This window comes from Dendrobates tinctorius, unplaced genomic scaffold (genome assembly GCF_039654945.1).
Source record: "Dendrobates tinctorius isolate UK_male_01 unplaced genomic scaffold, ASM3965494v1 ptg000145l, whole genome shotgun sequence".
In the NCBI taxonomy this organism is placed as follows: Eukaryota; Metazoa; Chordata; class Amphibia; order Anura; family Dendrobatidae; genus Dendrobates; species Dendrobates tinctorius.
Window position 1 is genome coordinate 18,736,568 of NW_027361812.1, and position 498,583 is coordinate 19,235,150.

At 43.2% G+C, this 498,583-nt stretch overlaps 1 protein-coding gene and 1 long non-coding RNA gene across 5 annotated transcripts; one reads left to right on the forward strand and one right to left on the reverse strand.

Annotated features, from left to right (window-relative positions):
• Positions 1–31,646: 31,646 nt before the first annotated feature.
• On the reverse strand, positions 31,647–292,258 carry ZNF385A (zinc finger protein 385A). 4 transcript variants are annotated; one of them, XM_073546272.1, is made up of 8 exons: positions 291,597–292,258; positions 130,945–131,087; positions 94,012–94,122; positions 66,960–67,122; positions 43,905–44,183; positions 43,607–43,785; positions 38,532–38,627; positions 31,647–35,861 (listed from the first exon to the last, which is right to left on the reverse strand). In XM_073546272.1, exons 1-8 carry the CDS (start codon positions 291,604–291,606, stop codon positions 35,637–35,639), a joined length of 1,206 nt encoding a protein of 401 aa, XP_073402373.1. In that variant the 5' UTR covers positions 291,607–292,258; the 3' UTR covers positions 31,647–35,636. The 4 variants fall into 4 exon arrangements, with proteins under 4 accessions (XP_073402373.1, XP_073402376.1, XP_073402375.1 ...); XM_073546275.1 differs by lacking the exons at positions 130,945–131,087; positions 291,597–292,258 and adding an exon at positions 118,696–118,865; XM_073546274.1 differs by lacking the exons at positions 130,945–131,087; positions 291,597–292,258 and adding an exon at positions 117,884–117,989.
• Positions 95,289–101,774, forward strand: LOC141049647 (uncharacterized). Its single transcript, XR_012220407.1, has 2 exons — positions 95,289–95,517; positions 101,438–101,774. It is a non-coding gene; the product is annotated as an uncharacterized lncRNA (long non-coding RNA).
• Positions 292,259–498,583: the final 206,325 nt, after the last annotated feature.

Here is a 498,583-nt window from a genome sequence, read left to right on the forward strand (position 1 = left end):
TTGCGTGCCGCAGCCACCACAGCCTCCCAGACACTGTTCGGAGAGGTGTAATGTTTTCACTCCCTGTAGATCTCACATTTTATGAGGGACCACATGTTCTCTATGGGGTTCAGATCAGGTGAACAAGGGGGCCATGTCATTATTTTTTCTTCTTTTAGACCTTTACTGGCCAGCCATGCTGTGGAGTATTTTGATGCATGTGATGGAGCATTGTCCTGCATGTAAATCATGTTTTTCTTGAACGATACCGACTTCTTCCTGTACCACTGCTTGAAGGTGTCTCCCAGAAACTGACAGTAGGTCTGGGAGTTGAGCTTCACTCCATCCTCAACCCGAAAAGGTCCCACAAGTTCTTCTTTGATGATACCAGCCCATACCAGTACCCCACCTCCACCTTGCTGGCATCTGAGTCGGAGTGGAGCTCTCTGCCCTTTACTGATCTAGCCTTGGGCCCATTCATCTGGCCAATCAAGAGTCGCTCTCATTTCATCAGTCCATAAAACCTTAGAAAAATGAGTCTTAAGATATTTTGTGGTCCAGTCTTGACATTTTATCTTATGTCTCTTGTTGAAAGGTGGTCGTTTTTCAGCCTTCCTTAGCTTGGCCATGTCCCTGAGTATGGCACACCTTGAGCTTTTTGATACTCCAGTAACGTTGCAGCTCTGAAATATGGCAAAACTGGTGGCAAATGGCATCTTGACAGCTTCACGTTTGATTTTCCTCAATTCATGGGCAGTTATTTTGCGCCTTTATTTATCAACATGCTTCTTGCGACCCTGTTGGATATTTGCCATGAAACTCTTGATTGTTCGGTGATCACGCTTCAAAAGTTTGGCAATTTCAAGACTGCTGCATCCCTCTGCAAGACATCTCACAATTTTTGACTTTTCAGAGTCCGTCAAATCTTTCCTCTGACCCATTTTGCCAAAGGAATGGAAGTTGCCTAATAATTAAGCACACCTTATATAGGGTGTTGATGTCATTAGACCACACCCCTCCTCATTACAGAGATGCAAATCACCTGATTTACATAATTGGCAGTTGGCTTTCAAGCCTATACAGCTTGGAGTAGGACAACATGTATGAAAAGGATGATGTGATCAAAATACTCATTTGCCTAATAATTCTGCACCCAGTGTATACTAGTGATATACAAAACAGTATATAATTTCTGCTTTTATTGTCTTGTGTGATTAAACACTCCAAGAAAAATTCAATAACATATGCTATATGATAAAATATGATTATATGAATTGTTCGTTGAGAGATTGTTAAACACCTAATGAATTGTGACGTATGTGCATCTCTAATGTGACTACAGAAAGGTTTCTTGAGCAACACAGTTTTCATTTTGACTTTCAGCTTGCGCACATCTATAATTGATTTCAATAATTAATGCAATTTTTACACTTGACTCACATGCAGACAGATGGAAAAGTGTTATCTGAACATGTTTTATACTATGCCTGCAGAAATAGTCCACAGCAGACATACTCAGAATTATCATAGTTTAGTTTGTCGGTATGAGTTTAAAATTAATTCTTTGCAGCAATTTATTATCAGTTATTTGCAATCTGCAGTGAATGACATTAAAGTGTATTTTTTTTAATTACTTCCGCTCTAAAAATGCAATAAAACCTGAACATATGGACACAATTATTATCCACATACAGATGCCCATGCAATCAACATAAATCATTAACATATAATTTGTTTCTCTCAAAAAGACTCAGAATCAGGCACATAATTAAGATCAGATTCATAAGGGTCTGTTTAGAGAGATCCCCTGCTATATTAGACCTTTTCTTAATCAAATTTCCTGATCCCAGGTTCTCTTGTCCATAATGTTTTTATGGTTTCAAATAATAATGTTCACACAAATTAATAAATATTGCATATCATTTAAGCAATTTTAGGCAATAAATATAAGGGAGGGTTCCTAAGCAAATGTTCATAGCCTTGGCCTATCAACAATTCACACAAGTGACATGTTTCCACAGTATGTGGATAAATCAACCAAAACTACAGAAGGGGGCTGGAGGGGGCACAGCCTAAAGGAAGCCCCCCATGACTGCAATGGGCGGGTAGGTTTTTGAATTTGTTTTGGCCGGGCAATAATGGTTGGCTGGGATGGGCCAGGGGAGGGGTTTGGGGTGGGGGGGGGGCAGCCTGGTCAGGGGAAAGTGCGGGAAAGCCACACTTCACCAACGAATCTGAAGGAGAGAAGACCCTTACCTAAAACGCAGCAGCCAGATGGAGACCGTGGAGCAGCTGATGGCCAGACTTCAAGAGGCCGCCCGGTCCAGGAGGGGAGGATGGCTTCAAACGCAGCTTTCCACCATCCTCAGCGCAACGGACCCTCCAGGGACCAGCCGGCGAGGAAGAAGGACCAGGCCCCCCGAAAGGCTGTCGCCGGAGGTGACGCGGCGCAGCAGGCGACGGCTGCGGAGCCCCTCCAGGGACCCTGCGGGCGGCGCAGGCACTGGGGTCGCTTCCCCTCCTAGCGCCCGTCCCGGCAGGAATCCGCCCAGCCGGCCTGTGGGCGCTCATAGCCGGAGAGCGGAGTGCGGCCAGGAGCAGGAAGTGAGACCGGAAGTGACGTCACGGGCTGGAGACGACTCATCGCGGGGCCCAGCAGCGTCCGGCCGGCCCCAGAGAGACGGAGCAGGCCGCGGCAGGTCTGCTGCCACACGTGGGGGACGGCAGCGGGCAGCGACAGGAAGGACGGCGCCTGGTGGAGCGGCGGCAGGTACCCCCAGTGATGCGGACTGCTCCGGGGTGCCTGGCAGTCGGGGCGCCAGATGGAGTGGCGCAACGGGCGGGCGGGGGCAGCGAGGGGACGCCCTGCTTGGCCTCACCACTGCAGGGAGAGCAGAGGGAGCAGCGGGCGGGAGGGGGCAGTGGGACGGCACCCCGCCTGGCCCCAGCACAGCGCGGACGGCAGAGAGAGCGGCAGGCGGGAGAGGGCAGTTGGAGACCGCCCGACCTGGCCCCAACACAGAATGGAGGGTGGAGAGAGCGACTGGTGCCCCCGACCGGATGCCCGGCAGTCGGCTGGAGTGTCATACGGACCGGTCGGGCTGGTCCGGGTCTAGAGAACGTCGCAGATCCCGTTCAGGCGGGAGTTCAAGGGAGCGTCGGGATTCTCGTGCTCGGGTCCCCCCTGGTGACGAGGAGGCCAGGGGCGCGGGCCTTGAGCAGCCGAACGTGCTTCAGGAGGACAGAAGGCGTCAGGATTCTGGATATCCGGCTGGCGGGGACACAGCACCCGCGCAGCTTGGTGAGTATGGCTCTATGTCTTGTTTGTTGCCCGCAGGGGCTGTATTACATGAGATTGGAGATAGGATGGGAGATGTTAGGGAGCAGGGGGGGCGTAGGGGTCCTACCGGAGCTGAGGTGCCAGGACTCAGGGATATTTTAGATACTATGTCGAAAGTATTGCGGAGATTGGAAGGGGGGGTAATTGGAGAAGCAGCTCCATCCCCGGCGGGGGTATGGTTAGCGGGGCGTGGTTCCGTCACTCAGTCAGTAGGTGAGGCGGTTCGCACTGTGGAAGGTGACGAGGGAGCATCGGCGGGGGTATCTGTCTCGGTGCAGACGGACACAGATAAGGGGGATAAGATAAAACTGGACGATAGGGCAAAGGGGGAGGTTTATGTGTGTTTTGAGGGGCCTCTGGGTGCCCATTTGAAAAAAGAGGTGAAGGAAAAGATTTGGCGCGACGAGTATGTTGAGATATTTTCCCTGCTTCCGTTAGAAAAATTTAATCTGGAGAAGGGAAAAAAAGATGATAGTAAGAAAGAAGAGGAGGAAAAGAGGAGGTGGCGTCTGATTCCGCAGACTTTTGTGAATTGGATGCAGGCATTCGCTATTTTGGCGAGTGTCATAGGTGAAAAGTCTCCGGATAATTGTTCTGGCTTGTTCTGTTATTTAGACGCTATTGGGGAGGCGCATCGTATCTACGGGGGGCAGGCGTGGCTGCGATATGACGAGCAGTTTAGACAGAGGAAGGCAGTAAGGCCAGAGATAAAGTGGGACCAGAAAGATATCGGGTTGTGGTTGAAGGTGATGGCTCCAGTGAGGTATGGGCAGTCCTTTCACGGGAGCGGGGGCGGTAGTAGTCAGCCGGCAGGTCACGGAAGTGGTGGTCAGGGAACCCAGGGAGGAAGAGAAAAGGCAGGGATGTGCTGGCAATTTAATGATGGGCAGTGCAAGTATGGGACCAACTGCAAGTTTAGGCATGCGTGCTCCCACTGTAACGGTGGCTCCCACGGGGCTTCAAAATGTTTTAAGAAGGGGAAGGGTAAGCCAAACGTGGGTGCCGGTCAAGGGGGAGAGCCCGGTGAGAGTTCAAAAGATGGCCCCCTTTCTAAATAGATACCCATCTAGGGCAGAGGCTAGTGTTCTTTGGCACGGTTTTATGGAGGGTTTTAGGATTCCGGCTCCCGGCCATGTGGTTCCGCTTTCGTTTAAAAATTTGCGGTCGGCAGTAATGCATGCGGAGGTGGTTGATGCGAAATTGAATAAGGAAGTGGAATTGGGCAGGATGGCGGGTCCGTTCCCCGCGGCTCCAGTGGCGGGTTTGGTTGTTTCCCCATTGGGGGTGGTGCCAAAGAAGGAGCCGAACAAGTTTCGTTTGATTCAACATTTGTCGTACCCAAAGGGCTTGTCAGTCAATGACGGTATTGACCGAGAGTTGTGCTCAGTGGAGTATACCTCCTTTGATACGGCGGTGCATTGGGTGCGTCGTTATGGGTCAGGGGCCTTGTTGGCAAAGACGGACATCGAGTCCGCGTTTCGGTTATTGCCGGTTCATGCAGACAGCATTCCGCTGTTGGGTTGCTTTTGGGACGGGAATTTTTACCTTAATAGGTGTTTGCCGATGGGTTGTGCAATTTCGTGTTCGTTGTTTGAGATGTTTAGTACTTTTTTGGAGTGGGTGGTAAGGGATGTCGCGGGTGTGGAATCGATCATTCACTATCTGGATGACTTTCTTTTTATTGGTCCCCCGGATTCACCGTTGTGTAGGAATGCGTTAGCAGCCATGGTTTGGACGGCAGAGCATTTTGGTGTCCCGCTTGCGTCAGAGAAGACGGAAGGGCCGAAAACCGTTATAAGTTTTTTGGGCATAATCATCGATTCGGAAAGGATGGAGTGTCGTTTGCCAGAGGACAAGTTGTCATTGTTGAAGCAGGAGGTGGATAGGATTGCGAAGTTGCATAAAGTGACTCTGAAGGAGTTGCAATCAGTGTTGGGGCGTTTGAATTTTGCCTGTAGGATCATGCCTATGGGCCGCATTTTTTCTCGTCGCTTGGCAGGTGCGACGGCAGGAGTAAAGGCTCCGCACCATTTTGTTCGTTTAAATAAAGAGCATAGGGCGGACTTGTTGGTTTGGCAGCGTTTTTTGCAGAATTACAATGGTCGGTCACTGATGCAAGAGGAGGCGTTGAGCAATTTTGATTTTGAGATTTATACGGATGCAGCGGGTGGTTCTGGTTACGGCGCCTACTGCAAAGGAAAGTGGAGCGTGGGGCGTTGGCCTCAGGCCTGGCAGTTGCTGGGCCATACAAAAAACTTGGCATTGTTGGAACTGTTTCCTATTGTGGTGGCGGTGTTCGTGTGGGGTCCTATGTTTGCGAACCGGAAAGTGCGTTTTCATTGCGACAACGCCAGTGTAGTGGCGGTGATTAATAGCTTGTCGGCCTCTTCTCCCCCAGTGATCAGATTGGTTAGAGTTTTGGTTCTTCGCTGTCTGGAGTTGAATGCAGGGATTTCAGCAGTGCATGTGCCCGGTGTTTCGAACTCAATAGCAGACTCTTTGTCTCATTTTCAGTGGGGGCGTTTTCGAGAGTTGGCACCAGGAGCGGATATCGTGGGCGTGGAATGCCCTTCTCAGCTGTGGAAGGTGATTTTGGAAGAGCGGGAAGACTAATCCGGGAATCGTTATCTCAGCAAACCTGGTCGGCATACGAATCCTCGTGGCGAGTATGGCAGCGGTGGATGGCAGAATGGGATGGGGTTGATAGCGAGGAGGATAGGATGTTGGCGGTATTGTTTTTGGTCGGGAAGGCGGCTGACAGCGGTTGGTCCGCCGCTAAGGTCAATAAATTTGTGTCAGGCTTGGCTTTCGGTTTCAAGTTACAGGGGATGACGGACGTGACGAAAAATTTTTTGGTGAGACAGGCGTTGAAAGGCTTTCGTAGGGGTAAGAAAGTTTGTGATAAACGAAGGCCTATTTCGTTTACTACGTTGGAAAGCTTAGGCAGAGTCCTGGAGGGTATTTGTACTTCAGGATTCGAGTTGATGCTGTTTAGGTTGGCTTTTTCTTTGGCCTTTTTTGGAGCAATGCGGATTGGCGAGGTGGTGTCATGCAGCAAGGTTTCACCTGGTGGGCTGCAGGCGGAAGATGTGGAATTTTGGTCAGGGGGCATCGTTTTTTGGATCCGGCGTTCGAAAACGGATCAACTGGGGAGGGGCAGAAGGGTAGTTTTGGGGCGCATTGGTCGGGCACTAATGTGCCCAAGTAGTTGTTTGGAATCATATTGGAATGTGTGGGCAGGTAGGACGGGGCCTCTTTTGTGCCATGCGGATGGCACCTATTTGTCTCGCTTCCAGTTCATTGCAGTCTTGAAGAAGGGATTGTTGGAGTTGGGCCTTCCCCAGGACAGGTTCGGGTCGCATTCTTTTAGGATCGGAGCGGCAACTGAGGCGGACGGTCTTGGTCTGGGGGCGGAGGCAATCAAGGGAATTGGCGGGTGGCAGTCGGATCGCTACTTACTATATGTTCGACGTTAACAGTGGTCGTGGCTCCGGTTAAGTAATTTGTTTTTATAATCTGTTATGTTTTTTCAGGTGGCGACCCCTTGCTTGCCTGGATATTTGGACATTCCTATGTGTATTGGGGTGCGCTGAGAGCTGATGCGAGGCCAGATGGTAGGCAGTTGGGTTTTAGGAGGGGACAGGTTCTGGTTCGGTGGTTGGGTTTTCGTGGTATGGTGTGGAGCAGGGTGTTCCCGGAATTTGCCAGGTCCGTCCGCCTGGACCGAGCCCCCGACGTTATCGTCATACATGTTGGAGGTAACGATTTGGGGGTCAGGCCGGTGAGGGACTTGATCAGGGACATACGTTCCGATTTTTTAAGATTGTGGGCATCTTTCCCGGAAGTGTTGACTGTATGGTCGGATGTTGTTCCGAGGCAAAAGTGGAGGCAGGCTAGGTCTTTAAAGGGCATTAACAGGGCAAGGGTCAAATTGAATTGGGCAGTGTCGGGGTTTGTGTCTAGGAATGGGGGCATTAGTGTCAGGCACTTTGAGTTGGAGGCAGGTGTCGGTAATTTTTGGTTGGGTGATGGGGTTCATTTAAATTCTATTGGCACTGATCTGTGGGCATTGGCAATACAAGAGGGGATCGAGAGGGCCTTGGTGGTTTTGGGGCACTCACGAGCCTGAGGTGGTCAGGGCTGTTCGTGGTTGGCGGGGGGTGGGGTTCTTGGAGTTGACGGTGATTGGTCGGGGAAGGAGTTGGATGTAATATTCCCGACAGTTTAAAAATGGTATGGGGGATCTGGCTTTTTGGTTATGGGCTCTGGACGGGGTTTTTACCTCGGGAGCTCTGGTGGTGAGTCTCCCGGAACGGGAGTTACGGTGCCCTTGAGCTGGGTTGGACGGCTGGGGGTAACATGGTGGTTTAGTTTTTGGTCTTGGGCCAAAAAGGTTTTTTATAGCCAGATCTTTTAGCTCCAAGAACCCTCCCCTCATATTATTTGTATTTAATATTTGGATGTTTATTGTTAATATTTGATTGTTTGTTAATAAATTGGCCGCTGTGGCCATAATTATCCAAAGGAAAAGTGGTAGTCTGCGTTATTTTAAGAGTATGGGATACGAGGAGTCGGGGTGGTTTTTGGGAGAAGAGAGAAAAACTGGATTCGCCATATGCGGTCAAGAAGGGGGCTGGAGGGGGCACAGCCTAAAGGAAGCCCCCCATGACTGCAATGGGCGGGTAGGTTTTTGAATTTGTTTTGGCCGGGCAATAATGGTTGGCTGGGATGGGCCAGGGGAGGGGTTTGGGGTGGGGGGGGGGCAGCCTGGTCAGGGGAAAGTGCGGGAAAGCCACACTTCACCAACGAATCTGAAGGAGAGAAGACCCACCCACCCTCCCTTTTTTAGGCAGCAGGATTGAATTAAAGGTGTTTAGGGGAATTTTGTAATTAATAAAAAAAAAAAAAAAGAAAAAGGAGGAAAAAGTAGCAGAGGCATTTTGGTGTGAATTTATGCGAGGCGCTGCTTGTTGCTGTCGTCACAGTGGCTAAGGGGCGGGGGGTGGGGTTCTTGGAGTTGACGGTGATTGGTCGGGGAAGGAGTTGGATGTAATATTCCCGACAGTTTAAAAATGGTATGGGGGATCTGGCTTTTTGGTTATGGGCTCTGGACGGGGTTTTTACCTCGGGAGCTCTGGTGGTGAGTCTCCCGGAACGGGAGTTACGGTGCCCTTGAGCTGGGTTGGACGGCTGGGGGTAACATGGTGGTTTAGTTTTTGGTCTTGGGCCAAAAAGGTTTTTTATAGCCAGATCTTTTAGCTCCAAGAACCCTCCCCTCATATTATTTGTATTTAATATTTGGATGTTTATTGTTAATATTTGATTGTTTGTTAATAAATTGGCCGCTGTGGCCATAATTATCCAAAGGAAAAGTGGTAGTCTGCGTTATTTTAAGAGTATGGGATACGAGGAGTCGGGGTGGTTTTTGGGAGAAGAGAGAAAAACTGGATTCGCCATATGCGGTCATGTGCATGTGACAGTCCTTGTAAGCATCAGTCAATACAAACTAACCTGCCAACTAGATAGATGTAGGGCTAAGAATTGACATTATTATTTACTTGCTGCTGCATCAATTACAGGATAAGCACACCATCAGAGTATGTCAATCTTCGCCTAGGTGAATATACACTTATTATCTTATCTCTCATTATCGTACATTGTCTGGTATTCTTTATCACGGTATCAAAAAATCTTTTTCTGTTACTTGCTGGACATTTAAATAGTGCATTCAGGAGCCAGTTTGCCACTCCCAGATGAAACATCAATGCAAATTTTTTATTGTGTGAGGGTGGCTTTTACTTAAGCTGGAGTCACACATAGCGACTTACCAGCGATTCCGACAACGATATCAACGTGTCAGGATCGCTGGTAAGTCGCTATGTGATCGCTGGTGAGCTGTCAAACAGACAGCTTCACCAGCGATTAGCACAGCGACGCCGCGCGCGGCATCGCTGTGTTCATAGCGCTGATGCCATATTCATGTCAAAAATAGAATTAAAATAAAAAATATTGTTATTCTCACCTTCCGGCGTCCCGCGCGGCATTCCCGCCTCTCTCCATGCTCCGGTCCCAGTAATCCTTTGCGAGAATTACCGCAATGACGTCCGTTCTCGCGGTCATTCTTGCAAAGGATTACTGGGACCGGGAGCGTGGAGAGAGGCAGGAAGACTGCGCGGGACGCCGGAAGGTGAGAATAACAACATTTTTTTTTATTATTTTACAGCTGATCGCTGGTCTCCCGCCTGTCACATGCAGCGATGCATGCTGGCCAGCGGAAGATCAGCGACGAAAGAAATGTCCAGAGGTTTCTTGCAGCGATCAGCGATACCGGCAGGGGGGCCGGTCGCTGATCAATGTCACACACAGCGATCTCGCTGGTGAGATCGCTGTTGTGTCACAAAAGTTGTGACTCAGCAGCGATCTCGCTAGCGAGATTGCTATGTGTGATGGGGCCCTTACTTGTACAAGCACAAAAGAAGGGCTGGGCTCCCTTCTCATATGGCTACTTCCCTTTACAGTAGTTTCTCTGGTAACCCCGTAAATTTTGCTGTAAATTTCTCTGACATCATCTCACCCTAGGGTTTTTCAGGCAGTCTTTGACCGAAGGCAGGTGCTTGGTTATTATTACTATTATTATTACTCTATTTTTAGTTGCGAGTGTGATGCAAGAAACTCGTGCGAGTCTCTCGCATCAATACCCAGCGCTGCCGCCGGCACTCGGACTGGAGTGTGTGGCTGCATGTATTTCTATGCAGCTGAATACTCCGGTCTGAAATGCCGGCTGCAGTGCCGGGTATTAATGCGTGTTTCTCGGATCACACTCGCAAGTGTGACCTCGGCCTTAAGGCCCCGTCTCACTAAGCGACTTACCAGCGATCCCGACACCGATATCAAGGTGTCAGGATCGCTAGTAAGTCGCTATGTGATCGCTGGTGAGCTGTCACACAGACAGCTTCACCAGCGATCAGCACAGCGATGCCGAGCGCCCGGCATCGCTGGCTATCGCTGTAGAAAATAGAATAAAAATAAAAAATATAGTTATTCTCACCTTCCGACGTCCCGTTCAGCCATCCTGCCTCTCTCCACGCTCCGGTCCCAGTGATCCTTTGCACGAATGACTGCGAGATGTCACGGTCTCGCGGGAAAACAAAGTCTCGCGGTCATTCATGCAAAGGATCGCTGGGACCGGAGCGTGGAGAGAGGCAGGATGGCTGAACGGGACATCGGAAGGTGAGAATAACTATATTTTTTATTTTTTTTATTATTTTTTACACCTGATCGCTGGTCTCCCGCCTGTCACACACAGCGATGTGTGCTGGCCAGCGGGAGACCAGCGACCAAAGAAATGTCCAGAGATTTCTTCCAGCGATCAGCGATACCGGCAGGGGGGCCGCTCGCTGATCGTTGTCACACACAGCGATCTCGCTGGTGAGATCGCTGTTACGTCACAAAAGTTGTGACTCAGCAGCGATCTCGCTACCGAGATTGCTTAGTGAGACGGGGCCTTTAGTCTTGCACCAGCCAGATGTCTATCATCTCAGCTTCTCCTGATTTCTAGACTGCAACAAGAGGCATTTCCAAGCTCAGACTGGTTACCGTAACTTAGGTGTTGCTCTAATCAAAGTTTAAGCAAGTTACCAACTACTTGCAACTGTTCACACCAGGCCTCTGCAATCAAGTTAACATAGTTAACATATCTTTTCAAGAGATTCTCCATTTTCCTCTACTTCATTGCATTGCTGCAATTAAGGCCCCGTTACACACAGCGATATCACTGGCGAGATCGCTGATTTTGTGACACATCAGCGATCTCTCCAGTAATATCGCTGTGTGACATCCAGCAGCGACCGGCCCCCCCGCCGGGTATCGCTGATTGTGCTGGATCGTCCTGGACTGTTTTTTCATCGCTGGTCTCCTGCTGGCCAGCACATTGCTGCGTGTGGCAGCGGGAGCCAGTGATCGACAATGCTGCATGCTGGTATCCAACGTAAACATCGGGTTTCTAAGAGCTTGCTCGCTGGTCCTGATCGCTGGAGGGTCTGTCTATGTGACAGCGCACCAGTGATCAGCCTAACATGTCCCAGCAATCCCTTCCATGTCGGATCGTTGGTAGGATTGCTGGGCCATTGTTATGTGTAACGGGACCTTTAATCATTAGCCTACTGCAAAGAACCAGACAGAATTTACTTCCCTGTTACATTGTTGCTATTAAGCATTGCACTGCGGGAAGATACCATACTTCATTGCTGTGAATAATAGCTTCCCTTCTGAAAAATACTAATTTCTTTGTACTTCTATTGATCTCATGTGTATTGACAAACCTGTCCCAGTTTAATCTGTACTATCTGCTTCACTTGTTTTTCTGCTGCCCTGGTCCTTGCTTACGCACATGTTGTCCGTCAAGACCAGCTCTGCTGCACTGTATCTTCTGGTCCAATTCTGTTTTTACTTTCTTTTTTAGACATCATTTTACACAATTCAGCAATCGCATATATTTTTAGACAGCTATTAAGTCTCCTCTCAGTCTTCTCTTTTGCCAACTAAACATTCCCAAATCCTGCAACCTTTCCTCATAAGACATTAATTTATTTCATTTCTTCAATTTAGAAAGTAAAACTCATATATTATATATAGTCATTACACACAGAGTGATCTATTTCAAGTGTTTATTTCTGATAATGTTGATGATTATGGCTTACAGCCAATAAAAACCCATAGTATTATCTTAGTAAATTAGAATACTTTTAAAACACCAGCTTGAAAAATTATTTTAAAATCCAAAATATTGGCCTACGGAAATGTATGTTCAGTAAATGCACTCAGTACTTGGTCAGGGTTCCTTTGGCATCAATTACTGTATCCATGCAGCATGGCATGTAGGCGATCAGCCTGTGGCACTGCTGAGGTGTTATGGAAGTCCAGGTTGCTTTGATAGCAGCCTTCAGTTTATCTACCTTGTTGGGTCTGGTGTCTCTCATTTTCCTCTTGACAATACCCCATAGATTCTCTATGGGGTTAAGGTCAGGCGAGTTTTCTGGCCAATCAAGCACAGTGATACTGTTGTTTATAAATGAGGTATTGGTACTTTTGGCAATGTGAACAGGTGCCAAGACCTGCTGGAGAATGAAATTTCCATCTCCAAAAAGCTAGCTGGCCGAGAAAAGCATGAAGTGTTTTAAAATTTCCTGGTAGACGGCTGCGCTGACTTTTAGTCTTGATAAAAGACAGTGGACCTACACAGCAGATGACATGGCTCCCCAAATCATCACTGATTGTGGAAACTTCACACTAGACCTCAAGCAGCTTGGATTGTGTGCCTCTCCACTCTTCCTCCAAACTCTGGGACCTTGATTTTGATGATCAGTCTAGCATTTACTGAACATACATTTCAGTAGGCCAACATTCAGATTTTAAAATAATTTTTTCATAGTGACCAAATAATAGCACATACAAGGAACAAATACTGCCACACCAAGGCCGGACAATATATTACCACCACATAGTGACTGAATTCTACAATACTGATCAGTAATAAAAAAACACAATTCTAATGTCACCATAAGTGCTATTATACACAGGAGATCTGTACTTAGTATGCTGTGTCTGTGCACAGGTAATACAGTGATCACGGTGACATTATACACAGGAGCTCTGTATGTAGTGTATAATGTAAAAGTAATACAGTGATCACTGGTGACATTGTACACAGTACTGCTGTATATAGTATACAGTGTGAACAACGACAAAGCAAAGTCCAGCAATAACGTGAGCAATCCAGGATGCTGTTAAAAAAAATTTTCTTTTTATTCATAAATCCATTAAAATGCAATGGTCCAAGCAGTTCAAAACAGCAATAACGCAGGAAAGTCGTGCAGATAGGACTTCGCGTTTCAGCGGTAGAACCCGCCTTCTTCACGGTCCAGAATCATTGATTCTGGACCGTGAAGAAGGCGGGTTCTACCGCTGAAACGCGAAGTCCTATCTGCACGACTTTCCTGCGTTATTGCTGTTTTGAACTGCTTGGACCATTGCCCCATGATCCTGCCCCATCTGTCTCCATCCTATCCATCCTGCCCCATGATCATACACTATCTGTCTTCATCTGCCCCATGATCCTGCCTCATCTGTCCCATGATCCTTCCCCATCTGCCACATGATCCTGCCCCAACTGTCTCCATCATATCCATCCTCCCAAAGATCATACACCATCTGTCTCCATCCTGCCCCATGTGTCCCATGATCCTGCCCCATGATCCTGCCCCATCTGTCTCCATCATATCTATCCAGCCCCATGATTCTACACCATCTGTCTTCATCCTGCCCCATGATCCTGCCCCATCTGTCCCATGATCCTGCCCCATCTGCCCCATGATCCTGTCCCATCTGTCCCCATCATATCCATCCTGCCCCATGATCCTACACCATCTGTCTCCATTCTGCCCCATCTGCCCCATGATCCTGCACCATCTGCCTCATGATCCTGCACCATCTGTCTCCATCCTGCCCCATGATCCTGTCCCATGTCTCCATCCTGCCTCATCTGTCTCCATCCTGCCCCATCTGTCTTCATCCTGCCCCATTTTCCTGCCCCATCTGTCTCCATCCTGCCCCCATGTCTCCATCCTGCTCTGTCTCCCATCCTGCCCCGTGTCTATCATCCTGCCTTGTCTCCATTCTACCCCATCTCCATTCTGCCCCCCTGTCTCTATTCTGCCCCCTGTCTCTATTCTGCCCTGTGTCTGCCATCCTGCCCCTGTGTCTCCCATCCTGCCCCTTGTCTCCATTCTGGCCCCTTGTCTCCATTCTGCCCCCTTGTCTCCATTCTGCCCCTATGTCTCCATTCTGCTCCATGTCTCCATTCTGCCCCATGTCTCCATTCTGCCCCATGTCTCCATTCTGCCCCATGTCTCCATTCTGCCCCATCTGTCTCCATCCTGCCCCCATGTCTCCATCCTGCCACGTGTCTCACACCCTGCCCCCATGTCTATCATCCTGCCTTGTCTCCATTCTGCCCCATCTCCATTCTGCCCCCTCTCTCTATTCTGCCCCCCTGTCTCTATTCTGCCCTCCTGTCTCTATTCTGCCCTGTGTCTCCATTCTGCCCCCTTGTCTCCATTCTGCCCCTATGTCTCCATTCTGCTCCATGTCTCCATTCTGCCCCATGTCTCCATTCTGCCCCATCTGTCTCCATCCTGCCCCATGTCTCCATCCTGCCCCTGTGTCTATCATCCTGCCTTGTCTCCATTCTGCCCCATCTCCATTCTGCCCCCTCTCTCTATTCTGCCCCCGTCTCCATCCTGCCCCCGTGTCTATCATCCTGCCTTGTCTCCATTCTGCCCCATCTCCATTCTGCCCCCTCTCTCTATTCTGCCCTCCTGTCTCTATTCTGCCCTGTGTCTCCCATCCTGCCCCTGTGTCTCCCATCCTGCCCCATGTCTCCCATCCTGCCCTGTGTCTCCATTCTGCCCCCTTGTCTCCATTCTGCTTCTTGTCTCCATTCTGCCCCTTTGTCTCCATTCTGCCCCATGTCTCCATTCTGCCCCGTGTCTCCATTCTGCCCCGTGTCTCCTTTCTGCCCTGTGTCTCCTTTCTGCCCCGTGTTTCCATTCTGCCCCCTTGTCTCCATTCTGCCCTGTGTCTCCATTCTGCCCCCTTGTCTCCAGTCCTGCCCCATTTTGTCCTATGTCTCCCATTCTGCCCCGTGTCTCTCATTCTGCCCCATTTTGTCCCATGTCTCCCATTCTGCCCCGTGTCTCTCATTCTGCCCCATGTCTCCATTCTGCCTCGTGTCTCCATTCTGCCCCCCTGTCTCTATTCTGCCCTGTGTCTCCCATCCTGCCCCTGTGTCTCCCATCCTGCCCCTTGTCTCCATTCTTCCCCCTTGTCTCCATTCTGCCCCCTTGTCTCCATTCTGCCCCATGTCTCCATTCTGCCTCGTGTCTCCATTCTGCCCCCCTGTCTCTATTCTGCCCTGTGTCTCCCATCCTGCCCCTGTGTCTCCCATCCTGCCCCTTGTCTCCATTCTGCCCCCTTGTCTCCATTCTGCCCCCTTGTCTCCATTCTGCCCCATGTCTCCATTCTGCCTCGTGTCTCCATTCTGCCCCCCTGTCTCTATTCTGCCCTGTGTCTCCTATCCTGCCCCTGTGTCTCCCATCCTGCCCCTTGTCTCCATTCTGCCCCCTTGTCTCCATTCTGCCCCCTTGTCTCCATTCTGCCCCTATGTCTCCATTCTGCTCCATGTCTCCATTCTGCCCCATGTCTCCATTCTGCCCCATGTCTCCATTCTGCCTCATCTGTCTCCATCCTGCCCCCATGCCTCCATCCTGCTGCGTGTCTCCCACCCTGCCCCCGTGTCTATCATCCTGCCTTGTCTCCATTCTGCCCCATCTCCATTCTGCCTCCTCTCTCTATTCTGCCCCCCTGTCTCTATTCTGCCCTCCTGTCTCTATTCTGCCCTGTGTCTCCATTCTGCCCCCTTGTCTCCATTCTGCCCCTATGTCTCCATTCTGCTCCATGTCTCCATTCTGCTCCATGTCTCCATTCTGCCCCATGTCTCCATTCTGCCCCATGTCTCCATTCTGCCCCATCTGTCTCCATCCTGTCCCATGTCTCCATCCTGCCCCTGTGTCTATCATCCTGCCTTGTCTCCATTCTGCCCCATCTCCATTCTGCCCCCTCTCTCTATTCTGCCCCCGTCTCCATCCTGCCCCGTGTCTATCATCCTGCCTTGTCTCCATTCTGCCCCAACTCCATTCTGCCCCCTCTCTCTATTCTGCCCTCCTGTCTCTATTCTGCCCTGTGTCTCCCATCCTGCCCCTGTGTCTCCCATCCTGCCCCATGTCTCCCATCCTGCCCTGTGTCTCCATTCTGCCCCCTTGTCTCCATTCTGCTTCTTGTCTCCATTCTGCCCCTTTGTCTCCATTCTGCCCCATGTCTCCATTCTGCCCCGTGTCTCCATTCTGCCCCGTGTCTCCATTCTGCCCTGTGTCTCCTTTTTGCCCCGTGTCTCCATTCTGCCCCCTTGTCTCCATTCTGCCCTGTGTCTCCATTCTGCCCCCTTGTCTCCAGTCCTGCCCCATTTTGTCCTATGTCTCCCATTCTGCCCCGTTTCTCGCATTCTGCCCCATTTTGTCCCATGTCTCCCATTCTGCCACGTGTCTCTCATTCTGCCCCATGTCTCCATTCTGCCTCGTGTCTCCATTCTGCCCCCATGTCTCCATTCTGCCTTTGTGTCTCGAATTCTGCCAGCCACATGTCTCCATTCTGCCTCGTGTCTACATTCTGCCCCCATGGACCACATGGTCCATGTGTCTCCATCCTGCCTGTGAAACATAGTGCGGTTGCCACTTTCAATAAGAAAACCTTTCCTCTTACCTGGCCGCGCTCCTGTGGTGATGATCTCTCCCGGCGGTTCAAGCGCGCACTTGCCGGAGAATGACGATGTCATCATATGCCAGTGACCTGCGCGCTGACATCACTGCCAGCCTCTGACTGGCTGGTGGCTTTAACTATTGCCTTGCAGGCCTGCACAGAAGTTAGTGGAGGGAGTTAGTGCATGAACAAGGTTGAGAGAGGACCTGTGGAGAGGAGCTGGGGTAGGAGCTCCATCTGAGCTCATCCCAGGCTTGAGCGCCAGTGACTGGGCACCGGACCCCAAGGCTGTGTGGGTACAAAAGCCCCGGCAGCAGAATCTGGAGGGCAGAGGACCACAGATACTGATACTAGACAACACAGCAGCACATGTGAGCCAGAGATGCCAGACAAGAGCGACTCCTGAAGCAGGCTCCAGCTGCCTGTCATGCGAGTGGAGTTCTACCTAAGCATCAGACAGAAAGAGGGACTTGAATTGAGTATGCAGCAGCAAGTACCTCAGAGAATAGCACTAGAAAGGAGGCCTCACAACCCACCTGACTAGGGAAATTCCCAAATTGCTTCCAGGCTGACCGGCTCCGGAACCATCTGTAACCTGAGCCCCGGACTGTACCTGCATTGCTCAGTAAAAGGTAAAGGACACTGCACCCTGCTGTGTCTTCTGAATCATTTCTGCATCACCTGACCTGCACCGCATTCACCATCCTCACCTTTAACATTTACATCCAAACTGCCCTGGGATACAGCTCTACCTGTGGAGAGCTCAACCATCTCTGCTGCCATGTCACCATCCCAGAGGATCAGCATAACAGCGTCGGTCCCCTAACCGAATACTACAGGTTGCGTCACAAACACTTTATTATCCCTTTTTCACTATCCCTTTTATTGGACACCCAGGGCCACGGACCGGGTCACTGGTGCTGTGACACTTCCCCTTTAAGAAGCTGGTACCGAGTATCCCCACTGACCCGGTGGGCAATCCAGTTATATAAGATCATGATACTGCATTACCCAGTTTGTGCAGCTCAGATCATGAGAAATTGGCCCATTCTTTTTGCACCTTATTAGATGTGTTTCAGGTTTTTGTACTTGCATTTTATAGTTTTTATGGATTGTAAATCACTAACATTTGTCAGATTTTAGGTGTGTGCATCAATATTGTATTTCTTTTTCTTTCCTGTGTTGTTTAGTATTGATACATGATGGATCACCCTGTGGTCCCATATAGGCTTTGCGCACATTTTCTATATGTTGTGCTGCCAGCATCGCACTCTCACCACCAACATCCGGCCTGCTGATAATTTTCTGCAACCTCTCTGTGATCCAGGCTCTGTCCGCATCACAAGCTGCTGAACACAGCCACTCCAGAATCCCTTCCATCTCCCCCATGCCACCTGCAGGAGGGGGTAAGTGGCACCTTTCTGAAAGGTGACTATACTCCGATTAGGTAGCCACCACCCCACCCCCTTTCACTCCTACCATTAAACTTTTCACCTCCAATTAACCTCCCCACAACCTCTACATTAACTCCTTCTCTGCCCTACATAGCTGTATCATGGATCACTGCTTGCCTCTGCCAGGACTAAGGGTATGTGCACACGCTGCGGTTTTGCTGCGGTTTTGGCCCTGCAGAACTGCAGCAGTTCCGCAGACATGGTACTTTACCATGTTAGCCTATGGGTTTCCAAACCGCAGTGCTCACGCTGCGGTTTTTTACCTGCGGAAAAGCTGCGTTTTTTTTCCGCAGCATGTCAATTGTTTCTGCGGATTCTGCTGCGGTTTCACACCTTTAACATAGTAGAGGTGTGAAACCGCAGGGCAAAACCGCAGGCCAAACCGCAGCAAAACCGCAGGTCACTTTACCTGCGGTTTTACCTGCGTTTCCGCAGGAAAAAACCCGCAGGTGAATCCGCAGCGTGTGCACTCACCCTTATTTTTTTCTTTAACACAAGGTTACCCACAATTTTGTCCACATACAGTTGTGCTCAAAAGTTTACATACCCCGGCAGAATTTATGCTTTCTTGGCCTCTATTCAGAGAATATGAATGATATGACCAACATTTTTACGCTCATGCTTAGTGATTGGGCAAAGCCAGTTATTGTCAAATTACGTACTGTTTTCTCTTTTTAAATCATAATGACAACCCAAAACATCCAAATGACCCTGATCAAGAGTACACATAACCCATTTCTTAATACCATGTATTGCCCCCTCTAACATCAATGACAGCTTGAAGTCTTTTGTGGTAGTTGTGGATGAGATTTTATATTTTCTCAGATGGTAAAGCTGCCCACTCTTCTTGGCAAAAAGGCTCCAGTTCCTGTAAATTCCTGGGCTGTCTAGTATGAACTGTACACTTGATATCTCCCCAGAGTGGCTCAATGATATTGAGGTCAGGAGACTGGGATGACTACTCCAGAACCTTCACTTTGTTCAACTTGGTCTTGTCTTTTGAATCGTTGTCATGTTAAACGCCCAAGGACGTCCCATGAGCAGCTTCCGGGCTGATGATTGCAAATTTGCCTCCAGTATTTGCTGATAACGTGCTGCATTCATCGTTCCTTCAACTTTGACCAAGTTCCCTATGATTTTGTAGGCCACACATCTCCAAAACACCAGCGATCCACCTCTATGCTTTATAGTAGGAATGGTGTTCCTTTCATCATAGGCCTTGTTGACCTCTCTCCAAATGTCACGTTTATGGTTGTGGCCTAAAAGTTCAATTTTGGTCTCATCACTCCAAATTACCTTGTTGCAGAAGTTTTGAGGTTTGTCTCTGTGCTGTTTTGCATATTGTAAGTGAGTTACTTTGTGGCATTTGCGCAGTAATGGCTTTCTTCTGGTGACATGACCATGCAGCCCATTTTTCTTCAAGTGCCTTCTTATTGTGCATCTTGTAACAGCCACACCACAAGTTTTCAGAGAGTCCAGTATTTCAGCCAATGCTATTTGTTTGTTTTTCTTTGCATCCCAAACAATTCTCCTGGCAGTTGTGGATGAAATTTTAGTTGGTCTACCTGACCGGGGTTTTGATTTTACCGAGCCCCTGATTTTCCATTTGTTAATCACAGTTTGAACGCTGATGACTGGCATTATCAATTCCTTGAATATCTTTTTGTATTTCCTTCCTGTTTCATACAGTTCAACTACCTTTTCACGTACATTCATTGACAGTTATTTTGCTTTCCCCATGACTCACAATCTAGAAACGTCAGTGACTGGATGAAAGATGCAAGAGTCTGTCTGGATCCCAGAAACTCACTCAGCTGTTATACACATAAACTGATTACAAGCAAACAGGTCACAGGTGAGGATGTTACGTTTAGTAGCCAATCAAACCCTTTTGTGTCAACTTCTCATAGAATCATAGAATCATAGAATCGTAGAGTTGGAAGGGCCCTCCTGGGCCATCCCAACCCCCTGCTCAAAGCAGGATTCGCTAAATCATCCCAGTCAGATGTCTGTCCAGCCTCTGTTTGAAGACTTCCATTGAAGGAGAACTCACCACTTCTCGTGGCAGCCTGTTCCACTCATTGATCACTCTAACTGTCAAAAAGTTTTTTCTAATATCTAATCTGTGTCTCCTCCCATTCAGTTTCATCCCATTGCTTCTAGTCTTTCCTTGTGCAAATGAGAATAAAGATGATCCTTCTACAATGTGACAGCCCTTGGGATATTTGTAGACAGCTATTAAGTCTCCTCTCAGTCTTCTCTTCTGCAAGCTAAACATTCCCAAATCCGGCAACCTTTCCTCATAAGACAGGGTTTGCAGACCGTTCACCATTCTGGTCGCTCTTTTCTGAACTTGCTCCAGTTTGTTGATGTCTTTTTTAAAATGTGGTGCCCAAAACTGGACACAATATTCCAGATGAGGTCTGACCAAAGAGGAGTAGAGGGAAATAATGACTTCACGTGATCTAGACTGTATGCTTCTGCTAATACATCCTAGAATTGCATTTGCCTTTTTTGCTGCTGCATCACACTGTTGACTCATATTCAGTCTGTGATCTATTAGTATACCCAAGTCTTTTTCACATGTGCTGTTGCTTAGCCCTATTCCTCCCATTCTGTATATGCTTTTTTCATTTTTATTGCCCAGATGTAGTACTTTGCATTTTTCCCTGTTAAAAACCATTCTGTTAGTTGCTGCCCACTTCTCCAGTTTATTTATATCTTTTTGAATCCTCTCTCTCTCTTCTCTAGTATTAGCTATTCCTCCTAGCTTTGTGTCATCAGCAAATTTAATCAGTTTACCCTCAATTCCTTCATCTAAATCATTGATTAAGATGTTGAACAATACAGGGCCCAGGACAGAGCCCTGTGGTACACCACTTGAGACATTCTTCCAACTGGATGTGCAGCCATTTACGACCACTCTTTGGGTCCGATCACTAAGCCAATTATGAATCCACCTAACAGTTACCTTGTCCATTCCATATTTAGTCATTTTTTCAATAAGGATTGTATGAGATACTTTGTCAAATGCTTTGCTGAAGTCAAGATATACTATATCTACAGCATTTCCTTGATCCACCCAATCAGTGATTCCATCATAGAAGAAAATTAAGTTAGTCTGACATGACTTATTAGTTACAAACCCATGCTGACTCTGTTTAATCACTTCATTCTTATCCAGGTACTGACATACATGTTGTTTAATAATTTGTTCAAAGATCTTTCCTGGTATAGAAGTCAGACTCACCGGCCTATAGTTGCCTGGGTCCACCTTCTTCCCCTTTTTGAAGATATGAACAACATTTGCTCTTCTCCAGTCTTCTGGGACTTCTCCTGTTCTCCAAGAATTTTCAAAGATTATGGAGAGGGGTTCAAAAATTTCTTCTGCTATCTCCTTCAGTACTCTGGGGTGTAATTCATCTGGACCTGGAGACTTGAATTCATTTAGGTTAGCTAAGTGTTTCCTCACTATCTTTCTGTTTATAGATATCCTGGATTTTTCTATTCCCTTAATAGGACAGTGAAGAACAGTTGATGTTACATTTCCTTTCTGAGAGAAAACAGATGCAAAATAGGAATTTAAAAGTTCGGCCTTCTCAACATCCTGTCTTACCATTTCATCATTTTCATCCTGTAAAATCCCTATAGCATCTTTGACTTTTCTTTTACTTTTGACATATCCCTAAAATCCTTTATTATTGCTTTTGACATCTCTTGCAAGCCTCAATTCATTGTCAGATTTAGATAATCTGATTTGTGCCCTGCAGGTTCTGCAGACAGCATTATATTCTTGTTTAGATATGCCTCCCTCTTTCCATTTTATAAACATTTTTTTCTTCCTTTTTAGCATGTGCTTAAGTTCTGTGTTCATCCATCCAGGTTTCCTTAAATGCTTCCTATTCTTCCCTCTTTTCGGAATTGTTAACATTTGTGCTTTGAGAATTTCATTTTTCAAGATTTCCCATCCTTCCTGGACATTTTTGTCTTTAAGGATATCCAGCCATTGGATCCCTCCAATTCTCTTTCTGAATCCCTTAAAATCTGCCTTTCTGAAATCTAACCTTGACGTCTGAGTCTTCACAGGTCTTCCTCCTCTAGTTATCCAAAATTCTAAAATAGCTTGGTCGCTACCTCCTAGGGTCCCAGCCACTTTTACCTCCTCAACCATTTCCTCCCTGTTTATAAGGATTAGATCCAAGGTAGCAGTTCCCCTTGTTTTCTCCCCTACCTTTTGGAAGATAAAGTTGTCAGCAAGAGAGGATAAGAATTTGCTTGACCTGTTAGTTTTGCCTGAGAGAGATTCTCAACAAATGTCTGGATAGTTGAAATCTCCCATGACAACTATGTCATATTTTTTGGAGAACTTGGCCATTTGATGCATAAAGAGTTCATCCATATCTTCAGCTTGCACAGGCGGCCTGTAGTAAATGCCTACAATGGTGTCCTTTCCATTGTTCTGTCCTTGTATTCTTACAAAAAACAGTTTCCACAGAACTCCCAGTCTCTGAAGCTTCAAACTCTGTGCAGATATACGCATTTCTGACATACAATGACACACCTCCTCCTCGTTTATCAAGTCTGTTTCTTGCAAATAAGTTGTATCCTTCTTGCCTTCCAATCATGTCCCACCAAGTTTCAGTGATTCCAATGAAATCATATTTCTTTTCCTGTGTTAGTAGTTTCAATTCTCCTTGTTTGTTGCTCATGCTGTGCATGTTATCAGGTCAAAATCACCAGGGTATGTAAACTTTTGATCAGGGTCATTTGGATGTTTTGGGTTGCTATTATGATTTAAAAAGAGCAAACACAGTAGTTGTTATTATTATTATTATTATTATTATTATTATTATTATTATTATTATTATTATGCATTTATTTACCGCCATTTATTCCATGGCGCTTTACATGTGAAAAGGGGAAATATAGACAAGTATAGTAAACATGTGTAAGACAAGGGACACACAAGTACATAAGGAGAGGGGACCCTGCCCGCGAGGGCTCACAGTCTAGAGGGATGGGTGAGGATACAGTAGGAGAGGGTAGAGCAGGTGGTGTGATGGTTCAGTAGACCGAGGATCATTGCAGGCTGTAGGCTTGTCGGAACAGGTGGGTCTTCAGGTTCTTCTTGAAGGTTTCCTTTGATGGTGAGAGTCTGATGTGTTGCGGCAGGGAGTTCCAGAGTATGGGGGAAGCACGGGAGAAGTCTTGTATGCGGTTGTGGGAAGAAGAGATAAGGGGGGAGTAGAGAAGGAGATCTTGAGATGATCGAAGGTTGCGTGCGGGTAGGTACCTAGAGACCATGTCACAGATGTATGGAGGAGACAGGTTATTGGCAATAAATGTGGCTTCACCCAACCACTAACCATGAGTGGAGAAAAATTGTTGGTGCTATGATTCATATTCTCTGAAAAAAGGCCAAGAAAGCAAAAATTCTGCCAGGGTATGTAAACTTTTGAGCACAACTATATGTACAGTATGTTCCATGTTAATGACACGTGAGCCCTGCACCTAATTAGCACTGACATCACTGTCCCCTCCTTCAAACAAATCGAATATCAACAAGAAATCAGAGCTGTTCTGGGGGCTTACATTCTATTCACATGATTACATGTTTTCATACATACAGTATCACCGGCCCAATATATAAATCTGAGAATTTACTTTCTCAAACATATTCTTAAATCTTAAAATCCATATATAATTTAACATTTTTATGTTTGCTTTTTCCCACAGTATGGTAATATTGTAACTTCCAGATCAAATCTAATATACTTCTATAACAAAAAATAGTTTTTCCTTTACCCATAGTCGGTGCTACAATGCTTTTGTCAAAGCACTTACAGGATAAACAGTTGAATATGTTTATGTATATATGTGTGTGTAATATATGTACTGCAACAATAATACTCACTTGGGAGCAGGGCTAGCTCCAGGTTTTAGTGGACCTTGGGCGTAAGAGTCTCAGTGGGTCCTTTTAACACACACTGTACCACAATTTGTAATGTACAGATACAGCAGAGAAATATACGAGTAGGTACAGTAAAATGCTAAAGATTTCACTTACTTTTTACATTACATGAGTGATATCAGTAGCTCAGAAACTGGACTGTATAGTTATACATACAGTATTATGGGCACCACATAGTGCACGATACAGAATAATGTGCCCCATATAATGCTCCATACAGCATAATGAGCCCCATATGTTGCTTCATACAGTATAATGGGCCCCATATAATGCTCCATACAGTAAAATTAGCACCATATAATGCTCCAAGCAGTATAATGAGCCACATATGATGCTTCATATAATGGACCCCATATAATGCTCCAGTATATGATGGACCCCATATAATGCCCCAGTATATGATGGACCCCATATAATGTTCCAGTATATGATGGGCCCCATATGATGCTCCATATATAATGGGCCCCATATGATGCTCCAGTATATGATGGGCCCCATATAATGCTCTAGTATATGATGGGCTTGATATGATGATCAAATTATATGATGGGCCCTATATGATGCTCCATATATAATGGGCCCCATATGATGCTGCTGTATATGATCCCCATATGATGCATCAGTATATAATGTGCCCTATGTTATGCTTCAAACATAAAAAAATTAAATTCTCACCTCTCCTCGCTGTTCTGCTCTGGACTCTTCAGCGTCACCATCTTCCGGCTCTCTGCACTCACTGTTCAGGCAGAGGACACACAGTGATGTCATCGCGCCTTGTCAACTGTCAGAGTTAGAAGACACGGAAGACATTTCAGCGCAGGAACTGAAAGAGATAACTATTGCAAGTACTAGTAGGGTCCCAGCACTTGCCACGGTGCTGACGCTGGTCTTCCTTGGGAGATATAGTGAGCAGCTGTCTCTTCCAACTCTTCAACTGCTCATATGTACTAAAGCATTACTCCAGGTTTATCTCCCATCCATTTAGTATCCTACAGCCACTTTACATACCTCCCCCTCTACCTAAAGCCATGGACTTGTCACCTTCCATCTCTAGACATTGGATTCTCGAGAGGGCATTGGCATTATCATGTATCATGTTCCATGTTCCACATGGAAGCTGAAATTCTGCAGGGCGAGAAACCAGCAGCTCTCAAGAGCATTTTTTCTCCTTTTTCTCACTCATCTACCTGAGTGGGTTATGATCTGATATTGATTTAAATTTTAGCCCTAAGAGATAGTATTGCAATGGGTCTACCGCCCACTTTATGGCCAAGCATTCCTTTTCTACTATGGAATAATTTTTCTTACATGCCGACAGTTTTCTACTAAGGTAGAAAACAAGATGCTCCGCTCAGTATATCTCTTGAGAAAGGACCACTCCTAATCCTACTTCTGAGGTGTCCGTTTGGAGTACAAATTCCTTCTTAAAGTCAGGGACAACCAGGACTGGCTGCTTACACAGAGCTACTTTCAGTTTTAGAAAGGTTGTCTCCGCCTCCAACGTCAAAGGGCCATTATTAATTTTGTCCCCTTAAGGAGGTTGGTCAGGGGTGTGGCCACCGAGACAAAGTTTAGAATGAACCTCCTATAGTACCTCATGATTCCCAGAAAGGACCTAACTTAATTTACTGAGAGAGGTTTCGGCTAGTTCTGGATTGTGTCCACCTTATTGATCTGGGGTTTGATTTCACCTCTATCTACTAAATGTCCAAAGTATTTGGCCTCCTTTTTTCCCATGGCACATTTTTGGGGATTTATAGAGAACCCCACCTTCCTGAGATCATCAAACATCGCCTGGACCTTTAACAGATGATTTCCCCAATCTGCGCTGAAGATTATGAACTTTCAATAGGTTGAGGGTGGTGATGCATCTGTCTGACCCCAGCCTCTTTATGAGTTAATCAACACTGAGCATAAGATTTGCGGTGAATTTAAACACCTTATTTAGATTCCTGTAGTCATTGCAGAAATACCACTCTTCATCAGACTTCAACATGAGCACAATGGGGCTGGATCAGCTGCTCTTTGACTCCTCGATGACACCCAGGTTCAACATTCTCCTCATCTCCTTCAAAGTCACCGCCTCATGGCAGGCTTTGGGGATTCTATACGGCTTTTGGTTCACCTGTATGTGGGTCCATCAGGATTTCATAGTCAACAACTTGTGTACGTCTTGGCAACTTCAAAAACCGGTCCCGATTCTGCTGAAGCAGTTCTCGGTACTGTTGTTTCTGGGTTGGTGATAGTGTCTCTGCCACTGGGACATCCTCAACCTTGGCTTTAGGATTGGCCCCCAGGCACATAGCTTCTCCAGTTCCCAGTCTTTCCATGGTTTAAGCAGGTTGATTAGGTACACTAGGTACGGTTTTCTTCTCGTTGGCTGGTGGATCTTGTAGTTGACGTCACTCAGATTTTCAACTTCCTCATATGACGCATGCTTCTTGGCCAAACATTCACTTTCCACTGTGGAGATCAACACCAACACTCAGTCTCAGACTAAAACTGTATCAACCTCGCCGACCGATTGTAGACTCTTGCTTGGGCCTCTCGTGCTTGAAGGAGGCTCTCTTTCACAATCGGCATCACCTTCACAATCCTGTCCTGCATCTGGGCAACATGCTCGATGATACTTCAGTGGGGTGTAACCTCTACTTCCCAGGTCTCCTTCACAATATCCGGAAGTCCCAGAGGGTGTTGTCCGTATAACATCTTGAATGGTGACAACCCCGTAGAAGCCTGTGGAACCTCCTTAATAGAAAACAGCAGGCATGCAAGTAGGTATTCTTAGTCTTGACCATCCTTTTTCTTAGACATGGACTTCAATGCTGTCCGTCTGTTGATGGTAGACCAATGTCCTGAGTTATGCAATCTTGAGAGCTTTACATCAGGGCCAGCATCACCACCCAGGCAAGTCCTGGGCCCTGAGCAAGGGAGGGCGACACTCGCTGTCAGGGGCCACCAGCATGCTATGGGGCCCTTGAGTTGCATTATTAATGTTTACTTAAAGAATGTCATGCCACACTGAATGCATTTCAAGTTCCGCTGCTGGCAGCTCTCTTTGCAATTGCCAACCAATGATGTTTCAGATCTTTATAAACTCAACAGTTAATCTCTATCTTTAGTTTTGATTTAGTACTGTCACGATTTCTCCACTCAGTATGTCTTGAACATAGCGACTGACAGCACAGTTGTTTAATCTAGTGCAGAGACCTGCTAAGGTGTCAGTTATTTAATTGACAGATAAGTAATCTAATCAAATGCAGGGACTAAATGAGTAATCATTATTTTGATTGACAGCTCAGCTGTCCAATCTGAGACTGGGAGTATTAAACTTCCTTCAGGTGTTTCCTGTTCCAAATGATTACCCAGCTACTTTGCTAAACTGTCCGTCTCAGATCTCTGCCAGACACAGCATTTTTTGGTGGTTTGCCTTGTATTTCTGTGCTCTGTTTGCTGATCTATTGCTGCCTGACCTTGGACCTTGTTCTGACCATCTGTTCGAAAGCCCCTTTGCTCTGATCTGCTATTCTACTGGTTTTATGACCTTGGACCATGACTTGACTTTTCCTTTGTCTTTCCATATTACGGAGTTTACTATGTGCTCACTTGGTATCTGGCCCTGGAACATTTGACTACCCTGCCTCACGGTTTGTCCGTGAGTAGTGACTAGCATCACAAGTACTTTATATAAGTTTAAAGAGAAAGTGGAGAACTGCCAATAAGCATTTGTATATTCAATGAGGCATATTTATCAAGCTAAATGCCCATGTAATTTATGCTACCAAAAACCTGTCTTTTATCATTTACACCATATTTATCATGTGTTTTAGACATTTTATGCATATTGTCTAACAAGGGGTGAAGTCTCACTGAAAAGGAGCACAAACTAACTTATGACACCACAAAGGCACCAAAATGTTTTTGCAAATTTCTGATATAAAGAGAGCCATCTAATAGAAGGTGTAAACTTAGGCTAGATACTCTTAAAATTAGCAGATATGTCAAACAGCATGGCACATTTTAAGTCTGTCTAGTCTAAGTTTGTATTAGGTATTATTGATAAATATTTCCCAATTCATATAGTGAGTGACAGCAGAACTGAACTACGCGATTTGTAATGGTCGCTGTTAGATGCTCTCAACTGCAAACCTTTAAATGACATGCTGCACAGTACACCACCCTATCCTTGTGATTAAAATGACGTTTGAAAAAAAAAAAAGAAAACACAATTTGTCACTCTATATTCTTCTACCCGGCACTTTGGTGAAATAATGTACTGTAAATAAATAAATACAATCATTTAGCATATTCTCAATACGAGTGTAACTGATTTCTTACTCTGCATAAGAGACATCTTGCAAAAAGACTTCTCCAACCAGTTCAAATAGAATGTAAAATTAGAAATAGCGCCTGCAAAGAGGGAAACTGGTGAAAAATAAAGGCTACCTTGTCATGTAATGGCTATAAATGGTGTTTCTCCATATGTACTTAGTACATACACATGACAGTTTATTGTGAAAAGTTATCTGTAATGACAGGTATTATATGCTTTAAAGGGTTTAGAAAGGTACTTGTTACTAGGATTATTACAAGATCAATGGATCAAAAATCTGATAAAAAAAATTGCTACTGCTGGAAAATTAGTGATCACTAATTATTTTCTGTTGGAATTTCCTTGAAGATCCACCAGAGTGAAATTTACACTTTATACAATGTACACGCAAATTAATGGTCTGCTTGTATAAAGCAGGACAGGACAAGTCCTCCAGAGTGAGATGCACATTGTAACTTATCTCTATTTTGGGCAAGAGATGAAGATCCTGAACACTGTTAATCTCTGTTGTCTCCCTAGATTCCCCTAGTAAGGAATATAGATTTTTTTTTTAATTAGACATTCTTTTTAAGCATCTATAGGAGTCTATTGACAGGTCTATAGATTATAACCTCTCTGCAAGATATTTTAGGAATGAAGCATCATAGAAAATACTATTATGTTGCAAAAATAGTTATTTACATAAATATATTACTTATAATGAATGTATTATACGAATAGGTCAAAAACCTAAGCTTCTCTGTAAAGGGGTTTTCAAACCATTGATATTTGTGACCATACCTTTTAATGTCAAAAGTATATAGGTTGCACTCCTGGGACCTCCACCTATTGTCATGATCCAGGTTAGATCTGACAGATAAATGCACAAAGTAAACTTTTTTTTCCTTGAGCTGTATGCTCGGAGTTGGTTTTTTGCCTCCGGTGGCCATTAGGATTATTGCACTGTGGTGTCGTTTGTTCTAAGTTTGCCCCGGTGGTGGTGAGCGTCATTGCACTCTGTTTCTTTAGTTTAGTGCACATGATTAGAATACAAGTGTGATTGCTGGCTCTGCTATAAAAGAGTCTCAGGTGTTGCAATTAGCTTTGGTATTATTGATGGGCTTTTCCAACCATGCTAGGTGAATGAAGGAGCTGAGGAGTTTCCAGGACAGTTCAGTCAGCGTCCTGAAGTGGCAGCTATGGTGTCAGCGAGGAGTTCGTGTAAAGCATGGTGGAGTGGCAGCTATGGTCTAGAGCTGCACTCAGTAGCTGGACTCTTTTGCTGGAAGCTGCACTCAGGTGCTGGACTCCGTTGCTGGACAGCTGCACTCAGGTGCCGGACTCCGTTGCTGGACAGCTGCACCCAGGTGTTGGACACGGTGGGAGGAAGATGCACTCAGGTGTTGGACTCTGTTGCCTGGAGCAAGTGCATCAGAGCAAAGCTATGTGCTTCCCTGTTTGTCACTTTTCCTCATGTTGGTGTTAGTACAGCGGTGGGGCCAGTGCTAGTTTCCTTAATATTGTGTTAATCCAGGGAGCTAGTCTGATTGCCATATGTGGAGTCGGGAAGGAATTTTTTTCCCCAATGTGAAGCTTACTGTTTGCCACATGGTTTTTTTTTGCCTTCCTCTGGATCAACATGTTAGGGCAAGTTAGGATAGGATATGGGTTGAACTAGATGGACTTAAAGTCTTCCTTCAACCTTAATAACTATGTTACTATGTTACCTAGCTCCCTAGCAAGGGATAGGTGTACGGTGTGCTAGGGCGACAGGTATCCTGAGCGGCGCCCGGTGCGGAACCGGCATAGGGAACGTTAGGAGCGTTAGGGACACTGACTCAGGGGAGTGCAGGAGGTCTCCATGTCCCCTGTCCCTATCGCAGGGCCCACCATTGTAAATGTTTCCCTATCCCCTGTGTCTTGTATTAGTTACCGGCCTGCGGGCCGCGTCACACTAGACAATTACACGTGCCGTGTCCTGTTGTATTAGCTACCGGCCTGCTGGCTGTGTCACACAGGACAGGGCACGTGACATCTATCAGGTGAGGAGTTTCCATGACCACTGTTGTACCTAGCAATATGGGCGATGGTGGCTTTCATTTTTTTGTTTTATTACACCCCCTGATGAAGCTTGATGCAAAACATTTGTCAGGTGTGTTTTCTAGGGTATGTATAGTGTACTTCATGCCACTGTACATGATTATCACTATGTGAATTTTCATATGATATCACTCTCTCCCTGTTTGCCTGTAGGGATCGTAAAAGGCCTTAACTTACACAGCACTTGCTTTTTTGACTTGTACCTTTTGAGTATCAGTCTTTAATACTGTCACACATTATAACTCTGTATTGACGTATTATATTCACACAAGGGAGTTTTGCTATTTTTACTTACCTACCTCTAGTATTTTATATATTTGACCTTTTTGTATGTTTTTAATTAGTATTATGTTATCCAATAAAGAATATATTTTTTATTTATTTTGAGCCTTGCAAATTTCTATGTAGGTTTTGTTGAATTTATTGGTGCATTTTGGCTATATTTATACAGTATATCTTTCTATCTATCTATCTATCTATCTCCTTATACTAATGTAAGTGTCTTTTATTTTATTAGATGAGTCCTTCAAAATAGTTTGTTGAAAAAGAGAATAGTAAAATCCTACTTTTCGCTACTCTACAAATAAATACAGTATAGAGGCACTAAAATATAAATCCCAACATTTCCATTATTTTGCACGTAGGACTTGATGATTACTCCCCATGCTCTGGATAATGTCTCGAGGATCGTTGTGAATATTTGGCTGCAAATAGCACAATAAGAAGGCGTGCACTGCCAGAAGGGATTATTCTGACATTGAAGCCTGAAAACTATAATCTTAACCCTGAGCAAAAAAAAATAAGGCTTCATTTAATTACTAAGCAAGTGCTGCAGATTTCTCTGCACAACTGCCTAGAAGAGAAATAGATTACTGCACCAGGTACTGGATTATGGAGGGCGGACGGAGTGACCTCACACATCATAAAATTTTATTATGAGTTGGACTCCTTTCCAGATACCCTCGGCAGTACACCCTTTTTCTCAATGGGGGTTTCTTGCTCTACAAACTTGGCCGAAGCAATAAGGTGTCCACCATAGCAACAAAACACTGCATAATATTATAGCAACAGCTGCTGTCTTGGTTAGGTTACGTCTTATAAGAACGGAACGAGGCAAGATTTGTTTACAAAAAGGAAGACATGTTTTATTTCGGTTTGTCAGTAAGATGCCTGAGACGCCAGGAGCCTGCAGTGTGGCACAAGACGGTAGCTGTGGGTGCAGCTTGCCGAGGGGTCATAGCAGTGAGCAACTGTACATCAAGTCTTAGGATTGCCCTATTATTACTGAAATTAGACAAGATCCTGAGTGCCTCCTTGTGCCGCCAGCCAGCACTGATATATTATTGCAATGTCCGCTTCTGTTGGATAAGAAGCTTCGTGGATCGCTAGGTAGGTTGCTTAATACTGATTCTATCGTCAGGTTGCACACCACAGCAAAGCTTTTTTTGCTTCCGCCCCACACGACAGCTTCCTAAGGTCATCAATGAAAACAGTGTGTGCTCATATGCAAAAATGTGTCGCAGAATAGACAAGCATCTCTACTCTCCATGCTGCCAAGAGCATTACATGTATATACCATGCCCTGGAAGATTCCAGCAGTGAAGTGCTAAGTTACATATGACCGGATCAAGGACATATATGAGGGGTTATTTACAACCGCTAAACACAGTGCAAACCAGGGTTGGATATATGTTACTTGATGCTGCATGCAAAAACATAACCAATTTACCAAGATTTAGGCAAGACATTAACTGTTCTGGTGTGAACAGTCGTTTTATATGAGTTAAGTGGGTAGCCGCCTAGTCAAAAGAAAAAGAGAGCACCATATGGCCAGTATGGAAATGAGCAAAGAGTGCTCTCATCTCCTTCTATGCACACTTTTCAGGCCATTGAAAAGTCTTGTATCAGAAGTGCTTGTATTTGTCTTTGTACCTACTACATATGATTTCCATTCTGGAATGGGATGCAATATATTCCCCGAATGAGGATATCATGGAAAATATTATGCGTATATTTTTGCACTGTACCTACAAGCTGTAAATGACCCCATTACACCAATAATAACGTGGTTAGAAATTAATATTAGAGTAAAACTGAGTACAAAATATAACAATTTGTAAAATGAACCCAACTAGAGTCAATAAACATAAATGCAATAACTTGAAGCTTTTTGGCGTAAATGCAAAATCACCAGCTGTATCGCGACATATCATTGATCTTTAACAATATTGATCTTTTCATAAGGGCCAAAAGTTCTTTTTGGGGTCACCAAAGCTCTAGGGCCTGGCACCAACTATAGTTAAGCCCATGCAGGTACTGACTAACGCTGGGTAAGTGTCTGTTGTGGCTACAACGCTTCTTAACTACTGTTGTAGGGCTCGGGGACAATGACTGATAAAATACATTAATACTTTAATTTACTCAAGTTGGGTCTATTTTGTAAATTTTATATATTTCCAAGAGTTTTACTTAACAATAACTACTGGTGCTAGCTTTTAGGATAAACGAGGGTCAATAAGGAGAAGGTTTTCACAAAAGAAAGCCATTGTTGCTAGAGTTTTAAGGTGCATACTGTAGGTCCATGATTACTAATGGATGAAAATAAGTCCTCCCAAGTGATTTCAAATCTATATATCCCAAGGAAAGAGTATCTTCATTATCATACTAAATTCATCTCCGAAATGTGGGTCACAGTGAGTGATTACATGCAACCTGGGTGGGTGAATACATGTACACATAAACTTTTGGAAAGCGTGACAAGAGCTTCTTGTTGAATCAAAACTAAGAGCTGAGCACAGATAAACTTAGAATTTATTAAGACAGCTACTTTATTTGTATACATTTTTCCAGGGTAGCTATGAATGTATGATGGCTTTGAAATTATGAGCTCTTTTGCTACTTCATGGCTGCACTTCAATGGTCATCCAATGGCTTCCTCTTGTCCCTATATCCATATATTACTGCTACGTCACTCTGTTTAATGCTGATTGCTTATGAGCAGCTTATAAATGCGTGCTTGCTTATTATACATGTCATTTAGGAGTGGGGGGTTTTAAGACTAATGCCATGGTTCCACATTTCCTGCTGCTTATATTCACTTTCACAAGCAGCTGGGAGGTGGAGTACATAAATGTAACGAGACAAAAAATATCTATGTAGCACGAAAACAATTGCATAGTCTTTAGGAAGAATTTATCTATCAAATAAATAAAACGATTGTCAAAGTACACGAGCCTCTTTCGTAGACGACAAACAGTTTGTGCAAGTAGTTTCAAAAGTGGTTAATGTACCTCGTTCTAGAAGCACGTATACGGGGCAGAAACACAAGGGTCCTTGCTCTCGTCTACCATCTAAAACATAAGGCAGGATTTTTTTTCTGCTATAAGGGTCATAAGAAAAGGTAAGATGAGTGAGTTATGGTCCAATGCTTTTCTGACTATGGGAAAGAGCTATACCACTTTTTATATTATCCATATGGTTTCATTCAAGCGCAAATACTAAGACTCCTTTCTTTACTATCTACAATGTATACATTGAGGAAATAATTCTGAATATAGACCAAACCCATGGCACAGCCTCATGTGACCTGGAGATATAGCATAGGATACTGTATATAGGATATAGAAAAAAGGTGTTTTATTCACATATATATAGATATATACAGTATATACACATACTACTTACATATCTATCTATCTAGACAGTATACTTATAAAACACCTTTTTTTGCGGTATCCTCTTGTAATTTATAGAAAAAGCATCTGAACATAAGCCAAAATCCCAGTATTTTGGCATACATTGGACACATTAGACTATGAAGGCTGGTTTAGCATATATTTTGAAAAAAACATCCTAATATGTACTCTGATTATGGGAAAAACTACGTGTAAACATAGCCTTAAACACATGTTCTAGTTTGGTGAAGGTGCCCTATTTGTCCCCAACTCCAAACTACAATGGATTTAACCCATTAGACAAACTTCTTATTTTTTTGTTGTTCTACTTAATGAAGAAGCAATAAAAATATATCTATCTAAAGAAATTGCTGTAGCGGTGACTTGTTCCCGTATGGGGCGCAATGAAATAAAGAGAAGTAAAAAAAACCTAAAGTTCAAAGCAAGTTTAGGCAACATGTGGCTTTTCAGCTGGTGGGGAACATAATGTTCCAGCATCCCTGGTCTACTAGACGCTAACAGGCTGTGCTTGTCATTCCAATGCAACTGGGCAAGAACATGTTGCCTATCTCCGCACTAGACTGCACTACCAAGAATGTCTGAGTTGGAGAAATCCAAATTTATGGCTAATTTCTTCAGTGTAGACACCCTGTGGTCCAAGTGGGAACTGCATAGGAAAATCTCACTACCACTGTACATTTACAGTATATAGATGACGTTTTTTTTCCCCAGTGGTTGAAGTACACTCAAATTCATCAATGCACTGAAAACATAATGTGACATTGTGATTGTAAATCAAGAACATATGCTCTTCCCTGAAGTTATTGAACAAAAAAACCATCTAACTGGAAAATTCTAAACTTATACTATAAGTGTACGAATAGATTAGGCTGTTATAAAAGCGCATGGACGGTCAGACGTCATTACTGACTTTCTTCCTCCTTTTTGCAAAAGAAAGAGCTTCTTTAATCACAGCAGCATCAATATACCCCTCATACACTCCAGAAATCATTTATATGACACCCAGTGTTTCCGCTCAGTCACAGTCCACTGAGTTACTTAGGTTGATCCACCAAGGACCAAAAAAAAAAATGCCAAAACTATTGCTATTCCCAGCTGTGCGTCCATTTATCCCAAGTCACCGTTCCCTAAAATAAACCCTGAGCCACCTGTCTCTTTCTAATGGCGGGTTAATTCACTGTTCTCAGCTCATAAACTTAGTAATACCCTTCAGAAATTCACAGAGGTTCTTTTGCTGCTTATGTCGGGCAAAGCAGTGACCATGAGTTTGCAGAATGTTCCAGTTTTTATATAGTTCTGAGGGAAGGGAAGATACTGAGCAAGAGGCAGCTGGTTAAATCCTGCCATGATTTTCTTAGTGCAGGCTCAAGTTCCAGTGGATTAGTATTATAGTGTAAAGGTAGAGAGCTTCTCCTCAATAAGGGGAGAAAAGTATTGTCCCATGTGCAGTTCTGATGGGTCCTGGAGCTGGTCGTAGTAAGTGGTGTGTCAGGGGGGGAGCCTGTAGAAGCGGAGGGTTTGCAGCAGGACGTAGACTCAATGGAGAGGACACAGCAGCAGCCATAGCAACCGCCAGAGGACTGGGGAGAAGACCTGCAGATAATGTCTTTGAAAGGTCCTTAGAGAACATCAGACTGGTCTAAAAAGAGAACAAAAATGGGTACATGTAAATATTACTTCTTTTAAATAGATATATAAACTCTGACAATCTAAGAGATTTCCATTTATTGCAGCCACAAAAGTAGGATTGTTTATTGATGATATTGACAATTTTGATTATTTATTTGCTTCAACCCCTTCACACATTATGACTAAAGGAACATCATAGGGCTCAGTTAATTGAGGCACCTTGATGTACTAATATATCAAGGAAATAGATTACATGAGCATAGCCATTGTGCTCACATGATCACTGGTGGGATCATGGTTGTGGTACACAGTATTTCCCATCTGTTTCACACAGATCTTCCTTACCCTGACCTATCTATCACAATTAGCGACATCACACTTTCCCCCCCTCGGAGTAACCTTTGACTCTGCCCTGTCCTTCAATCTGCACATCCAAGCTCTTTCTACCGTCTGTCGCCTCCAGCTCAAAAATATTTCCAGAATCTGTCCTTTCCTCAACCCTCATTCTACTAAAATGCTTGTGCATGCCCTCATCATCTCCCACCTCAACTACTGCAACATCTTTTTCTGTGGCCTCCCTGCTAACACCCTCGCACCTCTCCAGTCCATCCTTAACTCTGCTGCCCGACTAATTAATCTCTCTCCTCGCTACTCCTCCACTTCTCCCCTCTGCAAATCTCTTCACTGGCAACCATTCCCTCAGCATATCCAGTTCAAATTACTAATCAAATTACTAATACTGACCTACAAGGCCGTCTATAACCTGTCTCCTCCATATGTCTCTGAACTAATCTCCCGATACCTTCCCTCACGTAATCTTCGGTCCTCCCAAGACCTCCTTCTCTCCTCCACACTTATTCGCTCCTCACCCAGCCGCTTCCAAGACTTCTCCCGAATATCCCCCATCCTCAGGAATTCTTTGCCCTAACATGTCCGACTATCAACCACATTCGGATCCTTCAGATGGAACCTGAAAACCCACCTCATCAAGAAAGCTTACACCTGCAATGACCCCGCTACCTCCTCACCACTACCGGAAATATCGCCTCAAGCAACACAGGAACTGCTGCAACCCACCAACCTACTGTCTCCTTCCCAATCATCCTGTAGAATGTAAGTCCGAAAGGCCAGGGTCCCTCTCTCCCCTCTATATCAGTCTGTGATTGATAGCTTGTTTACTGTAAGTGATATCTGTAATTTGTATGTAACCCCCTTCTCATGTACATGGAATCAATGGTACTATATAAATAATAATAATCTGTTTATCAATATAATGCTGCCATCAAACCTTAAAAAGTTGAAGTGGGACTAAAAAACAAAAATAACTTATTAATAGTTGTCCTTCTATTTTTGCATGGTATCAAATTCTGAATATTCTTATTTATTACCTATTTTAAGTTCAATATGATCTTTCAGGTTTCTTTGAAAAGTAGTGGAATTACAGCAAAAAACTACCAGGTTGGGCTCTTTCACACATTATTTTTTTTTTATTATGTGTTCTAGCCGTTTATGTAGCGGATAGTTCACGGACCCGTTACAACCAATGTGTCTTCTCACAAAATATCTCACATGTCATCCCTGTGCTACCCACTGCTGTCCGTTTTCCATTGTGTAGTTGGTAATAGACACACGTGCAAAAAAATCGATCCAGCACACTGAAAAAAAGAATGGTCCTTTTTTCATGTACCTTAAAAAAAAACTGATGTGTGAAACTAGCTTTATAGAGAGCAGTATAAGGAGGAAATGTGGCTTAGAACAATGATAATGCTAATGTGTGTGTCCTTCAGAGTTTCAGGCAGGCAGGTGACAGGTTCTATGGGCAATGACTGCCATTGATGGTTGTCATATGCAGGGTTATACTGAGTCAAAAGAACATCAATGTATCCTCCACTGGGCTCATGTTTATGATTTGTGAACTAAATCGGTGTTTCTCAATAGTAAAATGGCAAGGAATCCAAATACCATGGCAAAAAATTCAACCATGTATATAGGGACTCAATGAAGTCAATACTAAATGGATGAGTATTTTCCTTGATGTGATTAATTGAAATAATATGCTGGGCCCTATATACCACAACCTGCCACTCTCCCCATAACATTTGTTACTTCTGTTAAAGTAAAATATTTCTTAATCAGCTGAATAGAAAAGTAAATTAGTTTCAAAGAGGGTTATTCAGGATGGCTGTTCAAAGCAATTTTTTTTGAATAAACACTTTAAATTCTCCTAAATCTAATTTTTTTGTGATTCACATTGCTCAAATTCAACAAAATTGTGACCAACCGTTTTGCTGAATTGTAGAAAGCGATTAAAAAATATTTACCTACAGACATCATGATCATGTGTGTTATGAGAACATGACACATGGCGCCTGAGACTTAGTCAACACCTCAGGCAGCTTGCATCGTGACATCATGGTGCACATCGCAAATGAAGATCATGTAAAAAGACATGGATATGTCTGAAGCCTGCTTGGTGCCAGGATTGAGTGGTGATATAAGTATTCTTTACCCCCAAATTTATTATGTGCTGCAATCTGGAGAAACCCAATAACTTAATAAGTAAGATTCAATTTGCATCGATAACTTTGACGCAAAAAAAATTCACGAATTTAAATTTTGACAGGCTTGCTCATCACTGCTGCCAAGGTACCTTCACTTTGTCAGCTTTAAGAACACATACCGTAAGCTCCTGCAGAGTTTGCTGCTTCTTGTGCCTACTCAGGAGAGGGTTGGGCTTCCCTGATACCCCATCACGATGTCTACGGCTTGAGATGTGCTGAGACAGAAATAGAAAAGGGTTTATTTTTATACAACAAGTTAGACTTTTACACGATATCTGTGATATAAATGTTTAGAATTGTTTTCTATGGATTCACAATCAAAAATCTAGGTTCTAACTTTAACAATTTGCAATAACTAAATAAACATGTCAATCCAACATATTGCTTCCAGATGAGAATGTCTTTATTTCACAATTTCCCTATAAATCCAACCAAATATTGCATGCAAAAATCTATTGCTATCTATCTAGCTTTCATCCAATCGTTATTACTTACAGGCAAAAGTGAAAATTGAAAGAAATATAGATAATTATCCTGACTTTGCAATCTGTATTTCAAATGTGATATTTGCACCTTTCCCTTTCAATCTCTGCTCTTTGTGTTGCAGACTTCTCTATCCTAATTCGCTAGCAGGATGTTGTTGCCATTGTCATACTACAGATACCTTAGAGCGATCACCAACTTCTAGTTACTGCCTCTACAAGCTTATTAGCTCTCATTACACTTGCCACGCCATCTCTTTCCTCCCACTCACACTGCAGGAATTCTGTAAACTATTGTAATAATTAGCAATTTCCTTCTACAACCACACAGACTTTGGGCAGTTTCATTGTTTTAAGGTTGAAAGAAGATAATCTATTTCTAACATGTTGATCTAGAGCATAGATGTCAAACTCAGTCCCGCTGTCACGAGTGTTTCAGATACTACAGACAGTTGCTCTGCATTTGGCTGCAGAAGGTCTCTGTGTTTGACATTGCAGATGCCTTCTTAATCCTTCTGACTTTCGGACTCAGTTGGAACCTCCATCCGGCACTAATTGACACATCTGGACCTGGGTCTTTATATACTCTCTGTCTGTTTCAGGGAGTTGCCGGTGATATTCACATGTTCCCTTGTGAAGGCTTGGAGCTATAGCAGGCAGTTGGCTTACTTCCTCTCTGGTGCTGTTGGAGGACATTTGGTGTTACCTCTCTCTTAGTCTGCTCAAGCTAAGTTGCTTCCCCCTTGTTTGTCTCCCTTCTTCTCTTTAGTGTACAGTGGAGACTGACCAGTGCTCATCCCCCCCTTAACTATTCAGGCATTCAGGCCCTAGCTCTAGAGATATACAGGGCTTAGGTTCCTTCTCGGCGATTGGTGTGGAACCAATAAAGGGATGGTAGGCGAGGCAGGGTGCTATTAGATCTGCCTAGGGGTCTCGACTCCCCCTTTCCCTAGCTTTTGGGCCTCCTTCCCCTCGTGTTGCACTTAGTCTTCCCACACTGTGCGTGACACCCGTGGGCTGAATCTGGCCAGTAGCATATTTATATTCGGCCCACAAAATACCAAGCGTCTACCGACGGTTGACAACACAGGCACTGCTAATACTACAAATCCCATAGTTATGTGCTCTCCAGCTATGAATCACTTCCTGAACGGTGTTCAACTGAGCCGGAAGTTCCCTCGTCTCCTTCCCACATCAGCGCGCACTTGTCTTGTACTCTCCTATACATCTCAGCACACACAGTGCCTACACTACTCTCTATGTCCTCCACAAGAGTAGCACAGGTATACTATTGAGCTGGTGCGCTCATGCCATGATTTAATTTATTGCTCTATTTCATCTACTCTCCATTTTCTTTTTTCTTTGCACATTGCTATCCTTTCCCTATGTATTAATATTTTACCTTCTTTGTTCACTCCCTACATCTTGATTCTGCGAATATTATTGTTTCAATGCTGTTTATGTACTTCTGATGCTCTGTATGTCCTTATAATTCCTTCTATTTGAATCACCACACCCTTTGCATTCCCCTCTATAATGCTATCTACCATCCCTACAGCCTTAACTTCTCCTGCAGTATTGGAGTTCTCCCCCAATTAAGCTTTTGTTTGTTCCAGATTCAATGTTCAAACAAAACTTAAGTTTGTTTCCACATGAAAAGGTTCTTTGTTATATTTTATGAGAAGGAAAAACAAGGTCAATTCTAGACATTTTTTCAATAAATATCAAGGTTGGGCCGTGACTTTGTTCAAGTTTTTAATTTGGGCCCTCTGTGTGTTTGAGTTTGAAATCCATGATCTACAGTCATGGCCAAAAGTTTTGAGAATGACACAAATATTAATTTTTACAACGTCTACTGCTTCATTTTTTCTAATGGCAATTTGCATATACTCCAGAATGTTATAAAGAGTGATCAGCTTAACAGCAATTACTTGCAAAGTCAATATTTGCCTAGAAAATGAACTTTATCCACCAAAACACATTTCAACATCATTGCAGCCCTGCCTTAAAAGGACCAGCTAACATCGTTTCAGTGATTGCGCCATTAACACAGGTGTGGGTGTTGATGAGGACAGGGCTGGAGATCAGTCTGTCATGATTAAGTAAGAATGACACCACTGGACACTTTAAAAGGAGGCTGGTGCTTGGCATCATTGTTTCTCTTCTGTTAACCATGGTTATCTCTAAAGAAACACGTGCAGTCATCATTGCACTGCACAAAAATGGCCTAACAGGGAAGAGTATCGCAGCTAGAAAGATTGCACCTCAGTCAACAATCTATCGCATCATCAAGAACTTCAAGGAGAGAGGTTTCCTTGTTGCCAAAAATGCTCCAGGGCGCCCAAGAAAGACCAGCAAGCGCCAGGACCGTCTCTTAAAAGTGTTTCAGCTGCGGGATCGGGCTACCAGCAGTGCAGAGCTTGCTCAGGAATGGCAGCAGGCAGGTGTGAGTGCATCTGCATGCACTGTGAGGCGGAGACTCTTGGAGCAAGGCCTGGTCTCAAGGAGGGCAGCAAAGAAGCCACTTCTCTCCAGGAAAAACATCATGGACAGACTGATATTCTGCAAGAGGTACAGGGAGTGGACTGCTGAGGACTGGGGTAAAGTCATTTTCTCTGATGAATCCCCTTTTCGATTGTTTGGGACATCTGGAAAACGGCTTATTCGGAGAAGACGAGGTGAGCGCTACCACCAGTCTTGTCTCATGCCAACTGTCAAGCATCCTGAAACCATTCATGTGTGGGGTTGCTTCTCAGCCAAGGGAATGGGCTCTCTCTCAGTCTTGCCTAAAAACACAGCCATGAATAAAGAATGGTACCAGAATGTCCTCCAAGAGCAACTTCTCCCAACCGTCCAAGAGCAGTTTGGCGATCAACAATGCCTTTTTCAACATGATGAAGCACCTTGCCATAAAGCAAAGGTGATAACTAAATGGCTCAGGGAACAAAACTTAGAGATTTTGGGACCATGGCCTGGAAACTCCCCAGATCTTAATCCCATTGAGAACTTGTGGTCAATCATCAAGAGACGGGTGGACAAACAAAAACCTTCAAATTCAGACAAAATAAAAGCATTGATTTTGCAAGAATGGACTGCAATCAGTCAGGATTTGATCCAGAAGTTGATTGAGAGCATGCCAGGGCGAATAGCTGAGGTCCTGAAGAAGAAGGGTCAACACTGCAAATATTGACTTGCTGCATTAACTCATTCTAACTGTCAATATAACCTTTTGCTACTCATAATATGATTGCAATTATATTTCTGTATGTGATAAAAACATCTGACAAACACACATAAATCCAGAGGCCAGCAGATCATGTGAAAATATAATATTTGTGTCATTCTCAAAACTTTTGGCCATGACTGTAGAGGCAAAAACCCCATGAGACAAATGCAATTTCCAACAAATTAGGGGAAAGAATCCTTCTTGATTCCAGATCTGGCAATTAGACTAGTTGATTGGATCAAGGTCTCATCTGTAAAATCTTGCACCCATTACCTGTAATGCTATATTTTTCAAGAAAAGCATCCAAGATCTCCCTGTGCATGTATTGACCCTTCATATATTTGTTTCCTATTTACATTCCATATGCAAGTAATTATAGCTAACTTTTGCTCTTTCTTCTTTCCCTCAGCAAAACAAAAAAGTAAATGGTTTCAATAATTTAAAGGGGCTATCCAGAAATATTTTATTATTCTCTCATGTGCCTACGAACAACCTGTGTTCTCGGACGGCTCCTGCCAGTGATTGTGCGCCTTCTGGTGACGTCACGTCGACAGAGCATCTCTTCATCTTTGCTCTGCTGATGGGGCGTGACTACCGATATCATGCTGATGGACAGCAAGCTCCCCATTGCATAACTGGCAGGAGCCAGTTGTCAATCAGCATGATATCATCAGTTACTCCCTGTCAACAGAGCGGATCGCAAGAAGAAGAGCTACTCTGTGAATATACGTGCCAGAATCGCACGAGTGGGATGATTGATCTGAGCCAGCGCTGGGCAGAACAAGCAGGTAGTTAGCAACTACCTGCCTGTCAGTTCTTAGCCCCATTGAAAAAAAATATCCTCGCTAACCCCTTTAAGTTTGCTTCTTCTCTCCCTCACATTGATGCCTGAAAAAAATAAATACACCAAAGACATACAGGAAGAATAAATATCTTTGTACCATGTTAGCTACTAGATAGAAAAATATTAAAATTTGAGAGAACACGGGAAATGATACCTTTAAAAGGTGTCAACCACTGAGGACTCTCAAACTGTAATATTTTTCTATACACCATAGAGATATTTTTCAATTTTTAAAATTCTAGATGAGAAATTCAACCTTAAGCTACATTTACACCGAGAGATTATTGTTCTTAAGAACACTTTTTCACCATAATCTTGTAATGTAAATAGGCAGCTGATCACCTAATGAATGAGCAAAACGCCGACTCATTGGGTTAAATGTTTTGTGCGGTGCAGTAATCACTCTTGACAGTGCATCGTCCTGTGTATACAGGAGTCGCACTGCTGGGAACACTGTTAGCCTACGTGAACTGAACGATCTATTATACATCACTCATAAGTGATGCGCGTGATTACAGTGGTTTTTCTTGTCGCCAGACAGTCCATGTCAATGGACGTTACACACTGAACTGTATATCCTTAAAGATCTTTTTACAAAAAAGATCACAAAAGATAACAAAAAAATATAATAAATATACTTACCTGCTTGAGCTGCCCTTCAGAGGTGACTCTGACATTACAGATCTCACAGTGAAAAGTTCTTTCCTGGGTGTTTGCATCGATAGACCCACTTGACCCATTTGTCAGCCCTCCAAGTCGTGGATAAGCCTTTATTGGACCAAGACCACTTCGAGCTTCAAGGATAGTTTTGTGCTTTGTACCTAATATCATAAATAATATAACATGAATTTGAAATCAATAGATAAAAAAACCAGATGCTTATTCATACTGAGGACCGAATTGCTTGAGATCATCATGTCTCTAATTTTCGGATACTAACCTTTGTTATGGGCCTCCAGTTGTGACAAGGAGTTTACTGATACTTTGCAGAGGGCACAATACAGTAACTTCTTGGTTCTGTCATCATCATTCTCTGTAGTATTTCCACTTGTTCCACCATTTCCAGGTGTAGTAGAAGAAAGTGATTTTGAGTCATCAATGGGTGCCCCAGATGAGGGCTGTGAATACTCAGATACTGCTGAAACGTTGTTTTCATGCATGATCATAGTCTCTGGACTATCTGCAGTAAGTAACTCCGTACTGTCCATCCCTTGTTGTTCTAATAAAGAGAAGGACACAAGTCAACGACGTCTTGCAATTAAACTTATTGTACCCATTTTAACAAGCTGGCTAAAATTGTTAATAGGATCAAAAACTGTAAAGTTAAAAAGGTTTTCCAGGACTTTCAGGTTTGTTGACTATGAACTTACTGGCAGGTAGTTATTTATTTTATTCGCTTACATGGCACCATTAATTCCAGAGCGCTTTAAAAATATTGTCATTAGGGATGAGCGAGTATACTCGTTAGCATTCAGTACTCGGCGAGTAATGCGGTACTCGCGGTACTCGAATCCTGGCGAGTATTTCACTACTCGCCTCGCAATATTCGGCACAGCCCGCACAGTCCCCGTACAGCCCAGCACAGTCACCGCACAGTCTGGCACAGTCCCCGCCAGTCCAGCACAGTCAGGCACAGCCTGGCACAGTCCCCGCACAGCCCTGCACAGCTCAGCTCGGTCCCCGCACAGCCCAGCACAGTCCCCGCACAGCCCCGCACTGCCTGGCACTGTCCCCGCACAGTCCTGCACAGCACAGCTCGGTCCCCGCACAGTACCTGCACAGCCCAGCACAGTCCCGCACAGGCCAGCACAGTCTCACACAGCCCGCATAGTCCCCACACAGTACCTGCAAAGCCCAGCACAGTCCCACTCAAACCGGCATAGTACCCGCATAGTACCTGCAAAGCCCAGCACAGTCCCGCACAGCCTGGCACAGTCTTCTCACAGGCCAGCACAGTCCCGCACAGCCCGGCACAGTCTTCACACAGTACCCTCCCAGCCCAGCACACACACACAGCCCATTACTCGCATTTCCCATAGACTTACATTGGACTCGTTACGAGTACCCGAGTATTAGGAGGTACTCGTAACGAGGACAGCGAGTCCGAATACTTTACTATTCGCTCATCCCTAATTGTCATCACTGAACCCTTTGGGGCTCACAATCAAATTTCTCTATCAATATGTCTTCAGAGTGTGGGAGGAAACCAAAATACCTGGATGAAACCCACACAAATATAGGGAGAACAAAAAAAGTCTTTGCAGATGTTGTCCTTAGTGGGATTTGAGCCAAGGACCTGAGCGCTGCAAGTCTACAGTGCTAACCATTGAGCCGACATGCCTTTTTTGCCTTGTAGCGATCTTTTCTGGTCACAAGTGGTTACCGACCACTCCAGCCAGTGATTCTTCTCCTTCTGGTGACGTCATGTCGATAGAGCAGCTGCTTCTCTTCTGCTTTGCTTTGTCAACAGGATGTCACCGATGATGTCATGCTGATTGACAGCCAGCTCCTTGCTGCGCTAGGTTGAGCCAGTTGTCAATTAACATGACATCAGCAGTGATGCCCCATCAACAGAGCAGCAGACGTCAAAGAGCTGCTTTGTTATCGTGAGGTCAACTGAAGCCGAAGGATCACTGCCTGAGCTGGTAGAGATCGTTGCAGGGCATAACAGGTAAGTAGTTGGCAACAACTTGCTGGTAAGATCTTAGTCTTGTTCCCAAAAGACTCCAAACTCCAAAATATCTGCAAATCTTTTAGGCTCAGTAAGTTGTTTTCCCATTAACAAAGAATACCACCTACTAATGAATTATGAAAAGATCCATTGGTTTGGTAAATATAGTTTGGATTAATTGAAGACCAAGGGAAAAAACAAGCCAATGGAGAGCCAATCAGAAATTCAGCTCTTAAGGCATGTGAGGCAGTGTCATATGCGAGGGTCGCTATGTGTAAAGAAGCATATGGAGTGCATTGCAATCACAAGATGGTAGTGGGGAGGTCCATTTCGTTCCCCGGCCCCAGGTTTTCCATGTGGCCCACGGCCACAGGTTCTGTTGTAAAAACCCTGCAGTAAAGAGGTTAGGTGTGTCGGTTTTGGTCTTGTAAGCAGGCAGAAGGCTTTGCAGAGCTCAACCTGTGTGAAGCAACACAGAGCCAAGCGGAGGCAAAAGGCCTGGCACTCTCAGCGTACATGGTGGTGCACTCGCCCACGGCAACCGGTAACGGACTGTCTTTGTTTTTCCCAGCTGCGATCCGTTTTGCTGAGAACTTTCCTGTGGTCACTGCCTGTTTGTCGCACTGCATTAACCCCGCTGCATTACTGGGAATATAGGGTTTCAGTATAATATGAGACATCAGGAGGCATATTTGTCACTAAAACATTTAACATGAAAGAGCTACATAATATATATATATGTACAGTATACAGTTGTGGCCAAAAGTATTGACACCCCTGCAATTTTGTCAGATAATACTCAGTTTCTTCCTGCAAATGATTACAAACACAAATTCTTTGGTATTATTATCTTCATTTAATTTGTCTTAAATGAAAAAACACAAAAGAGAATGAAGCAAAAAGCAAAACATTGATCATTTCACACAAAACTCCAAAAATGGGCCAGACAAAAGTATTGGCACCCTCAGCCTAATACTTGGTTGCACAACCTTTAGCCAAAATAACTGCGACCAACCGCTTCCGGTAACCATCAATGAGTTTCTTACAATGCTCTGCTGGAATTTTAGACCATTCTTCTTTGGCAAACTGCTCCAGGTCCCTGATATTAGAAGGGTGCCTTCTCCAAACTGCCATTTTTAGATCTCTCCACAGGTGTTCTATGGGATTCAGTTCTGGACTCATTGCTGGCCACCTTAGAAGTCTCCAGTGCTTTCTCTCAAACCATTTTCTAGTGCTTTTTGAAGTGTGTTTTGGGTCATTGTCCTGCTGGAATACCCATGACCCCTGAGGGAGACCCAGCTTTTTCACACTGGGCCCTACATTATGATGCAAAATTTGTTGGTAGTCTTCAGACTTCATAATGCCATGCACACGGTCAAGCAGTCTAGTGCCAGAAGCAGCAAAGCAACCCCAAAACATCAGGGAACCTCCGCCATGTTTGACTGTAGGGACCGTGTTTTTTTCTTTGAATGCCTCTTTTTTCTCCTGTAAACTCTATGATGATGCCTTTGCCAAAAAAGCTCTACTTTTGTCTCATCTGACCAGAGAACATTCTTCCAAAACGTTTTAGGCTTTTTCAGGTAAGTTTTGGCAAACTCCAGCCTGGCTTTTTTATGTCTCGGGGTAAGAAGTGGGGTCTTCCTGGGTCTCCTACCTTACAGTCCCTTTTCATTCTGACGCCAATGGATAGTATGGGTTGACACTGTTGTATCCTCGGACTGCAGGGCAGCTTGAACTTGTTTGGATGTTAGTCGAGGTTCTTTATCCAACATCTGCACAATCTTGCGTTGAAATCTCTTGTCAATTTTTCTTTTCCATCCACATCTAGGGAGGTTAGCCACAGTGCCATGGGCTTTAAACTTCTTGATGCCACTGCGCACGGTAGACACAGGAACATTCAGGTCTTTGGAGATGGACTTGTAGCCTTGAGATTGCTCATGCTTCCTCGCAATTTGGTTTCTCAAGTCCTCAGACAGTTCTTTGGTCTTCTTTCTTTTCTCCATGCTCAATGTGGTACACACAAGGACATAGGACAGAGGTTGAGTCAACTTTAATCCATGTCAACTGGCTGCAAGTGTGATTTAGTTATTGCCAACACCTGTTAGGTGCCACAGGTAAGTTGCAGGTGCTGTTAATTACACAAATTAGAGAAGCATCACATGATTTTTCGAACAGTGCCAATACTTTTGTCCACCCTCTTTTTTATGTTTGGTGTGGAATTATATCCAATTTGGCTTTAGGACAATTCTTTTTGTGTTTTTTCATTTAAGACAAATTAAATGAAGATAATAATACCAAAGAATTTGTGTTTGCAATCATTTTCAGGAAGAAACTGAGTATTATCTGACAAAATTGCAGGGGTGTCAATACTTTTGGCCACAACTGTATTATAAAGTCGTATCACATATATCATATCATTTATTTGTAGGGATTATTTATAGAAGCCTGGTGTGATGACAGTTGCCAATTTCACTCAGGAACACGTTGCCTTCTTCGAAAATTGTAGATGTGCAGTGTTCATGTGTCTGTCTTGTCCCTACATAGTTCTTTGTTCTTCTGACTGTACTATTTTAAGAGAAATCCAACAGAGCAAGGTTGGATCTGCTGGCAGCCAAAGCATTCTCCTTATTTTAGAAAAGCGTTTGGCCTTGTTCTTTTCACCAAATAAGTGAGAAAAAGATTAATAACTAGGATGAATGAGTTCAGTGGAAATGTGGAGGACAATTCCTGAGGAGAATGATCCCAGGACAGATTTCTGTAATTAAATAAGACATTACGATGGTGTTGAGGACAGTTTTCGTACGGAGAGTGAGACAGTGATTGTGTTTATTTTTGTTGCTATGTGACTAACTGAATCTGGTTCCAAGCCTCTTGGCCACATCATGGGGTGTGTATGTTTTTTATGGATGCAGTGAAAAAGCCAAAATTGAGTGCTCGAGGCAAAGAAATGTTCAATTAAACCCAACAGAATAATGTGTGACCACAGTATTTATACCATGGGGAATTGCTGTGTCTTCTAACATCCTGATAATTGACATTGTACATCATTTTCTGTAGGTGAAAGTCAATTTCTAAAGCAAAACAAAAGAAAAAAGCCTCAGGTTGTGTAATCCATTTGATGACGATTGACTGGATGGCAGGACATCTTTTAAAGAGAACCTGTCAGCACGGTTTTGCAATGTAAAGTAAATACATGGCTGTAATGGTGTTGTAATACTGATTACATTGATAGTTTTGGTGAATAAATCTGCTTTACTGTTCTTGTTTAATCACCATTTGAAGTTTTCTGCTAATTAGATTTTGGTGCACATGGGCTGGACTGTGCACCGTGTCTTCTCCTCCCAGGCTGTGATTCCACCGCCCCTCCGCCTACCTCCGGTGTGTGAATAACCGGCCTCCTCTGTTTAAGATCTCAGCAGTGACCTGTCATTCACAGACAAGAGACAGGTGGAGGGGGTAGGGGAATCACAGACAGGGAGAAGACACAGTGCACAGTCCGACCCCTGTGCACCGAAACCTAATTTGCCAATTCTGGTGCACCCTTTAATCGGTTAATCATAGCAGTGCCTAGATTTGGCCCCCCACTAATCTAATATAGAATATCTCTTTAATGATGCAAATAATGACAACTGACCCCTGAAAGGATTATACTGTTACCTAACACATTAGATGTGTGGCGCATGATCATTTTCGGATATAGCACAGATTAGGGGGATGGATCCACCTAAAGACTGTGAAGATCAGATGCTTCAAATACTTAACATAGGGAACATGTAAATACAATGTATATACAGAATATGTAAATTGTTGAGAAACGCCGTCAGTCACTGAGTAGGACCGTCCACTGGACTCCTAAGCCCAGAGTGAGCAACGAAGACCAAAGAGATTACTTCAGGCTACTGTCATCCTCAGCTCTCAATTCTCATATTTTAGTAGAGAGTATGGAATGAAAATCCTCACGTGGAGGAAGATGTTTGCCAGCACTGAAGCATTCATTATCAGCTTATATTATCCATGCAGCTGTGCAAACATTATCTCTATGATTGCATAATAAGGCCTTCTGCTACTTAGCCGACATGGTCAGTCTGTCAGTTAGAGAGATGGTCTTTTACCATATGTGCAAAAGTCTAGCAAAAAGTAAGAGCCAGATAAGCAGAACCATGTGAGTGAACGCAGTGCTGAGAAATGCTATGAACATCATGACCATTTACCTATAATGAGCCAACATATTACAGCGTTCACTAAAAAAACAAGAAAATGACAGCAGTGATTTATTCCAGCATTGGAAGCAATGGCTGTCCTCCTCTAAGGAAACTTTCCAGGTTCCAAAACTCGGGTAAAAATAGCATCAACTCAACTTAGAAAAGAAGAAATCTTGCCTTCAAGCATTTTTATTGTTTGATATATTGGCTATTTTTGCTCTGGTTTTCAAACAGGATGATTTGATCTATAGGTTCCCAGTATGTGTTAAGGCACAAAGACATGGTCTGAAAAGAAATCACACTGCGAGACTTCAATGCGTAAGGGTGGATATGAAAAATAGAGAGGGCGTGCTGTGACCAGGATGGGTTTCCTAAATCTGCATCCAACCCTAACACTAAGAGATGCCTCTCACTGAGCTCATCTCCTCCGTCGTGACATTTACGGTATATAGGGCAAGAAACCAGGATTGTATGACGACAAAAGAAAGTTCAGAACTAATGGATCATTCAGCATCTGTCTTAATGTCAGAGTACAGTCTACTTTCCAAAAATAAATGACATAAGGGGAGACAAGCAGTATTAATCCAACTAAAATACAATTCACATCATACCAGGGGAACGATATAAGATATTCACTAATTGAGGAATTAACTTACAAAAATAAAAGATGTTGGAAAGTTAACAGCAGAGTCTGCATTGTAACATTCATCTTAATTTCCGTATATACACGTCAATCAAAATGCAGTTTTCATAGGTACCAAGAGAGACGTGGCCTTGTGTCTACAGAAATTACATACAGGATCACTTAGTTGTTGTTAGGCGTCAGATTCCTGCATCGGCTCTACAGGAATCCAGACCCTCACATTCTGCAGTCTCCTGCTGTTTATCTACTGCAGAGGAGATTGCAGAGGAGATTGCCTTGCAGCAAATCTCTCCAGAGGCTAAGTCCTTCTGTCCATCTTCTGAGCATGCTCGTGAGACGATCTCCCATTGGAGATCGGGAGTCATGTGCTCAGGTCCTGTTTCAGATCTCATTGGTCCAGCTCGGAGATCTGGAGGCTTCCGGAAGGTCCCGGGTGCTATAAAAGGCACGCGTGGCTGTTCCGCCATGCGCTAGTATAGTCATACTTGCTGCTGTGTGAATGAGGATGGATGGATGATTCTGGTGAATGACTCATTTGAAACCCCTATCCTCTGATATTATGTTTGTGGTTAGGGATTGAGTTTATACCAGCGCCAGCGCGCCTCTGCTTCACCATCCACAGTTGCTAGCGTCCGACATTGCGCTTGCGTACTAGCATTGCCGTGTAGCGGCAGTGTCCCACGCCGCGCTGCAGTAGCAGCACTCCTTGGCATCCACAGTTGCGACGTCGCACACATGGTAGGTCTAGAGGGACGTAGTCCCGCTGTCCTTGGCTCTGCTCCTGTGACCTGATACCGTGTGTGCAACTATTCTGAGCACTGTGACTTTAACAGGCTCAGCCCTATTGTACTTGTCTTGTGTTTGGCATCTCTGTGACTCAACAGAGATTGCTCTGCGCACCTGGGTGAAGTTTAACTCCGTGCGTACCTCTGCCATATTGCTTCTGCCACCACTTAGCAGCGGTTATATCACCTACTGCACGGTGGACCCCGAGCGGCGAATGCACTTTATTAGTTTTTTTATTTAGTGTGTTCCGCCGTTCCTAACATTATACTAGCGCCAGGGTCTGGCTAGTGATGGCAGAACAGCAGCAAGTGTATTCGGCAGCTTGAGGGCCTGTTGGCCACTCTGGAGAGGGCTCTCTCTGCTGCGTAATCCACCGAAGCTGCTGTACAGGCAATTACAGACGCGGTTTCACGTATGTCCGCGCCCTCCCTCGCACCGACAGTTACCCGTCTCCCGTTGCCCGATAAATTTTCTGGTGATGGCGCCTCCTGTAGGGGTTTCATCAGCCAGTGCTCTATTCAGCTGGTGCTACTGGCTGCGCGATTCCCTACGGAGCGGGCCAAGGTGGGGTTTATTGTTTCCCTTCTGTCGGGCAAGGCTTTGGAGTGGGCTACGCCACTGTGGGAGCGTGGTGACCCAGAGGTCCGGACTGCTGCTCAGTTTTTAACGGCTATTAAGCAGGTCTTCCTCGGTCCACGGGTAACGCACGACACTTCTCTTCAGCTTCTTGCTTTAACTCAGGGTTCTCTCTCGGTTAGTCAGTATGCCGTCAGTTTTCGGACACTGGCTTCCGAGCTGGAGTGGTCTGACAAAGCCCTCATCCCTGTTTTGGAGAGGTTTGGCGGAGCATGTTAAAGATGCTCTCTCCACCAGAGAGGTTCCTGCAAGTTTGGAAGAGCTGATTGCCATTGTCACCCGCATTGACCTCCGTTTTTCGGAGCGCGGTATGGAGGGTGCTCAATCCAAGCGGAAGGTTACCTCAGCTCCCAATTTTTTTGAGCCTCTGGAACAACCCGAGCCAGAGATTCCACTCCCGGAGCCCATGGAGGTGTCTCGCACCATTCTCGAGGCGCGTCCGGCACAAAACTCCATTTGCATTTGCCACCATCAACACGCTGTTTCCCAGGACAACAGTGCCCTGCATTGGCCAAATTCTGTGCCACCGGGCAAGACCTTTGTTCTTCCCCACCATCGGCCGAGTGTTCTCGCGTGGGCACACTCGTCCAGGATGGGTGGTCATTGCGGCTATATGCAGACCACAAAACTCCTGGCAAGGTCTTACTGGTGGCCGCATAGGGCTCGGGATGTTAAAAAATATATTTGGGCCTGTGCCTTTTGTTCCCGGAGTAGCCTCCTTAAACGGAGAGTGGCGAGGTCCGCTGACACACGGCAGCGTTCCACTTTAACTTCCGCTCCCGTTGTCTCCCACGTGTCCCTTCTCAAACCTGGCGATCTTGCCGCCTCTGATGCCTTCCATGTGTCCCGGGTTTCTCTGTCACCTACCCGGACATCAGACTTGCCTTTGGACAAGTCTGAAGCCTATACCTCTGATGGGAACAAGCTGGTGGATCGGAAGGCTCAGGGAGGAGGGGGCCCTGGGGGGGGGTAATGTTAGGCGTCAGATTCCTGCGTTGGCTCTACAGGAATCCAGACCCTCACATTCTGCAGTCTCCTGCTGTTTATCTACTGCAGAGGAGATTGCAAAGGAGATTGCCTTGCAGCAAATCTCTCCAGACGCTAAGTCCGTCTGTCCATCTTCTGAGCATGTTCATGAGACGATCTCCCTTTGGAGATCGGGAGTCATGTGCTCAGGTCCTGTTTCAGATCTCATTGGTCCAGCTCGGAGATCTGGAGGCTTCTGGAAGGTCCCGGCTGCTATAAAAGGTGCGCATGGCTGTTCCGCCATGCGCTAGTATAGTCATACTTGCTGCTGTGTGAATGAGGATGGATGCATGATTCTGGTGAATGACTCATTTGAAACCCCTACCCTCTGATATTACGTTTGTGGTTAGGGATTGAGTTTAGTACCAGCGCCAGCGCGCCTCTGCTTCACCATCCACAGTTGCTAGCGTCCGACATTGCTCTTGCGTACTAGCATTGTCGTGTAGCGGCAGTGTCCCACGCCGTGCTGCAGTAGCAGCACTCCTTGGCGTCTGCAGTTGCGACGTCGCACACACGGTAGGTCTAGAGGGACGCGGTCCCGCTGTCCTTGGCTCTGCTCCTGTGACCTGATACCGTGTGTGCAACTATTCTGAGCACTGTGACTTTAACAGGCTCAGCCCTATTGTACTTGTCTTGTGTTTGGCATCTCTGTGACTCAACAGAGATTGCTCTGCGCACCTGGGTGAAGTTTAACCCCGTGCGCACCTCTGCCATATTGCTCCTGCCACCACTTAGCAGCGGTTATATCACCTACTGCAAGGTGGACCCCGAGCGGCGAATGCACTTTATTAGTTTTTTTATTTAGTGTGTTCCGCCGTTCCTAACAGTTGTATCACTCAACAGGACTTAAAGAGGCAACTTAATCTTGGCAGCTTTTAGGATGTATTATCAGAAAATTGTTTATATCAAGTTTTTGCATTAAATGAATTTTTTAAATGTTTTGTGATGCTGTTGATTTTTCACATCACAAGCTGCATTAAAAAAAAGAATCAGAAATTGTGCAAGGTTTATACAACCCACTGGAGTATTCTACACATATACTTCCTATTCTTTCAGGAAACTTCATTGAACACTAGCAGCATCTTTTGTATAGAAGCATCTAATGAGCATGTGCTAATGTCATTGTGAAAGGAAGAGGAGCAGGGTCAGCTGTGGCATCAACTGTTGTGAATGGTGGATCCTGTGTTTAAGGGTTTGCATCAGTTTATGTAAAGAACATGCTTAAAACTGTGAACATTTGGTTTTATTTTTATTGTGAAGCAAAAACAAATATGACAAAATAACTGAAAACTGCAGTGTGCATATCTATACACCGCCCTAAAGTCAGTACTTTGTAGAGCCTCACTTTGCGGCCATTACAGCTTTGGATAACTCTCTATGAACCTTCCACATCTTGCCACTGGGATTTTTGCACATTCCTAAAGTCAAAACTGCTTCAACTCCTTCAGGTTAGATGGTTTCCAATGGTGAACAGCAATCTTCAAGTCTGACCACAGATTCTTAATTGGATTAAGGTCTGAGCTTTGACTAGGCCACACCAAAACATTTACACATTTCCCCTTAAATCACTTGAATATTGCTTTAGAAGTATGCTTTGGGTCATTGTCTTGTTGGAAGTTGAATCAAGGTCCCAGTCTCAAATCACTGAAAGACTGAAACAGGTTTTACTCAATAATAACTCTGAATTTTGCACCATCCATCTTCCCCTCCACTCAGACAATTTTCCCTGTTCCTGCTGCCAAAAAACATCCCCACAGCATGATGCTCCAACCACCATGTTTTACCGTGTGGATGATGTTCTTGGGGTGATGAGCTGTGTTGGTTTGGTACCAAACATAGCTTTTACCTTGGCGGACAAAAAGTTCAATTTTGGTCTCATCTGACAACAAAGAGTCTCCATATATATTTTGACAAATTCAAAACAAGCCTTACAAGTTTTGTGTGTAAGTAAAGGCTTTTTTCTTCCCACTCATTCATAAAGGTCACCTCTTTGGCGTGTACGGCTTATGGTGGTTGTATGGACACATGCTCTAGTCTCTGTTTGGGAACTTGGCAGCTCCATCAGGTTACAATTGGTCTCTGTGCTGCCTCTCTGATTAATCAATTAATGCCCCCATCGCCGGGGCTGAGAATTTTGGTGGGTGGCCCTCTCTTGGCAGGTTTGTTGTGGTACCATGTTCTTTCCATTTGATAATAATGGATTTGATGGTGCTACAGTGGATCATCAGAGATTGAGATTTTTTTAACCCAACCCTTACATGTAGTTCTCAACAACTTTGTCCCTGACTTATTTGGAGATCTGCTTGGTCTTCATTGTGTTGCTTGGTTAGTGGTGCCTCTTGCTTAATGGTGTTGCAGCCTCTGTGAACATACAAACTCCATGCAGATGTAGTCCTTGGTGGATCTTGAACCAAGGACCCCAGGGCTGCAAAGCAACAGTGCGAACCACCGAGCCACCATGCTGCTTGTGTTTCGGTTTCTGTTGTTCATGTGGATCGCCCACCAGGGCAGTGGGGTACTCGGTACCGGGCCGGTATCTCAGAGGGAAGTGTCACAGTAGCGGTGACCCAGTCCATGGCCCTGGGCGTCCATGTAAAAGGGGTGTTAAAGCGTGGCTGATTAAAGTTTATAAGGGCATGATTTGTGACGCCACCTGTGGTTTCTGGTCAGTTTAACCAGCGCTGCAGGGTTGCTTCTCTGGGACAGATGGTGTGGTGCAGCAATGATGTTGAAGCTCCCCACAGGTGGAGCTATAGTCCCAGGGAAGGGTAGCTGAGGTTGGTAAATGGGGAGATGGTGTAAAGAAGTAGATGTAGCAGAGTCGGGTGTAAGGTGCAGGAATAAGTGGAGGACACAAGGGCATGTAGTTCCAAAGGCTTTACTCACAGTCTGGTGTGCACAGATGCCCGCTTCAGGGCCGTGTCCTCCAGGTCAGGGGCTCAGCCAACTCCCAGGTAAGGTAAAGTGCACCTTTCCAGCACTCCTCCAACATGTGCCTTCTCTGAATGTCTCCACACTAGCGCCTAATCTGAAGTACTTGTAATTGCGTATTAAACTCAAGTTCCTCCTTCTTGATGTTACTTAGAACTCTACTTGTATGGCAGACAGCTGTAGCCTGCTTCGGGGACTTCTTGCTATCATGTCCCACCTCACCCATGTTGCTGTTGTGCTCCCAAGTCTTAGATGGGAATAAAGTGGTGACGACTTCTATTCCTCCGGTTTCTGCTGCAGGAACATCAGTATCCATACAACTTCGGAGACCGGACTCCGGCCATGTGCTTCAAACTTGAGGAAGGGCTCTGCACTGACCCTAGTCCTTTGTTCTCTTCTCCTTACGTTCCGTACTAAACTATCTTCCCTATGAAGAATCAGGCTTTCTATGGCTCTTTCCTGTGCCAGCAGCTCCAGGTCACAGGAGTCTGCTGCAGCACTTCCTTCATGCCATCCCTCTGTGGGGATCTTTTCTCACCAACTGACCCTTTCCTAATATTCTCCCGCTCTCTTGTGCAGTCTAAGCTCCACCCACCTCCCAGCACTCTTTGTGTTCCAAGCAGGGAGCCACCAAGGTTGCTCTGCTACACTACTGGTGTGTGTGTGGGATGTGAGTGTTGGAGTGTGGTCAGGTGTCTCCACCTTACCTGGATAGTGGGGTACCACACCTAAGGAGGAGGTGCAGTACCTCTGTGGTGACTGAACCCTCAGGGGCGCCACATATGTGCTTGATGATGAATTCAAAGAATGCGCAGTGGATACTAAATGATGAGAACATGTACATAACCATGGATGCACATGTGGGTTCTGTGAGAGGTGAACTGATCTTCAGGGCTTGACATAGCATGCACAGCTCTGGCAAAAATTAATAGACCACCACATCAAAACCCTGCCACGGGCAGCCCATTCTCCAGATCTGAACCCCATTGAAAACCAATGTAATCAAGAGGATGATGGATAGTCACAAGCCATTAAACAAAGAAGAAGTGCTTAAATTTTTGAGCCAGAAACAGTGTGAAAGACTGGTGGAAAGCATGCCAAGACGCATGAAAGCTATGATTAAAAATCATGGTTATTCCACAAAATATTGATTTCTGAACTCTTCCTGAGTTAAAAGTTAGTATTGTTGTTTCTAAATGATTATAAACTTGTTTTCTTTACATTATTTAAGGTCTGAAAGCACTGGGTTTTTATTTTTTTAATTTTGACTATTTTTCCTTTTCAGAAAAAAAAATATTGCTTGAAAATTCATAGACATGTTGTCAGAAGTTTGCAGACTAAAAGAACAATTTACATTTTACTCAAAAATATACCTATAAAGAGCAAAATCAGACAAACTGAACATTTGGAAGTAGTCTCGTAATTTTTGCCAGAGCTGTATGTGAAGAGATGGATGACTTACACAGAGAGGACTATTAATGGGTAGATCAACATGTCAGGAACATGGCAGAACTCAAACTGAAAATTAATAAGTAAATGTAATAATTTTATATCATATATTTAATTACATGCATTTATAACCAAATGACCAACCTCTCCCAAGTCATATTTCCTCGCTGCCCAGCTATTGTAGATTTTGCTAGATAACACAATGATGGCGTCATGTTGGGATGTCTTTACTGTGGCTAAATGAGACATGGGATCTCAACACAAATGTATGTTTTTTATTGGTCAAATATACTAAAATTTAAAGGATTTACGTTAAAAAAAGTCTTAAAATAAAACAAATTAAAATTCCATTTTGGGTGGCAAGTGAAAGAGATTTTTCCAGGTGGAGAACACAGTTACTGCTGTAACAGTGAGTAATGATGGTAAGAATGCAGCAGGCAGGGTCAGGAGCTATCAAGTTCTGCGTGAGACAGAAAACTATATTTATGGCTAAAAAAATGCTGCTCTGAAAGCACAAGAAATATTGCATCTGGAATGTCAACCCCATGTGCTTAGAGGCATCAGGGACATTAGACAGATTTTTGTATCTTTTTGAATAGCAGAATAAGCATTCAGTAGGAGAATGGAGAAAGGGAAAGCCTAAAAGCAAGAAACAAACAAGAATTAGGAGATTATAATAGCACAAAGCATACACTGTGCAAATCACTTGGCTCAGCAAATCACCCATATGTGCTGAAACAACTAACCTCTCTCTGCGAACACTCACAGATGACCTAGAAAGTTTTATTGTAAAGAGAAATGGGAAAACACCTTATAGTGTAGGCTCATGCACATAACTGTTAAAAAAAGAAGAGTGGTTCCCGTGGTTTGGTCGGATAGCGCTCTTCCCTATGTTACTCTATGGGGCTGTGCACATGTCCGATTTTTTCTTCGGACCAAATCGATCCAAAGAAAAAATCACAGCATGCATGATTTACCTCCAAGAATCAGGTGGCACTTTGCCCATTCAACTGTATGGGTCTGATTTTCACAGACAATACAGAGAAGGTGGAGAAACTTTTTGATTCCTCCACCTTCAAGAAAATCGGATCACACTCTGATCACAGTCTGATCAGAGTGTGATTAGCATAATCGGACCAATTTTTCGGATGACCCTAGCCTTATAGTAACGTGGAAAGCATTATGATATGTCATATATCTTTATTAATGATCAGCTTTTTTAAAGGGGTTATGTGAAGCTTTTAAATGTTTTCTTATGGGGCTAAGAACTTACAAGAAGGTAGTTACTAAATGTCTGCCTGCTTTACCCTGTGGCGATCTCTACCACCTCAGAGTAGTTACAGACCGCTCCTGCCAGCGATTCTGCAGTTTCCATTGACATGATGTTGAAAGAGCAGCTTCTTCTATTTTGGTATGCTCTGTTGATGGGACACCTCTGCTGATGTCATGCTGATTGACATCTGGCTCACCGCAGTTAGGCAGCGGGGAGCTGGCTTTTAGTCACCATGACATCGGTAGTGACGTCCCCTCAACAGAGCAGTAGAGGAAGATCTGCTCTGTTGAAGTAACATCAAATGAAGCAGCAGAATCGCCAGTGGAAGCAGCCTGTGACCTTTTTGAGCTGGCAGGGATCGCCATCGGGTAGAACGGGCAGATTGTTAGCAACTACCTGCCTACAAGATATTAGCACCATAGAGAAAAAAAATACAAATCTTCCAACCCCTTTAACAATGAGCACCAAACCTTCTGTTCTACCACAAACATACCTTATTAAAATCTTAGCAACCTACAACTGTTGTTTTGAGTCCAAGTAATACGCACTTGTAAGCCTTTGAAATAACGTCTCATGTCAATATGAGCCATATATTGGCAAATGTGGCTTGAACCTCAAAGATGAGGGATTTGAATTCAACAAGCTGATTGTCAAAGGTTTTCTGCAGCAGATCCGCAATGAAAATGGCACAAAAAACACATCAAAATTCTTGTGTGCTACATGTGGATTTCAAAATCCAGAATATTTTGTTTGAAAATTTGATATGGTTTGATTACGATTTTATGCACATCTGTATCTGCCACAATCTCTGTAGCAGATTCCATCATATTTGCAGAGAAAATCAGAGCACTGCACTGTACTCATTTTTCTTTTGTCAGATGACGGACACCATGATGGACCTGATGGACACCATTATGAATCAGTGGCTTCTGTTGAGTGCTGTTAGTGTCTTTGAAGTGACATATCCAGAACCCCCAGGATTTTTGTTTTTCTGTTCAGAAAGGATAACGAATATGTGAACATGGCCCAAGCAGACTTGTAGGAATGTGGCACCCCTGAGGGTTCAATCACCACAGAGGTACTGCACCTCCTCCTGAGGTGTGGTACCCCACTATCCAGGTAAGGTGGAGACGCCTGACCACACTCCAACACCTGCACCCAGCACAGACACTTTAGAATAGCGGAGCACTCTGTAAGTCAGCTGCTTTGGTTCACAAAGGGTGCTGGGGAAGCGGGTGGAGCTTGGACTGCACAAGAGAGGGAAGAAGGTTAGGAAGGAGTCAGTTGGTGAGAAAAGATCCCCAGGGGAGGGATGGAGTGAAGGCAAGTGCTGCAGCAGACTCCTGTGATCTGGAGCTGCTGGCACGGGAAAGAGCATGAGAAAGCCTAATTCTTCAGAAGGAAGATAGATTAGTACAGAACGTGGGGAGAAGAGAACTGAGGACTAGGGTGAGAGCAGAGCCCTTCCTTAAGTTAAAGCGCATGGTTCGGAGTCTGTTCTCCGAGGTTGTATGGATACTGAAGTTCCTGCAGCAGAAACTGGAGGAATAGAAGTTGTCACCACTTTATTCCCACCTAAGACTCGGGGGCACAATAGCAACGTGTGTGAGTCGGGACCAGAGAGTAGGAAGTCCCCGAAGTGGGCTACAGCTATCTGCCGTATGAGTGGAGTTCCAAGTAACATCTAGAAGGAGAGATTACAGCTCGCACCGTTCCAGCCCTCTAAAAAACATAATAGAATTTGGCTGCCTTTCGTTTTGTTGGCGAACGTGCCGTACTCTAGGAATCCTACAGAGTAATATTACTGCAATAGTTAACAATGAAGTACAGTATATCCTGTATCCTTGTGCCACCTAGAGACATACCAGGCGGGCAAAATTTCTCACCAGGACACAATCAAAAGGGTGCATGGTTTGGGAAGCATGTCAATTCTTCATAGTCATCATCCAACGTTATATGATAACTCTAGTTCTGGAATAGTAGTAAATTAGAACAGCAGAACTTCTTGGAGTAAATATGGGGCTATCCTGAGTACAAGAGGCCAAGAGCTCATGTGGAAGCCAGGTATTCACTTTATTGTTAGAAATTGGCAATTTATGAGTATATGAGCCCAACTGATGCCATATATTACGCAATGATATGATGTAGTAATGAGAACAGATACACAGATCTAAAAGCACAAACACATCGTTTCTACATCCACGATTTTCTGTTGCCTGTTTTAAGACGAAATGGAAAAATGTTCTTTGGTTCTAACATGTTTTATGGTCTTCATCTTATTGACCATTAGAGGGAATGTTGCAGAACGTGTTGGGAGTGCTTGGCAGACTTCATCGCCATTCAGAGTAAATGTCATAAAACAGTTTGGAAAAGACATGTCCTCAGCGGCACGCAAGAGTGTCCAAACTTTCCACACATTGACAGAATGATCCAAGCAGTTCTTCATTTTCTGTTATGTCATTATACAGCCAAATGTCCTTGATAGAAGCATTACAGTATGCAATTCCCGTCACCACTATACTTGAATGTATATGGCCCACTACTGCTATAAGCATGTGCATAAAATCTCATAACACAAGTAAATAGCTAATTTCGCTTAAGGCTTGAATATGAATGATGCATTAACTTCCTATAAAGAAAGACAAACCTCATCACCGACAATTAGGCACAATGAGATGCATATGTTCGGGTAAATAAAGTGCGAGCACCAAGGGACACGTTTCTTCACTTTGGGGGATATAAGGCTTGGACAGAGGGGTGTAATGCTTTTAGTGAATATGATTCCCAGGGAATTTATCCAAAATTTGATAAGTGGCCCCAGCTGGAGGAATAATTACACATTTAACTCTTTTAAGCATAGGCAAATACGCCTTTCCTGTCGTCTTGAGGCCAAAGCTAAACATATCAGTGCACCTCACGGCCCAGAACAGATTGTAGGAATTATATTACATAGAAAAGGACCTTTTTAAAGTAAAGACAGAATCTTGAGCCAACTACGGAGATGTAAACTGTGTTTGAGATCCTGCTGTCAGTTCTTTATGCCAATCTTCATTGGAACCAACCCGATGACCTACATGAAAGGTCCGTTATACTGAATGAGGCATGTTGCCGGTGCATCCTCCACGCTAGGTTTATGTAAGGTGAAGATGATGTCATATGCAAGGCATCATGAACATTTGGCTCTAGTACATAGAACCAAATGCCAGGTTTTAGCACTTGACAGTAAATCTGAATTAGTTCTGGCTGGAAGTACCTAATGCCAGACCCTTGACAGGAAAGCGCTTTCTCAAACAAACAGGAGCAATTATCGGAGAAGCCATGGATCATTTTTTGCTTTGTGTTTTATATTATAATATGAAAGGGTTCTAAACTGAACGTAAAAAAGATAAATATTGTACCACCATGATGTGTCACAGGTCAGAGGATCCAAGGGAGGCTTATCATATGAGCAGATGTCAAATTGCTAGATCTCCAACACTGCTATGAGATTAACTAAATAACTACTAGGATTTGATGTTTCTACATTTTTGGTCCTGTACCATTTATTCACTTTTAGGGATGAGAGGACCCATGGAGATTCGGGATCTGGTACCCGACCTGAACTTTAGTCCAAAGTTCGGTTCGGGTACCAGAACTTTACCCGAACTTAAACCAGAACCCGAACCTCATTGAAAACAATGGAGACCCAAACTTTGGATCTGGAAAATATCTCTCCCTCCTGCTCCCTCCCTCACTCCCTTTCTCTCTCACTCTCTCATTCCCTGATTTCCCCTGGAACTCTGAATATTAAAACAGACTTTCGGGAGCAGCCCGTGTTATTATTATTATTTTACTCATTTATATAGCGCCATTAATTCCACAACGCTTTACAGACATTATTGGTGTTCAAAGTTTAGCACTGGACACTAACTGTCCGGTACGAAACACAAGCTTTTACGTTCGGGTTCACTTATCTCTATTCACCTTTTTTACATTTGGAAAAAAGATATTGTTTAAATAGTGATTATTTTTATATAATGCATATTAAATGCATGATTGGAGTGCCATGTTTGGCTTCTTATCCTAAGCCCTGAGGCAAGGCCTTTAAAACAGTTGATATTGACTAGTAGGTGCAACATCTAGTAGGTGACACAAGTTTTTTTGTCCTCTTTCTCCATACAGAGACTTTTTGCATATTTAAATTCCCAAAGGGGCATTACATAGCCTGTAAGTCTCCTTACGCTAACTTGGCACTCTCTACACCCCTTTAGGGTCACTACATTTTTGCTACCTCATCTGAGAGCAGCATAATTTAGGAAAAGAGACTCTGATTCCAGCGATGCATCACTCAGTTTACTGTTTGGATCAGTTGTGACAAATCAGAGTTTTTACACGTAGCATGTAGCAGAGGTCAGAAAGCTAATTCCGAGGCCCACCAGGCTCTCTTTGTACATTGTCTATTGACAGTAAGGTGCTTATGAGAGGAGAGTGTGTGGTGGGACCAGGGATCACAGGAGCTGTAGTGCAGGCAGTGATAATCTACTGGTGATAAAACATTCATTGTATTCAAACAATAGCACACAGTCTAATAAGTGACACATCCCTGAAATCTGTGTCCCAGCCCCTAACTCATGCTGTCCTCAGATTAAATAGCAAAAACCTGCTGACAGATTCCTTTTCAATCATCTATCAGAGGCTTGTCACCCAGCCGGAATAATTCTCCTGCTTTGCACTGATGAGGCGCAAACTTCCCGAAATACATATCTGCAAATGGAGTGTCTGGTTTGACTTCTTATCCTTAGTCACATGGAAAGGCCCTGTAAAGGGTAGAACAGTGACACTAGAGTTTCTGTCCTCTTCCTCTCTGAAGACACTACTTGTATGGTATCCACATTTCCTGTCTTGCAGATAGACGATAATTATACACCTAATCCCACAATACTACTTTTGTTACTTTTGTGCTATGAACTGTCCAAATACACCCGTCAAAAAATTTCCAATATCATGTAAACTACTCAAACAAATCTATAATTCACTCCCACTTAAAGACCATCGCTTTAGACCGATATATTTAATATAGCAAACATTTAAATCTGAGCAATTCGCCAGTATAATTTCATTAGTTTGAGTCACTAATAGATAATACTGTAGAGAGTCCTCGCTATTAGCAGAGAACTCCCCAATAAAGTATTTGAGAATGCTTTTTCAGTCCCTGATAAGGGATTTGATAATGTTTTTTCAATCTAATTAGTGCTGGAAATGCATTTACTTTCTTCATACAAAAAGTTAAGTGTGAGAGTTCAGCTATATAATGAAAACAAGGAATTAACTTTGTGATGCAAAGGGTTAATGCTCTTTCAATGACATGTTATGTCAGGCTCATATGGAAAGAGTTTGAAAGTCCTAAAGTATAATTAGCAAACCTCTGTGTAATTTGGCACAATTTTACATCTTCCCCAGTGATGAGGCAACTAAATATCCCACACCCTTAAAATTAAATCCCTAGAGAGCACCATTAAGTGCTACAAATTATCCTAAGATTTCATATAATGAGAAAAAGGTTTAAAATGAAGTGGAACACATCATGGTTTCAATACAATGTGGTCATTTCTCCAATCAGCCATAATATTAAAACTACAGAGAGGTGACAATAACAACTTAGATCTCATGACAATGGCACCCCTCTAGGACTAGGAGTGGGGCATATCAGTCAGCAAGCGAACTGTCAGCTCTTGAAGTCGATGTGTTTAAAGCATGAAATATGGACCAGTGGAAGGATCTGAGCAACTCTGATAAGGGCCAAATTAAGATGGCTAGACGACTGGTTCAGATGAAAACATAATTCTCCCTCTGTACAATTCACTCGTCAGACCACACTTGGAGTATTGTGTGCAATTTTGGACGCCGGTGCTCAAGAAAGACATTACTGAACTTGAAAGGGTTCAAAGGCGGGCTACTAAAATGATAAATGGAGTTGGTTCACTACAATAACCAGAAAGGTTATCAAAATTAGGTCTATTTACTCTAGAAAAGAGAAGACTTAGGGGAGACCTAATATATATGTACAAGTATATCAGAGGGCAATACAGAGATCTCTCCAATGAACTGTTTGTACCAAGGACTGTGACAAGAACAAGGGGGCATTCTCTTCGTTTGGAGGAAAGACAATTTCTGCACCAGCATAGAAGAGGGTTCTTCAGTAGTGAGGCTCTGGAATTCTCTTCCTGAGGCAGTGGTGATGACCAACTCACTGAATGAATGTAAGAAAGGAATGGATGCTTTTCTTGTGAGTAACAATATAGAAGGTTATGAATAACAGAATATTATAGGTAGATGGTTGTCCCAGCTTAGGGGAATGAATTTTTTTCCCTATGGAGAAAATTGGCTTCTACTCTGTGGGTTTTTTGCCTTCCCCAGGATCAACAATGCAGAACAGCTGCACTAAAAATAGTCTGAACAAGATGGACATAAGGTCTTCCTTCAGCCTTCAAAACTATGTTACTATCTCCACAATGGCAGGTATTGGAGGGTGTAACTGGAATCCAGTGGTTAGTAGCTACTAAAAGTGATCCAAGGAAGGACAGCCAGTGAACCAGTTACCGGGTCATGGGCATCTTAGGTTCAATGAAGGCATGTCTTATCCAGTCTCACAGGAGAGCTACTAAAATAGAAATTACAGAAAAAAATATTAAAAATTTTGAACACAGAACTGCAAATTTGTAGGGGTCTTCATAGCTGTAGCGTAATCAGAGCACCCATGCTGAAAGCTCCTACAATGGTCATAGAAGCATCAGAACTAAACTATGAAACAAAGGAAGAAGATGGCCTCTTCCAAATTATGTCTTTGCTTGCTTTTACTTCATGTAAATGTGCATTCATTACCTGGGGACAAGATGGCTTCTGGATGAACAACTGGGAGCGGGCATGATGCTATGGGCAATGTTCTTCTGGGAAACCGTGGGTCCCGGCATACACGTGGATGTTACTTTAACATGTACCACCTGCCTACACATGGTTATAGACTAAGAACCCCTCATGACAATGAGAATATCATCTTTTAACAGGGTAAGGTGTCTTTCTTCAGTGCCATAGATGAAGAACATGAACAGTTGCTGGAATGGCCTCCAATATCCTCAGATCTTAATCTGACTCCGCACTTGTATGACGTGTGATTGAAAACTTATGAACTCCCCCAGCGAACGCATTGTGCACTGCAGAGAGTAGACGGTTTCTGACCCAGGACTGGAGGGTATGTATATGTTATATATACTGCCGGCCAGTGGGCGCAACCTCGCTTCCGTACACTCAACATGGAATTGCTCAATACAAGGGCCCTGGCCGGGAGAACTCATACATACCCTCCGCCGATGGCACTGTCTGGACTTACAATCAGAGACTGCTGCTCGAGCAGCATGATTAAACCTGCTATGGGAACTCCAAGTAAACCAAAAAAAGTCCTACGCCTTCCAGAGGTAGCGTCCTCCTTCCTCGGGGTTACCAATTAGCAATCCCTGAGGCAGGAAGGTACTACTTCTGGAAGACGTTAGAATTTTTGGGCTCACGGGAGTTCCCGTATCAGGTGTCGTCACACTGCTGGAGCAGGAGTCTTTGATTATGAGTCCAGGCAGCGCCACCGCCCGGGGCCCCAAGGATGTAATCTCACTTTTCATTGATACCAGAAAATGTATCTCTTGGGGAGATTACCCATCGACATTGGACCACATCTATCCAGGTAATGATTCACGTCAGCATATTACCCATAAGGTTCTCCACAATTATAGGAAGGAGCATTATATACTCCTATGGTTACCGCGTCTTTGTCCTCTTTCACATGTTTTAGGTCTCATTTGGTGCATATTAGCACATTTACTGTTAATTTTATTTATATACGCGTTTTTACGCACATAGGCTGTCAGTGCATTGTGATATGCTGCTTTTTGTACCATGGTGGAAGCGTTAGTGTATGATTTTCTATTATCTTTCATTAACGTGTCTTCTTTTTACCATTGATGTAGTTGGCCCTGAGGAATCACTTGTAGACCAGTCTGATATAGCGCTAGAGGACCAAGTTGAATATTTGCGAACGTTAGCTAAGGCTCTGCTTTAAATTGAAAAGTTCTACCCCAAAGGGTTTTCCTGGCAACAGAAATATGTAAAAAAAAATCTCTAAAATTTATAGAGATACACAAGGTTTCCGAATCTGAAAATGGAAAGCGGTCAACCTTACGTGCACTTGGAGGGTGTCCAAACATGTTGAGTAAATGCTTTGAGGATATGATGGGCTGCCATACTTTGCAGTCAGATTCCCTCTTTGCACATTACACTGACAGGTAAACCTCAAGACAACATGTTCTAACATGGATGGATAAAGAAAGAAGAAGCAGTGTTATCGCAGTCACCTTTGCTGTCCGTATCACTCTCGCTGGCACTGGGCGCGGGACTGATCATAGGAGTGGTTCTGTCTCCATCTTGCCCCCCCTCTTTCTGCCGGGTTTTGGCATTCTCAATCCCTTTAACTCTTCGAGCGTGCCGATTCCCTTTATAATGTGCCTCAGCTTGACTCTGCAAGAAAAAAAAATTGCAAACAATCGTAATCTCAGCAGTTATCACAGTGGTTATAATGGTAAGTAGCAGAGTATCTGTGCAGCGCTAATACGAGAGCCGCGGATGCCATGTGCTGCGCCGTGTAACTGCGTGCTGCCCAACTGTCACTACATGTGAGATCATAGCCACCCTGCCTGGGAAAGCAGCATTTGGTGACAGCAGGACGGAGGAATGGGAAGCTGGATTGTTTAAATGTGAGATTTTCACAATTCCCTAATCCATTCACCACCGATTAATTCGGTTATATTCCCAGAGTTATTCCTGAAGGACCAATAAACGAGCGTATAAATGGCATCCTATATACTGTATAGCTGATGTTACAACTATACAAGGCATATGAGACTCTTTATGTCACTGTTAGCAATGCAATGAAGGAAAAGATCTATTGTCAGACAACATAACCCAATTACAAAATATATACACCCCTCTAGATCTACAGCAGAGAAAACTGTGCACAAAATTTACTTGAGTCAGAGACTGGAGTAAGATTTCTGGCATAAGGAATTCCTCAGCTTGTCATGAATTAAATGAGGTGTTGCTTCACACCCCAAGCATGCTGCTGTCTCACCTCAGTTCTAGCCATATTGGTGCAGCCAGGTGAAACTTTTGTGCACTGATGTGCAAAAAAGTTTTGCGACTTTTCAAACCGATTTTCTACAGAATTGTGGAGTAATCACATTGATGAATTGGGCCATAGTTTGAAGTCTGCATATATGGAGATATATAGGTCGGCATAGGAGATACATACACAATGGTTGGCTATTTGTAATCCAGACTATTGCTATACACAAGGGATACATTTTATAAAGTACACTTTTCAGAGTTTTTGCTGTTTCTTTTTTTTATTGCTGCTGGTCTCCTGAATATTCTGTTTTCCAGAGATATGAACCTTTTATTTAGTACTAATTTTGTGGTCTTTCCAAGAGAGTGCCAACAAAGTGATAATGCAGAGCAGCCTAAAATCCTCCCCCTAGAAAATCATGTGAACACCGCCCCCTTGGTAAAAACCATAAAAAGCAGCCCTAAATAAAAAGGCCCATATCTCTGGAACCATAAAGAGCATTAAAAAATAATCTGTCACTAGGTTCGTGCTTTCTGATTTAAAAGCAGCATGATGCAGGGACAGAGACCCTGATTCCAGTGATGTGTCACTTACTGCGTTATTGGATGTACTTTTTATAAAAGCACTGTTTTATAAGTAGAAAATTATCAGTAAAGGACTAGTAAACCTGCTGCCAGGTAGTCCTACCCCGCCCCCAGCAAAAATTGGCAGCTTTCTCCTTATACACAGTGTACACAGAAGCTATGACCGGGTTATACAGAGCTCAGCATTCAGAGAACTGCTGGATCAGCGGAAGAGAAAACCGTTTTCTGCAGCACGCAGTAAAGTAGGTGATGCATCGCAGGAATAATAATAATAATAATAATAATAATAAATTTTATTTTTATAGCGCCGACATATTCCGCAGCACTTTACATTTCAGAGGGGATTTGTACAGACAATAGACATTACAGCATAACAATAATCACATACAGTAGATTATAACAAATACCAAGAGGAGTGAGGGCCCTGCTCGCAAGCTTACAGTCTATGAGGAAAGAGGTAGACACGAAAGGTGGGTGGTAACAGTTGCCCTGATTGTATGGACCAGCCATAATGTTAAGTGTGTAACAGTACAGACACAGAGGGCTAATGGATGCATAAAGCATGTGGGAACATGATGCTGGGAACCTGGTTATGGTAAAACTTTTGGCTCTGCCACACAGGGATAGGTTAGGTTAATGTGTTGAGGCGATAGGCCAGTCTGAATAAATGCGTTTTCAGGACACGCTTAAAATTGTGGGGATTGGGGACTAATCGTATTGACCTGGGAAGTGCATTCCAAAGAATTGGCGCGGCACGTGTAAAGTCTTGGAGACGGGAGTGGGAGGTTCTGACTATTGAGGATACTAACCTCAGGTCATCAGCAGAACGGAGGGCGCGGGTAGGGTGGTATACTGAAACAAGGGAGGAGATGTAGGGTGGTGCTGAGCCATGGAGGGCTTTGTGGGTGAGGGTAATAAGTTTATACTGAATTCTGGAGTGGATGGGTAGCCAGTGTAATGACTGGCACAAGGTAGAGGCATCGGTGTAACGATTGGTGAGGAATATGATCCTGGCTGCAGCATTCAAGACAGATTGGAGAGGGGAGAGTTTTGTAAGAGGGAGACCAATTAGAAGAGAGTTACAATAGTCGAGACGAGAATGAATAAGAGAAACAGTAAGAGTTTTTGCAGAGTCAAAAGTAAGAAAAGGTCGAATTCTAGAAATGTTTTTGAGGTGCAGATGACAAGAGCGAGCCAGTGATCGAATGTGGGGGGCAAAGGAAAGCTCGGAATCAAGTATGACCCCAAGACAGCGGGCATGTTGCTGGGGAGTAATAGTGGAACCACAGACGGAAATGGCAATGTCGGGTGTAGGTACATTAGTAGCGGGAGGAAACACAAGGAGTTCAGTCTTTGACAGGTTCAGTTTCAGATATAGTGAGGACATGATATTAGACACAGCGTTTAGACAATCGCCAGTGTTTTCTAGAAAGGCTGGCGTGATGTCAGGAGAAGAAGCGTATAATTGGGTGTCATCAGCATAGAGATGGTAATGGAAACCAAATCTACTGATTGTTTGACCAATAGGGGCAGTGTACAAGGAGAAGAGGAGGGGGCCTAGAACCGATCCTTGAGGAACCCCAACAGTAAGGGGAAGGTGAGAGGAGGAGGAACCGGCAAAAGAAACAGTAAAGGAGCGGTCTGAGAGATAGGAGGAGAACCAGGAGAGAACGGTGTCCTTGAGGCCAATGGAATGGAGCATAGTGAGGAGGAGCTGATGATCCACAGTGTCGAATGCTGCAGAGAGATCCAAGAGAATTAGCATGGAGTAATGACCATTTGATTTAGCTGTTAGCAGATCATTAGAGACTTTAGTGAGGGCAGTTTCAGTGGAGTGTAAAGAGCGGAAACCGGATTGGAGAGGGTCGAGAACAGAGTTTTCTGAGAGATAGCGGATAAGACGGGAGTGGACCAGGCGTTCCAGGAGTTTAGAGATGAAGGGAAGATTAGAGACAGGTCTATAGTTAGCGGCACAGTTTTGGTCGAGGGATGGTTTTTTAAGTAGTGGATGTATGATGGCATGCTTAAATGAGGAGGGAAAAATACCAGAAGAGAGAGAGAGGTTAAATATTTTAGTTAGGTGAGGAGTGACAGCAGGGGAAAGGGACTGGAGGAGATGTGACGGAAATGGGTCACTGGTGCAAGTAGTTGGGCGAGAAGATGCAAGGAGCCTGCTTACTTCTTCTTCTGTGACTGGTTCAAAATCAGAGAGTGAGTTAGATGCAGTGGGGGAGGGAGGACAGTGCATGGTATGAGGGGATTTGGAGATAATTTCCTGTCGGATCTGGTCAATTTTTTCTTTGAAGTAATTGGCCAGATCGTCAGCTCGGAGCTCCGTGGTTGGGGCCTGTACTCTTGGATTGAGTAGAGAATGAAAAGTGTCAAAGAGACGTTTCGGGTTATTGGACAGTGAGATGATGAGGGTGTTGAAATAGGTTTGTTTGGAGAGGTGAAGGGCAGTGTTGTATGTTCTAAGCATAAACTTAAAATGGATGAAATCAGATTCTCTGCCCCTACATCATGATGATTTCAGGTGAGGAATCAAAAACCCAGTGATGGTTTTCCATAAAAAAAAAAAAAAAAACATGAATATTCAGGAGACCAGTGGGAATGAAATAAGAGCAAAACAATCATCCACTTTTGATGTGGTAACCATATGGTTTACTTATAGCATTATTATTTTGTAAAAGGTGATGTAAAAGTTACAAAATATTTCACAATCATTTCTAAAATGTTGAAATAGTGATATCAGCACAATTAGAGAAAAACAACTATTTATCTGGTTTCTTTCCTGCACTTGCTGACAAGTAGGAATTTTTCCTTTGGGACATCTGAGTAAAAGGACTGAAGCTTCTAGAGACTGGCTCTGCCCAAGGTTTGAAATAACCTTAGATGTTCAGGCCATCATACATATTAAAGCTTGGTGGGACCGGACGACCATCAAATATGGGGGTCTTCTGACTCTCTCCTGATAAATGATATCAGGGAGAGAAATATTGGGCAGATTGGATGTAAACGCCTGATCACCCAAGAGATAAGCCACTTATAGCAGGGTCTGATAGTGGCTTAGTTCTCTGTCCATTGCCAACAATCCTGACTGTACAGTTAATAAACTGGAACACAAAATGGAAGAGGATTTGGAAAATAGTGCTCAAAAGTGAGCATTCCTGCTAATGTGGGGGCCATAGCTGGGCGTGGATGTTTCGATTTTGCCTATTGGTATGTTGGTAGGCATGCAATGCTTGGTCAAGCCAAATGTGGGAGTAGGAAGGAGAGATATATGTCATCTGAATGGGAGTTATGCCAACACCTCTCTAACTTGTATGGGCAGCTTAACACAGAAGATTTAGCGAATCCTATTATTCCTATCATAAGTTGGTTCTCTGGTCTTATGCTACATGTCTGCAGTCACTCTATGTGGCTGCAGATTTGTGAATCCTCACATTGCAAGCACTGCGTGCTGTGAGTATTCCCCTGGCTACATTTTGACTAGAATGTTTCCGGCAAATACACTTGCTGTGAGTGAGGCCGTGCTCCTCTAGTCTGCAAGTAACCACATGTATGCATATCGCATACCTGCAGTCGGATGACCACCTCACCTGGCACCGGCACCGGAGAATCCTCATAGTGTGCACAATGTGACGACTCACAAGTCTGCAGTCACAAAGAGTGACTGTAGGTTTTTAGCTTATGATCAGGCAACCCTTTTAAAATGAAATAATTTAACTCATGGATTCACATTACAAACTCTGGCTTATACGTTTTTTTAATGTTTTCATTGACCTCCAGTGGGACACTCATGGTAGAGATCATCTAGGCTTTTTCTCAGGCTCCATCAGTCTACTCTTGCAAACTGCAGCCAAACCATGAGAACTAATAATCTATGAGTCAGCGCCCTTCTCCATGTAAAGACTCTTTCCATGGGCCAATATCTGGCTTAATGTGCATTCCGAAGAAGGCTCCTTCCCAATCATTGGCCCTTGTAAACATGGCAGTGGTAGGCCTAGAAACAAATTGCTTGTTTGTCAGCTTATTGCAAAATTCAAAATAATCATTGCCAACAGAATCGTGGAATTAGGGGATGTGCTGCAGACAATATGAAAACTGCACAAGGACGAAGCGTTCTGTGCAGATTACCAAGCATGTCCTCGCTCATAGTGGCAGAATGCCCATGGTTTAGACCAGGCGTGTGATGGACACCCCTAGGTGAAGAAAACAGAATATAAACATCTACAGTCAGAAGATAAGAAATATGTTTCAGTATGTTTCTAATTAGTATAACTCAGATGATACATTCACATAAAGATAAAGTTGTTGACTTACGACTCGAGCTATCACAATGGAATGCTGCCTCCTAATGCAAAGTCTCCAAGAAATATTGGAAAATCCACAAGAAACAAGAGCAGCTAAGACTAAGAGTGTAAGTGATAAGCAATGTCGGCCATGTAGAAGCTATATATACAACCGGGGAACCTTACATAAACTATTTTTATCACCAATGACCTTGGGTCAACTATCTAAGTCTACGTTCCCACGCTGCGGTCAGCAGAGGCATGTGAAGAGTGACTGCTTATAACATGTCTCCTCATTCTATATACATCCGTGTACACAAACAATTAAATGCATGTAAACATACAGAGTCGGGAATTTAGGTAACGGATCGTTATACCACATGCCTGACTCTCAAACACTAACAGACGTTGTTGGCTGTAGTACGGGTGTTGAGAGCCGGCCGTCTAGGCCAAGATTTCATTGTAGGTCATTTTTGGCTTTTCAGCCACACCGACTAACAGAGATGTATAAATGAAAGATATTCTAGGAGAATTCTCTCAGTCGTTGCCTCGCTGATAACATACGTCCAAGACGCTGTAAGTATGGAGCATTTCAGGATATATTTTTATTCGTAGTTTTGGAAATAGTGAGAATAGGTTGTTTTTAATGTTTTATTTTTCATCACAGGGAGTTTAGAGAACTGCCTAGGGAATCTAGGAAACTGGATTAGAGAAGTTATACTTTGACTTACCACCAAGTAAGTTTTTCACTTGCCTCCACTTGTGCAGTTATACTTACCTTTTCTGCCCTGTTATGGGCATTGGCTTCACTGTTTTTCTGCGCAAGAGGCGGCGAGTCACTGCTATGAAAGTAGCAGTGACTCTCCAGCGCCTGCGCAGAAGAATGTTGAAGACACTTCCCGTAGAAGGGAGGAAAAGGTGAGTAAAATAGCTTGAGTGCAGGGTACAGGCGCGAGATTCTGGAGCCACAACTGCATGTCACATGGCATTGTGACATGTATAGGAAGGGGTGGTACGCAAATTAATACCGGAGGCAAAAGTTTTCTTCCAGGCACTGCATGTCCCAAAGCCTAGAAGAACTAATTAACATAAGATTAGAAGTCTATTTCTCAGCAACAAGACCGCAGCCATGAGGCATACAGGCAGGACTATTTTAACAATTCTATCACCTGTATGCCAATAGTAACAGCTTAAAAGAGTCCCAGGAGGTGACCGATTCCCTTTAATTATATGTCATATCCAGTTTTGGACTTTTAATCCTTTTGTTCTCTAGAGATAAGCTACCGACAGAGGTCTTTGGCAGTGGCTTTCTCATAGAGAACACGGGAACAGGAACGCCTGGTGGAGTTTTTGAAAGAGTTTAATGAGATAGCTATCTAAAGTGTGCAGGGGCATTTTAAAGTCTCCAAAAGGTTTCCTGTAGGGTTCTCCAATATAGAAGCCAATGGAAAAACGCATGATTAATTACGTAAAATCGTGCTATAAAAAAAAAGACCATAAACTGTGAAAATACGCAAACAGAAAAAAAACTGTACAATGTCTTTCTTGTTTCCTTTTAACTTAAGGCCGGAGTCACACTAAACGTATGGAAAATCGGTCCTAGTCTCCCTGCCGAGAGCCGCACAAGCGTTCTCCGTATGGTCATCCATGTGTAATGCGTTTTCATTGCGATGATGCGATTTTCTCGCACCCATGTATCCATATGACATCTGTATGAAATGTGTATGGCTTTACATTTCTCACTCATTTTCCCCATTGAATGTAATTGCTCAATAGGCTGAAATGAGGAAAATGTGTGCGTATTCGTCGCAAGCTACATGGACGGTCCGAGTTTTTCTTGCACAGATAGGCTTGCATTGGCGAGCCTCAGATGATATATGCGTACAATCGGAGCATGCTGCGATTTTACACACACAAGTTGAATACGCCTGAGAAAAATACGGTGATGTGAGCTGCGCCATAGATTAACACTGGTCCGAGTGCTATGTGATGTTTTCTTACATAGCACTCGCCCATATTCTACGGTAGTGTGACCCCGGCCTAAAACCAACATCTGGCTGCAGAGAATTCTGCTGCAAAAAAAAGAGAAACGTCATTTATAGAAAACCATTCAATAATGTTGAACTTTTTTTTCAAAGACATGGGTATAAGAAACAGGGCGCAGGGCTTTATAATTTCATACACTGTGTTTTACTGCATTTTTGTGACGTTGTTATTGCCATTTTTTGTTGTGTTCTCTGCTGCAGCCAGATAAGTCTATGGAAAAATATGCATTTCTGTGGTTATGCTGGTGATTTTACCATAGTCTGTTTTTTTATAGGACTGAGTAAATGCCAAAAAAGAATATATGTAAAAATGTTACAAATTAAAAACGAATGCTGGTAAGGAAAGACTGAAACCTCCACCTTTCTACAAGTGTTTTAAAGTGCTAAAAACGGGTGCATTTGAAGGGGATCCTAAAACTGGTGATGTAGGACACGAAAACTTGTTGATGGTTGGTAAATTCAGTCTAGATGCAGTACACCATATTGTCAAAGGTGCCCTATGATTTTATGTAACTCTTTATAGGGAATCCGTCAGCAGATGTTTGACCTCATCTGAGAGCAGCATAATGTAAAGAAGGACACTGTGACTCCAGTGATGTATAATTTAGCTTACTGGGTGCAGCAGTTGTGACACAAATCAGAGTATTTATATGTAGCAGAGCTCAGAAAGCTGGCTCCCACGCCACAGCTTTCTATGTACAGTGTGTATATTGCAAATCAGTGCTGGAAGTGGAGTTGGACCAGGATGCTTGGGAGCTGTAGTCCTCTAGTGATAATCTCCTACTGATAAAACACTCATTGCGTTGAAACAGAACACAGCGTAATAAGTGACACATCACTGAAATCAGTGTCTCGGGCCAAACCTCATGCTTCCCTCCGATTATATGTGAAAAATCTGCTGATATATTCCCTTTAAGAAAACAGTATATCTAAATTGTGACTGTCCTTTCCATATAAAGTAGATGGGAGATAGATATATTATTAAAATCTGCAGTTCTGGTTTATTGCACTACATAGCTATATCATGAAGTGATAAATGTAAGACAATTGTATTGGTGCATGATTAAGAAATAAAAAGTGCCCCGAATGAAAAAAAATTAAGTAAAAGGTGACAGGGTGGTAAAGGACATTCAATATTGTAGGCTGGGCAGAGAGAAAATGTAAAAAAAGACTCAAAACAAGATGATGTTGTTGGTGCAAATAGCAAAAAGGAGCAGAGAAAAACAGTTGAAAGAGCAGAAGGAGAAAGCAGTTTTCCCTTTTGGCTGCCATTGACTCGCCATACGCTTAATATCCCCCCACGCTGCCTCAGCTCAGTGTTTAGATAACTGGGGATTAACAGGAAGTCGCCTCTGAAAAATTCTTGGCTGGACCCATCCACAACACAGCAGAAGTCTCCCGGGACAGAAGAGAATCTGTCAAGCGCCTTGTTGCCAGAAAGGTTGGACTTATGAAGCCACAAGTCCAACCAAGGAGAAATGAAATGATACTGAGATACTGAGCTGACTTTTTAATCAACAAAATAATTATACTTCATAAGCATCATATGAAAAACCGCAATGAAATTGTGGGTTGTGGCTCTCCAATAATTAAAATGAGGTGACTTGTAATATTGGGCCAGCTCTTCATAATGTATAGACTGTGTAGCACATCCAAGGAGGTGACTGAAGATTGCAGATACTCTTAGGGCCCCGTCACACACAGCGATCTCACCAGCGAGATCGCTGTGTGTGACAGCGATCAGCGACCGGCCCCCCTGCCGGTATCGCTGTTGGAAAGCCCTGGACATTTTTTTGGTTGCTGGTCTCCCGCTGGCCAGCACGCATCGCTGCGTGTGACAGGCAGACCAGCGATTAGCTGGTAACTAAGGTAAACGCAGGGTTTCTAAGCACGGCGCTGTGCTTAGAAACCCTCTGTGTACCTTAGTTACCAGTGCGCTGATGCAGGGAGCTGGTAACTAAGGTACACATCGGGTTTCTAAGGGACATGCGTCACTTAGAAACCCGATGTATACCTTAGTTACCAGCGCGCTGATGCAGGGAGCTGGTAACTAAGGTACACATCTGTGTACCTTAGTTACCAGCTCCCTGCATCGGCGCGCTGGTAACTAATGTACACAGTGACCCCGCGTGCTCGGCGTCACTGGTGCTGATCGCTGGTGAAGCTGCCTGTGTGACAGCTCACCAGCGATCATGTAGCGACTCACCAGCGATCCTGACACGTTGATATCGTTGTCGGGATCGCTGGTGAGTCGCTATGTGTGACGGGGCCCTTAGTTATGATAATATTTGCGAGGGTAGCTTAATTGGGATCTTTCCCATATTCATTTCACTTTTCAGATTGCTACCCTCCAAACTGTTCCTAGTGTTCTGAAAATATAGAGCTGGAAGTTATTACCTAATCCTACACTTCTGACAAGTCAACCCACATATGCCGCTGTTTCTTTATGTGTAGAGAATATAACCTACTAATCTGTCTGTTAACTCCGGCCAAAGATTTATGCATACATTTGCAGGAAATAAAGGGGCTTCAGAGGAGTACGTTGATGCCTCTGAGACCCAATACGAATTCCAAAACAGGTCTCATCACTTATCGTGTGTCACATGATGATGCTTCTCAACTCTCCCAGAAAGTCAAGGAGGCTTCTGAAAAAAGTGAAGATCACCTGGACTCTTGAAAAAGTTGGGGCACCATAAATAGCTTCCACACCAGAAATCTCACATAAAGTATCATTTCTAGAAGGTTTCCTGCCTGTGATGCTAGTATGTGGTGATGAGGAAAATCAGGCATGGACTGTAAAAAGGGGGTGTGATTATGGAAAAAATCTCCCACATAACTCCTTCCGATATTAACACTGCTATACTTTTAAGTGGCTGGATCGCCCTCACCGTGCCAGGGCCGTGGGGTACTCGGAGCCGGGCCCGGTGGATTTCAATGGGAGATGTCACGGTAGCTGTGACCCGGTCCATGGCCCTGGGCATCCATTGTAAAAGGGCAATGTTGAGTGTGTGGATGATGATTAAAGTTTATGAGTGAATGATTCGTGACGCCACCTGTGGTGTTCGGCAATGAAGATGTTAAGCCGACGCTGCAGACAGATCCTCTGGGACAGATGGTGTGGTGCAGCAATGATGGTGTAGCCCTCCACAGGTAGGGTTGTAGTCCCAGGGCAGAGTAGATGAAGTTGATGGGTGGTAAGGGAGAGAGTGTAGTGTCTGGCACCGAGATGTAGCAGTGCTGAGTGGGTGGGTGCAGTAATAAGCGGAGGACACCAGGGCATGTAGTTCCAAAGCTTTACTCACAGTCTGTTGAGCGTACACGTGCCCGCCTCAGTGCCGTGTCCTCCAGGTCAGGGGCTCAGCCAACTTCCAGGCAAGATGAAGTATCCCCTTCCAACACTCTGCCAACATAAGTGCCTTTTCTGAAAGTCTCCCTTTTGCTCCTATAGTGAAGTACTCTCAGTACTGAGTTACACTGGAGTTCCTCCTGTCAGATGTTCCTATGAACTCTACTTGTACCGCAGACAGCTGTAGCCTGCTTCGAGGACTCCTTGCTACCAAGTCCCGGCTCACTCTTGTTGCTGTTGTGCCCCCAAGTCTTGTGTGGGAATAAAGTGGTGACAACTTCTATTCCTCCGGTGTCTGCTGCAGGACCATTAGTATCCATACAACCTCAGGGACCGGACCCCGGCCTTGCGCTGTGAACTTGGGAAGGGTTCTGCTCTAACCCTAATCCTTAGTCCTCCTCTCCTTACGTTCCATACTAATCCTTCCTTCTTATGGAGAGAGTCAGGCTTTCCATCAATGTCTCTTTCCTGTGCCAGCGGACCCAGGTCACTGAGGTCGGCTGCAGCACTTCCTTCATCCATCCCACTCAGGCTATCTTCACTCCTCCACTGACTCTGTCAGACTGACTAAATCCTAAACTCTTCCCGCTCTTTTGGTGCCAACTAAACTCCACCCGCCTCCCAGCACGCTTCGTGTTCCAAGCAGGGAGCCACCAAAGGGTGCTTTACTACACTACTGTGTTGTGTGGGATGCAGGTGTTGGAGTGTGGTCTGGTGTCTCCACCTTACCTGAATGGTGGGGCACCACACCTCAGGAGGAGGTGCAGTACCTCTGTGGCGACTGAACCCTCAGGGGCGCCACATGGCCGTAAATGTCCTGAGCCTAAATGCAATACCTCTAACATGCTCTCCTCAAATATTATAGGTACCACAATTTTACTTTATGGCCCTATGGCCCTTGCTGCTAGGGAATGGCTTCAACGTCTTTATAGTTAAAGGGGTTCTTCCCTCTAAGATAATATTTGGCCCCAGGTGCAGTATGTTTAAAAATAATAAACCGTGCTGTGCTCACCCACACTGAGTCCGCCAGCAAGTTTCCGCTGATGCGCTTCGGTGTCTTGTATCGTCTGCTGATGTCATGTTGACGCTGTGTCAGCCAATCAGTGAGCTCAGCGGCCATGCCAATGTAGAAGGAATTCCATTTTCAGAACCGCCAAGCTCACTGATTGGCTGCCACAATGTTGTTGTGATGTCAGCACTGTAACCAAAGCCAGACTCGGAGAGCAGCATAGACTTGCTTGTGGACACAAGAACAGTTAGTTCACCTTTCTTTTTTTTTTTTTTTTTTAAACAAGAAGCAGCCGGGGCTGAACATTATCTGAGAGAGCACCCCCTTTAAATTGCACATAATATCATACTTTATTTTATAACCCAAGCAGAAGGTGAATTGTCATAATATAGGTTTGTAATATTTTCATCTTCTAACACCTTGGCAGCCTTTTCCACTGAGGAAGCATATGGCATATTAACAGGACTCTGCTGGCAGTCTACCCTTACAGAGCAGAATTGTGGAAACTTACTAGATTACCAGGACCATTAATAGTTTGCCCTGCCATCGTAAATTGAATTTTCAGTTCTTGATGGAATTCTCATTTACTGCACAGTCAAGCTGAGGCCAATTCATTCATCTCAAGTACGGTAATCTTTATTTCTACCCTTCAGAAACTCAGATTTTATTTTTTTTTTTTTTAAATCTTCTATTTAAAATATCTTTAATGTTTCACAACATATTGTATTAAAACTTTCTAAATGCTTTCACTCACTTTGATCCTTAGAAATAAGGACAAAAAATATTTTTACTTAGTTAAGGAAATAGATGTGCTCAACCTAGATAATCTTCAGCTTTAATTTTACTTATGCTTTCATTAAATATTTTTCTTTCAACAGTAGAAAAAGGAAATCTCATTAGTAGAGAAGCATTAATCAATTTCATAAGACGTGCAGGCATTAAACAATTACCTTACGCACATTACCAGCAAGGAACGGAATCCGGAATAAAAGGTGAATTTATATTTAATAGAGACGCTATGGAGCGATGCTGTGGGAGATGTCCCTATCGCTGGTGCCAGTGCACGTTCTGAAACCTCACCTACTGTTACAATTATTGTCTGGGAAACCAACAGCATAAATGGTTTGGAACGTTTTTCCTAATAAGTTTATGGCGCTCAATTTCTTTAGTAAAGAATATTGCCTGTTCTCCCTACCAGCCCATGCTAAATATGAGGAGGAGGGTGATATATCACTGTACAACACTCATTGACCTCGATAGGAGCTAAGTATACAGATCTCGCACTGTTGGTAGCAACTCAATGCCAAGAGTAGGACACAAAAGGAAAGTAATAAATAGGTACTTTTGGCTTATCAGGTATATTCAAAAAATCAAAGAAATAAAAAAAATCCAAAGAAATACTTAGGGCTCATGCAGATGTTCTTGGTGCAGTCATGAACCACAATGCGCAGACTGGCCGCAGGTTTCCCAACCCAAGCATGACTGCCCCATAGAAATATATTGAGCCATCATGCTCCGGTTGGGAGACTTGCGTGCATTGCAGTCCATGATTGGACCAAGATCCATGGATGTCTGCATGAGCTCTAAGTTGCAGGGATGGACATAACATTGGTGCAGCCTGTATAGAGGCCCAAGAGGTACTACTTTCAAGCAGTTTCTATCCCAGACACATAAAATGGTGCATTATTGGACTGCAAATGGCCCATATACTGTTCTTGAACAAGAGCCCTCTGAATTACCTTCAGTTTTGCAGGTCCCATTGTGATACTTTTTAGTATAAAAGGAATACTTTTATATAGATAGAAACTGCTTGGAAGTAGTACCTCTTGGGCCTCTATACAGGCTGCACCAATGGTATGTCCATCTCTGCAACTTAGAGCTCATGCAGACATCCATGGATCTTGGTCCAATCATGGACTGCAATGCATGCAAGTCTCCCAACCGGAGCATGATGGCTCAATATATTTCTATGGGGCAGTCATGCTTAGGTTGGGAAACCTGCGGCCAGTCTGCGCATTGTGGTCCATGACTGCACCAAGAACATTTGCATGAGCCCTAAGTATTTCTTTGTTAAAGCACCACTCCAGCTGTTTTTGTTTTTTGTTATTGCAGCGCTGGAGTGGTGCCACTTATCTAAGTTCCCTGCCCCTAGTATTATACTCACCAGCCGCCATCTCATTTGTTATCGACACCACTCTGATCGGTCTTGTGCTGGTTGTGACCTGCCAGATCGTTCCAGTGCTCGGTGATCTGGAAGTCACAACCCATTGTAAGTCTGAGAGACAGAATGAGGTCAGAATGAGGATCTGATAGATGTACACTGAAATACTGTGACCTTTACCTCTGACTTCTGTTCTGTCAAAAGTTGTGGTTATAAGATGGCGGCGAGGGACCAGAGAGGTGCCAGGAACAGCTGAAGACAGTGGCTAGTGAGTATATTACTAAGGTCAGTGAACTTACATTATGTAGTTGCGCCACTCCATTACAGAAATAAAAAAAGGCTGGAGTGGTTTCACTGGAGAATTTGGCTGCCACAAGCCACCACTATGAGGAGCTAAATTGACCAGGGAACATTCACTAGAAATGGGTTGTTGATGATTTATTTAATCAGTGGGGGTAAGATTCCCGATATACTGTCGATCAGCTGTTAGCTCCAAACCGCGAATGGAGCTGAACAGCACAGCTCTATACACTGTGTAGTGGTTATTATTAGCTTCTACTGTCTAGAATTGAACCCCACCGATCTGATATTGATGAGTTATCCCATGGATAAGTCATCAATATCATATGCCCAGAAAATCCCTTTAAGATTCCTTTATTTGTGACACAATGAGAGACTTTTATGATGTCTTAAAACTGGACAACTTAATCCAGACCAGGCATACAGGCAGAAAATGAATAAAACTTATCCCATTGACACACGCAACACAATTATCTCTTCCTTAAGTTATTTCTTGATTGGCATCAATTAGACAAATATTTAGGTTTATAACCACTTTTTTGCACAACTTGGAGCATTTTAAGTGTCCCCTTTTTCCAGATACTTTAAAACTGCCTTGCGAGGGGCAAAAACTGTCTAAATTACATAGTTATGGTGAATTTTTCCATAAAGTAGATGCCGAATGAGGGTCTCACTAAGGAACTAACACCAATTACTAGAACACGGGCAGCAAGGACCCTGATCCTGCTCACTGCATGACCGAACGTAGCATCGGTCAAGTTTGTGCCCTGTAACTGTAGGGAAGTGGACTGATCTATGGACCTGTCTGCAGCAGGAAAGTGAATGCAAGATGTGCAGTAAGTGTACTTTATGTGAACTGGTGTATACATGGGGGGAGACAGCTAGAAATAGTGGAAGATGGTGAAGTACTAGGTTTTGGCCACTAGGGGGAGACAAAGAACAGCAGGAAAAGGAGACGGTGTAGTACTAAGGTTTGGCCACAAGATGGAGACAGAGCAGTGAGAAAAGGGCTTAGCAGCTTAAGGCTAGGAAACCGCATAGTCATGATGGGCGGATATACGAGGACTCAAGAGGGGAATTCCCAGGGAGGGGAATAAAAAGGGAGAGAGAGTTCCAGAAGGAAGCCAGTCCAGGAGGAGGAGTTCAGCAGAGGGGAAGACTGAAGGAGGAGACTAAAAGAGGAAGAGCTCCAGAAGGGACTGGAAGGAGAAACAGTCAGGGGGGTGGCCCTGACAGGAGAGCCGCAAGACAGAGGAAGCCCGGGGGTACCAGACAGATGGACTCGGACAGGCGAAGCGCTCTGGTGGTAGACCTAGGGCAGCCACAGAGATAGAACTGCGAGGGACGTCAATTGAGGAGGGAGAAGAAGGTGCAAGTTACCCGGGCCTGTGTGTACGGAAGCTGTCGTGGTGCTGGTGTGTTGCTGTGGTCGTCGGGAGGATGGCCAATAAAGAGGACCTGTTGAATGTAAACCGGTTTCTGTCTCCAGTCTGTTTGCGGTGAAAAAGGGACCACCCCCCAAGTCGGCACACGTACCTACATAACCATACAGTACATACATTTTCAGTACAAATAAATGGCTCTAGGAAAACAGACATATGTTTCAATTTTACTAAATCCAAGGTCTAAAACAAGAATTGACAGAGCCATTGGGATTTGGAATGAAACATTGCACAAAACATTTAGAAATGTAAGGCACATGTGCGGTATTATTATGCGGTATTACCGTATATACCAGGAGTCTCAAACACGCGACCCGCGGGCCGCATGCGGCCCCTGAGGCAGGCATCTGCGGCCTGCGGTGCCGCACATGTCTCATGCTAGAAAGGAGTGCGCTGCTCCGTTGTGACTAGACTGAAACAACCTCTTCACAACAAAAACATCCCATCTCGTGACCCCTCCCATGTGACTGATCACATGAGTCATCACTGCAGGTCCTGTGGGAGCAGTTTGCAGCTTTTTCCCAGCGTGTGTGTGAGAGGACTCAGGTACATTTTATACAGCCGCTGTGTGCTGGCGCCGGCTGTGGACTGCTCCATGTTATACGGCGGGGATGGCTATGAAGGGGGTAATAACTGCACGCTTATGTTACCTGCACTGTACTGTGTCACGTAGGCTGCTCCTGCAGAGCTGTGCAGCCGCTCACTGTCGGGATTAGTGTCTGGGTGTAAAGTTCTGGCTGTGGACGGAACAAGAGCAAATAAGCCTCTCATCACAGCAGGCTCACTGCAGGGGTTGTCACACCGCTCTATAGGCCACGACTGTCCGATCAGTGGGGTCTGTCAGCATTGTGTATGTGTGTGCTGTGGTCATAAAGGTACAGAGCCCCCATACCTGTACTGTAACTGCCCGTACATACAGGTACAGAGCCCCCATACCTGTGCTGTAACTGCCCCTACATACAGGTACAGAGTCCCAATACCTGTGCAGTAACTGCCCCGTACATACAGGGACAGAGCCCCAATACCTGTGATGTAACTGCCCCGTACATACAGGGACAGAGCCCCAATACCTGTGCTGTAACTGCCCCTACATACAGGTACAGAGCCCCAATACCTGTGCTGTAACTCCCCCTACATACAGGTACAGAGCCCCAGTACCTGTGCTGTAACTGCCCCCACATACAGGTGCACAGCCCCCATACCTGTGCTCTAACTGCCCCTACATACAGGTACAGAGCCCCAGTACCTGTGCTGTAACTGCCCCCACATACAGGTACACTGCCCCCATACCTGCGCTCTAACTGCCCCTACATACAGGTACACTGCCCCCATACCTGCACTGTAACTGTCCCTACATACAGGTACACAGCCCCCACATCTGCACTGTAACTGCCCCTACATACAGGTACACTGCCCCATACCTGTGCTGGAACTGCCCCTACATACAGGTACACTGCCCCCATACCTGCACTGTAACTGTCCCTACATACAGGTACACTGCCCCCATACCTGTGCTGTAACTGCCCCTACATACAGGTGCACAGCCCCCATACCTGTGCTGTAACTGCCCCTACATACAGGTGCACAGCCCCCATACCTGTGCTGTAACTGCCCCTACATACAGGTGCACTGCCCCCATACTTGTGCTGTAACTGCCCCTACATACTGGTGCACAGCCCCCATACCTACACTGTAACTGCCCCTACATACAGGTGCACTGCCCCCATACTTGTGCTGTAACTGCCCCTACATACAGGTACAGAGCCCCCATACCTGCACTGTAACTGCCCCTACATACAGGTACAGAACCCCCATACCTGTACTGTAACTGCCCCTACATACAGGTGCACAGCCCCCATACCTGTGCTGTAACTGTCCCTACATACAGGTGCACAGCCCCCATACCTACACTGTAACTGCCCCTACATACAGGTGCACAGCCCCCATACTTGTGCTGTAACTGTCCCTACATACAGGTGCACTGCCCCATACCTGTACTGTAACTACCCCTACATACAGGTGCACTGCCCCATACCTGTACTGTAACTGTCCCTACATACAGGTACACTGCCCCCATACCTGTGCTGTAACTGCCCCTACATACAGGTGCACAGCCCCCATACCTGTGCTGTAACTGCCCCTACATACAGGTGCACAGCCCCCATACCTGTGCTGTAACTGCCCCTACATACAGGTGCACTGCCCCCATACTTGTGCTGTAACTGCCCCTACATACTGGTGCACAGCCCCCATACCTACACTGTAACTGCCCCTACATACAGGTGCACTGCCCCCATACTTGTGTTGTAACTGTCCCTACATACAGGTGCACTGCCCCATACCTGTACTGTAACTGCCCCTACATACAGGTACAGAACCCCCATACCTGTACTGTAACTGCCCCTACATACAGGTGCACAGCCCCCATACCTGTGCTGTAACTGTCCCTACATACAGGTGCACAGCCCCCATACCTACACTGTAACTGCCCCTACATACAGGTGCACAGCCCCCATACTTGTGCTGTAACTGTCCCTACATACAGGTGCACTGCCCCATACCTGTACTGTAACTACCCCTACATACAGGTGCACTGCCCCATACCTGTACTGTAACTGCCCCGTACATACAGGTGCACAGCCCCCATACTTGTGCTGTAACTACCCCTACATGCAGGTGCACTGCCCCATACCTGTACTGTAACTGCCTCTACATACAGGTGCACAGCCCCCATACCTGTGCTGTAACTGTCCCTACATACAGGTGCACAGCCCCCCAACCCTACACTGTAACTGCCCCTACATACAGGTGCACAGCCCCCATACTTGTGCTGTAACTGTCCCTACATACAGGTGCACTGCCCCATACCTGTACTGTAACTACCCCTACATACAGGTGCACTGCCCCATACCTGCACTGTAACTGCCCCTACATACAGGTGCACAGCCCCATACCTGTGCTGTAACTGCCCCTACATACAGGTGCACTGCCCCATACCTACTGTCACGGCCCCCGGTCTTGCCATCACGGCCCCCGATCCCCCTGTCACGCTCCCAGGCTGGCGTCCCCGTGCGCGCGGCTATGCTTACCTCGCCCGGCAGCCGCGCTCCCTCCAGTCCCGCCGTCGGCGTCTCTCTCCGTCTGGCCCGCGGCTGGTGACTTCACCGCGGGCCTCGCGCATGCGCTGTAGGCCGCGGCTGGCTCTTCACAGCTGAGCTGGTCTCCGGCGGTGCCCTGCCCCGATTGCCCGCCGGACCAATGAGGGCACAGCGGCAGCCATATCAGGCCGCCCTCCCCTAGTGGAGGCGCCTGACCGTGTTTGTTTCTTGCAGCACCTTAGGCCCTGTGCTCTCGCCTGGTATCAGGCTCCCTGCCTAATCTCTGTGTTTGCTTCCAGCCCTGCTCCAAGTCCTGTGTCCGTGCCTGCTCCGAGTCCGGTGTCCGTACCTGCTCCAGGTCCTGTGTCCGTACCTGCTTCCAATCCTGTGTCCGTGCCTGCTCCAAGTCCGGTGTCCGTACCTGCTCCAAGTCCTGTGTCCATACCTGCTCCAAGTCCTGTGTCTGTACCTGCTCCAGGTTCTGTGTCCGTACCTGCTTCCAATCCTGTGTCCGTGCCTGCTCCAAGTCCGGTGTCCGTACCTGCTCCAAGTCCTGTGTCCGTACCTGCTCCAGTCCCGTGTCCGTGCCAGTTCCAGTCCTGTCTCCGTACCTGCTCCAGCTCTGCCTACCCGAGTCCGTACCTGCCGTCAGCCTCAAGCTCTGACTGCACGGGCCTCTACCTGCTGTCCTGTTCTACTCTAGGCTACCGGTGTCTGTTCCAGCCGTCCTTACACAGTCCTTCTTCCCGTCTACCGCTCTGTGATCCATTCCGAGCCGCCCCTCTTGGTTTCGGCTGCCGTGGCATTCGAGTCTCTGGACTTGCGCCAAACGGTCCCTGAATAGGGGTCGGTCACACCTGGCTGCTCGTCCGGGGCCCCTTGGTGCCACGGCCCAGAGGGTCCACTCCAGGGAATTCCGCCTTGCCGTGTGCGGTGCTAACACCTACACTGTAACTGCCCCTACATACAGGTGCACAGCCCCCATACTTGTGCTGTATCAGCCCCTACATACAGGTGCACTGCCCCATACTTGCACTGTAACTGTCCCTACATACAGGTGCACAGCCCCCATACCTGTACTGTAACTGCCCCTACATACATGTACACAGCCCCCATACCTGTGCTGTAACTGCCCCTATATACAGGTGCACAGTCCCGATACCTATGCTGTAACTGCCCCTACATACAGGTGCACAGCCCCCATACCTACACTGTAACTGCCCCTATATACAGGTGCACAGCCCCCATACCTGTGCTGTAACTTCCCCTGCATACAGGTACACTGCCCCCATACCTGTGCTGTATCTGCCCCTACATACAGGTGCACAGACCCCATACCTGTGCTGTATCTGCCCCTACATACAGGTGCACATCCCCCATACCTGTGCTGTATCTGCCCCTACATACAGGTGCACAGACCCCATACCTGTGCTGTATCTGCCCCTACATACAGGTGCACAGACCCCATACCTGTGCTGTATCTGCCCCTACATACAGGTGCACAGACCCCATACCTGTGCTGTATCTGCCCCTACATACAGGTGCACATCCCCCATACCTGTGCTGTATCTGCCCCTACATACAGGTGCACTGCCCCATACCTTCACTGTAACTGCCCCGTACATACAGGTGCACTGCCCCATACCTACACTGTAACTGACCCTACATACAGGTACACTGCCCCCATACCTGTGCTGTAACTGCCCCTACATACAGGTGCACAGCCCCCATACCTGTACTGTAACTGCCCCTACATACAGGTGCACAGCCCCCATACCTGTGCTGTAACTGCCCCTACATACAGGTGCAGAGCCCCCATACCTGTGCTGTAACTGCCCCTACATACAGGTGCACAGCCCCCAGACCTGTGCTGTAACTGCCCCTACATACAGGTGCAGAGCCCCCATACCTGTGCTGTAACTGCCCCTACATACAGGTGCACAGCCCCCAGACCTGTGCTGTAACTGCCCCTACATACAGGTGCACAGCCCCCATACCTGTGCTGTAACTGCCCCTACATACAGGTGCACAGCCCCCAGACCTGTGCTGTAACTGCCCCTACATACAGGTGCACAGCCCCCATACCTGTGCTGTAACTGCCCCTACATACAGGTGCAGAGCCCCCATACCTGTGCTGTAACTGCTCCTACATACAGGTGCACAGCCCCCATTCTTTTGCTGTAACTGCCCCTACATACAGGTACACTGCCCCATACCTGTACTGTAACTGCCCCTACATACAGGTACACTGCCCCCATACCTGTGCTGTAACTGCCCCTACATACAGGTGCACAGCCCCCATTCTTTTGCTGTAACTGCCCCGTACATACAGGTACACTGCCCCATACCTGTACTGTAACTGCCCCTACATACAGGTACACTGCCCCCATACCTGTGCTGTAACTGCCCCTACATACAGGTGCACAGCCCCCATACCTGTGCTGTAACTGCCCCTACATACAGGTGCACAGCCCCCATACCTACACTGTAACTGCCCCTACATACAGGTGCACAGCCCCCATACTTTTGCTGTAACTGCCCCTACATACAGGTGCAGAGCCCCCTTACCTGCACTGTAACTGCCCCTACATACAGGTGCACTGCCCCCATACTTGTGCTGTAACTGCCCCTACATACAGGTGCACTGCCCCCATACTTGTGCTATAACTGCCCCTACATACAGGTGCACAGCCCCCATACCTGTACTGTAACTGCCCCTACATACAGGTGCACTGCCCCCTTACCTGTGCTATAACTGCCCCTACATACAGGTGCACAGCCCCCATACCTGTGCTGTAACTGCCCCTACATACAGGCGCACAGCCCCCATACCTGCACTGTAACTGCCCCTATATACAGGTGCACTGCCCCATACCTTTGCTGTAACTGCCCCTACAAAATTTTAAACCTAGCAGTATTATAGTACAGTAATATAGAATTGTTATAGTAGTTCAAATAAACAATTGTTTAACAATATTTTTCTACTGTATTAAGTTTGAAAGGAATGCGGCCCGCCAGCTTAAATTTTTTTTCATGTGCGGCCCATTTACTCTGCCGAGTTTGAGACCCCTGGTATATACCATCCTTGCACTATCTTCTGTTAAAGATTATTATGGGTTATTTCATTCTCTGATCCATATAATGAACAGTTATTCTTATTATACCTCTCCATGAAGATCTTGGGCCAAGATCATTAACATAAATATCCAGAAGGCAAAATCTCCATTTGTTCCCCTTTATAGAAAACCCATACTTGTATACCAATTGTTTGCTCGCACATACAGCTTCTATTTTGTGGATTGAACAAGTATTCAAGGGAAGCAAGCCTGTTATTTCAGCTGGTAGCGGGGATAATTGTGGCCTTATGCCTCAGCAACGTCATTAGTTCCGAATGAATAAATGGTGATTCCATGAAGAATGGCGCGGGGCGATAACATTTTTTGTAAGCAAAGGATAGATTCACAGTAAATGGTCCATTTTAAGTAACCTTGATCATTATTCAGTGTTTTTCTAACGTGTCCTGCTCCTCTAATTGACCAATTTAACACTAGATGATGCAGCCGGCGGCAAGAGTGACTGGTAAGTAATCTAATTCTTTATGCGTAAAAAAAATCATTTAACACTTGGCTATAAACACCGATTGATTGTCAGGGATCCCTTGTGCAGAACCAGCATCTTATTCGGGGGGATCAGAGAGGGTGCGGCAGCTCGTAGACTTTCATGTTAAGCGGAGAGGTAATGTGGGAGGTAATGAAACAAGTTTTACAGTCTTTTTGCAGAATCGCACGAACAGGGGCTGTCGATATAAATAGAAAAGCCTCATTATTCACCGAGTGTAAGGGAACTGCGAAAGACTGTAATTTTAGCTACACGGCAAAAATAGAAGAAAGCGAAGATCTATGATGCCTTTTTTTCCAATTGATCCCTGCAAGGCACTGGAGGGTCTCTGACACTTTGTAAGCCCTGAGGTGAAGTATTACAAAGCGATCAAGAGCAAACTCACTTTCTGCAAGTAGGTATAAGCAGGCTCGGACTGGCCCATAGGGTAACAGGGGAATCCGGTGGGCCCCTGTGCAGAACTGGGCCCCCAACCCCCCTGTATGGGCAGTCCTGGGCATAATTCACTTGATTCACTCCATACAGAAAAAAGCAGCATCCCATCATTTATTAACAAAACTACCCAGTTTATTATTATATAGAGATATAGGTATATTTGTGAACAAGGGGAGTGTAATATGTGTATAAGGTGACAAGTGGGCCCCCCAAGTCAATGTTACTGGTGGGCCCTTAGCACCCCAGTCCGACACTGGGTGTAAGTGTATACTACATTTTAGCAGTAGTGCGTCACCCAGTTCTAAAATGTGCTTCACTTGTACTTGCCAAATTTGAGTCACCTTTAAGGAGATGTCACCTGATTTATCAGAGCAAATACAAATATATGATTATTCCTTGTTTAGCATTTTTAGGTACCTTATCATTTTTTGGAGAAAAAATGCTAATTGGGATAAAAATTAAATCCTAAAGGGGTTCTCCGGCTTCAAGCTGCATGTCTGCAGTCACTTTATGTAACTGCAGACTTGTGAATCCTCACATCGCATGCACTGCGTGTTGTGAGGATTCTCTGGTGGTGTTGGTGCTGGGTGGTCATGCGATTTGCATAATTATTATTATTATACATTTATATAGCGCCATTTATTCCTTGGAGCTTTACATGTGAAAAGGGGAAATATAGACAAGTATAGTAAACATGTGTAAGACAAGGGACACACAAGTACATAAGGAGAGGGGACCCTGCCCGCGAGGGCTCACAGTCTACAGGGATGGGTGAGGATACAGTAGGAGAGGGTAGAGCAGGTTGTGCGGTGGTTCAGTAGACCGAGGATCATTGCAGGCTGTAGGATAATTCCGATCATATTCCGACTAGACTTGTTTGGCCCCGCTCAATGCAAGCGTCCATCTAGTCGGCACATGACAGCGTGTATGCAAATTACGTACTTGCAGTCATGTGCCACCGCTCCTGGCGCAGGCACTAGAAAATCTTCACAGCACACAGTGTGTGAGATGTGAGGGTTTACAAGTCTGCAGTCACATAGAGTGACTGCAGACTTGTAGCCTAAGGCCAGGCAACCCCTTTAATAATAGTTGAAAGGCCGGGTCCAGATGACTGTATTGGAAATCAGACCAGTGGCGTGCACAAAGTGCGGACCTGACTTACTCCATGTGCTTGTCCTCATTATGTAAGGGTGGAGAAGCTGTGATTATATTGCCTGCATTATTCTGGTCCCTAAAAATGGACCACAGAAGTACCTGTTCTGATTTTTTTCTATGCAGACCACCTTTTCATGTGGAAAAATGGTAATGTGCACTGGCACACTGGCTCTAATAGTCATATGCGCTTTCCATGTGTGATTCCTGATGCTCATGGGTAGCACATGAACAGATTATTTATTACACTTTCATCTGAAATAGCCCCAAGTGTGATTTTACACAGACGGAGACTGTTTTACTAAAGCAATTTAATTCTTTTTGTCTAAACTTAAATGCACCAGATTGAAAAATCAATTGTGACTTTTTGGATTGCTACTTCCAATGGGTGGCAATAGAGTCCTAGCACTTTTCCTCTCTGGAGAGGCAATTTGCATATTTAATTTCAGAGGAGCAGTGCATGGCCTATAAGTCTCCTTACACATATGTCATCACTTACTTGGCAATACATTAAATTAAAGGGAAACTCTTGTCATTGTGCTCTAGTCCCTGAAAGTGAGACTGTCATGACCCTCCCAGGAACCTCTTCTACATGGCATAAGACAACTAATTGCTGCATGACCAACCTGCAGAAAGAAAGCTGATCTCTAGATCAGCACTGATCTGTTTTTGATGGTTTATAAACAACCATTTATGGCTGTGAATCATGATGGTGTCCTGAGCAATTAAAACTCCTCTGCCTTTCACCTCCATTTGATGTGAGAATATGATGAAAAAATTGAGAAATACACTCTGATATCATTCTAGGGTTAGAACAACCGATATGAGCTGCTGAATTAGGAAAACCTAACAGATATCAGCACTGGGTGTTCTAAATTAACCGGAGGAATATGTTTAGGAAGTCGCACATGTGACTTGGTGAGTTAGGGCTCACTCATTGGACGAGTGCTGTCCGATTTTTCATCAGATACCAATCAGACTAATGTTATTGTATGGGGCAATTCTGATGACCATTTTGATGACAGAATCTGTCAGTGAAATAAATCACAGCATGCTGCGATTTCACTCTGTAGTCGGAAGACTCTCACACATTCTAGTCTATGGGTGCTTGGAAAACATCAGACTACACTCGGATGACATCTGAGTTCAGTCCGATTTTCGCGTACTTACAGAATGAAGAAGATGGAGAAATATTGTTCTCCATCTTCTTCTCATTTGAGAGAATTGTATCACACTATACTCACACTCGCATCAAAATATGATCAGACTGTGATCAGAGTGTCATTAGCATAATTGACCGGATTCCCTAGGATGAGAGTATCTAAGATTGTGTGACTCTGGCCTTATAAAGTATCTCCTGACAGTCTAGGGAAGACCAATGCTCTGAGGCTGTAGGACAACCGCTAACACCACAGATGTTTCCTACATGAACGAGTTAATAATGTGAAGTATTTCGGCAGTCATTCATTTCCCCAGGGTGCGATTCTTTCAGGATCGCCTGTTTGTAGATAAGGAAGACACAGGAAGAGGAGTTGATGCTGACTTTATATATACTTCTAGCTGATCACTAGGTAAGGCCTGGATCACACTTCCGTTTTTTCAAATCTGTCAAAATCCGTCGGTTTCCGTCAAAAAACGGATCCGTTTTTTTGCCCCATAGACTTCCATTAGCGGTTACCGCAGATCCGTCAAAAAACGGATCCGTTTTTTTTAAAAAAAAAAAACAGATCCGTTTGCGGCAAAAAACGGAAACGGATCCGTTTGGCAGACACAAAAAACGGATGTGTGAAACAGGCCTAAGGGAATGTAAAACAAGGCATACTATGCTAATGTTGAAGATGCCATCACAGAACTGGAAGGAAACAAGACGTACAGGACTTTGCAATATGCGCAAGGCTACGTTATCTGAAAGAATCCAAAGTCAGCAGCAGCTTCATTGAGACAGATGTTCCTATAATCACATCTATGGCCACACATCTATGGAAATAATAAATTCTGGTCCAATCTCCTCTGGATTTTTGTCCTCAATCGAAACATGCAGCTGCGAATGGGAAATAAACAAAAGCACTCCCAGGGGTTCGCACCTCCCGATTTACTTCCCCCTCCTCCGTAGGGTGCGGGAGAGCTAAAATATCATTTTCAGAGGCCCAGCTGTTCGGACAGCTGTTCCAAGAGCAGGACAGTTAACTAGAGCTAGCGGAGGCAGATTAGATGGGAATCAATCAGACAGAGATATGGGTCTGCCACAATTAATTTCCATTGTATGTGGGGTGACTCTTGAGCGCCGCGCACTTAAATCTCTTGGCGGGGACACAAGTTTCAATCACCATTTACAAGCAATCAGAAGCTTCTTAACATAAGGCGATTCCTGATGGCAACCAAAGTGTTAACTATATAAAAAGTTTGGAGTACGGAAAGTAACAAGCTGTGCGGGAGAAAGCAGATGAACATTATAGCAATATATGGTCCATCATGGTAAAAAAAAACATCAGTAGGTATAAAATGTAATGAAAGGTGCAGGAATAGTAAATCATGTGAATCTGTTTAAGATTTGAAACTTTCAAAACTTTTCAATGGAAATTTGTTATAGTATCATCTGGCCACAATCATACAATAATGTAGGTTTTCATTGACTTCTATGGTGAACATCCAACTCAAGCTGTCTCATAACAGTGCTGCCTTCGCCAAAAGACTCCAAAGACCACACGATGTGACACTTCCCATTACGATACGGGTCGTCTAGTTCTCATCTACGTAGAGAATTGATCTTGTAGATCTCCGCATTGTAGAATTCTGCACTTACCTCTGAGTTAAAGCGGATTTGACACACGTTGCAGGAAATGACCGGCCGTTTTGTCTTCATCAGTGGGATGCCAAAGTTAGGGCTGATCACAGGTTTGTGGACCGGGTCCATCTGTGTAGACAGAGCACAAGCAATTTTGCGTCAAAAAACACCAACAAGAAACTCATAGTAATGGAAAGCCAGCTGAAGGAACCATGCTCTGCTCTCCATAGATTCATTTGTTTCCGACAGCTAGGAAATAAAGAGCCAGCGCATCAATGACGCTGAAGCCCCGCGGCTAAAAAATATTCCCAGTAAGACACTGTGCACACAAGTGCGCGACACAGCAAAGTCATAGCAGTAGAGAATGATCCGGCCAGCCTGTGTTACATGGGGATGTGCTGCATCTAACAGATCTACTGCTGGGAATGCTTTAAAGAAAGTTTCTGCAGCAAGAACTCTTTATTTAGTTTTATAAGATGTTTGATCCTCCCACCCTTCCCCAAGGGAAATCCACCCTGATCACTCATCCATGAGCCAAACCCAAAAGTCAGAGATAAACTGACGGCACAGTAAACTGTTTCCAGAATAATGAGCCCTTAAAATGACAATGAAAAATATTTGTTGAGGTACGTGCATGCTACAAGTCTTTTTGCAATCTTGCCACATACGTTATTCCTTTGGGTCCTCTGTTTCGTATGCTTTTTATAATTCAAGTTTTACATCTTTCCTTGCACTGTAAAAAGTATAATGTAACATAAACTAAAATCCATGATAATGTTAACCCCATAAGGGGAACATTTTGCTTTTCTGTACTTAGTTATTTGTTACTCATTAAAGGGCTTGTCTATTTTTATATCCCTAATTAGGGATTTTGTAGAGCACCCAATATACATTAGGTAAAAGGCAGCTGAACTCGTCGACTGGGCCTGGATGACCATCTGATGTGTATGTGAACCTCCTAACAGATGATAATGGGGACAGAAGAATTGGAAAGTTGAAATTTAAGCATTAAATTCTTTTGTTTTCTTGGGACACAGGAGGAGTCTGGCAGCAACTTTCTCCCTTTTCCCATGGAAAATATACTGCTCAAAAAAATAAAGGGAACACTACACAATACATTGTATTGTGTAGTGTTCCCTTTATTTTTTTGAGCAGTATACATGATCGATAGGTCAAGCTGAGTTCCCAAGTGTATGGACAAGTCTGGAAAGATAACTTTCTATCCAATGAACATTCAGCTGACAATTGTCTCATGCATTGGGTCGACTGTAGTTAAATGGCTTGCCCCTTTTCAGAATAATAACCAAGTATTACTTAGTGCTCCATCAGTTTCCTGGTATCTGTTTATCTGCAGTGCTGAAAAAGTGATGCTGCAGTCAATCAGTGAGCTCAGCAGCTCCTCCTATCTACAAGGGCAGAGCCGCTGAGTTTACTGACGACTGCAGTTCTGTCAATGTGAGGTCAGCATGGCAAAGAAACAGAGACTAGAGCAACAATGAAGATATGGCGCTGGACCCACTCAAAGTGAGTAATACCCAATTTTTTTATACAGCTACCGCAGCATTTAGGACAGTGGTCTCCAACCTTTTTTAACTAGAGAGCCACATTCAGCTCTGACAGATGGCTATGAGCCACATCCAGAGCCCCGCAAGTAGTGACACCAAGGGTCCCCCCATTACCTGTACTACGTGCTGCTTCTTGAAACTAAATTGCTGCTCCTGTGTACTGACTCCTTGGCTATCCATGACTACACCACCTGCCGATGCTGCCCCTAGAGGTTGCAATACCACTACTCTAACCTAGGTCAGTCCATAACAGATACTCTGTACTGCCCTGTCTAACAGGCAGCATAATTGTGACCATGGGTTCCCACTTTATCCCCATTGGGCATTCTCGTTTCAAGCACTCTGAATTACACAACTGTATTCACCTCCGATATCAGGCAGCATTATTATTATTATTATTATTTATTGTTATAGCGCCATTTATTCCATGGCGCTTTTCATGTAAGGAGGGGTATACATAAAAACAAGTACAATAATCTTAAACAATACAAGTCATAACTGGTACAGGAGGAGAGAGGACGCATGATCCTATTTCCATTATGCACAAAGTAGAAACACCGGCACTAAGCCAAACAACATGCATACCTTTGTCAGTCCACGGGAGGCTGACAGCGGTTTGCTTCACAGACATGTAGGTGCCCCACCTCAGATGGACAACGTCATGAAGAATCCAAGAGGAGAAATGAAGAGATGGCACTCTATGGTCTGGTAAAAAAAATCCTCTGTATGGCACGAAGATTAAAAACATGGATGCGGGGGAGTGGGTTCTGTGGTGGACCATAGAGTGCCATCTCTTCATCGCTCCAGTTGGAATCATCCTATTTCCAGCTAACCATATTTATCTCTTCACCCCCATGGGCCAGTATATACACATGCAGATTTGCTCTTCTGTGCGGGGTTACACAGAAAATTCCGGAAACCTGCTCTTCTTAGGCCTCTTTCACACTTCAGTTTTTTGCATCAGTCAAGATCTGCCAAAAGTACGGATGGCGGATCCGTTTTAGTACTGATGACAACGGATGGCACCCGTCCGAGAGAGAGAGAATATTTTTTTTGTCCGGCAGCCAGAAAGAATTTCGGGTCTGGAGGATCTGCCACAGAAAAAAACGTTGCAAGCTCCATTTTGAAATCTTTGAGGATGGTGACGGACAGAAACTTTTGGCGGATCCGCAAAAAAAACGGATGCAACGGACGGCAATCCGTCAAAATCCGCCTATAATGGAAGTCAATGGGGAAAAAAACGGATCCTCAAAAGAAAATTGCGGATCCGTTTTTTTTAAAACCTGGCGGATTGTGACTGATTGTAAAAAACTGAAGTGTGAAAGAGGCCTAATCCGCTTGCTAGACCTGGTCCTACTGCACCAAGTTAGCAGAGAGCCGCAAACCACACAATATGGGCCCACGAGCCACACGTGGCTCCTGGCTACAAGTTGGGGACCCCTGCTAAAGGAGAACACTTTCTGAAAGGTGACAAACCCGTTAACAGAGGGGACGGCCGGTTCAGAATCCTCTTTCTTTCATAACACTGACTATCTTACAATGTATCTATCACTTTAGTGGGATTTGTTGGCCACGTATTGCCATTCTCAGACATTTTTGTTTTGTCTGTGGAGCCTTCATTACTCTGCCATCAGAGAACAAGTAGGACCTGTTTGATCACTGCGATTCATCAGAATGATAGAGACCATCAGTTCAATACTATAGGAAAAAAGGGAGATCTGGCAGTACTCTCACGCATGGAGAGAGCAAGAACAGCAAAAATGCAAACTACATAGCTGGGTTTTAAGAGTAAAAAGAATGTATTTACTTTTCTCCCACATCCTGTTTCAGAGAAAGCCCATTACTTTGTTGATTTCTCAGCAATTATAACTGAGAAGGTAATTTATTGTTCTCTCTGCAAAAAACATGAATTGCAATGAGATTATATCACATGCCCTGGATCTCCAGGAATCTACATGAACATACAATTAGCATTTGACACAGTTCACTCCAATAATAAACCTTTATGTGAGGTATATCCATTATGTCCATCCCACATGTACTCCATGTTGAACGTAAAAAGTAAAGTGTATGGACTGAATGACTGTAAAACATTAAGGCTATGTGCTCACGTTCAGGAATAACAGTGTTTTCGACGCTGCATTTAAATCCGCATGCGGATTTAACGCATCTAGTGCACAGTTAGGCTGTGTGCACATGCTGCGGATTAGGTGCGGATTCATCCGCGCGGATTTTGTAAAATCCGCAGGTGAAACCGCAGGTCAAAAGACCTGCGGTTTTACCTGCGGATTGCTCTGCGGTTTTGCCCTGCGGTTTTTCATCTCCTCAATGAAGGAGATGGCAAACCGCAGTGGAATCCGCAGAAAGAATTGACATGTCAATTCTTTCTGCGGATTGAAAACCGCAGATAATCCGCGCGGAAAATTCCGCACCGTCTGCATTGCGGTTTTTGATTCCCATAGGGAATCATTGTACTGTACACCGCAGCAAAAACTGCTGTGGGTCCGCAGCGGCCAAAACCGCTGCGGAACCGCAGCAAAATCCGCAGCGTGTGCACACAGCCTTATGGGGGAAACTACACAGCGGAGGCTAGCATCTCCGCTGCTGAAATTAATATGCTGTGACTCGTAAACCCGCAACATGGGTGGGTATACACAGGAGTAGATAGAAGCACAGTGGGCTCGAAATTTCGATAAATCCCATCCACTGTGCTTCTAATGTAGGACACAGCGTTTTGGACAGAGCGTACCCTGACACATAACAATGCTGCATCATCAGATGCTTTGGGAAATGTAGCAAACTGCACATATGAAATAGATTTTGGGATTAAAAAGATTATCAAGAATTCTCATTCCTGAGCAATGTTTAGTCTGGATTCTGGAACTCTGGATACTTCTGTCCTAGTAATACAGCCAAGGTTAAAAAGTTAGAAAACTAGGAAAGTTGAATAGTAATACTAGATGTCAAACTGCCCATCAGTGTATATCTGTGGTCTAGCTAGTGAGTGGCTCCAAGGGGCACCAATTAGCCACAATGTCTTGGCTGCGACGATCTCTGCCAGATCTGGTGGCGGTCTCCAGATTCTTTTAACCTCACATCCAAATAGCATTTCTTTCTCTTCTAGTTTGCTCTGTCGCTCAGCTAAGTAGCACTGAGCCGGCTGTCCATCAGCATGACGTCTGCAGTGACGTCCCTAAGACAGAGCTGAGCGAAAGAGAAGATGTTGCTCTGTCAACGTGATATAGAAGCAGGAAAATGTCTGTACGTGACTGTTCTGATCGGGCAGAGATCATCACTTGGCAGAATAGGCAAGTAGTTCTTAGCCCCATACGAAAAAATAAGCAAAGTCCTGGATAACCCCTCTAAGCTGCATTTACACTGCAAGATCATTGTGCCTGAGCATTATTTATAAACTCATTTCATAATTATCTTGCCATATAAAAAGACTGGTTATCATCAGGCGGAATAATCTTTTGCGCTGTGTAAAAGATCATTGGTATTTGTCCTATGTGAACAGGAATCACCCTGCCGATAACCATGGCAGCCTATGTGCACTGAGTGAAGTATTATAGATTGCTCTGTGTACATCGTTTATTGCAGTTTTCGTGTGAAAACAGACATTTAAATGACCCCTAATGGGTAAAAGTTTACTGATGGGCGGTTGTATCGTGCCACCAGTCGGTTTATGTAAACAGACCTTTACTTAACTGAAGATATAGGGCTGATAGAGGTAACTTACTTGCCCTTTGTAATGGACAATCTAGCTATTACTCTGGCAAATGCCATATAAAAATGTTTGCTAAAATAAAACCCATGTATCACTTATCCCCTGGATAGGTAATAAATGTATAATCTCTGGGAGTCCCACTGCCGGGATCCCCAGCACTCACTAGAACAAGGGTCCTAAACCCCTCTCTGGAAGAGAGTGAATAGAGCACTGGTCATGATAGGCACATTACCGCTTTGTTCAGTGTCTATGGAACTGATGAAGATTTCCTAATGCTATACTTGTTTATTTTCATCATCCCCATGACCACTATAACTGATGTCCCAATCCCTCCTTCTAGAAGAGATTGAATAATAATTATCCTGGGTAGAGGATCAGGACCCTATCCTGGAGATCGGTGATAAATGATTTTTTGTGGGCCAACCTCTTTAATACTAGACTATTCTTATCATATGGCTTTTAGCGGAGTAGTAGCTGGGCTTTCTGTTATTTTGTTCACGGCATCAGCCCCATATCTCCCATATCTCATTCATTTACAATTTATCCTGTAGATAAGCAATAAATGTTTTTCATGGGCTAAGTTGGTTGTGTATGTACAGTTATGGTCATTCTACTGTTTACATATGAATCTGGGGTGATGGAAAAATAAGGGTTACATGTAGATTCTTTTGATTCAACCTGTAGGCCAGTTTAAGACAACCGTAAAATGAAAATGACTTTATAGAAAGTATCACAGATCTCACATTCAATTTCACGTCAATGCTAAACTTGCATAACGTTAGGTTTTAAGGTCATCTAAGTTCAGTTCAGCAAAGCTGAAGGATTTCCAAGTGCACCTATATCACTGGCATCTGAAAGCTCCCTTATAGAGACACGATTTTATGCAGAACTCATTCACCATAGACAATAGTAACATGCTGAAAATTCTATAACATAATATGTATTGAATTCAGTTGATATCTGATTCTATACAGATTAAGTACATTTATAGCCTTGTGGAACAGCTGAGAACATCAGACCCCCTGAGGAAGCAAGATCAAAACACGCGAAACGTGCATTGGGAACTGTGTTCTTGCAGTAACTCTATAGATTGCATTATACTATGGGTATGAGCACTTTTGCCATACACATATGAATTGGTACATGTATGTTTGTGCATATGTGACTTGACCATTGTATTTCACATATTTCTTGTACCCATCTTTACAATGCTATATGCACTGCTCTGTTGAAAACATTCTGGATTTTATTTTTTTATGTGTTTTTTTAAGCTAACAAAACTCCTTTTGTCAATGTATAAATGTCCTGTGGAGCAGCTAATGGTTTTTATCAAAACCAAATGGCATAATTAGCATTCAAAAAAATTTGTACCCTATGGATTTGATTTGTCTAATCATTATCTATGTCCAGTTGGTATATTCCACATATATCTGTAATATTCAATAGATCATATATAGCACATTTCCCTCATCTCATTCAAACTAATCAAGTTTTTTTTTATATATGTCTAAATTGTCAAATATGAAAATAAAAAAATAAAGAAAAAGGGGCAATTTGTCACTTTGTATTAAAAAGCAAGGTCGATATTAGTTACATATTATGCCATGTAATTGTCTCCAGTAATTAGAGAATGAAGCATGCAGTCAGATTGGATATTAAGCAACTGGTCTATGAAACCGAGCGTTTGCCAATATGCCATAAGATATAGTTTAATTCTCCAAGCTGATTCAGTGTGACATTGGTGCAGGAGTTCATCCTAGACCATAATCCGTGGACAGATCATTAGTATCGGCCGGGCCTGGGGATATCAGTTCAGAGATGTGCCATATTGTCATCACAACGCGATACTGAATTACTACACTACAAATGGAAAATTTCAGAGAAAAGCTAAAGCTGGTTTAGAGAATTAATCCTGAAGGTTGGATTATTTGATGTGGGTAATCCTCCCCCCCAGCATCAATGTCTATTACATTAATCTTGCCGTGGTCCTCGCGGATTGGTGACTGATGTTGCTACGGATAGACGAAACACATCTGCCATGTCACAGTAGAGGTGTAATTTGGAAATCCAGTTGGATTATGGACAATTGGGGGGGGGGGGGTCATTTGTAAAGTGTTCTGACCAACCTTGCACTCTGTGTCTCTAATTTCAGGTCATGGTGCAGCAATACAAGTCTGGATGAGATGCAGAAGAAAGTAGAACCATTACAATGATGTGATAAATTTTGCCAAGACACAGCACATTTTATAACCACAAGAGACTTAATGAGAAGAAATTGTAATTGGAAAGCCATATGTTTATTGGTTCTTCATGCGGAGGAAAACGTGGCACCTCTATGTCTACATGGACCCTTTCAATATGATTTGCATAGAAGCCTAAACATACTGATAGGGAAATACTGCTGTTTAGATTGTCATCGCTAAGCAGAAATTCCTGTAAATCTCCAAGTCAAGGGCATGCATTTCATTAAAGTGATCCATGAATTTTAATGGACCATTACAAGGGAAAGCACATTAATGTTTTCTACCAGCTGTGTTATTCTGCATAGGGCTACAGCACTCTATGTATTAACTGAGGTCAATTAAAGAAAAAAAACAACAGGTAAAGAGGTAGGCAGGGGTCAGAAGGTCTAGAGATGATGTCAAGAATTGAGGGGTGTAAAAAGCTGGCATGAAACCTAATTTTGTAGAGCTGTTGGGTCATCTCTACTCTATGTATGCCCTCGCTCAAGTATATCAAATTAGGAAAACATTCATCACTCCAAGTTTTCTACTCTTTTAATGCTCTCTATCTCATTTTTCGCTGAATAATATACAGTAAGCCTCTATGGTGCCATGTGGTGGCAAACAAACCTGCTCTATTGTCAGTGCTCACGCCACACACCTTCCCATAAACTAGCGAAGACCAACACATCCATAAACTCAATAAAGGGAACCTTCTATGTATGCATAATGGAGGGTCTAGGATAGAGAAAGGCAAATGCTCCAGGAGCAAAGGGAAATATATTGATGTCGTGAGCTAGAAAACTGATAGTTTTTAGGACTTTTTTGTTTTGAAAAATCTAAACACTTTACCAAGGTGGATGATTCACATTTATAGTAGGCTGCTCTGCTGAAATAAAACTCTCTTGATGTAGTGAAGGTTTTTATTTCCACAATATGTTTCAAATGCCAAACTGGTGTCTGTTTAAAGTGTAAAAAACGAAATACGTACATGGTTTCCACATTGAAAAAGATGCCAGTTTGGTGTCATAATGCGCTGTGGCAATAAAAACTTTCAACTTCACTATGTCAAGAGAATTTTAATATAAATTAGAGGTGTGCCCGATGCTATCGCATCGGGAGGCAGTGTGTGTGTGGGGTGTGTTTCCCGCCGCTGCCTGCCCACCCACCTCTGTGCAGTCACAGCCGGCAGGAAAGACCGTGGTTTGCGGCCTGTGCTGGAGATGGGGTGCGGCGCCACCAGAGGGCTCATCGAAACATGGCTCATGTTTGCTAGTAATTACTCTTTATAAAATACATATTAGTTTCCATTCCACATATAATAAATATACCGCATGACTCCAAAGTAAATGCAATGTTTGCTGTTAGTGTATCAACACCATGTAACACCTGTTATACTTTAATACATCTCTAGAATAAACAGTATTGTTGTATTTCTCACCAGCAGAAAGTCAAGAGAACAGAAATGTTGTTACTTGTCTATAAATATAAAAGCTGCCCTAAAATAGCTGAAACAATGGAGCTTCCCTGCAATTAATATAAAATAATACCCATCTGGTCCAGCACTAATTACTTTTTCTTTCACTTGTTATTTTTGCTGTTAAAAGTTAAAGAAAGTAAATATTTTCTGTATCTATAATACATACTAAAAAATCTTACACTGTAATACAAATGATAATGATCCTTCTTATTAAATAATACAAGTTACAGCACATTCCAGACAGTAGGGATCCAAGACAGGGGAGTAGATAAAATGAATGTTTATTCCAAAATTGTTAAAAAAAATGTCATCAGTAGATATCCCATAAAAAGATCTATAAGACACATGAGTTAATACGCGTTTCGAAACTTTAAACTCTATGGTTCTTAGTTAGTCTTTTTCTGGAATATATACTGATGAAAATGTCACATGAACTGTACAAAAAAGGCAAAAACAGAAATCAGGTCAGGTGTTCATAAGTTCCTGGCTCATATACTAATTAGAGGGAATGTGTCAGTAGGTTTTTGCTACCTAATCTGAGAGCAGCATGATGTAGACAAAGAGATCCTGAATCCAATAATGTATCACTTAGTTTACTGGGTGCAGTTTTTCTGACACAATCAGTGTTCTAAGATTTAGTAATGTAGCAGAGCTGAGAAAGCTAACCCCGCCCTCACCAGGCTCTCTATGTACATAATCTATTGACAGTGAGCTGCTTATCAGGAGGGGGCGGAGCCAGACTAGCATGCATGCCCTGCTGTAGCCCTGACAATGATAATTCAACAGCTGATAAAACCTTCACTGTAAGTAAACAACAGCACACAGCCTGACATGTCATACATCGTTGAAATCTGTGTTTGAACCCCTACCTCATGCTGTCCTCATATTACATAGAAAAAACCTGCTGACAGATTCCATTTAAACTAAATGATCAGACCCATACCATCTAATCCTGATGAATCCCATTGACTAATTATAGGGTCCGTCAGATTTTCAAAACGAATTTGGTATTTTTGATTAAGAAAGACAGAGAAAATTACTGATTACAGAAAGGTAAGTGGATAAGCAGAAGTCAGATTATAGAACAATTCTAAAAAAAAGCTTATAATTCAATTTTTTTTGCTAGACGACCTCCCACGCTGCAGTGATGTTGGAGGTTCTTCTGGCCTGAAAAATAAAACCCTGACATTACCGTCCAATCTAATACTTCATGTACTAAATCTTGTGACATCTCTATATGTATACAGCTGACTAGGCAGGTGGTGACAATGTCATCTGAGTGTCATGCCTCGTGGTAGTAGACGAGGAGAACTTGTTAGTTCTCAGCATTGCATGACTCCACATAAGGGGTAACGGATTGTTCCCTCATTAGTGAATCTCAAATTTTTACTTGACGATTAAAACAAAAAAATTGACATTCTATGAGGGGGTTGTAAAAAATTACGACAAACCTACAGTGTGTGGTGACAGCTAAATCTCACGTCATAATGAAACATACGTTATGTATAATGATAGCCATTTTCACCCATGTCTGGTGATTCGTCAGTAATTTGGATTAGGAACTGTATATTGGATTTGTAATAATGCTTTAATACAGTACTAAAAAGTCAGAATAGAGATGGGCAAGTATTTTCAATCTGAGTTAAATTCTCCTACAATTTTACAAAAATTTGTGTTCTCTTCTGCAATTTGTACCACACAAATTCAGCAAAATAGCAGCCAGTTGGCTACCATTTTTCTTAACCATAGCAGGCTGGCAACAAAAATTTTTTAATAATAATCACCTCACAGCTCACCAGTCCCGCCACCACCATAGCCCTGCTGTCCCGCCATCTCTAAAGAGACCCAAGACCATAAAAAGGAACATTCAGTTGGCAACGAATGACTTCGACACGCATCTAATTTCCCTGATAAATTCAAGAGATTTGGCAAATTTTAATTTCTGGAGATTCGACCAGATACAAAGCTGGTGTAGAGGTAGCAGTTGCACCAAGCCTTTAGTGCTACAGGGGGCATAAAGACTTCATAGAACAAAAGAAGACACCATCGAGGGTGGAGAGCCTGTTACACATTTTGACCTGGAGCCAGGCGTGTCAGGTTACACATCTGTACAGTTATCCACAAGTCAAATTATTTTTTTTCTTCTAAGTGTTATGAAAGTCTCCAGGGCAGGACCTCACATAACTGGGAAAGAACCAGAGAACAATTTCCCATGTATGTTTTAAGATGACTACATTTTTCCTCTTCGGGCCTCCATTATATACAGGCTCTCCTGCTTCCTATGTGTCAAGGAAGCAAATCCTTCTAAATCTCAGCTCTGTATTTTGTGACATTGACACGGTTACAGAAAATGGACAGAGGAGCCTGGTATAGAGCGCAACTCCTTCTGCTACCTGCCATGCCAGCTCGCTATTCATCAAACACACTTTTATGTCAGTGCAGCACAATTATGACTGCAATACTCAGGATCACAGCCCCAGCACCTCCCGCCAACCTCATCCCGCTGTTCATTTGTCTTATCCCATAATAAAGCATGGCTCCCACATTCTGTAGAGTTTTTCCATTTCTCATAAAAAGGAAAATAAAACATTAACGCTGCACTGTATTTTCACATTTTCTGTGAAATCTATGGTGATTCTCTCTCTCTCTCTGTGGCAACCTCAACAACCTTTATTTCTTCTTGCAACATGCCTAAGGTTTCACCATTGCACCTTGACTGTTTCACCTTTCTTAAAGTATATTAAGAAATGGGTTATTTTTTGCTTCTTGCGTTACAAGGAAAGGTTCTCCTAGCAATGAATGAGTAATGAAGCATACTGCTGCATCATAATATATTTATAACATTCAATTAACCACTTATAAGCCTTTTCTGCCAAAACGCCTCTTCTATCACTTGTGGGAATCAGCCAAAATAGTTGCATACATACGAGACAGCCTTTATATGGCAGCATTATACTAATATATATATATAGAAAAAAAAGAGACAAAGCAATAAAGGGATAAATGAAACATATTGTATGAGATTGTGTAATAACGTGCAGGTGCTGAGTATATCACCACGGAACAGAGACAGACCAAAAGTTAAAGGGGTTTATTTACAGGGGTCAGAATCTCCTCGCAGGGAGAAGACAGTGGGGATTAAACTGACAAGGTAATAGTGATTTAACGGTTCATGTAAACTAGACAAAGTTATCAAAACAGTCAAGCAGAACAACGGTAATTAACGGGTATTCTTGCAACTTATCAGTCTGAAGAAATCTTGCTTGATGGGTCGTCTTCTCCAATGTAGGCACCATCAACAGCAGCACTTGTAGTCTCTGTAGTCTCTGTTAGAGGGTAACTGGGGCCTCAGGGGTTAAAGATGAAGGCATGGGGGACACTGGGACTAACTGTGTCTCCCCTGCTCTTAGTCTCTGCTTTCAAACTAACAGTCTCTCCACTGGAAAGAAGCTCAGTCTTTTGTTAAGTCTCTCTGCCGGAATCAGGGGCTCTGACCTGTCATCGTGGGCACTGGGGCTGCGTGCTCGGGTTTCTACACGGTCAGGAGGACGTATTCCTCTAGTCAATGAGGACTCTGCGTCCACGTACTCACAGATAGTAGTATATATGTCACGTCCTCCTGTCTTATCCCTCTGACCGGGAGTTCTTTCTCCTCCCGTGCGCGCGGCTGCGACCTGCTCTTTTTGCTGCACATGCTGCTCTGACTTGCGCGCACTCTGCTTTCATGCCCTCAGCCTGCACTGCTTCCTGTCCAGCACCCTTTCACCTTCCCCACTGCTACTGACAGGCCCATGATGCAGTCGGTCCAGGTCCAAAAGTCTTCCCCCGGCAACCCTGCTGCTAAGCTATATGGTTCCGGACACGGAGCAGAGGAGGTAACCCCCTTCTGATTCTTCTTGTGCTTCACCATCTTACAATTGCAAAATAATGTGCACTTTTATTCTCCTGAGATAGTGTAGGGAAGGTGGACTGACGTATGGACCTGTCTGTAGTAGGAGGGCAAAGGTGTAGGGTATTGTAGGTGGACTGATATAGTGAAAGATGGGAAACAGCTGGAGATAAAGAGGAAGAGTGTAATGATGTAGTTTGACCATTAGAGGGCAGTGGAGAGTGTGAGGATAGGACTAAACATCATCCATTGGCTAAAGAAACTGTCAAGTCATGGTGGGCGGGGTTACCAGAACGGGGAGGATAAAAGGTTGAGAGAAGGTTCTGGAAAGTTCAGTCAGCAAGGGGAGCACTGGAGACAGGAAGATCTGCTAAGGGGGAAAAGACAGGAAAAAAGCTCCGGAGGGGACTGACAGTTGAGACGGTCATGGGGGGTGGCCCAAACGACAGAAGCCGCAGACAGAGACAGCCTGGGGGTACCAAACGGACGACGTACTCAGACTGCTGAAGTGCTGTGGTAGATAGGCCTAGGGCAGCCACAGCGAAAAGAGCCACGAGGGACACCACGACTACAGGAAAGGAAAGTGAATGTACTCGGGCCTGTGCACGGAGAAGTGTGACGTTGCTGTGGTGTATTGCTGTGGTCGTCAGGAGGACGGCCAATAAAAACGGACCTGTTGAAGACAAATTCTGTCTCTGTCTCGTGTCTGTCTGCGGCAAGAAGCGGACCACCCCCCGGTCAGGGCCCCCTACTTGCAATAGCACCACCCTGATCCCTGTTTTTGGTACTGCAAAACCTGGTACTGTTTTTGGTACTGCAGCACAGACCCATTCACATTAATGGGGCTGAACTATAATACCCGACCATTTTCTTGTTAAATGGGTGGTCCGGAACTAATATCATAATCTAATCTCTTTTCTAATATACATCGATAAAAAATTCCCTACTGTATCTTCACTACTTTATCAAACTGTTTTTTATTTACTACTTCCTGTTTGACGACTCTTCATTTGAGAATCCCAGTGCATGCTGGGATACTCAAACAAGTCAGTGGGTCACTGCTGCAGCCTCTGCCCCCTACCTGAAATGAAGCATCATCAGTGACCTCCATTTCAGGTGCTAGGCTAGTCCTTGCTCTACTGAGTATGCGCTGGTTGTCAATAAAGACGTATGCTCAGTAGATTCTTATCACTGTGCAATATGTATAGTGACAGTGCCCTCAGTCGCTGCCTCTGAGCAGAAGTAAGGAACCAGCAAGAGAGCGCATTGTCATTGTGCACTGTAAGAGGAATGCATGGTGTGCAGAGATCAGTGCCGTCCCAGTTGTAACATCACTTGTAGAAAATAAAAAAAAAACTAAAAACATATTAAAAATGCTATAAATAAACCTTGACGCAATTATTGGCGTTTTTCCAAACTTTAAATATGCAAAAAGCTTCTTCAGAGAGAAAGAGGACTGGAATGTTAGTGCTCACTATTGAAAGTAGCAACCTAATCTAAGAACTGCACAATAAGCAGAGAGATAATGTTATGGACGGCGGAACGCACCAAATATAAATAATAGGAGGTGCTTTCGCCGCCCGGGGTCCACCGTGCGGTAGGTGACAAGACCGCTGCTGGACAATGGCAGACTAGCTAGGAGGCGGAGCACTACACTCGGGTTAGCGTCACCGGAGGTGCTAGGCGCGGCTCTGTTACAGGCACAGAGACGCCCTAGAGGAAATAAGGCATAAGCGCTGGACCTGTTAACCTCACAGGCTGCCGGCGTGTTGCGTCGCAGCCGCGAACGCCAACAGATGCTGCTGACTGCAGCGCGGCGTAAACTGAGGCCGCTTAACGTCAGTGCCGGAGAACGGGTCACTGACGGACGCTAGTGTATGGTATGGTAGCTCAGTGGAGAATAGCTAGCTACTACCTGGTGCTGACTAAATCAACACTCTGTCACCATTCGTAATATCCGAGGGTAGGGATTTCAAATAAGTCAGTCACCAGACACATGCATCCATCACCATTCACACATAGCATAATAAGTCTACGCTAGCGCAAGGCCAAGCCGCCATGCGGGCTTTTTATAGCCATGCGCTTCCGGGACCTTCCAGTACTTTGGGAAGGACCAATCAGAGCCGACGCAGGACCTGAGAATGTGACCCCTGCTCTCCACTGAAAGGTCATCTTGCGGTCATGCCCAGTAGCACGGCGAGAGGACTTAGCCTTTGGAGCGGTTCCCTGCAAAGCAGGTTGCGCTACCTTTGCTGCACCAGAGGTGGCAGCAACATCCAGACTCACAGAGCGGGTCTGAGCAGGATGCCGAGATTGCTGAGCAGAACTCTGAGCGGTCGGAGGGAAATGGAGACCGCTGGATGTACGGCTCTGGATTCCTGCTGTGGAGAGTCAGAAATCTGACGCCTTACAGATATAACCTGATTCCAGTGATATAGCTCTAACTGGGTGTTTGCTGTAATTTGATTAAAAAAAATCACTGTTTTATCAGCAGGAGATTATTACTAGAGGACTAGAAAACCTGCTGCAATGTAGTCATCCATATTCATGAGCCGTGTATAAACCCGACTCCACCACTGATTGGCAGCTTTCGGTGTGCACAGACAGAAAACTGCTAATCAGTGGCATTTGGAGAGCCGGTAGATCAACAGCAGATAAAACAGTGATTTTATCAAAATGACTGCATGCGGCATCAGAGTGATACATTCCTGGAATCAGGGTCTCTATGCCTAAATTAAGCTATTTCAGATGGGGTAGAAAAAAACTGATGACAGATTCCTTTTAAAGGTCCTTGCCACATGACTTAGCAAAAGAAGCCAAACCAAAAAACTCTCTGAAGAGGTTACTTGCATATTTAAATTCCCAGGGGACCATTCCACAAGTAGAATCTGTACTCCTTAGACACCCTGTCAGAGGTCTCTTATCCAGCCTAAACAGTTTTCTTGTTTTGGACTGATCAGGGCCAAACACCCTGAAACGTGTCTGCAAATGAAGTTTTTGGTTTGACTTCTTCTCCTATGTTATGTGGCAAGGTCATTTAATGGATCAATATTGACTTTTAAAGTTTCTTCTTCCAATAGAAGGCACTATCCTCTTTCTCTCTAAAGAGGCTACTTGAATATTCAAATGCCCAAACCTACAAGCCTATAAGTCACATGGCAAGGACCTTCATAGGGTTAATATTGATTTTTAGGTGTCACAGGAGTTCTCATCTGAAGAGGCTATTTACATATTCCAATACTTAGAGGGCTTTGCATGGCCTATAAATCTCCCTAGTCCGACTTGTCATTCTTTCTGAGGAGAAACTTTACTCTTAAAACCTCCAAACGTGGAAAAAAAAAGCTCCAGAAATATGACACTGTTTTATTAAGCCCTAAAAGTGACCCAATATCTCACGCTTCACTTTAAACTGTCAGTGAATCCAAATAGAAAAGTTCTGGTTTGGACTTAGTTTGGTTGTTGCAGTAAATTACATTGACGCCCTCGCTTACGGTGTGCATTATAGTGTCTAAACATACAGTACTCATACAATGCTCAAGTAACAGCTTTAATTAAATAAACTAAGTAATATAGCTTTATCTTGAGAGGCTGCCTTTCAATATATTTGGGCACTAACTTAGGGAACCCAAGTGCAAGCTCTTGTGCCCAGGGGGCCATCAGGACCAGTGATTGCCTATTCGCTACTAACAGGTTGCAGGATTGCAAACTTCTTAGTCCAGTGCTGCCTCCCATATGTCAATATCAGTATTTCAAAAACAATTTCAACTGATACATAAAAGTGAAATAACATCAAAAATGTAGAAAGAGTCCTTAAAAGAAATTTTCTTTCTTTTTTGGCATCCTTGTGGCCATGTGATGCAGATGATGCATTGTATTATATAGATCAGTTGTTTCTTTATCAAGGGGGACAGCAGACGTGAGCATTGAGCTATTAAATTATTTTTGTTTGTCTTTTTTTCTACATCTAAGGCTACATTCACACATTCAGTATTTAGTGAGTTTTTTTTTTACCTCAGTAAGTGTAAGTCAAAACCAGGAGTGGGTAATACATGCAGAAGTGGTGACATGTTTCTAATATACTTTTATTCCTGGGTTTGGCTTACAAATACTGAGGTAAAATACTGACCAAATACTGAATGTGTGGACATTTCCTTACATTTATTATGTAATTGGTTTTCTCAAACCACCCAAAGTATAACAAGGGACATTCAAGGGATCATGCATATCACATACTTGAGGTCATGCGACTGCCCACTACCGCCACCAGCACCAAGAATCCTCTCTAGTATTTGATCAGTATTTTACCTCAGTATTTGTAGGCCAAAACCAAGAGTGGGTGATAAATACAGAAGTGGCGACATGTTTCTATTATACTTGTTCCACTCCTGGTTTACGCTTTCAAATACTGAGGTAAAATACTGACCAAATACTGGCAGTGTGATTGTGGCCTTTCGGAAAACATGAGACTAAACTCTACTGTAGAGCAAGAGTCTGTGATACAGATGACTGAGCTTTGAATATGGAAAAGGTCGTTTTCTAAATCAGTGATCCTTATAATTACTGGGATAAGTTCACGCAGAGTTTTTCAAAACAGAAAATAATCTGACATGTATTTACAGTGAAATTGGCAGTAGGAATCTGAGGCCAAGCCTCAGATTTCTCTCATGGATTCACAGTCAATTGTATGGATCAACATTCGGAGTAGCCCCACAATTGGGTAATCTGTGTGTGTCTACCATTAGCTTCCAGACTCCTCATGGTTACCACTTCAATAAGGTTAGAGCAACATGGCAGCCTTGGCCACAATATCTGTCAAATGACTAAGATTCGCTCAGTTCAACCTCATCTGATTTTTTGAGACTTGCTCATCGCAGGAGCTTCAGGGTCACAAAGCGAAACCCATTCACTTATATTACTCTGTGATGTAGCAGTGGAATCGAGCAAACCTTGGTCGATCAACAAGTGTCGTGGCCAATGTCGCCATGTAACACCGGCCTGAGGAACCTGTCACTTATAGAATTGTTTTCACATTTACGGCACAAATTGTTGCAATTTTACAGCATTAATTTCCGATTGCAATGTAGAATGCTTTGTAGGTGGTTTTACATGCATTTTGGTAAAGAACCTGACTCCAAATCTGCACAATAAAAAAATGCCATAAAAATGCTATGAACTTTATGTGTTTTTAGATCCTTTTGTGGCTTTTTATTTCACAAATGTTTTTCGTGTCCTATAGAAAAGTCTATGGGAAAAATGTGTCTTTAGGGTGTAGTCAAATGCAGAACATAATTTATGGTACAAATTCCTTGTACACAATCAGCAAGATTAATAATACCCCCGATAAGCACTCACTCACACATCCATGTTTAAATGTGTACGTGAAAATATGGTACCTGTGTCATCAGTGTTTTGGATCAGTGTGTCATCAGTGCTTGGAATAAGGATCCATTTTTACCATCAGTGTGATCAGTGTTTAAAAAAAAATAAACAAATTACAAATCTTTTCCTATCGTTAAAGGGTAGTGTTACACACATGCATGGCACACACGGATGCCATTCATGGACCCATAGACTTGTATTGGCCCTTTTCATCTTTGCTGCCAGAAAAAAAACAGACATGTCTCCATGAGTCTTGCACGGACACACAATCTATGAAAAATCACAGACATGTGAAAAGCAGCATAGATTATAATGTTCTAGCCACGGAAAAGATGGATACAACAAGTATCTGCATCACGGACATCTGAATGAGGCCTAAAGGGGTGCACACGCGTGGAGTCTGGCATGCATATTTCTGCAGCATAAATATCACTGCAGCAAAAGTATCTTGAAGCTGCAGTTATTTCAAAGACAGTTAAGGGCCTGTCACACTAAGCGATATCGCTAGCAATATCGCTATAACGTCACAGGTTTTGTGACGTTATAGCGATATTGCTAGCGACATCGCTATGTCTGATACTTACCTCCGACCCGCTCCCCTGCTGATTATCGCTGATTGCGCGAGAACTTCCTGGACCGTTTCTCGTCGTCAGCTTCCTGCTGCGCTTCCTGTGGAGAGACGAGCGTGGACGCGGGCGGAGGACGTCAGGATCGCCTAGTGTGACAGGTAAGTAGCGACCCCTGACCCCTGCGATGTCGCTAGTGAGATCTGCCTGTGTGGCAGCTCTCTAGCGATCACTTAGCGATGTACCAGCGATCCTGACCGCGTCAAATCGCTGGTACATCGCTAAGTGTGACAGTACCTTTAGTCAAGGCAGGAGTCAGGACCCCACATTATGTACTTGTCTCTTTTGGGTATATCTGCTGCGTAAGCACTTCTTATTACTTGGATCTAGCTTTTCTATTAACCCTCTTACTCCTTCACCATGTTTACATATACCCTCACAGTGTTTGCTCCATTAAACCTCACTCTCCTTCGCTATCCCCAAACCCCAGCACCCTCTAAAGCCCCCATTACACACTGCGATATCGCTAGCAATATCGCTGTAAAGTCACCGATTTTGTGACGTTGCAGCGATATTGCTAGCGATATCGCTGCATGTGATACTTACCTCCGACCGGCTCCCCCGCTGGTTATCGCTGATCGCGCGAGAAGCTCCTGGACCATTCCTCGTCGGTCACTTCCTGCGGCGCTTCCTGCTGTGCCGACGAGCGACACGTGGAGCCGGGCGGGAGGACGCAGGATCGCCGCGTCTGACAGGTAAGTAGCGATCCCCGTCCCCAGCGATGTCGCTGGTGAGATCTGCCTGTGTGACAGCTCACTAGCGACCACCTAGCGATGCACCAGCGATCCTGACCGCGTCATATCGCTGGTCGGGATCGCTGGTGAGTCGCTAGGTGTAACGGTACCCTTACCAAATAATCATCTCCCCTTCCCTCTTTCCTCCCCACCTGACCTCTGCTGACCTGCTCCTCAACCTCAAATCTGTCCTAATGAAACATAACACAAGCCGCCCACTCTCCTTCTCCCATCTGTTCTCCCTTTCTCTGCTTCTCCTCACTGCTGGCGACATATCTCCCAATCCTGGACCCACTCAGCTCATATCCCCCATTACTACCCCTTCCTGCCGCTCCCTATCTAATAAGAAATACCGCAATCTTTCCAACGTAAAACCCATGCCATTGACACCTACCCCCCTGTGCCCTCTCTCTGGAGCACTTTGGAATGCCCGCTCCATCTGCAATAAGCTTCATGTGATTCATGACCTCTTTCTCTCTCGCAATCTAGCCTTCCTCGGCCTCACAGAAACCTGGCTAACACCCTCTGACACCGCCTCCCCTGCTGCGCTATGTTACGGCGGCCTCCACTTCACCCACACTCCTCGCCCTGGCAACAGACACGGTGGAAGAGTGGGTCTTCTCCTTTCTTCCAACTGCACCTTTAACCCAATCCCATCTCTTCCCTCCCTAATCCTCCCCTATTTTGAAGTCCACTCTGTCCTCATCTACTCTCCCTCCAACCTCCAAGTGGCCGTCATATACCGACCTCCAGGCCTGACCACTGCCTTCATTGACCAATTTGACCAATTCTCTACTTGGCTTCTTCACTTTCTTTCAACTGACATTCCCACTATCATATTGGGTGACTTCAACATCCCCACTGATACCCTTCAGTCAGCAGCCTCCAAACTCCTGTCCCTTACATCATCCTTTGGACTTACTCAGTAGTCCTCCTCAGCCACCCACACAGACAGACATACATTAGACCTGGTCTTCACCTGCTTCTACTCTCTTTCTAACTTCACCACCTCCCCTCTCCCTCTATCCGACCACCATCTACTCACTTTCTCATCCCTGTCCTCCTCTCCTGTCACCCATGTCCAGCAACATGCGCACCCCGCAGAAACCTTGCACATCTAGACACCCACACGCTCTCTGACTCTATTCTACCACTGGCATCCATATCCTCACTCCACGACACAGACAGTGCCACTGCTTTCTACAATGCCTCTCTCGCATCAACTATTGACATGGTCACCCCTCTCGTTCATGGCAGAATGCGATGTACCAACAGACAACCCTGGCACAATAGCACCACTAAAAAGCTCCGGCAAGTGTCCAGGATTGCAGAGCGGCGTTGGAAGAAAACAAATTCGTAAGACGACTTCACTGCATTCAAACAGGCAACACTCGCTTTCAAATCTGCTCTCACCTCTGCTAAACAGGACTAGTTCACAACCCTCGTATCTTCCCTATCTTACAACCCCAAACAGTTATTCAAAACTTTTAACTCCCTCCTCCTCCCACCATTGCCCCTTCCAACCTTCCTCATCTCTGCTGAGGACTTTGCCACACACTTCAAAAATAAGATCAACCAAACAAGGCAAGTCTTCATTGTTCAACCACTACAACCACTTTGTATATCAGACCAATGCCCAAAGCACATAACCTCCCTCTCCAACATCACTGAAGGGGAGCTTACTTGTCTCCTCTCCAAATCACACCTCACAACCTGTGCACTCGACCCCATCCTATCCCACCTCCTCCCCAACCTCACCAACACACTTATCCCATCCCTAACCCACCTCTTCAACCTATCACTATCTTCCAGTACCTTCCCTTCTGCTTTCAAACATGTCATAATCACACCTATCCTTATAAAGCCAACCCTCGACCCAACCGCTATGTCCAGCTATCGCCCAATGCTGCCATTCGCTTCCAAACTCCTGGAGCTGCACGTCCACGCTGAACTTTCCTCCCACCTCTCATCTAGCTTGCTCTTTGACAATCTACAATCTGGTTCCGCCCCCATCACTCCACTGAGACAACCCTGACCAAAATTACTAATGACCTAATTACAGCCAAAGCAAACAGACAATACTCTATACTCCTGCTTCTAGACCTGTCCTCTGCTTTCGACACAGTTGACCACTGCCTCCTAGTACAGTTCCTCTCCTCCTTTGGCATCAAAGACCTTGCCCTATCCTGGATCTCCTCATACCTTTACAACCGCACATTCAGCATTTCTCACTCCCACACTACCTCTTCATTCCACCCTCTCTCTGTTGGAGTCCCCCAAGGCTCTGTTCTAGAACCCCTACTCTTCTAAATCTATACACTTGGCCTAGGGCAACTCATGAAGTCCCACAGATTCCAGTACCACCTTTATGCTGATGACACTCATATCTACCTCTCTGGCCCAGACGTCACCTCTCTGCTGTCCAGAATCCCGGAGAGTCCATCAGCCATATCCTCCTTCTCCTCTCGCTTCCTCAAGCTCAATGTGGACAAATCTGAACTCATCATCTTTCCTCCATCTCACAGATCTTCCTTACCTGACCTATCTATCACAATTAGCGACATCACACTTTCTCCCATACCGGAAGTCCGCTGCCTCGGAGTAACCTTTTACTCTGTCCTGTCCTTCAAACCGAACATCCAAGGTCTTTCTACCTCCTGTCGCCTCCAGCTCAAAAATATTTCCAGAATCTGTCCTTTCCTCAACCCTCATTCTACTAAAATGCTTGTGCAATCCCTCATCATCTCCCTCCTCGACTACAGCAACATCCTTTTCTGTGGCCTCCCTGCTAACACCCTCGCACCTCTCCAGTCAATCCGTAACTCTGCTGCCCGACAAATTCATATCTCTCCTCGCTACTCCTCTGCTTCTCCCCTCTGCAAATCTCTTCACTGGCTCCCATTCCCTCAGCGTATCCAATTCAAATTACTAATACTGACCTACAAGGCCATCTATTACCTGTCTCCCCCATTTGTCTCTGAACTAATATCCCGATACCTTCCCTCACGTATTCTCCGGTCCTCCCAAGACCTTCTTCTCTCCTCCACACTTATTCGCTCCTCACCTAACCGTCTTCAAGACTTCTCCCGAATATCCTCCATCCTCTGGAATTCTTTGCCCCAACATGTCCGAATATCAACCACATTCGGATCATTCAGACGGAACCTGAAAACCCACCTCTTCAAGAAAGCTTACAGCCTGCAATTACCTCGCTACCTCCTCACCACTACCGGACTACCGGAGATATCACCTCAACCAACACCGGAACTGCTGCAACCCATCAACCTACTGTCTCCTTCCCCACCATCCTGTAGCATGTAAGCCCAAAAGGGCAGGGTCCTCTCCCCTCTGTATCAGTCTGTCATTGTTAGTTTGTTTACTGTAAGTGATATCTGTAATTTGTATGTAACCCCTTCTCATGTACAGCACCATGGAATCAATGATGCTATATAAATAAATAATAATAATAATAAAAAAGGCAAGCTTTATATGACACAATTTGCATTTTGATTGCTGATCAGGATTAGAAGCTAGAATATTTCTTTCAGCACTTTCATAAGATATGCTATCTATATAACAGCGTTTCTTATAGTGCTGTAAATGCAAGTCTTCATTCAAGATTACGTTGCCCTCTAGAGGCCACATACGTGTGAAAAGCAGTGCAGGCACTGTAAACTCAGGAGATATTACCAAGTAACAATTATTAATTACATTCTTACAATTATTAATGTAGTGGTCACATGACAGTGAAGTGCTGTATAGATATTGGAATACTTTGTAAATATTTTCTGCCACTAGATGCAGTAGAAATGATCCCCATACAGAGCTGACTGCAGTGATGAGCTTACCCACAGCCCTATACACAGGTCAAGCGATGATAGCAGGATTATAGCAGGATACGGTAACATACAATTACATATTCATTTACTATGGGATGTGGATGCTGTGGATGCAAACGATATGAACATGTACAGGAGGACATGACAAGTGGACTGTGCAGCCCAGGATAAAGTTACCAGCATTGCGGTACATAGAGGAGAATTCATTGAGGCGAGCCAGAAACTAAAATCTAGAATTCAGAATAGAGAGAGACGAGATGGAAGAAAAAGTGGAGGCAGAGACAGAAAAGGGCAGCAGAAGGTGAGAAGAGAGAGGCGTAGTGAACAGATGGAGGGATAGAGGGAAGGGACAGGGTGCACACAGAGAGGAACCTCATGGTGCCATTCCTGAGCAGAATGGTAGTTTAGGGTACAATGTATCCTCCTTACCCTTCATGAATGGATTCCTGCATCCCACACCCTGTGCAGAGAGCAGCCGCCTGTTCTGTCACAAGCAAAGTGTATCCCAAGAGCAGGATCCACCCCTTCACTGCCAGGGATCTGTGCACTCCCTGTGCCCCCTCCAACCTCATAATCAAGTTCAGACCACAGCCTCATTAACACCTCTGCTGCTGTATGGCACATCTGACATGCCAATGACGCGCATTCCTTAACCCTATTTTCTTCCGAAACATCCTAAATATCATCTCAGGCTTTGAATGTGCACTAAAAATATCACCGATACATCACAGAGAGCTACAAGAAATGGCAGAAATCAACCCCTCTATTGCCAGGATATAAGCTGTCCAGTTAGGTAGTTTATGGAAGGTCACAGTCTTCATCTTGTCTCAGGTCTACCTGTTTGGACCACAGGGAGGCAAAAGAAGCCATCTGTTCTTATCACAATTTGCAATCATCTTGGAAAGTAACTACAGTACAGGGGGCACTTGGCACAACAACACAAGAAGCCCCAAGGAGCCATTCACTCCCTAAAGAAGCCATTCACTCCCAAAGAAGCCATTCACTCCCTCAGAAGCCATTCACTCCCTAAGAAGCCACTCCTTAAGAAGCCACTCACTCCCTAAGAAGACATTCTCTCCTATTCATTACCCACCAAGCAAACTACATCTCACACCCTCTTTACTTTGCTATCCTTTAAAATCCCTGATCCCACATCCTCATTCTAGATCGCCTTCCAGAACCGAGAACAAAAGTAACCTGTACATCACTGCAAAAAGTCTCAAGAAGGCTTGTGCACCTACCGCAGTAGTGACCAGAGCTGTGCTGAAGGGTTAACCATGGTGACAGTACGGACACAATGCACTAATATCCAGAGGACAGATACTAAAGGACACAATACAATGCTGGATCACGTATGGCATGAGGGTCTACTAGGTCTAGAGGTATTTAGCAGGTGACAGGACAGGATAGGGTTACGATCAAGGAGGTCCCCCTCTAGAAGCCGGCAGGAGGGTGGAGAGAGCTCAGATCCACAGCCAATACCATAGTAAGGAGTGGTTAAGAACTTGGCTTCAATTGTTAACTCAAGCATGAACAAGTCCTGTGTGTATGAGCATTTCACATTCATTAACCATGAAAAGACCACGTGATTAATAGTCCAATGCGAATGATAAGAACACCTAATTATAATCAGCCCGCAGTCATCAAATAAAAAAAGGACTGATGCAAATTGTTCAAAACTTTAACAGGAATTACGGTAAACCAGGCCAGACTGACCATTCAGATATTAAGGCTGTGACCGAGGTCATATGGCTGCTAGGGTCAGATACACTAAAGTTTAAGTGCGAAGTAAGCAAATAAATAATGAAAAATATAAACCACACTCACATCGATTGTATTAACCTGGCTGATCTGTATTACGCATGTAGTGGTTAATAAGGGCTCCACCTTCATTATTAGACCACTCATGTTGCTGCAGACTGCGAAAACACAGTATAAGTACGAAGACATATGGCAATAATCATTATATTAGGGCAGAATTAGATTTTTCAAATATACTGTATGTTCTCTAGATGTCTCTGCAGTTTCTTTCTGATATCAATATATGTTTTGTATTGTTCTTATAGTTCATTAGACATGGCACTTTGTGGGGTCCTAGATACAGGGCACGGTGCAGCAGACGGGCACTAAACCTTGGTAAATATTATTTTAGAATTCAGAATTGCCTATTTTTTTCTATAACCATGTAAAGACAGCAATAGTGACATCTGCAGGACAACGGTAGGTACTGGTTTCTATTTAACTTTCCCAAAGTATTTCATCAATTATTTTCCTGTCTGTAATATCCTCAAATAAAGGTGAAACTGGCTTAGGCAGGAGGATACGGTGGGATATGTGAGGATAGAGAGAGGTGATATCATACAGTTAGTAACACAGTAACATAGTAAGGCCGAAAAAAGACATTTGTCCTTCCAGTTCAGCCTATATTCCGTCAGAATAAATCCCCAGATCTACGTCCTTCTAAAGAACCTAATAACTGTAAGATACAATATTGTTACGCTCCAGGAAGACATCCAGGCCTCTCTTGAACCTCTCGACTGAGTTCGCCATCACCTCCTCAGGCAAGGAATTTCAGATTCTCACTGCCCTAACAGTAAAGAATCCTCTTCTATGTTGGTGGAAAACCTTCTCTCCTCCAGACACAGAGAATGTCCTCTTGTGACCGTCACCTTCCTTGGTATAAAAAGATCCTCGGAGAGATATTTGTATTGTCCCCTTATATACTTATACATGGTTATTAGATCAGTCGTCTTTTTTCTAGACTAAATAATCCTAAATTTTGATAATCTCTCTGGGTATTGTAGTTCCCCCATCCCCTTTATTAATTTTGTTGCCCTCCTTTGTACCCGCTCTAGTTCCATTATATCCTTCCTGAGCACCGGTGCCCAAAACTGTACACAGTATTCCATGTGCGGTCTAGCCGGGGATTTGTACAGAGGCAGTATAATGCTCTCATCATGTGTATTCAGACCTCGTTTAATGCACCCCATGATCCTGTTTGCCTTGGCAGCCGCTGCCTGGCACTGGCTGCTCCAGGTAAGTTTATCATTAACTAGGATCCCCAAGTCCTTCTCCATGTCAGATTTACCCAGTGGTTTCCCGCTCAGTGTGTAATGGTGATATTGATTCCTTCTTCCCATGTGTATAACCTTACATTTATCATTTTTAAACTGCATCTGCCACCTTTCGGCCCAAGTTCCCAACTTAGCCAGATCCATCTGTAGCAGAATACTATCTTCTTTTGTATTAAGTGCTTTATATAGTTTTGTATCATCTGCAAATATCGATATTTTACTGTGTAAACCTTCTACTAGATTGTTAACAAATATGTTGAAGAAATTAGGTCCCAACACCGGCCCCTGTGGTACCCCACTGGTCAGTTGCTTACCCATTTACACACATTTTCCCCCAGACCCAGCATTCTCATTTTGTGTACCAACCTCTTGCACAGTATCAAATACTTTGGAAAATTTAAGGTTCGTATACCACATCCAATGACTCACCTTGGTCCAGTCTATAGCTTACCTCTTCATAAAAACTGATTAGTTTGGTTTGACAGGAGCAATTCCTCTTAAACCCATGCTGATATATGCTTATCCAGAGAAGATAAATATTATCTCTGCTTATGCACTCCTCAACATTAAAAGTGCAGCACCAAGAAGGAAAAGTTGTGAAGTTATGGAAATCACAAAATGGATAGGCATGTTAATGATATGCAAATAATGAAAAAATGGAAACAACATCTTTGAACATCTCGATTTATTCAGTATTGAGTATGAACACCAGTGCGCAGAAATACTTGCACTTATCTCTTTTGGCAAGTAATTTATGGTTGTTTGAGGACTGATCTACCACTCCGAATGCACTTGGGCACACAAGTAATCAAGATTCTCTGCTGGCAGCTCTCATTGCAATTGCCAGAAGATGAGGACCCAAACAGGAAACCAGTCCGGAGACGCTGCAGGGCAAGGTAGCACTTTTCTGCAATGCAGGCTGCTCACAGTAGCACCAGTAACATGCGCCCTGGCATTTTAATGTTGAAAAACGGCTCCTGGGACACTTTGGACACATAACTGTATCACTGGTTCCAACACCAAATCAATGTAACACTGACCTGTTAGAGTGTACCTGGAATGAAAACTGCAGGGGTCCGGTTACTGTACATTTTGCCATCCCATATTATAATCCTGAAAGTAGCATCAATATGACTGGTGTGACAACTCAGCACATGCCGTCAACGCAGAAGCCAAAAACTCACATAACGTCAGAGTGTGCGTGCGCCAACTGATTCCCCTGTCCTGCATACAGCGGCAGGATCGCACACAGCAGTGCAGAGGGAGATGAGTGCTTGTTCTGACCTTGCAGGAGCCAAGCGCACACGGTTTCAGATTGCACTCTCATCTCCCTCTCCACTAAGCAGTGGCCGCCCACTGCTGTGTGGTCCTGCATGTCCTGTGTGCAGCATTCCCTGTAGACTAGACAGGGGGATCAGACACCCACATACACATTGACATCATTTGAGCCTTTGACACTTTCAATGACAGTATGAACAGGGCTTTCACACAATGTGAGGGGTGGCAAAATGTGCAGTAGCCGGACCCCTCTAGTGATATTGTGTGAGCTCTCAGCTCCTGAGTCACTACATGCAAGGCTGAGGACTCAAAACAGGTAGGCTATCAATCATAATTGGGGGTGGAGGTGGAGGATGTTAAATAAGTCAGTGGAATGGTGAACCAAGCACTTAGCCAAGGTGCACTGAAACCCCCTCATTTACATCTATATGTAAAACGGGTGTATGTATGTATGTGTGTATCAAGCCACGCCCACTCCATATATATAAAATAAATATCTAATATATATATTTCATAGGCACATCTTCTTGATCACAACAGGTTACACTTGCCTGTGTTGCCCATAGCAACCAATCACTAAGCATCTTTCATTTCACCAGAGCTGTTTAAAAGATGAAAGCTGAGCTGTGATTGGTTGCTATGAGCAACAGTTTTCCCACTCCACAACACCTCAGCAGACACTGACCAGGTGAGAGAATTCTAGCATCCCTGGATACATAAGCTCCCAGCCATTGTCTTCCCCCCAGAAAGGAGCAGAGAGAACATGACAAATGAATCCCCCTCCTCTATTACTGCCGTGCTCTATTGTTACCGGCATAGAAAATTGCATCATCAGCGGCCACACACAGCCACACTGCCAGGTTACAAAACAGTACATCTCCAGCCACCCAGCTCGGCACTATGGGATGGAGGATGTGTGTTGGGTATATGGGCACTGGACTATGGGATGGAGGATATGTATGATGGGTATATGGGCACGGGACTATGGGATGGAGGATATGTGATGGGTATATGGGCACTGGACTTTGGGATGGAGGATGTGTGAAGGGTATATGGGCACTGAACTATGGGATGGAGGATGTGTGAAGGGTATATGGGCACTGAACTATGGGATGGAGGATGCGTATGATGGGTATATGGGCATGGGACTAAGGGATGGAGGATATGTATGATGGGGTATATGGGCACGGGACTATGGGATGGAGGATATGTATGATAGGTATATGGGCACGGGCCTATGGGATGGAGGATAGGTATGATGGGTATATGGGCACGAGACTGTGGGATGGAGGATGTGTAATGGGTATATGGGCACTGGACTATGGGATGGAGGAGATAATCATTATGATTTGTTATAACTAACCACAGTTAATTACTATGCCCGGGCAATGCCGGGCTCTTCAGTTAGTATGTAATAAAGCTATTTTTACTTAAAACAAAATAAGTAAAATGTGTGTCACAAATGTGATTTTTAAAGGGGCTAAGCTCCCTACATGAATGTGTAACTAATTTTAGTTTGGCCAGTAAAACTTCCCTTTTAGGAATTACAGGTGGAATAGCAGGTATAACCAGAAATGATATGGCTCAGCTGGAGAATAATACAGTTGTGGCCAAAAGTATTGACACCCCTGCAATTCTGTCAGATAATACTCAGTTTCTTCCTGAAAATGATTGCAAACACAAATTCTTTGGTATTATTATCTTCATTTAATTTGTCTTAAATGAAAAAACACAAAAGAGAATGAAGCAAAAAGCAAAACATTGATCATTTCACACAAAACTCCAAAAATGGGCCAGACAAAAGTATTGGCACCCTAAGCCTAATACTTGGTTGCACAACCTTTAGCCAAAATAACTGCGACCAACCGCTTCCGGTCACCATCAATGAGTTTCTTACAATGCTCTGCTGGAATTTTAAACCATTCTTCTTTGGCAAACTGCTCCAGGTCCCTGATATTTGAAGGGTGCCTTCTCCAAACTGCCATTTTTAGATCTCTCCACAAGTGTTCTATGGGATTCAGGTCTGGACTCATTGCTGGCCACCTTAGAAGTCTCCAGTGCTTTCTCTCAAACCATTTTCTAGTGCTTTTTGAAGTGTGTTTTGGGTCATTGTCCTGATGGAAGACCCATGACCTCTGAGGTAAGTTTTGGCAAACTCCAGCCTGGCTTTTTTATGTCTCGGGGTAAGAAGTGGGGTCTTCCTGGGTCTCCTACCATACAGTCCCTTTTCATTCAGACGCTGACGGATAGTACGGGTTGACACTGTCGTACCCTCGGACTGCAGGGCAGCTTGAACTTGTAGGTGATCATAAGCAATGCACAAGGATTTCTTTACGTTAAATATATTACATGTATGTCTGAAACTATAAGCTTCAAGACCTATAAAAGCGAAATATAGTCTTCTAAGGTTCAATGAGCAGAATGGAGATCCCTAGATAAATTATTTCTCTTCCAATAAACACGTGAAGAATGGCTATATAACGATCATACAAAATTACCTACAGGAGGCAGAACCTATGTCTGCTAAAAATAATAACGCTCACAAGCTTCAACTCCTGGTCCCTGGTGAAACGTCTAGATTCATAGATATTTTATTGTTCATAAAGGAGTTTGAAACAGACAAGATCAATGTTATCATTCAATAGCTGAAAAGTCATATTGAAGTAATGAAGTAGGGTATGTGCATTTGGTGGGAGTATATTGATCAGATATAGAGCATCATGTTGCTAGACTGAGATGGCTACAGTATGATGTTTGCTTCTATAATCTTACGAAGGCCAATAACTGAACAGTAGGACCGATCATCTAGTTGCCCCAAAAATAATAACTTCAAAAAGAAGAGTCTCTTTCAGCTAGATTACAGATGATATGCTTCTCCACTATATTAATAGATAAAGTACTGCAATTAAAAGTGCCATTTGAGGAAAGAGACTAAAGGGGGTAGCCTGTATCTCCTTTTAACAGTCCATCAACAAGGAACTGTCCTTGATAAACAATAGTGCTGTGTAGGGGGACCAACAAAATAAGCTTACCAGAAGAGTGCCCCCTCATGTCAGAACTCATGTCAGAATAATGCTTCCCTTGACCCAACCATAAAAAAGATATAATAATTGTGCAGTCCTGTTGCCGATTGGGGTAACTCACTGATAAAAAGTGGTCTCATCTTTTTAAAGGGAATTTTTTTTAGTAGAATCAATCCTCCTAAGTCTATATAGGCATGTAGGTCTTAGGAAGCTGAATAAAAATATACCTTAATATCGGCTGTCTGATGTCTTATTCAAGACAACATCCATATTTTCCTATATGTAAATGAGCTGTTGCAGGACTATGGGCCGGACACTGATCTCCCTGAGAATCTGCCTCCAGAGATTATTTTTAATAAAATGAGGCATTGCCAGTGTGAGACATGTAACTAACATAGAACAGCAGAACTGAACTTTGCTTCTTACAAACACCTTTGCTGCAACTCTCACAGCTCTGCTGCATTGCAACACTGACTGCCTGTGACATGGAAGCTGAGAAGAACCTGCAGATGTGTGTAAGGATTCCTGACTTTCCTTTGTGCCTGTTTGCCCTTATCCAAGATGGAGTCTTGTATCTCGCCCTGCCATGGAACTTCCTGTCTGTCCTATTTATTTAAGTCCAGGTCGTGTGCTCCTCTTTGCCTGAGTATTTTGTTACCGTTGGGTCCTGAGCTCCTGCCTGTCTACTGGTGGTCTCACTGCTGCTGCTGCTTGCTATTTGGTGCTCTGCCCCTCCACGTTATGCTGCCTACAGTCCTCTGGGCATCTCCATATAAGAAAAACGTGGATTTTTCTGGAATAAGATCCCATCGGATCGCAGATATAAAGGTATCATTTTATTCAAATTTATATGAACTGCTTGTCCATATTGACACTTGGAAAGGTTGATCCTACTGACAAATTCCCTTTAAATTCTTAAAATTACACAGTGTTTCTAAAAACAAGCAACTTTTCCATTTACTTCTTGTTGCAACAAAAGCATCTCTCTTTTCAAGAATGGAGGAATTTTGGTTTCATAGTTTACTTCTCACCTCTGCAGAGGTGTCAAAAGTAACCAGGCATGCACTCATTTTTGTTGCCAATGGTTTAGGCATTAATGGCTGTATGTCTGAGTTGTGTAGAGAACACGCCAAATTTACACTGTTATACAAGCTGTACACTGACTACTTTACATTGTGTCAAAGCCTCAGATCTTCAGGGTTGCCCCATGAAAAGATATAATAAATGTTCACAAATATGTGAGGGATATATACACATACATAGAGGGTGGATATACCTGGGTGGGCCATTTATAAAGTTGGATCCAAAATGTCCGACTTCAAAATGGCCGCCATGGTCACCACCCATCTTGAAAAGTTTCCCTCCTCCCATATACTAATGTGCACAAACAGGAAGTTGATACCACCAACCATTCCCATTTTATTTGGGTGTATCCATATACATGGCCCACCTTGTATATTAGTCAGGGAATGCATTTCTTTCTATTGTTTTCACTGAGTTATTGGAGCTGAATTTTATAACAGAAAGACCAAATCTCAGGAAAAGCTGCCCGCCCCTTTATCCGGACTAGATTATCAGTATACATTATATGAGTATATGTACAATATATATATATATATATATATATATATATAGAGAGAGAGAGAGAGAGAGAGAGAGAGAGAGAGTTGGTCTTCCTGCTATAAAATTCAGCTCCTATAAATTAGTGAAGCAATAGAAGCACACTCCCTGAGTGGCAGGTGCCAACAGCCTTTGCAGGAGCCTGGTCAGCAAGGAGTTCAGGGGATCGCTCATTTTTCCCCTGTCAGTGTCATCCTTCAATGTCAGTGCCTTCAGCATAACTTTGTCGTACAGCAATATGACTGAAGCGAAATAACAGTCCACACGACAGCGTTATGTCCCCTTCAAAAGACCCTAGATCACACAGCCTGCCTAACCACTGCTATCTTCTAATATTTCTAAAACTCAGGTCCAATAGTTAAAAGTAGTCCTTGTAATGGACTTATAGGTCTTTTATAGGAGACGGTTTAGGTATCGTTTTATAATGAATTTCTCACATCCCCATAGGTGTTCTTGTAGATCTAATTTTAATATTTTATTGTGACACGAAGGCATCAATAATAGCTTAAATTCTCGCACATAAGTAAGATGTAAATAACTATAATCTCCTACTGGGGTTTACTCACTTAAATATAAAAAAATATTGAGAATTCATGTGATTTACAAAAATTGCATTTTTGGCTGTTTGTGAAAGCTATGCTGGCTTAGAGCTGGTTAAGGTTTCTGCTATAATTTACACTCACTTTGTTGAAAAAAAAGGTAGAAACAGCACAAAAGCTCACAGAATTTAATTTATCCCCCCCCCCACACGGTATATCAAAAATTTCCAAAACTCTTAATTTTAACATATAGATAGATAGATAGGTAGATAGATAGATAGATAGATAGATAGATAGATAGATAGATATTAGGGCTCTGGAAATTGTGCGCATGCTCGTCCTCTGTCTCATTCATGGTCTATGTGGCTGCTGAGGATAAGCACACGTACCTCCACTCCATTAAGGATGAGGCATCAGAGCCCTATTCTCGAGGTTGAAGAGCTACAATCTTGTGATTGCTGGGGGTTTCAATGGTCAGACCCCCATTGATCAGCAAGTTATCCAGTGGATTGGGCATGACTATTTTTGGTGGAGTAACTCTGTAAAGAAATACAGAGCATTTCATTTATCGTCTTACACCGATCAAGTTTTGTAATGCAACAGCGATCTCACCAGCGAGATCGCTGTGTGTGACACTTACCAGCGACCGGCCCCCCTGCCTGGTATCGCTCATCGTCCTGGAATGGCCAGGACATTTTTTTGATCGCTGGTCTCCCGCTGGCCAGCACGCATCACTGCGTGTGGCAGGCGGGAGACCAGCGATCAGCAAGCTGGCGCTGGTAACTAAGGTACACATCGGGGTTCTAAGCGGCGCGCAGCGCTTAGAAGCCCGATGTGTACGTTAGATACCAGCGCACTGGTGCAGGGAGCTGGTAACCAATGTACACATCGGGTTTCTAAGTGCCGAGCGCCACTTAGAAACCCGATGTGTTCCTTGGTTACCAGCTCCCTGCACCAGCACGCTTGTAACTAAGGTACACAGTGGGTAACTAAGCGACATGCGTCGCTTGTTACCCATGTGTCACTGGTGTTGATCGCTGGTGAGATCTGCCTGTTTGGCAGCTCACTAGCGATCATGTAGCGACACACCAGCGATCCTTACAAGGTCATATCGTTGTCGGGATCGCTGGTGCGTCGCTATGTGTGATGGGGCCCTTACTTAGGAAAGTTTCTTCTATCAGTTATTTACAGAAGATTACTATCTCGGAGCTCTGTGGTTATTACTGCACTGACATCATTGGGTATAACTAATAATAGCTTGTATAACATTCGCTAAATTTCATTGTCTTGTATTAAAGTCCTCATTATCTATGTGTCCTTTGTAATGACAGTCCCTATTGTGAGTTTTCCTTTTCAGTTGGATTCAGAGTCCACACCTTAATCCAGTTTCCAGTAGGTGCTTTATCGGCAGCACATCTGTGGTTGTGAATTATCATACTTTTAGGTAAGAGGATGAGGAGCGGAGTGTGAATCTAATTTACTCCTTACAGAAGAAGGTCTGTAATTTAGGAAAGAATTCCAAAATACTGAATATTCCCCAGTATAAAAACATGACGAATATTTAATTCTATTTTAATGCAGAGGAGGGTCTGATATCACAATTCTTCTTCCCCAGCTTGTCAGGAAGCTCACTTCTAAACACACTAGGCTATTAAAGGGGTTGTATGGAGTGGGGAAGTTATCACTTAGGATAGGTGATATAACTTGTTGGTTGCCGGAAATCTAATAACTGGGACTGCACTGATCACAACTACAGGGCTAATAAATGGCTTGATAATATGGAAGCACCACCGCTCTATTCATTGCCTTCGGGACTGCCCTAGCTGAGCTGCCCTGTTATAGGAATTGGTGAAGGTCCCAACAGTCAGACAATTGGCAGGCCACAATCTGTGTTGTGCAAAGTTGATATTTTACCCAATTGAGACAATCTGTTATTAATAGCTGCTTTCTGTTGCAGAAAATACAAAAATTTACATACTTTCCTCCTGACCCAGCGCCCCTTCTACAACTTTCACAAATTCTCTCCCAACTGTGTTGCGCTTCACTGTCTCTACTATTGTAGCCAATCAGAATGTCACATGACTGTCAGGAGAGACAGCGAGAAAATCATAGGAGCAGCGCCAGTCCGGGAGATATACGGTACGTATTTTTATATTTTCTGCAACTAGTAAGAAAGCGTCTTCCAGTAGTGTATAAACACTTTCTTTGGAGTCCAGTGGGCAGTCCAAGTTGAAGGCAGTCTTTCAGAGACCTAACTCTAAATGAGGACCTATCCACTTGCCAACATGTAATTTACTTCATCTGGAAATGTATTATTAAAGGGAATCTGTCACCCTTTTTTCGAATGAGCTGCCGGCACCGACATCAGGGGCTTATCTAAAGCGTTCTGTAATGCTGTAGATAAGCCCCCGATGTAACCTGAAAGATAAGAAAAAAGAGATTATACTCACCCCAGCGTTCGGTCCAGTCCGGTCCGATGGGAGTCGCCGTCCAGTCCGGCGCCTCCCATCTTCATACGATGCCATCCTCTTCTTTCCTTCTTGTCGTGGCTTCGGCGCAGGCGCACTACTCTGCCCTGTTGAGGGCAGAGCTGAGTCCTGCAGTGCGCAGGCTCCGGGAGAGGTCCGGCGCCTGAGCACTGCAGTATTCTGCTCTGCCCTCAACAGGAGCCACGACAGGAAGGAAAGAAGAGGATGGCATCGTATGAAGATGGGAGGCGCCGGACCGCAACACCCACTGGACCAAGACCAGACCGCCCCCCGGTGAGTATAATCTAACTCTTTTTTCTTCTCTTTCAGGTTACATTGGGGGCTTATCTACAGCATTACAGAATGCTGTAGATAAACCCCTGATGTTGATGCTGGCAGCTCATATTCGAAAAAAGAGGTGACAGATTCCCTTTAATTATCAAGAGGGTGTTACTATTGCCGTTATGAATTGTATGTGTAACTATATAGTTTAATTCTGCCAGTACTGATTGGTCTTTGTATGAACAAGGAGAGTCGTAAAACCCGTGTCAATTTATTCACACATTTGCAATAGGAATAAATGAATAATTATACATGGTAGAGTTGTAAAAAAAGTTTGAGAATTTTTATTTTATGTGACATGGAGGACACTAGACAGCTGTTTCCCTATATAAATATGAGCATCAGACAACTGTCCATAGTAGTTGGATATGTTACTGAGTCTATCATTGCTGATAGGTTTCCCAATACTTTTTAGTAAATAATATTAAACCTGGCTTCTTTTCTTCTACATTAAGGGGCTACAAATTATCCTATGCTTAACCCAGAGACAAGTGGTGCTGGAGGAGTTCGCAGCCTCTTATACTTAACATTCATACTTGTCCAAGCCATATGTGAGTGAATCAGGCAGCAAAACTATCATATTAATGATTGTTTGGTCCCCAGATTTCTTTTATGTATAAACAGCTTTAAGTAGCGTTATATTATACAGTTAAAGGTATCTCATCATGCTGTACCTGCAGTCTGATGTGTGAGGACCATGACCAAGAGCAGGAGAAACTTAGCTGATTGATATATAGTTTCTTTGGGGTGGGGGGAAATGGTTTTATTATTTTAAATTCCTGCTATTTATTGCTTTGGAGTGCAGTGGGCGGTCCTACTAGAAGGAAGTCCCACCCACTGGACTTATAAGTTTGAACAAGGAATAGTATAAATAAATAATTTACAAGTTACACTGAATCCTTTTCCACAACCTGATAGATCAATCTGTCCTGCTCTTTCTGCTCTATAGAATGTTCTGTTAGACAGGTTTCCTTTAACAAAGGGGTGGATTTATCAAAGGAAAAATAGAGTGATTCGTCATATCAACCAATCAGATTTTTTTATTTCATTTTGAAAAGGCCTTTTAAAAAAATAAGATTTCTGAGAGTATTCTCTATTATTTCTTGGCACCATTTTTTGTTAAACAGGATAACGTTTATATCTTACCGTGCTGAATCTGGGGAAGAGACCCAAGGCAGGCTGAGGCTCCACCGGAAATGAGAGGAACGGTTTTATATCCAGATGACGCTGTACCATGGCTGGAGGCGGACGGAGCAGGGTGGGGAGGCTGCCACCTCTGTTAATGCTCCCTGAAGAGAAAACAGAAGAAGTGTTTCATAAAGCAAAGTCCATACAAATGCATCATAATACAACGTACTACCCATTAATGAGCGACTATTGGGAAACTTTTACTAATTATTCTAAAATCATTTGCTCATCATTGAGTTAAAAGGTGGTACTGACAATCATAATGACATTCATATACTAAGAACAGTTGTCTTTTTCCATTTTTCTCTTTTTCTGTTTTACTACACCTTCGGTTGCAGTCAGTGAATATATTACATATGAACAGTACAAATAAACTCTATAATCAGTCTATGTGTCTTATAGTATAGAGGGATTTCAGCATTTGCTTTCTATAAGACATGCTATTTATACTATCCGTGGAAATACACAACAAAATAATACTTTTGATGTATACTTACAATGGAAGACTGACATGATGTATGCAGAATCTTACATGCAGATCCTAAAAGCCTGTGCTGACGTACTGCACTTCTGTACTTATAGCGGGGCTGGTACAATTGCATCCAGTCTAACTAGACATCAGATTTGTGCTGCTCGCAAGTTTAGCACTGGAAATATCATGACTTCATATGGAGAAATTATTTACAGCCCCTTTCATCCTTATTACATCCATGAACCTCCATCTTTGACCCTATTTGATACCTTGGGTAACATCTGAAGAGGACAGCCCTGATTTAGAAATGAAGGATGATGATATAGTCTTTATGCAGCTTCTCTGGTTGATATGGTATATTTAGTGGATGCAAAATACTCAATGGGGCTTGACTGTGCATTTACACTTATGGGCAAGGAGGGCACCACGTTGGGTTTCCATATAACTGGCTGTTTAATAGGACCCTTTTATTTTGGAAGTGATAGTTTGTAGCTCCAGTGTTGCCTCTACAGAGTAGTGTATGAGCAGCAGCCTATAGGTCATCTCTTCTATTTATTCACCTGGCTCCCGACATCCGTACTTTCTATAATGTCATGATGTCTCGGTACGAGAAGGTCCAACTCCTAGAGATAATCAGGAATTGGCACACAAAGTAAATCAAAAAGCTGTCTAGCCTTTAATGCGTAACCAAAGAACAGAAGACAGGACCCAAAATCTGTCTTAATATAATGCATAATGGTATCTTATTATGCGCCACAATCATGTCAGTCGAGTGTTAATGTTAACTTCAAATGTGAATGGTTCAAGCATTTCAATAGCTAAGGTTTTCATAGAAGTGACGGAAAAGCCTCAGGGGGTCACATTTGATCTACCACCTCAAGTAGCTGCACAATTCTTTCTTCCCAGAATGTTGTCTTCTTCACAGAATGTTGTCTTAATTTGCTTCCCTGCTTACCACTACAGCCTTCATCAAACCCTCTGCCATTTAATTGCTTGCTCTAATGATGCTTATCTAGGATGTACTTCAGGACAAACTAGGACAACTGACCGCTTGGAAGAACAAAAGGAGACCTGCTTCAGCTTTCAGTGGCACACAATACAGCTCACAATCATCAAAAAGTGACTACTTTAAACTCCCCAAAGTCCCAGATTTCGGCCATGTTATTAAAGTGTTTGTAGAAATGTTTTTCAGAATATTGATAATTCATTCCTAAGTGACCTCAGTGGCTTCAGTTCATTTTGCAAAGTGGACGTGAATATGGTTCTTGCAGAGCTAAAGTGTTTTCCGCTGTGTCTCAGATTCAGGTTGTTATTATCCTACCGGGGTGAATGTTATAATTATCCTGCCATTTATATGGCTCACAAAAGAACCATTTCATGCTATGCTGTTGCTCACAGCTTTTTAAAGTTCACAGGATTTTTTGGGGTATATGCACCACATCATTGAATGTATGTAAAGTTTGTTCTCATTAAGATGAATCACAATCTGTGACAACAGCAGAGTGCTGGAGAGGCCGCCAAAATTGACGGAAGTGGCTCTCGCCAAGCTTTATATCTTCTCTTGAAGCATTGTAAAATACTTTCTGATAAAAATAGATGAAATGTATAGACCTCATAGAGTCATGACTAATGCCAACCACTGGCAAAGGTTAATGATGCACAGTGTCTGTGCTCACCAATGACTTCAGGTGCTCACAACCTTTAGGACTTAAAGAGGAACTGTACTTCCAAGTGACATTTTATAGTATGCTGTCCTGTGTATGTACATTAGGAATAACACTTTTTCTGGTAAATATATGATTTGCATCCTGCATCCCCCCCCCGCATTGACTCTGAGTGAGTAGGTGGAGAGTAGTTGCTGTGATGTTTTCCTTATACTAAATGCACAGAAAGGGGGATTGCAGCTTTTTTTTCTCTTTGGTAGCCCATGGATAGAAGCAGCAGAGACACCGAGTAAATTAGAAGTACTGAGAAGTGTAGCTGTGAATCCAGCACTTGTCGATGCTATTTAGAATCTGCACAATCTGTTTATTGGCCTCAAAATATCCTCCTCTCTCCATCTCCCTACTCTCCTCTCCAAAGAGATCAATAGGCTGTGTAACCTGGTACCTCACTGAGCTGAGGAAGACAGACAGAATTGAGCTACATTTTTTTCAGAGAGAATGATGAGTTCAAAAGGCTGGGGGGGCAGTTATGGAAGTGGCTCATAAATGGAGAAGTAAAAGCAGATTTCTTTCTTAAGATACATTACAAGGTTTCATAAAGTTGCTTGTGCTATTGATTTATGCAAAGATTTTGAAGACAATATTGACCATTTAAAGCAGAGGCATCCAATCCTTGGCCTATGGCAAGGGTAGGAAACCTTTTTTTCTGCCAAGGGCCATTTAGATATTCAAACCATCCTTCGGAGGCCGTACAAATTGTGCGCTGACTGCACCCACAAAGTAAGTCTTGACGCTGGCACTGGTGTCAGGATGTAATCTTTGACTGCACGCACCTAAGTGTTTAGTAGTGAACACTGCATGCACATGCTCACAGAGGAAGAAGTATTTAAAAGGCTGGTGTCCATCAAAACAGAGCTGCTGGCCAAAGCACTGTGGTCCACAGATATTTGCCCATCCGTTTGCTCAGTTTTTTCAGCCTCTCTGGCCATTTAACTTTTGTGGAAAGAGCTATGCCGCATATGCAGTGCTCTGCATTCTCTCCTAGGTGATGTGTGTATATAGCATCCTCAGCGTCTCCTATGTGATGTAGTGCAGCACCCTCACTGTCTCCTATATGATGTATATACAGCAGACTCAGTGCTCGCTATTAGCTCATAGCTATTTTATGAGGGCATCTGTAGGCAGCAGTGTTTTGATGCAGCCAGGGGTATAATGACTGGGCCCATGTGGGAAGTGGGCTCGCAGATGGCAATGCATACTTCAGCTGGATGTGCATCTGAGGAAGCAAGCACATTAAGCTGAGGTGTATTGCTGCGCAGGGACCTGCATGTAGCGGACCAGATGTTGTCAGTTGACATCATCGTAGCAGTCACGAATGACACATGGCAGTGAGGTCATGCGCTGCCCGTGCTGGCACACTACAGTGAGCTACAGAAGTTGCCGCCACACAAGGTGCGAGCAGAAGATGAAGAATTGATTATTTTTTTATTTAATGTCCAGAAAATGAGTTGCAGAACATTATACCAAGAAGGGGTCCAGGATGGGGAGCATTATACAAGGAAGGAGCCCAGGATGGAGGACAGTACAACAGGATGGGGGGCATTTATAAAGGATGGGTGGCCTTATGCCAGGAAGGGGCCCAAGATGGGGACATTATACCGAATGGGGGACATTATTACAGAAAAGATCCCTGGACAGGTGACATTATACCAGGAAGTGGCCCAGGATGGGGGGCATTTTTCCTCAAAAGGGCTCGGGATGGGGGTCATTATAACAGAAGGGGACCCTTGATGGGAACATTGTACCAGGATAGGGTACATTATAACAGGAAGAGGCCTATGACAGGGGGTATTATAACAAGAAAGGGCACAGGACAGGGGATATTATAAAAAGAAGGAGCACAGAATGGGGGACATTATACCAGAAAGGGACCTAGGATGAGAGACATTATTACAGTGTGGCGCCCCTGAGGCTCAGTCGCCACAGAGGTACTGCACCTCCTCCTGAGGTGTGGTGCCACACCATCCAGGTAAGGTGGAGACACCTGACCACGCTCCAACACCTGCACCCCACGCACCACAAAGTAGTGTAGCAAAGCACCTTCGGCGGCTGCCTGCTTGGAGTGTAGCATAGCACTCCTTGGTGGCTCCCTGCTTGGAACACGAAACGTGCTGGGAGGTGGGTGGAGTTTAGTTCGCACAAGAGAGCGGGAAGAGGTGAGTCAGTCAGTCAGTCCATTGACTCAGTCATTGAGTGAGGATGTAGAAGGACAGAGTGTGAGACAGAGAAGATCCCCGGGAGAGGGATGGAAGAAGGAAGTGCTGCAGCAGGCCACAGTGATCTGGGTCTGCTGGCACAGGAAAGAGACAGAGAAAGGAAGCTTGATTCTCCATTGGGAAGAAGGATTAGCACGGAACGTGAGGAGAATAAGAGAACAAGGACCAGGGTTAGAGGAGAACCCTTTTCAAGTATTAAACGCAAGGCCAGGGTCCGGTCCCCGAGGTTGTACGGATACTAATGGTCCTGCAGCAGACACCGGAGGAATAGAAGTAGTGACCACTTTATTCCCACACAAGACTTGGGGGCACAACAGCAACATATTAGTGAGCTGGGACTCAGCAGCAAGGAGTCCCCAAAGCAGGCTACAGCTGTCTGCCGTACAAGTAGAGTTCATAGGAACATCTGACAGGAGGAACTCCAGTGTAACTCAGTACTAGGAGTACTTCATTCAAATGCGCTATAAGAGGAAACGTTCAGAAAAGGCACATGTTGGCGGAGTGTTGGAAAGGAGTACTTCATCTCACCTGGAGGTTGGCTGAGCTCCTGACCCGGAGGACACGGCACGGATGCGGGCACCTGTACCTGCAACAGACTGTGAGTAAAGTTTTGGATCTACATGCCCTGGTGTCCTCCACTGATTCCTGCGCCAACCTGCCCAGCACTGCTACATCCCTTGCGCCTGACACTACACCATCTAAGTGTCACTTCACCTACACTGCCCTGGGATTACAGCCCTACCTGTGGAGGGATATACCATCACTGCTGCACCACACCATCTGTCCCAGAGGATCTGTCTGCAGCGTCGGCTTCCATCTCTATTGCCGAACACCACAGGTGGCGTCACGAATCACTCATCATAAGCACACTGAACATTTCCCTTTTTACAATGGACGCCCAGGGCCACGGGCCGGGTTTCAGCTGCCGTGACATCTCCCATTGAAGCTCATCGGGCCCAGTACCGAGTACCCCACAGCCCTGGGTGTGAGGGCATCCCAACAGGATGGGGACTATGATGGGGAGGTTGTTACAGGAAACAGCCAAGACAGGGGACATTATTACATGGAGGGTGAGCTTGCATGTGTTTATAGGATCTAGAACACTACAAGGGCCCATACCTCTGAGCAACATTCAGGTGGGGGCCCAGTTCCAAATTTTGCGCTGGGATCCTCTGGACTCTAGTTAGGCCACTGGGTACAGCCAGTGTCCCCAGCATTTGTGCTGTACACCACTGGCCTCAGGCCCAGACTGTTAATAGGGGAGATACCTGGTGGGCTGCCTGGGTGCTATTAATGTACCGTTGTGTAGCATTGAGCCCTGCATTCTGTGTGGAGTCTGAGGTATCTGCTTATCTACTTATCTTTATGGTAGGTAAATGAAAAAATGTACAGGCATTCACACAGGTACATAGGTCTCGGCCTCCTCCTGTATGTACTGAGAAAATACTAATCTGGTCACAAAATGACAGTGTTCAAGAAGCAGAGCTGGGCTATGTTCAGGCGTGCAGGCGTACCAGAAGTGACAAGCTGCCGGGCTGAGACGCTCCTATTGATAATTGCTCATGGCAGTGGCCATTTGTCATGGCCTTTTCATTGTGTGGAACATGATGGGCTCAGAAATTAGATGATGTTCACATTAAGCTAGTGGTCTTCATTTAGGAGTTTATTTGGCAAAAAAAGCTATCAACCACACTAAATGTATCCATAGGGCCGGTGATATAACTTGATGTTCAGGGGCCCCAGTGCAAGATCTCCAACAAGGCTCCTAGCAATCATGGGCCCGAAATAGTATTGGTCTTCTCATATGGGCAACGACCCCTAATCTAACTGAAGTTACACCCCTGCCTAGGGCTCCACTCACCAAGCAGAGGCCAAAAAGGATGTTATTTTGTCCCACATTTTCTGGTTTACTTTTTTTTTCTTGTGCTTTTATTAACAAATACAGTGCTCTATTTAATACAAAAATATAGGTACATACATGATTCAATATCTCTACATTCACATATTTATTTTTAGACTGTGTTCACACATTCATTATTTGGTCAGTATTTTACCTCAGTATTTGTAAGCCAAAACCAGGAGTGTAACAGTCAGAGGAAAAGTATAATAGAAACACGTCCCCACTTCTGGATTTATCACCCACTCCTGGTTTTGGCTTACAAATACTGATTAAACCAAAACAAAAAATCAAAAGTTTTTTTAGGCATAGGTGGTTTCCTTCATTGGAGACTGCCCTTCCCGTGGTTGTTCCTTCCGGGGGAAAGACCTGGCTAGTCATTGCTTGCGTTGAGAAACATGTGATGGTGTCTCCGCGGCTTGTGTTTTGCATGTTTTTACATATTTCCCATAAGGGATGGGGTCATTGCTCTAGTATCACTGCGTTGAGAAACATGTGATGGTGTCTCCGCAGTGTTGGATGTTGATCTCCATGAGGTCACTCATCCTCATTTTTCACAGTCTTCTACTATGCATTGCTCCTACTGGCCAGTTTCCTACTCCACACTGATGAGGGGCAATACCCCGAAACAGCTGTCTGTGGATGGATACCATGTTTTGGCATAGGTGGTTTCCTTCATTGGAGACTGCCCTTCCCGTGGTTGTTCCTTCCGGGGGAAAGACCTGGCTAGTCATTGCTTGCGTTGAGAAACATGTGATGGTGTCTCCGCGGCTTGTGTTTTGCATGTTTTTACATATTTCCCATAAGGGATGGGGGCATTGCTCTAGTATCACTGCGTTGAGAAACATGTGATGGTGTCTCCGCAGTGTTGGATGTTGATCTCCATGAGGTCACTCATCCTCATTTTTCACAGTCTTCTACTATGCATTGCTCCTACTGGCCAGTTTCCTACTCCACACTGATGAGGGGCAATACCCCGAAACAGCTGTCTGTGGATGGATACCATGTTTTGGCATAGGTGGTTTCCTTCATTGGAGACTGCCCTTCCCGTGGTTGTTCCTTCCCGGGGAAAGACCTGGCTGGTCATTGCTTGCGTTGAGAAACGTGATGGTGTCTCCGCGGCTTGTATTTTGCATTGCTGATTTTTAGTCCCACTCTGGCCCTGACTGGCCTGTATTCAAATTTATCTAGATTTACTCAAGGAAAAAAAAAAGAGATTGTAGAGTACCTAAACAGTATTTTCCTGTTTAATGCGCCCTCAGCCACAGGGAGACAGAGACTGGTATTTTGACACATAGATAGGTGAGTCACTGGTAATAAGCATGTAGCTGTAGACAAGACATATCACTATACACACATCATACACCCCCTCACACCAGGTGCAGGGATAATCTGTGTACACAGACTCAGATCTACTTAGGAGTTTATTAGTATTTTCTCTAAACCTAAAACCTATTATATAAATGTTATTTTAATTCCCATATGGTGATAAATTATATTGCATATTTATTATAAAAAATAATTATATTCTGATTGCCAAAGTCAGAATTAAAAAAAGTGATAAGTCAATAAATGAAAAAAAAAATAATTATGTGTGTATCTGTGTATATATATATTATACCTGAGAGGAAAATAAGGAGACTAAGGGTAAGTTCAAACTTGGCGTTTTTCAGTGTTTTTTTTTTTTGTTTTTTTTTTAAAATGCAACAAAACCTGATCTCTTGGCAGGAAAGAAGCTGCAGAAAAAAGCATGTTTTTTTTCTGCTGGGGTATTGGCATGCTAGATTTGTCTCTTGTGCATGCTGGTAAAGTTTAGTGTTGGAAAAAAAGGTCCTATTCTATAGAATGGGGTTTTGGCACCAAAAACACAGCAATACCTGTGTTTTTTGGTGCATTTTTCACCCCCCCCCCCATGCATCTCAATGGGTGAAAGATGCTGAAAGAAGCGACATGCTCCATTGTGCAATAAAACATACAAAGCACAAAATCCTGATGACAAAAAAAAACAAGCCGTAGGACATGAAATGCCAGAAATCTCATGAACTTTGCAGATACTGTAAAATGCAGCTTAAAATTGGCATTAAAAAAAAAATCTAGTGTGAATTTAGCCTAAATGATACCACTAAATTATCAAATTGTGACAAGACTGTAGCAATGTGATCAATGGTGCAATACTGATTGGTGAACAACAGAGGGAGCCAGATGGTTATACAATGGTAAACTCCATACAAGTTTAGATAGCGGTCTGCTTCTATTGCTGTGTTACACACATACAGGTACATATTTCATTTTGCCATTAGACACCTATTTAAAAAAAAAAAATGGTAATTAACCTGGTGTAAAAGCTGCTGCTTTCCTGATTCTGACATTATTTATTTTTTTGTTCCTACGCCTCTGCAATCCTGAGACATGGCCCCCTCTTCACCGGAAATACACTGTAAATCTTGTCCTTTTAGCCAACTGAATGTGGTTCTTAAAAAAAACCTCCCATCAAGAAGTGCTGAGGACCATGCCCAGTTGACTAAGATCAGATTAATATACAGGGAAGAGGGGGCTATGTCTCAGAAATGGAGATGTCCAGGAAAAAGTATTTGAACCCCATGTTTTTTTATTCTATGTACAGCTTGATAGTTATGCCGCCTGTTCTGCTTACTACTCTTATCATAGCAAATGCCATGCAAATAATATGTAAATGCATGATATGTATTATAATTATACAGATCCAATATTTTTAAAAGCTCCCCAAATATTACATTCTCACCCTCCCGACACTGCGAATGGACCTTCTCTCAGTCTACAAGTCGGCTCCTTAGGGCAATGCGAGCAGGACACCATTGTATTGAATATGCCAAATCATTTATCATATAGAAGCCTCTAATTCCATGATCATGGAATTAATCTGCCGAGTCCGGCCTCTACAGCTGTTCAGTCTTACCATCTGACCAATGACCTCGGGCCGATCCTATTTATCTCATTTGCAATGAGTAGTTTTCCTTCCATCGCTTTCTATGCATGGATGGCTCGTTTCTGTTTCTATGATAATCTAAACGAGTTGCAAATTTTTCATGTCCCACTTTCACTGCAGTGACATCCCACTAATATCTGATAAATCCTCTTAAATCAATTTTACGCTCTGATTTATGCTGAAGTGTCTGAGGAGTGTTCATGTTACTCTGGGTAATATGCTCTTCTCATTCTGCCATAAAAGAAAAGCTCTTATATTTCTCTATTTTTTTTCTTTATGCCAAATTAAATTATTACAATAATTAAAACAAAAGCTGGTTGACAAGTGATATGACCACCATTACATGTTCCACGTGTAGAGGTTGTTAAAATTTTGCCATCTTAGTGAAAGGAAAATCTACCTAGTGATACAATGGTATAATCGCATGTTGAGTCAAATAAAAGTTACAGGGACAGGACTAAGTCCGGGATCACACATGTGAGGAATACGGCCGAGTTTCGCATGTTAATACCCCGCACTGTCTCCGGCACTTGGGAGCAGAGCGTGTGGCTCCATGTATTGCTATGCGGCCACATGCTCCGCTCCTGAGTGCCAGCGTCAGTGCCGGGCATTAACATGCGAGATTCGGCTGTGTTTCTCTCATGCGTGGTCCTGGCCTAATCCCTGGAATCCTAACAAACTAGAATGGATACCCCATCACCAGAACACTAAAACTCAATAATCACTAACATTTGTGGAAATTGGGGGCTCCAACCCAAAGAAAAAGAGCGTTTAGGTGGTCATAAATCTTAAATTAAATTCGGCAAAGCAAGTAAAATTCTTCAAGACTGGCCAACCATCTCAGGTGTATGTTGATATCTGTACTTTCCCCTACAGCAGTTTTTGTGAAATAAAGGATTAGGCGATCGGATTTCAATATGCCCGATCCTTTTGCTCCTAAAGGGTTATCATGCACTCAAATAACTTTTCAGAATGAGAGGTACTTTGCTTAGTACATAATAAAAAACACTATTTCTGGTCGTTATATGACTTGTATCCTGCATTTTCACCTGTTTTCCTTTTTTTCAAGCTTAATCTCTAATTTATAATAGACTTTTAGCTGAGGAGAAGGCTAGCTGCTGTGATCTCCTGGTCATTCTTTTTTTTAGCACACAGAGACAAAATGAAGTTAAAGATTTGTAGGTTTACCATGCTATTACTATTTCTTCCTCTGCCTCTTTCCTCTCCCTGCTCTTCAGTACTCCCCCCCCCTTTCTCCATAGAGTATAATAGGCTGTGTCACATGACACCTGCAGTTTGTCTTGTCTAACCAAGGTAGATTTGAGTTGTTTTCTCACAGCAGATAACAAGTTTAGAAAGTGGGATGGAGGGGAAAAAGTGTTTGATAAGTGGGAAATGAAGCTGACTTCTCTGATAAGATATACTACCAAGTTTCTTTTGTTCACCTATAATATGGATTGATGCAAAGTTTGTCGAAAGTACATCTCCTTGACTCTGTGTAGAAGACTAGATGCTATGGTCTCTTCCATACACAAAACAATGCATGAAAAGATAGATTCCTGGTCTTAAAGGTAACCTATCCAGTAAAATAACGCTATTAAGCTACACTGACTGACAGTCTGCCCTAATGCTGAACTGGATGTCAGTCAGTGCCAGAGGCTCGATTACAGCTGCCGATATTTGTACACAGACTGAACCTTGCCGGCACCATCCCTATAATTGACAATCTTGCGCTGCAGAGGGAAATAAAGTCAATTTCTTCCTGGCGTTGGGGCTCTCAGTGACGGCGCCACGTTGTTTCAGAGCGCTATTAACCTACACATTGCCCCATATATAGCATTATTTTATATGACAAGTTCCCTATAATAGCAAACAGTAAAGTGTATGAGAAACTTTAGGTCACCCACCCAATTTTAAAAACTAAAATTGTGAATATATTCTTTAAAATCCTCCTTGATTTGAAGCACATTGTCATAACTTAGATCTCTGCCCACGTTGACCTCTTATAATCAAGTGAGCACCTAACTCACCGCCTAAAAATCTTTCATATATCCAAAGGTCTCCATAAGCCTCTGAAAAGCTGGTAGATAACTTCTGTGGGAGATGTATTAGTTGCCATCTGTCATACCCAGAAAAAGGAAATGCTAAGAAACAGCTAAAGGGAATTTTACCAAAAATCGAAACGCTTGTACTGTTGACAACCCATTTTTTGGGGGAAACTGCTGTGGTAGATCAGTTAACTCCATAATAATGACTCTTTGATCATATGGTAATAATGTTTATCTACAAAGAACAGTCACTGGGCTGTAATGTAGGTTAAGAATGCAGTGTTATTATGTTGTTATTATTATTATGTTCCCCATGATAACACTTTCGAATATTACGGTTGGAAGATCTATGTCTTATTTAAAACCACAACATTTACAAGCTGTCAGTGCAGTAAACTCTTAACAATGTCACTTTCTAAGGAAAGGGACGACTCAGTGAACCATAGCTTTCTTCTCCGACAGCCACTTTGTCATCTTGTAGAGGTATGAACAGATATGATAGACCATGCCCGTAACTGCTGGGATCACGTTGCCACTTCAGGATATGAGCAGCGCTCTCCACACCACGTTGTGGTGATTGAATTGCTGACAGTGTCTGGTCTGATTAGATTTGTCTTGTAGATAGAATAATAAAATATGATCTTTCTTCGGTTTTGAGAGCTTCTGTTCAGATTTAAGTCAAGTATTATTTATGTATTACGCAGCAGTCTGGGTTGCTTTGCTTGAAACTGATTTGGGTCATGAGAATTAACATTGCCACAAGTATTTTTAACCAGAGAATTCTTTCAGTTTATCAAGTATGCATTTACAACTTGGCCCCTACCCGAGCACCAGAAGTCTATAAGATAGGACAGGAGCAAAAATCTCTTCTGATTTTAATTATTTTTTTGTCTAAATTTGTAGTATATTTGCTTAAGGCCTTCAATATGCATTAGATAGCTGCCGGCCAAATGATCGTTCAGATGACACCTATCTCTCCTGAATCCTTCATACACAGCAGAAGGTCTTTTTGTACAAACTATCCGGCAGCACTAAAGAACCACCGATCAGCAAAATGGTTGCGGAATGGTAGTCGTGTAGTCCTGCCGGTTGGTTTATACAGAGGAACCGCTCTTAGTGATGCACACTGAGCTATCTGTAAGGCCGGGATCACACATGCGAGAAACTCGGACGAGTCTCGCATCTTAATACCCGGCACTACCGTCGGTACTTGGGAGCGGAGTGTGCGGCAGCATAGAAAAACATGCAGCCGCACGCTCCGATCCCGAGTGCCGGCAGCAATGCATGTGTGATCCCGGCCTAAGGCTAGGTTCCAACTATGACCTTTTAGTAAGTTTTTTGATGTTGCAGATTTTCTTCACAATTTCTATAACTGTTAAGTAAATTGGGCCACTTGCTTTTTTCTTTGGCTTTTTTTTATATGTGTTTTTGATGCTGGATTTATTTTTGCCTCTTGTTGGTAAGTCACATTTTATATAAAGCTGCTTTGTTTTTGATACTTCATGGTACTTAGCTTTGACAAAACTTTTTTGATAAAGTCATCTGTTGATTACATGCGTTTTTGATGCGTTTCCACCACAGAAATGTATAAAAAAATGAGATTTTTCTGCATCTATTGCAAGTCTTTGGTAAAAATCTGCACCTAAAACTCAGCATACCCTCAAGAGAAATTGACATGTTGCGGATTTGAAACACACATCGCAGGATAGTTTACACTGAGTAAAGAAAAAAAAAAAAAGCACACTGGGCGTGAGATTTCTATAAATCCTATCCACTTTGCTGGAACTGTAAGACGCTGCATTTTTGTGCAGCAAAAATAAGAAGCTTCAAAAAATCATCACTGATGGTAGTTTATTTACAGCCCATAGGCTGCAGCACCACAAATCGATGCACCCTATAAACTAGCGTTTTTTTGTTTGTCAGGTTATTGACAATCTACACTGCAAGATTATCAGGAAATGAGCTTGTTCGCAATAGTTCACAATAGCCTTCCCTAACCTTGGCTGAGTTCTCCTGTGTTCTTCATAAGAGAACTGCTGCCAGACTCCTTTTACTTCTGGATTGGTGCCACTAACCTAAGATCCCTGCTGCTGGTATTATACTCACTATCCTCTGTCTTCATCAGTTATCGACACCACTCCAGTCGGTCTTCTGCAGGTTATGACCTGCCTATCGCTCCAGTGTTTGCTGAACGATCCAGAAGACAGCACTGAATCAAAGTCTTTGAGAGCCAGGACGAGGCCAGAATGAGGATCTCATAGGCTTACACTGAGAGCTTGTGACCATTACCTCTGATTTCTAACCATTCAGAAGTTGTAGTCACAAGTTGGCGGTGCAGGGCCGGAGCGACACTGGGAATAGCTGTAGACGGGTGCTGGTAAGTATATTACAAGGGTCAGGGAGCTTAGATTAGTGGCACCGCTCCAGAGGTAAAATAAAAAAAGAAATTGGAGTGGTTCTTTAACTCACAGAAAATAAAAGAAATGGCCATTGAATATCCAACAGGTCATATCCCCCATACATATTTAATTGTTTAATGATTATTATTATTATACATTTTTATAGCGCCATTTATTCCATGGCGCTTTACATGTGAAAAGGGACAAATATAGACAAGTACAATAAACATGGGCAATAAAAGACACACATAAGTACAGAAGGAGAGAGGACCCTGCCCGCAAGGGCTCACAGTCTACAGGGGATGGGTGAGGATAAACTAGGAGAGGGTGTTGAGTAGACTGAGGATCACTGCAGGTTGTAGGCTTGTCGGAAGAGGTGGGTCTGCAGGTTCTTTTTGAAGGTTTCCATGGTAGGCGAGAGTCTGATGTGTTGGGGTAGAGAATTCCAGAATATGGGGGAAGCATGGGAGAAATCTTGTATGCGGTTGTTGGAAGAAGAGATAAGAGGAGAGTAGAGAAGGAGATCTTGAGAGGATCGTAGGTTGCGTGTGGGTAAGTACCGAGAGACCATGTCACAGGTGTATGGAGGAGACAGGTTGTGGATGGCTTTGTATGTCATAGCTAGGGTTTTGAACTGGAACCTCCAATATGGTTGGATTAGAATGAAATTAGTGGTTCGGGGGCATTTAGATTTAGTACCCACCATATCAATCTCAAAGAAGATCATCTTTTATTCCTTTAACACCTTTGACAATGTTACTGCCTTAAACTTCAAAATGACTATTTCCAAGAGGTAACCCTAAACCCTAGATTAGGTAGCAGTAGGCTGATGCTTGAACAACAGTTGAATGGATGATCGTTTAGTGACCAATCATTTTGCTGACTTTCATTGAACAGGTTAACTTTCAATACATTGTCGCACACTCAATTCATGATTCGGAGGTGCAAGTAGAATGTGGAATAGATCCCCTCTTGGAATTACTTCTGACGAATGCACTGCACACTCCGGTTTAATCTTCGCAAAGATATGAAACAGTGACTTAGGGCCCCGTCACATATAGCGGTGCACCAGCGATCCCGACAACAATATGACCTTGTCAGGATCGCTGGTGTGTCGCTACATGATCGCTGGTGAGCTGCCAAACAGGCAGCTTCACCAGCGAACAGCACCAGCGACACGCGGGTAAAAGCAACGCACGTCGCTTAGTTACCCACTGTGTACCTTAGTTACCAGTGCGCTGGTGCAGGGAGCTGGTAACCAAGGTACACATTGGGTTTGTAAGCGGCGCGCAGCACCTAGAAACCCAATGTGTACCTTAGTTACCAGCTCCTTGCACCAGCGCGCTGGTAACTAAGGTACACATCAGGTTTCAAAGCGCTGCGCGCCGCTTAGAAACCCGATGTTTACCTTAGATACCAGCGCCAGCTCGCTGATCGCTGGTCTTCCGCCTGCCACACACAGTGATGCGTGCTGGCCAGCGGGAGACAAGCGATCAAAAAAAGTCCTGGCCATTCCAGGACGATCAGCGATACCCGGCAGGGGGGCCGGTCGCTGGTTAGTGTCACACACAGTGATCTCGCTGGTGAGATCACCGTTGCGTCACAAAACTTGTGATTTAGCAGCGATCTCGCTAGCGAGATTGCTGTGTGTGACGGGGGCTTTACTGTGGAAAACAAAACACAATAATCCTCAGAATCGGCAAGATTCATGTATTGGGCAACAACAATAATTCAATCAAGATGTTTGGACTCTCCATGTCATCTGAAGAGTCACTCAGTAATAGACATGGAGACAGAGTGAAGTGGCCATATTAGCGCCTATTCTGAACTACCTTTGCAAATATGACTGGAGTGTGCAGTGAATTCCTGAGAGATAATTGAAACAGCCCATGCCATCAGTGAAGGACAAGTTTTCTTTCTGGTCTTGTTCTTTTGAAAAAAGATTATTCCTTATTGAAAGATCTGTGAAAAATGTGAAGATGTATAACTTCTTTCCAAATGATGACATTGTATCATTGGTCAGCTAATATGATCTTATGTCACAATCAAGGCCTGATTGGGTGTAAAAAATATTTTTTTATATTTTTAACCACATAGTGGGGACTCTTTTGTCTACTCTTACACCATCTCTTGCTTGGCTTGCTTTTGATTGTACCAAAATTTTGACGCTGTGTGGTGCATTTAAAGCCCCCGTTACACACTGCGATATCGCTAGCAATATCGCTGTAAAGTCACCGATTTTGTGTCGTAGCAGCGATATTGCTAGCTATATCGCTACATGTGATACTTACCTCCGACCGGCTCCTCCCGCTGATTATCGCTGGTCGCACGAGAAGGTCCTGGATCATTTCTCATCGGGCACTTCCTGCTGGGCTTCCTGTGGCGCCGACGAGTGACGCGTGGATGCGGGCAGGAGGACGTCAGGATCGCCGCGTTTGACAGGTAAGTAGCGACCCCCGACCCCAGCGATGTCGCTGGTGAGATCTGCCTGTGTGGCAGCTCACTAGCGACCACTTAGCGATCGTTGTCGGGATCGCTGGTGCATCGCTAAGTGTAACAGTACCCTAAGTCATGCCACCTTTTCTTCTAAACTGTACCCACTTGTTGAGCAAAGCTAAAGGAGCATCTAATAAAACACAAAACAATGTGTGATACAAGCCATGTGCACCTGAATTCTGTCCCATTTTGAGGCTTCCAAACCCAGTGTGAGTTTATTTTTCATATACTCTCTATGGAATATACAGTCATATGTTAAAGTTTGGGCACCCCTATTAATGTTAACCTTTTTTCTTTATAACAATTTTGGTTTTTGCAACAGCTATTTCAGTTTCATATATCTAATAACTGATGGACTCAGTTATATTTCTGGATTCAAATGAGGTTTATTGTACTAAGAGAAAATGTGCAATCTGCATTTAAACAAAATTTGACCGATGCAAAAATATGGGCACCTCAACATAAAAGTGACATTAATATTTCGTAGATCCTCCTTTTGCAAAAATAACAGCCTCTAGTCGCTTCCTGTAGCTATTAATGAGTTCCTGGATCCTGGATGAAGGTATTTGTGACCATTCCTGTTTACAAAACAATTACAGTTCAGTTAAGTTTGATGGTCGCCGAGCATGGACAGCCCGCTTCAAATCATCCCACAGATGTTCAATGATATTCAGGTCTGGGGACTGGGATGGCCATTCCAGAACATTGTAATTGTTCCTCTGCATGAATGCCTGAGTAGATTTGGAGCAGTGCTTTGGATCATTGTCTTGCTGAAATATCCATCCCCTGTGTAACTTCAACTTCGTCACTGATTCCTGCACATTATTGTCAAGAATCTGCTGGTACTGAGTTGAATCCATGCGACCCTCAATTTTAACAAGATTCCCGGTGCCGGCATTGGCCACACAGCCCCAAAGCATGATGGAACCTCCACCAAATTTTCCTGTGGGTAGCATGTGTTTTTCTTGGAATGCTGTGTTTTTTAGCCTCCATGCATAACGCCTTTTTGTATGACCAAACAACTCAATATTTGTTTCATCAGTCCACAGGACCTTCTTCCAAAATGTAACTGGCTTGTCCAAATGTGCTTTTGAATACCTCAGGCGACTCTGTTTGTGGCGTGCTTGCAGAAACGGCTTCTTTCGCATCACTCTCCCATACAGCTTCTCCTTGTGCAAAGTGCGCTGTATTGTTGACCGATGCACAGTGACACCATCTGCAGCAAGATGATGCTGCAGGTCTTTGGAGGTGGTCTGTGGATTGTCCTTGACTGTTCTCACCATTCTTCTTCTCTGCCTTTCTGATATTTTTCTTGGCCTGCCACTTCTGGGCTTAACAAGAACTGTACCTGTGTTCTTCCATTTCCTTACTATGTTCCTCACAGTGGAAACTGACAGGTTAAATCTCTGAGACAACTTTTTGTATCCTTCCTCTGAAAAGCCATGTGGAATAATCTTTGTTTTCAGATCATTTGAGAGTTGTTTTGAGGAGCCCATGATGCCACTCTTCATAGGAGAATCAAATAGGAGAACTACTTGCAAGTGGCCACCTTAAATACCTTTTCTCATGATTTGATACACCTGGCTACGAAGTTCAAAGCTCAATGAGGTTACAAAACCAATTTAGTGCTTCAGGAAGTCAGTAAAAAGTAGTTAGGAGTGTTCAAATCAAGAAAATGATAAGGGTGCCCATAATTTTGCACCGGTCAAATTTTGTTTAAATGCAGATTGCACATTTTCTGTTAGTACAATAAACCTCACTTGAATCCAGAAATATAACTGAGTCCATCAGTTATTAGATATATGAAACTGAAATAGCTGTTGCAAAAACCAAAATTGTTATAAAGAAAAAAGGTTATCATTAATAGGGGTGCCCAAACTTTAACATATGACTGTAGATGGTTAAAAACCACTGGATTATCTCGGTGGAGCTTTGTTTATGGTGAGGTTGGTATCTCTGTTAATGTAGAATGTGGAATAAATACATTCAATTTACTCATCTGTTAAAATTCAGAATGAGTTGTGTTGCAAGATTGTGTTACTACAAGTTCTGACAGGAGCCGATGGGTAGATCTGTATATTAAATACAGGTTACGTGCATTGTCGAAGTAATTGAGTTCCCATTGAAAAATTTCTTGGTCACCAAGAAAAGATGAGTTCTGGAAATGGAAAGGTTCAAATTTAATATTTGCTCCTGTTTGTTTTTTCTCTTCCTTGGTCTCTGATGGCATTATAATCCACTGTTCTCCTCCTGCATATGCATTACTGTCAGTTATCTGCTATCTCATGCGTATGGACAATTTAAAAGGATCCTGTCAGCTATTTCATGCTGTGGAAACTATGGACAGAATAAAATCCCGATAGACACCCTTTATTACTGAGAACTATGTATTAGGCCACTTTCAAACGTTCAGTATTTGGTCAGTATTTTGCATCAGTATTTGTAAGCCAAAATCAGGAGTGGGTGAAAAATGCAGAAGTGGTGACATGTTTCTATTATACTTTTCTTCTTATTGCTCCACTCCTGGTTTTGGCTTAAACATAATGATTAAAAATAGTGACCAAATACTGAATGTGTGAATGTGGCCTTACTCTGACATGCATGGTCTGGGTATGGTGAGTGTTTGGATTAGCACCACCCAGCTTAATTGGATTTTTTTCTCTGTTTGTGTATTAGAAGAGATTTGTCAAATTGAGCAGGAAAAGGAGAAGTTGGAGGGAGTTTCCAAGTGAATTTAGTTTTTTCCTCCTTCCCTCATTCTATATCTTGACTCTTGCCCTTTTGACTGGCTCTTTTTCAAGTTATTTTTCCCTAAAACAACAGTGTTTCAGAGTAAGGGTACGTTCACAAGACCAATGTCTCCACATCTGAGAAAAACGGACCAATTATTCTGATGAGACTTTGATCAGAGTGTGGTCTGGGTCTGAGTGTCATCCGATTTTCTCATATACGTAAAGATACGGCCAGGCTGTAATCAGGTCAGCACGTTCCATACTCACTGTGCTGTCAGCTGCTTCTTCCGTGCTGTGTTCCCTGTTCTTCCATTCACTTAAAAGAAAGGAGGCAGAGTCCAAAGCAACTTTAAACATAACAGATTTATTCTCTTCAGGATACTGCATATCCATAACACTTCCAGCACACTTGTTACAGTACCAGCAATGCATTATTCTTTGTCCTTCCCTAACTTCTTCTACTTCACTGGAATGAGCCACAAAGTTACAACTGGAAGAGGAGCCCGGTGAAAACGGCACTTCAACGTATCTCTCTGGAACCGACCTCAGTCCAGACACAGAAATATTCATCTACTAGGTCATCCACCCCCTTTTGGTTATCCTGCCCACGCACTCGCTGGTGGTCCACTCTACTACTACTTCTTCACATATCTTCTGTAGCTTCTTCACAACGTTGCTTCGGATAACATGCACTGCACTCTTCTCTTCTTCCTTATTATTTCCACTCCTTTCTGTGGATGGCTGGGCTTCTCTGCTTGGGAACGTTGTGTGAGCTAAGCAGCTCAGACCCCAAGGCCACCTGAGCACACCAGTGGTCTACCCTCGTCTGACTATAACCAGGAAATCTGTCTAGCTTATTCCCCAGTTACCACTCCTACCATTAACCTCTAAAGTGTCCTACAACTATGCTTTCCCATGCAGTGTACCAGTGCCCCATCTAGTGGCCTTTTCCCTAACTGCACTGTCCCAAACCTACATATAATACAATATGGAAATAAACACATATATACAGCTTACACATAATACAAAGATACATAAATACGAAACATTCAAATATGGCAATTATGTACACGTTGATAGCAGCATCAACATTTAAAGGGCTAGGCCATGACCCTCTTACATATATAGAGAAATAAAACAAAAGTTTCTCCATTCGGACAAAAAAAAATTTTCATGGACCCATTGACTTGTATTGCAAATTTTGATCCAACCCTATGATCAAAATTGTCCATGTCTCCACAATTTTCAATTTTCCACAGACCTCTTGGTCTGCAAAAAATCAAGAGCGTGAAAAATACATACAGCACTCGTACATGACAATCGGAAGTCTGAATGAACCCTGTGATCATCATTAGTTTTATCTGACTTTGGTCAGAGGTTCATCATTTTTTTTTTCCTTGATGAGAAAAAAAGTTTCTACACGGTCTCCTATTAATCCAGTGAAAAAAGAAACAGCACAAGGATGGTAACGGAATGTGGTGCCATTTTTTCACTGACCCATAGAATTTCATTGCCGATTTTGATCTGACACTCAGATCAATATCAGACATGTCTCCATTTTGCACAGACCACTAGGTGCAAGGAAAACATCGGACAAGTGAACAGCCCCATAGACTATTATTCATAGGTACGAGCGCTATCCGTGAAAAACACAAATATCACTCATACGTGAAACCTTACATGTGAATGAGCCTCAACTGCTATGCCGGATTCTCTGGTAGTCTTGTCACTTCAATCCTCAACACAAATGACGTAGTTTTGGTGTCATGCACTTAAATAATAACGTTTAGGCAAACCATTTGCAACATCATTAAAGTAAATAGATTCACTAAAGACAATAGATGGAGAAAAAAAGCGATAAGACACAATGAAACAGCGAAGTATTTCTAATCACCATGTACCTCTGAATGCACCATTTATTATGTTTTCCATAAAGACTGAACAACGGTCACAGAGATAAAACATCTGTAGCATGGTCATCTTTAATGCTGACATCTACACCTTCATCAGGGGCTCAGGTTACATGTCACTGGGTATCAACCGAATCTAATACGTGCGGTGTCTGGAGAAGGCAACATCGATGTGGCTTTGATTGTTCATTGCTAAATAATTAGCATTTACAGACTATTTAGTACATAAGATATCAGATCGCTGGATCAGAAATTGTTTTGACAGCCTAAAATGCTGCTTCTCTTAGCAATTTGACCTGGTGGCTTATAATCCTTTTTAATGTGACTTGTGTGTAAAAGCTTTTTGTGTTGACCCCACTTTTTCCATTTGGCACAGCAAAATGACTTACTACAGCAATAAGCACTCACCTTACAGGTACTACTGGGAAATGGAAAGGAAAACTTTCGGTGAACTCTTCCATTCCCAGTTCTCGGAGTTGGCTCCAATCTTTCATCATCACTTGGCATGTTTCATAGATGACCAGTGATGACATGCCTAGCTTTCTGAGGATACTTAAGAAGCTCAAGACTTAACAGTAATAGACACTAAATGATAGTGTAACCTTTCCTATGACCTACGAATGCCAATCTGGAGAGATATGAAGCATAACTATATCGTAACGAATGGTTGTACAAGTAAGAAATGCGCAATAACAAGGCCTTTATGAGAATGCTGACATATAGTGCACCCACCATTTTAGAGTTCTCATTATTGCAGTGACACAACATATAAGGCTCTGTCATTATTGAGGTGTTTCTTCCAACTCAATAAACCATTAGATTATGGGAAATAAGCACCCAGCATCATAAAAGCAATCATGCCAATATTGTGTGCTACAAAGAATAAGTAGGGGAGGTCTACATAGGTGCATTGCCTTTTTGCTGTTTTTTTCAGCATTATTTAGAAGGGTAAAAATGCTGCCCTTTACAGTACCACCATAGAGGGGATGGCACTATTTTTGGTGGCATGTTCATAAAACCCACTATCCCCATCCCTTGAAATTCCCAATTTGCTGAGATTGTACAAGAAAGATCAGGATAATCCCAGTAAATTTGGAAACAATGGCAACTATCGATAACATAAGGTCTATAACAGAGTCCCCAACAATTATGAGTTATTTCTAGCACCAGGGTCTTATAAGAAAAAGGGTCTATGGTCCCCCCCCCAGGGACCATGGGACCGTTGTATCTGGTACCTCAGCATCCCTTGTGGCTAAACCTCAGCCCCAGATAACGGGTTCTTCTTTTAACACACGAGCATGGCCATTTCTATATCTCTATATATAAAACTGAATGTGTGTGTGTATCACCAACCAATCACGAAGCATCTTTCATTTCACCAGAGCTGTGTAAAAGAAGATGAGCGGTAATTGGTTGCTATGAGCAACAGTTTTCCTTGCAACCAATCACTAAGCATCTTTCATTTCACCAGAGCTGTTTAAAAGAATCTGATCTGTGATTGGTTGCTATGAGCAACAGTTTTCCCTCTCCAGAAAACACCTCAGCAGACACTGACATGGTGGGAGAAATCTAGAATTCCTGGGAATATAAGCTCCCAGCCATTGTCTTCTCCCCAGAAAGGAGCACATGACAGAAATGAATCACCCCTTCCGTGCCCATATACACATCACACACCCTCCATCATATAGGCACATCTTCCCTCTTAAAGGGATCATTGGTATGGAAGTCAGGGCAAATCCATCCAGCGCTCTGATACTGACCCCAGGCCTCTCTTAAAGGGATCATTGGTATAGAAGTCAGGGCAAATCCACTCAGCGCTTTGGTACTGACTCCAGGCCTCTCTTAAAGGGATCTCCAGTATGGAAGTTAGGGCAAATCCCTCAGCGCTCTGATTCTGACCCCAGGCTTCTATTAAAGGGATCATTGGTATGGAAGTTAGGGCAATTGCACTCAGCATTCTGGTTCTGACCCCAAACTCTCTTAAAGGGATCCCCAGCATGGAAGTCAGGGCAATTGCCTTCAAATGCTATGGCACTGACCCCAGGCTCTCTTAAAGGGATCTCCTGTATGGAAGTTAGGGCAAATCTCTCAGTGCTCTGAATCTGACCCCAGAATTGTATTAAAGGGATCAATGATATGCAAGTCAGGGCAAATCCACTCAGTGCTCTGGTTCTGATCCCAGGCCTCTCTTGAAGGCATCCCCGGTATGGAAGTTATGGGAATTCCACTCAGTGCTCTGGTTCTGACCCCAGGCCCTTCTTAAAGGGTTCTCCAGCATGGAAGTGGGGGCAAATCCACTCTGTGCTTTGGTACTGACCCCAGGCCGCTCTTAAAGGGATCTCCGGTATGGAAGTTAGGGTAAATCCCTCAGCGCTCTGATTCTCACCCCAGGCTTCTATTAAAGGGATCATTGGTATGGAAGTTAGGGCAATTCCACTCAGCGCTCTGGTTCTGACCCCAGGCTGACAGGATGATGTGGGATATTAGGGGTAGTAGTCCGGTGGCTTTGACGGGACGATGTGGGATATTAGGGGTAGTAGTCCAGTGGCTCTGGCTGACGGGATGATGTGGGATATTAGGGGTAGTAGTCCGGTAGCTCTGGCTGACGGGATGATGTGGGATATTAGGGGTAGTAGTCCAGTGGCTCTGGCTGACGGGATGATGTGGGATATTAGGGGTAGTAGTCCGGTAGCTCTGGCTGATGGGATGATGTGGGATATTAGGAGTAGTAGTCCGGTAGCTCTGGCTGACGGGATGATGTGGGATATTAGGGGTAGTAGTCCGGTGGCTCTGGCTGACGGGATGATGTGGGATATTATAGTGAATGTGGCTATGCGGAGTGGGCGGGGCTCTACACTCAGCTTTATATATATAGATATAATCATAATTTGTTATAACTAACCGCAGTTAGTTACTATGCCCGGGCAGCGCCGGGCTCTTCAGCTAGTAATTTCATAAAAATTATGTAAATTACAAGAAAAAAGAGATTAGGCTAAGCAGAAGAAAGCAAGACACTTTAATATTCACAACAATATCACATCAATAGGCTCTCACATAAAATGGCCTAGATACCAGTGATATCCTGTGTGCAACATTAAAGTGGCAAGAAGAAAAGGCTTTAGAAAAGAAAGACATCGCATCTAGATGCCTTTTATGAAGGCGAAGGTAGTTATGTTACAACAATGTATGGACTGTAATGTATTCACTCTGTTAACTGCCTACATGACAGCCAATCCACCTGATCACTACTGCCAGGTATATAGTATATACAGTATGTTCTTTCCCCAGATCAACAGTGAAAAGCTGGTTAAGGGCAGATAAGGAAACACATTAGATTTTATACTGAAGCTACTGAGACCTCTTGTTAGACTGAAGATGTTCCCGGAGCTCATGTTATAGCAGGTCATTAGTAGAAAAATTAACTATCTCAATGTTATAGCTTGATAGGAAGTCCAAATTATAAGGCAATTAATGTTCTCTATGGGTAAAACGTTCTGAACCCAAGCTGGGAACATGGCTTCAATTTACATTCATTAGTTTTTCATGAGGCATAATTTCTCATGAATGATGTTACCAATAAAGGAAAAAAGTATATTGTTTTCATTCTGACTGCTCAATGCAGCACGGTGGTCAGAAATGGGCTGACCCTTGTTTGGTGCTGCAACTACAACCATTAGCTCCTAGTAGAACTTTTTTTAACATGATTTTCTATTATTACAATATTGTTGACCTATATTTTAATTTCCAATATGACATTTGAATGGCAGGGGTTTGCTTACTGAAATCCCTAGTGATTGGTAGCCTGAAGGCACGCGCTGGAGCAAAAATTATTTGACTTGTTCAATTTGACCAGTATTTTGCTTTGTACTATTTTAAATTAGGAAACCTTCACATAATGTAAGTTTTTTAAAAACACATCAATCAATTTTTTAATTAGCACTTGACTCATTCACTCATTCTAAAATGAGTTGTTGACATATATACAGAATGCATCAGACTTCAGGCGCTATTATTGGATTGAGCTTTAAAGGGAATCTGACAGCAGGTTTTTCCTAGGTAATGCGAGGGCAGCATGAGGTGGAGGCCAATGCACTGATTTCAGGGATATGTCATTTATGTGTTCTGTTGTTTCAATACAATGAATGTTTTATCACCAAGAGATTATCACTGTCAGGATGACAGCTCTCATGCATCCTGGTCCAACCATGCCCCCCAGCACTGATTAGCAGCTTACTGTCAATAGATAATGTCATGTAATCATAGTGATTGTTTTATTGGATGCAAATAAGTTTAGTGGAGTTATAATTTGGTTATTGTAAGCCACTCGGTGTAAGAATTACATATGTGAAACATTTATTCTTTTGCCCCGCTCCAGCCTGCTTAGCCATATATAATTAAGATGCCGGATATTAGATATTGGATATTGGATGTTTGTTTTCTTTCCTTTTTGGAATATATTACTGTACTGCAGAACACTGAGACTTATTATGTGTACTTGCTATTACACATAGTTCTATCGATGCCACTAATGCCTGTTCCTCCCCACACCCCTTCCCCTTCCCCCCCTTCCTTTCCTGTTTTTCATTTGTCGGTCCCCACTTTCTGTTCCTTATTTTCTCCTCTCGTTCCCCTAGTTTCATATATATGGTGGTTGTAACTATGGTTGTCATTGTTTTGACTTGTTTTCTTGTTCAACCTCAATAAAAATAATTGAGAAAAAAAAAAAAAAAGAATTACATATGTGAAACATTTATTCTTTTCTTCAAATATTATGAAACTCCTTTTAGCATTTTTGTAAAATTTTGATGAAATTGATTGATGCCACTGTTGCTATAAATTATTATACAGTCAAATGCAAAACATTATTAGGCTAGTTTCACACTAGCATTCGGCAGAGCAGCGGAGGAATGTGGACTTCCTCCATGAAGCTCTGCACACTGCCACACCTCCTCCGTTCAGCTCCGCCTATGTCGGCACGTGGCCTGCGTACCCTATCTTTAGCATTGAGTACGCAGACCATGCCGATGTATGCGGAGGCCTCCGCATGCGTCATTTTGATGGTGCGGCGACCTGCGCCGAACGCACCATGTTGGATTTTGTTGCGGTCACTGCACCGTCAAAACGACGCATGAGGAGGCAGCTCCATACATCGGCACGGCCTGCATACCCAATGCTAAAGATAGGATACGCATGCTGACGTAGGTGGAACTGAATGGAGGAGGCGTGGCAGTGGGTGGAGCTTCATGGAGGAAGTCCGCATCCCTCCGCAGCGCTGCCATACGCTAGTGTGAAGCTAGCCTTAGCTGTAAACTAATTTGTATGTTGTTGATGATGAACATTATAGTTTTTAGATTCTGTGTTGATGTAACCTGTACTATATTACCTATGAGTGATGTGAGTCTGGCTGGCGTGTTAGAGGATGTCTTATAAGAAAAGTCAATTTCATGGTATAGTGAGTAATGATCCTCCTTGTTAGGTGGCTCTTTGTATTGGTGCCATCAGGCTGAGGCTGGATACATTCTCAAGTTGAAGCAAACCTTTACTTGATCAAATGTACAGTGCACTGGATCCTGAGAAACTGGAACCTGAGAATCTGTGAAATATGGACTAAAATTGCAATAGGAGGACAATTTTGGGGACCCACTATTTTACCAACTTAAAAGCTATTGGGGATAATTTATCATTTCCTCTATGCAAGTTTTCTGACATCCAAAAGTAAAAAAAAAAATTGAAGCAAGGTGTACATGTGCAGTTTTTTTTTAATTTAAAAGGGTTTAGCAAAAATGTCTTAGGTCAAAAGCATTGCAACAAATACTGAAGAAAGTTGCCATAAATGATATCAGAAATATGTCCGCCAGCTCATACCTAGCATAGATTTTATTTTCTGGCACATGGGCAGCCCAAAAATACACCAAATGTTTTAAATAGACTTGAGCCACTTTATAAATTTGCTGCACAATTCTCCAGGAGTGTTCAAAATTGGCATAAGAAGCGCAAGCAACGCTAAAGTCATTTTTCCAGCAAATACTACAGTCTTGCGGCATTTAGCATGAACATTATATTTTTGCACACAGCTACCCCCCAAAACTAGACTAGACTTAAATAATATATTAATATGCCATGTTTCCTAGACTTAGTTCAGACTGCATTTATGCAGTGCGTCTATGACTCTGCCGGGGGTTCCATTCGAATTCTTGAAAAACGTGATAGAGTGCAATGACACAAACTAAGTTCAAAATCTGCTTTTCAGATGGGCATGAGAACAGTCTTTTTTTATGTTGGTCTGAAAAAACGGATACCACCAGAAAAAAAACATAAAGGTACTCAATTTGATCTTTGTGTCATTATAACCTATTGCTCCATCTGGGCTTATGTATTTATTTATTATGCTTTGGTTATATAGCATCCTCATATTCTGCGGTAATTTACAGGCATCATCATCTCTGACCCCATTGGGACTCACAAAACATCTAAATTCCCTATCAGTATGTCTTTAGAATGAAACCAGATTAACCTGTCGGAAACCCACAGAGAACATACATTCTCCTTGCAGATGTTGTCCTTGGTGGGATTTGAAGCCAGGACTCCAGCACAAGGCTACAGTACTAACCACGGAACGATCATGCTGACCAACAGTACTAAGGCACCGTTATCACTGTCCCTTGTGTTTTTGAATGTTCTATCAGTGCACCAAGATTTATCTTTGTTTTCCTGAACCACCAGCTTCTACCCAAGGTTAAACCACATAATGAAATAAATTGAATTGTTCTTCATAGTTCCTCACTATCTCTGGAGCAAAATTCACAGTCACTATGGCCGCCTTCCAAAGTGGTTATTATCTGATGGCAAAATACCATTTGTCAAAATCTGTTATGTTTAGCCAGGAGATAAATGTCCAGCTCTTAATTAGTTTTGGGTTACATCATATTACTTAGTCTGTAATTGCTAAGAGGAAGCTTATCTAAAGCTTCTTCTACATGTACAAAACCACTGGCTTTTATAATTGCAGCACTGATTAAAAAAGGATGATGCCCTCAGCCAAGGCATAATGAAAAGAAAAACCTCTGATTCACAGACCACATGGGGTTGATCTGGAAGACTTCAGCACAAGGTATAGACCCTGTGGGACAACTGGATGATGGACCTATAGAAATTGGGTTTATACCATTTTGTTTCCTAGGTAAAGGAAGGCATCGCACTTTGAGACTTCCGATGCAGGAGAGGGTAATTTTATGGTGTGGCTGGTTGCAGGAGCTAAACACCCATATTGTAACAAGACAAACTTTATTAAGTATGTGTATCAAGTTATGTCAAGTCCCACAACTTGGGAAGCATATGCTTGTTACGGATCTGTAACACAGGACTAGGGTAGAAGGGGGAAAACTGACCCTGCACTATGACTAGGCTGATACCCTATCATGAAGTGGGCAACCCATTCCTTGCGAATAGACCCACCGACTATCCTAGGTTAATCTCAAGCGAAGACCTATAGATGGGGGAAGGGGGTCCCTTAAAGATCTAAGGACTGGGAACAAAAACGGGTCACCTCCTAATAGTTAGCACAGAGAAGGCTGCAGAAACCAACGGAATACAGAAACAAAGACCTGCAGAATCGGAGGTCCCAGCACTGCACAAATTACACACACAGGAGGCAAAGCAAAGCACCAGGCCAGAACTCAAGCAGATTAACACTGTTGTCCAGCAAGGACTGGGAGGCAGGTGCTGGGTAATAAAGAGTGATACATTCACCTGACCAAAGACAAACCCAGCACCGGAGGAAAAAGACCAGCAGCCAAAAAATGGCGGATAATCACAAACTAAACAGATTCTAACAATACTGAAAACTCATTTATTCAGACTAGCCTACCGCCTCAATACATTAACCTAACTATCCCTGTGTGGCACAGTCAAAAGTATTACCATAACCAGGTTCCCCGTATCATGTTCCCACATGCTTTATGCATCCATTAGACCTCTGTGTCCGTACTGTTACACATTTAACATTATGGCTGGTCCAAACAATCAGGACAACTGTTACCACCCACCTTTCGTGTCTCCCCTTTTTCCCTCATAGATTGTAAGCTTGCGAGCAGGGCCCTCATTCCTCTTGGTATCTGTTATGATCAAAGTGCTTATTGTTATGCTGTAATGTCTATAGTCTGTACAAGTCCCCTCTGAAATGTAAAGTGCTGCGGAATATGTCGGCGCTATAGAAATAAAATTTATTATTATTATAATTATTATTATTATTATTATTATTATTATTATTATTATTATTAATAATACTATTGTATTGTTGCTGTTGCTTTGCCATGCAATTAGGTTGTGTTTTAGAAGTTTGTCCTCCCTCTCTCCCTGTCTGCCTCCCCAGCTTGGATGACAGTAACCCCTCCCTCCTTCTTCCTCATTTTGACTGTTGGCAATGTGGTGAAACTCATGTCTTGCATCCCTGATCCAGTATAGTCTTTTTTTACCTACTCTAATTGTGCATAACTACAAGTATTCAGCTTGAAAATAAACCCTTTTTTGGAATTTCCATACATGAGTCTGCACTGCAGTTGAGTCAAGCTATCTAATGAAATTTTATTATGCGAGTACTGGTACATAGAGACAGCCAAGAAACAGTGTGTCAAGTTACCTACACTCACAGCCTATTTATAGAGGCAGATTAAATTAGGACACTGATCTAGAGGTCCCATCATAACATCCCCCACATACTGTACATGAAAAGATATAACCTTGTTATATTACTGTGTGTTGCAATATCATAGACTGCTATTGTCCATTCTATACCTCCATATGCCTCCATACAATTTAAGTAGCTATTATCTTTTGAGGCATTACCCCTTCGTAAGAATACCATGTACGATGAAGGCGCCATATGGTGGCACATGGAAAGCATGTTCTGTAATCCTGGCCAATTTAGCCTTTACGACTCCCACAGAAGTTATCACACAACTTTTTCACTTTGGTGAACATCTGCTATCATATGAGAGAATGAAGCCGACAGTAATTAGTTAACATATAATTATTATAAATTTCATCCAGTGTACAAAATACAGCCATCCCATGAAAAGCTGACAGTACATTTTTATTCTATATCGCTTCACTTTTCTATCATCCAAATGCTGTAGTTCATAAAAGAAGTGGTAGTACATGTAAATCAGAGAATTGCTGATGGAAAAGTCCCTAAATTATTAGTGGAAGTTCAGCAGATGTCTAGTGAGTGTACTGCAGGAACTCCTCATACCCAGCAGGGGTCACTGGTGGGAGTCATAGTGCAATATCATTTTATAGAAAGTATGCAGGTAAAGGTGGAAAGAAAGTAGCAAACCTTTTTCTATGTATTAACCATTAGTTGTTATTATTATTAATAGGCAAATTAAAACTGTGGTTATTGATATTGCCTTATAAAAATGAAAAAAAATGTGGGAAAAAATGTAGCAAAACATTTTACATTTATTTATCATTAGTTGTAATTCTTATTTCCATTACTTGATAATTGAAGGTATTTGGAATATATGCACACGTCCTATGGCAACATATGCAAATAATGTTATTCCAGTACTGTAATTAGATAATTCTGATGTAGCTATGTCAATTATCTGAATTTATTATATATTGTATACACTATTTTAAAATTAAAATGAGCTAACAATAAAGTAATGACATGCCTGCTCAGTAGTCACATCTCCGATTTCTAGAGTTTATACTGTATTTTGCCTTTCGAGTTTTGTGTTCACCAATTTTTCATCTCAGTGTCTTCCTTCTGGGTTGGACCAGGGGGTTGGACCAGATGGCCCAGGAGGTCCCTTCCAACTCTACGATTCTATGATTCTATGATTCTGGTACAGTCAGCAGTTTTGCAGGGTCAAACCTTCTGCCAGACCAACCCCTTCCTTGCTGATGACGGAATAGTACGTCATTGGTAAGGTCCCCCACTTTCAGGTGGGCTCCGGCGGTGAGCCCACCTCAAAGCCGCAGCATGTCACATGAACAGCTGACATGTGCCCGCAATAGGCGTGAGCGGAATCGCCATCTGCCCGCGCCTATTAACTAGTTAAATCCCGCTGTCAAAGCTGCAGGGGGCATTTACATAGCATTTCCGGCCGCCGGGCCGGAAATGAGCTCATCACTGACCCCCGTCACGTGATCGGGGGTCAGCGTCATGTTGCCTGGACAACCACAGGTCTATGAGACCTCTATGGTTGTTCCAGGCAGATGGCTACAGCAGTAAATCTGCTACATATGGGCGATCTGTTCATCGCCCATATGTAGCAGAGCCGATCAGGTTGTGCATGCTTCTAGCCTGCTGTGGAGGCTATTGAAGCATGCTAAAAGTAAAAAAAAATGTTTAAAAATAAAAAAAAACTAAAAGTTCAAATCACCCCCCTTTTGCCCCAATCAAAATAAAACAATAAAAAAAAAATCCCACATACACATATTAGGTATTGCCACATTCAGAATCGCCCGATCTATCAATAAAAAAAAGCATTAACCTGATCGCTAAACGGCGTAGCGGGAAAAAAATTCAAAACGTCAGAATTACGTTTTTTTGGTCGCCGCGACATGGCATTAAGATGCAAGAACGGGCAATCAAAAGAACATATCTGTACAAAAGTGGTATCATTAAAAACGTCAGCTTGACACACAATTAATAAGCCCTCACCCGACCCCAGATCACGAAAAATGGAGACGCTACGGGTCTCAGAAATTTTTTTTTTTTTTTTTAGCAAACTTTGGAATTTTTTTTCACCACTTAGATAAAAGAGAACATAGACATGTTTGGTGTCTATGAACTCGAAATGACCTAGAGAATCATAATGGCAGGTTAGACTTAGCAACTAGTGAACCTAGCAAAAAAGCCAAGCAAAAAACAAGTGTGGGATTGCACTTTTTTTGCAATTTCACCGCACTTGGAATTTTTCTCCCGTTTTCGAGTACTCGACATGGTAAAACCAATGGTGTCGTTTAAAAGTACAACTCGTCCCGCAAAAAATAAGCCCTGACATGGCCATATTGACGGAAAAATAAAAAAGTTATGGCTCTGGAAAGAAGGGGAGCGAAAAACAAAAACCGAAAACCGAAAAAAGCTCCGGGAGTGAAGGGGTTAAATCAATTTTTTCCCCATACCCTTGTAAATATGTAGCGCGAGCTTGTCCGTGACTTCCATCATTCAGCACCATGTTTAAGAATGAGCTCTCGAATGACAGAATCAATTGATACGGTCCAAGTTTAGCAGCAATTTGCGCTGTTTCACCTCCCAGATGATCAATTTGTAAAGATTTACTAATCTCTAGACATTAAGCTCACCTACTGTATTACCCTGATTCTTGTTATCTTTACCAGCCCTGCAATGGGTTAACTGGAGCAGCACTTATGTAACATCACAGGAGACCAGGAGAGTGCTCAATACATCATTAAACATCACTAAGCCCTTAGCCGCTGGCTCTGTGTTCTTCCTCGTTTCCACGTACAGGCCACTCAAGTACAGAGTGTTTGTAGTCCTTTGGTGCATGAATCGCTATATCGTGCTGCGTTTCTGAGCATCTTGCTTCAGCATTTTCTTTTTACGTTCCATACCAAATCATTTTTCAGCTTTCACCCACAACATCATTAAAGGATTCTATGTAAGATGCAAGGTTTAGCGTCCTACTGGCAGAAGATGCCCAGGGTAAATGAAATGCTTAATAATTGACAATCCCACATCACGGTATAGACCGCTGTTATTACAGATTAGCATCTTCGTGATCTGGAAATATCAGATGAAAAATCATTACAAACCCTGTGCTTATTGTTTGCAAGCGTCCCTTGTTGACCCTCGGTCTTCTGCATGGACACATCCAAGGTGGACAGCTGTTCTGCTCGGGGACAAATGAGAACTGAATCTGTTACAAATTCAGATAATCCCTTGGAATGCGCTCCGGATTTATCTCAAATTGTTACATTAGTAGGGACTTGGTTTAGTCACTGCTTTGTTCCCATAGAGAACTAGTGTACTGTGTAATAAACGGAGAATGGAGATCAATTCAGTAAGTTCCAGGATTAAGACTAGTGACATGCCATTGATGCAACCTGATTAATGGTCCTTTATATATTGCTTTGGTCTGGCTACATCTAGACATTTTCATTATGTCTGAAAATACTAAAGAACCATCAATTCCTCATTAAATGTTGATCAAATGTAGCTGCTGGTTTGCACCATCCATGAGCTTTTCTGAGAATTTATCAGTCTTCAAAGTATCTTGGAGAAGATCGATAGCTGCCATCCAACTAATGATTATTAATAATATGTGCGTGTACATGGGAAATGCTGGGGTCCTGGGATCAAAACGAACCACGAGACACATCTGCATGGAGTTTTCATGTTCTCCCTGTGTTTGCATTCGTTTTCTCTGGATATTACCGTACTTGAAAAAAGAAAATGTTTGATTGAAGCAGTGCTCAAACATGTGCATTGGCTCTTTAGTCATAGACGGTGGGACAGATGAAGATAGATGAGCGCTGCACTTATAGTCCCATCTATGTTGCTGTCTCCATAGCTTAAGAAGCATATAGTGTAACTTGAATAGATGATACATTGGTGCAAAACCTTTAAAGGGGTGGTCCGAAGTCCAAAGTAATTTTCTTTCTAAATCCTTATCTATTTACTGTCATAATCTAAACTATCTTCTTACATCAATTAAAAATTCCCTATCGTTCTCTAACTACACTATCTAACCTTTTTGATGACGCTTTGTTTGAGAATCTGCAGTACATCCTGGGAATGGGATACTCAAAATGTCACCAGGGGAGAGAGATTATGACCCCTCACTGAAACGAAGCGTCATCAGTGACACTCGTTTCAGGGGCTCGACTAGTCGCTGCGCGATGTGCCCTGTAAGACTGTACAATGACAGTGCACTCTCTGTTGCTGGCTCAGATCAGCAGTAATGAGCCAGCAACAGAGCATGTTGTCAGAATACCGGGCTTGCAGACACCAGTGACGTCACTGGAGGTGGTCTCTAGCAAGGCGTCTACCAAATATGTGTTTTCCTGTTTTCATAAGATGCAACCAATCTCTAGCAAGGAGTCCATCATGCAGGTAGTTTACTCTGTTGTCATGAAACCCAAAACATTACTCACGGCACCATTGACATAGCCAGTTGTTCACCTGTAGAATCCTGTTCAATCTCCTTAGTCGATATCTATCCATCTGGAGATCCATCCAACCGAGCCAGCAACAGAGAGTGCACTGTCATTGTGTACATCGCTAAGGGACTAGCCAAGCCCCTGAAATGACTGTCACTGATAATGCTTTGTTTGAGTATCCCAGCAAACACTGGGAGTCTCAAACAAGCATTATTAAATAGGAAGAATTAAAAAAATAGAAAATAAGTTAGATGGTGTAGTTAGGGAAGTATATGGAATTTGTAATTCAATGACGTTACAAAATAGTTTTGATTATGGCACTGAATAGATAGGGGTTAATGAGGAAAATTACTTTGGACTTTGAACCACCCCTTTAAGGATTCTAACATAGTAACATAGTTTTGAAGGCTGAAGGAAGACCTTATGTCCATCTAGTTCAGCCTATTTTTAATGCAGCTGTTCTGCATTGTTGATCCTGGGGTAGGCAAAAAACCCACAGAGTAGAAGCCAATTTTCTCCATAGGGAAAAAAATTCCTTCCCCTAAGCTGGGTCAACCATCTACCTATAATATTCTGTTATTCGTAACCTTCTATACTGTTACTCACAAGAAAAGCATCCATTCCTTTCTTAAATTCATTCAGTGAGTTGGCCATCACCACTTCCTCAGGAAGAGAATTCCAGAGCCTCACTGCTCTTACCATGAAGAACCCTCTTCTATGCTGGTGCAGAAATTGTCTTTCCTCCAAACGAAGAGAATGCCCCCTTGTTCTTGTCACAGTCCTTGATACAAACAGTTCATTGGAGAGATCTCTGTATTGCCCTCTGATATACTTGTACATATATATTAAGTCTCCCCTAAGTCTTCTCTTTTCTAGAGTAAATAGACCTAATTTTGATAACCTTTCTGGGTATTGTAGTGAACCAACTCCATTTATCATTTTAGTAGCCCGCCTTTGAACTCTTTCAAGTTTAATAATGTCTTTCTTGAGCACTGGCGTCCAAAATTGCACACAATACTCCAAGTGTGGTCTGACGAGTGATTTGTGTAGAGGGAGAATTATGTTTTCATCTCGTGTCCCCAGACCTCTTCTAATGCATCCCATGACCCTATTTGCTTTGGTGGCAGCTGCCTGACACTGGGCACTCCAATTTAGCTTCTTATTGACTAAGATGCCTGTCTTTTTCCATGTCTGATTTCCCCAGCAGTTTCCCATTTAGTAAGTAATTGTAGCATCTGTTTCTCCTTCCCATGTGCATAACCTTACACTTATCTGTGTTAATCCTCATTTGCCATTTTTCAGCCCAATTCTCCAATTTACTCAAATCTGTCTGTAGTTGCAAACTGTCCTCCTTTCTGTTAACTACCTTACATAGTCTTGTATCATTTGCAAATACTGATATTTTACTGTGTAAGCCATCCACTAGATCATTAATAAATATATTAAATAGTAGGGGGGCCAATACAGAACCCTGTGGTACCCCACTAGTAAACCTGGCCCAATCTGAGTATGCCCCATTAATAACCACTCTTTGTTTTCTATCACTAAGCCAGCTGCCTACCCATCTACACACATTTTCCCCTAGCCCAAGCTTTCTCATCTTACTTACCAATCTTTTATGTGGGACAGTGTCAAATGCTTTAGAGAAGTCGAGATAAATGACATCCAATGATTTTCCTTGGTCCTTTTGAGAGCTTACATTCTCATAGAAGCTGATCAGGTTAGTTTGACAGGAGAGATCCTTCATAAATCCATGTTGATATGGAGTTAAACATTTATTAACATTGAGATATTCCATAATGGTATCCCTTAGAAACCCTTCAAAAATTTTACCCACAACAGATGTTAAGCTTACCGGCCTATAGTTTCCAGGTTCCCTTTAACACCCCTTTTTGAATATTGGTACTACATTTGCTTGCCGCCAATCAAAAGGAACAGACCCTGTTTCTATAGAGTCTTTAAATATAAGGAATAGAGGCCTGTCTATCATATTACTTAACTCCCTTAATACCCGAGGGTGAATGCCATCAGGGCCTGGCGATTTGTCAATTTTAATCTTACTAAGGCGGTTCTGCACTTCTTCCTGGGTTATGCAGGTAATACTTAATGGGGAGTTTACATTATCACTCTTCATTTCCCCTGGCAAATCCTTTTCCTGTGTGAACACTGTTGAGAAAAAAGTATTTAAAACATTTGCTTTTCCCACATCGCTCTCTATGATTTCACCCTCATTGATTCTAATAAGAACTACGGTACATCTTTTCTCCTGAAAAGAAGTTGGGGTCAGTCAATATTTTTCATGTTCATTGGTATTCTTGCCAAAGTGGCAGGACTACATTGGTTTTGAAGAAAATTTCCATAAAAAGCTTTAAGAAACAATAAAAGTTGACAAAAATAAAGTTCACAGGCCTAAACAGAAAAGCCCACATTTTACCCCAAAAATATTAAATTCAATTTTTCTCTTTATAAATGAGAAATAAGAATTATAATATGTAGAGATCTGTCTCAGCAAGATATGAATTCTTGTATGTATCACTTGATAAGTTGTTGCTTTTAGTAATCAAAAAGCATACAAACAACTGGCCACCATGCTTTACAAGACACTTTACACTAACATGACTTAATCCACTGGGGTCTTTTTGCAGTCACAGAATTCTCACAGCATGCCCTAAGAAAGTGTATGTCATCACTTCATTCTCTTCATAGCCCCAAGGTACTATATGACATCCGCATCAACTACCGAGCTGAGTTGGAAGATTTCTGTACTGAAACTCAGATAAGTGTAGATTAGGGACATCGGCTGTCCGGAGTCACTTGGGATAGCTCGGCACTTTGCTGAAGATCTCATGAAATGATCATTTTACTTTGCCTTGCTCTATTTACTGGATCATGTATACTTTTACCATAGTGTAAAAGGAGCATTGCAGAAAAAAATAATATACATTGTGATCTGTTTAGTTTAGAGTCTAAAGAATTGGAGAATAACACTAAAATAAAAAAAAAATTCAGATATTAGTTAAAAGCATCACTTAAAGTTCCCAAACCACAATGCAAAATCTGTACCAGCCTCCCCCATTTAACATCTACTGTTTATTATACTGGTACCTTCCTATGGTGTATTTGGATAATTCTGTTTTTATAGGTGTTACACTGCTATATTAGCTGCTACATTCATTTAAAAACAGCGAAATAGGTACATAAGACCCCATTAATACACAAACTACTGGACTAGACATGCCAGATTGACAAGTTGTGCTAATTGTCTATTTAAGAAGTCAAGTCTATGTTAGATTTCTAGTGACAACTCTAAAGCCCCGTCTCACATAGCGAGATCGCTAGCGAGAACGCTGTTGCGTCACTGATTTTGTGATGCAACAGCGATCTCGCTACGTGTGACACATAGCTGCGATCGGGCCCCTGCTGCGATGTCGCTGATCGTGCTCGAATGTCCTGGGCCATTGACGAAGGACCTCAATACTACAGGTCTGAGAGACATGGTCCCAATGACCGTCCTATCGTTCTGTATCGTTGCTGCGTCGCTGGTGAGATCTGACTGTTTGACATCTCACCAGAGACCACGTAGCAATGCACCAGCGATCTCTACTAGATCATATCGTTGTCGGGATCGCTGGTGCGTCGCCAAGTGTGATGATACTCTAAAAATCTGCAGAGGTTTAAAGCAAAGAAAAGGTCCATAATGGCCATGTCTTCTGTACTCTCGAAAAGTTCCAGCTCATAAACTCCCACTAAAATCATCAAGTCTTCTCATACGTTAGCATTTAGTGGAATTACCCCCAAATAAACCTCGGAAAAAAAGTGGATGGCATGTTAGCTAACAGCCAGAGTATAAATAGGTACATTGTCAAACTACATCTAGATATCAAGATTTTGCTGGGACTAGAGGTGAGTCACAACAAGGCCATGGAGCCTGAGAAGGACATACCATTGCATAGACCAGTGCTAAAATTGAAACATGAAGGGGTGTGATGGGGCCCCTTTTGCCTTGGAGCAATGGAACTTCAGGTTACCCTTCTAGCTGAAACGCATCTGATTTGAAAAGCCAAGTTTGTGATCAGATGGTGATTGGATGAGATCAGATGTATAAAAAATTCCTAAGTAAACTCTATTCTAAATAAAAAAAATGAAGCCATTGGAAAATATAATGTTGGTTAAGTCCCTTTATTCCGCCTTTCTTGTTTCACTATTCTAAGATTTCTCTTTTTAAGCTTCTTTTCTATTGTCCGATTTAGAGAAAAATGAAAGATGCTGATATTTATACAGTGGGGAAAAAAAGTATTTAGTCAGTCAGCAATAGTGCAAGTTCCACCACTTAAAAAGATGAGAGGTGTCTGTAATTTACATCATAGGTAGACCTCAACTATGGGAGACAAACTGAGAAAAAAAAAATCCAGAAAATCACATTGTCTGTTTTTTTTCATTTTATTTGCATATTATGGTGGAAAATAAGTATTTGGTCAGAAACAAAATTTCATCTCAATACTTTGTGATTAGAGTTGAGCGATACCGTCCGATACTTCAAAGTATCGGATCGGAATGGATCCGGCCGATCTTAAAAAAAAGTATCGGTATCGCCGATTCCGATACCGGAAGTCCCATTCAAGTCTATGGGACTTCCGGTATCGGAATAAGAAAAACCCTGTTTTTGCCTTGTACAGCCTCTCTGGGGTCTGTACGGGCCTTTCGGGGGGCTGTGCCGACCTGCCAGGGGGTCTGTGCAGGCTCCGGTGGTCTGTGCCGGCCTGCCGGGGGGCTGTGCCGGCCTGCCGGGGGGGCTGTGCAGGCTCCGGTGGGCTGTGCCGGCCTGCCGGGGGGCTGTGCCGGCCTGCCGGTGGTCTGTGCAGGCTCCGGTGGGCTGTGCCGGCCTGCCGGGGGGCTGTGCCGGCCTGCCGGGGGTCTGTGCAGGCTTCGGGGGTCTGTGCAGGCATCGTCCGATGGGACTACAAGTCCCATCGGGCGATGCCTGCTACCATGACAGTGATTGACACATTAGCCAATGATGGGACAGTAGTAGTCCCATCATCCGGCTAATGTGTTGAATGTAAAAAAAAAAAAAAAAAATTACATGCTACATACATACTACATTCATACTACATACTACATACATACTACATTCATACTACATACTACATACATGCTACATTCATACTACATATATACTACATGCAACATACATACTACATATATACTACATGCATGCAACATGCATACTACATATATACTACATGCAACATACATACTAAATATATACTACATGCATGCAACATGCATACTACATATATACTACATGCTACATACATACTACATATATGCTACATACACTCACTGGCCACTTTATTAGGTACACCTGTCCAACTGTGTGTTAAGACTTAATTTCTAATCAGCCAATCACATGGCGGCAACTCAGTGCATTTAGGCATGTAGACATGGTCAAGACAATCTCCTGCAGTTCAAACCGAGCATCAGTATGGGGAAGAAAGGTGATTTGAGTGCCTTTGAACGTGGCATGATTGTTGGTGCCAGAAGGGCTGGTCTGAGTATTTCAGAAACTGCTGATCTACTGGGATTTTCACGCACAACCATCTCTAGGGTTTACAGAGAATGGTCCGAAAAAGAAAAAAAATCCAGTGAGCGGCAGTTCTGTGGCCGGAAATGCCTTGTTGATGCCAGAGGTCAGAGGAGAATGGGCATACTGGTTCGAGCTGATAGAAAGGCAACAGTGACTCAAATTGCCACCCGTTACAACCAAGGTAGGCAGAAGAGCATCTCTGAACGCACAGTGCGTCGAACTTTGAGGCAGATGGGCTACAGCAGCAGAAGACCACACTGGGTACCACTCCTCTCAGCTAAGAACAGGCATCTGATGGCTACTTTCAGCAGGATAATGCGCCATGTCATAAAGCTCGAATCATCTCAGATTGGTTTCTTGAACATGACAATGAGTTCACTGTACTCAAATGGCCTCTTCAGTCACCAGATCTCAATCCAATAGAGCATCTTTGGGATGTGGTGGAACGGGAGATTCGCATCAGGGATGTGCAGCCGACAAATCTGCGCCAACTGTGTGATGCCATCATGTCAATATGGTCCAAAATCTCTGAGGAATGCTTCCAGCACCTTGTTGAATCTCTGCCACGAAGAATTGAGGCAGTTCTGAAGGCAAAAGGGGGTCCAACCCGTTACTAGCATGGTGTACCTAATAAAGTGGCCAGTGAGTGTATATACTACATGCATGCTACATACATACTGCATGCTACATACATACTGCATGCTACATACATACTACATATATGCTACATACATACTACATATATACTACATGCATTCTACATACATACTGCATGCTACATACATACTACATGCTACATACATACCACATATATACTACATACATACTACATGCATGCTACATGCTACATACATACCACATACATACTACATACATACTACATGCATGCTACATACATACTACATGCTACATACATACTACATATATACTACATGCATGCTACATACATACTACATACATACTACATGCATGCTACATACATACTACATGCTACATACATACCACATACATACTACATACATACTACATATATACTACATGCATGCTACATACATACTGCATGCTACATGCATGCTACATACATACTACATACATACTACATGCTACATACATACCACATATATACCACATACATACTACATACAATACATTCATACAATACATACATAGACATACAGTACATATAACATAGAGTAACATACTTACCAATACATGTCACATTGTTCCCCGAAGCCATTGTCTTTTACGGAATAAATATTAACATAACAAACCACAAAAATACTCACCCACGATCCGAAGCAGTCCACGAGTGTGTCCCACGACGATCTTGGGTAGAGAACTGCAGCATCAGCTGATGCTGCCGTTCTCTACGGGCTGCAGGAATCCAATGACGGAAGGTAGGTATCCTTCCGCACTGTATTCCTCCGCCACTTAAAAAAAAAAAGTCCCTAGTCTCACTTTATGCCATTGCTGCGTGGGAAATTCCCACACAGCAATGGCATAAAGTGAGACTAGGGACTTTTTTTTTTTTAAGTGGCGGAGGAATACAGTGCGGAAGGATACCTACCTTCCGTCATTGGATTCCTGCAGCCCGTAGAGAACGGCAGCATCAGCTGATGCTGCAGTTCTCTACCCAAGATCGTCGTGGGACACACTCGTGGACTGCTTCGGATCGTGGGTGAGTATTTTTGTGGTTTGTTATGTTAATATTTATTCCGTAGACGACAATGGCTTCGGGGAACAATGTGACAAGTATTGGTAAGTATGTTACTCTATGTTATATGTACTGTATGTCTATGTATGTATTGTATGAATGTATTGTATGTAGTATGTATGTAGTATATATGTGGTATGTATGTAGCATGTAGTATGTATGTAGTATGTATGTAGCATGCATGTAGCATGCAGTATGTATGTAGCATGCATGTAGTATATATGTAGTATGTATGTAGCATGTAGTATGTATGTAGCATGCATGTAGTATATATGTAGTATGTATGTAGCATGCATGTAGTATGTATGTAGTATGTATGTAGTATGTATGTGGTATGTATGTAGCATGTAGTATGTATGTAGCATGCATGTAGTATATATGTGTTATGTATGTAGTATGTATGTAGTATGTATGTAGTATGTATGTAGCATGCATGTAGTATGTATGTAGTATGTATGTAGTATATATGTAGTATGTATGTAGCATGTAGTATGTATGTAGCATGCATGTAGTATATATGTAGTATGTATGTAGCATGTAGTATGTATGTAGCATGCATGTAGTATGTATGTAGTATGTATGTGGTATGTATGTAGCATGTAGTATGTATGTAGCATGCATGTAGTATATATGTGTTATGTATGTAGCATGCATGTAGTATGTATGTAGTATATATGTGGTATGTATGAAGTATGTATGTAGCATGCAGTATGTATGTAGCATGCATGTAGTATATATGTAGTATGTAGCATGCATGTAGTATATATGTGGTATGTATGTAGTATGTATGTAGCATGCAGTATGTATGTAGCATGCATGTAGTATATATGTAGTATGTATGTAGCATGTAGTATGTATGTAGCATGCATGTAGTATATATGTAGTATGTATGTAGCATGTAGTATGTATGTAGCATGCATGTAGTATGTATGTAGTATGTATGTAGTATTTTTTTTTTTTTTAACATTTAACACATTAGCCGGATGATGGGACTACTACTGTCCCATCATTGGCTAATGTGTCAATCACTGTCATGGTAGCAGGCATCGCCAGATGGGACTTATAGTCCCATCGGACGATGCTTGCACAGACCCCCGGACATCAGCACAGCCCCCCGGCAGGCCGGTACAGACCCCCACAGGGTGCACAGACCACCGGCAGGCCGGCACAGCCCCCCGGCAGGCCGGTACAGACCCCCACAGGGTGCACAGACCACCGGCAGGCCGGCACAGCCCCCCGGCAGGCCGGTACAGACCCCGGGCAGTCCACACAGCCCCCCCGGCAGGCCGGCACAGCCCCCCGGCAGGCCGGTACAGACCCCGGGCAGTTCACACAGCCCCCCGGCAGGCCGGCAGAGACCCCCGGAAGGCCCGAAATGACGGCGCATCATGATGCGCACACACCGCGCATCATGATGACGTCAGGCTGTCAATCAACTTTGAACTTCCGATTACGATGCCGACTTCCAATATTGAAAAAATATCGGAAGTCGGTATCGGAATTCCGATACAGCAAGTATCGGCCGATACCCGATACTTGCGGTATCGGAATGCTCAACACTATTTGTGATATATCCTTTGTTGGCAATGACAGAGGTCAAACGTTTTCTGTAAGTCTTCACAAGGTTGCCACACACTGTTGTTGGTATGTTGGCCCATTCCTCCATGCAGATCTCCTCTAGAGCAGTGATGTTTTTGGCTTTTCGCTTGGCAACACGGACTTTCAACTCCCTCCAAAGGTTTTCTATAGGGTTGAGATCTGGAGACTGGCTAGGCCACTCTAGGACCTTGAAATGCTTCTTACGAAGCCACTCCTTCGTTGCCCTGGCGGTGTGCTTTGGATCATTGTCATGTTGAAAGACCCAGCCACGTTTCATCTTCAATGCCCTTGCTGATGGAAGGAGGTTTGCACTCAAAATCTCACGATACATGGCCCCATTCATTCTTTCATGTACCCGGATCAGTCGTCCTGGCCCCTTTGCAGAGAAACAGCCCCAAAGCATGATGTTTCCACCACCATGCTTTACAGTAGGTATGGTGTTTGATCGATGCAACTCAGTATTCTTTTTCCTCCAAACACGACAAGTTGTGTTTCTACCAAACAGTTCCAGTTTGGTTTCATCAGACCATAGGACATTCTCCCAAAACTCCTCTGGATCATCCAAATGCTCTCTAGCAAACTTCAGACGGGCCCGGACATGTACAGGCTTAAGAAGTGGGACACGTCTGGCACTGCAGGATCTGAGTCCATGGTGGCATAGTGTGTTACTTATGGTAGGCCTTGTTACATTGGTCCCAGCTCTCTGCAGTTCATTCACTAGGTCCCCCCGCGTGGTTCTGGGATTTTTGCTCACCGTTCTTGTGATCATTCTGACCCCACGGGGTGGGATTTTGCGTGGAGTACCAGATCGAGGGAGATTATCAGTGGTCTTGTATGTCTTCCATTTTCTAATTATTGCTCCCACAGTTGATTTCTTCACTCCAAGCTGGTTGGCTATTGCAGATTCAGTCTTCCCAGCCTGGTGCAGGGCTACAATTTTGTTTCTGATGTCCTTTGACAGCTCTTTGGTCTTCACCATAGTGGAGTTTGGAGTCAGACTGTTTGAGGGTGTGCACAGGTGTCTTTTTATACTGATAACAAGTTTAAACAGGTGCCATTACTACAGTTAATGAGTGGAGGAAAGAGGAGACTCTTAAAGAAGAAGTTACAGGTCTGTGAGAGCCAGAAATCTTGATTGCTTGTTTCTGACCAAATACTTATTTTCCACCATAATATGCAAATAAAATGAAAAAAAAACAGACAATGTGATTTTCTGGATTTTTTTTTCTCAGTTTGTCTCCCATAGTTGAGGTCTACCTATGATGTAAATTACAGACGCCTCTCATCTTTTTGAGTGGTGGAACTTGCACTATTGCTGACTGAATAAATACTTTTTTTCCCCACTGTATCTGTCACTTACCCTTATTAATTCACATAGAAACATGGAAAGCGATCCTCCTCGGTAACCCCCTAACCTCACCGGCTCTGTTCTTCCTGTGTTCGGAAGGAAACCTTACACCTACAATCTCTTTTTCCATATTTCTGAATGCAGCAGGATTCAATTCTGTGCAGTGCAACAAGTCAGTGTGAATAGCTCTACTGTACTGTATTAACTTTCAACACCTCTGATTGGAAAGTGTTCCACGAATACGCCGCCTTTTCACACAAGAACTTAATTCCAACTGCACCACAAAGAGTGCAATTGTGGGCATATACCCTGAAATTTCAACACATAATTGGTTTGGCCAATAGGCCTGCCATATAATACCACAACAATGACAGAAATCTGTCCCGCACAAGGCCTAGCTTTCATCGCTGACTACATTCAGCTTGCATAGAAGAAATTTAATGAAAGCAGAAGAGTTCAGTACTGCTAAATTTAAAGTACTAAACGTTTATTATGATATTGCAGGTAAAAGCATAAATCACAATAAAACCATATTCGCCTCATTCAAATATCAGACATAATGACTTCAAAATCTGGTTCCCTACTGTTCAAAGGGGTTATTTGGGACATTTCATATTTTTCCTATGGGACTAAGAACTTACAGGAGGTTACTTGCCAGTTACCTGCCTGTTCTGCACGGTGCCAATCTCTGCCGGTTCAGAGCGGTCATGGACCGCTCCTGCTGGCGATTCTTGAGCTTCATTTGACCTCACCTCAACTGAGCAGCTCTTCCTCCTCACATTTTAATGTAGGTATTCCAGCATGCATTGCAGAGAAGTGCTCGTATATAGAAAGGATTTGAAATCAGTATAATTTGTCTCACTTTCCTTGTATTACACAAAATCAATTCTATTAGTGTGTAGGCTTTAAGTTGAGAAGAAAAGGCTGTTCAACCTGTTTCTGTCCTCCACCTCATGACAAGGATAATGGAAAACTGATAATAATCAATGATTAGTCCATACATTGACCCAGTGTCATGGACACAACAACAATGGCAACAATGATGAAAACAATGTAAAAGACAATAGTAATAGTAACGGTAAGCCTGACCTTGTTCTTAAAATGAGCTGCAACCTTAAGACCCGATTCAGATAAGGAATTTCACCAGAATTATAGCGTAAATTACTTTGAAACCTCATAATTTGCTTTTTTGGTGTTTTCACGTCAGTTTTTTCCAGCTCAACCAAAATCGTCGGAGCTAGGGCAGGACAAGAGTGCAGCATGGGTGTGAAGCCACAGCTAGTCTAATTCATGACAACCTTTGATGATCCTTAAGGAGGCGCACCAAGGTATTAAATGCATTGACCACATTAATATCGAATATGTTAATGAAATGAAAAGGAAAGAAAAATCAACATTCAAGCAAATGATCTTAATAAGAAATAATTCATCATGTTGCTCTTTAGGCTTCCGAGAAACTGTATGCAATACAAGACACGTTGGACTTGCCATTCTGGACCTCTACGCTGGACATTAATCTCTCACAGTACAGAAGTCCTGCTGGAGTATATACAGTGGGGAAAAAAAGTATTTAGTCAGTCAGCAATAGTGCAAGTTCCACCACTTAAAAAGATGAGAGGCGTCTGTAATTTACATCATAGGTAGACCTCAACTATGGGAGACAAACTGAGAAAAAAAAATCCAGAAAATCACATTGTCTGTTTTTTTTTTTCATTTTATTTGCATATTATGGTGGAAAATAAGTATTTGGTCAGAAACAAGCAATCAAGATTTCTGGCTCTCACAGACCTGTAACTTCTTCTTTAAGAGTCTCCTCTTTCCTCCACTCATTAACTGTAGTAATGGCACCTGTTTAAACTTGTTATCAGTATAAAAAGACACCTGTGCACACCCTCAAACAGTCTGACTCCAAACTCCACTATGGTGAAGACCAAAGAGCTGTCAAAGGACACCAGAAACAAAATTGTAGCCCTGCACCAGGCTGGGAAGACTGAATCTGCAATAGCCAACCAGCTTGGAGTGAAGAAATCAACTGTGGGAGCAATAATTAGAAAATGGAAGACATACAAGACCACTGATAATCTCCCTCGATCTAGTGCTCCACGCAAAATCCCACCCCGTGGGGTCAGAATGATCACAAGAATGGTGAGCAAAAATCCCAGAACCACGCGGGGGGACCTAGTGAATGAACTGCAGAGAGCTGGGACCAATGTAACAAGGCCTACCATAAGTAACACACTACGCCACCATGGACTCAGATCCTGCAGTGCCAGACGTGTCCCACTGCTTAAGCCTGTACAAGTCCGGGCCCGTCTGAAGTTTGCTAGAGAGCATTTGGATGATCCAGAGGAGTTTTGGGAGAATGTCCTATGGTCTGATGAAACCAAACTGGAACTGTTTGGTAGAAACACAACTTGTCGTGTTTGGAGGAAAAAGAATACTGAGTTGCATCGATCAAACACCATACCTACTGTAAAGCATGGTGGTGGAAACATCATGCTTTGGGGCTGTTTCTCTGCAAAGGGGCCAGGACGACTGATCCGGGTACATGAAAGAATGAATGGGGCCATGTATCGTGAGATTTTGAATGCAAACCTCCTTCCATCAGCAAGGGCATTGAAGATGAAACGTGGCTGGGTCTTTCAACATGACAATGATCCAAAGCACACCGCCAGGGCAACGAAGGAGTGGCTTCGTAAGAAGCATTTCAAGGTCCTGGAGTGGCCTAGCCAGTCTCCAGATCTCAACCCTATAGAAAACCTTTGGAGGGAGTTGAAAGTCCGTGTTGCCAAGCGAAAAGCCAAAAACATCACTGCTCTAGAGGAGATCTGCATGGAGGAATGGGCCAACATTCCAACAACAGTGTGTGGCAACCTTGTGAAGACTTACAGAAAACGTTTGACCTCTGTCATTGCCAACAAAGGATATATCACAAAGTATTGAGATGAAATTTTGTTTCTGACCAAATACTTATTTTCCACCATAATATGCAAATAAAATGAAAAAAAAACAGACAATGTGATTTTCTGGATTTTTTTTTTCTCAGTTTGTCTCCCATAGTTGAGGTCTACCTATGATGTAAATTACAGACACCTCTCATCTTTTTAAGTGGTGGAACTTGCACTATTGCTGACTGACTAAATACTTTTTTTCCCCACTGTATAGCCGTCTGTATTTTGAGGAGTAAATGACAAAACAGTAGATTCCTAGAAAATGATGGAGAAGTCAGAAAATGAGGGATAGGTGTGCACTGTAAACCATAGAGTGTTCCATCAGTTGACTCTTCTGCCTATTCCTTGGTCAAAAACTGCTTTTAAAAAATTTGTTTTGCACTTATGACTATAGATGTCTTTCTAGACCAGATTGAATTTATTGGTGTCTGTACCTACGCATTACTACTCCATTCCAAGTTTGACTCACAGACAGCCGAACGCCAGGTCTCATGATGAGCTGAGGTGGCTCAGCGATCATACATCTTCTATCCTCTAACCAACCAACTCCTTCAAGAACACATTTGTGCAATCATTGCTCCATGAAAAGTTATCATTTTTCATTATCACAGACTTTTACTAAACCTCAGACACAACAAAAACATTACACCCTATAGCCAGTGAAGAGAGAAGTGTCAAGCACGGCATAGGGAACCGGACTTGTGTCAAGCGGGTAGACGAGCATCCAGTATATTGTTTTTTCCTTGCATGCTCAGTCAGAAGCAGCTGAACACAACATTTTTTGTGTGCACAGCAGCTCTAGGTAAAAAAAAAAAATAGCAACCAAAACACATTCAAAGGCTTGCGCATCTACTCGTAGAAACACATGCACCGATTTGCCGGAATAGACAGTGTATGTATCCCCCTCCCATTCTATCCCCTTGCTCCCCCTTCTCTGAATCCTGCTGCTTGGCGTAATGAGGTGGAAGTTACTTTTATCATTTCTGACAAACTAGGACACTTCTTCAGAAATGCAGAAAAGAATGTGAAAGGAGGACATACAATTTAGGAGGGGAGTAGGGGCAGGGAAATGAGCGATGATGAGGGAATCCAAGGAGGCAGGCTAACAAGAGGTTAGGAGAGGTTACCAAGGGGAACTTTTCGTTAAAGGGGGAAATAATTTGCAGGTAAAATAAAGAACACGTGGAAATTAATTTTCTGTATGCTATTTGGGGTAAAGCTATTTAAATTTAGTGGTAACATATTCCACAGCGCTGTACAGAAACGACATCATCACACACGTTTTCAAATACATATAGTGTATGTCAAGAAAAGAATAAATTTTTAAATCTTACAATTATGACAGAACTTGTATACTTCAGTTACTCAGTAATGCCATGGGAATTGTGTCCTTATAGGACCGGCCTCCTTAGCAAAGCATTTTTCTACGTACATGTATTTAAAAAGTCTTTTTCTAATGTATATACCCTCAAAATATCAGAGAATAAGTTGGTTTTAGATTTTTAAGCAATTATTGGGGAATTTATTGAAGTAACTGTACTGTATATATAAAATAATAAAGATAATATAATGTCTGAGAACAGGGATCCAAGGGGTATCGCTTCTCCTTGCTGAGAGTGTCATGTTAAGCATGTTGAGATGAGGAGACTTTTTCCAGCGGCAATGCTCCTCTGGGAAATTTGAATATGTGAGAACAAAAAGTTGAGCATCTGATTGTCACCACTTGGGCCCTTACAGGTTATCCATCTTTATGTGATTTTCTCTATCCCCTTGAAAAATAACAAGATCAAAGATAAAATGCGAATTTAGGAGGGTTGTGTGCACAAGACCTGACACCCTTGTGTGCAGAAATATAAGACATGTCATGACTCGTTTGGGCGCTTGGACATGATAGGCAATTATTGGTGCACGGATCCTATTATTCAACATTCCTAAAGGTCCATGTTTGCTGCCATTTGGAGCCTCAGTGAGTGTCTCCATAACACCACCAGTGGGCGAACAAGCTTTTCACTTAAATTATAACATAATCTTTTAGAAATAAAACTCTTATTTGTAGAATTGAGTTACAGTATGTACCTGCAGAAATCTATGTACACTGCCCTAAGTCTAAAGTTATGAATGAACCAACAATATTATAGAGAATTTGACTAAAAAGAGTGCCATTCTGTATTTTACATCAGGTAGGGGTGAACACTATGAACTCTAATGTGCTTCTCACATTCATAGGCTTATGGTAGGCAACCTAAAGTGATAAAGGAGGTGAATTTCATAAAGCTGACATTTTGTGCATGAATGGTGCAACTGATACAACAAAACCTTTGCAAAAATTATTAATTTTGAAAAAGGTAATTTATCCTGACAGTTGCACCTTAACCCTCCGTCAGGCGCAATAGATCTGACAGGCACACAGTAATTAGTTTCACTTCTCTCTCCTTGCCCACTTATCAGAAAACCCCACCCCTCCTAGATATCTCCTGACTCTACAGGCTCTGTGAAACCTGATATCACAGTGACTCAGCAGACCTTCTAGTGAGCAGATATCAACACTTTGGCTTCTCAGGCACATTGCGCCTGATTTCAACACAAATTGAAAGGTTAGTATTTTCTTTTTTTATTCATCACGATTGTGTATTTAGCTTGTTTTATGAAGGATTAATGCTAAGTTGTTTTCTTAGACAAAAGGAGGGTGGCTTCTAAGGCACATTGCGCCCTAACACATACTCTTTCTCTCTTGCTTCAGATTTTCTGCTGCAATGGCCAGAAAACAGTATGATTCATCAAAACCCCTTCATTTAGAAGAAATGAAGATTTTTTTGTTAGAAGATGATGAGGAAGAACCAGCAGTAACTGAGGATTTAGAGGAATCTAGTGACATTTCATCTGAAGATGAGGTAGCAGAATGTAACACTGATTCTGGAACAGAGCAGGATGGTGATGACACTGATACAGAGGAAACAGACACAGATCTAGCTTATTATTTGGGCAAAGATAAAAATACAAAGTGGAACAAAAAGGCACCCAAGAACAAACAGCGCAGAGAATCCCACAATATTATTACACACCTTCCTGGAGTTATTGGAAGTGCTAGAAAAGCTAAAACTGCAGTGGAATGTTGGAGTAATCTAATTACAGATAGCATGTTGGAAACTATTGTTCGGTTCACTAACCAGTATATTGACACAATCAAAGAGCAATTCTCCAGAGAGAGGGACATCAAAAACACTGATGTGATTGAACTCAAGGCATTTATTGGCTTGTTATACCTAGCTGGTGCTTTCAGAGCAAATAGGCAAAGTTTGGAGGAGCTGTGGGGGACAGACGGTGATGGCATTGAAAAATTCAGCCTTGTGATGAATCTGAAACGATTCAAAGTCCTGATCCGTTGCCTCCATTTCGATGATCGAAGTACCCGGACAGAACGAAAAGGTTATGACCGGCTTGCACCAATTCGGGACATATTTCAACAATTTATTATGAATTGTCAAAAAAGCTATTGCCCGGGGCAAAACCTCACTATTGATGAGATGCTTCCAGGTTTCCGTGGAAGATGTGGTTTTCGGCAATATATACCATCAAAGCCAAACAAATATGGAATTAAAATTTTTGCCATGGTTGATGCAAGGATGATGTACACTATGAACATGGAAGTTTATTGTGGAAGACAGCCACCAGGTCCTTTCAATGTGAGCAACAAGCCTAGTGATGTGGTAAAGAGAATTGCAGAGCCAATGTTTGGATCTGGTCGAAATATCACTGCTGACAACTGGTTTACTGACTTTGATCTGATTGATTTTTTAAAAACGAAAAAGCTGTCATATGTGGGAACTGTTAGAAAAAACAAAAGGCAGTTGCCGCCAGATTTTCTATATACAAAAGGCAAACAACAGTATAGCACTATGTTTGGGTTCGTTCAGTAATGGAAAGATTTTAGTTTCTTACATCCCACGCGAGAGGAAAAATGTGATTTTGGTCTCTTCATTACATAATGATTACACCATTGATCCAGAGTCTGGGGAGCTAAGGAAACCAGAAATCATAACTTTTTATAATTTGACCAAAAGCGGCGTTGACACTGCTGACCAAATGTGTGGCAATTTCAATGTAAGTCGAAATACCAAACGCTGGCCGATGGTAATCTTCTTTACAATGCTGAATGTGGGTGGCATCAACTCACAAGTAATTTACCTCGGTAATGAACTTAAACAAATGCGCAGAAGAATGTACCTAAAACAATTGGCTAATGAACTGGTGAGTGGAGAGCTAAGCCTAAGAAGTACAAAGACGGTTGGAATGCCCCTTGCCCTGCAACACCGGTTGAAGAGATATCGTCCCAAGGACGTTCCAGAACAAACACCGACTCTACCACCTTCTAAAAGACGCAGTTGTACTACCTGCTCATTTGTATCTGGTTTCAGAAGGCTTTCTAAATATGACTGCAAAATATGTAAAGAATCAATCTGCCTTTCCCATGCAACTTTCGTCTGCCAGCCTTGCTTTTCTAAGTGTACCTGTGCTGCTTCTGCTGCAATTGAAACCACTGAAGATGAGTAGAAAATAATTAAGTAACATCTAAGTGCAATATCCTTTAAGTTTTTTTCCATAATTTTATATTTAAGCAATAGTTAAGTAAAGATAACTGGAGCCTATTTGGCGGTACTACCGAAAAGTGGTACTTTTAGTTTTAATAAGTTTATGGTTAATAAATGTTTTTTTTTGCATCTGATTTGGTGTAATCTCTTTTAATACATTCCTATGAAGGTCACTGACTACTTCTATAGTCCTGAAATTGAAATATGTAGCTACTATAGGTGGTTTTCTGACCTGTGCTTGTCAGGCACATTGCGCATGAACTGAGGAGAATCTATATTGCGCCTGACGGAGGGTAAATGAATACCCACCTTTAACATCAAGCACAACAGTTTGAGACTCCCGCATCTAACACAACCTGTGCATATGTCATAAATTCTACTAATCCTAAAGAATTCCCAGTGTCTCGCTGTTACCAGGTTTTTATTCTAGACATAATTTGAGAACAATGGCAGTTTCATTATTCTCTTTAATCTATATTTATAACCAATAACTAATGAGACACTAATCACATCCCAAACTGGCATCATGTCGTTCTTCAACCCATCATGGGAGGAAATCTCTTGATCTCAGCTGCTCTCTGTAAAGGTACTGTCACACTTAGCGATGCACCAGTGATCCCGACAACGATATGGATCGCTGGTGCATCGCTAAGTGGTCGCTAGTGAGCTGTCACACAGGCAGATCTCACAGCGTCATAGCAGCGGTCGGGGGTCACTACTTACCTGTCAGACGAGGCCATCCTGACATCCTCCCGCCCGCGTCCATGCGTCGCTCGTCTCCACGGCAGGAAGCTGACGACGAGAAATGGCCCAGGCCGTTCTCGCGCGATCAGCGATAACCAGTGGGGGAGCCGGTCGGAGGTAAATATCACACATAGCGATATCGCTTCTGCGTCACAAAACCAGTGACATTATAGCGATATTGCTAGCAATATCGCTTAGTGTGACCGGGCCTTTAGGCGTCAGGTTCCTGCAGCTGCACAGTGGGAACCCAGAGCCTTGCATTCAGCGGTCTCCCATTCTCCATCGACCGCCTGAGGAGCCTGCTCAGCAGTTCCGTCGTTCCTGACGCTCTGCTCAGACCAGCTCTGTGGGTCTGGCTGTTGCTGACACCTCTGGGCCAGCAATAGCAATGCAGGCTGCTCAGCAGCAAGCCACTCCAGAGGCTAAGTCCTTCCGTCGCTCCACTGAGCATGCTCACTAGACGATCTCCCATTGGAAATCGGGAGTCACATGCACAGGTCCTTCTCCAGATCTGAATAGTCCATCTCTGGGATCTGGAAGCTTCCAGAAGATCCTGGCTCTAAAAGGTTCGCATGGCCGCTCAGCCATGCGCTAATATAGACTCTAGTTGCTACCTGTGTGAATGATGACGTATGCATGGACTTGCAAATAACTCATTAAGATTCCCCTCCCTCTGATATTACATGTGTGGATAGGGAACTAGTGATAGAGTCAGTGCCAGTCATTGGCAAGCTACAGGCCACAGTGCATATCATCCATGGTACTATCGTCCGACAGAGTGCCTGCTACCGGTTATTGTCGTACAGCGGCAGTGTCTGTCACCGCGCTGCAGTCTCCAGTACTTATTGGCGTCCGCAGTTGTGATGCCGCACGCACGGTAGGTCTAGAGGCACATTGACCCTGTGTCTTGGGCTAGAGTCCTGTGACCATATACCGTGTGTGCATTCCACTGAGCTCTGTGAGTTCAACAGGCTCGGCAGTTGTGTTTAACGCTTCAGCGTCTCTGTGAAGTAACAGAGTCCGCCCAACACACACCGGGTAACGTTCAACCCGCGTGCGTTATACCGCCATATTGAGCATCTGCCATTACGTAGCAGCAGCATAACACCTCGGCACTGTGGACCTAGGGTGGCGAACGCACTTACTATTATTTATTATTTAGTGTGTTCCGCCATCCCTAACACTCTCTCATTGAGATGTAGGAGGTGTAGGTACACCCAGTGGCAGATATTTCATTAAGTCACTATATAGAACCCTCTTACTGCATTAGCCCCCAATCCGAAGTCTAAAATGACAATGAGGTGATGATCAAAGCTTGCTAGCCCCCAAAATCAAAATACAACAAGATCGCCAATGAATCACTTGAATTATCATCCTAGGGTGCCAGTAGAATTAACTTTGATCACCTGCTTTCTCATCAGGTTTTAATTGTTAGGGTAACTGGCAGAAGTGAATGAAGGTTGGTCAATTCTGCTGGACCATAAAAAAATAGTGATATCCAATAAATGGTATATTTATCCAAAAGAATGACAACAGCATTCGTTAAATTTGCTTGATTTCAGAAGTTTAATACAATTCTTCATACCGTTGTGCTCAAAAGTTTACATACCCGGCACATTTTTTTGTATTCTGGGCATTTTTTCTGAGAATATGAATGATAGCACCAAAACTTTTTCTCCACTCATGGTTAGTGGTTGGGTGAAGCCATTTATTGTCAAACTACTATGTTTTCTCTTTAAAATCATACTGACAACCGAAAACATCCAAATGAGCCTGATCAAAAGTTTACATACCCTGGTGATTTTGGCCTGATAACATCCACAGAAGTTGACACTAATTGGTTTGAATGGCTACTAAAGGTAACATCCTCACATGTGTCCTTGTTAGGAATGGCGGAACGCATTAATTAAAAATAATAATAAAGTGCGTTCGCCGCTCGGGGTCCACCGTGTAGTAGGTGTTACAACCGCTGCTGAGTAATGACAGACAAGCGATATGGCGATATAATGCACACGGGTTCAACTTCACCCGAAGTGTGCAGAGCGGGCTCTGTTCACACACAGAGGTGCCGCAACAAAAACATACAAAAAGGCTGAGCCTGTTAGAGTCACAGGCCTCAGGTAAATGCACACACGGTATAAGGTCACAGGAGCAGGAACTAAGACAGAGGGGCTGCGTCCGTCTAGACCTACAGTGTGTGCGGCGTCGCTACTGCGAACGCCAAGAAGGGCTGCAACTGCAGCGCGGCGCAGGACACTGCCGCTGGACGACACAGCTACAAAGCAGGCACTATGTCGGACGCTAGTGCAGAGATGCGGTGTGCACAGTGGCCTAAGGCTTGCCACAGACTGGCGCAGACTACTGAACTAATTCCCTAACCACATGCGTAATATCAGAGGGAAGGGGTTTCATAATAAGTCAGTCACCAGAATCATACATCCGTCACCATTCACACATAGCAGTATAGTCTATACTAGCGCATGACGGAATGGCCATGCGCGCTTTTTATAGCAGCCGGGACCTTCCGGAAGCTTCCAGATCTCCGGGATGGACCAATGAGATCTGGAGCAGGACCTGAGCACATGACTCCCGATCTCCAATGGGAAACCGTCTCATGAGCATGCTCAGTAGGAGGACAGAGGGACTTAGCCCCTGGAGAGATTTGCTGCAAGGCAATCTCCTCTGCGGTAGATAAAGAGCAAGAGACCCCAGAATGTAAGGGTCTGGATTCCTGCAGAGCAGATGCAGGAACCTTACTCCTAACATTACCCCCCTCCTAGGGCCCCCTCCTCTCTGAGCCTTCCAATCCACCACCTTGTGCCTATCAGAGGCATAGGCCTCAGACTCGTCCGAAGGCAAGTATGATGTCCCGGTAGGTAAGGTGACACGGAAAACCGGGACACGTGGAAGGTATCAGAGGCGGCAAGATCGCCAGGTTTAAGAAGGGATATGTGGGAGAAAACGGGAGCGGCAAAACCGCCCGGAGCATAAGTTGAAGTGGGACGCCGCAGTGTGTTGGCGAACGTCTCCACTCTCTGTTTAAGGAAGCTTACCCGAGCACACGAGGCGCATGCCTGAATATATTTCTTAATGTCCCGAGCCCTGTGCGGCCACCAATACGACCCTGCCAGGAGTTTTGTGGTCTGCATGTAGCCACAGTGACCACCCGCCCTGGACGCATGTGTCCACGCGAGGACCTTCGGCCGAAGGCGAGGGGGACAAAGGTCTTGCCTGGCGGCACAGAGTTTGGCCATTGCGGGGCCCCGATATCCTGGTGAACAGAGTGCTGACAGTGGCAGCCGCAAGAGGAACTTAGTGTCGGACACGCCTCGAGACTGGCGCGAGACACCTCCATGGGCTCTGAGAGTGAACACTCTGGCTCGGGTGATTCCAGAGGTTCAAAGAGGTTGGGAGCCGGAGTAACCTTCCATCTGGATTGAACACGCTCCAGCCTGCGCTCCGAAAAATGGAGATCAATACGGGTGGCAATGGCAATCAGCTACTCCAGACTTGCAGGAACCTCTGACTCCCGATCTCCAATGGGAAACCGTCTCATGAGTATGCTCAGTAGGAGGACAGAGGGACTTAGCCCCTGGAGAGATTTGCTGCAAGGCAATCTCCTCTGCGATAGATAAAAGAGCAAGAGACCGCAGAATGTAAGGGTCTGGATTCCAGCAGAGCAGACGCAGCAACCTGACTTGTTGTGAGTTCATTCTCTGGTTCGGGAAGTGGTGCGGCTGGTTTGATCGATGGAGATCTGCCACCTGAGAATGAGGATAACGATTGGATCTCAGGATTCTCAGATTGGATTTAAGACAGCCGACGCCCTATTTAGTTGCTGGTCATTCCTTCAGGCTTGTCAGCTCTTGGTTTTCAGCTCTGTTCCAGTCATCTAAAGCTAAGTTTTTCTGCTAATGTTTACACTTGATCAGAAGTGTTGGACATTATTTTTGTAGGGTTTTTTGCAGGTTGCAGACAGTCACTTGCCTTTCCTTTCCTGTCTAGTTAGTTTGGGCCCCATCATTTGCTCAGCCTCTTTTCCTGCCTGTGTTTGTGCCTTCATCTTATTTCACCGTCAATACATGTGTGGGGGCTATCTATTCCTTTGGGGTCTGCTCTGGGGCAGTTAGCTTCCCCTTTTCTTGCTTTAGGCTTATGTAGTCCTCCGGCCGTGACGAGGCGTCTAGGAACATCGTAGGCACGCTCCACGGCTACTGCTAGTTGTGTGGTGGGATCAAGGATCTGCAATCTGCATAGTTACCAACTTCTCTGGTTTTCTGTGGCTTAGCTTGTTTTGTTTTTTTTCTCCTCAGTGACCCATTCATAACACTGACTCCTAACAGTCCTGTTTGCTTGTAATCAGTATGTGCATAAAAGCTGAGTGAGTTTCTGGGATCCAGACAGATACTTGCATCTTTCAGCCAGTCACTGACGTTTCTGGATTGTGAGTCATGGGGAAAGCAAAAGAATTGTCAATGGCTCCACCGGAAAAGGTAGTTGAACTGTATAAAACAGGAAAGGGATACAAAAAGATATCCAAGGAATTGATAAAAACAAAACCACAGTCAGGTAGACCACCACAAATTTTGTCCACAACTGCCAGAAAAATTGTTCGCGATGCAAAGAAAAACCCACAAATAACATCAGCTGAAATACAGGACTCTCTGAAAACTAGGTGTGTGTCTGTTTCAAGATGCACAATAAGGAGGCACTTGAATAAAAATGGGCTGCATGGTTGAGTCGCCAGAAGAAAGCCATTACTGCCAAAATGCCGCAAAGTATCTCGCCTACAATACGCAAAACAGCACAGAGACAAGCCTCAAAACTTCTGGAACAAGGTAATTTGGAGAAAATGGACCAAAATTGAACGTTTTGGCCACAACCATAAACATTACATTTGGAGAGAGGTCAACAAGGCCTATGATGAAAGTAACACCATTCCTCCATTCCTACTGTAAAGCATGGATGTGGATTGCTGATGTTTTGGGGATGTGTGAGCTACAAAAGGCACAGGAAACTTGGTCAAAGGTGAAGGAAAGATGAATGCAGCATGTTATCAGCAAATACTGGAGACAAATTTGCAATTATCAGCCCGGAAGCTGCGCATGGGACATACTTGGACATTCCAATATGACAATGATCCAAAACACAAGGCCAAGTCGACATGTCATTGGCTACAGCAGAACAAAATGAATGTTCTGGAATGGCCATCTCAGTCTCGTGACCTCAATATCATTGAGCCACTCTGGGGAGATCTCAAGCGCACAGTTCATGCTAGACAGCCCAGGAATTTACTGGAACTGGAGGCCTTTTGCCAAGAAGAGTGGACAGCTTTACCATCTGAGAAACTAAAGAACCTCATCCACAACTACCACAAAAGACTTCAAACTCTCATTGATGTTAGAGGGGGCATTACATGGTACTAAGAAATGGGTTATGTTGACCTTTTGATCAGGATCATTTGGATGTTTTGGGCTGTCATTATGATTTAAAAAGAGAAAACACAGTAGTTTGACAATAAGTGCCTTCACCCAACCACTAACCATGAGTGGAGAAAAGGTTTTGGTGTTATCATTCATATTCTTTGAAAAAAAAGCAAAGAATGCAAAAATTCTGCCAGGGTATGTAAACTTTTGAGCACAACTCTACTGTATGTAATGCATCAATAACACAATGTCTCTGATGTTTATCATGCCCTTCTTCAGGCGTCTTGTGATTTAACTTACTTACAGCCAAATCAAATGGACAATACTCTATACTCCTGTTTCTAGACCTGTCCTCTGCATTCGACACAGTTGACCACTGCCTCCTACTACAGATCCTCTCCTCCTTCGGCAGCAAAGGCCTTTCCCTATCCTGGAAATCCTCATACCTTTTCAATCGCACATTCAGCGTCTCCCACTCCCACACCACCTCCTCATCCCATCCTTTCTCTGTTGGAGTCCCCCAAGGCTCTGTTTTAGGACCCCTACTCTTCTCAATCTATACACTTGGTATGGGGCAACTCATAAAATCCCACAGATTCCACTACCACCTTTATGCTGATGACACCCAGATCTACCTCTTTGGCCCAGACGTCACCTCTCTGCTGTCCAGAATCCCAGAGCGTCTATCAGCCATATCCTCCTTCTTCTCCTCTCGCTTCCTCAAGCTCAATGTGGACAAATCTGAACTCATCATCATCACACTTTCCCCAGTACCGGAAGTCCGCTGCCTAGGAGTAACCTTTGACTCTGCCCTGTCCTTCAAACCGCACATCCAAGCTCTTTCTACCTCCTGTCGCCTCCAGCTCCAAAATATTTCCAGAATCCGTCCTTTCCTCAACCCTCAGTCTACTAAAATGCTTGTGCATGCCCTCATCATCTCCCGCCTCGATTACTGCAACATCCTTTTCTGTGGTCACCCTGCTAACACCCTCGCACCTCTCCAGTTCATCCTTAACTCTGCCGCCCGACTAATTCATCTCTCTCCTCGCTACTCCTCCGCTTCTCCCCTCTGCAAATCTCTTCACTGGCTCCCATTCCCTCAGCGTACCCAGTTCAAATTACTAATACTGACCTACAAGGCCATCTATAACCTGTCTCCCCCATATGTCTCTGAACTAATCTCCGGATACCTTCCCTCACGTAATCTCCGGTCCTCCCAAGACCTCCTTCTCTCCTCCACACTTATTCGCTCCTCACCCAACCGCCTCCAAGACTTCTCCCGAATAGCCCCTATTCTCTGGAATTCTTTGCCCCAACAAGTCTGACTATCAATCACATTTGGATCCTTCATACGGAACCTGAAAACCCACCTCTTCAAGAAAGCCTGCAATGACCCCGCTACCTCCTTCTCTCTCACCACTACCGGTGATATCACCTCAACCAACACCGGAACTGCTGCAACCCACCAACCTACTGTATCCTTCCCCACCATCCTGTAGCATGTAAGCCTGAAAGGGCATGGTCCTCTCTCCCCTCTGTATCAGTCTGTCATTGTTAGTTTGTTTACTGTAAGTGATATCTGTAATTTGTATGTAACCCCTAATCAATGGTGCTATATAAATAAATAATAATAATAATAATAATAATAATAAAGTGACCCTCACACAGTGGCACTAAGCTGAGATTGAAAGCAAACCTAATGAGCACTGTGTCAATTGTTCTGTAGGAATGTTGTACAAGTCTGGGGGCAAAAAAGGACATTGTGTGCTATCCATCTAATAGGACCTGCACATCACTTGACCTTTTATTGCAGCCACATTTAGGAGTAGTGGCCATTCAATCATGTTACTTTTCTCACAAGTCTATTAGCGTTATGGAGACATCCAAGGTGTCAACTTATAGGTGAGAGGCATGCAAATATTTGTCCACCTGTCCACCTCCTCTTAGCTGAAAATTATCCCCAAAACGCTATCTGGGAGGGTGCTTGTTAGAAGTAACTTAGGTCCCAATGGAAGTGGATGTGCATTCTCTATAATTGGCCTTGAGGACTGTCATGATAAAATTGATAACTTGCATTCTGCACAGCATTTGAAGGTTTCTTACTTTGTTCTACCGAATAATGGAATAGAATAATGCCACATAAATTATTACAGGTTGTATTGCTATTTTTGTATTAGGGCGGGAACATCTAATTACCAGACCAGATGGCGAAAGATTGTTATTGAAGCATAACATTGCCAGGTCTGTGCCAAAAAACTCTGCTATCTAAGCATTTTAAAACACGATTCATAGACTATTTCATCTTCTATCTCACATTTCTATAGGTTTATCTCTGCTTAGTATGAAACAATATGAATTTTTTTTATGAAATAATCACCTATGCATGTAGGGTTAGTATATAATATGTGATGTGAGGTTCTCTTCATCTGTAAGGGGCCGCCCAGGTGGTTGGCAACGCCGGATGCAGTCTTGTCGGGATTATTATATAATATGCCTTTATTATGCAAGGCACTAATTGTAACATCAATGTTTCCCTCTTTATAGTAAGTACTTGGACAGTCTTGTAGCGGGGCAACTAATATCCTCTAACTACAGCACTGTGGGACTGAGGTTCGTAATGACATAGCTATCGTCTTCTTCTTCTATGACACAATGTCGTTGCTGGATTCTCCCCACCCTCTCTCCAATAGTGTTAACTGAACCATTCCCCTGAGGCCAAGCCACTGCCAGGAAGGGAGATATAAAGGAACCTATTCAGCAGGGAATCACAGCCCCTACTCAAAGTGCATTCCAGGCAAGGTTAAACCAAGTGCCTGAAAATTTTAATTAACCCTTTTATTGCTGCTTACGTTTCACTTGACTTTGCTTTGTTCGTTTTAAGTCTTCACTATGAAGGTGCAACAGCAGCGGTGGGGCAAAAAGCTCGACCACTACCACATCAGCAAGACTGTGTGCTACATACAGTCAGTTTAGCTAATTATTTTTTTCTTTTAGGCCATGTTGACATGTGGCAGATATATTTTTGTGACTATTCAACACATCTGAATGGAGTTTGTAAAAATCCATGCACATGTCGCAGAGCCTGTATAATGTATGGAGAAGATTTTGAGTTGCAGAAACGTATGCAACTGATCTGCCATATGTGAGTATAGCCATTTGTAGAAAACCACATTGTGGTATTACTTGTTAGAGGAACTCTTTAAGTTTTCTATGCCACATTTGTACATTTTACCACTGTAACTGAATGGACTTTCAGCCACCCTCCATCCTTCATGCTTTCTATGAAACTGACCTCTGCATGAAATGAGTGAACACATTTGCACTGATGTGAGTGAACACACTTGGCATACTTTATCAATCTGGAGACAAAATGTTTTTGGTTGACTGCATAAACGCTATTGTTTTACTATTTTAGTACATTCTAAGGGGGATCTGCAAATAAATATCTTTGGATAGCATCTATACCAACGTGAAAAAGCTAGTCGGCGCTGTTGGACATAATCTTTCCCTCCTTCCCTCTTCTAATAAGAGACCAAGGCCATCTTGGACAATCAGGGATGCAGAGTTCAATAGATCAACTAGCACCCACAAGCTTGTTACCATCATATCCAGCAGATGTTCTCATTTATGAATACCTGTCTGATGACCGATTCCCTTTCAGTTCAAACCTTTTTAGTTATTTATTTTTATTGTCCTTGAAAAACCTTGGAGTGCAATCAAAATCTTCACTAACTAAGAAACTGCATTTGGTGCAGGTAGCACAATAAATATGTCCCAATGCTAGAAAACAACTTCAGATTTATAACACATTGCTTAAAAGTCTAACAGAATTAAAGGAAGTCTGTCTTGGCGCACCCTTGGTGTGGCCAAACATTTACATACACCTTCAGAACTATTTGTTTTCCTTCTATCTCCAGCCCATCTCCACCAAGTTCTTTGATTGACAGCTGGAATTTTAAAGAACCGAAGAAAGATGGAGATGGATGGAAAACAAAAGGGAGGAAAGGTGGACTTAAATGTTTGGCCATGCCAAGGGTACATCGAGTGCCTGCACTTGGCTTGAACAGTTGTTTTGTGCTGACAGAGTCCCTTTAAGCTGGATTCACACATGCGTGCTACCCAATTCAAGTACAGACCGCAATGCATAGACCGACCGTGGGTGTTCCAAACTTACATTCAACACAAATTCGACAGCCTTGTAGGAATACAGTATATTAGACTGTCGAGTTTGGTCAAAAGACCCATGGCTGCAACATGGCCTATACTCATATTTCGGACCACAAAATACTGATGTGTGAGTCCGACCTTAGGGAATTTTTACACCATGTGGTAATATAAATAATTCAACAACAGTAGGTAGTTACATAACAGCTTTAGAGTGTGTAAACCAGTACCTATATGAATGGTTCAGAAAGTTAAAAATAGTAAAAGGCTTATAGTATATGGAAAAGCACCTAGATTTGGACCTTCTTGCAGCTAAAATGTCATGATGACCACAATGCTGTAAAGCACAAAACTAAAAAATTGATTAAAGAACAATTTATTTATTATGTGCCTCGTTTAAAGTTTCATTTGCATTTTGGGTGGCTCAGTGGTTAGCTCTGGAGCCTTGCAACGCTGGGATCCTAGGCTCAAATCCAACAAAGGACAACATCTGCAAAGAGTTTGTATGTTCTCCCCGTGTTTGCGTGGGTTTCATCCGGGTTCTCCGGTTTCCTCCCACATTCCAAAGACATACTTATAGGGAATTTAGATTGTGAGCCCCATCGGGGACAGTGCCAATAATTTCTGTAAAGCGCTGTGGAATTAATGGCGCTATATAAATAAGTAAAATAAAATAAGTAAAATAAATAAATTTTGAAGCATACAGACACCCTCACTCTAGAGCAGGGGTCCCCAACCTGTAGCTCAAGAGCCATATGTAGCTCATAGGCCCTTGATGTGTGGCTCGTGGCTGTCTGCCAGATTGGTGCATTAGCACCAAGTGTAGCAAACAGCTATTAACAGCAGATCTATAGATGGTGACTTGTGTGTGTAGCCCTGCACAGGAGAGCAGAACTGAAAGTGGCTCTCAAGGTCAGAAAGTTTGGAGACCTCAGCTCTAGAGCAATGGTTCCCACACGTTTATAGGTTGCAAACTACTTTCTGCTATGACAGATAGCTCTGAGCTCAGCTGAGGAATGAAAGTGAAGAATTTTAATAGATAGAGGGCATTTATGAAAGTGTTAACTGCCAGTAATATGGTTTAAATCAGAGGTAGATTCCAAAGCTGCCACCAGATGAAAACCTATATGCAAGGGACAAAACCGGTACCGTAGATATCAGTGTCACATGTATTCTACATGTGGCACACATGTGGCAAGCGTGTGCCACCCGTGTGCCGCTAAGGACCACACGGACAGCCCCCGGTTGAAGTAGCCCTACTGTAAGCCGCTGTAAGCAGAGGAGAATGAATGAAAAACTGACCTACTGTGACCTCCGGACCTTCAGAGAATGCAAATGATGTGGTCACTGTGTCACAGCTTGAACTGCCATGACCTCATCACTTGCATTCTTCCATGGTCCGGAGGTCACAGCCGGTTTCACACGTCAAGTGTAGTGACATTTTTCTCACGTACCGGAGACACTGACACACGTAGACCCATTCAAATGAATGGGTCTATGCACATGTCAGCATGTTTTCATGGACCGTGTGTCCGTGTGCAAAACACACTGACATGTCCGTTTTAACCCAGACACATGGGCCGCAAAACGTGCCACACACGTGCATACGGAGAACAGTACACACTGTCCTCTGTGTACACAGATGACCGCCGAGGAAGTAGCGCTACTGTAATTTGCTGTTCCCTGACGGCAGGTGTGGAACGCGACTGTCATCCATTCTCCCTGCTTTGCCAGTGAGCAGAGGAGAAGGAGTGAATGAAAAACTGACCTGCTGTGACCTCTGGACCATGGAAGAATGCAAGTGATGAGGTCATGGCAGTTCAAGCTCTGACACAGTGACCTCATCACTTGCTTTCTCCCATGATCTGGAGGTCACAGTAGGTCAGTTTTTCATTCATTCTCCTCACCTCGCCGGAAGAGCAGGGAGAATGGATGACAGCTGGCTTCAGCACCAGCCGCTGGGGGACAGCGGCTTACAGTAGCGCTACTTCGTCGGCGGCTGTCCGTGTGGTCCTGATGCGGTACACGTGTGGCACATGATTGCCACACATGTGCTTCATGTAGAACACACACGGACACAGATATCTCCGGTACCGTTTTTTCCGGTACCGGAAATATCAGGACATGTATAACTGGCCTACAAGAAACTGAAGACAGTTCTCTTTTGTACTCTCAGTTTATTTGTTTTATTCCAATATATAGTGCTATTAATTCCACAGCGCTTTACAGACATCATCCCTATCAGTATGTATTTGTAGAGAGGAAAGAAACTGGAGATCTCAGAGGAAACCTACACAAACGTGGGGAGAACATACAAACTCCCTGCAGATGTTGTACTTGGTGAGAGTTGAACCCAGGACCTCAACCCTGTTAAAAACTGAGCCACCATGCTGCCCACTGTTTAACTGGGAAAAACTCCTAAAATACAGACTTAGGGCCATGGTCACACGAGCCATTCTAAAAGAATCGGATCAGTTATTGTAATGACACTCTGATCAAAGTCAGATCCGAGCATGATCAAAGTGTTATCCGAATATCTTGGATGAGAGAATCATAGCACAGGTAAGGAGAGGATGGAGAAATCGGACTGCACTCTGTCATCCCTAATGAGCCCCACAATATAACAGAAACCCAATGGGTTGCTTAATGGCAACCATGGGCCTTTGAGGGGCCCAATTTGGAACTTCACGAATGGACCCCCAGATTTCCATATACGTCCCTTCACTTTAATACACAAACTGTAGTTTTCTTTGTGATACGTTAAAAACGCTTGGACCCGTGGAAGCATGTTTAACGTGAAACGGTCGTAGTTCTGTTTCTTGCCTGCATGCCTGCACTTATCCTGCCCTCACAAACCTTGTCCAAGTATGCTTTTCTGAAATAAATCCTCAAACACAGGACTAGCCAGATCTTCCTCCAGGGAAGAACCCAGCCAAGGGGTGGCTCCTTTTGGAAACCACCATTACCACCATTTTAAGTGGCCCATTAAGTCAATATCCAGCTCTTTACGAGTTTACAGATATGACAAGGGAAATACCAAGGCCAGGTATCCATCCACAGACAGCTGTTTCGGGGTGTTGCCCCTCATCAGCGTGGAGTAGGATTCTGGCTAGGTGGGAGCAATGCCTAGTAGACCAATATCACAAAACAATCACTGACCAGTCAAAGAAAACACTGCGGCAGCCAGCAAAGGCGCTCAATCAGAGAAATCCTAGGTGCAATGCTCCCTGGGAAATACAAATATGCAAATAAAGTCCGTGGAGCCTCATTTAAGAGTCTCAAACACGGGACTAGCCAGATCTTCCTCCATGGAAGGACCCAGCCAAGGGGTGGCTCCTTTCGGAAACCACCATTACCACCATATTAAGTGGCCCTTTAAGTCAATCTCCAGCTCTTTACGAGTTTACAGATATGACAAGGGAAATTCCAGGGCCAGGTATCCATCCACAGATAGCTGTTTCGGTGTGTTGCCCCTCATCAGTGTGGAGTAGGATTCTGGCTAGGTGGGAGCAATGCCTAGTAGACCACCATCACGAAACAATCACCTTCCCTGGAGGAAGATCTGGCTAGTCCCGTGTTTGAGACTCTCAAATGAGGCTCCACGGACTTTATTTGCATGTTTGTATTTCCCAGGGAGCATTGCACCTAGGATTTCACTGATTGAGCGTCTTTGCCGGCTGCCACAGTGTTTTCTTTGACAGGTCTCCCTGAGGTCAGTGATTGTTTCTTGATGTTGGTCTACTAGGCATTGCTCCCACCTAGCCAGAATCCTACTCCACACTGATGAGGGGCAACACCCTGAAACAGCTGTCTGTGGATGGATACCTGGCCTTGGTATTTCCCTTGTCATATCTGTAAACTCTTAAAGAGCTGGATATTGACTTAAAGGGCCACTTAATATGGTGGTAATGGTGGTTTCCGAAAGGAACCACCCCTTGGCTGGGTTCTTCCCTGGAGGAAGATCTGGCTAGTCCCGTGTTTGAGACTCTTAAATGAGGCTCCACGGACATTATTTGCATATTTGTATTTCCCAGGGATTTCACTGATTGAGCGCCTTTGCTGGCTGCCACAGTGTTTTCTTTGACTGGTCTCCCTGAGATCAGTGATTGTTTCGTGATGTTCGTCTACTAGGCATTGCTCCCACCTAGCCAGAATCCTACTCCACACTGATGAGGGGCAACACCCCAAAACAGCTGTTTGTGGATGGATACCTGGCCCTGGTATTTCCCTTGTCATATCTGTAAACTCGTAAAGAGCTGGATATTGACTTAAAGGGCCACTTAATATGGTCGTAATGGTGATTTCCGAAACGAGCCACCCCTTGGCTGGGTCCTTCCCTGGAGGAAGATCTGGCTAGTCCCGTGTTTGAGACTCTTAAATGAGGCTCCATGGACTTTATTTGCATATTTGTATTTCCCAGGGAGCATTGCACCTAGGATTTCACTGATTGAGCGCCTTTGCCTTCTGCCGCAGTGTTTTCTTTGACTGGTCTCCCTGAGGTCAGTGATTGTTTCGTGATGTTTCTGAAATAAAGGACTTAGGTTTTTTATGATACGGTAAAGAGCCTTCCGTGAATAAAATTTTCCTTCCTATAAAGCCGCTAACGTCACATTTTCACTTGTCCTGGTTTAATTGTTACAGATTAGGCCACCTATCACGGCCTGTCCTATATATACTTTGCAATAAATACTGCTTGTATAACTGCTGGCATATTACTTCTGCCGCTGTTTAGGGTATGCAAGTGCTATTTGATTTAGTACTATGGGAGCACATTGATTCTGCTACATTGATTTTCCAAATGCATACTGGGAAAAGTGCTTAATAAGAAGTCAGGGTTAAACTTATTTATGTGACTATCCCATTATTTTTCTCTATTGCTCCCTTTTCAGGAATCAACCACACTTTCTCAATATAGCAATTATACCCCAGCATGATTTTCACGCGTGTGACTATAAACTATGTGAACCAATGGAGGTGTGTGTGCGCCTGTGTGTGGGTGTATATGTAAGCACTTGATAGATTTTCCCAGAAATTGGAGGTGATATAGACTTTAATGCTGGTTTTCGAACTCAGTGTTATCAGAAAAATGCCTCATTTTTTGTTGTATTTTTCATGGAGTTTTTTAAAACATTAATTATAATGTCTATATCATAATACAGTTTAATATGTAATAAATGGGTATTTAATTTATAAATTTTACGTATTCAAAAACTTTCTTATGTTAAAATTAATAAACAGATCATTTCTCACCTTTCCCTATTAGAGAAAATCCTCTCTACCACTGCTCATGGTCTTTGTTGACAGACTGCAGGGGTGATGACGCTATTGCAGTGCACATGAACGCTGCAGCCAATCACTGGGCTCATCGGTAATACCAAGACAACACGAGCCACTGAACCTAGTGATTTGCTGCAGCATTCAGGCGCACTGTGACATCACCACTGCAGCTTGTCAACAAAGATCAGGAAAAACAGTGGAGAGGTGTAGCTGGGGAGAAGGGGAAGGTAATTAATGCTGAGCTTATTATTTTTTAGCACTAGCAAGCTGATATCATAAATTGGAAACCCCTATAATATGTAATGAGATACAAGTTATCCACGGCATTTTCGTGTTTTTATGGTTAATGCCTTTTTTCCCAAACACGGAATGCTCAGCATATATCATGTTATCAGAAATTGTTCTCATGTACAGAATGACACTAAGTTTAAAAATAAAACTTCACAAATGCCCCTAAACGGATTTTACATTAGAAAAAATATGCCGCCTTTTAAATTTTCCTTTTTCATGCATTTTAAAATGGCATAAAAAAGTGACGGAGGGAAAGAGCCCTAAAGCTGATGTTTCAGCAAATTCTTGTAAGTGTATGTGCATAGTGAATTTTTTTCAAGATAGTCCAAAACTACAAGTTTTCTAGTTGAAATCGCTTTCGGAAATTCCCCTTTTTTGATAAATCTGATAAGGAGTTTTCCTTTACCTGACGCGGTTTTGAGGAGTTTTTCAAGTGTTTTGGCATGTTTCACGTCGTCATTTAGACGGTAACATATCCGCTAATCTTTCCCAACGAAGCCGCTGTATGTGGCTATATGCGTTGGGCCTTTTGTCCGCCTCCTCCTTGTCTCAAGACATGGTTGGCTAAATCTGCTGCCTTATCTTCTTGTTAGCCTATGGGTTGATGTCACTATTAATTATAGCATTTTCTTTACTCTATTTTCCTACCATGCATGGTTTTTTTTCCTGACCAATATTGCTGTTGCCGCTACACACCTCCTGGAGTTTTTTCTTTTCTTAGTCTCTTATTATTTCTGAAACGTCATATTTATTACACATAAATTATTGAAATATTTTTTTGAATTATATTAAATTATTAGGGGTATTTTTTTTTTTTACTTTTTTATGTTCAACTTCATATCTACACCCATTATTTTGATTTCAGAATGTGGTCTATTCTTGCTCTTTATCTTGGTTTGGTGTGCTATAAGCAACAACTTAACTCAGCCTTTTACACTATTAGGCTGGGTTCACATATAGTGCTCGCCTCGTGTGCAGACAACATACGTCTGTGGAGAAGCAGAATCTTAAATGTTGGCTCTGATGACATATAGGATTTCCATGCAAAAAGAGATTTGCTTTGTTTATGATAGTCTTTCGGAAATTGGTGGATCCATTCTCTCCTAAAAGCTGGCCTAAGAAGATCTGTTACTTGGGAAAATGCAAATTAAGGCCGGAAGTGGATAGATTAAACTTCATTCACAATTTGCAGCCACGTGTGTTTTTCACCCACACTTGCAGTATTATTATTTTTAGCGCACCATTGATTCCATGATGCTGGAGATGTGAAAATGGCTTGCATATAAAATGCAAATATCAATTGCAATGAACAAACTAAAAATGACAAACTGAAACAGAGGGGGAGAGGACCCAGCCCTTGTGGGCTTACAGTCTACCAGGTAATGGGGAAGGAGACAGTAGGTTGGGTGGTTGCAGCAGCTTGGGTGGTGGCGATGTGGCAGCGGGTTAATTGCAGGTTTTAAATGTTCTAGAAGAGGTGGGTTTTCAAATTCCGTCAGAAGTTCCTGAATGTGGGCGACAACTGGACGTGTTGGGGCACGGAATTCCAGAGGATGGGGGATACTCTGGAGAAGTCTTGGGTGAGGAACATATGAGAGTAGGAGAGAGAAGAAGGTCTTGTGAAGACCAGAGATTAATTGATTAATTCGGAGATATATATGGAGAAGTTAGATTATGCAACAGCCTTGTAGGTTAATGTTAATAGTTTAAACTAGATTCATACAGAAATTGGAAGCCAATAAAGAGATTTGTATTGTGGCAAGGTGGATGAGAAGCAAAGAAAGAGGTGGATTAATCACTGGGCAGCAGAGTTAAAGACAGATTAGAGAGATGAGAGTGTTAGTATTAGTTGAGGCTGTAGAAGAGGATGTTGCAGTAGTAGAGGCGGGAGATGATGAGAGCATGCAGTAACATTTTACTAGATTCAGGGTGAAACAGCCGCACATTAGCCACGTTTTTGGATTGCAGCAAAGAAGACACCCCGGACACGATATGTGAATGCAGCATTAGTCTTTCTGATATCACATTATTAATAAGACAAAACACTCATACAACTTGTTCATTTGAGGACTGTGGCTATAGTAGGTTGTAAGGTAGCGCTTGTTATTCGATTTGGGGATACTCGCTTTGCTGCCAAATAACCAGGTCCGGCATGGGTTTTTCATAAAACATCAACATAGTCCATGCGGTTTATTCATCATCATAAACCAAAGCAATATGCAACAGTCTTACAGCAGACAGCAGGGTATCTTCACAGTGGAGCTCTACTCCCGTTAGCCCTCTGGTCAGACAGGCTGTGCTTCATCCAGCCAATAGGCTATACAGTCTCTTAGTTACAATCCCGTGTCCGGGTTACCTCTTAGCTGCTTCACACTGCAGATGTCCATTCCCTCCAGGGAAGTGTCAGACACATGTCGCCATTACTCACAGCGTCTACACGTGCACTCAGGAAGGCAGCCACTTCTTCCAGCACGTCAGCCAGACGAGACCTTCCATACGGACCAACTGGGTCCAGGCATTTGCTCATGTGACCTACCCTGGTCACCTTATATGGTCCACACCCACGCCCACCGGATCACATGGCTATGACCTTATCGCAGGTCCTACAACCATTCACACACATACTGTTCACTATGGGCGTTTTAAAAACCAGCCCCTGGGTGGATTTGTAGGGGGTTGGTCCCACCCATCTCAACAACCACCTAAAGGCTTCCCTAACACATTGTCACAGAACATCAGCAGTAGCTCTGCTGATCAACACATAACCAAGCCTTCATCCCAAGGCCACCCACCTTGGGATACATAACGGTCATTTAGGATCCTGCTCCTATTACCACCCTGGATATGGCTATACGCCAGTCCTGGGACACTACACTACAAGATGTAGAGAATGCAATCATGCCAGGAGCCTGGGGATACCCAAAGTCGCTTCTGCCACATAAAAAGACACTAGTAATATTATAAATGATTTAGTAAATCGAAGCCCTGTTACAGATTGTGGATAGGGGCCCAGAGACTTTAAGATATACTGCTACTCAATGTTCTAGGTAATCAAATGTTGTTTCCAAATATTTTAGTCACTTTTAAAATGGGAAATTCTTAGCTGAATTTAACATTGATCCATAAAGTAAAATATAAAATCCCCCCCCCCCAGGGGCTGACATCCATTCTGTGTGATTGCTTATACTGTATATAGGAAAAGTTTCCAGAACAAAGAGAATATTGCCAGCGGCTATAGGAGACCTTGTTGTCTATATGTCTCTTCACCACCTGGCTGAGGTGAAGTAACCTGCATGCCTTGGCTAGAGATCTTAATCCTTAGGATGGGAGAGGGGGCTGGTAGATGGGATATGCAACTAGGGAACAAAACCAGTCTTTGGATGCTGACAATAAAGAGTAGAAAGCAATATGTAAAAGCAGGACCGACACAAAGGGAATAGCTAAAAAGCCAGCACGGGCAGGCTCTGACAGGCAGGCATGCAGACCTACATGCCTGCAGGTGAACTGTGAATGCACAGGCAGACTGATTGTGAGATAGCTAAGCTGACAACCATGACAGCTCATCCGCTGCTGCTTGTGATTTCTGCTTGAACTGGGCAATCCCATTAATGCTTTTTAACAAAGTACCCTAAAAGATGGAAACGCAGCTGGGAATATGAATAATCCCTTTACTGCCAGGGAAAAGCTGTTAAAGGGAAACTACACCCAGGAATATGTGAAGGCATGAAGCGCAGTTATAGAATGTGCGTCCTCATTTTAAAAGTATTTAAATCAAGGAAAGGAGGAATCATAACCCTGTAATGGAGATCCTGCCACTATTATCTCAGTCAGTGTTCTATAAAGAACACGTAAGCGCAAAAAATTCTAGGTTGACTTTCCTATCTGAAATTAATAGTTCATACAAGCTATTAGGTGCACATACATGACAGTTATATAAAACATATATTTCTAAATCCCTCAATTCTGTTCTAGGATAAAATATTGTTTTTTTTTCTTTTTTTGACAGAATCTTGTTAATGAAATTTTATATGTCTACTTTGCTCTCGACGACTATTTGCCCGCCAATGGATTGGTGGCACTTTTGTTTAGCTGCAAGAAAGTAAACACAGACGAAAGGGGACCTCCAAAGTGGTGGGGAATGGGGATATATAACGAATTAAGCTGGGTTCATACATTTAAGGTAGGTGCACGCAAACATTTTCTCTCCATCTGAGAAAAACAGTCTGATTATTCTGATCCGAGTTTGATCAGAGTGACATCCATTTTTCTTGGAGATAGAGAGAAAAAAATGACAAAAGGGTTTCTCCACCCTGTCAGGCCGTGAAAATTGGACCCCATTTAGAAGTCATCTGAGTGTGATCCTATGTTTTTCATTGCCCAAAGACTTGCATTGCCGATTTTGATCCAATGCTTGGATCAAAGTCGGACATGTGTCTGAAATTTTTTCAGACCGAGTGGTCAGAAAAATCAGACATGTGCACAGGCCCATAGAATATCATGGATAGCACTTGTCTGATCAATCGTGTGCATGAGCCCATACAGTGCTTTCCAGTAAACAATGTGTCGGGGGTTTCCTTCAAAACCTTGAAAAATAGGATTCTGACAAGAATCCCAACAGAGATCTAATTAAGCCATTCTCTATTATGAGGCCGATGGAGTCACTTTGGACTCAGTCTGGCCTAAATCGCAGCATTGTTAGTCTTTTTCAGACGTACACAAGAGCCTTGTCTGCAAAGCGTTTGTGCATGTGTGAAAAAGACACCTAAACAGTATAGAAAAGTGAAGGAGGAAAACGAGGCTCCTCTTGGCCTCGAAAGTGATATATAAAAATTACATGCTATTATTATGCTTTACCACCACGGCCGTGTACAATGCAATCGGGGTTTATTTGCCAAGAAACAAGTAAAAATGTTTGACGAATCTTCTCAATAGTTGCAAACCTTTCTGGTCCTGGCTTTTTATATAAAATGGAGAGAAGTCTAAGGCAGGGACTGAAATTTAGTTACTGGGTCCAGTCCAAAATGTGTATCCAGAGCCAGAAGCGTGTGAAAATACAGATTTTAATTAAATGCCCTGTCAACCCCAAATGATGTTTGTTCAGCCATGCAGATGTAATAATAGTCTGATTATCCATTCAGTAAAGAAAAAAAAAAGGAATTCTTATTCAAAGACCGAGCCTTTAATTAACCCCTGATTGCCAAGCCGAAATTACAATGAGAGAGGCAAATAACCGGGCCTTGTGGAAATGAATGCTGGCTTTTTATCATAATGATTCACGCTGTGTAATGCAGATTCATTAGTGTGTCCTTGTGTAATTACTACAGCCAATAACCACATGAAAGGCTGAGGAGGAGGTGATGCTGTTCACTAGCGCATGATTTTGAATATTTCTTAGATGATACTTGTAAGTGAGACTATAAAGATCAAGAACTAGGTTAAGACAACAGGCGACATTGGCCACATACAGAGACTTTATGCTAGATCAATCCGAATTTGTCATTGTTGTTTGCCATTGACTTTGGGTATTACCTAATTTAATTAAAGAACATGATGACATCTGGGCAATAATGGATTATAGGAAGGGCACATGAGGATTTGGGGCCTCCACCAAGCAGCCCTCTCTATGATGGACTCCTTGTTCCATAACGCCCCACCCAGGTAAGCCTTGGATATACTTTATCTAGTAATGAATATGCCAAGTGCATGTGAGAACGGTCATGTATTATCTTTTATTCATGTGCTCCTTGTATTGAGGCACTACTTTATACTTATGTGCACATACTGCATTGCACAATACATCCCTTAACTTTATAGAATGTGCTTCTTCAGTTCAACTAGATGTAAGGTATGTAATTAAGAATAATTAGCATTAATTGGCTGTGTGATTCTCTGGCAGGGCACACCTAGGCGTCCTATTTCATGACTAATAAGGTCCTCGCCCTTTCTGATGCTTGTGAAAGAGTAAATAGATGAGAAGTTTTCATATAGTTAATATTTGACCATTAACTATTTACTATAAATTAATGGGCTATTTTGCACTTTGCCATTTTTATTCATTTCCGTTCTAAAGTTCCAATTCTGTGAACAAATCCTTTGCCACAACACTATCGACCCACATGAATATATCCTCTGTCGCAACATTACCATCCCATGTGAATATATCCTCTACCGCAATACCACTATCCCACGTGAACATATGTTTAGATCATGTTACATCTACTTTCTCTGTCACATTTTTTTTTTAATACGTGCACAGTTTAGGTCAGTTGATTACAGGGATATAGAAATCGATGTCAAGAAAAGTATTCCGGCAACAAGAGTTCCCGATTCGACGGTGTCTGGAGGGAACTACATTATGTCCTTTGCGCATCTTATTACAAAACTGGATGGACTCCCTCTGCCGCCTTATTTATGCTAAACTAGGTGCTATGTGTATAAAAATTTCTTGGAGATAGATCTGTAACAAGGTATGCGATATGCCACATTTTTTTTCTTGATGGATGTAACATGCTTGCTGGGACTTGCCATCCATCTTTTGGTGCCCGGACTCTCTTCCAACAGCAGATGTTTGGTAAAAAAGCTTTGGGCGTGCTGGATTTTACCATACCCATTTATTTTGGTCTCACTGCCGATTAACCAATGCCAGTGGTGTTTGGCATCAGCTAACTCCCCTCATTAAGAACATTTCGGTTGAGTTGAGTGGGTATGTATATGCAGGGGTCTTGAGGGTAGGTTGCCAGCACATAGCTATGTAAATATATGGCCAGCATATGGGTGCCCTATTAAAAGACACAGTGAGTACAGAATGACTGTTCCAACCAAGTCAAGGCGCTTAGTGCCTCCATAGTGGGACTAATCATTTACCTACACATTTCTACCTGTTTGGTTTCCCTCAGTCTCCACCCTGTCCTATTCTTTGATTGACAGCTCTGGCTTCATGGATCCAGAGAAGGGTAGAGATAGATGGAAAACAAGCAGGTGGGAAGGTGTTGCTAAATAATTGGCCCTGCCATGATGCACCGCCCGCCTGTACTTGGTTTGAATAGTCATCCTGTCCCTTTAAAGCTCCGTACCCTAGAACCTACTTTTATTTTTCTTCCAAAAATAGATAGGATCCTGTTAAAGCAGAGCAGGAAAAACTTTCTTCCTTTTTTGTGATGGAATCGACTGAAGCACACAATCCCAACAAAAAATACAACCTTGCAAATGCAGGAAAAGTCTACAGAACAATTAGCACGGTAAATTCCAGACTTTAGATTTTTACACCTTAGGTATGAGAGGTAGTCTTTAATTAACTACAATGTTAATGATATTACGTTGAGATCAATCACTCCATATTCTATTTTTCAGTCAATTACGAAAACTAATGCTGTGCCCCTCAGACCCCATCCACAGATGCCAGTGCTGGCCAAACATTTACATCATTATTAAATTTAGTGATATAGATTGCAGAAAATAAAATGTAATTGATTCACTGCTTGTTAATTAAAGAAATTTTAAAACTCCGAGCAGTCAGCACTTCTGAAGGACACAGCTGTGCACCCCTGACTGCAATGATGAAGTTACTTTGTGCTTGGCAGCAATTCAGATCTTCTGTGAAGAATCCCTTACATGCCGTCTGAATACTGTAATCCGGTGTGCAGTAACACAATACTGGGTTACAATGGTAAAGCCTCAATCAAATCTCCGTTTTTCACATATATGTTTTCCACGGATAAAACATGTGCCGATTATAGTCTATGAGGCTGCTCAGATGACCGTTTTTTTTGCGGACAAGACATGGTCGTTTTTGATCCAAATTATGAATCAAATTTATCCAACTGCGGTAAATTGTTGGGTCCATAAAAAAATGGACAGTACATGGATACCATCAATGTATAATCCAAGTGCTGTCCATTTTTATTGTTTGTTGGTTAAGAGAAGCTTGGAATCGTTTATCTTTTTTTTGGTTTGGAGAAAATCAAATGCCACACTGATGGTAAAAATGGACACGGTCCAAAGACTAATGAGAATCTGAGCCAGGTCACTAACGTAAATCATCACGTACAATAAAAATGATTTCCACTTTTATGAGCCGTATGGGAAACATAAAAACGGAAACTAAACATTCTACGAGTACAAAACCTATTCATTTGTATACTTTTTTTTGTGTTTGGCATCCCGCTGCATCCACATTTCATCTGGTTTTTTGGCGGACCAAAAAACATAGTCTTAACAACTTTTTTGTCTAGGGAAAGCAACCATACAGGATTGTCATGTGTCTAATGGATCCGTTCTCAGCACTGCACAGGACCAGAACACAGGATGTGTTCAAAGACCTGGAGAAGAAACAGATCTGTTGAAAATAGAACAAAAATGGATCTAAACAGGTACAAAATGGAAAGCAAAGTTTTAGTAGTTAGCTGTATTTGTTTGATGAGACCATTTAAAAATGGAACATTGGTTTCAGTTTTGTACAGTGTACGTTTGCATTATTATTTTTTTTACATGTCAATTTTTTTTCTCCGGGATCTATTACAAACAAATCCCAAATGGGCGTGTGAACAGAGCCTGAGACACATGACTGACACATGCAAATACTGATGATATTCTGTTTGAATTGTTGTTTCACAAAGGTTCACACAGCAATGATGAGAAGAAGAGTCTGATGCCAGCCTATATCTCTGTACAACCTCTGGGTTGTGCGGAACCATAATATGTCAACAAAGTAATTGTATAGCACCATTCCATATCATCGTATTGTGCTATTCAGTAGAAAAATGGAAAGTCCAGTTAATGTATACTACTTAGTGCTTAATTGCACCCATATACTGTTTTGGGAGAAAATACAGTAACCTCTTTCTCTTATAACTTTGAAAATGTAACAATAGTCTATTGACTATTGATGTCATAATTCCTACTTTTTCTTTTAATGTTTTGACATGCCTAAAAGCTCAATACAAGAAAGCTTACAATAAAGATGTAACAATTGCTTTATATCTTTGATATATTTATGTGTTCCTGACACACCAAGCTTTTAATGAGTCTTGTACAGGTTGTGTTTGAAGAAGATGCTAGGTGCAATCAACTGATTCTAATTAAAAGCATGCGATTGCTGCATTGTTTGAATGCTGATTGAACAATTATTAAATGGCTTATCTGGGACAAATTTATTTTTTTTGCTATGAGACTAAGAAATAACAGACAAATAGTTGCTAACTAACGTTATATTCTGCCCTTCGTCGATCTCTGCTAGCACAGAGTCGTCACTGACCGCTCCTACCGGTAAATCTGAGACTTCTGCTGATGTTACGGTGACAGAGCAACTCTTTCTCTTCTTTCTGATCTGTTTATGGGGCATTACTGGCATTGTCATGCTGATGGACAGCCTGCTTTCCGCTGCATAACTGCTGGGAGCCAGTTGTCAATCAGCATGATGCCAGCAGTCACGCTCCATTGACAGATCATCCCAGAAGTGGAATAGCTGCTCTGTTGACGTGAGCAACAATATTGTCATCAGGAGCGGTCAGTGACCGCTCTGAGCCGGGACCAGATAGAACAGGCAGGTAATTAGCAAGTGCCTGCCTGTTAGTTCTTTTGCACATAGTAAAAAAAAAATAGTCCTAGAAAACCCCTTTAATACATTTCTCAATTACTTTCAAAAAGGCCAGGTTCAGACAGTCATATTGAAATCCGGCTAGGCATGACCGCAAATTGCAAGTGTGATTGGCTTCCTATTCTCGTCCACATGTCATTGCCTTTCATTGCATTATTTTAGGCCATAAAATTGACCAAAGTAGAAGTGTATTCTCTGATTTTTTTCAATGCCGACCATCGGTCATGTGCACTGGCACACTGACCATAATGGGTCCATGTGCTCTCTGTGTGCAGCACATGAGGCACACGGACAGTGCGTAGACTGATTATACACTCGCCTGAACGAGTCATACAGTTGTGTTGCTTTTTGTCAAGACAAGTAGTATGTTCTGTTTCTATTTTTCTAAGAAAAACATAACAATCAGGCAGAAATTTAATAAGCCCAATAAAAATTAATGTTACCTTGCAACTATTTAAAAAAATGATCAATGATAAGCAAATAAAGGTACAATTTCAATTCAATGGTGGTACACGGCACCTCATGGGAATATAGGGTCAACTTTAACCATAGATGTGGCGCACGTCTTATCCAAGGAGTCCCTCTTGGAAAGAAGTGCAACATCCATAAACAAAGGAGACAGCGCCTCACAACTTGTACTGTGCTTGATAAAGATCATTGGGTCGAAACATCGCCACGGAAGGCAGAATAAATCTCACCAATTTGTGAGCCGCTGTCTCCTTTGTTTATGGATAAAGCAAATAAAGGTTGTCACTCATGACACAAGTGCGAACATTGCCTGATATCTCAAGTTTCTAAAATCTTAGGCTGCATTTATTAATACTGTCGATGTTGCTCCAGGTGGCAAACCGCAGGGGAAAACCGCTGGCCAATCCGCAGGTAAAGCCGCAGGTCATTTTACCTGTGGTTTTACCTGCGATCCACAGATACAAATCCACGGGTGAATCCGCAGCGCGTGCACCTAACCTAAGTGAACAGCCTCATATATGTCTGAGACTGTTGAATTTAAGTCAGGAGACACGTAACCAGTCCAGAGACCATGGTTCTCACCCGGATCATGATTTTCGGGCATGTGAAACCTGCCTTACCTAGGTTTGTTGTAACATTTGTACCTAAATTAATAGTTTCTAATCTTGTCATTCAAGATGACATTATCACTTCTTTCTGCATCCTATCCAGTCGTCTGTAGAGCCCTGGATTTAACTGTTGTATAGATTATGCATTAAAATCATCCATTCTCATACTTTCACTGGACAGGATTTTGGAAATACCGTGCTTGCAAAAAATCTGCAAAATATCGGAATTGCTAAAAATGACAGAAACGACATCCATTTAAGGATCTAAAGAATACTACCTGAATGTTGTACTCTCCGCTAAGAAAATGCCCAATATTAAAGTATTACATCATTTACTAAATAATTTTGCTTTAATTTGTCTGGAGATATTTGGCAGCTATATATATATATATATATATACACACTATCAGGGCTCGCTCCCACTTTTTAATAAATCAGACGAGTGCAATCCGATAAAAAATCGGATTGCACTCGGACCAGTGTGACTCTATGGGGCAGTGCACATCTGCGTTTTGACATGAAAAAACAGCGGCAGCATGCTGCAAATGGCTGCAAGAAGTAGATCGCATACACCCATACGAGTCTATGGGTGCGTGTGATACATCGCACTGCACTCGGATGTCAACTGAGTGCAGTGTGATTGACACTCGACTCACGCTCGCAGTAGAGCTGGAAACGGGTGTCATCGGATGCCATACGCAAGTGTGACTCAGCCTTAAGGATGGGTCAGATAGCCATAGCCATATAACTCGGATGAGGATCAAAGTTCAGTGCTCAAACTAGCCGTCAACTCTCCCGACCTGAGTGTGACAGCTGCATAGAAATATATGCTGTCACCCTTGGGTCAGGAGAGCTGACTGCCAGTCCAAGCATTGCGTTGCGATCCTCTCCGAGTTACAAGGCCGTCTGACTCTCCCCTTAATACGAGCTGATGCAAAACCGATAAAGTTTGTTTTATTAATGCTGAAGCTCTCTGTGCTGCTGTGAGTGTAACACAAGGTCACCAATGGAATGTCTGCTCTAAAGAGCTTAATTTGTTTATGTGCATATATAAAATCTTATCACATTAGTTACACCTTTATATGATAATTCCTTTTAATATGATTTGGTGGATAAAGGACCTCACTCAATCGGACTGTTTAAGCATTGCATATTATAGAATTAGTAGACCCATAATACATGATAATATATACAGTGTCAACTGAAGAACTGATAATTAAATGATAAATCCCATGTATGATACAAAACATTCCATAAAGCTGCCATAGATAACAAAGCTTGCCAACATAAGTTTTTAATCGGCTAGTTAATATAGTTTTATATCCATTGCGTGTTTTTCTTATGACATAAAAAAATCTATTTATGCAGGTCCTCTCTGATGACTTTATGGACTTGAGTTCTGCAGTACAAATGTACGTCCATACATTCAAAGATAGAGCACTTGGATTGCAAAGAGAATAAAGGAAATAAAGGACAATCTTTGTTTACCGTGGTATTACACATTGTAATTGGAAATCTCAAAGTATTCTGAAAAATAAGATAGACGCCTTTCCAACAATTATCTACAGAGGCGCAGTCAGACAGCGATATAAATCGGACAGAGATCGGAACACAGTGAACGGACTGGCCGGCAGCTCTCCCAACCCAAGAGAGCTGCATAGAAATACATGAAGCTATTCTGCTTGGATCGGGAGAGCAGACGGCCAGTCCGTTCACTACTTTCCGGTCTCTGTCTGTTTAATACAGCCATTGGATTGTGCACTTATAGGGCTCTGGTGCTACCACCTTATTAGAAATTAAAGGTATATCTACATGCTCCAAATTTGTCACAGAAATTTCTACAACTATCCTTATCCCTAAACCAACACTATTTTAACCACAGCAGCTGTCTACAGCAGTATTTGGTCTTGACTTGGTGGCATCTATTTCCCCACCCACCCTTTTGGTTAGTAAATGGATTGTCCACTCCTGATAGAAGATGTCACAAAGGTCCTTAAAACTACTGTAAGTGTGCATGATGCACTCACTCTCTTACCCTTGCGAGCTGTTAAGACGCAGCTCGACCGACAACCACCTTCATCCTTTTCAGGCTTTAGGGAAGCTTCCTAGGCAAAGAACCTTCCTACAAGATTGTGAATGCTATGATTCTTCGCAGCTGGTGAATGGGAGAACCTTCCAGGAGGAACATCAACGTCATAAAGTGAGGCACCAAGACATACCAGCTATGACATGCTCACCACAGAAGCAGTGTGCACTGCATTCTGGTGACCTATCATTACCAGGCAAAGTTCGCATTCCTTTTGGTCTTGTTCTTAGTAAATAAAACTGCGACCTACCCCATTAATTAAAGATAAAAATGGTTGTTCAGTGTCTTTTTTAGATGGACAACCCTCCATGTGTAATCATATAAGTGTTAGATGAAGAATATGTTCATATGTGGCAGATGCACGAATTCTGCATGACATTTTTGCAACAAATCTGTATCCTATAAATATAATGTTATTGTAAAGAAGTACCACCTCATCTCTCATAGATAGAACAAAGATGTGACCCTCAGGCTAGTGTCCATCTTCTCACTGTCTGTGATATGTGAATATAGGGAACTGAAAGGCCATTAGGAATTGTATCAATTTCAAGATCCCTATATTCGCCAAATTAAAGTTGAATAAAGCCGAATATTTTGGACTACCATTTTTTGTGTAGGGGGCCACTGAACTTTCACCCATCAGCTGATGTCATGGGAGAGAATTATTACACCCTCTGCCCACTGAAAACTCATGAATGCTTATCCAATCTAATCTTTAGGGGATCATATCATATGATCTATAGATACATCATTGCAGGGGTGTCCATGTGTAGAGGGTGCTCAGGATTTAAGCATCCTCCACATGTGGTAAATGCCTGTTATGTTACCTAGCCAACACTTGTGTCTAATAACAGCATTCGGAGTTGAGCTCTGATCACTGCTGTTAACCATTTAGATGCTGCTGTCAATTTCTTACAGTGCATTTATATAGAGCGGTTGCTGGTGCCCGAGTGAACCTACTCCTATTAGCCAATAGGTTATCACTGCAGCTGGAGGCCTGCTAAAGGTCTGCATTGCTGCCATCTTGGTATTCTTATGAAGCTCAGCCACAAGCTGCAGCTTGAGCTTCAATGGAGACTGAGATTTTCACTACATACTGTGTTACTGTGGTATTGCAGGTAAAAAAAATATATATGCATTTTTAGTGAATTTCCGATGCGGAAACCCAAAAAAACCCATGTAATCCGCACATGACTGTATCACTAAAGATTTACCAAAGCCAAATACCAGGAAGTATAAGGCTATGTGCAGCCTACAATCTGCAATGATCCTCGGTCTACTGAACCACAGCTCTACCCACTCCTACTGTATCCTACTGATGGCCCTGTAGACTGTGAACCCTCGCAGGCAGGGTCCCCTCTCCTTATGTACTTGTGTGTCCCTTGTCTTACACATGTTTACTATACTTGTCTGTATTTCCCCTTTCACATGTAAAGCGCCATGGAATAAATGGCGCTATATAAATGCATAATAATAATAATATGCACACATAGTTTGGAGAGCTGCGGACTTGTCCCCGTGGATTTGTAAAAATCTGCAGGTAAATCCACAGGTCAAAAGTCCTGCGGTTTACCTGCAGATTAGCCTGTGGTTTAGCCCTGCGGTTTCACACCTCACAATGGAGAAGGTGTGAAACCGCAGCGGAATCCGCACAAAGAATTGACATGCTGCGGATTGTAACCCGCAGCAAATCCGCAGCATGTGCACAGCGTTTTTGGTTTGACCATTGAAAACTATGGTACTGTACAACGCAGCAGAAACTGCTGGGAATGCGCAGGGCCAGTAACGCTGTGGATCAACAGCACAATCCGCGACGTGTGAACATAGCCTTAAAAACAAACAAACACCTTTATTTAATTCATGAAATACAAAAAAGAAACAAAACCGTATTGTCAAAAATGTTATAATTTGTATCAGAATATGGGTTGTCTGGAAAAATTTGACAGAATCTGGGATAGGTGGATCTCTTCTCATCTTACTTTATCAACACGTAATGACTCGACACCACTGTAAAATGTTAAACTTTACATTTTAGGGCATCACATGGGGGACAATGCGGTGTAAAGTGCTAGGCGGCGAGATAGTAGTAGTTGTAGTTATAATTTAGGGTACTACCGAGCATGTATAAGATTGAATAATACTCAATGTTCCTTGTTCAATTGTTAATTGGTTTATTACTTTTGAAATAACGTGAAACTTGTATAATCTTAGTTTATTGTGCAAAACTTATTGTCCATCTTTAAATGCTTTGTATGATATACAAACATGTACACTCTGCTTCCTGTTTAATACTATATACAAGTGTGTACATTCTATTTTCTTTTGCTTAATAAACGAATTAAAAGAAAAAAAAATATTAAAAAAGCATGTAAAAAAACATACTGAAAATCTCAATGAAAAAGCGCAAGTACCCAAATGTGCATAATAGCTGCAGAAAATCTGCAACATCAAAAAGTCATTGTGGGAATGTAACCTTAGTGTTACAAAGTACAAGAATCGGTCCAGTACAAAATTTTCAACATCCCGCAGTGATAGTCCAGTCTCATAAGCATTTTTATCCTTTCACATTCATATTCGTCTCACTGCTACTCCTCGGAGATAGTAGTCCCTCATTCCAGCTGAGTGTTCTCACCACTCTGCACTGCTTTTGATGCTAGAAAATTATATTTTCATTCTTGACCGAAATTATGGATGAAAAACAACAGATGTTTTCATTGATTTATGGATGTTAATCAGATATCTTGTGAGTGTAAAATAAAAATGAGTGAAAAAACGTAATCAGAATTAATATTTTTTTGGTCTTTCTTAAGTCCATCATAACTTCCACACACAACCCACGGGTTTTGGGCTCAAATCTGAAGTGACAAAATTAGAAGAACTCCTAGAGCCATAAGCATAAAAACTGACTTTTTTCTATTAAAAAGTCTTCTGTAGAAACCTAGTGGGAACATAGGAAAGGAATTTTCTCGTGTCTAAAGTAGCACGCAATGGTGAGAACACGCATCTGGATCTGAAGAGCTACTATTTTCGACGAGTGGTGACACGAATCTGAAAGTGAAATTATGATAAGTAGAGTTGAGCGAAACGGGTCGAAAAAATTCAAAAGTCGCCGACTTTTGGCAAAGTCGGGTTTCATGAAACGAAACCCGACCCTAGGATGAGGTCGGACACGAGGTCGGCGACTTACGCGCCAAAGTCGCGTTTCAAAGGTTTGTTTTGCGCTCTTTTTCAGCCAATCAGGATCCACGGACACTGTGGGCATCGTGATGACATAGGCACGGGTCACCACCATCTTTCAGAAGGGCATGCAAGTGATTGGCTTGCTTTGGTGGGCGTCACAGGGGGTATAAAAGGGCGTGCACGCCGACCGCCATCTTACTTCTGCCGATCTTAGCATAGGGAGAGGTTGCTGCTGATTCTGTAGGGAGAGCGTTAGGCAGGGAAGAAGACAAAAAAACTGCTTCTGCTGCTAGCGATTTGGCCTGCACAACACACCAGTCACTGTGTGTGCAGTGCAAGGGGAGGCTATATAGTGGTGTATCAGTGGTGTTGGTTGTTGGGCTGCCTTTTAAGGCTTCCTGACAGGCTGGCATTGCTGTTCACCCACTGCTCCGCAAACTGCTTTTTTAAAAGCAATCCAATCTCCCTTATCCTCTAGTCACTTTGGTCACAGCTGTGCCATCGAGCCTGTCACATAGCGCTCAGATATTCATTGGGCCTCACACAATCCAAAAGTGTCCAGTGTCCAAAAGTGTGTGCAGATATTCAAAATCTCCCTTATCCTCTAGTCACTTTTGTCACAGCAGTGCCATCGAGCCTGTCACATAGCGCTGAGATATCAGTGGGCCTCACACAATCCAAAAGTGTCCAGTGTCCAAAAGTGTGTGCAGATATTCAAAATCTCCCTTATCCTCTAGTCACTTAGGTCACAGCAGTGCCATCGAGCCTGTCACATAGCGCTGAGATAACAGTGGGCCTCACACAATCCAAAAGTGTCCACTGTCCAAAAGTGTGTGCTGATATTCAAAATCTCCCTTATCCTCTAGTCACTTTTGTCACAGCAGTGCCATCGAGCCTGTCACATAGCGCTGAGATATCAGTGGGCCTCACACAATCCAAAAGTGTCCAGTGTCCAAAAGTGTGTGCAGATATTCAAAATCTCCCTTATCCTCTAGTCACTTTTGTCACAGCAGTGCCATCGAGCCTGTCACATAGCGCTGAGATATCAGTGGGCCTCACACAATCCAAAAGTGTCCAGTGTCCAAAAGTGTGTGCAGATATTCAAAATCTCCCTTATCCTCTAGTCACTTTTGTCACAGCAGTGCCATCGAGCCTGTCACATAGCGCTGAGATATCAGTGGGTCTCACACAATCCAAAAGTGTCCAGTGTCCAAAAGTGTGTGCAGATACTCAAAATCTCCCTTATCCTCTAGTCACTTTTGTCACAGCAGTGCCATCGAGCCTGTCACATAGCGCTGAGATATCAGTGGGCCTCACACAATCCAAAAGTGTCCAGTGTCCAAAAGTGTGTGCAGATATTCAAAATCTCCCTTATCCTCTAGTCAATTTTGTCACAGCAGTGCCATCGAGCCTGTCACATAGCGCTGAGATATCAGTGGGCCTCACACAATCCAAAAGTGTCCAGTGTCCAAAAGTGTGTGCAGATATTCAAAATCTCCCTTATCCTCTAGTCACTTTTGTCACAGCAGTGCCATCGAGCCTGTCACATAGCGCTGAGATATCAGTGGGCCTCACACAATCCAAAAGTGTCCAGTGTCCAAAAGTGTGTGCAGATATTCAAAATCTCCCTTATCCTCTAGTCACTTTTGTCACAGCAGTGCCATCGAGCCTGTCACATGGCGCTGAGATATCAGTGGGCCTCACACAATCCAAAAGTGTCCAGTGTCCAAAAGTGTGTGCAGATATTCAAAATCTCCCTTATCCTCTAGTCACTTTTGTCACAGCAGTGCCATTGAGCCTGTCACATAGCGCTGAGATATCAGTGGGCCTCACACAATCCAAAAGTGTCCAGTGTCCAAAAGTGTGTGCAGATATTCAAAATCTCCCATATCCTCTAGTCACTTTTGTCACAGCAGTGCCATCGAGCCTGTCACATAGCGCTGAGATATAAGTGGGCCTCACACAATCCAAAAGTGTCCAGTGTCCAAAAGTGTGTGCAGATATTCAAAATCTCCCTTATCCTCTAGTCACTTTTGTCACAGCAGTGCCATCGAGCCTGTCACATAGCGCTGAGATATCAGTGGGCCTCACACAATCCAAAAGTGTCCAGTGTCCAAAAGTGTGTGCAGATATTCAAAATCTCCCTTATCCTCTAGTCACCTTTGTCACAGCAGTGCCATCGAGCCTGTCACATAGCGCTGAGATATCAGTGGGCCTCACACAATCCAAAAGTGTCCAGTGTCCAAAAGTGTGTGCAGATATTCAAAATCTCCCTTATCCTCTAGTCACTTTTGTCACAGCAGTGCCATCAAGCCTGTCACATAGCGCTGAGATATCAGTGGGCCTCACACAATCCAAAAGTGTCCAGTGTCCAAAAGTGTGTGCAGATATTCAAAATCTCCCTTATCCTCTAGTCACTTTTGTCACAGCAGTGCCATCGAGCCTGTCACATAGCGCTGAGATATCAGTGGGCCTCACACAATCCAAAAGTGTCCAGTGTCCAAAAGTGTGTGCAGATATTCAAAATCTCCCTTATCCTCTAGTCACTTTTGTCACAGCAGTGCCATCGAGCCTGTCACATAGCGCTGAGATATCAGTGGGCCTCACACAATCCAAAAGTGTCCAGTGTCCAAAAGTGTGTGCAGATATTCAAAATCTCCCTTATCCTCTAGTCAATTTTGTCACAGCAGTGCCATCGAGCCTGTCACATAGCGCTGAGATATCAGTGGGCCTCACACAATCCAAAAGTGTCCAGTGTCCAAAAGTGTGTGCAGATATTCAAAATCTCCCTTATCCTCTAGTCACTTTTGTCACAGCAGTGCCATCGAGCTTGTCACATAGCGCTCAGATATCAGTGGGCCTCACACAATCCAAAAGTGTCCAGTGTCCAAAAGTGTGTGCAGATATTCAAAATCTCCCTTATCCTCTAGTCACTTTTGTCACAGCAGTGCCATCGAGCCTGTCACATAGCGCTGAGATATCAGTGGGCCTCACACAATCCAAAAGTGTCCAGTGTCCAAAAGTGTGTGCAGATATTCAAAATCTCCCTTATCCTCTAGTCACTTTTGTCACAGCAGTGCCATCGAGCCTGTCACATAGCGCTGAGATATCAGTGGGCCTCACACAATCCAAAAGTGTCCAGTGTCCAAAAGTGTGTGCAGATATTCAAAATCTCCCTTATCCTCTAGTCACTTTTGTCACAGCAGTGCCATCGAGCCTGTCACATAGCGCTGAGATATCAGTGGGCCTCACACAATCCAAAAGTGTCCAGTGTCCAAAAGTGTGTGCAGATATTCAAAATCTCCCTTATCCTCTAGTCACTTAGGTCACAGCAGTGCCATCGAGCCTGTCACATTGCGCTGAGATATCAGTGGGCCTCACACAATCCAAAAGTGTCCAGTGTCCAAAAGTGTGTGCAGATATTCAAAATCTACCTTATCCTCTAGTCACTTTTGTCACAGCAGTGCCATCGAGCCTGTCACATAGCGCTGAGATATCAGTGGGCCTCACACAATCCAAAAGTGTCCAGTGTCCAAAAGTGTGTGCAGATATTCAAAATCTCCCTTATCCTCTAGTCACTTAGGTCACAGCAGTGCCATCGAGCCTGTCACATAGCGCTCAGATATCAGTGGGCCTCACACAATCCAAAAGTGTCCAGTGTCCAAAAGTGTGTGCAGATATTCAAAATCTCCCTTATCCTCTAGTCACTTTTGTCACAGCAGTGCCATCGAGCCTGTCACATAGCGCTGAGATATCAGTGGGCCTCACACAATCCAAAAGTGTCCAGTGTCCAAAAGTGTGTGCAGATATTCAAAATCTCCCTTATCCTCTAGTCACTTTTGTCACAGCAGTGCCATTGAGCCTGTCACATAGCGCTGAGATATCAGTGGGCCTCACACAATCCAAAAGTGTCCAGTGTCCAAAAGTGTGTGCAGATATTCAAAATCTCCTTTATCCTCTAGTCACTTTTGTCACAGCAGTGCCATCGAGCCTGTCACATAGCGCTGAGATATCAGTGGGCCTCACACAATCCAAAAGTGTCCAGTGTCCAAAATAGTGTGCAGATATTCAAAATCTCCCTTATCCTCTAGTCACTTAGGTCACAGCAGTGCCATCGAGCCTGTCACATAGCGCTGAGATAATAGTGGGCCTCACACAATCCAAAAGTGTCCACTGTCCAAAAGTGTGTGCAGATATTCAAAATCTCCCTTATCCTCTAGTCACTTTTGTCACAGCAGTGCCATCGAGCCTGTCACATAGCGCTGAGATATCAGTGGGCCTCACACAATCCAAAAGTGTCCAGTGTCCAAAAGTGTGTGCAGATATTCAAAATCTCCCTTATCCTCTAGTCACTTAGGTCACAGCAGTGCCATCGAGCCTGTCACATAGCGCTGAGATAACAGTGGGCCTCACACAATCCAAAAGTGTCCACTGTCCAAAAGTGTGTACAGATATTCAAAATCTCCCTTATCCTCTAGTCACTTTTATCACAGCAGTGCCATCGAGCCTGTCACATAGAGCTGAGATATCAGTGGGCCTCACACAATCCAAAAGTGTCCAGTGTCCAAAAGTGTGTGCAGATATTCAAAATCTCCCTTATCCTCTAGTCACTTTTGTCACAGCAGTGCCATCGAGCCTGTCACATAGCGCTGAGATATCAGTGGGCCTCACACAATCCAAAAGTGTCCAGTGTCCAAAAGTGTGTGCAGATATTCAAAATCTCCCTTATCCTCTAGTCACTTTTGTCACAGCAGTGCCATCGAGCCTGTCACTTAGCGCTGAGATATCAGTGGGTCTCACACAATCCAAAAGTGTCCAGTGTCCAAAAGTGTGTGCAGATATTCAAAATCTCCCTTATCCTCTAGTCACTTTTGTCACAGCAGTGCCATCGAGCCTGTCACATAGCGCTGAGATATCAGTGGGCCTCACACAATCCAAAAGTGTCCAGTGTCCAAAAGTGTGTGCAGATATTCAAAATCTCCCTTATCCTCTAGTCACTTTTGTCACAGCAGTTCCATCGAGCCTATCAAAAAGCGCTGAGATATCAGTGGGCCTCACACAATCCAAAAGTGTCCAGTGTCCAAAAGTGTGTGCAGATATTCAAAATCTCCCTTATCCTCTAGTCACTTTTGTCACAGCAGTGCCATCGAGCCTGTCACATAGCGCTCAGATATCAGTGGGCCTCACACAATCCAAAAGTGTCCAGTGTCCAAAAGTGTGTGCAGATATTCAAAATCTCCCTTATCCTCTAGCAGTGCCATCGAGCCTGTCACATAGCGCTCAGATATCAGTGGGCCTCACACAATCCAAAAGTGTCCAGTGTCCAAAAGTGTGTGCAGATATTCAAAATCTCCCTTATCCTCTAGTCACTTTTGTCACAGCAGTGCCATCGAGCCTGTCACATAGCGCTGAGATATCAGTGGGCCTCACACAATCCAAAAGTGTCCAGTGTCCAAAAGTGTGTGCAGATATTCAAAATCTCCCTTATCCTCTAGTCACTTTTGTCACAGCAGTGCCATCGAGCCTGTCACATAGCGCTGAGATATCAGTGGGCCTCACACAATCCAAAAGTGTCCAGTGTCCAAAAGTGTGTGCAGATATTCAAAATCTCCCTTATCCTCTAGTCACTTTTGTCACAGCAGTGCCATCGAGCCTGTCACATAGCGCTGAGATATCAGTGGGCCTCACACAATCCAAAAGTGTCCAGTGTCCAAAAGTGTGTGCAGATATTCAAAATCTCCCTTATCCTCTAGTCACTTTTGTCACAGCAGTGCCATCGAGCCTATCACATAGCGCTCAGATATCAGTGGGCCTCACACAATCCAAAAGTGTCCAGTGTCCAAAAGTGTGTGCAGATATTCAAAATCTCCCTTATCCTCTAGTCACTTTTGTCACAGCAGTGCCATCGAGCCTGTCACATAGCGCTCAGATATCAGTGGGCCTCACACAATCCAAAAGTGTCCAGTGTCCAAAAGTGTGTGCAGATATTCAAAATCTCCCTTATCCTCTAGTCACTTAGGTCACAGCAGTGCCATCGAGCCTGTCACATAGCGCTGAGATAACAGTGGGCCTCACACAATCCAAAAGTGTCCACAGTCCAAAAGTGTGTGCAGATATTCAAAATCTCCCTTATCCTCTAGTCACTTTTGTCACAGCAGTGCCATCGAGCCTATCACATAGCGCTCAGATATCAGTGGGCCTCACACAATCCAAAAGTGTCCAGTGTCCAAAAGTGTGTGCAGATATTCAAAATCTCCCTTATCCTCTAGTCACTTTTGTCACAGCAGTGCCATCGAGCCTGTCACATAGCGCTGAGATATCAGTGGGCCTCACACAATCCAAAAGTGTCCAGTGTCCAAAAGTGTGTGCAGATATTCAAAATCTCCCTTATCCTCTAGTCACTTTTGTCACAGCAGTGCCATCGAGCCTGTCACATAGCGCTGAGATAACAGTGGGCCTCACACAATCCAAAAGTGTCCACTGTCCAAAAGTGTGTACAGATATTCAAAATATCCCTTATCCTCTAGTCACTTTTGTCACAGCAGTGCCATCGAGCCTGTCACATAGCGCTGAGATATCAGTGGGCCTCACACAATCCAAAAGTGTCCAGTGTCCAAAAGTGTGTGCAGATATTCAAAATCTCCCTTATCCTCTAGTCACTTTTGTCACAGCAGTGCCATCGAGCCTGTCACATAGCGCTGAGATATCAGTGGGCCTCACACAATCCAAAAGTGTCCAGTGTCCAAAAGTGTGTGCAGATATTCAAAATCTCCCTTATCCTCTAGTCACTTTTGTCACAGCAGTGCCATCGAGCCTGTCACATAGCGCTGAGATATCAGTGGGCCTCACACAATCCAAAAGTGTCCAGTGTCCAAAAGTGTGTGCAGATATTCAAAATCTCCCTTATCCTCTAGTCACTTTTGTCACAGCAGTGCCATCGAGCCTGTCACATAGCGCTGAGATATCAGTGGGCCTCACACAATCCAAAAGTGTCCAGTGTCCAAAAGTGTGTGCAGATATTCAAAATCTCCCTTATCCTCTAGTCACTTTTGTCACAGCAGTGCCATCGAGCCTGTCACATAGCGCTGAGATATCAGTGGGCCTCACACAATCCAAAAGTGTCCAGTGTCCAAAAGTGTGTGCAGATATTCAAAATCTCCCTTATCCTCTAGTCACTTTTGTCACAGCAGTGCCATCGAGCCTGTCACATAGCGCTGAGATATCAGTGGGCCTCACACAATCCAAAAGTGTCCAGTGTCCAAAAGTGTGTGCAGATATTCAAAATCTCCCTTATCCTCTAGTCACTTTTGTCACAGGAGTTCCATCGAGCCTGTCAAAAAGCGCTGAGATATCAGTGGGCCTCACACAATCCAAAAGTGTCCAGTGTCCAAAAGTGTGTGCAGATATTCAAAATCTCCCTTATCCTCTAGTCACTTTTGTCACAGCAGTGCCATCGAGCCTGTCACATAGCGCTCAGATATCAGTGGGCCTCACACAATCCAAAAGTGTCCAGTGTCCAAAAGTGTGTGCAGATATTCAAAATCTCCCTTATCCTCTAGCAGTGCCATCGAGCCTGTCACATAGCGCTCAGATATCAGTGGGCCTCACACAATCCAAAAGTGTCCAGTGTCCAAAAGTGTGTGCAGATATTCAAAATCTCCCTTATCCTCTAGTCACTTTTGTCACAGCAGTGCCATCGAGCCTGTCACATAGCGCTGAGATATCAGTGGGCCTCACACAATCCAAAAGTGTCCAGTGTCCAAAAGTGTGTGCAGATATTCAAAATCTCCCTTATCCTCTAGTCACTTTTGTCACAGCAGTGCCATCGAGCCTGTCACATAGCGCTGAGATATCAGTGGGCCTCACACAATCCAAAAGTGTCCAGTGTCCAAAAGTGTGTGCAGATATTCAAAATCTCCCTTATCCTCTAGTCACTTTTGTCACAGCAGTGCCATCGAGCCTGTCACATAGCGCTGAGATATCAGTGGGCCTCACACAATCCAAAAGTGTCCAGTGTCCAAAAGTGTGTGCAGATATTCAAAATCTCCCTTATCCTATAGTCACTTTTGTCACAGCAGTGCCATCGAGCCTATCACATAGCGCTCAGATATCAGTGGGCCTCACACAATCCAAAAGTGTCCAGTGTCCAAAAGTGTGTGCAGATATTCAAAATCTCCCTTATCCTCTAGTCACTTTTGTCACAGCAGTGCCATTGAGCCTGTCACATAGCGCTGAGATATCAGTGGGCCTCACACAATCCAAAAGTGTCCAGTGTCCAAAAGTGTGTGCAGATATTCAAAATCTCCCTTATCCTCTAGTCACTTTTGTCACAGCAGTGCCATCGAGCCTGTCACATAGCGCTGAGATATCAGTGGGCCTCACACAATCCAAAAGTGTCCAGTGTCCAAAATAGTGTGCAGATATTCAAAATCTCCCTTATCCTCTAGTCACTTAGGTCACAGCAGTGCCATCGAGCCTGTCACATAGCGCTGAGATAACAGTGGGCCTCACACAATCCAAAAGTGTCCACTGTCCAAAAGTGTGTGCAGATATTCAAAATCTCCCTTATCCTCTAGTCACTTTTGTCACAGCAGTGCCATCGAGCCTGTCACATAGCGCTGAGATATCAGTGGGCCTCACACAATCCAAAAGTGTCCAGTGTCCAAAAGTGTGTGCAGATATTCAAAATCTCCCTTATCCTCTAGTCACTTAGGTCACAGCAGTGCCATCGAGCCTGTCACATAGCGCTGAGATAACAGTGGGCCTCACACAATCCAAAAGTGTCCACTGTCCAAAAGTGTGTACAGATATTCAAAATATCCCTTATCCTCTAGTCACTTTTGTCACAGCAGTGCCATCGAGCCTGTCACATAGCGCTGAGATATCAGTGGGCCTCACACAATCCAAAAGTGTCCAGTGTCCAAAAGTGTGTGCAGATATTCAAAATCACCCTTATCCTCTAGTCACTTTTGTCACAGCAGTGCCATCGAGCCTGTCACATAGCGCTGAGATATCAGTGGGCCTCACACAATCCAAAAGTGTCCAGTGTCCAAAAGTGTGTGCAGATATTCAAAATCTCCCTTATCCTCTAGTCACTTTTGTCACAGCAGTGCCATCGAGCCTGTCACATAGCGCTGAGATATCAGTGGGCCTCACACAATCCAAAAGTGTCCAGTGTCCAAAAGTGTGTGCAGATATTCAAAATCTGCCTTATCCTCTAGTCACTTTTGTCACAGCAGTGCCATCGAGCCTGTCACATAGCGCTGAGATATCAGTGGGCCTCACACAATCCAAAAGTGTCCAGTGTCCAAAAGTGTGTGCAGATATTCAAAATCTCCCTTATCCTCTAGTCACTTTTGTCACAGCAGTGCCATCGAGCCTGTCACATAGCGCTGAGATATCATTGGGCCTCACACAATCCAAAAGTGTCCAGTGTCCAAAAGTGTGTGCAGATATTCAAAATCTCCCTTATCCTCTAGTCACTTTTGTCACAGCAGTGCCATCGAGCCTGTCACCTAGCGCTGAGATATCAGTGGGTCTCACACAATCCAAAAGTGTCCAGTGTCCAAAAGTGTGTGCAGATATTCAAAATCTCCCTTATCCTCTAGTCACTTTTGTCACAGCAGTGCCATCGAGCCTGTCACATAGCGCTGAGATATCAGTGGGCCTCACACAATCCAAAAGTGTCCAGTGTCCAAAAGTGTGTGCAGATATTCAAAATCTCCCTTATCCTCTAGTCACTTTTGTCACAGCAGTTCCATCGAGCCTGTCAAAAAGCGCTGAGATATCAGTGGGCCTCACACAATCCAAAAGTGTCCAGTGTCCAAAAGTGTGTGCAGATATTCAAAATCTCCCTTATCCTCTAGTCACTTTTGTCACAGCAGTGCCATCGAGCCTGTCACATAGCGCTCAGATATCAGTGGGCCTCACACAATCCAAAAGTGTCCAGTGTCCAAAAGTGTGTGCAGATATTCAAAATCTCCCTTATCCTCTAGCAGTGCCATCGAGCCTGTCACATAGCGCTCAGATATCAGTGGGCCTCACACAATCCAAAAGTGTCAAGTGTCCAAAAGTGTGTGCAGATATTCAAAATCTCCCTTATCCTCTAGTCACTTTTGTCACAGCAGTGCCATCGAGCCTGTCACATAGCGCTGAGATATCAGTGGGCCTCACACAATCCAAAAGTGTCCACTGTCCAAAAGTGTGTGCAGATATTCAAAATCTCCCTTATCCTATAGTCACTTTTGTCACAGCAGTGCCATCGAGCCTATCACATAGCGCTCAGATATCAGTGGGCCTCACACAATCCAAAAGTGTCCAGTGTCCAAAAGTGTGTGCAGATATTCAAAATCTCCCTTATCCTCTAGTCACTTTTGTCACAGCAGTGCCATTGAGCCTGTCACATAGCGCTGAGATATCAGTGGGCCTCACACAATCCAAAAGTGTCCAGTGTCCAAAAGTGTGTGCAGATATTCAAAATCTCCCTTATCCTCTAGTCACTTTTGTCACAGCAGTGCCATCGAGCCTGTCACATAGCGCTGAGATATCAGTGGGCCTCACACAATCCAAAAGTGTCCAGTGTCCAAAATAGTGTGCAGATATTCAAAATCTCCCTTATCCTCTAGTCACTTAGGTCACAGCAGTGCCATCGAGCCTGTCACATAGCGCTGAGATAACAGTGGGCCTCACACAATCCAAAAGTGTCCACTGTCCAAAAGTGTGTGCAGATATTCAAAATCTCCCTTATCCTCTAGTCACTTTTGTCACAGCAGTGCCATCGAGCCTGTCACATAGCGCTGAGATATCAGTGGGCCTCACACAATCCAAAAGTGTCCAGTGTCCAAAAGTGTGTGCAGATATTCAAAATCTCCCTTATCCTCTAGTCACTTAGGTCACAGCAGTGCCATCGAGCCTGTCACATAGCGCTGAGATAACAGTGGGCCTCACACAATCCAAAAGTGTCCACTGTCCAAAAGTGTGTACAGATATTCAAAATATCCCTTATCCTCTAGTCACTTTTGTCACAGCAGTGCCATCGAGCCTGTCACATAGCGCTGAGATATCAGTGGGCCTCACACAATCCAAAAGTGTCCAGTGTCCAAAAGTGTGTGCAGATATTCAAAATCTCCCTTATCCTCTAGTCACTTTTGTCACAGCAGTGCCATCGAGCCTGTCACATAGCGCTGAGATATCAGTGGGCCTCACACAATCCAAAAGTGTCCAGTGTCCAAAAGTGTGTGCAGATATTCAAAATCTCCCTTATCCTCTAGTCACTTTTGTCACAGCAGTGCCATCGAGCCTGTCACATAGCGCTGAGATATCAGTGGGCCTCACACAATCCAAAAGTGTCCAGTGTCCAAAAGTGTGTGCAGATATTCAAAATCTCCCTTATCCTCTAGTCACTTTTGTCACAGCAGTGCCATCGAGCCTGTCACATAGCGCTGAGATATCAGTGGGCCTCACACAATCCAAAAGTGTCCAGTGTCCAAAAGTGTGTGCAGATATTCAAAATCTCCCTTATCCTCTAGTCACTTTTGTCACAGCAGTGCCATCGAGCCTGTCACATAGCGCTGAGATATCAGTGGGCCTCACACAATCCAAAAGTGTCCAGTGTCCAAAAGTGTGTGCAGATATTCAAAATCTCCCTTATCCTCTAGTCACTTAGGTCACAGCAGTGCCATCGAGCCTGTCACATAGCGCTGAGATAACAGTGGGCCTCACACAATCCAAAAGTGTCCACTGTCCAAAAGTGTGTACAGATATTCAAAATATCCCTTATCCTCTAGTCACTTTTGTCACAGCAGTGCCATCGAGCCTGTCACATAGCGCTGAGATATCAGTGGGCCTCACACAATCCAAAAGTGTCCAGTGTCCAAAAGTGTGTGCAGATATTCAAAATCTCCCTTATCCTCTAGTCACTTTTGTCACAGCAGTGCCATCGAGCCTGTCACATAGCGCTGAGATATCAGTGGGCCTCACACAATCCAAAAGTGTCCAGTGTCCAAAAGTGTGTGCAGATATTCAAAATCTCCCTTATCCTCTAGTCACTTTTGTCACAGCAGTGCCATCGAGCCTGTCACATAGCGCTGAGATATCAGTGGGCCTCACACAATCCAAAAGTGTCCAGTGTCCAAAAGTGTGTGCAGATATTCAAAATCTGCCTTATCCTCTAGTCACTTTTGTCACAGCAGTGCCATCGAGCCTGTCACATAGCGCTGAGATATCAGTGGGCCTCACACAATCCAAAAGTGTCCAGTGTCCAAAAGTGTGTGCAGATATTCAAAATCTCCCTTATCCTCTAGTCACTTTTGTCACAGCAGTGCCATCGAGCCTGTCACATAGCGCTGAGATATCATTGGGCCTCACACAATCCAAAAGTGTCCAGTGTCCAAAAGTGTGTGCAGATATTCAAAATCTCCCTTATCCTCTAGTCACTTTTGTCACAGCAGTGCCATCGAGCCTGTCACCTAGCGCTGAGATATCAGTGGGTCTCACACAATCCAAAAGTGTCCAGTGTCCAAAAGTGTGTGCAGATATTCAAAATCTCCCTTATCCTCTAGTCACTTTTGTCACAGCAGTGCCATCGAGCCTGTCACATAGCGCTGAGATATCAGTGGGCCTCACACAATCCAAAAGTGTCCAGTGTCCAAAAGTGTGTGCAGATATTCAAAATCTCCCTTATCCTCTAGTCACTTTTGTCACAGCAGTTCCATCGAGCCTGTCAAAAAGCGCTGAGATATCAGTGGGCCTCACACAATCCAAAAGTGTCCAGTGTCCAAAAGTGTGTGCAGATATTCAAAATCTCCCTTATCCTCTAGTCACTTTTGTCACAGCAGTGCCATCGAGCCTGTCACATAGCGCTCAGATATCAGTGGGCCTCACACAATCCAAAAGTGTCCAGTGTCCAAAAGTGTGTGCAGATATTCAAAATCTCCCTTATCCTCTAGCAGTGCCATCGAGCCTGTCACATAGCGCTCAGATATCAGTGGGCCTCACACAATCCAAAAGTGTCCAGTGTCCAAAAGTGTGTGCAGATATTCAAAATCTCCCTTATCCTCTAGTCACTTTTGTCACAGCAGTGCCATCGAGCCTGTCACATAGCGCTGAGATATCAGTGGGCCTCACACAATCCAAAAGTGTCCAGTGTCCAAAAGTGTGTGCAGATATTCAAAATCTCCCTTATCCTCTAGTCACTTTTGTCACAGCAGTGCCATCGAGCCTGTCACATAGCGCTGAGATATCAGTGGGCCTCACACAATCCAAAAGTGTCCAGTGTCCAAAAGTGTGTGCAGATATTCAAAATCTCCCTTATCCTCTAGTCACTTTTGTCACAGCAGTGCCATCGAGCCTGTCACATAGCGCTGAGATATCAGTGGGCCTCACACAATCCAAAAGTGTCCACAGTCCAAAAGTGTGTGCAGATATTCAAAATCTCCCTTATCCTCTAGTCACTTTTGTCACAGCAGTGCCATCGAGCCTATCACATAGCGCTCAGATATCAGTGGGCCTCACACAATCCAAAAGTGTCCAGTGTCCAAAAGTGTGTGCAGATATTCAAAATCTCCCTTATCCTCTAGTCACTTTTGTCACAGCAGTGCCATCGAGCCTGTCACATAGCGCTCAGATATCAGTGGGCCTCACACAATCCAAAAGTGTCCAGTGTCCAAAAGTGTGTGCAGATATTCAAAATCTCCCTTATCCTCTAGTCACTTAGGTCACAGCAGTGCCATCGAGCCTGTCACATAGCGCTGAGATAACAGTGGGCCTCACACAATCCAAAAGTGTCCACTGTCCAAAAGTGTGTGCAGATATTCAAAATCTCCCTTATCCTCTAGTCACTTTTGTCACAGCAGTGCCATCGAGCCTGTCACATAGCGCTGAGATATCAGTGGGCCTCACACAATCCAAAAGTGTCCAGTGTCCAAAAGTGTGTGCAGATATTCAAAATCTCCCTTATCCTCTAGTCACTTAGGTCACAGCAGTGCCATCGAGCCTGTCACATAGCGCTGAGATAACAGTGGGCCTCACACAATCCAAAAGTGTCCACTGTCCAAAAGTGTGTACAGATATTCAAAATATCCCTTATCCTCTAGTCACTTTTGTCACAGCAGTGCCATCGAGCCTGTCACATAGCGCTGAGATATCAGTGGGCCTCACACAATCCAAAAGTGTCCAGTGTCCAAAAGTGTGTGCAGATATTCAAAATCTCCCTTATCCTCTAGTCACTTTTGTCACAGCAGTGCCATTGAGCCTGTCACATAGCGCTGAGATATCAGTGGGCCTCACACAATCCAAAAGTGTCCAGTGTCCAAAAGTGTGTGCAGATATTCAAAATCTCCCTTATCCTCTAGTCACTTTTGTCACAGCAGTGCCATCGAGCCTGTCACATAGCGCTGAGATATCAGTGGGCCTCACACAATCCAAAAGTGTCCAGTGTCCAAAAGTGTGTGCAGATATTCAAAATCTCCCTTATCCTCTAGTCACTTTTGTCACAGCAGTGCCATCGAGCCTGTCACATAGCGCTGAGATATCAGTGGGCCTCACACAATCCAAAAGTGTCCAGTGTCCAAAAGTGTGTGCAGATATTCAAAATCTCCCTTATCCTCTAGTCACTTTTGTCACAGCAGTGCCATCGAGCCTGTCACATAGCGCTGAGATATCAGTGGGCCTCACACAATCCAAAAGTGTCCAGTGTCCAAAAGTGTGTGCAGATATTCAAAATCTCCCTTATCCTCTAGTCACTTTTGTCACAGCAGTGCCATCGAGCCTGTCACTTAGCGCTGAGATATCAGTGGGTCTCACACAATCCAAAAGTGTCCAGTGTCCAAAAGTGTGTGCAGATATTCAAAATCTCCCTTATCCTCTAGTCACTTTTGTCACAGCAGTGCCATCGAGCCTGTCACATAGCGCTGAGATATCAGTGGGCCTCACACAATCCAAAAGTGTCCAGTGTCCAAAAGTGTGTGCAGATATTCAAAATCTCCCTTATCCTCTAGTCACTTTTGTCACAGCAGTTCCATCGAGCCTGTCAAAAAGCGCTGAGATATCAGTGGGCCTCACACAATCCAAAAGTGTCCAGTGTCCAAAAGTGTGTGCAGATATTCAAAATCTCCCTTATCCTCTAGTCACTTTTGTCACAGCAGTGCCATCGAGCCTGTCACATAGCGCTCAGATATCAGTGGGCCTCACACAATCCAAAAGTGTCCAGTGTCCAAAAGTGTGTGCAGATATTCAAAATCTCCCTTATCCTCTAGCAGTGCCATCGAGCCTGTCACATAGCGCTCAGATATCAGTGGGCCTCACACAATCCAAAAGTGTCCAGTGTCCAAAAGTGTGTGCAGATATTCAAAATCTCCCTTATCCTCTAGTCACTTTTGTCACAGCAGTGCCATCGAGCCTGTCACATAGCGCTGAGATATCAGTGGGCCTCACACAATCCAAAAGTGTCCAGTGTCCAAAAGTGTGTGCAGATATTCAAAATCTCCCTTATCCTCTAGTCACTTTTGTCACAGCAGTGCCATCGAGCCTGTCACATAGCGCTGAGATATCAGTGGGCCTCACACAATCCAAAAGTGTCCAGTGTCCAAAAGTGTGTGCAGATATTCAAAATCTCCCTTATCCTCTAGTCACTTTTGTCACAGCAGTGCCATCGAGCCTGTCACATAGCGCTGAGATATCAGTGGGCCTCACACAATCCAAAAGTGTCCACTGTCCAAAAGTGTGTGCAGATATTCAAAATCTCCCTTATCCTCTAGTCACTTTTGTCACAGCAGTGCCATCGAGCCTATCACATAGCGCTCAGATATCAGTGGGCCTCACACAATCCAAAAGTGTCCAGTGTCCAAAAGTGTGTGCAGATATTCAAAATCTCCCTTATCCTCTAGTCACTTTTGTCACAGCAGTGCTATCGAGCCTGTCACATAGCGCTCAGATATCAGTGGGCCTCACACAATCCAAAAGTGTCCAGTGTCCAAAAGTGTGTGCAGATATTCAAAATCTCCCCTGTCCTATAGACACCTTGTACCTTGTTTTACATTACTATATAGTTTGTTGGATTTTGTCTACATTTCTACCAAAAATGAGGAAGGCTGGTGGAAGAGGCCGTGGAATTGGGCGGGGGTTGGCAGCTGGTAATGATGGTGTTGGTGGTGGATCTGAAGGTAGTGGCAAGAGCAAAATAGGACCGAATGCAGGAGGTGCTGACCCTGCGTCATCGTCTGGCTACATAAGGCCTCGAACGCTTAGTTTTCTAGGAGTTGGCAAACCGCTTTTAAAGCCAGAGCATCAGGAAAAAGTTTTGTCTTACATTGCTGACTCAGCCTCCAGCTCTATCGCCTCCTCTTCTTCAGTTGTAAAAAGTAAAAGCACTGAGTCGTCATTGGAGGCTCATGTTCATGAACCACACCTTTCCTTGTATCCTTCACCCCAACCAAGATTGAAGGATGACGCAGGCCATACTACTGATTACTCCATGGAGCTGTTTTCACATACCATGCCTGGATTATCAAGTGAAATGGTGAATTACCCAGGCCAAGATGAATCTGACATGGAGTGCACTGATGCACAGCCGCTGATGGATGATTCTGCTGGTACATTCACTCAGAGCACTACATTGTCCTCGCAGTGTGCAGAGCCAGATTCTGACCCTGATGAGACTCAGGTGCCCCTTCCCGCACACTATACCACCATACACGGTGACACAGAGGAAGGTGCACATGACATAGAAGAGGAGGTGATGGATGACCCAGTTGTTGACCCAGATTGGCATCCATTGGGGGAAGAGGGTGCTGCTTCCAATAGCTCAGATGAGGAGCATCCACAGCAGACATCGACATCGCAACAGCTGTTATCTGGCAGGCCCGGAGCACTCCAAAGACAGGTTCCAAACATCAAAAGAGTTGCTGGACAGCTTGTCCAGAGGGTCAAAAGATCACAGCGTGCTAGGCCGCAAAATGTCTGCCAAAGTAGGAAGAGTGCAGTGTGGCACTTTTTTGAACAAAATCCTCATGATCAGGCCAAGGTTATCTGTAAGAAGTGCGCAAAGACCTTTAGCCGAGGGAAAAATCTGAAAAATTTGAATACCAGTTGCATGCTTAGACATTTAACCAGCATGCACTTGCAAGCGTGGACACAACACCAAACCTCAAGTGCCACATGTGCAACTGATCACAACGAAGGTAGTCAGCAACGCTACATTGTTTCCCCCACTGTAAGCCCACCGGTTAGCACAGCAGCAAATGTTGAGGTGTCGTTGCAAGACCACAGCAGTCAGGGAATCCCACTGTTATATCAACGAAAGACTGATTCTAGGCCATCAGAAAGAACACCAATTCCATCACCATCATCAACCCTCTCTCAGTCCGCCCTGTCCACCGCTACTTCCACCATATGCAGCTCTCAAGTCCAGCTCACCCTCCCAGACACTATGAGTAGGTCAAGAAAGTACTCAGTCTCTCATCCGCGTACACTGGGTTTGAACGCCCACATTGCCAAACTAATCTCGTTTGAGATGATGCCCTTTCGGTTGGTGGAAAGCACAGCTTTCCGCGAACTCATGGCCTATGCAGTACCACGCTATGACCTACCCAGTCACCACTTCTTCTCTCGCAAAGCCATCCCAGCCCTCCACCATCATGTGAAAGACCGCATTGTCCATGCACTCAAGCAGTCAGTGAGCGGAAAGGTGCACCTCACAACTGATGCATGGTCCAGTCGGCATGGCCAGGGCCGTTACGTGTCCATCACTGCTCACTGGGTTAATGTGATGGATGCAGGGTCCACAGGGGACAGCGGTGGTAGGACAGTGCTGCCTAGCCCACGGTATAGGAAACAGTTGGCTGTAGGCGTTCGACCCTCCTCCTCCTCCTCCAGAAGCGAAAGCTCGTCCACAGAGCGCAGTCGTACGAGCACTCCATCTGCAGCTGCCACTGTTGCACTCGATGTGTCCCCCTATCGAGCAGCTAGTGGAAAGCGTCAGCAGGCTGTGTTGCAGATGATGTGTTTGGGCGACAGACACACCGCCGAGGTGCTGGCCGAGTACTTGAAGCGACAAACTGAGTCATGGCTGGGCAGTGTACATCTTGAGGCAGGCAAGGTAGTTAGTGATAACGGCCGTAATTTTGTGGCAGCCATAGCCCTTTCAAAACTCAGCCACATACCTTGCTTGGCTCACACCTTGAACCTGGTGGTGCAGTGCTTCCTCAAAAATTATCCGGTGTTAACAGCCCTGCTCCATAAGGTGCGAAGACTGTGCGCGCACATCCGCCGGTCGCCTGTACACTCCGTTCGTATGCAGAAGCTGCAGCGATTGCTCTACCTTCCCAACCACCGCCTCATTATCGACATTGCAACAAGGTGGAACTCCACCCTGCACATGGTGGAGTGGCTGTGCGAGCAGAGGCAGGCCATAATGCATTTGTGGGAGGATACACGGCCAGGCACTTTGAGAGCAGACATGGAGTTGACAGGTGTGCAGTGGTCGAAGCTGAAAGACCTTTGTAAAGTCCTTCAGTGTTTTGAGGAATGCACACGGCTGGTAAGCGCAGACGACGCCATCCTAAGCATGAGCATCCCACTTATGCGTCTGCTCATGCAAACTTTGACGCACCTTAAGGAGCAGGCGTCTGCAGCCAATGTTGATGAGGAGGAAGAGGAGGAGGGAATCCTTGATGACATTCAGCCATTGTCTGCTCAGGGACCTCTCCTGGACGAGGTGGAGGAAGAAGAGGAGGAGGAGGATGATGATGGGGATAATTACTTAGGGGAGGAGGATGCATCTCGTGGGGCAAGTGAAAATGTTGGCGTGGCAAGGTCTGGTACAGGGTTTGTGCGTGACTGGAGGGATGTGGATTTGCCAGAAAGTGCTCCTCCACCCAGCACTCGCAGTGCATCATTGACACCGGGAACATTGGCCCACATGTCAGATTATGCCTTGCGGATCCTAAAAGGGGACCCCCGCATTGCCAAAATGATGAACGATGACGACTACTGGTTGGCCAGCATCCTGGATCCACGCTATAAAGGCAAATTACAAAACATCATGCCACAGGAGAACCTTGACCTAATATTGGCTAATAAACAAGCAACTCTGGTAAATCGGTTGCTTGAGGCATTCCCAGCACACAGCAGCGGTGATGGTTCTCACACGAGCCGTACGGGCCGGGGGCAGCTTGGCAGAGGTGTTCGTGGTGCACACAGCAGAAGTGGCGTTGGAGACAGGGGTTTCATGACAATGTTGTGGACTGATTTTTCAAATACCGCTCACACAACTGGTAATACTGCATCGATGGAAAGTGACAGGAGACAGCAGTTGTCAACTATGGTTACAAACTACTTTTCCTCCCATATCGATGTTCTCCCACACAGGTCATTCCCCTTTGACTATTGGGCCGCTAAACTGGACACCTGGCCTGAATTGGCCCAATATGCCTTACAGGAGCTCGCTTGCCCAGCTGCAAGTGTGCTATCGGAAAGAGTCTTCAGTGCAGCTGGATCAATCCTGACAGAAAAAAGGACCCGTCTGTCAACCCAAAATGTGGATGATCTAACCTTCATTAAAATGAACCACGCATGGGTTTCCAAGGATTTTGTCCCACCTTCCCCTGATGACACATAGGGTGACAGAAAAATGGCTTGCTTTGGTCCACCTCTTCCTGGTACTTCACCTATTTCGCCTTTTGCATCAGCTGAATGTCCAACATCAACATATGCCACTTTCTAAAACTCCCTAACTGTGCTGCCTCCACCCCCATGGCCGGGGTCACCACCTAGCGCACGACACCGTGCGAGTGCCGTTGCCCTGGACAGGTGGGCAGGCTGACTCTTGGGCGCGGGCACTGGCACAGGGTCCCTCATAGTGCAATCAAGTGTCTCTGACGGTGGTGGTGCACACCCGCCGTCAGACACACCGCTGTACTATGAGGGGCCCAGTGCCAGTACCGACGCCCACGAGTGAGCCCCCCTTGCTTGGGCAGGGCCCCAGCATTTGCAATCTTTACCTCTCCCTGCTCCTCCGCTGTGTAATCTGGGCCGTCAAATCCATACTGTGCCTGACACTGTCTGAGCCTGCCTCCTGATGTATAGACATATATTTTGAATGTGTACGCTATCCATACAGGTTATCCGGGGATACGGTACCCTTTCTAACCTTTGTGCAATCACATGCAATCCATACTGGGCCTAACACCGTCTGAGCCTGCCTCATGCTGTATAGACATATATTTTGAATGTGTGCGCTATCCATACATGTTATCCGGTGATACGGTACCCTTTCTAACCTTTGTGCAATCACGTGCAATCCATACTGGGCCTAACACCGTCTGAGCCTGCCTCATGCTGTATAGACATATATTTTGAATGTGTACGCTATCCATACATGTTATCCGGTGATACGGTACCCTTTCTAACCTTTGTGCAATCACGTGCAATCCATACTGGGCCTAACACCGTCTGAGCCTGCCTCATGCTGTATAGACATATATTTTGAATGTGTACGCTATCCATACATGTTATCCGGGGATACGGTACCCTTTCTAACCTTTGTGCAATCACGTGCAATCCATACTGGGCCTATCACCGTCTGAGCCTGCCTCATGCTGTATAGACATATATTTTGAATGTGTACGCTATCCATACATGTTATCCGGTGATACGGTACCCTTTCTAACCTTTGTGCAATCCTGTGCAATCCATACTGGGCCTAACACCGTCTGAGCCTGCCTCATGCTGTATAGACATATATTTTGAATGTGTAAGCTATCCATACATGTTATCCGGGGATACGGTACCCTTTCTAACCTTTGTGCAATCACGAGCAATCCATACTGGGCCTAACACCATCTGAGCCTGCCTCCTGAGACATATATTTTGAATGTGTACGCTATCCATACATGTTATCCAGGGATATGGTACCCTTTCTAACCTTTGTGCAATCACGTGCAATCCATACTGGGCCTAACACCGTCTGAGCCTGCCTCATGCTGTATAGACATATATTTTGAATGTGTACGCTATCCATACATGTTATCTGGGGATACGGTACCCTTTCTAACCTTTGTGCAATCACGTGCAATCCATACTGGGCCTAACACCGTCTGAGCCTGCCTCATGCTGTATAGACATATATTTTGAATGTGTACGCTATCCATACATGTTATCTGGGGATACGGTACCCTTTCTAACCTTTGTGCAATCACGTGCAATCCATACTGGGCCTAACACCGTCTGAGCCTGCCTCCTGAGACATATATTTTGAATGTGTACGCTATCCATACATGTTATCCAGGGATACGGTACCCTTTCTAACCTTTGTGCAATAACGTGCAATCCATACTGGGCCTAACACCGTCTGAGCCTGCCTCATGCTGTATAGACATATATTTTGAATGTGTACGCTATCCATACATGTTATCCGGTGATACGGTACCCTTTCTAACCTTTGTGCAATCACGTGCAATCCATACTGGGCCTAACACCGTCTGAGCCTGCCTCATGCTGTATAGACATATATTTTGAATGTGTACGCTATCCATACATGTTATCCGGTGATACGGTACCCTTTCTAACCTTTGTGCAATCACGTGCAATCCATACTGGGCCTAACACCGTCTGAGCCTGCCTCCTGAGACATATATTTTGAATGTGTATGCTATCCATACATGTTATCCAGGGATACGGTACCCTTTCTAACCTTTGTGCAATAACGTGCAATCCATACTGGGCCTAACACCGTCTGAGCCTGCCTCCTGAGACATATATTTTGAATGTGTACGCTATCCATACATGTTATCTGGGGATACGGTACCCTTTCTAACCTTTGTGCAATCACGTGCAATCCATACTGGGCCTAACACCGTCTGAGCCTGCCTCATGCTGTATAGACATATATTTTGAATGTGTACGCTATCCATACATGTTATCCGGTGATACGGTACCCTTTCTAACCTTTGTGCAATCACGTGCAATCCATACTGGGCCTAACACCGTCTGAGCCTGCCTCCTGAGACATATATTTTGAATGTGTACGCTATCCATACATGTTATCTGGGGATACGGTACCCTTTCTCACCTTTGTGCAATCACGTGTAATCCATACTGGGCGTGAGAACGGCTGGCGAGCTGTTAAGCAAGCTACAGCACCTGTCCAGACAAGTACAGGGATTCCCTAGCGAGGAGACTTATTTGATTGTTTTCAATGTTGGGACAGCAATTTTTGGGGAGCACTATACTCTGGAGAATGATAGATGGGGCCCACCATACACTGGAACATTCCAAAGGTGGACATCAGACACTGGAGCAGCATTTACAGGGCCCATTATACACTAGAGCATTATAAATGGGGCCCATTATGTTTGGAGCATTATTTGGGCCCATAAGACAGTGGAGCTTCATCCATGGGGACCAACATATACTGTAACATTATGTGGAGCTCATCATATACTGTTTGAAACATTATATGGGACCAATGATTCTGTATGGAGAAATAGATGGGCCTCGTCATGAGATGTAAAAAATGAGGTATTTTTCATTGGACTATACCGCTATTTCTCTGCCGTATCGGAGCATGATGAGTTGTGGTATGTGTTAAAGGGGCGCTCTTTCGCCCAGGGCACATGAAAACCTGGAGCCAGCCCTCCCCCCCCACAGTTTGTAGCCAAATAACCCCCATTTTTCAGTGCGTAACTTGTATTATGAAGTTAATTAAGGTTGACAAGCTTAAGAAAGAAGAATTGATGTTTTTGGCATTCAAATGGGCACTGTAGGTGTGTTTCCTGTCCTCCTCTCACTGCCGACTTTTATTCCCCATTGACTTACATTGGGTTTCGTGTTTCGGGACGACCCCGACTTTTCCCTATAATCGGACGATCTTGCTCGACCCGACTTTTGGAAAAGTCGGGTTTCACGAAACGAAACGCGACCCTAAAAAACAAAAGTCGCTCAACTCTAATGATAAGGCTTCTTCTGACGTTGACTATTGCTGCTGAGTGCTGACTCCTGAAAAATATGAATTGGACTGATTCTTGTGTTTTCTTAGGGCTCATCATCACACATTTGAATTTTCCACACTTGAGAAAAACTGGCTGATTATTCTGATCAGACTTTGATCAGAGTTTGATCAGAGTGTGGTCTGTGTGTCATTCGGTTTTCTCAGAGAAATAAAACAAAACTTTCTCCAAAAAGTTTTCACAGACTCATTGACTTGAACTGATGATTTTGATCCAATCCTCCGATCAAAATTGTGCATTTTGCGAGGACCTCTTGGCCTGAGAAAAATCACGAGCATGTGAATGGCCCCATAGATTATAATTAGTATGACTGCTATCAGTGAAATATACATATAACACTCATACACAAAAATCGGAAGTCTGAACGAGCCCTAACACCAACTCCGATCTCCAAACCCTTTAACAGTGGTGTTTATTAAATTGCAAGACATTACTCTTATGTTTCCTGTTTTGTGATAAATTAGATCAAATGGGACAATAAATAAGATCAAAATAATTCAACGGTATAAGTATTTAGGGGAAATTGTCACGTTCCAACCCTCATTGTTTCTGGGATGCAGTTACTGATGTCTCAGCTGGCCAATCTAGTTAAAGGGGCATGCTGAAGCTGTCAATACTTTGATTGACAGCTCATTGTCCAGTCTAGTGAAGGGGCATGATGAGCTGTCAGTGTTTTGATTATCACTGTACAGTATGCACACCACAACAATAATAATATAAAAGGAAAAGCTTTATTGACACAAACTAGTTAAAACACAAGTAAAAACACCTGACAAAGCTGTCCCAGCAACGGCAATATGTGTTGGGTGATCATTCCTTCCCCCTGTCTCATTGCCATGCCTTACTGCTTGTGCCTGTTCAGGTGATTATAGCTTTATTTCTCTTGCAGTCCTCCTTGTTTACCTGCGAGGGGCTTGTTGTGATAATCCCACTGTTTGGGCATGGGGTTTCTGTGCTTTATGTAGCCCCAGATTTCGTTATGGGGCTTTCAGTTCATTATTATGGTGTGTTTCTACCCTATACCATTAGCTTACACCTTTGAGTACATACAGTGTTTTCATTGGCACTCCTATATATTATATTATTATATCTTCTAATTCTGTCTGTCTGTCTGTAACGGAAATCCCGCGGCGCTGATTGGTTGTGCCCGGCCGGCCGCGACCAATCAGGGGATTTCGAACGACGCACGCCTCCGTTGGGAGATCTGCGGTGCGGAGAGAGAGAGACTAGAATACCTGATGCATTAAAATCGGGCCGCCATCCAGTATCATTATATTGGTCATATGGATTTATATGTTTATGATTGTTATTGCTGTCTGTTCTAGAGTGCCAAATGTATTTTCTATAGGCATATATTATTATTGGCATTATCTTCAGGAGCATAGGAGGAGGGGATTTTGTGTTTTTACTTGTGTTTTAACTAGTTTGTGTCAATAAAGCTTTTCGTTTTATATTATTATTGTTGTGGTGTGCATATTGTACAGTGGTCCTTTTTCCTTTTCTTCCAGTTAGCCCCTTGACCACTGATTCTTTGCACCCCTCTATATTTATATTTTACTAGTAGTGCGCCTGGTGCATGCTTTTTGGTCCATTGTTTTGATTATCAGCGCGGCCGTCCAGTCTGAGACTGGGAAGTGCTGGCTGTCTGCAGGTGTTTATTGTCCCAGGTGATCACTCTGCTACTTAGCTCAGCTGGTAGTCCCAGACCTTTGCCAGGCATACATTCAGTTCTATGTGGATTGTCTCTTTGTGCCTTGTGTTCTGCTTCTTGATCTTTCATTGCCTGACCTTGGACATTGTTCTGACCATCCGTCTGTTTAATCTTTTTGTTCTGATCCACTATCTTCCTGGTATTTTGACCTCGGACTGTTACCTGACTATGCCTCTGTCTCTTCCCTCTATTTATGATGTACGCTCTTGGCTTTTGACCTCGAACTCCTTGACTATCCCAAATCACGGCTTGTCCGTGAAAATTGACTAAACGTCACAGAAATATTAAGAAAGGCAATAATAATAGTTGTTATTATTATTATTGTTATTGCCTGAGTAATGAGCCTTACCTACTTTTGGACCACTTTCTTGTGATATTTTGATGTGTCTATGCAATAATGCTGACACCTGCAGAAAAAAACCATAGTAATATCCAAAAATGGGGTCAGATTACTTATAATATATTTGCCAGAGAATGTTACTGAAGAAGGTAAAAGACACAGTGAGTGACTCCATTTCTCATCCTCCCGTAATCTCTCTTCCCCCACCCCCACCCATCCTGTCTCTCTCTGTTTAGGTCTGAAGGGATTTAGGTCAATGCTCAGCAAATTTGCAACACTGGAGGAATACAGCGAAGACTCAGAGTGGATGATGAGAAATTTCAGAGCGCTTAGTTAAATTACCTTAAACATTAAGTAAACACTGTTTACAATGCCGTTAATTAATTCTCATTAGGAACCGTGCCCCTTATTTCTTGTAGGTCACCTGTGCAGAATAATTACAGTGAGAGGAATATTCTATAGTCAAAGATGAAAAATCACTTTTATAATAAGTGATTTAGTATAACTTCATTACCTGTAAATGTTCATAGAGGAACACAGATATGAAAACATTATTCTGCTCACAAAAAATATCTTCCTTTTATGCAAAATTGCTAATATGTTAACATTTTTAATTAAAATAAAGTTTGCATTAGTTGGTAACACAAATTTCCATTATGCAATATTCCATTTTGGCTGAGGTAACTGGTATTATCCATTCCTTAAACCATCCAGAATGTTATAGCCATGGTACTTTAAAGTATATTCACATTACTGATTCCCTGCTACTTCACTTCTCTTGTCAATCCTCTGTAATTTCTGTTTGGTCCAGGAGGGCAATCATTGCTTACCTCATATGGAACTTTCTTCTTGGTTTAGATGGACATGCAACTACTGCAGCCAATCACTGAGTGCAGGTGTGACACTTTGGTCATGACTACGGCCAGTGATTGGCTGCATTGGTCCCATGCCTGTCTGGACCAAACAGAGAGTACGGATACTTGTGGGGGAGCCATACAGCATTGGAAAATGAGGTGTAATTGATTGGTAAGGTGAGTATACTTTATTTTACTTCTACTATGTTAATATGGTTTGTTTCTAAAAAAAAAAAAAAAAGGAACTGGAAAACTCCTTTTGATTAAGTAGCAAAACTCCTTCAAAAGTACATTCAGTAATTGTGAAATCTTGAAGATTTAGGACTACCAAATGATGTTGAATTTCATAATCAATAAAGCTACTCCTATGGATGTTCTTCATGAAAATGCAACACGTGTTTGATATGGGTTTGATTAATTTTTCTGAACATTATGAAAGAGCTTTGAAAAGGTCTTCATACCCTGTGAACAGTTTCACATTTTTTTGTTTTACACCCACAAACTTAAATGTATTTCATTGGGATTATATGTGATATACCAACACAAAATATCAAGTATTTGTAAAGTGTAAGGGAAATGATACATGGTTTTCTAAATATTTCAAAAATATAAATCAGAAAATGGTGTTGTGCATTTTTTAGCTTCCTGTAGTCTAATACACCTAAATAAAAATTCTGGCTGACCAATTGCCTACAAGTCACAGAATAAGTAAATTGTGTCCATCTGTGTGTAATTTATTCTCAATATAACTATGGCTGATCTGTGAAGGAATCAGAGGTTTGTTTGAAAAATTGAGGGATCAAACAGCATCATGGAAACCAAGGAACACACCAGACAGGTCAAGGATAAAGTTGTAGAGAAGAGAAAAACTGGGGTTCGGATATAAAAAAAATAGCCCAAACTCTGAACATCTTATGGAGCAACTATAAATCTACCAAGACATGGCCAGCCACCTAAATTGACATCTCAAGCAAGGAGAGCACTAATTAGTGAACCTTCCAACTAGCCCATAGTCGCTTAGGAGAAGCTGCAGAGATCCACAGCTCAGATGTGATAATCTGTCCCCATGTAGGGGACACAACTAGCATGTGGAAGAAGGTTCTGTGCTAAATGCAAAATGTGTGGTGGAAAACTAACACTGCACATCACTCTGAAAACACCATCCTCATTGTCAAACAAGGCGGAGGAAGTATCATGCTTTGGTGATGCTTTTCTTCAACAGGGACCAAAAAATGTCAGCTGTTCAGAGGTGAAAGGGAAGATGGAGCTAAATACATGGCAATCCTGGAAGAAAACCTGTTAGAGACTTGAGACTGGGGCATAGGTTCACCTTCCAGCAAGACAACAATCCTAAATATACTGCTTGAGCTACAATGGAATGGTTTAGATCAAAACATATTCATGTGTGTGAATGGCCCAGTCACAGTCCAGATCTAAATCCCATTGAGAATCTTTGACAAGACTGACAAAATTGCTGTTCACAAATACTTCCATCTAATCTCACTGAGCTAGAGCAAGTTCGCAAAGAAGAACGAACATTAATTTCAGCCTCAAAATAGGAGAACAAATGGAGTATCAGATCCAAATATTTAAACGCTTATCATAAATTTATTAAGTAACAATCATATATAAATACGGTACAAAAAAAGCATTGTAGCAAAGAAGCACAGGACATAAGACAAAGATGAGAGTAGGTAAACCATGCAGAAAACTCCCCTGCCTATAACATATGTGCATAGATACAAGCCACCTAATGTGGCAGCCCTTCAGAAGAGAAGGAATAGGTCAGGCACGCAACCATCATACAAGTGTTCCCAAATGGGGGAGGCTGCGCTTCTGATATGGGGCACTTACCAAATAAAGAATGCACGGACACCCTCAGAGAGGGTAGAAGCCCCCGACGCTCGTTTCGCGTCCACACCTGGTCGCTTTCTCAAGGGGAGTAAGGTATAGATGGCGGAATAGGACCTTTTAGTAACCCTGACAACAGGTCACGTGGTCTGTCACATGTCAGCAGCGGGCCAATCAGAAAGGCATCCAAATGCACACAAATGCGCACACGTGGAGGCAGGGAGATGCCAGAGCCCAATGGAGTGCATGGTTTACCTACTCCCATCTTTGTCTTATGTCCTGTGCTTCTTTGCTACAATGCTTTTTTTGTACCGTATTTATATATGATTGTTACTTAATAAATTGATGATAAACTTTAAATATTTGGATCTGATACTCCATTTGTTCTCCTATTTTGAGACTATGTTTAAGGAGCGAAATGTTTACCAATATGGCGCCACACTCTTATATATGTCCTCCATGCTTCCCTATTAAGGTATTTGGCACATTTATTGCTCTAATTAATTTCAGCCTCTAGATTTGGAAAGCTGGTACAGACATACCTCAAAAGACTTGCAGCAGGAATTACTGCGAAAGGTGGTCCTAAAAAGTATTGTCTCAAGGGGGGCTGAATACAAATATACATATATATATTTTTCAATATATGGAAAACCATGTATTATTTCCTTTTCACTTCCCAAATACTTAATACTTTGTGTTGGTATCAAACAAAATCCCAATAAAAAACAGTTAAGTTTGTGGGTGTAATGTGAAAAATGTGGAAGAGTTCAAGGAGTATGAATGCATTTTCAAGGCACTGTATATACATAAAGTTGATAGACACAAAAGAAGTTTGCATTTTTCAGTTTTACGTGTTAATTGTGCCCAGGAATATCCAATGTAATCCAATGTCATTACTATACAAGGAAAATGTGAGCATTGATCATCTGACAAGTGATTGATTCCATACAGTCCCATACTGCATTTCCATTCATGGTCTTTGCAGAAAACTGAAGGAAACATTTCACTGTCTAGAAAGTGTTGCTTAGAAATGATGATTGACTATAAGATGTAAAATCCCAAAACAAAAGAAAACCTGGAGTACTCATCTCTATAAATTGTGGATTGCCAAACTACTAAACTATATTTTGCACAACACGCACACATAAATCCCCCATCATTCATGTCTTTATGGATAATTTACTGTTGGAGAAATATAGGTCATGTCATGACGTACTACATGTTCTGCCTTGGATACATAAAGTGGATTACAGTCTACATTGATACCACAGCAATATGTCAAAACAGATGTCTCTCAAGGTCCAATGTAGTGGAATATGAGATTGTTGTTCAGGACATAGATTTTTATGGGTAATTTTGCAAAACAATAAAAAAAAGGCTAGTAAATAAAATGTGGCGAATGTATTCTACATTTTCAACTTGTTATGCCTACTAAGTTTTGAACAGTATAAAGGGAAAAACTTGTAGCTAATAGGATGATAAATGTGCCTTGATTGCAGATATCTGCCATTTTTTATTACAAAATAGTAAATTCAATACTAACCCTGTTCTAAAGGGAATCTGTCACCCCTTTTTTGAGATATCATATAATGATATCATTCAATGATTCTCTTAGTACTTTTGCTTCCCACTGACCCCGCACCTTTCATGCATAAATACCTGCTCCCCCCTCCCTGTCTTGCTCTACGCATTTCTTCTTGTGTAGGGCAAGACAGGGAGGGGGGAGCAGTTGAATAAGCCCCGCCCATCGGCCCGGACAGCGGCAGTTTACATACATCTGAACCAATATAAAAAAGGTATTTATGCATGAAAGGTGCGGGGTCAGGGGGAAGCAAAAGTACTAAGAGAATCTTTATGTGACACACAATTGAATGATATCATTATATGATTTCTCAAAAAAGGGTACAGATTCCCTTTAAGTGTCAGAAATGTCTACAACAAACTTGATGCATGTGAATATTTCCTTATATGTCTCCTCTTTTTTGTAGAAATTCTACAGTTAGCCCAACTGCCAGGTTCCTGGCGCAGAGACCATTTAACCTGTGAAATCCCTACTACCAGAGGCATCCCCATATCCTCTTTAAGGCCACATGCACACATTGAGAATTTGGTAAGTTTGTTACCTCAGTATTTGTAAGCTAAAACCAGGAAAAGGAACAATCAGATGAAAAGTATAACAGAAACCCGTCACCACTTCTGCATTTATCACCCACTCCTGGTTTTGGCTTACAAATACTGAGGTAAAAATCTCACCAAATACTCAACACGTGCACGTGGCCTTAGTTAGTGTGGTGCCCCTGAGGCTCAGTCGCCACAGAGGTACTGCACCTTCTCCTAAGGTGTAGTGCCCCACCATCCAGGTAAGGTGGGAACTCCTTTCCATGCTCCAACACTCACACCCCACACAACAGAGTAGTTCTGCACAACCACATTGCGGCTCAGTGCTTAGAGAGTAGCAGAGAACCTCTGGTGGTTCCCTGCTTGGAACACTGGATGTGCTGGGAGGTGGGTGGAGTTGAGATATATAAAAGAGTGGGAAAGTGTAGGATTACAGGTTCAGTCTGGCAGAAGGTCAGGCGGGTAAGAAGTCACCCAGACAGGAGCGAGGATCCCTGGAAGAAGGGATGGAGGAAGGAGTGCTGCAGCTGCCTCAGTGATCTGAGCCAATTGGCATGGGAAAGGAAAAGAAGGAGAAAGACGTAGAACTGTAACCTAAGCTTCCATAAGAGAGAGAGAAAGATTAGAACGGAACGAAGGAGTAAGGAGAACAGAGAGGACGTGGGTTGGAAGAGGAACCCTGCCTATAGGTTCTCAGCTCAAGGCCGGGGCCCGGTCCCCGAGGTTGTATGGACACTTATGGTTCTGCAGCAGACACCGGTGGAGTAGTAGGCTGTAAATACACTACTCCCATCTAAGACTTGGGGCACAACAGCAACTGATTAGAGAGCCGGGACTCAGGAGAAGGGAGTCCCCGAAGCGGGCTACAGCTGTCTGCCGTACGAGTAGAGTTCTTGGGAACATCTGACAGGAGGACCTCCAGGGTACCACGGTACTGGAGATCTTCACAATAGAGGAGTCATTCAAGAAAGGTACATGTTGGCGGAGTGTTGGAGAGGAGCTTCCCATCTGGCCGGGAGGTTGGCTGAGTCTCTGACCCAGAGGACACGGTCCGGAGGCAGGCACCCTTGTGTACCGCAGACTTTAAGTAAAGCTTTGGAACTGCAAGCCACGGTGTCCTCCATTCATTCTTGCCAATCCGCTCAGCACCACTATATCTGGGTACCATCCTTTACACTGCCTGCGCCTTTCCACAACCAATACAACTATACTGCCCTGGGACATCAGCCCTGCCTGTGGAGGGCTATACCATCACTGCTGCAACATACCATCTGTCCCAGAGGATCTGTCTGCAGTGTCGGCTTAACACCTCCCTTGCCGAGCACCACAGGTGGCGTCACAAACTATTCCATTCCACTTAAACTACATTTCCCCATTACTTGGGCGTCCAGGGTCACGGACCGGGTCACCGCTGCTGTGACACCTTCCCCTGACCGCGTACCCCATGGCCCTGGGAGGGTGACCCATTAGCAGGCCATTCTAGATCATTACATTGCTATGTGACACATTCATGAAATTTTGGTGGCCTACAAATCAGAAGAGACCCCAGAGACGCCGTTGGAAGTACGAGGTTCCCAGGACTCTGTTCAGGAAGCCAAGGACCACTAATATGACCTCTGAACCAGGGTCCTGCAAATATTTTTGTTTAACTCTAATCAGTTCCCTCGATTGGTTAAAAATGTTATCAATTCCTGGAACTGGTTAAAAAAAACCTTTCGGAATTTGCATTATTGTTAACAATTGGAAGCAACAAAATATAGAGGTTTGTAAAGGAAAACGTAAAATGATGAAGTGAACTTGTGCTTCTAGTTTTCCTGAAACATGACCTTTAAAAGCACTGAGATCAATACAATAACCTTTATGTACATTTGGATAAAATATTGGCATCCGGTAGGACGCCGCCCGAATAGTGTGATGATGATGTACATTCGTTTATGTCAGCACATTGTACACCAAAGTGATGTCTGATATCCCTCTTTAGATATTGCTCTTTTCAAACCTGCAAAATTAATTTAGGACAATTGTATCATGTGCCATTACCCTTTTATCATCATATATGGGTCCGACGTGCCAGTTCTTGCACAAACCTATGATCAATTCTTTTGATAAAGTGTCCTTCAATATTCATTACCATTAGAAAAACTCTCTGTCTCCGGCTAAGAATAGTCTGCTGCTTCTTCTGATCTTTTTGTTCTGTTTCCTGAATTCCTGTCACCTGTTCTCGCTTGTCACTAAATAATGAAGGGAATAATTTTTGTGGCAATATAATAATAGCCCTGGCTCATGTCATATTGGGACGTCTGTAGCTGATTGCACTAGTTGCATAAAAGCAGCAGAACCGCTTTCATTAAAATGTTTTGTTTTTCAATTAAAAAACAAGCAATTCTGGTTAATTACATTTGGTTAAATCTCTTAAGACTTTATTTTTTTTTACATCTACTACATGCAAACTTTCTATAAAAGCAAACCTGCCATTCCGGAGAAAGTTTTAACCCCTGTCATAATTGTGGACTGGACAGAATATCTCTCCAAAAGTGTCAAAGCAAGATGAATAGAGGCCTTATGTAGAATGCTATGTGCCCCATGCCTGTCCATCAACTCTTTGCATTTATTATGGAATGGCGCCAGTTCTCAACATCCGTATCATCTTCCCCGCCATGGCTTTGTGCATACTCGCATCTCTGTCATCTTGTCTTATTCTGTCATCTATATTATTGTGTTGTTAGCTATTTTTAGCATTAGTGATCCCAAACTTGGCTTTAGTCGCTAAAACTTTCATCCTTTTGTTTGTTTTTCTAATTTGTACATGTGCTTGTTAAAATAATGATGTAGATTAACTAAGGGTCAATCCTATATCTCCATTCTATAAAATGTCTAAACATGCAATCATAAACTGAATACCGGTAGATATTTTTCTGGCTTACTATGTAGAACATTTCACATTTTTGATTAAAAAAAACCCTCAAAACTCTTTAGTCTTAGAGCAAAAAGTTTGCAGCTCTCCAAATGCAGCCAGGCATGTAATAATAGACATTTCAAATTTTTGTCTCTTTAAATCCAGATTTAGGAATTTTGCCATACTAATCTACAAATACAATGAAATTCATTTCTGAAGTTTGGTAAGCATGCAGATGTGTTTTGTTTTCAGGCCAGCATTTAGAAAAAAAAAAGGAAAAAGAAGACAAATGAAGCCTAAAACGCGTAGAACTAGAATGAAGCAAATCTTTATATTTCATCAAGGAAATTATTTAAATAATATCATATCTATTGATTTACCCTTGGTTACAATGACTAGAAATTAATATTCCTTTCCTCCTATTCCTTGTAAGGCCACATTCAGTATGCCGTCAGTATTTTCCATCAGTATCTGTAAGCTAAAACCAGGAGTGAGTGATAAATACAGAAGTGGTGACGGGTTTCTATTATACTTTTCCTCTGATTGTTCCACTCCTGGTTTTAGCTTACAAATACTGATGTAAAATACTGACCAAATACTGACAGTGTGAACGTGGCCTACCATAGGTTAATTTATACAACTTGACCATGCCACATTGATAAGGCACTGTTACCTGTTAGGGCAAGTTCTCGGACTAGACACCAGCATAGAAGGTCAGTTTTGTACATTTTGGTAATATTCTGGTTCTTTGGAGTCTTGGACCAGTCATTTTCCCAAATTACAGACTCGACTGGGTCCATGTGAAGTTCCATGCGCTTGGTTTGTGTTTTCTGAAAAGTGGATGAGATTAGTGCATTCTGCATTTTTTAGTATATCTAAAAAATTGCTCATGTGCACTGGCATATTGACTTTCAGTAGTCAACGTAATGCCTGTGTGCAGTCCATCATGAACACTGACAGCACAATAACAGAAACTGTGTCTACACAGACCCTCAAAATATGTGCACATATACGTCCAGGCTTGGACTGCACCAAAGGGGAACAAGGGAATCCCCCGATGGGCCCCTGTGCAGATCTGGGTCCCCAACCCCACTGTATGGGCAGTACTGGGCATAATTTACTTGCTTCACTCTGTACAGAAAAAGCAGCATCTCATCATCCATTATCCAAACTACCCAGTTTATTATTATATAGAGATATAGGTAAATTTGTAAATGAGGGTAGTGTAATATTTGTATGCAGGTGACAAGTGTGGCCCCCCTATAGCAAATGTTAATGGTGGGTCCTTGGCACCCCAGTCCGATACTGTATGTGTCTTATAGATGCTGGCGTACCCGTATAGCTTTTAGCCACTTTTGCCATGACTTATGACTCATGCAGCCACTGATTGGCTGCAGGGCTTGCATGACATAACAGTGTCACATCAGCCCAGGGAGAGAAGATGCTTATATTGTTGGAATGGCACCCTACTGGAGGTGAGTATAGCTGTTATTATTTTATATGGGGGATATATAGTGATTGAGAAGGAGTTGTCCAAATAGTGGACAACCCCTTTAATGACAATAATACCGCTATAAAATCAGATATGCAGTATAAGTACCATGTGATGGATTTATCCGACATAGATATGTAATACCGCTATCTACATTATTCCTTCTGCTGTCATTTATACTGATATACGGTAGATATTTTTAAAGGAACAAAGTATAGAAACAACACCACCGATACTAAAACATACTCAGTACCTGTTCCTGGTTTTGATATCCTGGCCCCTCCATTAAAATTTCATCATGCATTCCTAAGCATTCTGATGTTCTCCATTACCTACTGTTATTTGGGGCTAAGGTTACAAAATCAGTAAATTGCTGCTATCTGATACTGCAGTAAGTTTTACTAGTCGGGCACAGAAAAAGAGGCGAACTTGTATGGTGGATAATGAAAGAGAATATAATGGCAAATATATTAAAGTTCAGTTCTTAATTAATGTAATAAACACCAAATGACATTTCAAAGGAATAAAAGAGTAACGCAAGTGAATGTCAGCTTTTAAAGTTAACTTCAGTCCATCTGAGAAATTAAACGCATTTATCTAGAGAACCAAAGGAGTCCTTTGAAAGTTATGGAATAAATAACATTATTTTTTCAGTGTGTTGGATAAATGGCCTCGTTTTCCCTGTACATTATTCCAGGAGGCAAGATGGTACAAGTACTGCTGTTTTTTACGTCATTAACCAACACTGTTAAAACATCTATAGAGAAAGGTTTGTATTTGAATGTTAGCTCCATACGACGTGCCTCAGGCACCAAGAAACAAGAATGTTAGCATGACCGGGCAGATAAACTGACACTGGCAAACAGTGAAAACCAAACTTTACAGTGGCTTCACATATAGAGAAAAAAGGGATGTGTTGTGGGTGGCATTTTTCTTCTTTTTTTACCATTGTGGTCAAATATCAGGTTAAAGATAATTATGAATTCTAAAAAGTCTCTACTAACAATTATTTTTTTGTTTGTGATGTTTTTCTTCTTTCTAAATGCCTTTTTGTAAGTCCAAGGAATTATTTTTAATTTGCTGCATGCTCTAAATCTGGGAGCTTTTTATCACACGTTTCCTCATGGGATTCTTTTTAAAAAAAAAAAAACACAAAAAAATACTTGAAAAAGGGAAATACAGGATATTTTCTGCAAACCAAAAACAAGTAGAATAAAAATAAACCTGTACCGTAATATAGAATTTTACTACCTTGCCTACTGAAATAAAAAAAAGTCAAACCTATGATGTATTAAAGAAGCAGTCAAACCACTCAACCACGAAACCACAAAAACACTAGTGCATGCTCTTATCATCTCCCGCCTCGACTACTGCAACCTCCTTCACTCTGGCTCCGCTCCAGTCCATCCTACACTCTGCTGCCCGACTAATCCACCTGTCTTCCCGCTATTCCCCAGCCTCCCCCCCTGTGCCAGGCCCTTCACTGGCTTCCTATCGCCCAATTCAAAACCCTAACCAAGACATACAAAGCCATCCACAACCTGTCTCCTCCATACATCTGTGACATGGTCTCTAGGTACCTACCCGCACGCAACCTTCGATCATCTCAAGATCTCCTTCTCTTCTCCCCCTTATCTCTTCTTCCCACAACCGCATACAAGACTTCTCCCGTGCTTCCCCCATACTCTGGAACTCCCTGCCGCAACACATCAGACTCTCACCATCAACGGAAACCTTCAAGAAGAACCTGAAGACCCACCTGTTCCGACAAGCCTACAGCCTGCAATGATCCTCGGTCTACTGAACCACCACATGACCTGCTCTACCCTTTCCTACTGTATCCTCTCCCATCCCTGTAGACTGTGAGCCCTCGTGGGCAGGGTCCTCTCTCCTTATGTACTTGTGTGTCCCTTGTCTTACACGTTTATTATACTTGTCTATATTTCCCCTTTTCACATGTAAAGTGCCATGGAATAAATGGCGCTATATAAATGCATGATAATAATAATAATAAAATCAAAATGTTTATCCTTTTAAGATATTATTTACGATTATTATTTATTATTATAGTGCCATTTATTCTATGGCACTTTACATGTGAAAAGGGGTATACATAGAAAAAGAGAGTACAGTAATATATTGCAATCATTGTATGATATGGCAACTGTGCACTTAAAGTTGCACAATTTCTCATTTTACCTTTCTACCCAGTTAATTCTTCTCTTTTCTATTAGGTCTTATACGTAACATGACTAAAAACTGACTAGCTGAATCCTTCTAAGCTCTATGAAGAAAAAAGGAGGTCAATTTTCTATACTTTACTCTCACTTCTTTCTGACAAAAGTAACACCCCTAAGGCTGGGTTCACATTGCGTTAGGGGCAATCCGCTAATGGGATCCGTTATATAGCGGCACTAAACGCTATGTAACGGGTGCGTTAGTGCACCCATTGCCCGCAATGACAGTAGCGCATCCTGACGCATGCCAAAATCGGCATGCATTAGCGAGTATGCGTTACTTCATGACGCAACCTCGAACGCGGTATGCAGCATTTTTGGGTGCTTCGGGACTAGCGCACAGTGAACGGACCCGTTCGCTGTGCATAGACTGTATAGGTTAACGCATGGTAGCACATGGCAACGAGCTGATACCATACGTTAACACATACCGTTAGCGCTAGGTCACAAAAGATGTAAAAAATGACATCAGTGTTAGCGCATCCATTTAACGGATCCGTTAAATGGATGCCCTAATGCAATGTGAACCAGCCTAAGAAGTGAGAGTTGTTGCTGTCCTCTGACTTCCTCCAGGTGTCAGTTATGTCTGAAGGAAGTAAGTGGGAAGCAGCCACTGATTAGCTGCAAAGCTTGCATGACATAATAATGTCAAGCGATCCCCAGGAGAGCAGGTGCCGATACTGCCGGAATCGCACCAGAACCTGAGAGAAGTATAGGTGTTAATATTTTACTTGGGGGTGGAATATACTGATTGCAAAAGGGTTGTCCTAGTAGTGGACATCCCTTTTATTCATATAGAACCATTCATCTTTAGAAATATTATTCTTTCTGGGCTACATTGCACATTTTAGATAATTTATAGCAGCATTTAGTTTTCTTGATTGCAGAATGCTAGGAAAGGTGAGAATAAAGGATTTTCAGAATCCCAGATTTACATTCAGGGAAGACACTCATACCGTGGGCTGAAATTTGGTCTACAGAGATTGCTAGGAGCTGTGAAACCTTGTAGCTTTGTAAAAGTAATTGTTAGAGTTGAGCAAAAAAGATTTGCACTGCACTCTTCCATTGTCCATGTCTCTATGGCAGCTGGACCAAGGCAGTCTACTCTCCTACATCAGGCATCCATGGCCCAACATCCTAGACGCCTCTTTCACTTTCTAGGGTCTGTTACATTAGGGCATCATGTGAGGCCTAGTCAAAAGGCCTCATATAACATCACTATGTGTCATGATGTGAAGCTATGAGCTTTTGGGTGTTCAGTCAATGCAGGAGTAGCCAAGGCGGCCAGGTGGAGGATGTCCGGTGAGAAGTGGATGCCCATTTCTAGTGAGGACTGCCTTGATTTGGGTACCATGGAGGACTAGACTAGACATTGAGACCCCGATTCATCAAGTTCTTCACTCTAGTCTTGATGGAGGTGTGCAGGAGTCTGACACTAATTCATTAACAGGTACACACCTCTTAATGAATGAGGCAAATCTGACAAGTGGCGTGCACATGTGTGTAACTCGCCACAAATCTTAATCCAGTCCCTGCTAAAGTAGGAGTTTTGACATAAGAAACACCGTCGCTTGTCCCCCATTCTGTGCCAGCTCCACCCACTTTGTCGGAGTTGGACAAAAATGTAGCGAGAAAGGAAAAAGTCACAAAATTTTAGCAAAGCCTCAAGTTGCGCCAAAATTAACCAATTTTTAAAATTTTGATGTAGAATTCTGGAGTAAAAGCTTTGATGAATCAGACCTTAAATTTTTGGTGAAACTGTAGTAAGTGTTCTTTGTTTGGTGGGGTATTTCTCTATAATCAATTTCAATCATATGTGTCAGGAATTATGCTAATTGACCACAATGCAGAATGAAAACAAGTGAATCTAATGACCATTCACAGAATTTTTTTTTTTTTAAGTTGTAAAATTACCACAATAGATGACGTAGGTAACTTTAAATGGTGGTTATCATCAGAAAATGACCTATTGTGTAAATGAAAATGTGGTACATGTATTTTTTTTTTTAAATGTTGCCAATTATTTATTTTTTCAATATCACTATCTTTATTTAAAAAATATAATAATAATGAATAATTTTGCAACATAGGCATTTTAAGACTCATACTCCCTGTCCATTCAATAGAATTTTCAGCAAACTCCTTATCATCAGAGGCAGAATTGCAGTGAAAGGTAACGCCTCTATGCACAGCTGATAACACAGGATCTACCAATCACATAAGCGATGTCACAGCTGACCTGCTCCCCCTCCCTTCCCAATGACTTTTGCACCTGCTGATTATAGAAAAGATAGGGTCAGTTCATTGTGACTATGTATATGTATTGTTTTCTGAAAAATGATGCAAAAAAAGCACAATTTTCATTTTGCATCTTTAATACAGATAGTGATATGCAGAAAACAAAAACATCGCCAACAAATACATTTAGAAGGAAAACCTGATTTTTAATCAATAGGTTACTTATTTTCTGATGATAGTCTCTCCTCAAAAGAGTAACTAAACTTTTTTTTTAAATATTTCCCTGTTCTCTTAATTGCAAGTAAATCAGCAGGGGTCCAGGTCCTGAGACTCCCACCAATCGCATAGAAATACCCTGAGAGATGCACAGCTCAGGAGACAGAAGCGCACATATCCTACACACGGCGTACACAAAACGGGGTATGGAGGCAAGTTTATGCCCAGGATCCAACCCCCCCACCAATCTACTTGCAATAAAGGAAACAACAACATATTCAAATTTAAAGAAAATGTTTAGTTACTCTTTAAATCTACGATTTTAGTTCAGAATCTTGGCATCACCTTTCACAAAATTGCCAGTGGCATTTTCAGTTAATAGTTTTCTTTTATATGTCTTGTAATAATGCACAGATCCAAGGAATGGTGCAGCTGAGTAGAAGCCAAAGTTCATCTATGACACACCCTTTAAGTAAATAAGGGCTGAAGAAAATTGCTTTATGTGTATCAGCTCCACCATTACAGGTCCCATTCATCCCACACAACAGACTAGTTCTACCTCCGAGATAAAGGTACAATGGCAGCCTCAACAGAATCATTTATTTCTCAGGAGTGGAAAAACTTTGAATGCAAAGCATTTAATGAAAAATTTATATGAGAACTGATAGACAGAATCAGTAATGTAAAGTTATAACGATGCCTCGGGCTAGGCCAACTTCTCTGGAAAGGAGACAATAGATGTATGATAGAATAGAAAAATGAGTATTATACCTTAAACTGTTGTTCATGTAGCACCTACATATTCCAAAGCACAGTACAAAGATGGTCACAATGCACATTAGTCAATTTTCCACAATTTTTTATGTTTTTAAATCTCAGACAGATATTCAGGCCTTTATATGAAAAGTAAAAAACCTATGTTTTCTAAAGTGTGAGAAGAATTTAATGTACATGGCGGTAATCCACCCAAACGCAGGGAGGACACTGAGTATACATTAACACCTTAACGGAATTTCATTATGTCATTATGTGATGCAGTCATGTGTTTCATCCTGTACACATGGAAATATTCTATTATATATAACTTGGGGTCCTGTTACATAGGTGGATTTTTTTTTTTTAAATAAGTGCTGATAGACAATATAACAAGTCAAACCACTCTTGTTTCGTTCCATATGCTTGAAAGAATCATGGGCAGTGCATGTGGTCAAATCATTTGTGCGATCAATGGCATAGAGTTTATTATTGCAGTCTACACATCTCTATTTACAAAGGGCCATTTGCTACTAACAAACGATGATTTTAACATCTGCAAAAAAGAAGCGATCAAACACAGAACAATGGACACAAACGATTGTTCGTAACATTCGAACTTCTTGAGCCTTTACATGACCCCATCTGTCAGCTTACAGTTTCAATACCGATCACATGAAAACACCCCATATACGTGTCGGGTACATGGACTAATTCTGGCAGGCAACTTTACGGTACAAGAATATATATTTTCAGTCCCATATAAAGGTTACTCATGTATGTGATTTAGGGCAAGTAATTGCAGGAAATTAAGTTTGGACTGCTAGAGTTTCGAAACCCCAAAAACTACAGGACCAAGAAGAAGTGAAGCATCATGCACAAAGTGGAATGGGTGGATAAAAGTAAAAAAAAACAACAACAGATGTGTGAGGTAAAAGGAAGTCTTTATTAATTCTGTAGTTCTGTTAGGAGATATGATGATCTAGCGTGGGCATAAAAAATGGGTCAGAAGGGCCTCTAAAGCCAAATATTTGTGAAGACTGAGTAGTGAGGGTAATTAGCTACCCTCAGAGAGTTTCTCTTCCCCTTAAATGGGTTGTCTGGTCTTAAATTACAAGTCTGCAGCCACTCTATGTAACTGCAGACTGGTGAATCCTTACAATGCGAGCTCTGAGCTCCTTGAGAATTCTCCAGTGCTAGGAACGGCAATATACATACTTCCGGACACATTCTAACTAGTTGGGCACAGCCTCGCTCAATGCAAGTGTATTAAGCAAGGCCAGAAACAGTTCCGTCAGAATGTAGCTGGGAGTATGCAAATCACATATTTCGGTCACATGACTGCTGCACTCTGGTGCTGGCACCGGAGAATATTTAAAACGCTATATGAGGATTAACAAGTGTGTAGTCACGTAGAGTGATTGCATACTTGTAGTTTGGGACTGAATAACCCCTTTAATTCATATTCCTCTGTCTAGGGCCCATCTTACAGATCCACTAAGCTTTTTCACTTATTTTTATTCTTTGTCATCCTCCTTATCCAAAACATTGTCGTCACAAGGTACAAACAAAGAGTGAAGTGTTTAGTACTGTTTGAAATATAACAGTCTCACTCTTGTAAATTATTCTTTGTTTTCTTTTACTTGGTTGTGCCTACTCAATTTGTTGTAGCCTCAGGACAATGGTTAAATCAAGGATTGAAATGTAATCAGTCAGTAGTACTAAAGCTGCTCATATTGATCAGGTCTATAAGTTATATGATAGTCAAAGATTATTGACAATCTTCTATATTGCATACAATTATCCAAGGAACCTTAGACTTCAAACCAATACTGATCGCCCTTATACATCTACTTAAGTGGAAAGTACAGATGGGAAAAAACTTATATGACAAGTAACAGACTAAACTATGACTTTATAATCTCATGGTTTCCTTTGTCATTGTTCCTAGGGTAATATGAACATATAACCCAACCTACATCGACACACAACATCTACTCCATGATATGGTCTTCTGAGATCTAACACCTGTAAATATTTGATACTGTCACTTTTATGACACAATTACTAGTTTTATTTTCTAACTGACCTGAATTGTTTTACAAATAATGGATAAAAGTTGAGTATATTATCTACAACTCAATTATTATTCTTAATGCCATTGTATGTTGACTGCATTATTAGCTTAGTTAAAAGGGATTTTCCACATTTTGTTTAACTAATGTTTTGGGGGACATGGTTTTGTGGCACTTACTAATATAGAAGTATTACAGATTCTCCTCCTGCTCTTGCCAGTGCCGCCTTCCTCGCAGACTGAACAGCTCTCCTGTCCATAAAATGACCGCTGATTTAGGATCATGTGACCAGACCTGCCCAATAGCCTCCTCCAAATGAAAAGCAGCTTTCCTATATGCAGTGTCTTTTAATTGGAGGAGACCGATGGACCGGTCTGGATACATGCGCCTTCCTCAATTACTGGGAAAGGCAGCACTAACAAGTGACAGCATTTCACAAAACAAGAGATCAGCAGATCAACTGAAATTGTGATACCCATATATTAGTAATTGCCACAAAAAAACACATCCAAAACACATTTGTTAAGATAACAATAAAGTGACCAAACTTTTTAAGCTAAGCAGTCATATAAATTATTGCAGAGAGTAGACTCTATAGAATGTGGCATGTGCATGTATGTATACAGTGTATGCTCACCCAAAATAGAAAATGTAAAGTCGACATGATAAGACATTATTCAGTGAAGTGAGACCCATCATACATAACGGTCCTCCAGTATTCCTATAAAACACACTCATCCTCATGCCCCTGAAATTGGAATCTTTGGGTATTCGCGAGTAAAGCAACATATACAAGATCCTAGCCATCTAGGAAGGATTGGAATTCTGCCTAAAAAGATGGGTTAAAATAAGCGACGCATTCATTCTTCCCTGAGCTCCTTTATTTTTCATTTTATCAGTGCTGGAACTAGGCTGTTCTTTGTGTTCTTTAATTAAATGTTAAACGAGAGTTGGGGGGAAATTTAATCAGGCAAAACTGGTTCCAGTGCAACATCCATATGTCTCTGTCTGCAGGGGATGAGTCTGCAACATCAGGCATTTTATTATGATCAACCCAAAACACTGCTGGAAATGAGCTAAAACGTAGCATAGCTGTGCAAGGGAACATCATTTGTGTTAATTGCCACAAATATTGTGATGAAGAGATCTTTTCTGGAAACTCAAGGGACCCTATAGTAACCAAGAATAGCCAACATTGGTTTCTATTATGTATCTAGCACTAGATGTAGCAAACAAAATCAATCATCAATTCCTAAAGGTCCTTAAACACTTATTTATACTACAAGGTTTGCATTTTAATGCTGATACCAACATCTACGAGACTGTATGATAGAACATCAGTGAATCACTTAAGGTAACAACGTTTCTCTGTGCTGCATCTGTACCCTAAGTCCAGGGTCGCAGTTATAGGAATGTAGAGGTAACAATTGTACTTGTGTAAACTGGACGAGAGAGGTAGTCATTACTGCATGCTGTCCTGTTACGCTCTGGCACTTTACAGGAAAACTGTGTCCCAGTCTCAGTGTGCTGTCAGGTGTGGGTTGCATCATATTCACTTGTAGGTTGCAGGACCTCCATCTTCAGGAGCCGCCACACACATCTCAGGGCCACCAAGTTTATTTCAAGAAACAGAAGTTTACTGGGCACTTCAAGTTCATCAGTCTGTAGTTGCAATGGTCAATGTGTGACTGGACACACCGCCTCCAGCAGGGCGAATTTATATGACACACGTGACCCTGGATACACCGCCTCCAGTAGGGCAAATTTAAATAATAAGATGTGCAGCTGGATACACCACCTCCAGCAGGCGAATTTCAGAAATACACATGAAACATTTTTTTTTTTTCCCCGTATATGTACCTACCTACTGTTAATGTAATGCCTTTATGCATCTGTATCTGTACTTGTTCCTGCCTTGCTACTGTAATGCTCTGAATTTCCCCATGGTGGGACGATTAAAGGATTATCTTGATTATCTTAAACTGGATACACATAAAGGAAAGGCAGAAACAGGGAAACACCACTTAGCTTTGCTCTGTTGCTCTTGCTCCCAGCAACAGAGTCCACCACCAGAATGCAGCTTTCATCCTGAATACCTGCCACCAAGCTCTGTCAGAGCTGCAGGGAAATCCCCTCTGACTCCTTCCACACCAGGCCTCTGACTGTGCTGCAAGGAACTCTCTCTAGCTCCTTTCTCCACCAAGGATGGTTGGAAATGAACACTCTCACCAACACCAGTGAGAGCACATGACACACCTTTATAGTTAAGCCAGAGGAATCACACCTGTTAGTGATTCCCGTGTAATAATGCTAACCTCCACCAGGGGCAAACTAGAACAAAAGACACCACTGTGTAATAATCCTAATGGCCACCGGGGGCAAAACCAAACTTAAGCACACAGCTTAAGGAAAAAAAAGGTTACATGTGCTTTTAACTGTCATCATACGACCTGGATCATGATAGCAGTATGTAGGATAGGGCCCAACACATCTTCAGCCCTATTATTCATTCCTCATACACTTTCCCTATGCCCGCTGGCTCAGTCAGCCCCAGATATTTTCTTTCCAGTCCTGCACCAGGGATCTGCTACCTTCCCTTCACACAGTTCTGAGTCCATCTTCTTCCTCTGTGCACCAGAGGACACGATGCACCCTTTAGCCCTTATGCCTGGCCTTGCGCTCCTGATATTGCCGCAGTGTCAGCACAGAATACTAGTACGGCCTCCCACTCCCTTGAACAATAGGTACATGCTGGCCCTAGCAGCCAACTGCATTTTAACTTGACCTTGTTACTGTACTTCCCTATCTGAGTCACTACCAGGAAGTGTCTGCTTTTCACTAGCACTAACCCCCTACCACTGTGGGCTAGTCGCCAAAAATTAACTGCATCTTATCTTGTACATTCAGTCCACTACAGTTAATATCGTATAATAGTATGTACTAAGCCTGTTGTCCTTATCCTTATACTGTACACACTTTGCACATTATACTTTAAATTGCTATATTAACAATATTTGTACTACACCACATCTCATTAACCACTTTTGATGCCACTGGGGTCTTCAGGGGTAGGAACAGAGCAGCACAGTCGATCTCTCTTATACCACTTGGACCATGGTGTCAAAGAGGGTCTGGAGGCACCTACTAAACATAATAAAACACCAACTGTATAAATGGACGGTGAGCAGCCTTGCTAAAGATTTTGCTTTGGGGACCAGAAATTTCAAATTACGCTTCTGTCTAACCCCTTAATGATTAGGAGATTTCTCTTTGTTGCGCTTTTGTTTTTTTCTTTCCTTTCTTCCAAGAGCCATATCATTTTTTTTTCTGCTGTGACATGGTCACATAAGGGCTTCTTTTTTGAGAGACAAGTTGTAGTTTTAAAAGGCACTATTCATGAAATACATCTGGTTTGTATTGGCATTTTCTGAGACCCATAACTTTTTTAATGTTCTATCAATGGACCTTTATGAGGGCTTTTTTTGTGAATTGAGATGTAGATTTTATTTATACCATTTTGACATACATACAACATTTTGATAGCTTTTTTGTGTATTTTTAGAGGGAAATCCACTTTAAATCCGTCTTTTAAATGCTTCTGTCATGCCGTTTGAGAAGTTAAACTGTTGCAATTGGTGCCAGCTATGTAACAAATCATCTAGTACCTGCACTGTATACCAATCCTAGACCATCTAATGGAATCCAGACCAATTGCAAAAATAGGGGTCTTAAAGTCCAGTGTGTAAATGGTGCACATGCAGATATCTTAAATGATGGCTGGCTAGTGGCCATACATATCAGAAAGATTTCAGCAAATCAACTATTGCTCCTAATCTCCTTTACACATGTATGCTCAGTTGTCAATCGGGAGAAGAAAATAAGGAAATGATCCGGAATTTTAAAATCCAACATGCTCAACTCATAGAATCATAGAATCGTAGAGTTGGAAGGGACCTCCTGGGTCATCTGGTCCAACCCCCTGCTCAAAGCAGGATTCACTAAATCATCCCAGGCAGATGTCGGTCCAGCCACTGTTTGAAGACTTCCATTGAAAGAGAACTCACCACCTCTCGTGGCAGCCTGTTCCACTCATTGATCACCCTCATGTGGGGAAGGTGACTTGACAGACAGATTTGACTGATAGTAGGCGGGGATGGTTTGTGCATTAGAGACGGAGATTGACAGTATAGAAGGGTGACAGCTAGGAAAGGGAGATAGGAAAGTGCAGTACTGAGAAATGACCATAAGATGGCAGGGGAGAGTAGTTTTGGACTTAACAACAGCTTATGGCTCGAGAAACGCACAGTCATGGGGGGCGGGAACCCAGGAGGGGAATTCCCGGTGAGAGAGGGGATAAGTAGGAGTGGCTGGGGTTCCAGAGAGTCAGTCCCGGGAGGAGCTTAGCAGAGGAAGACAGAAGGCGGGGAACAGAGAAAGCTCGACCAGGGGACTAACCGGAGAGGACAGTCAGGGGGGTGGCCCTGACACGACGTACCGCAGGACAGGCGAGGTGACATACCGCAGGACAAGTGAGGCCCCGGGAGTACCGACTGGATGGCGACCTCGGGCAGGTGAAGCGCTGGCGGTAGAAGGGTCTAGGACAGCCCCAGTGCAAGATCCACGAGGGACGCCAACACAACTAAAGGAAAGGTGAAAAGGTACCTGGGCCTAGAAACGGAGAATTATGCAGGTGGCTGCGGTGCGTGGCAGTGGTCGTCAGGAGGACGACGAATAAAGCTGGAACTGTTACAACTGAGATCTTTCTCCGCCTCATCCATCCATCGCCTGGTGTCCGTGTCATCTGGTCGTGGTAAACAGCGGTCCACCCCCCAATCCCGGCCCCCTACCACACTCACTGTCGAAAAGTTTTTTCTAATATCTAATCTGTGTCTTTTTTTATCGCAGACTGCCATTGAGAGCTAAAAGAAACCCATTTAGATTTGACTGAGATTGATCTAATATCCATGGCCAGTTTAAAATGAAGAGATGGGAAAGCAGAGAAAGCTGACACTGCCAAGAGCCATTTGTTGCAATATCTATGTGAGCAACAGGACAGCCCGCTATGTGAAGGAGTTACACACAGTCCAGAGCTACAAAATGGTAAAAAAGTTTTGATAAAAGCTATTTAAAAAGTTGATGAATTTTGTATTTATTAAGCAAATGAACACTAAGAATAATGTAGTGCAAGATGTCTATATCCTTTAATGCATGTTTTAGGTTTTATTGGCTACATTTTCTGTCTATCTAGGCTTTACAGTGCAAATCAGGGATTCAGAGTAAGCAGTGAAACTCCTAAAGGTCCATATTTGGCAAATATTGCAGCATACAAGGGGAACTGTCACCGAACTGTCTAGCATTACAGATTTCATTAAATAGGAATCAATGAAAAGTCATTTTAGCCTTCAGTTTAATATAATACAAACTGTAATGAAAAATTATTTCAATATTACTTGAAAAGATGCAGAGTTTGCAAAATTATTGATTATGTTTAATATATTGTGCCTTAAAGCGGCTTTCTGTTTTCTGAAAACCCTTGTCCTCAGTTGCATTACTCACCTTCCCCAGGTCCTGTGCATGCTGTGTCTCCTCCTCTGTTCTCGGAGGAGGCTTTTGCCTGCCATGCTGATGACATATCAATAGCACTGCAGCTAATCAGTGAACTAAGCGGCTCTGAGCGGCTCTTGCAGTTAACTTGGGCAGAAACACTGACTAATTGGCTGCAGAGTTGTGCTTGTGATATCAGGATTACAGACAATAAAATTCTAAAATTAATTGGGACCAGCATCGAACATCATAAAGAGCAGCGCTGGAGGCTCGACCCGGACCCAGGGAGAGTGAGTAAAGGAAAGTTTGTTTTTTCAAACAATCTATTCCTGGGGACATGGTTTCTATAACTGGAAAACCCCTATAAAATATAGGTACTATTATTATAAGAGTATGTACACAGAAAGCTATGGCTGCAAGTAAGAGACCAAGTTTAAGGATATAGTCACATCTGCGTATATAAAGTAGATGAGATTCTCAGCCAGAAAAGTTGGAGAGTGTCATGCGAATGTCATGTTTTTTCCGCACCTAGCATCTGTATGACATGTGTATGCAATCTTCATTCAATGCGTTTCTAACATCACCTTTTACATACAGTAATTCTCTGTGTCATTTCAAGCTAGTTTTGTAACAAATAAATCAATCTTATATAAAAAGATAGATAGATGATACATAGATAGTCATTGATATATACAATCAGTGCAGTGCAGCTTACAGTACATGTATTTAGCTAATAAATGAATAAAAGAAAAAAGTGGAATAGGGTCCCCCTTATTTTTTCTTAACCAGCTGAGGAAAAGCTAACAGCTAGGGGCTGATGTTTATAATCTGGGAAGGGGGTAATAAACATGGCGCTTCCGAGGCTATTAATATCAGCTTACAGCTGTCTACTTGACTTGACATGGGGTCGCCCCTATTTCTAATAATCAGCAAAGGTTAGGCAGACAGCTGCAGGCTGATATTAATAGTCTCAGACGGGGCCATGAACATTGGCCCCTTCTAGACAAAGAACGTCATCCTTCAGCTACCCCAGAAATAACGCATCTATAAGATGCACCAATTTGGTGCTTAGCCTCGGCTTTTCCCACTTGCCCTGGTGAGGTGGCAAGTGGGCTAATAGCATTGGGGTTGATGTAAGCTTTGTAATGTCAGCTGACATCATCAAGCCCAGGGGCTAGTAACAGAGAGGCATCTATCAGACACCCCCATTACTAACCCCATCAGTTTAAGTTAAAAAACACACACACAGAGCAAAGTCCTTAATTTGAACAAAAAACTCCCAACCATCTATAACCCAGTTATTAATATCCAAAGAAAAATAAAAAACAAAAAAATCCTCACCTGTCCGCCGATAATCCATATGTCCCACGACTAGCCTAACTCAGCTACATCTGGATGCATTGCTAAGAGCTGACATAAAATGTGCCCATTCAGCATGGCATCCAGGTGACACTGAGCTGAGCGTGAGGAAGGTGACCGGAGTTCAGAGCCGATGATGGCCGTCTATTCTGACAGTTCAGGCTGTGAACTTAATGTACTTGGCTGATGAAATGACAGGTTTCATATAAGATGGGTGCGTAAAAATTGCATGACACACTCATGGTCTGTGTGCTGTGCTATTTTTTTTCTCACACCCATTGATTTTGATTGGTGAGTCTCAGCGATTTTATGCAGCCATGTGCAGCTTGCAGCAAATTTTGTCTCACCCCAATTCCAGGTGAGGAAAAACTCGCAGATGAGCACTGCCTCATTGAATAACATTTTAACGTGTGCAATGTGAGGTTTTCTCACACTGCACCCGCCTAGTTTAAATGCAGGTGTGAGCGCACCCATGAGTTGCACAATTGTAGCCGATCCATTCTGTTTATTAATCCCCATGGAATTGCTTGTCCAAACAAAAGGAAAATAATACAGGGTGGATCCACAAAAAAATGCACTAGTAAATTTTTGGCACCATCATGTGGATATAATTGTACTGTTTCAGTCTCTATCCAAAATATTCAGCTGATTTATAGAGTAGAACATGCTGCTAATACAATATTGGCTTAATACACATTATTTTCTTTCATAATATATGTGGGGTCATTGAATATGCCTGCAGAATTAGTCCACACGGAACTAATAGTCTATTACCATGGAAACACATAATTCTGCAGTGGAGATGTACTTACAATGATAGATTTTTTTTCTAAGACGGCATGTAAAGTTTCTTCTATTCATACTGTAAGGGTAGGGGTACCCGAGCTCGTGAAATTATCTGCAAATATTGTGACATACACTCTGGTGTATGCTAAAAAAAGATGGAGGTTGCCAAGCTTCTCCTACCCAATAGTCAGTAAAAAGCTCTAGGGTGCAACACAGACGGCATCAGGGACCCATTGACTTGAATGGGAGATCTTCCAAACTGAATCAAAATTGAAATTTGCTATGGTTTTATTTTCGCATTGATGGACCAAAAAAAAAATGTGCATATGAAAAGGCCCATGGATTATGATGGGTATGTGTTCTATCTGTGAAAAACAAAAATAAAACACTTGCATCAAAAAACGGACATCTGAATGAGACCTAAATCTGAGTATCCCACAAAATTAAGTTTTGTCTGGTGCTTTAAAGATATGGGGCTCAATTCTTCAAACCTTTGAAGATTCTGGAGCAAAAAGCTTTGAGAAGTTGTAAAATTTTGGTGCAACGCAATGCTGCGCAAAAATTTTGCAATTTATGGCGTTCTCATGCCATTTTTCCCCAGCTTCAACAAAAAACTTCGGTAAGATGTGGGCATCAAATTCACAATGAAAAGCGGCATTTCTTATGCCATCTCACTCCATTCTCCATTTGGAGTAAAATTTGGGCGAGGAGCACACAGAAGTTCATACCACTTGTCTGACACTCCTGATTCATTAAGAAGTATGCACCTCATAATGAATCAGGAGCTCTCACTCCAACACTTCTCCTTATCAAAAACGGAGTGAACAACACGAGTCTTGATAAATTGAGGCAATAGGTCCTGATTAGTGATGAGCGAACATGCTCATAATATTTTATTCAAGCATGTTCACTCATCACTAGTCCCAATTCATCATTTGCAATTTTTTATAAAGTCCCTTCTCTCTTTTTTGTCTTATAGTATCTGTTTGTGTCCTCTTTTGCTAAATTTTTCAAAATGGCACACGTGTTTCGTGAAATTTGTGCAAAATATAAAATTGCTCTTTATTTACAGTGGAGAAAAAATTGTTTAGTCAGCCACCAATTGTGCAAGTTCTCCCACTTAAAAATATGAGAGAGGCCTGTAATTGCTGTCATAGGTAGACCACAGCTATGAGTGTCAATATGAGAAAACAAATCCAGAAAATCACCTTCTCTGATTTGGCATGATTATTTTTGGTGGAAAATATGTATTTGGTCACCTAAAAACATGCAAAATTTCTGTCTCTCACAGACTGTAACTTTTTCTTTAAGATACTCCTCTGTCCTCCACTCAGTACCTGTAGTAATGGCAAATGTTTGAACTTGTTATCAGTATAAAAGACACAGGTCCACAATCTCAAACAGTCACACTCCAAACTCCACTATGGTGAAAACCAAAGAGCTGTTGAAGGACACCAGAAGGAAAATTGTAGCCCTGCACCAGGGTGGGAAGACTGAATCTGCAATAGGCAAACAGCTTGGTGTGATGAAATCAATTGTGGGAGCAATAATAAGAAAATGGAAGACCTACAAGACCACTGATAATCTCCCTCGATCTGGGGCTCCATGCAAGATCTCACCCCGTGGGGTCAAAATGATCACAAGATCGGTGAGCAAAAATCCCAGAACCACAAGGGGTGGACCTAGTGAATGACCTGCATAGAGCTGGGACCCCCGTAACAAAGGTTATCCTCAGTAACACACTATGCCGCCAGGGACTCAGATCCTGCAGTGCCAGACGTGTCCCCTTGCTTAAGCCAGTACATGTCCGGGCCTGTCTGATGTTTGCTAGAGAGCATTTGGATTATCCAAAAGCGTATTGGGAGAATGTCATATGGTCTGATTAAACCAAAGTAGAACTGTTTGGTAGAAACAAAACTCGCCGTGTTTGGAGAAGACAGAATGCTGAGTTGCATTCAAAGAACACCATACCTACTGTGAAGCATGGGGTGGCAACATCATGCTTTGGGGCTGTTTTTCTGCAAAGGGACCAGGATGACTGATCCGTGTACATGAAAGAATGAATGGGGTCATGTATCGTGAGATTTTGAGAGCAAACCTGCTTCCATCAGCAAGTTTATTGAAGATGAAACATGGATGGGTCTTTCAATATGATAATGATCTCAAGCACACCGCCAGTGCAACGAAGGAGTAGCTTCGTAAGAAAAATATGAAGGTCCTGGAGGGGCCTAGCCAGTCTCCAAATCTCAACTCCATAGAAAACCTTTGGAGGGATTTGAAAGTCTGGGTTGCCAAACGACAGGCCCAAAACATCATTGCTCTAGATAAAATCTACATGGAGGAATGAGCCAACATTCCACCAACAGTGTGTGCCAACCTTGTGAAGACTTATAGAAAATGTTTGACGTCTGTCATTGCCAACAAAGAATATATAACAAAATATTGAGATGAACTATTGTTAATGACAAAATACTTATTTTCCATCGTAATATGCAAAATAAATCTTGCTAAATCAGACAAGGTGATTTTCTGGATTTGTTTTCTCATTTTGACTCTCATAGTTGCGGTCTACCTATGATGTCAATTACAGACATCTTTTTAAGCGGGAGAACCTACACAATTGGTGGCTGACTAAATACTTTTTTCCCCACTGTAATTTGACCCATTTTCCTACTTTTTAGCCTCAAAGGTTACACTTTTCGTAATATAGTGCAAAATTTGAACCAATATAACTGGCATAAATAAAATCGCTCCTCGTGGCACTGGAGTACATTTGCACAAAATTTTGCAACTCTTTAACACAGGGGTGGGGAACCTTTTCTCTGCCAAGGGCCATTTGGAATTTTTAAATAGCATACAGGGACCGTATAAAAATATTAACTTAAAAATTAACAAACTCTAATGATTCAAAGATTTAAATAAATTGCAGGTCCCCCCACACACAGTATAGTGAGGCTCCCCCCACACATTGTATAGTTCAGCTCCTCCCACACACAGTATAGTTCAGCTCCCCCCAAAACACAGTATAGTGCAGCTCCTCCAACACAAAGTATAGCGCAGCTCCCCCAACATACAGTATAGTGCAGCTTACCCAACATACATTATAGTGCAGGCGCAGCTCCCCCAATACACAGTATAGTGCAGCTCTCCCACACACACAGTAAAGTGCAGCTCCCCACAACACAAAGTATAGTGCAGCTCCCCAACACACAGTACAGTGCAGCTACCCAACACACAGTATAGTGCAGCCCCTGCACTCACACACACACACACACACACACACACAATAATGCATACATACTTACACAATACTCACCCCCCTACTTGTTCCCTGCACTGCTCCAGGTTCTGCTCCAGTATCACAGGCTCCACTTACAGCCACAGTGTGGCTCACGATGAAGTAACGTCATTGTGCACCCGTCACAATCAGAGGGGGAGTGATGGGAGAGGGAGCGTCTGACGCTCTCTCCTCCATCACTGCTTTCAACTGTATCGGCATCTATGATAAGTTGAATGAGTGATGGGGCAGCGTCGGGCCACATAGCGGTCGTCCGTGCACACCTCTTAAGAATTAAAGGGCCCGCGGCTAAAAAACTGGCAAAGTGGCTGTGGACCGCACCGGATGTTCCCCACCCCTGATTTAACAAGTCACATTTGAGGAATCAGTGTAAAACATCTGGATAGATCACAATGGTGTAAAAGCTAAAAAAAAATAAGCAACAAAAGACAAAAAGACAATTTAAAAAAAAAGATACAAATCATTAGATGAAATTGTTGCAAAAAAATGTCACTATTTGAGAGGCATTCACAACAACAAAATGGTGAAAATGAAAGGATGGATTGGACCCACAATGAATCGCGTTTACAAAGCTTGGCATTTCATACACCAGTTTTTAGCTATAGAAGTTAAACCTTTTCAACTTTTGCAGAGCATGATGTGGAAGTTAAATTGTCATGCAATTTTGATGCAATCATAATTTTTAATATTTTTTAATACAACTATGACCATTAGGTTAAGTTCCCTCGATTAGCTTTTGATACTGCGTATTTATTGCAAAAAAAAGCAGTTCCTTCAAAGTGGATTGGATTGATAGAAATCTCAGGTCCATTGTGCTTTTTTTTTTACACTGCCTAAACTGGCCTGTGGCATATTTTTGAAATAGGCAACATGTCAATTTCTCTTGCGAGTACACAAAGTTTTGTTAGGATTTTCCCCATAAGGCCACGTTCACACTTTCAGTATTTGATCAATATTTTACCTCAGTATTTGTACGCCAAAACCAGGAGTGGGTGATAAATACAGAAGTGGTGACGTGTTTGGCTAAGTTCACACATACCAGAACTCAAGCGGAAATTACCGCGAGAATTCCGGAATTCCATTCCGCAGGAAAATCGCATTTTGAATTCCCGCGATTTTCCCATGGAAAAACTAGCATTTTGCAAGCGTAATTAGCTTGCAAAATGCCAGCGTTTTCCAAGCGATCTGTAGCATCGCTTGGAGAACTTATTGACAGGTTGGTCACACTCGTCAAACACAGTGTTTGACAAGTATGACCAACTTTTTACTACTGAGACCGCCTATGCAGCATCAGTAGTAAAAGATAAAATGTAAAAAAAAATTAAAAAATGGTGTTATTCTTACCTTCCGACGTCCCGCGCAGCCGTTCCCAGTAATCCTTTGCGAAATTGCCTGTGATGACGTACGTTCTCGCGGGATCGCAACGTTTCGCGGTCATTCGCGATGACGTCGCGCGAATGACTGAGACTTCGTGATCCCGCGAGAACGGACGCCATCGCAGGCATTTTCGCAAAGGATTACTGGGAACGGGAGGGTGGAGAGAGGCGGGAAGGCTGCGCGGGACGTCGGAAGGTAAGAATAACAATATTTTTTATTTTAAATTCTATTTTTTACAAGGATATGGTACCCAAAGCCCAGAGGACAGTTTCCTCTCCTCCGGACCGTGGGTACCATCCGCAATTGTTCTGCTTACTTTTCGCATGGTGTGCACAGCCACATGCGGAAAGTAAGCAGAACAATGCATTCCTATGGGTGCGGGATCGCCGCGATTCCGCAAAATTAATGAGCATGCTGCGGTTTTTACAGCGAAGCGATTCCGCCACAGTAAAAACCGCAGCATTAGCACAGCATTGCGGAATCCCATAGGAATGCATGGAATGCTAATTTTTCGTGTTTTCGCGGCAAAATCGTGCGGTTAAAACCGCCGCGGAAATGCGAAAAAAATGCAACGTGTGAACTCAGCCTTTCTATTATACTTTTCCTCTGATTGTTCCACTACTGGTTTTGGCTTACACATACTGAAGTAAAGTACTGACCAAATACTGATTTTGCAAACATGTCCTAAAAAATGTATTAAATGCGGAAAATTTGCAAGTAAAAAACGCACATGTGTTTTTAGTGCTTTTCCTCTGGATAAATTCATTAAAAATGTATGTAATCTGCACATGACTGTATCTATCAAGTTTTATCAACTCCAAAAACAGGAAGAATCAAAAACAAAGAAGTTTTATTCTAAGCATGACATGCCAAAAAGAGGCAAAAACTACATCACCAAAAACCGAATGTAAAAAAACACAAGCGACCTAATTTGAGTAATAGTGGCACAAATGCTGCAGAAAATCTACAACATCAAAAATTCACCAAATACTCATCGTAGGAGCGTAGCCCAAGGCCACATTCACACGCTGAGTATTTTGTCCGTATTTTACATCAGTATTTGTAAGCCAATAGCGGTCAATGTGGGCATGTTCCTATTTTGCATGCATGCCAGCTTGTACTCCAGATCATTTTTTTTCGGTTCAGTTTCAGGTTTCTGCATTAATGCAGGTAAGAGTGTGGCTTCCATTTCTTTGATCTGAACGTTATATTTATATACGGGTGCTTCTCACAAAATTAGAATATCATCAAAAAGTTAATTTATTTCAGTTCTTCAATACAAAAAGTGAAACTCATATATTATATAGAGTCATTACTAGAGTTGAGCGATACCGTCCGATACTTCAAAGTATCGTATCGGATGGTATCGGCCGATCTTTAAAAAAAGTATCGGTATCGCCGATTCCGATACCGGAAGTCCCATTCAAGTCTATGGGACTTCCGGTATCGGAATAAGAAAAACCCTTTCCTGCCCTTGTACAGCCTCTCTGGGGTCTGTACGGGCCTTTCGGGGGGCTGTGCCGGCCTGCCAGGGGGTCTGTGCAGGCTCCGGTGGTCTGTGCCGGCCTGCCGGTGGTCTGTGCAGGCTCCGGGGGGCTGTGCCGGCCTGCCGGGGGGCTGTGCCGGCCTGCCGGGGGGCTGTGCCGGCCTGCCAGGGGGTCTGTGCAGGCTCCGGTGGTCTGTGCCGGCCTGCCGGTGGTCTGTGCAGGCTCCGGGGGGCTGTGCCGGCCTGCCGGGGGGCTGTGCCGGCCTGCCGGTGGTCTGTGCAGGCTCCGGGGGTCTGTGCAGGCATCGTCCGATGGGACTACAAGTCCCATCGGGCGATGCCTGCTACCATGACAGTGATTGACACATTAGCCAATGATGGGACAGTAGTAGTCCCATCATCCGGCTAATGTGTTAAATGTAAAAAAAAAAAAAAAAAAATTACATGCTACATTCATACTACATACTACATACATGCTACATTCATACTACATACTACATACATACTACATATATACTACATGCATGCTACATATATACTACATGCATGCTACATACATACTACATATATACTACATGCATGCTACATACATACTACATATATACTACATGCATGCTACATACATACTACATGCTACATGCATGCTACATACATACTACATACATGCTACATATATACTACATACATACTACATATATACTACATGCATGCTACATATATACTACATGCATGCTACATACATACTACATATATACTACATGCATGCTACATACATACTACATGCTACATGCATGCTACATACATACTACATACATGCTACATATATACTACATACATACTACATATATACTACATGCATGCTACATATATACTACATGCATGCTACATACATACTACATATATACTACATGCATGCTACATACATACTACATGCTACATGCATGCTACATACATACTACATACATGCTACATATATACTACATACATACTACATATATACTACATACATACCACATACATACTACATGCATGCTACATATATACTACATGCATGCTACATACATACTACATATATACTACATGCATGCTACATACATACTACATGCTACATGCATGCTACATACATACTACATACATGCTACATATATACTACATACATACTACATATATACTACATGCATGCTACATATATACTACATACATACTACATATATACTACATGCATGCTACATATATACTACATACATACTACATATATACTACATACATGCTACATATATACTACATGCTACATACATACCACATACATACTACATACATGCTACATATATACTACATGCATGCTACATACATACTACATATATACTACATGCATGCTACATACATACTACATGCTACATGCATGCTACATACATACTACATACATACTACATGCTACATACATACCACATATATACTACATACATACAATACATTCATACAATACATACATAGACATACAGTACATATAACATAGAGTAACATACTTACCAATACTTGTCACATTGTTCCCCGAAGCCATTGTCGTCTACGGAATAAATATTAACATAACAAACCACAAAAATACTCACCCACGATCCGAAGCAGTCCACGAGTGTGTCCCACGACGATCTTGGGTAGAGAACTGCAGCATCAGCTGATGCTGCCGTTCTCTACGGGCTGCAGGAATCCAATGACGGAAGGTAGGTATCCTTCCGCACTGTATTCCTCCGCCACTTAAAAAAAAAAAAGTCCCTAGTCTCACTTTATGCCATTGCTGTGTGGGAATCTGATGCTGCAGTTCTCTACCCTAGATCGTCGTGGGACACACTCGTGGACTGCTTCGGATCGTGGGTGAGTATTTTTGTGGTTTGTTATGTTAATATTTATTCCGGAAAGACAATGGCTTCGGGGAACAATGTGACAAGTATTGGTAAGTATGTTACTCTATGTTATATGTACTGTATGTCTATGTATGTATTGTATGAATGTATTGTATGTATGTAGTATATATGTGGTATGTATGTAGCATGTAGTATGTATGTAGTATGTATGTAGCATGCATGTAGCATGTAGTATGTATGTAGCATGCATGTAGTATATATGTAGTATGTATGTAGCATGCATGTAGCATGTATGTAGTATGTATGTGGTATGTATGTAGCATGTAGTATATATGTAGCATGCATGTAGTATATATGTAGTATGTATGTAGTATGTATGTAGCATGTATGTAGTATATATGTAGTATGTATGTAGTATATATGTAGTATGTATGTAGTATATATGTAGCATGCATGTAGTATATATGTAGTATGTATGTAGTATATATGTAGCATGCATGTAGTATATATGTAGTATGTATGTAGTATATATGTAGCATGTATGTAGTATGTATGTAGCATGCATGTAGCATGTAGTATGTATGTAGCATGCATGTAGTATATATGTAGTATGTATGTAGCATGCATGTAGTATATATGTAGCATGCATGTAGTATGTATGTGGTATGTATGTAGCATGTAGTATATATGTAGCATGCATGTAGTATGTATGTAGTATGTATGTAGTATGTATGTAGCATGCAGTATGTATGTAGTATGTATGTAGTATATATGTAGTATGTATGTAGCATGCATGTAGTATGTATGTAGCATGTATGTAGTATGTATGTAGTATATATGTAGTATGTATGTAGCATGTAGTATGTATGTAGTATTTTTTTTTTTTTTTTTAACATTTAACACATTAGCCGGATGATGGGACTACTACTGTCCCATCATTGGCTAATGTGTCAATCACTGTCATGGTAGCAGGCATCGCCCGATGGGACTTGTAGTCCCATCGGACGATGCTTGCACAGACCCCCGGACATCAGCACAGCCCCCCGGCAGGCCGGCACAGCCCCCCGGCAGGCCGGTACAGACCCCCACAGGGTGCACAGCCCCCCGGCAGGCCGGCACAGCCCCCCGGCAGGCCGGCAGAGACCCCGGGCAGTCCACACAGCCCCCCGGCAGGCCGGCACAGCCCCCCGGCAGGCCGGCAGAGACCCCCGGAAGGCCCGAAATGACGGCGCATCATGATGCGCACACACCGCGCATCATGATGACGTCAGGCCGTCAATCAACTGAACTTCCGATTCCGATGCCGAATTCCGATATTGAAAAAATATCGGAAGTCGGTATCGGAATTCCGATACAGCAAGTATCGGCCGATACCCGATACTTGCGGTATCGGAATGCTCAACACTAGTCATTACACACAGAGTGATCTATTTCACGTGATTATTTCTATTAATGTTGATGATTATGGCTTACAGCCAATGAAAATGCAAAAGTCATTATCTCAGTAAATTAGAATACTTCATAACACCAGCTTGAAAAATTATTTTAAAATCTGAAATGTTGGTCTACTGAAATGTATGTTCAGTAGATGCACTCAATATTTGGTCAGCTCCTTTTGCATCAATTACTGCATCAATGAGGCGTGGCATGGAGGTGATCAGCTTGTGCCATTGCTGAGGTGTTTTGGAAGCCCAGGTTGCTTTGATAGCATCCTTCAGCTCGTCTGCATTGTTGGGTCTGGTCTCTCATCTTCCTCTTGACAATACCCCATAGATTCTCTATGGGGTTAAGTTCAGGCGAGTTTGCTGGCCAATCAAGCACAGTGATACTGTTGTTTGTAAACCAGATATTGGTACTTTTAGCAGTGTGAACAGGTGCCAAGTCCTGCTGGAGAATGAAATTTCCAACTCCAAAAAGTTTGTTGGCAGAGGGAAGCATGAAGTGCTCTAAAATTTCCTGGCAGACGGCTGCGCTGACTTTGGTCTTAATAAAACACAGTGGACCTACACCAGCAGATGACATGGCTCCCCACACCATCATTGATTGTGGAAACTTCACACTAGACCTCAAGCAGCTTGGATTGTGGCCTCTCCACTCTTCCTCCTGACTCTGTGACCTTGATTTCCAAATGAAATGCAGAATTTACTTTCATCTGAAAACAACACCTTGGACCACTGAGCAACAGTCTAGTTCTTTTTTTCCTTGGCCCAGGTAAGACGCTTCTGGCATTGTCTATTGGTCATGAGTGGCTTGACACAAGCAATGCAACACTTATAGCTCATGTCCTGGATGCGTCTGTGTGTAGTGGCTCTTGAAGCAATGACTCCAGCAGCAGTCCATTCCTTGTGAATCTCCCCAAAATTTTTGAATGGCCTTTTCTTTATTAATCCTTTCAGTGCTGCAGTTATGCCGGTTGCTTGTGCACCTTTTTTTCTACCACACTTTTTCCTTCCATTCAACTTTCCATTAATGTGCTTGGATACAGCACTCTGTGATCAGCCAGCTTTTTTAGCACTGAACTTTTGCTGCTTACCTTCCTTGTGGAGTTTGTCAATGACTGCCTTCTGAACAACTGTCAAGTCAGCAGTCTTCCCCATGGTTGTGGAGCCTACTGAAACAGACTAAAGGGGGCTTTACACATAGCGATAGAAAGCGTCACCGATTTTGTGATGCAGCAGCGATATCGCTAGCGATAGCGCTACATGTGATACTCACCTCCGACTGGCCCCCCCGCTGGCTATCGCTGATCGCGTGAGATCGTCCACGTCCATTTCTCGTCGTCAGCTTCCTGCTGGTGCCGACGAGCGAGCTATGGATGCGGGCAGAAGACAGCGGTCATCACTTCGTCTGAAAGGTAAGTACGACCACCGAGCATCGCTGGTGAGATCTGCCTGTTTGGCAGCTCACTAGCGACCATTTAGCGATGCACCAGCGATCCTGACCGGGTCGTATCGTGGTCGGGATCGCTGGTGCATCGCTAAATGTAAAGGGGCCTTAAGGGACCTTTGTAATCATTTAAGAAGCCTTTGCAGGTGTTTTTTGTTGATTATTTCTGTTAATGCTGATGATTATGGCTTATACTTAATGAAAACCCAAAAGTCATTATCTCAGTGAATTAGAATAAACATGTGAAATAGTTCACTTTGTTTGTAATTACGCTATATAATATATGAGCTTCACTTTTTGTATTGAAGAACTGAAATAAATTAACTTTTTGATGATATTCTAATTTTGTGAGAAACACCTGTAGCTCCCATTTGCTGTGTCTCCATGTTTGGGATTCGATCCTGCTCGGCCCTTATTCACACTGATGTCACTATGACACATGGTAAGGTTTTAATATTAGAGTTAAGGACCATCCCAAATTTGACGCTAGTGGGAAGGCTTTTACGCTTTTTTTGATTAAAAAAAAACTATGTTTACTAAGTACGCTACGTTATTTATATGCACTATTGCTTTTACTTATTTACTTACAGCAGGTATATATTCATTTTAAATAAGAATCCCAATAACGCTTCACAAGCACCAACCTGTCTTGCATAGTACGTGTACCTCCCTATGTGTTGAGCTTATTCAGTGCAGCAGGAATATCAATGACGTTCTGATTTTAGACTGTATGGCAAGACGAAGAAAATGAAAAGCCGAGCTGGCCCCGTAGAAGCGCTGTGGAAGCAGGAAAATGGCCGTCGTCCACTCCTCTCTCGCACGCCCCCTGCCCACCACTCAGATGTCCTGAAACTTGGATTAAAGGACATTTAATTTCAGGATGTGGTGAGTGCCGCTTTTCATTTTCTTCGTGTTGCCATATGTTTTCATTTTGTTTCTGTTTTGGGTTTCATTAGTCTAATGTGTAAGGGGGCTGGTATATCTTCGTGGGGTAAATCTTCCTGTCAGGTTCTGTTTAAGATTGAATATTATACATTAAAAATGTAGATTTAATTTCATGAGCAAATCCCCTAAATCCGTGCTATAATACTCTGATCATGCATGATCATTGACTCTAGCATCTCACAAAAACAATTTATTGGTGAAAAGAAGTATGCTAAAATTGAGAGATAAAAAAATATTGTATTATTCATTATCTTGGATGGAACCAAAGGTGACCTTTTAATCATTCATCGTTCCTTTAACAGATAAATCTTATACACTGTTTCAATGATAAAGCCAGATAAGCACAAAGAAGAGACATTCGCATGGTCAGCACACGTCCCCGAGGGACACATCTGTCACTCCACAAGCCGCAACAAACCAAACCTAAATGACCTCTTCCTCCTGCTCAAGGCACCGAGTCCCCAAAAATGGCTCGCTGGCACATTCCCTAATAGGGATGTTATGTAAACAGCAATTATTTACGCGTTACTAAAATGTCAGTCTACATTGTATTGCTGTATGTAAAGGCTGTTGTGTCCACAGGCTTCCTTTTAATTAGCTGTAAAGATAAGCCAGGGAGGAAGTGAGGAAAAGTATGTGGGACAGGAAAGGTCTACTGGCATCGGGCAATGTGACATGCAGCGCAGAACATCATGGGACACAACCCTCTAATTATATACAGTGGGGAAAAAAAGTATTTAGTCAGTCAGCAATAGTGCAAGTTCCACCACTTAAAAAGATGAGAGGCGTCGGTAATTTACATCATAGGTAGACCTCAACTATGGGAGACAAACTGAGAAAAAAAAATCCAGAAAATCACATTGTCTGTTTTTTTTTCATTTTATTTGCATATTATGGTGGAAAATAAGTATTTGGTCAGAAACAAGCAATCAAGATTTCTGGCTCTCACAGACCTGTAACTTCTTCTTTAAGAGTCTCCTCTTTCCTCCACTCATTACCTGTAGTAATGGCACCTGTTTAAACTTGTTATCAGTATAAAAAGACACCTGTGCACACCCTCAAACAGTCTGACTCCAAACTCCACTATGGTGAAGACCAAAGAGCTGTCAAAGGACACCAGAAACAAAATTGTAGCCCTGCACCAGGCTGGGAAGACTGAATCTGCAATAGCCAACCAGCTTGGAGTGAAGAAATCAACTGTGGGAGCAATAATTAGAAAATGGAAGACATACAAGACCACTGATAATCTCCCTCGATCTGGTGCTCCACGCAAAATCCCACCCCGTGGGGTCAGAATGATCACAAGAACGGTGAGCAAAAATCCCAGAACCACGCGGGGGGACCTAGTGAATGAACTGCAGAGAGCTGGGACCAATGTAACAAGGCCTACCATAAGTAACACACTACGCCACCATGGACTCAGATCCTGCAGTGCCAGACGTGTCCCACTGCTTAAGCCTGTACATGTACGGGCCCGTCTGAAGTTTGCTAGAGAGCATTTGGATGATCCAGAGGAGTTTTGGGAGAATGTCCTATGGTCTGATGAAACCAAACTGGAACTGTTTGGTAGAAACACAACTTGTCATGTTTGGAGGAAAAAGAACACTGAGTTGCATCCATCAAACACCATACCTACTGTAAAGCATGGTGGTGGAAACATCATGCTTTGGGGCTGTTTCTCTGCAAAGGGGCCAGGACGACTGATCCGGGTACATGAAAGAATGAATGGGGCCATGTATCGTGAGATTTTGAGTGCAAACCTCCTTCCATCAGCAAGGGCATTGAATATGAAACGTGGCTGGGTCTTTCAACATGACAATGATCCAAAGCACACCACCAGGGCAACGAAGGAGTGGCTTTGTAAGAAGCATTTCAAGGTCCTGGAGTGGCCTAGCCAGTCTCCAGATCTCAACCCTATAGAAAACCTTTGGAGGGAGTTGAAAGTCCGTGTTGCCAAGCGAAAAGCCAAAAACATCACTGCTCTAAAGGAGATCTGCATGGAGGAATGGGGCAACATACCAACAACAGTGTGTGGCAACCTTGTGAAGACTTACAGAAAACGTTTGACCTCTGTCATTGCCAACAAAGGATATATCACAAAGTATTGAGATGAAATTTTGTTTCTGACCAAATACTTATTTTCCACCATAATATGCAAATAAAATGAAAAAAAAACAGACAATGTGATTTTCTGGATTTTTTTTTCTCAGTTTGTCTCCCATAATTGAGGTCTACCTATGATGTAAATTACAGACGCCTCTCATCTTTTTAAGTGGTGGAACTTGCACTATTGCTGACTGACTAAATACTTTTTTTCCCCACTGTACAGTACCTTTATCATCACCTACTGTATAGTAAAGAAATATACTACACTGCCAATAGGTTTTTTGCCTTCTTTTGGAAAACAGGGCGCTACAAGTTTATCATTTTCATGCCTCCTACGACATGTTCATTAGCTTGCAGCTGATGATAATTGGCCTATTGGTAGATTGTGTGGGACCACAACTCCTGATTGGAGGCCAACATGGTTTTCACCCAATAATCAAGCCACAGAGATAAGCTGTCTGCTTGCATGTCAGATGGTGTCTTCCTCATAGAAAACACAAGAGAGATCGGCCGAACAAGTGCTCCTATGTACGGGAGAATTGGATGTGATAGCTGTCAGCCAAACGATCGGCCAAAGTATGGTTCTGTAGACAGCTATCCAATGTGCGTGGCTGGATCTACACGTCTCTCCCAGTAGAGAGGACATTACCACTTGGCAAAGCTTTCTAGTATGGTAAAAAAACATGACGTATGAATGAGGCCTCAGATGTATGGAAATTATTGATCTTCTCTTCCTACTGTGGTGTAGTGACCACTGTGTCCGCTAGGGGGAGCTGTGTGGGTGTCCCAGGATGGACGGATAGTTGTGTCTAGAGTGGTAACAGGAGCAGGGTGCTAAAGAATCGTTATGTTTCCCAAGGTGGGTGGCCTTGGGATGAAGGCTTGATTATGTGCTGATCAGCAGAGCTGATCTTTTGTTCCAATGTATTAGGGAGAAGCCTTCAGGTGATTGATGAGATGGGTGGGATCAATCACTTACAAACCCACCTATGGGCGGGTGTCTATAATGCTATAGTAAAGTATATGTGTGTGTGAATGATTGAAGGACCTGTGATGAGGTCATAGCTATGTGATCCGGTGGGCGTGGCTACGGACCATATAAGGTGGCCAGGGTAGGTCACATGAATGAATGCTTAGACCCAGTTGGTCCGTATGGAAGGTCTCGTCTGGACTGACGTGGCTGCCTTCCTGACAGCACATGGAGAGGCTGTGTATAATGGCTGCATATGTCTGAGAGTTCCCAGGGAGAGGGAATGAACGTCTGCACGGAGAAGCAGCCATGAGGTAACCCGAACAGGGGGATATAACTGTGAGGCTAGAGAGCCTGATTGCTGGACTTTGCACAACCTGTTTGACCACAGGATTAACAGAGCTCTGTCATGGACGCTATGCTGTTCTATATGAACTTTCTGTTGCTGTTCATGGTTTATGATATCTAATAAACCGCATGGACTGATGGAGTTATATGAGAAACCCATGCTGGACCTGGTTATTTGGTTGCCTAGCGAGTGTCCCCTACCTGAATACCAAGCGCTACCTTACACTATACAAAACACATGAACACTCAGCTGAGCTGAGGGGATTTGAACAGAAAGCTGTTAGGGCTCATGCAGGCAACTGTATTATCGGTCCGAGTGTGGTCTGACAAAACATCAGTTCAGTTCGATTTCCATGGACTGATGGAGTGGAGAGATGGAGAATTTTTTTTTAACTCGATTTTCACAATCACACTAGCATAACTGAACCGATTTTCTCGGATGACAAAAAATATGCTTGTCTGCACCTAGACTTTGCTGAATAAAAATCTACAAACACTAAAGAAAACTGTTAATACCTGACTCTAACAAATAAAAAGCCATAAAACCAATCTTAGCCATTAGATTTTAGAGATACATATCTGTCATTTTTTTTTCCTGTAATAACTTCAAAAATTTCTTGATGGCCGAACATGACAAAACTGTTTGCTTCAACTTCTGTGATTCCGATATCGAATACGAGAGTGAGTAAATAAAACTGAATAGAAGCACTAAGATGACTTGGCAGACAAGGATGGCAATGATAGAGTACATTGATTGCATTATTGCAGTAATAAATCAATATAACTACAAGTGTATTGAAATCCCCATTCACATGTGTCAGTTCCACTACAGATGGCTGCTGAAATACCAGTCGACACATTGTTACAAGCAAAAAACACTTTTAATGTACTGCAGTTTGGGACTAAAGTATGCAATAGCTACATTTTAATCTGATAAATGAGTATTTGTGATGAGTTCTTTTTTTTGGTATTCCCAGTGCTCTTAAAACCATTTCTATTGATGGATGATTCCTTGGCGAGAAGCAAAAAGAACATAAAAGAATATAAACAACATTCATTTTCATATTGGAAAAAAACCTATGAGAACTTAAAAGGATTATGTCACAATATAGAAGTTTACATTAATCCTCCTTTCCGAGAAAAGCCCTCTGGGGCCAAATTCAGCATTTCATCTGCAAGGTGGGTATTGTTACCATCTATACCGAGCAGATGCATCACTTATTGAACTTCAGTCACACCTGCTTGCAACATCAATGGAGGCATTAAACTTTGGTAAATTTAATAAATTTCATTAAATATTTCATTTCATTGCTATTAAGCCTGAAAGAGTAAAGGTCAGTTTGTTTCAAAGTTTCTGATGTTTTTTTAACACTGCTCTTTAGTTTTACATATGGAATAATGTACTTTACTGTATAGGACAAGTCAAGAGGAGTAGAGAAAGGTGGATGACAACTGCCTTGAGAATATTGGTGGTTCAGTAATGACAATGGCCCAGATTCATTTATGCTACAAATCTGGTGTAAAAACACTTTTTTAAAAGTCGCAAAAGTATTGCCCCTCACAGAGTTACACAACAATTTTGTGACTTTTAGATTTTTCATGCCAGTTTGGGTAGCTCTGCTAAAATGGAAGGAGCTGGGGTAAGGAATGGCTACGTTCACCCCTCAAATTATTGAGAAATGGTGGCATTTCTTTTTCTTACTCCACAAATGTTACTCCAGAACCTCAATGGAGAGAAACACACCATTGATAGGATGCGACGAGTTCATTAAGAGGTGTGCACCTCTTTATGAATTTGGAGAATCTCATTCCTGCACACCCATCATTAAAACTGGTGTATAAACTACGAGTCTTAATGGATTGGGGCTAGTGATGAGCGAGTATACTCGTTGCTCGGGTGATATCCAAGTATTTTGGCGTGCTCGGAGATTTAGTTTTCGTCACCTCAGCTACATGATTTGCGACTGCTAGACAACTTGAATACATGTAGACCCGAGCAACGATGTTACTCGCCCATCACTAATTGGGGCCAATGTACCCAGAATGTAATTTTTTTTATCTAGTCCATGGCCACTTGGAACTTAGATCATAATTTTATCATCACAAACACACACATTTATTCTGGCTATACACTTTCAATAACTGTTAACTGAATGCTTGTTCAGTGAATACCTATCCCTTTTAAATATCCCACATGTATTCACACACGCTCAATTCAGTTGAGTGTGCATGTGTTCTCAAGGGGAAGAGGAGAGCATGACGCTACCAGACTTTTCTAATGATTTTGACTTATCTCCTCAAGAACAATTGTTGAAACTTCTTCTCCTTGACATCATCTATCAAGAGACAGTCTGGTAGCCCATACATCTTAGATCATTGGTGGATTTGGTGAACCTGGGTCTAACAGAAATCTTTACACTTGGCCTATTATATGTATGTTTCTGGGAGAAAAAAATAAAAGCAGTGCACCAGAATAACAGGGTTATGATGGAAGCGAAAAGGTAGCAGATGCAACTGGGGCTGGTGCCTGATGGAGTCTGAAGGTCCCTCTGCCACAAAGGGAGACACAAGAAATCGATCAACCATCTAATGTGTGTGACGTCTGACAGATAGGAAATAAGGGAAAGATAAGGATCGTACAGTTTGATTTCAAATATACAATTATTTTGCTCCTCAGGCAAATAAACCACTGACAGGTAAGTCTAGCAGAGACTTAAGTCCCTCATACAGAGTAAACTAATGTTGTCCAAACCCACAGATATTGATTGGTTTGGCCGACGATTGTATGTGTATGCACTGGTTGACTGATGGGAAGATGGTTGGATTGAGTTAGGGGGAATGTTGGGGGGTGCCTTTTTTGGAATTTTTTTTGGGGGGGTGCAAAGGTGGGGAATGATCATGGTGGGATTTTGGGGTTGGTGTGTGATGCTTGAGGTTGTCTGTGGTGGGATTTTGGGGGGGTGCATTGCTGAGGGTAGCATGTGGTGAGATTTGGGGGTTATGCAATGCTAGGAGGGATGCCTGTTTGGGGGCATCATGCTATAGTAGCATATTATGGTAAGGAGTTTTGTTTCAGTTGTAATTCACACCTTGGAAATGAACATACAATCTCTTTTGCATGTTTGACTACTTTGACTTAGAACCCCACAGCATCAAAGCAGCGGTGATAGATACAGATCGATTGTTCTACCATATATAATATATAAAGCCAATGGTAATAAATCTTACATATTATTATGTAATTTCACATATTGATATTGGTTATCACTTTGCCTTCTCGTGTCTCCTATTGTACTTTTTCATATGGTAGAACAATCTGATGCATTGGCCAGGACTGATTATTACAGTATGGGCAGCATGGTGGCTCAGTGGTTAGCACTGCAGCCTTGCATCGCTGAGGTCCTTGGTCAAGGACAACATCTGCAAGGAGTTTGTATGTCCTCCCTGTGTTTGCGTGGGTTTCCTCAGGTTCTCCGGTTTCCTCCCACATTCCAAAGACATACTGATATGGAATCTACATTGTGAGCCCCATCGGGGACAGTGCCAATAATGTCTGTAAAGCGCTGTGGAATTAATGGCGCTACATAAGTGAGTAAAATAAATAAATTACAATGCAAGGCTAGAACAATTTATATATGTAGTAATATCATAAAGTCACACAATGTTCTAGAACACTTGCTGTTCTGGTGCCATCATAGATTTACTTTATATGTAGCTGTAACTATTTGTCCTTGCATATACAATTAAGGTAATTCCATCTAATTTCACATACGTAAAGAAAATATTTCCTTTCTTTACATTCTGTAACTGAATCAGACAAGGCCTTGGGAGGTTTACTGCTTAGACTTAGAATCTTAAGCAATTGCTCAAATTACAAACTAAAGGGAAAAGCCCTTATTATCTTCTCTCAAGGTGTGGCTGAAGTTGAATGTTTTCCATCTGCACTTGACTTCTGCAGAGAGCATTGCTTTACTTGGCTGACTATGGAGGATAAGCCTTTACTTTTTATTGCTAGTGTGAAAACCTGCTATAAGTATTGTTTTTCCCTTGTGAGTGTGTCCTGGCCTATTCTTTATCACTGGCATTGACAGACTCTGGCTTTCCAGCCTTTTTCTATAGAAGCATTGTTATGTGTACAAACGGTCTAAAATCTGTTCTCATCATTGAAAGCCTCATGTAACTATTCTTCGGATTACAGATAAGGATAAAAAATAACTGAAAGTGATAAAAACATGCAGAAAATACATAGAGAACTTTAGAACTTTGACGGAATGTGTAAATTAGGGACACTCCACGTTTATGGGATTGATGATCTCCATGAAGTTTCCACTTGCTCAGTTCAGAATGAACACTGTTGTAAAGTGCAGTAAATAGTATACAGAAGACGTGTCCTACTTCCATCCATTTTGGAAAACTAGACTAAGTTCAGTTGTAGAAGAAATTAGTATTATAGAATCTCATACAATGTTTAGAACCATTTGACGCTAACATAATTCAGTTGCATAGATATAAAAATGATGGTGACTGCAAAGGTCGATGATGAAGGAGAGCTCTAATCAAACTAACACCTCATTTTTCTTCATGAGTAGTATAAACCTTCATAAAATTACTCCAACTCTAGGACCTTCAAATGAGACGAGGCAAAAGATGGACAACAGGATATAAGTAAGCACCCAATGGTCCTTTTTAACATGAAGGAATGGTGACATTAACCAGCACCAGGAGTACGCCCAATTCTGTCTTCTATAACTTCTTTCCTCTCAGTGCAATAGACTAAAGTGGGTCAAGCTTATTTTGTGAAGATTTTATTATTAAAAGATTTGTTGAATATGTTTGTGATCTACCCACAAAACTTTTTTAAGTTACCCATACACATGTCATCCTTTGACAGCTACATCCCATGACTTCATGACTTCCTCCATAAACATGGACAATTGACTCAGCTGAAGAGAGCGGGGAATAAGTCACTTCCAACAATTTCTGGCTTTGACTGTGCACCAAGGAAAACAAGGGATTGGGGATTATGAAATACAGCATGTCCTGATACTTTTCTCCCGCTTACATCTTCCATAATAGAAGTCAAATACAAAATATCCCATTGGCCAATTTGCATTATGGTCACAGTAATTTATGTTACTCATCAGTGAATGACCCACAACTGGTAATCGAAAAGGGTCAGCTATAAAAAGTGACAATGGCATTCAAGAATTTACTGGATGATTTTTTTCTAAAGACCCCCAGACAATCTCAAGTGTATAGGACAATGTTGCTTTACCTTGCACTGCTGATACGAAACAAGTGCAGCATAAAACTTATGTAGAAATTTAAGAGGCAGCAGCTCCCGCATGAGCACCAGGGTGCCTTTATATCTTGCAGTTTCAGAGTGTCTGGTTACCTAGATAAGACACGTGTGCCTCTTGTGGGCTCTATTAGAGCCTACTTGTAGAGCTCAGAAGCTGACCGGATTGCCGTTTGTAGCCAGCGCCAGTCCCTCTGCACTTCACCCATGCTGCAGAAGCAATGTTGCTTCTGCTAAAAGCATGGAAGAGTGCTCAGTTCGGACCACCAGCGTGACTATGCCTAAGGCCGGGGTCAGACTTAGAATCATAGAATCGTAGAGTTGGAAGGGACCTCCTGGGCCATCTGGTCCAACCCCCTGCTCAAAGCAGGATTCGCTAAATCATCCCAGTTAGATGTCTGTCCAGCCTCTGTTTGAAGACTTCCATTGAAGGAGAACTCACCACTTCTCGTGGCAGCCTGTTCCACTCATTGATCACTCTAACTGTCAAAAAGTTTTTTCTAATATCTAATCTGTGTCTCCTCCCATTCAGCTTCATCCCATTGCTTCTAGTCTTTCCTTGTGCAAATGAGAATAAAGTTGATCCTTCTACAATGTGACAGCCCTTTAGATATTTGTAGACAGCTATGCACACTTGCGTGTGCAATGCGAGAAACTTGCATCAATACCTGGCACTGATGCCGGCACTCGGGATCGGAGTGTGAGGCTGCATAGAAATACATCTAGCTGCACACTCCGGTCCCGAGTGCCGGGTATTTATGTGAGTTTCTCGCATTTCACACGCAACTCTGACCCCGGCCTAACTGTACAACTTCAAAAGTACACAGTGCCTGGAAAGCAGGAAGCTAGAAGGCAGAGGAGCAATGCACTCCTGCAAAGGGAACATTAGAACAACCCTTTAATAGCCCATCCTAAGTTAGGGCCATACATTTTTTTTTAAGCCTTGACCCCTTTAGAGTTCTAGAAGATTTGATCATGACTGGGGAATAAAAGCAGAAATATGCGTAAATATAATTAACTTTTGTATTATATATACTATTATGCTTTAAAACTTGAGTATGCTAGTACACTTTATAATTCCACTTAAAGAGAATCCGCTATGAAAAAAAAATCCTGTCCTTGGTACCAGTCAGTCCTAGAACAGAGGAATACAGAAGGCAAAGTCACTGCCTGACCAATGCTTCCTGACTCGGAGTTAATGAAAAAACATTTACATACATCCCTATGAGAGCGTATTTCTAAACACATCTGTCTCTTGGTACATACAAACTCATTATAACCTCATTAAATGCTATGGATCTTGAGTACGAATGGGGATTGACAGCCCATATGCCCAAAGTTTGAGGCAGAGGCCAACAGATGTCCCAGTACTGCCGGAGACTATCCAGCATGCTAAACATGGCATTGACCATTTAAGATACCACTGTAAGCTTGTGTTATTGCTGCAGAGGATTAAAATAGAAAACCATACAGATGTAGATGACTGTGTCAATAAGCTGTTTTTAGTATACAATGCCATAATGTAGAAGGCTTATACTGTATCCTAGAATATAGTGACAAATCAGAAACTCACCACTGACATATCTGTATGTGGATCTATTAACAATATGCAGTAAGTCTAAAAGTCCCCATATATCTTAGAAAGCTGTTGGCCGCTCATTCAGCTGACAACTGTGTCTTTCACCTCCCTGAAACGATTCGTCCAAATATGCTTCAATTTTTAAAAGGGGCGATTGGAGTTAGATCTGACATTAAAAATGAATAGGTCCAATTATTCTCTTCCCTGAGAGAATAATGTGTTCAACTATTACATCCACCATAACCCTGTGGTTACACTGGTATTCCTGACAACTGGAAAGTCCAAGAGTTAAAAACCCCATACACATTATACTAATTTTGTCCGAATCCGCCAAGATCGACAAGTTTGGCCTATGGTTTAATGGGCATGGGGGTGTCGGCCAACTGATGGTGAGAAAAGATGTTGATCACAAATGTCCAATTTCAAATTGCCGATCGTATTGTTCATTCTCTATGTATGGCACAGTCGGCTGAGATGGCTGTCGGACAAGCGATCGGCCGAAGCATCATTCAACCGACAGTCATCTAATGTGTATGGGCACCTTTAAACTTCATGCACTCCAGTGAGTCTACGTATTATGGCCCCTGAAAGAGAATCAGGTGCAGAACAAGGACCCCTAATCTTCTCAATCTACACACTTGGCCTGGGGCAACTCATAAAGTCCCACGGATTCCAGTACCACTTTTATGCCGATTATACTCAGATCTACCTCTCTGGCCCAGACATCACCTCTCTGCTCTCCTGAATCCCAGAGTGTCTATCAGCCATATCCTCCTTCTTCTCCTCTCGCTTCCTCAAACTCAATGAGACCAAATCTGAACTGATCATCTTTCCCCATCTCACAGATCTTCCTTACCTGACCTTTCTATAACAATTGACAACATCACGCTTTTCCCCGTACCAGAGGTCCGCTGCCTCGGAGTAACCCTTGACTCTGCCCTGTCCTTCAAACCGCACATCCAAGCTCTCTCCACCTCCTGTCGCCTCCAGCTCAAAAATATTTCCAGAATCCGTCCCTTCCTCAACCCTCAATCTACTAAAATGCTTGTGCATGCCCTCATCATCTCCCGCCTCGACTATTGCAACATCCTTTTCTGTGGCCTCCCTGCGAACACCCTTGCACCTCTCCAGTCCATCCTCAACTCTGCAGCCCGACTAATTCATCTCTCTCCTCACTACTCCTCCACTTCTCCCCTCTGCAAATCTCTTCACTGGCTCCCACTCCCTCAGCGTATCCAATTCAAATTACCAATACTGACCTACAAGGCCATCTACAACCTGTCTCCTCCATACATCTCTGAACTAATCTCCCGATACCTTTCCTCACGTAATCTCCGGTCCTCCCAAGACCTCCTTATCTCCTCCAAACTTATTCGCTCCTCACCCAACTGCCTCCAAGACTTCTCCCGAATAGCCCCATCCTATGGAATTCCCTGCCCCAACACGTCCGGCTATCAACCACACTCGGATCCTTCAGACGGAACCTGAAAACCTATCTCTTCAGGAAAGCCTACAGCCTGCAATGATCCCCGCTGCCTCCTTACCACTACTGGAGCTACCGCCTCACCATCACTGGAGCTGCTGCAACCCCCCAACCTACTGTCTCCTTCCCCACCATCCTGTAGCATGTAAGCCCGAAAGGGCAAGGTTATCTCCCCCTGTATCAGTCTGTCATTGTTAGTTTGTTTACTGTAAGTGATATCTGTAATTTGTATGTAACCCCTTCTTATGTACAGCACCATGGATCCAATGGTGCTTTATAAATAAATAATAATAATAATCTTCTTTTATGGTGGTTCTTTTTTTCAGGAAGCCAAAACAAACAACAGCTACGATAACAGGTCTGTAACTGTCCTACTTTTCTTGAGTTGTGATTAATTTAGTTGCCAGATAAACCAGAATTTCAGGATAGGTTTTGGATTATTTGGATTTCGAACTATATTGTAACAATGATTAAAATGTACTCCTAGCTACAGCATCATTAACATTATTTCTTTGCATATAGGTCACCACCATAAAGACAATTTGCTGCCGGCTAATGCAGAAACTATAAAGTAGACACTAATTTGATGTAAACAATATCTGACTGTTAGTCATGCCTCTACAATTTCTCCTCCGCCGAGGACGATTTACAAAGAGATGACTGGGGAAACGATCTTTAACAGGGTTGACAAATCAGATGAATTATTAAAAAGATGCTTAAAAGTCCGTTTCAAATCAGGATTTACAAGTAATTACTTGTACATATATCAAATTCTATGAAAAAAATCTCAAACAGAAGCATAAGAATGACATTGCTTGGGTTGTTTATGTGTAATAGAGGCCTTCATTCCTTGCCATGATTATAGGGTTGCCCAGACTATATTACCACCTCGTTTACCATTATTTTTCATCTTTTTATTTTTAAAGTGGTTTCATATTGCACTTCATGGATTCTTATATAACTTTTGAAGCCTTTTAAGAGCTTCTGGTGTCAAGTTTGCCGAAGCTTAGCTTCTCCTGCATAATCTATACGTGAACATTTTATACCCTAGCAACTCTATACATCCTTTTATCCCGCACATTGAGTATGTTTGTGCTGTGCTTTATGCCAGTGAGTCCTTGTTTCTATTGTTTATATTATACAATGGTTTCTAAAGGAGCACATAGGGAATGATCGATACAAAGTTAATTGAAGTTATTCATACCAAGCTTTAGATCCTTGAAAAACCAAACGTGCCATTTGCAGAATAAAATACGAAAGCAATGTCAATGAGCTTAGCGTTTCAATAGCCATCCATTACTCTGCAACTTTGCCTTCTGTTTCATGGCTCCCTAAGGAACAGAAACTAAGCAAATATTGGAGGCAACTAGTGATGAGCGAGTATACTCGTTGCTCGGGATTCCCCGAGCATGCTCGGGTGATCTCCGAGTATTTTGGCGAGCTCGGAGATTTACTTTTCATCGCCTCAGCTGCATGATTTACAGCTGCTAGACAGCTTGAATACATGTGGGAATTTCCTAACAAACAGGCATTCCTCACATGTATTCAGGCTGTCCAGCAGCCACAAATCATGCAGCTGCATTGACAGAAACTAAATCTCCGAGCATGCCAAAATACTCGGAGACTACCGAAGCATGCTCGGGAAAACCCGAGCAACGAGTATACTCGCTCATCACTAGAGGCAAATTCTTGACCATAACCTCTTTGATACTGCTACATTAAATTGCATTGAAAAATGGTCTTCTAAATGGGTCATCTTCATAGAAGACCAGTTAACATAAGGTATGGTGGAGCTCAAAATCAGCCTCAGATATGGTCTAGATAAATGGGTCTTCTCAGTGAGATGGGCTTTTGGGAATGTTTCTCTCCAGTTATAATTATTTTCATAATTAGATATTGGAAAATTTGGATTTGTGCACAAAAAGGGTTATCTCAGTCAAAAATGATCACCTATCCACAGTACAGTATATAGTTGCTAGATCCATCAGTCACATAATCATTATAAAGAGAGACAAGGCACATGCGTCACCACTTAGCCATAGTCTTCACAATATTGAAGTTTAGTTCCCCAGTTCTAGTGAACAGTGAGTACCCCAGTAGTGAGACCCCCTGTATTTATAGGTGATTCATGTTTGCTTTGAGATATCCCCTTTAAGTAGTGCATATGAAGGGTTTGCAGTTGTATGCTGAGATTGATCTTATTGTCTGATCTTCTCAGAGGCTTCATTAAGGCAAAAAAAAAATAAGTTTATAGTATGAAGTCTTAAGAAATGGTGTTTTGTCATTGTTCAGGTCCTGACTGGAACAGGTACAGTGACTCCTTGTCTCTTTTAATTACAAGGCTGGATACAGAGGCGCAGCTGCTGAAAATGTTGGTGCTGAGCCAAGGTGAGGAGGGAACGTGCAGCTGTGTCCATTAGAATGAATGCTTTAACTCCCCAGTGAACAATATGCATCACAAACCCTTAGATAGCCAAGTAACTGCAGAGCCTACTGGGCCACTTTCACATTTTCTAGCCCTGAAGAAATGGTGAGAGGTTAGCAAGGAAAAGTCTGGAATTCTGAATTTTGAAAGTCAAAATAGCACCCGGTCTTGATTGCGTGGTTTTGTTCCAGTCATCTGCCTAATGTACAGTGGCCTATCCTTCTGCTGATATTCTATAAATTCCCTCTACAATATACCGACTTTCTACACAGAGAGCACATTAACATTTCAGTAGCATTAACTATACGTCAATCCTTCCAGCCGATATGCGACATATGGCAGCTAGCAAAGCACAGCATACTGTATGCTATGATGCCAAAATACAGATTATTAGCCAGAAATCAGCAATGATTAATATTTCATATTAGAATAAACATAGATCTTTCCTAAACAGGCATTTACCAAGTATTTCACATCACTTCCAGTATTTGAGTTACAAGTGAGGGATCTACATATTGTTACTAGGTAGACAAGTGATCGAGACCAATGAATGGACCAAACATTAGAACATCCAAATCTAAGAAAGAGTCCGAATTTGTAAAACAATACAGGGGATACAATGCCGGTCGAAGTCAAAAATTCTGACTTGGTCTGCTCTGAACAGCAGCCCAAAGACAAAGTTATTCTGCCCACACTAGGAGATGTATGAAAGAAACATCGGCCTCATGGTCACAGTTAGACTCTGGGGAAAGGGACATAAAGTTGAGAGGAGATGGGAGGGAGTGTTAATCAGTAGTTATTGATTGTAAAATATTCAATGGTGGTTTATCATAGAAAAAGTTTTTCTACGAGGTCTAAGATATGGGGAAGTGATGGATCAAAGTGGTCAACCCATTATCAAGACAGAGATGAAAAATGAAATTCAACACAATGGCGACCTCGTTATTTGGAAACCCCTCAATAATAGTTTTAAACTTTTTTACCAGTGTTAGAAAAATCAGTAGGTTGTAGAGTTCAGAAGGGGGAAATGAAGATGAAGGGAGACGAGTAATTAATTTTTACAGATTTCAAAAAGCAAATAAGTTATTCCTCAAGCTGTAGGATATGATGTAAGGGGTAACATTGGTCCTCCTACCCCCTCTTCTCAAACATACACACAGCTGGAGAGGGTCAAATAAAGATGAAAAGGGGACAAATAAAAGTCACTGATGGTGCATAGAAATATAGAGTCAAAGACGCAAACATGAACGGAAGGCAGGATCAAAGAGAGCGACAGTAAATCTGTGAATGGGAAGATAAAAATAACATAGCAGAATACAGCAAGGAGCTTAGTAAAGTGATGCAGTCAGAGGCAACACAATCAATAGATTCCATTACTGCTCACAACTGCAACAGCTTCAGAGAGAAAAGAAAACAATAATAAGAATAATAAAAAAGGTGGGAAATGTTCACTCACCCAAAATCATGACTTCGGTCAGAAGGGTCTGGCAAACACAGGATGCTTCTCCTCAGATCTTTCGAGGAGGGGCTGCTCGCTTCTCAGCCCCTTTTCTTTCAATGGTTTCTGAAGCACTCTCTCCACTCTCTTCTTTAGACAGCAAATTGGAAAAGCCCTTTACCAGCACAGAAAAAGGAGAGGAAATGTTAGGGCTCTGACAGATTGTGCGACAAGCGAGACTGGATGGAGGGTGGGGGGGAGCAGAATAAGCAAAAATAAGCTTGCGGATTTCGAGTGAGTGTCAGAATGAGAAGGATGATGCCCTAAAACACAGTTCTGTCTGGCCAGGCTAAGGTTCAGAGCTGTGAATGGAATAGTCTCTTAGAATTCCAGAAACTCCCGTGCTTTTCCTCTTTGTAAACTGTTACTGAGCTGCAGGACCAAGAAGGCAGATGCAGAACTAAGGCAGATTATAGAGTTTAGGACACTTGCAGAAGCCAATTCCTCATCCCTTCCAGCACATGGAGGATATTTCTGGTCAAATTCCAAGAAGGGTTCAACCCAGCACCCCTGTCTTTATTCAGTGCACTCAAGAAAAGTCTCAAAATAGACGAGACAAAGTAGTGGAGGAGATGCACTCCCTGTAGCACCTCTGCTATCCCACAGCTCTGTTCTGCACTGTGCCAGGTGAGGGGTTGGGCTCTGTCTCACCTGGACTTGCTTCCCATTGGTAGCTTTTTGCCAAGGGGAGGTAAGGGTGGGGCGAGCAGAAGCTATGGATTTAACCCTTTTTTCACTTTTTTTTTTTGCAACTTTTCAATTCATGGCATGTTTTACATTGTAGCATTAAGGGAGTTAACTGGATATACATAAATTGTGGCAACTTTACAAACTCTGCTATCGTCTTCCGTTCATAGGCTTCTAATCTGTCAACCACGTTTGTTTGCTACAGCGTGAATACAGAATAACTAGGTCAATTCCTATACGGAATAAGCATTGTTTGTGCTTGTGCTTCTCGATAAAGCAGAAGCGTAAGTTTTAATAAATAGAGGTTTTTGACCTCATTAAGTTATAGCATAATATTTTTCGAGAAACAAAAATAAAGTTTTAAGTGTATTTCAATTTTTTTTAAGACATGGCGGATTAAAAAGTTTACGACCTGGAATAAAATTTACATATGTTAAAAAAAAATCTTAAATTGGACAAAATTAGTCTATCCACAACTTTAAATAAATAATGTAAAGGAAGAAGTTTTTGTCTTTAATGTGCACTGTATATTAAATAAAATGTCTGGCAGTGCAAAGTTTAAAGGGAATCTGTCACCCTTTTTTTGCCCTATGAGCTGCCGGCATTGACATCAGGGGCTTATCTACAGCATTCTGTAATGCTGTAGATAAGCCCCTGATGTAACCTGAAAGATAAGAAAAGCACGTTAGATTATAATCACCAGAGGGGGCGGTCCGGTCCAATGGGTGTCGTGGTCCGGCGCCTCCCATCTTCATATGATGCCGTCCTCTACTTCCCTTCCTGTAGTGGCTCCGGCGCAGGCGCACTGCTCTGCCCTGTTGAGTGCAGAGCAGAGTCCTGCAGTGCGCAGGTGTCGGGAGAGGTCTGGCGCCTGCGCACTGCAGTATTCTAATCTGCCCTCAACAGGGCAGAGCAGTGCGCCTGCGCCGGAACCACTACAGGAAGGAAAGAAGTTGACGGCATTGTATGAAGATGGGAGGCATCAGACCGGACCGTGATACCCATCGGACCGGACGCCCGGGTGAGTATAATCTAATGTGTTTTTCTTATTTTTCAGGTTAAATCAGGGGCTTATCTACAGCATTACAGAATGCTGTAGATAAGCCCCTGATGTCAATGCCAGCAGCTCATAGGACAAAAAAAGGGTGACAGATTCCCTTTAACTCAGATAACGTTAACCACTTATCAGAGGATCTGATATTTGGACAGAAGCGCTGTATATTCAGATATATTTTGCTATTATTACAAATTTAACCATAGAAAATTTTGGTTAATTATGGTAAAAATGTATTGCATTTTAAATTGACTTATATGGGAAATTCCTGACTAAAGTCATTATATGAGTTCGTTGTGGAGGATAATTTTTGGGGTGGCTGTTGGGTATGTTTTAATTTGATTGAAAATGTAATTTTGTCTCAATAGATCCAAGAACTATCTATCAGATAGATTAGTCACAGCTATGGCCACATTAACCCTCACTTTCTTTTCTTAGTGATTAAGTCTGCCTACTCTATTTTTTCACCTATGACTTGTAATGTAATAACTGAAGCATGCTTTTTCCGATCACTTATTTTCTTTTTATAGGTCACCATTCTCCTTTATCCTTTTGTTTTTTTTATTTTTCCTTATAAATCCCTGCAGGTCTGCTTTGTAATGGTTGGGTTTCATATACACCCACATGATATTACATTCCCTGTTTTGGATTCCACCTCAGTTCATTCATCAAGTTCTTCCTGTGCATGACACATCTGTAAACGGCTACAGATGTGGGCAAAGCTTGTGTCCTCCTCCTACACACACCTGAGTCTTCCCTACCCCTCTCCCGTATGCCTTTCCAGCATTCTCTCTGTGTATACCAGTCTTGCTCCTGCCTCCCATTCAGCCGGTGCACCATTTCCCCTCCCCCAAGTGAGTCAGTGACAAGTGCCCAGAATACTAAACATAAAAGATACTGAGGAGTGTGGAATTCTCTCTGGGATATCCACGTACCATCATCGTCAGATCAGAGAGGAGGCGCTGTTCAATATCTGCTCCCCTGTTATTTCGGACTCACGTCAGGCGCTCTGATACCACCTCCTCCATGTCTTTTTATATATTATGTTTTGAAATTACTTTTCAAATTACCTTTTATATTTGCAATTTTGTCAACTTTCATCAGAAAGTAATTTAATATTAAATGCGTTTTACTCTCGCAAATTAACTATTTTAATAAACCAGCACGTTTTGGTTAAAGAGGACCTGTCACTTGACATTTTTTCTTACGAGATAAAATGCAAAAAGACGGCATAAAAAAGTTGAATTTTTTAATACTGCTTTCATCAATTTTTTATTTGCAATTCCAAAACTTCTCATGGAAAAATGTAAATTATAAATAATGCTCAACCACCATATTCACCATAGAGAGAAAAGTCCAAGGTAGTCTGGTGTAGACAATTCTAGGAATTCAGTCCGAAGAGCTAAAGAGGACCTGTCACTTGCCATATTTCACTTTTTTACCTGGTGTAAGCACCACTGCTCTTCTGAACCTGGCATTGTTTTTCTTGTGCTCTTACGCCTCACTTCCCTATATGTAGATATAGTCTTGCTAGTCAAGAGGGAGTGGTCTTCAAGAAGATGCCTTCAGAGAAGAATTGAGGACCACTCCTAGATCCCTAAGACGACTAGATTTACATACAGAAAAGAAGAGGACATATGTCAGAAATGGAGAGGTAAAGGAATAAAAAATGCCAAATTGAAGAATAGCAGCATTTTTCCAAAGATCATGCTAAGGGCCAGAGGGCACTCATTAAAGGTGGAAGAAACGCAATTCCGGCAGCTAAATGGGAAAGTGTTCTTTACAGTTAGAGCAGTCAATCTGTGGAATGCTCGACCACAGGAGGTAGTAATGGCAGACACTATAGCAGCATTTAAAAAAGGGCTAGAGGATTTCCTCAGTACAGATAATATTGTGGGTTAGAGTTAAATTAGGGACAAAATGGATGATTGGTGGAGAAAGGGAGAACTTGATGGACCTAGTGTTAGGGGCTGGCGGAACGCACCAAATAATATAGAAGGTATTTAGGTGCGTTCGCAGCCCGGGGTCCACCATGCAGAGATGGTAACTGCTGCTCGGTAATGGCAGACACTATATGGTGGTATAATAAGTGAACGCATGTGGGTTATTGTCACCCGGTGTGTACGAGGCGGACTCTGTTGCCTCACAGAGCCGTACTACCGCTGAAAATAAATGCCGAAGCCTGTTAAGCTCAAATAGCTCGGCGAAGTGAGCACTGGTGTAAAGTCACAGGACTCTGCCCCAAGACACAGGGTCAGAGTCCCTCTAGACTCACCAGCAGTCGGCGCTGCAGCTGCGGTGCCAGGGAGGACTAGGTAGGAAATACCACACTAAAGTGCATACAGTGCCGCACTGGCAGACGCCACTAACCAGCCTAGACTTAGGACTGGAAAGTGAACTTTAACACTACAGAAGTGCACACGGCGCTGCTCTGACAGGCGCTGCAGTAGATGAGGTACTTATGTGCCTTGTGCTGGATGACACAATATGGCGCTAAGTGAGTTGCTGACCTGGAAGCACTCTGGCATATAGCCTAGCCACTGACAGGCACTGACTCTAACCACAAGACCCTAACAACAGACACAACCAAGGGTAGGGGTTTCAAATGAGTCTGTCACCAGATACATGCATCCATCATCATACACACCATAAGCATATGAGTCTATACTAGCGGCCATGCAACTCTTTTATAGCAGCATCCTTCCGGGACCTTCCTAGTTGTCCAATGGGAGCAGCAATAGGACCTGAGCATGTGACCTCAGACCTCCAATGAGAGGACTTCCCACGGGCATGCTCTTCGGACTGAAAAAAGGACTTAGTCCCAGGAGTAGCTCGCTGCTGGCTATTGCAGGTTACTATAGCTGATTAGCAGCAGTAACCAAGCCAACAGCAGTAGACTGAGCAAGACACAGAGAACGACGTATTTGCTGAGCAGGCTCCTCTGCGGCTGGAGAGGAATGGGAGACCGCAGACGGCAAGGCTCGGGATTCCTGCTGTGCAGAGACAGGAACCTAACACCTAGGGCCTTTTTTTCAACCAATTTAACGAATTAATTTACACTAGGTAAAATAAAAATGACATATTTATGGCAACTGACAGTTTTGTAAAAGTTTTACTTGGCCCCAAGATGTAGCTTCTAATAACTAATACTCAATAAAATATACTGCAGAGCATGGTGGATATGTCAATATTTAATATTTCTTTTATCAATTCTCATCTCAGAAATAGGAGATTTCATAAAAGAAATATTGAAAAATCTAACATGCTCAGTGGCGTGTTTTATTGCGTATCGCTATAGGGCAGTATTGGTGATGACTGCATTACGGTATTGTACATACGAGGCATGTGGACGTTCAAATTTATGAAGGTCAGCATTATTTCAGTTTTTTGAGCTTTTAGTCACTGTAAATGCAGAGTATACCTCAATGTAGAAAAGTGGTGGTCAGCTGGTGCCTTAACTCCATTGAGGGCTTTCTATTAGATTTAATACTTTGTGTTCCTATGACATACTCAGCAAGGGTGGCAACACATGTGCACTGAGAATGGACTACTATTCCCCGAATCAATCAGGTTCAAAATCAAGCATTCATAGATCTATTGATATGCCATAAATGTACATATGTACATGTGTTACATGGAGCAGGGTACAGTGTGCAAATGTAAGGGTGGTGGACTGGACTGTCGCATTTCTACTCCCGGAGACGCCAATTGGGTCATGCGTATTACGTCTGGCGTCTTTACATATATTGTGTCATGTGCAGTGTAATATGTATAGTGCATAAGTAATGTTAGAAATGTACAGTGTAGGATGTCATAATAAAAGGCTGTATGGTTTACTGTAGGGCTTAGTACATATGGTAGGTAGGTAGTATAAGACAGTTAACTGTAGCTAGCTAATGACATTAGGGTAAGTTATGAGTTAATATTTGGGACTAGCCCCTAGAAGGGGATCAGTGTTTGGGCAATCAGTGTTAGGGCAAGTGACTGATTCCTGTAGATAGGGTTGAGTGCAAGTACAAATAGGAAGTGTTCTGTGAGCAGTGCTGCCGTATTGGGTGAACGAAAAAGGAGTGAGCTCCTTAAGCAACCGACAAGACAAAGTGGCCTTCCAAACAAGGGACACTTGGATAGGACGACGTGTCACGCGAAACACTGTGCTTGAAAAACGCTGAATGTAATGGACCTAAACAGGACTGAGTCCATGGTCCTAGTGGGGGTACCGATGGCAGGTTATGCGGTAGGGGTCCGCCAGTTGTCTAGACTGATTTCCTCATTATGTGATGAGCATGGTTTGTAATATTTTTCTTTTCCTACAGCGAAAGTGAAACCAATGCCTTCAAGGCATAAAGGCCAGTGTATGTGTGACACCCCATAGTCCGGTTGTCACAATGACATTACCTCCCTCTAAGAGGTGAAGTCGTGCTTGGAGGCAGAAAAGGGACCCCCATGCTAGGTAATATAGATTAAATCACAATTCCTGCTGCAGGGCAGAAAAGGGAGCTGCCTTATAAATTCTGGCAAGCAGAGGGGGTTGGTGAGTCAGCTAGAGGTGAGTCATGGAAACGAGAGCAGCTGTAAGCTGTGAGGAGAAATGACAATTCAGTTAAAACGTGAGGTAAAGAGATCTTTCTGGAAGATCCAGTCAGTGGAAGACAGAGAGCTGATCTGAGAGGAGTTAAACACAGGCAGCTGATCAGTGAAGAGGGAAAGGACACGAGCAGAGACAGAGAGGCTTTGGGAAGCTAAAACTGCCTATAGCAGACCCCACAGCGAAGCACTAATAATGAGAAAAGGGATGTCAGAGTATTTGGTGGTCAGGAGCTGTATGTTCTGATCGCCGGATCGGAAAGTACAGGGAATTGAAAATTCCTGTGCGACATTGAACACCTGAGGGCATGGCAGCGGATAAGGAGCCCAGGGCCGACGGAGAAAAGGACGGTACCCGTGGAATAGGCTGATGCTGACAGCTGTCCAGGTTAGTGAAATCATCATGCAATTAATGGTCACAACATAGTTATAAACAGTGGAGATCCATAAACAAAGCGCAGAAGGAAGGTTGTAAATCCCCACCTGGCAAGGAGGATCCCCTGAATGCCTCCAGGCAAGCCGGACTCATTCCATCACCTGTATGTGGTACTCCAGATTGCAACCAATTGCCAGTAAAAGGTAAAGAAACTGCACCTCTCTGTGTCTTTCTCTCATTTCTCTGCACCCCAACGTTCGCAGCCATTTATACTTTTAATTTAACATCTTTGCCCTGGGACTATTGCTCTACCTGTGGAGAGCTATTTTCACCTCAGCTGCGACACACCAACAGTCTCAGGGGAACAACACCACAGCGCTGGTCACCTCTGACCAGAATACCACAGGTGGCGTACACGTATTTAACCATCTATAAACTTCATTTTCATTTTTACCACATAAATACCACACAACTTTCCCCTATTTTATTACTGGATGCCTCTGGGCCACGGACCGGGTCGCCGCCGCCGTGACACCGTTCCCCATTGAAGTCGACGGGCCCGGTACCGAGTACCCCCAGGCCCCGCGGGGCGCTCCATATGTAACCCCTACAACTTTAGCAATGATAATGATTAATCAATTGCTATCTCTGACACGACCGTGGATTCTCATTTCAAACCAGCACGAATACAGGTATAAGAAATTTATCTAAAGTACAGTCTTGAATTTTTTGTGCCAAAAGTGTTGGTCCACCAGAACGACACTACAAAATGTATCTCAGCTTGAATACAATTACATTTTTCATTTCTCAAAGAGTTTATAGATGTAAGTTTTCATGTCTAAAGTACAAAGCTGTGTTCCGTGGCCATTACGTGTTGAGGATGAGCCATGACCTGCCTAAATTACAATGTGAAGTTTCCCAGTGAAAACCAAAGCTATAATAAAATATTGTCAATCTCTGAGCAGTCATGCAAGTTCTGACTCTTAGTGGCCCCAAGAGACCCCTATGGAAAGAACTTGCTAATGAAAGATAAAAATAGTAGAAATCATTAAGGTGAAAATGGAGTGCTAATGATGAAAGGACAAAAAATGGAATGGAAGCATGAAATTTGGCACTAAATTAATCATAAACAAAAAGTAACTGTAACTTCAATGAAGTGTTTAACTTTTCGAGAAATCTAATACATAATTAAGACGTCAATTATTACTGATTATTAACTTTCCAAATTGTCTGCTATAGCCGGAGGGGGGGGGGGCGCAATGTAGTGCATCTGTATTTATACGTTAAACTCATAAAGTAATGAGTTGTTAATAGTGTCAGGTACTGAGTGTTTTAGGTCAAGTGTCACTATGGTAGATTAGTGTCAATTTGCATAATTTATGTTTAATTTCATTTAGGAGCAAAGTGTTGTGCTGTGTTTGGAAGAAAGCAACCATGTTTGCCTCTTTAAATTTATTTGTGAATTTACCCATGAGAATTGCCTAAATCATTGCCTTTAAATCAGTTTTAAAATACAGGGTGGGCCATTATTATGGATACACCCAAATAAAATGGGAATGGTTGGTGATATCAACTTCCTGTTTATGGCAAATTAGTATATGGGAGGGGGGAACCTTTTCAAGATGGGTGGTGACCATGGTGGCCATTTTGAAGTCGGCCATTTTGGATCCAACTTTATTTTTTTCAAAGGGAAGAGGGTCATGTGGCATATCAAATTCATTGAGAATTTCACAAGAAAAACAATGGTGTGCTTGGTTTTAACATAACTTTATTCTTTCATGAGTTATTTACAAGTTTATGACCACTTATAAAATGTGGTCAAAGTGCTGCCCATTGTGTTGGATTGTCAATGCAACCCTATTCTCCCACTCTTGACACACTGATAGCAACACCGCAGAAGAAATGCTAGCACAGGCTTCCAGTATTCGTTGTTTCAGATGCTGCACATCTTGTATCTTCACAGCATAGACAATTGCCGTCAGATGACACCAAAGATAAAAGTCTAAGGGGGTCAGATCGGGAGACCTTGGTGGCCATTCAACTGGCCCATGGCGACCAATCCACTTTCCAGGAAACTGTTCATGTAGGAATGCTCATAGCTGACACTCATAATTGATGGTATGGTGTGGTATATGAGGTGCAAAGAAGGTGAGGTCATTCTTCATCAATGGAAACCTCAATGCCACTGGATATCTGAAATTGCTACATGATGTGTTGCCCTTTTTATGCACTGAAGATAGCCCGTTCCCTGAGTTTTTCCAGCAAGATGGTGCACCACCACATTATGGGTGTCAAGTCCGAGTATTCCTACAAGGAATCTGACCCCCTTAGACTAGCATTTCTTCTATGATATTGCTATCAGTGTGTCAAGAGTGGAAGAAGAGGGTTGCATTGACAATCCAACACAATGGGCAGCAGTTTGAACACATTTTATAAGTGGTCATAAACTTGTAAGTAACTCATGAAAGAATAAAGCTACATTAAAACCAAGCACACAATTATTTTTCTTGTGAAATTTTCTCAATATGTTTGATGTGTCACATGACCCTCTTCCCATTGGAAAAAAATAAAGTTGGATCCAAAATAGCTGACTTCAAAATGCCCGCCATCGTCACCACCCATCTTGAAAATTTCCCCCCCTCCCATATACTTATGTGCCACAAACAGGAAGTTGATAATCCCAACCATTCCCATTTTATTTAGGTATATCCATATAAATAGCCCACCCTGTAAAATTGCCAAAACCTCAGCCCACCTTAGAATTTTCTTATACTTTTGTGTTCTTGTCGTCTGTCTGACACAATTTAAGGAGAAGCTTATGGAGCTACCACCAGGCTAGTGGGGATAGTCGGTACCAGGCCGCTTCTTAAAGGGGCAGTGTCACAGCATCGGTGACCCGGTCCGTGGCCCTGGGCGTCTAATAAAAGGGGGTATATTTACAAGAGATGAAAGTAAAGAGTTTTTGTAATGAGTTTGTGACACCACCCGCAGTATCTGATCAGTAGTGACCAGCGCTGCAATGCTGATCCTCTGGGACTGATGGTGTGATGCAGCAGAGTTGGTCAAGCTCCCCACAGGCAGAGCTGAGTCCAAGGGCAGATGGGAGTAGATGATGAGGAAGATGGTGATGTAGTGTGAAGCAAGGAATGTAGCAGTGCTGTATAGATGGAACACGAAGAATGCAGAAGACACAGCTGAATGCAGTTCCAAAGCTTTACTCACAGTTTTGGCTGCAGATTGGTGCTACGTCCTTCAGATGAGGGATCCAGCCAACTTCCAGGCAGATAGAGAACACCTTTCCAGATCTCCCAGTCAGTATATGCCTTCCCTGGCCATCTCACAGTGTTGTTTTATTCGGTCGTCCATGACAGCACCACCTGAGAGAGGGGATCCGCCCTTTAGGAACAGGAAACCTACAGATACAAAAAGGGTGGCACCTCTCCCACGCATCAGTTGGTTTCCTGTTCCTAGAGGACAGGATTCTCTACAGATCGTCCGTCATGGAGTCGTCATGAATGCCCAGGCCGGCTGACCGACCCAGGTAGCGAGGGGGTCTCCTACCTCGGTCAGTGCGGGGTCCCTGGAAGCGCCACGGTGGGGCCGGGTAGGTCACCACAGTAGTGGACGAAGCAGGTGGAGCAGGGGTCCGGTGGATACCGTCTCCGGAACGCCAGCACCGGGTTTCCTGCTGCACTCCCCCGGGTCCGGTCCTCCCGGTCGATGCTGGCCCCTGGCGGCGGTCATGGCGGCGTGCGCGGGGGCTAGGAGGCATTCCGAGCAGGGGCGCCGCGCCGGCTCCTTCGCGCGCGCTCCCGCAAGTCTCTGGTGAGCGGCGGAAGTGACGCGGCGGAAGGGGCGGAGCCGAAAACGCCGATACCGGAGGGCCATGGCAACCTCATGGGCCGAAAGATCAGAAGTCTCCATTGACCAGATATGTAAGGCGGCTACTTGGTCCTCTCCGAGCACCTTTTATAGTCATTATAGGCTAGACCTGGGTGCTTCCACAGACCTCTCTTTTGGTATAAGGGTGCTGCAGGCTGTAGTCCCTCCCTAAAGCTGATATTACTCTCTGTAAATCTCTCAGGTGGTGCTGTCATGGACGACCGAATAAAGTCTTAGTTACTCACCGGTTAACGGTATTTTTCGGAGTCCATGACAGCACCCGTATATTCCCTCCCTTTAGTTTAATTTGGGTGTGCACGTCTTTCTCTTGTATATGCTCACTGGTGATAAAAGTTTATAATTGTAAAGAATACTGTACATAAACCATGCATTAACCTTGAAAGTCCTCTTGTGCTCTGTAATCCAACTGATGCGTGGGAGAGGTGCCACCCTTTTTGTATCTGTAGGTTTCCTGTTCCTAAAGGGCGGATCCCCTCTCTCAGGTAGTGCTGTCATGGACTCCGAAAAATACCGTTAACCGGTGAGTAACTAAGACTTTCTTGCCTCTTCCTACACAACACCTCACAGTCAGTGTCCCAGGCCAGCAGCCGCGGACCTTGTCGGATAACGTGCACCATTCTTTTCCTTGCTCCTTTTTGGCTGCCTTTCCAGTGAAGATAACTGTGGTTAGTGGTTGTGGCCTCTAAAGCTACCACAGCTGTCGGCTTGCTAGTTGAATCCTGATGTCCATTCCACTAGGCTAGGGGCAGTAACCCTTCTGCGACCTGGATTTCCCCCACCTGACGGCCGTCAGCGTGGAATGAATCCCACGGGGAGCACTCTCTCCACCTGTGCCTCTGGGAAACCCCTTTTCCCTTCAGGGAGCTTCCTTCAGTCACCTTCCTTCCCAGCAGCTCCAGCTAACAGGGAGCTGCAGCACACGCATCCTCTCACTACTCCCCCAAAGGGGGAACTGGAACTCACTTCCTACAGTTCTCCCACTCTCAACCTAAGCTCCACCCACCTCCCAACATCCTTTATGAACCAAGCAGGGCCCATCCAGGGTGCTCTGCTATTCTGGGGTGTGTTGGTTGTGGGTATAAGATTGTGGTCTGGTGTCTCCATCTTACCTGAAAGGTGGGATACTAAACCTCTGGTTGAGGTGCAGTACATCTGTGGCGACTGAACCCTCAGGGGCACCACACTTACTGTCTAATTTGCCTGCAATCATTGTCTAAAGTCTTCTTTGGACATTCACTCCTGAAAATTACCATGGTCTCCATTCATCAACACTGGCATGAACAACGACGGTCTTGATGAGAGGCTCTGTTGGAGTCAGACACTCCTGATTTATTAAGAGATTAATGAATCTGAAAATTGGTGCACCCTTAGGTGTGCTGCACCACAAATCTTACTAGAGTATAAGATTTCTGGCTTAAAGTACCAATTTGGCAGAGCTGGGCGAAATTGGAGTAAAAGCACCAAAAGTTGCAAAGATTCAGCTCAACTCTGAGTTTCGCAAAAATATGCAACATTTTAACGAATCGGGGCTCATCATTCAGATGCTAACTGAATTCCTATATTGCAATTTTAAAAATGACCTGCCAGTGCTAAAAAATCCCTGGGCTATCTTGATTTGGTTGCTTTTTTCCATTTTGTGAGGTGCACCTCCAATGCAGAGACACATTTATTGCTTTCGGAATGCAGTATGTGAAATCTCTGCTTGCAGTCCAACTGGGCGTTTCTTCAGAATCATCTGTGAGAGTGTGCACTTTCACTCCTCCATCCCAGATGCTGCCAATCTCAGCTAGCTAGCTTATCTAACAATCTAGCCATCTCAGAAGTTGCCGAGCTGTGATTGGTTGTGTCTGAGAGGAAAAGGTGAAATTACACAATCTCAGAGAAGACTCTGAAGAAACGCTCTGTTAGACCACAAGCAGAGATTTCACATATTGCGATCTAAAAGCAATAAATGTGAAAATCTGTGCAATGGAGTGACAGCACAAAACAGAAAAGAGGGCAGAATCAGGGGGGCTTATGTATTTTTAAAAGATATTTAACAAGTCCTCTTTAAACATACTACATACAATGCATTTTCGTTTGTGCCATTTTGGAGGGCTTTGTTTGGTAAATGGCATTTTATCTCATAGGCTTTTGTATAGGACCTACAAAAATCACTGAAATGATGCTTGTACAAAATTATACTAAACTAGTAGATCCCAGGACAATGACTGTACAAGAAAATGCATCTACTTAAGGGCATGCTTAAGCACAGACGACCTTCTGCTTGCTAATGCCCACATCATGCCTTACATTCCTGTATAGCGCTTTGACGTGGTGCTCAATGCAGCAGGAACCAATGTACACAGAAGCCAAAGAGCGTTGCCTCCGGCTTAATACCTCCCACATAACGCTGTACATCTCTGTACAGTGCATCGATGTGTTCAGTAAATGCTGCAGGAGCAGACATTCACATATTGATGAACCAAGAGCAGCTGAGCCAAACGCATAGGTTACTGTAGCAGAAGCCGCTCTCCACTACACTGGTGAGTGCATGGCACGATGGATCGGGGGGCTTATCTACAGCATTGGAGAATGCTGTAGATAAGCCCTGGAAGGTGGTGGCTGTAACTCATATCGGCCAAACCTGGCGACAGGTTCCCTTTAAAAACTCTAACTATAATCACTGGGTGAAGAAGCCCTTTTAAAAGACACGGAAAGATAGAATTTTAACTACGCTTGAAATATGTTTGTTCAATTGGAGCACTGAGCCCTGGTTCATGTTTCTCCACACATCGTAACACCTCTGCTATATGGTCTAATGGAAGACATCCTCATGGAAAGAAAAATAGTAGTTTGTTCATGTCACCTACATATTCACATAAATGTGTGTCGTTTTATGTATGCTTTGTGATGTGTATTATTCCATTAACCCTTTTGATTCCTACTAGATTGGCTTTAGGTTATGCCCAATGTAGCCTATCAGTCCACTCTCTACCTTCCACAATACTTAGTCAATAAAACTTCCTACTCTTTCCTGCCAGTTGCAAGCATTGTAGTAAAGTTTTAAAGGGAATCTGTCACCCCATTTTGGCCTATAAGATGCGGCCACAGCCATCAGGGGCTTATCTACAGCATTCTGAAATGCTGTAGATAAGTCCCCGATGTAACCTGAAAGATAAGAAAAACAAGTTCGATTATACTCACCGGGTGGGTGGGGTCAGGTGCGGTGGGTGTCGCAGTCTGGTCCGGCGCCTCCCATCTTCTAGCACTGACGTCCTCCTTTTTACTTCTGCTGCAGCTCCTGCACAGGCATACTATATCTGCCCTATTGAGGGCAGAGTAAAGTACTGCAGTGCGCAGGCGCAGGGAAAGGTCAGAGAGGTCCGGCGCCTGTGCACTGCAGTACTTTACTCTGCCCTCAACAGGGCAGATAAAATATGCCTGTGCAGGAGCCGTGGCAGAAGTAAGGAGTAGGACATCATCGCTGGAAGATGGGAGGCACCGGACCGGACCGCGACACCCATCGGCCCAGACTGGAACCCGGAGTGAGTATAATCTAACTCGTTTTTCTTATCTTTCAGGTTACTTCGGGGGCTTATCTACAGCATTACAGAATGCTGTAGATAAGTCCCTGATGGCTGTGGCCACATCTTATAGGCCAAAAATGGGGTGACAGATTCCCTTTAAATAACAGGATCTCAGTTTAAATGTCGAAACAATACATAATAAAATGATTCTATGAGGCCTGCACCGAATGCTCCTTAATTGGTGTCTGTTTAGATGATGTCATACATTTGGGAGGTCACATTGTATACATAAAACTGAACTCTGTTCAGGAACTAATCTGCATTCCCTGACACTAGCCCCTCCCACTGTGGGCTATTCTTCACAAACATTAACTGTATCATAACTCTCCCTGCAAGGGCCAGCTACCTGTTGTTTGGCAGACTACAGCTTCATACTAAGAATGTAAAACATCTCTATACACTGAGTCTAATACACTTACAATGCTTATCTTATAGTATCAAATCCTATATTGTACATTGCTTACAGTACAACATCCATTACATAGGCAAACATATTACATTTCACATGACACAATATGGACACAAGACGCAGGATATTATTCAGATTACAAATCATATTATACACAGCACTAATGTCATCAAGGAGGAGTAGGGCAATACTTTATGTCCATCTCCTTACAGTTTTATGATCCAAAGACTGAATTAGATCCTGTAATGCTGGAGTCTCTGCACTCTGCCCTCCTCCCCGGCAGAGATGCTGACTCACCACCGCGGCCCTGCACTCCCTCCTCCATCTCCTGCTGCTACTGCCCGGGCTCTGCACACTGCTTGCAGATACCTGGGCTCTGTGCTTAGGGCGCATGGGCACTCCTGCCTCTTAATGGCCAGCGCAAGCCGCAATATAGTGTCCCCTGCCAGTAGATGGGAGACACTTATTATTTAAGGCACCTCCACCTGATTGGAGGTGCCTGAGCAATGTGTTAGTTTAGTCCTACTTGCTTGCTAGTACTCAGGTCCTCAGTGCTCATATCCCAGTATACCTGTCCTGTATATTACATCTTCTGTGCCTACCTGTGTAACAGTCATTTCTTCCAGAGCACCTGTTTGTCTGTATACCAGCTGTGCCCGCCAGCACCTGCCTGCATATCAGCGATGTCCACCAGCATCTGGCTTTCTATCAGTCATGCCCTCCTGCCTGCTTGTCTATCATCCATGCTCACCAGCATCTGCCTGCCTGTGCATCAGCCATGCATGTCTGCCTGACTATGTGCTGTGACCGCCTGCCTATCAACCGTGCCCGCCTGCCTGTCTATCAGTTGTGCCTGCCTACCTGCCTGTACACCAGCAATGCCAGCCAGTACCTGCCAAGTCTACCATTCTTGGATTTTCATGCTTCCTCTCCTTTGGGGGTCAGTTGCCATCCACCTGAGGTCAGCCCAAGTGTAGAACCTGGTCTCACCTCCCTCAAACCACCTCAGATTGCAGTATCGTCAGCCGCCATGCATCTGAGGTTGGACTTGGTAAGGCACCTAGTCACGTCCCTCCAGGCTCTCCTCGGATAACAGCACAGTGGTTCTACTACCCAGTCCGTAACAGATGCAAAACGAATGACAATATGAAGGATAGCCAAATATTTGTTTTCTTATCTGTATCCACTTCTGGCCTTGGTCACAAAAACTACACATGTGATATAATGCCTCATCCACATTTCAGTACTTAACATTTAAGCATTTATCATAATTTTTTATCTTTACAAAAATCAGGAGTGGATTCAATATGTATAAATGTTTCCATTATATTTTTAGTATCCATTTTTTTATAGAAAAAAAAACGGATAAAAAATAGTATTTAAATACAGTGTGAATGAGGCTTAACTGTAGTCATGTGATTTTAAATAGAGCAATGACCATTTAACAAATTTTTATACATTAAAAGGATCTTGTCATCAGGTTTCCTGAATCACAAGCAGTGTGAATCGCAATTGCAGCCTTGTGTGCTTTAGTCTGTTACGCTATAACCAACTGCAAACTATGGCCCCTGATTCATCATGACTGGCGCTGTTCACCCCATTATGAGGGGGTATGTTGCAGTCAGTAGATTACTAAGATTTGCAATCCTCTTAATGCATCTTAAAAGTGGCATACACCTTGTCAGTCAGCGAGTGTAGTAAGATTGGTGGTGTAAGGCATGCCACAGATCGTCTTGAATCAGATAAGTGGGTGTCACTATGCCCTGACCCGCCCCTGCTCTTCCCAGCTTCAACCATTTAGGCGGAATTGATCAAAACTGATGTAAAATCTCCAAATCTTGCAAAATTTTTGAGCAACCTCACATTGCTTAAACATTTTTAACTTGTTCTTCTGGCGTAAACACTTTGTTGAATCGTAGCCTACGCGTTTCAGCTGACTAGTCTGAGGCAGATCCTGGCTGGCTTCTCCGTGTCCTCACACGTTTGATTGACAGGTCTCTCCCTGTATAAACACATACGGAGAGCCTTGTTAGTGAACTGGAGTGGGGCATGGAGAAGCCAGCCAAGGGGCCTCCTAGTTAGCCGACATATCAACAGCCAACCTTGCCATAGTTTTTCAAAATAAAACATACACGGCTGCAGTCCCTTTAAAATTAGATTTTTTTGTTTTTTTTTGGTCCTTCCAAGATCCAGGTCACTTTCCATTTATTCTCCAAAGTAAAATATAATTAGTATAGGTATGTAGGTATGAGAGCACATTTTTTAAGATCTGATATAATTCCCTTCAAAAAAGTCAGCACTTATGAAATCTGCTCAGCGGCTTCTATGTAGAAAAAGCTGCTCATTGTTGGAATCCATTTTAATTACTTCAGACTGACTTCCGTGTGACTGCCTTTGAAATATTTTCAGAAAGCTTTCTATTGTGTGCACATGCCTCCCAATAACACCCCATCTCAACAGACCCATTCTGCTGTCAGTCATCACATGGAATTAAACTGACCATTAAATAATAATTTACAGTATGCCACCTCTAGGATTTGATTTCAGATTTTTTTTCCTTTGGTGAAATTTAATGGGGAAAATCTGCAACAAATCTGAAATTAACATCATATAAAAATCTATACCATGGGTTATTTTCCCTTGACAAAACTTGTTAAGATCTCATCAAGACTGATATTGTATTCTGTCAAAAAAATGTTTTCTGTATAAATCTAGTTAAAATCATTCCATGTAAACTTATCCTTTAAAAGTTTTTCCACCACTTTAATATTGATGATGACCTTTCCTTAGAATAGGTCTTCAATGCCATAACAGCAAGGGTCCAACGTAGAGGCACCCCATCAATCAGCTGTTTGTAGCGCCAGCAAAGGGGGATGTAAACAGTGTCCAACGCAGAACACCCCCAATCCGTCATTCTGTAGTTAGAGAAGATTAGTGTGGACTCTGTCTGTAAGTTGAAGTGCTGGTAGACTGGATGTGGAATGCCAAGACTCAACGTAGAGAAAATCACTGCACAGTCTAATTTCAAAATGTAGTTGAAGGTTTGTTTGTAGATGTGCAAATAGACACACTTGGGGTGCAGAGAGTAATGCGACAGAAAATATTAAATGTTTCGACCCTGGGTCTTATTCACAATGTCGCTTAGAACAGGGTAGAATGGATGTGCTCCCACGCCTATGCCTGTTACATCTGTTTAGTAGTAGCTGTTACCAAGTACTGCAGGTCAGCTCCTATTACTTGAACCCTTTTTTGGGCCACCACCATTCTCAAATTGATAAGTTATCAATATGATAGTGATGGAAAATTCCTTTAATTTTTTTTTCCCCTGACTATCAATTAAATATGCTGTAAAATTGGGATTGTGGGGAACCATCATTGCTGGGTGGAAGTGGAGAGGGGTGACCTTACACCAATAATAGTTTACAATTTGGTAATAGCTGAAATACCTATCATTTTGTCAGAAAAGTGAATAAGGCCGGTTTCACACGTCAGTGGCTCCGGTACATGTAATAACAGTTTTGTCACGTACCAGAGACACTGACACACATAGACACATTAACATGAATGGTTCTCTGCACATGTCAGCCTGTTATCACAGACACACGGTCCGTGTGCATAACACGGAGACATGTCAGTGTTTTTGGGAGTGCACGGTCCGCAAAACATGCTGAACACGGCACACAGAGAACAGTTCACTCTGTCCTCCATATTCACGGACAACCGCTGGGGAAGAAGCGCTACTGTAAGCGCTGTTCCCTGGCGGCTGGTGCTGAACACTGCTGTCAGTTTTCTCTTCTGCTCTGCCGGTAACAGCGAGCAGGAGAGAAAGAATGAAAACCCGACGAGGGGTCCCCCTCTGTTTGTGAACCAACTAGGCAAAACTCACAGCTGGGGGCTGCTCTTCTCAGGCTGGTAAAGGGCCATTGATCTTGGCCCCCCCAGCCTAAAAACAGCAGCCCGCAGCTGCTCAGAAAAGGCACATCTATTAGATGCGCCTGTTGTGGAGTTTTGTCGGGTTCTTCCCACTTGCCCTTTAGCCAAGCCAAGTGGGGTCATAAGGGGTTAATGTCACCTTACTATTGTAAGGTGACATTAAGCCTGGGTTAGTAATTGAGTGGTGTCAATAAGACACCTAGCCATTACTAATCCTAGAGTTATTCAAGGGTTAAATAAGCACACACAATACGAACAAAGGATATTAATGAAAGAATACACTACATACAGTGTTTAAAGCTTTATCTTACTCCTAATTCTATATCAACACCATCGTTCTCCTGTAAAAAATTATAAAATAATAAACCAACAATATCCTTACCTGTCCGGCGCTCAGTCAAGTCCCATGGGAAATGAATGGAAGCAGCTGGCACATGCTCAGTAACTATCGGTGACATCACAGAGCCTGTGCGCACTGCTTCCATTCATTCCTCAGTAGTTTACAGTCGGAGCGGTCACGTTAGCAGCGCTCCGGCTGTAAACTGATTAACCCCTGAGATGGATTACGCCGCGGGACATGACTGAGCGCCGGACAGGTATGGAATTGTTGGTTTATTATTTTATAATTTTTTACAGGAGAACGATGGCGTCGATATGGATTTAGGAGTATAATAAAGCTTTATACACTGTGTGTAGTGTATTTTTTCATTAAAATACATTGTTCTTATTGTGAGTCCTTATTTAACCCTTATTGACACCTCTCCTTTACTAATCTGGGCTTTATGTCACCTTACAATAGAAAGGTGACATTAACCCCTTATGACCCCACTTGCCACCACTACAGGGCAAGTGGGAAGAACCTGGCAAAGTTCCAGAATAGGCGCATCTAATAGATGTGCCTTTTCTGGGCAACTGCGGGCTGCTGTTTTAAGGCTGGGGGCGGCAAGATCAATGGCCCCTTACCAGTCTGAGAATAGCAGCCCCCAGCTGTGTTTTGCTGGGTTGGTTCACAAATAGAGGGGGACCCCACGTCAGGTTTTCATTCATTCTTTCTCTCTTGCTCTCTGTTGCCGGCAGAGCAGGAGAGAATGACAGCGGCGTTCAACACCAGCCGCCGGAGAACAGCGCTTACTGTAGCGATTCTTTCCCGGTGGCCGTCCATGTGGTCCTGATGCGGTACACGTGCTGCACATGGTTGCCACACATGTGCCACACGGATGTACCACGTATCCACATGTATACATGGAAACGGATAGTTCCGGTACCGTTTTTTCTGATACCGGAATTATCTGGACATGTGAGACTGCCCTAAGAGAGTGGTTAATCTTATTTTATGGCAAGAAGATGGTGGCACTTCTATTAGGCTAGTTTCACATTAGTGTTTTTTAGCGCTGTGCTTCGTGTGCAATAGAAACGCATGCAAAATAACGCATCATGCGTTTTGCACGCGTTTGCGTTTTTTAGGCACATGCGTTTTAACCAGTTTGTAGCCATGTTAACTCTTAAAACGCGTGCGATTTCAAACGCAGGCGTGCACATGTTTATGCGTACGCCTGTGTTCCCATAAACTGCAATGTGTTTTTTTGCGCATTCCGTGCGCTAGCGTGCGCATACGTTTTTTTTACGCCGTTGGACGGAGCCAAAAATGCAACAGGTTGCGTCGGGCGCGCCTAGGCGCACACTGCAAAAAACGTATGCACACGAAAACGCATACGTGCACGTGCAAACGCTAGACCATGCGCCCGACATGGTAAACATAGAGGTGCATGGCGCATGTGCATGGACGCGCACGATGCGCTGCGCTAAAAAGCGCTAGTGTGAAACCAGCCTTAGATTGGAACTATTGTATCAGCACTACTATGTGACTTCTAAATAAAGGGCATTAACAGTGGCGTAACTTGAAGCTCATGGGCTCTATTGCAAAAACTGCAATTGGGCCCCAATTATTTCAAGTCTTTAATAGTTTTGGTCTTTTCATATGGACCAAAGGGACCTTTTGGGCCTCTAAGGCTCAAGGGTTCACATTCGTATGCAACCCCTGCGCCTTTTATAGTTACTCCCCTGAGTATTAACTCTCATCAGTTTTGAGTCATATTTGTCACTCTGTCAGGAAGTGGTGAAAAAGCTTTTAAAGCATTTTACTTTTGTAATGTAGAACCATAAAACTGATTTATTTATCTCTGTTCACACCTCCCAAAGCTTGTCTATTTTGGCCTTTGGGGAAATTGTATGGAGAAGAAAAATGCAGTAGATAAGGTTTTAAAAGTTATGACCCTTTTACACGTTTTACACAAGCCAATAATCGTTCGCAATTTTCCTCTGGTGTCAAATTGAAAATTGCCGTACATCACTCTGCAAATGAGCAATACATTTGTCAGCCAATTTGATTTTCATGCATGCATAAAAGTTGTCTCGATCATCATATTACATCACATTGTGCTGCTGATAACGAACTGCATTCTTTTGTCCCCATCATTGCTCGTTGGCCTGTGTAAACAAGCTAGTAATAGAGCTGAATGAGATGTATATAGTCAATCTGTGCTTGTTACCTGCCTGACATCGGCTTGTGTAAATGGGCTATTAAGTTGGGAAAAATGTAGCGATCAAGAGACATGTGCCATCTTTATCTAGCATTTCAAAGTCTTATAGAGAAATATACGGATGAAATACAGGTAAAATGCCCCTTTCAGACCCCTTTAAATTTTTCACTCTGTTTCATTGCAGCCATTAGGTAAATTCAAGTTCATTTTTTTCTCATTAATGTACACTCTGATGCCCATCTTGACTGAAAAAAACAGAAATGTAGAAATTTTTGCAACTTTATTAAAAAAGAAAAACTGAAATATCACATGGTCGTAAGTACAGGGTGGGCCATTTATATGGATACACGTAAATGAAATGGGAGTGGTTGGTGATATCAACTTCCTGTTTGTGGCACATTAGTATATGGGAGGGGGGAAACTTTTCAAGATGAGTGGTGACCATGGTGGCCAATTTGAAGTTGGCCATTTTGGATCCAACTTTATTTTTTCCAATAGGAAGAGGGTCATGTGACACATCAAACTTATTGAGAATTTCACAAGAAAAACAATGGTGTGCTTGGTTTTAACATAGCTTTATTATTTCATGAATTATTTACAAGTTTATGACCACTTATAAAATGTGTTCAAAGTGCTGCCCATTGTGTTGGATTGTCAATGCAACCCTCTTCTCCCACTCTTGACACACAGATAGCAACACCGCATGCTAGTCTAAGGGGGTCAAATCCCTTGTAGGAATGCTCGAACCTGACACCCATAATGTGGTGGTGCATCATCTTGCTGGAAAAACTCAGGAAATGTGCCATCTTCAGTACATAAAGAGGGCGACACATCATCATGTAGCAATTTTAGATATCCAGTGGCTTTGAGGTTTCCATTGATGAAGAATGGACCCACTATCTTTCTACTACATATACACACCATACCATCAATTATGGGTGTCAGGTCCGAGCATTCCTACATGAACAGTTTCCTGGAAAGTGGATTGGTCATCGTGGGCCAGCTGAATGGCCACCAAGGTCTCCAGATCTGACCCCCTTAGACTTTTATCTTTGGGGTCATCTGAAGGCAATTGTCTATGCTGTGAAGATACGAGATGTGCAGCATCTAAAACAACGGATACTGGAAGCCTGTGCTAGCATTTCTTCTGCAGTTCTGCTATCAGTGTGTCAAGAGTGGGAGAAGAGGGTTGCATTGACAATTCAACACAATGGGCAGCACTTTGAACATATTTTATAAGTGGTCAAACAACTTGTAAATAACTCATGAATGATTAAAGTTATCTTAAAACCAAGCACAACATTGTTTTTCTTGTGAAATTCTCAACATGTTTGATGTGTCATATGACCCTCTTCCCATTGAAAAAAATAAAGTTGGATCCAAAATGGCTGACTTCAAAATGGCAGCCACGGTCACCACCCATCTTGAAAAGTTTCCCCCCTCCCATATACTATTGTGCCACAAATAGGAAGTTGATATCACCAACCATTCCCATTTTACTTAGGTGTATTCATATAAATGGCCCACCCTGTATTCAGACCCTTTGCTCAGACACTCATAATTAAGTCAAATGCTGTCCATTTCCTTGTGATCCTCCTTGAGATGGTTCTACTCCTTCATTGGAGTCCAGCTGTGTTTAATTAAACTGATAGGACTTGATTTGTAAAGGCACACACCTGTCTATGTAAGACCTCACAGCTCACAGTGCATGTCAGACCAAATGAGAATCATGAGGTCAAAGGAACTGGCCAAGGAGCTTAGAGACAGAATTTTGGCAAGGCACAGATCTGGCCAAGGTTACAAAAGAGTTTCTGCAGTACTCAAGGTTCCTAAGAGCACAGTGACCTCCATAATCCTTAAATGGAAGAAGTTTGGGACCACCAGAAGTTTTCCTAGACCTGGCCGTCCAGCCAAACTGAGTAATCGTGGGAGAAGAGCCTTGGTGAGAGAGGTAAAGAAGAACACCAAGATCACTATGACTGAGCTCCACAGATGCAGTAGGGAAATGGGAGAAAGTTCCACAAAGTCAACTTTCACTGAAGCCCTCCACCAGTTGGGCCTTTATGGCAGAGTGGCCCGACAGAAGCCTCTCCTCATTGCAAGACATATGAAAGCCCGCATAGAGATTGCGAAAAAACACATGAAGGAATCCCAGACTATGATAAATAAGATTCTCTGGTCTGATGAGATGAAGATAAAACTTTTTGGTGATAATTCTAAATGGTATGTGTGGAGAAAACCAGGCACTGCTCATCACCTGCCCAATACAATCACAACAATGAAACATGGTGGTGGCAGCATCATGCTATGGGGGTGTTTTTCAGCTGCAGGGAAAGGATGACTGGTTGAAATTGAAGGAAACATGAATGAGGCCATGTACAGAAATATCCTGGATGAAAACCTCTTCCAGAGTGCTCTGGACCTCAGACTTGGCCGAAGGTTCACCTTCCAACAAGATAATGACCCTAAGCACACAGCTAAAATAACAAAAGAGTGGCTTCAGAACAACTCTGTGACCATTCTTGACTGGCCCAGCCAGAGCCCTGACCTAAACCCAATTGAGCATCTCTGGAGAGGCCTGAAAATGGCTGTCCACCAACGTTCACCATCCATCCTGACAGAACTGGAGAGGATCTGCAAGGAAGAATGTAAGTCTGCAAGGACAGAGTCCTCTCCCCTCTGTACCAGTCTGTCATTGTAAATTTGTTTACTGTTAACGATATCTATAACTTTGTATGTAATCCCCTTCTCATGTACAGCACCATGGAATTAATGATACTATATAAATAAATAAATAATAATAATAATAATAATAATAATAAAGAATGGCAGAGGATCCCCAAATCCAGGTGTGAAAAACTTGTTGCATAATTCCCAAGAAGACTCATGGCTGTACTAGCTCAAAAGGTGCTACCTACGTATGACCATGTGAAATTTCAGTTTTTCTTTTTTAATAAACTAGCAAAAATTTCTACATTTCAGGTTTTTTTCAGTCAAGATGGGGTGCAGAGTGTACATTAATGAGAAAAAAATGAACTTTTTTGAATTTACCAAATGGCTGCAATGAAACAAAGAGTGAAAAATTTAAAGGGGGCTGAAAACTTTCCATACCCACTGTAGAAAAAGGGGTATGGCTGTATAGTTCCCCCAATGAATATGATACTTTTTTGAACAGATTCGATGTGCCAATCAAGAGAAATCAAATATAGAATAAATATGTAAATTGACCTGGAAGTGCAGCGGGGGTATGTCAATGCAATTTGAAGAGGCAGTTCAAGTAACATTGGCATGCCCCAGCACACTTCCTGATTGATTTACATATTTATTCTATACTAGATATGTAATGATTGGCACATCGAATCCCAACAAAAAAAGTATGATTTTCATGGGGGGATTTTCACTTTTACAGTCATACCCTTTCTTCTGTATGTAAAAATGTGCTGAAGGGTTCTCTCTTTAATTGAAAATATGCCAGAGGTTACAGAAAAAAAATCTGCAGTTTTTTTATATTGTTTATATTCTTTTTGTCAGAGAAAACTTTCTGCGTCCCAGAATGACACATACAGTATAAAACTTTATAAATTATTTCACAAAACTTTATAAATTATTTCACAAATAAACTGTTCCTATCAATTGGTTACAAAACAATTAAAAGTAGACACACACTTAGTCTGTATAGCTGGAGGGAAGCCCTCGGAAAAATTTGCAGTCATGATCCCAAGATAACATTCTGACAATGAATATGTATATTAGTCAATACATGATCACGATCTCTCATACATCCACACGAAGATATATCACAGCTAGAGATGAGCGACTTTGCCTTTTTTAGGGTCGAGTCGGGTTTCATGAAACCCGACTTTCTCAAAAGTCGAGTCGAAAGAAATCAGCCGACTATAGGGAAAAGTCGGGAAAAGTCGTGAAACACGAAACCCAATGCAAGTCAATGGGGAGAAAAGTCAGCAGTGAGTGGAGGACTGTAAACACATCTGGCATGAATTTTAACCCCAGAGGCGGCAAAATTTCTCTCTCTCTTCTCTCTCTCTATCTTCTCTCTCCCTCTCCCTCTCTCTCTCCCTCTCTCTCTCTCTCTCTCTCACTCTCTCTCCCTCCCTCCCTCCCTCTCCCACTCCCACTCCAGCTACGCTCCCGCTACGCTACGCTCCACATCTCTCACTGGCTGAAAAAAGTCACGTGCAAGCATTCGGGTTTCGTTTCATGAAATTCGACTTTGGCGAAAGTCGGCGACTTTTGAATCTGACCGACCTGTTTCGCTCAACTCTAATCACAGCTATTGCTGTAATTGTTTCAGGTTTTCTAAAATGGGGTTTGAAGAAATGCACATAATGAAAAACAAATCCAGCAAAATGTTGCATGAGAGGAGGGTTGAATCCAATGCAGTGGATTTCCACGCCAAGAACAAAACTGAGGCAAAATGTGATTTTTGATGTGGCTGTTCTGTAGAAATCAGCAGCAAGTCCACAACAAATCTGTATCAAAATCCAAATTTTTTTTAATTTTATTAGTTTCCTAAAATTACACTTCGTGTAATAACCTAAGAATGCCTTCAAGCACAGTTTTTATAAAAACTATGAATTTCACGCTTTTTTAATGCCGTTTTTCTTTTTTTAAAGCATTTTGAGCACTATGGGCATGCCTTTTTTGTTTAAAACAATTATTAAGTCCTACAGAAAAGCCTATGGAAACAACACCAGAAAAAAATGACATACCCTGAGCATTTTATTAAAACATTAATGCCAAAATGTCACAAACTAAAAAGTTGTATATCAAGCTAATACACCGTGTGCAGAATTATTAGGCAAGTTCTATTTGAGAGGATTCTTTTTATTATTGAATAACAACTATGTTCTCAATCAACCCAAAAGACTCATAGATATCAAAGCTTAATATTTTTGGAAGTTGGAGTGGGTTTTTTTAGATTTGGCTATCTTAGGAGGATATCTGATTGTGCAGGTAACTATTACTGTGCAGATTTATTAGGCAACTTAATAAAAACCAAATATACACCCATCTCATTTACTTATTTTCACCAGGTAAACCAATATAACAACACAAAATGTAGAAATAAACATTTCTGACATTCAAAAACAAAAAAAATCAGTGAGCAATATAGCCATCTTTCTTTACGATGACACTCAAAAGCCTTCCATCCATAGATTCTGTCAGTTGCTTGATCTGTTTACGATCAACATTGCGTGCCGCAGCCACCACAGCCTCCCAGACAGTGTTCTGAGAGGTGTACTGTTTTCCCTCCCTGTAGATCTCACATGTTATGAGGGACCACAGGTTCTCTATGGGGTTCAGATCAAGTGAACAAGGGGGCCATGTCATTATTTTTTCATCTTTTAGACCTTTACTGGCCAGCCACGCTGTGGTGGAGTTTTTGGATGCATGTGATGGAGCATTGTCCTGCATGAAAATCATGTTTTTCTTGAACGATACCAACTTCTTCCTGTACTACTGCTTGAAGAAGATGTCTTCCAGAAACTGCCAGTAGGTCTGGGAGTTGAGCTTCACTCCATCCTCAACCCGAAAAGGTCCCACAAGTTCATCTTTGATGATACCAGCCCATACCAGTACCCCACCTCCACCTTGCTGGCGTCTGAGTCGGAGTGGAGCTCTCTGCCCTTTACTGATCCAGCCTCGGGCCCCTCCATCTGGCCAATCAAGAGTCGCTCTCATTTCATCAGTCCATAAAACCTTTGAAAAATCAGTCTTAAGATATTTCTTGGCCCAGTCTTGATGTTTTATCTTATGTTTCTTGTTGAAAGATGGTCGTTTTTCAGCCTTCCTTAACTTGGCCATGTCCCTGAGTATGGCACACCTTGAGCTTTTTGATACTCCAGTAACGTTGCAGCTCTGAAATATGGCAAAACTGGTGGCAAATGGCATCTTGGCAGCTTCACGCTTGATTTTCCTCAATTCAGGGGCAGTTATTTGCGCCTTTTTAATCAACACACTTCTTGCGACCCTGTTGGCTATTTGCCATGAAACGCTTGATTGTTCGGTGATCACGCTTCAAAAGTTTAGCAATTTCAAGACTGCTGCTTCCCTCTGCAAGACATCTCACAATTTTTGACTTTTCAGAGTCTGTCAAATCTCTCTTCTGACCCATTTTGCCAAAGGAAAGGAAGTTGCCTAATAATTAAGCCCACCTTATATATGGTTTGATGTCATTAAACCACACCCCTCCTCATTACAGAGATGCAAATCACCTGATTTACATAATTGACAGGTGGCTTTCAAGCCTATACAACTTGGAGTAGGAAAACATGTATAAAAAGGATGATGTGATCAAAATACTCATTTGCCTAATAATTCTGCACCCAGTGTATTTAACAATTGACTCTAAAATTTCTGACTTCCACATTTTTTGACCTAACAATTCAGAGAAAATTTGCTTGAAAATGTAGCAAAAAATTATGTGTGAGTCCAGCCTAAGGCACCCTTCACACATCCTGATATTTCCAGTACTGAAAAAATCAGTACCGGTGCTATCCTCCTTTGTGTATTACATACGTGTGGCATACATATGACAGCTGTGTGCTGTCTGTTTTCCACATCAATGTGACCATACCTCCCAGCTTTTGAAGAAGGGAAAGAGGGACACAAGCTGCGGCGCGTGCAGCGCGTCACGGCAAATTTTAGGCCATGCCCCAACCATACCCATTTCACAACAAGTCACACCCATGTCCACACCCCAATCACACCCATTTAGCACTGCTGATCACACTGACTGGTACTGAGGGCACAGTGACTGCCATTATGGGCACAGTGGCTGGCAATATGGACCCAGTGGCTGGTATTGTGAGCACACTGACTGGTACTGAGGAAAAGAGAGAAAGAACAGAGAGAGAAAAAAGAAATCAGAGAGAGAGAAAGAAAGAAAGGAGAGAAAGAAAGAATAGAGAGAGAAAGAAAGAACAGAGAGAGAAAGAAAAAAGAAAGAACGAACAGAGAGGACAGATAGAGAAAGAAAGAACGAACAGAGAGGACAGATAGAGAAAGAAAGAACAAAGAGAAAGGAAGAATAGGGAGAGAGAAAAAAGAGGGGAAAGAAAGAACAGAGAAAGAAAGAAAGGAGAGATAGAAAGAAAGAAAGAAAGAAAGAACAGAGAAAGAAAGAAAGAAAGAAAGAAAGAAAGAACAGAGAAAGAAAGAGAACAGAGAGCAAGAAAGGAAGAGCTGAGCAAGAAAGAAAGAGGGGAAAGAAACAACAGAGAGAAAGAGAGAGACAAAAAGAACAGAGAGAGAGAAAGAAATAAAGAAAGAACAGAGAGAGAAAGAAAGAAAGACAAGAGAGAGTAAGAAAGAAAGAACAAAGAGAGCGAAAGAAAGACCAGAGAGAGAAAGAAGAAAGAAAGAAAGAAAGAAAGAAAGAACAGAGAGAGAGAAAGAAAGAGGGGAAAGAAATAACACAGAGAGAAAGAAAGAGGAGAAAGAAAGAACAGAGAGAGAAAGAAAGAGGGGACAGAAAAAAGAACAGAGAGAAAGAAAGAGGGGAAAGAAAGAACAGAGAGGGGAAGAGAAAAAAAGAGGGGAAAGAAATAACAGAGAGAAAGAAAGAAAGAACAGAGAGAGAAATAAGAAAGAAAGAAAGAACAGAGAGAGAAAGAAAGACAAGATAGAGTAAGAAAGAACAGAGAGAGAGAAAGAAAGAACAGAGAGAGAGAAAAGAAAGAAAGAACAGAAAGAGAAAGGAAGAGGGGAGAAAGAACAGAGAGAGAGAAAGAAAGAGGGGAAAAAGAAAGAACAGTGAGAAAGGGAAAGAAAGAAAGAGGTAAAAAAGAAAGCACAGAGAGAGAGAAAGGAAGAGGGGAAAGAAAGAACAGAGAGAGAAAGAAAGAACAGAGAGAGAAAGAACAGAGAAAGAAAGACAGAGGGGACGAAAGGACAGAGAGAGAGAAAGAAAGAAAGAACAGAGAGCGAAAGAAAGAGGAGAAAAAGAAAGAACAGAGAGAAAGAGAAAGAATGAGGGAAACAAAGAAAGAACAGAGAGAGAGAAAGGAAGAGGGGAAGAAAGAACAGAGAGAGAGAAAGAAAGAACAGAGAGCGAAAGAAAGAGGAGAAACAAAGAAAGAACAGAGAGAAAGAAAGAGGGGACAGAAAAAAAGAACAGAGAGAAAGAAAGAGGGGAAAGAAAGAACAGAGAGGGAAAGAGAAAAAAGAGGGGAAAGAAAGAACAGAGAGAGAAAGAAAGAAAGAGGGGAAGAAAGAAAGAACAGAGAGAGAAAAAAAGAAAGAAAGAAAGAGGGGAAGAAAGAAAGAACAGAGAGAGAAAGAAAGATAGGAAAGAAAGAACAGAGAGAAAGAAAGAGAAAGAAAGAACACAGAGAGAACAGAGAGAGAAAGAGGGAAAAGAAAGAGAGCAGAGAGAAAGAAAGAGGGGACAGAAAGAACAGAGAAAGAAAGAAACAGAGAGAGAAAGAAAGAAAGATTAGAGTGGGAAAGAAAGAACAGACAGAGAGAAAAAAAACAGAGAAAGAAAGATTCTATAACGATACTAATGCAGCCCGGCTCCTATTTTAATGCCCACCTGAGCCTCCCAATGCAGGACATATCATTATCCGCTCACATGGCTGGCATCCCCGATTTCAAGGCGATCTCGCTGTCCGCGCTGTCGAAGGAGGACATGGTGATGGATCTGAACTTGAAGCATTCCCTGAAGTGCCTCCATGGTTCTGTCACAATCTCCTCCTGAAATTACCTAATTTCCAGTCAGCTTCCAACACATCACTTCCGGTGGAACGTCACATGCGAGTTTTAAAGTGCTACTTGAGGCTCAGCCGTGTACTCCTGTGTCTGTGAGAAAAGTAACCTCCCGTCCGGGACAGCGGGGCAGACTCTCAAAATTGGGACTGTCCCATTGGATCTGGGACTGTTGGGAGGTATGAATGCTCCCTACCATACACCTTGTACACACACACTCTGCACACCTCATACACACACGGTTCCGCTTTGTATGCCTTGTACACACATGACTCCACTCCGTACACCTCGTACACACACGGCTCCGATCCATACATCTTGTACACATGCGGTTCTGCTCTGCACACCTCATACACACACGGCTCTGCTCCATACTCCTTGTACATACAGTGCCGCTCTGCACACCCCATACACACGCGACTCCGCTCCATACACCTCGTACACACACAGCTCTGCTACATCCACACTGTAAACCCCTCCTGACCCCACACATAAACTTACCCTCATCCAGCACCATGACAACCAGCACAGCAGAGTCCTGCATACACTGAGGTCCCTGATCATGTGACTCCTGACTCCTCCCTTCCTGTGACCTCATCTCAGGTCCTGTGCGCATAGAGCAGCCCAGTGATGTCATTGCTGGGATTTATCAGTGAGGGGCTGCGGTGGGTCTCTGGGAGGGTGAGGAATGGATGGGGTCAGTGCATGGGGGGGCGTGGCAGCTCAGTGCAGTGCGGGAAAAATAAAATCCCGCCCAGGACAGCGGGGCAGGTAGTGAAAATCAGGACTGTCCCGCTAGATCCTGGAAGGTTGGGAGGCTTGGTGAGACACATACCAGCACCTGGGAAAAGCTGCCTTCAGGACCCAGAGCCTGGGAACAGCGCAAACTGTACCATTTCCTAGGCGCCGGTACACATCACACTCATGACATACGAGGCTCTTCCCCGTGTTATCTGTGTGCACATGAGGCCCGTGCTGCTGTTAAAAAACAGACATGTCAGCGTATTTTGTCCATGGACACACGGTCTGAGGAAACACATTGACATGTGCGCAGACCCATTCATTTGAATGGGTCTATGTTTGTAAGTGTCTCCAGTATGTGTGAAAGCTGTTGTAACAAAGTGCAGGTGTTGAGTATGGCACCACGGAGCAGACGGACCAAAAGTTAAAGGGGTTTTATTTACAGGGATTTAAACTGGCAATATATCAGTGCAAGATTTAGAAGAGTGAAACAAGTTCTCAGACAGGCAAACAGTATAAACAGTAATAGACTGTATTTCCTGAAATGAACCTAACAGTCTCAAGGGGACTTGCTTGCAGGGTCGAACTTCTCCCACGTAGGCGCCGAATAGCAGTGGCACTTGTCGTCTATAGTCTCTGTGAACTCTGTGGTCTTTAATAATCCCCAGCCGGGGTCTTAGGGGTTATTGCGGGAGTCAGAGGGGGTACGAGGCAAACGGGAACCCTCTGCTCTGAGTCCTTTGCTCCAGCACTACAGTTTGTCCCAGGGAAGTGAAGCTCCGTCTACAATTAAGTCTCTCCACAGGAATCAGGGGATCTGCAATAACACCGTGAGTACCGGGGCATCGCGCGGAGGTGACTATCTCTGTACGGTCCACTGTCTCTGCATGGGCCACTGTCTCTGCATGGGGGTCAGGACACACCTCTGCTGTCACTGCAGACTTCGGTTCCACGTACTCACAAGATGCAGTCTTTCTGTACAGTTCCCCCGTATGGATCCTCTGAACGGGAGCTCTCTCTCCTTTCCGGAGCGTGACTGCGTCCTGCCATGACCACTGCCCAAGCTGCTCTGAGGACCGCGCGCACACTTTTCCAGCTCTCTGTCCGGCTTCGTTCCTGTCCCGGTCTACTTGTGTGCCCCCCCGGGGAACCTGCTGCGCAGCTCAATAGTTCCGTTTTGGCCACGGAGCAGAGGAGGCAACCCCCCCGACTCTTCCTGTGTTTCACCCCCTTACACTGTCACAACACATTACGGAGACACTGACGTGTGAATGAGGCCTAATATATTTTCTAAGCTGTCTCTGTGGTAAGGCTTCAGTTTTATGAGCACTGCTGTAAGGAGTTAAAAGAAGGTTAAAAGAAGTGACTGTGATAATGGTGTTTTCATTGTGGATTTTCTGTACATTACTGATACTAAAGAAATATAGCAGCTGGAAGCTGAAGGCACAAACTGCATTGATTTACATTAGTTACCATTTTTATTTTTGGCTGCAGGAAGTATAAGTATAGTCATTTTAACCTTTCTTAAGTTGCTGCAGAAAATAAAATAAAAAAAATGTAAACATCTTGCTGAATGGGATGAGGATTGTGCCAGGAGTCAACTTAGGACCTGTAAGACATATATCATGCACTGCAGGGTGATCTGAGGCGACTTTGTTCCAACAGTGCACATTCTGACTCATGATGGATCACACTATACTAAATTAGTAAAACCTTGAGTATTGTAACCACGATCATCCCCGCATTCTCCATTGTTGGTGGTGCAGTTGCCTATTCCAAATCTCGTTGTAGGTTCGGATGCACCAGACGCGTGTTTCACAGTTGCTTCGTCAGGGGTGACTATATGTGGAATTATTAGAGTAGAGATTTCTCTGTATACATGGTACCAATCTACTTTTTTGTATAAATAAAATCATTTTTTTAGCAAACATCTGTTTTATATTGTAAAAATGTACATTTGTTTTTCAGAAGAGACCTGACACCTGACAAAGCAATAATATGGAAGAAAGCTTCAAATTCAGTAGACATTAGAGAAGAAATATTAAGCTAAATCTGGCAGAATTCTGCAGCAATTTGTGCAAAAAAATAAAACAACTGCCTTTCATGATTTGTTATTTTTATTATGTATTTTAGATACTTTCTGTGCTTTGTCTGACAAGGGGGAGATATATTGCAATAAAATAGAAAGGGCTTAGTGCAAAAGAAACATGATTTAATCTGCAAAAAATGCACCAAAATGGCATAGAACGTTTCTGGCACAGAGATAGAGTAAGCCAACCAATAAGTGTGATAATCTTAGTCTAAAAAAACACCAGCTTTATCAAACAGCATGAACCACTATGATAAATCTGGAACATTTTAAGACAGTCTAATCTACGTTTGCACTTTCTAAGAATTAGGCAGTATTGATAGATCAGCACTTATATGGCTTTTTCTCTTGGAAACAAAAGAAAACCTTTAACTCATGGCTTATTATAGGAAGGACATAAGGGCTAATTGTGGCCTTTACTATCCAGTCTTTCTCCTAACAGCTAAGGCGGGTTTCACATTTGCATATGGAGGAGCTGTGGAGGGCTGCGGACTTCCTCAGTGAATCTCCGCCCATGGCCACACCTCCTCCGGTCAGCTCCACCTCCATTGGCATATGGCATGCGTACCCTATCTTTAGCATTAGGTACACAGGCCGTGGCGATGTATGCGGATGCCTCCGCATGCGTCATTTTGATGGTGTCGCGACCGCACCAAAATGCAACACGTTGCGTTCGGCGTTGCTATATACCTACCCTACTGCTGCCATCTTTGAAAGTATTTTTTACAACAAATCATCTGTACATGTTCAGTTCTTTTTTTTATCATTTTTATTTTGACCTGTATATTATTTTCTTTGTCATTTCTTCTGCATGTTTTTTTCATGTTGTGCTCCCCTATGGATCCTGCTTGTTCACAGCCATTACCACTATTGAGCTTTTACTCACAGCAGCTTATAAAATCTTTTTGACACTATGAGTCATTTTTCAGCTACTGCGCATGCGCAATAGGTTCCGAGCGGTTGTAATCATCTCCCCGACATTAAGATTCATTCTTTGGCTGTTGTGAATGCGCCGACTAGCGCATGCTCAGTGTGCCTTTTTTCCTGCCATATTGGTACACTTCTCTGGTGGGCCTTCTATTTCACCCTGTGTATGCGCGCATATATACTGACGCCGACCGGCGCCTGCACAGTAGGTTCTGATTGGCTGGAATCATCTCCCCTGCACCAAGACTTATTCTTTGGCTGCTGTGAATGCGCCGACTGGCGCATGCACAGTGTGCCTTTTTCCTGACCATATTGGTACACTTCTTTGGTGGGCCTCTTATCTTCCTCTATGCATGCACACATACATAGTGACGCCTTCACAACCTCCGGTATCGTCGCACGCCGGCGAGAGCACTCGTATTACCACACACCTACAACTCTCAGCTGTTCCATGGCCAGCATATAATGATCAGGTACTTAAGACATGCCTGCATGCTCTGTGGTTACTGCCCCTGAAGAAGCCAGGTCTTCTGGCGACATGCGTTGGGCATCCCTGTGCCCTTGCCTCCTCTATTCTTCCACCTCATACTGCATTGATGCCCCATGTGAACTTAGCTTCATGTTGGCATCCTCTTGTACCTGGCTCAGGTTGTATGTAATCTTCTGGCCCCCTCATTTAGGGGATTATTATATTGTTTTTTGGCAGAAGTTCTCCCTGGCCTCTAAGAGGAAGTCTTTGCACTATTACTTGGTTTGATAGTGACCATGTGGTGTATCGGTGCTGTCTACCCTATTCTCTCTATTTTTGAGCAGTGTTCCTCCTAATGCTTAGCTTTATTATTCGGACAGCAGAACTTCTATTTTCACATGCTGTTTATGTGTTATTTGTACTGAAATCTGTGCAATTTTCTTTATATAAGGAGCACATTGTTAATTTGGGGTCTGGCAGGGGCATGACCCTATTGCGGGTCAATGTACAGTTCTGCTTGCACCATGCAGTTTTAATTGTTTTTAACTTTTGCAGTGTTGTGGTGTCTATTCAATAAAGTATGCTTTGATATTATCTTATTGGTGATCCCTGCTATTTGCATGCTACTTCTCTTTTCGCTTGCTTACATTTATAGGTTGAGGTCACTTTGACATTACGAAAGCTGTGTTTGTCTTAAAGAATTTAAACCAAGTTCAATGTAGTCCTAAGAATCCTTAGTGTTACATGCATTTTTTAGACGTTTAGAGGCTTTGCAGTGTTGAGATTCACAAAAAAATCTAATTTTTGGAAAAAATGTGATTAAGCTGCTGATGCTAAATTTCCAAGGACTCGATCATCTCTAAAAAATAGATTACTCTAAAGTCAGAATATCAGATATAATAACTATAGCTGAGGCCCAGTTGCCTCGGACATTGGCAAGCTTTAGTAATGGTAGATGGACTTGGTAGATATCTCATTTTTAAATTTGCCCTGTTTTAAACCCTTAACCCCTGGAGGTTTTTGCTTTTTTTTGCGTTTTTGTTTTTTGCTCCACTTCTTCCCAGAGCAATAGCTTTTTTATTTTTCAGTCGAAATGGCCATGTGAGAGCTTGTTTTTTGCAGGACAAGTTGTACTTTTGAACAAAACACCATTGTTTTTAACATATCATGTACTGAAAAACGGGAAAAAAATTCCAAGTGCGGTGAAATTGCCAAAAAAGTGTGATCCCACAGTTGTTTTTTGTTGTTTTTCTTACCATGTTCACTAAATGCTAAAACTGACCTGCCATTATGATTCTCCAGGTCATTTTGAGTTCATAGACACCAAACATGTCTGTGTTCTTTTTTATCTAAGTGGGGAAAAAAAATTCCAAAGTTTGTTAAAAAGAATTGCACTATTTTCCAATACCCAAAGCGTCTTCTATATTCGTGATCTCAAGTTCAGTGAGGGCTTATTTTTAGCATGCTGAGCTGACGTTTTTAAAGATACCATTTTGGTGAAGATGCGATCTTTTGATCGCCCGTTATTGCATTTTAATGCAATGTTGTGGCGACCAAAAAAAACATAATTCTGGTATTTTGACTATTTTCCCATTATACCATTTAGCGATTCTGGTTAATTTTTTTTACATTGATAGATCAGGCAACTATGAATGCGGTGATACCAAATATGTGTATGTTTGATTTTTTTTTATTGTTTTATTTTGAGTGGGAGGGTGTCCAACATCTGCGTGCTATTACGCCAGATGTTGGAAAGGGGTTAAACATATCACGCTCCTAAGAATAACTCTTCAGTTGCCATTGGAACTGCTCTTTAGTAGTTCCAGCTCATGGTCGAATATATGTAGTGCAGTATAGTCAGTGGGCATAATGCTAGCATATCTGTGCTCTGTGATGTGTCTAGCTATGTGTCTGTGTGTTGATAACTAAAAAAAAACAATGCACTGCAGGAGGTGCTTGTCAAAGCAGAATTGCAAAGAAACTTCAATGTCTTCACTTACTGTATTTTTCGGACTATAAGGCTGGTTTCACATTTGCGGATGGAGGGCTTCACAGAGGGCTGCGGACTTCCTCTGTGAAGCCCCGCCGCATCTCCTCCGGTTAGCTCCACCTATTTCTACATGCGGCTTCATGCGCCTGCGTACCCTATCTTTAACAATGGGTAGGCAGGCCATGCCGCAGTATGCTGAAGCTGCCGCATGCATCGTCTTGACAGTGTGGCGACCCACGTTGAATGCATCATGTTGGAATTTTATGCGGGCGCCGCACCATCAAAACGACACATGCGGCGGCATCCACATACTGTGGCCCGGCCTGTGTACCCAATGTTAAAGATAAGGTATGCAGGCCACATGAAACCGCATAGAGAAATAGGCAAAGCTAACCGGAGGAGGCGTGGTGGGGGGGTGGGGCTTCACGGAGGAAGTCCGCAGCCCTCCATCCACAAATATGAAACTAGTCTAAGATGCTCTTTTTTACCCCAAGTTTTTTGGGGAAAATGGGGGTGCAATTTATAGTTGGAATGTTATTGAGATCTCGTCTCCAAGATCTCGTCTCCCGAGATCTCGGCTCCGAGATCTTGTTGCCAAGATCTCAATCTGCGCATGCGCTGCCTCCGGCGGACATTTACCTGGAGGCCACAGCATCAAGGCATTAGAATTACGGTGGTTTAGGGCTTTCACGTAATGTTGCCGGAGCCCCCCGCAGTACCGAGTATGGCTGAAACTGTAGCACCAGCCACAGCGTAGGACCACCGGAAGAATCGCCCGACTCCTGCAATCACCAGCACTGCCGATTCCCCCCGGGTAAGATGAATTCAGGACTGTAGGACAAACCTCCCATTTGACGCATTTTTTTCCCCATTTTCTTTCTGAAAATTTGGGATGTGTCTTATGGTCCGGTGCGTCTTATAGTCCGAAAAATATGGTAATTTTTCCCACAATTTTTAAGATTTTGTTTGTTGTCAGTGAATAGAAGTGTTGTTGGTGGATCTGCTGCAGACTTCACTGTTAATTTTGGATGGTGTAGTTGCATTTACATATTCCAGTGTTACCAAATGTAAAGAACTGTAGTAATCATACAGTAGGTGGTATTAATAATATTTTTGTGGGTATTTTTTCTATTTTTTAATTCACTTATATCTCATCAGGCAACTGTATTTCCAAATAGAAAATGTCTAAAAGGTATCTGTGATTTAGACTCTATTGCCTTAAAGAAATATTCAGAAAAAACTGATATACCATATTATGTTCAGAGCCGTTTCTAATTTGGATGTTGCATAAAGCGCGCTTTGTGCTTTTACAACAAATTATGTTTGGGGACCAGAATTTTCTAAACAGGGACAATCCCTTTAATGCAGTGATCAATTTAAAGTGTAACAGCCAGCCCGGAGAACTTAGAGTTCTAGTCCTGGGGCAGCAGCAAGACACAACCACCTGGGAGACAGCTCAGACTGACACCTAAAGTGAAATGCTCATTTTTTATCATGGCAGAAGTGGCACTGCATACTGTATATTCAACACCACATAGGGTGGTGCACAACTCAGATTCAAAGACTACAAGGTAAGAAGCTGTGCTGTGCCCTTATAAGCCCTACACTGTGGCCAACATACTTTATGCAGTGTATTCAATATATCAATATCATGGAGTATTTCTTTAAATGGGCAAACTTTGGTTGTACATTTTTCAGAGTTTGTTTCATCTGTCCTGGTAGATAATCACATAATCCATATGTAATATAAGTGCACATAAGAACAGAGGTGTAGCCCATGACAAATAGATGACACCTTTTATTTGGAAGTGAAGGTTACAAACTGTATAAGCTAACATCTGACTGGTTGCTAAAGGCTAAACCACTGATTTTTCTGTGCGCTAGTTTTTACACATGACTGCTTTTATCTTTATGGTGCACTGCATCTTTATGCATTTTAAGTAATTTATAAAGTAGAAAATAAATAGCTCAGACCTTCTAAAAGTAGAGAAATATCAATTCTAGAGTTGAGCGACTTTTGGTTTTTTAGGGTCGCGTTTCGTTTTGTGAAACCCGACTTTTCCAAAAGTCGGGTCGAGCAAGATCGTCCGATTATAGGGAAAAGTCGGGGTCGTCCCGAAACACGAAACCCAATGTAAGTCAATGGGGAATAAAAGTCGGCAGTGAGAGGAGGACAGGAAACACACCTACAGTGCCCATTTGAATGCCAAAAGCATCAATTCTTCTTACTTAAGCTTGTCAACCTTAATTAACTTCATAATACAAGTTACGCACTGAAAAATGGGGGTTATTTGGCTAAAGTTGTGGGGGGGGAGGGCTGGCTGCAGGTTTTCATGTGCCCTGGGCGAAAGAGCGCCCCTTTAACACATACCACAACTCATCATGCTCCGATACGGCAGAGAAATAGCGGTATAGTACAATGAAAAATACCTCACTTTTTACATCTCATGACGAGGCCCATATATTTCTCCATACAGAATCATTGGTCCCATATAATGTTTGAAACAGTATATGATGAGCTCCACATAATGCTACAGTATATGTTGGTCCCCATGGATGAAGCTCCACTGTCTTATGGGCCCAAATAATGCTCCAAACATAATGGGCCCCATTTCTAATGCTCTAGTGTATAATGGGCCCTGTAAATGCTGCTCCAGTGTCTGATGTCCACCTTTGGAATGTTCCAGTGTATGGTGGGCCCCATCTATCATTCTCCAGAGTATAGTGCTCCCCAAAAATTGCTGTCCCAACATTGAAAACAATCAAATAAGTCTCCTCGCTAGGGAATCCCTGTACTTGTCTGGATTCCTCCTCGTCCCCATCTTCCATCTCACTGCACAGTATTTCAACTTTGCAAGTGCTGTGATCCTTGGCAAGCAGGGAGGGCCCACGCGTTGGCGACGGCACTGGCACAGGGCCCCTGATAGTACGGTGGTGTGTCTGATGGCGGGTGGGCCGAACCTGCACTTTCATCTGCAGCTTCCTCTTTGTCACCGTGTAAGATGGAACTGTATATGTGAAGGGTAACCTGAGTTTCATCAGGGTCAGATTCAGGTCGTGTAGCGTGCGAGGGGAATGTAGTGGTCTGGGTCAATGTACCAGCAGATTCATCGAGCAGTGGCTGGGCATCAGTGCACTTGTGTCGCCCCCAGGAGTACGGTCACCACAGTGGCATTACCTTCTTCCTAGGGAGTGTGATGTCATGCTTGGGAGCAACGAAAGATCTCTCTAGCAGGTTAACAGATTGGGCGGCGTTATTCCCACGAGTCATGACCCTCCAAACAGCGTTCATGAAGGCAAAGTGTTTGTTTTACGTGGGCAGTATGGTTGCAAAGCTGAACCTTAAAGGAATGTCCAGAAGGGCACCACCAGGAGTGGAGCCTACGGTTAAATTCGACTCCACCTGGGAAACCTCAACCATGCCAGCTACAGAACAGATGCACACATTGCAAGCTTAATTCCGTTAACTAACGAGACTCCGTCATGCCCCGCGGTCCGAGTCCGGCTTACTAGAGGGACACGTGAGGCTCTGGCACATGAGATTGGCCAATAACTGGTGTGTCATGCCCTTACATGTCCGTGGCTGCATGTGCGCTACACTGAAAAGGCCAGCGTTTGTCGCTTACAGGTGCAGATAACCCGCTGAACAACGTTAGTGATGGGGATCACTGTTTACAATTATTACCCGCGAACAATGATTTCCCAGTAAGTGCAGGTCAACTGCAGTTCCGGAATTAGGCCTAACCGTCATTCCTGAAAAAATGAAAAACTTACGTGTGCAAACCACAGGTGCTGTAGCTTGCTTAACAGCTCTCCAGCCGTTCTCACGCCCAGTATGGATTACACGTGATTGCACAAAGGTTAGAAAGGGTACCGTATCCCCGGATAACATGTATGGATAGCGTACACATTCAAAATATATGTCTCAGGAGGCAGGCTCAGACGGTGTTAGGCCCAGTATGGATTGCACGTGATTGCACAAAGGTTAGAAAGGGTACCGTATACCCGGATAACATGTATGGATAGCGTACACATTCAAAATATATGTCTCAGGAGGCAGGCTCAGACGGTGTTAGGCCCAGTATGGATTGCACGTGATTGCACAAAGGTTAGAAAGGGTACCGTTTCCCCGGATAACATGTATGGATAGCGTACACATTCAAAATATATGTCTCAGGAGGCAGGCTCAGACGGTGTTAGGCCCAGTATGGATTGCACGTGATTGCACAAAGGTTAGAAAGGGTACCGTATCCCCGGATAACATGTATGGATAGCGTACACATTCAAAATATATGTCTCAGGAGGCAGGCTCAGACGGTGTTAGGCCCAGTATGGATTGCACGTGATTGCACAAAGGTTAGAAAGGGTACCGTATCCCCGGATAACATGTATGGATAGCGTACACATTCAAAATATATGTCTCAGGAGGCAGGCTCAGACGGTGTTAGGCCCAGTATGGATTGCACGTGATTGCACAAAGGTTAGAAAGGGTACCGTATCCCCGGATAACATGTATGGATAGCATACACATTCAAAATATATGTCTCAGGAGGCAGGCTCAGACGGTGTTAGGCCCAGTATGGATTGCACGTGATTGCACAAAGGTTAGAAAGGGTACCGTATCCCCGGATAACATGTATGGATAGCGTACACATTCAAAATATATGTCTCAGGAGGCAGGCTCAGACGGTGTTAGGCCCAGTATGGATTGCACGTGATTGCACAAAGGTTAGAAAGGGTACCGTATCCCCGGATAACATGTATGGATAGCGTACACATTCAAAATATATGTCTCAGGAGGCAGGCTCAGACGGTGTTAGGCCCAGTATGGATTGCACGTGATTGCACAAAGGTTAGAAAGGGTACCGTATCCCCGGATAACATGTATGGATAGCGTACACATTCAAAATATATGTCTCAGGAGGCAGGCTCAGACGGTGTTAGGCCCAGTATGGATTGCACGTGATTGCACAAAGGTTAGAAAGGGTACCGTATCCCCGGATAACATGTATGGATAGCGTACACATTCAAAATATATGTCTATACATCAGGAGGCAGGCTCAGACGGTGTCAGGCACAGTATGGATTTGACGGCTCAGACTACACAGCGGAGCAGGGAGAGGTAAAGATTGCAAATGCTGGGGCCCTGCCCAAGCAAGGGGGGCCCACTCGTGGGCGTCGGTACTGGCACTGGGCCCCTCATAGTACGGCGGTGTGTCTGACAGCGGGTGTGCACCACCACCGTCAGAGACACTTGATTGCACTATGAAGGACCCTGTACCAGTGCCCGCGCCCAAGAGTCGGCCTACCCACCTGTCCAGGGCAACGGCACTCGCACGTGCGCTAGGTGGTGACCCCGGCCATGGGGGAGAGGCAGCACAGTTAGGGAGTTTTAGAAAGTGGCATATGTTGATGTTGGACATTCAGCTGATGCAAAAGGTGAAATAGGTCAAGTCCCAGGAAGAGGTGGACCAAAGCAAGCCATTTTTCTGTCACCCTATGTGTCATCAGAGGAAGGTGGGACAAAATCCTTGGAAACCCATGCGTGGTTCATTTTAATGAAGGTTAGATCATCCACATTTTGGGTTGACAGACGGGTCCTTTTTTCTGTCAGGATTGATCCAGCTGCACTGAAGACTCTTTCCGATAGCACACTTGCAGCTGGGCAAGCGAGCTCCTGTAAGGCATATTGGGCCAATTCAGGCCAGGTGTCCAGTTTAGCGGCCCAATAGTCAAAGGGGAATGACCTGTGTGGCAGAACATCGATATGGGAGGAAAAGTAGTTTGTAACCATAGTTGACAACTGCTGTCTCCTGTCACTTTCCATCGATGCAGTATTACCAGTTGTGTGAGCGGTACTTGAAAAATCAGTCCACAACATTGTCATGAAACCCCTGTCTCCAAAGCCACTTCTGCTGTGTGCACCACGAACACCTCTGCCAAGCTGCCCCCGGCCCGTACGGCTCGTGTGAGAACCATCACCGCTGCTGTGTGCTGGGAATGCCTCAAGCAACCGATTTACCAGAGTTGCTTGTTTATTAGCCAATATTAGGTCAAGGTTCTCCTGTGGCATGATGTTTTGTAATTTGCCTTTATAGCGTGGATCCAGGATGCTGGCCAACCAGTAGTCGTCATCGTTCATCATTTTGGCAATGCGTGGGTCCCTTTTTAGGATCTGCAAGGCATAATCTGACATGTGGGCCAATGTTCCCGGTGTCAATGATGCACTGCGAGTGCTGGTTGGAGGAGCACTTTCTGGCAAATCCACATCCCTCCAGTCACGCACAAACCCTGTACCAGACCTTGCCACGCCAACATTTTCACTTGCCCCACGAGATGCATCCTCCTCCCCTAAGTAATCATCCCCATCATCCTCCTCCTCCTCCTCTTCTTCCTCCACCTCGTCCAGGAGAGGTCCCTGAGCAGACAATGGCTGAATGTCATCAAGGATTCCCTCCTCCTCTTCCTCCTCATCAACATTGGCTGCAGACGCCTGCTCCTTAAGGTGCGTCAAAATTTGCATGAGCAGACGCATAAGTGGGATGCTCATGCTTAGGATGGCGTCGTCTGCGCTTACCAGCCGTGTGCATTCCTCAAAACACTGAAGGACTTTACAGAGGTCTTTCAGCTTCGACCACTGCACACCTGTCAACTCCATGTCTGCTCTCAAAGTGCCTGGCCGTGTATCCTCCCACAAATGCATTATGGCCTGCCTCTGCTCGCACAGCCGCTCCACCATGTGCAGGGTGGAGTTCCACCTTGTTGCAATGTCGATAATGAGGCGGTGGTTGGGAAGGTGGAGCAATCGCTGCAGCTTCTGCATACGAACGGAGTGTACAGGCGACCGGCGGATGTGCGCGCACAGTCTTCGCACCTTCTGGAGCAGGGCTGTTAACTCCGGATAATTTTTGAGGAAGCACTGCACCACCAGGTTCAAGGTGTAAGCCAAGCAAGGTATATGGCTGAGTTTTGAAAGGGCTATGGCTGCCACAAAATTACGGCCGTTATCACTAACTACCTTGCCTGCCTCAAGATGTACACTGCCCAGCCATGACTCAGTTTGTCGCTTCAAGTACTCGGCCAGCACCTCGGCGGTGTGTCTGTTGCCCAAACACATCATCTGCAACACAGCCTGCTGATGCTTTCCACTAGCTGCTCGATAGGGGGACACATCGTGTGCAACAGTGGCAGCTGCAGATGGAGTGCTCGTACGACTGCGCTCTGTGGACGAGCTTTCGCTTCTGGAGGAGGAGGAGGAGGGTCGAACGCCTACAGCAAACTGTTTCCTATACCGTGGGCTAGGCAGCACTGTCCCACCACCGCTGTCCCCTGTGGACCCTGCATCCACCACATTAACCCAGTGCGCAGTGATGGACACGTAACGGCCCTGGCCATGCCGACTGGACCATGCATCAGTTGTGAGGTGCACCTTTCCGCTCACTGACTGCTTGAGTGCATGGACAATGCGGTCTTTCACATGATGGTGGAGGGCTGGGATGGCTTTGCGAGAGAAGAAGTGGCGACTGGGTAGGTCATAGTGTGGTACTGCATAGGCCATGAGTTCGCGGAAAGCTGTGCTTTCCACCAACCGAAAGGGCATCATCTCAAACGAGATTAGTTCGGCAATGTGGGCGTTCAAACCCAGTGTACGCGGATGAGAGACTGAGTACTTTCTTGACCTACTCATAGTGTCTGGGAGGGTGAGCTGGACTTGAGAGCTGCATATGGTGGAAGTAGCGGTGGACAGGGCGGACTGAGAGAGGGTTGATGATGGTGATGGAGTTGGTGTTCTTTCTGATGGCCTAGAATCAGTCTTTCGTTGATATAACAGTGGGATTCCCTGACTGCTGTGGCCTTGCAACGACACCTCAACATTTGCTGCTGTACTAACCGGTGGGCTTACAGTGGGGGAAACAATGTAGCGTTGCTGACTACCTTCGTTGTGATCAGTTGCACATGTGGCACTTGAGGTTTGGTGTTGTGTCCACGCTTGCAAGTGCATGCTGGTTAAATGTCTAAGCATGCAACTGGTATTCAAATTTTTCAGATTTTTCCCTCGGCTAAAGGTCTTTGCGCACTTCTTACAGATAACCTTGGCCTGATCATGAGGATTTTGTTCAAAAAACTGCCACACTGCACTCTTCCTACTTTGGCAGACATTTTGCGGCCTAGCACGCTGTGATCTTTTGACCCTCTGGACAAGCTGTCCAGCAACTCTTTTGATGTTTGGAACCTGTCTTTGGAGTGCTCCGGGCCTGCCAGATAACAGCTGTTGCGATTTCGATGTCTGCTGTGGATGCTCCTCATCTGAGCTATTGGAAGCAGCACCCTCTTCCCCCAATGGATGCCAATCTGGGTCAACAACTGGGTCATCCATCACCTCCTCTTCTATGTCATGTGCACCTTCCTCTGTGTCACCGTGTATGGTGGTATAGTGTGCGGGAAGGGGCACCTGAGTCTCATCAGGGTCACAATCTGGCTCTGTACACTGCGAGGACAATGTAGTGCTCTGAGTGAATGTACCAGCAGAATCATCCATCAGCGGCTGTGCATCAGTGCACTCCATGTCAGATTCATCTTGGCCTGGGTAATTCACCATTTCACTTGATAATCCAGGCATGGTATGTGAAAACAGCTCCATGGAGTAATCAGTAGTATGACCTGTGTCATCCTTCAATCTTGGTTGGGGTGAAGGACACAAGGAAAGGTGTGGTTCATGAACATGAGCCTCCAATGACGACTCAGTGCTTTTACTTTTTACAACTGAAGAAGAGGAGGCGATAGAGCTGGAGGCTGAGTCAGCAATGTAAGACAAAACTTTTTCCTGATGCTCTGGCTTTAAAAGCGGTTTGCCAACTCCTAGAAAACTAAGCGTTCGAGGCCTTATGTAGACAGACGATGACGCAGGCTCAACACCTCCTGCATTCGGTCCTATTTTGCTCTTGCCACTACCATCAGATCCACCACCAACACCATCATTACCAGCTGCCAACCCCCGCCCAATTCCACGGCCTCTTCCACCAACCTTCCTCATTTTTGGTAGAAATGTAGACAAAATCCAACAAACTATATAGTAATGTAAAACAAGGTACAAGGTGTCTATAGGACAGGGGAGATTTTGAATTTCTGCAGACACTTGTGGACACTGGACACTTTTGGATTGTGTGAGGCCCAATAAATATCTGAGCGCTATGTGACAGGCTCGATGGCACAGCTGTGACCAAAGTGACTAGAGGATAAGGGAGATTTTGAATCTCTGCACACACTTTTGGACACTGGACACTTTTGGATTGTGTGAGGCCCAATGAATATCTGAGCGCTATGTGACAGGCTCGATGGCACAGCTGTGACCAAAGTGACTAGAGGATAAGGGAGATTTTGAATCTCTGCACACACTTTTGGACACTGGACAGTTTTGGATTGTGTGAGGCCCAATGAATATCTGAGCGCTATGTGACAGGCTCGATGGCACAGCTGTGACCAAAGTGACTAGAGGATAAGGGAGATTTTGAATCTCTGCACACACTTTTGGACACTGGACACTTTTGGATTGTGTGAGGCCCAATGAATATCTGAGCGCTATGTGACAGGCTCGATGGCACAGCTGTGACCAAAGTGACTAGAGGATAAGGGAGATTTTGAATCTCTGCACACACTTTTGGACACTGGACACTTTTGGATTGTGTGAGGCCCAATGAATATCTGAGCGCTATGTGACAGGCTTGATGGCACAGCTGTGACCAAAGTGACTAGAGGATAAGGGAGATTTTGAATCTCTGCACACACTTTTGGACACTGGACACTTTTGGATTGTGTGAGGCCCAATGAATATCTGAGCGCTATGTGACAGGCTCAATGGCACAGCTGTGACCAAAGTGACTAGAGGATAAGGGAGATTTTGAATCTCTGCACACACTTTTGGACACTGGACACTTTTGGATTGTGTGAGGCCCAATGAATATCTGAGCGCTATGTGACAGGCTCGATGGCACAGCTGTGACCAAAGTGACTAAAGGATAAGAGAGATTTTGAATCTCTGCACACACTTTTGGACACTGGACACTTTTGGATTGTGTGAGGCCCAATGAATATCTGAGCGCTATGTGACAGGCTCGATAGCACAGCTGTGACCAAAGTGACTAGAGGATAAGGGAGATTTTGAATCTCTGCACACACTTTTGGACACTGGACACTTTTGGATTGTGTGAGGCCCAATGAATATCTGAGCACTATGTGACAGGCTCGATGGCACAGCTGTGACCAAAGTGACTAGAGGATAAGGGAGATTTTGAATCTCTGCACACACTTTTGGACACTGGACACTTTTGGATTGTGTGAGGCCCAATGAATATCTGAGCGCTATGTGACAGGCTCGATGGCACAGCTGTGACCAAAGTGACTAGAGGATAAGGGAGATTTTGAATCTCTGCACACACTTTTGGACACTGGACACTTTTGGATTGTGTGAGGCCCAATGAATATCTGAGCGCTATGTGACAGGCTCGATGGCACAGCTGTGACCAAAGTGACTAGAGGATAAGGGAGATTTTGAATCTCTGCACACACTTTTGGACACTGGACACTTTTGGATTGTGTGAGGCCCAATGAATATCTGAGCGCTATGTGACAGGCTCGATGGCACAGCTGTGACCAAAGTGACTAGAAGATAAGGGAGATTTTGAATCTCTGCACACACTTTTGGACACTGGACACTTTTGGATTGTGTGAGGCCCAATGAATATCTGAGCGCTATGTGACAGGCTCGATGGCACAGCTGTGACCAAAGTGACTAGAGGATAAGGGAGATTTTGAATCTCTGCACACACTTTTGGACACTGGACACTTTTGGATTGTGTGAGGCCCAATGAATATCTGAGCGCTATGTGACAGGCTCGATGGCACAGCTGTGACCTAAGTGACTAGAGGATAAGGGAGATTTTGAATCTCTGCACACACTTTTGGACACTGGACACTTTTGGATTGTGTGAGGCCCACTGATATCTGAGCGCTATGTCACAGGCTCGATGGCACAGCTGTGACAAAAGTGACTAGAGGATAAGGGAGATTGGATTGCTTTTAAAAAAGCAGTTTGCAGAGCAGTGGGTAAACAGCAATGCCAGCCTGTCAGGAAGCCTTAAAAGGCAGCCCAACAACCAACACCACTGATACACCACAATATAGCCTCCCCTTGCACTGCACACACAGTGACTGGTGTGTTGTGCAGGCCAAATTGCTAGCAGCAGAAGCAGTTTTTTTTTCTTCTCAGCAGGACAAAAAAAAAAATTGGGATTGCTTTTAAAAAAGCAGTTTGCGGAGCAGTGGGTAAACAGCAATGCAGGAATGTCAGGAAGCCTTAGAAATGATGAATCCAAAGGGAGTTTGTAGCTATATTCCGCGCTGCCGCTTTAGACAAATTCCAGGAGAATGCTGTATGATTGCAGTGGTTTTATTCTACGCGTTTCAGGGGTCTCATGCCCCCTTCATCAGGAAATACCACCAGAAGGCAGCCCAACAACCAACACCACTGATACACCACTATATAGCCTCCCCTTGCACTGCACACACAGTGACTGGTGTGTTGTGCAGGCCAAATCGCTAGCAGCAGAAGCAGTTTTTTTGTCTTCTTCCCTGCCTAACGCTCTCCCTACAGAATCAGCAGCAACCTCTCCCTATACTGAGATCGGCAGAAGTAAGATGGCGGTCGGCGTGCACGCCCTTTTATACCCCCTGTGACACCCACCAAAGCAAGCCAATCACTTGCATGCCCTTCTGAAAGATGGTGGTGACCCCTGCCTATGTCATCACGTTGCCCACAGTGTCCGTGGATCCTGATTGGCTGAAAAAGAGAGCAAAACAAACTTTTGAAACGCGACTTTGGCGCGTAAGTCGCCGACCTCGTGGCCGACCTCATCCTAGGGTCGGGTTTCGTTTCATGAAACCCGACTTTGCCAAAAGTCAGCGACTTTTGAAATTTTTCGACCCGTTTCGCTCAACTCTAATCAATTCCATTACAAAAATTATTTCTTCCAAAAACCACAGTTTATGGGAATTTGTATTTGTCTGCCCAGAGAACGAGCTGAATACTGAAAATCTATATGTTTAGCTATATATTTACATAGTAAAACATATTACTGGGGAAAAAAACAACTGCAAAGGATTAAGCTAGATCAACATTTGATCACTGCCCTTTTCACACCGCATTTTGGGTAATAAGTTGAGGTATGGCAAGATCAAAGTTAGTGTAGGCTTCTTAGGAAGAAAAATATAAGGAGCCCTGTCCTGTTATGTTGGTGCCATTCAGTAGTATTCATTCTGCACTAACCTCTAATTCGGTCTCATGGATGTTGGCTTCCATAGATTCCTCTGAAATCGTTGTAAAATCATATTGGTGATCCCTGATATTTGCATGCTACTTCTCTTTTCGCTTGCTTACACAATACTTCAGTATGTAATAGGTCATCCCAAGTAGTGGTGCCCTCCAACTGTTTCTCAACCTATAAATGATTATTAATCGGTGGTAACCAATATCCTGTTTAATAACACACAGCCCACCAGACTTTTCATGCCTTTTAACATTAAATAACTGCCAAAAAAATTCCCACTTAGTCTTTTGTGAACAGGCACACCAATCTCTCATTGTCTGTAAGTCCCTGAGAATAATAGCTGAAACCAGGGTTTCGGTGTAAATCTCTAAAAACACATGATTCAGACAGAACCCTGGCTGACGATTCCCTGTAATGAGGCAGATGGAGGCACAGTGGACATTCCCTGGCCTATGATCCAGCCGCGTCCATCTTTTTAGACGTGCATAAAAGCGCAGTCCACCACAGTTTTGTGCACTTATGAAAAGAAGGAAACCGCTCAGCGCAGTGCGCTGGTTAAATGTGATCCCTAACATAATGTAAAATGTTCCCTCTAAAAGCTTCAACTCAATTCACAGAAATAGTAGTCCACACTCCGGTCCATCACCTGTCAATGGAAAAATGGGGGGCTTCCACGTTACTGGTAGTACAAAGGCTCTGGAAAAGTCATATGGCTCCTCGCAACCCAAAACAAATCCTGCAACAAGAACAAGAACAAGAAGAAATGCGTAGAGCAAGACGGGGGGGAGAGCAGGTAAATAGGCCCCGCCCAGCGGACCGGACAGCGGCAGTTTGCATACATCTGAACCGATATAAAAAAGGTATTTATGCATGAAAGGTGTGAGGTCAGGGGGAAGCAAAAGTACTAAGAGAATCCTTATGTGTAGTGTTGAGCTTTCCGATACCGCAAGTATCGGGTATCGGCCGATATTTGCCGTATCGGAAATCCGATACCGATTCCGATATTTTTTTTTATATCGGATACCGGAAACGGAAGTCCCAAATTGAACAGAGCCACTTTTGTGGCTCTGATTGGCTGCCGAAATGACGTCATCATGATGCGCGGTTTGTGCGCATCATGATGCGCCGTCACTTCGGGCCTTCCAGGTGGTCTTTACCGGCCTGCCGGGGGGCTGTGCAGGCTCCGGGGGGTCAGTGCTGGCCTGCCGGGGGGCTGTGCAGGCTCCGGGGGGTCGGTGCCGGCCTGCCGGGGGGCTGTGCAGGCTCCGGGGGTCTGTGCAGGCATCGTCCGATGGGACTACAAGTCCCATCGGGCGATGCCTGCTACCATGACGGTGATTGACACATTTGCCAATGATGGGAAAGTAGTAGTCCCATCATCCGGCCTATGTGTTGAATGTAAAAAAAAAAAAAAACTACATACATACTACATACATACATGCTACATACATACTACATACATGCTACATACATGCTACATACTACATACATACTACATACATGCTACATACATACTACATACATGCTACATACTACATACATGCTACATACATACTACATACATGCTACATACATACTACATACATACTACATACATGCTACATACATACTACATACATACTACATACATACTACATGCTACAAACATGCTACATACATGCTACATACATACTACATACATACTACATACATGCTACATACTACATACATGCTACATGCTACATACATGCTACATACATACTACATACATGCTACATACTACATACATGCTACATACATACTACATACATACTACATACATGCTACATACATACTACATACATACTACATACATGCTACATACATACTACACTGCTGTTCTCCACACAAAATCGTCGTGGGACATACGTGGAATTCTGCGGATCAAGGGTGAGTATATTTGTGGTTTGTTATTTTAATTTTTAATCCTCAGACGACAATGGCTTCGGGGAACAATGTGACAAGTGATGGTGAGTATGTACTCTATGTTATATGTACTGTATGTCTATATGTATGTATTGTATGAATGTATTGTATGTAGTATATATGTATGTTGCATGCATGTAGTATGTATGTAGCATGTATGTAGTATGTAGCATGTATGTAGTATGTAGCATGTATGTAGTATGTAGCATGTATGTAGCATGTATGTAGCATGTATGTAGTATGTATGTAGCATGTACGTAGTATGTATGTAGCATGTATGTAGCATGTATGTAGCATGTATGTAGCATGTATGCAGTATGTAGCATGCATGTAGTATGTAGCATGTATGTAGTATGTAGCATGTATGTAGCATGTATGTAGTATGTAGCATGTATGTAGTATGTATGTAGCATGTATGTAGCATGTAGCATGTATGTAGTCATAGAATCATAGAATCATAGAGTATGTAGTATGTACATGTAGTATGTAGCATGTATGCAGCATGTATGTAGTATGTATGTAGCATGTATGTAGTATGTATGTAGCATGTATGTAGCATGTATGTAGCATGTATGTAGCATGTATGTAGTATGTATGTAGCATGTATGTAGTATGTATGTAGTATGTATGTAGCATGTATGTAGTATGTATGTAGCATGTATGTAGTATGTAGCATGTACTATGTAGTATGTATGTAGCATGTATGTAGCATGTAGCATGTATGTAGTCATAGAATCATAGAATCATAGAATCGTAGAGTTGGAAGGGACCTCCTGGGCCATCTGGTCCAACCCCCTGCTCAAAGCAGGATTCGCTAAATCATCCCAGTCAGATGTCTGTCCAGCCTCTGTTTGAAGACTTCCATTGAAGGAGGACTCACCACTTCTCGTGGCAGCTTGTTCCACTCATTGATCACTCTAACTGTCAAGAAGTTTTTTCTAATATCTAATCTGTGTCTCCTCCCATTCAGTTTCATCCCATTGCTTCTAGTCTTTCCTTGTGCAAAGTATGTATGTAATATGTAGCATGTATGCAGCATATATGTAGTATGTATGTAGCATGTATTTATGTAGTATGTATGTAATTTTTTTTTTTTTTTTTTACATTCAACACATTAGCCGGATGATGGGACTACTACTGTCCCATCATTGGCAAATGTGTCAATCACCGTCATGGTAGCAGGCATCACCCGATGGGACTTGTAGTCCCATCGGACGATGCCTGCACAGACCCCCGGAGCCTGCACAGCCCCCCGGCAGGCCGGCACAGCCCCCCGGCAGGCCGGCACCGACCCCCGGAGCCGGCACAGACCCCCGGGGAGTCGGCACAGACACCCGGCAGGCCAGCACAGCCCCCCGGCAGGCCGCCACCGACCCCCGGAAGGCCCGTACAGACCCTCGAAAGGCTGTACGTGGGAAAAAAAGGGTATTTCTAATTCCGATACCGGAAGTCCCATAGACTTGAATGGGACTTCCGGTATCGGAATCGGCGATACCGATACTTTTTTTTAAGATCGGCCGATCCATTCCGATCCGATATTTTCAAGTATCGGCTGGTATCGCTCAACTCTACTTATGTGACATACAATTGAATGATATCATTATATGATATCTCAAAAAAGGGTGACAGATTCCCTTTAAAGAATGCAATGGATGTTCAAAACGCACTGCTGTGTCTACACTCATGATGGAATTTATTATTAATTTTTAATCCAATACATTTTTGCAAGCTTGGAAGCTGGATCATTTCCTTTTATCATTTCTAAAAGTGGTTCCTTGCAGATCCATGCCTCCTAGCTGGGGTGAGCTGGTTAATCCTTTTTCCATTTTTCCTATTTGCCCTTAGAAAAATTAAAAACTTGGGACTAAAACAACATTTTAGTGGTAAAAATGTATTTATTCTTCACCGTCCAATAGTATAAAATTTTGTGAGGCACATGTGATGTCAATATGATCACTGCACCCCTAAATGAATTCTTTGGGGAGTGTACTTTGTAAAATTAGGTCATATATGGGGGTGATTCTGCTGTTCTGGCACTTAAGGGACTCTGCCAATATGACATGGCACCCTCAAACCGTTCCAGTAAAATCTGAAATCCAATCGGGCACTTCTTCCTTTCTGACCTTTGCACTGTACCTCAAAAGTAATTTTTGACCACATATGGGGTATCAGTATACTCAGGAGAAATTGTACAACAAATTTTGGGGACCATTTCTTCTCCTATCCTTGTAAAAATGGAAAAAAATGGGGCTAAAACAATAGTTTTGTGGGAAAAAAATTTATTTTCACAGATCAGCGTTGTAAAATTCTGTGAAGTACCTGGAGGGGGACAAGGTGCTCACAACACATCTAGATAAATTCCTTGAGGGTTTTAGTTTTTAAAATGGGGTCACTTGTGGGGGCTTCCACTGTTTAGGCACACCAGGGGCTCTCCAAACACGAGAAGGCACCCACACACAATTCCATTTGCTTTCCAAAACATTACTTCTTCCTTACTGAGACCTGCTATGTGCCCAAACAGTAGATTTCCCCCACATATAAGGTATCCGTGTACTCAGGAGAAATTGCACAACCATTTGCATGGTGCAATTTCTCCAGTTACCCTTGTGAAAATAAAAAGTTGGGGCTAAAATAACTTTTTTGTGGGAAAAATTTGATTTTTTTTATTTTCACAGCACAACGCGATAAACTTCTATGAATCATGCGAGCTAGCCATACCGTGCAAAAATAAAAGGGCTAGGAACAGGAGAACACCAATGTGGCTAAATAAGGATGTAAAAAGGGCAATAAATAACAAGAACAAGGCATTTAAAAAGCTAAAACAAGAAGGCAATGAAGAAACATTAAAAAGTTATAGAGAAAAAAATAAAATGTGTAAAAAACAAATACATTTAGCAAAAGTGGAAACTGAGAGACTCATTGCTAAGGAAAGTAAAACAAACTCCAAACTATTCTTTAATTATATAAACAGTGAAATGATTAAAATTGATGGTGTCGGCCCTTTAAAGAACAATGAGGGTGAAATTATAGAGAGCGATGTGGGAAAAGCAAATGTTTTAAATACTTTTTTCTCAACAGTGTTCACACAGGAAAAGGATTTGCCAGGGGAAATGCAGAGTGATAATGTAAACTCCCCATTAAGTATTACCTGCCTAACCCAGGAAAAAGTACAGAACCGCCTTACTAAGATTAAAATTGACAAATCACCAGGCCCTGATGGCATTCACCCTCGGGTATTAAGGGAGTTAAGTAATGTGATAGACAGGCTTCTATTCCTTATATTTAAAGACTCTATAGAAACAGGGTCTGTTCCTTTTGATTGGCGGCAAGCAAATGTGGTACCAATATTCAAAAAGGGGTGTAAAAGGGAACCTGGAAACTATAGGCCGGTAAGCTTAACATCTGTTGTGGGTAAAATTTTTGAAGGGTTTCTAGTGGATACCATTATGGAATATCTCAATGTTAGTAAATGTTTAACTCCATGTCAACATGTATTTATGAAGGATCGCTCCTGTCAAACTAACCTGATCAGCTTCTATGAGGATGTAAGCTCTCAAATGGACCAAGGAGAATCATTGGATGTCATTTATCTCAACTTCTCTAAAGCATTTGACACTGTCCCACATAAAAGATTGGTAAGTAAGATGAGAACGCTTGGGCTAGGGGAAAATGTGTGTAGATGGGTAGGTAGCTGGCATAGTGATAGAAAACAAAGAGTGGTTATTAATGGTGCATACTCAGATTGGGCCAGGGTTACTAGTGGGGTACCACAGGGTTCTGTATTGGGCCCCCTACTATTTAATATAATATATTTATTAATGATCTAGTGGATGGCTTACACAGTAAAATATCAGTATTTGCAGATGATACAAAACTATGTAAGGTAGTTAACACAAAGGAGGACAGTTTACAACTACAGACAGATTTGAGTAAATTGGAGAATTGGGCTGAAAAATGGCAAATGAGGTTTAACACAGATAAGTGTAAGGTTATGCACATGGGAAGGAGAAACAGATGCTACAATTACTTACTAAATGTGAAACTGCTGGGGAAATCAGACATGGAAAAAGACTTAGGCATCTTAGTCAATAAGAAGCTAAATTGGAGTGCCCAGTGTCAGGCAGCTGCCACCAAAGCAAATAGGGTCATGGGATGCATTAGAAGAGGTCTGGGGACACGAGATGTAAACATAATTCTCCCTCTGTACAAATCACTCATCAGGCCACACTTGGAGCAGACCACACTTGGAGTATTGTGTGCAACACACCTGACTGCACTTAGTTGTACATATATTGCAGAGCACAAGTCTGCATAAGACTTCAGTCTGCAGTGTGATTTCTATAAGTGTGTTCTAGAAGTGTGAAGATTAATTTAAGAATTAAAACCAGAATTGAACCAGAAGGGAACTGAAGGTAACTGTACACAGTCACTGTAAACAATGTTTCTGTTTGTTTTCACCCCTATAATCCTTCACTTTCTGCTAATTCCCCTAATCCCTACTCCTAGTAAGGAACTGTTTATCTCTTCTTCAATCCTCCCCATCCACCTCACCTCTGCCTCAAAACTGTTCCTTACCATACAATCCTCTGTCTCCAAACACAGACAGCCCCCTCATTCCCTCTCCTGCTCCCACCTGCTAACACTTTCTCTGCTCCTTCTCACTGCTGGTGATATCTCCCCAAATCCTGGTCCTCCTCACCACATTCCCACAGTCATTTCTACCTCCCATCCACGCTCTATCACAATCTTCCGTAACCTCTCCAACCTTATACCCATTCACCCAGCCCCCGCTTCCCCAGTCCCACTAACAGGAGCTCTGTGGAACGCTCGCTCTGTCTGCACCAAGCTTTCCTACATCCATGATCTTTTTGTTACTACCAAACTTTCCTTCCTCGCCATCACCGAAACCTGGCTCACCCCTTCTGACACAGCCTCTCCTGCTGCACTTTCATATGGTGGCTTCCACCTTTCTCACACCCCCCGCCCCAGCAGCAAACATGGAGGAGGAGTTGGTTTTCTCCTGTCAGATACCTGCTCCTTCACCCCAATCCCACTGCCACCCTCTGTTACCCTCCCTTCCTTTGAGGTGCACTCTGTGCGCATCCATTCCCCCTCCAACCTCCAACTGGCTGCCATCTACCGCCCCCCAGGGCCAGCCACCACCTTCTTTGACCACTTCACCACCTGGTTACTTCATTTCCTTTCCGCGGACATCCCTACTATCATGGGCGACTTCAACATCCCCATTGACACTTCCCTCTCAGCTGCCACTAAACTCCTATCTCTCACTTCCTCCTTCGGCCTCACTCAATGGTCTTCTACAGCCACCCACAAAGATGGCCACACACTGGACCTCATCTTCACCCGCCTCTGCTCCCTATCTAACCTCTCTAACTCACCTCTTCCTCTCTCTGACCACAACCGTCTCACATTCTCTTCCCTCTTCACTCCATGTCTACAATCCCCACCCCACAAACTTTCACACCCTCGCAGAAATCTTAAACACCTTGACCTACACTCATTCTCTGAATCCCTTCTCCCTCTCACAGATATAAGTTCCTTACACAATGCGGATGACGCTGCCGCTCTATATAACACCGCAATAGCTGTAGCTTTGGAATCCGCTGCCCCACTTACACATACCAAAGCTCGCAAAATCAACAGACAGCCCTGGCACACCAGCCTGACCAAAGAGCTGAGGCGAGCTTCCAGGGCTGCTGAGCGCAGATGGAAAAGATCCCACTCCAACGAGCACTTCATCGCATTCAAACAGTCCCTCACTACTTTCAAGACCACACTCGCCACAGCTAAACAAACCTACTTCTCATCTCTCATATCCTCCCTGTCTCACAACCCTAAACAGTTATTCAACACCTTCAATTCTCTCCTCCGCCCCCCAGCACCTCCTCCCTCCCCACTCATCTCAGCTGAAGACTTTGCCTCATTCTTCAAGCAGAAGATTGATAACATCAGAGAAAGTTTTGGCCAACAACCCCCAGAACCCTTCCTCCCGACTTCCCAGCCCTCCACCTTCAAAAACCAACTTCTCCACCATTACAGAAGATCGACTCTCCACTCTACTCTCAAGATCACATCTCACCACCTGTGCACTCGACCCGATCCCATCCCACTTCATACCAAACCTCACCACAGTCTTCATCCCAACCCTAACCCATCTCTTCAACCTATCACTAACAACTGGTGTTTTCCCCTCAAGCTTTAAACATGCCTCCATCACACCTATCCTCAAAAAGCCCTCTCTTGACCCATCCTCTGTATCTAGCTATCGCCCTATATCACTTCTCCCCTACGCCTCCAAGCTACTGGAACAACACGTCTACCTTGAACTGTCCTCCCATCTCTCTTCTTGCTCCCTCTTCGACCGCTTACAATCTGGCTTCCGGTCACACCACTCCACTGAAACTGCCCTTACTAAGGTCACCAATGACCTCTTAACCGCCAAGAGCAAGCGACACTACTCTGTCCTCCTCCTCCTGGACCTGTCGGCTGCCTTTGACACAGTGGACCATTCCCTATTATTACAGACCCTCTCATCCCTCGGCATCACAGACTTGGCCCTATCCTGGATCTCATCATACCTAACAGACCGGACATTCAGCGTCTCCCACTCACACACCACCTCCTCACCTCGCCCCCTATCTGTCGGAGTCCCACAAGGTTCAGTCCTTGGGCCCCTGCTGTTCTCTATTTACACCTCTGGCCTGGGACAGCTCATAGAATCTCATGGCTTTCAGTATCATCTCTACACTGATGACACACAGATCTACATCTCTGGACCAGATATCACCACCCTACTAACCAGAATCGCTCAATGTCTGTCCACTATTTCATCCTTCTTCTCCGCTAGATTTCTGAAACTCAACATGGACAAAACAGAATTCATCATCTTTCCCCCATCTCACGTGACCCCCCCTACGAACCTATCAATTACAGTAAATGACTGCCCACTCTCCCCAGTCCCACAAGCTCGCTGCCTCGGAGTAATCCTTGACGCTAATCTCTCCTTCAAACCACATATCCAAGCCCTTTCCACTTCCTGCCAACTTCAACTCAAAAATATTTCACGAATCCGTTCATTCCTCACCCAAGAATCTGCAAAAACCCTAGTCCATGCCCTTATCATCTCTCGCCTTGACTACTGCAACCTCCTGCTCTGTGGCCTCCCCTCAAACACTCTCGCACCCCTCCAATCTATTCTAAACTCTGTTGCCTGACTAATCCACCTGTCCCCCCGCTATTCCCCAGCTTCTCCTCTCTGTCAATCCCTTCACTGGCTCCCAATTGCCGAGAGACTCCATTACAAAACCCTAACCATGACATACAAAGCCATCCACAACCTGTCTCCTCCATACATCTGTGACGTCTCCCGGTACTTTCCTGCACGCAACCTCCGATCCTCACAAGATCTCCTTCTCTACTCCCCTCTTATCTCCTCTTCCCACAATCGCATACAAGATTTCTCTCGCGCATCACCCCTACTCTGGAACTCTCTACCACAACATATCAGACTCTCACCTACCATCGAAACCTTCAAAAAGAGCCTGAAGACCCACCTCTTCCGACAAGCCTACAACCTGCAGTAACCACCGATCGACCAAACCGCTGCACGACCAGCTCTACCCTCGCCTACTGTATTATCACCCATCCCTTGTAGATTGTGAGCCCTCGCGGGCAGGGTCCTCTCTCCTCCTGTACCAGTTATGATTTGTATTGCTTAAGATTATTGTACTTGTTTTTATGTATACCCCTCCTTACTTGTAAAGCGCCATGGAATAAATGGCGCTATAACAATAAATAAATAATAATAATAATAATAATTTTGGACGCCGGTGCTCAAGAAAGACATTACTGAACTTGAAAGGGTTCAAAGTCGGGCTACTAAAATGATAAATGGAATTGGTTCACTACAATACCCAGAAAGGTTATCAAAATTAGGTCTATTTACTCTAGAAAAGAGAAGACTTAGGGGAGACCTAATATATATGTACAATTATATCAGAGGGCAATACAGAGATCTCTCCAATGAACTGTTTGTACCAAGGACTGTGGCAAGAACAAGGGGGCATTCTTTTCGTTTGGAGGAAAGACACTTTCTGCACCAGTATAGAAGAGGGTTCTTCACGGTAAGAGCAGTGATGCTCTGGAATTCTCTTCCTGAGGAAGTGATGATGGCCAACTCACTGTATGAATTTAAGAAAGGAATGGATGCTTTTCTTGTGAGTAACAGTATAGAAGGTTATGAATAACATAATATTATAGGTAGATGGTTGACCCAGCTTAGGGGAAGGAATTTTTTTCCCTATGGAGAAAATTGGCTTCTACTCTGTGGGTTTTTTGCCTTCCCCAGGATCAACAATGCAGAACAGCTTCACTAAAAATAGTCTGAACTAGATGGACATAAGGTCTTCCTTCAGCCTTCAAAACTATGTCACTATGTCACCTGGTGGTTCAAGGTGCTCACCACACACCTAGATACATTCCTTGAGGAGTTAAGTTTCGAAAATGGGGTCTCTTATGAGGGATGAGGGTTTTTTACTGTTTATGCACATCAGAGGCTCTCTGAATGGGATATGGTGCTCACTAATTCCAGCAAATTTTGAGTTCAAAATGTCAAATGGGGCTTCTTCCCTTCCAAGCCCTGCCATGCACCCAAACAGTAGTTTTCTGCTGTATTGTCATACTCAGGAGAAATTTCACAGCAATTTGCATGGTGCAGTTTCTCTTGCTACCCTTGTAGAAATAAAAAAAATGGGGTTAAAATAACATTTTTGTGGGAAATTTTTATTTTTTTATTTTCACAGCTTAGCATTATAAACTTTTGTGAATCACATGGGGTTCAAGGTGCTCACCAGAAATCTAGAAACATTCTTTTAGGGGTTTAGTTTTTCAAATGGGGTAACTTGTGGGAGATTTCCACTATCTAGGCACCTCAGGGGCTCTCCAAACAGGACATGGCGTTCTCTAATGTTTCCAGAAAATATTGAGTTCAAAAAGTCAAATGCGCTCCTTCCCTTCCATGCACCTAAACAGTAGCTTTCCCCCCCATATGGAACTGTTAGGCGTCGGTTTCCTGTCGTTGCACAGCAGGAATCCTGAGCCTTGCTTCCGGCGGTCTCCCATTCCTCTCCAGCTGCAGAGGAAGTTGCTTAGCAAACTCATCGGTCCCGGCGTTCTGCCCAGCCCAGCTCTGTGGGTTTGCTTGCTGATGACACCTCTGGCACAGCTATGGCAAAGCATGCTGCTCAGCAGCAAGATTCTCCAGGGACTAAGTCCCCATGTCGGGCCACTGAGCATGCCCGTGGATTGATCTCCCAATAGAGATCGAAGGTCACGTGCTCAGGTCCTGCTCGTGTTCGGATTGGCCCATCCGAGAAGCCAGGAAGGTCCCGGACTCTCGCGGCTATAAAAGGCTTGCATGGTCGCTCGGCCATGCGCTTGGATAGACTGTATTTTCAGACTATGAGGAGTGAGTTATGTATGCATGTATGAATGTCTCTGGTGAATGACTTATTAAGAAACCCCTACCCTTGGTACGCATGTGTTGTGCAGCCTAGCCTGCTAGCGCCCAGGCTTAGGCGTAGGTAGGTCAGAGTTGGAGTCAGGCATTAGTCCTCACCAGTGACTCGGCACGCCTCAGTGCACGTGCTCCACACTCCTTAGCCAGCGTCTATAGCAGCGTTCGCGGCAGCGACGCCGCGCATTCAGTGGGCCTAGATGGACTCTAACCCCGTGTCCTTGGGGTAGAGTTCTGTGGCCGTACACTGTGCGCTCTTTTGGCCAGGCTCTGTGAGCTAAACAGGCTCCGGCATCTACGTTCAGCGGTCGTGCGGCTCTGTGAATTAACAGAGTTCGCTCTTGTTCACATTGGGTGACGTGACCCACGTGTGACTGTTTTCACACCGCTTAATTCTTCCGACATTATCTAGCAGCAGTGTACCACCTCTGCACGGTGGACCCCGGGCTGCGAACGCACCTACTACTATTTTATAATTTGGTGCGTTCCGCCAGCCCTAACATTATCCTAGCGCCAGGGTCTGGCTAATAATGGCGGACGAACATCGACTGCATAGATACATCCAGCAGCTGGAGGGTAGGTTGGCAGCGCTAGAGCGTTCCACCTCAGCTGCGGATGTTACCTCGGTCGCTGTTCAAGCAGCTACAGAGGCTGTCACCCTTTTTTCTCCACGGCCAGCTCTGACCCGACCTTGTCTCGCCTCCCGCTGCCCGAGAAGTTCTCTGGTGATAGTGCTTCATGCAGGGGTCTTGTGAGTCAGTGCTCCATTCACCTGGAGTTGCTGGCCACACAATTTCCCTCTGAGAGGGCCAAGGTGGGATTTATCATCTCCCTTCTGTCAGGCAGGGCCTTGGAGTGGGCCACCTCGCTGTGGGAGCATGGGGATCCCCTGGTACAGAGTGCCACCCATTTTCGGGTCACTCTGAAGCAGGTGTTCCTGGGGCCTTGGGTCATGCACGACACCGCACTTCAGTTGCTGGCCCTAACCAAGAGTTCGTCTCTGGTCAGTCAGTATGCCATCCTCTTCAGAACTCTGGCCTCAGAGCTTGAGTGGCTAGATAAGGTTCTCATACCTATATTCTGGAGAGGTCTGGCTGATCATGTTAAAGAAGCCCAGGCCACCTGGGAGGTGCCCACGACTTTGGAGGAGCTCATTACGGTCTCCACCCGAATTAACATTCACTTCACTGAGCGAGGGCTGGAGCGCTCCAAGTCCCGCCAATGATATATATTGGCTCCTAATTTTGCAAGACCGCTGAAACCTCCTGGTCAGCCGCCTGAGCCTCCAGAGGCCATGGAGGTGTCCCGCACGGGGTCCAGGGTCCGGTCCGCGCGGGTACCTTCAGTCTGTTCCCGTTGTCGGCAGACTGGGCACCTTGCTAACCAGTGCCCACAGTGGCCGGGAAACGCTCTCATCTAGTCGTTATCGGAGGGGGCCTAATAGACACAGCGACTTTCTCCTCCAAGCTCCTGTTTAAAGGGGCATTAGAGTTGATTCTTCCACTCTGGTTGTGGAGGTTTGTGTGGACTCTGGAGCGGAGGGCAATTTCATATCGTCTGCCTTCGCCCAACAACACGCAATCTCCCTGGTCCTGCTACCTCAACCCGTCACTATCAGAGTGGTGAATGGTGCGACACTCCCATCCCAAATCACCCACCAGATGGCTCCACTGAGACGCTCACTGTCTCCTCATCAGGAGATGCTGTCTCTTCTTGTCATGCCCGAAGGTATTGACCAGGTCCTCCTAGGGGTTCCTTGGTTCCGAGCTCACTCTCCTCACATAGAGTGGTCCTCGGGAAAAATCCTTGGTTGGAGCAAGTCCTGCGAGGGTAGGTGTCTGAGGGACTGCATACAGGTCGCTATCTCTGAAGTTCCCGCAGATCTCTCCTCGCTTCCCAAGCCGTATCAGCAGTATGCAGGCTTTTTCTCCAAGAAGGCGGCGGAGACCCTTCCGCCGCATCGCCCTTACGACTGTCCTATTGACCTCTTGCCCAGTGCTGAGCCTCCTCGGGGTCGAGCCTACCCCCTATCTCTCCCAGAGACAGAGGCCATATCTCAGTATATCAGGGAGAATCTGGCAAGAGGATTCATTAGGAAGTCGGTGTCTCCGGCGGGAGCGGGATTCTTCTTTGTCTAAAAGAAGAACGGAGAATTACGTCAGTGCATCGATTACAGGGGTCTTAACGCTATAACCGTTAAGAACAAGTATCCTCTACCCCTGATATCAGAACTGTTTGATAGGTTACGGGGAGCGAGAGTGTTTACTAAGCTTGATCTGCAAGGAGCCTATAACCTGATTCGTATCCGTGAGGGGGGCGAATGTAATACGGCATTTAACACCAGAGCTGGGCACTATGAATACCTGGTGATGCCCTTCGGGCTTTGTAATGCTCCAGCCATCTTCCAAGACTTTGTGAACGATATCTTCCAGGATATGCTTTCCTTGGTAGTAGTCTATCTGGACGATATTATCATTTACTCTCCAGATATTGACTCCCACCGGAGAGATGATCGCAAGGTTTTCGATCTCCTGCGGGCAAACTCCCTTTACGCTAAGTTGGAGAAATGTGTGTTTGAGCAGGAGTCCTTCCCTTTCTTGGGCTATATCATCTCGGCCCAAGGTTTGGCCATGGATCCTGCCAAACTACAGGCGGTGATGGATTGGCAGGAACCCCATTCTCTCAAAGCGGTGCAGCACTTTATGGGGTTCATAAATTACTATCGCCAATTCATTCTCCATTTCTCAACTTTGGTAGCGCCCTTGGTAGCCCTCACCAAGAAGGGTGCAAACCCCAAACTGTGGTTGGAAACTGTCTCCAAGGCCTTCGCCGCTATTAAATCCCACTTCGCTACAGCTCCCATTCTACATCGCCCCGATGTAGATAAGCCCTTCATTCTGGAGGTGGATGCCTCTTCCGTCGGTGCTGGAGCGGTCCTGTTCCAGAAGGACTCGCAAGGTCGGAAGCACCCATGCTTCTTCTTCTCTAAGACCTTCACACCGGCGGATAGGAATTATTCCATCAGGGGGTAGGGAGTTGCTAGCAATGAAGCTGGCCTTCTCAGAATGGAGACACCTCCTGGAGGGGGCTCGCCACCCTTTCCAGGTGTTCACCAACCACAAAAATGTGGTCTATCTACAGACAGCCCAGCGGTTGAATTCTCACAAGGCCAGATGGTCCTTGTTCTTCTCCCGATTCCATTTCACCCTGCATTTTCTCTCCGGGGAGAAGAACGTCCGAGCCGACGCTCTTTCTCGCTCCGTGGTGTCATCGGAGGAGGAGCCTCGGCTGATGGTCCCATCAGAGAGCCTGAGGACGGTTGCTCTCGAGTCAGTACCTCTGGGCAAGACTTTTGTCCCTGCCCATCTGCGACCGGAGGTCCTCTCTTGGGCTCATTTGTCCAGGGTGGGGGGACATTTTGGGACCAAGCGGACCTCTGATCTCCTGGCAAGGTCGTACTGGTGGCCGCATATGGCCCGTGATGTCAGGGACTATATTCAGGCATGCGTCTCTTGCGCCCAGAATTGGTCCTCTCGGCAGCGGCTCGCTGGATTACTCTATCCCCTGCCGGTAGCGGAAGGCCCCTTTGAGATGGTCGGTATGGACTTTGTGGTGGGTCTGCCCAAGTCCAGTGGCAGCAACGTCATTTGGGTGGTCACCGATCATTTCTCCAAGATGGTGCATCTGGTGCCACTCTCGCGGCTACCTCCTGCACGGGGCCTGGCAGCGTTGTTTATTAAACATGTCTTCCGCCTACACGGCATGCTGGATAAGATTGTCAGCGACCGGGGTCCTCAGTTTGCGTCTCGGTACTGGAGAGAGCTCTGTTCTCTGCTCAGCATCGAGCTAAATCTCTCCTCGGCCTATCATCCCGAGACGAACGGGTTGGTTGAGAGAGCCAACCAGACCCTGGTGACATATCTGCGACATTTTGTCTTGGCCAGGCAGGATGACTGGACATCCTTGCTGCCGTGGGCGGAGTTCGCTTTGAACAACGCTGTGGCCGACTCCACCGGTCAGACCCCATTCCTCTTAAATTACGGCCAGCATCCACGCGTCCCTGTGAACATGCCCGTGTCATCCACCGACTCTAGGGTGGCAGACTGGGCGGTGGAGGCACGTGACATTTGGGATCGCACGCAGGATGCTATCCGGGCCTCCAAGAAGAGAATGAGGGCCTCCGCTGATGCACACAGGCGTCCTGCTCTGACCTTTACCCCTGGCGACTTAGTGTGGCTTTCTGCCCGAAACATCAGGCTGCGGGTTGAATCCGCTAAATTTGCACCGTGCTATATTGGCCCTTTCAAGGTCCTCGAGCAGATCAATCCTGTGGTCTACCGCCTGGCCCTTCCACCACACTTGGCCGTTTCTGACACGTTTCATGTGTCCCTCCTTAAGCCGGTTCACATGTCCCGGTTTTCTGAGCCATCTGCCTGGACATCAGACCTGTCATCTGAAGAGTTTGAGGTCAATGCCATTGTGGGATGCAAGATGATGCGGGGCAAAAAGTTTTATTTGGTGGATTGGAAGGGTCATGGTCCAGAGGCTCAAACCTGGGAGCCGATGGAGAACATCCACGCTCCTCTTCTCATTGCGGAATTTGAGCGGATCGAGGCAATGTTAGGCTGTTGCTGCACAGCGGGAATCCTGAGCCTTGCTTCCAGCTGTCTCCCATACCTCTCCAGCCGCAGAGGAGGTTGCTCAGCAAACTTGTCGTTCCCAGCGCTCTGCCCAGACCAGCTCCGTGGGTTTGCTTGCTGCTGCCACCTCTGGCACAGCTATGGCAAAGCATGCTGCTCAGCAGCGAGATTCTCCAGGGACTAAGTCCCGATGTCGGGCCACTGAGCATGCCCGTGGATTGATCTCCCATTGGAGATCGAAGGTCACGTGCTCAGGTCCTGCTCGTGTTCGGATTGGCCCATCCGAGAAGCCAGGAAGGTCCCGGACGCTCACAGCTATAAAAGGCTCGCATGGTCGCTCGGCCATGCACTAGGATAGATTGTATTTTCAGACTATGAGGAGTGAGTGATGTATGCACATATGAATGTCTCTGGTGAATGACTCATTAAGAAACCCCTACCCTTGGTACGCATGTGTTGTGCAGCCTAGCCTGCTAGCGCCCAGGCTTAGGCATAGGTAGGTCAGAGTTGGAGTCAGGCATTAGTCCTCACCAGTGACTCGGCACGCCTCAGTGTACGTGCTCCACCCTCCTTAGCCAGCGTCTATAGCGGCATTCGCGGCAGCGACGCCGCGCGTTCAGTGGGCCTAGAGAGACTCTAACCCCATGTCCTTGGGGTAGAGTTCTGTGGCCGTACACTGTGCGCTCTTTTGGCCGGGCTCTGTGAGCTAAACAGGCTCCGGCATCTACGTTCAGCGGTTGTGCGGCTCTGTGAATTAACAGAGTTCGCTCTTGTTCACATTGGGTGACGTAACCCACGTGTGACTGTTTTCACACCGCTTAATTCTTCTGCCATTATCTAGCAGCAGTGTACCACCTCTGCACGGTGGACCCCGGGCTGCGAACGTACCTACTACTATTTTATAATTTGGTGCGTTCCGCCAGCCCTAACATGGAACATCGACGAACTCAGGAGAAATTGAACAAATGGTATGGTGCAATTTCTCCTGAAACTCTTGTTAAAATGAAAATAATGAAAGCTAAAGTAACAATTTTGTGGGAAAAATGTGTTTTTTTTTTATACCTTAACATTACAAACTTCTGTGAACCACCTGGGGGTTCAAAATGCTCACCACACATTTAGATACATTCCTTGCGGGGTATCGTTTCCAAAATGGTATTAATGCTTTTTCTTTTTTTTACTGCTCAGGCACATCAAGGGCTCTCCAAACATCTTTGCATCCGCTAATGATTCCAGCCAAAAAGTCAAACTCTGCCCTTCACTTCCGAGCCCTGCTATGCCCTCAAACAGTAAATTTCCGCCACATGTGGGGTATCAACACACTCAGGAGAAATTGCACAATGATGTTTGGGGTCCATTTTCTCCTGTTACCCTTGTAAAAATAAAAAAAGTGGGCTAAAAGAACATCTTTGTTGAAAAAATGTGATTTTCTTTTGTTTTCACAGCTCAACATTATAAATTTCTATGAAGCACGTGGGGGTTCAACGTGTTCACTACACATCTAGCTAAGTTCCTTGAGGGGTATGATTTCCAAAATAGCGTCACTTGTGGGGGGTTTCCACTGTTTAGGCACATCAGGGGCTCTCCAAAAGGGACAAGGCATCCGCTTTCGATTCCAGCCAATTTTGCATTCAAAAAGTCAAACTGTGCTCCTACCCTTCCGAGCTCTGCTGTGCATCTAAACAATACTTTTCCCCCACATATGGGGTATCAGCATTCTCAGGAGAAATTGCACGATAAATTTTGCAGTTAATTTTCTCCTGTTTCTATTGTGAAGATAAAGAAATTTAGGTCTAAAGTAGAAAAAAGTGTGAAAAAAAGTTAAATATTAATTTTTCCTTCCACGTTCCATTAATTCCTATGAAGCAAATGAATGTTAAATACATTTCTTAAATGTGAGCACCTTTAGGGGTGCAGTTTTCAGAATGGTGTCACTTTGGGGTATTTTCTGTCATATACACCCCTCAAAGTCACTTTAACTGTGATGTGGTCCCCAAAAAATGTTTTTTTCTTAAATTTTGTTGACAAAATGAGAAATCGCTGATAACCCTTGTAACTTCCTAACACAAAAAAATCATGTTTCAAAAATTTTGCTGATGTAGAGTAGACATGTGGGAAATGCCATTTATTAACTATTTTGTGTGACATACAGTAACTCTCTAAGGCTAGTTTCACACTAGCGTTTTTGAGCGCAGCGATGGCCTGTGCATGGCCGCCGCTAAGCCCCGCCCCCTGCCGCGCCTCCGCCGGTAGCTCCGCCTACCGGCGCATGACGCTGCATGCGTCCTGCGTCCCCTATCTTTATCACTGGGGGTGCAGGACGTGCGCAGTATGCGTTTGGCAGCGCATGCGCCTTTTTGATGGTGCGCCGGCGCAACCATACTGCAGCAGGTTGCGTTTGGCACAGGTCGGCGCACCATCAAAAGGACGCATGCGCCGCCAAACGCATACTGCGCACGGCCTGCACCCCCAGTGATAAAGATAGGGGACGCAGGGCGCATGCAGCGTCATGCACCGGTAGGCGGAGCTACTGGCGGAGGCGCGGCAGGGGGCGGGGCTTAGCGGCGGCCGTGCACAGGCCGTCGCTGCGCTCAAAAACGCTAGTGTGAAACTAGCCTAAGGGAACAAAAAATGCAACATTTTCAAAATTTTTGCAAAATTTCCTCTTTTTTCACAAATTAACGCAAATGATATCGAAAAAATTTTACCACCATCATAAAGTACAATATGTCATGAAAAATTAAACTCAGAATCAGTGGAATCCGTTGAAGTGCTCCAGAGTTATTACCTTATAAATTGACACTGGTCAGGATTGTAAAATTTGGCCTGGTCATGAAGGTGCAAACAGGCTTGGGGGGGTAAAGGGGTTAATATTGCTATATCTTGAAGATGTATCCAATAGCATTCAGCACAATTTATCTGCCTCCAATTCTATCTGATACTTGTTTCATAGCAAACACAGGAAATATAATTAAACAAAAACTGCCAGATACTTTTATGTTCCCAGACCTAAGAAGGGGGCCTAATCCTAAGCTACGTTTTACTGGGTAACTTCACCCAACCCCCAAAAAAATTATGCAAAAATTGAAAATGTTGTTAATGAAAGTTGTATTAATTAAATACCAAAAATGTTTGTTTCCTAAATTACAAGAATTGTTCTCTTTGTGCTCTGCCCTGCCCAGGGGTCCAATGTTGCGCAGGATACTATCTGGGAAAGTCACAGTAGATTCCCCTCTGAAAAAAAATAATTTCTATCAAACATGATGGAGAAGGAAGCAGAACCCTAAATAAATTTGGGAGATATACAAGCCTAACAATTTATTAATAAAAATGTTTTCACTTGTTGTCCAGGGGCCCAATCTTGATCAGGGTCCTACCTTGGGAAGGTCATCCCAGTAGATTTCCAATCCAATCACAATTCACCTAAAAATCAGGTGGAAACAGAAATTCTGAAAATGTGAGTCAGCGAAAATTACCAATTTTGTTTTTTAAAAAAGATTGCATTTTGCTTCCAGATCTGTGCAAGGTCCTTCCTGGGTAATTAACCCCAGATGCAGTCTCCCTAAGAATTATTTTTAGTAAAAATGAGTACACCGAGATGTCCTGAAAATTTGAATCCAAGGGGTAATGTTTCTCCTTGCGGAGAGTGACATGTTAAGCATGCCAAGATGAGGAGACTTTTAAGCCGCAATGGAAAATATTCAAATTGTCTCTACAGAGAGGAAGAGAACTAGAACTCTAGTGCCACCCATAGGAAGTAGCAATCCTAAAAGTCAATGTCGACCCTTTAACGAGCCTCGTCACATCACTAAGGCTTGTAAAAGGGTCGACATTGACTTTTAGGATTGCCACTTCTTATCGGTAGTACTAGAGTTCTAGTCCTCTTCTTCTCTGAAGAGACACTCTGAAAATTTAAATAATAGCAGTGTAACAATTTTCTACCTTCTTTCAAAGGCTGCAATGAGTGACACACAGCCCTTATCACCTACTAAAGGCAGATGTCAAAGTAACGCGAGCTCCAATTTCTATGCTGTATGCCGTCACCTCATCACCTGATGTCGCTCACATTACAATTTCACAAATCAGCTCATCACTCAGTAAAAACTGCCTGTTTCTAAAAATCTTGGAGGACAGTTTTTGCCACAAAAGAACAGTTGAAATGCCCACACACTCTTCTGGCAATGAGCACAACCATATTCCAGTGGACTATCTTTTTTTTTAATTGTTGTACAGTCAAATTGAGAGTGTGTGTGAGGATGTGGACTGTCTTACCCCTTCCCTACCCTGAAGACAGCCGCTATACGTTTATGTGTAATGTGAACAGTGTTATACGTTTTATACATTTAATGTGTATGTGTATAATCCCTATGTAATATGTTATGGTAATGTATAGAATAGTGGAGCAAATGCCGAAATCCCATGATAGGGTATAAAGATAAGTATTTATAGATAAATTTATATGTGATTTCCTTATAAAAATTGTTCATTTTTTTATCATGATTTGTGTGACATTTTTACTCAATTTTTTTGTGCATTATGTAAATGATTAGGTACTTTTGCTGCAGAGGAGGTTAACTGTACATAGCACTGCCTCAAACTGACTGTGTCGCTGTCAGAGGAAACATTATTCAGCTGTGACTGAGACGAGTAATGTGCCACATATTACATTAAGACCTTCCCTTGATCCATTTGTTAATTGATGCAAACAGAAGCAATAGGACCCCACTGGTAATATTTGGTTTCATTATGTGTCAGTTTTTGCAAAGGAAAAAAAAAGTTCTACATGCTTCTCTTTTTCTTCTGCTCGTAAAACTGGAACATAATGGATTCCAGACAGCCCGTATAATAATTATTCGACTCCCTCTGTTTCCATTCGCATGTATTTTGTTTGTATTCCTAAAAGCAGAACTGATAAACAGATCTCCTACATGGACATGTGAACACAGCCTGAGCTGTATGTTGCATGTGTCTGAAATGTGAGATGTGTGCAGCAATTTGTAAGGCCTTGTTCACATTTGGTTTCTGCAGTGCATTTGGAAGTTCCATCTCAATCTTCTTATAAACAGTATTTTGAAGAACCTCTAACTGATTTTTAATTTATTGTTTCATTTTAAGGGCCTGTCACACTAAGCGATATCGCTAGCAATATCGCTATAACGTCACTGGTTTTTGTGACGTTATAGCGATATTGCTAACGATATCGCTATGTCTGATACTTACCTCCGACCGGCTCCCTCGCTGGTTATCGCTGATCGCACGAGAACTTCCTGGACCGTTTCTCATCGTCAGCTTCCTGCTGGGCTTCCTGCTGTGGAGACGAGCGACGCTTGGACGCGGGCGGGCGGGAGGATGTCAGGATCGCCTCGTCTGACAGGTAAGTAGCGACCCCCGACCCCTGCTATGTCGCTGGTGAGATCTGCCTGTGTGGCAGCTCACTAGCGACCACTTAGCGATGCACCAGCGATCCTGACCGCGTCATATCGCTGGTCGGGATCGCTGGTGCATCGCTAAGTGTGACAGTACCTTTAAAGTGTCCATCTTTTTCATACTGTCACAAAAACATAGCCACTTTCCGTTGCTCCCATCCCTGCCTATGGCACGCGGCGGTGGGGGTGAGGGAGGACCCAGGCTGTATGAAGTCCAGAATTTCCTGATGGATGACCTGACAACAAGCACACAAAAGTTTGAAAGTTTTAGAGAAAAAAAATACTGAGTTTTAATTACCCAAAAATCATAGCAATTTTGCAACATAAGGACTACTGTTCATTAATTATTACTCGGTGGGTTTCTGGAGTGTGAATAAGTTCTGTTCATGTGTGTATGTATTTCTAGTATAAAGTCATAGTTGGAGAGCTGAGCTCCAGCACGCTGTGAATGGAATCTGGAGAATGAGTTTCCAAGACTTTTATCTAAAGAACTTGGATCTTGAAACCAGAGAGAGCTCATACAGCCTGTTTGCTCTGCAGTGGGAGAGAGTGTTTACTTTTTCATGCAGTTGGCACTTGTGGATACTATGGTTCACGCATTTTCTTTTTTTCTTTTTGTTAGAAAATAAAGAATATGTCTGTTGCTCAATATTTCATAGTCCATGTTGGGCCAATTTATAATGATATAACAACAACAAAGCACATACTGGGGAAGTTTCTAAAATTCGGAATGAATTGTAGCCTATAGGAATCGATAAGATTGCGTTCCAAAAGCAAAAAAATATTGAATTCACTCTTAGATCAGTCATGAGTTACATCCCTTATCACCTCTTCTTTTCATATCGTATGAGACATTTCTTAATTACGAAAGTCAGTTCATTTAAGAATTTGTTACCAATATGTAAAAAACTGTAAACAAAATAACTTGACTCAACAAAATTATAGGCAATTATAACCTATCAATGGCATTTTATTTCACTCAGCAAAAGGTAAAAAAGTGTTCTTTTGGCCTCCGTCAAGGTTGTATATGTCGGCATACAATCCCTATAAAGGCTTTAAAGGAAAGTACATAAGACTCAGTTTTCCTACAGAGACAACCAAAACAATAAATTGCATACCTTACAGCAACATATGCCACTGTTGGTTTATACAGTGGCTTTGATTGGAATCGAATATTTTGAACAAAAGGCTTGACCGACACGTGCACTTGAAAATAGCAAATATAAGCCATCAACCAGTCATTGTGAAGTGAAAAGTTTTGACATGTACATAGGGAAGTCCAATCACTTATTCCTATAATAAATATAGTGTAACACCAAGGTATGTAGCTTGCATTTTACTGTAACCAGATTATAAATTCTCTAAAAATATGGAGACTATGGCATGCCTAATAGAATCATAGAATCATAGAATCGTAGAGTTGGAAGGGACCTCCTGGGCCATCTGGTCCAACCCCCTGCTCAAAGCAGGATTCGCTAAATCATCCCAGTCAGATGTCTGTCCAGCCTCTGTTTGAAGACTTCCATTGAAGGAGAACTCACCACTTCTCGTGGCAGCCTGTTCCACTCATTGATCACTCTAACTGTCAAAAAGTTTTTTCTAATATCTAATCTGTGTCTCTTCCCATTCAGTTTCATCCCATTGCTTCTAGTCTTTCCTTGTGCAAATGAGAATAAAGTTGATCCTTCTACAATGTGACAGCCCTTTAGATATTTGTAGACAGCTATTAAGTCTCCTCTCAGTCTTCTCTTTTGCAAACTAAACATTCCCAAATCCTGCAACCTTTCCTCATAAGACAGGGTTTGCAGACCGGTCACCATTCTGGTCGCTCTTTTCTCAACTTGCTCCAGTTTGTTGATGTCTTTTTTAAAATGTGGTGCCCAAAACTGGACACAATATTCCAGATGAGGTCTGACCAAAGAGGAGTAGAGGGAAATAATGACTTCACGTGATCTAGACTGTATGCTTCTGTTAATACATCCTAGAATTGCATTTGCCTTTTTTGCTGCTGCATCACACTGTTGACTCATATTCAGTCTGTGATCTATTAGTATACCCAAGTCTTTTTCACATGTGCTGTCACTTAGCCCTATTCCTCCCATTCTATATATGCTTTTTTCATTTTTATTGCCCAGATGTAGTACTTTGCATTTCTCCCTGTTAAAAACCATTCTGTTAGTTGCTGCCCACTTCTCCAGTTTATTTAAATCTTTTTGAATCCTCTCTCTCTCTTCTCTAGTATTAGCTATCCCTCCTAGCTTTGTGTCATCAGCAAATTTAATCAGTTTACCCTCAATTCCTTCATCTAAATCGTTGATAAAGATGTTGAACAATACAGGGCCCAGGACAGAGCCCTGTGGTACCCCACTTGAGACATTCTTCCAACTGGATGTACAGCCATTTACGACCACTCTTTGGGTCCGATCACTAAGCCAGTTATGAATCCACCTAACAGTTGCCTTGTCCATTCCATACTTAGTCATTTTTTCAATAAGGATTGTATGAGAGACTTTGTCAAATGCTTTGCTGAAGTCAAGATATACTATATCTACAGCATTTCCTTGATCCACCCAATCAGTGATACCGTCATAGAAGGAAATTAAGTTAGTCTGACATGACTTATTAGTTAGAAACCCATGCTGACTCTGTTTAATCACTTCATTCTTATCCAGGTATTGACATACATGTTGTTTAATAATTTGTTCAAAGATCTTTCCTGGTATAGAAGTCAGACTCACCGGTCTATAGTTGCCTGGGTCCACCTTCTTCCCCTTTTTGAAGATAGGAACAACATTTGCTCTTCTCCAGTCTTCTGGCACTTCTTCTGTTCTCCAAGAATTTTCAAAGATTATGGAGAGGGGTTCAAAAATTTCTTCTGCTATCTCCTTCAGTACTCTGGGGTGTAATTCATCTGGACCTGGAGACTTGAATTCATTTAGGTTAGCTAAGTGTTTCCTCACTATCTTTCTGTTTATAGATATCCTGGATTCTTCTATTCCCTTAATAGGACAGTGAATAACAGTTGATGTTGCATTTCCTTTCTGAGAGAAAACAGATGCAAAATAGGAATTTAAAAGTTCAGCCTTCTCAACATCCTGTCTTACCATTTCATCATTTTCATCCTGTAAAAATCCTATAGCATCTTTGACTTTTCTTTTACTTTTGACATATCCCCAAAATCCTTTATTATTGCTTTTGACATCTCTTGCAAGCCTCAGTTCATTTTCAGCTTTAGCTAATCTGATTTGTGCCCTGCAGGTTCTGCAGACAGCATTATATTCTTCTTTAGATATGCCTCCCTCTTTCCATTTTATAAACATTTTTTTCTTCCTTTTTAGCATGTGCTTAAGTTCTGTGTTCATCCATCCTGGTTTCCTTAAATGCTTCCTATTCTTCCCTCTTTTCGGAATTGTTAACAACTGTGCTTTGAGAATTTCATTTTTCAAGATTTCCCATCCTTCCTGGACATTTTTGTCTTTAAGGATATCCAGCCATTGGATCCCTCCAATTCTCTTTCTGAATCCCTTAAAATCTGCCTTTCTGAAATCTAACCTTGACGTCTGAGTCTTCACAGGTCTTCCACCTCTAGTAATCCAAAATTCTAAAATAGCATGGTCGCTACCTCCTAGGGTCCCAGCCACTTTTACCTCCTCAACCATTTCCTCCCTGTTTATAAGGATTAGATCCAAGGTAGCAGTTCCCCTTGTTTTCTCCCTTACCTTTTGGAAGATAAAGTTGTCAGCAAGAGAGGATAAGAATTTCCTTGACCTGTTAGTTTTGCCTGAGAGAGATTCCCAACAAATGTCTGCATAATATGCATAATATGCATACTTATCAATGACCCTGAGAATGAAAGGGTCTTAATGCTGATTAGGACTTGCAGACACGATACTGCCTTTCCCTGCAAATCTACTGTCATGGTGTGACTGTGGGATAGCAGATGTGCACCTATACTCACCCTCAGGCTACGGGTCCCTAGCTATCCCCTTGCCCCGGATTACCCATCAAGGTGAGGATACCAGGGCCTCACTTCTTACTATGCTGCTAAGTAGCAATTATCTGTACAGTGTATGGGGGATTACAAAAAGACCGTCAGGGTAAAAAAGAAGCAAAATCGCTCAACACTCTCTCAGGGAAATACACAAATGAATGGAAAGTGTAAAGCAACAAAGTAATATAAAGAGGCTAGGTAAAAGGGAAAGGGTTAATCAAACACCACTCACAACTTTAGAAACAAACTGAAATAACCATGATGTGTCCACCTCTCCAGACCAGGAAGGAGAAAATATTACTTGCATCACCCGCAAAACAGAGCTGGCTTAAAGGGAACCTGTCACCAATAGAAACACTATTAACCTGCAGATATGGGGTTAATCTGCAGGTTAATTGCATTATAATGCTGGCCGGCATCTGCACTTGCAGTTGAAACCAGAAGTTTACATACACTACATATAAAGGCACATTTGCATGTTTTTCTCAATATCTAACATGAAATCAGAATAAACCTTTCGGCTGTGTGCCCATGTAAGCATTTTTTTTCGCATTTTTTTAAGCATTTTTACAGGCAAAAACGCTTAAAAATCGCTTAAAAGAAGCATCCTATTCATTTTAAGGCATTCTGCACTTATTGTGCATGTTGATGTGTCTTTTTCCCGCGAAAAAAACGTATTGCGGTAAAAAACGCAGCATGCTCATTAATTTTGCAGAAAAGTCTGCGTTTTTAGCTATTTTCTATGAAACTGTGGATGCGCGGAAAAAAAACGCGCATTTTCTGGGAAGGAGTCCGGTTTTTATGCAGAAATGTTCTGCATACGTGGGCACATAGCCTTCCCGTTTTAGGTCAGTTAGTCTTACCATAATTACTAATATTTGCCAAGTGCCAGAATAATGAGACAGTTAGAATGGTTTAAGGCATTTTTATTACTTACTGTAAATTCAAAAGTTTACATACTCAAAGATTATGTCTTCAAACAATTTTGACATGCCCATATGATGATGTCATGTGTTTGGAAGCTTTGGATAGGTTTTTTTTGGCAACATCTGAGTTAATTAGAGACACACCTGTGGATTTATTTTAATGCACACCTGAAACTCATTGCTTCTTAGTGCAGCATCATGGGAAAGTGTCAGAAAATAAGCCAAGATGTCAGGAAGAGAATTGTGGACTTGCACAAGTCTGGCTCATCCTTGGATACAATTTCAAGATACCTGAAGGTTCCTCGTTCATCTGTACAAACAATTATACGAAGTACAAACAAGATGGGAATGTCCAGCCATCATGCCGCTCAGGAAGGAGATGGGTTCTGTGTCCCAGAGATGAACGTGCTTTGGTCCAACATGTGCATATCAACCCAAGGACAAAATCAAAAGACCTTGTGAAGATGACGTCGGAAGCTGGTAAGATTGTGTCAATAGCGACAGTGAAACGAGTACTGTATCAACATGGGCTGAAAGGCCACTCTGCCAGGAAGAAGCCATTACTCCAAAAGAAACATGAAAAATCAAGACTAATGTTTGCAGATGTACACAGGAACACAGAACTTAATTTGTTGAGACATGTCATGCGATCTCATGAAACTAAAATTTTACTTTTTGGGCATAATGACCATCATTACGTGTGGAGGAAAAAGAAAGAAGCTTGGAAGCCTAAGAGCGCCATCTCAACTGTGAAACACGGGGGTGGCAGCATCATACTGTGGAGTTGTTTTGCTGCAGGAGGGACTGGTGCACTTCACAAAATAGAGAAAAGAATATTAAGTAGCAATACTGAAGCAGCATCTCAAAACATCAGGAACTTAAAGCTTGGTTGGAAATAGGTCTTCCAAATGGACAATGACCTGAAGCATACTGCCAAAATGGTAATAAAATGGCTTAAGGATAACAAAGTCAGTGTTTTGGAGTGGCCATCACAGAGCCCTGATCTGAATCCTATTGAAAATTTATGGGCAAAGCTGAAAAGGCAGGTGCGAGCAAGGCGACCTACAAACCTGGATCAGTTACACCAGTTTTGCCAGGAGGAACGGGCCCAAATTCCAACCAACTATTGTGAGAAGCTTGTGGAAGGCTATCCCAAACGTTTCACCCAAGTCAATCAGTTTAAGGGCAATGGTACCAAATACTAATGAAATGTATGCAAACTTTTGACTTTGCAGTAATAAAAATGCCTTAAAACATTCTCTCTCTCTAATTATTCTTGCATTTGTCAAATATTAATAATTATGGTTATCCTAATTGACCTAAAACGGGAAAGGTTTATTCTGACTTCACGTCAGATATTGAGAAAAACATGCATATGTGTCTTTCTTACAGTGTATGGAAACTTCTGGTTTCAACTGTATGTAAGAAGCTGTGAAATTCACAGATCCATTCCTGACACCACCTTGACAGTTGGTTATGATTGCGAAAACCTCCTCGTGACAGCTGCATCCCAACCACCTACAGTGTAACTCCTCTACATTCAAACCAATGAGACTGGCTGCAGGTACTTGCACACATAGGTGGCTGAGAGCACCGCTGTGCAATGAAAAAAAAAAAATCTGTGCAATCCCTTTATATGTAGGATTTGGGGGTTCTCTGAGGTCAGCTGTCCAAAAACTATAAAGTGGTGACTGTTATGAATGGGTCACCGAGGAGGAACAACAAAAAGCTAAGTCCCAGAAAACCAGAGAGGTTGGTAACTATGCAGATTGCAGATCCCTGATCTTAACCACACAAATAACAGTAGCAGTGGAGCGTTCCTATGATGTTCCTAGATGCCTCGTCACCACCGGAGGACTACATAAACCTAAAGCAAGAAAAGGGAAAAGTAACTGCCCCAGAGCAGACCCCAAAGGAATAGACAGCCTCCACACATGTATTGATGGTAAAGCAAGATGAAAACACAAACACAGGCAGGAAAATAGGCTGAGCAAACAATGGGGCCCGACTAACTAGAAAGGACAGGAAAGGAAAGCCACTGTCTGCAATCTGCCAAAAAACCCTACCAAAATAATGTCCAACACATCTGATAGCAAAATTAACCCTGAAGTCACTAGACTTCTCCGACTATATCACCACTCTGAAATATTCTGAAACAGAGCAAAAAGAGGCCAATCTAATAAGGGACAAAAAGGCAAATTGGCAAATACAGATAAATAGGAGTGGAAGTTCAGCATAGCCCCAGCAGGGGCAAGCTGAGCACACAAGAAACTGAATTGACCAACAAGCGCAAGTGAGAACATTAGCAAAAAACAAACTTAACTTGAGAAGACTGGAAGAGAGCTGAAGTCCAAAACCTGAGAAGCAGACTGAATCACCAGCACCAGGATAGGGTGTCGGCTGTCTTATATCCAGTCTGATACTCCAGAGATCCAATCGTTATCCTCCTCATCAGGTGGCAGATCACTACCACTTAAACCAACCTCACTACCTCCTGTCACCACCAGAGGGAGAACGGAAGGAGAACTCTCAACTGGTGGAGCAGAAAATGAGCTCATAACAGGTGACATACATGGTATTTTATACTCAGAACTTTTTGACTACATTTTGGTGAACGGAAGAGTTAATGCAATATGTGCCCCTTGAAACCATCTTAAATGAAGGCTGCACTTGCAACAACATATGCATAGATTAATAGAACAAGTGAATATAAAAATGTTTGCAATATATCTTCTCAAAGGAATCTATTTCTCCACCTATGAGACATTTCTTTCTCTCCTTCCACCCCCTGGACTTACTTATACTATGAAAAAACAGCTCAAATCCACCTTAATCAAGACAAAATGGACTGCCAGCCAAGCAAGGTTACAAATCATGTTGAGAGTGGGAAGAGAAAAGAGTTACAAAGTTAAAAACCGAGGGGCAGGAAAGGATATTTCAGATTCTAGCTAGCTTACTCCAGAGATGGATTCACATTTACATTGCTCAGTACTGCTGTATAATTTTCTCCTTGCCTCTGCTGCTTCTGTCTGTGTACTACCAAAGGGAAAAAAAGAACATTAATACCTCAGTTTTCTGTACATGGGAGACATTGTATCATCAAGTATTCACCCACTAGCTCAGAGTCAATTGCAAATTAGAGATAAAGAGTGCAGAGAAGGAAACTGTTGAAAAATACATGATACAAATCATATAATGAGCAAAATTAATTAATTATTGCTCAGGTAAGCACACACGATCGACAATTTTGAAAAATTACTTGAAGGAGTGTTTCCCCTTTAAACATATAAAAGCTGCTCTTTCATATTTTCAGGAGCAACTTGTTAAAACTTTTTTTTTTTACAGAAAATTCCGATGACCAGGCATCTGGAGACCAAAAATAATCAAGGCGTATATATCAGGTGATGCCAAAACGGCTCATGGGTGTGGAAAAGAAGATAAAATCCTGTTATCTCTCCTGTAACAAGAACTGGGTGACTCAAAAACACAAAAAAAACAACATTTTAGGTGTGGTTCATTTGAGGTAATTTGATAATGACATAAATAGATTACTTTTTAGTTGCTGCCTGGCAAAATGAGTCATTCTTGCTAACAGCGCCTGTGTCTATATAACAGAAGAGGCTAGTGTGCAGAAATAGGAGAACGCTCTATAGTAAATCACCTTGCTGTGGACGTCAGTTCTCTCGTCACATCGCGAGCCGGACTGTGGTTTAGTTTAATTCACTTAATACTAAAGGTTCAATAACGGTATGGTAATGCATTTAATATGACGATGCTTAATGAATAAATCAGTTACATTAACAAGATGGCTAGCCTCAATGTGTAATCTTATCTGGACAAGCAGAACGTGGGGTGCATGCCAATTATTTCAGTTCGCTTTCATTACAAATCATAAAACTACCCCTATCTAATACTCAAAGGGGCGCAACGACTGCATGCAGCAGCCATCCCATTACTGCCAACACCCCTGGGAAATGGCAATATCCCGGTTACACTGCGTGTCAATATTTAGTATGTAACTACATACATGTTGCTATTTCCTAAGAGAATATAACAAGTAGAGTAGTCACTAAAAGACTCCCCTGAGAGCCAATCAGGACCAAAATAATCTCTTTACATATGCTAACCGTCCTTTTCCCTCAACGAGGGCACTTAGCGAGTCAGCACTGCGGAGAGTGCTCGTTTTTTGGCAATTGTCCAACAACATATTAGTAGGAAGTTTTGTAACAAGTCTAAGAGCTCATGCACACAAAGTCATAGGCCATCTGCCCCGCATTACGGAGGTTCTCTGTACCAGAAATAATGATTTATAAAGGAGAGTATATCCATAATGTGGATGGAGGAACCGAGCACGAAGAATTTGTGGGATAAGGGAAAAGAATGAAGGAGGGACCAGACGAGTGTATTTTGGGGCTTCCCAACTCTTCCGACATGATGATGCCAGGGAAAATAGGGACCAGGCAGTTTGAATTCTAGCACTTGATCCTTTTGTCCCAAATGTGTAAGCACCTAAAATGCCTAAATATGCTTCATCTTCCCAAATCAGGGGTACTGAGAGGATAGCAACAGCAGGGAATGTGTCATCAGAAAATGACCTGTTTCATGTTGAAAACATTCTTTTAAATGTTGATCATTTATTCTATATTCTCGTATATATATCACCATCTACATTCAAATGTTTACACTTGCAACTAGGCCTAGTGTTTGATTCCTATGTTCTGCTCTATGCCAGATCGTTTTTCAGTGGTCTTTTTATCATCACAGACGGGATTACAATGAGAGATATCACCTCTATACACAGCTGATAACACAAAATCCATCATTCACAATAGGTGGTCTCACAGCTCACCTCCTCTCTCTTCCCACACAATGACCTTTTGCTGGATTAGAGCATGCTCAGATGATACTTCTATACTAACAAATTGGGTATGAGTCTGTCTATTGCTGCTAATGTCCATATGAAAAGCAGGAAGCAGTAATGTAATATTAGGCCTAGTGGCCACTGTGAAAACTGCAAGAGATTTTTTTTTTGTTTTATTTATCGATAGTGATATAAAAAAAAATTGTCAATTACCAAAATAAATTAACATAAAACCTTATTTAAACAACAGGCAATTTTCTGATTTTTAGATGACACATTTCCTTTAAAATCAAACATTGCCGATTCCTCATAGCCTGATTCTGATCAGCTGCTCCTGCCCAAAACGTTTTTTTCACAGGTGTTCTTATTTATAGGAATATGTGCGACTTAAAGAGCCCTGATTCATCAAGACCAGCATTGTTCACGCCAGTCTTGATGAGGGGGCATGGTGGAGTCAGAGACGACTAAGGCTAGTTTCACACTAGCGCTTTTGAGCGCAGCGACGGCCTGCGCACGGCCGCCGCTAAGCCCCGCCCCCTGCTGCGCCTCCGCCGGTAGCTCCGCCTACCGGCGCACGACGCTGCATACGTCCTGCGTCCCCTATCTTTATCACTGGGGGCGCAGGCTGTGCGCAGTATGTGTTTGGCGGCGCATGCGCCTTTTTGACGGTGCGCCGAGCGCAACCAAACTGCAGCAGGTTGCGTTTGGCGCAGGTCGGCGCACCGTCAAAAGGACGCATGCGCCGCCAAACGCATACTGCACACAGCCTGCGCCCCCAGTGATAAAGATAGGGGACGCAGGACGCATGCAGCGTCATGCGCCGGTAGGCGGAGCTACCGGCGGAGGCACGGCAGGGGGCAGGGCTTAGCGGCGGCCGTGCGCAGGCCATCGCTGCGCTCAAAAGCGCTAGTGTGAAACTAGCCTAATACATTTATAACACGTATGCCTCTTAATGAATCAAGCGCATCTTAAAAGTGGTATGCGCCTCAGTGCTCCCCGCCCCAAATCAAGTCAAAGACTGGAGTAAGATTTGTGGCTCAAGGTAAGTCATAATTTGTCAAGAATTAGAAGAGCAGATGTTACTACGTCCTATCCCACCCTATCTCCGCCCATTTTGGTGAAGCCGGCCAAAATAGGCATTAAAACTGCAAAAGTTTCCACATTTCTACAGTACATAACCTCGCATTCTGCACAAACTTTGAAAATTATCAAGGTGCTATACACCAGATTTCTGTGGTCTACAGCAGACTTTGGGATCTTTGGCAAGTATGTGTTGGCATGAATAATGGGGGCAACCCACAGCATATATCCAGCGATATTGGGCGCAGACATACATTGGTAGTCAAAAACTAGCCATGGTGCCAAAGGAGGGCTAAAACTACTTATAGTGTGAGAGATTTGAGGTCCACAGTCTAGAATTTATGCCAGGATAGCACAAGAGGGGTCTCATAGCAATGCATATTTACAGGAAATCTGTGATAGAGACGTAGGAAAAGAGACCCTGATTCCAACCATGTATCAGTTAGCTTACTGGGTGCAGCAATTGTGACACAATCAGAATTTTTAGATATAGCAGAGCTCAGACAGCTGACCCTGCCCACCCACAGCTTTCTGTGTACTTTGTCTAATGACAGTGAGCTGATTATCAAACGAGGGGCGTGGTCGGACCAGGGCTCACATGAGCTGTAGTCCAGGCAGTAAAAATCTCCTGGTGATAAAACATTAATTGTATTGCAACAACAGCACACAGTCTAATAAATGAGACATCCCTGAAATCAGAGTCTCAGTCCCTACCTCATACTGTCCACAGATTACATAGCAAAAATTTGCTGCCAGATTCCCTTTAAAACAGATAGGATCATAATCTAAAAAACTTCAATTTTGAGACTATGGAAGATGGTAAACAGCGTCTGTATTTGCTTTTAGAACATCATAAAAATCCTTATATTAACTTCATATATGGAGTTTAGGACTGAGCGATAATCGCGATATGAAAGCGGCTGCAATGACAAGATCTGTTGAGCAAAGAGTGATCGAAAGGAAAATTCCATTATGTGATAGATTTCCTTTCATCCCATCCTTGCAAAATATCTCTGCGTGTTAATGTCTGCAAAGCCGGCATGACAAATGGAAACGGATGGGTAATTCTTGTTTGTCTTCCAATGCCTAAAACTGGTACCTACAATGTTAAGGGGTCGATGATGATACTCTAAAAATCATTTCTCTGTTTTCAAAAAATCCAAAAAGATTAGGATCTGAAAAGATACCAAATTAAATAAATGATAGATTTCATTATTATAAGACATTGAGCACAAGGATTTTACAGGTGTCAATCAATAATTCTTGATGGGCTTCATTAAATACATAATCTAAAAATGTATGATTGCAATTTGCGGAGTCTCGAATTGTTAAATGATAATATTGTGCAAAGTATGAAACATTGTGTTAATGAATGCAGCGACATGCAGGGCAATTTATCAGATTTACGGTCATTGCATAATAATATTTGTTATGCAGCAAGGGTTAAATCTGCAGCATTTCTTCATAGCTGACTGTGGTTTTGCTGTTCCTGCATGAGTCAAGGTGACCCCACTACTGCAGTATTATTAATCCCTTCACTGCTGAGGGAGCTACAAAGCAAGACGACCCTACAACCGAGCAATGAGGCAGAAGGGGATTTGTAAGAAAGGAGTCACACAAGGGCCATTTGGTTGACATTGCATAAACCATGATAAGTTATTATTAATCGTCCTGACTGCTCGGATGCCTTTGCTATTTGTATTCTTTGGTTGTAGAAGTCACTTTTAGTCCTGTGTAACTTTCCTTCGCCTCCTGATAGTCGTAGAATCTTCTTTTGAGCTGAAGGCAGATATGGGCATGTAACATCATAGATACCGGCTCATTGCTATGCGGAGAAGTAAAATATTGCCGCATATTGTTCTTATCTACATATGGAAATTAGTATAAAAAATGTCCTGAAAGTGACCAATTGAAATGTTTAAGATCTCTCACTAGAATTTACCATATTCCCATGTGCAGCTGCTATATGGCCGAAAACTAATCGGGACTACTCACGAACACTTATTACAAAAACTCTTCATTTTTCATTCCCTTGTAAATACTCCCCTTTTATTGGAAGCCCAGGGCCACGGACCGGGCCACCGCCGCTGTGACACTGCCCTTTTTAGAAGTGGCCCATTACTGAGTACCCCACGGTCCTGGCAGGCGCTCCACTCCATGTACACAGAGCCGTAACTGAAAACCAAATGCTACCAGGAGGAATAAAGTTTATTTCCTCCTGCCAGCGGGTCTCTAAGTGCAGGCGCCGGACAGATCAACCCCATATCTGCAGATTTCTTTCACATGACAGGTTGCCTTTAAGGTTATATATCTCATTTGCCGCTGCTTTTGCTGCAAATTACTCACAGATTCACATCAAAATTTGCAACTTCTGAAAAAAAACTATTCGTATCTTCCCCATTGTCTCCATGCTTCCCTTTGCCTGATGCCCTGACGGTCTTCATACAACCTAGGCTCCTGCATTGATTTTTAGTCCCAGTGGCATGCTGCAGTGGTTATGTGGTTATATGAGAACACATCTTTAAAGATGGTCAAATTGTACAAACATGCCCAAGGAGCAAAGAAGAGAGTCAAGTAAGCACCAGAATAGTTGTATGTAGTGGTTGGTGTTTTTTAGCAATTCGTCCTATTCGCAGTCTTTAAACTGCATGCAAATCAGCACTAAAGTCTACATGTTTTGTTCCAGATTTGCAGTTGCTGACGTCCACGGGATTTCAGCAGAAAATTTCAGTTTCATGTGAACACGCCCTTACTATGAATTCTTATCGCCTGCAAGTATCAAAATGCGTGCATGTGCATTATTCCTGCAGTATCATGGTGTGTGTTGTCCCTGGTCAGTGACATCTCTGTGTACCAAAACAAACATAAGATTTTCATGTTATGAACCTGCTGCTGAATATAGAGTAGGGGTCCCATTACAAGTTCTGCTATGGGACATTACTAGTGCTTGTAATGTCATTTGACAAATACTTGTTTGAGCTTGATCCGCTTTAGTGTAAGCTATTTTTCTTTACTTATAGTTGGAATAGAGTGCATCTTCAGAAATTCAAATTTTCGTTTTTTGCTGTCGAAAAATTTTGATTTGTGGTGAATAAATTTGCACGAATTGCTTGTATTTGCTCAGAAAACCCACATGGGGGAGAGGAGAGAGAGAGAACCTTGCTGACCATAAGAGCTTAGACTTTACAGGATAGAAACAGAACACTGCTGACCATTATAATTTACATTTTACTGAATAGAGAGAACTCCGCTGACCATAAGAGCTTAAACTTTACAAGGGAGAGAGAGGACTCTGATGACCATAAGAGCTTACACTCTGCAAGGGAGAGAGAGGACCCTGCTGACCATTAGAGCTTACACTTTAAAGGAGAGAGAGAGAGAAGCCTGCTGACCATAAGAGCTTACACTCTACAGAAAAGAGAGAACCCCATAGACCTTAAGAGCTTACACTCTACAGAAGAGGGAGGTCATCATGGACCATAAGAGCTTAAGCTCTACAGAGGACCCTCTGACCATAAGAGCTTACACTCTATAGGAAATAGAGAATCATGCTGACCAGAAGAGCTTACACTCTACATGGGAGAGAAGAAAGAAACTCACTTAGTGACACTAGAGATGGAAAATGACTCTGCCGTACAAACTATGCTCCGCTGAGAACCGCTGATCTGTGATGGCTCAGGTACTGACCACCACTGTACAAGGTATGGCAATCCGCTAGATGTTATAGCTGCAGGGCATTATGAGAGGCCCCTGCGGCAATGTAAAATGACATTAGCCTATTTTCTGATGCTTCACCATTGTGAGAAATAGCACTGGGCAAGGAAATTCAACTTAAAATCGACCCTCTGTTTCTGGGACCCTCAGGCTCTATGAATTAGGTGAAACTACTTCCTATGAAAATATGTAGAATTTTTTTCTAACCTTAGAAAATAGCAGAATGCATGCCCTTCCTAGCTATAATCCCCGTATGCTGAGGTGAAGGGTTTTTTATTTTGTGGCTCTTAATGTTCCTGCTTTATACAGATACAGTACATTATTTCTCTAGTGCATAAAAAGATAAATACATACAAGAGATTCGTCTCTTCATCACTCATCCCGGATTTGGAGATCGCATAAGTGATAAGAGTCTGGATAGTAAAACATTATAATACAAACAGTACAAATTTATCATCTCCCTCTAACTTCCATTTATCAGTTGACTTCTGTAAGGAACAAGCAGTTCAATTCAATAGGTGTCCCGGAATGACCCCATGTCCCTCCCTTGCCTCACAGAAAAGGGTGTTACTTATGCGTAACTTATGTATTACAATACACAGACCTGACCTTGATAAGTTAATGACTGAGAAATATAACTGAGACTTTCAGAAAGTGTCGCACATTGAACATGTAGTGAGATTTACATGCAGAATGTTATAGAGCAGGTGGCGCTGAGCAGATTGATATGTCAGTTTGTCAGAATAGATTCAGTGTAAGCAGCATTTTATTCATTCAATGCTTAGGAGTCCGGTGGGCGGTCCTAATCAGTGATTGATACAGTCATATGCTAAAGTTTGGGCACCCCTATTAATGTTAACCTTTTTTCTTTATAACAATTTTGGTTTTTGCAACAGCTATTTCAGTTTCATATATCTAATAACTGATGGACTCAGTTATATTTCTGGATTCAAATGAGGTTTATTGTACTAACAGAAAATGTGCAATCTGCATTTAAAGAAAATTTGACCGATGCAAAAGTATGGGCACCTCAACAAAAAAGTGACATTAATATTTCGTAGATCCTCCTTTTGCAAAAATAACAGCCTCTAGTCGCTACCTGTAGCTATTAATGAGTTCCTGAATCCTAGATGAAGGTATTTGTGACCATTCCTGTTTACAAAACAATTCCAGTTCAGTAAAGTTTGATGGTCGCCGAGCATGGACAGCCCGCTTCAAATCATCCCACAGATGTTCAATGATATTCAGGTCTGGGGACTGGGATGGCCATTCCAGAACATTGTAATTGTTCCTCTGCATGAATGCCTGAGTAGATTTGGAGCGGTGTTTTGGATCATTGTCTTGCTGAAATATCCATCCCCTGCCTAACTTCAACTTCGTCACTGATTCTTGCACATTATTGTCAAGAATCTGCTGATATTGAGTTGAATCCATGTGACCCTCAACTTTAACAAGATTCCCGGTGCCGGCATTGGCCACACAGCCCCAAAGCATGATGGAACCTCCACCAAATTTTACTGTGGGTAGCAAGTGTTTTTCTTGGAATGCTGTGTTTTTTAGCCTCCATGCATAACGCCTTTTTGTATGACCAAACAACTCAATCTTTGTTTCATCAGTCCACAGGACCTTCTTCCAAAATGTAACTGGCTTGTCCAAATGTGCTTTTGCATACCTCAGGCGACTCTGTTTGTGGCGTGCTTGCAGAAATGGCTTCTTTCGCATCACTCTCCCATACAGCTTCTCCTTGTGCAAAGTGCGCTGTATTGTTGACCGATGCACAGTGACACCATCTGCAGCCAGATGATGCTGCAGGTCTTTGGAGGTGGTCTGTGGATTGTCCTTGACTGTTCTCACCATTCTTCTTCTCTGCCTTTCTGATATTTTTCTTGGCCTGCCACTTCTGGGCTTAACAAGAACTGTACCTGTGTTCTTCCATTTCCTTACTATGTTCCTCACAGTGGAAACTGACAGGTTAAATCTCTGAGACAACTTTTTGTATCCTTCCCCTGAAAAGCTATGTTGAATAATCTTTGTTTTCAGATCTTTTGAGAGTTGTTTTGAGGAGCCCATGATGCCACTCTTCATAGGAGAATCAAATAGGAGAACTACTTGCAAGTGGCCACCTTTTCTCATGATTTGATACACCTCGCTATGAAGTTCAAAGCTCAATGAGGTTATAAAACCAATTTAGTGCTTCAGGAAGTCAGTAAAAAGTAGTTAGGAGTGTTCAAATCAAGAAAATGATAAGGGTGCCCATACTTTTGCACCGGTCAAATTTTGTTTAAATGCAGATTGTACATTTTCTGTTAGTACAATAAACCTCATTTGAATCCAGAAATATAACTGAGTCCATCAGTTATTAGATATATGAAACTGAAATAGCTGTTGCAAAAACCAAAATTGTTATAAAGAAAAAAGGGTAACATTAATAGGGGTGCCCAAACTTTAACATATGACTGTAGCTCTCTCTGTATGCGCACTGATACTGGGAAGACTGTCAATCACTGAGTAGGGTTGCCAAATGATCTAGCGCTCATAGATATTTGATGACTCAGAAGTAGTGTGGAGCCATATTATGACACCCATAGAATTCTATGGTAACACACTGCAATATTCTATCTGTATTTGTAACACTTTAGAAAAGCTATTTCACAACAAATAACAAGTGTAAGGAGAATTGAACACCACCTAAACTCTCTCTTCTCTCATGTCTACAATTTACTGTGTAACTAGTCAATCCTGGATGGTCACATACATATAATTCATGAGGCCCCTTGGCAGATTCTTTTACACTTGATTTTTGTGGCTCGTTTTTGGGGCCCGTTTTTGCGGGCCATATTGCCACAATTTTTCACGGTCTGCCGCAAAAACGGTCCGCAAAAATCTTTTTAGGATGTTTTAAAAAGTTGGCTGAAAAAAAAACGGCGTTCCACAAATACGATATACCGTAAAAACAAGCTTCCGTTGTTTTTGCAACATCATTGATTTAAATGGGGGCCATGTCTGTAAGCCGTGAAAAATATCGAGCAAGTTCAATAATTTTTCATGGCCGTAAATACGTCCCTCACAGCTGTACGGTGCATGGTGCTCCGACGAATTTTTGCGGGCCGTTTTTAGAAATCTATTGGGGCTGCAAAAAAGGCCCGCAAAAACGCGGCAAATAGAAAAGAACCCTAAGTCCCAATTGGGTCCTTGCTCCTCACCTCCCTCCAAAAAATAGCAGGAGTACATGGAATAAGGACAAATAGGCGCAGTAACAGAAAAACATGGTTCCCAAATTTTCAAGACAGTGAGCTGGATGTATTGCAGCACTTACTATATAGCGGGGGTGTCTCAAACCAATGTCAGATATTTAGAGGTAGCAAATTGGTATATCATGAACAATAAAACATAACCTTTAATGATTCTTTAAAAACCATACATCAAATCAAAACAAACATGTGCCAAAGTGCAATTGTGCAGTGTTCTATTAAAAACAAACCGTTTTGTACTAAATAAGGTACCATATGGCCCTGGACATTAACGCATTTCTTGTCCAGGTGTTTCAAAACCTGGAATCTCCGACCATATGAGCCTTGTATATTTGTAATTGTGTGCCGACTAGGCCTTTATGTCATCAGAATTAATATTACTTAATAGACATATATCCAGCCCGTATATAAATTAGCACAGCATATGTACAGCATCGGTCAAATGCATAAGCATAAAATCACCTCATGAGCAAATTGTATCCATTTATGATACCACTATAGAAACTGAGACCGCTGTACTTATCTTTAAACGCTTCTATAAAGAACGGATGATCAGGTAAGGTCCATCTGAAAACCCAAAATCGTGACCCGATCTCCAGACTTGTCACCCAACGCGTTTTGTCGATGCCTGACTCATCAGGGGTATTGTGACACCTTCTTCTGGCGCATAGCACGCCCGTTGTGAGATAGCTGCCTTTTATAAATCGCGGCATACCGCGGCTTGTTGCCGTTTCCGGTTGCCCCGTACAGTACTTCCGGTTTGCGCATGACGCCGGCATCTGCTCAGGCAACTTGCCCCACTTCCTGGGTTTTCCTAAACAGGCGCCGCGCGTCATGTTGAGACAGGAACCGACCATACCCTGCCCCACTTCCTGGGCGTAACCGGGCATGTCAGTCTGCATATCAAGATATTGCGTGATTGGTCTAGGCAGTCACCTGACCATCACGTATCAGTAGGAGCCGCTCACTTTATTTTATTGCATCAATCTAATAGTGCGGCTTCATTTAATCAATCATAAATGTTGAATGCGTCCCCCTATCATTATTTATACGGGACCCGAATTGTTAAGTCATTTTATGATTGCATAGGCGTTATGAATCAGTACAAAACGCCAACACCCATATTATGGACATTGTCAGGGATTATCTTGTGAATGAAAACAAATTCTTTACACTCCGTCATAGGAAAAGAAGCAGAAAAAAGAGTAAGGATACCAACTGCAAAATATGTGTGATGTGGAAATTATTCAATTAATTTTGTTGCATGCATAAGAAGGGGATACCACCAACCTCCATATATCTGTAGGAATTATAGAAAGGGTGCCCGCTAAATCTGGCCCTATAGGTCCCTAACTAGCTGTTCCCTACCTCACGCGGAGGTTGGCACCCTAAATTCCTGCGCAAATGGCGCCCCCACTCCTCGTCGGCTCTCCCTGAACTAAAAAGCCCTATTAAAACTCCCTACAAGAAGGAAGAAAAGGATAGTGTCTCATTCAGTCCTTTGGGATATACAGATTGTAATGAGAAAATCCAAAGAGAAACCTATTGGATTTTCTCATTACAATCTGTATATCCCAAAGGACTGAATGAGACACTATCCTTTTCTTCCTTCTTGTAGGGAGTTTTAATAGGGCTTTTTAGTTCAGGGAGAGCCGACGAGGAGTGGGGGCGCCATTTGCGCAGGAATTTAGGGTGCCAACCTCCGCGTGAGGTAGGGAACAGCTAGTTAGGGACCTATAGGGCCAGATTTAGCGGGCACCCTTTCTATAATTCCTACAGATATATGGAGGTTGGTGGTATCCCCTTCTTATGCATGCAACAAAATTAATTGAATAATTTCCACATCACACATATTTTGCAGTTGGTATCCTTACTCTTTTTTCTGCTTCTTTTCCTATGACGGAGTGTAAAGAATTTGTTTTCATTCACAAGATAATCCCTGACAATGTCCATAATATGGGTGTTGGCGTTTTGTACTGATTCATAACGCCTATGCAATCATAAAATGACTTAACAATTCGGGTCCCGTATAAATAATGATAGGGGGACGCATTCAACATTTATGATTGATTAAATGAAGCCGCACTATTAGATTGATGCAATAAAATAAAGTGAGCGGCTCCTACTGATACGTGATGGTCAGGTGACTGCCTAGACCAATCACGCAATATCTTGATATGCAGACTGACATGCCCGGTTACGCCCAGGAAGTGGGGCAGGGTATGGTCGGTTCCTGTCTCAACATGACGCGCGGCGCCTGTTTAGGAAAACCCAGGAAGTGGGGCAAGTTGCCTGAGCAGATGCCGGCGTCATGCGCAAACCGGAAGTACTGTACGGGGCAACCGGAAACGGCAACAAGCCGCGGTATGCCGCGATTTATAAAAGGCAGCTATCTCACAACGGGCGTGCTATGCGCCAGAAGAAGGTGTCACAATACCCCTGATGAGTCAGGCATCGACGAAACGCGTTGGGTGACAAGTCTGGAGATCGGGTCACGATTTTGGGTTTTCAGATGGACCTTACCTGATCATCCGTTCTTTATAGAAGCGTTTAAAGATAAGTACAGCGGTCTCAGTTTCTATAGTGGTATCATAAATGGATACAATTTGCTCATGAGGTGATTTTATGCTTATGCATTTGACCGATGCTGTACATATGCTGTGCTAATTTATATACGGGCTGGATATATGTCTATTAAGTAATATTAATTCTGATGACATAAAGGCCTGGTCGGCACACAATTACAAATATACAAGGCTCATATGGTCGGAGATTCCAGGTTTTGAAACACCTGGACAAGAAATACGTTAATGTCCAGGGCCATATGGTACCTTATTTAGTACAAAACGGTTTGTTTTTAATAGAACACTGCACAATTGCACTTTGGCACATGTTTGTTTTGATTTGATGTATGGTTTTTAAAGAATCATTAAAGGTTATGTTTTATTGTTCATGATATACCAATTTGCTACCTCTAAATTGCAGCACTTACCCAGTAATTGTGGTTTGAACAAAAATCCATTAGTATTCACAGCCACTACAGTACCCCTTTCATCGCTAACATGATGTTCCCCAAAATGACTTCTACACACACAGTATGATACCCCCACGGTAAATTCATCCACAAAAAGTGCCCTTACAGTACGCCACACAGTACAATAAATTCACAGCACCCCCAAAACAGTACAGTGTTGCCACAGTGCTCCAACACAGTATGATGCCCCCGCAATGCTCCCTATGCAATATATGTCCCCAACTCATCATGATAATAATCCCCACACACATTATGATAACCACACAGTTCCCCTACAAGTACTGAAAACATAAAAAAATGCTGCTCTACTAGTCCCATTCCCCAAATAAGCTACTCCACTCTGTGTACTGGGCAGACTGAGACTCCGCACAGTAGGTGTGATTCAGTGACATCATGACAAATGCTGAACTGAGGCTCAGACATACAGGCTGAATGGTGAAACAGGGACAGCTCTGTTTCACTATTGAGCTCAACTTTATCTGCATCTGTTACTATTGAGACACATGGCATGAGGAGGGATGGTGCTGCTACGCCCTAGACTCATGGGCTTCACAGAGGCCACATAGTCTGCAGTTACTAGCGGTATACCACATATCACACACAAATGAGAAGTTTTTCTGGAGCTAAGCAGTGTAACATTCCTATTTTATAGAAATTATCAGGTCAACAGGCTACACAAATTGGACAGTACATTGACTAGAGATGGGCGAACCCGAACAGTAAAGTTCGGGGTCCGTACCGAACACCTAATGTTCGGGAACGGACACCAAACACAGATTTAACCATGAAGTCTGTGCTACTGTTCGGGTTCGGTACCTCGAACACCAGGTGGTTCTCGAGTTGTTATCTGCATGACAGCGCAAGAAACACTGGCGGCTCTGATTGGTGGTAAGATCATTACCACTGGTCAGAGCGCAGCGGCTCCCTTGCTGTCAGATGACAGTTTACCTCTGGTCATAGGTGTCAGCTGATTAGACTACTACTCCCGTCAGCCTACACCTGCAGCCACTTATAACAGCAAGAGTAGGCGGCAGCTGATGGGAGTATTCATCAGCTGGCGCCTGCGCTATAAACAAATGACGTGGGTTCCCCTGTATTTTTGATAACCAGCCAGCCAGAACTAGCAGCTGCGGGCTGCAACCCTCGGCTGTAAGCTTTAGCAAGGCTGGTTATCAAGAATAGATGGGTCCCCACGCCATTTCACTGTGGTGAACTCTCTGACCTCAGCGCTGTACCGTGATACTTTTTTTCACTGTGCGAGCGGTGATCTCACAGAGGTCACCACAGTTCCTTAGCCCAGTTGGGATCGCAGTCTCAGTGACCCGCTTAACATCGGTGATTTCACCGATAGTCACTGACGCTGAGTTCCCAGTAGCTCATTATCCCCTGGTTTTCAGCCTGGACGGTCTCATCTTGGCACCAGTTATCACAGACTTGGATTACGGCATTCAACAGAATGTTGGACAGGTGAGGGTTATGCTTTTTTTATGTTAGTTTTTTTGACAGAAGACCATGGCTTCAATGGAATGGGTGTTATGTGAGTATCTTTGTTGTTTATTATTTTCTGTTTTTACAGGAAACGAGGGCTTCAATGGAACTGGTGAGTATAACTGTGTTTGTTATTTTTAAATAAAAAACTAAAAGTGTGCTTTTTTGCAGTATAACTATAAGATTAGTAATGGATAGGTGTCTTATACATGCTTCTCCATTACTGAACTGTGGGCTTTATGCTACTGGACAATTCAAAGGTGATATCAACCCCACTAATATGAACCCCACTTGCTACCGCCACATGGCATGTGGGAAGAGTCGGGCAAAGCACCAGAATTGACTTTTCTGGGGTGGCTGCAGGCTGCTATTTTTAGGCTGGGGGCCAATATCCATGGCCCCTTACCAGCCTAAGAATACCAGCTCCCAGTTGTCTGCTTTACCTTGGCTGCTTGTCAAAAATAATGGGGACCCCATGACATTTTTTAAAACTATTTAAATAATTTTAGAAAAGTGTGGGGACCCCTCTATTTGTGATAACCAGCATTGCTAAACCTGACAGCTGAATGTTGCAGCTCGCAGCTGCAGGCTTTGCCTGGCTGGTTATGAAAAATACAGGGGAACCCATGCCATTTTTGAAATTTATTTCTTTATAGTGCAGGCATCGACTGATGAATACTCCCATCAGCCATCGACTGCTCTCGCTGTTATTAGCAGCGGCAGGTGTAGGCTGATGGTAGTAACCCCATAAACCGACACCTCTGATCAGAGTTGAAATTGGATGTTCAGGCCTCCCATTCACGTGAATGTGGCTTAGGTTTGGTTATTGTGCTTGTACCCGGATCAAACTTTTTTTAAACTGTTCGGCAAAACCCACTGGGCCCAAACGTCCAGGGGTTCGCCCATCACTAATTTTGACCTCTTACGGGACACCAACTGTATATGTGTTATACACTGCTCAAAAAAATAAAGGGAACACTCAAATAACACATACTAGATCTTAATGAATGAAATATTCTCATTGAATACTTCCCTGTATTTAGCTCCATCCATCTTCCCATCAACTCTAATCAACTTCCCTGTCTTTCCTGATGAAAACCATCCCAACAGCATTATGCTGCCACTACCATGTTGGACAGTGGGGATGATGTTTCAGGGTGATGTGCAGTGATAGTTTTCCACTAGACATAACATTTTGCATTTAACCCAATTAGTTCTATTTTCATCTCATTGGACAAGAGCACCTTCTTCCTCATGCTAGCTGTGTCACCTACATGACTTTTTGCAAACTACAAATGGGACCTAGAATCATAGTCATGTAGTGACTAAGGACTGTGGGCACCTACCCAATCACTCAATCTAGGGGCACCCAGATTACTCCTGAAGGTGGAGATGCCAAGGTCACATTCCTTGCTATGCTCTTATATCAACACTTATCTGTCCCCCCCACCAAGGGAGGTGTGAGGCTGAAAGGATATATAGGATGGGATAGTATAGGATAAAATTATTCTTATAAACAAGGGAAGACAGACAGGGATAAATGAAAACTACAATCATACAAAATACTCTCACCAAACAACAGGGTGGAACACAGGGGAGGTATAGAAGGGTGAAACCAAATAGGAGAGGATGACGATGAGCACACAAACAAAGTCCACACAACAATCTCCTGAACAACTCTTCAAAGACCTACTCTAAACACGAACTTCACCTTCAACTCATAACCAGGCAGTAAGAACTGTCACTGGCAAGTGACAAGTGTCAGTGGCAAGCATATATAGCAGAGGGGAGTGGCCAACATTGAACAGCAGAGACAACCCAGGTTGGAGAGCTCCAGGAGATTAATTGAACTGATTAACCCTTGCACTGCCAGCAAGGAAAAAATTGCACTGTTTAATAAGATGGTGAAGCAGTTCTAATTATTGCAGGAGTATGTGAAACCAGACACCATGATCTTCTGACCCCTCTCTGTCACTGTATCCCCACGACAGAATGTTAGAGTTGGAAGGGACCTCCAGGGTCATCGTGTCCAACCCACTGCTCAATGCAGAATTCACTAAACTATCTCAGAAAAATGTTTGTCCAGCCTCTGTTTGAAGACTTCCATTGAAGGAAAACTCACCACTTCTCGTGGCAGCCTGTTCCACCCTCGCTGTTAAAAAGTTTTTTCTAATATCTAATATTTATCTTCTTTCTTTCAGTTTCATTCCATTTCTTCTTGTGTTTCCATGTGCAAATGAGAACAAGGATGATCACTCTACACTGTGACATCCCTTCAGATATTTGTAGACAGCTATTATTTAGCCTTCTTGTTTGCAAGCTAAACATTCCCAGATCCTTTAACCGTTCCTTGTAGGACATAGTTTGCAGTCCGCTCACCATCCTGGTAGCTCTTCTCTGAACTTGCTCAGGTTTTTCGATGCTTTTTAAAATGTGGTTTTCAGAACTGGACCCAGTATTCCAGATGAGATCTGACCATCGATGAGTAGGCTTAGTCTGTAAGTTAGAAAATAGTTAATGATAGAACTATCCCAGTGGGTGGGAACTAGTGTTAATAAAAAAAGGGGAGGCACTTCTTGGTAGTGCGAGAGTTAGGAATGGTTAGAGAAGTGCAGTGTTAAGGTCATGTTCAGGTGTAGTGGGCTGCTAGGGGCAGCATGTACCACTCGCTCCAGGCAGTGGGAGGGCTTACTGGGATACCAAACAGTCGCTCCTGTCATGTCCGGAGCCCAAGGTCTGGCATAGGGGCTGCTGGACACATCATGTCTTCTGGCGCACAGTGGAAGATGGACAGGGACCCACATAGATGGAAGATGATGACCGGTCTCGGATTCACTGAAGTGGACAGGAAATCCCTGAGACTGATGGAGTCAGTGTGCTTGGCGGTAGTCCAGAGCGAACAGGTGCCAGCGATCAAGAGATGTCATACTAAGGAGGAAGTAAACTTGAAGTGCTATGCCCCATCCCACATGTCATCACCTGATGATCTTGAACTGACTAGTAAACATTTGCCTGTTGTAAAGACCTTAGTGTCCCCAGAATTGCATGCAGCAGCTCCTGAGAATGAATACCTGAAGGCAGAGGAGGACTGTAGCCTACAAGTGAGTGTGATGCACCTCACACCTGACAGCACACTGGGACACCGTTTGTTAGAGCGTAACCGGACAGTAGCTCGTTCATGAATACGCCTCTATGCCACTTTACAGGTATATGGCCACTCAGTGCCCAGACTGACAGAGGGTCTCCTAACCTTAACTTTTAGCCTCATATATGCAGTACCTAAGAAGCTGAAAGTTATGATTTTTTTTAGAATTTTAAATGACAATATTTTCAATTCCCATGACGCCTATGACAATGGATCTCTCAGCAGATTCAGAACAGCTACCTGCACTTGCAACAATTGTCTCGGCAATACCACATTTCAACACAACAAACTGAAATGCAATATAAAGATACGGAAGTACAATGGCGTAAATCTATTATGTTATCTGCTGTACAAAACACCCTAGAGGATTATAATGACATAAAAAAGAGCTTTGGATGAAATCCTGATAACAAAACCAAAGCAGAAAAATTCATTTAGCCCATAGCATAGTGAGAACAATCATCACAGGGGAACATTCATGAAACTGTGATAGATGTTACCTATTAAGATCCATTTAACAGTGAACACAGTTTATTCAATATTCCCTTGAGATCTAGGACTTAAACATTTCAGCACCAAAGACGCAGTAAAAGAAAATGTATGTAATGCATCACTGCAGAAGAATGCATCTGTTAACTGGGCCTACTTAGCACATGGGAGTTAAATTTTCTAAATAAAGCTCATGTTGGGTCCAGGGCACTTTGATAAAGAGGAAGATTATTTTTTATCATTTTATTTTTTTCTATAATCCTTGTAAAAGAAATTATTTTTCATTTCAGCCCATTTCAGCACTGAAGCTGTACATTTGAGTTCCTTCCATGACAGCAACGTTGGTTCACATCTGTGATTCTGTAGGACCACGAGCTGTATAAGGATGTGGTCCCTGACTGTGGGTAAAGTGCGAGATAACCCCCCTTTCCCTCAGTTCTCTAATAAGTGTAGGTATGCGATGAGTTAAATTGGGTAATCTCATCTGTGTAAAGGTGGGGGAGGAGACAGAGTTACTGGGTGGTATGTTATTATAGGATTGATGCCCCCTTTTGATTCTCCTCCCCTTTTATGCCCCTGCCCATTTAAGTTACCGTATAAACTCGTGTATGAGATGAGATTTTCAGCTCATTTTTTTGGGCTGAAAGTCCCCCTCTCTGCTTATACACGAGTCATATACCTGGGGGGTCAGCGGGGGAGGGGAGCGGGGGTGTCACAGATCATACTTACCCCCCTGGCGTGGTCTCTGCAGCCCCCCCCACTTCTCCACGTTCTCCCTTCCTGCCTTCAGCGGTCACGTGGTACCACTCATTAATCTCATGAATATGCACATATTCATGAGTGTAATGAGCGGTATCATGTGACCGCTGAAGGCAGGAAGTGAAACTGTGGAGAAGTGGGGCTGCAGAGTCCATGCCAGGAGGGGGTATGTATAACGAATTTCACCTGTCCCCGGTCCATCGCTGTCTGCTGTGTCCTCTGTCTGTGATGTTTAGGCAGCAAAGGGCACGATTACGTGGTTAGTGCGCGCTGTGCCCTCTGCTGGCTGAACAGTCACCGACACAGGAAGCGGCAGACAGCGGTGAGCCGGGTCCTGAGCAGGAGAGGTGAGTATGGCATTTTTTTTCAGCAGCAGCACATGGGGGCATAAAATATGGAGCATCTTATTTGGACAGCATATGGGGCATATTCTATGGAGCAGCATATGGGGCATATTCTATGGGGCAACCTATGGGGGCATATTCTATGGAGCAGCATATGGGGCATATTCTATGGGGCAACCTATGGGGGCATATTCTATGGAGCAGCATATGGGGCATATTCTATGGAGCAGCATATGGGGCAGCATATGGGGGCATATTCTATGGGGCATCATATGGGGGCATATCCTATGGGGCAGCATATGGGGGCATATCCTATGGGGAAGCAAATGGCGGCATATCTTATGGAGCAGTATATGGGGGCATATTCTATGGGGCAGCATATGGGAGCATATTCTATGTGGTAGCATATGGTGGCATATCCTATGGGGCAGCATATGGGGGCATATCCTATGGGGCAGAATATGGCAGCATATCCTATGGAGCAGCATATGGGGGCATATTCTATGGGGCAGCATATGGGGGCATATTATATGGAGCAGCATATGGGAGCATATCCTATGGGGCAGCATATGGGGCATAGTCTATGGGGCAGCATATGGGGGCATATCCTATGGGGCAGCATATGGGGCCATAGTCTATGGAGCAGCATATGGGGGCATATTCTATGGGGCAGCATATGGGGGAATAATCTATGGAGCAGCATATGGGGGCATAGTCTATGGAGCAGCATATGAGGGCATGATCTGAGGAGCATCATATGGGGCATAATCTATGGAGTATTTTATTTGGGCATAATCTATGGAGCATTTTATGGGGCCATAACCTTTATGGAGCATTATATGGGGCATATTATTCTATGGAGCATCTTATGGGGCCATTGTTAACCTTTGTGCAGCATTATATGGGGTGTATTTTGTATGGAGCATCTTATGGGGCCCATCATGAACTATATGGAGCATTATATGGGGCTCCTGATTCAATATGGATATTCAAAAACATTTAACCTACTGATGTCTCAATTAATTTTACTTTTATTGGCATCTATTTTTATTTTTGAAATTTACCAGTAGCTGCTGCATTTTCCATCCTAGGCTTATACGCGAGTCAATAAGTTTTCCCAGTTTCTTGTGGCAAAATTAGGGGGCTCGGCTTATACACGTTTCGGCTTATACATGAGCATATATGGTATATGGAATAGTTCGGGGTATAAGGTTCTTCCCATCCCTGTGCCTTCCCTCTTCACCGGATACCGCTGACAGCGTTTCCCTCCCACCCTACCTGTAAAAATTCGATGTTATGATTTTCGTTTGATTCATTTTCTTCTATGTCAATTTTGAAATAATAAGGAAAGAAGAGATGGAGAAATGTGAAGTCACGGCTGGCGGTGAAAAAGTACAAGTTCTGATTTTGTTCCAACGACATACTTGTCCTCCGGGAGTCCAGAGTTACATATTGTGTTGGAGAGTTTTAAAAATTGATGGAAATATGAGGGAACGGTTAAAAGTTTGTTGATAAACAAAGAAAATAATAAAAGCCATGGCCAACCCCGTCCACAAAAAGGTCAAATTGTTGGTGTTTTTAATTGCATTGATTAAGAGAGGTTATGTTTAAGCTATGGGTCTAACCGCAGTCTTATCTATTATGTTCGGTGGGTTATCAGTTAACCTAGTTTCTGTCTGTGCATATATTTAAAAATTGCAACATTACTTATAACAGTATGTATCAGCTAAAGATCACAACTATGCAAATTACATACTCACAGTTATGTGACCGCTCACTAGAACAGGAAAAAGAGGGGAATCCTGACAGTGTAAGTATTTCACAATGCAGGAATTTGGCAGTCGGCAGTCACAAAAAGCAACTGCAGAAATTTATGTTGAGCCGTTGTGATTTATGCTGCGTCATTCATTAGAGAATCGTTCTGCTTTTTTCTTTCCCATGCAGTGGTATGTAGATGATAATATGGTGATAACTTAATTTTAAAAATCTGACAAAGAGCGGAAATTATTATATCAATAATAATAAATGGCAAAAATGGTTCCAAATATAGGCATACAATAAAAAACATTAAATAAAAAGTAACAGTTACAAATAATCAAAAGGTGCTGATATAAATTGTATATTTCATAGAATGGTCATGCCAAAATATATACAAATAATCCAAAATGTTAGTTTCCTAAACAGATAAAACAAACTAATGCTTGTCCTTCATGTATGAACCTGCTATCTTGTCTTTATCTGCTAGTAAAGAGGTATTCTCCACTTATTGAATTGCTTTATTTAGCCAGACAGCATGAAAATAGAAAAAGCAAGTCAATTACAAATGTACCTATCTGCTGTCGTTTTCCTGCAAAGAGAACTTTTATCTTTCAAAGTGTACAGCTTGTTTTCCATGGAGCTTATCCACTAGTGCCTACTCAAACAATGGCTAAAAGTGCTCAGAAATCATATTTCAGGACAGGGGTTAAATCTTAACATCTCAGCCACCTCTCTACAGCCCATTGAATTATACACAGCATCTTGTTGCTCACCTCCCTCTCCCTCCCTCTCTGCTCCTGACAAGATGTAGTTATAAATCTTGCAAAATCACCAGCCAGCGCATCAGCTTCCCCCAGACCAGGTCTCCTAATCACGATTTTTGACTCTTAATGTTCAGAGCTGTGTGCTTGTGCAAAGGCTCCATTATCTCCATAAGTACATACAGTGATAGCAGTGTAGACTCCAGAACAAACCACTTTATAGTTCTATGAATACTACAGTTCTACTATTCAACAGAGCTGTCACTCAAGGAGAAGAGCCCGCCCTGCCAGAAACCAGGAAGTGCAGAGACTGTAAGGAGATCGTATTGCTCTGAGCTGCTCAAGAGTCAACTGGAGAATTACCCCTTTAAACATTGCCCAGTTTTTACACTCAATTGCTTGATTACATATACCAATAACCCACAGATAGAAGGTGTACAAGACAGGCTTAAAGTGAACCTGACAGCTGATACATGCTGTCAGAATCATGAGTCGCATGCATCAGACACTGTCATTTCCGTAAGGTATATTTTCAAGATTCAGAGAAAACATATATTTCAAAGCCAATCAGGGAACATGCCATTTGAGTGACTGATACAATGCACCATTCCCTGGTGACTTCTTCTTGCCCCAGTGCACTAGACTGATAGGTCTCTCTCTATGTGTTTGTATATAGAGAGAGAGGTCTACCATTCAAGGAGCGCAAGGACTAGTCACCTGAGCAATATTGTCCCCAGTCAGCTTTTTAAATGTACTGTATGTCTTCCTAAAACACTGCAGCATTTCAGTGTAAAACATGTCTGGCTGAAATGTTGGAACCAGTACCTGATTCATGCTGCCCATGTATCAAATGTCAGATTCCCTCTAAAATTTAATAGATTTCTTTGTTTCAGGCACTATGAACTGCATCAGTCAGCAAGTAACGTGTACATGCTTGGTATTATTTTAGTAAGGTGCTTTACCAACTACATTAGAATATGACATCATTGCACCAATAAGAAATTTTTTTATATATAATGTTTTGGCCATTTTTAGTACATCATGCTGATGAATAGATTTTAATGCTTTAGACAAAAAATAGAATTTTAGGCTCTAGACAAATTTCTGCAGTCACTCTATGTGACTGCAGATTACAGAATTGTTACAGTGTGCAACAATCACATTGAACATGGCATGTTCCCAGCACAGGTGGTTGGTCTCATGACTGCATATATGAGATTGGCAGGGTGTAACTTATGCAGTCAAAGAGGTCATGACCACGACTGGACCCCAATGGGTGGGGGCCTATTGACACCAGTAGAAAACTTAGCTGGATAGGTGTCCTTGGACGTACAGCCAGTTGAAATGTATTGCAGTGCACAGACCCATCAGGTCTGTCCACAACAATACATGATGCCAGCCAATCAGAGGCCAGCAACTGATGTCAGCATGCATGTGACTGGGGGCACATGGCAGTGACATCATGCGCTGCCATTGCTTGCACGCTGAAGTCAGTTATCGGCTTCATTATATGGGCTGTGCATTATATTATATGAAGGATGTGAGTAGAGTATTATACTATTCTATGTAGGCCCGATGCTACCGCATCGGGAGGGTGGTAATGTCACGATGGGGGCAGGCTTTGCAGCGTTAAGAATCTCTCCCCCCCATGTGCTCACCCACCTATCCACTCTCTCTCCCCATGTGCTGACTTCTCCCGTCTGTGCTCTCTTCTTTGACCTGTCTACCGCATGTGCTATCCCCTTTGTCTGCTGTCTCCCTCCATCCTGTGCTGTGTTCTCCTCTCATGTGCTGTCCCGTTTGAGCTGTCTCCCCCCTGTGCTCTGTCTCTTTCACCCCTGTGGTTGACCGTGTACAGAACATACCACAGCTTCTGGGCAGGGGAGGAAGCAAAAGACAATACTGACATTACAGCAGGAGATCGCAGAGGATACATTTTGTGAAGTAAAATATTGTTTAAAAATATCCTGCCACTATGTGTTGGATGGTTTCTGAGGTTTCTTTGTATAGTCTGCACCTTGGGTCTTGTCTTGTGTGGTAGATTCCTGCTTCTATGGATCTGGTACTTAGTGCTTGCTCTTGTGCCACTATGATTAAGGCCTCTGTGCTGTCTCTGAGTCCAGCTTTCTCCAGCCATTGGTAGGATTTCTCCATGTCAGCCACCTCCATTATCTGTCGATGATACATCCCATGCAGCGGCTTGTCTTGCCATGGCGATTCATGTTCCTGTTCTTCCTTACAGATCAGTTGTTGCTGCCTTAGGCATTCTCTCAGCATCTCATCTTTTGGTGCCATTTTTCTGATGTATTAATGGATACTCCTTGTTTCATTCATTCCGGTGGCTTGGATGCTTATCAAGCCTTGACCACTCTCCTTTCTGTTGGTATACAATCTTTGGGTGTTAGACTTAGGGTGGAGACCTCCATGCATTGTGAGGAGCTTTTGTATCTTCACATCTGCAGCTTCCATCTATTCTTTTGGCCAGCACACTATGCCAGCAGGGTATCTGATAACTGGCAGGGCATATGTATTGATGGCATGGATTTTATTCTTTCCATTGAGCAGGCTCTTCAGGACTTGTCTTACCCTTTGACGGTATTTGGATGTTGCTGCTTTCCTTGCCTCCTCATCATGGTTACCGTATTCCTGTGGGATGCCGAGGTACTTGTAGCATGTGTGTACATCTGCTTTGTGCCCTGATGGTAATTCTACTCCATAGGTTTGACTACCTTGCCTCTCTTTATTACCAACCGACTGCAATTCTCCAGTCTGAAGGATATCCCGATGTCTTCGCTGTAGATCCTTGTCAGGTGGATCAGTGAATTGTAGAGATGAGCGACTTTGCCTTTTTTAGGGTCGAGTCGGGTTTCATGAAACCCGACTTTCTCAAAAGCCGAGTCGAATGAAATCGGCCAACTATAGGGAAAAGTCGGGAAACACGAAACCCAATGCAAGTCAATGGGGAGAAAAGTCGGCAGTGAGTGGAGGACTGTAAACACACCTGGCATGAATTTTAACCCCAGAGGTGGCAAAATCTCTCTCTCTTCTCTTTCTCTCTCTTCTCTCTCTCCCTCTCACTCTCCTTCTCCCTCTCCCTCTCTCTCCCTCTCTCCCACTCCAGCTACGCTCCCGCTACACTTCACTCATTGGCAGAAAAAAGTCACGTGCAAGCATTCGTTTCATGAAACCCGACTTTGACGAAAGTCGGCGACTTTTGAATCTGACCGACCTGTTTCGCTCAACTCTAGTGAATTGATGTCTTGTTCGTTTTTCGCATACAACTTGATGTCATTCATGTAGAGGAGGTGGCTGATGGTGATTCCACTCTTGAACTTGTATCTGTAGCCAGACTCTAGAAAGATATGTATCTTTGTATCGTGTTAGCCAGTAGATAGAAAAATATTTAGATTTGAGAGTCCTCAGTGGTTGCTAAAATTTAATGGCTAACTGAAAACTGTTACCATGTTTTCAGTTACGATTAAAAGGCATTAACCACTGAGGACTCTCAAATCTAAATATTTTTCTAGCCAGACTCTGTAATTATCTGACTGATGGGGTTTAAGCCAGAACAGCAATGAGGACAGTGCATCACCTTGGTATATGCCGCATTTGATGGTCACTTGTGCTAGTTGTCTTGAGTTGACTTCCAATGTTGTTCTCAATAGCCCAACTGAGTTTTTGAGGAAGGTTCTTAATTTTGTGTTGACATTGTAGAGAGCCAAGCATTCACAGATCCATGTGTGTGGCATTGAGTCATAGGCTTTCCTGTAGTCAATATAGGCTGTACTGAGATTGGTCTGTCTAGATCTTGAGTCTAGAGTGACTGCTCTATCTACTAGGAGCTGGTGCTTAGAGCCTCTGGGCTTGTGATGCAAGTGCTCTATTGGCATCTTCTAGCATACTGTCTGGTGATGTTTGTTTGCTAAGCCTTGGCAGTCAATCTCTGGTATTGATGGCATTTAGTTTATGTAAGAGCTTCTGTTTCAGATCAGCTGCAGTGCTCTCAAGTTGCCTGATTGGATCAGAATTTTCAGGGGGTTGCACATGTTGTTCTTCCAGGTCTTCTGGTGGGGTGGATCTGCAATTCATTCATCTCAAGTTGTGATAATAGCTTTCTCTTTGTTTCTCTTTATGAAAATGATCATTTGTATCTGGTCTTGTATCCATCCACAGTTTCCTCATACGCTTCATATATCCTCTCTCATTCAGTCTGCTGTTATAGTAGCATTTCATCAGATCCAGGTTTTCTTGCCTTGTCCATGTATGGTTTATTCCAGTAGCCTATTTATTCTCAGATTGTCCTGGTTCTTCGACATCTGACTCAGACCTCGTTAATCCGGGCGACATCCAAGCCAGCATAACTCTCTTTGCTCGTGACACTCTCATGTTTATTGAGGTAGGCACTATAGTGTCAGTAGTCTTGCCCAATGACCACTACTGGTATATTATTTCCAACAGGGCAGAGCCAGTATTTGAACCCCAGTCCATGGTTGTGTACTTTTAACAGCCACCTAAGGTAGATATTATAATGTTAGCAGCCTTAGCATATAATTTATTTTATTTTTTTAATTTATTTTCCAGAGGGCAGAGCCGGGATTTGAACCCCACTCGCCCATGTCGTAAGCTGTGCACTTTACCAACCAAATCTTGCACCAGTGCCCATCAGACTCTAGTTATGCCTCTGGATATTTGCATTCTTGCATTCACATGCCAACTATATTCTTTTAATGTTATAATGAGAGAAGTGGATGAGAATCTTGTCATTACATAACAGCAAGTATATAAATCATGTGACCACCCACTCACGCTGGGAATACAAGGGAACCGTGACAGTGTGTGCATTGCACATAGTCATATTCAGCAATCTGCAGACACATAGAGTTGAGTGTAGAAATTTATCTAGAGCCACTTTAAGGAGAGACAATATTGAATGATTTTCAAGAATTTAAAATTTCCCACATAAGTCTGACAAACAACATCCATTAAAGTGCATTATGTAACCCCATTCTTTTTTCAAAGAAAAATCCACTTAGTTTCTGAAATATTTCTCTCTTCAAAGGTTATTCCAAAGAAAATACTATAAATTTGTACTATTTAGAGAACAGGGGTCCAATGACTCCAATTTGGCAAATCAAAGTGGCCACATTTAGCAGGTGGTTGGGATCTCTAAAGATTTGCAATAAATGACAATAGTTGGCATAACTCTTTAAATTCTGTGAAGGCACCCACATTTCTCACTGGCATTTTAAAAAGTCCATGCTGTCATTAGTTAGTCCAGGAAGAATGAATTAGAAAGGCTGCAGGTTTGGCCCGCAGAGGACCAGCAATCATAGCCAGACTACTGGTAATAACCAGTGGAGAGCAAACAGTCATAGTTGTGCACCAGCGCTAAGGACTTAGCACTCTGCATGTAAGTAATGGTTTGGTGAGTTTCCTGTTGTTTGTGCTTGTGTTCAAAGGGACTCTGTCAGCACAGAATAACTGTTCAAACTAGGTTCCGTCGCTCGGTGTTTCACGGTGAAGCCAAACAATTATATTACCTGCCCACCTGCTTGTTTTCCCTCTATCTCCGCCCTAGGAAAATTATGAATTAGGCAAACTCAAACTAACATGTTGGACCCCCTCAAAAAAAGGGGGTAAATAAACCCAAGGAGTATATAAGCCTTAAATAACACTGGTATTTTAATTCAGTAATAAAACAGACATCGTATGAAACTGCATGCAAAACAGAGTCTGTCAAGCAATGCTTCAGGGATCAGAACAGAAATAACATTAAACAATACTAGATTGCTGTTCGGAGATGTGCCTCTTAAGTAATGACAAAGTATTATAGGTGAACTACTTCTAGAGTCAATGTCTCACCTCCTGAAGAAGTTGCTACGAAACGTGCGTTGGGGCGGCAGGGATCAACTCCACAGTTTTACTTGTAAGTTTACCTATTAACTAAACCATTGTATGTGCTTTTCACTGTCTCACTCTAGGAGTAGTTTACCACTGTGCAGCCTGACCAACTATTAAGGACTATCATGGAGACTTCAACGTGGCATCGTGGCAATCTTACCAGCAATTTTGCCTTGTTTTGGAACCAATATGCAGCTCCTACTAATCAGCTTCTATATGTTTCCTTGCACCATCAAATAATTGCAACGCTATATGGACCATCTTCAAAAAAACCTATCTTCAAAAAGGTTAGCGTAGAAAATGAACTTTTTTCTTTGTTTGCATGTTGATTTTTATGTCCCCAATTGCTATTAATCTGCATATACACTCACTGGCCACTTTATTAGGTACACCTGTCCAACTGTGTGTTAAGACTTAATTTCTAATCAGCCAATCACATGGCGGCAACTCAGTGCATTTAGGCATGTAGACATGGTCAAGACAATCTCCTGCAGTTCAAACCGAGCATCAGTATGGGGAAGAAAGGTGATTTGAGTGCCTTTGAATGTGGCATGATTGTTGGTGCCAGAAGGGCTGGTCTGAGTATTTCAGAAACTGCTGATCTACTGGGATTTTCACGCACAACCATCTCTAGGGTTTACAGAGAATGGTCCGAAAAAGAAAAAAAATCCAGTGAGCGGCAGTTCTGTGGCCGGAAATGCCTTGTTGATGCCAGAGGTCAGAGGAGAATGGGCATACTGGTTCGAGCTGATAGAAAGGCAACAGTGACTCAAATTGCCACCCGTTACAACCAAGGTAGGCAGAAGAGCATCTCTGAACGCACAGTGCGTCGAACTTTGAGGCAGATGGGCTACAGCAGCAGAAGACCACACTGGGTACCACTCCTCTCAGCTAAGAACAGGAAACTGAGGCTACAATTTGCACAAGCTCATCGAAATTGGACAGTAGAAGATTGGAAAAACGTTGCCTGGTCTGATGAGTCTCGATTTCTGCTGCGACATTCGGATGGTAGGGTCAGAATTTGGCGTAAACAACATGAAAGCATGGATCCATCCAGCCTTGTATCAACGGTTCAGGCTGGTGGTGGTGGTGTCATGGTGTGGGGAATTTTTTCTTGGCACTCTTTGGGCCCCTTGGTACCAATTGAGCATCGTTGCAACGCCACAGCCTACCTGAGTATTGTTGCTGACCATGTCCATCCCTTTATGACCACAATGTACCCAACATCCGATGGCTACTTTCAGCAGGATAATGCGCCATGTCATAAAGCTCGAATCATCTCAGATTGGTTTCTTGAACATGACAATGAGTTCACTGTACTCAAATGGCCTCCTCAGTCACCAGATCTCAATCCAATAGAGCATCTTTGGGATGTGGTGGAACGGGAGATTCGCATCAGGGATGTGCAGCCGACAAATCTGCGCCAACTGTGTGATGCCATCATGTCAATATGGTCCAAAATCTCTGAGGAATGCTTCCAGCACCTTGTTGAATCTCTGCCACGAAGAATTGAGGCAGTTCTGAAGGCAAAAGGGGGTCCAACCCGTTACTAGCATGGTGTACCTAATAAAGTGGCCAGTGAGTGTATATGGTTAATCTGCAGGTAAATTACATTCCAGTGCTGTCTAGCTGCCTTTTTGAAAGCATCGCTACCAGGAGAAAAGTAACTTTATTCCTCCTTGGAGCTGCCTGCTTTCAGTCCTAGTGGCTTGCCTGGAGCGGCTAGATTGGCAGCTGTAAGCATGTTCTGGCACTTTTGATAGACAGATGGCTTTGCAGGGCATCTGTGCAGAGCAAGCTGTTAATCAAAGGACTGAGGTATGCTTGCAGCCGCTGCTTACTGTGTACTAAGCAGTGACTATAGCCACGCCGGTAACGACTAAAAGCTGGCAGCTCCTGGGAGACGTACAGTTAATCTACGGCATGTAGCCAAACTTTCAGTAAGGTGGCCAGACAGATTTGTAATGCTATTAACCCTATATCTTTATTTGGAAAGTGATTGGGGACACAACAGATTCCATTTAATAAAGGTCCTAGACATTTACTGTCTCCGCCTGCTGCCAGAATCCTCCTGTAATAAATATAACGACTTCTAGTCTGCACGGCACTTCTGCTATGGTGTACTACTCTTTGACATCTCCTCTGAGACGTAACCTAAGCTGCAGTTATTGCCAGTTGGAAACGGGCAGTCAAGTGTGCGTAGAGTCATAGAGCGCTACAACGAACTTCTAAATATCATAGTGGATATGAGCAGGTATATCATACAGAAGACCAATCGAAAGCACATAATAGATGTGGCTCTTTTTATAGATTTTGCATTGAGAAGCAGAATGTTCGAGTAATAATTCGGTGATTGTTGGCTTCCTGCTGCAAGAGTGGAAGAACAGAAGACTCCTGTCAGCTGAGCTCCTTCGCTACTAACCCCAAGCAGTGAAAAGACCGTACATTATAAATAATAGCTTGACATATGGGTTGGTGTGCAATTATATACATAATATAGATGCTTGGTGGGTCTTTTAAAAAGAAGAAATATCTTGTATATAGATTTCCTACCAGGAACAATTACTTATAAAATGATTATTATTCCTGCCAGGAAGGGACTGTTCTTATTATCCAATACAGGACAGCCTCCTATCCTACACGTAATGCAGACTACACGGCCTCCATACCAACCTCACTGCCAAGTTGTGCATTAGTATCATAATTAATATGTGAAACATTGCAGAGCATATTTTCTGCCAAAATCTCAATTTATTCTGAGAACAGATTCAATGAGTAATCAATAATTTCCACCAAATGCTCAGTTACACCAACATCTCCCCAGGCAAGAATCCAGTTCTTTCTTCTCCTAGTACAAAAGGGTCACATATCAAATCTCAAGGGTCCTTTTTCTAAAATGTCTTTGTATTGATAAGAGGAACATTTTCAGGTCTTTTGTCTACAAGCAGCCGCTCTGCAGAAAGTTTACCCTGTTGTCTTTCTTCCAGGTGCACTGCTTTTTGTGTGTGTTGTTATCCCTGATATCATTGAATGCCGACACAAGGCAATGAGGCCTTTGATGCACATGGTTCGTTCGCAGATGCACAATACTTTTTATCCTGTTTTCTATCACAGAATAAAACTGCTAATTATGTCTAATGTAAAACTCAATTGAGGGCCCCTGGTTATATGGTCAATAAAGGTGACATCAACCTGGATAACAGGATTCTCAAGGTGAAGTTTTTCAGCATTGTGGTCAATGGAGAGCATATAACTGGGAGGGCAATTTATTTACCATTATCAACACATCCCAGTTAAGATTTGTATTTTTCTAAAATCCTAGAAATTTAACTTTATTCCCTACGGCATTGTTCTGGTTTCAGTCACGGGGCGGTGTCGGCGCTGGTTCAGTCACCAGTATGCAGAGTGGCTGCTGGAACCGCGCCCCCGACCATGATTGATACTGGCTCTGCATTAGGGCTGCCTGGAAATCAGGCCTGGAGGTGCAGCTCTGTATACGGAATTCTTGTGACTGAACCAGCGCCAGTGACTGAATCGGAAAGCTGCTAAGGAAGAATAAAGTTAATTTTCTCCCTGTAGCATTTGGGTTAGAGCTGGTGCCGAACAGGTTACTAACGCTATTAAGCTGCAGAATAACCCCATATCTGCTGGTTAATAGCATTTTTTCTTGTGACAGAAAATAGATGACAGCCACAGACAAATCATTTCACTATATAAAATTGATGTCTTGACTCGGTTGTCCGGTGACCCAGGACCAGGGGCTCTTCCTTGTCCCTAACGCTAGGGGACGCCCTAGCTCACCCTGTTCCCCGGGTTACTTCTGAAGGTGAAGATGCCATGGCCACGTACCTTGGATCTTTACCTTATGAATCCGCTCTCCCTCTGAACCTTTCCCCAACTCCGGGGAAGAGGGGAGTAGTTGTGCACCGTAGTACACCAACCAGATGAACAAGGTAACTCGAACAAGGACAATGGAAAATACCAGGCATACAAATATTCATTCACATGTAACAAAGGAATGCCCTGGGGAATGGAGTATGGGTAAAAACCAAAGTAGGAGAATGAAAGGGAATTATCACACTCACAAAACCAATCAACAGCCACAGATAAACCCATCAAACGCCTTCTCAAATAACTACTAAATTCTATCCTCCCAGCCATGCAGCAAAAGCTATCTCTGATGATGTGTGCCAGTCAGAACGCAGATTATATAGGGGACTAGCTGAAGAGCCCGGCGCTGCCCGGGCATAGTAACTAACTGTGGTTAGTTATAGCAAATTATAATTATCCTCCATCCCATAGTCCCGTGCCCATATACCCTTCATACATATCCACGATCCCATAGGCCCGTAACCATATACCCATCATACATATCCTCCATCCCATAGTCGAGTGCCCATATACCCATCACACATCCTCCATCCCATAGTCCCATGCCCATATACCCATCACACATCCTCCATCCCATAGTCTCATGCCCATATACCCATCATACATATTCACCATCCCATAGTCGAGTGCCCATATACCCATCACACATCTTTCATCTCAAAGTCCCATTCCCATATACCCATCATACATATCCTCCATCCCATAGTCCCGTGCCCATATACCCATCATACAAAAAAATTTTTGCACAAGTTACGTTTACATAGCACTTTGAATATAATGTGGGGTATCACCATGTTTTTATATAATAATTTTGAAAGTAACAGCATTAGGACCTTTCCTCTTCTTTTTATTTTTATTTTCATTTTCTAAAGGACCTTCCAGTCACCTGACTCTTTTCTACCAATGACGGAGGGCCGGGCAGAACGCGCGCTGACGTCAGCGTCCCGGGATCTCAGCCTGCCGCATCCACGTCCCCTGTGTCTGCAATTTACTTTCGCAGCCGCGGGGACCATGTGGGGCGGAGGGGCGTGATATCCTGGTGACGTCTGATGTTTGTGTGCGTCATATCGCTCCGTTCTCTCCTTCATTGGCCTTGTATCATATAAAAACCTACCCCTATTTGGATGACGCCACCCCTTGACGAAGGCAGATGCCGAAACGCGCATCGGGGTCGGGTGTATACTGGGAACCTGGCACTAACAGACATTAGGTATTTATTGCTTTTTTCTCTTGTGAACATGCATCTTTGACAATTGTATATATAATATGGCATGGCCATTCAGTCTGCAGTACACAGGTGCACATGGAGTTTATTAACTCCTACTATATTGGCACTGGTTTACAGCACACAAGTGCATATTGGGGAATTGTATACTTACTCCTATTTGATTGGCACTGGTCTGCAGTAAAGTATTAATGCCTATATCATGTGGTATTTGTATTTACCTTTTAGTATTGCTATTATGTATTAATCCTTATTATAGTCATTTGTACTACAGGTTTATACAGAGGTTTTCATACTATCCGCATAGCATGCTCCTTTTATGCCAATTATGTTATTTTGTATATACCTTGGCAAAAACTTCATGATGATATATGTTATTTAAATCTTATATAGTGGCATTTATTTATTTTTTCATTTTTTATTTATTTTTCTTGCACATTTTTTTGCACTTGCACTTTATTATGGATATTTATTTATGACTATACAGAACTTTATATCTCTATGTGCAACTCATTAGTGCCTTATTGGTTTCCAGTATTTCCCTTTCTTTATTGGTATTGTGATTTCACCTTTTTTGTATATTTATGTATATATATTTTTGTATATGTTTTAATTATCTGAATAAATTTTTTTTTTTTTTTAATTGGATATTAGTTCGGTTTTTCGTAGTTTGAATTGGTTGTTTTCCAAATTGTCCTTGTAAACTGTCCATTTGTGCGAAAAAACTGGTTAATTATAACAAGTATATTGAGATAGGATAAGCACAAAATGTCTTGAATTTTCCATTGTATTTAACCATATACCCGTCATACATATCCTCCATCCCATAGTCCAGTGCCCATATACCTGGCCCATAGTGCTCGTAATGCCCTTAATGCCTTCTTAACCCCTTCACCCCCAAGGGTGGTTTGCACGTTCATGACCGGGCCAATTTTTACAATTCTGACCACTGTACCTTTATGAGGTCATAACTCTGGAACGCTTCCATTGATCCCGGTGATTCTGACATTGTTTTCTCGTGACATATTGTACTTCATGTTAGTGGTAAAATTTCATTCAAATAACTTGCGTTTATTTGTGAAAAAAATGGAAATTTGGCAAAAATTTTGAAAATTTCGCAATTTTCCAACTTTGAATTTTTATGCCCTTAAATCACAGAGATACGGCACACAAAAAACTTGATAAGTAACATTTCCCACATGTTTACTTTACATCAGCACAATTTTGGAACCAAAATTTTTTTTGTTAGGAAGTTATAAGGGTTAAAAGTTGACCAGCGATTTCTCATTTTTACAACACCATTTTATTTTTAGGACCACATCACATTTGAAGCCACTTTGAGGGGTCTATATGATAGAAAATACCCAAAAGTGACACCATACTAAAAACTGAACCCCTTAAGGTGCTCAAAACCACATTCAAGAAGTTTATTAACCCATTAGGTGCGTCACAGGAATTTTTTTGAATATTTAAAAAGAAATGAACATCTAACTTTTTTTCACAAAAAAAATACTTCAGGTTCAATTTTTTTTATTTTACCAAGGGTAACAGGAGAAATTGGACTGCAAAAGTTATTGTGCAATTTGTCCTGAGTACGCTGATACCTGATTTGTGGGGGGGAACGACTGTTTCGGCGCATGGCAGAGCTCAGAATGGAAGGAGCGCCGTTTGACTTTTTCAATGCAAAATTGGCTGGAATTCAGATCGGACGCCATGTCACGTTTGGAGAGTCCCTGATGTACCTAAACAGTGGAAACCCCCTACAAGTGACCCCATTTTGGAAACTAGACCCCCCAAGGAACTTATCTAGATATGTGGTGAGAACTTTGAACCCACAAGGGCTTTACAGAAGTTTATAACGTACAGCGGTACAATTAAAAAATCATATTTTTTCCACAAAAATGCTCTTTTCACCCCAATTTTTATTTTCCCAAGGGTAACAGGACCCTAAAAGTTATTGTGCAATTTGTCCTGAGTACGCTGATACCCCACATGTGGGGGTAAACCACTATTTGGGCGCATTGCAGAGCTCGGAAGGGAAGCAGTGCCATTTGACGTTTTTGGCTGGAATTGAGATCGGACACCATGTCGCGTTTGGAAAACCCCTGATGTACCAAAACAGTGGAAACCCCCCACAAATGACACCATTTTGGAACCTAGACCCCCTAAGGAACTTATCTAGATGTGTGGTGAGAACTTTGAACCCCCATGGGCTTCACAGAAGTTTATAACATAAAGCCATACAATTAAAAAATCATATTTTTTCCACAAAAATGATCTTTTCACCCTCAATTCTTATTTTTCCAAGGGTAACAGGACCCTAAAAGTTATTGTGCAATTTGTCCTGAGTACGCTGATACCCCACATGTGGGGGTAAACCACTATTTGGGCGCATGGCAGAGCTCGGAAGGGAAGCAGCGCCATTTGACGTTTTTGGCTGGAATTGAGATCGGACACCATGTCGCGTTTGGAAAACCCCTGATGTACCAAAACAGTGGAAATCCCCCACAAATGACACCATTTTGGAAACTAGACCCCCTAAGGAACTTATCTAGATGTGTGGTGAGAACTTTGAACCCCCATGGGCTTCACAGAAGTTTATAACATAAAGCCATACAATTAAAAAATCATATTTTTTCCACAAAAATGATCTTTTCACCCTCAATTCTTATTTTTCCAAGGGTAACAGGACCGTTAAAGTTATTGTGCAATTTGTTCTGAGTACGCTGATACCCCACATGTGGGGGTAAACCACTATTTGGGCGCATGGCAGAGCTCGGAAGGGAAGCAGCGCCATTTGACGTTTTTGGCTGGAATTGAGATCGGACACCATGTCGCGTTTGGAAAACCCCTGATGTACCAAAACAGTGGAAATCCCCCACAAATGACACCATTTTGGAAACTAGACCCCCTAAGGAACTTATCTAGATGTGTGGTGAGAACTTTGAACCCCCATGGGCTTCACAGAAGTTTATAACATAAAGCCATACAATTAAAAAATCATATTTTTTCCACAAAAATGATCTTTTCACCCTCAATTCTTATTTTTCCAAGGGTAACAGGACCGTTAAAGTTATTGTGCAATTTGTCCTGAGTACGCTGATACCCCACATGTGGGGGTAAACCACTATTTGGGCGCATGGCAGAGCTCGGAAGGGAAGCAGCGCCATTTGACGTTTTTGGCTGGAATTGAGATCGGACACCATGTCGCGTTTGGAAAACCCCTGATGTACCAAAACAGTGGAAACCCCCCACAAATGACACCATTTTGGAACCTAGACCCCCTAAGGAACTTATCTAGATGTGTGGTGAGAACTTTGAACCCCCATGGGCTTCACAGAAGTTTATAACATAAAGCCATACAATTAAAAAATCATATTTTTTCCACAAAAATGATCTTTTCACCCTCAATTCTTATTTTTCCAAGGGTAACAGGACCCTAAAAGTTATTGTGCAATTTGTCCTGAGTACGCTGATACCCCACATGTGGGGGTAAACCACTATTTGGGCGCATGGCAGAGCTCGGAAGGGAAGCAGCGCCATTTGACGTTTTTGGCTGGAATTGAGATCGGACACCATGTCGCGTTTGGAAAACCCCTGATGTACCAAAACAGTGGAAATCCCCCACAAATGACACCATTTTGGAAACTAGACCCCCTAAGGAACTTATCTAGATGTGTGGTGAGAACTTTGAACCCCCATGGGCTTCACAGAAGTTTATAACATAAAGCCATACAATTAAAAAATCATATTTTTTCCACAAAAATGATCTTTTCACCCTCAATTCTTATTTTTCCAAGGGTAACAGGACCCTAAAAGTTATTGTGCAATTTGTCCTGAGTACGCTGATACCCCACATGTGGGGGTAAACCACTATTTGGGCGCATGGCAGAGCTCGGAAGGGAAGCAGCGCCATTTGACGTTTTTGGCTGGAATTGAGATCGGACACCATGTCGCGTTTGGAAAACCCCTGATGTACTAAAACAGTGGAAATCCCCCACAAATGACACCATTTTGGAAACTAGACCCCCTAAGGAACTTATCTAGATGTGTGGTGAGAACTTTGAACCCCCATGGGCTTCACAGAAGTTTATAACATAAAGCCATACAATTAAAAAATCATATTTTTTCCACAAAAATGATCTTTTCACCCTCAATTCTTATTTTTCCAAGGGTAACAGGACCGTTAAAGTTATTGTGCAATTTGTCCTGAGTACGCTGATACCCCACATGTGGGGGTAAACCACTATTTGGGCGCATGGCAGAGCTCGGAAGGGAAGCAGCGCCATTTGACGTTTTTGGCTGGAATTGAGATCGGACACCATGTCGCGTTTGGAAAACTCCTGATGTACCAAAACAGTGGAAACCCCCCACAAATGACACCATTTTGGAAACTAGACCCCCCAAGGAACTTATCTAGATGTGTGGTGAGCACTTTTACCCCCCCAGTGCTTCACAGAAGTTTATAATGCCCGGGCGTGAAAATAAATAATTCGTATTTTTTCCACAAACATGATCTTTTAGTCACCATTTTTTTATTTTCCCAAGGGTACCAGGCGAAATTGGACCCCAAAAGTTGTTGTCCAATTTGTCCTGAGTATGCTGATACCCCATATGTGGGAGAAAACTACTGTATGGGCACACGTCGGGGCTCGGAAGGGAAGTAGTGACGTTTTGGAATGCAGACTTTGATGGAATGGTCTGCGGGTGTCATGTTGCCTTTGGAGAGCCCCTAATGTACCTAAACAGTGGAAACCCCCCACAAATGACACCATTTTGTAAACTAGACCCCCCAAGGAACTTATCTAGATGTGTGGTGAGCACTTTGAACCCCCCAGTGCTTCACAGAAGTTTATAACGCCCGGGCGTGAAAATAAAAAATTCGTATTTTTTCCACAAACATGATCTTTTAGTCACCATTTTTTTATTTTCCCAAGGGTACCAGGAGAAATTGGACCCCAAAAGTTGTTGTCCAATTTGTCCTGAGTATGCTGATACCCCATATGTGGGAGAAAACTACTGTATGGACACACGTCGGGGCTCGGAAGGGAAGCAGTGACGTTTTGGAATGCAGACTTTGATGGAATGGTCTGCGGGTGTCATGTGCGTTTGGAGAGCCCCTGATGTACCTAAACTATTGAAACTCCCAACAAGTGACCCCATTTTGGACACTAGACCCCCCACGGAACTTATTTAGATGTGTGGTGAGCACTTTGAACCCCCAAGTGCTTCACAGAAGTTTATAACACTCGGACGTGAAAATAAAAAAATCATTTTTTTCCACAAAAATGATATTTTTGCCCCCAATTTTTTATTTTCCTAAGGGTAACAGGAGAAATTGGACCCCAAAAATTGTTTTGCAATTTGTCCTGAGTAGGCTGATACCCTACATGTGGGGGTAAAACACTGTTTGGGCGCATGGCAGAGCTTGGAAGGGAAGGAGCACCATTTGACTTTTTCAACTCAGAATTGGCTGGAATTGAGATCAGACGCCATGTTGCATTTGGAGAGCCCCTGATGTGCCCAAACAGTGGAAACCCCCAATTATAACTCCAACCCTAACCCCAACACACTCCTAACCCTAATCTGAGCCCTAACCCTAGCCCTAACCCTAGCCCTAACCCTAGCCCTAACCCTAAGGCTGTGTGCACACGCTGCGGATTTTGCTGCGGTTCCGCAGCGGTTTTGGCTGCTGCGGACCCGCAGCAGTTTCTGCTGCGGTGTACAGTACCATGATTCCCTATGGGAATCAAAAACCGCAGTGCAGACGGTGCGGAATTTTCCGCGCGGATTATCTGCGGTTTTCAATCCGCAGAAAGAATTGACATGTCAATTCTTTCTGCGGATTCTCCTGCGGTTTGCCATCTCCTCTATTGAGGAGATCAAAAACCACAGGACAAAACCGCAGAGCAATCCGCAGTTAAAACCGCAGGTCTTTTGACCTGCGGTTTCACCTGCGGATTTTACAAAATCCGCGCGGATGAATCCGCACCTAATCCGCAGCGTGTGCACACAGCCTTACCCTAACGGGAAAATGGAGATAAATACTTTTTTTTTAGTTTTATTATTTTTCCCTAACTAAGGGGGTGATAACGGGGGGTTTGACTTACTATTTATGGCGGTTTTTATGTTTGGCGGCTGTCACACGCTTAGGCTAGTTTCACACTTGCTTTTTTTTGCAGCGCGTTTTTCCCACAAAAAAACGCATTGAAAAAACGCATACAACAGCATACAACTGCTGCGTTTTTTTCAAGCATTTTTATGAGCATGCATGAAAAAAACGCAGCGTTTTTATGCGTTTGTATGCGTTTTTAGTGCGTTTTTACCGCGTTTGCGTTTTTTTCCAACATTAGGTGGCCCCTCACACTAACCCAAACCATGACTTTACTAACCCTAACCCTGACCCTAACCCTAACCCTAACCCTGACCCTAACCCTTAACCAAACCATACTTAACCCTAACCCAAACCCTAAACCCTAACTAACCCTAACCCTAACCCTAACCCTAACCCTAACCCTGACCCTAACCCTTAACCAAACCATACTTAACCCTAACCCTGACCCTAACCCTGACCCTGACCCTAACCCTTAACCAAACCATAATTAACCCTAACCCAAACCCTAAACCCTAACCCTAACCCTAACCCTAACCCTGACCCTAACCCTAACCCTAACCCTAACCCTAACCCTAACCCTTAACCAAACCATACTTAACCCTAACCCAAACCCTAACTAACCCTAACCCTAACCCTAACCCTAACCCTGACCCTAACCCTAACCCTAACCCTAACCCTGACCCTAACCCTTAACCAAACCATACTTAACCCTAACCCTGACCCTGACCCTAACCCTGACCCTAACCCTTAACCAAACCATACTTAACCCTAACCCTGACCCTAACCCCAACCCTAACCCTGACCCTGACCCTTAACCAAACCATACTTAACCCTAACCCTGACCCTAACCCTTAACCAAACCATACTTAACCCTAACCCTGACCCTAACCCCAACCCTAACCCTGACCCTTAACCAAACCATACTTAACCCTAACCCTGACCCTAACCCTTAACCAAACCATACTTAACCCTAACCCTGACCCTAACCCCAACCCTAACCCTGACCCTGACCCTTAACCAAACCATACTTAACCCTAACCCTGACCCGAACCCCAACCCTAACCCTGACCCTGACCCTAACCCTAACCCTAAACCCCCTTAACTAACCCTAACTCTAACCCAAACCCCTAAATTCCATGGTTAACAAAAAAAAACGCATGTGCAAAAAAACGCATACATGAGCATGCCAGTGCGCATGTATGCGCATCCATAGGCTATAATGGCCATTTTTAGCTCAAAACGTGCGCATATGTGCGCATGCGCTTTTTTGCAGGGTCAAAAAATGCAACATGCTGCGTCTGGAAAATACCAACGCACACCCCAAAAAAACGCAGCGCATGAAAATCGCATACATGCGCTTACCAGCGCGCAGGTATGCGCACCCATGTTAAATATAGGGGAAAAAACGCATGCGCACGTATGCGTTTTTTTCCAGCGCTAAAAAACGCAAATGTGAAACCAGCCTAAAAGACGCTTTTTATTGTAAAATAGTTTTTGCATCACCACATTTTGAGAGCTATAATTTTTCCGTATTTTGACCCACTGAGTCATGTGAGGTCTTATTTTTTGCGGGACGAGTTGACGTTTTTATTGGTACCATTTTCGGGCACGTGACATTTTTTGATCGCTATTTATTCCTATTTTTGGGAAGCAGAATGAACAAAAACCAGCGTTTCATGAATTTCTTTTGGGGGGGTGCGTTTACACTGTTCCGCGTGCGGTAAAATTGATAAAGCGGTTTTATTCTTCGGGTCAGTACGGTTACAGCGATACCTCATTTAGGTCGTTTTTTTATGTTTTTGTCGGTTTTATGCAATGAAAACTATTTTATATAAAAAATAATTATTTTTGCATCGCTTTATTCTGTGAGCTATAACTTTTTTATTTTTTCGCTGATGATGCTGTGTGGTGGCTCGTTTTTTGCGGGACAAGATGACATTTTCAGCGGTACCATGGATATTTATATGCGTCTTTTTGATCGCGCGTTATTACACTTTTTGTTTGGCGGTATGATAATAAATCATTATTTTTTGCTTCGTTTTTTATTTTTATTTTTTAAGGGGTTCGCTAAAAGGGTTAACTAATGGGACAGTTTTATAGGGCGGGTCATTACGGACGTGGCGATACCTAAAATATGTACTTTTATTGTTTTTTTTTATTATTATTTCCAAAAAATGGATTTATTGAGGGAATATTTTTTTTTTTTTCTAATTTATTTGGCGATTTATTTTAATTTATTTTTACTTTTTTTTAATTTTTTTTTTACTTTATTACATAGTCCCAGGTGGGACATCACTGTCCTGTGACAGATCGCTGATCTGTCACTTCACAGATCACTGTGACAGATCAGCAATCTGTCACAGGCATTGAAGAAGACTTCCTCTTGCCTGCGCTTTGCAGGCACTGAGGAAGCCAGCTTCCTCAGGTCCCCGAAGGCCCCCGTCGCCATCTTGGATCCGGAGGATAGGAGCCCCCCGCAGCAGCGCTGCACATTGCGCTGCCGTGGGGGGCTCAGGGAAGCACGGAGGGAGCCCCCTCCCTGCCGATGCTTCCCTTTAACTCCCGGTACACCGCGATCATGTTTGATCGTGGTGTGCAAGGGGTTAACGTGTCGGGGGCGGTCCGTGACCGCCCCTGACACATAGTGCCGGGTGTCAGCTGTGATAATCAGCTGACACCCGGCCGCGATCAGCGGCGCTCACCACGTGGGCGCCGCTGATCGCGGTAGACGTACTATCCCGTCCACGGTCATACGGGCCCAGGTACCGTGGACGGGATAGTACGTCGGATGTCAGGAAGGTGTTAAAGACCCCACAATGCAGACGAGCTTAAGGCTGCTATCAAAGCAACCTGGGCTTCCATAACACCTCAGCAGTGCCACAGACTGATCGCCTCCATGCCACACTGCATTGATGTAATTGATGCCAAAGGAGCCCCGACCAAGTATTGAGTGCATTTATTGAACATACATTTCAGTAGGCCAACATTTTGGATTTTAAAATCATTTTTTCAAACTGGTGTTATAAAGTATTCTAATTTACTGAGATAATGACCTTTGGGTTTTCATTGGCTGTAAGCCATAATCAGCAACATTAGCAGAAATAAACACTTGAAGTAGATCACTCAGTTTGTAATGACTCTATCTAATATATGGGTTTTGCTTTGTGTATTGTAGAACTGAAATAAATTAACTTTTTGATGACATTCTAATTTTGTGAGATGCACCTGTAATTAGCGGTGTGCTTCAAGATACCCAGCTTAGACTGTATGTAGAGAATATTCTAAAGTCGAGGTTCAGTAATTACAACAAAGCGGTCAAAAGGAAAAGAGAATAATTTTTATCTGTAGTCATGAAAGTCACTATTTACAGAGACTTATTATAGTGCTTTACATCATAATGTAATGCGAACGCTGCTAACTTACCGTATTCTTCTTATTATTATTATTCAGTTGATTTCCACAATTAATGCGGCCCGAACCGCTACACGCACAGTCTCAGTTGAGGTGTCGTTTCGAAGCCAGCGTCCACGAGTGGTATGCTAAGTATTTTTAGTGTTGATTGGATTTGTAGTTTTTGCATAATTTGCGTTTGAAATTTTTTTTTCCTGTCATTGGAATGCATTGTCTCAATGCATTTCAATGGGAAAATTTTGCCATAGGAATACATGGGGCAGTCGTGAGGCGATTCAAATTTGAGGACCAGTTGCGGCAGTTAATCTCATTGATATGAGCAGGCAGACCCAGTTACTATGCCAACACCTACGAACTTTACATGACCCCACCAGGACACAGTTTCTGCCAGATAATATCAGCTCTTAAAGCGAAACCCAAAGCACAAATGCAGATCTAGCTTCATCACATGACGCATGCCCCTGAGAGAGAATGTGCATCATGTGATGGATTTAGAAGTCCAGTGCGCCAAACTGGCTCTTAAAGGGCCGACATGCCAAAGTGATTCTTAAAGGGCCGGCGCACCAAAATGAGTCTTAAAGGGCCGGTGCGCCAAATCGAAAGCTGAGTGACCCCGGCCTCCAAATCAGAGGCTGAGCCACCCCGGCCTTCAAATCGGAGGCTGATCGACCCTGGCCTCCAAATCAGAGGCTGAGCCACCCCGGCCTCCAAATCGGAGGCTGAGCCACCCTGGCCTCTAAATCGGAGGCTGAGCCACCCTGGCCTCCAAATCGGAGGCTGATCGACCCCGGCCTCCAAATCACGGCCAAAGTGGCCCCTGAGAGGCACCCACAGTTAAAACAGATCCTGAGTTGAAAGTCTTGCAGGGGCAGCAGGCAAGTCTCTCTTAAAGGGGCAGCCCAGGCACCATTTCAAAGCACTATCTGTACTTCCTTCAGGAAATACACATCTAGTTATAGATGCTCTTTCTTTAATTGGATTAACATCTTTAACTTGTTTTATTTCTCTGCACAATACCAAAATCAATACCAATACCAGAGCTGCCCCACCACGATTTCCCATATCATTGTTGACATGTCTACAGCGATGACTTCAAGACTAAAACACTTTGTGCACTGCAATCACTACACTCAGCTGAGTAGACAGCACCAGACCACTGAGTTTAATGATCGGCTGCAGTGGTCACATACTATAGTCGTGACTCGTGATGTTACCGCTGCAGCCATGTAAAATAAATGAAGAATTATTTTCCGCAATGCACATACAATGGATGTTCTATTAAACGAAATTGTTTTTTTTATTTGCTTGTTGTTTTGTGTATTTACTGCTGTATTAATGATAACCATTAGTATTATTAGTTGGTTTTACTGTGGCAGGAAAAGTCTCTAACTCAGGATTTACTGACACACAGCGCCTAAGGCAAGACCAGCTGTAAATACCATTGTGTTTCTTTGGATGAATATTACACTTTGTCAGTTTCCATGTATAATATCACTAGTCTTTAGGCTCCACTATAATGATAATGCGCACACCCTGTCTGGACGATTGTGACGGTAAACTTAGTTGTGACAGGAGTTAATGGTGCTGAACTTCACTGAAATGATACATCTTCTACTTCAATTAACTGCCTGGCCACAATTTTACATCTTTAACTTAAAGAGAATCTGTCACCATGAAAATAAATTCCAGTCTGCATGCACCATGACATAGGAGAATCAGGGATTGATTCTAAAGAGGGAGCCTGAGGAATGGCTACTACATCCAAGGTAGGCAGCAGGCATGCAAATTACCCACTCCCAACCTCCCATGTAATCCATTCAGCATTCCTTTGCCTGCCCCTCTCTTGCTTCCACACCCGCCACTCGTCACTGTACACCCCTCTATCCTTTCTGTTGGCGTACAACAGTGACGCGTTTGGTGCACGCCCATTTTATCACTTCTTCTCTGACTGTTTTGTGTTTTCTTCCCAAACTGATGATGCGTCTTACAGACACGACCCCCCCATACATTGTCATTCCCTGCCCGTCCACCTTAGAGTTTCTATTTTCCCCAATGACGCATACAACAAATGCATCATGCCACACCACCACTATGATGTGTTTTGCATCATTACACCGAATGCTTCAATTCCGGTGAGGAGACCTGTACCACCAGAACCATTCCACCAGCACCATATTTAAACCCTCCTCCTCTTACTCAACCTCTGTAATAGTTCTGCTAGCGCCTGCCTGACCGGGCCCATGCTATTACTGGTTTAACAGAAGTAATTTCTCTTCTCTATCTCCACTCTATGTCTGCTCATCTATTTTGCTATTTTAGGTCTCTCTATTCTCATTTATTTGCATAAGAACCCTTTTTTTTCACCTCCAGCCACCATTCCTCCATATGATTCAAACACCAGCTGGCCACTCTTTCCTTTTGAGGCGGTGCGCCTTTATATTCTTTAAAGTTTAGATGTGCCACTATACTGCCATATTTTGTATGCATGAACTCCAACTCTGTTTCTATGTTTTTCTCTTCTCATCATGCTTTGACTCTTGTTATTTCCACTGGTCCTAATTGATGCTTCTTGGCAGATTTGCTGTATTATTAGAGATATGAAATTCATATAACCACTATACTCTGCAACTTATGCCACTATAATAATGTTTAACCTTGCTTTATATTTCTATGTATGGAAATGTCTTTGTTTTGTTTCTGTATATATATTTTATTCATGTTATGTACTGTACAGCACATCCATTTTGGTTTTTTCCTTTTCCCACCATTCATCGACTCATTGACAAAGACCCTGAACTGCTCAAAACGGATTCTTTTGCTTGCCGCTGTTCAGCCTTGAAAACACTTTACTCCATGTGTGTTCATGTACATTTGAATTCACAATACAAATTTTGCCACTTTCCTCTTCGAGAGTGCAGTGGATTTCATCCTCTTGATATTTATGGACTTCACACTCAAGCAGCAGCTTCGATTTCTTCGAATGCACACCAATATTTTCTACAAAGCACCATGCTATAGAGCAGAAGGAGCCGAGTAAACTGATATATAAAAAAGATCCATTATAACCTGTGTTTAAATTATTGAAACCTCTAAATTTTCTGGGCTTTTCAGTCCAGTGGGCGGTCCTCTCAGTGATTGACAGCTAGCTCTACATGCACATTTATGCAATGAAATTTGTCAGTTAAAGATAAGTGCGCCCACTGCACTGAAAACCCCCAGAAAAAGAAGAGGTTTAAATGGCTATAACTCAGGTTATACTGAATTTTTTGTCACAAAACTATCAATCTGCTTTGCTCCCCTTTTTCTACAATAGGTAACATAGTAACACAGTTAGCAAGGTCGAAATAAGACATTTGTCCATCCAGTTCAGCCTATATTCCGTCAGAATGAATCCCCAGATCAACGTCCTTCTAAAGAGCCTAATAACTGTAAGATACAATATTGTAACACTCCAGGAAGACATCTAGGCCTCTCTTGAACCCTTCGTTTGAGTTCCCCATTGTTGAGGAGAGCCATAAGATCAAATACTTAGTTAACCTCAAGGCATAAGAGATTGAGAGAAACGACCCATAAAGTTTATTATTTCACCTTACATAAGCTTGCTCAGATCAAAGTGTAACACTAAAGATGGCTGCCATTTCCTGTTTCACCACACACCATGCTCTGGTATCCAAGATGCCCACCCTGATGACCCCATGGACCAACCCAGTCTGATGACCTCATGGATCCAACCATGATGATGCCCACCCTGATGACCTCATGGACCAACCCAGCCTGATGACTTCATGGATCCGCCCATGGACTAGCTCATTGCCCAACCTACTAACCAATGGAATTCATCCGATCACTCCCATTTTAGAGCTAACTGAGCCCCCTTAAAGGGGTTATATAAATCTATATTCGGATAAAGATTTTGGAGCGGAGTCATAGATTGATCAAGGCGAGGTTACATCCAACTGTGTGTGTCTGGTGTTATTTCTTTAGTACATGCATTTGATCAATATCCATCAGGCCAGGAGCAGGCAACTAGTGAACATTTCTTATTGTTCAACCTAACACCATCACCACCTCCTCATGCAAGGAATTCCAGATTCTCACTGCCCTAACAGTAAAGAATCCTCTTCTACATTGGTGGAAAAACCTTCTCTCCTCCAGACACAGAGAATGCCCCCTTGTGACCGTCACATTCCTTGGTATAAACAGATCCTCGGAGAGATATTTATATTGTCCCCTCATATACTTATACATGGTTATTAGATCGCCCCTCAGTCTTCTTTTTTCTAGACTAAATAATCTTAATTTTTCTAATCTCTCTGGGTATTGTAGTTTCTCCATCCCCTTTATTAATTTTGTTGCTCTCCTTTGTGCTCGCTCTAGTTCCATTATATCCTTCCTGAGTACCGATGCCCAAAACTGTACACAGTACTTCATGGGCGGTCTAACCATGGATTTGTACAGAGGCAGTATAATGCTCTCATCATGTGTATCCAGACCTCTTTTAATGCACCCCATGATCCTTTTTGCCTTGGCAGCCACTGCCTGGCACTGGCTGCTCCAGGTAAGTTTATAAATAACTAGGATCCCCAAGTAAATCTCCATGTCAGATTTACCCAGTGGTTTCCTGCTCAGTGTGTAATGGTGATATTGATTCCTTCTTCCCATGTGTATAACCTTATATTTATCATTGTTAAACCGCATCTGCCACCTTTTGGCCCAAGTTTCCAACTTATCCAGATCCATCTGTAGCAGAATACTATCTTCTCTTGTATTGACTGCTTTACAATATGGTACCTGCAAAATTGACTACATTTTCATGGTGTAAAAATTTTGATTTTCATTTAGCAATTTATATTACAGTCTAATACAAGGTAAGCTCAGAGACTTTGCCAAGGTAGGCAACACAAGTAGCTGGTCTCTGTGATTGGCTGCAGCGGTGATGTGCACTGTAGGTGTGATGTCGCTACGGCAGCCAGTAAACACTAGAGCAGACGCAAGGAGAGCTGGCTCTAGACTCAGGGAGTATGAGTGACAACTGTATTTGTTGTTTTAGACATAAACAAGCATTTGGGGATGTGACAAATGATTGTGAAAAACTAATTTAACCCCTTTCTGCCATATGACGTACTATCCCAACTATGTGCCCTGGGACTTAATTTCCATGGATGGGATCACGGCCGGGTGTCATCTGATCATCACAGCTGACAACCGGCACTAAGTGCCAGGAGTGGTCAAGGACCGCTCCCGGCACTTTAACCCCCGGAACACTGCGATCAAACATGATAGCAGCGTTCCAGTGGCATAGGGAAGCATCGTGCAGGGAGAGAGCTCCCTGCGTGCTTCCCTGACACCCTCAGAACAACGCAATGTGATCACGTTGTTCCGAGGGCTTCCTCCCTGCAGGCCCCTGAATCCAAGGTGGCCACGGGGTCCTTCCGCATCCTGCAGGGAGGTAGCTTGTCAGTGCCTGCTGAGAGCAGGGACCAGCAAGCATCCTGCACTGCCTGTCAGATTGCTGATCTGACACAGTGCTCTGCAAACTGTCAGATCAGCGATTTGACACTATAAAGTGATGTCCCACCCTGGGACCAAGTAAAAAAGTTAAAAAAAATTTAACATGTGCAAAAATATTTTTTAAAAATTCCTAAATAAAGAAAAAAATATATATTGTTCCAAAAAATACATTTGTTTATGTAAATTAAAAAAAAACAATAAAAGTACACATATTTAGTATCGCCGCATCCGTAATGACCCGCCCTATAACCCCTTTAGTGAACCCCTTAAAAAAACACAAGGCAAAGAAACAATTCTTTATCATCATACCACCGAACAAAAAATAGAATAACACGCGATCAAAAAGACGGATATAAATAAACATGGTACCGTTGAAAACGGCATCTTGTCCGGTAAAAAACGAGCTGCCATACAGCGTCATCAGCGAAAAAATAAAAAAGTTATAGCTCGCAGACTAAAGCGATGCAAAAATAATTATTTTTATATAAAATTGTTTTTATTGTATAAAAGCGCCAAAACATAAAAAAATATACATGAAGTATCGCTGTAATCGTACTTATCCAAAGAATAAAACTGCTTTATCAATTTTACCACCCGCGAAACTGTATAAATGCCCCCCACAAACAAATTTTATGAATTGCTGTTTTTTGTTGTCTGCCTCACAAAAATCGTAATAAAAAGTAATCAAAAAATGTCATGTGCCCGAAAATGGTACCAATAAAATCGTCAACTCATCCCGCAAAAAATAAGATCTCACATGACTCTTTGAGCCAAAATATGGAAAAATTATAGCCCTCAAAATGTGGTGATGCAAAAACTATTTTTTGCAATTAAAAGCGTCTTTTAGCGTGTGACAGCTGCCAAACATAAAATCCCAGTATAAATAGGAAATCAAACCCCCCTTTATTACCCCTTTAGGGAAAAATAATAAAATCAAAAAATTTATTTATTTCCATTTTCCCATTAGGGTTAGAGTTAAGATTAGGACTAAAGTTAGGGTTAGGGTTGGAGCTAAAGTTAGGGTTAGGGTTGGGGCTAAAGTTAGGGTTAGGGTTGGGGCTAGGGTTAGAGTTGAGGTTAAAGATAGGGTTACGGTTGGAGCTAACGTTAGGATTAGGGTTAGGGTTGGGATTAGGGTTAGGGGTGTGTTAGGGTTAGCTTTGTGGTTAGGGTTATGGTTAGTGTTGGGATTAGGGTTAGGGGTGTGTTGGGGATAGGGTTGGAGTTAGAATTGGGGAGTTTCCACTGTTTAGGCACATCAGGTGCTCTCCAAACGCAACATGGCGTCTGATCTCAATTCCAGCCAATTCTGCGTTGAAAAAGTCAAACGGTGCTCCTTCCCTTCCGAGCTCTGCCATGAGCCAAAACAGTGGTTTACCCCCACATATGGGGTATCAGCCTACTCAGGACAAAATGCACAATAACTCTTGGGGTCCAATTTCTTCTGTTACCCTTGGAAAAATATAAAATTGGGGGCAAAAATATCATTTTTGTGGAAAAAAATATGATTTTTTATTTTTATGACTCTACGTCATAAACTTCTGTGAAGCACTTGGGGGTTCAAAGTTCTCACCACACATCTAGATAAGTTCATTGGTGTTTAGTTTCCAAATTGACGTCACTTGAGGGTGGTTTCCACTGTTTAGACACATCAGGGGCTTTCCAAACGCGACATGATGCCCGCAGACCATTCCATCAAAGTCTGCAATCCAAAACATCACTACTTGCCTTCCGAGCCCCAACGTGTGCCCATACAGTAGTTTTATCCCACATATAGGGTATCAGCATACTCAGGACAAATTGGGCAACAACTTTTGGAGTCCAATTTCTCCTGTTACCCTAGGGAAAATAAAAAAAATGGGAACTAAAATATCATGTTTGTGGAAAAAATATGATTTTTTTATTTTCACGCTCGGGTGTTATAAACTTCTGTGAATCCCTTGGGGGTTCAAAGTCCTCAACACACATCTAGATAAGTTCCTTGGGGGGTCTAGTTTCCTAAATGGGGTCACTTGTGGGGGGTTTCCATTGTTTAAGCAGATCAGGGGCTCTCCAAACACGACATGCCACCCAATCTCAATTCCAGGCAATTTTGCATAGAAAAAGTCAAACGACGCTCCTTCCCTTCCGAGCTCCGCCATGCATCCAAACAGTGGTTTACCCCCACATATGGGGTATCAGCGCACTCAGGAAAAATTGCACAATAACTTTTTGGGTCCAATTTCTCCTGTTACCCTTGGGAAAACAAAAAAAAAATTTGACCTGAAGTAATTTTTTTGTGAAAAAAAGTGAAATGTTCATTTTTTTTAAACATTCAAAAAATTCCTGTGAAGCACCTGAAGCGTTAATAAACGTTTTGAATGTGGTTTTGAGCACCTTGAGGGGTGCAGTTTTAAGAATGGTGTCACTTTTGGGTATTTTTTATCAAATAGAGCCCACAAAGTGACTTCAAATGTGGTGTGGTCCCTAAAAAAATGGTGTTATAAAAATGAGAAATTGCTGGTCAACTTTTAACCCTTATAACTTCCTAAAAAAAAATTTGGTTCCAAAATTGTGCTGATGTAAAGTAAACATGTGGGAAATGTTACTTATTAAGTAGTTTGTGAGTTATATCTCTGGGTTCCATGACAATTGTGTACAAGATAATTGTGTACGGACAATTGTGTACAGAAAATTGTGTACAGGCCAATTGTGTCCAAGGACAATTGTGTACAAGGACAATTGTGTACAGGGCAATCGCCTTGTACACAATTGCCTTGTACACAATTGTCATTGTACACAATTGGCCTGTACACAATTGTCTGTACACAATAGTCCGTACACAATTATCTTGTACACAATTGTCCTGTCACGATATCTCTGTGATTTGAGGGCATGAAAATTCAAAGTTGGAAAATTGCAAAATTTTCGCCAAATTTCCGTTTTTTTCACAAATAAACGCAAGTCATATCAAAGAAATTTTACCACTGTCTGAAGTACAATATGTCGTGAGTAGTGTTGAGCATTCCGATACCGCAAGTATCGGGTATCGGCCGATACTTGCTGTATCGGAATTCCGATACCGACTTCCGATATTTTTTCAATATCGGAATTCGGCATCGGAATCGGAAGTTCAGTTGATTGACGGCCTGACGTCATCATGATGCGCGGTGTGTGCGCATCATGATGCGCCGTCATTTCGGGCCTTCCGGGGGTCTCTGCCGGCCTGCCGGGGGTCTCTGCCGGCCTGCCGGGGGGCTGTGCCGGCCTGCCGGGGGGCTGTGTGGACTGCCCGGGGTCTGTACCGGCCTGCCGGGGGGCTGTGCCGGCCTGCCGGTGGTCTGTGCACCCTGTGGGGGTCTGTACCGGCCTGCCGGGGGGCTGTGCCGGCCTGCCGGGGGGCTGTGCTGATGTCCGGGGGTCTGTGCAAGCATCGTCCGATGGGACTACAAGTCCCATCGGGCGATGCCTGCTACCATGACAGTGATTGACACATTAGCCAATGATGGGACAGTAGTAGTCCCATCATCCGGCTAATGTGTTAAATGTTAAAAAAAAAAAAAATACTACATACATACTACATGCATGCTACATACATACTACATGCTACATACATACTACATATATACTACATACATGCTACATACATACTACATGCATGCTACATACATACTACATATATACTACATACATACTACATACATACTGCATGCTACATACATACTACATACATACTACATACATACTACATGCATGCTACATACATACTGCATGCTACATACATACCACATACATACTACATATATACTGCATGCTACATACATACTACATGCTACATACATACCACATATATACTACATACATACTACATACATACTGCATGCTACATACATACTACATATATACTACATGCATGCTACATACATACTACATGCTACATACATACTACATATATACTACATGCATGCTACATACATACTACATATATACTACATGCATGCTACATACATACTACATGCTACATGCATGCTACATACATACTACATACATACTACATGCTACATACATACCACATATATACTACATACATACAATACATTCATACAATACATACATAGACATACAGTACATATAACATAGAGTAACATACTTACCAATACTTGTCACATTGTTCCCCGAAGCCATTGTCGTCTACGGAATAAATATTAACATAACAAACCACAAAAATACTCACCCACGATCCGAAGCAGTCCACGAGTGTGTCCCACGACGATCTTGGGTAGAGAACTGCAGCATCAGATGATGCTGCCGTTCTCTACGGGCTGCAGGAATCCAATGACGGAAGGTAGGTATCCTTCCGCACTGTATTCCTCCGCCACTTAAAAAAAAAAGTCCCTAGTCTCACTTTATGCCATTGCTGTGTGGGAAATTCCCACACAGCAATGGCATAAAGTGAGACTAGGGACTTTTTTTTTTTAAGTGGCGGAGGAATACAGTGCGGAAGGATACCTACCTTCCGTCATTGGATTCCTGCAGCCCGTAGAGAACGGCAGCATCATCTGATGCTGCAGTTCTCTACCCAAGATCGTCGTGGGACACACTCGTGGACTGCTTCGGATCGTGGGTGAGTATTTTTGTGGTTTGTTATGTTAATATTTATTCCGTAGACGACAATGGCTTCGGGGAACAATGTGACAAGTATTGGTAAGTATGTTACTCTATGTTATATGTACTGTATGTCTATGTATGTATTGTATGAATGTATTGTATGTATGTAGTATATATGTGGTATGTATGTAGCATGTAGTATGTATGTAGTATGTATGTAGCATGCATGTAGCATGTAGTATGTATGTAGCATGCATGTAGTATATATGTAGTATGTATGTAGCATGCATGTGGTATGTATGTAGCATGCAGTATGTATGTAGCATGCATGTAGTATATATGTAGTATGTATGTAGCATGTATGTAGTATGTAGTATGAATGTAGTATGTATGTAGTATGCATGTTGTATGTATGTAGCATGTAATTTTTTTTTTTTTTTTTTTTTTTACATTTAACACATTAGCCGGATGATGGGACTACTACTGTCCCATCATTGGCTAATGTGTCAATCACTGTCATGGTAGCAGGCATCGCCCGATGGGACTTGTAGTCCCATCGGACGATGCCTGCACAGACCCCCGGAGCCTGCACAGCCCCCCGGCAGGCCGGCACAGCCCCCCGGAGCCGGCACAGCCCCCCGGCAGGCCGGCACAGCCCCCCGGCAGGCCGGCACAGCCCCCCGGAGCCTGCACAGACCACCGGCAGGCCGGCACAGACCACCGGAGCCTGCACAGACCCCCTGGCAGGCCGGCACAGCCCCCCGAAAGGCCCGTACAGACCCCAGAGAGGCTGTACAAGGGCAGGAAAGGGTTTTTCTTATTCCGATACCGGAAGTCCCATAGACTTGAATGGGACTTCCGGTATCGGAATCGGCGATACCGATACTTTTTTTAAAGATCGGCCGATACCATCCGATACGATACTTTGAAGTATCGGACGGTATCGCTCAACTCTAGTCGTGAGGCAAAAATGTCAGAATCACCAGGATCCATGGAAGCGTTCCAGAGTTATGGACAGTGGTCAGAATTGTAAAAATTGTAAAAATTGGCCCGGTCATTAACGTGCAAACCACCCTTGGGAGTTGAGGGGTTAAGGAATTATAACATAACACATTACTTTTAGAGAACCTGACAGCTGATACATGCTGCCGGATACGCAGAAAAACATAGTTTAATAGCCATGCCGAGGACCAAGTCGATTAGGAGACAAGATGGGCAGGCAGGTTCCCAGCGGCTTCTCCTCTCAAGTTCTCCTCGGGTAATAGGTCTCTACCTGCATGCATTTATAGGAAGAGAATGGTAACATCAGGGTAGCAAGCGGGGACTCAGCTGTCTTACTAGCCTCCTATGCAGCTCGGTCCTTGGCAGCTATTAAGCAACAGTATATTTTTCTCTGAAACACCAGAAGGTTTCAGAGTCAAACACACCTGGCTGAGATCATACATCCAGTACCTGATACATACTGACTGTGGATCGTGAAGCATGTATCAGCTGTCTGGTTCTCTTTCAGAATGTTTTCTTCATGAAATTTGTAAGAAGACTGACCTGTAAATAACTGATCTTCTCCACACCCATTGTACCAATTAAAAGGATTTTTACTTCTTAAAAACTTACAATATATTCTTCAGATAATGCTTCAATATTACAACAATGGGGTCCACAGGGACCAGCTGTTTAACCCCTTCACCCAAAAGACAGTTTTCACCTTCATGACCAGGCCAAATTTTACAATTCTGACCAATGTCACTTTATGGGGTAATAGCGCTGTTATCATCGGATCCTGTTGATTCTGGTAGTGTTTTTTCTTTATATATTGTACTTCATGATAGTGATAAAAAAATTTCTATATGACTTGTGCTTATTTGTGAAAATAAGGGGAAAATTTGCCAAAAAATCGAAAATTTTGCAATTTAAAATTTTGTATTCTTATGCCCTTAAACCAGAGAATTTTGTCGCAAAATAGTTAACAAACATTTCCCACATGTCTATTTTACATCTGCATCATTTTTAAAACATAATTAAAACTTTTTTTCTCATTAGAAAGTTAGAAGGGTCAAAAGTTGAACAGCATTTTCTCATTTTTCCAACAAAACCATTTTTGTAAGGACCACAGCCATCATGTTTGAAGTGACTTTGAGGGACCTATATAACAGAAAATAACCAAAAGTGACACCATTTTAAAAATTGCATCCCTCAAAGTTCTCAAAACCACATTAAAGAAGTTTATTAACCCTTCAAGTGCTTCACATGAATTAATGCAATGTGTAAGGAAAAAACTATAATTTTACTTTTGTCGCAAAAAGTTTACTCTAGCCCAAATTTTTTATTTTCACAAGGGTAAAAAGAGAAAATGGACCCAAACTTTGTTGTGCAATTACTCCTTGGTACACCAATACCCCAACTTGACCCCTCAAGGAATGTATCCAGATGTGTGGTGACTGGTGAGCACTATCAACCCCCACATTTTTCCCACAAAAATGGTCTTTTAGCTAAAATTTAACATTTTCACAAGAGGGACAGTAGAAAATGCTCAGTACAATTTGTTGTGCAATTTTTCAGGAGTGCACTGATACCCACTACTGATTGGATGCACAGCAAGGCTCGGAAGGGAAGGTGCGCCATTTGATTTTTTTCACACAAAATTTGCTGGAATCATTGGCGGACACCATGTTGCGTTTGGAGAGTCCCTGATGTGCCTGAACAGTGGAAACCCCATAGAATAGATGTTATTTTGGAAATTTTGAAAACTAGGCTCCTCAAGGAAAGGAATATATCTAGATGTGTGGTCAGCATTTTGATCCGCTAGGTGCTTCACAGAAGTTTATAACATAGAATAAATAGAGAAATCACATTTTTCCCATAAAAATGTTCATTTAGTCCCATTTTTTTTATTTTCACAAGAGTAAAAGGAGAAATTGCACCATCAAATTTGTTGTTCAATTTCTCCTGAGTACGCTGATACACCATATGTGGGGAAAAACTATTGATTGGATGCACGGCAGGGTTTGGAAGGTAAAGAGCGTCATTTTACTTTTTGAATGGAAAATTTGCTGGAATCGTTAGCGGACACCATGTCGGGTTTGGAGAGGCCCTGATGTGCCTAAACATTTGAAACCCCATACAAGTGATGCCATTTTGAAAACTAGACCCCTCAGGGAATTTGTCTAGTTTTGTGGTGAGCACTTTGAACCCCAAGGTGCTTTACAGAAGTTTATAACGTTGAAGTGTGAAAATGAAAAAAAAACATTTTTCCCTCAAAAATGTTGTTTTTTGCCAAAATGGTTCATTCTCACAAGGATAGCAGGAGAAAATTTACCCCAAAATTTTTTGAACAATTTATCCTGAATAGCACCGATACCCCATATGTGGTCAAAAACTACTTTGCTAGAATGGTTTGAGGGTCCCATGTAACATTGGCAGAGCCCCTGAGGTGCTGGAACAGCAGAAACATCCCATAAGTGAGTTAATTTTACAAACTATACTTCTCAATTAATTCATCTAGGGTGTAGGTAGCATGTTGACACCACATGTGCCTCACAGAAATGTATACCATTGGGTGGTGAAGAAAGAATAATTACTTTGCACTAAAGTGTTGCTTTAGCCCCAAATTTGTTATTTTTATAAGTGCTAATAAAAAGAATGAATAGCTCAGTTTGTTGTGCAATTTCTTCTGAGTACGCCAATACCCTGCATGTCACTGGGAGCTACTTTTGAAACACAGTGCAAAACTCAGAGAAAGGAGCGCCTTAATTTATTGTAGATTTTACTGTTATGGTTTGCGGGTGCCACTACCCACTGGGAAAACCCCTTAGGTGCCAGAACAGCAGAAACCCCCCTTAAGTTACTCTGTTTTACAAACTACATCTCTCAATTAATTCATCTAAGGGTGCAGTGATCATATTGACAACTACTGACAACCATTGGGCAGTGAAGAAAAAATAATTACATTTTTACCACAAAAAAGTTTTAGCCCCAGATTTTACATTTTCACAAAGGGAAATGGGTAAAAACGGCACCAACATTTGCTGCTAAACATGGAAATACCCTATATGTGGCTGTACAGTACTGCTTAGCCACTTGTAAGAATAGGGAGGCATGGAGCGCCATTTGCCTCCTGGAACACAGATTTTCCAAGAATAGTTTGCAGACTCCATATGCAGAACTCAAGTCCTAAGTGCTAGATGAGCAGAATACACCCCTCAAGTGAGCCCATTTTGGAAATTATACCTCTTTGGGAATTTATCTACAGGTATAGTGATGATTTGACTCCATGGCTGTTTCCAAGAAACAAGCAGCAGTGGATATTGCTGAGTGAAAATTGCAAAATTACTAATGTAGTGGTCAGTACGTTGCAGTGACCAGTACGTTGTAGTGCCCAGTACGTCATGCCCAGCTTTTGATTCTGGAGACATGTGTAAGGAGGTGGCGGGGATCCTCTTGTACTGTTAGAATCTGTTTAGCCATTTTCTTGTAGTATTCTGGCTGTCAGTCTTTTTCCTCTGGTGCTGGGTTTGTCTTGGGTCAGGTGATTGTATCACCCTTTATTAACCTGCACGTGTCTCCCAGTCCTTGCTGGACAGCAGTGTTAATCCGCTTGAGTTCTGGCTTGGAGCTTTGCTTTGCCTTCTGTGTGCTTAATTAGTTCAGTGCTGGGACCTCTGGTTCTGCTAGTCTTGGTTTGTGGTTTCAGTTTGTTTCTACAGCCTTCTCTTTGTTTTCTATTAGGAGGTTACCCGTTTTTGTATACCCAGTCCTTAGATCTTTCAGGGACCCCCTTCCCCCTATCTATAGGTCTTCGCTTGAGATTAACCTAGGATCGTCGGTGGGTCTATTCGCAAGGAATGGATCGCCCACTCCATCGTAGGGTATCAGCCTAGTCGTAGTGCAGGGTCAGTTTTCCCCATTCTTCCCTAGTCTTGTGCTGCAGATCTGTAACATGTACCTTCTCTCTCCTTAATGCTGTTCATCTGTGTCACATGCGGCACCCTGACGTTTTATTAATGTTAATCTACTGTGCAGTTTACTAATGTTTTACTATTGTGTGTGTACTGTAATGTAAATGTATTTGTCCTGTATTTTGCATAGGCTTAGGGATAAATTAGGAAGTAGTATAGGACCATAGGGATTAGAATAGATGGGGGCACATTAGAGATAGAGAATAAGATAGATAAGAGTATTAGTTAGATACAGGCAGCAAAGGGGTTAAGCAGATGGGAGGAGTCACAGATCAGAGCAGCATAGAGCAGAGAGGTATAGGACAGGCACTTCCTGATTAGAGACAGACGGCCCTGGCACCTTGCTCAAGGGCAGGACATGTGAGCAGAGTATTACAGGCCATGGGAATAAAGCTGTTCCAGTAAGATGCCCCAGGCTGAGACTCATGCAAATGGTCACCAGCTTATACAGAATCGTTCCAAGGAAAGAAGCTAGCGGCTGGGATTAGGAGGTAGCTAAGTCGGCAAGCCCGTTACCCTATAACTCATAGCTGGACCAGGGAAACGGCAGGAAGCTGGGGGCCTGGAGCATGAGAGGGACAGAGATTGTCCAGAAGAGGGACAAGGCTTGTCCAAGGAAACAGATGGGGCACGGATTGTCTAGGGATATAGTTGAACTTGCCGGGAAAAGGAAGCTGATGCAGAAGATAAAGTCTGTCCGGATGACAGGGGAAGGTAAGAAGATGTCTCTGTGTTTAACTTGTGCTGCCTGTGTGAAGAATGCAGATAACAAGATGTCTCTGTGTTTGACTTGTGCTGCCTATGTGATGAATACGCTGCTGTCTAGTAAAGTTAAGCTGCTGGAAAAAGACCTCATCTCTGATGTGATTTGTGGAGCCATGAATGTGGAGCCAACATGGCAACAGCTGAGGGTAATCAGACAGAGATAACCAACTGTATACTAGTGCCAGGACTTTATTTATCTTTTCATGTACAAGGTGCCAGGGTGCTCACTGACTGTTGCTTAGTGAACTCGCCCATGACTACCAACCTGTGCCACCTTGTTACACATGGACCCATAAGTTAGGAGGGCTCTTATCGCTACAGAAATGAGGGGGGGCAATTGAATTTGGGAGTGCAGAATTTGCTGCATTTCTTTTGGGGGGCGAGGAGCCATTTCGCTTTCCCAGAGTCTTTGTACTACCAGTAACATGGAAGCCCCTTATATTTCCATTAACAGATTGCATAACTGAGTGGGGACTTGCTTTTATGGTGGATTGAGTTGAAGCTTTTATAAGGAACATTTTACATAACGTTTGGGATCATATTTATCTGGTGCTCTATACTGAGCACTCACATTGGGGTTTCCATCTAAATATCCAGATGACATGATTCAGATGAAACCCCCCAGAGGTCCATTCACTATAATGAGGCATCAGAGTTACTCTTGGCTCAGTTTGACCTCTATTCAGCAGTGTCCTCCTTTTCAGAAGTGTACAAAGCTGTGGCTGATGGCACTTTTATGCACACCTAAAAAGATGGACACCACCGGATTATAAGCCAGACAATGTCCAAAGAGACTCAATCTGCCTAATTATAGGGAGTCTTCTGCTGGAGGTTCCGTCTGAATCACATATTTCAGAGATTTACATGGCAACCCTGGTGTAAGCGATCAACGTAGAGCGCAGGATAAGTCAACATGAACAAGTCAACAGCTGGTCAAGAATTGGTTTTAGTTTTTTTTAACACTGTTCTTCATAGGGTATAAGTTATTAGAATACTTTATTCTTCGGGTCGGTGCAATTATAGCAATAACAGATTTCTAAAGTTTTTCTCTGGCTGCTGTCACACACTTAAAGATGCTTTTTTTTTTCAAAAACTAGCTTTTGTATCGCCGTATTTTTAAAGCTATAATTTTTCCATATTTCTTCAAACAAAGTCATGCGAGGGCTTGTTTTTTTGCAGAATGAGTTGATGTTTTTATTGGTGCCATTTTTTGGCACATGACATTTTTTGATCGCTTTCTATTCTGATTTTTGGAAAGCAGAAAGAACAAAAATCAGCAATTCAGTAATTTTTTTTTTAATGCTGTTCGTCATGTGGTAAAATTGATAAGGCAGCTTTATTCTTCGGGTCAGTATGACTACAGCGATACCATATTTAAATCTTTTTTTATGTTTTGACGCTGTTACACAATAAAAACTATTTTATAGAGAAATAATTATTATCTCTTTAGTCTGAGAGTTATAACTTTTTTATTTTTCTGCTGATAAAGCTGTATAGCAGAAATGTTTGGCGTTTTTAGTGATACCATTTTTATTTACATTGGTATTTTAATTGCAATTTGTGACACTTTTTGTTCGGCGGTGTGATGAAAAAGCATAGCTTTTTACCTCTTTTTTCACAGTGTTCACTAAAGGGGTTAACTAGTGGGCCAGTTTTATAGGTTGAGTCGTTTTCAGATGCGATACCAAATATGCGAACTTTTTTTTCCATAAAAATATTTATTTATGGGTACAATACATTTTTTTAATTAAAAATATTTTTTCAATTTTTTTCACTTTTATATACTTTTTTATTTAGTCCTTCTATGGTACTTTCAATTTTTGCAGTCTGATCGCAATTATAAAGGAGTGCAATGCTTTATAAACTGTCACAAGCTTGTTAGATCATGCTCTACGCAAGGTCTAAGTCGAGGTCGAGTCACCATGGCAACGATCGGTCCTTCGCGATGACATCCTGCTTTCTAAATGCTGCGATCGATATCAGTCGCAACATTTATTGGCTTAAACTGCCGGGATCAGAGCAGGCACCGCTGCTGGCAACGAGAGCCGGTGTCAGCGGTCAGATTCGCTCCTGTGTGTGCAAAGTTGCCAGGATGTATCCATGTGTCCAAGGTCAGGAAGTGCTTCCAAACCAGGACGTGCAGATATGTCTATGGTTGGGAAGGGATTAGTGGGGCCATAATTTCTAAAAGTACAGAGCTGTACCTAGTAAACAACAAAGAGGACAATATCAGACACTGCTGAGAATCAGACCCCTAAAATATTACTTTCCTACTCCAAGAATAGGCTACCAAGTTTAAAAATAAAAAAAGAAAACCTCTTTGAAGGCTTCCCGTGTCTGTTTGGACCAATAGCATGGCAGCGCCACTGGCCCCAACTGTGTTCTTCCCTACTGTATGCTTCAAGCAATGACAGCTTTACTCATGTAGCATTGGAGAAGTGCAGGAAGACTATTGGATTCATAAAGCCGTACAGTCTTAAACCAGAGATTACAAGCTCTATTGGAAAGAACTTTTAAGTGCTGTGCTCCTTTCATAGGAGAGACGCCCCTGCTGACAGACTTCAGCAGTGGCCGATAACCTAGGAGAAGAGCAGTAAACAAAAAAATTAAATATTAATAGCTAAAAAATACCTCCATTCTAAACACAAAACAGAGGATTTTTTTCTAAGATGTAAATTGCTAAGTTAATTGATTTTACAAGAAATTTGCATTTTACGCATCTAGAATGATGAAATAAAATTTAAGAAAGCAAGTTTATTTAAAGGCCTCCTTCCTAGCAGAGAATATTTGGCTAATAGACACAGCTCTCCGGTTTGAAGATCCAAGATGATTTCAGGAAAGATCACGCAATGCTTTATTTTCCCTGAAACACCTGTACCTAGAAAACGCACCAAATTATTTCTACATATACCAGCTAGTTGTTGACTTTCCGGAACTGAGGCCCTCCCAACATTGACTTCTATGATGGGTACTCCTTACATAAAAGGAGGTTTTGTCTAAATCAGACAAATAATTTAAAGGACATGTTTGTTTGTTTTTTGTGGTAAAGCTAGAAATGTATCACTGTCTCCTAATTCTGCTCTACTGACCTTTATAATTCATTATATACAGAAACATTTTGGGTTAAGTTAACCGTTATTTATATTAGCAATACACTACCACTCAGTCATGATGGTAATACGGGTGGTGGTATACCGACTGTTTGTAATTTTTCATGAAGGAAGATGCTAATGAACGCTGTAATTTTTCTCAAATATAATTGGTGCATTCACATGGCAGCTCTCACAAACACACGACCAAAGCAGCTGGGATCAGTGAGACCTCAAGAGGGGCCGGTGCCTACAGTAAATAGTAATGCTTAATAGAACAGGACCTATTAATTGTGCAGTGTACGAAAGAATTAACGACGTCATAGTCTCCGATGTGTTGTCTAAAGTTTTCACGAAGCATTTACGTTTTTTTATTTTTATGTTCACCTTAGTGTGGAATTCTTTGTAGATGTGAATATATTTGTAATTACGGCTATAGATCTATTATAAGTGCATGCTTATAGTTAAAAAGTGTAGTAAACAGCTTCATAAAACAGAATGTGAGATTAGAGTTTACTTCTCTGTTGGAAATAATGTCACGTCCTGCCATTTAAACCGGTGCGGTTGTGCCATCATCCTGAAAGCTATTGATGCAGATAGCACTTATATAAATACATATCTGCTGGAGATGAGTCTGGGCAGGACTGCACACTGGGTCCTATGACCTTGTCGGGCTATCACTTTGCTGCCCAACATATCCTCTTACTCATTAGGCTGCTAAGGCCATTAATAATTCACAGGAGTCAGTGTTGTGTTCAATAGCTTTTCTACTAATTTGCTGTCCTGCCCCATTGTCAGCATCACCAGTACCGACTTTAATGGATGTAAAGAGGAGAAAGAGGGTAACAGTAGATGAGTGCCGGATCCTCGTTACTACCCACAGTCGCCAGCTGGTAAGACAGAGTGAGAAGACAAGTACTGGTCCCAGACTCCTTCGCTGTCACTACGTATCTTTCCTTGATAAAAATATCACTGTGTCCCAAAGGAGATTATGAAAAGCGGAATGTCAATATCCGGCTATTATCATAGTGAAGCAAGGAAGAATGCTGAAGCATGGACGGTCGAGTTCCTACATTTCCCAACCTTGAGAGGTCAGATTCTGTCCATGTGATCCAGGGACCAGGTTGCAGGCAAATTATTACATGGTTTAAAAGATCTCTCAATAAATAGTTAATGGGACCAAGCAGACAAATAATGCAATAAATGGTGACAAGCTACTCAGTAGCAATGATCATGCCATGCATTGCTCTATATATCATGACAGGTGATCAGTGGAATCAAAATTTAGACATCCATTATTATTCTTATTATTATTTACATCCATCTGAGCAGCACTTCCACCTGAGGGTATATATATATGGATGTAACAGCAGTCCTGCTATTTGTGTGCAAAGCATTGATGGCTCCCACTATGTATATGGAGCGCCCCGCGGGACCTGGGGGTACTCAGTATCGGCCCCGTCGACTTCCATGGGGGACGGTGTCGCGGCGGCGGCGACCCGGTCCGTGGCCCAGAGGCGTCCAGTAATAAAAATAGGGGAAAGTTGTGTGGTATTTGTGTGGTAAAAATGAAGATTAAAGTTATTAGATGGTGAAATACGTGACGCCACCTGTGGTATTCTGGTCAGAGGTGACCAGCGCTGCAGTGTTGTTCCTCTGGGATGGATGTTGGGCACAGCTATGATGTTGTAGCCCTCCACAGGTAGGGCTGTAGTTCCATGAGATTGTCAGATTCGCTGTTAGCAGGGGACAGATTTCCGCATTCCTCTGCAGATGTGGTATCTGTTATGGAGCCATTTCATTTAGAGTCTCTTCTTCATCTGGTGCAGTAGGCTGATGAAAGGTTAGTACTGGTACTACTTTTGCCTGATTTACTTGTGTCCAAGTCCGAGGAAATTCTCCAAGTATAGTTTGAATCTTTTCTTCCACCTCTACTATGGGTTGTGGAGTGTCTTGGACTTCTTTCTTGTCCTTCAATTGATCAGGGCACATCTTTAGATGATCTCTTGAGACTGCTTTGAAGGTTTCTCCTCCATCTTTGCTGATGATACATACTTTGGTGTTATTAAAGTCTGAAGGTATCACGGTGTATGGCTCTGCTTCCCACTGGTCATCTAGTTTGTGAACACGTCTCTTTCTTTTAAGTACTTGTTCTCCTGGTGTCAAGGGAACTGCAGGGGCGTGTTGGTTGTAATTTCTTTCCTGTCTCTGTATTGCTTGGGACAAACTTTTCTCCACATATTCTTGTACTTTGCGGTATTGTTGTTGCCGCTCTGTACTCCAGTCTGCATCTGGTGATGTTGTCTCTGGTGTTAAGACTCCCATGTCTAAATCAATAGGTAACTTGCCAGGTCTTGCTCTCATCAGGTAGGCCGGAGTGCAATTTGTAGAGTTTACAGGTATATGATTATACAGATCTACCAGATCTGGCAACTTCTCTGGCCACTGGTTTCGCTATTCCAGAGGTAAGGTCTTCAATAAGTCAATGACCACTTGGTTCATCTTCTCACACATGCCATTTGTCTGTGGATGGTATGGCGTCGTTCTGATTTTCTTGCAACCGTACATGTTACATGACTCCTGAAACACTTCTGCCTCAAAGGCTGGACCTTGGTCGGTGAGCACTTGTTCAGGATATCCGTGCGGTCGACAAAAGTGCTGCTGAAACGCCTTGGCTGCTGTCTTCGCTGTTTGGTCTTTAACAGGTACGACTACCAAGATCCTTGAGTAATGGTCCACAATGGTCAAAGCATAGTTGTAGCCATTCCTACTTGGAGTTAACTTCACGTAATCCAAGGTTACCAGTTCAAGCGGCTGCTTTGTGATGATCGGCTGTAATGGGGCTCGCTGGCTTTTTTGGTCTTTTCTGCGCAGGTTGCATGGGCCACATTTTCGGCACCACTTCTCAATGGAACTCCTCATGCCAACCCAGTAGAATCTTTCACGAAGTAGAATTTCCAACTTCTTCCAACCGAAGTGTCCTGCTCCATTGTGGTACGCCTCTAAGACCATTGGCGCATCCCTCTTCGGGACTACCACCTGCCAGACCAGTTTGTGTGTGCGCGAGTTGATGTTCCTCCGACACAGTTTACCCTCGTAGATAAACAGCTTGCTTCTCTCCTTCCATAGTTGCTGTGCTTCCTGTGGGTCATCTGGACCAGGGTGTGCATCAGCTTCTGCCAGGCACTCCTTTACTAGGCGAACAGCTGGGTCACTGTCTTGTGTCTCTGCCAACTCATGATGGGGTAATGGGTTCAACATTACCTCTCGTACGATAAAGCGCTTATTCCTCACTCCTTGAGAGCGCTGGGCTGCAATTGGACGGTGGAAGGCTGGTAACTCGATTTCTTCAAGTTCTTTTGGATTTTCTCCCCCGTCTCGTGAATTAGGCATTCTGGACAACGCATCCGCATTAGCGTTCTTATGTCCTGCTCTGTACTTGATGGTGAACTCGAGGTTGGACAGCCGGGCCATCCATCGCTGGTCCAGTGCCCCGAGCTTTGCCGCTTCAAGGTGGGTTAGCGGATTATTGTCCATGTAGATGGTGAACTTTGCAGAAGCCAAGCAGTGCTTGAAGTGCTCTGTTACTGCCCAGACTATGGCAAGGAACTCCAGCTAAAAGGAACTGTAGTTGTTGGGGTTCCTCTCAGTGGGAAGAAGCTTCCTGCTGGCGTAGGCAATCACTCTCTCTCTGCCTTTCTGCACTTGTGACAGCACTTCGCCCAATCCCACATTGCTGGCGTCAGTGTAAAGTACAAATGGTTGGTCATAGTCAGGGTAGGCCAGGACCTCATCTCCCGTGAGGGCCAATTTCAACTTGGTGAAGGACTCTTCTATCCTTTTGTTCCACTCGAACGGAAGATTTTTGTTCTTCGCCTTCTTGGATTGGCCCACTAGAAGATCTTGCAACGGTGCTGCTATCTTGGTGAAGTCCTTGATAAATCTTCGGTAGTAGCCTACTAACCCAAGAAATTGCCTCACTTCATGGATAGTGCTGGGTCTTTTCCAGTCACGGATAACGGTGACTTTGTCAGGATCGGGTGCCACACCTTCCCGCTCACCACATGGCCTACGTACTGCACCTTGGGTTTCAAAAGGTGACATTTGGATGGATTTATTTTCAGGCCAAAGTTTGACAGGGCTTCGAGTACCTCAGCTAGGTGCTTCAAATGGTCTTCGTAGGTTTTGGAGAAGACGATGATGTCATCCAGGTACAGCAGAACGGTTTCAAAGTTTTCATGTCCAAGGCAGCATTCCATTAACAGCTGAAATGCTCCTGGTGCATTGCTGAGCCTGAACGGCATGTAGTTAATCTCGCAGAGGCCCATTGGTGTTGTAAACGCCGTCTTCTCTTTGTCTGCCTCTGCCACAGGAACCTGCCAATACCCACTGGTGAGATCTAAGGTAGAGAAATAATTAGCAGTTCTCAGTGCAGCTAGTGATTCTTCAATTCTAGGCAATGGGTACGCGTCTTTATGTGTAATGCTGTTAATCCGCCTGTAGTCTACACACATTCTCATAGTACCATCTTTCTTTTTAACGAGGACTAATGGAGCTGCCCAGGGGCTACAACTATCTCTGATTACCCCAGCCTCCTTCATCTCTAGTAACATACTCTTGGCACATTGGTAGTGTGCTGGGGGTACAGGCCGGTGTCTCTCTTTAATGGGTGGATGATCTCCGGTGGGGATATGATGTTGAACCCCTTTTGCCTGCCCAAACTCTAGAGGATGCTTGCTGAAGACCTGTTCAAATTCTCGAGCCACCCGGTAAGCCCCATGCTTTTGGTGTGAAGGGGTGGAGTCAGTGCCTACGTGTAGCTGCTGACACCAATCCTCCTGTTGCCCTTCAGAGCCATTCTCCTTCACCTTGTCAGGTGGAAGCAAGGGTTCTAGTGCCTCTATTGCATTGTTGCTGACGGTGAACAATTTAGCAAGGGTGGCATACCGGGGTAACTGGACCTCTCTCTCCCCACAATTTAAGATGCGTATTGGTACTCTCCCCTTGCAGACATCAACTACCCCTCTGGCTGTCAGGATAGTGGGCCTACTATCAGAATACATGGGTTCTACCAAGGCTTGGTAATCTTGACCCCTGAGGCCTATTGCTGCCCGACACCAAATTAACATTTCACTTCTGGGAGGTACTGCAATGGAGAAAGGATCACTTACTCTGACACTGCCGACTTCTCCACCAGACAGCTCTACCTGTTGTCTCTGCATCAGGGCTCTGATCTCCTTTTGCAGAACCCGCTGCTGACTGGAGCTGGCAGTCTCGGCTACCTGTTTGTAACAAAGCAATAATTTCTCCAAGACAATTTTCAATTACATTAGTGCCTAAAGTGATCATAGGATGGCATTCTCGTTTGTCAATATCAACTATTATCAAACCTTCCGATTGCAATTCTACTCGGCCAATCTTGATGGTCACCTCTTTTTATCCCATCTGAGGCAAGGGCTGACCATTGCTGGCAAAAATGGTAAGGTCTTTATCTGGGCTATGAGTAATGTCTGAATCTGCCCAGTACTGCTTAAAAAGAACATATGGTATCGTTGTCACCTGGGAGCCGGTGTCCAGTAAAGCGTTCATCGGAAAACCGTCCATCAGGACAGGCAAGACTGGTCGTCCTCCTACGTACTTCTCTCGCCAATTTGGTGGGCCTGGTCATCTTACTCTGAGTCCTGGGGGTTCATAGAATCATAGAATCATAGAATCATAGAATCGTAGAGTTGGAAGGGTCCTCCTGGCCAATCTGGTCCAACCCCCTGCTCAAAGCAGGATTCGCTAAATCATCCCAGTCAGATGTCTGTCCAGCCTCTGTTTGAAGACTTCCATTGAAGGAGAACTCACCACTTCTCGTGGCAGCTTGTTCCACTCATTGATCACTCTAACTGTCAAAAAGTTTTTTCTAATATCTAATCTGTGTCTTCTCCCATTCAGTTTCATCCCATTGCTTCTAGTCTTTCCTTTCTTTCCTTGTGCAAATGAGAATAAAGTTGATCCTTCTACAATGTGACAGCCCTTTAGATATTTGTAGACAGCTATTAAGTCTCCTCTCAGTCTTCTCTTTTGCAAACTAAACATTCCCAAATCCTGCAACCTTTCCTCATAAGACAGGGTTTGCAGACCGGTCACCATTCTGGTCGCTCTTTTCTGAACTTGCTCCAGTTTGTTGATGTCTTTTTTAAAATGTGGTGCCCAAAACTGGACACAATATTCCAGGTGAGGTCTGACCAAAGAGGAGTAGAGGGAAATAATGACTTCACGTGATCTAGACTGTATGCTTCTGTTAATACATCCTAGAGTTGCATTTGCATTTTTGCTGCTGCATCACACTGTTGACTCATATTCAGTCTGTGATCTATTAGTGTACCCAAGTCTTTTTCACATGGGCTGTTGCTTAGCCCTATTCCTCCATTCTGTATATGCTTTTTTCATTTTTATTGCCCAGATGTAGTACTTTGCATTTCTCCCTGTTAAAAACCATTCTGTTAGTTGCTGCCCACTTCTCCAGTTTATTTATATCTTTTTGAATCCTCTCTCTCTCTTCTCTAGTATTAGCTATCCCTCCTAGCTTTGTGTCATCAGCAAATTTAATCAGTTTACCCTCAATTCCTTCATCTAAATCGTTGATAAAGATGTTGAACAATACAGGGCCCAGGACAGAGCCCTGTGGTACCCCACTTGAGACATTCTTCCAACTGGATGTGCAGCCATTTACGACCACTCTTTGGGTCCGATCACTAAACCAGTTATGAATCCACCTAACAGTTGCCTTGTCCATTCCATACTTAGTCATTTTTTCAATAAGGATTGTATGAGAGACTTTGTCAAATGCTTTGCTGAAGTCAAGATATACTATATCTACAGCATTTCCTTGATCCACCCAATCCTTGCCCCAGGGGTTGCTTGTTTAAATTACAGGATCTTGCTAGGTGTCCTGCCTTGTTGCAGCGGCGACAGATGGGCTGTCTGTCCTCGTCATAACGATCGCTGTCTCTTCTTCTGGTTGGCGGGATCCTCTTCTGCTGTCGCCATGGGACGTCTTCTAGACTGGAGGCCAGCTGGATCTTCTTCTTTGGAATCACTTGCAGGGACTGAACAGTTTTTGTGAGTGTAGCCACACTTTTAGTTAGTTCCTTGACTTGGAGACGTAAGTATGCAGCAGAATCATCATTTTGGGACGGCTTGTCAGTCTCAATAGAGGTCTTTTGAAAGGATGCTGTCTCCTGCTGGTATGTAATTGCAGGATGCTTAGAGGGCTCTGTGCTGCTAGGGTTCGGTTCACGCAGCACGCTGATGGCTCTATCCTTAAAGTGTGCAAAGTCCAATTCAGGATTTTGTAGGGCCATTATGTGCAGCTGTGTCCTTTGGTTGTTAGACTGGAGTCCCTCTATGAACTGCTCTGTTAATAATCTATCTTCATCTTGCACGCTCTCAGGATCAACCTGCTTTACAGCCCATAGTTCCTCCTGAAGATTAAGGGCATAGTCCCGTATACTGTCCTGCACTCTCTGTTTGCACCCAAAAAATCTCATTTTTATCTCTGTTGCAGTATGGGTATCAAAAGTGTCTTTCAGTCGGTCTAAGATTTGTTTGACAATTCTTTTATCAGTGTCCGGCCAGGACTTTACTTCCCTCTGAGCCGCACCAGTTAACTGGCCAATGAGGATACTGACTTTTTGGCTCTCTGACAGGGGGTACACTTTGAACAAACTACATAGTCTTTCTTTAAAATGGCTCAGGGTGTGTGACTCCCCTGAGTACTGTGGTAACCAGGCCGCTCCTGGTATATATGGCATTATTGAGGCTGCGGCTGCGACAGCCGCTGAATCTTCACCCACATTGGGCATTTTCTTCCTGTTTTTTCACTTGCTCACAATAGAGCGCAGCTCCAACTTCACTGGCATGCCCCTCTCTGCTCGCACGCACTGTGTGACGCAGTTATGGCGGTTATTTGAAAGCGCATTAAAGTCTCTAGCACTCAATTTAATAAAGTCTATGGCGCACAGTACCCAGCTTTGCCAGGCTTCATGTACCCAACTTTGCTAGGCTCGCTAAATCCTGTTCGTGACACCAGTTGGAGTGCCACGCGGGGCCTGGGGGTACTCGGTACCGGGCCCGTCGACTTCCATGGGGGACGGTGTCACAGCAGTGGCGACCCGGTCCATGGCCCAGAGGCGTCCAGTAATAAAAATAGGGGAAAGTTGTGTGGTATTTATGTGGTAAAAATGAAGATAAAAGTTATTAGATGGTGAAATACGTGACGCCACCTGTGGTAATCTGGTCAGAGGTGACCAGCGCTGCGGTGTTGTTCCTCTGGGATGGATGTTGGGTGCAGCTATGATGTTGTAGCCCTCCACAGGTAGGGCTGTAGTTCCAGGGCAAAGATGTTAACTAAATAGTAAAAATGGCTGTAAACGTTGGGGTGCAGATAAATGAGAGAAAGACACAGAGAGGTGCAGTTTCTTTACCTTTTTACTGGTAATAGGTTGCAGTCCGGAGTACCACATACAGGTGATGGAATGAGTCCGGCTCGCCTGGAGGCTTTCAGGTGATCCACCTTGCCAGGTGGGGATTTAGGACCTTCCTTTCTGCGCTTTGTGTGTGGGTCTCCGCTGTATATAACTCTGCTGTGACCCTATATTCGTGATAGTTTCACTAACCTGTACGGCTGTCAGCGTGAGCCTATTCCACGGGTACCGTTCTCTTCACCGTCGGCCCCGGGCTCCTTATAAGCTGACGTGCCCTCAGGTGTTCAATGTGCACAGGAATTTACAATCCCCTGTACTTTCAGATTCAGCTATCAGGGCGTACAGTTCCTGTCAGCCTAGGACTCTGATGTCCCTTTTCTCTTTATTAGCGCTTCACTCAGGGGTCTGCTATATGCAGTATTTTAGCTTCCCTATAGTCTCTCAGTCTCTGCTCTTGTCCTTTCCCTCTTCACAGATCAGCTCTGCCTATCGAGCTCCTCTCAGATTAGCTCCCTGTCTTCATCTGACAGGATCTTCCAGAAAGATCTCTTTTACCTCACGTCCTCATGTTTAACTGACATTATCATTTCTCCACACAGCTCACAGCTGTTTTGTTTCCATGACAACCCCCTCAGCTCACCTCTACCTGACTCACCAACCCCCTCTGCTGGCCAGAATTTTTAAGGCAGCTCCCTTTTCTGACCTGCAGAAGGAAATTGTGATTAAATCTATGCTGCCTGGCATGGGGGTCCCTTTCTGCCTCCAAGCATGACTTCACCTCTTAGAGGGAGGTGATGTCACTGTGACAACTGGACTCTGGGGTGTCACACATATATTTAGCATTACATGACATTACGTCTGCTTTAGATTTGTTTGTCCTAGCTTAGGTACTCAATTTTGGTATGCGATGTATTCAGACATTAATCTGAGACTCTTTTGTGCCCACGATATCAGAACTTGATTCCTCTGCACATTTGGTGCAATAATTGCAGCTTGATTAGACCCAAAGACCCCTCTACCAAAGCAAAGCACACTAAAATTATCAGTAGTACATGATAGTTGGGGGGTGACAGATTTTGCATTAATGCCCTGGAGCTGCAACTTATTGCTTGTTATTTTTGAAAATCATAAGGCTGTACTTTCCTCTGATATGTAACCTATAGTTATGTAACACTAAGAGAATGTTCAGATATGCAAACTACGTTTTAGTCCGCAATTCATATGCTTCGGATAGAAACCATGATAAGATTAATTACGATTGTTCACATAAATATATGGCATTCTCGCTGTGTCATTTTGAAGAAGACTCCAGATGGCAATGAATCAAACCATGAAAGTAAGTTGAAAGGGAACCCGTCTGCTGTTTCATGCTGTCCAAACCACAGGCAGCATATATCAGACAAATGGCTGCTACAGCTTTTCAGAGAAAATAATAGAGCAGAACGGGGACCATAGGAAAGAATAGTCTAGCTAGGTGCCACCCCCAGGATGTCATATATATGCACATGAGAGACCTGTCAATCATTCAGAGTGGAGCTAGGAGAAGCCAGCCAGGGACCAGAAAGTACAAGACTAGCCCAGTGCCACCTCTTCAAACAATTGTTTTTGCCAGACTATTTCAGATAAAAATATACCTGGCTGCAATTGTGCAGCGGGGCTCTTAGGCTAGGTTCACATTGCGTTAGGGGCATCCGTTTAACAGATCCGTTAAACGAATGCTCTAATGCAGATGTCATTTTTTACATCATTTTTGCCCATAGCGCTAACATATGCGCTAACGCATGGTAGCAGTTCATTGCCATGTGCTACCACACGTTAGCCATACAGGTCTATGCACAGCGAACGCGTCCATTCGCTGTGCGCTAGACCCAACGCACCCAAAAATGCTTGGAGACACAGGGCAAGCAGGCACAGCTTGGAGACACAGGGCAAGCAGGCATGGCTTGGAGACACAGGGCAAGCAGGCATGGCTTGGAGACACAGGGCAAGCAGGCGTGGTATGAGAAGGGACAGGTAGGGACCTGTTCACACAGCAGGTGCAGGTGTAGGCAGGAAGGAGTGGTGTATGTTGAAACAGGATTTGGACCTGTTCACACAGGAGGTGCAGGTATGGATATAGGCAGGATTGCGGATTAGGCGAAGCCGCAGGAGTGCGGAGTAGGCGGAGCCGCAGGAGTGTGGAGTAGAGCTGAACCACAAGGTCTGTGGAGAAACTGCAGCAAGAAGTTCTGCAGCAGCAGAGAAAACAGAGCTGCAAGGGTGCAGATACACAGACAGCTGCAAGGGTGCAGATGCACAGACGGAGCTGCAAGTGTGCCGATGCACAGACGGAGCTGCAAGGGTGCAGATGCACAGACGGAGCTGCAAGGGTGCAGATGCACAGACAGGGAGGACACAAGGAAAGACACAGCAGGGAAGGAAGCCACAGACAAGGAGACAGGGAGACTAAGGTAGGACAGAGTTCAGACAAGGTACAGGGACAAAGACTCAAGGACCAGGATATTCTGCCTCCTGGCAGGTGGAAGGACAAGTAAACACAAAGCTAGGACCAAGACACAGAGACAAGGATATGCAGCCTCCTGGAGGGCAGGCAAAGAACACAAAGCAAGGCTCAGAGTATTCCTACAGAGAAGGAGATACACAGAACAGGGCCTGGCTTCCTCAGCAGCAAGATACTAACTGAGTATAGACATTACACAGGCAATGTTCCAGTGGGTGTGGTGGAACTAATTAGTCAAGGGCTCTAGGTAATTGGTCAGGGACAGATTAGACAGGTGCCCCCTGACTGCATAAGAAACAGAGAGTTCTGGCGCTGCCCCCCTATACACGCACAGCCAGGAGCCATGCAGGAGAGCAGAGGCACAGAGCATAGGACTGGCAGCAAACAGAATTCACAGCATGACCCGGAGCAGTGAGTAAGTTGATGTGCGGGGGATGGGAGGCCATGCAGTGATGCCAGCAGGGTTATTGCACACTTGAAATGGACTCTGTTTTTCTGTAGCATGCCAAGGCGCAGAAACCATTGTACTTACTCATGGCTACCACCCAAGGCACATTTACATTTGGTGTAGTTGACAGGATGCAAGTTCCTCACATAAAGAAAACAGAGTGAAGTATGCACGTGGGGCAGATAAAAGAGCACCTGAATACATGCGGCCCATGATGATGGCCAGAAGCATGAACTCCAATATGGCATAGCTGGCAGTGAAAAGAAGACAAAGTTCCGGTCATTAAAAAATCAAATGAGAAATAGGCACAGCTATATAGTGTTATCCTTTTCAATCAACACTAAGGTTGCAACAGAGGGTCCCAAAAGGGTATAACACCAAAAAGGAAAGAAAGCAAGACAAAAGTACAAAGAGAAAGTATAAATGCCCATAAGGTTTAGCTGAAAAGACCGTGGCTCCGCCCACCCCAAAGTGCGTTTCGGCGCAGTGCCTTCTTCCGGGGGTTTCTAAAGGTCCGGCCATTGTAGTAGTGGACGCCGCTCAAGCATGTGAAATTGTGTCCAGCCTACAGTGGTGTCGACCGGAAGAAAGATGTGCCAAACAGCTAGGATCCAACCCAGAGTGGGAGGTGCGTACTTGTGAAGGGCATGGCATGTTGTGAGGAAAAACCCATAGGGTGGAAGACGAGGAAGGCAGGAGAAGTGGCTAAAGGCGGGTCATCAGGAGTGAAGCGTGACACGGCGTCCACGGCAGAAGTCCAGCCTAGGCAGAGGCGGCTAAAAACCCACAGGAAGCACATGCTGAATGCAGGAAAAGTACCATTCTTCCGTAAAAACTCAAGGTGTGAGGAGCTGAGGAAGAGTGCTCTGAGGAAAATGGCAGAGATTCACAGAGAGGTGGCTGAACACAGGACAAGTGCATGGATACTGGCAAGAATGAGGTGGAGGCAATGCTGAAGATTGTCACACCGACGATCGATGGCCGCTCCCGGTCCTGATGGTCATGTTGAGGACCACCATACCACAACTTGAGGTGCGTGTCTTGATACATGAGCTTAATTTTGGTAGGGTAAGACGTCATTTTTATTGATACCATTTTGGGATTTATTTGACATTTTGATTGTTTCTTATTACATTTGCCTTGCTGCAGACAAAAACAATTAATTTTACCTGTTTTTTTGTTTATGGAAATTATCAATCTTGTTATTTGTTTACATATTTTGATTTATCAGCTTTTTATAGACCCAATGTTATCTCATACAGTAAGTGTCCTTTTATATCTTTATTTTTAATGGGAGAAAAGGGGCTTGATTCAAATTATGTTTCATTAATTTTTTTCATATTTTCTAAATTGCTTTTTGTTGTATTTTTTAAATATACTTTTTAGAGTATTTATTAGTCCCCTTAAGGACTAATAACTGTTTGTACCAATCCCCAACCATTACATTAAATGCACCTGGCAACCTGCAGTACTTGTATTCTAAAACATGTTCCACAATCTTATTATTATCTATGGTGTAATCTGCACAGACTAGAAAATAAAAACTAAGGCGCATAAATCATATGAAGGGAAAAGTCATGTTCTGATCTTTTTCTACAGTAATATGCTATATTCATTCCTCTATCACTTATAATAATCTCTGATTTCTACGAAAACTTCTGCATACGTTGGCATTTCTGTTTAAAGAGAAAAATCTATTCTCGCTTTCAGGCTGAAAATCTTTGCTTTATGATGACAGTGTTTCAATAAGGTATTTTTTTTTGTTTTTGTAAGGAGGAATATGGAGACATTCTTCTTTGATGTCAAGGAATGTAGGAATTACAATATAAAGACGTATCTGTTCATATGTAGCAGAAACAACAGAAACAATGATATGTATATTCTTTTTTTCTCACACCAGCTTTTGTATTTTTGAGTTTTTTTAGATATTGCTTCGAGTAACTTACTGCTCATTTACTCAATTTCTCTTTTTCATTATTTCCCATTACTTCTATCGAATCAATATATTCCGCATTAGTGAACAGAGATTGTCAGCATTCAGCAGTCTCTGTCCCTATCACATATTTGCATGTAAGTGATGTACACATATATACAAGGCATACTTAACTGGGAACACACTGCTTTTGCTTACACTTTTTTCCTTACATTTGTACAGCATATAGCTTATCCTTGTATCACCCACTTAAGAAACACATTCTAGATCATAAAATCTGAATACCTTTCCGATCCTGTGATGGGCCAGGTGCAGACACTAGAATCCTACCTATCAAGCTGAATAAAATTGCCCTGGTTCTGTTCTAGAACGCTATAAATCAGTAAAACCTTATACCCTTTTTTTGGGGGAGATGTCAAAACTGAAAAAAAGTTATATTTAAAGGGAAACTGTTATCATATTTATTATTGCAGCTGTATATGTTTGACTTTGGAAGGCTTCAGCTTTACAGACAAAATGTGTTTTGAAAAGTAGGCTGTGGCGCCTATTTATCAAAGATTTTATACCCTAAAACTGGAGTAAAAAGCTTTGAAAGTCACAATATTTTTGTGATATGCAAGGTTGTACAAAAATATTGCGACTTTTGGCATTTTTACTCCATTTTCGCCAACAAAGTTTAGAGATTTGGGATGGCAGTTCCAATTCAATACTTTAATGCACATTGAAACTGTCTCCATAGCCTCACACTTACAGCCTAGTTATGGAGTCAGGATTGTCGAACGTTTGTACAATTGCAGAACAAACTCGTACTGTCATGAACCATGCTGGATCATGTCAGATAAGAGCACTGGTAACCCTTTTTTTCTCTCTCTAAGCTTAGTGCTTAGAGATAGTTTTGTCCCCGGTGGCCAGTATGGTCATTGCACTGGTGTTTTTAGAGATAGTTTTGTCCCCGGTGGTGGTTAGTGTAATTGCATGGGAATCACTAACAGGTGCGTTTACTCAATAAAGGTGTGTCAGTTGTGCTCACTCACGTTCGTGAGATTGTTGGTCTTTTCCAACCATTCTGGGCAAAGGAAGGAGCTGAGGAGAGTCCAGACAGGGCAGCGCAGTCAGAGTCCTGGAGTGGCAGCTATGGTGTCAGCGAGGAGTTTGTGTAAAGCATGGTGGAGTGGCAGCTATGTTGTCAGTGGAGAATTCTTGCAAAGCTTGGTGGAGTGGCAGCTATGGTGTAGAGCTGCACTCAGTTGTTGGACTCTGTTGCTGGAAGCTGCACTCAGGTGCTGGACCCCATTGCTGGACAGCTGCACTCAGGTGCTGGACTCCATTGGTGGACAGTTGCACTCAGGTGCTGGATGCTGTTGCTGGACAGCTGCACTCAGGTGCTGGACTTTGTTGCTCCAAGGCGGCACTCGGGTGCTGGAAGCTGTTGCTGTAAAGCTGCACCCAGGTGTTGGACACGGTGGGAGGAAAATGCACTCAGGTGTTGGACTTTGTTGCCAGGAGCAAGTGCATAAGAGCAAAGCTAAGTGTTTCCCTGTTTGTCACTTTTCCTCATGTTGGTGTTAGTACAGTGGTGGGGCCAGTGCCTGCACCACCCAGCTCCCTAGTAAGGAATAGGTGTAGGGTGTGCTAGGGTGACAGGTATCCTGATCGGCGACAGGTGAGGAGCCTGTATAGGGAATGTTAGGAGTGTTAGGGACACTGACTCAAAGGAGTGCAGGAGGTCTCCATGTCCCCCGTTCCCTATCTGAGGGCCCACCGTTGTAAATGTTTCCTATCCCCTGTGTCTTGTTGTATTAGTTACCGGCCTGCGGGCCGTGTCACACTGGACAATTACACGTACCGTGTCCTGTTGTATTAGTTACCGGCCTGCTGGCTGTGTCACACAGGATGGGGCACGTGACACATACATTCATGTGAATGGGTCCAGGTACTGTCAACTTTTTATTGACTGGTTGCTTGCATAAATTTGGAAAATTTCCATCAGTTTTTTTTTTTTTTCATATGAGAAAACTGGACATATGGACCAAGAACAGATGGAAATAGGATTCAGAACACTGAAGAAAAATGGTTTGTTTGCCTTAGTTGAGTCTTCACGGCAAAACTGCCTAAGTGAAGAACAGGAGCCACAAGAAGAAAAGTTACAGTCTTGTGTTCATGAGTTCACAGTACAAAGTATCGGTATCAGCCTCATATTTCAGGCCTACTACTAAAAGAGTTATATATGATTTATACAATCTTCCTGTGAGGGTAATCTGCTGTGAGTACTACCATGCGTATCAGTTCAATGGTACTCGAAGAACACAGGATAACTTTGACTTGTTCTGATAACTAGGGTTGGTTTTGGAAGCATGTCTAGACTGTTGGAGACCAGAAACATAGTAAATTTGTTGAACTGGGGTGAATCATCTCACTTTCTGCTAAACACTGGTTACTTTATCCATCAATTTCAAAAAGTGCAGAGACTGGTAAAAAGTCACAAATTTGGGGGCAAAAACGGCTTGTGACAAAAAGTTTTTAATGTAATGCCCTAAGAATGTAAATAGAGTTGTTAGATTTAATAAAGCATGTCTGTTCAGTGAGAGTACCTTTTCTCTCATCTCAAACGAACACTAAACATAGAAAATTTAGAAAAAATAATAAAAAAAACAGTAATTCATCTTTTTCCATTAGGTCTTTTTTCTCTTCCTGTTTAGTATTTTATTGCAATTTGGGAAGACATTTTCTCCATGTGCCTCAAGGGTTCAGTCAGGCCACACATTATTTTTCTCACAATTCTTTGTCTGAAGCAGAAGCCGCTCTTTCTGACCTGTCTGTAATAGGACAAGAAAGACTTTTAAAAGCAGCTGCGTGTAGTGATTCACGAGCAGACACAAGTTTTAGCATGAAATACAATTTTGGTTATTCCAAGTATTCTGTATAACAAAACATTCAGAGGACATTGTTCATGTGTAAATGTCAAATTGTGAGGTGATTCTGTAGCGGTAATCTGCTGTGAGTGCTACCATTTGGATCGATTCAGGAACACAGAGAGAACACAGGATTACTTTGACTTGTTCTAATATCTAGGTTTTATTTTGGAAGTAATTCTATTCTTTTCTAGACTAGACCGACAGTAAACTTGTTAGACCACAATGGACCATGTCCCCTTCATGTAACCCCTGATTGCTTTTTTCTCCAAATTCTAAAATAGGAGAGAAGGGTAAAAAGTCAAACATTTTAAGACAAAAATGTTATGTGCCAAAATGTAATGTTATGTGCCAAAATGTTTTTTGACTTACTACTTTTTTATGCCATTAAAAATGTAAACAGAAAGAGATTAGATGTATAAAATATTTTTTTCTGTTCAGTGAAAGTGAGTTTTCTCTCAAATGAACAGTAAGCATAGAAAATGTACAAAAAATAAAAATTCCTGCTTTTGCAATGTCCCAGAATTGTACTGTATTGTACTACTTTTACATTAGTGACCTATCCTTGGGATAGGTCATCAATGTCTACTCTGCCCATGTCCAACATCCGACACCCGCTGTTATCAGTGTTGGCAGCGGACCAGTTTGGCAAGTGAGTACTTCCTGCCGGTGGCAGCCGCCAACACCAATAGAAGCTGATTGGCAGGGGTAACCCCAGCCAATCAGACCCCGGCCAATCAGACATTGATGACCTATCCCAGGGATAGAATGTAGAACAATTGGACAACCTCTTTAAGCTGTAGCAGAGCTGTCAGCCAACTTATGTTTGTACTGTGTTAAGGGGTTTGTTCACTACTAGGACAACTCGTTTTCGATCTGAATGTTTGCCCCAGTGAAAATAAAAACACTTATATTCACTTCCCGTGCCGGCTCCGTTCCAGCAGTGTCCCTGCCTTAGGATATATAAGTAATCAAGAGGAAATTAAATCTGCGTCCTCTTGATTACTCATACGTCCAAAGGCGGGAACATTGGTGCTAGCTCTGGTTGGGAGCAGGGCTCACAAATCACAACAACCTCATGTGAGTCCTGGGAATGCGAGTTCCCACACTGTTGGAATGGAGCTGACACGGAAGGTGAGTATAGGTGTTTTTATTTTCACAGGGGAAAACATTCAGATCAAGAAGTGGTTTAGGGGTTGTCCTTCACCCCGGGACCATTTTCCATTTTTGTTTTCATCACCTTAATCAAGAGCCATAATTTTTTAAATTTTTCCTTCAATATAGCCATATGATGGCTTGTTTTTTGAGGGACGAATTGTACTTTTGAATGATGCCATTGATTTTACAGTATAATGTACTGGAAAATGGGAACAAATTCCAAATGCGGTGAAATTGCAAAAAAAAGTCAAATTCCACAATTGTTTTTTGGGTTTTCTATTTACTAAGTTCATAATATGGTAAAATTGACCTGTCGATCTGATTATCCAGGTCAATATGAATATGAAGACAAAAATTGTAAAGTTGCATGAAAAAAATTTTTGCTCATCACCATTTTTTTCATTTTTTGGGATATGAGGCTTATTTTTTGCACCCTGAGCTGACATTTTTATTGATACCATTTTGGTGTAGATACAAAGTTTTGATTGTCTCTTATTGTATTTTATTGCAATGTTGTTGTGGCAAAAAAAAACCTTAATTTTGGAAATTAGATTTTTTTTCTCGTTAAGCATTTACCGATTGGATTAATTTATTTTATATTTTGATAGATCGGACATTTCTGAATACAACAATACCAAGTATGTTTATTCTTTATTTATTTTTTTATATTTTCAATGTGGCTAAAGGGAAGTAATTTGCTCTTGTTTTTCTTCTATTTTTTTTTCTTACTTTCTTAATACTTTATTTAATAGACCCCGCAGGCGACATGAAGCTGCAATTATCAGATCGCTTGTGCTGCAGCACAGCTATCGAGAGTAGAAATCACAATCTTCTATGAATTCTGGCCATGAGTCAGTGTTCACAAGAGGCTCATAATGTCAGGCACGAGAGTCCTCTTCAGAACCCCGGCTGTCATGACAACTCATCAGCGTTCACGCGATCATGTGACAAGGACGTCAATGGGCGGGATGGAGGAGATTCTTCTGGACGGCACGTGTTAAATCTTGCTGTCAGTGATTGACAGCGGGATTGTACTGGTTAACAGCCGGGGCGAAGCACCGCTCCTTTTGCGGCTGTTAAAGGCCTAGTAATGAAGGGAAGGGGACATGATACAGGAAGTTATTCTGGAGAAGCTGAGGAAACAGGTAGCCATAGCTCCCATATATGAGAAATGAAGGTCTCGATGCAGACAGTTGTGTGGACAAGAATTGTCTGTACATGCAGATAAGAGATGCTTATGCTCCAAAAATGCAAGAGGGTCTTGTATGTTTACAACCACCAAACTGGATAGTAACTGTATTTGCTGCATAAAGACAGAACAGCAAATAACCTGGATGAACCTGTGTATTTTTATAAGTTAATACTTACAACTGCCCCTCCAACCTTCCTGTTTTCTGAACTATTTGGAGTGCACCACATTACATCACACTACCATGAAGCAGAGATTAATTAAATGTACCCTGGCATCGCAAACTTTCCTCCTTTCTATAGTCATTTCCATGGCAGAGTGGTAACGTGAAAGGTCTCTCTTTTCATGCTATTTCCACTCAGGGTATATTAATACTGCGTCTTTTCCCAATGTTATTAACATGATCAAAAGAATAGTCTAAATTTGTATAGGAAACCATCTAACGGTGGTTATGTTAAGGATTTTGAATGTCTTTAAAATGCTTCAAGATTTTGAAGAAATCAAACCTTTTTATAAGAAGTAACATGTCCATTCTTCTCACATTTTCCCCTAGGAAGATGCCCAATACTTTACATTTCAGTTGGTGATAAAGGTTAGATAGTGCGTCGCTGCAAGTAGAAGATGCCAGAGATCAGTGTTCTCACCTGAAAGTTTTATTAAAATGTATATCAACATGTTTCAAAGGTGCACTGACCCCTTTGTCAGGATACGACAATTTTTTTCTCTAGGTTTAATTCTCCAATACTTTACAATAGAAGTCAATGAGAAGACTAAAAATACGTTCAAATGTCTGAGCATTTTATCAGTGCGGAAGTTCTGGATAGGAAAAATGTGGTCTGACAATCCGCGCTGCGAATCACTAAAAACTCGGATTATTAATACAGTGGTCTTTATTCTACGCGTTTCAGAGTCTCACAGAACTCCTTCCTCAGGAAAAAACCACATACAAATGTCATGAAAAAGATCTTAAATAGAAAAAAACAGTATAATTGTCATTTAGGTGTTCAGTGCCAGACGAGTCAAATAGATCACCTGATCAGAAAGATGTCAAAGTTCATTGCATGGACACCTGCCCTTCTGTACTGTCTTCTGCGGTGACACAGCGTCCTCCTGGTCCAAACTCACTGCATCTGGGAGTTCCCTTAGCCATTTTGCCTTGGATCTGAGGGCATCAGGCCATGTGATAAGTTGCCACATTATGGAGCCACCTGCGTCCCTGTGCTGCCACTGTTTCTGTTCGAAGTCTGCTGTGGCCCCCTGCTGTACTGGCCTGCTGCTGCTCTGGCATGGTGCTGCGGATGGCTGGGCTTCTCCCTTAAACATTGTGTGGTCACTGGTATCATTCCGGGCACTTAAGCTCATGCAGGCAGTTTGGGCAACGTGGCCCGTCTAACTCTTTTGAGGAAGTTCTCCCTCTCTTAACTGCAGCTAACCACTCCTATATTAACTATTTACTGTGGGGAACCCCTGTGCTGAATTCCTCCAATACTATATACAGTGCTATACCTAGAATTATAATGTACCCCATCTTGTGGCTAAATGTGGGTACTGCACCTTCCCTATATCAACACTGTAATATATAGCAGAACAAGTATATATACATTTATACAAATATAAACACAAAGAGTATTTACACTAAAGAAAGAAGTGGGATACTAAACGGTCCCGGTACACCCCTTACATAGTTTTTGGGCTTGTATATTTTTGTATATACTATATTTAGGTTTATACTATAGTATTTGAGTTTGCACTTGGATTGTTTGTGTGGTACACGCCGCAGGGGCCATGAGTGGACATACCATTTGTGTAACTGTATGAGGGCCTCAGAGGTAAGGGGGTCCCCTCCCACCTCCAAATCATATGGGCTTGTGCATTATGATAAGCTTTTAGACAGCAAAGGGCCCATATACTTGGCTCCTCTTCTTACAGTAGTGACATAAGCTCCTTGCATGCATCTCCTATTTCATATGACTATATAATAGGTGCAAATAAAAACAAGTGTCAATGGAAAATAAAAATGCTACAAGCAGAAATCATTTGCCTATTGCAACCTACGCAATCATCCAGGAATTATAGAAATGGAAATTCATACATACAAACACAGACTTTCAGGCAATCCTTTGTGCAGGTATTTTATTACCTTGAATAACAATTTCGCACCCCTTTGCTCAATGACCAGATCAGTTTTCTTAGTGTAAAACGAATTTGCCCATAAGGTTGTCCATATGGCGAAAAAACGGCTGCAAGGTGTATTGGCGCCCTCTAGTAGCCAACTATGGAACACAAATGAGAGAATGTACGGTAATATTATTTCAGCTTATGAATTATTAAGGTGTGCAACATTCAGGAAAGAGTATGGTGTAAGGACACTCCAAAACAATGTACCAATTAATTTTAACCAATTCTAGACAAGGAAATTTTTCATGTTCCTTAGCAGGCACATTTTTGCTTTGTTTTTTTAACACATGCAGTTTAAAGAGCTGTAAAACGATTTCTATTCAATAATTTTTGCATCTTTTATTATGGGATGTCAGTTTATGTTATTTTCATAATTTCTTTTTTTGCTAATATTGTGCAGTATTGATGGGAAAATAAACTAAACACACGTCTGTTTTTCACATTTTTTTTTTATAACCACAAAGGACCACCAAAATGCGTTTTAAATGTTATCAATCATCTTTTCAATTACAATTATTTCTATATACTGGACATATTTTTTTCAGATTGGGCAGGGATAAGAACAGCTATTTGGATTGGTAGCAGCTTTATTTAATGTATTTATTTATTTACTGATTTTTATTTATGTATTATTATTTATTTACTTATTTATTATTATTATTTATTATAGCACCATTTATTCCATGGCACTTTACATGTGAGGAGGGGCATACATAATAAATACAAGTACAGTAATCTTAAACAATACAAGTCACGACTGGTACTGGAGGAGAAGGAGATCTTGCGTGCAGGTAAGTACCGGGAGATGAGGTCACAGATGGACGGAGGACACAGGTTGTGGATGGCTTTGTATGTCATGATTAGGGTTTTGAACTGGAGTCTTTGGGTAATGGGGAGCCAGTGCAGAGATTGACAGAGGGGAGAGGCCAGGAATAATGGAGGGACAGGTGAATTAGTTGAGCACCAGAGTTTGGAATAGATTGGAGGGGTGCGAGAGTGTTGGAGGGGAGGCCACAGAGCAGGAGGTTGCAGTAGTCAAGGCGGGTGATGATGAGGGCATGGACTAGGGTTTTTTCAGATTCTTGGTTGAGGAATATACGGATCCGTGAAATATTTTTGAGTTTAAGTCGGCAGGAAGTGGAAAGGCTTGTACATGTGGCTTGAAAGAGAGATCAGTGTCAAGGATAACCCCAAGGCAGTGAGCTTGTGGGACTGGGGAGAGTGAGCAGCCATTTACTTTAATGGATAGGTCCGTTGGGGGGGTCGCCTGAGATGGGGGAAAGATGATGAATTCTGTTTTGTCCATATTAAGTTTTAGAAATCTAGCGGAAAAGAAGGATGAAATAGCGGGCAGACATTGAGGGGTTCTGGTTAGTAGGGAGGTGATATCTGGTCCAGAGATGTAGGTCTGTGTGTCATCAGCATAGAGGTGATACTGAAAACTGTGAGATTCTATGAGCTGTCCAAGGCCAAAGGTGTAAATGGAGAAGAACAGGAGCCCTAGGACTGAACCTTGCATGACTCTGACAGATAGGGGGCGCGGTGAGGAGGTGGTGTGTGAGTGGGAGATGCTTAATGTCTGGTCTATTAGGTAAGATGCAATCCTAGATAGGGCCAAGTCTGTGATACCAAGAGACGAGAGGGTCAGTAGTAATAGGGAATGGTCCACTGTGTCAAAGGCAGAGGACAGGTTCAGGAGGAGGAGGACAGAGTAGTGTTGCTTGGCCTTGGTGGTTAATAGGTCATTGGTGACCTTAGTTAGGGCAGTTTCAGTGGAGTGGTGTGGCCGTAAGCCAGATTGTAAGCAGTCAAAGAGGGAGCAAGAAGAGAGGTGGGAGGACAGTTCAAGATGGATGTGTTGTTCCAGTAGTTTTGAGGCATAGGAGAGAAGTGATATAGGGCGGTAGCGAGATACAGAGGATGGGTCAAGAGAGGGCTTTTTGATGATAGGTGTGATTGAGGCATATTTAAAGCTTGAGGGTAAAACACCAGTTGTTAGTGGTAGGTTGAAGAGATGGGTTAGGGTTGGAATGAACACTGTGGTGAGGTTTGGGATGAAGTGGGATGGGATCGGGTCAAGTGCACAGGTGGTGGGATGTGATTTTGAAAGTAGAGTGGAGAGTCAATCTTCTGTAAAGGTGGAGAAGTTGGTTTTGGAGGAGGAGGGCTGGGCAGTTAGGGAGGAGGGCTCTGGGGGTTGTCAACTAAAACTGGCTCTGATGTTGTCAATCTTCTGCTTGAAAAATGAGGCAAAGTCTTCAGCTGAAATGAGTGGAAAGGGAGGAGATGCTGGGGGACGAAGGAGAGAATTGAAGATGTTGAATAATTGTTTAGGGCTGTGAGACAGGGAGGATATGTGAGATGAGAAGTAGGTTTGTTTAGCTGTGGCACGTGTGGCCTTGAAAGTAGTGAGGGACTGTTTGAATGTGATGAAGTCCTCATTGGAGTGGGATATATTCCATCTCCACTCAGCAGCCTTGGAAGCTCGCCTCAGTTCTTTGGTCAGGCTGTTGTGTCAGGGCTGTCTGTTGATTTTGTGAGCTTTGGTATGTGTGAGAGGGGCAACTGATTCCAAAGCTACAGCTGTTGTGGTGTTATATAGAGTGGCAGCGGCATCCACATTGTGTAGGGAACTTATGTCTGTAAGAGGGAGAAGGGATTCAGACAGTGAGTGTAGATCGAGGTGTTTAAGATTTCTGCTAGGGTGTGCAAGTTTGTGGGGTGGGGATTGTGAACAAGGAGTGGAGAAAGAAGAGAATATAAGAAGGTTGTGGTCAGAAAGAGGAAGAGGTGAGTTAGAGAGGTTAGATAAGGAGCAGAGGCAGGTGAAGATGAGGTCCAGAGTGTGACCATGTTCTTTTCATTTTATTTTATTTTCACATATTGTGTCAACATAGGGTCATAAAACTCCTTTGGGGGGGTGCTTCAACTTTAAATTCTTTATTTTTTAATCTGATTTCCCCTGTAATTGGGGCTTATGTATTAGCCCCAGTTACATGAGAAATCCAGCCTTCTGGCTGCATAGCAGAGCTGACTGGGTCTCCTTGGACCCCGTGGCTCGTGCTTCCTCACCAGGCCCAGCGATCATATGACGTCAGGAGGAGGAAGTGCTGCTAGTGCTTCCTATTACGCTATGTACAGCACTGATTCAGCACTGTGTACACAATCATCCAGAATCCAGAGATGGGAGAAAGAAAAAAAAAGTCTCAATCTTCTCTTTAAAGATGTCATCTGTTCATGATCCAGTCATGGCTTTGGGTTGACATATTGCACAAAAAGAGTGAACGTGGAAACGTACCCAAGGGGTTTATGTGTAATGCCTCCTTCACACGTCCGTATTTCCAGTATGTGTGACATACATTTTGTTTTTCACTTATACCATACGTACCAATTATAACTTAGGGGGCTGCTCACATGGCTGTGTTTTTACATGGACCATGTCCGTTTTTTTCCTGCAGTACAGATGACAAGGGCCAAAAGAAGTCTATGGGTCCATGAAAAACACGTACAGCTCACGTATGATAGCAGTGCACAGTCTGTGTGCTGTCAGTGTAAAGTATAGGAGAAGCTTTGTCATTTATTTCTGTATCCATACCGGAAAAACACTGATGACACACTGATGCTAAAAATGGACACACAGATGACACTGATGGAAAACACTGATGACACCAATACCTGTTTTTCACATATGAGATTTGTACAGACATTTGAAGAAGGCCTAAAATAGACCAGACAAGAGACATGCAAAAAAACATTGTAGGCTAGCTGAGGAAAGCTACCCTTGAACTTTTTCTATCGTATATACTCGCGTATAAGCCGAGATTTTCAGACCCTTTTTTATGGGGCTGAAAGTCCCTCTCTCAGCTTATACGCGAGTCATATACCAGGGGTCAGCGGGGGAGGGGGAGTGGGGGTGTCAGGTCATACTTACCCCCTCCTGGCGCGGTCTCTGTAGACCTGCAGACCCCCCGCTTCTCCCATGGTCTCCCTTCCTTCCTTCAGCGGTCACATGGTACAGCTTATTAAATCATGAATATGCGCATATTTATGACTTTAATGAGCGGTACCACGTGACCGCTGAAGGAAGGAAGGGAGACTGTGGGAGAATGGGGCTGCAGAGATCACGCCGGGGGGGTAAGTACTGAGATATTTACTTGTCCCTGGTCCATTGCTGCTTGCCGCTGTCTGCTGCGTCCTCTGTTAGTGACATTCAGGCAGCAGAGGGTGCGATGATGTGGTTAGTGCGGACTGCGCCGCGCCCTCTGCTGCCTAAACATCACTGACAGAGGACGCGGCAGACAACGGCAAGCAATGATGGACCGGGGACAGGTGAATATCTCAGATGCCGGGTCCTCAGCCAGCAGTGACACTGGCCCCTTGCCCCCAGTGACAGAGAGGGGAGTATGTCTTTTTTTTAATTTGCAGCAGCAGCATATGGGGGATAATCTATGGAGCAGCATATGGGGGCAGCATATGGGGGTATAATCTATGAAGCATCTTATGGGGGCATAATATATGGAGCATCTAATGGGGGCAGCATATGGGGGCATAATCTATGGAGCAGCATATGGGGGCACAATATATGGAGCATCTTATGGGGCGGCATATGGGGGCATAATCTATGGAGCAGCATATGGGGCAGCATATGGGACCATAATCTATGGAGCATCTTATGGGGGCAGCATATGGGGGCATAATCTATGGAGCAACATATGAGAGCATAATCTATGGAGCATCTTATGGGGCAGCATATGGGGGAATAAACTATGAAGCATCTTATGGAGCAGCATTTGAGGCATAATCTTTGGAGCATCTTATGGGGGCATAATCTATGGAGCATCTTATGCGGGCTTAATCTATGGAGCATCTTATGGGGCAGCATATGAGTCATAATTTATGGTGCATCATATGGGGGCATAATCTATGGAGCATGATGGGAATTCGCTTTCTGGCCTACTCTGGTTACTGCTGAAGGTGGTGAAGCTGGTCAGGTTGACGGAGGGGTTGCGAGTTCTCTTTCTGGGCTCCCTCTGGTGGTTACTGGAGGTAATGGAGCTGATCTGATTAACAGAGGCTTGCCACCTGATAATGAGGATGACAATTGGAGATCTGGGATTTCAGGCTGGATTTAAGACAGCCAACTCCCTCTATCCCTGCTGGTGATTTTTTCCTGCCTCCTGAGGTCTTAGTTTCCAGCTCAGTCCCTGCATGCTCAGCTAAGTGTTCTTTTGCTATTCTGTTCACATTTGATTTGGTTTTGTCTATTTCAGTCTTGTGTGGGTCAGCCAGCTCTGGCTGGGGCAGTGCTGAATCACCATCCATATGTTACTGCTTGTGCCAGTTTGTTTTTGTCCCTTATTAGATTGGCCTCTTTTTGCTCTGCTTTCAGAATATACCAGAGTGCTGATATAGTGGGCGAAGTCGTGCGACTTCAGTATTTTTGCATCAGACGTGTTGGACCTTTTTGCAGGTTTTTTTGCGTGATTGCAGACAGTGTCTTTCCTTTCCTGTCCTGTCTAGTCAGTGTATTTTACTGTCGTATACTCAGTCTATTTTCCTACCTGCGTATGTGTTTTCATCTTGTCTCACCAACAATATACGTTTGGGGGCTATCTATTCCTTTGGGGTCTGCTCTGTGGCAGTTTAGATTTCCCCTTTCTTGCTTTAGGCTCAGTTAGCTCTCTGGCTGTGCCAAGGCGTCTAGGATCATCGTAGGCATGCTCCACGGCTACTGCTAGTTGTGTGGATACGATCAGGGGTCCTCAATCCGCTTAGTTACCAACCTCTCTGGTTTTCTGTGGCTTAGCTTGGGCTTGCTCTCCTCCTCGGTGACCCAAACATAACAGGAGCATCTTATGGAGCAGCATATAGGGCATAATCTATGGAGCATCTTATGGGGCAGCATATGAGGCATAATCTATGGAGCATCCTCTGGGGGCATAATCTATGGAGCTTCTTATGGAGCAGCATATAGGGCATAATCTATGGAGCATCTTATGGTGCAGCATAAGGGGGCATAATCTATGGAGCATCTTATGGGGCCTATTCTATGGAGCATCTTATGGGGCAGCATATGGAATATAATCTATGGAGCATCTTTTACATTTTACTTTTATTGGTATCTATTTTTACTTTTGAAATTTACCAGTAGCTGCTGCATTTTCCACCCTAGGCTTATACGCGAGTCAATAAGTTTTCCCAGTTTTTTGTGGCAAAATTAGGGGGGTCGGCTTATACACGGGTTGGCTTATACACGAGTATATACGGTATATATTTTTTACTGTTAATGCTGTTTTTGTCATGTGATAGAATAATAAAGCCAGTTGCAACCACTTTTAATCCACTGTGAATGAAAGTTCTTGTGACAATAATCTAATAGAAAAAAATGGCGGTGCCATGATATAACTTGCCCCTGATATATATGTATACAGTTCTGGCAAAAATTAAGAGACCACCACATCAAAACCCTGTCATGGCCAGCCCAATCTCCAGACCTGAACCCCATTGAAAACCATTGGAATGTAAATCAAGAGGAAGATGGATAGTCAGAAGCCATCAAACAAAGAAGAACAGCTTAAATTTTTGTACCAGGACTGGCATAAGGTCACACAAAAGCACTGAGAAAGACGGTGGAAAATATGCCAAGACGCATGAAAGCTGTGATTAAAAATCATGGTTATTCCACAAAATATTGATTTCTGAACTCTTCAGGAGTTAAAACATTAGTATTGTTGTTTCTAAATGATTATGAACTTGTTTTCTTTGCATTATTTGAGGTCTGAAAGCACTGTTTCTTTTAATTTTGACGACTTCTTTTTTTTAGAAAAAAAATAAAATCTATTGCCTGGAAATTCGGAGACATGTTGTCAATAGTTTATAGAATAAAAGAGCAATTTACATTTTACTTAAAAATATACCTATAAAGAGAAAAATCAGACAAACTGAACATTTGGTAGTTGTCTCTTAATTTTTGCCAGAGCTGGATACAGTATATAAATATATATATATATATATATATACACACACATACATATATATATATATGTACATACACTCTCCATCTGCAAGCATCATAGCAAAGGACTTCTCCTGAGAGGGCAGATTTCTAGCAGCACTGATATCACATCCGGCTGATTACAAATAATAGATGTTTAGGGAAATGAGGCAGAAATAACATACCAGATTTACTGAGCCAGCAAGCATTAGGAAGACACATACCATAATTACATTCACATCCTGATATGCCATTATTAACACAATATGGTAATAGGAGAAAGGCTCTCGTGCCTCTCATTCCTTCATTGACCCCTGTAATTTAAACGGATCTCAACATAGTGCCGAGATACATCATTCCGCATGGAGACCATGGAAATGAACGCATTAGACACATTCAATCCATGACTTTCTAAAGTGTGAGTCTCTTGTAGAGGATTATGGTATCCTCTGCTAGAGTTCAATGAATGACTAGATACTGTGAAAATTATGGAAATTGCCAGTTAACTGTTGTCGGTTCAAAGATCACCTCCGTCATTAAGATAATGAGTGCACCCATATTGTTTGCTATTGGGGTACACTCTTGCTGGAGAAAAGGACACATATTTACAGATATTTGCAACCATGCTAAAATATTGCCCCCATAGAAAATTGTTCCCAATTTGTAAAGCAATCATTTAGATTTTTTCATACAACTAGCAAAAAAAGGTATTACTAAGCAATCAACAACTAAGCAACTTGTTATCTCATTATCAGGGGTTTATGTGGGATCAAGCACTGTATCTTCATATGGGGAAGAAACATTGCACAATATACTGTAATGCATATGCTGTATGAAATTACAGCTATTACAAATATTACTTAGGCAAAGGTTAATGCAGAGATGGCCTTGCATTGGATGCTACTGTGTACAGTGTACTATAGTGAAACTGCCAATATATACAGTTGTGCTCAAAAGTTTACATACCCCAGCCGAATTTCTGCTTCTTGGCCTTTTTTCAGAGAAAATGAATGCTAACATTAGTGACGGAGCCAATTTGCAGCTTAATGACCAAGCCAACCTTTACCATTCTGACCACTGTCACTTTATGAGGTTATAACTCTGGAACACTTTAACGGATCCCACTGATTCTGAGGTTGTTTTTTCGTGACATATTTTATTTCATGTTAGTGGTAAAATTTCTTCAATATGACTTGCACTTATTTATGAAAAAATGGAAATATGGCGAAAAATTTAAACATTTTCCAGTTTTTAAACTTTTAATTTTTATGCCCTTAAATCAGAGAAATATGTCACACAAAATACTTAAAATACTTAATAAATAACATTTCACACATGTCTACTTACATCAGCACAATTTTGGAATCAAATTTTTTTGTTATGAAGTATACAAAACCATTGTTTTTAGGGACCATTTCACATTTGAAGTCACTTTGAGGGGTTAATTGGCTGGAATTGAGATCAGACACCATGTTTGGAGAGCCCTTGATGTTCCTAAACAGTGGAAACCCCCAACAAGTGACACCATTTTGGAAACTAGACTTATCTAGATGTGTGGTGAGCACTTTGAGCCTCCAAGTGCTTCACAGATATTTATAACGTAGAGCAGTGAAAATAAAAAATCATACTTTTTCCACAAAAATGATCTTTTCGCCCCAAAATTTTTATTTTTACAAGCGTAACAGGAGAAATTAGGCCCCGAAAGTTGTTGTGCAATTTGTCCTGAGTACACTGATACCCCATATGTGGGGGTAAACAACTATTTGGGTGCACGGCAGAGCTCAGAAGGGAAGGAGCGCCGTTTAACTTTCTTAATGCAAAGCTGGCTGGAATTGAGATCGGACTCCATATCAAGTTTGGAGAGTCCCTGTTGTGCCTAAACAGTGAAAAAACCCCACAAGTGATGTGTGGTGAGCACTTTGAACCCCCAAGTGCTTCACAGAAGTTTATAACGCAGAGCCGTGAAAATAAAGCATCATTTTTTTCCTCAAAAATGATTTTTCAGCCCACTATTTTTTTATTTTAACAAGGGTAACAGGAGAAATTGGACCACAAAAGTTGTTGTGCAATTTGTTGTGAGTACACTGATACCCCATATGTGAGGGGAACCACTGTTTGGGCGCATGGCAGGGCGTGGAAGGGAAGGAGCACCATTTTTTAATGCAGACTTTGATGGAATGGTTTGCGGGTATCATGTTGCGTTTGCAGAGCCCCTGATGTGCCTAAACAGTAGAAACCCCCCACAAGTGACCGCATTTTGGAAATTAGACCCCCCAAGAAACTTATCTAGATGTGTTGTGAGAACTTTGAACCCCCAAGTGTTTCAGTAAAGTTTATAACGCCGAGCCGTGAAAATAAAAAATCTTTTTTCCACAAAAATGAATTTTTAGCCCCCAATTTGGAGGGCTAACTGGGGGGTTTATTTACTATTTTTTTTATTTTAATCACTGTGATAGGGTCTATCACAGTGACCAAAATGAACCAATAGGAAAAATCTTCCAATTGTTGCCGGGTGCCGGCTGGCAGATCTTGGCAGGCACACTGCACATGCGCCCACCATTTTTTTCCCGGATGAAGATGGTGGCGCCCATGGGGGAACCATGTGGGCTCAGGAGCACCGGGAGGAACCGGGGGGGATCGGGGACCCTATTTCTCTCTCCTCTGATGTGCGATCACATCAGAGGAGAGAGAAATTAAATGGCACATCAGACATTTTTTTTTTTTGCGGTAGCCATTATACGGTAAAAATCGACCTGAATCATGTTCTCTGGGGTCTCAGCTACCCCCAGCAGCTGAGATCCCAGAGAAAATCTGACTCTGAGGGGTGCTATACACTTTTTTCACAATGCCATTAATTAGCTGCGCTGTGGTTTAAGTACCCTTAACTACCGCCGTTAAAAGGGGTATCGGCGGTCATTAAGGGGTTAAAACTTTTTCTACACTCATAGCTAGTGGTTGGGTGAAGCCATTTATTGAAAAAACTACTGTGTTTTCACTTTTTAAATAATGACAACCTAAAACATTTAAATGACCCTGATCAAAAGTTTACATACTCTGGTGATTTTGGCCTGATAACATGCACAGAAATTGTCACAAATTGGTTTGAATGGCTACTAATGGTAACATCCTCACCTGTGACCTGTTTGCTTGTAATCAGTGTGTGTGCATAAAAGTTGAGTGAGTTTCTGGGATCCAGACAGACTCTTGCATCTTTCATCAAGCCACTGATGTTTCTGGATTGTGAGTCATGGGGAAAGCAAAAGACTTGTCAACCGATCTATGGGAAAAGGTTGTTGAACTGTATAAAACAAAAAGGGAATACAAAAAGATATCCAAGGAATTGATAATGCCACTCAGCAGTGTTCAAACTGTGATTAACAAATGGAAAATCAGGGGCTCTGTAAAAACAAAACCACAGTCAGGTAGACCAACAAAAATTTTGTCCACAACTGTCAGGAAAATTGTTCGGGATGCAAAGAAAAACCCACAAATAAGATCATCTGAAATATTGTACTATCTGAAAACTAGTGGTGTGGCTGTTTAAAGATGCACAATGAGGAGGCACTTGAAGAAAAATGGGCTGCATGGTCAAGTTTAAAGAAGAAAGCCATTACTATGCAAATGCCACAAAGTATCTTGCCTACAGTATGCAAAACAGCACAGAGACAAGCCTCAAAACTTCTGGAACAAGGTAATTTGGAGTGATGAGACCAAAATTTGACTTTTTGGCCACAACAATAAACGTTACATTTGGAGAGAAGTCAACAAGCCCTATGATGAAAGGAACACCATTCCTACTGTAAAGCACCGAGGTGGATTGCTGATGTTTTGGGGATATATGAGCTACAAAGGCACAGGAAACTTGGTCAGAGTTGAAGGAAAGATGAATGCAGCACTTTACCAGCAAATAGTGGAGGCAAATTTGCAATCATCAGCCCAGAAGCTGCTCATGGGATGCACTTGGATGTTCTAACATGACAACGATCCAAAACACAAGGCCAAGTTGACTTGTCATTGGCTACAGCAGAACAAAGTGAAGGTTCTGGAGTGGCCATCTCAGTCTCCTGACCTCAATATAATTGAGCCACTCTGGGGAGATCTCAAGTGCTCAGTTCATGCTAGACAACCCAGGAATTTACAGGAACTGAAGGCTTTTTCCCAAGAAGAGTGGGCAGCTTTAACATCTGAAAAAACAAAGAACCTCACCCACAACTACCACAAAAGACTTCAAGCTGTCAATGATGTTAGAGGGGGCAATACACGGTGTTAAGAAATGTGGTACGTGAACTTTTGATCAGGGTCATTTGGATGTTTTGGGTTGTCATTATGATTTAAAAAGAGAAAAACACAGTAGTTTCACAATAAATGGCTTCACTCAACCACTAACTATGAGTGGAGTAAAAGGTTTGGTGTTATCATTCATATTCTCTGAAAAAAGGCTAAGAAAGCAAAAATACTGCCAGGGTATGTAAACTTTTGAGCACAACTGTATTGTCAGTGGTGTAGCTAGAATTTAATTGGCCCCCGATTCAAGATTTGGTCCTACCCTCCCCACCAATCCTCATATATACAGTATATGTCCCTCATCATGGCATATATGATTTTACCATCCTGGTATATGTCCCTTATCCTGAGCCCTTTCCTAATATATATATATACCCCATCCTGGTAGATATGTCTCTAATCCTGAGCCCCATTTTGGAACATATATCGCCCATCCTGGTATATGTCCCTTATTCTGTGCCTCATCCTGTTTTATACAGTATATCCCCCATCCTGGTATATGTCCCTTATCCTGGACCCCATCCTGATATATATTCTCCATCATGGTATATGTGCCTTATCCTGGGCCCCCATCTTGGTATGTGTACCTTATCCTCCGTTCTGCCTCTGTTCTATAATGTATAGAAAAAAAATAAACCATATGTCTATATGTAGATTAAGCCAGGTAGCAGTAAATATAGGGTGAGAGAAGGCATTGCTTACCACAAGTGCAGGGAGCCGAGGCAAGCCAATGGTGCCAGATGGCAGAACCCCAACTCGCATTTCGCATATACAGATACCACTTAATCTACACATAGTACATATAGACCTATGGTCTGTATGACATTTGGCTGTTCTTACCAGGAGCAATACTCACACATATGTATTTGTACTATTTGTACCTGATGTGCCTGTTTATATGCAGCAATCTGCCCATTGTTTGCTTATCGTTGATGTGCTTTGCTCACTCATTTTGTGATTTTTTATGATAATTTGTAGAATAAAATTTACTATTTTAACCTGTATACTTCCCATTCTCCAGTGTCCAGGTCAGTTGTCCTCCTTCAGCAGTAATGCACCTTAGAAGAACAGATATGTTGTACACGTAAAATATTAAAGTGTTTCCTATGGATAATTCCTTATTTTTCCTTTGCATCCAATCCTATCCAGTAGCTTTGTAGTGCCATCATCAATAATAGCAGAATGTGATCTCCGTGGCATCCCAAAGTCAGCCATATTCATTTCGCTAGATGTTTCCCATCAATATTATACTGTTTTGATGAAGTTATGAATGACGTAATTGGAAATGAAGAGGTAAACATAATGATCAGCCCAGCATGGATCCGGGAGAATGTAAATGGGGCCGTAATCACTTTATTTTGAACAGGTTGCACGAATGAAAACGGTTACTATAAGGGTTATTGAATCTTTCCAAGGGAGCCAATTACCTTGATAATACATAACATTTTCTCAATTTGCTTGCCAGGGTGCTGTGTGTGCACTGGAAGATGTGCCTGATATAGCATAAGTCTGTCTTCATTCTCACATTACACTTATCCGCTTTTCTCTCATTCCAAGTCAATATCTTGATTGATTTTCCCTGCTTAGATCCGTAACACAAAACCTTTCACATTGACCTTCAGGCATATTGCCGTCTCTAACATCGTCATCTCTGCAGTAAAAAAAAATCTCTTACTCCAGTATGTCAGTTCCACTTAAAAGTACAAACGCAGGACTTTTACTTGATATATCAAGATGTGAACTCTGTATAAGGGAACACTTATGATATCAGTTTCTATGTGAAATCTATATATAATTCTGGATAAAGGCCCATTTTTGGCTGCCATTACATTTAATAATATTCAATTGTATAACCCCAACAGATTATGTGGTTTGTAACCCCAAAAAGAGTTGAGTAAAAATTAATAGTGGACTGTTTGGCGCAGCCACATTGCTATAAGTCACTACCGTGTCTTCTTTTCCCATTTACAGATCCGTTGATGGAGCCAAGGGGCTTGTTGCCGAGTTGTTTTCTATGGGTCCATTTACATTTGCCGGTAGGAACAAGCATTCCCAGTAATGCTTGTTTCTCAATTATTGGCCACTTTAAACAGGTATCCAATCACCAACAAAGGAGCAAAATGCTTGTACATTGAAGGATATTATTATATATGCTTAAAAATCATGTTTCTTGACAGCACATTTTTCTTTGTAAACATGTCCTATGTACACAGAACGCTCATGTGTCTCCAAAAAGGCCATTTATCCCTTTCACGACATATGATGTGCATTTACGTCATATGTCGTGTCCCTGACTTTTATCAGGGCTCCGACGCTGAGCCCGCATTTTTCCCATAAAAGGCAGCTGATCTGATCAGTTGCCATATGCTTTTAACAGCCGCAGGTGGATTGGTACTCCTCAGGCAGCTGTTATCCAGTTATATCCTTCTGTCAATCTCTGACAGTGGGATTTAACACGTGCTGGTCAGAAGCATGTCATTAATAACGCCCCTGTCATGTAATCGGGGGCGCCGATGCGTTGCATTGACACCCGGGGATCTCCAGAAGACCCCCATTCCTGTCATTACGATCCTCCTCTGAATACCGGCTCATAGCCGGCATTCACAGGAGATCATCATTTCTGTTATAAATATCAGTGCTGAAGCCTTGCTATGTATAGCACAAGGGATTGGACAATTGCAACTTCAAGTCTACTAAAGGGACTATTCAATAAAGTAAAGAGTGCAAAAAAAAGGTTTTTCGAAATATTAAAAAAAGCCACACAAGTTCAAATCACCCCCCTTTTGGCACATTGAAAAACAACCAATAAAACACATATTTGGCATCACTGCGTTCGTAAAAGTCAGATCTACAAAAATATAAAATAAATTTACCTGATCGGAAAACAGCATAACAAGAAAAAAAAATTGAAACTCCAGAGCTACGTTTTTTTTGGTCGCCGCAACATTGCAATAAAATGCAGTAAGAGGTGGTCAAAACATCGTATGTACCCCAAAATAGTATCAATAAAAATGTCAGCTCAGGGTGCAAAAAATAATCTCTCACCCGGCCTCAGATCCTGAAAAATGGTAATGCTATGACTGTCGGAAAATGGTGATGAAACCAAATACGTTGTTTTCATACAAATTTCAGAATTTTTTTCACCACTTAAATTATCTTAAAATTTTGAATCTGGGTAGTCATACTAATCTTAGGAATCATATTTCTAGGTCAGTTTTACCATTAGTTAGCTTGGTAAAAAAAAAAAAAAAAAAAAAAAAATCATAGAATTGCACTTTTTTGCAATTTCACTGCACTTGAAATTTTTTTCTCGTTTTCCACTACACTTTATGTTAAAATCAATGGAGCCATGCAAAAGTGCAACTCGTCCCGCAAAAAACAAGTCGCCCTCATATGGCTATATTGACGGAAATATAAAGAAAGAAGAAGAAGGGGAGGAAAAAACAAAAACGACATACATCCTGTAAACATGTGGGCACAGGAGCTGATAGTAGAGTTCCCACTGTACCAGACATGTCAGGTGCCAGCACCCCCCCTAGCTGTATAACCCTTTGGGTGCCATGGTTGCTATTAATCGCGGCATATAGAAGGTTGTAAGTTGGAGGCACTAGAAAAATGGGACTAGAAATCGATCAAAAAATTTTATGAACCTGTAGGGAAGTGGACTGACCCATGGACCTGTCTGAAGAGGAAAAGTGAATGTAAGATGGGCAGTAAATATACTTGACATGAATTTGTATATACATATGGGGAAACAGCTGGAATTAGAAAGAGATGGTGTAGGACCGGGTTTTGGCCACTAGGGGGAGACAAAGAATAGCAGGAAAAGGAGACAGTGCAGTACTGAGGTTTGGCGAATAGAGGGAGACAAAAGAAAGCAGGGAAAGGACTTAACAGTAGCTATTGCTTAAGAAACCGCAAAGTCATGGTGGGCGGAGTTACGGGGACTCGGAAGGGGAATTCCCAGACAAGGGAATAAAAAGAGAGGGAGAGAGTCCCGGGGGGGATCCAGTCCAGGAAGAGTTCAGCGCAGCTTAGGAGGAGACCAAAGGATGACGAACTCCAGAAGGGACTGGAAGGAAAGACAGTCAGGGTAGCTCTGACAGGATAGCCGCAGGACAGAGGACGCCCAGGGTACCAGAAAGACAGACTTGGCCAGGGGAAGCACTGTGGTGGTGGCCTAAGGCAGCCACAGTGAAAGAATCACGAGGGATGTCGCTTTAGGGGAAAGCAGGAGGTGAAAGGTACCCGGGCTTGTGCGTAGAAGCTGTCGTGGTGCTGTGGTCATCGGTAGGACGGCCAATAAAGAGGACCTGTTTGAACACACGTTGGTTTCTGTCTCCAGTCTGTTCGCGGCACAAAAGGACCACCCTCAGTCGGCGCACGTACCTACAAACCCCAAAATTGTACCAATAAAAACTTAAATTCATCCAGCAAAAAACAAGCCCTCATACAGCATTGAGTGGAAAAGAAAGATTGGATTACTGGGTTAATCTGTTTTCCCCTAGTCCAACAGCAGCACAATATGGGTTATCATGCCCCTGTGCACTAACGGGACAAAGTGGAATATTTTAAGTAGTCCCACCCCTTCATCTCCCCCAGGATAAAGGGGGAAGCATCCCAGAAGCCATCAGTTTAATAGCACGACATTAGTAACACATAATTTACAGGGTGGGAGCCTTGTGCTGCTGTTGGAGTAGGGGAAATCAGATTAACCCAATAATCCAATCTTCCCCTACATCCACAGCAGCACAATATGGGATTTAGCACATATTCTTTATTTGGGAGGGATTGTGACTGAGTCTAGAATAGATCTGGCAAAGGTGGTAGATGGAGCAAACTAAAAACCTAGATAAGCAGGCAACGGGGTAGGGAGGGAGGAAAACAAAAAAACGTCCCGCTAGCACGGAGACAAAGTAAAAACTGATGGCTTCTGGGATGCTTCCCCGTTTATCCTGGGGGAGATGAGGGGGTGGGACTACTTAAAATCATTAAATATTCCACTTTGTCCCGTTAGCGCACAGGGCCATGGAAACCCATATTGTGCTGCTGTGGATGTAGGGGAAGAAGTTACAACTCTCAGATCGTTGTGATGCAAAAAATTAAATTTTTGTAAAAAAGAAAAAGAAAACCATTTTTGTGCGTCTAACAGTAGTAACATCGAAAAAAAGCAAAACAATAAGTCTAATCACTTTTATCGCACGATGAAACCCTGTGAAAACCCAGACGGAAGTGGTCAGTAAAGTGCACAGTGTTATGAGATTCATTGAATTACCTCTGGGTTCACAATGCATATTAGACCACTAGATGAATTCCTTGAGGGCTATATGTTCCAAACCAGAGTCATTATTGGGAAGTTACTGTTATTTTGGCACCTCTGCAATATGCAATCTATTCCAATTAAAATTACACCTCAATAATTTAAATAACACTCCTTCCCTGCCGAGCCCTGAGGTGTGCACAAATACGAGAAATTGAACAACAAATTCTGGGGTCCATTTTCTCTGGTTACTGATGTGAAATGTCAAAATTGAAGAGGTCCCTAAAAATAGAGGTTTTGTAAATTTTTCGAAATTCAGAAATCACTGAGATATGGTAGAATCATTGCAGAGTTATTACCACAGAAAGGGACATAGAATTCAACATTTGGCTTGACCAGGAAGGTGAAAACTGGCCTCAATGTGAGGGATGTTAATAACAGCAGTGAACCAGTCTAAATGCAGCCGAACTATAAAGCTCCCAAACCCTTCATTATTGCATTTGTTCTTATATTTAGTCTAGTTTTTCATCTTTTAAGCACTGTGCACAGGGGACACACCGCAGGGACTAGTCCAGCCCCTGAAACGAGCGTCACTGATGATGCTTTGATTCACGGAGGGGGCAGGGGCTGTGACAGTGACCGCAGCCTCAATCCCCTGAAGACACTATGTTTCAAAGAGGGGGCAGGGACTGTGACAGTGACTGCAGCCTTTGCCCCCTGATGATGCTTCGTTTCATGGACAGGGCAGGGGCTGTGATAATGACTGTAGTCTCTACCCCCTAATGATGCTTCATTTCACAGAGGGGGCAGGGGCTGTGACAATGACCACAGCCTCTGCCCCCTGATGATGCTTTGTTTCATGAATGGGGCAGGAGCTGTGACAAAAACTGCAGCCTTTGCCCCTGATGATGCATCGTTTCATAGAGGAAGCAGGGGCTGTGACAATGACCGCAGCCTCTGCACTCTGAAGACGCTATGTTTCACAGAGGGAGCAGGGGTTGTGACAGTGATGGCAGCCTCTGCCCCCTGATGACGCTTTGTTTCATGGAGGGGGCAGATGCAGTGATAGTGACGGCAGCTTCTGCGCCCTGATGACGCTTCGTTTCATGGAGGGGGCAGGTGCAGTGACAGTGACCACAGCCTCTGCCCCCTGATGATGCTTTGCTTCATGGAGGGGGCAGATGCAGTGACAGTGACCGCAGCCTCTGCCCCCTGATGACGCTTCGTTTCATGGAGGGGCAGATGCAGTGACAGTGACGGCAGCCTCTGCCCCTGATGACGCTTTGTTTCATGGAGGGGGCAGGTGCAGTGACAGTGACGGCAGCCTCTGCCCCCTGATGATGCTTCGTTTCATGGAGGGGGCAGATGCAGTGACAGTGACCGCAGCCTCTGCCCCCTGATGATGCTTAGTTTGAGTATCCCAGCATGCACTCTCGATACTCAAACAAAAAGTCATCTGACCGGAAATAAAAAAAAATACAGTAGCTGTTGGTCAGTGTAGTTAGGCAATGGTAAGGAATTTTTAAAGCAAGTTTATTAGAAAATATAGTTTGTGGGACTATATAGATAGGGAGTTAGTAGCAAAATTAATTTGCCTTCGGATCACCCCTATAACTTTACCTATGGTGAGATATATGATGTAAAAACTCGTAGTAGTAAAACACAATAATAAATATTAAAATATTTTTTAATTATTAGAATTTGACACCACATGTCCAATATCATTCCTTGTTTATAAAATGGGTGACACTGCTTTCCATTAATGACGTACAGTGGAGGAGGACATTAGGGGGGCAATTGTCCTGGGTGACAAATTCTATGGGGCCCCAAAATGTTGCCAGCTGCCTCCACTGCCACTTCTTCTTGGAGCGGTGGAGTGTCGCAGTGAGTGCCTGCCCAGCAGCCGGTAAACTAGATGATTAAAGCAGCCAGAGAATGCTTTGACACCTAGGGTTGGCACCACAGAGTGCAGCAGCAGAAGGAAAGCTCTCATTATCATGAAATGAGCTTTGTCACTGCCTATGCAGAGCGCAGCAGCTGATGAGAAACTCATCTCGACTGCTACGACCTGCATGGGCAGCACCTGAAATGACAAAGGCTGCACTGTGATCTTCAACAGTGCCGCACCTCTCGTCATGTGTATTCTGTAAGGGGAGACGCAGAAACCTATAGGAGACACTGCATCAAATTTTAAAAAAAGAGTCAACTTAAAAAAAAAAATACTAAGACTTTACATTTTTTCTTCAACCCAACAAGGGTTAGGACTAGGATTAGGTTTAGGGACTAGGATAATCTAATATTTCCATATAAAAAAAATTGTAAGTTAGATATAAAAAGGTAAAAATATAAATAAATATATAAAAATGTATAACTTATTTTTCACATTTTATGTCCAATTTAATTTTCTTTTAAAGTTTTTAGTGTTTAAATTGTCTTATTAAATATTTACTAAACACCGAGGAGATTGTGCCCAATATTCAGAATGTCAGACTGAACTTCTATACCAAAACCCGGGTAATGTGCTCCCTCTTGTGGCAGACATAGAAAGTGCTGTATTTTGAATACTGTTTTGTCATGGCTCATAATGTATCTGCAATATAGGTTTTACCAACAAAACAAACCATAAAAAAAAGTTTCTCTGTCCCCTACTCAAACTCTGCAAAAAGTATATTTATGATAAATAATGATGCAAATATACATTAGATGAATGTGGGTAGGTCGAATCGAGTTCTCCTTTCTACTGCAAGATAATTTTGACAGTCACTTGTCTCCCACTTCCATGCATGCATGCTCCGTTAAGTCGATAATACATGTTTATGGAGAGGAGGATAGTGATAGCTGCATAGATTACTAGTTGTTGGCATTGTGCAGGATTAGAAAAACTTGGCTGCTTTCCTCTAAAACAGCGCCACAGCTGTCCGTAGGTTGTGTCTGGCACTGCAGCTCAGCTCCAGTGAAATTAATGGGTTTTAGCATTTTCACACAAAACAGGTGACCGTGTGTGATACTGTTTTTTAAAAAAATAAATAATTCAATTCTTAGACCTTTTTATCTTCTTCACTACCCACCAAAACCACCTGCAATGATAATAAAACTTAACTATCTTTAGACACAAAAGGTATGTTAGAAATTAACCCCTGTGGAGCCCTAGACCATCAGGGATATTAGGAGCTAAATGCCTAAAAATATGACAAAAAAAGCTATCGGTAATGGACCATAATTATTTATATCAGTATTCATGTCATCAGAAAAGTAACTCCAGACTTGTATCCAGGTCCTATTATTGTGCTTCCTCTTCCCCGGGATCCTCCCCGTCTCCAGCCCCGGGATCGCTGATGATACACTGCCTGTGCCCTGCATGGGATCCTGCCAGGAAATCTCGGGCTCCACAAAATGCCAACTAAAAGCAGGTACAATCTGGTGGATGACGGGCACGACCTGCGGATCCCGCTGCACAACGAGGAGGCATTCCAGCATGGCATCTGCTTCGAGGCCAAGTACATCGGGAGCTTGGATGTGCCTATTTTTATCAAGACAGCTACAAAATATTTTACAAAAAGTCAAAACACTCAGGAGTTTCAATTTTGAGCAAAACAGTTCTGTTGTAAATGTTTCCTCGCCCAAGGCATCGCTTCCCCTTTTATTCTTGTGGTCATGAGATTGGAGACTGAAAAAGTTGCCATTTATGCATTGATTACGCTATTCTGTCCAGCCAGGACTCCAGTCAAGGAAGATATCCCTGGTAGCCTCCCACTCCTCTAAACTCACAGCTTTCTCTTTAAGTATGTGCATAGGGAGAGATCTGTCAGTCAAAGGAATAGGGGCGGGGAGAAGGCAATGGAGACCAGCCTCTTGGCCTAGACATCCAAGACACATGGTCTCCAGCTGACCTCTCAAGTCAAGTTTTCTCTTAAACGCCACAGAATTTCAACATGGAACTCAAACACATCTGCAGTAATGCAGCCAGACTCATTCTGCCTGAAGTTGTGACCACAAGAATTAGAAGAACGGTTCCCTTTAAGGTAACGGGGACTATACACTGGGCACCTTCATATTCCATATTAACTTTTATCTCCAGAACCAAACATACTGTGGCTCCCATTAATTCTGGACTGTTCCTGTCTGTAGGATACTCTTCCTCTGCTGCATTGGGAGACTGTTAATATGGAAAGAAGGATCTGTACCGAGTGTTAACGTTTCCCCTGGGGACGCTTGTAGATTTGTGGTCCACAGATGGAGCTGGAGACACGTGACCGCTCCCTATCCTCATGCCACAAATAACTCTTTGCTATTTAAAGCTTCTGAAACCTCCCATTTACAAAGCTGTTAATGAGTTTACAATACTGGAGCTGCCTGCGTAATCGAATCAGGGGCAGCAGAGAGCGGCAGAGATGATGTTAGAAGGGCTAGAGTTCCATGAACTATTTTTATTTCCATATATTTAATGATATGTTTACCCAGAATGACTGATAGAAATGTCTTCTAAAAGAATCTGTGCTTGTGTCCAGAGCGTGACTTCTCAGCCATTGTGCATGAAAATGTCCCAAAACCAAAGCTAAAATTTCTAATATTATAAAAAAAAAGGCTTTCAGGACTTTAAAAGGGATATCTAGGACTTTACAAAAAAAAGTGCCTAAGCGCTAACAGGCAGGTAATTGAAACTTACCTGCCTGTTGTGCACGGCGCTGTTCTCCCCAACACAGAGCGGTCACAGAGCGCTCCTGCCGGGGATTCAGAAGCCTCTGCTGACGTCACGTTTACAGAGCAGAGGCTTCTTTTCCGATCTGCTCAGTAGACGGGGCAGGACTTCTGAAGTCATTCTGATTGACAGCTGGATCTGCGTTGCCTTACTGGAGGAGTCGGCTGTCAATCAGAATTACCTTGGAAGTCCCACCCCGTCCCATCAGCAGAGGCAGCTAAATCCCCAGCAGGAGCGGCATGTGACCGCTCTGTGCCAGGGAAGGACAGCACCGTGCACAACAGGCAAATAATTTGCAATTACATGCCTGTTAGTGCTTAGGTACATTTTTTGTTTTTTGTAATGTCCTAGATACCCCCATTAATAGATTCTGCAGGTTCAAAGGTTGTGATGCATTGAGCTACATTTGTGAAACTGCCCTTTTGGGTCAGTTTGCTTGCAGACCACATGCTGCTACTAGATCCTACAAATAAACTGTCACCTATTTACTGACTGATGCCATGTATTTTATTAGTAATAATACTACTGTAAAGCAGGTCATGCACACTTTTGTTCAGCAGATTGCCATCTCTCCTACTCCCCCCACCCCATATACATAAGTGCTTGACTGAGCATTCAGGTGTTTCTAATGGGGAGAGAGGTGAAAGCTACTGCCAGACAATTATGGCAGCAGCTTCTCCCTTCTTAGAGCGAAAAAAGGAATATATTAAAATTTGATCTGCCCAATCCTGGTGTCTCCTCCAGCATCATGAGGTGGGAGATGGTTGGCCGATCCCATCAATAACTGCAGGTTTCAAAATCCACATCTAAATCTTAAATAATTGTACATCCCATGCCTGTGAATGGGGATTTTGGAACCTTGTTCATGCATTAGAAATTGCATCAAAAATAACATTTTCCACAGCTATAAATGGCATGTCACTTATTTCAGTCGGAAACACAAGGAATTAGCACCAGTGAATGATATTGGAGAGAATCCTCGTTCAGTCCACATCAGGGTTGGACATATCATTGGTGCAACAAGTGGGTCCAAGAGGTAAGGGGTCCCATTCCTACCTCCAAAGCAAGTGGAATTTTGCATTATGATGAGCTACTGGACTGCAAATCGCCCATGTATTGCTGTTGCACAGAGACCCTTTTCTGTCCTTGCCCGACAGTGGTCTGAATCATAATACAAAAACATCCCAAATTACACTCTGTTTGCATAATTTTCCATTGATCAAGTCAAGTAACACAGCCTGACAGATGATGCCTAATGGCAGTGCTCATCAACAAAAGGACTAGAAGGCAAGATGGGATTGGGTACTAGAAAAAAAAATCCTATAGGTTTGGGACAGTTTGAGGGGCAAATATCAAATTAACAATGCCAAACTAAACAGGATTTATTTGGTTTCACGTATGATGTATAGAGTTAAATGTAAGCATTATATTTTACTTTCCAATTTAAAGAAGTGTTCCCATCAAAGTTTTTTCCTCTTAATATATTGCAGTCATCATATTACATAGCACTGTGTACTTACATTTGCTCATTTTGCCTTTCTGCCCAGCTAATTATTTCTCTTTTCTCTGCTCTGTGTAAAAACAGAAAGTCTCTTTTCCCTGGATTTATCATTCCGCTCTTCAAATCCTGACCCAGCTGCTCCATCCTGCCACTGCCAGGGACTTTTGTAGTGACTGATGAGTCATACAGGGAAAATTGACCTCCTGTTTCTACATAGAGCTAAGAAGAATTCAGCTAGTCAGTTTTTGATCACATGATGTCATAATGGAAAAGAGTAGAATTAGCTGGGTAAAAAGGCAAAATGTGCAATTGTAAGTATACGGTGCTAGGTAATATGGGTGACTGCAATATATTAATTGGATACAAAAATTTGATGGCATGGCTTCTTTAACTGAGGATCATTTGAACTTTGTAAAAAAAAAAAAAAAGGCGAAATGTATCTGAATATGCATTGACAAGTTGTGTGTCCAAAGATTGCCATGTGAGGCTGCTACAGTACATCATTGAGTAAAGTAGATGAATAGAGAGCGACCCTACTTGCCCTGCAAGATGCTAACATAACAGAGGTACACAGCCATCTTTGACTGTGTGAACCATGTTATGGCCAAAGTCTCTGTGTAGCCCCAGACTTAAACCTACTCAAACTTTCTTCAGAATTGCAGCCAGGTTGCCATCACAGATAACTAGCTTTGCCTAAATATAGCTAAAAGGAAATTATTTAAGGCATTAAGAGCAATAAAAGGGAGCTCAACATCACCCACGAGGTATTGGTTTATTGGTATTTTGAGTTACACTTGAACACTTCCCCAAATATATTAATATTTCTTTTTTTTGATGTTTGGGAAGCTCATATATTTCAACAAAAAATGGACTCCAGGAATCTTCTATGATTCCCCTTTGTATCTATTGCTTTTAACGATGTGTTGTCCGCAGGTTCTGCTCAGGGTGTTTGAGGACGCCAGCTGTCTCTTTGACTGTTGATACTGGTGACACATCTGACTATAGCTGTTGTTAAGACCTCACACATTGAAATTGAGCTCTACTATCTGACAGCACTTACCAGAGTAATCTCACAGTGTTCAAGAGAATCTGTGTTCCCAACTTACCCTACATTACAAAAATAATTGAGACCCATGGCGCTTCCAGCAGCAAGTTGATCGTTTTCTAACCTGGATATGTCGCCAACCTAGACCAAATCCATTCCTTCTAATGAAGTCTAACAATGACTCTAAATATTGTGTATATAGTTGAGGTTAAATTTTCACATTGTCCAGCTTGTGATGGTGATGATGGCTGAAACTAATATATTCTACTGCAACTTCCCTAAAGGGATGCCCTCATGTTGCTCCATGTCCCATCTACAACATTTAGCAACGTATTAGCTTCTGGATTGATGCCATCTATTTACAGTGTGACAGCTGAAGCCAATTACTGGCCTTAACAGCCATCTCAACAGATTTACTGCTGAGGCTGTTAGTGCCACAATCAGAAATCTTCGCACTTACATGCCTAGGGTGCTATCAAGGAGGTTATTGATGTTTGTCTGAGAAATGTTCTAAACCATCAAGATCTGCTGCCGCCAGCTACCTTTGCAATTCCCGACCAATTATGTCCCAGATGTGTTAGGTGGGATATAAGTCTCAAGATGCTGTAGGCCATAGTAGCACATTTAGGTCACACAGGTTATGTTGAAAAACTGCTCCTGGGACACTTTTGAAGAGACAGCCATACCACTGGTTCCATCACCAAATCAATGTAACGCCAACCTATTAGTGTACCTGAAATGGAGACTAGAGGGGTCCACCTACGCTACTTTATGTCCATTCACACCATAATTTGTGGAGCAGGACCAGTGAAATGTTCTCTCACGAAGACCTTCTTGGCTTTGCCCACGTGGTCTCCAGACCAATCTCTAGCTATCACTGTGTCCAAGAAAAAGCAGAACTTAAAGTAGTGTCACACTTAGCGATGCACCAGTGATCCTGACCAGTGATATGACGCAGTCAGGATCGCTGGTGCATCGCTAAGTGGTCGCTAGTGACCTGCCACACAGGCAGATCTCACCAGTGACATAGCAGGGGTCGGGGGTCGCTACTTACCTGTCAGACGAGGCGATCCTGACGTCCTCCCGCCCTCGTCCACGCGTCGCTCGTCTGCGCCACAGAAAGCCCAGCAGGAAGCTGATGACGAGAAATGGCCCAGGACGTTCTCGCGCGATCAGTGATAACCAGTGGGGAGCCAGTCAGTTTTAAGCATCAGACATCGCGATATCGCTAGCAATATTGCTATAACATCACAAAAACCAGTGACGTTATAGCGATATTGCTAGCGATATCGCTTAGTGTGACAGGCCTTTTACTGATGAAAAGGATAGACCTCTATTCCAGCCTTGAGGGTAGTGACGTGAGGTCAGGGATATGCAAACTGGCACTTTAGAGAGGAAGAGGACTACAGTCATGGCCAAAAGTTTTGAGAATGACACAAATATTATATTTTCACATGATCTGCTGCCCTCTGGTTTTTATGTGTGTTTGTCAGATGTTTTTATCACATACAGAAATATAATTGCAATCATATTATGAGTAACAAAAGGTTATATTGACAGTTTGAATGAGTTAATGCAGCAAGTCAATATTTGCAGTGTTGACCCTTCTTCTTCAGGACCTCAGCAATTCTCCCTGGCATGCTCTCAATCAACTTCTTTATCAAATCCTGACTGATAGCAGTCCATTCTTGCAAAATCAATGCTTTTATTTTGTATGAATTTGAAGGTTTTTGTTTGTCCACCCGTCTCTTGATGATTGACCACAAGTTCTCAATGGGATTAAGATCTGGGGAGTTTCCAGGCCATGGTCCCAAAAATCTCTATGTTTTGCTCCCTGAGCCATTTAGTTATCACCTTTGCTTTATGGCAAGGTGCTCCATCATGTTGAAAAAGGCATTGTTGATCGCCAAACTGCTCTTGGACGGTTGGGAGAAGTTGCTCTTGGAGGACATTCTGGTACCATTCTTTATTCATGGCTGTGTTTTTAGGCAAGACTGAGAGAGAGCCCATTCCCTTGGCTGAGAAGCCACCGCACACATGAATGGTTTCAGGATGCTTGACAGTTGGCATGAGACAAGACTGGTGGTAGCGCTCACCTGGTCTTCTCCGAATAAGCCGTTTTCCAGATGTCCCAAACAATCGAAAAGGGGATTCATCAGAGAAAATGACTTTACCCCAGTCCTCAGCAGTCCACTCCCTGTACCTCTTGCAGAATATCAGTCTGTCCATGATGTTTTTTCTGGAGAGAAGTGGCTTCTTTGCTGCCCTCCTTGAGACCAGGCCTTGCTCCAAGAGTCTCCACCTCACAGTGCGTACAGATGCACTCACACCTGCCTGCTGCCATTCCTGAGCAAGCTCTGCACTGCTGGTAGCCCGATACTGCAGCTGAAACACTTTTAAGAGACAGTCCTGGCACTTACTGGTCTTTCTTGGGCGCCCTGGAGCCTTTTTGGCAACAAGGGAACCTCTCTCCTTGAAGTTCTTGATGATGCGATAGATTGTTGACTGAGGTGCAATCTTTCTAGCTGCGATACTCTTCCCTGCTAGGCCATTTTTGTGCAGTGCAATGATGACTGCACGTGTTTATTTAGAGATAACCATGGTTAACAGAAGAGAAACAATGATGCCAAGCACCAGCCTCCTTTTAAAGTGTCCAGTGGTGTCATTCTTACTTAATCATGACAGATTGATCTCCAGCCCTGTCCTCATCAACACCCACACCTGTGTTAATGGAGCAATCACTGAAACGATGTTAGCTGGTCCTTTTAAGGCAGGGCTGCAATGATGTTGAAATGTGTTTTGGGGGATAAAGTTAATTTTCTAGGCAAATATTGACTTTGCAAGTAATTGCTGTTAAGCTGATCACTCTTTATAACATTCTGGAGTATATGCAAATTGCCATTAGAAAAAATGAAGCAGTAGACTTTGTAAAAATTAAAATTTGTGTCATTCTCAAAACTTTTGGCCATGACTGTAGAACTCTAGTGCCACCTATTGGAAGTAGCAATCCTAAAAGTCAAAGTCGAGCCTTACCACATCACTTAAGATAAAAGTCAAACCAGGATCTCAATTTGCAGGCACTGTGTTTCAGGTTAGTAATAAACAACTCAATATAAACTCATCAACTTAAAAGTCATCGTTTCAACTTATCATCATGGTTCATATTTATTCAAGTACTAGCTGAAAAGCCTGGCGCTCCTGGGCATAGTAACTAACTACGGTTATAACAAATTATAATGATTATATCCATCTATCTATCTATATATATATATATATATATATATAAAGCTGAGTGTAGAGCCCCGCCCACTCTGCATAGCGACATTCACTATAATATCCCACATCATCCTGTCAGCCAGAGCCACCGGACTACTACCCCTAATATCCCACATCATCCCATCAGCCAGAGCCACCAGACTACTACCCCTGATATCCCACATCGTCCAGTCAGCCAGAGCCACCGGACTACTACCCCTAATATGCCACATCATCCCGTCATAGCCACCGGAATACTACCCCTAATATCCCACATCATCCCTTCAGCCAGGGCCACCTGACAACTACCACTAATATCCCACATCATCCCGTCACAGACACCGGACTACTGCCCGTAATATCCCACATCATCCCGTCAGCCAGAGCAACCGGACTACTACCACAAATATCCCACATCATCCCATCAGCCAGACCGACCAGACTACTACGCCTAATATCCCACATCATCCCAACAGCCTGGGGTCAGAACCAGAGCGCTGAGTGGAACGGTCCTAACTTCCATACCGGGGATCCCTTTAAGAGAGGACTGGGGTTAGAACCAGAGCGCTGAGTGGATTTGTCCTGACTTCCATACCAATGATCCCTTTAATAGAAGCCTGGGGTGAGAATCAGAGTGCTGAGGGATTTACCCAAACTTCCATACTGGAGATCCCTTTAGGAGAGGCCTGGGGTCAGTACCAAAGCGCAGAGTAGATTTGCCCTCACTTCCATACTGGGGATCCCTTTAAGAGAGACTGGGATTAGAACCAGAGCACTGAGTGCATTTGTAGTGACTTGCATACCAATGATGCCTTTTATAGAACTCTGGGGTCAGAATCAGAGAGTTGAGGGATTTGCCCTAACTTCCATACAGGAGATCCCTTTTAGAGAGCCAGGGGTGAGAACCAAAGCGCTGGATGGATTTGCTCTGACTTCCAAACCGGAGATCCCTTTAAGAAAGGCCTGGGGTCAGTACCAAAGCGCAGAGTGGATTTGCCCCAACTTCCATACCAATGATCTCTTTTAGAGACCCTGGGGTCAGAACCACAGAGCTGAGTGGAACGGTCCTAACTTCCATACCAGGGATCCCTTTAAGAGAGGCCTGGGGTCAAAACCAAAGCCCTGGATGGATTTGCTCTGACTTCCATACCAATGAGCCCTTAAAGAGGGAAGATGTGCCTACGGGATGGAGGATGTGTGAAGGGGATATGGGCAGGGAGAGGGGGATTCATTTCTGTCATGTGCTCTCTGCTCCTTTCAGGAGGGCAGACAATGGCTGGGAGCTTATATTCCCGAAGATGCTAGATTTCTCCCACCATGTCAGTGTCTGCTGAGGTGTTGTCAAGTGGGAAAACTTGCTCCTAGCAACCAATCACAGCTCAGCTACTTTTAACCAGCTGTGGTGAAATGAGAGATGCTTAGTGATTGGTTGCAAGGAAAACTGTTGCTCATAGCAACCACTCACAGCTCAGCTTCTTTTGAACAGCTGTGGTAAAATGAAAGATGCTTCGTGATTGGTTGGTGATACCCACACATACATACATTCACTTTTATATATAGAGATAACAAACCAAAGGTATACATAGAAAAGACATCCTAAAATCGCTAGGAAAAAAAAGATCCAATCCTTAAACCTCAATTAACTCACTGATATTTGATCAGGTGCCACCATTTTTTAAACTTTCAAAATTCCTCTGCATAAGAACCATCACTACATTTATGGCCTTACAGTGTGCATACATGAATATATCCTTTCAGCGCTACATGACGTACAGTATGTGCTCATGTGCACCTGGACACATAACTTTGGAGATTTGCTTGATACCTCTTTCTATACACTTTATTGGTATCGCTCTATATGTATTCAGAAGGGATTATATTGTTCATCCTTAGAGATGCTTTATTAATACAATACATTATTAACACCATCCCCTTTTTTTGGGATTTGGCACATTGCTTTGTATTCTCACAATAATAAAATACTATTTTCACTTATTGATCTCATTTATATTTCTGGAGTGTCTCCAGAGGGGTTCATCACAATCAGCCAGCCCCTCTTGACACATTGCACGGGAAAGCACTTCTTTTGATCCCTCTAGTTGTGGGCATATACGCTTGCCGTTACCCGAGTCTCTCTGTGTTATGCAAGCGCCTCTCGGTGCTACATGATCAGCTCTTACCATCAGCTGACTTCCTGCTGACTCACCGCATGTCTTAGATCACGAGCGCATCGCTCACCGCCGATACGAGGCTCGGCACACACCGGTTACTGGTGGTTTCATTATTTCTTTTCTATTTAGGTATGCACATTGGCAGACTACCCCTGATGAAGCTGCACCCTAGCGATACGAGTGGGATCTGCTTCCTAAAGCCCCCTCTTGATGCTTTTATCACCACCCAATTTTACCTGCTTTTCTCTTGCATTTTCAGCACGGTTATTTCATATTTGGTCTAGCCTATACCTGGTACGATTTGATTTCTTTAATGCACTCTACACCGTGTGCAGAATTATTAGGCAAGTTGTATTTGAGAGGATTCTTTTTATTATTGAATAACAACTATGTTCTCAATCAACCCAAAAAACTCATACTTTAGATATCAAAGCTTAATATTTTTGGAAGTTGGAGTGGGTTTTTTTTTAGATTTGGCTACCTTAGGAGGATATCTGTTTATGCATGTAATGATTACTGTGCAGATTTATTAGGCAACTTAATAAAAACCAAATATATACCCATCTCACTTGTTTATTTTCACCAAGTAAACCAATATAATAACACAAAATGTAGAAATAAACATTTCTCTGACATTCAAAAACAAAACAAAAAAAATCAGTGACCAATATAGCCACCTTTCTTTAGGATGACACTCAAAAGCCTTCCATCCATAGATTCTGTCAGTTGCTTGATCTGTTTATGATCAACATTGCGTGCCGCAGCCACCACAGCCTCCCAGACACTGTTCCGAGAGGTGTACTGTTTTCCCTCCCTGTAGATCTCACATTTTATGAGGGACCACAGGTTCTCTATGGGGTTCAGATCAGGTGAACAAGGGGGTCATGTCATTATTTTTTCTTCTTTTAGACCTTTACTGGCCAGTCACACTGTGGAGTATTTGGATGCATGTGATGGAGCATTGTCCTGCATGAAAATCATGTTTTTCTTGAACGATACCGACTTCTTCCTGTAACACTGCTTGAAAAAGGTGTCTTCCAGAAACTGGGAGTTGAGCGTCACTCCATCCTCAACCCGAAAAGGTCCCAAAAGTTCATCTTTGATGATACCAGCCCATACAGTACCCCACCTCCACCTTGCTGGCATCTGAGTCGGAGTGGAGCTCTCTGGCCTTTACTGATCCAGCCTCGGGCCCATCCATCTGGCCAATCCAGAGTCGCTCTCATTTCATCCGTCCATAAAACCTTAGAAAAATCAGTCTTAAGATATTTCCTGACCCAGTCTTGACGTTTTATCTTATGTTTCTTGTTGAAAGGTGGTCGTTTTTCAGCCTTCCTTACATTGGCCATGTCCCTGAGTATGGCACACCTTGAGCTTTTTGATACTCCAGTAACGTTGCAGCTCTGAAATATGGCAAAACTGGTGGCAAATGGCATCTTGGCAGCTTCTCGCGTGATTTTCCTCAATTCATGGGCAGTTATTTTGCGCCTTTTGTTATCAACGCGCTTCTTGCGACCCTGTTGGCTATTTGCCATGAAACACTTTGATTGTTCGGTGATCACGCTTTAAAAGTTTGGCAATTTCTAGACTGCTGCGTCCCTCTGCAAGACATCTCACAATTTTTGACTTTTCAGAGTCCGTCAAATCTTTCTTCTGACCCATTTTGCCAAAGGAAAGGAAGTTGCCTAATAATTAAGCACACGTTATATAGGGTGTTGATGTCATTAGACCACACCCCTCCTCATTACAGAGATGCAAATCACCTGATTTACATAATTGGCAGTTGGCTTTCAAGCCTATACAGCTTGGAGTAGGACAACATGTATAAAAAGGATGAGGTGATCAAAATACTCATTTGCCTAATAATTCTGCACACAGTGTATATTGCGTCATTCTTTGGGGACGCCCATTGATGTTTCAGTATCATGAGCTGTATAATGAGCCTATATGATTTGATTGGGGTATCCTCTTAGTCTTATGACACCTAGCTGTGCTCTTTGCTATAACGCACAGCAATTGCATTAACCCATATCTGACATGCTTACATCTTTCACCAGATAGTCATAGGTCTTTTTCCAGGTTGATCTAGTAGGCTGCATGTCTGTATTGAATAGGTAACAGCTATTTTTGTTATAATCATCATTGTGTAGCTATGAGTGTATATACATGGCACATTGCCATATGATTATAATTATTGTATGTGCTGCAATTTTTGGGACGGTGGTTCTATCCTATTTTGTGTAGTTTTATATGATTTTATTTGTCTCTTGTCTTTTCTCTAGTGTTAATAAAGCGTATTTTTTTGTTATATTTATCAGGTGTGCATAATTTGTTTGCCCAAGCACAGTCAGTGTGGCAGGACAACCAATAATAAACTCATTTTTGACAGCCAAGACCTGTAAATATATGTATTTCTGTGCTTGGTGCTCATAATTGATGCTGAATAAATAAAAGTGGTTAGAATATGTTGTATACATTTTTTTTCATCAATTGCACATTAAAAACATTTATATAAAAAGTATTTTTTGTGCCTATGCACTTCAAGAGTCTTTTTTTACTTTTCTGTGAATGCAGCTTTATTCTTACAATTCCATGATTGATTTGTATATATATATATATATATATATATATATATATATATATATATATATATATATATATATATATATATATATATATATTTATGAACATGTGGTGTGTAGTAAAGTCTAAGATTTATCGATTCTTTGGATCTTTATGATTGTAGTGATATATTGATATATTATAAATCATGGTTCCCTGTCTGAAATTTTAGGGGTTTTGTTTTCTTGATTGTGATTTCTCATTTACCATGTAGTATAAGGACATGGCCTCTCTGTTCTGTCGTTAAATTCTGAGAGCCATGACTTATTTATCTTCTAACTGGACTGTGTAAGGGTGTGTTTTATCCCGAATGAATTAATTTCATTTAGTCTAATTTTCGCATAAATTCCACCTTTTGATCTTTTAATTCCATTTTTTGGTGGTGGTGGGGGGGTTTGGTGGCATGGACAAAAACAGCAATTTTAGCATTGTTTTTTATTAAATAATTTTCTATATAGACATGGCAATACCAATGTTGGATGCATAGTCATTTTAATAGCAAAAACCTTCTTGCATTTTTTTATTGTTTGAAAAGTTGATGATGGCACAACTCATAACACAAGATTAAAGAACAATATACAAAAGGACAAAGAACATAAAGGGCTACAAAAAAAATGCCTATATATAATGCAGGTGACTTTTCAGAATAAGCTATTGTGTGTACATAAGGAATGAGATTATTTCTCACCATTAAATGTATCCTGCATTTCACACCAATTGTCCCAGGGTGGGTGGAAATTAGCTGTTTTGATGTCTCCCATACATAGTAGAAGAGATGAATTGCTGCTCTTTTTCAATGTAACCCACAAACTGATACACTGATACAACAGCAGCAGCAGCATGGAATACATTATGCAGCAGTATTGAGCAGTGTTGCTGTGAGTCCAGAACCAGATAAATCGCTTGCTAGAATCTGCAGCACAGATCTGTTTCTCTTCCTTTTTATCAGTGCCAATCCGTAGTTTTTAATATAAGCTAATAACGTGAATACTTAGGAATTCGCACAGCAGATGCACATGAACAATAATGGTGGCTAAAACTCAAACAAAGGGCTAACATTGAACAAAATGTAAAAAAAAAAAAAAAGATAAAAAAAATCACAGAAAATATACAGCTTCACCGAAACCAAGTCAGATTACCAATGCACTAGCAGGATGCAGCAGACCCCTATAATAAAGATGGGGGCATCACTGGTGCAAAATACAGATGCAGCCAGCCACCACTCACAAGCCTACCAATTCATGAAGGGGTTGGTTGTGTAGTATTAAACATGCACCCAGATGGAGCTTGCATAGGACGCCAGTCACACACATGTCGTGCGCAGTGTCTGGCTGATAGCCTATCGATGACGCCCATACTATCAAGCTGCCTGTGCAATACTATATAAGTGCACCCCACAAGACAGACGCCTCAATTCAGCATACTAACAAAAAGGGCCTGGCTGCATCTTGCATAAAAATGGAAAAAAGTGCAATAAAAAGATGAAAAATAATGAAAGATAAATACATTACATTTAGGTATTGGTCGATATTTTGGCCAAAATACGCAAGCAAGTGCGAGGACTAGTGATGACGAGCAAATGTGCTCGGATAACGTCTTATCCGATTATGCTCAGGTGTTATCCGAGCACCTGGGCTTGCTTGTATATTATGTTTGAGCCCCTGTGGCTGTTAAAACAGTCTCAACACATGTGTGGGATTCCTTAACAAATAGCCTGAACACATGTGGGGATTTCCTAACAGTCGTAAATCATGCAGCCACAGGGACTCCAACATAATATACTGGCACTCCCAGATTCTCAGATAACACCCGAGCATGCTCGGATAAGACATTATCCGAGCATGTTTGCTCATCACTAGTGAGGACCCTTGATGTGGGTTGTGAGCTTGTGTATTTTGGCCAAAATTTTGACCCATACCTCATGTAATATATTTATGTTATACATTATTTTTCATCTTTTTATTCCATTTTTTCCATTTTTATGCAGGATGCAGCCAGTCCCTTTAGTGTTGGTTGGGTGAATTGAGGCGTCTGTCTTGTGGGGTGCACTTATATAGTTCTGATTTAACATTATGGGCGTCATCAATAGGCTGTAAGCCAGACACTGCACCCTACTTATTGCATGCTGTTTTTTTATTGTTTGAAAAGTTGATGATGGTGCAACTTATAACACAAGATTAGTGAACAATATACAAAGGACAAAATCTACAATAATAGTGGCTAAAACTCAAAGGGCTAACATGGAACCCAATTTAAAAAAAAATCATAGAAAATGATACAGCTTTACCAGCACTAGGTCAGATAACCAACGCACTAACAGGATGCAGCAGACCCCCAAAATAAAGACCCCAGACTGAGGAAAATTGACAGTTATCTTGTGTTTCTTCAATTTTCTATTAATTGTGCGAACAGTTGTTGCCTTCACACCAAGCTGCTTGCCTATTGTCCAGTAGCCAATCCCTGCATTGTGCAGGTCTGCAATTTTTTCCCTGGTGTCCTTAGACAGCTCTTTGGTCTTGACCATGGTGGAGAGGTTGGAGTGTGAACTCATTGCCTGTATAAAAGACACCAGTCCACAAACTCATGCAAGTGCTATTAATATAGGTAATGAGTGCAGAGTGGGAGGGCTTCTTAAAGAAAAGCTAACAGGTCTGTGAGAGCCATAATTCTTGCTGATTGGTAGGTGATCAAATACTTGTTTCATGCAATAAAATGCAAATTAATTATGGGAAAATCATACAATGTAATTGTCTGTTTGTTTTTTTAATTTTATATTCTGTCTCTTACATTTGAAGTGTACCTATGATAAAAATTACAGACCTCTCTCTATTGTTTGAAGGTGGGAAAACTTGCAAAATCGGCAGTGTATCAAATACTTATTTTCCCCACTTTATATATAGCAGAGCCAAGGGTGTGTGTGATACAGTATCTCTGTTTCATTTAAGGCCCCGTCACACTAAGCGACTTACCAGCGATCCCGACACCGATATCAAGGTGTCAGGATTGCTGGTAAGTCGCTATGTGATCGCTGGTGAGCTGTCACACAGACAGCTTCACCAGCGATCAGCACAGCGATGCCGAGCACCCGGCATCGCTGGCCATCGCTGTAAAAAATAGAATCAAAATAAAAAATATAGTTATTCTCACCTTCCGACGTCCCGTTCAGCCATCCTGCCTCTCTCCACGCTCCGATCCCAGTGATCCTTTGCGAGAATGACCGCGAGATGTCACGGTCTCGAGGGATAACAAAGTCTTGCGGTCATTCGTGCAAAGGATCACTGGGACCGGAGCGTGGAGAGAGGCAGGATGGCTGAACGCGACGTCGGAAGGTGAGAATAACTATATTTTTTATTTTTTTTATTATTTTTTACACCTGATCGCTGGTCTCCCGCCTGTCACACACAGCGATGCGTGCTGGCCAGCGGGAGACCAGCGACCAAAGAAATGTCCAGAGATTTCTTGCAGCGATCAGCGATACCGGCAGGGGGGCCGCTCGCTGATCGCTGTCACACACAGCAATCTCGCTGGTGAGATCGCTGTTACGTCACAAAAGTTGTGACTCAGCAGCGATCTCGCTACCGAGATCGCTTAGTGAGACGGGGCCTTTAGAAGCACAACCTTGTTTTCTGTTAAGGCACTAAATAACTAATTAGGCAAATGTGTCTCATGCACCGCTCATAGTAAGACCTTATTCAATGCAGAAACAAGCACATTGCCTAGATCTCCATGCGTTACAACTTGTCAAGCTGTCAAAATGTGTCTACTGAGGGCTGTAGAATGGGAACTCTGCGACAGCTGGACCAAAGCAACCTCTTATGGTAGGATTTTTCAGCTGCATCAGGTTTGTTAATGAATTTGAAATAGCATACAGAAAGGTTTCTATGTGTATAGTCGGGTAACTATGATGAAATACAAAAGTATTCAGATATCATGTTATATTACAAATCTAAACCAAGTTTAGTAGAACAATTAACGGGAATCTTTCAGCAGGTATTTGCTATGTAATCTGAAGACAGCATGAGGTAGGGGTTAAAACACAGATTTCAGGGATGCATCTCTTATCAACCTCAGTGGTTTTGTTTGCTTACAATGATTGTTTAAGCACCAGGATCTTATCATTGCTGTGATACAGCAGCGCTGCATGCTAGTCCGACACGCCCCTCCTGTGATAGGGAGCTCACTCTCTATGGACATTGTATATACAGAGCCTGGTGTGGGTGGGGTTAGCTTCCTCAGCTCTGCTGTATTGCTTAATCTAAATAATCTGTCAGAATAGATGCACCCAGTAAGCTAAGTAATGCATCGTTGGATTCAGTACCTACCATCCTCCCCCCACTCCAGACTGTGCATAAAAGAAGAAATATATTAAACTGTGCATTGCATAGTAAAGTACAAAATCCCAGGATTCCTGCACTAAAGGTACAAAAGAAAACATTCAAAATGTTGCATCAAAGCTGCTCAAACAAAGGGATTACAGAAAAAGAAATAGTTAAAAAATGCGATCATCAGCAAATTACTATTGTGCATTTTGCTGGAGATGCCGGGAGAGATGGACGCTAGAAACATTCAGCGATTCCCCCCCCCCTTCTTCCACAATAGTGACACCCAGAGCCTGGTATAAAGACAGCCAAAGGTCCCACAAAAGGTACAACCTGACTTTGGGTAATATATTAACATCCAGGGGTGCCCGCTTTACTCCTGTTCAGCAATTTTACATCAAGCATACTCCCGATACTACATCCTACTTCAAGCACCAATGTAACTGGCATCATCACCACATCTCCTCCCACTCAGTATGTGCACATCCAGATCTACTCTCCTAAAAGTCCGCACACTTAAAGATCTTCTCTGCATAGCTGTTGGCAAGACCTGGGGCAAATGCAGAAAGCTGGTAGACAGCCGTGAGCCACATGTGGCTCCCGAGTCACAGATTGGGGGACCCCTGCCTTAGAGTTTGCTAAATTATATAATTTATAGTGGCTGGAATTGGCGCAGGGTCATATAACCCCATGTGAAGCACAATGAAAAATTTGCATAGACAGAAGGCCGATTGATTTGGCTCAGATCAGAATGCCTGGCCCAGTTACCGGGCCTCCTGACCCAAGGTTCATAGGCATATATCAGGCAGGCTATTCAGGTCAGGAGACTCAACGGTAGGGTCAAGTATTCAGATCCAAGCACACCGAAAGTGTAAAAGCGGCCTCAACAAAATAGGACATAAAATAACCTCCCAGCACTAAACCCATGTACCCTGTCTATTACATTTAGCGCATGTTCTGACAGGACATACCCGCAATAGATGGAAAAATCAAAGAATCAGCATTGTGAATGGCATTTCACAAATTCTCATACACATCACATGGAGAAAATTAGAGCAAGACTTGATCGGTGAAAATTGGAGCCGGTCAATTTAGGATGTGGATGTCAATGCAGATTTCACCAAAAAATAAAAAAGTACAAGTAAAAAGTAAGTAGATAAATTAAATTCTGAATAGGAAGAGTGACGATAGTCTGCACAGTGCTGGAGAATCTGGGTAATATATGGCTCAGTACAATAGTATCACACCTAGGAAAGGCAGACATGTTACCTGTAGGTGGCTCCGTTCTAGGAGGACTGTAAGGAATCCAATTTTTGAGCCTCGAGTCTTCAGCTTTCAGAGACGTAACCTCAAATAGAGAACCACTGGGAGTTGAACTCGGGAGCCAATGATAAGATTTAAGTCTTGGTTTCTGACTTAGTCCTTCCAGGTTCTGTGTCACCAGCTCAGAGACTCTTCCCAGGATCTCCCGCCTGCTGTTATTTCTCCTTAGCAAATGTGTATAAGCACTTGATATCCAGGGGGGTCAGAGGCTACTAGGAGAATTTTTGGTCTCAGCTGACATGGCAGTTGTGAGAGCAAAGTTGTGAGAGAGAAGCAACTCTGGGCTATGTATTCGGATAGAGACTGCCTTTGGCTGTTTAAGCATATTCCTCAACAACTTTCGCTGACACTTATAAAAGTATCCGTGTCCCAGCGAACAGGTTCCAGCAGAGGCCTCCCGAGTGCAAGATGGAAAAGAGCCGGCCACTAATAAGCGGCACTTTTTAAACAACTCATTGAAAGAATTGACAGAATTAACTGGGTTTCCTGCTAATCTGAATATAAAATATTTTGCACGTGACCTACTTGAAGATCCCGTTAACTATCAAGAGGGACTTTGCTTTTTTGCATACTAAATTCTAAAAGTAGTGGAAAGGCAGCACTAAAACTAATAATGGGTGCAAATGCCCCAGAGCTCCTGACTGTTTACACTGACCGACAGATGGCACACAGGACTGTCAACTTGACATTTTATTTTTTCTGGACGGCTACTCAAAAAAATAACAAACGGACAATGTTTATTTATGGACATATTGGAAAACTATAATAAACCATTATGATAAGTGATACATATCTACAGCCCGTAATACTGATATGAAGACATCAGCTGAATTCACTGTAAACTGTAAAATGATGATATATTTAAGTGTAAGTGCAGCTTTAGGCCTTATTTAGACATCCGTTTTGTTTTGGGTTTTTTTTATGTTTGAGAAAAACGGACGGAGTTTCATCAGTTTTTTTTTTTTTTTCACTGGTGGGATAAAAATGTTTCTCCACCCACTCCGATCTCCTTTCCCTGATGAAGCTGCTCCACAGCAGTGATATGCATGGGCTTACCTCCACTGACATCCCTATGATAGATAAGCGAGAAGATGAGATCCATAGTATGGGATCCAGAAATCAGAGATCCCTATGATAGATCTCTGATTTCTGGATCCCAATCTATGGATCTCATCTTCTCGCTTATATTATACATGGCTTATTGTTGGCAGCGGATTACTCAGGATACTCTCCAAATGTCTGACAACAGAGCTTCTTTATTCAGGAACAAACAAGAACAATATATGATAAACTTAATAGATTAGGAATAAATCATTTGTGTGTAAATATCTGTGCAGCATCTACTGCAGGCTGCTTCTCTCATACACAGACACAGGAAAAACAGGAAATACTGTCACATGCTATCCCTGTGTGAGCCTCTGGGAGTTTTTTTTTCTTAACTTTATAAACAGCATACTAGCAACTGAACACTCATAGACAGGAATGGAGTTGTTGCACCAAACATATAACAACACTTATTTAGTATCATTGTATTGTTCACTAATTTGCTTAATTGCTTTATTTATATATATTTATATATGTTGTACTATACGCACTTGTACTTTATTGGTCATTTTTTATATATTTCCTTAATATTCTTCTTAGGTTCTAGTTCGCACGGTCAGATTGCTGGATCAACTTCATTACAATTAGACTGGGTGTCACACATTTATTATCATTAGTGATGAGCGAGTATACCCTGTTATGATTGGGTCACTGAGGAGGAGAGCAAGCCCAAGCTAAGCCACAGAAAACCAGAGAGGTTGGTAACTAAGTGGATTGCAGACCCCTGATCCTATCCCCACATCTAGCAGTAGCCATGGAGCGTGCCTACGATGATCCTAGAAGCCTTGGCACAGCCGGAGAGCTAACTAAGCCTAAAGCAAGAAAGGGGAAATCTAAACTGCCCCAGAGCAGACCCCAAAGGAATAGATAGCCCCCAAACATATATTGTCAGTGAGACAAGATGAAAACACATACGCAGGTAGGAAAATAAACTGAGCAAATGATGGGGCCCACACTGACTAGACAGGACAGGAAAGGAAAGACACTGTCTGCAATCACGCAAAAAACCCTGCAAAAAGGCCAACACGTCTGAGGCAAAAATTCTGAAGTCGCACGACTTCAACCACTGGTATATTCTGAAAGCAGAGCAAAAAGAGGCCAATCTATTAAGGGACAAAAACAAACTGGCACAAGCAGAAACATATGGATAGTGATTCAGCACAGTCCCAGCCAGAGCTGGCTGACCCACACAAAACTGAAATAGACAAACCCAGATCAAATGTGAACAGAATAGCAAAAGAACACTTAGCTGAGCATACAGGGACTGAGCTGGAAACTAAGATCTCAGGAGGCAGGAAAAAATCACCAGCAGGGATAGAGGGAGTCGGCTGTCTTAAATCCAGTCTGAAACCCCAGATCTCCAATCGTCGTCCTCATTATCAGGTGGCAAGCCTCTGTTAATCAGATCAGCTCCATTACCTCCAGTAACCACCAGAGGGAGCCCAGAAAGAAAACTCGCAACCCCTCCATCAACCTGACCAGCTCCACCACCTTCAGCAGTAACCAGAGGTAGGCCAGAAAACGAATTCACAACAATACCCATTACTTGAGTTTCCCCAAGCATGTTCGAGTGATCTCCAAGTATTTTGGTGTGCTCTGAGATTTAGTTTTTGTTGCCTCAGATGTACGATTTGTGGCTGCTAGACATCCTGAATACACGTGGGGATTTCCTAACAAACAGGCAACCCTCACATGTATTCAGCCTGTTTAGCAGCTGCAAATCACGCAGCTGCGGCGACACAAACTAAATCTCCGAGCATGCCAGAATACTCAGAGGACACCTGAGCATGCTCGGGAAAACCCGAGTAGTGAGTATACTCGCTCATCACTAATTACGGTATCATCACTTTCTCAATGCGTGTCAGAGTTGTAGGATTTTGCTTTAATTGTTTTTAGTATGGTGTATGTTCTATGGTCTCAAAGTTTGTTATATTTATATATAGGTATGCTCATCGTTACGTAATCCTCTTTTCTTACCACTTGTCACCTTTTCCTATATGCCATGTCACACTAATTGGGAAAAATATAGTATTGTATTGCAATGTAACAGCAACAATACAATGACTGTGCAATAAGTTTTTCTCCTTTTAGAAGTTTGTCCTGTCTCTCGCCGTCAGTCTACCCACCTCTGGTGTCAGTAACCCCTCCCTTCTTCCTCCTGTGCCAGTGTTGTCAGCTATATTCGTGTGCAAATCAGCTCTATACCTAGCTCTGGTTCAGAATAGTCTTTTCCCTATTGTAATTGTGCATAACTACAAGAATTCAGCTTCAAAATAAAACTTCTTCTGGAATCTTCACAAGTGTCACTGCAGACAAGTCAAGCTAACTGATGAAATCTATTCGTGTGAGTACTGGTTATACTAGACATCCATAGAAACGGTCTCAAGAGCCCACATACTCCCAACCTAGTTATTGAGTCAGAATATTATCTGTCAGTCAGTAAAAAGCACAGATGGCATCCTAATGCTTTACAACTTTTTTTCACAGACCCATAAAACTTTCAATGCTGAGTATGATCAACAAATGGATTACCATTTTGCAATTTAGGACATGTGAACAGCTCCAAAGACTATGACAGTTAAGAATGCGTTATGTGAAGGAAAAAAAAAAACAGATCATGCTTATACATGAAAAACGGACGTGTCAAGTTCTTAGCCTATATACTCATGGAAGTTCAGTACCTGCAGCAGATTCTCCAAATGGAAAATTGGTCATGTTCTACTAGTAGAAGAACTGTAAATGAGATTTTAGGATGAACAGAACGAATGGCAGAATTACCAACCACTTTGCGAATTCTAAAACCGCAGCACGTGGTAATTCATGCTATATCCATGCCAATGGCAAAACAACATGGGCATAAAGTAAAAATCAGAACATTTTTTCTATATGGGGAGGGGCGTGGGGGGTCTACAGTGGAAAGATCCCAAGGCTATGTGGCCAGGGGCTGGCTGGCACTTTTCAGCCTGGGGGGCAATCACAAGGCAGTGGCCCTCCAGTTGCGGTGCTTTTGCCCTGTTTGTCTCTGGCTGCTGCATTAAAGAAGCAGAGATAATAGGCTTTAAAAACAGGGTGGTACATAGATATGGGAACAGAACGGAGCTAGCTGCATATATATGGAAGCAGAACAAAGATTACTGCCTACATAGATACTGTAACAGAAGCAAGCTGACTACATAGACATGAGACCGGAACCAAGATTGTTAAGTAGATAAGGAAATGGACTGGAGCTTACTACAGAGATATGGGAGCAGAACCAAGCTTACTACAGAGATATGGGAAAAGAACGGAGCTTACTATAGAGATATGGGAACAGAAGGGAGCTTACTACAGAGATATGGGAGCAGAACCAAGCTTACTACAGAGATATGGGAGCAGAACCGAGCTTACTACAGAGATATGGGAGCAGAATTAAGCTTACTACAGAGATATGGGAGCAAAACCAAGCTTACTACAGAGATATGGGAGCAGAACCAAGCTTACTATAGAGATATGGGAGCAGAATTAAGCTTACTACAGAGATATGGGAGCAAAACCAAGCTTACTACAGAGATAAGGGAGCAGAATTAAGCTTACTACAGAGATATGGGAGCAGAACCAAACTTACTACAGAGATATGGGAGCAAAACTGAGCTTACTAAAGAGATACGGGAGCAGAACCGAGCTTACTACAGAGATAAGGGAGCAGAATCAAGCTTACTATAGAGATATGGGAGCAGAACCGAGCTTACTACAGAGATATGGGAGCAGAACCAAGCTTACTACAGAGATAAGGGAGCAGAATTAAGCTTACTACAGAGATATGGGAGCAGAACCAAACTTACTACAGAGATATGGGAGCAAAACTGAGCTTACTAAAGAGATACGGGAGCAGAACTGAGCTTACTACAGAGATAAGGGAGCAGAATCAAGCTTACTATAGAGATATGGGAGCAGAACCGAGCTTACTACAGAGATATGGGAGCAGAACCAAGCTTACTACAGAGATATAGGAGCAGAACAGAGCTTACTACAGAGATATGAGAGCAGAACCGAGATTACTACAGCGGTATGGGAGCAGAACCAAGCTTACTACAAAGATAAGGGAGCAGAACCCAGCTACCTACATAGATTTGGAGCAGAACCAAGCTTACTACAGAGATATGGGAGCAGAATCAAGCTTACTATAGAGATATGGGAGCACAATCAAGCTTACTACAGAGATATGGGAGCAGAACCAAGCTTACTACAAAGATATGGCAGCAGAACCAAGCTTACTACAGAGATACGGGAGCAGAACTAAGCTTACTACAGAGTTATGGGAACAGATCTGAGCCAACTATAGAGATTTGGAAGTTGAAGAAAATGGTGTATGACAAGGCTCCAAAATGCAAAGCTGATCTGGCAACAGCAATCAGGGAAAGTTGGAGTCAGATTGATGAAGATTACTGTTCGACACTCATTAAGTCCATGCCTCAGAAACTGCAAGCTGTTATAAAAGCCAGAGGTGGTGCAACAAAATACTAGTTATGTGTCGGAGTGTTTTTTTGTTGGTTTGTTTTTCACGATTCCATAATTTTTCCTCTATGCTTGGTTTAAAAAAGTAACCATTACAGACTGCCACATTTTTTGTTCTTTTAGCGTTTCTTAAAGTCAGAAAGTTGCCATTTGAAATTACTTTAGTTTTGTGCCATGTCTGTGATCTGCTTTTTTTCTACAAAATTAAACAACTGAATGAACATCCTCCAAGGCCTGTGATTCCATAATTTTTGGCATGGTTTGAATTTCTAACAAGTCCTAACAAGTCCTAACAAAGTGACTACGGTAATCAATCAGTATGTTTTTGGAACAATGACATTGCAGCAATTCCCCTGTTGCTTGCCTTCACAAAATATATGAATAGTTTAGAAGAAAGTCTCAAGGATAGACACTAGCACAAGAACCACTTAAAGGGAATAGGTCATCCGAAAATGACCTTTGTAAATTTAAAATATTGGAATGGTGTTGTAACCCTGCCGGCATCACTGCATGGCCTCCCATCCCCCACCTACCTTACTCACTACTCCGGGCCATGCTGTGAGTTGTGTCTGCTGCCGGCTTCATGCTGTATGCCTCTTGCCTCCTGCCTGCTCTCTGCACACTTCCTGGCTGTGTGCGTAGGGAGGCGGCGCCGGCACTCTCTCGTTCTTATAGAATCAGTGTGCACCTGCCTATGGTGTTCCCAGCCAATTACCAAGGGGCCTCTAGTATTTACGGCAGCTCCACCCTGTGGAAGCTGCCTGAACATTGCCTTTACTCAGTCAGTGTCTTGCTGCTGAGTTGCCAGGTCCTGTCCTGTCTTTGTTTGCTCTGGGGGCATCATACCCAGATCTGTTTCCGTGTGCTGTGTGTCATGTTTTCTGCCCACCGGGAGGCAGAATATCCTGGTCTCTGTATTCCTGTCTCTGTGCCTTGTGCATTTCCTGTTCCGCCCACCAGGAGGCATAATATCCTGGTCTGTGTCCATTTTCCTGTGCATTTACTCGTACCTTGCGTTGTCTGAACTCCGTCCTATACCTGTGTCTGTCTTATCCCAGTCTCTGTGCCTTGCCCATGTTGCCTAGTCTGAACTCTGTTTTATACCTGTGTCTGTTTATCCCAGTCAATGGTCTTTCCTTCCCTGCTTTGTGAACCCTTGTCTTTATTCCCTCTGTCTTGCTGCTACTGCAGCTCTGCTTCGCTCCTGCTGCTGCAGAACCTCTTGTTGCAGCTTCTCTCCGCATACCTTGCGGTTCCGCCGTGCTTCGCTCTTGCTGCTGCAGAACCTCTTGTTGCAGCTTCTCTCTGCATACCTTGCTGTTCCGCCTTGCTTCGCTCTTGCTGCTGCAGAACCTCTTGTTGCAGCTTCTCTCCGCATACCCTGCGGTTCCGCCTTGCTTTGTTCTTGCTGCTGCAGAACCTCTTGCTGCAGTTTCTCTCCGCATACCTGTGGTTCCGCTCTGCTCTCCTCTGCGGCACCTGCTGCAAGCTGCAGCTTCTCTCCGCTCCTTGCGATTCTACCCTGCTCCGGTCCTTGCAGTTCTTCTCTGCTCCACATCCCTGCGATTCTTCTCTGTTTCCATTCCGTATCCTGTGGATCCTTGTCCTACCCGTCTATACTGGTTCCTGAACCAGTTCCTGCATCTTTTGTGTGAACAGCTCTCTACCTGTTTCCTCATACCCTTCATATCTGTCTGTTCCCGTCCTTTCTGAACCAGTTCCTGCACCTAAAGTGTGAACAGCCCCATACCTGTTCACATATACTACTCGTCCCAGTCCGTGTCTCTGTCCTGTCACTACCGAGTCAGTACCTGTCCCTTCTGCCTCAGCCGTGCCCGCCTGCCTGTGTCTAGGGCCGTGCCCGCTGGAGGACCCGTCGTGTCCAACTGTACTAGTCCTCATCTGCTTGCAGTATTCGGTCCATCAGTGGGATCAGCAGCCGCAGCCAGACACCACCCTGGAGTGGCAGCTGGCAGCTACCTGCCGCTCAAGCCTGACCTCACCATCAGAGGCACCAGTGAACACCAAGGTAGCTGCTTAGTTACGCCCCTTCCAGGGTAGTCTGGTTTGTTGTCCAGTTGGGCCACACCCCCCACGCTCGCGCCAACCAGTCAGGGCATGAGTGTTACAGGTGTTTTGTTTTTTAAACAAGCCCTCCTCCCATCAATGTGTTTATCCTCTTAATATATTGCAGTCATATTATATAGCACGGTGTACTGTAAGATGGCTGCCGGCCAAGTCCTTGAGGGGAGATATGTGTCATTGCGGCTATTACCTGCAGTGATGTGAGCTCGGAAGTATGCTCCAGCATGTATAGTGCTGAGAGAATTGGTTAGGGCCGCTCCAGAGATGGGTGGGAATGACCGTTCACATATCCCCACCCCAAGAGCGTGGTTTGGTTAATAAAATGTAGGGCCAGTTACCACATTCAGGTTCTGTGGCTGGAGGTGTGGAGACCTCCATTTTGTGTGTCCTAAAGACACTGACCTGTGCGGGCAGACACAATGTACTATATGGACTGTTTATTTTTCTGTTTGTTACTTTGCGCTGGAAAAGGCGGTTCTCATTTGATTTTCTACCCAAAGCAGTTTATGACTCTTTTCCTATTGGTTCATTTTGATCACTGTGTTAGGGCCTATCACAGTGATCAAAATAAAAAATATAGTAATTCAAACCTCCTTTTATCACCCCCTTAGGAAAAATAATAAAATAAAAAAAGTATTTATTTCCATTGTTCCTTTAGGGTTAGAGTTGGGCTCATGTTAGGTTTGGGCTAAAGTTAGAGTTGTGGTTATGATTGGGATTAGGGTTAGGGGTGGGTTGGGTTTATGGTAAGGGTTATAGTTAGGGTTAAAGGGTGTGTTGGGGTTAGGGCTTGAGGGGGTTCCACTGTTTAGCTACATCAGGGGGGGTCTCCAAATGCAACATGGCAACATCAGAGGAGAGAGAAACAGTGTCCTTGATCCCCCCCGGTACCTCCCGGTGTCCCTGGGTCCTCCTGCTTCCCCCTACGGCCGCCAGCATCCTCTTCCGGTAAGAAAAAGATCTGCCGGACGGTACCCAGCAACAATAGGAAGATTTTTCCTATTGGTTCATTTTGATCACTGTGATAGACCCTATCATGGTGATCAAAATAAAAATCAAACCCCCCTTTATAACCCCCTCAGTTAGGGAAAAACAATAAAAATTAAAAAAAATGTATTTCCATTTTCCCATTAGGGTTAGACTTGGGCTAAAGTTAGGGTTAGGATTACAGTTAGGGTTGGGATTAGGGTTAGGTTTGTGGTTAGGGTTAGGGGAGTGTTAGGATTAGGAGTGTGTTGTGGTTAGGGTTATGGTTAGGGTTGGGATTAGGGGTGTGTTGGTGTTAGGGTTGGAGTTAGAATTGGGGGTTTCCACTGTTTAGGCACATGAGGGGCTCTCCAAACGCAACATGATTCCCGCAGACCATTCCATTAAAGTCTGCATTCCAAAACATCACTACTTCCCTTTCAAGCCCCGATGTGTGCCCAAACAGTAGTTTTCTCCGACATATGGGGTATCAGCATACTCAGGACAAATTGGACAACTCTTGGGGTCCAATTTCTCCTGTTAGCCTTGTGAATAAAAAATTGGGGGCTAAAAATCATTTTTATGGAAAAAAATATTTTTTATTTTCACGGCTCTACATTATTAACTTTAGTGAAACACTTGGGGGTTCAAAGTTTTCACACCACATCTAGATAAGTTGCTTGGGGGGTCTAGTTTGCAAAATGGGGTTATTTGTGGGGGAGTTTCCACTGTTTAGGCACATCAGGGGCTCTCCAAATGTGACATGGTGTCCGATCTCAATTCCAGTCAATTTTGCATTGAAAAAGTCAAACGATGCTCCTTCCCTTCCAAGCTCTGCCGTGCGCCCAACCAGTAGTTTATCCCAACATATGGGGTATCGGCATATTCAGGAGAAATTGCACAACAAATTTTGTGGTTAATTTTCTCTTTTTACACTTCTGAAAAAAAAAACTGGTTCTGAAGTAGAATGTTTGTGAAAAAAAGTTAAATGTTCATTTTTTCCTTCCACATTGCTTCAGTTCCTGTGAAGCAAGTAAAGTGTTAATTAACTTCTAGAATGTGGTTTTGAACACCTTGAGGGGTGCAGTTTTTACAATGGTGTTACTTT

What these genes read in the sequence shown, in the direction of transcription:
- ZNF385A (XM_073546272.1), bottom strand. An exon ending in CTGAAGGGCAGCTCAAGCAG is followed by an intron (nt 38,628 to 43,606) that starts GTAAGTATATTT and finishes TTTCTGTCTCAG; the next exon opens with CACATCTCAAGCCGTAGACA. An exon ending in AAACTCTGCAGGAGCTTACG is followed by an intron (nt 35,862 to 38,531) that starts GTATGTGTTCTT and finishes TTCTCTTTTTAG; the next exon opens with ACCAGTCTGATGTTCTCTAA.